General features: G+C 37.7%; 17 protein-coding genes across 33 annotated transcripts; 5 read left to right on the forward strand and 12 right to left on the reverse strand.

Annotated features, from left to right (window-relative positions):
* Positions 1–56,847: 56,847 nt before the first annotated feature.
* On the reverse strand, positions 56,848–95,995 carry LOC117423432 (ribosomal protein S6 kinase alpha-5-like). The gene is given in 18 exon segments (XM_034039215.3): positions 56,848–57,413; positions 57,415–57,618; positions 58,886–59,049; positions 60,589–60,748; positions 62,079–62,270; positions 63,462–63,632; positions 65,849–65,942; positions 66,789–66,922; positions 67,408–67,533; positions 69,344–69,505; positions 70,606–70,756; positions 72,185–72,288; positions 73,035–73,118; positions 73,588–73,695; positions 74,093–74,208; positions 74,382–74,600; positions 78,163–78,234; positions 95,663–95,995. Coding segments are annotated over 18 exon segments (2,358 nt in total). The 5' UTR covers positions 95,721–95,995; the 3' UTR covers positions 56,848–57,374.
* Positions 95,996–96,353: 358 nt separating this feature from the next.
* LOC117974027 (D-glutamate cyclase, mitochondrial-like) lies at positions 96,354–106,087 on the forward strand. 2 transcript variants are annotated; one of them, XM_058991497.1, is made up of 14 exons: positions 96,354–96,421; positions 97,468–97,537; positions 99,540–99,728; positions 100,060–100,207; positions 100,290–100,488; positions 101,094–101,244; positions 101,357–101,479; positions 101,858–102,064; positions 102,481–102,741; positions 103,057–103,156; positions 103,540–103,688; positions 104,189–104,308; positions 104,758–104,909; positions 105,126–106,087. In XM_058991497.1, the coding sequence occupies exons 3-14, from the start codon at positions 99,629–99,631 to the stop codon at positions 105,282–105,284; spliced, it is 1,869 nt and encodes a 622-aa protein (XP_058847480.1). In that variant the 5' UTR covers positions 96,354–96,421; positions 97,468–97,537; positions 99,540–99,628; the 3' UTR covers positions 105,285–106,087. The 2 variants fall into 2 exon arrangements, with proteins under 2 accessions (XP_058847480.1, XP_058847481.1); XM_058991498.1 differs by lacking the exon at positions 96,354–96,421 and adding an exon at positions 97,000–97,036.
* Positions 106,088–106,297: 210 nt separating this feature from the next.
* On the forward strand, positions 106,298–115,753 carry LOC117424686 (D-glutamate cyclase, mitochondrial-like). The gene is made up of 13 exons (XM_034905987.2): positions 106,298–106,353; positions 106,910–107,021; positions 107,498–107,651; positions 108,496–108,694; positions 108,929–109,079; positions 109,192–109,314; positions 109,690–109,896; positions 110,312–110,572; positions 110,917–111,016; positions 111,441–111,589; positions 112,951–113,070; positions 114,289–114,440; positions 114,623–115,753. Exons 1-13 carry the CDS (start codon positions 106,315–106,317, stop codon positions 114,761–114,763), a joined length of 1,908 nt encoding a protein of 635 aa, XP_034761878.2. The 5' UTR covers positions 106,298–106,314; the 3' UTR covers positions 114,764–115,753.
* Positions 115,754–116,818: 1,065 nt separating this feature from the next.
* On the reverse strand, positions 116,819–127,120 carry LOC117418765 (ovarian cancer G-protein coupled receptor 1-like). Of its 2 annotated transcripts, none has more exons than XM_058991514.1 (2): positions 126,702–127,120; positions 116,819–119,676 (listed from the first exon to the last, which is right to left on the reverse strand). In XM_058991514.1, exon 2 carries the CDS (start codon positions 119,551–119,553, stop codon positions 118,528–118,530), a length of 1,026 nt encoding a protein of 341 aa, XP_058847497.1. In that variant the 5' UTR covers positions 119,554–119,676; positions 126,702–127,120; the 3' UTR covers positions 116,819–118,527. The 2 variants fall into 2 exon arrangements, with proteins under 2 accessions (XP_058847497.1, XP_033887744.1); XM_034031853.3 differs by lacking the exon at positions 126,702–127,120 and adding an exon at positions 121,957–122,203.
* A 691-nt stretch (positions 127,121–127,811) lies between these two features.
* On the reverse strand, positions 127,812–190,856 carry LOC117418631 (protein Daple-like). Of its 3 annotated transcripts, none has more exons than XM_058991500.1 (31): positions 189,975–190,856; positions 185,138–185,238; positions 177,296–177,404; positions 158,232–158,301; positions 155,954–156,012; positions 155,158–155,241; positions 154,780–154,920; positions 153,940–154,124; positions 152,862–152,943; positions 152,347–152,505; positions 151,354–151,500; positions 150,874–151,018; positions 149,743–149,924; positions 149,447–149,584; positions 148,029–149,099; positions 147,791–147,918; positions 145,886–146,027; positions 144,541–144,729; positions 143,773–143,934; positions 142,561–142,838; positions 140,685–140,828; positions 139,603–139,789; positions 139,202–139,347; positions 138,703–138,792; positions 138,375–138,616; positions 135,180–135,377; positions 134,850–134,924; positions 134,380–134,448; positions 133,483–133,784; positions 133,157–133,300; positions 127,812–131,213 (listed from the first exon to the last, which is right to left on the reverse strand). In XM_058991500.1, exons 1-31 carry the CDS (start codon positions 190,032–190,034, stop codon positions 130,161–130,163), a joined length of 6,282 nt encoding a protein of 2,093 aa, XP_058847483.1. In that variant the 5' UTR covers positions 190,035–190,856; the 3' UTR covers positions 127,812–130,160. The 3 variants fall into 3 exon arrangements, with proteins under 3 accessions (XP_058847483.1, XP_058847482.1, XP_058847484.1); XM_058991499.1 differs by having other exon boundaries at positions 133,115–133,300; XM_058991501.1 differs by lacking the exon at positions 133,157–133,300.
* A 10,330-nt stretch (positions 190,857–201,186) lies between these two features.
* On the reverse strand, positions 201,187–216,654 carry LOC117418672 (serine/threonine-protein phosphatase 4 regulatory subunit 3A). 6 transcript variants are annotated; one of them, XM_058991507.1, is made up of 16 exons: positions 215,754–216,654; positions 213,838–213,893; positions 213,526–213,624; positions 212,555–213,172; positions 211,126–211,203; positions 210,864–210,980; positions 210,371–210,505; positions 210,060–210,191; positions 209,087–209,189; positions 208,108–208,266; positions 207,594–207,763; positions 206,373–206,515; positions 205,852–206,042; positions 205,156–205,391; positions 204,481–204,618; positions 201,187–202,278 (listed from the first exon to the last, which is right to left on the reverse strand). In XM_058991507.1, exons 1-16 carry the CDS (start codon positions 215,893–215,895, stop codon positions 202,159–202,161), a joined length of 2,637 nt encoding a protein of 878 aa, XP_058847490.1. In that variant the 5' UTR covers positions 215,896–216,654; the 3' UTR covers positions 201,187–202,158. The 6 variants fall into 6 exon arrangements, with proteins under 6 accessions (XP_058847490.1, XP_058847488.1, XP_058847489.1 ...); XM_058991505.1 differs by having other exon boundaries at positions 209,066–209,189; positions 215,754–216,652; XM_058991506.1 differs by having other exon boundaries at positions 209,066–209,189; positions 210,389–210,505; positions 215,754–216,650.
* Positions 216,655–219,501: 2,847 nt separating this feature from the next.
* LOC117422072 (cation channel sperm-associated auxiliary subunit beta-like) lies at positions 219,502–241,049 on the reverse strand. 2 transcript variants are annotated; one of them, XM_058991503.1, is made up of 27 exons: positions 240,914–241,049; positions 240,291–240,353; positions 239,360–239,443; positions 238,798–238,944; positions 238,225–238,279; positions 237,022–237,117; positions 236,146–236,298; positions 234,715–234,807; positions 233,552–233,670; positions 232,959–232,991; positions 232,203–232,269; positions 231,740–231,786; positions 231,014–231,142; positions 230,769–230,912; positions 229,285–229,429; positions 228,578–228,729; positions 227,715–227,872; positions 227,093–227,283; positions 225,979–226,308; positions 225,009–225,148; positions 224,388–224,585; positions 224,120–224,230; positions 222,406–222,516; positions 222,028–222,173; positions 221,421–221,517; positions 220,393–220,467; positions 219,502–220,009 (listed from the first exon to the last, which is right to left on the reverse strand). In XM_058991503.1, exons 1-27 carry the CDS (start codon positions 240,923–240,925, stop codon positions 219,824–219,826), a joined length of 3,282 nt encoding a protein of 1,093 aa, XP_058847486.1. In that variant the 5' UTR covers positions 240,926–241,049; the 3' UTR covers positions 219,502–219,823. The 2 variants fall into 2 exon arrangements, with proteins under 2 accessions (XP_058847486.1, XP_058847487.1); XM_058991504.1 differs by lacking the exons at positions 219,502–220,009; positions 220,393–220,467; positions 221,421–221,517 and having other exon boundaries at positions 222,028–222,117.
* A 5,806-nt stretch (positions 241,050–246,855) lies between these two features.
* Positions 246,856–269,203, reverse strand: LOC117418714 (tandem C2 domains nuclear protein-like). Of its 3 annotated transcripts, XM_034031849.3 has the most exons (13): positions 267,337–269,203; positions 266,371–266,459; positions 265,822–265,964; positions 265,326–265,562; positions 263,673–263,843; positions 257,556–257,644; positions 255,609–255,684; positions 254,210–254,310; positions 252,921–253,037; positions 251,974–252,165; positions 250,716–250,830; positions 250,377–250,576; positions 246,856–248,906 (listed from the first exon to the last, which is right to left on the reverse strand). In XM_034031849.3, the coding sequence occupies exons 3-13, from the start codon at positions 265,898–265,900 to the stop codon at positions 248,796–248,798; spliced, it is 1,488 nt and encodes a 495-aa protein (XP_033887740.3). In that variant the 5' UTR covers positions 265,901–265,964; positions 266,371–266,459; positions 267,337–269,203; the 3' UTR covers positions 246,856–248,795. The 3 variants fall into 3 exon arrangements, with proteins under 3 accessions (XP_033887740.3, XP_033887741.3, XP_033887739.3); XM_034031850.3 differs by lacking the exon at positions 266,371–266,459; XM_034031848.3 differs by having other exon boundaries at positions 266,371–269,203.
* A 137-nt stretch (positions 269,204–269,340) lies between these two features.
* On the reverse strand, positions 269,341–286,975 carry LOC117418749 (fibulin-5-like). The gene is made up of 11 exons (XM_058991513.1): positions 286,598–286,975; positions 284,552–284,606; positions 283,607–283,655; positions 282,001–282,288; positions 277,037–277,159; positions 275,289–275,405; positions 275,039–275,158; positions 274,172–274,294; positions 272,928–273,054; positions 272,068–272,266; positions 269,341–270,242 (listed from the first exon to the last, which is right to left on the reverse strand). The coding sequence occupies exons 2-11, from the start codon at positions 284,603–284,605 to the stop codon at positions 270,081–270,083; spliced, it is 1,362 nt and encodes a 453-aa protein (XP_058847496.1). The 5' UTR covers position 284,606; positions 286,598–286,975; the 3' UTR covers positions 269,341–270,080.
* Positions 286,976–288,414: 1,439 nt separating this feature from the next.
* LOC117418646 (thyroid receptor-interacting protein 11-like) lies at positions 288,415–308,963 on the reverse strand. Its single transcript, XM_058991502.1, has 21 exons — positions 308,246–308,963; positions 306,031–306,092; positions 305,792–305,902; positions 304,970–305,245; positions 304,549–304,617; positions 304,244–304,409; positions 303,516–303,860; positions 303,367–303,407; positions 302,210–302,302; positions 301,793–302,011; positions 298,475–301,513; positions 298,198–298,338; positions 297,725–297,918; positions 297,191–297,354; positions 296,930–297,033; positions 295,450–295,549; positions 294,726–294,807; positions 294,303–294,417; positions 293,347–293,463; positions 293,054–293,189; positions 288,415–292,726 (listed from the first exon to the last, which is right to left on the reverse strand). The coding sequence occupies exons 1-21, from the start codon at positions 308,382–308,384 to the stop codon at positions 292,512–292,514; spliced, it is 5,928 nt and encodes a 1,975-aa protein (XP_058847485.1). The 5' UTR covers positions 308,385–308,963; the 3' UTR covers positions 288,415–292,511.
* A 2,105-nt stretch (positions 308,964–311,068) lies between these two features.
* Positions 311,069–320,658, reverse strand: LOC117424275 (golgin subfamily A member 5-like). 3 transcript variants are annotated; one of them, XM_058991511.1, is made up of 13 exons: positions 320,540–320,658; positions 318,864–319,433; positions 318,160–318,375; positions 317,509–317,728; positions 317,173–317,296; positions 316,708–316,911; positions 315,287–315,457; positions 314,643–314,771; positions 314,265–314,363; positions 313,882–314,113; positions 312,474–312,579; positions 311,946–312,009; positions 311,069–311,458 (listed from the first exon to the last, which is right to left on the reverse strand). In XM_058991511.1, the coding sequence occupies exons 2-13, from the start codon at positions 319,408–319,410 to the stop codon at positions 311,381–311,383; spliced, it is 2,190 nt and encodes a 729-aa protein (XP_058847494.1). In that variant the 5' UTR covers positions 319,411–319,433; positions 320,540–320,658; the 3' UTR covers positions 311,069–311,380. The 3 variants fall into 3 exon arrangements, with proteins under 3 accessions (XP_058847494.1, XP_033896384.3, XP_033896376.3); XM_034040493.3 differs by having other exon boundaries at positions 320,410–320,658; XM_034040485.3 differs by having other exon boundaries at positions 320,342–320,658.
* Positions 320,659–325,433: 4,775 nt separating this feature from the next.
* Positions 325,434–335,885, forward strand: LOC117963871 (legumain-like). Of its 2 annotated transcripts, none has more exons than XM_034905373.2 (14): positions 325,434–325,519; positions 327,161–327,308; positions 328,079–328,176; positions 329,479–329,560; positions 330,229–330,314; positions 330,691–330,766; positions 331,101–331,163; positions 331,384–331,450; positions 333,154–333,272; positions 333,518–333,607; positions 333,837–334,046; positions 334,506–334,679; positions 335,094–335,161; positions 335,691–335,884. In XM_034905373.2, the coding sequence occupies exons 2-14, from the start codon at positions 327,174–327,176 to the stop codon at positions 335,731–335,733; spliced, it is 1,311 nt and encodes a 436-aa protein (XP_034761264.1). In that variant the 5' UTR covers positions 325,434–325,519; positions 327,161–327,173; the 3' UTR covers positions 335,734–335,884. The 2 variants fall into 2 exon arrangements, with proteins under 2 accessions (XP_034761264.1, XP_058847498.1); XM_058991515.1 differs by lacking the exon at positions 325,434–325,519 and adding an exon at positions 325,588–325,622 and having other exon boundaries at positions 335,691–335,885.
* Positions 335,886–337,766: 1,881 nt separating this feature from the next.
* Positions 337,767–364,102, reverse strand: LOC117421923 (ras and Rab interactor 3-like). The gene is made up of 10 exons (XM_034036437.3): positions 363,386–364,102; positions 358,435–358,615; positions 353,016–353,130; positions 349,467–349,539; positions 348,783–348,874; positions 345,624–347,000; positions 342,704–343,012; positions 340,001–340,132; positions 339,316–339,479; positions 337,767–339,117 (listed from the first exon to the last, which is right to left on the reverse strand). Exons 1-10 carry the CDS (start codon positions 363,436–363,438, stop codon positions 338,803–338,805), a joined length of 2,811 nt encoding a protein of 936 aa, XP_033892328.3. The 5' UTR covers positions 363,439–364,102; the 3' UTR covers positions 337,767–338,802.
* Positions 364,103–369,158: 5,056 nt separating this feature from the next.
* On the reverse strand, positions 369,159–436,638 carry LOC117422570 (sodium/potassium/calcium exchanger 4-like). 2 transcript variants are annotated; one of them, XM_058991517.1, is made up of 17 exons: positions 435,613–436,638; positions 427,702–427,818; positions 395,306–395,382; positions 393,612–393,686; positions 392,982–393,066; positions 391,473–391,576; positions 389,181–389,255; positions 386,449–386,474; positions 386,229–386,282; positions 385,593–385,738; positions 382,789–382,958; positions 378,864–379,008; positions 376,436–376,602; positions 376,001–376,115; positions 375,630–375,742; positions 374,918–374,983; positions 369,159–374,677 (listed from the first exon to the last, which is right to left on the reverse strand). In XM_058991517.1, exons 1-17 carry the CDS (start codon positions 435,767–435,769, stop codon positions 374,525–374,527), a joined length of 1,845 nt encoding a protein of 614 aa, XP_058847500.1. In that variant the 5' UTR covers positions 435,770–436,638; the 3' UTR covers positions 369,159–374,524. The 2 variants fall into 2 exon arrangements, with proteins under 2 accessions (XP_058847500.1, XP_058847501.1); XM_058991518.1 differs by having other exon boundaries at positions 385,650–385,738; positions 435,613–436,635.
* Positions 436,639–464,090: 27,452 nt separating this feature from the next.
* LOC117399957 (cleavage and polyadenylation specificity factor subunit 2) lies at positions 464,091–475,904 on the reverse strand. Its single transcript, XM_033999451.3, has 15 exons — positions 475,750–475,904; positions 474,805–474,988; positions 474,406–474,565; positions 474,202–474,307; positions 473,482–473,611; positions 473,130–473,245; positions 472,387–472,574; positions 471,162–471,452; positions 470,481–470,581; positions 469,948–470,148; positions 468,891–469,043; positions 466,969–467,194; positions 465,917–466,231; positions 465,082–465,216; positions 464,091–465,002 (listed from the first exon to the last, which is right to left on the reverse strand). The coding sequence occupies exons 2-15, from the start codon at positions 474,951–474,953 to the stop codon at positions 464,910–464,912; spliced, it is 2,364 nt and encodes a 787-aa protein (XP_033855342.2). The 5' UTR covers positions 474,954–474,988; positions 475,750–475,904; the 3' UTR covers positions 464,091–464,909.
* A 144-nt stretch (positions 475,905–476,048) lies between these two features.
* Positions 476,049–478,219, forward strand: LOC117425333 (NADH dehydrogenase [ubiquinone] 1 beta subcomplex subunit 1-like). The gene is made up of 3 exons (XM_034042191.3): positions 476,049–476,179; positions 476,572–476,716; positions 477,997–478,219. Exons 2-3 carry the CDS (start codon positions 476,577–476,579, stop codon positions 478,031–478,033), a joined length of 177 nt encoding a protein of 58 aa, XP_033898082.2. The 5' UTR covers positions 476,049–476,179; positions 476,572–476,576; the 3' UTR covers positions 478,034–478,219.
* Positions 478,220–480,048: 1,829 nt separating this feature from the next.
* LOC131698657 (ataxin-3-like) lies at positions 480,049–488,369 on the forward strand. Its single transcript, XM_058991519.1, has 11 exons — positions 480,049–480,129; positions 481,292–481,456; positions 481,732–481,776; positions 482,065–482,150; positions 482,327–482,393; positions 482,591–482,678; positions 483,506–483,641; positions 486,300–486,463; positions 486,720–486,846; positions 487,035–487,153; positions 487,416–488,369. The coding sequence occupies exons 1-11, from the start codon at positions 480,106–480,108 to the stop codon at positions 487,517–487,519; spliced, it is 1,125 nt and encodes a 374-aa protein (XP_058847502.1). The 5' UTR covers positions 480,049–480,105; the 3' UTR covers positions 487,520–488,369.
* The last annotated feature ends 3,255 nt before the right edge of the window (positions 488,370–491,624 follow it).

Below are 491,624 nucleotides of genomic sequence, written 5' to 3' on the forward strand. Positions count from 1 at the left end.
GCGATAAATGCGTGAGGGAGGCAGCACCTGTGTTGAAAACTGGAAGAAAGTGGGCGGCAAAGGAAGCTGTGGAAGATGCAAAGGCTGCCCTTCGAATTGGTGATATCATGGGGCAAGTTCAGCATGGAAGAGGGGGTCTTGGTTTCAGTTCAACTCCTCCTACATGGCACAAAGCGGCCCCAGCTCAAAGGAGGAAGCTGGTAGTCAACGAGGTGCAAAAGCAGGAGGAGAGGATGAGGTGTATAAAGGCCATTTCCCAGGCCAAACAGGGAGAATGGATGAGATGGGAGAGTGTGGAACAACGCAAGATTGGCTGGAAAGACCTATGGTCAATGGAACAGAGCAGGATCAGTTTCCTCATCAGGTCAACATATGATGTTCTCCCATCACCACAGAACCTAAACCTCTGGGTAGGAGAGGATCCCTCATGTCCTTTGTGTTCATCACCTGCAACATTAAGGCACATTTTGACAGGATGTAAGGTGGCTCTTAGCCAAGGACGGTTTACTTGGCGCCATGACCAGGTGCTGCGATGTTTGGCCTTAGCATTGGAAGACAAGCGTAACAAGACCAATAAGTTGCCACCTGTTCCATCAAAACATTACACACAAAAGACAACATTCCTCCGCCCAGGAGAGCAACCACCAAGAAAAGGTGTTAAAACCAATCCTCGCCCAGGACAACTGGAAGCTGCTAGAGACTGGAATATGTTGGCAGATGTTGGTCAACGGCTTATTTTTCCACCTGAGATTGCCACCACTAACCTTCGACCAGATATTGTCTTGTGGTCTGGATCAGCACGCCTTGTTCACCTGGTAGAGTTAACAGTGCCATGGGAGGATGCTGTAGATGAGGCGTATGAGAGGAAGAAACTGCGGTATGCTCAACTAGCCACTGAAGCGGAACAGCGAGGATGGAGAGTTCGGGTTTACCCAGTGGAAGTGGGTTGTCGAGGATTTGTGGCACACTCTACAACCCGGTTTCTCAGAGACGTCGGATTCAGTGGCCAAGAGTTGCGTCGCACAGTGAAGAACTTATCTGAAGCAGCAGAGAGGAGCAGCAACTGGCTGTGGTTGAGACGGAAAGATTCTGGCTGGGGACAGGTAAGTAAGCTGGGCTGAGTTGAGTGGGGGACGGAGGGGGGTGATGCTGGGACGCCAGAATCACCGTCGAGCCCTCTTGAGGTGTCGTGGGCTAGTCGACGAAACACTGAGGATGGAAGGTGCCCACTTGAAAACCCCAGAGATGTACCCTACTTAGCTCAATCCAGACGGTTGTCATGCTGATGCGCTGGGGAGGCCGCACTTTGGTTGATCCCCGGAGCCAGCATTGCAGCCGTTGTGTGTGCTGATGCGCCAGGGAGGCAAAATAAGCTGATCCCTGGAGCCAGCATTACACTTCAGCCATTAACACCAGACAGAAGGATATCTACATCATCATATGGAAGGAAACGTAAATGGATGGAGACACATATGGATCACATTAGTTTACTGTAAAGCTACGTCTTAGTTGGTGCTTATCTTGGCGAGAGCCGAGTTCAAATCAGCATGAAGTTTTAACATCTACTCTCGTGTAATGGAAATCTTGTGTATGTTCATTGATTTCATTGTCCCTTAAGCTTGCCTGAGGTTGTAACTATGGGAGTTTAAAATGTCTGTGTAGGATGTCTCTTGTAATCAAAAATCTGATAATGACGGAAAAAAACACACAACTGTATTTTTGTATTGTAGGTATTTTTTGTATTTAAAGTGAATGCTTAGAGTTAAAATGCTGACACAAAAGAGGTTCTAGTGTGCAACAATCACATGTTGACAAAACTTGAAGATAAAAATGTAATATATATATATATATATATACATTTTATTTTATCATCAATTCTAAATATAGCACTATCATCAATAGTGCTATATTTAGAATCACTAACAGTAATAAATTCAATGACAAAATGACTGCCAACATAAGAATGATCTCTGAATGGTCCACATTACCCTTGCATGAATGGCTTAAGTTACTGCAAGACATGTAGCCCAGGAATAAAAGTAAATCACTCTTTTTAAAAGATAAAGAAAAGGTAGAAAAGACGACAGGAAAATTGTCGACTTGGTGAGACCTTAAGTATAGTGGTGCTATTTAGTGTATTCCTAATGGGCAAACTGTTATTAATTGTGCTATTGATTGTTGCTCCCTTTACTTTCTTTCTTGCAATGTTTTGGTAACATACAAGACTAATAACATGCATGCTGTTTGAAATTATGCTCCTGTTGATTAAAGTGCTTGGAGACTGGAGTAGGCCTAGACTCCCAGTACTCTCAATGTCTCTTGTGTTTTGTGTTGTATCTGATTACTTGAAATGTGTACCCGTCCTTGGTTTCTCTGGTGGTTTGAGTTGTTGTTGTTTTCATCATTGTCCTGTGGTTTTATTAAGATCCAGTATCACGTCCATATAAGTTATAACAATACCTGTAAGATGTATGGGACCTTGCGGTACTGTTTCCTATCTTCCCTGATCACTTGAAATGACTTTCAGTACATTTTTCAGCATTATGAACTGGTTGTATTGTTTATCTTTTTGGTTTACCTTTCTTTTTTTATAAATATGTATTATTATTATTATAATTAGGGCTACAACATTCTAATAACCGTTGCTTTGACTAACGTATGTGTAAATTAGACATTATCTTTTATATTTTATTATGCCTGTATTTATCTGTTTATTCTTGCCCACATACAGTTCTTGAAAATATACATCTTAATAAATAATTTACAAATGTTGATAACAAGCATGATTCTAAGAACTTATATCGTTACTAGTCATTCTGAGAAAAACTAACACGAGTGTGGTTCTCCTCCACTGGCAAAGTGACAGTAAAGTAATCCGCCACATACCCGCCCATCACATATACGCCCTAACCGTTTATCCACCATGATCAAGCTCTTCAGCAACGTTAGTTTAATATTGAACAGAGAAGATTCATTCAGAGATTGTAGATCCTACCTAAGTTCTCATACACTGTGTTGTATGTTCTCCATGCACAACCATTGCTGGTGGTGTCACGTGAGCTGTTCATTGTGTTAATATGTAAATAAATCCTATTCGCCTGTGGGGCGTATCAACTTCAACCTCCGTCTTGATCTCCTGCCTGTCACTCAGCAGTGAATGCAAGCACTCACACGGCAGACGGCTACTCTGTCACAAGCATTAATACCCTGTAAGGGATTTAGGGGAGCTCCCTAATAAAAGCTGAAACTCAAAACAATAATAGTGTGAATGTAGTAATTGTTACAGCTGTGTATAACAGTATTTAAAACAGGATTATCCTACTTTTTACATATTCGCCCTTACTTTGGTCCCACCGCAGTCGGATACGCGACTGATTATTGCATTTGAATTATGCTTTCTATTGCGGTGAGCAGATACAATTCAATACTTGCAGTGTCAAGTAGCAATTTGATGGCAGGAATTATATTTCTGGGACCAAATCCAGCAGGAGGCAGGTCTCTCCGCAACGGGAAACCAAGAGAACAGCAAAACACAGCACGGTAAAGTGAAATTGTTTATAATTGAAAAAGAATGCATGTACAACACGTAAGAGTTATGATACTCTGCACTAGCCAATGCTCCTTTAATAAGGGGTTCCCAGCGGCTGACCTAGTAAAAGCACTACTGCTTGGAGGGCAGGGTAAGTGTGGTTCGACTCATTCTCAGGTTAACTTGCCAGTATTGTCGGGACCTACAGGCAGCTCTACATTTACCTTAACTCTCCTGCAATAATAGAAAAGAAAATCTTTTGGGGATAGTTTGCCTCATCACGTTTCAGCCACCCCTTCTGGTCAATCGCCTGCCCATGGCAGGCGGAGACTTCCCTGGCTGGGCCCATTGCTTGATAACATCTGTAGCTTAGTTTCTGTTGGTGGAAGAAGGTCCCTAATAGTGCTAGCACACACTCCCTGCTAACTTGTGACGCAAGCCAGTCAAGGAAACAAATGCCTCATTGAGGTACTTGAACAATCAAATCCTGCCCCACTAAGTTTAACTGTGAACAATTCCCCTGCCATGCTACAATATATTTAACTGCACTGCATAAATTCATTGGAACAAAAAAACAAAAAATGCCAGCAATTAACAAATAAGATACATGGTAAAACCTTTCTTTTCCCATCTCTTAAGCTAACCCTGGTCTTTGCACTTCATTACCTGCCATTTTGGACTGTAGAGCTTGATTGGGGGATCTTTAAACTCGACACCCATTGCAAACACAAAAAAGTACAGCTAAGACTCTCACCTTACTCTCTATCAGTGTCACACCAAATCTGCTCAGAGAAATAATTAAGCTTGCACTTCTAGCAGCTTATATGAGGTTGTCTTAAATGTAAGCCAAGCTTAATGCCACCTACAGGGTCAGATCAAGGGCACAGAAATTGGAATTGATTCTTTTAAAAACCAAGGACAGCAAAAGAAAGAGAGAAAAAAGACTAACACAGACAATGCCTAATGTACATATAGAATAAGAGAGGGGAGCAGGTCTGCTACAAAAATGCATCTTTATTTCTGTTCAGTGGGTTCTCTGAGGTCTCTTGCTTTTTCTTTTGTTGCTTCTGCAACTTCCTGTGTCAGTTTTATCAATGACCCCTATACCTTTAGAAGGCTTGACTGTTATCTGAAGACAGTTAAGAGGCCTTTCTTCACATCAGGGAAAGTCTTTCAATTTTTTAAAATCCCTCCTTCATTAGGAAAGGGGAAAGGGGAAACAGAAAATAAAATAAGTGAACAGCCTTTCGGTTCGGGGAGTGTTAATGAATGGGAAGAAAGCTTCTTTTCATGCGCTTCACACATTATAGTCTTGACTTTTCCAGGAGGTTGTAATAAATTGCCACACTTCCTTTGACCAGACTGGGATGACACAGAGAGACGAGACATCCTTGTGGCAAATTACTTATCCTGGGGGAGAAGAGAGAAGAGAAGGAGGCAGGCAGAGGGGCTAGGTAGGATGGCAGGCTAACGAGAAGAAGGGCTCTTAATTCTGAAGACTCAGTTTGGTTCTCAACCCTTCGCTCTGTGGCCAATATATGCGAAGTCAAGCGAAGGTGTGCGGTGGAAAATGAACTTAAATTAATTTTTAAAACAGCCTCAATCTTTATACTTGGTAACCCTGCTAGCTTTCTGTTGATATATTTTCAAAGTGATGTGTAAAGGAGGCAGTGTGGTCCAGTGGTTAAAGTCCAGGGCTTCTAACCAGAAGGTCACTGGTTCAAGTTCCACCTCTGCCACTGACTGACTCACTGTCTGACCCTGAGCAAGTCACTTAACCTCCTTGTGCTCCATCCTGCAGATGAGATATTAAATCAGTGTCCTATTGTAAGTGACTCTGCATATAATGCACAGTTCACAGACTACCTCTGTAAAGTGCTTTGTGATGGTGGTCCACTATGAAACGTGCTATATAAAGTTCCTTGTGTAGCATTCAACAAGGCAGTACTAACATGTATATGAGTTACATACATCATATAACACACAAGGCTGCAAATTCAAAATTAGAATGTTGAAAAAATGTATGACATATATCAACAGTATGTACAGAATAGAATGAAATAAGAATTAGCAATGAAATGTTTAATCACAATTTGATTAGTGATTCTCCATACATATGCAAAACTGTGACATACTGACAGAGCTACAAACACTTAAAACAACTGTAGAAACTCAGTTTTAGTTCTATATCTTCAATATAAATACAATGGTTCTTTTATAAGGGCCAATTATACTATGAGCCATTGGTAGAATGGCACACATCTGTTGCAAATCCATTATGCTGTCGATGTTGGTAATGTCGTGGTCTGCCGATGGTTTTGCTTAAGAAAAATTATATTCCAAGGGTTTAGGGAAGAGAACTTATTAGCATGGCACACATAGGCTACATTAGAGACTGCATCAACAGTGCTCATATACAAATCCCTATTTCAACAGTTAAACGATTAAAAAAAAAAGTTATCCTTAAATTCCTGACCTTGTTCGTGGAAATCAAAGACCAAAGTCATGGATTTAATGGGATAGCATGGGATGACTCATACATATTCAAACAATTAATACATTACAATGCTTGCAAAATTGCCTTAACCAAAAGCATTTCCATAAACCAAGGTTTATTATATTTGTTAATCTCCCAAATAGCTTGTCTTTTATTCAAGCTTGCTGCCACAGTATTCACAGAAAGAAAACCTCTAAATAAAACATAAACAAATCAACACAGCCATCAGTCCCTAATCAAGGCAATCAGTTGTGTTTTCAAATGTGTACATCACTCGATACATAAGGCTGACTTCATCTTTCCCTATGATTTAATTACTTGTTTTTGCATTTTTATGTGGGAGGGTTGTGATGTTTCAGACATCTTACCACCTCACAGGGAGGATAAAGGACTTTTCAATTACTTTGTTTAGATGCTAATGATTGTATTTCATTAGTGGCCCCTCTCATTCCTCATCATCTGTAAATGAATGAATATGCTGTAATTTAAATTATTTGAATTATGAAAATTGATTTAAAAGGCGAGATGCCGGTATCATTGTTTTCAGCTGTGACATAATGTCATTTTAATTTAGATAATTGTCTTAATTGTCTGCGATCCTGCGATGCACTAATTATTTAATTGTATTGTCTTTTCTGCCCTCTTTTTTTCTTCATCTGAAGGATAGCACATCTTAATTGGAATCACTAAAGAAGTAGAAAAAAAGGAGAAACTAAATCTAAAAAGTTTAAACTAACGCATCTGTACACTCGCTACAACAGCCAACATTTTTGTTGGACCATTGTGTTCTGGTGGGCAAAGTCACACTATTTATAAATGGAATAATCAAGTAGCCCTTGGTTACAGAGGGAGTATTTACACAGACAGTATTAGTAAACCCAAGCAGAAGGTGCTGGCTAAGTGTAATACTTCCCGAGGTTACCAGGAGATGCTGCTCGATTAATTTATACAACACTTTAGATATTAGGGTTCCTTTTATCTGCGGTTTTAGAAAGGATAAATGTTATGAGTTTAGTGGCAGCTGATTCAGCGCAGGTACACCAGCCTACTCAGTTTGAAGGAGGCTGCACCGAGGCAGCAGATATCCAACTGCAGTAAGAAAACCGAGATGTGCCGTGTTTGAACTGAACCAAGGCACATACATTGTGTTTAATTCAACTGTGATGTAGATTCCGATGCTCCGATTGGCGGTACCAACCTTAAATTTGGGGTAATATTTGTTCCACCAACAGTATAGACAACTATAGTCATTTAACATTGACAATACAGCAGTCCCACTTTCCAAGCCAAAGATGCACCAGTCAATCGCCTTGGATCACGTAATCAACAAAATCTTATCAGCACACCTCTCAATAAAATTGGAAAAAAAATGAATTCAGGCATCTGGGAACAATTATGGTATTGAGAAAATAATGTTTTCTCATGCTTTTTCCATTGTTATACAGTACTTTACTTTTACTGTAGTTTACAATGGTTTGCTATGCATTTTATATTACTTTATCATACATATCTGGGTTTACCTATGCTTTACCATGCTTTTACTATGCTTTATTACACTATGCTATGCTCTTACTGTGGTTAACCTTTATAAGGGTGTTTTGGATACACAATTATAAAATCACCAGTACCAGCAGTACAATTCACAATACTATTCTTGTGATTGTAATCAAAGGACCATTTGCAGTTTACCAAGAGAGTTGAGCAGGGCTCGTGGAAATTGTGAAGTTAGCCTGACAATGAATAAAATAGTTAAGTGCAGCATAAAGCAAGCTGAATACAAAATAGTAAAATCACCACTTTTGCATCGTGAAAACACCCTACAGACAGCTTTGCAGTGTAACCAGTGTGCATTATCAAGTCAGCCACACCAAATGGCCATAGCTCATTATACTTTCAATACTATCTCCCTGTATGTTCTCAGCATTTTTCACAAATCAAAGTGGTGATAGTCTGAATTGCAATATCAAATGTAATTCACGTTTTTGTATTCAACACTTTTGCATGCCACCAGGTTTAGGTGGGGTTCTATATCAAGGACACTATTTGCTATGTTTGTTCAATTTTACAAGGGACAAATCTCTGTGTAATATACAACTGCTTATGATCTGGGCATCTTCTAGTCACACCCATCTGAATGTTTTGTGTTTACCATGCTTATCATCTTTACCATGCTTCTGGCATGCTTTTCTGCCACATTTTCGCCACACTTTGCTATGCTTTACCACAGCCCCAGCTTCAGCATGTTCCCAACATGCCATTTGGATATTTTAAATTAAGTGTGTAAATACTAATTTCAGGGATAAGAAAATAAGACGCATAAGGGAGTTGTTAAAATAAGGATCTTGTACCAAGCTTAATATCAACCTGGATGGTTAAATTACAGTGAAACTTGAATTGCAGACTATAATTTTAGGCTTGATTATAAGATATTCAGGTTAGCTGTTTCTTGGCATTTAACAGCTGTGAATACAAAGAAGTATCACTAATAAAGCACAGATCCATTATTTGTAACCATCTAAGTGTGGCCTTTAATGAGCAATGGTGTGTCATTGGTGTGAGGAACAATCTAGCCTCGATCGTACACAGCAATTATATAGCGCCTCTAGCTAAGGTAATACATGTTTAGTTGCAAATTGATCAGTATAACAACAGTAATCATTAAAGGCGATCCATACATCGATCCTATAAATGAGGTGTACAAAGGTATCTGTGAATGTACCCACAATGAGCTTTCACAGCAAATCAGCAGACTATAATCATCCCAAAATAGGTTTGTTAATGATCGCTATTTTCAATGTAGCTGTGTTGTCAAAACTGCAGATTAGACCAGTGCTAATAGCAGCTCAATAGTGAAAAAGACGGACATCTCCTTACCAGTAACTCACCCCCATTCCTCCTGTTCAGGTCAACTCCCTTATGATTTGTGTTTAGTTCATTAATGGTATAAGAAAAGTATTCTGTTTAAATGTTCTTGTTGAGTCCCTAACATAAAAACCCATCAAACACCTATTTTTATTTCGTTGTTGTTTTTTCCTTGGTTTTGTTAGAAGTATCAGACCTACCATTTTGATTACTATGGAGTTTGATTATTACACTAATACTACATGTCTTGTTATATCTTGATACCTCGTCCAATTTAGATGACATTTTAAATGGAAATTACTTCTTACAAGTTCTTGTGGGTATCAGGATCTAGGTCATAGTGGCCTACTTATACATGAGTTCACGTCTCTGACAAAAGTTATTATTAATCTACTTCCTACAGTAGATCATTTTTATCTCAGCAAAGCCTCCAGGGTCAAAGAATGTGTCTGGCTGTTAAGCATGTCAGTCATAATGGGATGTAGATGATGATAAGTGACAGGAAGAAAATAAAGGGGTGGGAAGTGTACTAAGTAAGTGCAAGTATAACAAACTACCTGAAAAGTAAGAAAATTTAAAGCAAAATGAAAATACATGTTTCCTGTAACATGTTGTTCTTTCTAAACTGCACACAAGAGACTACAGTACACAATAAATAAAAGGTCCAAACTAGGGGTGTGCCAATGCTCGGAAAATACGAGTATCAGCACACCCCAAATTCAAACCCACTGTTACTTAGAGTAGGCTACTACAGTAAATAAACTGTGTATGTGTGTCTGCGTTTGTCTATCTGTTAATTATTTATTTAGCAGACAACTTTATCCAAGGCGACTTACAGAGACTAGGGTGTGTGAACTGTGCATCAGCTGCAGGGTCAATTACAACTACGTCTCACCCGAAAGACGGAGCACAAGGAGGCTGTGTGAGTCAGTGGCTGAGGTGGGATTTGAACCGGGGACCTCCTGGTTACAAGCCCTTTTCTTTAACCACTGGACTGTGTGTGTGTGTGTGCGTGTGCATGTGCGTGTGCGTGTGCGTGTCTGGGGGGGGGCGGGGAGGGGGGGTGTTGTTTGCTACAATTTTTCAGATATTCAGATTAGATATTCCACTTGAGCCCTTATGTAGACACAATCAAGGTACATTTCCAAAGTAGTACGCATTCATCAGGGAGACAAAGGTAGACAGTAGAAATAGATGAAAGTGTAATTTTATAACAAAAGCCCCAGGTTTATTAGTGGATTGTAAAGGGCAGCTTAATTCGGATGCAGAAGCAGGTTGCATTAAAGTCTTTTATACTGCTGTTCTTTTCATTGTCCTGCTAATACTAACACTAATACGTTGGTAAGAAAAATGATTAATATCATTGCTATCCAAGTCCGAGTAGAGGGGCTGATGTTGTGGATTCCCATTTGCAAGATCAAAGGAATACAATTTGCCAAGGTAACAGAAATGAATACATTGCATTGGAAGACAGTTTATTTGCAACAGATTTTTAATTTTTATTTGCCTATCATTGTGTGAGTATACACTTACAGGTATCAGTAACCGGTGAACCAGTAACTGAATGAAAGGCAAGCATGCTTTCTTTAGTTTAGTACCCAATATATTTTTTTCATGAAAATGCATGTAGCGAATGAGTGTACCATTGGAAATATGTATGTAATTATTATGGTGGAGATATAGTGGAGACATCCGTTCGTTCATATGTCCCACACATTTGGAGAAACTTCCTCCTAATTACCATGTGCCAAACCAATGCTGTAGTGCAATTTGAACATTATACAGTCTAAAATAGTTTCATGAATATCAAACTTTTTGTGAATAGGGCTGGATGTGGCCATTTTGTTTTCACATCTTCCCCTCTATTATGCTCAAGTAAACAAATGTTTCAGCTAATGCCTTCATCAGTGCCCACTATGCATTCTTGGGTCCTGCCTAGTGCTACTATCTTGTATTAATTTTCTCCTGTTTCATTTCTGGCTCATTCAAATCCTCCTCTGAACTCGCTAGTGATGCCAAGCACTCCTCATTCTATACAAGATCTCAATTCAGTTTTCATTATCAGGGGCTTCTGATTCACATGTAAAGACAGATAGATTGAACACTTTCATCTTGAGACAGAATGGCAGTGTTACTTTTCATAATGCAAAAGATTGATTACAATCTTGATTGATTATAATCTTGTATCCTCCTCAAGATCTATTCTTCGTAATCAGCAGCAACTTTTTAGCATCATCAAGTCTATTCTATGGCTACGAACTGCTGAGTGGATTGCTTGAAGTCTATTGTTTATGGTCGATGAGTGATGTGGAAAGGAAAAGGAAGGCATTACTTGACTTTCATTTTCAGTTGCCAGTGGTTACAGAACTTTGTAGTCCATGGCTTCTTAGTAAGGAGTGTTCTATTCTTAGTTGCAAGTGGCAAGTGACAAATGGACATAAAGACTACTCTAGATAAATACTGGCGATAAAAAAATGCTTGAAAATGTCTAATATAATATAATCATAATATAATAATTGAAGGAATATTTTTTAGGGGATTGTGGCAAAGTGGTAAGTGGTAGCAGGTGCAGTGCGGATACCGTAATTCCAAGAATCACACAGACAACAAAGTACGGGTGAAAATGTTTTAATGGTTGATAATCCAATGGTCTGATGACCTGTCAGTAAATAATAAAGAGCTGGCAATACACAACAATGTGTATTGCGCAGTATTGAAACAAAGGGTTGCAGTCCCGCAAATGAAAAACACGGTACAAAACACACACAATTAGACACACACGATCACTGTTCCAAAGTGAGTGCTCTCAGTGCTTGTGGTGAAGTACTATATAATACGTGCTTTTAGTGAAACAGGTGCTGATAACAATGTTTATTCGTGACGGTAGTGCAGTTGTGATCCGGTTTCGTGCTGGCCCTTGGCGACAGCTCCGGATTTGTGTTTAGCCGTCTGGTGATAACAAACACAGACAATTACTAAACAGACAAATAAACAAAACACTCACAAATTATTTTCTTTTAATTATTTTGGGCAATCTCCCGGACCTTCCAGTTTCCTCGTCAAAACCCAAGCAAAGGAAAAGATGTACAATTCTCCAGCCCCTTTTATGCGATTATGCATGACCCCTTGGTAAACGATCACAGCTGACTCTCTTGCCTGCAGCTGCTACCTCGTTTACCTTCCAGGTCAATACATTCTCACACTGGAGTCTCGTCTTTTTCCAGGCTGACTGACTTCCCGACCCAGGGAATGAACTGTCAGGACAACCTGTCCAAAGCCTTTCCCTTTCGCTGCTTTGTATCCTCACAGGTCGAGAGGGAGATTTACGACCAGAACTCATTATATTTCCGTCACATATCCCACCGCTCAGAGTGGAGCCGAAGGAACACTCGGCTGAATCTATCTTTCCCATTACTCCCCCCTCCCGTGAAAAATAATCTGCATTTTGATGGTCTTTCCCTGCACGGTGTACCATATGGTACATGAAGGGCTGCAACGCCAGATACCACCGAGTTATCCGGGCATTGCTGTCCTTCATTGTACTTGACCACCTGAGTGGGGCGTGGTCTGTGACAAGATCAAATGAGTGTCCCAGCAGGTAGTATCGTAAAGAGTGAGTAGCCCATTTGATGGCCAAACACTCCTTTTCGACTACGGAGTAGTTCCTGAGGTAGCATTTTTTTACTGATGTACAGTATCGGGTGTTCTGCTCCATCTACCTTTTGAGACAAGACAGCACCCAAACCCACATCCGATGCGTCGGTGTGGAGGATGAATCTTTTGGTGAAATCTGGGGTGATAAGAGTGGGGGCCTGGCAAAGTCTACGCTTAATAGTATCAAACGCCCCCTGACACTCAGCTGACCACTTAATTAAATTTGGAGCACTCTTTTTGGTGAGATCAACTAAAGGGTTAACCACTGTGGCATACTCGGGGATAAAGCGGTGGTAATAACCGGCTAATCCCAGTAGTGACCTCACCTGAGTCTTGGTTTTGGGGATCGCTGCATCAACCAAAGCCTGGATTTTAGTGACTACAGGTCTCACCCTTCCATTCCCCATTAAAAATCCCAAATATTGAGTCTCTGTCTTGGCAAACGCACATTTTCTAAAGTTAGCTGTCAGCCGGGCTACCCTTAGAGACTGAAGGACAGCTGCAATCCTAGCCAAATGCTCTCGCCAGGTGGAGCTGTAAATGGCCACATCATCAATATTCGCTGCTGCATATTCATGATGTGGGCGTAAAACCTGATCCATCAGTCTCTGAAAGGCAGCGGGCCCACCATGTAGCCCAAACGGCATGGTTTTAAAGTGAAAAAGCCCCTCTGGTGCTGAAAATCCGGTTTTCTCTCTAGAACTGCGGGTTAAAGGGATCTGCCAGTATCCCTTCGTCAGGTCCAAAGTGGAGATAAACCTCGCCTCACCCAGTCTGTCTAAAAGTTCGTAGACCCGAGGCATAGGGTACGCATCGAACTTGGCAATAGCGTTTACCTTCCTGAAATCCACGCAGAAGCGGTTGGTGCCGTCTTTCTTAGCCACTATGACAATAGGACTGCACCACTCGCTCCTGGAAGGTTCAATCACCCCAAGTTCAAGCATGTCCCATACCTCTTTGCGAACGCCACTTCGTCGACTTTCTGGGATTCGGTAAGGTCTCTCCCGCACGATGACACCTGGTGGAGAGATAATGTCATATTCAACCAAATTAGTTCTGCCGGGCAAGTCAGAAAAAACATCGCTGAATTCCTCAATAAGCTTACGCAGCTCCCGTTGCTGGTCTGGAACCAATTGTTCCCCCATCGGAATGATTTTTGTGCTAGGAGTCTCTGGACAGGGGCCTAAATCATCCTCTATGTTGCCTGGGGCTATAAACAAGACCTCCCTTGCCTGCCAGGGCTTTAATAAATTGACATGATAAATTTCACGTTCATTACGGCGATTGGGCTAATTTCATAATTCACCTTTCCTATAGCCCGAATCACTTCATATGGCCCCTGCCATTTAGCACATAACTTGGATTCTGAGGAGGGAAGCAGCAGCATTACCTTGTCTCCTGGTCGAAAGGTTCGAATTAGTGCATTTTTGTTGTAATGCTGCTGTTGTCGGTGCTGAGCCGATCTGAGGTTGTCTTGGGCCAAACGACCGACCAAATCCAGGCGATCTCTTAGTAAGAGCACATGCTTCACTACATTTTTGGAGGAGCCTTTGTGCTCTTCCGACCCCTCTCTCAACAGATCGAGGATGCCGCAAGGCTGTCGGCCGTACAAGAGCTCAAAGGGGGAGAACCCTGTCGAACTCTGCGGCACCTCTCTCACTGCAAAAAGGAGGTAGGGAAGGAGCGTTGCACAATGTTTTTGCTCTTGCGTTACAAACCGTCTCAGCATCGACTTCAAGGTCTGATTAAAACGTTCCACCAAACCGTCCGTCTGTGGATGATAAACAGACGTCCTGATGGGACGTACTTTTAATATTTTATATACCTGCTGTAACGTGTTAGACAGAAAATTGGTTCCATGATCAGTCAAGATCTCTTTGGGGATCCCTACTCTCGCCATAATCTGTACTAACTCGGTGGCTATTGCAGCAGCACTAGTGGACCTCAATGGAACTGCCTCTGGGTATCACGTTGCATAATCTACCACTACTAATATATGCGTATACCCAGAGTCAGAAGGTAGCAGAGGGACCACTATGTCCATTGCAATGTGTTCAAAAGGAGTGGAAATAATCGGCAGTGGAACCAAAGGGGCGGGGCGCACTCGACCCGGCGCTACTCACTGGCAGTCTGGGCATGTGGCTACATATTTCGACACATCAGTATGAAGACCTACCTAATAGAATCGAGCCAATATTCGCTCCCTTGTCTTGTCAGCTCCGAGGTGCCCCGCAAAAGGGATATCATGCGCTAGCCTCATGACCTCGGTCCGACAAGACGGGGGAACCAATAATTGTGTTACAGGCTGTCCTGTGCCCTAGGCTAGATTTACCCTATATAGTAATCGCCCCTTGATACTGAAGTGTGGATATACTAGCGCCCCAGCGCCATCAACATCCTTACCTTCAATAGACCAGACCTGCCCCCAAGCGTGCACTAGTGACGGCTCATTATGTTGGCCCCACACTATGTCCGCGCTTGAGTGCCACATGTCCGGTATATTGAGAGGGGCCAGAGTAACATCTGCCCTGGATGGCCCAGTAACCTCGCCCTCTCGGTTACACTGCGTTCCGACTCCTTTTGACTGGCATTTGTTACCATTCAAGCACTCTCCCACCAGACCCCAGCATTGTCTCAGGGATGCTCCCTCCCATTTTGCGGTCCGTCTCTCCTTATTTGTTTTTCTAGGACGGAAAATAGAAGAAAACATTTCAGCTTGAAAAGGAAACACATCACCAATCCGTTCCCTTTTCTTTTCTTCTGCCACGTTTACGTGTGGGTGTGGCAACCTTTCCACCACCCCTACTACCAGGTGACATTTTATCGGTCCTACCGATAGATATACTTTTAATATGGGGTATGCCGCCGTGTCTCCATGAATACAGGAGATGGCCACCTGACCTCGTGGCCGCCATGACACACCGCCCAAGAGAGCTGTTCTAATCAAGGTTTGCTCACATCCCGTGTCCACTAATGCGTGGGTTTTCACATTGCCTAAAACCACATCAATCATACAAGGCCCCTCCCGACCGTTTTCCCCACGCTTACCTATCTCAGGTGCCCAATTACATGCGGCCACGTCACACTCCATGGCACACATGTGGCAAAGTGGTAAGTGGTAGCAGGTGTATAGCAGGTGCAGTGCGGATACCATAATTCCAAGAATCACACAGACAACAAAGTACGGGTGAAAATGTTTTAATGATTTATAATCCAATGGTCTGATGACCTGCCAGTAAATAATAAAGAGCTGGCAATACACAACAATGTGTATTGCGCAGTGATGAAACAAAGGGTTGCAGTCCCGCAAATGAAAAACACGGTGCAAAACACACACAATTAGACACACACGATCACTGTTCCAAAGTGAGTGCTCTCAGTGCTTGTGGTGAAGTACTATATAATACGTGCTTTTAGTGAAACAGGTGCTGATAACAATGTTTATTCGTGACGGTAGTGCAGTGGTGATCCGGTTTCGTGCTGGCCCTTGGCGACAGCTCCGGATTTGTGTTTAGCCGTCTGGTGATAACAAACACAGACAATTACTAAACAGACAAACAAACAAAACACTCACGTATTTTTTTCTTTTAATTATTTTGGGCAATCTCTCGGTCCTTCCAATTTCCTCGTCAAAAACCAAGCGAAGGAAAAGATTTACAATTCTCCAGCCCCTTTTATGCGATTATGCATGACCCCTTGGTAAACGATTACAGCTGACTCTATTGCCTGCAGCTGCTACCTCGTTTACCTTCCAGGTCAATACATTCTCGCACTGGAGTCTCGTCTTTTTCCAGGCTGATTGACTTCCCGACCCAGGGAATGAACTGTCAGGACAATCTGTCCAAAGCCTTTCCCTTTCGCTGCTTTGTATCCTCACAGGTCGAGAGGGAGATTTACGACCAGAACTCATTGTATTTCCGTCACAGGGATCTGCATTTGTAAGGACCTTTACTGGAACTACAGTAGAGTATATTTGCAGAAATTTACTCTCCATTGCTCCATTGTTTTTTTCCATGCTTATTCCATCATATGTAGGCCGACTTGTGCAATCTTGATCATTTTAAGGTGATTTTCTTCTACTTTGCCCATATAAAAGTTTACGATAGGAAAAACATGGCAAAATGTAATAAAGCATATTGGGCCTACACAGGATTTGATATAGATATAGAAAAATCATTCAGCAATATACAAGTTAATTTCTTCAGATATATCCTATGTTAATTCAAGGTGAAAATTACATTGTAAATACTCAATTTTTGATCATCACTTGATTTAAAATCCACATTTACTTCATACTGAAACAAAGTAAAATCTTTCTCTTGTAACTTCAATCCAAAAGGGAGTGGCCCTGTTTCTTTTAACATTATTCATTCAATGTAGTCATTTTAAATATGAAAGGTTTGCTGTCTATGAAGATGAGATGGTCTCATGTGGTTTTGCAGAAAGGAGTTATTGAATTATTAAAAGAACGATATCATACTCTGAACATCAGAATTCCACATAAAACGATTGTTCACAACCTGCTGGTTTGCATGTGACCGTTTGAATGCAATTTTCAAAAAGAACACTTACCTGGGCCTGCTCTTCATCTCTGAGAATATAAAGAGAATCTCATCTTTGTCAGTCAACCCCAGCTCAAGTAAGTCATTCTGAAAACTGAAGAGCAGAGAAGTATCTTGGCTAATATGCAAGCTTTTCTAATACATTCTGACTTTTAATATCACTTCAAATGGGCAAAGCAAAAACAGTGACGATACCTGGCAAAATAAGAATACGGACACAGAACAAGTATTGATACAACACATATGCCTGTTTTATGCTCGGATAACATCTCTACAACTGAAAGAAGCAGAGAGCCAACCAATATTCAAAAGTATGCCTATAATGCCTGATTCATGGGAAATGCATTGCATTGTTACAATAGTGTTTATCTGATTATTGTGTAATAGAAGCTAATTCACAGTGTTTGGTTAAATTAAAGTCCAATAATATATTGCCCTTTTAATCAGTACTGTTAAACGTCGAGGTATTCATATATATATACAGTATATAAATATGAGTGTATAGATTATTCTACATTATTCTAATAATATTTAGGACTGACACCCAGCAGCTTGTTTAAAACCTCACATAACATACCATGAAAGCAAACACATTTGAATAAACCAATATAAATATTGACTACTGTGCGCTCACAACATTTACTGTCTCAAGGCAGGCTGGTGAATTTTAACTTTCCAGTTCCAAATACATTGCCTATATCTATACAATGTAGAGCATAACAATATTGCAGCCTATCTATTTGGAATGCAATGCTGTGTAAGTGTGCCATCTGTTGGTCAAAGCTTCTAAGCACAATACCCTAATTTGATCAATGTATAGATGCTCTGTCAAGATATTAAACATCCAGTTTATATAAGGTTTCAAACAGAAGAAGAATTCTCTCGTGGTCCTGTATACAAGATGGTGGAGGGGGTTGAAAACAGAGAGGGTTGGGATTCTGGTAAAGAAAGATCAAACTCATGGTACCTGGTCCATTAAAGGGGTCTCATTCAGATCGCATTGATAACAAGGTGATATTTTAAATTAGGGAACCCATTGGGTATATTAGATTCCTGCATAGTTGCAATGATAAACATAAAAAAACAGACAGACAGAGGTATTTTGGCTCATGACAGTGCAATGAGATCCTGGTTCTGTGGTTATTGGTTGTAAACACAGTTAAACAACAGCGGCAAGGAGGCCTGCTCATCTCCTGTCCTTGTTTTTTTTTTGTATTGTATCTTGTGCTTAGCATCAGCATAATTTACATGTGTTAGATCTGTTCAGTGGAGTGCCCTTTGTCTCTCCCAGAAGAAGATGTTTGCTGAAGTGATCTGTTCACAATCGTTTTATGCAGCAATTCAAGCACATTGACTATTGCTCTGCTGGTCTGCTATAGGTCCTGATATGACCAGAAATGCTTTTTAGAATAAGGTTATAGCAGATGCTGTTAATTATGTTTGGGTATAGATATGTATTTGGAAGTTAAAAAGTGTTACTGACAGATGTAGTACAGCACAAATGTAGTAATAATAATAATAATAATTTCTTTCTTAGCAGACGCCCTTATCCAGGGCAACTTACAAGATATCACATTATTTTTACATACAATTACCCATTTATACAGTTGGGTTTTTACTGGAGCAATTTAGGTAAAGTACCTTGCTCAAGGGTACAGCAGCAGTGTCCCCACCGGGGATTGAACCCATGACCCTCCGGTCAAGAGTCCTAACCACTACTCCACACTGCTGCCCTACACATCTTTACCATTTTTTTCATTATAAATATATGGAATAGTTCACCTGTGCAGAATATGTTTTACAGATAAACACTGGAGTGATTAAAAAAGTAATGAATACTACCCTAAACAATAGATACTGCCCTTCTTTTTTTAAATTCCCACCTATTCTTGGAGTGCCACATTTAACTATATGTTTTCGATTTTGTAATTATCTTTGTTCTCCAAACATTTTAATTGATTTGGTTATACCAAAGTCATTGTATTAGAACCAAAGTCATTGCATTTATCTTGCTCTTAATTGTATTATTACTTGTACTGTGATTCTTGAAATGTATTTTTGTTTATGACTGTAAGTCGCCCTGGACAAGGGCGTCTGCTAATAAATAAATAAATAAATAAATAAATAAATAAATAAATGAATAAATGAATAAATAATAATAATAATAATAATAATAATAATAATAATAATAATAATAATAATAATAATAATAATAATAATAATAATAAACTGTAGCTAATTAAATCCTTTCATAATTTTTGTTTGCTACATACCATGGGTATCAAATTATAGCAAACATTTACTTTTATTTTAAGGTTATGTCTGGTACTCCGTTGCTTGCCTCACTTTTCGGTAGTCTCGTTGTTTCATTTCATAGGCCATTTCATCTCTGCAGTGTTACTGGCTGCAAAGTATGCAATGAAGAAGCAGTTAGTTGACTAATGACAAGAAAAAAGACGTTGAAGGGTTGGGGACAATTTCACTCACCAGGTAAAAATGTTGTCTCAGGGATGCTGCAAATAGACATCCTAAAATATGACTCTTTCCTATTGCAATAAACCAGTGAAACTAGCCGTATTGTGAAGATAAATACCTTTCATGTTTTGATACCACACAGCACCTGAGTCACCCAGTTCTCTGCAGCTTCCTGATTATACCACATTCAAGCATCCTTGTAATAAGTAATGGGTTATATTATATCTCCTGCCAAAAAAAAAAAAAAAAAGAAAAAAAGTTGATCAAAATAAGCGAGAGGTGTATCATTCTTTAATTACTAATTAGTTGTTTTCCATGAAAGTGCAATTAAGATGATTAAATGTACATCCCAACAGTTTGGAGGGGCATTAACATCCCCTAGTGTTTTTTGAAGCGCTGTATTAAGTGCTTGTGCTACTTCAGTTTCCCGCATTCACACTAACCAGGTTCTTTTCAAAGCTGATGGATGGAAATTGAGTGTTTGGGGGCTGGTAAGGGACGGGACAGACCAAGAAGCCAGTTAAAGGAACAATTACTTTGTTTGCATTTCACAGTTAGGTTTTCCACATCTGCTGTTAAAATACTTTGGATTTGAGGCCTGCATTGCATTTACATTGAGCCATCTGGCATCAGCTTTAATGTAGACATTTCTGATGGTTATGCTGGTTCAAGAACTGGATATGATTTTTTCTAGGGTCCTCGTTCTATAAAATGGGGACCCTTATGCATTGATCATGCCCGTCTGTCTGTCATGGTGGTGAACATGATAAGCCTTGATTTTGCAATAATCTTCACCACACTTTTATCATATACTCCCAGCCTCCTATAGACCTGTTAGGTAACAAGCAAGTGACAGCAAGTCATTGTGTGTTCTAGTTCTATTGGCAATTGCCAGCAATCTGGCAGCTGTTGGTATATCTATCAAATGCATGAATGGACCTGTTTGTGCAACTTCACACAACAAAACGGCCATGTTGTAGCTTAGCTCCAGGCATGAGTTTGTTGTTTTCTAAGTCTTAGTGAGGAAAATAATACATCAAGTTGGTAAACATTTCAGTTGCACAAGAATTATATTTACCAGTTCCTACTTTAACTGGAGAAACACATTTTGGAAAAATACCAATTCATGCAAATAAAAGAGGGAGGTGGGAGCAATATTTTTTTGGAATGAATGCTCTTTCATGGGTAAATTTAATTGAATTGAACCTCAAACATTAGGGTAAAAAAACTGATAGAAATAACAGATTGATAACTTGTAAATTTGCTCCATTGCATATATCTTTCTACTGTGGTCAATATACCCTGTGTATTTATATAATTGATCTAGACTACCTTATATAAGGTAACATGAGATAGTCCAAGATTATTGCTAATATGGGTCTGTGTGTCCAGCTAGAAGTGTTTAGTTGAATGTGAAATTTCTTGAAATAAGGAATGTGGAGATCCTTTTAGAATGACGTTTCAGACAGCCTTCAAGTACCTTCATCCTGGATTCTTTGCTTCACTCTAATAGGAAATATGCTATCCATTGTCACCCCCAACATTGCTTGCTGGCACTGCAGTCTGATCCTGTGTGTAACTGGACAGAAAACTTGCTGCCATAATCCACTAAATGCATGTCTGAATGCAAGACTGAAAAGAAAAGAACGAGATTTTAGGAAGGTTGGTTGACATTTTGTGACTGAGGATAGCTTGTTTTATATTTGGGTACTCAATGAAATGCTTGCAGCATACCTGAATGTGGAGGGCTCATTAAATTCATGTTGTACATCAAGGGGACTAATTATTAAATCTACTTCTTTCTCTAACGATAAAAAGAAGAAAAAAAAACTAGCAGTGCATATGAAAACAATTAGCCTCTTGTATCCCCGACCCAGAGCCTTTGTGAGCTCCCCAGTGTCTGCAGGTGCATTTTTATAAGAGCAGAGATCCAAGTACAGCAACCCACCATTGCCATCACAGAGACAGAAATCCCTAGAATCACGACCTGGCACGACAGTGCAAAAACATTCATGATTCAAGTAAATGTGTCACTTCACAACCTGCCAGCCTGTTCTAATATGCAAGCAAGAAGTAACTTTGGAATAAAAATGTGTTCAACTCATCAGACGCAAGAAAGATTGAATATGTAGTTTGTTACCAGGTACCTTCCAAAACAATGCAGCGCCAATACTCCCTTTTTGTGGTATATATTAAAACAATGCTTGTAAGTTTTTTACATATTTATTTTTATTTTTTATTTTTTTGTGGGGTTTCATCTTGAGTTTAAAATTATCCACATATTGTTATATACACAGAATTGCTTAATTGCATTCTGTAGTGCCTGATAAAAAACAAAAGGGCTGATTTTCAAAGAATTTTATGCCAAAGAGTAAATTACTTTATTTTTTTCAAATGGAGAAAAACACCTGTTAAAGTTACAAATTGATAGAATAATACACCAGGTTGTAGCTTGAATAGGAGCAGGTTACACTTCAGAAAAAGCTTTGAAAAACAGCTCCGATATTGTGCTGCTTTTTATAGTGGATACACCACTAGGTGGCAATCTATTACTCAAGCAAGATTGTTTTGGTTGAATCGCCTTGTCTAAAGAAGCACTGCTTGTTTTTAAAAAGTTAAGGGCAAAAATTATTATTATTTTTTTTTAAGAATTTGATTTTCGTTACAAAATGTTTAGGTTTGATGAATTGTATTTTTTGTCTTTCATTTTTACATAAGGTCGCCCTAATAAAAGTTTACCATAGTATTTTTGCAGGTTTACCATGGTTCCCTTGTGGTTATACTATGCATTTACCATAGTTTACCGTGGTTTGCCAAGTTTGTTAATATGCTGTACCATACCTTGTTATTCTTTACCATGCTTTACTACACTTTGCTATGGTTTTACTAAACTCTTATAGGGCACATTCACCAAAGGACGGACAACTAGTTTCAATATCACTCTCCTACATGGATGAGGATTCCTCAGTTCAAAACAGCTTCCTGGTGATACAGCTGTGTCAGAGACACCAGTGGTACTTTAAGGTAGGCAGTTTAATTTAATGATCTAAGTGTGAGCGATTACTGTTTTTTCACTGTCAGTGTCACCATAGTTGCCAGGCACAATAGTTTCCTGAAAAATATTATTGGTACCACTATAAAAAATTCACCATTGGAATGTCCGATGCACTGCAGCATGTACAGCAGGTAGTAGCTGCAACATGCCTATTTAGCTTACACCTTGAGTGGCAACAAGAATGTACCTTTTAAAACAAACACAGTTCAGATGTAGTACCCTGAAAAATAAGATGAAAATATCCCACCTTGAAACACATACTTCCCCTCACATACAATAACATTTTGGATGGAGCCCAGAACCTATTCCTGGTATACTTGTACAGTACAAGCAATTCCCTTAAGTGAGTGCTCTTTTGTGGATTCACGTCTCCACCTGTTATTTAAATTAGGCAGGCCACCTCATTTTGCTAAAAGACTTAATTACTAAACACATGGACCCTGTCGTATTAAATGTGCCCTTTTAAATATTCCAACTGTCCTTTTGCAACTGTGGCAGGACAACAAACTTGCCTCTAAACAATCTACTGAAGTGTCTTTTTCCAAGCCTTTCTGCTTACAAATAGCAACGTTTAATCACTCTGGTTTACAATACTGTACTTACAAATGCTGAATGTACTGATGACAGGTTTGACGTATGACTCTACAGCACACATCACCTCAACATGGTCACTTTATAAACAATGTCGCCAACCCAAGTGAATAATTCTTTCTTCAAGTGCTTTGCAAGTGAACTGTCACAAAGACAAACACTCATTAAACAAAAGCAATGCAATTTTAGACTGTCACACACTTCTAACTTAAAACAAGTTTCCATTAGGTTAAAAAAACAAACAGCGAGGCTTTATATTTTTTAAGTGTGTCTATGAATGTTCATGAAGTATTTCACTCATGAGGATAGCTGTAGACAACCAGGAGCCTGTCAATTTTTTGGCCACCATCATTTGTGAAATATTTACGGTACTCCATGAACGCTCACCTGTGTTGATAGAGTAAGATTTCGAAAATACATCTAATTTTAGATAAATTTATATATGTTGTTCATAAACACAGTGCATGGCATATTTCATGGTTACATACAGAATATTTGATAAGAATTTGGAAGGAAAAATTGAGAAATGTGCCAAATTTTGCGGTTTTCACATATTTACAACAAACCTTTAATTAAATTCTTACTCATCATAATGAGATCAAAAATTACAAAAAGATGCATAATGTATACACAATAATTGGAAATAACACTACCTGTTGTGTGCTTTCTAGTCTATTTACCATAATCTTTTATAAGTCTTGTTTCTGCTGTGTTTTGAACATGAACACAGTCTGTTCAAACCACTTGCCTTAATGAGGAGATACACAGGCGAGCACAGCTCAGACAGTTCCCCTCGAGAGCCATTCTAATCCAAATGTGCATTGTTCAGCACCTTTGCTGGTATATTAAAAGGAAAATACATGAATTCCGCTTTTTCCCAAGAGAGGTTAGTCATTGTGGTTGTTATTTTCTATTAAGCAGTAAACTTGTAGGAAGGATCAGTTCATTTATAGTTATAAGAGGCATTTGATAGTTTATAAAGTTCAGATAGTTTAGTTTCTTTCAGAAATGTTTCCTTTTGTTTTGTACTTGCTTCACTATTGGGCATCTAGCATTTTTGATTATTTTAATTCCAGCAGGACCCCAATTCTTACTGGCTAAAAACAAGTCAGTTTTGATATGCACAAGGCCTCATGAAAACTATCTATCTATCTATCTATCTATCTATCTATCTATCTATCTATCTATCTATCTATCTATCTAGCTGTGTGTAATTGATATAAATACACCATTCATTGGGAATACTACAATATGTTTTGTTTAACTGACGCTTTTGTAGAGTAACACTAAAGAGGACTATATTATACAATGACTGGTCAAAAGAATTGAGAATGTAAATAAATTAGTGGCTGCATTGACCAATGTTCCTGGATTGGCAAAACACAACTATCTGGGCACATGGCAAATTAATAGAGAAAAGTGTAAGGTATTGCACGCAGGCAATAAAAATGTGCATTATAAATATCATATGGGAGATGCTGAAATTGAAGAAGGAATCTATGAAAAAGACCTAGGAGCTATAAAAAAAGGCAGACAAGATGCTTCGATATATTGTGAAAAGTGTTGCATTTAAACCAAGAGAAGTAAAGTTAAAACTTTACAATGCATTAGTAAGACCTCATCTAGAATAGTGTGTTCAGTTCTGGTCACCTGTCTACAAAGTGGATATTGCTGCTCTAGAAAGAGTACAAAGAAGAGCGACCAGAATTATTCTGGGTTTAAAAGGCATGTCATATACATACAGGCTTAAAGCATTGAATCTATTCAGTCTTGAACAAAGAAGACTACGCGGTGATCTGATTCAAGCATTCAAAATTCTAAAGGGTATTGACAATGTCGACCCAAGGGACTTTTTCGACCTGAAAAAAGAAACAAGAACTAGGGGTCGCAAATGGAGATTACATAAAGGGGTATTCAGAACAGAAAATAGGCAGCACTTTTTTACACAGAGAATTGTGAGGGTCTGGAACCAACTCCCCTGTAATGTTGTTGAAGCTGACACCCTGGGATCCTTCAAGAAGCTGCTTGATGAGATTCTGGGATCAATAAGTACTAACAACCAAACGACAAATGGCATCCTCTTGTTTGTAAACTTTCTTATGTTCTTATGTTCTTATGTGCAAATATGTAACAAATAAATACATCTATCTTGCAGGAACCACCTGCATGTACAACATGAATTTATGCATCTCAACCAAATGTTTTTTTTAAATGATGGATGCATAGTTTAACCTCAGTTCATGAGAAGTTAGTTCTTCAGAAGCAAACGATAACTGTTTTAAATGTAAAAGTGAAACATAGAAAATGCATAATAACGGTATTCTGCAGTTTATTTATGTATTATTATGTTGACTTAGGGAAATGCATCTGAATAAGGGGGTAGGGGGTCAGTTGTCTCTGAAATTGTCTCTAAGACCAGGAATTAATTTATTGCCTGTGAATAGTGAAAGACTGACAGCCCCAGAGACAAATGGGACAAGGATGAATTAGATACCCTTCTGTCAACCGGTAAACCAGGTCACTAACACTGACACTGGTACAGATTTTCAACAAACTATTTTATTAAAACTCAATCAGCTTGCAATGAAGATACTCTGATGTATCTAGCAGGAGACCACATAATTACCAGCAATGGCAACATAATGGATTTGAAACAAATATCGCACAATGGTAATGACAGCATGGCACACTGGTGTCAAGCTAAGATATTCTGTAACTGGTGTATATCAGTTCATTGATATACACTGGTATGTCGAAATGCATATTACCACTGTGGTACCATTCTATGTCTCACACAATTGTGCTACCTTTGCTATAGTGGAGTGCCTTTGTTGCGCCACTACATTGAGCATTCAGTTAGATATGGCTGTAACTCTCTCCCTACATTGTAGAATAGAAAATATCTAGTGGTAACCACTGACTAGGTAATTAGACCTTTTATTTAATGCTGGTGCCGGACATATAAGCATGGCAACTGTAGTACAACCTTAACCCCCCACCTTCCCCCATAACCCTTCGCTTTTCTCTGCACATAATGCAATGCAAAGGCAAAACAATCCAGACAGCTGTCTGGTCCTGTGCTTGCAGTGCTGTGTTGTACTCTCTGCACCTTCCACAGCTGAAACCCCTTTGAAGAGGGCTGAGATAGACGCAGAGCCCCCGTACGTGAAGAGCATTCATTAAAAGATGTAAATAGCTCCCGAGATCCGTGAGGTTTTGTGTCTCTTTCTCCTCTTTATTTTATCCTGTTCAGAACATGGAAAGCCTTCTGTCTGTAAAGCCAAAGGATTCTCAGGGCCTCCAAAAGGTTGATGAGATTTTCATTTGTGTCAGTTTTCATTCAGCTTTCCACCCCCACCCCATTTCCAATAGAAATGCTTTGCTTATGGAGGTGGGGAGGAGGGGGCTCCTTTAAAAAAAAAGAGTTAATTTAACATAGGCGTAAAAAACACAGGCCTCATTAATGTCCGTTTATGGTTCTTATGACCATTTTTGCCAATGCCATTTGAATTGTTTAATGAATGTATTTATTTAATCTTTCCTTTACCTGTTTATAAGACAATATGTAGAAACTCAATATGGTACTGCTGATATCATGGTATCATCAATACTACAAACTTCAAGGACTCTCAAGGCAAACTCAAAGCCAAATAATATTTAATCCCAATATTGCAGCATCAGAACCATTAGGAATGATTGCTAACATAAGGAATTGAAATCATTTGAAGCAATCTTTTTAAGTTTGGTAACTATATTACATTTAGAACAGTAGACGACCTTTATGTAACAATTTTAATCAGAATATCTGATCCCCCAAAACTGGTGACATTGAAAAGCTGCTAGCGGCAGTGCTGGTCTGACCCCTCTACCCGCTCTCCCATGTCAGCCCCCTCCCACTTTGTCAGCTTTTTGTCTGCCTTTGTAACAGTTTTGTTTCAGCCATATGGAGGGGTTTAGGAAAGCAAGGCCTCGCAGCTGATGCTTTGAGAAGGAGTTCAAAAGGTCGCAGGGATTGTGCTGCTGCTAATTCGCCCTTTGAACATCTCCACCAGGGAGTCTATAATGGCAAGGAAGAAAGCTAAAGGGGCTCAGCGGCATGATTACCATACAGATACAACAAAGCCAGGTCTCAGTCTATGGGCTTCAGCATTGGGTATTGATAGAGACAGTTTCACAAGTCTGTGAAGCCACCCTATGGACGGAAGAACAGAAAAGCAGGAAAGAGTTATACTTCAATACAGGGTTTGCAGTGCCGCTCTTAAACAGGTAAAATTGGCATTGGAAGGGGCAAGCTTTGATGATTTTTTAAAATGATCGATAATAATCGAAAGGTTTTTACACTCTGTTTTGGTTCTGTGTGCAAATGCCCGATTAAATATATTTACTATGAAGGGGTTTGTCCATCGGGGACAGTGGTATTACAGTACCATGTCACCACTGGTAATGTGATCTCCTCATGGTTCTGTCAGTTTCTTCATTGTTATTTTTTCTTACACATAAATTGTTGAATATCTATACCAGTATCAGTGATAATGACCCGATTTACTAGTTGACAAAAGGGTATCTAATTCATCCATGTCCCGTTCATCTCTGTGGCTGTCCCTTACTATTCACAGGCAACACATTCATCCCTGTTCTCAGGGTCAATTGAGAGACTCCCAGCCCCCTTTATTCAGATGTATTCCCCTAAGCCAACACTACATTATAATACATAAATAAACCGTAATGGACAACTGTTACCCTGAATGTCTCATTTTTACAACTTTAACAGTTTTAATGATTTTACTTTGGATGTGAACTCAAAATGAACTAAACTATTTTAAGCTAAAAATAGTTTGGCAGAAATATTCACACTGCACAAGTCCTTGTAATAACAATCTACATGTACCTACCATATGCTGGTATGTTTTGGAGGATCTTTCTACTTATGCTGTCCCTAGATATAGAATTAGTGTTGGTACTTGTTTGTTCAATCACTCAATCAATTTTTATGTTATATAGCGCCTTTCATAGTGGACCACCATCACAAAGCGCTTTACAAGATGCAGTAACAACAAGAAAATCCATAATACCTTAAATACAGAGAAATACATAATACATGCTATACAGTTAAAAATAAATAAAACTGCATAATACATGACAGTAGCATAATACATGAAATAGTAGCAGCAACACAGCAGCTAATAGCAGATATCAGGCTTCAAGAGCATGGAAAGCAAGAGAGAACAGGTGGGTCTTGAGACTTGATTTAAAGTGAGACGGTGGGAGCATATCTTTCTCATATCTGTCTCCCTTCTGTTAATTATCTAGACCATCTGCAAACTTTTGGATGACTAGAAAGTTAATAGCAGTACTTTTGTGGTAGACTTTTACTGTTTGTTTTGCACTAATTGTCAATCAGTTTTTAATTGTTTTTTACATATTATTTTTATTTACATACAATTACTCATTTAAACATTTGGGTTTTTACTGGCGCAATCTAAGTTACTTGCTCAAGGGTGCAGCAGCAGTGTCCCCCACCTGGAATTCCACCCACAACCCTCTGGTCAAGAGTCCAGAGCCCTAACCACTACTCCACACTGCTGAAATACAGGGGAGTCCCCATTACTGGTTCTACGAAACGTACTGTATATTTATGTGTGTTTTTTAATTTTATTAGCAGTCTGTATTTCTGTAAAAACACTGATTCGTGTTAATAGGTGATTTTTATTTCATCTTATAGGCACTTACAAGCGTGTAAACGCCAATAAAACTAGTTGGCCAACTTCACTCACCTTTCACTCACATTTTTAATAAAAAGGCACCCCATGGTGTCTAAAGAGGAACTCATTCAATATCGTAGTGTGTGCTCAAAATTAACCTCTTCCCTGGGACCCCCACTAGCCTTGAACCAGCACTGCGGGGTTATTAAGATTCCTTTTCCGCCTCATTTAACAGCATGCAAGCTTGGGCAAATAGTGTTAAGTGGGAAAGTACATGCACCGAAGAGAGTCTGTAATTATGTGTTTTGTGAAAAGTAGTGCCAGTCTCCCCCCTCTGTAATATTGTTACCCAAAGGCACCTCCTTCATTTTGCTTGCAGATTTCTGCCTTTCCCCCTGGCATAAAGACTGGACAGACTTATTTGAACAATCAGAAAAGAAAAAGAAAAAAAAAATCTGCTCTAGTGAATAGCAATCAGCCGTGTTTATACGGCTTTTTCACTAAACCCCACAATACTCAATCAAGCCCAGAGAATCCAGCCTAATTGGGTACCTTCTGTATCCTGCTGTGCCTGTGACTGGAAACAAAAGGGGTTGAAAATGACTAGTTTGCTGCAATAAGTTTCAGTTGGGAAGCTGTAAGTCTGGCAAGCCCTCCACCTTCTCTCCCCCCAGTTTGTTGGGATCCTGACTGAATGAGGGATTACTTGTCTAAGGGACTTTTTTGAGTGGTGCCCAACACTATCCATTTATTTTGGGCCCTCATAATCCTTTTCTCAATAATGTTTTGTTGGGATCCATTGTCTGATAGGGGAACAAATAAACAAGGATCAGAAAACCTTTTTTAGTGAACATGTACAAGGTGCAATGGGGATTAATAAGCATTTTGTCTGAGATTTAGGGATTTTATTTTTGGAGTGGACAGGTTTTAAAAAAGGATTTGATTATATATATATATATATATATATATATATATATATATATATATATATATGTGTGTGTGTGTGTGTGTATATGTGTGTGTGTATAATTCGTTTAGAGTTTTAGTTAACAAAACAAAAATATTTTGGAAACATATAAATTCAAGCAAGTGAATCACAGAAAAGGTCTTGTTTTTATTCATCGTGTTGGTCAAGTGAAATCATTCCCAGAGAAACCAACCTTTTGTTACTGATGTTTTATCAAAATCTGCTTCTCATTTTTCAAACAAATTCAAATATAAATAACATGCATTATTTTGAGTTCTTCCTTCCTGGTCTTATATATTATTTATGACATTATTAATCTAGTTATTGTATATCAGTTGCACCCTGCTGTGAAAGTTCAGCTATCGCTGTTACTTCAGGCTTTATATAATAACATTAGGACTAGCTGATTTTAAAACAAAACAAAATTCATTATTAAAAAATCAAGAAAATGCATTTGACAATCATTACGAGTTGTGTGTCTAAGCATTGCATTGGCTGTCCAACCAAATGCATTGTAATAATACTGAACACCTGATACTGCTCCTATATAAGGGATTTCATTAAAAAAACTAATGGGAGGATTAGTTTAGAAGTTGATGTGTTCTGGGACACATGCACAATAAAAAAGGAAGCTTTCTTTTTACAAGAAGCTGCTTTTGATGTTACACTGATTACTTTTTTATAGGACACTGTTTAATATCAATTGCAGTTTCATGCCACTGAAGAGAGGAGGGATTATCAAACCCAAACCGTTTACACAGTAGGTCTATGAGGTAAATAGCAGGGATGCCAAGGTAAATGCTATCTGTTTTTTATATTGTGTACCTGGTCAAGCTGCGGAATCTGAAGCTATGTAGCAGAAATAATTCCACTTCTAGCAGGGTTGACTTTTTACAAAGTTTCTTTGTGCTGAAACAGTAGTAACCCCCCCTACTACTGTACTATCTCCACTTTTAATTTAGTATTAATGATGAAACAACATGAGCGACAATCCTTCCTAAATTGGCAAATTTAGCACTGCTATTTACTGTAGGTGTCAGCATGCCTTAGCATTACCAGCAACCACTCGGGCGCTGGTGACCAAGGCAAGAAAATAACCCTGATTTATTGGCTTTGTGTGAGTGAAGTGAGCTCTGTTAACATTTTTCTTTTCTTTCTGTAGAAGTGGACCTGGAAAGAGACAAAGTGGATTGAGAAAGGGGTCTCAAGATTCGGGGATAGGAAATGGAAGAATATCATGGAAAGCTACCCCTTTAGAGGAAGGACAGCCGTTATGATCAAGGACAGGTGGAGGACCATGAAAAGGCTTAAGATGGCTTGAAGTTGTAGTTTAAAGTTTGAAAAAATAATAGTTATATAGTATGTGTCTGTATTTATACATGCAATTATTATTATTATTTATTTCTTAGCAGACGCCCTTATCCAGGGCGACTTACAATTGTTACAAGATATCACATTATTTTTACATACAATTACCCATTTATACAGTTGGGTTTTTACTGGAGCAATTTAGGTAAAGTACCTTGCTCAAGGGTACAGCAGCGTCCCCTACCAGGGATTGAACCCACAACCCTCCGGTCAAGAGTCCAGAGCCCTAACCACTACACCACACTGCTGCTAATTATTGCTTGTTTAGCTAGAATAAACAGAGTAAGCATGTTAATGGGTGGTGGTGTTTATGTAGATATACCCTTTTAGGGCTTGTTATTGTTATTATTACTGTTATTTTATTATTAAACATAAATATTTAAAGAAATTGAAAATGTGTTCATTGCTTTATATAGTTCTTAGTATTTGTTGAGACAGGATGTATCATGTGGTTTGTTTAACCGTGATCTGTTATTATACAGCACACCTTTACCTTCATGCAGCTGCCGTAGTTAGTTTCAGGAATAACTGCAAGTTATGATGATGTATCACTTTAAAAAATAAACCACACAGCCTTATAAAAGACACATGGGAATACAAACCATTTGCATTACTGGCAGTCTGTAGTTCTTATAGGGCACAGTATAAAATGCTTTGCTGGAGAGAAGGAAACATCGTGTGTCAATTAGAGCACCCCTGGGCTATATTTCTATATATCTATGTGAGCAACAGTTTGGCGTAGAAATATATTGTCAGATAAAATGTCAGAATACCATGCCCTATAAAACGGAACGCAAAATATGTTTCTTCACTAGGCTTCCAAATGCTAGATAGGCCATTTTTCTGTAAACTGATGTCAGTAAATGGGACCTGTCTTTCTACAAAAGGTTAAACCCTTGGCTAGGTTTTCCACACCTCTGCCTAAAAAAATACTTTCTCTGAGTTTTATTAGCTTTGTGATTTATGATTGAGTGTTTAAATTTATAGATGAAGAGAAGTCAACACCTCAAAAAAGCTGGGAATTATTTTCACTTTCCTGACACAATGGTTGGAAAACAACAAATACTTCCTGTAATGAGCACTTAATCCAGTGATAGCATCATTAATATAAACCCAGTCTTTTTTTTTCCAAAGTTCAAGTAGATTGAAAAGCCTGTTTAACATTCATGACACAATTAGCGGATTAAAATGGATGAGATGCCTATCAACACTTCTACTTTTTGTTTATCACAACTGCTGTGTTTATGTGGATGCTGCACAGCGCAATGTCGAGAGCACGTCTTTCTTCAACCCTCCTGGATATGTCAATGGGTCTGATACAGATGCATCGGAGCACTTACAACATCTGGAGACCGCTGAGTAGGCTTTTAGCTCGGATATGGGCAGAATCATTTTGGGCCTCTGAGGTTTAGTTTTGTTATATCCAGACAGACAATGGCTGAGAAGTACTGGCACTCAACAGAAATTGACTGAGTTGCTGAAGGTTGAATTTTAACATACTGCTACAGAAAATAGTTAAATGTATCAGATGTATCTCAAAATATCAGAATGATGGGAGTCTTTTAAAGTTTATCCAAAAATATTCTGAATGCAAACTCAAAACCAATTGTCTATGCTGTTGTAAAAGAATATGCACTTGTCTATACTTCAAATTATATTTTAATGGATTTTTAAAAATATTTCCTTTACTATTTTATGGTGTTTGCAATCCTTCTGAGTGGCTCTTGGTTTTGTTGCTCTAATACTAAATTGCTATAATTCTCAAAATGCGGCTTTACTTGGCTTTGAACTTGAGCTGGAGATCCTAAGAAGCCTTCCACATTCAATTATAATCATGTGACTGTATGACCTTTCAACTCTGCCAGCCCCACCTACTCACTGACTATATAAAAGTAGGTGGAGAAAGACGATAATAACTGGATATTAGACCAGCATACAGTTACCCAGAACCACCCACCTTATTTAATCGAAATACCCATTATGGTTACTTCTGCTCTTCAACAGAAATCTGTAGTTTTATCAAATAAACAACATAAACAATAGACAACTATTATAAGGTTTCATACTTAACGTCAGTTTATTTTCAGTAAAAGGGTAAAAAACAGAGGTATTAAAAACCCTTTGTCACTCTCTACTGAATCTCAATATTGCTAGCATTGCCCATTTGTCTTGTAGATTGTGTTATGTTATGCTGTAATATTTGAGCCTGTGACAAATCTTGATTTATCATATTTTAGCATGTGCAAATACTACAGTGTGTCTATACATGTGCTAGATGCAAGTTATTCATTCATGGCCACAAAATAATCGCATTTTTCTTCTAAACAAATTCTTAAATAAAGATAATCCATTGATGTGTAAAATACCCATAATGTGTCTATATTTCCACTACATGAGCATCCCTTTCCTCTATACTATCTCTTTCAAAAAAAGTACTGCATTGCTAATATTTTGAACATAGTAGTACTGTAAGTGCCCATAGTAATTACGATGTACTACTGTATTTTATTACAGTGCTATTACAATATATAATTGTAAGGGTTATAGGGCAAGATTTTCAAAACTAGGCAAGTGGAATTTGTGTAAAGTACTCACTGCATCACAAGTTCTGCTTTTTTTTTAATTACCAAAATTCAATGTTATGTTTTGCACAGTGTTTCTTTGTTGTTTTTTTTTCACATACATATGCAAAACTGTAATATCTTTATTATCAGAGATTTACCCAGCATGGGTTACAAAGTTTTAAAAATACTTTCTTATCAAGTGCTAAAATAGTGTAGCATTTTACAGTATGATACTATTTAGGGATGCAGTGTTTTAATTCATATAATACCATTAATTTTACCTTTGTACAGAAAAAGCAGATGTGTGCATGCTGAGTGGTTGATAATAAAACCATTTTACTTATCTACCAAAATATTTATTTTATTGTCATGTTGGCTTCTCAAGGCAAAGAGACGATTCGTCGTGTCTTTTTTTATGCTTTGTTTTTATCACAGAGACTGTATCATTTATTCATAACCTAAAGCGTGGGGCTGTGGCAAGGCCATGAGATAATAGGCGAACTCATTTATTCTGAGCTTTTGAGCGATCAGGTTTAATTTGCAGTGACAGCTGTCTCCTGGCTATTAGCATTGCAAATGAAGGCATTTTGAAAAGACCTTGCTGCTGAGCATGACTCAATTAGCTCTGGTCCCAAATGGAGGCAGGTCGGATAGAGAGTGGGAGGGGAGAGGGGGGTAACATTGGCAAACAGAGAGGGATTATGTTGTTGTTATTATGTGACCCATACAACTACAGTAGGCCAAGGGATGGAAAATATTTTGTTAACCAGGACTTTTTCTTTGACCCCACCCCCCCCAGAAAAATCTGCTGGGCAATTAAAAGTGGTTGGTTATAACATGTAGCTAAACTAGGGTGTAAGAGTAGCAAAGCTGAATATCTTGAAAGTTTTGGAGGACCTCAGGTAATGGGCAGTCCCACTGACAAACACTTTCAGTTTCCACATGTTATCGTGTTGTACTATACATTCTCATGGTTACCTCATTCTAAAATGTAGTCTTGATGTCTACTTTTACCAAAGTGGAAGACAATGAAAATGACTACATGACTATTCATTTTCTATTTCTGGTCTTTTTGTAAGCTATTTAGTTTATTTGAAGAAAAGCAGACTTCCAAGGTGTATAGTGTGGTTTGACCTACAGACAAATTCAATAGTCGATTAGAATAATATTGTGAAGACTGTTTATATATATATATATATATATATATATATATATATATATATATATATATATATATATATATATTCCAATAACTCTTATCTAATCTCTTTGTATATCTTACATTTTTCTATATGAAAAATGCACACACAAAAATAAACAGCACGAGAATTGTTAGAATTTACTACAACTCTAACTCAGTTTGGACTGGGTGCCGAGGAACAAATGTGTCACAGTCTACAGCTCATTGTAGTGGTTTGTATCTGGATGTATCTCTGTAAACTGCCACTGGTTTCAACAAGGTTGGTTGCTAGCTTTATCATACTCCCAACATGCATTAGTACAGAACCCAGTTTGTTTTTTGACTGTACCATATATCATGTATTTATCGCTCTGTTGTAACTTGACTTTGCAAACTTTTCATAATCCTAAACTCATAATTATTTATATTCCGCCGGGAAAACAAAATCTCATTGTCCACGATCGTTTTGCACAAGGCCATTGCCATAGTAACCAAGCTGCACTTAAAAGCTCCACAAGAGAATGAATAAAACATGCTAGACTTGATGCAATATACCGGAAACAAATGGATATTTTTGTCTTAAGTACAAGAAAAACATTTTTGTTTTGTTAAATTAACATTTTTTCTCGACTAAATTAATGTACTTTGTAAGTATAGGAGGCTGTGTGGTCCAGTGGTTAAATAAAAGGGCTTGTAACCACGAGGTCCCTGGTTCAAATCCCCCCTCAGCCACTGACTCACTGTGTGACCCTGAGCAAGTCACTTAACCTCCTTGTGCTCCGTCTTTCGGGTGAGACGTAATTGTAAGTGACTCTGCAGCTGATGCATAGTTCACACACCCTAGTCTCTGTAAATCGCCTTGGATAAAGGCGTCTGCTAAATAAACAAATAATAATAATAATAATAATAATAAAGTATGATAAACATCGATCTAAATGGTCATTCCGATGAGACACTAATGTTAACAGTTTTTTTTATATTGTATTATACTGGCTTTGACTTGGTCTGGAGAATCCCAAAGCAGAGATTAAACAGCCATCCTTCTTCATCCCATTCGAATTAGGTGAATATATATACAGCAGACAGGAAAAGGAGGTGGGACTGATATAGTTTAAAGGTTAGATTGTCACATGATTTGAATGGAAGCTTGTTCAATCCCAGCATTTAGGATTATCCAAACAAGTTCATAGCCAGGTAAAGGCAGATTTAGAGAACTATGCTAATTACCCAATATTGGAGCAACTCAAATTATTGAACCATAAAAAGAGTAAGTGAAATATAAAAAGCCATTGAAATGACATTAGAAGCTACTGCACTTACTCTTTAACCCTTGATATATTTTAACAAGAGTAACTTCCTACTTGTTAGTCTGCTGGTTATCAAATACCATTGCTCTGTCCCTTTCAGAAGATATATTTAACTGTATAATGACTTGTCCCACAGATTCACTAAATCAGAATGGCAGAGTGGAGTTCGTACTGAAGACAGACTGAGGACTTGTTAATAACATTTGTGTTAATTAAAAACAAATCTGTTTGTTTGTTTGTTGCACTTTTGAAGTTACAATGCAGTGATAATCTTAGCAAATATCCATTCAAATGGTCTGTTTTAAACAGGTTGATAATCCTTAAATGTATCTCTGGCTGTGTGACTGCATTTTTATGTTCCATTATGGGTTTCAATAAAGGCTTGATTGGGTGTTCCGGTGGAAGTGGGAACACACCTGCATATGAATATGCATAGATTGAAATTCAAATACTAAAACAAAGAGGTCAACATTGACCCAAAAGTTAACTTTAATGGGAATAATCAGATTTGGGACTGTAAGATTGTAAATCTACTGCATAGGTATATATCTGTTCAAATACCTGCAAAGAGGTTTAAGCTGTGAGTCACTCAGAAACGAATGCCAGCTGGTTTTTGTTTGAGATCTTGTACGTTGAAACTTAAAAAAAACAGATATTCTTGATTATAAATGTACATTGCTTAAACATGTTTTACCTTGTAGAGGTCTAGCTGAAATACTATTTAGGGGAAATATGTTATTTGAGGTATTATTACAGACAATAAATTGAACTCCCTGATCACTGATATATTAGTTGCTGGAGTGAAATAAATAACAACACTGCTTTTATGGCAAACAAAGTGGTTTACCTTACATAAACATGTTATATGCCATAATCATGTATGTATTTCCAAAAGGAAAAAATAAAATGAATGACTTTGAAAACAATTTAGATCAAATAAAAATGGGCCTAGCTACAAAATAATATACCACTACATCCTACAATACAAAGTACTGTATATCTTAGAGTACTTCATCAACAAAGTATCTGGAGAAATGTTGAGAGGCTAATGACCAGTGAACTGTACTGTGTGTTTAAATTCCCTTAAAAGGTTGATACAGGTTTACACTTGAAGACTATTTGTACTTATAAAATAGAGTCTCTTTCAAGCAACATTTTCAAGCACATCAGTTTTTAAATTCCATGCTTGAAGTAGCAACCCTTCTTCTTGGAGAGATTGAAGTGTTTTTGAAGGCCAGACACATTCAAAGAAATTCCCCGACCAACAACTTTCCCGGTCTGCTGACCAGTGTTTACATTGTGTGGAACACAATGGACAGGAAATGCAGGGGTCACACGGCCTGGCCTGGCTGTCAGCTGAGCCGTATGTATCATTCCCTCAGGAGCTGTCGCCAACACTTTTGTGTGTTGTATCTTTTATTAATGTTTTTTTCAGCTTTGTGGTGGATTTCATGCTTGTGAATGGTGCTGGTCTGACAGGGAGTAGGGAGTAGGGAGTAGGGTTTCAAAAGGCATAGCCAGTGCCCCTCCTATTAGCTCCTATTATCGTTATTGGATATCAAGAATTATAAATATGTGGGTCAATTGCAGTGTACCAGTGATTTAGTCCACATCAAGTGGACTAAAATGCTGACTAGAAAATCCTGCAAATCTGTACTAACTTAATCCTGATTGCAGAGTACCAAACACATGATCCCGGAATTGGTTTAACAGATCTGAACAAGTGGAACAAGTTTGACCGATAATGGGGACAGCTATGGCCAAACGTTTTGCATCACCCTATAGAATTACCACATTTTGCTTTGTTAACTCGAATGAAACCTGCTAAATAATGTTATGTTAATAATGACATTGGTAGAGTCACATGACAAATGTGTGCTGGAGGCAGCACCTGTGTTGAAAACTGGAAGAAAGTGGGCAGCAAATGAAGTTGTTGAAGATGCAAAGGCTGCCCTCCGTATCAGTGATATCATGGGGCAAGTACAGCATGGAAGAGGAGGCCTTGGTGTCATTTCAGCTCCTCCTAGATGGCACAAAGCAGCCCCAGCTCAATAGAGGAAGCTGGTAGTCAACGAGGTACAAAAGCAGGAGGAGAGGATGAGGTGCGTAAAGACAATTTCCCAAGCCAAGCAGGGAGAATGGACGAGATGGAAGAGTGTGGAATAACACAAAATCTGCTGCCGAGATCTATGGACAATGGAACAGAGCAGGATCAGTTGCATCATCAGGTCAACATATGATGTTCTCCCATCATCACGGAACCTTAATCTATGGGTAGGAGAGGATCCTTGGTGTCCTTTCTGTTCATCGCCAGCTTCATTAAGACACATTTTGACAGGATGTAAGGTGGATCTTAGCCAAGGACGGTTTACTTGGTGTCATGACCAAGTGCTGCGATGTTTGGCCTTAGCATTGGAAGACAAGGGCAGCATGACCAACAGGTTGCCACCAATTCCAGCAATATATGACACACAAAGAACAACATTCCTCCGTCCAGGGGAGCAACCACCAAGAAAAGGTATTAAAGCCAAAACTCGTCATGGACAACTGGAAACTGCTAGAGACTGGAAAATGCTGGCAGATGTTGGACAACGGCTTATTTTCCCACCTGAGTTTGCCACCACTAACCTTTGACCTGATATTGTCTTGTGGTCTGGATCAGAATGCCTTGTTCACCTGGTAGGGTTAACAGTGCCATGGGACCATGCTGTGGATGAGGCGTAGGAAAGGAAGAAACTTTGGTATCCTCACTAGCTGCTGAAGTGGAACAGCGAGGATGGAGAGTCCAGGTTTACCCAGTGGAGGTGGGTTGTCGAGGATTTGTGGCACACTCCACAACACGGTTTCTCAGAGACATCGGATTCAGTGGTCAAGAGTTGTGAAGCATAGTGAAAACCTATCTGAAGCAGCAGAGAGGAGCATTAACTGGCTCTGGTTGAGACGAAAAGATTCTGGTTGGAGACCTCAAGCATAATAGAAAGAAAGCAACATTGTTGAAAGGAAGGTAAGTAAGCTGGACTTAGCTGAGTGGCGGACTGAGGGGGGAGATGCTGGGACGTTGGAATCACTGTCGAGCCCTCTTAAGGTGTCATGGGCTAGTCGACGAAACACCAAGGATGGAAGGTGCCAACTTGAAGATCCCACAGAAGTACCCTACTCAGCTCAGTCCAGACAGTTGTCATGCTGATGCGCTAGGGAGGACGCACTGTGGTTGATTCCAGGAGCCAGCATTACACTTCAGCCATCAACACAAGGGAGAAGGATATCAACATCATCAGATGGAAGGAAACGCAGATGGATCACATTAGTTTAAAGTAAAATATGCTATGTCTTAGTTGCTGCTTATCTTGGTGAGTGCTGAGTCCAATTCAAGCATTCAAAATCCTAAAAAGTATAGACAATGTCGACCCAGGGGACTTTTTTGACCTGAAAAAAGAAACAAGGACCAGGGGTCACAAATGAAGATTGATAAAGGGGCATTCAGAACAGAAAATAAGAGGCACTTTTTTACACAGAGAATTGTGAGGGTCTGGAGCCAACTACCTAGTAATGTTGTTGAAGCTGACACCCTGGGATCCTTCAAGAAGCTGCTTGATGAGATTCTGGGATCAATAAGCTACTAACAACTCTCGTTTGTAAACTTTGTTATGTTCTTATGAGGTTTTAACCCCTACTCTCATGTAATGGAAATCATTAAATTATATGGAGTTACAATCGATATGTATCGTAACTCCTGAATAAGTCGTAGACTTTTGCACAGCAGTGTATATAAGAATCCCTGCACAAAAAGAAAGACACATTTTTATTACATCAAACATATTTAAGTAAAAAGAAATGACATGTCTTTTTCGTGCACATTTCAAACTGGCAGATCATAATTGCATTTAAGCTGCTGACACTGCTGCATAGGCACAGACAAGTTTAATTGTAAATGGACCATTAGTTGTTTATAGTTAAAGCATATTCACTGAAATTGCATTGCGTTAAACTGAAAACAATATCAAAGGTACATGATTAAGAAAAGGAAACAGTAAATGCTTAGGACATACTAAGTTAGTCATCCTTCAAAGCACTAAGATAATCCACTTGAACAGAATCATCACAAATCTGATTTGGTACGCTGTAAACAGAATCTTGTTTAGTCTGATTTAGCAGATGATCTACCTGTGATGATTAACTTCTGGTACGCTGCAGTCAGGATTAGCAGGTGTACTAACTTTAGTCCAATCAAGTGGACTAAGCCTGCTTAATTCACTAGTTAGACACATCAAGTGGACCAAATTTGGTATGCTGCAATTGACCCATGTGTGTTTTTTTTACATTTCAAGTTGATTTTTAGGTACTTGAATTGTATTTGCCAGTATAAAAAACAATTGACTAGTTAAAATGACTATCTGAATATTTGTGAAGCAGACTGGAATTTAACAATTTTTACTATGGTCTTGCTGTTGTAACTTTGCATATTTTATCATGCTTTTGTATGCACATATATTCAGTGGCTACTTGGTTGATATCAAAAGTTTTCATGTCACATTTTAACCACGACATGCCCATAGCTGTGCCCTTTCCATTGTTACATGTGAAGCTCTTGAGTTATTTTCTAGGTTGCATAACAGCTATTGCAGTTCTCAGGTAACTGAGGTAATGCAGAATCTCGTTTTCTGGATTCTACCTTACCTCAGCCGGTAACCGCACTTCAATCCCATCCCCATAGTGACATGTTCTGCACAACCACACCTGGAGGGCTATTCGTGTACAGGTTTAATATGTATAATTACATTAAAGAGCAAGGCTTTCAACCTAGTGAGTGCGTTAATTTAAGAACTGTATAACATGTTTAGAATGAATAAAACATCTAAAACAGAAATAGACAGTGGTATAATTAGAGAGCGTGGCTGAAACATCACTCCTAATCTTACCAACTGCCAATGAATGATTCACAATTTTCCTCCTACCTCTTATTGCAATTTGTTAATGAACCTTCATCCCTTTGCCCTATCGCTTTTTACTACACTAAGCTATGTATTACCACACCTTTACTAGCCTTCAGCATGCTTTGACCGTGCTAAACCATTGTGAACTTGTATAAGGGTGAAAGGACCACCCTCTGGAAAGCTGTTCTGAGCATCTCTTGCTGACAATGGTACCCTATTAGTGCTAATTCTAATAATGGGATTAGGTTGTGGACACCTGAATGGGATGAAACCACATGGGCCGCTGGCTTGTTTCTCATGGCTCATCTTAAACAAAGCAACTGCATTTAAAAGTGAGTGGTTAGTTGGAGACCAACCACTCACAAGCAAGCAAAGATTGATATATTTCAGAAAGAAATCGGTACTGTGAAATCCCTGTGTTGGTGTTTTACTCAATATTTAGTGTATTTTTATGGCAACATAATGGTATTGATAGTGGGGTAAATCTGGTGGATATTTGTCTAGTGTTCTATATATTCCACGGTCAGTGGAATCTTTGTTTAAAATCAAGTTTGGCTAGCTCCTTTGAAATCATAATACCAAGTCTTACCTTTTCAAGTTGCATATATTGTCAAGCGATTACCTCATTCTAAATTCTCAAAAGAGTATATGGACACTGCGTCACTTACACAATTTTTGCATGGTATATAATAACGGCTAATGATTTCTCTTAGCATAAAAAAAAAACATTTTCAAAACATAAATAAAGGATCAGTGTGTATTTATTTATTTATTTAATTATTTATTCCATTTATAATTTTGGTGGTTTAAATCGAAGATTGGTGCCAGTATATAATCTATTCATATTTACATTGCAGTTTTAGTTTGGTTACAATTTAAAGTATGCAGTAGGTATCCCTACAGTACTAGCCCTCAGCTGCACATCAAAATCACTAAGGCAATTTCAGCCATTATGTTGTGACCCAGTGGCATCTCTGCTGAATGAATGTCCAATTCCCCTAGCTCTCTTCCACAGTAGCCTCACTCGCATACCTCCACTGTCCCCAGGACCTCTCAGTCAATTAATGAGAGATTGTCTCCTCCCCCGACCCACCCAACAAGGAGGCCACCCAGGAGACTGCCATGTCCTCGGTGAAAAGCTTCTCTGGTGGCCCATTCAGATACAAGCTCCTTAAAAAGGAGTGGATGAATAGCCAGCATCGCTGTACAGCACTGCCCAGTTGAAACGGTGGCTTCTGCAACAAAGGACCCCCCGTGTGGATGTTAAGCAGAATCAATCAATGGTACCAAGAGCAGGAGCAAGAACTAAACGCCATGATCGTGTTCTTAACAGCCACTGCACTAAGCTACGTCTTGATTGCTAGGGGGCTCACATAAAGATATGTTTACTCTCCATTCTTCTGCTACTCTGCACCAGGACAGCAGGGCTCAGTATGGGGTCTGATCAGCCACCAGGATTAAGAAAAGGATTTCCACCCTTGCATGCGACTTTTGACGTTGCCAGCTAGTCGGCCATTATAAAAGCAACATTCACGCCATGCTAAACATTGCACATCTTTGTCAGATAAATCATACGTTTTTAAACAGTTAATGTTATCTGCCTTGGGCTGCAGTGATGCCGTAAGCAGCAATATCATCATACTTGCTAGAACTGACTGAGAGAGAGAGACATTTTATCATGATGAATCTTTAAAAGAACATTCTTTAGCACACATTATTAAGAGTATCAAACTCCAGGGGAATATGGAGACATCAGGTTTGCCTGTCTGTCAATACTGTGGATATAGATCAGGATCATTTTACCATTGCTCCATATTTATTTTTTCTTATGCTTTAGAAAGCAAGTTTTGTAATCTGTTGACCAAAACTTAATTATTCACCAATTTGGATTCCTTGTTTTTTTTTTATTTGCTTCTCATAAGCACATACACCGTGAGCAACCTCTGTTTGATAACCTCTGCCTCTATTTTTATGACCACTAGTAGCAGAGCTTTTGCTTGGTGACCAAAGAGTTTGAATCTCAGGCTATTTATTTGCTGCACAAAATGCAACATAATGATGAACATAATGATGATCCTGCTTGCCATCTGTAAACAGATGAAGAGGGGAAATTAATTGGAGCCAAAAAATATATCAATAGACAAAATAGATACAGTACATCCACAAGTGGGGGGTGGGTTTTGCACACCTTGGAACAAATTGGATGGAGCAGAGGAGAGCACTTTGATCTCTTCAGAAGTAATTACAGCTCTCTGGTTTGACTGTGTTCTCTATTAGCTTGCCTTCACATTAGATTGAGCTGCTTTATTATAATGTCGCTGGAAAGAAAAATTGACATTTTGTAACAAAAGACGGCAGAGGTTCAGGACTACAATACAATGACAAGAGAAACCTGGAGTGGAGGGAAATAGAAAACAAAATGGTTATACTTCCTATTCAGTGGAATAAAGACACTGGATGATACATTCTCTTTATTATACCACATATTTTGCTTGTAGTACTTGAACTTTTATATCGCTACTGTAGTTCTAAACCTTTTTGTCTTTTTTAATTCTCTTCCAACACAAACAAAGACGAGTTTCTATTGCAAACCAACTGCAGCATAGATAGAATATATCACAATACAACTCCGTCAGCCACTGCCAGTTAGTACAAACACTTATGCTTTGTGACAACCTTATATTTGAACAGTGCTACTGTTCTGTTTATTGTGGTTTACCATAGTAAAATCAGCTGAACATTTTAAGTGAGACTGACCTACAGCACAGGAACTAAGCAATACATTAACCTTTCTAAATCTACATAACGCTATTAAGTAAATTAAATAAGAACAAAAAGTGCACTAGTGCTGTGTAGATTTCTTTCACAAAGCATTAATTATTAAGTAATCTAAAGTGTCTCGATGAACTTTAAAAAGGCTTGATATTTATAAACTATTCTAGACTACTGTTCTTCTTTTCATAGTCTATGAATATCAAACTTAAATCATTTTAAAATCATAAAAGACTTAAAAAATAGATAGCAACGTTGCCAAAGCTGAGAGAGGAAAAGAACCAGTTATCAGAAAAAGAAAACTTCTTGTTCAATCCCATTTAAAAAAAAAATGAAATTAAAACAAAACTCTCTGTATATTTAATTTCACAGGGCACCATGCTGAATTCAAAGATCTCCCACCCACAGAAAGTGGCCCAATGTGAAGACATGTGCTAATATATTGCTAGTAATGGACACCTCTAGGAGAGTAATTAGGGTCAATGCTGTTATTAGGATGCATGAATATTTCAGCCTATTTATTATACCTGAGGAGAAGGTTACATTAAAAATATAATGTGCCCAGATACATTTGAACATTTTTTCAACCTTTCTGTCAATGTTCATTAACACATGCATACTGATGATAATATGCAATTAGAGGTAAAAGCACACTGCAAATGTGTTTGGTGAAGCTAATAACGGCACACAATAATCTTGTCATCTGAAAACAGATTGATGTCTAAATTGTTCTTTTAACAAGCAATGAACTGAAAAAAAGTTAATACCTGTAGTTTTAATAACTAATTACAACAGTTGATTAGTTTAATAGTATTTTAAATATATCGCTTACCAAACCCACTCTTCCAATTACCCAGCAGCTTTAATTATAGCCCAATTGCCAGCTTTTCACATTCATTCACAACTCGCCTATCTCCACCATTGCAGCTACACCTTGGTCTAAAAAAGGACAAGGGTCTATACAATGGGAATTGTGCCTACAAGTAACAGACAGTAATTGAAACCAAACTCTTATACACTCTTAGAGGCACTTTATTCATTCTTATAGACATTGGGATTGCATTTGTCTTTAATCTCATGAACTCTCAATTTTATACAAATATTATTACCCTTTCAGGTTCTGATTATTACGTGATTATGAGGACCCTTTATATGTGTCTGCACTGGTTATTTTTGCAAAATGGCTGCAAATATGATGTACTGGGATCTTCTGGATTCAACCATTTTGAGGGACAGTTAGAAAACTTATAGGAGGCTGTGTGGTCCGGTTGTTAAAGAAAAGGGGCTTGTAACCAAGAGACCCGCAGTGCAAATCCCAGCTCACTCACTCACTGTGTGACCCTGAGCAAGTCACTTAACCTCCTGGTGCTCTGCCTTTTGGGTAAGACGTTGTTGTAGTGACTCTGCAGCTGATGTATAGTTCACACACCCTAGTCTCTGTAAGTTGCCTTGGATGAAGGTGTCTGCTAAATGAAAAAGTAAAATATATCATTAATTATTAAAACAAGTAAATATGATGTTCTTTTTTACTTGCTCTGTTATTTTCTTTGTCTCATGTTTTGGCCTAAGAGACTGCTTTATTATTATGCTGCTCTCAGTTTAACTACCACTAAACCCTTTCTCTGTTAGGTGCTTTGTCTCACTCACTGGCTTCCGTTTACAACCAATTAGAGAAAACAATGCTCTAGGCCTACTGACACTCTTGATTACAAATATGCATTACACATAGTTACCATGGCATGCAATTTGGGGTTTATTTTGAGAAGCCAGGCAATGTAAGATTCCCCACTGTTTTCTGCTGGAAAGACTAAAGTCTCTGTCAAGTGGAGACAGGTCAAGGCAAGCAGAGTAGTCAAATTCGCCAGAAACATCCACGCTTCCAGGAGTATCTACACATAAACCTAATCCTAACCTTAAATCACAATTTTACCCAAAACATTAACATAAACATTCATGTTTTGAGTCCTATTTTCATCAGTGGTACCAGTTTGTAACTATGGATACCTTCTCCTTCACTTGTACAGAGATACACTGTGGTGCATTGTATTCATTTTAAAACGTTGCTCTTCACTTAAAAAGCTGTCCATGGATTCGGTCCTGCATTTTTTTTTTTTATCACAGCTTAAAACATATAAATGAAGGACACTATAAAAATGAAATTGGTATGTTATGGTATGGTCAAGTCACTATCAAATTGAAAACTTGCTTTTCAGTCCCCCAGTGCAGCAAATTAGATATTAATCTGTTCCCAGGTCATTTAGTACCGAACAAACCTGAGCCAGCAGTGCTCCCCACACTGTGAGTCTTGCTTCTGTGACTACAGGAGAGGTAATGAACTCACTTGCTCTTGATTTCTATCACAGGTTTCTGGCTAGCCCCTAACAGTTCACGTTTCTAAACTTGCAGTTCGTCTGGGTTCAGTGTGTCACTTTGACTTGTGTTATGGAATATTTCATTTTCTTACCTTTGAGAATGAAGACACTTGGGTGCTGCCTGCTGATCAATCCTTCTCTGGCATCTACACAGGACTATTACTCATGGGGATTTAAAGCTATCAGATCGCTATCGCCTCTGCTACCAAGGAGAAATCCAGGAGAGACCTGGGCTGGTAGCAGCCTTGTGGTCTTTGTCTTTTTGCATATACTAATGGCATTGTACTGCAGCAGGTGGAGAAATATCCAGCTGGGGTTAACCTGATTAATGATCATTTATTTAAATAGCTATAATCCAACTCTGCTTGCTTCATGCTATGGGACAGATTGTTTGCTGTTTGGTACCTTTTTATAAGTGGGAATATAATGAGTACAAGTTGGAGAAGACCTTTTTTTTCTAGGAAGTTGCCATGACAATTGCAATCCTTCTGTACAGACCTAATTATCTAGCATTGAATGCTTAAAACATGCTCCTACATGTGCAGGTTTGGAGAGCAATGTCAATGGAAGTACAGTATTATTTTCATAGGGCCTCCCTCGGTGGCATGTGTGACCCCTGCAAGGCCAGTGAATGCTTCTTCTAAATCCATGAGTAGTAATATTTATCCTCCAACAGGGATGTAGTGGAGGTACATTTTTAGCTATTGACAGTATCAAAAGCTGGAGGGTATATGAAGCCTATATGTCTACCTATATATCACTGTTTTGCATATATTTAGATAATCCAATTGTGATGAAGCTTGCCGAGGATATTCTTTCTAGTTATTGAGGGATATAGAGGTGTCTACAGTATGTGTATAGGGTGGATGTAGGTCATGGTGAGCTACTTTGTCATGATACCGATGGCTCTAATTTTGCACGGCAGGGGATGCATGTTTCAAATGTTATCAACCCAGTCTTATTTAAATTGCCTGCACCCAAGCAAGCAGATCCCTGAAATCATCTACCAGAAAATCGTAAATTGTCCAACACCAAATACCTTTTCAAATTCAAGCTTATAGTGCCCTCTTCTGGTTGAACGCATTTTATTAAAAAAAAAAAAACCTGTAGAGAGAGACAGCTAGAGACAGATATATTCCACTTGACATTTATCCATATACATCGAAAATGATGAATTTGACAGGGAACGAGCAACAGTGTTTAAAGAGTAAGTAGCGGGGTTCCGAAAAATACAGCATTACATATCCCCTTGTGTTGCTACAACTGTTTAAATAACACATCATCATTTGTTTTCATTGTTAAGATGCTCACTTCTTTTTGCACTAATAACTTTATAGTTGGTTTCAAAGCTCTTTTCAAAATGGCAGGTCTAGTGCACTGATAATGTAAGGATTATTGCCCACATTGTCAAACAGGTAACACAGCAATAACGATCCATGATGTGGTATGGAACAGAAAAGCCAGAGCACTTATGTTTTTTTTTGTTTCGTTTTTTTTAATTGCTCTTCCTGCACAGATTTCAAACCCTAGTGCACTAGAGCAGACATCTTGAAATATTTTGAAGTCTTTTTTGTGTAAAATGTTGTCAAGATGTTAACAGTGAAAAGAAAAATGACAGGTACTTTATTTAAACAGTTGTAGAAACGTGCAGGGATGTATAACACCATTTTCTGAAACCCCACTACTTACTCTTTAAGAATCCAGCAGTGTAGGACTAAGGTGAAACAGAGGCCAAATTCACATACTGTCATTTGAGAGATAAAATGGGCATGAGGTCTGTCCACATTAGCTAGGTCAACAACTATTGCTCTTTTGTTTAATGTCACTAAAATGTACATTTGGTTGAAAATGGTATTCTTTGACAAAATATTGTGCATTTAAGTCAGCACCAAAACTAGCATAAACAGATTTCCTGTTGTTGAATGTAACGCAAGCAAATGCTGCTCTCTCCTGGTTAAAGGCACTTAATGCATTGTGAAAGTAATTCATTTATTTGATTCCAGTTTTAAATGGTAAACCATGTATAGTTTTATTTTAAATTATTAACAGTATGTTTTTTGTTTGTTTTTTTACCAATGACAAGTTATATAAAGTGAATATATACAGTTTACACTGCTTTATGATATACACCTGCAGTGTGACAGAAATGCTCAGTCTTATGCCAAAAAAAGACTGGGTCAACTCTTGACTTAAACAATCTCTTCACAGTGTCATTAAAATGATCCAACCCCATGTCTATATTGCAACACAGGAATCACCTTTTTATATGGTTAGCATTTAGCAGTTGTATTGACTTGACAACTGGTCCATAAATTGTAGGGCAAGCTAAATTACACTTTAGAGATGACAGAAATGACATTTCAGCAGTCTCTTATTTTTACTGCAAGTACTTCATCTTCATCTTTGTTCCTTCATCTGCTTGAGCTATACAAGCGGAATGGCTAGACATGGGGGGTTTCCAGTTGTGGTTGATAATGACTGAACCCCATGTGAACAGGGTTCCAGGATGAGGGTCATGTACATGAAAAAGAAGAGCTGTGGAGTGTGCAGAAAAGTCAGTTATGACCTCTGATACCATCTTCAGTGCAGTGACATCATAAGCCGCATTACACAGTTTATTTTAATATTGTTCTTCACAAACTATTGCACCAGCATGTGTTTAAAACTACATTAAATATGTCCTGCACATACAGTTTGTGTTTTATTGATGTAAGCATTTGTGGTATTAACAAGATGTGTCATGAAAAACCATGAATTAAAGTATTTATTTAGACCAGTGTGATTTCTTTTGTATTGAGGAGGGAAACGTTGGATGAAGGGAATACTGTAGTGGCTGAGACATGTGGCCCATGGCTATATTGGGAATAAAACCCAGTAGAAACTCAATATGGTATGTATGGTATGCATACAGCAGGCAAAAATGTGATAGGATGAAAGATCCTCAGTAGTCTGTAATATAGTTTACATAGTGTTCATATCAGTTTTATAATAACAAGCAGATCTTTCAGTACTTCGACAGTTTTATTTAACTTCAGACGAGGAACAGTAAAACATTTTTATAAACACGTTTCAAAACTTTAAAGCCATTATTATTATGAAACCCACACATAACGTTCATATTGAACCAAAAAAGCAAGCAATGTGCGAACACAAACTTTTTTTTTTTAAAACATATTTTGTTGACAAAATGCATATTTCTTGTTATCCCCACAAATCGTGTCAAGTTGATACAACTCAAATCAATAACCTCCTAAACAAAAGGGAGATGTTCTTTCAATGTTGTAGGGGAAAGGAAAAAAAAAAAATCAAAACAAACAAATACATAGACTGGACTGCTGTTTACACAAAATTACACTCTTGAAAAATATCCACAGATTCCTCATTACATTAAATAAATAATTTGTAATATAAAATTCTTAACCATATAAATCCTTATACATTTCTTTACTAACCACCACCACTAGAGAACAATTTGAATATTCCGTATGGCTTAGCATTTATTTACAGCAACAAACAGAACACTCTGGCTTTGGTTTTTTATACTGTAACTGTATAATTCACCCCACCCCTCCTGAATCGCCAAAGTTTATTTAATAAGTTAACACTAGTAATGTTCTAGCCCAGCTAGAAAAAAAAAAGAATAACTGAGGGAATGGATGTATACCTAATGTATGCATGTGCTATCTACAAATATGCAATTTAAAAAGTTACACTGTGTATACAGAATATTTGTCTCTACTACTTTCAACTGCAACTTTTAACAGTGGCTGTAACCTTATACAAGGCTGGTCTCTTGAAATACCAAGAAAATGCTTTTTTGATATCCAAGTTAACTGGTATTTCGGCTTCACTTATAGATGCAATTATAAAATATATTCCTTTAAGATGTTCAAAGTTTTTAGGTATTCATTAAAATGGCATATATTAATTAAATATGTTAATTACTCAACTCAAAACAAAGCGTTCCCTTCTACACAATTATGGAGTACCAATCAACAACAATCTGACAGTGATTTTTATACCTGTTGTGAACAAACTAACTAAAACCACTTGTATTATATCTGCAGTGAACTGTAGGATTGCAGTCCTGGGCAAGATGCAACCTCTGATTAAACTCGACTACAGACATACATATCCCAGTGTGCACTCTTAAATCACTCAATGCAGAAGGTATTTGCTATTGATTGGTACAGAATTGAGGGAAAGGCAGCTTTGATGTGGGTTTCTTTCAATACCAGCCGACAAAAAAACTGCTTAAAAAGGGAATTGCTCTGAGAAGGAGTATCTGCGCACCCTCAGTATTCCTATACTTTAATGGATGCATGGACAACTAGCAAAATGCACAAGCTGCCTCCAGCAGTCTCTAGAAATTCAATTATTGGTCTCTATGTTAGACCAAAAGGATATACAGAAAAAGTGTTTATCCTTGGTTAGTGCTGGGCAACACTGTTGTAATCATACAAGTTCCTCTGCTGTTACAATTAGTTTATTAAATCAGATTCTTAAAGGGTTTCAGTATGGGATCTATTTAATGAGCTAAACAGCTGCAGATCTATATTCCACCCCCTTTTTAACTTCAAATGTATCCTGCATATTTCCCCCCAAAGGTGAATCACTGACCGCCCCAGAGGTCCGCGACTGAGCCATTTAATGCATTTTAGGGTGTCTTTAATTAGATATGTCTTTGTTCAGATCGTAAAATGTGACCCCTCAAAAAGGTCCTGTTTTGAAGCTAGTACAGAAGGAGAAGTTCAATTGTTGTTCTTGCTAGTTCTATACCGTTTTAACATGCTTTTGTTAATTTCAAATAATCTGCCTTTGCACTTTTAATATAATTGAAAATGTTGTAACATCTTACTAACCGAACCTATACAAAGTCTATTGGGCCTTATTGGTAGCATTTCTGTTTTTGAGTAGCCTAGACCTAAGATCGTGTTCAAGCATAACTGTTTTATTAAAGCCTCGACCCATCCTAAAATGTATAGTCACATTCAAGAGTTCAGTTTAAAACAGTCAAGTAAACTACAATTGCCAAAAGAGACTAGTATTGTAAACTATCAATGCAATAACCAAGATATGTTGATGTACACACTAATTCAACTGTATTGTTGCTGGATGAAGTGAAGCATGAAGTTGCCACCGCATTCCCTTTTTTTCTTTATATAAAAGAGAAACCTCAAACACTTTGCCTTAAACTGTCACTGGAGTGCCTATACAAACCCAAGTTAATGGTACTACAGTTTAAGAATAATAACAAGTTATACCAAAGGACTTAAAGTAGCTCCTTTCAAGCTGAAAACTAACAAAAGCAAGGGTTGAAAAGAGGTAAATATGAAATAAAAATGTTTTTTTTTTTTGGTTTGCAAATACTGATACATAGTTTACATTTTGTACATTTTCTTATTGTAAAGGGTTGTGTTTGAGAAGACTTTGTTGAGTTTATTGTATTTTAAAAGCAGTTGATTCGTCTATAATTCTGCTTTTTGTCATTTTGGTTAAAACACAAAAACATTGTGCTGATGACTTTTGGTAGGCGAAACATACATAAATTGAAATCAACAAGAAAATCACAAAGCTATGTATAATTTTAATAGAATTTCTTTTTTCTCTGGTTCACGGTGAGCCGAGGACACCCTGGCCGACCTAAGCCCTACAATTGTGCGCCGCCCCCTGGGAGCTCCCGTCCATGGCCGGTAGTGGAAGAGCCTGGACCCAAACCGGAGATCTCCAGGCTATAGGGCGCATCCTGCACTCCACACGGAGTGCATTTTACTGGATGCGCCATTCGGAGAGCCCCCTATACAAAGCAATTTTGAAGAAAAAATGTTGGTTTGCAGTTTGACTGGAAACTTTTGGTATAATAATAAATACATTTTATATTAAGGTAAAAATCGACTTAAAAATGTAGTTGCTCAAGCTGCTTGGAGACCTGCAGCTTTACAAAGCAGATTTTTATAACAATGCTACACGACACCTAGTTTATAATAAAAATAATTGGATTCAATCAGACTTTAGTTTATGTTAGATAACAGTGGTTTAAATCGATTCAAATAGCCAGTCAAAGGGGTGCTAACTCAAGGTTTTAAAATCAATTTTCTGACCTCTTATTACTTTTAAAGTGCTGAGAATCTTTTGGAATTCAGAATATGCAAATCTTTCAACTATAACGCAATAAGACTTGCTGCATTGTGGTGCTGCTGCTGTAAGTCTGACTGCAGCTACACTACACTGAGCTACAACACCAGTAACAGGGAGCAGCAACTTCATCTATAGCTGCATATTCCACCTTGAAGTATGAAATAATAAAAAATAAATAAATAAAAATATTCAACAGCAGGAAAGGGGGACCAATGATAATATTGCTAGTGCTAATACGACCCAAGAAAAATGATTTTAAACCTACAATTACTGTACAATACTACTGAAGAACTACAAAAAAAAAACCACACAACACTCTACAACATTCATGGACCAAAGACAAGTGTATGAAGCACTATCCTATCACGATGGAATTGGAGCATAAAATGTTTTCCAATGTCCATCACCACAGAAAATGTTAATTCAATAAAAGATAATGAACATGATGCAAATTAAATACTTTTGATATGTCTCCTAAAGCCTAGTTTTCAGCCTCCAGGCATTAAAGGGTAAACATAACTAGACTAGAATGCTTGAATATTCCAGTTTTCCAACTGGAAGTAGATTTTAGATACAGTACATGCAATATGTTGCTTGGCCGTAGGGAACAGCCTACAGTACAGAACATGGACTTGAGCTCTCTTTTCAATGTGTAATATTGTATAAAACCACAAACAATTTCCCACACAATTGAAAATATTAAAACACAGGACATTAGGGTCATTGTATAGGTCATCTTCCAACAGGAAAGATGCATGCAATCCATTACATCTTTTTTTCTAAGTGAAACCAAAAAATACATAGTGCTTGTTCTTCTTATTTTTAATAAAGACAATGCTGTAAAAGTTGTTCAAACACTGTATAAAGTTAGAGGCACAAAGGAAGCTACAGTCCAAAGGGTAACTTGTTCTACTTCCTAAATACATTTAAAAATCACAAAAATCGTGTAACAATCCGAAAAGAGTTGTTTGAAATGCTGTTTTTCACAGGCTTAAAAAGGTCTCAATAGACTTTGTTTTTTTTAAATATTAACAATTCGTTCATGTTTACTACTGTACATTTAAACATCTGTAAAGTACTGTACCTACACACACACAATATAGTAAGTAATCTAAATTACAGTTAAGGTATATAGTGGGGTTTTCACTTCAGACAGGAAAGGGGTTGCGCTAGACCTCAGAAGTGCATGATGTAAATCATTTAATAACGTACAGTACATTTGTATAGGTTCACTTCCTATCTCTTCTCACTTTGAGAATGGTCCCTTATAAATTCTTTGTTATATAGCATGTATTATTAAATATTGTGTGAAACTACTGAACAGCACTTTACTGGTTGCCATTGGTCGCTGTTAATGTGTAGATGTTTTTGCTCTAAGTTTCATTAGGAATTCATTATTAGGTTACTTGTTTGGAAAGGGGGGGGGGGTCACCTTATTAAATGATTAGTCTAATGCATGTTTTCAGGGTGTTCATTTATTGTAAGTTGTATGCACCTGTTCATGTCCACCTGAAAAGCATGGTGATTTTGTGGTAATGACTTCACCTGCTGGGTTCATTGTTCCACGACTGTATTTTCAGTTATAAAAGTGATGTATTGTACTTGCTTTTTGGTCATTCTGTCTTTTAATCCCAAGAACTACTTAAAATGTCTGGACATTAAACAGCTGTTCTAATGCTATACATTTTCTAGGGTTTTGTCTAGACACTCAGTTTAACTGGTGTCCTACAGCTGTACAGTACATTTCCGTCAATAGGTGTCACTGTGATACTGCATGATACAAAACCATACTAAGATCAGTTTCAATTTCTGTCAACAGGAATATAGCCGATACACAGAAAACAGGAAGCTCAATGGAGGAGATCAAAGTTTCCTAGTGTCTTAAATATTTCTTGAATGGAAAAAAAAAATCATAGTGGTATTATGCACATAATATTGGATTAAAAAAAAATGTAAAACTGTTTAGTTTTCTATGGCTTGCAATGTGATATTCACTCAAATTGTACAGACTCAAAACCTGTTTAAAAAAAGAAAAAGGAAAAAAAACGCCTGTGTGCTACTCTAATTAATGCTCACACCTAACAAGAAGGCTTTACTTTGTACACTAGTATTTCATTTTAATGATTTTATGAAAAAGTAATATTTAAAAAGCATTTGTAGAAATCGATCACTCCTAAAAGTTACTTATGACACAAACTGTTGCCATGACAATGGCTCATACAAAGTTACGTCGTACTCCACTAAATTGGGTTATTGTTTTAAGAAAAGTATGCTCAGTCTGCACCTGGAAGTATAGCTGTAAATTGAGTATATCTAAGCTGAATTTTGCATCAATTGTGCATAGTTTTGTATAACTAATATATAGTTACCTAAAAGATAAGAAAATGCAGCGAACATACCATATGACCAATCAAGGATCATTGTTATTGATAAGCTACAAGAAAGTATTAAGCCATTAAGAATATGATGAATTGATTAATGGCGCATCACTAATATTCTAACATACAAAAAAAATAAGTGAGGACAGTCTGTGCCTGAATCAGTTTTAAAGTTTAGCACCAGAAAGTCATTTGGAACATTAGCTTGAAGCTGAACTTGGGGGGGGTGGGGGGGTGGGAATTTATAATGAATTATAATTTGGATCAAATTATTATTATTTTTTTCAATGTTTACTTGGGCACATGTTGTCGATTACAGCATCATAGTATTCTGCTTTTAGCGTAGCCTGCTTGGGGAAGTGGGATAATGGAAGCTTTAGCTTTTTCCAATCCAACTCTCTAGTTTTATATGAAGTATTCAGAGGTTGTATATTTAAAATACATGCAGAATACATCTACTTTTTAATTCCCCAAATGCCACTGTAAAGGGAACTTTTTGGTGTGTTCCAGTGATTCAGTGGTTTGTTTCAGGTAAATCTGTCACTGCAACCTTCATGCTTGGTTTTAAATTAACATTGGCTTACAAAAAGTCAAGTGACTGATTTAGCCTGTGATGATTGTCTGTCCTTCTACCAGACTGAACATGAAAACTACTTTGATTTTGCACCTAACCAAACTTTTACTGTGCACTCTAGCTTCTAAACTTTTCAGATTGTTTTTACAATTTTAACAATTTTGTTAACCTTTCAGGTACTGTGCGATTATTACACAATTATGAGGATCCACTGTATGTGCATGCACTGGTTCAATTTAATTTAAACGTTCACAAGGCTTACTTCATGCAAGTTATATTGTACAATTCTTAATATACAACAATATTAAAATTACCCACCAAAACATGGCTTTACGAGACAGAAAATTCTGTTTACAGCTGATGTTTTGCTTCGGCTTTTCTTTGCATTTGGCAGAAGTTTCCTAATATTTCAGTATTGATATTAACACTGCATTTGTAATTTTTTATTTGTTTTTTCAATCACTATCTTTGCTTGATCGTTATAATTTTTCCATATCTGGGATCACCCTATTGTCTAGTGATTTAAACGTGGTAGCCCTTGGTGCACTGCCTGCATTATCAGGAATGTGGGGCCCTTGGTCCACTTCAAGTCTTTGAATATATTTTCTGCTTAACTTGTTTCTCATGTTAAATCAAATTTGTTGTAATAGTTTTTGTGGTACACTTCCCTGAATCTAACCATTGTCAGTATGTGTATTATTTATGCTAAATGGATTTCCATGGCTCATGCAATTTTTGTTCTGTAATTTTGAAGACATCTTTGTATTGGTCCTTCGGTTGAAATAAAATCGCACTACTTTGGTGTTTTAACACTAATTTATGCTTTTCTTCTGCAAACAGAAGCTATTAAATGCACCGAAAAAGGTTTTCCTTTTGGATAAAATTGCAGGAGGCTTGTAAAGAAAAGAATTACTTAGTACAAAAACACACAACATATAATACACTTACTGCATCTTGTACAGCCAAATCTGAATTACTTTGACATTCCCTGGGGCAGTCTTTTTTAGCAGGTTTGACTGTCCAGAATTCAATAAATAGTAATACCAAAATCAATACACAATAATTTGGCTTTAAAAAACAGATTTCAGTGAATACATTATTTATAGGTTCACCTATCGGTGCTATATATCCCCAATGTATCTCTCTCTCTCTCTCTCTGTAGAGATATAGATATAGATATATATATATATATATATATATATATATATATATATATATATATATATATATATATACACACACACACACACACACACACAGAGATATATATATATATATATATATATATATATATATATATATATATATAAATCTATATATATCTATATCTATCTATATACAGATATTTAATATTTTGCATATAAATATATAGGAATTAAAGAAAAACACAATTGTCAACCATTCATTTCGACAAGAAAGTGAAAACACAAACTTTAAATTGAGACAGGGGGAGTATGTTAAGAACATAACCCTGTCAAAAAGCGGTAATCCATATACAAAACATTCTTGTCTTTAAATAAATTCAATGTATTTTGCCAATACTTTGCAGTAGATCTCATCTAAATGCAGCTTCTAAGACCTGATGACCAAAATGCATTTTAACAGTAAAAATGCATCATCCGTAAATACCTATTAAGTCAAAATGCTGCGGGAGTTAAATGTACAAGGTTACCATTTTGTTAACGGTTTTCGAAGACATCCTTCCAATGGCCACTATGGACCACCGTTACTAAATGAGAATGGTAAACCGGACCTAGTTTAGCAGCGGAAGTTGCAAAAGGCCAAGCCCTTAACAATGCAATGCTTCAATTAGTGATCCATCAGTGTGGCAAACCATCCGTCTATTGCTACTTTAATGTTGGGAATTGGCCTCCTCTGGTTTTTGTTTTTTGCTCACTCTGAGAACTGGAAGATGGGCTCTGCGTTGTTATTGCTGGTTGGTGGGATTGTCTGGCTGCAGCATCTTGGTGGGGGAGGTTTTTCCAGGGGTCTGTGAGGAGGTGGAGTGCGAGCTCTCACTGGAGCTGCTGCGTGTCTCTGTGCTCGTGCTCGTCTTCTTCATCTTCCTCCTCTTCGCTAGGGGGGCCTTGTCCACGTTCTGGAGGCAGAAGCCCTCCCTCTTGCACTTGTTAAACGCCTAAGACAAAAGGGAGTGAATACAATGAGGTCTACTGAACTAAACGACAGCATCTAAATACTGCCACGGAAGTAATTCAAATTTGTCTACCAAGGTTATGAATCTCCAGCATCTAACAGAGTGCGAGTTTATTTGGTTTTTAGGAAAGTAGAATGCCTATTTAGTGAGATTTAGATCCACCATTGTTGTAGATCAACTGAATAGAACCCAATGGGCTGGATTCTCCAAGCCATTTATTCCAATTTGTTATTTCCTCATTTTTTTCAGAAAAAAACATGCACAATAAAAAGTAACCAAATCAGAAAAAAGAAGACTTTTAGTAGTCTCCACATATAGGAACGATGGATTTTTCCCCATTGTAAATGTGACGCCTAAAGGAACAAGAACCTTGCTTAAGAACACCTTTTTGGCAACGCTAGCGATTTGTTCACAACTGATACAGTACTGTTTTGTAACAGGATAACTAGGCTTCCTACTTTTCAATTTTAAATCAGTAAAGCTTGTTAAATTTTGAATTCACAAAAAATGAGTTTGACTGAAATAAATGTATATAGGATCAATCATCGGTAAAGCCACTATTTTTTTCTTAACAAAAATAACACATTTAGAAATTATCTCTAGTTTGTGTAGTTTTTATACTTGCTGCCCCATCTCTGCTCTGAATAATCTGAATAAGTGCAAGTTAGTTCTGTTCAAATGTTTTGTTCTGTGCATATTATTTTTACTTGTAAATGTATGCTATAAAAGTCTGTGTAATACACTTTTATATGCTACGTTTTCTACAGTTTATTTGAGACAAATTTAAAATTTGTGTAGGATCTTTATCTATACAAGGTATAGCTCTGCTGTGACCAAATGTTATTTCAATTAGAATGTTGGTAACCATGGTTTTGTTGGATGTTGAATATGATAAATGGGTTTCGCCAAATGAGACGTTTTCTCAATGCATAAAGGTTGATTTCACCCATTCTCTGCTTGAATTGAAAAATAAAGAAAAAAAAAAAAGTCGGGGGGGGGGGGTTGTTGCACAATAATGGTAGCTGTACATGGGCATACCAAAGAAAGCCTTAAATGGCAGGTTTCACAGACCCTGATTTGCACTAATCTTAGACTTACCAAAGTTAACATTGGGTAGTCAAAGACTAGTGCTGATGAAGGGTTGTGAAACCAGCTGTAAAACTGTATCCTCTTCACATTCCTTAATGTATTTTATACTGGCTCCACTAACACCGAAGGAAGGTTGAAGGTTACTGCAGTAGGACCTTACGTGGAATGTGGCCTTGACACAGGTATGCACAGAAGCACCGGAAGTTCCCAAGATGCCTGGAGTCATCAGCGGATTGGAGGAGAGCTGACTGTCATCCTGCAGCCACTCATTGTATCGCAGACTTGACATTTTAATCCTCTTATTTGGATCAACTGTAAGAAGTTCTGTTTTAGGGGAAAATAAGACATCAAATTACTGGTAATTTCAATAGGTCTGGAGAGATATTGGAGGTTCACTTGAGCTGGAATGACCCCATTGCATGTCATGACCTAATTCCGTTTGATAGAAAGACAAGACATTTTTGTATACGCTTTGTAAGGTTGCAGATGAGAGCCGTTGCAGCTGGAGGATGATGTGTCATTTGTAACATTATAATAATGACTGTGACGTCTCCTCTCAATTACTGATTTTTCTTGTGCAACTTAGAACCGTCGATTGTATGCTGTGTATTCTGTTCAATACAACCAGAGGTAAACATCTCCATACAGCCTTTTAGAATGAATGATTCTTAGCAATGAAACTTTGATCCCAGGTGTGAAAGGTTTCATTCTCCCACCACCAGTACACTGAACTCAAAACGCATCAATTGATCTAAACCATGGCGGATCACTGTGTAGATCGTTAAAATAGACTCCTTTGTGAACAAATGTTATGAAAATCAAATAACCAACAGTCTGAGTCCCTTTAATGTAATTCTGTCTGTACAAATTTTAATTCTTCAAATCATATTGGCATTTCTTGTCACTCCACCACTATATAGATCAATTAAATAGAACAGCCCCCACCCTTGTGTGTAAATCAGACAATTCCACAGCTGTTAGTTAATTCTAGAGCAGAGTACACTGCATTTTCCATTCCCTTTTAAATGAAAAGTGCATCAAAGCTTGAAGCCTCATGAAACCCTGCAGGAACTGCTTCTATATGAAAGTACACTTGTTTATTTATTTTTTTGTTTTGTTTTGCCATAAGTGCTTTGCCTAAAAGGCATGGATATATAAAGACCCACTCTCCGCTGTATGTACTGTAGCATTGTCATGCACTGCACTGTCCTGAAAGCTGCATTTATAATGAATGCTTAATTTAAAAGCTGCTTCTTAATTCTTCAAAGCCAATATATGCTGTATTACAGACAGTTTGTAAAGAGATGACTAAAGACAAAATCACATTTAGAATTTGAATCCCAGTTTGTAGTAAGGATCTTTTTTTTTTTTTTTTTTTTTTCCCTCCCCCCAGCAGGTTTATAAGATGAGTTGTGGTCTGGGGAGAACTAAAAATCCACTGTTCTACCCCTCTTTCTTCTGTTAAAAGATCTTTGGATTCTTTGCTTGTATTTTCAATTACATTTAGAGGATGCTAAGGCAATGCTTTAGATGAAAAGTAATCACTGGTACCTAATCACTTTGTGTGTTATAGATGCCATAATGCTGGATGTAGCCTTTTATAAAGTTATTTTTGAAATATGTGCATATCCTGAATATAAGGGAGACCAGTAATACTGTTAATAATGTTAAGACAATGGATTAGAATTCCTTTAAGTTATAGCTAAAGTTAACAGCACTTGGCAACTACTACATTCATATTTCAAATAAGAATTTAAATTGCATGCTGACTGTCACAATTGTGAGCTTTCTATCACTTGTTTGTACACAAGCAGCTCTAACATGTATGTATACTGTAGGTCTAATAATGCATGTGTACTGCACCTTGTATCAAGTCCTTGGCTTGTTGGGAGACATTTTTCCAGGCTTCTCCTTCAAAGGAGAAATCCCCTTCCTTGATTTTCTTCATGATTTCTTCTGCGCTGGTGTGGGTCAACATTTTTTCCTTACATTGAAAGGGAACTTGTCCTGATAACATTGTGTACTGATAGCGAAGGAAGGAAAAAAACACATCTTATAAATGTTGGGTTCCCATAACATCCTGCAGGGTTGAATGCGGCTTAGCAAACATCACTTTGCATGTACTAATGAACCTGCAGTTCTGAGGTATCCTTCTACCCTGCAGACAATAGACATGGGGCTCAGATTCAGTCTCAGACGAGCCCAAATTCCTTATTTAGCTGTTGTTAAGTCTTCTGGGAAAATCAGTAAATTCAAGCTTTAGAATTGTTGTTTGAGTACAGTTTTTTTTGTTCACAATTCTGGAAAATGCTGAACTTGTTCACAGGGTTGACCTTGTGAACCGCAGCATCAACTTTCCAGGCTTCCCATAAAAATAAAAAATAAAGGAATGCAAGCCATTGGATGGAAGAGGTTGAGCAAGCCCCCTTGGCCTATTTGAGCTATAGTGTGGAGTAGTGGTTAGGGCTCTGGACTCTTGACAGGAGGGTCATGGGTTCCATCCCAGGTGGGGGACACTGCTGCTGTACCCTTCAGCAAGGTACTTTACCTAGACTGCTCCAGTAAAAACCCAACTGTATAAATAGGTAATTGTATGTAAAAATAATGTGATATCTTGTAAGTCGCCCTGGATAAGGGAGTCAGCTAAGAAATTAATAATAATAATAATAATAATAATAATAATAATACTACAAGGACCCCTTTGAACCCTAGGAGGGTGTTAATAGGCTTAACAGGCAGATTGGGCTCTAAAGCACTATGAATAATTGATTGTAACTCACTATAATTACAACATCACAAAACCCTACCTGAGCTAGTGGTTTCATTATGTTTGATCTTAAAGTAGTTCATCATTTTTTTTTTTTTTTTTTTTTTATATCACAGGTTCACCTTTTAATATGTTGAAGTTCTTTTAGTTAATTGTTTTGTATAACTTATTTATACTTAAAATTGTAACATGCATGCACGGTATGTGGATATTTCAAAAGACTATGCAATAGAAGCAAAATGTATTGCTGCTTCCTGGTACCAAATTACTTCCTGTGCTGTACAGTATCTCAGTTTCACGCCAGTGGTCTAGCTGCAATTTAGCCAGGTGACCTACAGCAGAGGAAGTGAATAAATACAAAAAAAAAAATCGGTACATCCTCAAATAAAGTAAAACAAAAAACACAAGAGTCTTAACAGAGGAAAAAGGGATGAGTGATAATGCTACTGAGGGAAGAAAGTGCTTGGCACTCCTTTAAATGTTTGAAACACACCTAGGATACATTTGCCTGAATTTGTTTCAATAGGAATTGCAGATATAAAACAACCACTTAGACCAGACTGGGATCCACACAGACTGTACTCACCAAGATGACTCCCAAACTCCAGAGGTCACAGGATTCATCATACCCGTCATGATTGAATAACTCGGGAGCAGCGTAGTGCAAGGTGAAACAAGGGGTTTTTAATGGCTGGTTATCCGGCGGTTTTAATCGAGCAAATCCAAAGTCAATTATCTTTATCTCTGAACTGTCGCTTTCATCTGTGAACAACAGATTCTAAAAAAAAAAAGTAGGCGTTAAATAAGAGACTTGCAGTAAATGTACACTTTACTAAATCCATAGTTCAACCAAACCACACCACACCTATCCTGAATTTTAGACTGCTAAGGAGTTTTCAGTCAAGCAGAACTCCATTCATGACAACTGTACCACCTTAAGAATCTACTTTAATTTACATCAGCTGATATTGAGAATAAAGTAAAAATTCAAACCTATTTTTGGATTTAAAAGGACAGCAGAATTTAGATCAATGTAATATAGATGCCAGTGTTTAATGTCTACTGCTATCATAATTTAATTGTTTTTAATTAGAATTTGAAACACCATTTATTTTGAGACAGGAAGTGGTTGGAATTTGAATTTAGTCGCGCTCTGGATGTTATTTATATAGCTGTACAGGAAATTGAACTATTTATTTTACAGGCTACAATTACTTGAGCATCTCTAGCTTTTCTGGGAACTGAACCCCGTAATTAGGCAGCACAGTTGTCCATGAAGTTATGCAAAGCAAGTTGCATGCGTGGTAAAATTAAGTTTGGAATAGGTGACTATTCTGAATGCACATTTCCTTAGTCCCTTAGTATAACTAAAGACAACATATTGGCTAATGCCTTTATCTGTTTTACACATTTCTTATTTAAAGTTTTACCTCATAAAAATATAACTTGGTACTTGTGAGACTTACCAACAAGTATTTTACCTGATTTAAGAAGAATAAAACTACCACAGGTTCAAAGGCCACGACATGCATCTTATGAGCTGTGAAATTTAAAATGAATATGTAGGTCCTGATCACAATAAACTACTTTGTTTATTATGGTTACTTATTGCGGTCGGAAATATATTCTGTGCAACACTGAATTGATAAAATAGAAATGTGTGTGTGTTTTTTTTTTGTTTTTTTTTTAAAGATCAAAAGCAAAAGTATACAACCCTGAACATAAGACTAGACATCGGTCTACTGTTATAGACAGACAGAGGGCTTTCATCTTTCACTACAAAAACTAGATACAAGTCCAGGGCCACCCTGGAGAGCCGCAGGGTCTTCTGGTTTTCTTTCCACCTGAGTTCTCAATTATTAATTGAACCAATTACTTTGTTAATTGGTCAACACTGACATTTATTCTAGGTCTTTAGCCATTGATGTTTTAAAGATATCCATATCATGAATCTATGGGCAGACTGTACCTCTGGTTTCAGATCCCTGTGGACCACTCCAACGTCGTGCATGTGGCTCACTGCAGAGACGAGTTTGCGCATGATCCGGCTCGCCTCCGTCTCACTGAAGTGTTTCTTCTTACGGATGCGTTCCAGGAGCTCTCCGCCTTTCAGTAACTCCAGCACCACGAATGTATGTAACTAACAGGACAAAAATAAACAAGCTTCAATAGGAAAGCTACTTAAACTCTTATTGAAATATGGCACTGTATGTTTTCTACCGAGTTCCAATGCAAATGTGATTGGAATTTGTCATGTCATGAGTGGGAGACTGAGGTTAAAGATCTGGAGTCTTGCAGATACATTAATACACAATTATTTTCAAGCATACAGCTCTTCTGATTTACACTTCAAGTCATGAAGGGTATATTTTGATATAGAACCCACCCTGCCTCACACAATTAACCAAACATGCAGAAGAAACAAGATTATTTTTCATTTACATTTATAACACAGATGAACACGGATTTCACAGTTGAATACTTATTTAGGCAGTTGAGTAGTTTGTCCATGTGTAATTCACAAATGCCGCTTTTCTAAACTAGGGTTTATTTGGATACTAGACTTGGTACAGTTGTTTGGTACCGTTTGTTTTTGGGAATCTGGAAAAGAGTTCACCTAAATCCAGCATTAATTAATCCATAAACTCATTAACTTGAATGTGAAGGCAGGTATAGTGCAGTATCTGCATTGCACTTCATTATTATTTACTCTGCATAAAGATCCGGTTCTTGCTTCTTATTTTTTGGTACTTGTACCCGGTTATTTTTTTGCAGCAAGCTGAAGACTAGTTCTAGTGATCTGTGTGTTAAATAGTCCAGAAGCAAATATCGAAGTAATGCATTGTGGTTGAACAAGGTTATAGACTGACCTCAGAATTTAAGACTATTTACTATTTTCTTTGAAAAAAAACAAACACATCCCTCTTATTAAGAAATATTGGTACATCATCTTGAAATTAATAAAAAGCTCTATTGCAAATGCAAAATGATTATAAAAATGAATCCTAATATGAGCATTTTTTTTCTTTTAAAAAGAATGATTAAATCTTGAATTAGCTGGAGCAAGATGAGGGCGTTTCAGAGTTGTCAAGCATCCTTTTGAAGAAGCTGCTTCTGCTCTATTGAAATTGTAATAATCCTGCCAAACTCATCAGCTCTGAAGTGTTTCTTTGCTCTCTAACAAAAGGGAAAGCACATTCTATCTGCCTGTTTATTTTTATACTGATAGAGCAATTGAGATGCTGGAGGTTGACATACATTTATTCCACTGTGGCAAAATTATGTTCAACTTGAATGCCAAGTTTAAATACATTAAGCCAGACATGGAAATAAGAAAATATGTTCATACCAGAAACTTTTACTAAAGATTTTAAAAATGTGCTTTAAGCAGAGGGGGTAAAAAGAAACCAAAATATCCCACAGGCCAAAACGTAATTTCAATTACTGTTGCCCTGAATTGTAATCCGATTACTTGTCAATAAAGTAATATATGTTACTCTAAATTACTCCAAAAACATAACCCAATTACAAGCAACTCTGTACTTAAACAACCCTATATTGATATCTATATATCTAAATATATATCTGCATGGGTTACACAGCAAACCAACAACAGATCAGCTTTAAATTCCTTTTGTGGCCTTTTTTACTGCAATGTACACAAGTACATCATGCAAGCTAGACTGCCTAAAATCATCACGTCACTCCAGTGATGGCCTAAAGAAGCGACTGCAGTTGATATCAACATGACCTACTGTACCGTACAAGGCTCCTCAACCACTTCAAGTATGTATTTGTTTGTGTGAACAGCTAAAGTTGTTTTTAAAAGAGAGAACCAAGTCTACTGAATAAATGAGGAGGCAATTCAAACTGATAACTGCACAGAATTAGCCTAGGGAGAAATGTGAGCTTCACATCAGCAGGCTGTGGAGCTGCTCTCGCTAACGAGACCTTTTTAAAATCTGACTATTGCTATTGCCTCTGCTGCCCTCAAGTTTTAATAGCGAGACTGGCATTTGGAGCACAAAAGAAAACAAAAATCCTAACCAAGCTTTTCTACTTAACTTAATTGATCCCTATTTAAAGCCTCAAGATATAATTACCCTCCATTTATTTTGTTCATTTTCATCCCACGCCCCCGTCAATTGTTCTGACTTGTCAGAAGTAACTATCAAACAGCAGCTAACAGCAAACAAAGTAAGCCATTCAGAGGAGTCGACTTGGTTTATAAGATAAAAGTAGTTTGGTAATATGGGCTTGGGCCTGGTCCCTGGTAGTTGCAGGAGCCAATGAAGAGATTACTAGAATATATTATATACAGTATATATCTTAAATTTGTGGAAATAAATCCCATACCTGATCATGATAAATTTCATGGAGCTTCACAACATTTGGGTGTACTTCACACAGCTTCAATGCAGCTATTTCCTTCTGAGTTTGCGACTCCATTCTGGAATGAGAGAAGAATATTCAATAAAGTAACTTTTTGGTTTCCTATCCACACATACAGTAGGTAGCTGTGCTTGGCTTTAGGACACATACGACCTTGAAGAAGTGCATGAAATGGATGGAGATGGTGCCATTATCAGTGTAGAAAAACACTTTGGATTCAAATGAAATGTGCCTGCTAGAACAGACAGCAAGCAACACCTATAATGGAGGACGATCTTTATAAATTAATTACAAGACAACCATATTAAGAATTACTTTAAAACTTCAATCTATACACAACGTAGCTACTTATGTGAGTTTCTCATTTGTTGTCTAAGCCTGGTAAAATAAAATCTTGCTGCAGCTCAGTTTATTTGGAATGACCTTAAGGCTAGGTTAGTGAATTAAGAAAATGTCAAAAAGCAATATAACAAGCAACTAAACAGGGCATTTGAGGGGAGTTTGAAACAGCACTTTAATCTTGTATGACTGCATTACCAGGGGGGAATTATAAAAGGCTCTGTTTTGTCCCGCATTCATGTTCTCTACATTACATTTACAAGAATGACATGCACTAAAAAGCAGTCCAACCCATATATCCTTTCTAATTTTCAAACCTCAATTCACAGCCATTATAGACATTAGTTTACATGATTAATTAACATTCATATACATGTTTACAAAGTGAGTATTCAAAGTTGACCTTACAGAAATTGATGACAACAGCAAAAACTTATTTGGCAGCATTACATGCCATCATACATGCAATCAAAGCAGATTTGTATCAATAAAGCAAAGTTACTGTTTTTATCAGGGTTGCCGATTTTAAGACTAGTGCTTTTCATTTTTTAGTTTGGACATTTACCTTTTGCTGATAATTTTTACTGCAAATTCCTGGCCAGTTTTCTTGTGGATGCATTTCCTACATATGGAAAAACTCCCTTCTCCAAGTGGGTTCTCTTTCAAGTCTAATTCATAATTTAGGTAAAATGGAGAATCCTGTTAAGAGAAGTAAAGATAGTGAGTTTGCTGGGTCATTCATTTCAATGTACAATAATACACATTTAATCTCCACCTCTGTGACGTGCTTGTACAGTAAAAAAGCATGCATTTAAAACCATTTTTAAAACAATGGAGAATTAGCTACTGGATGTAACAATATGGTTTAGTAATTCATTAGTAATGTCACATTTCAACATGGTTAGTGCTAAAATAAAAGAGTTCAAACAGTGATGCCACACTTTAATAGCTTGGCATTTCAGCCCATTGAATTGAATGGAGATGTTAGGGCTGGACACGAATCACTAACCTGACAGTTCATAGACTAACATCTTACCATTCAACTAAAGAGAAAGCTCTATTGAGACTTAAGTGAGTATTACTAACTCATCAGCTGCTAGGAGGATTTACAGTACAACACAGAAGCCAGATCTGTTAAAACCAAAAATGTGCTCCACTTTGGACTGCACCACGCTAACAGGTACCTTCATCATGGCACTTCGGGCCACAGCCGTTGATCCAGGACGATCCATCCCTAAATGCATCTGGAATGGGTCCGTCATGACAGCGTTACGTTTGAACAGAATGGAAGGAGCAACGAACGAGTAGCCCTGTAACAGCAGAAGGGTTATATGTGGAAGCTGGTGTCACAAAAACCACAGGTAAAAAGGCAAGTTAATTAGCCTTGCTTTTGACAATAGCAATGATTTAAAAGAGCTTCAAATGTCTTTTTAGGCATTTCCCTTACATAGAAAAACATTGGACAAATCCCTTCATGAGTGAAACAAGAATCTTGCTTTCAAGTAGAAACAAATGGTTAATAAAAAATGGTTTTACTACAAATTGGAAGTCATTTGAAGAGACAAAAAGCCACCTCTAAAACAAGTTACTAATGCATTCAACTTGTGACTCCATTGCCATATAAAGAATACATTTATATTTTAAACATGCTTTCTATATGGTTGTGTTCCTTTCAACATACACTATCCATTTTAAACGTTCTATTGATTTGTATGTTTAAAACATACAGCATAAACCAGAGTATGAGAAAACAGTACATTACTTATGCATACTTTATATATCCTTCAAAAACACTCATTAATTAGGTACAATGAGTTGCAATGGGCAATGTGCTGCAGTTTAAATTTAAATGCATCACCCCTCAATAAGCCACTGTAAAGACATCTCCCAATTCATTTAAATATTTTAGGTAGAATCTCTTTTTTTTTTTTTTTTTTTTTTTTTTTTAAATATACCAGGTTTTAACTACTTTTACAGCTAAGCTGGGAAAGAAATCTAGAAAGCAATGATAAAGGTGGCAAAGTCAATTGCTGTGTTTAAAAATGATTGCATGCTTTGATTTGCCTTTTAAGTCTGCAGGATGGCTGTTCAATTCTGTTGTCAAGACACGGCAGCAACTTCGATAGCCTGGCCTGACCAGTATAATTACAAACATTTTACAACAGAAGAAATTAAGCTGCAAACAGACTTAAAAGCTTATTTGAAGTTGGAAATCAAATGTTACAAAGATACAGTAATTACGGAAGGCATGCTTTGTGAAGTAACAACTTTATTTCAATTTCAAGTACTCTTAGAAAGCTTTTGATTGATGTGTTGGTGAGACTATACAGAAGGGTGGAGATTCAAATGTAAATCATTAAATAAATTGATTAAAATCACCATTAATTAAATTAGTAAACATTGCATCAGAAATACTTCTAGGGTCGATATTATTATTATTATTATTATTATTATTATTATCAACAACAACAACAACAACAACAATAAATTAAGCATTAATTACCAATTAAGAATTAAATAGACAATGAATAACAAGTCATTTGCTCAAAAAAGATGAGACTTAATTTGAATAGTTGACCGTCCATTAGGTATGGTTTTTACATTCCAATCTGCACTCATAATTGTTTGTTCTTAGTCCTGTTTACAACATTAAGGTTATCTCCACCCCAAAGGTGGAAACTGTCAGAAATCAGTTTCACAAACGCAGTAGATTGAAAATGTAAACTAATAATGTGTAACTAGCAAACAGAATAGCTTGTGTAGAGAGCTTGAGTGCTGGAAGAATTATTTCTAAGATATAAAAAATAAACCTGTTTGTGAGGCACCTTCAGTACTTTTCTCTGCCAAGCTCTTGTTTAAAATGATAACCGATTTACTTTATATGGTTTACAGCAGCCCCTAAGTTTATATACATGTAGGTGGAGGTCTCTGATCACTGTAACATATCTAAATCAGGGGATTGCCTCACTGCCTCACTAATACCAGCAGGTAAAAGGTCATTCACTGTATCAATATAGTAATTCCTATGTATTCCACAAATCTGTTCTGTTCTAGTAAACATTAGGGCCCTTTGTCTTGATCTCCTGAACGACACAGTACTTAAGAGGTAAATGTGTTCACCTGAAATATTCGGTCTGAATTCTGAGGCAAAGCTGCAGGAGAGTAGGTTGGGTCCATCTCTGTAAATTCTTCTGCAAAATTACTGACGTCCAACTCGTCTCGGATAACAGGCTTAAAAGGAGCGGACACTTTTTTGGAAGCCAATTCATCCCAGTTAATTTTCTAAAGGAAAAAAAAAATAAAATAAATAATAATAATAATAATAATAATAATAATAATAATAATAATAATAATAATAATTCAAATAAAAATGTAAAAAACGAAAACAGTTAGATAGTTCTCTCAAAAAGGCAGGCATAGAGACCGTGCAGCATAAGTGAGGAGTCATTTTTAAAATAAAAGACCACATGACTGGGGACATGTGAGCTTTTTGCTGCAGTGTGCTACATTGTATCTTTGTATAGTCAAAATCATAAGCAGTGCTAGAGCAAAGTATGGAGAGATTATCAGTAAAGATAATGAAAAAAGAAATTGACATGTGGAAGGATATCATTATCTCTGGAAGTTTTCATGTGTGTTTAAATGAATAAATGAATGTGCATATTGTTTTGTATGCTTTTAAAATGGTTTAATGTGCACCTACTTTTTTCCATTTCCGAAAAAAAATAAATGGGGGGGTGGTTTAAATGGGCATATCTGTAGTTAATTTACCCTTAATGTACAAAATTACATTTTTCTACTGTGCATTTGCCATAATTTTGGATATATAGAGGAACGTTCACACTGCAGTTACTCGACGAATGAGGGTGTTTACAGAGTGTGATGAACGTGTGTTATGTTTTACAGCTACCCTCATGTGTGAAATAACCACAGCACTATGATAGCATGGAAGGTTACAGTAAATCACTGGTACTGGAATTCAGTTCTTATGAGCCTCATGTTAAAACAGATGTTTTTTTTATTGTTCCATAGCTGCCTCAGGAGGACACTAAGCGATTAAAAAAAATAATAAATTAGGCGGTTTAGTTATAGACTAGTGTTTTAAAGTATATTTCGATTTTTTACTTGTTTTATAGCCAGTTATGTGTGTTAGACTGTATGTCTTCCCATTATAAGAAATGAAATACTCGCTAACTACACATTTTCTAATGTACTAATTCTGCTCATTATCAATGGGAATTGCTTTGTTTTGTCAAGGGATATTTGGCCATACAAAAGATGAGTCAATCCTTAGTTCTTCTGGAGTGTGAAGCCTTGCGTTTAGCCCTGGTAGTAGTTACTGCATGCAGACTGATCGAAATCAACTGGCTCATTCTTCTCACCTGGTAAAAGGGATGGTTCTTCACTTCATCAGAGCCACTGGGGCCGGAGCCCAGTCGCTTCTTGGGGTCCTTCATCAGGAGACGCTGAATCACATCTTTAGCTAATGGGCCCATTTTTGAAGAAAATGGAGGCTCGCTTTTTAATATCCTCCTGCAATTAAAGAGGACAATATGTAGATGTTATATTCAGTCACTGAAAGAAAGATGGACTAACATTGTTTTCACACACATGCACACATCTCTCCTCATTACTTCACAGTAGGCATCTAGCAAGCAAATACTATTGCCTCTTTTTTTTTTTTTATCAATTATTTTACCCGTTTTTCAACCCAATCTGTAATACCGCTACAACCCATACCAAGGAGGACTCTAGAATAATGGCATATTTACTGCCCAGCTGAAGAAAAGGAAAGTTGACAAGCTACTGCACCCTGGCAGTGTGAAGTCTAGCCTCACTGCTCTATTCCAGCTTTAATGAATGACCACCATTTTCAATGAAATCAAATCAGATTAATACTTTAATTCTATTATGAATGTATTGTGAGTCCACATTATAGCCTAGTACTGTCTTGGCCTGGAGGCATTCATGTTTTTAATGACACCACACCCTAATCCATATTTTTGCACATTTATCTCGTGAACTGCTTATCAAGTTGTGATTAAACATTTCCTTGCCATTTCCTATGCTACAGTGTACTGCAGATACTGCTGATCATATGTCATCATACTCTTTCATCACACTGATAGCCTATATGCAAATTTGAATTTACTGCCCCTGTAGATTACACGTTAGAATCAAGGTGACTGAATTTACTTCCACATTGATTGTCAGAATTTATCCAATTTCTTAGCAGTCCATTTTTAAAACTGAATTCTTCTGAACATCAAATACTGGCTGCTAAATGGCAGGAGGAGTTGTCAGCAAAAAAATAACTAAATGCTAGTAGAGATGTTTCAGTCTAATGCATTATTTATGAATATAGAGAAGCCAAGAATATACACAGGACTGCACATTCTGTACTGTCTATTATTCAGCACAGGTTCACGCTGTTTGAATCCTTGGATATGAGCAGTATTGTATAAAATGTAATGAGCAATGAGAATTACAGCTGTTGGAATAAGCAAAGTATGAACTGGTGTACAGATGTATTATAGGGAATGCTCCCAGCTACCTCATTATCATTTAAGCCAGCTTTACTCTTTCCTTTTAACAGGAACTATTGTACCTAGTGGGGTGGGTGTTTCAACAACCCTCAATGCTCCAGCAATGTAAATTGGTTCTGTTGATTATTATTCTTATTATATATACACCTTTATTATATACCTCAAATTTAAATAATACATCAGTATCATCATGATACTTTTTTTTTTGTTTTTGTTTTTGTAAACAGCAACAATGACATGTAAATGTATATTTCCTTGAAATGGAGGTTATAGCCCTAGGACCTGTCAAATTGACATAAAACATATATACATGTGTATCTAGATGTTGTTTTATTGTGTAGCTTGTGGAAATCATAATATATGTAAAAATGAATGGCTGTAAAAACCTGGTCAATTCCTTATTTAATCTCCTTACTTTGAAATCTCAGTTTGTGAGTTCCTCTCTCCGTCAACAGTGAAAGGGGAGGCTCCTGTCAGCAGTTCATACATGAGGACCCCGAGACTCCACCAGTCAACCGCCTGTAAAACACAGACACTATAAAAACACAAAATACTACTCCTAAAACAATTAAATACAACCAACTCCAGTGTTTCATTGATTTGAAATAAAGGCAACATAAGATACTAGGAAATGATTTTACACCTGTTGCTAAGCAGCAACTGTTATTTATCGCAAGCTTCCAAAATTTACTTGTTTTTCTGGGTTCAGTGACAAATGTAACCAAACCTAAAGGCTGAATGGACTGAAACCTTGCATCTCATTAACTAACCTGTCTATTCAATCATTTTAACAATAATATTTTAATATAAACAGATGGTTAGTCCAGGGCCAATGATCCTAGGTAGGCAGCAGTGTGAAGTAGTGGTGAGGGCTTTGGACTCTTCACCGGAGGGTTGTGGGTTCAATCCCAGGTGAGGGACACTGCTGCTGTACCCTTGAGCAAGGTACTTTACCTAGATTGCTCCAGTAAAAACCCAACTGCATAAATGGGTAATTGTATGTAAAAATAATGTGATATCTTGTAACAATTGTAAGTCGCCCTGGATAAGGGCGTCTGCTAAGAAGTAAATTATAATTATAATTATAGGTGTTTCCTGAACATTTCCCAAATAAGGCAAACCATCCTACGCAAATCATGAAAGAGTACATGTTTTTTTCCGTTACTTTTTTATGATGTTTGCCATCATTATGAGAGGTTCCATTAATAGTTACCGTACTATAATACTAATGTACGTTTTAATAAGGCAAAAGAATCAGGCAATACCTTATCATGGCCAGTGTCTCCTCCTCTGACAATCTCTGGGGCCATGTACTCTATTGTGCCACAGAAAGAGTAAGCTCTCTCATTCTAGAAATAAAAAATAAAATAAGAACAAATACAATTGCAGCAACAGTTTCCCACATAAACTGCCAAGCAAAATTCAATTCTTATTGTTGACTGCTATAATTAAAAGAACAATTTTGTATGGAGTAGGAAATGTGAGTTATCTTAACTAATGTCATCACAACCCTGTAACAGTTTAAATCTGCTCTGTAACCCATCTCCTGCAACACTGCCCCAAGTGGATTTAGGAAAGAACACATTTATTAGAAGCGTTTTTTTTGTACTTAGAGAAAATGTGGTTGTTTAAAAAGTCACCATTAATTAAGATAACTGATGTTTCCTACCATGCCAAGTTGCTCTTAAGACTTATTTTGGAGTCCTTAAGATACATCCTGATTAATTTTGAAATGCGTTAAATAAAAGAATAATAAATGCTGCAAACTGGAAGCCTTGTTTGTTATTAATAAATAAATTCTGTATCTCACTTACTCACCTCATCAACCAGGAATTCTTTGCTGAGCCCGAAGTCTGTCAGCACAATGTGACCGCTGGAGTCTAGAAGAATATTCTCAAGCTTGATATCACGATATATAATGCCCAGCTGAAAACAAGGAAAAAAAATGTTATGCAGTTACTACAACACTTGTTTATTTTAACACTGAAGATGGAAACTATAGCCAGTAAGTTTGGTAACACTCAAGGTTACAGTGGTTATGAAATCATCAGCTGTGGCAGTCCTACCAGGGAGAACTAGCGAAAATTCTGCATTTCAAAATGGGCTAATACGAAGAAATTGGAGGTTTTAAAAGTTGTAAAACTTGTTCAACACAGGAACAGTAGAAAAACAATACTTTTAAATAAATGGAATTAACAGATCGATCAATCAATTAAAAAGAAAAAAAAAGCTCAAAGATTAAAAAATGTAATATAAAACACAGCAATTTTGAATACTGCAACTTACTAGGATGCGTTGCTGCTGTGTGCTAATAACGTCTTACCTTATGAAGGTGTTCGAGTGCCAGTACTATTTCACCACTGTACAATCCCACTTCACTCTCACTGAAACGTTCTCTCTGGGACAGGTGTGTGAACAACTCTCCTCCATTTACATAATCTGTGAGGAAACCAGAAAACCCCACTGTGCTTTAAAAACCCACTGTGCATGCTCTAAATCACCACCACATAAATGCAATGATAACAACAAACGTCAACAGCTTTAAGAAAACAAAACACACAGTACAACCATTTAACGGGGCGGTTGCAATAAGTTTTTGTAAACAGCCTTACCCAGGATGAGATGCAGCTTGGTGTCTGTTTGGAAGGCGTAATGCAGCGTCACCAGGAAGGGGGATTGTCGAATGTGTTCCAGGACTTGACGCTCTGTTCTCGTGTGCTCCGCTGTCTTCGCTTTCTGGATAATGGTGGCTTTTTTCAACACCTTCATTGCGTACAGCTTCCCCACATCATGGCCACTGATTTTTCTCACTAGAAACACCTTGCCATATGCTAACAAAAAAAAAAAAAAAAAAAAAAAAAAAAAGAAAGATGGGTAGGATTAGTGGGTTATTACCAATACACAGATACAAACCAATCCAATGTGAAAATCAGTAAAATGTTTCAAATAAAAACAGTACATTTATTGCGGTTGGTGATCACTTACTAAATATTGTAACACAACTACATTTTTGCAGTTGTAAACACATTTTTGTGTAGACCCAGTGTGCACATTTGCTTATATGTAGTCTGGGTACAAAACAAATGGCCTACATATTTACAATTCACTTATAGCATTTAATACGGAATTAAGAACACACGCAGTGTTTTGTAATTCCATTGTCATTTGTTGTATAAAATGTGAACCACTACCATTCCATATCTAAAAACGAGATTCCAAATGTCTGTTTATTTCAACTGCATGCACTGAATTATTTTGCCCTAATTGTCAAATGACTGGGAAAAGAATCAGCAGCTATAAATACAGCGGATAATCAGAAATACTTCAGTGCAGATTGTCAAGCACTGTTCTGTTTTTGCATTTTTAAAATAGGTAAAGCAGCTGTCGGGATACACTCCACATTCACATTAAGAATGGCCCCTTGCAAGTTAGCTTTGGTCACACGGTGAGAATGTAAATGAGAGAATTCCTGCTCTGCAATGTGGGCACATGAGCAGTAAAGGCTTGTGTACTAGACCTATATAGGTTATGTGAAAGTGCAACTATCGGGGGTGCAAATCATTTTGAAAATTGGTGCTAAAATGTTTTGAAAGTTTAGCATCAGAGAGCCTACTGGTGCTAAATGATCAAACCCCATCCTAATCAAGCCGCCCTCCCCCCGCTCTTCAACTAGTTTTTAGTGTTTTGTTACATAAAATATTTTTAACAAAATGTACTCCGTATCTAAATCACACCCACATTTGCAATCATGCTTACCTGCTTTATATTTTGTTAAAAAGGAAATTCATGCAAGACCTAAAGTCATTTTTAACGTATTTCATCACAGAAAAGCTTGCTCATTCCAAAAGAAATGTAACATGTCTAGTGGCGCCAGAACTTATATGAAGTATCTAGCGCCACAGTGCCAAATTTGCACCCCTGAACTAATTCAGCAGCAAACATGGGAAAACAAACAATCACAGGGACTTCAAAAGGGGCGTTATAGTATGTGTCTGCGCAACTGGCTCTTCCTTCAATGCAGTGGCTACATTGACCAACATGTCAATCATGACAGTGTGCCAGGTCTTCCTCAAACTGCTTGCAGAAAACCACCTGAAATATTTCTGTTTCAAGTCTGCACAAGTGTTCAATGTATTGTGTCGAACGGGCGTGCTGCTGGGGCCCAAATCACAGACACCTTCAAAAGTGGACAAGACACACCTGCTTATACTCAAACAAAACGTTATGTTTTGCGAGGTATTAATGTTGTTTTTTTTAATACAATCTGTAAACATTCCCAGGGGAATTACCAATTACAAGGAATAGGTTTGCAGCCAAAACATATTGCAGTAAATCTGTCCACTGTGAGGTTTGTTTTCATAAAAAATTGTTTCAAAGATACTTTTGCTTGGTGAATTTAGGTCTGTTTTTTTCTGTATAAAAGGCAACATCAATACAATTAAAACAGGCAAGAAACTACTGTAGTAACGATACAAAAACAGTCAAATTGAGTTCACCACATTTTAGAAACATCTAGAAGGTATTTTCAAAATGTGCCGCTCATGAGTTACCTTTGTCTTTAACATATGAATTAACAAGTACCGCTTCTTGTAAAAGTCAATTTGCTTATAAAAATAGCCAATGGCACACAATGCTGCAATTGATCATGACAGATCACAACAGACAGGTTTTATTTCAAAACACATAATTAGACTAAACCACAAAGGGGTACGTGTCAGCTTTTGGTAAAAGGCAACTGAGGATAAATTACATGAACTCAACAATGAAATTCTTTAAACTGAACTGAAAAATAAATATTCACCTCCTGGATAACACTGGACATTCTGTATACCAAAAGCAAGTATATATTTTTTCAGGTCTTGGATATTCAGGAATAACAAAATATCTGGAAGTTTTTCCTCACTTCCTGGAACAGCAGCAAATATTCAAGAAGACGCACAATAAACCTTGTTTCAATCTGGTTCCAAAAAAACACTGGACAGCTTTACAATTCTCAGGATAGTGCAATTTTGGTCTTTAGTGTTCACATTAGGAATTTGCAAAAGAAAGGTAAGTACTTCTTTTGAGCAGCCTCAAGAGAACATTTTTTGCTACATTGAAACAAAAAAAGCTTTTTTATGGCTGTACAGATGTAGGTTTTTATTCTTTATTTTCCAGAACAGAATTCTCAATGAAGGCAGCTATTTATAGGAACACACTAAAATTGGTTGAATTTCAAAACTGTGCCAGATAAATGTAGCGCCAGTATGTTGTACAGTAAAGACTCCCAATATGCTTGCTTCAGTTTTTTAGGGAACACCATGTAGTGTTGGGTCCGTGGACCATGACGGGCCAAATTCATCCACTTTAGTGAGCTGAAAATGTATGACCTGTTCTCAATGTATGACCTAATGAACAATTAAAGACATGGTTGAAACAAATACATGACACTGAAATACATTTACATGTTTTACAAATTGTACTCATCATATCAACACATACAGTATTTTATCATCTTCTGCAGCCACGTGACACGAGACACAGTGGACTAAAATAATATCTTCTGTTAATCCGTCATACTGTGTCTTATAAACAAATATCATGGAGATTACTGGCACACAGGAAACTAGGTCATACACATGGATTGTGGGAAACATTTGACCTCCAGATCACAGAATACAAGGACAATCGTGTGTTTTCAACAAAGAAGAAAAAAAATGTGAAACCAGTATCGATACACTTTTGTATGGTTCCAGTTGGCAATACTGCTTTTGAAGCAAATCTGTGAAACAGAATAGGCTGTATTATTCTCTTGTGGGAATATGCCATACAATTCCAAAATACATTTTATGAGAATTAGTATCTGACAGATGAAGTAACAGTTAACAAAAATAGCCTCTTTAAAAGATGAAAATGCCTTTGGGATAAATTTCAAAGAGAAGCAAGCACACAAGTTCATGGTTTATGTGATCTGGGATATGCACCTCTCTTAATGCTACTACTGCACTTGGCACATGTGACGTTGGTTGCTTATTTAATTTAAAAAGTCACTTAAATATAAAGGAAGTTTCAGATAATCAGTGGAATTTTATCTTTTGGAGTTTCTTTTTTTCTGCAGCCGTTTCCCTAACAGTTCCAGCTGCAGTATCTTTAAAAAATTGCACCCAACAAAGCACTGGCAGGATTACTGGACTTGCAAACACGTCCCTCCCTATAAGACATAGGGCAACAATGGGAAGCCAGCACTGATTCTACACGAAATGCCTGCAAGGTGTTTTAAGCACTTGTGCATATCAAAATCAAACGGTAATATGAAACACTGACGTGCGAGCAACATATATTTTGTGTCCTACCCCTGCACCTAAATTACATTTTCAATATATAAAAAAAAATAAAAAATGTAGGAGTACTCACCTCCTGTACCAAGAACCTTGAGCAATTCGAAATTCTCAATTCCTACTTTCTCAGCATGCCCAGTCAAGTTAGCTGTAAAGTAAAATAAGACTTAAAAAAATAACAGATTAAAGAGAGTCAACGCCTCCCTTAAATCACACTTGCACTGTTCAAAGCTACAATTTACAAGAACAAATGACGGCCTGCACCTCATACTGTTCAGACGCCAATGCATAAAATCACTGGCTATAGAAAATAACTGCAGTTACCATTTTGTAGATAAAGCAGCAACTCATTTTCCATGGTTGGCAGCAGCAATTTTCTGACCCAGTAAGCACTGACAAGCTACACTAACATTAGGAGGGATAAAAACACACTGGTAAGCTGCTTACGTGAGGCTTTTACGATAATGCCTTTCTCTCAATGGGTTATATCTAGAATCGTGTAGATCAGAAGTAACCCAGAAGCAGCAATCTTACCTTCCCTGGCAGCAGCAGCAGCAAGTCTTTGTGGAAGGTAATGCCTATTAAAGGGAAAACTCCTACAGGAGGTTGTTTGTTACAGTGAAATGAGTCAGGCATTGTTAAGACCGAAAGACGGAGAGTGCTTTTCCCAGACGATATATAATGATGGTTTAATGCACTGAAGAGACTTACAAGGCTACAATGACTACATTAAAACAGACCTCCTCTTTCCATTCCAGTCATGTGACAAAGGGACCTTTTTAACTCTGCTAGCGCTTTAGTCACCCAGATTCTTGCAGTTCTGTGCAGCCCACCATTAAACACAGCCAGCTGCATGACACGCAAGTTGGCTGCGCAGATTTTCCAGCTTTTATAAGTAGCTGCGAGAGCTGGAATGCAGCAGCAACATGGAGAGATGATGCAGGGGTCAAGATTTACCTGCTGAACTCAAGACAAGTAAAGTGCAAAACAAAACACGGTCACCTTGACAGTGGAGGAGAACATCACTCGGGCTCGCTATTTCATATAATAATGAATGACAGTACTTTGTAAACATTTTCTTTTAATCACATTAGCAATAAACATGTGAAAATAATGTATATAAAATGTGGTCTTGTATTTAACTTATTAAATTAGTTTGGTATCTAATAAAACAACTGTATTTTGTGTGATCAACATTAAAAATGTTAGTCTTTTAGGTATTGTACAAAAACATAAACATAAAAATAAAATGGTTAATAGTATCTGCTGGTGAAAAATATATAGCATACAAATGTCTAAAGCTTTCTAAATGGCTAAAGGGGTACACACATATCCAATACAGGGGTTGTAGCAAGCTAGTACAGTAGTACTGCTTGCTGCTGCAGGTGGCGTCAGGCAGTCAGCAGCCAAAGCCACATGGCCAGTTTACTCAATGGAACTAAAACTCCTCCTCTCTAATTATACACTGTAGGGTTCCTTTGTCACATGAATTGAATGGAATGTCTGTTCAGTGCCGACAGTTAGGATGTGCAGGTAAGTTCAAAGCAAGCTCAGAGCAAGATATAGAGAACAAGTAGCATTACTAGTAACCAGAACAAATACTTCTGACATTTCTGATGAAGGGATTAAATAGTGTGCAATGCTGCTTTGCAAAACCCAAGTTTGTTTTTCAAAAAAGGAAATAATTTTCCTTTGCATTGCATGTCGAATATGAGAACAATTTTTTTTACAAAATCTTTAACTTTTTTGAAAAGAATAGCGCTGTACAATGTGTGCTCTATTTCTTTTTATATCATTTTAAATGCATACTCCTCTAATTCTGTGCCAGGTCCACTAGAGGGAGCCTTTATGCTTGATGTCGTCATCTACTGTACACTTCAAATGTCAAATCGAATTATGGATATGATTTATTGTATATTACGATTTAAAATGTAGACACATTTTGTGGTCAACATTTTGCCTGCATGACCTAGTCAGACTTGGAGTTTAAAGTAAATGGAGCATTGCTATGGCCGGGCAAGCTTTTAGATTTAATTTAGAAACACCCCCTCAGGGCGATGCTTGTCAGCAGCGAAGTTCACCAGAGCAGTTTAATTCAAGGAAATTGGAGAACATCCTTTGACTTAATCCTAACATCCATCACTTTGTTAATACAGTACCAGTCACAATCGATAAAACATGAACGGGCCAGGCTTGTGGTTCTCATTTCAAAACCAAATCGCAGAGCATTCCTGGTCTGCCCTGCTTTTGTTTTCATGATGTAAGATAACTTTCATTAGCCGTGGGCTTTAGATCTCACACAGTAGGCCTATGTGCAGTTTTGAAGGAAGCACTTGTTACAGCAAACATGTATTTTCATCTTACAGATTTAGATCTGGTTATAGTCTTGGTTAAAGAAAGCTTTTGAGTTTCAAGCCTCGTTTTCAGGTAGTCTTATTGTTTAAAGCCGTTTCACCTCACGACAGGATCTTTGAGATAAAAGGAGAAAGGACTGAAGATGTGCAAAACTACCTGAAAGTAAAGCATAAAAAAACACAACTAGTCCTTAATCTGGGATCTGTGGACCCCTGGGGTATGCAGAGGTTGCACAGGGGTCCCCAGAATATACAGAACACCACAATTAATGTATGAAAAAGTGGTCCACCACTGTTGTGATGTGACTGGCCGTGTGATGCATAAAGTATTAAACGTTAACGTTCAAAGCCCTGCTTAGTCCTCAGTTTTCAGTTGGGATCCCTATTCAAAATCTAGTTTAAGAAGTTTGAGAACCTCTATTCTAGATAAATTGGTAAATGAAACACAAATCGCTGTCTAAAACAACAAAAATAATTAAAGACATACAATTACAAAATAAACGGTTTTGTCTGAGATTAATTGTACTTTTAAAACTGCAGCCAAATCAGAATAAGCTGTGCTAGAACTGGGCTTGAGGCCATGCCACTGAAGAACTCAGATTTCCCTGTTTGCATTTCTGAAGGGGGACAGACTTTGGCAGTGGACTGCATACAGTACAGCTATGGCCAAAAGTGTTTGCATCATCCTATAGAATTAACAAATTTTGCTTCATAAAGTGAATGAAACCTGCTAAATAATGTTACATTAACATATTGAATGTACTTCATGAAAAACTGACAAATTGAAAAATTTGACATTTCGAAATCTAACACGAAATACTGTACTACTACTATTATTATACACACACACACACTACAGTTTGCATGTCTTACTTCCAGGTAGTCTGTTATACTTGCATTTCTTTGGTCATTTCACCTGGAGACTGAAGTTCAATTCACCCCTTCAATGCTGTCTTTCCTGTCATCAACATGAAGTGCCAATTTAATGACTACACTGAAGTAAGGAATGCAAAATGATTTTTTTTTTTTTAATCTAGTATGACTGAAGATGCAATTTAATTAAATTTTTGTTGTAGCACTTCATATGAGAAACATACATATTGAATGGGAGAACACAACAGCCATAGTAATAGAATTACCTATAGCTATAAGACAAGCAACTTTTTTATTGTAATAAATATTTTTTTTTTTATATACACTCAGAATAATTATTTCCAAAAAAAAGTTTCAAATGTACTGCTTACACACGGATGTTTATTTCCATACACCTGTAGTCTCCGGTAGTTTCAAACCCCTCCAATAAACAAACAGTCTGATCTAGTATATTTTATCATATAGCCTGAATTTCTAGCATCATAGAAGTAAAGTTATATGTACTGTATTTAAAAAAAACATACCAGTTTTACATTTACTTGCAAGGTTCTGGTCATATCCACCTGTCCTAGTCCTGCTAGTCAGGAGATGTATGCAAGTCTTTGTAGAAAATAAGCACAACTTACGTTCATGTTCTGCAAGCATTTTGAAAACTGTGCCATTGATTTCTAAAGGCAGGCAGACAGACAGACAAGCTGTTGGATCACAAATGGAGACGGACAGATCAAGGTGCATTTACCCCTAAATTAAATGTGAGCTCACACCACAATACTGCTTCTACAACTGCAAATTAAACCATCAGTTCCACTGAACTATAGGAAGTGGGTTCCCTCTTCCTCTCTCAAGCTACGGATGCTCATTAGTACTTTATCACAGAGATTAGGTTATCTTAAATTGCTGCTCAGCTTGATTGCCAATAGGACCTTTCTTTAATGATTTAACACACTGGCTTTCACCCCACACTGGAAAAGATGATGGTTTCCAGCGAAAAGTCCTCAAAGAATTGCGCAGGTTAAGAGAGTTATGACCTAGTCCAGTAATGTGCTCTTACCAGACAAGGCTTTCAACCGACTGGGTTAATAGGCCAGGCATCACCAACACAAAAACTGACAGCTATGACATTTGGTTTTAATTACCACATAATGACTGCTGTATTGAGTCCCAATTTATTTGCATGAGTAAGCCCGATTGTTTTTACAAATGGCAAAGGATAACAGTATTAAAGAGGTTGGAGCAAACAAAATCATTTCATAAATCTTACCTGTTGTGCAAATCTATTTGTTCTAGGTCAGAAAGGTGCAGTTTTGTGTAGTGCCAGATATTTCTGGTATCTGGCACTACACAACAAATGCTCTTAAATTAAGGGATGGAAACGGGTACCTTTCTTTAACCTAGTGTAGTACCAGATATCACGCTCTAATATGAAAATTCATGTTTGCTAAAGCATGTAGTTCTTTCAAAACTGCACAGGACTGAGGACCTGACTGAGAACTCTTAGTCTGTAGACTACCCCTCATTGTCCTACCAAGATGCATCAAATTTTAGTATCCAAATCCTGATCCAATTGGGGTCAATATTGGAGCATTTCTAGTGCACAGTAATATCACTAAAGGCTTCTAGCAAAACACAATACAGTAGTTTATTTCCTCAATGCCTTAGGCATCAACTTTATAATGTTTTAAGGTCAGTGCAATTAAAAATATGGGCTGTTCTCTAAACATCAGGTAAGTGGCTTTACAAAAACAGTGCTCCAGTTTAGATTATTCTTGGATAGGATTACGTTGTACAGGGTACAGGGCAGGTGCTTCATGAGTCAAGAAGATATTTCCGTGTGTGCTTCAGGCGACCTGTCTCCGCAAAGCTTTGACAATTCCAAGTTGATAACATGCAAGCAGTTTGAAAGATACCAGTAGTTCATAATCAAAATGAACTGGTCTAGTTAAGTCCTTTATTTCTAACAGTTCTTTCACTTCAGACTTTATTTTTGTTTGGTTGGCTTTAAAATAATTTTTTTGCAGCACGGATTTAATGTCAGGTAGACTGTTATAATAAAGCACAGACAAGGCTTGGGTCTCAGTGGAAAAATACGGTATTGAAAGGAGGATAAGGAAGCACCATTGGAAATAAAAAGCTGATGAAAAAATGCCTGTAATAATTGTTTTCCTATTCATTTATTTGATGCGCAAGTACAGTAGCTTCAAATGTCATTTAAATATTTGGTGTAATGCAATCTGGGTTATTGTTAGGGCCCGACCTAAATCACGTTAAAAATAATAAATTGCGGCTCAGTTGCGGACAAAAGTAAGAATAATTGCAGAAAAGTAATTATACTGTAGCTCTTTAGTAATTCTGGTAATTTACAAAATCCAATGGTATGTATTCTTTAATTTAAAACACACAAAAAAAATGAGCTTGAAATGATAACTGTAGCATTATTTTGTATGCCAAATAATGTATTTGCATAACCAGAAATGTTTTACCGTAATTATGCGTTCATACAAAACAAAACAGAAAAACAAATGTCTAATAGTCTCACCAGTACATGTTACAGTAAAATAGTTGTAAAAAAAAAATGCTGGACAAAATCAAGCCCAGTAATCTTTAGACCTTTACGTTTTACAAGTACTGAAGGTCAGTGCAGAACATCCAGTTGCAGTCTTCTCATTCATGCCCTGCTGTTGCTTTGTGAAGACTTGTCCATACCGAGACGCTGCACGCTCGGCATCTACAGAATTAGGCAAGATCGTCAGGGATCGCTTTGCTGTCTCTGCTAATTCTGGAAACTGTTGACTGGAAATCTGTTGACTCGTCAAAAACAATGCAAACAGAATCAGCTTTTTTGATATGTTCTTTCAGCTCGTTGCTATGCTCTTCAAACACTTTGGGCAAGTAATCTTGGAGAATTCAACAGAAGTAAGAGCACCTGTGTTTGGAATTTTCTTCTGAATATATTCTCTTAACACTGGGTTATCCAGTCTCTCCAAAGGTATGTTTGCACTTGTGAATGCCTCGACAAGTTCAAGATATGCCACACTGAGCTTCACGACTCTCGGTGCAGCAATTAAAACATGGACAGTTGACTGCTGTTTTGCTTTTGATATCAGATCAGTCTCTGCTTTCCATTTGGCATTTTTATGTTGATCTGTATTTACATGCACATCAACACTCCACTTACATGTGCGGTCTAATGTGACATTGCAGGTTGTGCAGAACAATCTTCTGGGATACTGCTTAGCACGATCTAAAGCACTGACATGTTTAGCTGTTTTTGAGTCTTTAGCATTCACCATTTTGCTTTAACAGTACTGTAATTGCACGTGGTCAAGCTAGCGTTCACCACCAACATGTAAAGGACACCAGTAGTTGCAAGATCTGACATGTACCTTACTACTCTGGTTAAGAAGGGAAGTTGGGGGGGAAAATAACCAGGCTATATTGCAAATTCCAGCAGCTGATTGTGCATGCCATGAAGTAAAAATCAAGTCCTGAGATTTGGTAACATGCAGAAGTTCTGTGTTTTGCAACACAGCCCCGGTGCACTGCTAGACATTGCATTAAAAGCCTAATATTCCAGGATCCACAAATTCCACAATATCGCGAATTAAGTAAAACCTAGTTATTGTACATTTTTTTCTCTAAATCTGCCTTGGCTTTGAGCTGGTCTGAAGAATCCAAAGTGATGGGATCGAATAGTCATGTGACCTTTCATCTCTTCCAGCTCCAGCAGGGTTGAAAGGTCAGGCTGTTATGTGAATAAGGAAGGCTCTTCAGTCGTAGCAGTTTGAATTCTCAGATTTTCCACCAATATCAAAGCCAGGCAAAGGCAAATGAACAGAACTCAATTTACATTACTCACTGTAATGTAAAGAAACGACTGGTCATATTGTACACCACTGAAACGCCATGGTCTTACAGTGAAGTACTGTGTAGCTGAGCAATACATTTTTGTCTTGGAGCAAAGTGACAGGTTTACTGTCTCTGAAATTAAAATTAAAAATAAGCACAACATCTAATGGACATAGCATCAAAAAACAATGTGAATGTACCGCGTCTTCGATTAGTGTTGAAAATGAGAGAAGCAATATGTGATAATGTTGTAGCAATTACAAGGGATTGACATTCTGCTTTGAGTGGTGTGAATATCAGCAGTGAAAGCAGGATAACAATAGACTTGAAAGAAGTCGGACTATTGCAAGGAGACAAATACAAAAACTGATGTTTTCACATTTCAACTGAATATAAAATAAGCAGCATCAACTGGTCATTCTCAAAGAACCACAGTTTCAGACGCTGTGGCCTCTTAACATGCAAATTATTCTGTTAAGACTGGAATTATAATTCTTTAAAACCCTAAAGGCATTTATCATCTACATTTCCTGTTAAATATCCTATTATGTGTTCTTAAGGTTTTCTTTTGTTTTTGAAAACAACTAAATTAAAAAGCGTAAAAAGTGAGGACATATAGCAAATAAATATCCCTTAATTGAGAACCTCATCAGGGCTGTTTACTGTTGATGGTTCTGTAATATGAATGCAATAATTATATATGAAGCTCAACGATAAATGAAATATGAAGCCAAATAAGCATTCTGTGGTGAACCTGCCTAACCACCGACAAATTATATTCTTCTAAAGCTTTTCGTTTACAGCAGGCATCTTGACTTCAAAGTAGTTTAGCCACAATGCCCACAAATTTCCGGAAGACAGGCACTTAGTGCAAAACAAAAAACAGAAACATGGTATACCTACTGCAATACACATTTAAAAGACCTATTTAATGGAATATGCAACTCAAGCCATTTATCAAGAATGTAATTCATGTACCGTATAAGCGTTTGGATTTCCATCATATATTCCGGAAAACAAAACAGTTTGGGAACAAACTCATTTCAACCAATAATGAGATTATGGCTCGCTTTCTTTCTACACTCAAAATATCAGCAAATGCGTTTTTGTAACGTTCCTTTGTTTGACTCAAAATACATGACTAACTTTCTTCAAAATGATTCTGACAAACAAGACTGCTGCATTAAAGGAGTGCTAACCAATGCTTTTAAAATGAACTACATCGTAGCGTGCACTGGGGTAGGGGGTCAGGGCTGGTAGGTGACGCAATCTGAAAAGACAGAAGCCCGATACCAGCTCCCGCAACGGAGCCAGCTCTTTTGTACAGCAGTATCGGCGCTATGCTTCAGAGCAGGAGGTCCTGGGTTCGTGTCCCACCTCCGCCTGTGAGAAACACCTGCTTGCAGGAACCGCCGTTTGCCACAATATCAAAATGATTAGTAGTCCCTTTCAGTTCATCACTTGTTAAATCAAGATTTAAATAAAGGAGAATCACAGTAACCATTTTAGTAGGTAAAACAAGTAGAAGAATGTTTAGCGACAGTATCAGTGTGTCTTTGTCTACTTTATTACAAGTACCCATACGCTCCGAAGCAGTACTCTATGATTAAGAACTAGGGGGTGTCAATTAATCGAAGTTAACTTCTGTGATAAACATGTTAATTTTTTTAACGCACATTTAAAATCGCATTGCTGTGTCTTGAGCCTTTCAACACACCAGACTTCAATCCCGGAGTCGGCCAGGGTGTCCTCGGCTCACCGCGCACCAGCGACCCCTGTGGTCTGGCCGGGCGCCTGTGTTTACACCTTCCTTTCATTAGTATTACAGTAAAAACCTGTCTAATCCAACATTCTGTATAGTTCTGTAATGCATAACTTGTCTATTCTGGAATCCGGCATGATTTTGTTAGTTTCTTCTGTCTAAAATCCATGTAAATCCAACTGTGCAATCCGGCACTGGGGTCATGTGATTTTTCTTCTCGAAGTTTAAAAACTAGTATAAAAAACACAACACAAAAACAAAAGTAACACATTGTGTATATACTGTACTCCTGTTCCGCCGGTGGTATTCCAAATTGTACAGTTACTGAACAGCAAATAAAATATCTAAACATCCACACGAGTTACCGGTAGGTCTTGTGCGCTTATCAAGAAAGCTGAAGGTCTACCAAAACCAAAACAAAAAAGCCAAGACATTCTGAAAAGTAAATAATTCTACTTAAAAGCAACACTGAGTAAACCTGAATACCAGCAGAAAGCGCCTGAATCCTGCATGCAGGTACAAACACGTGAACGTCTTTCTCTGGGATGGTTTAAACAGGCTTGTGTCAATAACAGGTAAATGTTCTGTGCAGGCATTCTTGTATTTCAAGTTTGCCAAGGCATTATTGTGTTTATTATTTAAGCGACAGTGCCCGTCGACGAAGGCTCTACCATGTTAGTTGACCGAGACTGAAGTTATGGGTTCCGAGCCGAAGGTGAGGGCACTAATGAGTCAAGGTCAACTAACACACGGTGGAGCCTTTAATTGAGAAGGAGCTATCGGTATTAGAAAAATATTTTCTTTAAAAAAACACTTTGAAACCTACATTTACCTTGAACTTATAATGATTTGTCAGGTACCCTTCTGCTGTGAAGTTTTAGGAAAATAGTCCCAAAAAAATCAGAAAGGATCACACACATTAGAGAGAGAGAAAAAAAAAATACTACTGATTTTGTTGTTGTTGTTGTTAAAAGCTGCTGTGCCTGTGATGACGCACTCCAGTCGAGCTGACAGGCTGTGATTGGCTGACTCGGCAGTTGCAGGTACAGGATTGGAAGACGGGACCTTCGTGTGTGTATATTTCCAGCTGGGGTGCACATTCTTGGTGATGGGGATATAGTGGAGTACTTTCTGTGCCAAGAGGAATCAACTGCAAGCTGTCCTTGTGTCTGTTGTCTGATCAATGCAATGTTTGATCTCAATTGTCTTCTTATCCTGGATAAACAAATTGAACTTGGGGACATAGATTATTATTCCTACTAATTAGTCATTTAGCAGGAATATATATATGGAGAAACCTGTCCGGTTATCATGCAAACAAGCACATTTTGTAGGATTTCCACATTACAAATAAAAAAAAGCTACCATTTTCTAAAGTAGATCTGTTCTCATATGAGGATTGTTGATTACTGTCAAGCAGTAACCAACTACCTGAAAATTGGTATCTGGCTAATTCCCACTTCTCATTCTAACCCACTATAACAATAGGGAGCACTTTATCTATCACACATGTACTATAATGAGCATAGTCGACATGGCGACATGGCCACAAAGCCACGGTTTACAAAATTCAAATGAAACTTGGGAATTTTGGCAAAAAAAAAATAAATATATATATCTTTGTACTATTTTTTTGTTTACATTCAAGGACATAACTACTGTATATCAAGCCCGTGTTGCAAAGGCCACATTAAAATATTCTTGTTTTGCTACATATGTCCCTGTATAGAATATGTACGCCATAATTGCAGTTAAAAAATTCTAGCAGAGTATTATGTAGTCTAGACACTTTCAGCTGGTTTCACAGACCCTGATTAACATTAATCGTGGGCTACCCATGTTACTTTAGGTAAGGAAGTCCAAACTAGTGCTAACTGGGATCTGTGAAACCAGCGGCTGACCTTAAAGAGGTGAGGTTGGCTAAATTGGTCAGTTTTTTACAATCAAGTGATTTGGACGCATTACCTCACATTGCATGACAGACCAGGGTGAACTGTTTTAATCTGCAGATGTACTTTAGGTTTACACAGGAGACCAACACTTGCATCTTTTGCTGCCCAGCGTTCTGCTATTACATCTGCTTACTCTTTGCTTTCATCAATGTCATTACCGTGCCTGAATACAGTATTTTAAGCTATAATACTGAGAATGTATTCAGAGGCTCTTCAGAAAAAAAGGCTTTTATGCAATTATGGTGATGAGCTACACCAAACAAGTTCAGTCAATCAAAAGCTGTTGGGGGGGGGGGGGGGGGGGGGGACAGTGCCATATTTCCCAGTAGGACACTAAGAGAGAGTAATGAATATCCTGTAATGTGACTCAACACTTGAGATTTGGATGACTGTCCTAATTACACACAGATTTCAAATTCTGCATTTCAAACAAATAGCACAACTCATAATTCATTTGTTTTTAATAAAATTTTCAAATGTGTTTGACTCATTGATGCTAAATTAATGTAAAGAAAAGAAAATGAACCAATTAAGCATGAATCTCTTATATCAACATCTGTGGGCATTTAAACAAAATAACACAAAACAAAATTTGAATATTTAAAATAAATAATCTGTAAACTAGCTTTTGTTGTGGATGTATATAAATATTTCAGCACCTGGATTGATTCCCAATTATGTAAACATATTGTTGTAATCACCACATAAATGCAAAATTGGGTGTGCTTCAGAAGTCATGCAAAAAATCAATTATTGTTATTACCGCTCCTAGATTATGCAGATGACATTTTTTTAAGCCCCCAAAACACATTCCAGACATAGAAGTGCAGTGTCAATTTTAGTAATAGGCATAAGGTTTTTTAAGTTTAGAGTGTAGAGCTTACAGTCCTAATGCATTTTTGGTACCCCTAAATTAATTCCTTGAAAAACAAGCTACAGTCAGTGCCGCCTAATCGTGCTTCTGCTTAAATGGGACAGAACTCTGGGGACGTCACTTCGCTTAATTGGGATACAGTATTTTCAAATGATGAACGTAGATGACTTTTCAGAAGACAGGTTCGCACAGTGCAGTGAGTACATATGTACATGATTACGCTGTGACTTGTAAATTGTGTAAACCACGTTGAACTCTTGAAGGAGCTGGCGTCTCCTGTGGTTTCTCAGGCTGATGTTGTAAAGAAAGTTGTCGTGTCAACATCGCAGGTGCCTCACCTTGTAGAAAGTTTTTCATTTAGAAACAAACAAATGTGACTAAGGTCATCTCAAATGCCTCTTGTTTAATTGGGACAGCCGCTAACTGGGGATATTTTTACTTCTCCCGAGGCGTCCCGATAAAGCCACGCCGACAATAAAAAAAAAGCTTTATTTCTTTCTCTTTGGTAATTAATATGCATTCTGTTCTATCATTCATTTTAGTACACCCCACTGTCCTCCTGCGCAATATTAGATGAAGGGCAACTACTAATGATAACCAAATACTCCCGCAGTTGTTTTTTTTGGAACTGACTTCAAATGGGAAACCTAGGCACAGCTTGGAAAACTAGCATGTATCCATTCTGCCCCTCAAGAGAGTATCATATTACTGCATGTTCGCAACTGAACCAGAGTCAGCTGTCCGTTCCAAAATGCTTCTTAATACAGTAATGCTACACAATCTTTAATGCAAGTCGTACACATAAGCCTTTACACCAGGTACTGTTCACATAAGCCCACATTATGTTTTATTTGGTCATGTGAAAAAGACGTATGGTTGTGCCACATCATTTTAGGGATTCAGGGATACTCTCTCCTCTAATATAATGTTTTGGTTTTTTTTAATGTCCAGATTGAAGTTGATTTCTGCCTGTAAAACCATGAAAGGTTATGGTATCCCACTCCCCACCCATTAAAAGGCTCTGTCCAAGGTTTCCATGCCTCTTGCTACAGTACTGTAGTTCTTTTAGAAATAAGAATGTACGAAATAGTGGATCTTCTATCTATGCAGTCATAGGACAGTGGCGGTGGATATAATTCAAATGCAGCAGGTCTCAGAGATGCATTTGTAGCCTTTGTAAAAAACAAGCAGCTAAGTCTGCAAGTACCAATTTTCTGCCTGCGCAGCGCAACCTTAGAATCAGCACAAGGACAATTACCTTCAAATTAACTTTCAGTGAAACAAAGTGGCTTCAAGCAGTTTCTGTATGGATGTTAATTGAAGATCTCACTATGACCATATCAACTTGGATTAATGTGAACACAGGCTTTGCCTGCAGTGCATTACTGGACACTCAGGTATTGTTGTTTGGTCTAATCTACTTCCGATACCTTCAGGCTGCACATTGTACAAAATTTGCATGTCCTATGGCTTTTCCTGCATGTCTCTTCCCGTTGGATCACAAATTATAAAAAAACCAGTAAGATGAAAACGATGTACGTACTTTTGCAATTAGAACAGAAATGCATATTTTTTGTACTGCTGCTTGTCCTGGAAAGCTGGATCTTTAAGAGTCCCAAGATAAATCTGCCAGATGCTGGTTTATACATGTTGTTTGGTTATAAAGAAAAACAGTGAAGACATATTGTTTTATTAAAATTGTACAGATCATACAATTTCTCTCTAAACTCTTTGAATAGGGTACACTGGCCCAGTAAATTAATCTAATATACTGCTAGCTATTTCTATTTTATTTATTTTTCTGTACAAAACACAAGCAATTTAAGTTGGGAAGTCGGTCTGTTACTTAATGCTAAAAGAGTGGGCATTAAAGGAAAAGTGGGTGGATATTGTCACCCACTGGGGCAGCAGTGTGGAGTAGTGGTTAGGTCTCTGGACCGGAGGCTCATGGGTTCAATCCCAGGTGGGGGACACTGCTGCTGTACCCTTGAGCAAGCTACTTTACCTAGATTGCTCCAGTAAAAACCCAACTGTATAAATGGGTGATTGTATGTAAAAATAATGAGATATCTTGTAACAATTGTAAGTCGCCCTGGATAAGGGTGTCTGCTAAGAAATAAATAATAATAATAATAATAATAATAATAAAGCCGCTTGTGACGGGGAGGACCCTGTCGCTGGTTCTTGTGCAGATGTGTGCAGCTGGGACGCATAACAGGAGACACGTTGCTAGGAAACTAATTGAGCAGGTAGGCTCGCAGGGCACTGAACTGATTAGGAGGTCCAGATTGGCCAGGGGGCGTGCCCGGGGAGCCTGCACACAGCTGAAAAACTTGAGGATCTTGAGGATCACCTGCACCCCCCCCCCCCCCCCCCCCCCCCCAGCTAAGGGAATGAGCATTAACAAAGACTAAGGGACAGACAGTCCACTGGATGTTGTCAGGACTTATAAATCCTGTCTGGTGAGCCAATCCCGTACAGAAGTATGCTTGATTAGCACTGGTCAATATTTAGTCATAATTTGAACATGTACAGTATGTAAAAGATTAAGGTTATGCAACACCCTGGATCACACTGCTTAGCCCTTGGGGAAAGGAAAGTACTTGAGAATGACGAAAGGGAAAACCTTTATAGAACAAACTGATATCCAACTTCATTCTTGACTACTGCTTACAGACTTTATAGGCCCTCAGTCAAAAATGTTAACATGCTAACAGATATTTTGGGAACCTGGGTCACTAGGTTCAGTACAGAACATCCAAAACATGGGCTGCTTTGGGTGAATAATATAGTGCAGCAAGCTGTAATCCCCAAACAAAGAACAGTGGGGAAGCCATACACTTTAATCCGAGAAAGTACACCCCAAATTTGGGAGTGAATTAATAATATAGTTTACTGACTGTACACAATTTAAAAATGAGTCATTCAAGCTCAAGTGGACCAAATTCTGGGGTGAGGTCCCCTCAATTCATGGTTGATGATACATGAGCCACATGTGATGGAGAAAAGGCTGTGTAAAGAGCTCTAACAACCCACACCACATGCAGAGAACAGGTCTTGTAAAAATGAACATTTGCATTAACTTTTTTATTCCTCCCCACGCAGAGGATGAGCTAGACAAGCTTTGTAATTCAACGGCTTTCGAACACAAGATCATTAATTGACAAACTTGAATGAACAAAGGTACAGTAAGTAAACATTTCCAGTTTTGAAAATCATAGTAATGTAAATACAATGATAGAGTAATTCAGTAATTTGGGACCACTCTGAACAGTTGCAGAAAATAATATGTATGTGAATCCGATACAGAATGTAGAGATTTCAAAATACTTACAATAATCATTTTTCCCTCACTGACCAAAATATATGGGAATGTATAGTATGCTTGATTGAGACGTTTTTACAATACACAACACTAAGTAGTTCTAGCAAATGGAACTGTGCAAGAACATTAAAACTTAGGATTTATATGATCCTCCACAGATCTCTGCAAAAGTATAGAATAAATTAACTTGTAACTGCAGCTGAGGGAACATGCTTGATTTGAATATTCTGAGAATGCTGGAAGCTCAGTAGGGTCATAACCAGGCCTCTTTTGGCTAAAGGGTGACAGATTAGATCTTCCAATTAAAATGGAATTTCTGCAAGCACACTGGAAACAACGTAAAGTGTGTAACAAGCCATTAGCTAGGGGACGGAGGCGTAGTCTATAGTGTGTGTTGGGGGGATCTTTAGAAAAATTGTGGAAAGATGTACTTTTGGTCTGAGAGGCAAAGCAGAAAAGAAAAGTTAAAACCATTGGGATCAATTGTCAAATTGTAGTACACCAGTAGGTGCAAAGAGGAGTTTTTTGGATAAACACTCTAACCCTTCCGATAGGTCTCACCACCAAGAAGCCTGGGTGATCTTCCATTGAGCTGAACCGGTATGACTATCCTTCTACAATTCTCTCTAGTTTTATTTTAGGTTAAAGAAAGCAATGCGTTGCTTGCTTTTTGACTTTTGGTAAATTTAAGAGCTTAATGAAACAATTGTTTAACTTATACGTATCTTTGAGGGAAATTAAAACTACAGTACATGTTCCCAGTTAAATGGAGCAGAGAGCATTATGTATTACAACCAGGTCAAATGTAGCTCACTGCAAGAGGTTTCAGACTGTTTTGTAGGGTTTGCTTACATCAAGTCTAAAATGTTTACGATTTCACAGATAAACACAAAGCCTGCCTCAGTCTAAGATTCATGTACACTGTAGGAGAAGCCAAAAATACTCAATAAACATGGCATATAAACAAAACCCTATTCTGAACACGTGTTTTTCTGTATAAAATAAAGACCACACAGGAAGTACCATGTACAAATAAGAGTTTCTTAATTTTGAAAACTTTTCACATTCGATTATGTATTAATTTAATCAAAACCAAACATACTCCTTAGTTTACAAGGTAATACTGAGGGTTCCACTGTAATTTCCAAGATGAACTGCTCCCAGATTTAATGATTTCACCCTTAAAAACAATTACTGACTCTCCTGCAGCATTTAAGTGAAAACTGGGGTTCCAAGATGTGTTACAATGAAAAAATAAACGCACGCAATTATTAGGTAGACCGGTCTGAAATAATGTCACAGCTGATGGTTTATTATTAGTACAAAAAAATGATTGTGGGGAAAAAAAAGAAGATCTTGCCACATAATTCCAAAGCCTTTATGAAGAACTTACTGCACATACAGGCTTCGGAATAGATCAAGTTGGAAATATATTCAGGAAAATGTTCATCTCTTCAAACCACGACACTCACTTCCTGGAGCAGATTTCTGCCCAATAAAAGCAATGTATTGTTTGGTATCTAGAACCAAATGCAAATAAATATTGCATGGAAACAAGTTTTATCTACTTATCATACCAAGAAACAAATATTATGGTGAAAAAAAAAAACCCTCTTACAAAGTAGTTCAATATTTGCAGACTTTTGGGCCAATTAAGAACAAACTGCAATGCCTATTATGTGCTATACTATACATTTTATAAGACGCAGGTTCTTGGATGTATATTTGAACTGCTGTTTGAGAACTACCTCCCTGCTTGATGCCTCGCTGAAGTAAACAGACTAATTACAGCTGGCTTCAGAGACCATATTTAGCACTAGTCTTGGGCTACCTAAAACCCAGATTAATGCTAATCATGGTCTGTGAAACCAGCTGTTAATTAAATAAAACGCAATCCAATCTGCGAGTAATATAGGCACCAGTTTATACTAACGTATTTGCAACAAAATTAGGTTATAAACATCCGCAAGCTGCACTAGGCTCCTGACACCAAACGTGAATTTAAAAAGCTTTACCCCAGGTAAAATAGACATGCCGCTGGAATGTGGAAATGCAGACATTTTTTGGCTGCATAGCTATCTGAAATGCTCCAAGGGCCAGACAGTGGCATTTGCATTACTACAACTAGTTACAAAATAAATACAGTACAAAGTTCCAAACCTCGACATCAAAAATTAGACACATCGTAGCAGTCGTAGAACGCAAACGAGAACATTATTTCATAGTAATATTCTATTCACAACCACAAAGGCCTGATGCATATGAAGTAATAACTCACTACTGTAATATTTTTTTCACATGTATCCAACGACAACGATTCCCCCCACCTTCTGTGCCTGTAGTAGTATAAGAACTTAGTGCACCACTACGTTTTCCTGGTTGACGCGATTACATTTTTTTTTTTAAATTGTGCAAGACCGCTCTTCTACTCCAACTAAAAATATGTTCATTAACATCACGCCCCTTTTTTTTACTACTAGTAAAGTGGTAGTAATACTGCCATTTTCGGTCGCTTTATTTTGGCAGCGATTTGACAGGTTTATAACAACAACAAAGCACGAAATTAAGACAATACAAATTCTTAACTTACCATTCTTCAGCTCATGTTTCACTGTAAACAGGTCGCCTTCTCCGGAGGAACCCTCCATCGCTCGGGACACGTTAAGCAAGGCGGTGGCAGTAGATTAATAAATCGAAAAATTGATTTACAATTAAAATCGGCTCCTTCTGGGCTTAATAAAATATGCAAAAGTATTAAAAATTGTTGACCCTAATTCTTTACAACTAGGTACCGTACGTCTGCCACTACAACAGCACCACAACCCCGTTGAACCAAGCTATGACCCGCCCAGTAGTACTGCGATTGGGGTTGCTAGGCAAGTTTCCACCAATGGCAGGTCTATTCTGCTGCCAAACTACCAGACTTAATAAAGTCCCTCCCTAGAAATAAAGTGCCCCCGCGTCTTTGCTCTGAGTTAATTGGTGTCTTCGTGGGGATCTCCTCAATAGATTGGAAGAGGACATTGACAATCAACGGCATGCGGCTGTTCCCAGCCACCTCCTTTCTTGCCAAGTTGTGGGCTGGCTGTGAAGAATTGGAGACGTGTGGTGCATTCACGGAGATCGTTCTGCGCAGATTCTGTGCAAAATCTGACCAATTTAGCCAATGATCTTCTAAGAATGATCTCCGTGAACGCACCCATATACTGTTGATTACAGTAGGCTAATTACATGGGCGGTTACAGAGTATTGAATTCCCACACTAAAGTAAATATAGTGCGAGGGTTTCACGGCTTCACACACACAAACTTTGCCAAAGAGTGCAGAAAGTGCGGCGGCTAGGTCACTGGTAAGCAGCGAGGGGCCGTGAAAAAAAAGAATGGGCGTGTTCGACTTCCAACCCACTGCACTTACTGCTAAAACCTAAAAGGACATAACTAGTAGACAGCAGAAACGTGTCAGTAACGTCAATAAATCGTGATAGATTTGAAAATATGAGACTTAAATTGGAGCAGTTCGTTATTTTATTTATAAATATATTTTGCAAAACTTCCAAGTCAATTTACCACCTTTTAACTAAATGCATTATGACTTATTGAGTGGTACTCCTTTGTTACATTTAGTCTTTTCTAAGCAAGAAACGGTCGCTTAGAAAGGCCCTTAAAAGAGGGACATAACAGAAAATAGGAGGCACTTTTTTACACAGAGAATTGTGAGGGTCTGGAACCACTGGAAACATTCCAATGCATTGTATAGGAAACGAAAGGCTCCATTTATGGCATTGTTTTCTTGAACACTATTCAAGTCCCGTTTTCAAAGGAACCATTTTCCAGCAGCCATTGCTAATTTTGTTTATCACGATTGGTGGTCACAATGCATAATAATATTGCAATGTTTCCTATGATGCAATAAACTTCCACGTGCATTTCAAACCCGTGCTTGAAATCAGACAGAAGCGCAAAAGGTATTGCCATCTGCAGCATCGTGGTTTAAGAAAACACGTCAAACGTGGAATTATTAATGCTTTTTCCAAGTTTATTTAACTCATCGTTCTAGTATCGCTGCGATAGGCGTTTGATTAGTCTAGTCTTTTCATTTCTCCCCTCCAGGGTCAGACTGCAGTTCCTGTACTGCAAAGAATTTTAAAAAGGACGAGCGATCTGGCGTTTTAGTACACGGAACTTGTTTGATTGCTGTTTATTTGTAATGCTTTGGTCTGTTTTATGCACAGAATTATTGCTTAAAAAGTGCAGCAACAAAAACAAACTGGTTATAATAATGCCGTTTCTTTAGTAATCATTTAAGTATCATTTTCATACACGTCTTCACCAAAAAGTTATTTCACCTTGAATTTCTTACCTTTTTAGAATAATCCAGAATTTGTGTTTGTAACAGGGGAAAACAGGCAAAGGACGCTCTGGTTTGTGGTGACTTTTACCCATAAAGCTTGAATGCAATTTGATTGGTAAGTGGATTTTACTGTACTGAGGTATATATCTCCTAAATGCTTCTTATGTTAAATGCGGTGTCTACAATATATCAAAATCCAGCACATTTTTGTAAGTTACCTTAGTAGTATACTTAGCATTCAGCTAATTGTCTTTTTAAATTTAACTGTGTAGAAGTACTGGTATGTGTTTGTTTTGTGACTGGTCACAGAAGTATTGAATAATTACAGGGTCCTACTGTGACAAGTTACCCAACAGGTAATACCCTACCCCCTCCAGTTACACCAAACTCGGTGCTCTGGGATGTTCAAGGAAAGAAATCAGAGATGATAGTTAAGAACATAAGAACATAAGGAAGATTACATCCAATATGTTAAATCCAATATGTTTGGGCTGATTTGTCATAGAATGACCCAACAGTAGAATCCCTCTATTATGAGTGACCACCAAATCTACTGAGAAAAAACATTTTATATTCAGAGGGAAGTACTGACCTGTATATATAAACTTGTTCCTGTAATGGAAGCAGTCAAAAGGGCCTCCTTTCTTGGATTTTTTGTTCCCTATTTAACTTTTTTTTACTAGGATACAGTAAAATGTAATTCTGGAAACTTCTCTTTTGTAATACAGTATATACTGTATATGTAATGTACAGGAAAGTGTTCCTTCACTTTTTTGGTGAGATAGAGGTCTGATTCAATATACATTAAACATTTACTTTCACATGTCATATCTGTATTACATGCACAGTTCACATTATATCTTATGAAGTGGCTTTCATGGTAAGGCCTCTCTAAAGAGTGGTATTCCATGAGTGTACATGAGTTCAAATCCTTTGAAAAGAGCGCAGTCTTCATGAAATGAATCGGAATACGACAGTCGTTTTCTGAAAACTGCACTTTTGAAATCAAAATCACTTTTTGGAAAACCAATCCTGTACGCATGTATGCACACTTAGGGCTTGATCTTCAAAACGCCCATGTTCAACATGTATCTGTGTACTGCATGTGTACAGAAGTTAGTTCTATAAGGAAGTACTGTAAAGTATAACATTAATTGGCATGCACTGTACACTTGTAATACTTGACTCGTGTTTAAACTGTTAAACGCTATAAGATAGTTATAGATTAACTGATTTCGTTTTGTGTTGGTCTGAGAAGCATGACTATAACATTAGCTACTCATGTAATGTGTTAAATTATGTGATCTTGCACATGCAGCTAAAACTGTAATCATTTTTTTTTTTAATTTCAAACCTGCAGTTTACAAGTCTGTTCTTGTTGTTGGTGCTTTTATACAGAGAGGGACATGCTGTACTGACTGACCTTAGAACATAACCTCAGCAGAATAGTATGCATGATGTATTTGTAACTGATTGTACCTCTATGGGATTAGAATACGCACCAGTTGTACAATCCAAAAAGCTAAATATAGAAACTGAAGACAGGGACAGATGTCTTTGACTGGGCATTTTTCCATCACCAGGCATGAGCAGTGTGTGAAGTAATTATGCAATTAGGCATAAATCTTGGAACCTGAGCTTATAATAGTTTACAGTTTATTTAGTGGACAAACTGTTTTCAGTGTTTAATGGTGAGGTGACTCTGGTTCTTATTTGTTATTTATTGATGTATATTTTTTTGTTTTGCATACCTCTTAGTAGTGATGATGGGAACAATGGTTAGGTATTTGCAGATACCATTATGCCAAGGTTTCAGTCTTACCTACTAAAATAAATTGAGTAAAGATGAATTAGGATGTATATGCGTGGATTGTGAGTATGAAGGAGGTGCCACATTGTTTTAGCTCTCTGTGAACAGTACTTCTCAATATAGTACTCTAAAAGTAGATTAAGATTTACAGGTTAACGCACATGTTCACAGGGTCATATCTATAGATCTAATTGTCCTAGAGACATGCCATTTGAGAGTTGCAGGTGTCTTTATGAAATAACTTGTGCATGAAGTAACTTTATACAATGACATGCAAATGAAAAGCATTATCTATATTTTCCCAAAGGAATAATGATATTAACATAGGAATGTGACCGGAGACTGAAAACCAAAGGTGATGGACTGACTGTTTGCATTTCCTCGGAGGATACAGAAATGTTCATTACCAGATCCTTTAGGAGCTTTCTCCCTTCTGCAATCCGAATGCTGATTCATGATGGAAAAAGAGCCAGAGGCACTTCGGGGATGGTTGGAGGTGAGGTGCTATTTAAAGATGAAGTGCCTTTCAAATTCCTGATTTCAATTGAATTCCTGTTGGTGAATATCTTTTTATGGGATTTACACTTTTCACAGGTTACTGTAAATCAATGATTCCCAACTCTGGCCATTGAGGCTTTTTCCAGTCCAGCACTGTTCCAGTCAAGTCCAATTAAATAATTTAGGACATGGCTAGAAAGAAATAGCTGAAATGGGGTTGATCTTAAGGGCTAGAGAAAGCACTGCTATAAATCTACACTTATTAAAAAAAAAAAAAAATGATACACTGTACAGTTCAGTTTGTGGTGTTTTATTTTTTGTTTTTAAAGGATACAAGCAAGCTCAAATTGTGATATTGCACAAGTTCCTGGCTGATGATTTTGAAAAATTCTGCCATGCAAACAGTGGCCCATTGCCATTACTATACAGGAGTCAACCAGGAGAATGGAAATATCCTAAAGACAACTCCGATATTGGGTACGTTTCTGTGTTTAAAATAGGCTTTTACTTTTATTTGTGTCATGTAAGTTGTGAAGCCTAACATCTCTCATTGTTACAGAACGGACTGCCCTCAGTATTGTAGACATGAATTGGGAAACTTCACTGGCAATGTACCTGATCTACTGGAGTACTCAAAAGAGTTGGAGGAGATGGTGACTTTCTACTTGGGTGGCAGCTTTTCTGTTGAACAGATGCTTCTAAAGGCAGGAGTTCCACTCAGGCACGTCGAACAAAATCGCACCATAAGCATGTATAAGGTGAAGTAATAAGCCATTGTTCAAGACTTTCCAATGTCTCTTATCTGACTGGTGTTATCAATCAATTACTTTGACAATAAGGTTGGTTCCTCGCTCACTCTTCTGTTTCCCAAACTCCCTAGTGTCTCCAGACACTTAACTAGACACTTCTACTTGATTGTGAGCATGGTCTATGTAAGGGGTATAATGATAAACTAAGCCAGTGAGAGGGGCTACTTGGTATGTGTAATAAGATCAAATGAAAGTTATTGATGAACACATTTTAACCTTTAATGACTTCTGGGGAACATTTCTTCATATCAACTATATCACCTGGACTACACACAGGTAGCTGGCTATGTAGTGTATTTGGTCATGTATCAAAATATGACATGTAAGAAAGCACTTTTTTGTGGCTTAATTGTGAAGTGTTCATGGAGGCTTCCACCAGCCTCCAACAGCATTGGGAGAACAAACCCAGACATATACTGGCTAGACATGGTGAGTAGTTAATGTCTCAGTTTCAACTAAAAATGCCATTTGGATCTTTATTTTTAGTGTGGCATATATTGGGCCATATTCACAAAGCATTTACAGTTTTTAGATAAACTGTTTGTTTCCTGTAGACGTCGGTGCCGTGTCGTGAGGTGGGCAGGTTTCAGTGTAACATGGTGGTCTCCGTGACGCCTGTCCCAGAGGGAAAACTCGACGCTGTCGCACAAGCCACCCACCCAGCAAGAGATGTTCATGGGGCTCCAGTTCATATTGGCCACCCTGGTGAGTTCAGCCCAGTCCATTCACACCTCATATTCAGTGTACTAATGAAGAACAAAAACCTGTATTAGGTTTTAATCTATGGTCACATTTGGATTTCCGATCTGTATTTTAGGATTAATTGGAATCCAGGATCTGTCCAGACCAGACTATGGGGATCCAGTTCAGCCTCATCAAGGAGACGTCCCTGTGTTCTGGGCCTGTGGGGTGACAGGGGTGGAAGCTGTACAGAGCTGCAGTGAGTATGGAGCAGTCTGCAACAGTCAACATCCCATAATAAGACACTTGAGTAGTATATTATTGAATGTAAGGGTGTCAAGTCTAAATGTTTCAGTTTAATTTAGCATTAACTAAACATGGGTATATCAGTCACTAAGGTCATTCAGTACATCATGTATTTGCTGTTGTTACTTAAACATTTTAATATATTCTATACCTCTTTTCAAACAGGGGCACTGTTTTAACAATCAAGTGTTAGCTTTTTTTTATTGTGTGACTAGTCCCTAGTTTGTGCTTTTAAAATTCATTTTAAATCAAATTTTCCCCCAAAAAAGAAAGGGGCCCCATTTTTAGGACAAGAAAAATGTTATGAGTTTTTTTTATTTTATTTTTTTAGAACCTCCTCTGGCATTCACCTACTCTCCTGGCAGGATGTTCATCACTGACTATAAAAGGAACGAGTCCAGTCCTGTTCCCAACACTGACCCGCCAGAGACCGTACAGACCTTCTGCATCTCCCAGAACCCTCTGCACTACAGTGTTGCCTCTGCTGCTGCAGTTCAGAAGATCAGGGCCCTGGAGTGTCACATTGGGTCTGACCCAGGTAAGCAGCCACCACACTCTGCCTACTTGTTCTCACACCATTTGACCATGTAGGAAATAATCAGCACTCTATGGGCTGATACTGATTAAGATATCTAAGGTACCTTCAGCTGACATTTTAGATACAATCATTGAGATTAATTTAGGTGGTCAGTAGTCTTTTATATTCAGAAACTGATCAAACATTTTTAAAAAGGAATATTGTGGGAAGTAAAAAATAGACACTGCAATGACGGACATTTTAACCCAGTTGTATAAATGTTCTACAACTTTTAGGAAGACAAAAATCAAAGTAGGCACCAGTACAGACAGTTCCCAGTGCTGTATACTTTCTCAAGTGTGTGATATTGGACATACATGCTGTTCTTTCCATTGCTTCCAAAATGTTATCAATTTAAATTCCACGTTTGTTTTCAGGTGACCGAGGTATAAAAGCCCTGTTCATCCAAGACGAGCTGCTGAAGGCCTCCCTCTGCATGTCTCATGCAGCCTCAGTTCTCATCACTACCGGGTTCCCGACCCATTTCAACCAGGACCCTCCAGAGGAAACTGATGGACCTCCAGGTGCCATCGCCATGGCAGCCATGCTCCAGGCCCTGAAGAAACAGGTTGCTATAGTAACCGACCACCGGTCCTTAGAAATGAACAAGAAGATTATTGAGGATGCTGTTGAACAAGGTAGTGAAGTAATACAATCTCCAGACATATCCTGAGCGATAACTGCACAATCTTTCATCTGATTTTACAAAACGCTCAAAAGAGAGTTTAAAACAGGGACAAGATATTATGACATTGCTGCCTACAGCCTATGAAGAGCCTATTTTAGCTAGAATGTTGGTCTGCTATTAGTATTCCGATAGCTGCAACTAATTTTTTAAGTTTAATCAGCAGAGTGAAAAATATAAAGCTCTTGTAAATGTGCTGACAATGTGAACTTTTACTTTCAACTCGTATATGAATAGCATCTCTTTACCATTTTTATTTGTTTGGCAGGCATCTTAAGAACTCAAGTACCACTGCTCAGCTTCCAAGACGATAGTCAGGATTCAACTCTGAGGTTCCTGTGTCAAGATGGCAACCCCCAGACACCCAGGTAACTTCAGTTCTGAATATAGGCAATCTTCCTCCATCTTTTTTCTCTTCCTTAAACTTTTGCAACAAACAGGCTTTATTGGACTTGACAGCTGTTTGAAGTTGCATGACCAGGTTGGGGGCTGTATAATAGTTTTGGTTTCATTTAGGAACTAAATATTTGTATTAAGTATTCATTGTTTTCCAGTGTGTGGTATATAAGACAGCACTTACCGACAGCGTAACTACAGTGATTGCTCTAAAGTCAATCACCAGACTGCACTACAAAAAGAAAAGGAAGAACTGATTGGATAAAAAAAAAACCTGGACCTGGGAACGGTATAAGGCTGTGAGGGCAACAGGACATGCCACTGAATATTTGTTGGTAAATGTTGTTGTTCTCAGGTATGACCACTTGGTGGCAATAGAGCGTGCTGGCAGGGCTGCGGATGGAAACTACTACAACATGAGGAAAGTGAATATCAAACACCTGGTCGACCCCATAGATACTCTGTTCACATCGGCAAGCACAATCCCAGGCATCATGACAACAGGTACATTACAGTGCTGAGGGTGGGGATACAGAACTATTCAAACCCCACATACTGTATTTCTTTTAATATGAAACACTCAAAACAGCTAATTGATTGTGGGAGTGAAATATAGAAAAAAATGATACATGCATATGTGTAGACACCACCACTAATACCCTGCCACCAGAGTTTAAAAGGATTTTGCTTTTTCTTCCCCAAACAGTGTTTTTGTTCCTTATTATACAGTAGTAACATATTATTGAAAATATTGAATGTTACTACTTCTTTTTTTTTTTGTACACTACATGCTTTTTATCTGCTTCAAAATACAATGTTACAAGTATCTCCGCTGTATTTTACAGTGTCTGGCAGCTTGTTAAAGCTGCAGGTGAGTGGTTTTTTTTATGTAAGATAGTCAGAGGTGAATGGCAGTAGATCACCAAGAAATGGGTTCTAAGACTTCAGATATTCACATACTGTATACACAGAAGGCTGTCTAAATAAAGAGTGTTGCCTGCCAGGTATCGGAGACGGAGGCAATGAGCTGGGGATGGGAAAGGTGAAGGAAGCAGTGAGGAAGTTCATGCCACATGGGGAGCTGGTAGCTTGTGACGTTGGAGCTGACTTTGCTATTACTGCAGGTAAGGCGTGTCAACATTTCTACAGCTTCTAAAGAATCAGTTTCTATTATAGCACTTGTTTTCATTTGCATTAGTACCATTTTTTCTGTTGTCTTCCGCCACACCAAATTGAAGTTGAGCTTGTCAGCATGGCATGCCTGTGCCTCTGCCTCTGGTGTTGGGGCCTAAAACATGTGCAGAGGCTTTGACTTTAATGTGCAACTCTAAGAGTAGTGCATTTTTTCTTGTCAAAATGAATGCCATTTAGCTTGCTGTTGCTCTGAAGGGAAAGGCAATGGAAGTATTGGGGTTGAGTTAAAATTATAACATCGCTAAGACCTGTACAGCAAAAAACAAAAAAAGCCTTTGTTTGATTTTACATAGGACAATACTAACTGTCATTGAAATTAATACAAGGACTGTGGTTATGGTATTATTTTTCTGAAGCATCTCTTTCCTCGTGTGCCTAGGTGTTTCAAACTGGGGGGGCTATGCGGTGTCCTGTGCTCTCTACATCCTGAACTGCTGTCCAATTCACGACAGATATCTCCGGAAGGCAGTTGGGTTCCCCAGACACTCGGAGCAGGATTCCTGGGCCTCAGCACTTCCAACAGTCACTAAGGTAACCTGTACTGGTAAATGGGTGTTCTTTATTTAAAGCGTTTATAGCAATCCTGCTGCCTAGTTGAGGCCTTATTAAGTCTGTTCAAAACCAAAAGTTCTCAGCACCATTATTGTTTACAACAAAATGTCTAATATATATCTGCCCCATCTTCTTATTGATCAAACGATTAACTGACTGATCTTGGTTCTAAACGGAGTATGCCTGTGTGTTTAGGAAGAGAAGCTGCTGGAAATCCTGGTGAAGTACGGGATTCGGAGTGGCAAAACTGGAAATCTGGGAATGGAGGTGGACGGCCTGCCTTTCTATGACACTCACTCTGCTATGATCCAGCAGCTTCGCGATATCACACTGCAGCCAGTGGCAATGGCATGACAAGCCCAGCAACACTTTGTAAAACATTTTTCAATATTGCTTCCAAAGAGTTCCTGAACTTTGTTATTTTTTAAGATAGAGCGCCAAATAGGAATACAAATAAATAGCTCAAATGGCCTTTTTACTGAAGAATTGTATAGAGAAAGTTCCCTTTCAGGGACATGATTGTAGCCAAGAACTTTAATAACACATAGACACTGAATACATCGTTGGTCATTTCATTTAGCAAAATAATATCCATTGGGATGTTGTAAGGATGTTTTTGTGAAGTTATACTGCTTGAATTATTCTAGACTATTCTTTGCATTCATGTAGCCAGACTGTATTTTGGGGAGTTGTGTGAACTGACATAATGTGGTTCCTGGGAGGTGCATGGGTGATCGTCATTGTTTTGAAGAGGTGGTGATTGCTTGTCCTGAAGTGAGTAACATATCTTCAGTGGTACATAACCACCTTTGATTGCGTTATCGCCAATCAGCATATTGCCTGACATCTCTCATTGCCATTGTTGCCCAGCACACAATGGTGCCACTCCTGTTTCAAAGAGTCAGTCTTTTTCTCAAGCAAGACAGCTAACTGAACTGTATTGTCTCAAATATATTTATGCCTGTATGTATCTGTGTGCCTCACTCACAACCAACAATAGAGCCCTGGAGAGAACCTGATTGTTCCATTGTTTAACATGAATATATAAATGTGCTTGTAGAAGTGTTAAGTGTTTCATATATGCATTGTATGCTATGTAAAAATGTACTTCATGTAACGTCTATATCTATAAACTTTATTTTGCGGTTTTAATACTATATGCTTGTCTTGATTCATTTATTTACATGATTTTATTTATTTTATTTATTTATTTTTTAGAAAAAGCTAACTGTGGTAACACAGTTCTGGGAGAATGAGTGCATTTTGATTTATAGGTTAGGTCTGTTAATAATTAAAAGATAACATGGTTGGCCTTTAACTTCAGGCACATTTTCAAAGTCCTTCATTTTAAACAACTAAACACACTATCAACAGGATTTCAGAGATGTCCATTTCAAGAGGTGATCTGGAGCCGCCTCTCGAGGTAAAGTCTTACATTGTCCTCATTTAGATCAATATTGGTATGAGAAACAGGAAATTTAAGTGACACAGCAATGGTGTCAAATTTGCATACAAACACATTTTAGTGCTGCATGTTTGGGAACATTTTTAAACATCTGGAAATTATAAAACACTGTTACATGCAAGCTGTATCTCTATCACCCAGATTCACACTCTCAATACCAAGTTTCAACAGGCTCAGATTTTATTCTGCTTTCACAGTACTTTTCTCTCCGTGTCATGAAAATGTAATTGTGATATATTTTAAGGAAGGGCTGTCCAATGGTTGACTCGTGAGCCACAATATGGCTTTTTAAACAGCTGGTTAGGATACCAGAGGTTTTACTGTACTGTGTCTAATATGTCTTTACCAAAGTTTCATCTCAATTGAAAAGGTCTCTAGACAAACGTAAAATCCTTCATGAATGATGGTTGTTGATGGTCTCAGTCCTCAATAACTACAACTAGAAAATGAAATCCACATCCTGACGACTGTACAATGGCTCTCGTATATTAAACAGCAACTCTTCTTGTTTAAGAGTTCAGAAATGGTTTCCTCTGAAAGCTTAAGGAGCTTGCACCCTGCTGCGATCCGACAACTGATTCGAACCCGGAAACTTGGGACCAGGAGCACTTCAGGAATGGCAGAAGGTGGGTCTTCATTGTTCGGTTCCTCTGGCTTGATATCCACCACTGTAGTGCGGGGTAGTTTATGGTGTCCATAATTATATAATCGTGCAAATAGGCTTATGGGCTTATACTTGGGTACCTGCTGTTTTCTGGGAATGCAGTTAATCCATCCTTTGGTTTTTTATACAAGCCCATGCACATATTTTTTTGGGCTGAACTGCAATTTCACACAAGCACAAAAGTTTTCACCTTTTCAAAGACAACATTGAAATGAAATCTTCAGTAAACATTAATATTAAGCTATAAGAAATATGGTCCTGGTTTTATTGATCTAGATGGTGGTGGTGGTTGTGTTTCAATCAATAAACATGCTAAATGTGAGAAATAACTTTTGAGGTTATTGACACATATTACATGTATTCTTGAGCTTAGCTACTGGCACAAAAAATACATTTACGGTGTGTACAATATACAAGATTTTTTTATTTTATTTTTAGGATACAAACAAGCCAATATTGTGATATTGCACAAGGGCTTGGCTGATGATTTTGAAAAATTCTGCCATGCAAACAGTGGCCCATTGCCATTGCTGTACAGGAGCCAACCAGGAGAATGGAAATGCACTATACTAACAGACAACTCTGATATAAGGTAAGTATTGTGTGTAGGGTTAATAGTGAATACATATCCAGCCTTTATCAACACTGTAATAATAATACACAGTTTCTTAATTAAAACAAAATCCAGGTCTGCTTAATATGTGTTATCGACACATTGCACAAGAAACAAACAAAAGTGTTTAAAGCAAACTCCAGTACTTTGCTCGATTGTTATATGTAACCTATTGTGTTCCAAAGGTTTTACAAATAATTGATAGTTTACTAATTCACATTGGTTAAGACCTCAAGTACAGCAAGTCTTAGCTATAGATACACCAGTTAATGAATGTCAGTAGACTTTCACCACAGAAGGCCTGGTGTTGAATCTTACAGTACTTACTTTAACCTGGTTTGTAGTGGACAGAAGGCCACGCAGAGCCACAACAAAATTGGCAGAGATGTCCAAATTGTTGGGAGAAACGTGGATGTGTACACACACTACTGTACTGATCTGCAGCCAGCACCAGACATGACCAAGTACAGACAAAAAGAATAAAAGTTGGGACTGCCTTGTCATTCAACGTGGTGATGGACGCTTTAAAAAAAGAAAAGAAAAGTGTATTTTTGCTACAAAATTATTGTTGTATTATGTGTTGGGTCTATTTATTGAACTAGAAGTGTGAAAATGATGAAGTACTGTTAAGTTTAACAGAACATTTTAGTGCATTTATATTTTTTTTAAATCACTTGTTCTGTGTGATACAATTCTGCTAAAATCATTTTCTTTTTACTTTATTTTTTATGAAGGCCAACACAAGGCCTCGTTGTGGATATACTACTCCTTCCTTTGTTGTTGGGTTGGTTCTTATCTATTGTTTAATCTGTTTTTGCTGCAGAACAGACTGCCCTCAGTATTGTAAATTCCAATATGGAAACTTCACTGGCTACAAATCTGATCTACTAGAGTACACGAAAGAGATGGAGGACATGACAACCTTCTACCTGGGCTGTAGTTTTGCTTTTGAACAGGCAATTTTGAAGGCGGGGGTTCCAATAAGGAACGTTGAACAAAAACGCAATGTGAGCATGTATAAGGTACGGTGAAAAGACCTCTTCTAAAGACCGTACTTTGATTTCCAACAGTAGTTTTGACTATATCCGATTTCAAAATGCAATTACTTGTTCATTTCATTATTTGATACTTGCTCCTGTTTATCGTTGTACCAACACAACTTCACTTGAAAAAGCAGCCCTCACTTCCTTTTAGTCCTTCATTAAAGTCCCTCATGTCTGTTTCGAATTATGAATTGTGTATTCCTTTCCCTGTAGACGTCAGTGCCGTGTCGTGAGGTGGGCAGGTTTCAGTGTAACATGGTGGTCTCCATGAGGCCTGTCCCAGAGGGAAAACTCGACGCTGTCGCACAAGCCACCCACCCAGCAAGAGATGTTCATGGGGCTCCAGTTCATATTGGCCACCCTGGTGAGTTCAGCCCAGTCCATTCACACCTCATATTCAGTGTACTAATGAAGAACAAAAACCTGTATTAGGTTTTTATCTATGATCACATTTGGATTTCCGATCTGTATTTTAGGATTAATTGGAATCCAGGATCTGTCCAGACCAGACTATGGGGATCCAGTTCAGCCTCATCAAGGAGACGTCCCTGTGTTCTGGGCCTGTGGGGTGACAGGGGTGGAAGCTGTACAGAGCTGCAGTGAGTATGGAGCAGTCTGCAACTGACAACATCCCATAATAAGACACTTGAGTAGTACATTATTGAATGTAAGGGTGTCAAGTCTAAATGTTTCAGTTTAATCTAGCATTAACTAAACACGGGTATATCAGTCACGAAAGTCATTCAGTACGTCATGTATTTGCTGTTGTTACTTAAACATTTTAATATATTCTATACCTCTTTTCAAACAGGGGCACTGTTTTAACAATTAAGTGTTTACACATTTTGTGTGACTAGTCCGTAGTTTGTGCTTCTTTTAAAATTCATTTTAAATCTAATTTTCCCCCCAAAAAGAAAGGGGCCCCATTTTTAGGACAAGAAAAATGTTATGAGTTTTTTATTTTATTTTTTTAGAACCTCCTCTGGCATTCACCCACTCTCCTGGCAGGATGTTCATCACTGACTGTAAAAGGAACGAGTCCAGTCCTGTTCCCAACACTGACCCGACAGAGACCGTACAGACCTTCTGCATCTCCCAGAACCCTCTGCACTACAGTGTCGCCTCTGCTGCTGCAGTTCAGAAGATCAGGGCCCTGGAGTGTCACATTGGGTCTGACCCAGGTAAGCAGCCACCACACTCTGCCTGCTTGTTCTCACACCATTTGACCATGTAGGAAATAATCAGCACTCTATGGGCTGATACTGATTGAGATATCTAAGGTACCTTCAGCTGACATTTTAGATACAATCATTGAGATTAATTTAGGTGGTCAGTAGTCTTTTATATTCAGATCTGATCAAACATTTTTAAAAAGGAATATTGTGGGAAGTAAAAAATAGACACTGCAATGACTGACATTTTAACCCACTTGTATAAATGTTCTACAACTTTTAGGAAGACAAAAATCAAAGTAGGCACCAGTACAGACAGTTCCCAGTGCTGTATACTTTCTCAAGTGTGTGATATTGGACATACATGCTGTTCTTTCCATTGCTTCCAAAATGTTACCAATTTAAATTCCACGTTTGTTTTCAGGTGACCGAGGTATAAAAGCCCTGTTCATCCAAGACGAGCTGCTGAAGGCCTCCCTCTGCATGTCTCATGCAGCCTCAGTTCTCATCACTACCGGGTTCCCGACCCATTTCAACCAGGACCCTCCAGAGGAAACTGATGGACCTCCAGGTGCCATCGCCATGGCAGCCATGCTCCAGGCCCTGAAGAAACAGGTTGCTATAGTAACCGACCACCGGGCCTTAGAAATGAACAAGAAGATTATTGAGGATGCTGTTGAGCAAGGTATTGTCTCTGATGTCTTAGATTGTACCCACTACCCTATATTCTGGATTTCTGTGGTGATGAGACAGTACAATGTACTACAATAAGAAGCAAATTGCCCAAAGCAGTATTTTGTTTTCTGTTTTAGCCTTTGAATATTCAGTGCAATACTTTGTTTGGTGTCAGAAATATATATCTAGTGACCATTGAGCACTCAAAAGGGTCGTTCAAGAATAAATATAAGGCTTGATTGTTTTCTGTGCTTATTTTAAGTAGTGTGCACTACACTATATATATGATGTGCTATTCAAGTGCTTGTGGGAGAAAATAGAACATTCTTGTAACATTAGTCATTTCTTTTGTAGGAATTTTAAATACTCCAGTACCCTTCCTCAGTTTCCAAGATGATAGCCAGGATTCAGCTTTGAGATTCCTGTGCCATGACGGAAATCCGAAGACACCCAGGTACGGTTAATCCTGCATATAACAAGCTAGACCTTTTTATCAGCAGTGTTATCACTGCAGTGCATCGACAATCACGCATTGTGGACAAAAGTTAACTAGATGTATTTGCACATTTTTGTGTGTGTGCGAACAATTTGCTTAACACATACACATGAAAGTTTTGGTGTTCTCGTTGTATGATGTTGCATGATGCAACGTCAGTACTGCTCATCCCTCCATGAGGTGTTCATTTCATTAACTAAATAGACTACTATCTGCAGCAGAAGCAGGGTATGCATGTATAGCTATGTTGTTTGTTATATTTTAAGTTGTTAAAATGAATGAATTTGAATTGGTTGCAGATTTCAATTTTCAAGTGAAAGATGAGTAAACAGGATTAACTCAAGTTATGTCAAGTGTCACTGAATTATGGTGCTGTTCTCAGGTATGACCACTTGGTGGCAATAGAGTGTGCTGGCAGGGCTGCGGATGGAAACTACTACAACATGAGGAAAGTGAATATCAAACACCTGGTCAACCCCATAGATAATCTGTTCACAACAGCAAGCACAATCCCAGGCATCATGACAACAGGTAATCAACAACTATTTCTGTTTTATAATAATAATATGAAAGTCCTAGAGTTGGTTTGGAAGCCCCTGAAAAGTGTTTCTAATTTATTATATAATAACAGAACCCAATGAATACCAGTATTTAGGGTTTGTATTTAAAATCCTGTTTTGAAACATAAAAAAAAATTATGATGAGGTGGGGTTAATGAACAATATGGTGAGGTGGGATTAATGCAGAAATATGATACACCATCAGATATATTGAGATACTCAAGTCTATTTTGACCTCATTTTACTATATATTATTAAAGTGACCACATCGTATTTTCCATCTTATACGATATACTGATTACCAGTGTATTTTATTTTATATATAGAGTAGTTCCACTGAGTAGTTCATCATATTTCAAGGGCCAGCTGTCGATAGCCTTTAATGGTCTAATGTTCATGTTAGTCACAGTCTAGGAGACTTTTCAAATGAATCATCGTTCCTCAGAGTGCTCAGTGACTCGTCTGGGCTACAGCACAGAGTCATCCGTTCCTCCCCAGCTCACACACTAATAGAAGCCCACCCAGCTGGGAAGAGGAATTTTGCATTGTGGAGATCTAAGTTGGTAGAGTGCAACATTGCCCATGTCATTGCCAGGTTAATGGAGGATTTGAGTGCATTTTTTTTTTTTAATATATAAAAGGAGCGAGATCAATTGCGTTATGCTAGATAAGAAATTATCTTATAATGCCCAGCTTAAATCCAATATTTCATTTCTAATTCCCTTCGAGGATTTAAAGCTTATGAAATGAAGGAACCTACATATTAAACTTGCGATAACCCTTTCTATTCCTGTGATGGTTCTGGTGCAAAAATGTGGACATTCGGAAACTTGTTATAGTTAATGAAATCCTGTTTTAATAAGCCCCTGATTATCAGGTGGCAGGGAAGCCTTGATGGTTTTCACAGTTTCTCCAGGTAAGAGTTTGACATCTGAGATGCAGGCACAGCAGGATGTTGTTTTACTCAATTGGTGTCAATCTGCAGCTTTCCAGACACAACCCTGGAGGGAACTAGAGGCGCTGATCCTTGAGGAATGGTCACATATCCCAGCAGAAGAATTTAAACACAGAAGACTCACATTTAATCTGAGCTGCCCAGGGTGACCCTGCACCTTGTTGTCCTTTATGTAATGCAGGGACCAGAATTAAACATAGTGTTCTCAGTGCAGTCTCACCATTGAATTATACAACCTCATCAGAACTTCCCTTGATCTGTGATCTACACCTCTGACTGCCTCCCCACACTGCCTGGTTGCTGTCAGGTCTTCATGACCTTTTGTAGGGTGGATGACCTGAATGAATAAATACTGTAAATGATATGCTGCCTGCCAGGTATCGGAGAGGGAGGCAATGAGCTGGGGATGGGAAAGGTGAAGGAAGCTGTGAGGAAGTGCATGCCACGTGGGGAGCTGGTAGCTTGTGACATTGGAGATGACTTTGCTATTACTGCTGGTAAGAGAGTTTAACCACATTTATTTATAACCTGATATTACACAACCTACCCAAGAAAGTGGATTATGTAATATGAAACAATGCTGAAAAACCCAAAGATAAGATTAAAACAAGTAAGACAAATCTTGTATTTTGAAAGTAGCTTAGGATTGCAATTACTTGTATATCTTTATTTTATAAATTTGTTAAGACGCTTTAACTAGAGTTTGTAAGCTGCTCTTCACTTCATGTAATATAGGCTAGATCAGCCAAAGTGTATTTTATACAAGTAAGCGCCTACTCTTAATGATCTGCCACTTTGAATCAAGTTCATTTTGTATTGCTGATGAAACAGTGCGTCACACAATAGCAGCACTGCCCGCCACACAGGCATTAAACTACTGTAAACTAGATGGTGCTGGTGCTTACTAACATAAAGACATCTACATTACATATGTCTATGACAGGCAATTAAAACTGAAGAGCAGCTCCTGAACTCGCAGCACCTTATAGCGTTACACGTTCCCTCATGTTGCTACAACTGTTTAAATAACTTACCTGTAATTTCTTTGCATTAACATCCTGTCAACTTTTCACACTTATAACTTTTTAAAGTCTGTTTCAAAGCTCTTTTCAAAATGGCCGCTCTGGTGCACTGGGGTTTCAGATCTGTCCTCCAAATTACTGCAGGAAGAGCGATTTTTAAAAACAAAACAAACAAACAAACAAACAAAAAGTGGTCTGGCTTTTCTGTTCCATACCACATCATGGATCATTATTGCTCTGTTACCTGCGTGACAAAGTGGGCAACAATCCTTATGCTATAAGAGCACTTTGAAACTGACTTTAAAGTTATAAGTGTAAAAAGTTGTCAGGATGTTACAATGAAAAGAAAAATCACAGGTATGTTTTTTAAACAGTTGTAGCAACACGTGGGGATGTGTAACACAATATAACCCTGCTACTTACTCTAATGCAGACTTATCAAAAAATAAAAGCACACAATACTTGAGTAATGGACTTTGCAAGAACCACTGAGAATAATTTCACATATAATACACAATGAAAGGGAACAGTACAAACAGGTGTCATTGTAAAGTTACTTATTAAAACTATGCATGATCAGATACTATATTGCAAAGGTAAAGAGATGACCCTCTAGTTTCTGTTTTTATGGTAGTTGTCTCTGGAGCTCTTCCCTGTTCCCATTCTGAAGCATGTCTTTCCTCATGTGCCTAGGTGTTTCAAACTGGGGGGGCTATGCGGTGTCCTGTGCTCTCTACATCCTGAACTGCTGTCCAATTCACGACAGATACCTCCGGAAGGCAGTTGGGTTCCCCAGACACTCAGAGCAGGATTCCTGGGCCTCAGCACTCCCAACAGTCACTAAGGTAAACAGATAAAGAATGCTACTGCTTAGAAACTATCCTTTAATTTCAGGAGTTTCTAGTATGAGTCAAAGTTTACATCTCTTTCTGAAACTGGTCTGTATCTACTAAGCATAATGTAGTGTCTGACCATAAACTGTGGATAGCAATCCTGGTTCTAAGCAGATAATTCCTGTTGTGTTTAGGAAAAAAAGCTGTTGGAACTCCTGGTGAAGTACGGGATTCAGAGTGGCAAAACCGGGAATCTGGGAATAGAGGTGAAAGGCCTGCCTTTCTATGACACTCACTCCGCTATGATCCAGCAGCTTGCCGAGATCACACTGTAGCCAGCAGGAACATCATGACAAGCCCAGACACTCCCTGATGGACTAAAATTCCTTGTGAACTAAACTTAATTACTGTTGTAACTGATAGCCACAGCCTAGAGAGTGGAAATGTGTATTTGTTTTTGTTTCGATGAAAGGTGTTGGTTTTCAGACACTGAAGCCTTTCCCCTACGTTTACAGTCAGGTTTGAGTAGATCTGATTTCTGTTTTGGTATAGTAATTCTTTGTATCAGAATCCACCTGGCATTATCTGTGCTTGTATAATCCTGTTGCCAGACCATTTTGAGGAGACCTTTCATCTCTACTCGATCTGTAGTAGTAGGTGGAGGGTTGATTTGATCATTTTCTCCCCGATCAAATTTTCGGTGTTTCCTACCCAAAGTTGGAAACAGCTGATATTCTCATATGGCCATCGATCACTTGTAGGCATGGGATAAATATGTGAAGCGGCGATCCATTATCGATTTTTAAAATACAGCTGTAATTTGATTTCTTGTCGTTATCAAAGAAAACATAAAAAATGCATTAATTGGTACGCCAAAATTCATGGCAATTGATCATGTTTCACTACTGTCTTAAAACAATGAAATACCTGGCAGAGTTCCTAATTACAATCATTGACAAATTGTTGTGGGAGACTGCTCAAAACAGATTTACAGCAAATAAAACTAATACTTCTGTAGAAATGTCAGTAGATTATAATGGCATACATGTAATAAACAGTAACTACACCTATAATTACCTTTTTATATAAACATACATTGACATATACATTAGTTAGAGTTTATTAAATGTAGTGTTCTGTTGATCCGTTATTTTAGTAAACGATTCGACCAGTATTTTTTTTTTGTCTAACCTTGTATTTCCTTTATTGGACTTGGCAAGTTGCTGCAGACATATTGTAACATTGGTAATTACTGGTCATTGTAGCCTCAAAGTACTACCGTACATTAGATTGATCATTTCTATATATTGTCAAGATATGATAAAAGGGACTATATATATATATATATATATATATATATATATATATATATATATATATATATATATATATATATATATATATATATATAAATAATAAAACATATAGAAAATGCAAATGTAAAGATTTGGTAAATGTAATAGTTAACTACTGTTTTTAAATTGTTAAAAAATAATAAAACAGTTAAATTAACATTGTTCAACATCCCATAGAAATGTACTACTAGAAAAATTTATTTAGTACTGTGACAGGGAGAACCCTGTCGCTGCTGCTTGCGCGGAGGTGAGCAGCTTGGACGTGTAACGGGAGACACGTTACTAGGCAACCAATTGAGCAGGTAGGTTCGTCCGAGCTGATTGTGCGGTTCGGATTGGCTGGGGGGCATGCCTGGGGAGGTTGCACGGAGCGTCTGTGCCACAGCTCGAGGCGACTGCTCCGCCATGCTACACAGAGGGACGCTTTGTTTAAATCCATGAGGACAGCGTCCGCTCTGCAGGACAACTACTACAGAACCCCTCATTTGCAAGACGGTGCCTGTGATGGCTCTGCTCGGCCAGGACCGTCGCAATGACCCGGAGTCGCTGGGAGGCCAGGACCTCAGGAGCATTAGGTTAGTTTAGGGATGTGGATCCCAATATAGAGGGGTTTTGTAGTGTAGTAGTTTCCTGGAGCGGGACATCTCTTAATGAGGCTAGCGCTAACCTTGTGTGGCAAACTTTTATTTTTAGCTTTGTTTTTTTTTTATTAAATCTGACACTAGAGCTACCATTGCTGGTACCCTAGTGACACCCTGTGTGTTTAGTAAAATCTGTGCGCCAGCGTGGTGTGTCAACGCCCAATGCTCTGTCTCATTATTATCCACACACTTCCTGTTACAAGTACATTTTGTGGTATGTTTTTGAAAGGTCAGAGTCTCATTTTCAAGCCATCCAAGTTGATGTTTCAGAATACATAAATTTCAAGTTGTTGGTTTCTTCCCTTAAGGGTAGATGTTCCTCTATGAATCTCTGTGCATTATCATGTATTTTAAGAGACTGCAGACAATGGGAAATAATCACAAGTCATTTAACTTTTAATACATTATTTTAATTGAACTTATTTTGTTTTATATAAAAAAAAATAAAACATTGTATAATTTTAAAAGATGAAGAATTACATTCTTTGTTACTGAAGCCAGCACAGTACCCATATAACACATATGAGATCATTTAATACATTGGAGGTATAAAGGTAAATGTAACTAGAATTTATAAACTTATTACAAATCATAAACCCCAACGTATTGCTTTAACAAGTGCAAGTTGTAGAAAACTATGGTGTTGTGAAGCTCTGTTCACAGCTGATTAAAGCAAGAGCTTGTTTGTGAGCAGAGGGCCTGGGTCATTTGGAGGCATTGTAATGCGCAAGACAGCAGTCAGAGTATGACAGTTCAGAGATAATGAATTGCAAACTGTGATTACAGGTAGAGTTTCCCTTTTTCCAGCAAATCTACAGTACATATGCAATCACCAGTACTGTACATTCTCCACAACAGCCTTGAAATGCCTAAATTCAGATCACTTTCTCTCATCATCATAAAGCTTCATGAAACATCTTCATCCCTGAATTTGGTGAAAGAATCTGGCAGCTTATCCCAGGTGTCCTAATTTATGTTTGAAAATGTGATTCATAAAGCTGTGTCCGTTTCTGTAGTACAGGAAGGTTTTTGCGTGCAAATAAATTGGTAGCAACAGTATATATTGGTTCTTCTCGCACATCTGTACGGTTAAGCTAAAATGAGTTATTTTTGTGCTAGTAGGAAATGACAGCCACTACCACAAAGATTTTGTTAGAAGATATCCAACTAATGTTTCTACATATTTTTGCTTCAATACACTAGATTCTTCTTGTCAAATAGCTGTATGCAAGTAAGTTGCATTTTTATGCATTCAACCATCACTATCCAGAATAGAATCAAGCAGAATACACTAAACCATGGATGCCAGAAGTTTCTGAATATCATTAGGTTTGTTTTTCTTTTCCGGGGATGGAGCTTGCAACAGTCGGGATAGGGATTGCAGTGAAGCACAAGCAACACAGTTTTATGTAATACCTGTGAGCTATATTGCACGCTGTGATGTTCCTCCCAACCCCAAAATATGAATAAAAACAAAAGTAACAGCAAATCAAATACTGTATGAAATAACAAACATGTCCCTTGCTAAAATTAAGTTTGACATCCCAAAACGGTATACTCAACAGCATACAGTGACTTTAGACACTTTTGTTCTTTTATAAAAACAATACATTAATTGTCTTTTACTAGCATTATTAAATACATTTACAAAAACAAAACATTTAGTTTCATTGGAAAGGACAGGCAGTGGCCAGCATGTCTTTTGGTCTCTCAAGGATATGTGACATCAAGGCAAATGAGGTTGTATAGACTTTTTAAGTCTTAAAGTTCAATGACTCCTGAAGTCTCGTACAATGACCTCAGTCAGCATGTCATATTACATGGGCAGCCACGACTGACATCATTTAAAATACAGAAATCAGTCTTCTAATGAACATCACAGCTTCCAATTTCATAGTGAACATTTCATTCTCAAAAAAAACAATGTCTTTGGGCAACATAGTGGTGCACTTGGTGTGCAGGGAGTGCTTTCTTGTTCCTGGGTGTAAAGAGGTAATTAAATGGCTTGGTCATGGGATCGGATGATGCTCTTTTCCATAAGTGGCTTGTCCCTGTTTTGTCCAGCAGATTTTTAAAACTTAAGACCCTGTCTTCTGAACCTCCCTAAGCATCTTCATTAACTGGTAGGAATGCCAAAACAGTTCCAGTCTGATCTGGTGTGTTGTTTTCTGTCGAATCCATATTCTCTGCCTTTTTACAACAGAGAAGCTGCATGCAATAGTTTTTCATCCTCAGTATAATTTTCTGGTTGGTCTCGCTGACAAAGCAATACAGCACGGGGTCAGCGATACAGTTGAAGCTGGTCAGTAGAAGGGAGAAGTGGTAGAAGTTAAAGATCTTTTCAATGAATGAGCATTCTTTCTCCAAAATGGTTCGGACCAACAAAAAAAAGTGATAAGGAGAGAAGCAAAGCAAGAAAATCAAAATTGTGCCGGAAACCAAGCTTTTGATGCGGACTTTCTGCGAGGTCAGAGTGCCAGTGCTCTTATTAACTGCCCTCAGGACTCTGAAGTAAGAAATTGTGAGGATGCATAAGGGGAACAGGTATCCAATGAAAAAGCGATAGTAATTCACACTGCGTTCCCAGTCTTTCATGGGGTAATGCTCAAAGCAAATGGAGTGGTTGTTTTGGTCTTGGCTGAGTTCCTTGTGCACAAGGAAACTAATGCTGACCCCGATCTCTTTAAACCAGATGAAAATGCTTACCAACACAGCTGCTCTCCTGCTTCTCAACCAGTGGAACCGGAGGGGGTATACCACAGCTAAGTACCTGTCAACAGAGATGCAGCACATGAAACCGATGCTGATATAGATGTTCTCGTAGAGGAGAAATCCACAGACTTTGCATAGCCACTCCTGGTGCCTCCAGTCATCGCCCAGAAAGATGTACTGCAGCCACAAAGGCAACGAAGCCAGGTACAGCAAATCGGACACTGTTAAGTTGATCAAGTAGATTCCAAGCTCGTTCTTGGCTTTCCATTGCTGCCAGCCGTGATGCAAGGAAAAGATGTTTGCGGGCAGCCCTATTGCCAGAACAATAATATATACCCCAGAAAACAAATACTGGTGAATGTTGTGATCAGTACTACAGCTAATGTTTCTTTTACTTGACATGCTAGGAGACTGCATCTGTCGAGGACCTAGTATTGAAGAGTGGTCGTGGAGCTACAGCTCAAGCCTGCAAATGTGTTTCGAAACTCTTGATTTGCCAGTAAGCAGTGTCTTATTTTTACACACTATCCAGAGAAGGGTCTGTTGGAGAGAAAGAGAGAGAGAAAGTTTATTTTATTTGAAAACGAGTCTTTGGGAGGCATATATATGCAAATACAGTTATTTATTTTAATGTGATTGGCATAATTAAGCTTAAGAAAAGTAACTTGTATATAACAACAGCTAACTATTATCTTAATTGACAGAGAGTAAGAGGCAGGCATTTATGAGAACTGAAGTGGCTAAACAATAGTAAAAACAATGTCCACATAGATGGAGTCAGTGAAAGTTCCTGTTAGCACAGATTGTCATTGAGAGAAAGGAATATGGGCAAAGTTTACATAAAAATGTAAATGCATTTGAGTTGTACCTGACAAAGTATTATTGTAGTATTCTACTGACGACATCTTTTAAACTGCAGGTCAACACTTACTCCCCTTAAGTAATATCAAACTCATATGATGCTCAGCCTAGTTTCAAGCATTGAACTACCATGGACACATTCAAAAATATTTTGACAGTGAAAGGAATATATCAATTGGCATAAATATTTTACAGTTTCCAAAACTTTCACGTGGCAACAAAAGATCTTAATATGCATGTTTTTTGCAACAACGCATAACCACGTTTTTTTTTTTTTTTTTAATTTATTATGTCGGTTTTAACAACAAAAGATCTTAATATGCATGTTTTTTGCAACAACGCATAACCACGTTTTTTTTGTTGTTTTTTATTTATTATGTCGGTTTTAAACTTGGTGGTGTATTATATCTGGTTATTAAACTAGACACTGAAACCATTAGTTCAGCTTTCTATATTCAGAAGTTTTATTGTGCTGAAATACAACCGAGGAATAGTTCTATGATTTTTTAAGCCAGCCATTAAAACAAATATATAAATATTAAATGTTTGCTTGAATTGAACATTAAAGCAGAGTTTACATTCAAATAACTCATTAATCTAGGACTGTAAAATTCAGACTTTTGTGTGCAAGAATCTTAACTACTTGATTTTATATATATATATATATATATATATATATATATATATATATATATAACAATTGTATATTACATTAAACACAAACCCAGGGTTCAATTCAATTAAATTCAAACCATTATTTAACCAGGTAAAGGCATTGAGAACAAGTTCTCATTTAAAATGCCGACCTGGCCAAGAGGCAGTTATAAAGGTACAATAACATCAAACAAAAGACTAGAACGGAAAATTCTGGTCTTTCAACTGACACGATGCCCTGTGTAACAGTGAAACCACTTCCTTTTTACCTAAAATTGAACCTCTTTTTTGTACTCACATCCTCCTCATATGAGATTAGGAATTTTTGTTTCATGTTAATAATGATGCACATGAGGTTTAGGTAGAGCTATATACACATAGGAAGTTCATACGTTTGGACAAAAAAGAACCAGTTTTTGCACTACAGTCATACAGATCTTTACAAAAGCCAGGAAAACAAACCAGAAGCTATATTTATGTTCCAATATGTATATTTTGTTAACTCCGTGTTTAAATTTGAAACAGTAAAAATAAATCTAAAATAAAACAGGCATAACAAATAGACATATTTTTTTAGAAGGGAACTGTGTCAGTACTTCAGAATGTTCCATCGCACAGAAGTTCTAAGGGCAGACTTGACGTTTTTCACTTTCAAGCACATACTGTATGAGCTGCCAGCATTAGCCTGAAGGCCAATTACTAAAATGTGGAGCATTTCAGAATCTGTCTGGAATATGATTGAACTGCTGGTACAATTACAATCCATACCCCCTTAGAGGTGAAGGGTATCAATATATGAATATTACAATATATTTTAAACATTCTGTAACAAAAATAAAAAATAAAATCTTAATGTGTCGAATACTTAAGCTGAAAGGCCACATTTAAAATGTGCCGACTACTGCATATTTTTTTTTGTGAAAAAAATAACTTCCTTTATTTTCATACGAAAGTTTAACTAGAAACTCATCAAGATTAACTAAAAGTAGAAAAGGAATAGAAGGTGGTATCATAAGCTGAGAAAAAAAATAATTTAAATAGCACAAGTTGTAATGTAGAGTCCCCGAATGTCACAATAAACAACCTGGGGTCTGCAAACCCTAGACAAAAGCCTCATAACAAATACAACAATATAGTTCTTCTGAATCAAATCAATGGACGCTGTCCAGTCCTTTTGGGTAAAAGAGCCATACTGTTTGCCAGAGAGTTCTTAAGAACCATACAATATACATCACAAACACTAAAATAATAATAATAATAATAATTGTAGCTTAAAATAGTGATAGAAAGTCAAGGTGTACTCACAAAACTGCTTCGGCATTCATTAAAACATGTTGCATGTGAGCCGAGTCTGGACGTGAACCGAAGACCTTGCGCACTCTCAGACGAGACAGACTCAGCAAAGGCAGTCTATCACACAGCACTTCCCGTTACACGTGTTTAACGACTAACACTGTACCTTATCACCTATGATTAATTTCTTCAGTTATATTTTTGAATCACGATGACAGCAAAATGGAAAACTTTCTTAGCATATCTGTCTTATCTCCAATTCTACAGCACACTTCAGCAGTGTGCAACCGTTTTGCTTAATGAGCTTTGATCGCAATGAAAGATAAGACTACTATGTCGGTGCAGCTGGCAGAATACAGATTACCTAATCGACGGGCAGTAGATTTACTTGATTTAAAAACAACAAATAAAACAAGTTTACTACTGTATTTAGCACCAATGCAAAATGACTAGGTTGGATGTAAATCTGCTCTTTCAAATGCAAAGACTGGTACAACATTCAATGTGATACCTGTCTTGTAAGTTACCACTGCACATTTTTTTAAATGTTTTTAATTTGAAATAAAGGAAATCATTTCTAATTATTTACCGTAACAAACAACTTTGTTTCCAAAGAGCAGGGTTATTTTGCTCCCCCCCACCCCCTCCACCACTATCCCATAATGTCCCACCCCCAGGCACCACAACCAGCAGTGATGGTCCAACTGGACGCTGTATATGTAAAGCTCCACCAGTGGAGGTTAACAGTGTAACAGCTCTGAGTTACTAGTATCATTCAACTGTACACCTTTTTAACATTGTTCCATTTACTGTATAATAAAGGTAATGTACACCCTCATTATGATCTTTTTCTGATATATTGAACAGCTGCAATGCTCATACTAAGGAGCCTGAAGTTAGGGAATTAAAATAAAAACTACTGGTTTGTTGTCTGACTACTGGTCAGTGAGAGTGCGTTATAAAACAGCTCCACCAGATGCTACAACAAATGCAGTTCTTCAGCTATAGCCAAATAAATATACAGACCGGGCAAAAGTAACACGCCAGATATATTATACAAATATGGACTGGTGTTGATATTCTGATCCTCCCAGCCTTTGACTTTGGGCAATATAATCCCGTCAGATATTATATTTCCCTCAGGTCTAATAGTTTTCCACAAAACGTGAAATATCCAGTCCATATATGACTGATAAACCTTTAAAGATAGCTTTATCTGCTTTCGTATTTCACCATCACGTTTTTGGAGTGGATGTATTGCTGAAAGATGGCGGTAGATGTTTTCGTGTTGTTAGCATCATTTTCATTTAAAATTTGTTGAAAGCTGTGGAAAAAGCAATTCTTTCTTTCAGCGACATGGCATGAACACGTCAGAGGTCAGAGCCATTGCTATGAATAAGTACTGTTTCTATCAATGGTTGCTAAGGACTGAGGCTATAGTGAAAAATAAAATTGTGTTTAAACAAAAGACAAAACAGATTTTAACAACAAGGTTTAAGTGTGGGCAGCAGTGTGGAGTAGTGGTTAGGGCTCTGGACTCTTTACCTAGATTGCTCCAGTAAAAACCCAACTGTATAAATGGGTAATTGTATGTAAAAAATAATGTGATAGCTTTTAACAATTGTAAGTCGCCCTGGCTAAGGGTATCAGCTAAGAAATAAATAATAATAACCCCCAAGCAAGTATGTTCCTAGTGGATAATTTAAATAACACCACCATCTTGGGGATAGGGATAGGGTAAGGCCATTTTAATGATCCGCTATGGACACCAAGCTGATGGGTCATATTTCTACTTGGGATCCTAACATATACAGTGGTACTGTAGCAAAAAGTATTGGCACCCTCATTTAAGATCATAGGCACACCTCATGGTGTCTCTTATTAGTAAGATGTATTACTATAACTTATGAAATCACACAAATGAAAATCATATTCTCCACTGCTATTAAACATATTTTATTTATTTTTTACTTTAGATTTGTGCATGGGACAAAAGCCGTAACTGATTTATAACACCTTCACAATGCAAAATGCTCCAGTTCACATTTATATGATTGCAAGTTATGAGACATAGATCTGTCTACTACATACACAAATTTCTTCTTCAAAACGATTGTGTTTATAGTTAACTATAGCTGATAGGACCTATAAGGTTTGGCCAGTTCAAGTCACAAATGAATCCAAGTTAAAAATCACAACTTATCCCCAGGTCCATGTCACAAAATGTAATAACGTGTTTCACACAGCAGGTGAAGCAGCTTTACTCTTGGTGGAGTGTGATAATTCAGTGAAATGCTGTGCTGTTCCTTTTGGGAGGGGGCGGGCATAATATCGGAAAAAACAAAGTTGTCTTGCTGGATCCATTGTTTTTAGGCTAAATAAGCACAAGAAATCAGAGTACTACCACATAAACAACAAGGTGTTAAAAGCTTTTGATTTTTTAAACACAGTCTGCACTTCCTGTCATCATGAAAACCCACTGAATCGACCTGTATTCATCCACTTTCTCTCCAGTGTTAGGGAGTTTTTTTTATTTTTTTGCTTTCTTTATTGTACTTCAAAGAAAGATGATGAGCAGTAAATCTGTATAATATGGAAATTGTTAAAACATCATTATGAAGGAAATACAGAAGCATCAAATTAAGTGATAATAGAATATATATCTATATATATATTTATATATTATTATTATTATTATTATTTATTTCTTAGCAGACGCCCTTATCCAGGGTGACTTACAATTGTTACAAGATTTCACATTATACAGATATCACATTATTTTTACATACAATTATCCATTTATACAGTTGGGTTTTTACTGGAGCAATCTAGGTTCAATCCCCACTGGGGACTGAACCCACAACCCCTCCGGTCAAGAGTCCAGAGCCCTAACCACTACTCCACACTGCTGCCCTATATATATATATATATATATATATATATATATATATATATATATATATATATATATATATATATATATATATATATATATATAAAAATAAATAAATAAATAAATAATATTCTAAAACCTTGCAATAACTAGCTTTGTGTCCACAAGAACTATGTTAAGTCATATTTGTTTGTTGAATTGATATTTCTGGTGCTGCAAGCAGGAATCCACTGACCAAAAAACCGCAGGACTGCCCAAAAAACCGCAGGACTCAGAAATAGAAAGAGTGGCCATGCTGTGGCAGAGAAATGCATGGGGTCGGGCGCGTGGGAGGAATGAGCGCCTTCTGAAGGCAATGAAGAAGCAGCAGTGCAGTAACATGACTGAATAAATATGCAAACTGTAAAATATGAAGTATTTTATGCCTGGTGCCTGAATAGCTGTTCATCGCCGCTGTAGAAAAGAAGCTAATAAAAGTCCTGTGATTTACTTATTTGCTTGTGTATTTATTTTATAAATAAATTTTTTGTTGTCAAATTTTACATACCCCAAGTATGGAATTTTCTATACATTATTTTCTAAATATTGGGGTATGAATTTGCACGTGGATTTGCAGTGCTGGCTGCCCACATTGGGCCAATGACTTGGGGTCAGAATGGCCCAGACCTGCCAATCCACGTGGGGCCCACACCGACTGCCAGTTATGGGCCAATATTTCAGCCCATGTTGGGCCATTGCTGGACCTGTGTGGCCATTTTTGCTGGGTTAACCTTTTTAAAATGGGTCGAGTTCAGTTTTTGTTTTGAGGGAGGCATTTTTTTTTTTTTAGAGCCATTCTAATTTATGGGATGTACTTAGCTTTCATTGGCTTCGTCATACAATGAAAAGCGGCATGAAGTTTCATTAATTCAAACGCTTTTTCTTACAAATACTACGGAAACAAAAGCAATTACTATCCAAGGGATTGCTCCGTTATCAACACTATCGTAATTCTTTACATATATATATATATATATATATGTGCTATGGGTATGAGTAACACACTGCAAGAACGAATGTTTTGCATTGGCCATTATTCATACAGTTCATGTATATATTCAACAAATATTCATTTATAACTAAATAACATAAAAGGATATACACATTATATTATATGTAATACAAACAAACAAACAAACAAACAAACTCCATGTAGCAACACAGACTTCTACAAATCCTAAATGCCGTCATCTTTTTTCAGCAATAACCTTGAGATGTATTTTAGGTGCCCATGTTATAAACAAAAACACAAACTGTCTAAAAACTACAGGAATGTTATTAGAGAAAATGCACAGCATCTTAAAAACACGCAACACGTCGTCTTTGTTTTATACACCCACATTTAATCATGTAGCGGAACGATCCAATACTGACAGGACTCTCTAAAATACCACAAGGAACAGCCAGCGTTCGTTTTATATTGCATTATTATTTAAATGAACCTGTTTTGATATTCGGGTGGGGCCAGTTTAACAACAAAGCGCTAAGCTTATATACCTTCAGCATTTGGGATCACGTGGAATCTACAGGAATTCTCTCGGATATAATCCTAGTAATGGAGGCAAAATGAAAAATAATTTTTTGCAGATACATTAAAAAAATGTTTTAAAAGTAGATGTTTTTATTTCGATGCAGTCCATACTGGCTTTCAGTATTCAACATCTCAAATCGAAACGTATTGCCCGAAAGAAATTATTTAAAGAAATTTAAAATCAACAAATAATAAACTCAATAAAATACATATCATTCTAATAGGAATTGATATAGCGTTACAAACCATTAAGAAATGTGTATTTCTCCCTAACAACCGATGAATTGAACTCACCTTCACGATCAGGCTCTTCTTTTGAAAGCAGATTGATGCTTTTTCTTAACTTGTCCGGTAAATATAAATTACTTTGCGCCAGAGTCTGATTTTAACTTCACAGTGCTGCTTTACAGACTAGTGGTAAACCATGCAGCAAGCGTGCAGCGGCGTGTGCCTGAGCCTCTTTCTTTTGATCTTATTGGTATTGTAGTGGGAGTACTTCCGACACCCACAGCTTCCACAGAAGCTTAACCTATTAAACCTATAGAGTCGTCTTTTGCGGGTATATGATCATTAAATATTATACGTCATTTAAATAAATCCCCTTTGGGAATGACAATTAGTAATGATGTAATAGGCTTGTAGTTTTTGTTGCAAGCAACAGTAAATCAGCTTTATTTTTTTTCCACTGAGTTAATCAATTTAAACCTAGGCTAAATTGCTATTTTGCGTAATATGTGCATAAATCAGTTGTCCTAGTTTACAAATTAGCTGACAAGATGCTGTACGTTTATTGGATTTGTAAATGTTTAATTTAGTATAGTAGGCCATATATATATATATATATATATATATATATATATATATATATATATATATATATATATATATATATATATATATAGCTTTTGCTTTGTTTAAGTCGGTTGCTTTTATGACGCTGCGAGGATTATTATTACTATTTTGTTTGATGTTATTTATTCTGTAAATACGTATCGTCAGTATCAACAGTCGTTATTTTTAATAAATGTATTCAATATTGTATGCTGAAAATCACAGAAAGAACACAAATATATCAAGAGTTTTGTGTAAAAATTAATGTTATTTACCAGCGCTTTATTTCCACCTAGTGGTTAAATGTTTTAATGGACTCATTTCTGTTACAAGTAAATGGGACGGTACGGTGAGTCAGAAACAATCAGTTTCCAATCACTATCTGTTCCTTGGCCCCAAGAGACATGCATGTGTTATGATATAAAAATCAACACACTAGGAACTTGGCCATCAGAACTAATTTGGCTGAGTTACCATCAACTTCATATCCCACTGACCACCAGGTTCTGTACATGTATTTTTTGATTTACAGGTAACTCTAGGAAACCGAATCAGATACAATACAATGGAATGCTTGCTCAATTCGAACTCTTTATTACAAAGGCTTCCATATTATTAAAAAAAAAAAAACTTTTCTATAGTAAATCAACATGGACAACAGCAATATGACAGTAACAACAAAAAGAGAATTCAAAAGTGAATGTCCCATTTGAATTTCCTGTGAGAATAAGAGACATATTTACATTGTAAATCATGATTTTTATAAAAAAACTAAAACAAAATCCAGCTCTTTGTAGTGTAAAAAAACAAACAAACAAAAAAAAACAGAGGAAATGTGGTTTTGTTTTCTATCCTATGTCACCTAATTGATCTCTGCCTTAGTTTTTTTTTTTTTTTTTTTTTTAAATAGAAAAAAAAATGAAAGTACTTCAGCACACCACAGGTTTTTTTTTTTTTTTTAAACTGCAGTTCGATTCAGGATAAAAGCATTTGCAGCACATCTAAGATTTCGGATCTCTCCTGCAGTATTCAGGGACAATGTAAAACAAGTCAGTGAGAAACAGAAAACCATTCTTTAAAGCAATGTTAATTTAAAAAGGTTTACAATTTGAACAATCATTTTGTTTATTGCCAAGTTAAGAGTTCAAATGTACCCAGTGTAAAGACCGTTATGACAGAATGGGCATTCAGCATGTGAAAATCCTCAGTGTATTACTTTCCTGCCAAATATAAAAATGGAAGTTACATTCACATATCAATATTCATTTACATTGTATTTACACAAAGAAAAACAAATCACAACTTTATTTACATTAGGATCCAGTGTAAACACATAATGAATGTAGTCTTCCACCTCAATGTACTGTAGGTCATAAAATGAGGGGTTAGAAAGACATATACATGGTTGCCTTTTGTGTAAAGCAGAAATAATTAACAGCAAGTTCTTTCTGTCCAATTCCTTACCAGCAGTATTGTCTCAATAACCTGTATCAATTCAAACAGTCAATACAGCAGTCACTTATTACAGGGAGGCCCTTTGTACTGTGGAACCAGCTATAAGGTGGTATGATCATGGCTCACATTTGCCTGATAATGATATTTCACCTGCACTTGCTTTCCCGTTAGAAGGCAGGACACAGAACCCGTCTACATTATTATAAAGGGGAACTCTTTATAATGAAGTGCATTTAACACTCAAATATATTTCACAGCTGGTTTCACAGACCCAATTAGCACCAATCTTGGACTACCTTGCCTAAATTAACATTGGGTAGTCCAAGATTAGCACTAATCTGGATCTGTGAAACCAGCCCTTAAAGTACAGGGTGATTAGAAAGTAAGTTTAATACATCGACGCACCATGTGTATAACCAACAAATCCCCTATACCAGACTGCTAAATTATTTTGTAAAGAACAATAAATAAGATTGGTGTTTTCTCTGTCTAAATAATCAGCACAGTAAAGGGATATATAGATGTAACAAGAGGGATTTTGTTCTATATTTCCAGCAGAAAAGTAGAAACTCTAATTGCCCAGGATGGTGAATTCAAAATTTCAAAAGTAGTAAGAAACAAACTGGACTCTGGGTATTATTTAGAGTTAGTTGTTGTTATACCAGACCAACAATAGGGAAAAATCTAGAATGCATGGCTGCACAGTAAAATTTGTGTTTGGTTACTTTTGAAATGTAGATTCCTTAATGTCAGCTCTTCTAACAAATGCATTACTCTAGAGATGTTCTTGCGTAATGCAATTGTGAGAAAGACCTGTACAGATTCTGAATTACCTTATAATTGGTGGACAACGAATAGGGTCAAGTGAGGTTCATATATTTTAAGAATATAGCCCCCTGTGGGTTCATATTTTCAATTTAACAGATGAGTAAGAGGAGGAGGGAGCATTGGGGCGAGTCTTCAGTCATGCCACAGACAGCTGAAAGGATGGTGAATTGATGCAGGTCCTGTACTGCCAAAAAAAAAAAAAAAACCCACAGATATACTGCTGAGAAACAGGTGAAATGAATTTGAACTGGGGAAATACAAGTCAGGCATAATGATGAAATGTTCATGATGTTTCCTCTGTGGAAAATTTGAAAGTGCTGTACTGCATAAATGCAAGTTGATTTATTTTATTCTTTACATATGTCTTTGAATTAGGAAGGTGGAGTTCAATTCTCATCTGGATATGAGGCTATAGTGTGTAGTCAGAGGCAGGTTCGGGGACTTAGGTAAACTGTACTATATTGGAAACCTAATCGCCACGGGGACCAATGTTTGCCTCCCAGTCTCAATAAATCCTGCTGAGGAGAAAGTCATGGAGAGGTGGCAACAAACATGCTAAATAGCCTGACCCTTCTCATCCCGGACCACCATTTTACGTCGGTTAAACAGAAACTCCCATTTTGTTTCAGCGGCTTTCATTTACACGCAGCCATATTCATACCAAACACTTTGTGGGTCATTGCTGGGGTCAGGGGAGTCCGGAGTACTCTTATGGGTGCTGGAGTTGCTCCGATTCAGGTTTTCTGTGCCGGGACCCTCAGTGCTGCTGCCTCTCTCAGGTGACTTGGCCAGGCTTTCTGAAAGAGACGTATCCATCTGCCTTTGCTCCCCGATCACTTCTTTCTCTTTTGGGGGGGGCACCGCCCTGACTGGCGTCACCATTGCCACCTCTCCGCGATGCTGGGAAACAGGCCGCACTGGTGGCTGCTGTGGCACAGATCTGGGAGGCCCTTGCTGTGCCGGGCAGTAGTGCGGTGAACCGGTAGCGCCATACCTCTCTGGTTTTTCGCAAGCTACACTGGGGTTGTTCACAGAACCAGAAAGAGAAAGTGTGGAGGACTGGTGCTGGGGATGCTGTTGGGGAGATAGGGGCCTTAGGTCATCCTTGGGAGGAGCTAGAGAAAGCCGTCTGGGATCCACAGTGCGGTAATGAAGCTCGCCGCCCTGAGAAGAGGATCCTGACAGCCTAGCGGATTGGGGCCGCTCATGGGCAATTGTAGCCTGCCTCCTGACAACGATCCCGGGGCTGGGGTTAAGTTCTGCAGCAGGTTTAGGCGAACTCTCCTGCCTGCAATTGTCTGGCCCGTTGGATCTGAGGAGGTCGGCAGATGCCAAGCTGAACGTACGGCTCAGGTTACCGCTGCCACCTCTCTTGCCAGGTTGCTGCTGCGTCTGTGCCAACCGTTCTGCCTGCCGTGACCTGGTTGGCAGAGTTTGCGTTTGCCGTACAGAAGCTGCGTTGCTTGGGGTTTGTGGCTGAGGGTCTGGGGGTCGGATGCTGGGTTTGACGCTCTGCCCAGGTTTAGATCTCCCATCCAATGAATTGGCAGGAGCCGCTTTGATGGTTGGCATGACATAATTTGTGGGCATCTTGGCAACATCCTTCAGGGTGCTCTGCTTCCCGATGATAGGGGACTCGTTGATTTTCTTGAAGTAGTCACTCATCAAATCATCTCGGATGTTCGTCTGAACCTAAAACGGAGGAAAACATATTAAAACAGGTACTCAATCTTTTTAAAAAAAATAAACAAAAACCTTTTTTATTAGCCACTCACTGTTTAAATGAAATTAGCAGTGAAGTGAAATCACATGGAGTTTAGCCAAAATAAAAAAAAAAAGATCACAAACAGTTGTACAGGTTTTGAATGTTTTTGATTTTGAATATCTGAAAAAAACTAAAACACAAATCAGCTTTGCATATCTATAGGGGTTAAGTTCCATCGGATAATGTTTTATGCTTAATCTAGACAAATCCAGACTTTCCCCATGACCTTTAGTGTACACATAAAAAAATAGACAGAATGTGTTAGTTATACCATCTTGTGCTCTCGGGAATGTGCATGCAACCTGATCTCAATTATCATTTATTTATGAAAAAATGAGTGCAGCGTTTAGATTATTTTAACTGGTTACATGTTAACCTATTTGTATCAGATGCTTCAGATTTAACATTGAAGTATCTATATTTCAGGACTGGTATGTTCTTAATTGTTCAAATTGAACATTGTGCTTTTATTTAATTAGTTCTTGTTTAAGATTAAATTCAACTATGTGGTGAATTTGCTTTACTCTCCTAATTGTGACACAAGTGGTGTAGTGGGGAAGAAGCCTTATGGTATATATGCTGTACTAAGATATTACAGCTGTAGCTCTGTATTCATGGTTCCACAGTGGACAGTTTAAAATTATTTTTACTGTAAATTGGTAATGGCATGGAGTTCAAAGAGGTCATGCTTGAATTTTCCAAGAAAGCTAAGTGAAGACTAACAGGCAGTTGGTAGCATTCTAAGAAAACACCCCTGGGTGATGTCAGTGCTGTGATACAGTGCACCTATCAAGAGAGACAAGATGCAGTTTCATTGTGAATGTACTATTGCGACGTGTCAGGTGACTCATTACAAAAAAGTACTATCCAATTCTTCCCGGAAAACCTTACACATTTAAATGTACATAGGGCTTGAACTTTTCAAATATTATTTTCCAAATCTGTACCTCCCTTTAAATGTTAATTAGTAGTTTTTAAGCTGTCTCTGAATCCTAATAAGAGAAAACTACTAAAATTAAAGACTGGGTTTAAGATTATTTGTTTTGTTGATACAAAATCAAGGAGATTTTAAATGATGGGCTTGGTATCAGTGTACACTCCGTACTGGGTATTTTATGCTGAAAAAAAAAAAAAACTCATTTAAACCAGTAAAAATAATAAAGCACAACGATAAAACCAGGCGATGAGCAATTGACATAATTCATCACGTCTGTCTGAAATAAATTATGCCAAACAGAAAATCAGGCTTAGTCAAGCTATGAAGGTAAAAACTTGGGAAACAGAATCAGCTCAAAATAAGTTTAAAGGGACATCATGTTATCAAAAATAAAATCTGGAAACTGCAATACCTAAATATACAATCAATTGAAATGAACATAAAAACAAATGTTCTAGTCAATTTGCGACTGGTTGGGGAATTTTGGGAAGCTAATTAATACTGTATGAGTTCAACAGGGATTTAAAAAAAATAATACTATACTAATTCTGCTATACTTCTTTCATCTTCATTACAGCAGGGTTACATTACCCACAGCAATGTCAATATACTGTCAGAGTATATTTCAAATCCACAATACTTTTAAACCAAACCCAAGTGAGTGTGGCCTTTTAATGAAGTACGATAAATACAATACAAAAATGTATTTATTTAAAAAATGTATTTATCAAGTTTTGTTTTTTATAAAACTACAAAGATTAAAAGTCTTCAAATGGATACTGGTGCAAGTTTTAAAGCTGAGCTCCGATTAAATGAAATTGTGGTTTCCAATTAACACCCAGGCTAGGCTCCACCATGGTGCATTGCTAGTGCTTTGAATCTGAAAGGTACCCTGGGAATATAGGAAACAGGTCTCCTACTGGGCCTGCCTGCCTTTTTGCTGTATGTGTCACCACTGCTCAGACGTCTGGTGGCAGTCGTTCTGGAGAGAGCGGAGTCACTGGGGAGCATGGAGTCGGCTTCGGCTAAGAACTCGTGCAATGAAATGAGCTCCGTCTCATCTAAACTGTGTCTACGCTGGAAGAAAACAAGCAGCAACCAAACATGGAAAGGTTAAACTTGCATAAAATAGAGTGAGGGTTAACCAGGTACACCAGTCTTTAATTACTGGGCTTTTTTAAGAAGCTTTGACTTTGACTTTACAAAACTAGTATCAAACAGTTAAATAAAGACGGGAGTAAACACTTTGTTTTTCTTACAGTGGGTGGTGATAAGTTGTTGCTCTCCTGCAAGAACTCTTCCAACGTGACCAGCTCGCTGCTGGGGGATCCTAGACTTGGTCGAGCTCTGCCCTGGGGATGACTGGGAGCACCCTTCTGGGGGGTGTCATAGGAAGCCAGGCCGTTCACACACTGTCCAGGCTCCTGCTTGCTGCTTGAGACAAAAGCTGATCCGGAGCGGTAGAGACAGCCTTCTCTGGGGAGGGTGGCCGCCTCGTGCCCTGAAATCACTTCATCGCTGGACAGGTTTACCGACCTGCCCTGGATCCGATCACAGGAACCTGAAAGGCCACATTGTTTGGTATTAATGGGGGAAGGCAAGCAATTACATTCCAAGTTCTCAGATCCAATGGTGCATAGAACTTCCATTAATATAACAATTTTGCCTAAAACAGTTCTGTACAACTGAACCAACCGCAATTGTGCAGCCACCTCAGTGGGGCAACAGGCATCAACTTTGGGTACATCAAACAGCATCCTTTTTTTTGTCCAATTTAATTTATATATATATTTTTTCTGGATAACAAAAGCTGTAAACACAGGTGTCCAATCCTGGTCCTGGAGGGCCGGTGTCCCTCCTGGTTTTTGTTCCAACTGTACCCTAAATTACTTAACTAGAACAATAATTGGTAATAATTGGTCCAATTAAGTAATTTAGGACACAGTTGGAACAAAAACCAGGAGGGACACCGTCCCTCCAGGACCAGGATTGGACACCCCTGCTGTAGAAAATAACTGAGTAGGCCGAAACCCCAAGTCAGAAATTGGTGCCTTGGTTCTAGCCACTACATCACCAACTCCTCTATACTCAACTGCAAACTGAGATTCGATATTTGAGTGCCACTACAAAGACCTTGATCATTTCTATAACATTACCTTTGGAGTTGACAGGAGAGCTGCTGTTGGAGGCATTTCGACTGTGGTCTAAAGCGTTTGTCCTGTATGCTGTATGAAGAACATGTTACAGTATGTTAGTGGTGGAGCATTTAATGGCTTCAGAATTTAAAAAGGAATGTCCTTCAAAGTTAATATTGTAGAATCTGCAGTACACAATGATCTTTTGTCTAAACGTTTGCCTACTAGACGTTTTAGTTTTACTCTCTAAAGTCTACCACTATTAGAAATAACTGGTAAAGGGAGGCCTGAAACATTTTTAAATAACTGCACACATTTGAGGAGAAAACCACAGACTGATGGTGTTATTCTGTCACATTGGATAGGACAGTTGCATTTATCTGTGAGAACATCATGTAATGAAAATTGTAAATTATCTCCAATAATCATGTAAATATTATTTTAAATACAGTATGATGGGTTTTTTATTTATTCTAAAGGTAAGTGTGTACCTTGGTTTCCATTACTACTGTTGGCAAACACTGCATCAAGTGACTGCAAGCGAAGATCGTCATCCGAGATAAAACCTGAAAAACACAGCAAATTCCACCTTATACTATTATACCATTTGGTATTTATCATGAAACACTCAATCATAAGAACTACACAAAAACTTTAAAATTGCATATGGTACATACACTGCAGGTGGTATATTAAAATAATTCAATACAAAATATCTTTGGTCTAAATTGTTAATAGAAGCTTTACAGTTTCAGAAAGCAGCACAGAATGGGGAATACATTTCTTTCAGCTGCTGCAAGCTATTAAGACCCACTGGTTACCTTTAGGCCTCAGAGTTTGCCTGGAGCCAGGGATTGGAGTAGAACTTGAGACACTCATATGGATGGCTGAGGTAGAGTAGGCCATGGATCCCAGCTCCATGCGTCGTCGCCTAGCAACGGCTTCTGGGCTCTCCATGTTCTCATTACTTCCTGCGCTCCTGTACATGCCTCTTAGTTTGACACCACTGTCATTCAAGGCTACAAGCAATGTGTGAAGTTAGTATTCACCAAAACACTGACACTAAATACAGTAAACTTTAGCAAGGTATTTTAGCAAGGCTGGTTTGAATGCAAGGAGGTTTGTGACACAGAAACAAATATGTAGTGAGATGTACTCTAAAAAAAGATTGGGCTTTGCCCTGCAATACCTTGAACAGGCCCCATCTCATTGCAGTTGTGGTGTGGGGGATTGAACAGGCTGAGGCCAAACTGTCATGAACTTAAAATCACACTAGATTAGCTGGGAATTTCAAACTGTTGTTAGTCCCCACCTCTCAGAGGCCAATTAACCCAGATTCCAAAACTCTTGCCTAGATCCTTGAGATTATGGCGCAACAGTACGACAATTCAATTTTAGTGCCACACTGATTTTCAGAACTGTCTATCAAATATTAAATGTGAATTATGAAACTCCAAAGAATCAAAACAAAAATGTAAATAAGTGTTTCCTTTCTTTTTTGATAAACACTGAACAGCAACGCTGTCAAAGAATGTTCTGCTCACACTGTTGAAACAGTGTGTGGGTGGATGCCATGTATTCTAGAACAAAACCCCCATGCACCACATACGAGGGGAAGGAAGGGGGTTCAGGACTTAACAAGACTGCTGCCAAACAAAACATGCCCCCAACTGTGGCTGGGACACAAAACCATGATGTGCTGTACAACAGATCATCAAAAACAGCGGGACTGCTTTCAATTTGCAAACACTTACTGGGTATCAAAATGTAGCAGCTAATTTAATAAAAGGATTATGAAAACCATGACATTTTGTTCCAGCTACTGAACAAAACAAAATCCCAGCATGTTGAGGTGTGCAACATCAACTTTTACAGACTAAATCTGAAAATCAGCAAATCAGCAAAAAGGGGCTGGATGTGTGTGTGTGGTTTCAGTAATACAAGGTTCACATCACAGCTGGTAAACGGTTTCTGTGCACTGATAAATCAGGTGTATGGGACTTCATCTCTTTAGGGTAATACTCGATATGGATATCTATAATGCACGTGGTTGCGGACACACAATTCAATAGCGCAGTGCTAAGAAACAACTACCAAATTAGAGATGCAAAGACAAGGTGCATTTTAGAAGGGAACATAATAGGCTGGAAAGCAAGAGCAAGACAAAGAAAAGCAATGGAAGAAATGGGGATGATGGAGATGCCACTGGAGCTGGGTGCTTTGGTGCTGAACAGGATGCTTTGTGATGTGAGGCAAAGCTTGCTGCAAATAATCACTAACATTGGTTTACTTATTCTGTTCTACAGACAATATACCTTTTATTGTATTTTCTTTCTAGTCTACTATGTTAATTTTAACAATGCATTCTGATTAGATAAATTAATGCCAATCTATTTAAAAGGTAATCAATTAATTTTAAATGAGAAATACATTGCCTATATTTTTTCCCCCAACTTATCCAACAATATTTCTCCCTCCACTTTTCACATTTAAATATCTACCCCCAACAACTAAATTATCAGATGCATAATTGTGCATTTTCACAACAGAATGTGAAAAAACATATTTATTAAAAATAAATACATCAAAACATTTTTTATATTTTAAAAAGGGACTACTTACTAAAAAGATCTATTTTTCAGGTAGATTCCAACAGTAGGCCTGGTTGCCCAGCTACATAGTGTTTCTGTTTTTTTTGGGTAAAGTAAGGATGTGGGGGAGTGCTGAATTCTGTCATTGTTAATCCTCTTTGAAAACCTGTGTCTTTATACTATGAACTCACACACAGTGGCGGAGGATGGTGTGTCTCTGGGTATGACTAAGCAGGGAAATGAAGGTGACTGATAGGATTGAGAAAGAGAGAGGGGGTTAGAAATCCCCAATCTCCGAGAGAGAGCTGGGTTCGTTCGGAGAGGATGGGATGTCAGAAGATGACCAGAACCGGAGGCGATTAGAGAGAGAGGGTCGGCCGGGTGGAGTCTTTGGGGACTTTATCTTCTCTTGGCTTTTGCTCCTCAGAAAAGGGAACCTTTTCGATGAAGACGCTACAGAGTTATTGCACAAAAAGAGAGAGAAGAGTTTGAGTGGGAGGAAATGAGATGAGTTCAATAGGATGAACAACCAAATTAAAAAAAGAAATCACCACACATGCATTAACTGTTAATGTTTCAAGGAATCTATTCAGCATGTTAAAAAGAACGTCCCAACTGGAAACACTGATTAAGGCAGGAGGAGTTTAGAACTGAATCAAACCCTATCCTGAGGTCAAATAAATTAGCTTCTGTATATGAGATCTATTTATTTCTATCAACACTAGGGCCAGCATTCCAAATAGTTATATGACGCACTTTAGCTGTAATACTGCTTCTTTGAATACATTGTGTAACCTAGTGTAACATTTTATTAATGCAGGACATTTTGGTAATACAGTAATATTTTAAGTTTATATTGGTTGAGAAAAGATTTTAATTTCTTTTTTTAGAGATGTGGGCACAGATGCACACAACTAAAATCTGTATTATGCAGGATATTAAAAACTCAAACTCTTCAACTACCTTATTCAGCACCACATGGAAAATAAGAAAAGTAACCTCACCACCAAGAAATATAGAAGGTCTGAATGAAGAATGAGAACATGTCTTTTCCCTTCGCAGTTCACGAGGCAGTTTATATCAGTGAGGGGAGTGTATTTGCATGTAATATGTATGATAAAAGGAGTATCCTTTGAAAGTTTGCATCAAGACATAAAAGTAACTTCCACCTGATGGTTGTGTGGCTCCCTATTACCATGACAATGAACCATACACTATAAACATGCACACTCCGTATGACGCTATGTGCAATATGTCAGTATTATACTGAGCAAGCATTTACACATAGAGTATTATCTGTTTTAACAGTTGCTGCATGAATTGTTATCCATTTGTCTGCTAGACTGGATTAAATTTACACGTTCTACCTTGTCTCTGCGCCGTTTCACGGTACAGGTAAACTAGGTCCGACCTGCCTTTCCCTACCTCTGGTGGTGGGGATGTGGTTGAGGTTCTCCTCCAGGGAGTGAGAGCCCAGAAAGTTGTTATCCAGGCTGAGGTGAGACAGCCTAGGGGGCAGCGGGGGTGGGGGGAGGGGTGGCAGTCCATCCGGGTAGTCCGATGGCTGTGCCAGGCTCTCTGGGGTAGACTTGGGCCGTTCTCGGGAACCGTCTTTCTTTGGCTTGATCAGTTTCACTAGAGCTTTCGCCCCAACCCAGTTATTCTTCCTAAGAGAAAAGCATATTTTAAAAAATGAAGAAACTTTTCTATTCTTAAAAAAAAAAAAAAAGAGAATGGAGAACTTTATGCTTACTTTTTAGGAGCTGGATCATAAAATTTGTACTGGTCCATTATCTTCTCTTCCAGTTTCTCTTTTTGTCGTCGAAGGGTATTTAATTTATCACTTAAAAAAAAAAAAGTTTTAAAATTAATTAAAATATTAAGTAAACATTTCTATTCTAATTAACTACTATTGTATCAAAAGCAATCCATCAACGATTACCAAGAAAAATATGGCCAGATTAATGGCATACAATAACAACCAAATATGTGAACTAGTGCCACTTAGGTTTTTAATCTTTTGTTCGAATATGATTTGAACACAATTTAGCTAGTGCTACATACATTGTTTATATCAAATCATCCTAAACAAGACGACACAGGTACCACCTAAAGACCAGTGCCTGCAAGCGAGTCATGTGCCTGCCCCATAGTCATGTTCTATCTAGATAGCAGAGGACCTCTCTAGTCTCTCCGTGGACATAAGTACATTTGCTGTTCCTAAGGCATGAGAATCCCGGGCTTCCACTTACATGTACTGTTTCTGCTCCTCGTGGTAGAGCTCCTTGCTCTCCATGGTCCTCTCCAGCAGCGTCTGGTTCTGCTGGCTCAGCATCTGGATCTGACTCAGCAGGTGGTGGTTCTCCTCCTCCAGGTTCCCTTTCAGACGGTTCAGCAGCTACAGGGGGATATTAAACACCAGGACACTGGAGCGTGGCACATTAAACTTTCATATATAACTTTTTTATATAACCACTGCCAGCCCAGTCACAGTACACAGGACAAATGCACTTTGGGGATTGTTTATATATTGTGTTTTAAAAGTGCGTCAAGGTGAAACACCACCAGTTCACTCCCCCTGTGCTGTCATGGGCTGAAGTTTCCACTGGACTAAATGAGAGCTGCCCCTGCTTCGGGTGCCTTGGCTCTGTACCTCACAGTGGTTGTCCAGCTTGGTGAGGGAGATGTCCAGGTTCTGGTGCTGCTCTTTCAGCTCGTCGTAGCGTGCCTGCCAGCGGTTCAGGTCCAGCTGGCTGTTGTTCAGTGCGCTCTTCAGCTCCTTGGTGTGCAGCTGCAGCCCGTCGTACTCCTCTTGCAGCTGCCGGTGCATGAATGTAAACCTGCAGAAACAGAGACGTCGTCAATCACATCACACAGGTGCAATTCTGTGGAATGCTGATTGGCCATAGCTTTGAGATGTTTGACCGCCAGCCCAAACTGTGTCATCTATTCTTGTTTTCATGCTTGTATTATTATTATTATTATTATTTATTTCTTAGCAGACGCCTTAGAATTCTTTACTAACGCATTGATAAGCTAAATTAGGCTAGAATTGGGCACAGGTTCTAAGCAGGCATAAAACTGTTAAATTAAATCTAAAAACTGTAATCAATTAAATTAAATTGCAAAACCACCACTAGATGGTGTCTGGACATCTAAATATACAACATCAAAGGGTGCAAAGTGCTTGTTGCAAAAAGGGATACACTTTGAAATACAGGTACATTAACTATTTGTTGCTGTACATTGTAGTTACCATTTACTACTACTTATTACATGCATTTAGCACACAATTCTCTGAATGTAAGGATGGAACATGCATTAACAACATGTATTTAACAAAGTTATTTGTAACTACAGTGTAGTTTAATGAACCTGTGACTGCATATAGGTTTTTAAGGAGATGATCTTGACAGTCACCGAGGACTTTACAGAACTGCATCTTTTCCCAAGGCAACTGCTGCTTTTTGTTGAAATTAGCAACCACCTCAACGTATTCACACTTTCAGAACATTCTGATACAGCCTATCCATATTTGAGGTTCTAAAGTGGAAGATGCCATTTGTTGAAAAACATTACCAGGCACAGATGCACTTTGTAACAAGATACCAATGTACCAAGAGGGAAACGAAAACATGTGACCCTGCTTTGAAAACTGAAGCGACAGTGGAATTTTAAAATGCAAACAGCAAAAATGGAAGTGGTTTTAATTGGAATGTCCACAGGAAGGCTAACCTGTCGATTTCTTCCTTAAGGTTGTTGTTCTCTCCCAACAGGAGTGTGCTTTTCTGCTTCTCCATTGCCAGGTTCTCCCTCTCACTTTTTAAAGCCATTTCCAGTTCTTCCATAGCTGCCTTCTGCCTCAACAGAACGCCATACCTAAGGGGAAAAGACAAGAGAAGATTGTAATGAAGGTGTTCAGCTGTTCAGACAAGGCCTACAGCGATATAAACAGTGCAAACAGTAAGTGCACCAGTCTCTGAAGAGGGGAAATCGCTGAGCAGGTCTCCAAACAGACTGGTCAGCTTCACTGCATTCAAACCAATAATAGACTATAAAAAATGAATGTACAATTTGCCTAATGCATCAGTGCTATTAGCCACCTGAGGCCACACAGAGAGAAGCAGACGGTTCCCTTCTCTGTGTTTAAAGGACTATTTTTTAAGGCCGGTTTCCTCAAAGGACTGACTGATTTAATTTAGCCCTTTGCTAATACTGGTGGAAAAATAGGTGCTATTAACTATTTAGTGGGTAGCAGCTGAAGTTACCACACACAGTTAGCTTGGTATTTGTATCAAGTCAAGAAATCCAAGCATGTTTGAAATGACACTGGAAGTGTTTAAGTTTCAAACACAACATTGCATTATTTACAAATTAGTAATGAAAAAAAAAAGTGTAAAACTCTAGTAACATGCAATGAGGCCCATATCCTTATCCTATTAAAACAGTTTTTTGGGGACATTTCAAAAGCATGTCTTAAAGCTATTGCTGCAAATGTGAAGCATATTTTAATGGACATTTACGGAAATTTGTAATTCAGTTCCCCTTTGCATAGATGAGGCAGGTTTAAGCACCAAATAGACATTTTGCATTTTTAAGGAAAGAGGCATTCATTATTATAAGCTCTAGCTCGACAGTTAATAATGGCAACATTGCACAACAAAAGCGCTTGAAACAATACCAGATCATTTGACTCTGATGTTTCAATTAATCCGTCTGCCAAGTGCTGCCTGTGTAAGTGGGATAGTGTGTTAGCCATTATTCTCAGCTCACTAGAGTAACAGCTGCTGTCCTGCAGACTCGCAGCCACCTACCCGTGCTTTGCAGCTGTCATGCCACAAACAAAATTACGATAATTATTTTTCAAAACGCTTTTCATTTAGCTTCATCTACAGTGTGATGGGTCAGCATGTTGCAGGCTCTGAGTTTTACTACCTCCAGTCTTTCCCTCTGTATTGAGATTTTAATTTGAAATAGAATTGAGCTTTTTAATATGGTTGGAAATGAATTGATACAGATTCAGTGTAGATATTTGGTATTCCTCTTATCTCAAAGCTGCAAGTAACTACAATTTGTGATAACAACCCAGGAATATCAGAAACACGTCCCAGAAGTTACTTTTTTTTTCTATTCTGAAGTTCAGCATCTGCTTTCATCTGAATTTAGAATTTTTCCTTTAGCTGGCTCTTAAAAGACTAGTTTGGTAACCCTCCCATTTTCTTCCACAGAATCTCAAATCTAGATCCCTCTATCCTAATCTAAACAGTAAGTGTACCAGTCTGTAAAAATGCTTATCTGTTCCAACTAGTTTTGTGTTGTTGGGACCTATCAGGTATTAAATGGACTAAACCAGAGAGTTGAAAGTGGACGGAAGCAACTAGTGCTCACCACCCTGATAGTTTTATCACAATTAAAAAAGCAGTTCTCTAGAGGTATGTGAAAATGTAAATGTGACATACATACAAACAGACTCTTTAGCAAGTGTTATCCCCTTTGTATAAGTGGTTCTCTCTAGATCTGTGTAAACCCTAAAGTGAGACTTGCATGTGTATTCAGCCGTGGATAAAATAAAAACCCAACCATGAAAGCTACATACTGTTATTGAGCCTACCTGACATCCAAATCCCTGTATTCATGCTCCAAGGCTTTGTGCGTCATTTTCAAGCTGCCATGCTGGCTGATTAGTGTTTCATACTCTACAGACTGCCGCTCGTGTAGGGCCATGAACCGCTCGTGGTCCAGGAGCAGGGACTCGTGGGTGGCCTTCAGCTCCTCTTTCTGCTTCACCACGTTTTCAGCATCTGTCTCCATCGACGACTGCTGGCTCTGGAGCATGGCATTCTGGGCCATCAGAGAGACACTCTGAGAATTCAGTGTTGAGTTTTCCACCTGTCAAATAAATAAAATGCAATTAAATTCAAATGAACCAGGCTTCCCAGACACACCAATGTAGTTCTACTTTAATACATCTAGTAAATAAACAATTAAATAGTAACTCGGCAAAAGCACGCTAACATGCTCTCATTTAGAGCCCTTCCACATAACTTTTCTGAATGGCTTTTAGTATTGTTAGGCTGTCAAATTGGGTGTGCAAGTAAATATGATGCTTGCATCCAAGTAGACCAGTAGGCACAAACTCATGGTACTAGAGTCTTTAACCACTGTGATCCAGTGGTTAAAGGAAAGTACTTGTAACCAGGGGTCCCCCGGTTCAAATCCCACCTCAGCCACTGACTCATTGTGTGACCCTGAGCATGTCACTTAACCTCCTTGTGCTCCGTCTTTCGGGTGAGATGTAACTGTAAGTGACTCTGCAGCTGATGCATAGTTCACACACCCTAGTCTCTGTAAGTCGCCTTGGATAAAAGCGTCTGCTAAATAAACAAATAATAACAAATAATAATAACTAGACAATAGAGAGCCATCTAGGAGTGGGAGGTAACATTTACAAGACTGATATATATATTGACCCTGTAGCACACCCTATCCACGAAGCCTGATCACCAGAACCAAATTATAAACAGAAGCTGTGAATGATGCAGACTAGTGAATACACAGAAAGAACCTTTGTCGTAAGCTAGCAGGAAAAACAAGGGAATATCTACCCTCTATAGAGCTCAACACTTTTGATACACAGTGTCCCTTAGTGTGTGACAGTGATCCTAAAGCCAAGGGACAGCCCCAGCATTCTAGAAGGAAATGGCCAAGTCAAACATACTGTACTACACCAATACATTATTTATTGCAAGCAGTGAGTGTACAGTCAGTCCTTGTGCTTTTGTAGATTGGTCTCAAGCAATTTATGTCCAGTCCTGGCACTGACCTGGAGCTTGGCCGTCTGAGTCTGCAGGGCGGTGTTGTGCTCCTGTAAGGAAGCAGCCTGTCTCTGAAGTGCTACAATCTGACTATTCAGCAAGTTGTTCTGGCTATCCAGCTGTTTGAGCTGCTCCTTCAGCAGATGTTTCTCAGCTTGGAGGGCAGCATTCTGAAACAGAAAATTATTATTTAAAAAAAAATTATTAAATGCATCTGGGTGTGTTACATTGACTGGCTTATCTTTGATTTTGATCTTATATTTTGTAAAATAAACCCATGTGCACACCCCCACCCATTCAAAACAACTTTCCATTTTATAATGGAAAAAGGTTCAGAAATAACATGGAACATTAAAAACATTATCATTATTATTAAACTCTGCTCACTGCCAAATGACATATGCAATACAAACACTGCTTGCACAAATATGAAACATCTAATAATGTCCATGTTGGGGTTTATTATAAGATTCATCTACATACAGTGTTTACCAATGCTTATAGGATTATTATATTACCAAAGTACATAGGTCTACTTTACTTTATCACATAACATACCTGAAACCATTAACTCAGACATCATCATCCTGTTAGAATCTAAACTTTACTTTGTGAAAGATGGCAGCATGACCTACTCCTGTAGCATCACATTTGTACTAAACTGTTTTTGTACTTGTGTGACAATGACCTTCATGACTTAATTTGTGAATCTCTCTCTCACTCGCTCGCTCTCCATTTCACGCAAAGTGGGGTTTCTACTCAGTAAAGACACTCACGCATTTCTCTGTGTCGATGACTCTGTCCTTCACCTTCAGCAGCTCCATGGTGGTCTCACGGTGCTCCGTCTCCCACTTCTCCTTGTTCTGGCTGTTCGGTGGCTGTTTCTCCGGAGAGATTTTAGCCGAATTCAAGTGGTACGCTTCTTCCTCCTGTCTTTGCTTCATTGCTTCCAAGTTCTTTTTCACCTGCATGTTTCAAAACAAGTCACCCCTATTAGATCAACGATGATCTCATGGCGAGACCCATACTTCCCACCTGCATCGGCACACTAAGCAACTTTCTGCAAACAAGCTTCAGCACAATTTTGTTTTTAAAACAGCAACCTGAAAGAGAAAGGGAAACATGTACAGCCACCTCCACTGTAACCCTTAGTGGGGCTCAGGTAGCCGAAAAATCAATAAGGATGTAAAGACATATTTTTATTTTATTTTTCATTTTTTGCATATTTTGAGATGGAACTTGATCCAAATCATGAGAGAAAAACTTTCCAACCATAAAGCTAACACCTTTAACAGTGATGGAAATAGTCAAAAGAACTGGTCTTGAAAAAAATGAGCATTAAGAATTAATTAAGGATTTGAAAAGCCTAGCACATGTGTCTTTAAAAAGGGACAATTACCAAGGCTTGAAAAAATATTAATTTCCCTGCATTAGTATATCAACTTTTTTTAAGTTCCTTTTTTTCTGTAAATTGTTTAATCCATTCATCCTGCCACAGCACTGCAGACTCACTTGTGCTGCATTAATAGGACTCAGCTAAAGTCCTATTTGCAACTACATAATACAGAAGCTACTGCACAGAAAATAATCGTGTGGTGGCAGCAGGGCTACAGAACAGCTGCATACACGCATTACAATGTGCACCGAAGGATTTGGGTCGGGACCCAAAAAGTTCTTCTAGTAATAATTGTTTTGAGAGCTGACAGGGACATTCAGCATCAGCATCAGCGGCCGCTGGAAACACACTTCTTAGCTATTTTCTTTGAACAGCTTATCGAATCTCTTATCAGATTCAAAGTGAAACAGAAATATTAAGCCTGGCCTATAACTTTTGCCTCTTGTTAATTATACACGTATAATTATTTGATTTCGGATGGTTTTGATTTTCCGGAAGGTTTGGAGTCTTGCCCCAAAGATTTTTGGACACACTGCTATTCTGGATGGCAGGATAAATAAGCTGAAGTCAAAAGCGTAATAAAAAAAGAAAGAAATAAAGAAAGAAAATCTACAAAATAAGGGACAAGTAAAACGTCAAGGAGAGAAAATGTTTTGCTATTAAATCTGAGATTTAAAAAAATAAATAAAATAAAGAGGGACACCAAAGCCGCTGTGGAATCTTACCGAGGTCAGTTCACTTCGGAGCTGTTGGTTCAGGCTGGATGACTCTTCAAGCCGTGACTCCAAGGCCTGGATCTTCTCCTCTTTAATCTCTAGTGTTTTCTGTAGTGTTGACTCTATCTTCGTCTCCAGGATCTTATATTTACTGCAAGGAAAGGGTGGGGGGTGAGAAAGGCAGGATTTAACGGGTTGCTGGTTAAGACTGAGGTAAGGATGATTGTTGTATTCCAAAGAATCAAGTGAGCCTTATTATTTCCCCCCAAAAAACATTGTTGACACAGGGGCTGCTTGAAAGTCTGCCAATATACCTCTCTCTATCACAGGAGGAATGACAGTATCACCATTACATCTCAGATTTGTATTACTATTAATAAGTTTAAAATGGAAACCAGATTCACCCTAACTGGAAGCAGCAGTTAAATGTCTTAAGAAATTAAGTGAAAATATACACAGCAATGTAAGAATTAATTTAGTCAAGTTGATAAACATTTTGGCTAATATTAGTTGCTCACCTACCCATATATTCCTGATAAAACATATTTCTATACTACATGTATAATCCAAACCACCTTATGTAATGCATTGCTTGATCAGACTTGAGAACACTGAGAATAAAAAACAATAAAGCAGTGTTGCCCTCGTCTAGTAATTATCTTGTCATACGTAAGAAAAAAGGGAACTACAGTTGTCAGAGAAATATTTTCCACATAAAGTAATAAGCACGTCATTGTTTATGATAGCATCGAGTATAGTACAAGTTAGAACTTGTGTGTTTGTTTATGCAGTGGTATAGCACTGTTAATTACACAAGTAGCTCACAAGATCCCTGAGGCCAACAATCCCCATTCAGATGGTAAATGTCTGCCAATAACATCATGCTAGTGTTGTATTTGTTAGCTGTACCAGTGGGTCAATACACACAGAACATTGATTCAAGTTAAAAAGAGAAGAAAAAATAAATTAAAAAAATCAGTCAACCAAGGGGGATTTATGGAAAATTGCAGGCTATAGAAATGTATAGTGTGCATTCTATATGAACAGGTTGATTTTATAAGTCAGCTTGTCACATTACACTACTGTTGCAGAACAAAATATTAATCATAAGAACAATGAAACTTGTGAGATGGAAGCATCCAACAATGGGCAACAGATTAAAAGGACATTGTCATGGATGCTATTAATATGGCTACCAGAAAGCAGTAATTTCACAAATGCCCCGCCCGCCACCCACCTTACATAGACCAACTGACTTTGTAAATTACCCTGTGTGTGTTTTAAAGTTCAATGACAACATGTTTTCATTTTCAAACCAACTGATAAATACTAAAGTTCAACAGAACCACAACTTCAATGCAAATGTACTTTACGAAACAAAAACAAAAAACACACCACCCCTTAAAAGGGCAAACTTATTTCCTGACAGATTTTCTAGATGAGTGATTCAGACTGTAGTCTCAAGAGGAGACTAGAGATCAGCCACAAGACTAACACGACTCACCTGCAGTAGCTGTAAGAAACAAAACCCCCAGTAGAGCTGCTACAATAAATAAATAAATAAATAAATAAATAAATAAATAAATAGCGTTTGAAAAACAGAATACTTTTGGTACGGTTGATACAGTACCAACTGGCATTTCAATATAGTACATTCTCAGTATTAAAATATGTATTCATTCAACTGATCCTATGTTAGTTTGTCAACATAGACTTTTTAATCTTTGTAGCTCACTCCTTCAATGGTGGGGCCGGTATATAGTCGTCTTTATACATTGTTTTTATTATTATTCTGCTTGAGCGACAACAAACGTCACCATGCTGGGGAGACTGACATAGAGCAGTAGGAAAGGGATCTTGTATCCCTACCATACAGGGCTCTTTGTGGAGCCGGCAGAATCTCCATTCCCTTACTTGTCATCACTGCTGTGCTCCTCTTGTAGAAGCTTCTCCTTGTTGAGGCCGATCTTCTCCAGCTCCTGGTTCAGCTTCTCCAGCTCGTTGGACTGCTGCTGGCTCTTCAGCTTTTCATGAACCAGGTCCTGTAAATACACCAGACTCTTAGAGTAAACACTATTGGGAACACTAAGGGATGTTTAAATTTGTCTCCCAAATAATGCAGCATTTTACAAATTAGTATACTCTACCGTACCTCTCTCAGTGTGGCTAGTGTCCTCTTGTCGATGGTGGCTTGCTTCTGCATGTCCTTGTTCTCCCTCTCCACCTCCCTGGCCTTGTTGGTAGCTTCTTTTAACTTGCTCAGCTCTTTCTCTAGTGTCTTACTCTCCTTCTCCAGGGTGGCGACTTTAAGCCCACTCTCGTCCAATGCTGCCTCCTTCACTTCCACCTGCTGCCACAGCCGCTTTGCCTCCTTCTCCAACTGCTTCTTGTCCTTCTCCAGCTGAGTCACCTCCTGCTCCAGCCTATGGTTGTCCCACTCCAGCTTCTCCAGGCGCTTGCTGGAGATCGTAAGTTCCTCTAGACTCTTCTGCAGTTGCTGGTTCTCCTTCTCTGTGTCCTGCACCTCTTTTTCTAGGTGCTGGATTTTCTTGTTGCTATTCTCCAGAGTCTGCTGGAGCCTCTGGTTCTCCGAGTCCAGCGCCTGGTAGCTGACCTCCAACCGTTCAGATTTCTTGGACAGGGCCTTCATCATGTCCATGTTTCTGGCTAGCTCTTCTTTCTCCTTCTCAAGCTCCTTATTTTCCAGTTCCATCTGGGCCAGCTTAGTGCTTGTGAACTTTAGAGTTTCTACCGTCCTCCTCATCTCTAGGTTCTCCTCTTCCAGCTGGTGGTTGTCTTTCTCCATGGTTTCAATCCTGAGAGCTGCATTGTGTGCATTGTCCGCTAATTTTTTCAGCTTCCTATTTTCCATTTCTAGGATGCAGTTCTCCTGCTCGAGAGCTTCGATTTTGTCGCAGGTGATTGTCAGGGACGCCAGCTTCTTCTGCAACTGCTCGTTGGTGCGTTCTAGCTTGTGCACCTCTTTTTCCAACTCCTCAGACTTCTGTACCTTCTCCTTGAGCTGAACCAGCTCTTTGCGGACCTGCTTCTTCTCGAACTCCAGCTGTGTCAGCTTGCTGCCTGTGTCTGTTATAGTCTCATGGAGGATTCGGTTCTCCTTCTCCACATCCTTCACTCTTGCCTCAGAGCCGATCTCGGCTCTCTGCCGTAACGAGGTCACGGTCTGGTTCAGGTGGTCATTTTCCTGTTCAAGTTCTGAAATCTTTACAAAAAAAAAAAAGTTGTGTTACATACAGCTTTTACACTGGGAAGAATCATCTGTGATCCAAAAAAATACAATAGGTTTCCAACTTAATACAAATATCTTAATGACAATACCTGTTTTCTTTCCCTTTGAATGTTTGCTTGTAAAATTTGCTAGATTTAATGTTAGTGAAGAAACCTCTCCTTTTTTGTCTACAGAGGTGGTACAGCACACATAGCTTCACTGGTTTCTCTAAAACCCTGGATAGACCACTTTGCTTTTCATGAGGTTAGGCTGATGAGGTGATGAAGAAACTGGTCTACTTAATGTGGTTGATACCCACAAGAACTAGTTCTGCTAGTTACCTGTCTGTCTTTTTCACCCCGCATGGTCTCCATATTTTTCATGAGCTTCTGCTTCTCTTTCAGCAGCTCCTCTACCAGAGATTCCATGTCCTGGTTCGTCTGCTTCTCCTGGTCTAGCTGGGACTGAAGCTTCTCTATCTGTACCACACGACACAATACACAGCTATTAGTAACAGTGGCAATTAATGGCATTATTTTTATTTCACTGGCTTAATTAAAGCCTCCTACATCAATCACAAAAGAGAGAGGCTTCACATAACTCGGCAGGGGACCCCCAGACCAGGATTGCTCCCCACCTTTTTGCTGAGCTGCTGGTTCTCCTTTACAAGCTCGAGGCTGCGCAGGTTGCCCTCCTCCAGAGTGAGTGAGGTGTCCCGGAGCTCCTGGATTGTGTTCTGCAGACCCTGGTTCTCTTTCTCCAGCTTTAGGATGCGACTTGATGCAGACTCGTTCAACTCGAATACAAATGACTTACGTGCTATTGAAACAAGAACTTGCATTACTTTAAATTATTCAGCTGGTCCTATCTTTCTCTCTCTAGTCTGCGTCGAGTCAGGAAACAGGGCTAGAAACTGAATCCATAGCTGCTTTCTGTTTTTTTTTTTTCTTGTCAGAAGGTAAATTACAACTTAGACGGGATCTGATCAAGTGGGTTATCCTGGGGGAATAATTTCCAAAAGCCCAGAGAAGAAGTAGCAGCCTCACCATGAATTAAGCCCCATAAGGAAGACAGTGATAGGTTCCAGGAGTTTTAAACAGACAACCACTCAATTTAGTTGAACGTTAAGCAATTAATTATTTTTCTCTTGTGTCTGGTTACCACACACACACACACACACTCACACACACCAGTGCTCAATTTCAATTTCCGCTTTTTTTTTTGGATTCTGTATTTTAAGTCACATGTTAATCTCTGTTACTGTCATTTTACTACATTTCACCTACTTTCTAGTTGAAGCCTCATTAGTAGCCTCAAACACTACTAAAACATTCCACACACACACACATTGCCACATTGTGCTCTGCATTTGTCAACTCAACAGGTTTCTTTAAACCACCTTTTCCTGGTGCAGCTGCTTTATATATTAAATCACATTGACTTTTGCTGATGGAGTTCGATGCTTTTTATGCTGAGTTTAAGAGTACTCTATGCTTCTAAAATGATCTGTGACGCAAAAGCTGCTGTTCACACAGTTCCTTTTCTCCAGCTCGCTACACTTACAGCAGGCAGCGGAAGCTAAAATGTTATATTCGAGCAACGTGGCCTAAAAAAAAAAAAAAAGAACTGTTCATTACTACAAACAAAAACAAATCAAAATACACTCTGATAAACCGGAGCCTATAAACGTTTAATGCTGACCATCACATTTTGCATAGATTTAAATGGGTAGTTTTATCCTCATGGTTCCATTCTGAAAGATCCTTACCATCATTTACATCAGTGCTTCTAGACATCTGCTCCAGTTCCCATCCCAAATGTGCCGACTCGTTCATGCTCTGTTTCTGCGCAATCTCCAGTACCATGTTCTCTTCTGAAAGCTCTTCTATTCGCTTCTTATCGGTGTCACGATCCTGAAAACAAGGATTACAGAAGGACGTGGAAGAACTTTAATTAAAAAAACAATATACCAAGTGTGAATTTGGGGTTGCTCATTAAAAGATGACCTAGTACTAGTAAAATCTCTCTTGCCCTAAGAGCGCTTTGACATTTTATAAGTTGTAGTGCCTTAAGACCTGGTGTCAAAACATAAGACATGGTGTGAAAACATTCAAGCGGGAGTCTTGGTGTTGGAAATGATGACATATAATATGCTTTGCTCCTAGGATGCCAAGCAGCATAGCAGAGCAGAGGTCAATCAGTCAGTCAGAGACAGAGACAGAGAGACAGAACAGTTGTTTTTTCTTACTAATTCTATGTCATGGAGTTTAGATCTGAGCTGCAGGTTTTCCTTCTCTAGCTCATGCAGTTTATCACAGCGACCTCTTGCCAACGTCAACTGTTCCTCCAACATTGTTTTGGTCTCTATCAGGGTGACGTTGTCTTCACGCAGTTCCTGCAACAAAAAACGAGAGTAAGTCTAAGCATCTGGCTAGGACTGCTATAAAACGGTTCAGTCACAATGTGTTGCAGTTGTTTTGCTCCTCACAAAAATATCCCTTTGCACTACCTTCAAAAGATGGCCTATAAAGCTTTAACATAAGGTACAATAAGTAAAGTAAATGACAACCACTCCAAGTTATGCCAAATAAGACGTTTTTCATTGTGGTGTTTACTACCCCTAATTATTTATGATGGCTTGTGGCAAAGTGCCCCGCCCCTGTGTGCATTTGTGTGTTCTGTGTATGTATATATGCGTGCGTATGTTAATGTTGGTGTATAGATTGGTACACGGGATATAAACGGGTCTGTGTTTCACGTGTGTTTAAATTGTATATTTGTATTTAGGCACGGGATTGCACATCACGCACGTGCATTTAAAATATAATATGTGAACACGGGGTTTCACGTAATTAATTCACGTGCTGGGATTCAAGTGAATAATTAATTAGTAATTGAATCCCAGCACAACAGTATAAATAGGCACATTTTTAGTCACTCGTGGTTGGTGTTCGGTGAGTGGAGAACGGGTTAGGAGACGGAGGGTATTGTAAAAGTAATAATAGTAAAAGAAGCTCACCGTGTTTGTCTGTGTAGTTCGTTTTGTTTGTCTGTTTATTTTGGCTCAAGTGCCTTGTCCTGTGTTTTGTTGCAAGCCGTTTATTTTCTGTATTAAATGCTGAGCGCAATCACGCGCTCAGCTTAACCAAAATCCAAATCTCTGTCTGTTTGTTGTGTTCCTGTTTCTGGTCTGACGCCACCCACTCCGGCCGTCTTTGTGACATGGCTATACAATGCTCACCTCCATGCGGGCCTTGTAGAAATGAACATCGTGTAGCCTCTCCTTACAGCGGGCAAGCTCAGTCTCCAGCTTGTCCACTCTGGAGGCCTTCTCTCGGAAGGAGTCCAGCTCGTCTCGATAGGCTCTCAACGAGCGGGCGTCCGCTGTCAGCTGAATATTCTAGGGCAACAAGCGACAAAACAAGGATTACAGTGTGAACAATAACCTGGATGGGTGGACTTGCACAGACATTACATCTCTTTACTTCATTACCCCTTAAACATTGCTTAGGTTTTAGGGTCTTGCAAGAAGCAACTTAACACATTTAAATTAATCTTAGATAAGAGAAAGTTATCCATTGTGTCATATTGAAATGTAATGTTTCATTCAACTGGTCTCTGGTTTTTAAAGGACTGGCACTTTCTCAACAGCTCTCCAAACTGGTATTGTAGTCATTGTTTTGTCATTTCACTGTTTGTTGAAATACAAATAAACACAGATATATTAGTTAAAAGGAGTTCAACATTCAGACTTGCCTCTTGCTTTAGCTTCTGCAGATCCAAGTCTAGTCGATCTACTTCATTTCTGGTATCAATCAGTTGTTCAGTCTTTTCCTCCCTGCAGCAACAAAATCAGCATTTCTGGTCAGGATCCATTTTATTTACCTTGCAGCCATTACACTAATGAAATATCAAAAGCCAAAAGACAAGACTGCTGCTGCTTTTAATACATCATCACATAAAACTGTCTTTAAAACTTACTGCTGTTTTGGCTCATCTGATGTACTTTTAAAATGTATTAAAAATGTATGAAAATGTGAGACTGCAAAGAACATTCAAAGAATGCCTTTAGGATTTACTGAACTTAAACTGACATTTTAAAAATCTTCCACTACAGAAACAAAAATGCTTCTACAGGTTGCAGTCAGAATACTATACCTGAAATGACTAGAATTAAAAGACTACATTCTTTAGGAGTCAGTCTTACACTGCTACACCACCATCTCTATAGGCTTGAATCAATGAAGGACCAATATAAAAATTGGCTGATCAAAAAAAATATTTGCACCAGTCAGCCTGTTCTGTCCCACTATTGCATGATACTGGGTGGTAAGATTTACTCTTATTCTCCTACTAGATTTCTTGCTTGGCCATGGGTTTCCAAAGCACAACAAAGCAGGTTTAAAGCATCTCATCACAGCTGCACTCAACATAGGGTCTCTTTCTGTTCATCTGTTTACATGCATACACTCCAGGAACTTTTGATTAAAATTGTTTGATTAAGAGGAAGGAAGCAATGGCTATAAATTGGCAGCCAGTTCACAACCTCTGGCATATTCTGTTAAGCAGTTTACCGGCATACTCTATGCAGGGCATACATTATAAAATTGTAAAGCAGTCCTAAATGCTGAAATAGCTCAAACTCCTATATGGAGTCTTATGCTGGTATATTCAAGAGAATCCATGACAAACATGTCTATGACATCTGTCAGATAAGCTGACGGCTCAGCACTTGTTCACCACAGAATTAAACTATGGAAGAGAAGTGTTTCTTGGGTAGCAGCACACCCACAGGGAAGATAACGACCCACAGTAAACCTGAAGCGCTACTCACAGCTCCTGCCTTGTCCTGCGGAGCTTGGCCTTGCAGTCCGCCAGTTCGACGGCCAGGTGTTGGCGGTCCTCCTTGGAGAGCAGGGTTACGGGGCCGGGGGTTGTCTCTGGGCTGGAGGTCTTCACTGGCCTGAGGGGCTGCTGGGACTGCAGGTAATCCCGCTCCTGGGTCAGCTCTACAATCACCTGAGGAAACAGATGCTGGGTTCAGACTTGGACAAGGAACTTTTTCTTGACCGATTGACATAAGGATGACCAAATTAAGTTTATGTTTTGTATCTGCTTTAAATATTCATTGCTCTCTCTCTCATTCATATACATATTACTATAACTTTATTACTGCAGCATGCACAATCACAATAAAGATCACCAGCAATTAACAAAAGTTATCTGTAAAAGACGATGTGCAATTAAAATAAATCTACCAAAAAAAGGTAAGGTTTCGTCAGGCGATACCTTTTGAAACATGTGTCTGCTGGACTTGGTATAAACGTTAAGTAGTTTCACATGCAATACTATTTTGTTTTTTTACATTTCACATTGTGTTTTTGATCACTGTGTTGTTTTGAGTTCGTACAAAATTAAAAGTATCAGAATCCACCTGGCAGTGTCTGTGCCTGACCATCTTAGTTACCTCTTACCTTTTGAATTAGGAAGTTGGCAACTAGGATTCTACAGGCACAGACAATGCCAGGTGGATTCTGATAGAGAGAAAAAGTGATTACAATTAAATATGGGAGCATCTAAAACTCAATACCGCTCAGATTGTTTACATATACAAATGCAGGGAAAATAACCGTAATGCATGAGAAGAAACATTACTAGTTCCAGATGAACCAACCTCAGAAGAGTCGTCCCTCTCGTCAATGAGCTTGCGCAGGTGGAAGACCATGTTCCTGGAGAGGGAGTCGAGGTCCTCAGGGGGCAGGTAAGGCATCTCCAGCCACTGCAGGTCAAACACGTTCTCCTGATTGTGGGTCACCTGGAACACAACAACACTCCTTTAGGCCACAGAGGAGACAAGAAGTTTGGCTCAAAGGAAATGGAATAATATAACACAAATATACACAGCTACTTTACAATAAGCAGGACAAAACAACGAAAGGCCAGACAAAGAAATTCCTGTCTCAAGCCTAGATTAAGAAAAAAAAAAAGCACTAAATCTGCAAGCAAGTAGTATTCGGAGTTGGCAGCAGAGCAAAATAGGGTTTCCACTTACCTCCTGAATATGCGTGACTATGGCTGCCTGAGTCTCTATATCCAGCTGTTTGATCTTCTCTATGAACTCCTCTTTTCTTTCACACTGTAATGATAATGAACTCCTTAAAACCAATCTTTCAACCGTTACATGAATAGGCAGCTCTGTGGTTAAACATATATAAATGTATTATTAACGTATTAGCGGTCTTTAAACAAAGGTGGTAATACTAGTTAAATATACTGTAATGCCAATAGTTCAATCACAAGAATGCAAGTTTGTAATGTTTGTTTTGTAATGTTTGGTTCATGCATATAAATGTATTTCCTTGTTTTTATTACTCTTTTCCTCATTTTGGTGTATACTATACACTTCAAACATTTCTCAGCCAGTATTGGGACTATATCACATATAAGGTTTTAAATTCTTCAGTTAATGTCACAGAACCAGTATGTTTCCCCGTGAGTCCAATGTCTTCTTCTACTAACATGTCTATTACTTCCTGGATTAACAAATCAAAGAGCCTGGTTTGTTGCATTAGTAACCCAATAGGTTTGCAGCTTCAATGTCTGCCTGCCACTATAAAAACATGTAGCGTGCAGACCGCTCAAGAAATGCTCGCATTAATTTTCAGGATTTTAAAGTAGTCCATACAAATACCTCTACGGCACAGAGGCAAGAAATGCAACAGATTTTTCTAACCTAATGATATTTGATTTAGGAACATTCCATTCACAAAAACAGGTAACTCCAATATACTGATCAATATTACAGATCTGACAGCAGGAATTATGACATTCCAAATTTAACAAATTACCTGAACAGCACATCCCAGAATGAGCAGCAGCAGCCTCTTAATTTCTTCCATGCTCTTACCTGCAGAAAACAAAGATAAATGTTGGGTCATGCACATTCACCCGTGAGAGAATTGAGATATCAATCTGTCTCTCCAATGAAGGTGATTACCAACGTTATTATTGCTGTCAGTATACATAGGTGCTTGTGAATTTCTTATCTTTAATACAACAACCTAACAAGCAACTTGTGATTATTGGTATATACATACTACTGTGAAAGTTTTTTCCTGCAAGGCTGATCTTTACAACACAAACCTGATGAATAATTTCTTTCCTGTCATAGAACTGTAGTTCACTTAACGCAGTTAACTGGTGTTTTACATACTGCAACTGCAGAGAGGAAACTTTGTGAGTTCAGTTTGGGTTCTATTACCTGAACGCGGGGGGGGGGGGGGGTATTTTCACTCAGAAACAAAACCAAGATCACAGTGAATGCTTGTTCTTTTCATCACAATGGATCAGAACTTGGTCAGCTTTTTGTTTTTCAATTGTTGTCTGCTACATTTTGCATGGATCCTAAAATTAGCTTGAGTTTTTCATATGGGATGAACAAACAAACACAGGTGCATGACAGGACACAAAAGAAAATTCACGCAGCTAAACTGGTTATCAGCTGTTACCTGTGCAAATAATCATGACAAAAATATGGAGATATAAAAATGTAAAAGGATTTTTTATTATATATATATATATATATATATATATATATATATATATATATATATATATATATATATATATATATATATATACACATACACACACACACACACACACACACACACACACACATATATATATATATATATATAATCCTTTTACATTTTTATAAACACAATAACAGACCACTGGGCATCACAAAAATATATATTGACAGACATAGGGAGGTCTGTCATTCCCAATAATGAACAGAAAGATAGGAAAGATATGAGCTTAAATGGATAGAGTAATAACTGAAATGAATTTTCCAGGCAAACAAAACCAAACTGTGTTGACAGATTAGCACACACTTACACCTTTGAACTTGATACAGTGCAACAGATACACATTTGAAAGGAAGTCAATCAGCAAATCTGCTGAATGCTGAAAACATTTTGCTGTATCTTATTTCCTGAATACACATCATAGCAGCAGGTGCATCCTTCCCAGCGGATTCCTCAAGGATGTGTCCTTGCTAGTGGTTTGAACAAAACACCAGGAGTAACACCACACCAGCATTCACTCACGGTAATGAAGTATCACGTCAAAGTGAACGAGGAGGTGACAGGACGGTGGTGTTACCAGTGGGTTCTTTTGCCAAGTGTACACAATGACCACTCAAGTTTTATATTGGTTCTTAAGGGTACAGGAAAACAAATCCTTAAGAAATGCATCCAATGTTTGTTTTTTTTACATGAGGCATGCCCAGTGTGGAGTAGTGGTTAGGACTCTGGACTCTTGACCGGAGGGTCGTGGGTTCAATCCCAGCTGGGGGACGCTGCTGCTGTACCCTTGAGCAAGGTACTTTACCTAGATTGCTCCAGTAAAAACCCAACTGTATAAATGGGTAATTGTATGTAAAAATAGTGTGATATCTTGTAATAATTGTAAGTCGCACTGGATAAGGGCGTCTGCTAAGAAATAAATAATAATAATAATAATAATAATAATAATAATAATAATAATAATAATAATAATAAAAGGTTAAAGAGCATGAATTTCAGAATATATATTTTAAATGTAGGATATGATTCTTATGGATTGTGAAAATAAGTTACCTTATTTGACAGGTGGATATAATACCCTCCCTGGCTTATACATTTCACTAGAGTGAGTGAAGCGGCTTCATGCAGCCATCTAGTGGGAGCCTAGGGAAGTACATTTGTGTACAATGAGTATCAACCATGTTCAATGTTAAGGTACATTTTTAGGGAAAACAGAGCAGGAAGGAGGATAACTGCATAGTGAATAATGGCATAATTATATGTTTTCATACCCAGGACTTTTACTGCTTTCATGATAATATGTGGTCAAAATGAACACCATGAACTAAAGGTAGGTTTGGATTTCATCTCAGGCATGGAGTCATTGTATTTCTGTTGTGGGACACTTGACCTTCTAATGCCCAAGTCCCACCTCGGCTGTAAAGCTGGACTAAAGCTTTTGTTTTTTTAATGCTGTGGTTGTTCAACATCAATGTCCTCCATGAAAGTGTTTTTTTTTTTGCTTGCATTGTTACCACGATTTTAGTGTGCTTACTTGTCAGGGGGTCTTTCCCAATCGTCAGGACGTTGGGCAAGTTCATTACTATCAACTGATGTAGGTTCTCCTGTAACAAAAGAAAATAAATCAGAAATCAATGCCATAATAGTGTTTATGGACACAAACAACAAACATTGCATTCTTCTTTAATATACCACACCAGGAAACCTAACACGCAGTACAGTCCCAAGAGAACTGACTGTGTGACCTGAAGGACACACCTTTACCAGCAGGGATCCCAACTGAATAAAAATTATATTAAATAACAGCTGTAGAATTCCCTAACTGAATTTTAAAAGCAATTTAAAAATGTAAAATAAAATAAAAAAATTATTTGAATGGAAGCCTGCTTTGTGGGGAAATTACCAAACGAACTCCCTGTGATGGGAAACGGATGAATAACAAATAAATAGCAATTAACACGTTTGTTTGTATCACAGTATTTGTAATAATAATAATAATACATTATTATTATTATTATTATTAAATCTAAAAAGGGAAACAATTATCTTGATTCAGAATCTTTCACATGGCAGTCTGGGTGATGGATTTTGGACACTTCCTCACCAACTGTTAGTATAAAGTGTCATGCAGGTTATCACAAAACCTTGATAAAAATAGGAAAAGAAAGTAATTAGCATATCCACTATACAAGCAAGCAGAGGAACTCCCTGAAAGCTCCCACTTGTTTTCCGACAGCTAGTCAAGTTAGGCTGTGCATGGTTTACTCAGGGAATGAGTCTGCAGGGTTCCCTTGGCCTTGTTCACTAAGGCTGGTGGGACCAGGTAGCTTACAGCACACAATACTGCTGTACTGTCACGCAAGACAGCACATGCCTGCCTGCCAGGCCTGGCCTCTATATGCAAACAAAGATCAAAGATCAAAGATCAAAGATCAAAGATCAACACAAACAAAGATCAATTCCAATTGACATGAAGGAGAGGACTTCATTACAAGATGTATTTTGTGCGTTTTTTCTATTTGTTTTATTGCATCCACAACCACGTTTCCCCAATACATATACTTAGTTACTGTGAGTTGAACAAATAACATTAAGTAGCAATGGCATTAACCCTCATCTCCATAGATTTGTAACACTTCTGGTATACGGTACCATCAGATTACAGTTATGTCAACTCATAACTACTAGATAAATAGATACAATCTATTTAAAAAGATTAAAGTCAGTAATGTAAATGGGTACAGCAAACTCTCATCTAAGTCCCTGTTTTTTTTTTTTTTTTTTTTTAATAATAAGGTAAACCTGCTATTAGGTATGTAGGAGCCCCTGGAATGGGCCAGTAACACATTCAATCTTTGACAGCCTATAAAATACTTAGGGGAAAGAGGTATTTTTATAGCCCTTCAAAGCAATTCTAAAATTAAACTGAAAAACCCTGCTCTGAACAAGCTGAAGCATGACCGATTCCAAGCTGCTTTATCAATTACTTAAGTGCAATTTGCAGTTGTACTTTTTTTTCTTCTTTTTTTTTTTTTACTGCACACTCCTTTGGTCCTTATGAAGCCGTACGAAGCTTCATTTTGGCGACTGCAACAGTATTCTGTGATACCTTGATTTACCAGCCACAAAGATTCAATACCATTAATAACTGCTTAATCCAAGTTTGACTACCAAACTAATGAAGAACCACAATCATAAACATCTTTATTTCAGAGGGGTCCTGTTTGCCCCCAGTATTTATAGTTGTGTGTGTCACCAGGTAGTAAATCCTACCTCCCTTTGTAAACTCAGTGTCGCTTTAGATTAATGTTGAATACACTGCATTTTTTAGTAAAAATAGTTTAGGTTTTGTGCATCACAATTATAAAAAAAAAAAAAAAATTGGGTTTAAAATGTGCTGCGTAAGACAGAGGTTCATTTCCTAAACACATAGTTTTACAGTTTGGGTCTCAAATCACTTGTTCAAAACCAGGATATCCTGTCTTAAACCATGCTGGGCCACACCACGTCCCATTAGTAGCAAGAAGCTAATTTTGTTCATGTATTTCAGCAGCCCACAGTTCAACAAGTGAAATCCTATTGGATAACAAAGGCAGGGCGTGGGGAGCAGGACAGAGTTCTGTTGTCAGGCAGGAATGCATGAAGATCATTTGTTTTCTTTGTCAAGCTGTCAGATCTTTCCTCTTTGCCATTTCCAAAGCTGCAATCTGGATCACTGGGGGGGAAAAGAAAACAACTGACTGGCCAACATTCCTTCTCCACAACCACCCCTCACTACCCTACCACTACAAGTGGAAGCAGCTACAGTGTTTCAGCCAACAAGTCTTTAGGGCAGAGGCATTACCCTCACCACACACACACACCTTGGAAACCTTCAGGCGACAGAACCACCACAAGGCACAGCCTGGCATCAGAAATCACACCTGTACTAGGAAAACATTTAAAGTAAAATGTGTCTATTCTTATAGCGTTATTTAAAAAGGACTAAATAACAAAACTACTTTGATAAATGACAGCTTTTTTGACATTTTATGCAGTGCAGTTATCTAGCTGGGCCATCCAGCAAATGTGTTGTGTTTCTTAGTACAGTTGCACGAAGGTGCACTAGTGGTAGGAATGTGTTTGCCTTTAAGGCATCTGAAACTTGGAATTGTAATTCTATTTCAAATAACTGCTGCTACTGAGCTTTGGGTAGCTTGTCTGCTATTAGTTGGTTATAAATTATATTTTCATAAGAATATAGAATTTGCAGATAACAATTAAGTTATAATTCTGGTTTCAGACCCTAATTAGCAGCCAATAGTTACATTTGTATCAACAATCATTTTAAGACTTTTAAGTCGGTCTGTCTAACAGATAGAAAACTCTAGACTATGAGGTTTTACATTGCTGACAATTAGAATAGCAGCAACACAGACCTACAGTACTCCACGTACAACATTTTTTGACACCACCCACATAAAAAGAGGATACGACCTGCAATAATGCAGCACGGCAGCCACATTTCAATCCACTCATGACACGTTCAAATCCACTTATAAATGATGTACCGCAGATCGTGTATTTGCTCGCTTGACGAGTCAGTCAGTCATACATACAATAACAAGGCTTTGGTTTGGTGTCGGAAGCAATGGCTCAAGTTAATTTACTTTAGAACGTATTATTTGTTATAAGTTCTTTTTATTTAAGTGGGGTGGATTTGTTAATGTGTACAGGAAATTCTAATGCGAGAGGACAGGGAGGAGCAGGGTTTGTGCCGATACCAGCATGCACAAAACATACAATGCAGAAAAGTGCTTGATAAGCTGAATTCTAGTAATAATGTCCACAGTACTGTGTTCTGAGAAAAAATACAATACAATTGACTATTTATCCATTGGGGCATTCCATTTCCAATAGTATATATTGAAACACGTGAGCTATGAATGTTCAGTGCTTCGTCTGGTGGGTGACAGACACACAAAAAAAAAAAAAACTGGAACAATATCTGAAACAGACTGAATTTAGTAAGGCAAACTGTATACATATTTGCCAACAGGGCCTGTATCCTCTTAAATCTGCATCAATGCATTATGTTACTTAATTGCTTAGATTTAATCTCTTCTATTATATTAACAAATGTGTCAGTTGTAACATGCGCCTTCTGCCACTGACAGCATCAGTGTGTCATTGTTTTTAAAATAAATGATTGAGTATGCTTAAATAGATACCGTCCAAAGAGAATAAAAGCAGATTTTTTTTTTTTTTTTTGTTATGTATTTTATCATGACATGTGCTCTCTCTTGTGCTACAATGCTATGCAGTGCGGTCTCTCGTATGAGTTTCTAAAGGAGGGGAAGTTGAACTAACGCCCCCACAGACCCAAGAAGACAAATGCATATTTAACAGGTCGCACAGATACAGTACCTCGGTGAGCACTTCGTACTGCACAGTCACCCCCACTCTAAACTTAAAAATGCAGATAGAAGACAGCAGGATCGTAATGAAAAATGTTTCTTTCTTCTTTCGACCTACATGTGTAAGAACACCAATTTATGAATTCAAGAAGACATTGTCCTGAATGTAAAACCAAGCAGGCTATCCACGTTGTGAAATAGAAGAAAAATAAATAAATAAAACCTACTACCTACTTCAATTAAGCAGCAAATCATTTCACCTTTTAATTATTAAAGTAAAAACACCAGAGCTACGACTCGACCGGAAAGATGGTTATAAATCGACACCTTGAAATCATTGCATTGCTGCATTTCCTTTTATTATGTCTTGTGTAACCTGCTGCCACTTGCCCCAGGACTTTACTGGAATTGAGAGTTTATTGGTCTCGGTGAGTAAAGTGCCAATTTCAACTTGAAAAACAATAAAAGTTATATTGCAGCTATGCCAACTGATGGTGCGGGGGGAGGGACTCATTAAGAGCCTGTTTTCAGAGCAGTAATAGAAAGAGGTGCTTCTCCAACATAAAAAATACTCAAAAAGAATCCTAAGCAGCTGTCAACCAGTATAAAATCACCAGCATACCAGAGGTCATCCTCCAGTGCCAACACTTCAATCACTCATGAGTTTTTATCAGGGCACATTGCAAAAGCTCAGTCCGTGTTACGCTGCTTGATACATTCATTCATATATTATACATAAATAACATTACTGCCTATAGTCAAACACCTGCAATGACTGTAGCAAGCACAGACACCAGAGATCCTTGAGAAGTTTTTAAACTGCTTCAGGGTAACTTGCAGTACTCTGCGGGGCTGAGGAATTTAAAAATAGCCCATTACCAAGGTGTAAGACGCAAAACAGAGAGAGAGAGAAAAAAAGAATTCCTCATAGATAATCATAGAGATACATCTTTCATTACCCCCACAACTGTTTCCTGTTAGCAGCTGTTCTAAATCTGTACCTGCAATTGATTATAGTAATAAAAAAAAAAAACTCAGGCAGGTCCAGAAAGTACCAACGTGCCTTTATTGGAAACCATAACAAACTATAAGGTTATATGGCAGCCTTCCCCATATTCAATACACACAAAAACAAATTGATATGTGCATATAAATATGTAAAATATAGTTACAATGTACAGTTACCATGTAACAATGTATAGAGACTGTACATTTCGATCTAATAATATGCAAGACCCTAGACTTATTGTTCTAGTATAGGGAAACCATAGTCTACAATGCATAACCTTTTACAAATTGAGATATAGATCAATAAATCTGCATTCCTTGAGTTGTGTGCGTTATTCCGAGCACACAGAAGGCATAATCAAATGTATTCAGAAGCCCATTTTTGTGACCTTTAAATCAAATCATCAGGACCCATACTAAATCAATTACACCCACAGTAAGCCCTGCTGCTCTGGGGCTGTCACACCAAGGGAGATCAATAATGAAATATCAGTTTCACTGGGGCTCCCACCAGCACTCTTCATGAATAGAATTGGCTGCTGTCAATATGAATAGAGATGACTGGGATTGCCACACATGCATGCATCTTCAAGTGAAGAACAGGATCACTAGTGAGAATATTTTATATTGATAATAAGAGGAATGAACATTGATTTTGGTTAGGATATGGTCAGGACTTCTTAAGCACTAACAAGAGCAAATTATTTCTAAATTTGTGCTTCTGCTTTGCCAGTTGCAATCTTTGCATAACAGACATCATAAGAAAATGAGCTTGCAAATAAAAGGCAGTACATTAGAGTAGCTTACGTTTCATTCACAAATAGATACGATAAGGGATTATCCTTTGCCTTGATGATATTGGAGGCTTGATGATATTGGAGGGTTGCATGTTTAGATGGCAAACAAGAACAAAAATCCTAAATGGAATAGCCATTTACTAAACATTTAACCAGAAATGGACAAATGTATGAGGATCTTGCTCTTTGTTTTACTTAAACCACTGTTATTGAGCAGATTGTTAAACATCAATATAAAATTTAACAACATAAAAGGGGACTACAGATACTAAATCAGACGTAGGTGTACACTAGTTAAAACAGTAAACAACCCTTTACACAAAAGGTTTAAACGTTTAATCTATTAAAAGATAGATTTACAGTCTTGCATGACTTTATCCTCATTTACTGAAAACAACCGTGTGACTTTTAGCTTTTAAATCTCCACTTGAAATAGTACTACAGTACATTTTCACATAATTCCCCAAAACATACAATACAATTAGAATGAAGGCTGATTTGTGTTTGCTTTGTAAATTTGGATCTGTATGTGTGTTTTTAATGAAGACTTCGGAAAGAGATGGAACAAATGTATTAAAATAAAATGAATATACAAAATAAAAAATAAGCTTTTGTTGCAGCTCAAACTGTTTTGAAATGAAGCAGTCCCTTAGGTTTCAGCATCAAATTAATATATATATAAGCTTAAAAATGTAGTAAACACAGAAATCTGGAGAAGGCTTTGGACACAAGGCCCTACCCAAGGCTGCAAGGCTGTTGCACTGGTTAGTTGATTTATTAATGCAGCCCGGTTTACCTGAATGTCTAGTAAAAGTCCTGGAATAACAGAAGACGTTAAGCTCCAAGGAGTGCCGTGAGCTAAAACACTGTCATGCGTCAGTGTCCGTTTTAATGTCTGGTAATGAAACACAAAGGCACATTTATTTGTTGATTTTCAAAAACTAACCCTGAGCAAATAAAAGTGGCTGCCAGGAAACCAGTCAAACAGCCTGCTGGTTAATTAGTGTTTTTGACAACCTGCAGATAGACAGATACATACATAGGGCAGCAGTGTGGAGTAGTGGTTAGGTGGGGGACCCTGCTGCTGTACCCTTGAGCAGGTACTTTACCTAGATTGCTCCAGTAAAAACCCAACTGTACAAATGGGTAATTGTATGTAAAAATAATGTAATTGTATGTAAAAATAATGTGACATTTTGTAACAATTGTAGGTCGCCCTGGATAAGGGCGCCTGCTAAGAAATAAATAAAAAATACATAAAATAAATAAATAAAATATGAAGCATATACATATTACAGTTCTAATTTAATTAACTGTAGTGATTGATCAATATCTGTAAATGGTACATACCAGAAAACACACCTGCTTATTATTATTATTTATTTCTTAGCAGACGCCCTTATCCAGGGCGACTTACAATTGTTACAAGATATCACATTATTTTTACATACAATTCCCCATTTATACAGTTGGGTTTTTACTGGAGCAATCTAGGTAAAGTACCTTGCTCAAGGGTACAACAGCAGTGTCCCCGACCGGGGATTGAACCCATGACCCTCCAGTTAAGAGTCCAGAGCCTTAACCACTACTCCACACTGCTGCCCTTTGTGAATAAAGTACAATATGCCAATGTCTGAAGTTGGCATGCCTATGGGGCAAAGGAAAAAAAAAAGGAAAAGAACGGGCAGGGGAAGAATTAAATGTCTGCATCAGATACTGTGAGAATGCTAATGATCTGATCCCAAAAGAATCCAGATATTATTGATACAACCAGATAATGTGTGTTAATCTGGGGATGGGATGTTATCTTGTTTTAGTCCCAGTACAAAGGAGAAGCCCAATTAAAAGCTTAACAAAATTGGCCCATCATACTAATACATGGAAAAATAAGCGATAATTAGGGCTGTCACAAGTGTTTACTGTTCACAAAGCCTTTGAAAGCAGGCAGTGAAAAATCTTACATCCTGGCTGAGTGGGCCAACATTTACTTTGATGCTGAACCCAACCGGAGAAGGGACTTGAGCAGCAGTGAAGTGTTAGATTTCTAAGACACCACTCAAACAGAACATGTTAGATGAAGTTTAGAATACAAATATTTAACTTATTGCACAGACTGTGGTTAAAGGGAACTTCAGCACAAACATTTTCCCAGAATGGATTGCCATCTATTGCATTCACACAAATGACTTGCAAACAAGCACCATTCGTATCCTAAAGTGACATCTGCACATACAAACAGTTTGTATACATACTGCCGTTTAAGTCCCATGTCAGGACTGAAGCCCATGACCAAATAAAGAGGCGCTAGGGTTCCCACAGGGCCTGATCTAATGGCATCAGATTAGAAATGCGTTTAACAAAACCATTCCTTTTCCATCACTTGAAGTGTCACTCCATCCCCCTTACTCAGACAGCTCCCAATGTTCCAGACATTCACCAATCCCTCTGTCACTATTGAGGAGGCAGCCCAGTGAATCCGCTCACTTCCAGCTGTTCTCTTATTAAACAGGCAAGCAATGACTGGTGATGGAGCTCTAATTAATATCACTCCATGGTGTCAGCCACACAGCAGGAAATAGGGAGATGTTTCAGGAGAATATATAAAGCGGCTCCATAATTAAACAGTCCTCCCATTCCTTGAACAGCAGCAGTCTGGTCAAGAGTGCAATTGGTTGAAACCATATCAGTGGTAGAAATATCACAGAAATGTTGAATATTCCCATTGCACTGAAGTCTCCCATTGCATAGCTCTGTTCAATGTAAAGTTAAAAAGTAAAGCCTAAAATGATTGGAACTGCTTTGTTTATCATTAACCCTGTGTCAAATTACAGTGTTCAAGAAAAGCAAGGCCGGTATTATTAAATTGTAAGGGAACAGATGGACAGGTGCCATGGGGTCTGCTCAAAAGAGTTCCTGAATGGATAAGCTGCTGGATCTCTCTTCAGGGATCCAAAAAATAAATAAAAAATCAAGACCCAAGGGAACAGATCTCAACCAGAGGCCAAATCAAAAATGGCAGATTAATACCTGCCAATTGTAACCCATCAATAAAATATTCATGGAGGCTGGAGATTGGACCTGTGGGAAGAGGCTTGTCAATAGAATGGCCATGTCAAGCAAAAGGGTAAAACTAAATAGGATCAAGACACTTTAGGAAATTTAACTATCCTGTAGCCAAAAAAGCCCTCCTCCAAGTCGGTGGTATAACACCTATACTGTGTGCTGATCCATTAGCTCATTTGGTTGCAAGATGAACAGACAGAACACATGCAGAGATATCCATGTGCAATTGCTGCGATATTTAGGGCACAGTGCTGCTCCTTAAACTGGGACAGATGGCAGGAAGAAAGGAATTCCTGCGATGCAGCTGTTCTCAAAAACAAGGGCAGTCGCTCCACAGGGCACTTTTATTGCCTGGATTCGGCAGCAGGATCCAAGGGCTTTAACTTTGTGCGCACGTCTACTTCACTGCCACACTCCTATAAATCAGCAGTAAGGATTCAGAACACAAATCGTAATAAACCTCAACATGACAGCAATTTCAAAAGGACATCCCACAAGGTTGCTACTTTCTCCCAAACTGAAAGTCCAGGATTACAAGCTATGCTCTAGTCATGGACACTTAAGTGTTTAGACTCTCTTGACAGCCCAATGCAATAAATGTGACTATGCGTAAAAGAACAGATGTGCTTGAAACGTACTGCAATGACCACAGCACTTGCAGGTTAACACTTTAATATTAGGCTATCTTGTAGTTATGTTACTGTACGTGCAACTCTAGCTCATTTGCATAATGTTCTAAATATTATTCTCAGTACATCCACACACTCCATATGTAACATGCTACCACATATTATACACAAACTGTGTACAGCATATGGTAATACAGACAGAATAGAAGATCTATCTAGAACAGAATCATATTAAGATCACCAAAGGGACCGAGTAAAATGCTGGTAAGCAGGTTCTAACAGATGAAGATCTTCAGATTGCAAGCTAGAGGGAGTTTATGCCTTCTCTTTTTCCTCAGAACAGACAGAACATCTATCTATTTGACACAAACCAGAGCAGTAGGTACTTCAAGTTACAACATACTTTATGTGAAGTTATCAGCCTTCATAGAGTAAGTGGTTCAACTGTGATAGGACTGAAGTCCCTACTCGGAAGATGAAACTATGAAAATCACATCCCATCCTGTTTCAGCAATATGGGACTTGCAGTACAGTATAAAACACTTCACTGCTTGCTTCAATTGCAGATGCCACACATCAGTCGGAGATGCCCTGGTGCACCTCTGAAGATTGCAAGAGAGCCCTGCGATTCTGAAAGAATGCAAGGTGAATGGCTATTCAGAAACCCAACACCTATGGGAACTGAAGCTTGGTATTAAAGAAACCATAATACATAAAACCCACACATTAGAAACGAGTAAGCTGTGCACAATCCTTTAATACTGTAGAAACTGGTTCTGTTTTTGATGGCTCAAGAAATTCTGGCAGTCCCTTAAAGTGATAACCAACACCCTTTTTACAACTCTCTCAACACCTTTCGGATTCCTGTGAACTGTAAACAGCAGTTACCTTGATAGTATCAAAACCAAATAAGGAATCACCCACCAGATTGGGGATAGTCAGCAAAGTAATTTTACTGAGAACCCCTCCATTGAGTTGTTTAAACACCATATTGCAGCATGCTTCTTTATAAACTAAAATCCCTCTCAATCATGTTGCAGTTTCAACAATAGCTAAGGAGATTAATGGGGGTGGACTTTTTTATGCAAAAGAACACTGTAATAGGACATTCAGACAGAAAACGGGATAGTTAGGTATATAAAAATGTCAAAATAAAAATCACCCTAGGCAGAGTTTAAATAGAGATCATTTTGAAGCAGTGAGGATGTTTTAATTAGCCATTATCATGGGTGTAAAAAGTCTTTGAATTCCCTTTCAAACAGATGGGTTACCTGCTCTGGGAGAGGCCTGCATCCAGTCTATTTCCTACCCCCTGGAGTCTGCCCTGCTGACCTGGCCTCCTCAGGTCAGATCTTCAGTCAAGGGTGACGACCTACATTCCTCCCATGTGTTACAAGGCTTAAACAATGTGTCTACCATGACAATCTCTATCTTGGATACAATGTGTAAACAAGCCCTGCTCTGTACCAATGTACAGTATAGATGTGTATATTTAGGGGTTTGAACCTGACAGATCTGCTCATTCAAAAATCAAAGATATTTTCTTAACCAATGATCAGGTTCTGCATTCTCTCTGTGTATGCTGGGAATTAAAGCCAGATTAAAATGCAATACAGTAACCCGACAGTGTACAATAAAACCTGAAAATCCACACAGTTGTATATATTACAGTATTGAAAAACTTCAAACTGCATGTTAGGTTTGACAACAAATGTAGCACTCGTTTTTGTTAAATGCTGCAACCATTTACAGATGCAAAACTTCAGGGAATAAAAAGGATGCAAGTCTGTTTTTAGGAAGCTACAGGTAGGGGACAAAAAAATGTAAACACCAATGTAAAGTCACTTAATAGGGCGTTGGGCCACTATGGTATCCCGCTCTGTGGAGTTCTCGGCTCCACAGAGCGGGATACCATGAAACTGGCTGCTCGCGTCTCAGGTTGAATTAATGCACAGATATCACGATCCTGAAGTATGTGCTTCGGCCCACTGTTGCCCTTTGCTGATGTCTTTCCCTTGGAGTTCCATGCTGACATTACCTTAGACACCGTTGCTCGTGAAACATCAGCAAGTTGAGCTGTCTTGGTCACTGAAGCTCCTGCCAAACGCGCCCCAACAATCACCCCTCTTTTAAAGTCACTGAGGTCTCCTCTTGCAGCCATGCTAGCCATAATTATAGACAACCAGGCCTGTCCAGCATTTTTATACATGACCCTTAGCATGCTGGGATGTTATATGCTTAATTAACACATGAGCCACACTTGTGGGGAAGCCCTTGCTTTCAATATACTTGGTGTCCCTCATTTACCCAGGTGTTTCCATTTTTTTGTCCACTACCTGTACTCTTACAATTTAACGAACAAGCTAAACAAAGAAAGTCTCTGGTGCACCTCTGTTCAAACTGCGACGTACACAACACAGGAAAGACTGCATTCTTTAAAACATGTTGACATCACACCCCAGTAATTTAATGAACTCCCCCCCCCCCCCCCCCCCCCCCCCTCCTCCTCCTCCTCCTCCTCCTCCTCCTCCTCCTCCTCCTCCTCCTTCTCCCTAACTTATGTTGTAATTACATTAATGCATTTTAAATTATTGCTGGTTGATGAAAAACAAAAAGGAGGCTCGTGTTTCATGGGCAATGGAGGATCAAAGAACACCTTCTCCAAGTTCAAATATCTCATTAATAAGCATAGGTTCAGATCAGTTTACTGCAGCTTGGCTGTCTTGACTTTCCTAAGACTTGAGTCAACAAAGCATTACGTCACTCTCAGACATTGCTAACTGAATGGAAGGCTCAGTGCCCAAGAGACTGGTTTATGAAACACATTGTCTACTGCTTGAGTAGATTTTGTGTATATTTTTCTTGCATGCTTCTGAAGCTCATTAACAATTGATTTAAATTTCCAAAAAAGGGCACACAACAAACTAAGGACAAAAGTTCAACTTCCTAAATGAGCGGCAGAGAACTTGTTTTATAATTAAATACCACACAATCTCCTGAGCTAAACATTTTAGAAGTACACAACATCAATTAAAAACAAATAATAATTGGGGCTTGACTACAAAGAAGGCTTTTAATTTATTTATTCTCTTGCCAATTTCTTACCAAAAGAGGGCGGTTGGTTTGTTTGTTCAGCAAGGCAATTGTGTTGTGTTAGTGATGTGAATTGAGTGGTTTGGTCTGAAAACTCATACGAACCTAACAAATCCTGAACAGTAAAAAATGTTTATCATTCCTGAAAACCAGACATAAATCCATCAACTTTAGCAGATCCAGCACTTAAGCCATTGTATTTTAAAACCGTAATTTACTTAAAAGTAAATTATTGTTATGGTGTCACAAGTCAAATAGAAACCTGATAATGTTCCAGGAACAGTATGAAACTAATATTCCAGATTAGCTTCTTATAGTCTACATAAACAATAATGGACTATATTACATGTACTGTTCTAATAAACCCATAAGACCTCAAAACAAATGCTGCTCAGCACCAGCCATTACGTTAAGAAACATGATTCTGTAACACAATTGTCAGTTTACCCAAACAAGTTCTACTGTAGTAAAAGTTTAACACAAGTTAAAAGCTGAGAGAATGTAATACACTGTAGCACAAATATAAAACACAAACTATATTAACCACAAAGACATTCCCCAAATACAGTGAAACCTGCTCTTGCTAACCAGTATGCAATCGAACAGACTCCTCCACTGCACTGAATACAATTTTATTACAGAGGAACCTTACATTCAGTCATAAATTCTTTGTCTCCAAGGGTGATGTGGAAATGCTTTTATAAGGGCCTACAGTTTCATCCCAGAAAGGGAGTCTTTGAAGAAGTGGTAGGAATGCAGAGAGAGAGAGAGAGAGAGAGAGAGAGAGAGAGAGAGAGAGAGAGAGAGAGAGAGAGAGAGAGAGAGAGAGAGAGAGAGAGAGAGAGAGAACCAAAGAATTGAAAATTGAGAGGAGTCACTCCCTTTAGGGGAATAAGAGAGTACCAGAGAGTTGAAAATGGAGAGGAGTCACTCCCTTTAGGGGAATAAGAGAGTACCAGAGAGCTGAAAATGGAGAGGAGTCACTCCCTTTAGGGGAATAAAGCCCTCCCCTCTCCCCCCTCCCTTACCGGTTAGTCAGGCACACTGGGTTAGAGCACAAGCGAGCTGGCAGTGAGTGGAAAGCAGCAGCTGCTCTCTATTTGGCTTTCACCACAGGGCAGTAGATTAGTAGATTTAGGGAGAAGGAAAAGGGGAGTGGGAGTGGGGGAGAGGCAACCACATTTCAAGAAGTACTATTAATAAAAGACAGGTAAGACAGAGCTGGGGAAGCAATTAAAAATTGTAGACAGCACTTTCCTCCTTTTTAGTACTTATTCTCAAAGACAGCAAGTTTAACCTTTATGTAGAAAACACATTTTAGAAGTCATCCTTCTTGCAGTGTAATTTCTTATACTGTATATGCATTTGGAAGCGTTTGGGATTTGACAGCACTGTTTCTGAAACAAATTAATCAGTGCAGTTAGGTTTCTGGTGACCCATTTTAAATCTACGCACTGCGCCAAGAGTTCTATTAGATTATATCAATCATTTCATAGTGTGTGGTTGTAAAATGTTTAAATTAATATTTTAAAAAGAACAGTGTAAGTTTTATTATTGCTTGGGTGAACAGAGCACTCTGATTCACTGGACAAGATTCCAAGCAGTGCTGTTGCTGAGCAGTAGCATAGTGGTTGGATCTCTATAGTCGCATATACAGGGTGGCTCACTTAGCATTTGTTTTTCCATCACTACTCTTTTCTTCAGAAATTGATTATTTTATAATCACAATTACACTTCAAGGTGTGTGTGAGTGTGAAAGTATCACCCATCTAGGCAAGTGCAGCAGATAAGAGAGTTGAATATAAATGTTTGGTTAACCACGCCTTATTTCAACCACCAGCAGAGGCCTGCTCTTGTTGCTGTGATACAAGAAATGAGTCTGCGTTCTCAGAGAGCACTTCTTTTTTATTTGTTCAGGGTAGGTGGCCATACTTTAGATATACAGTATCGGCTCATGTCCAAAGAATTACGAACACACCCTTTGTGAAAAAATAATAGTGGTTTCTGCCAAATCTAATCTCAGATAAAGCATACAATATTACACTTAGCCTGAAGCAGTCTTTCAGAGTTGAGGGGCCATTGGAGATTAGATTATTAAACTGTGTTTTCTTGTAATTTACTCTTTACCAGATATAATCTATCTTTATTTATATAAATATTTATATATTAAAAGACAGTTTGAGGGAGCAAATTCCACAATCTAGGTACATAGTTACAAGAACCTCAGCACCCAGGAAACAAAAGCCGAATACAAGGGTCCATATGTGAAGAAACGTGACGTTTATCCAAGGCACTACAAATGAAAATGAGTTCAGGGCATCGCCGTAAGTATTTAATAATTCCAGGACAGACTAATACAAATTTCAAAAACAATACTGATTTAGAAACGAGACTATACTGCTTTAACTCACTTTAAATTTTCAGTCCTAAAAAAATATATAAAAAAATAAAGAAATCTCAATGTAATTGTAATTTTTTTCACATCCAAACAAAAGTGCCAGATTGATGAATATTACTACGGAGTTAATATAACACTGCAGTGTCTGCGTATTTACTTATCAGTCTCTGCCTTCTGTACAGGAACAAGTGTTAACGTCCTTCCAGATAACGCCTCGTTACAAATCACAACTGAGAGGACCACGCAAGCAATTCACTGTCAGCCCAGCTATTGGTCCAGAAGCCATGAATATAGACCGCATTGAGAACTAATGCATATTCACTTTCATGAAAGACACAGGGTGCAACAGGAATTCATAAATTTAGTATGTAGAGATAGCACTCTCCCTAACAGACAGACTTGTTTGCTGACAAGCAATTACAATTCGTAGTGTGCATAAATGCATGTCTTTCACACAGAAACAAGATTAGAGACGTTAATGGTCAAAACAGAAGCGGATCCAAAGAGTCTTGCAAGATAACTTGCACTAAAAGCATTAATATCACTTTGTCAGTAACTATAGTCTTTGCCCATTTCAAGGATATCCTTCGTACACAGACTGTCGACACATTTGGTGCAAGGTCATTTATCAGAGTAAAGCCTCCGGTTTAGCCAACTTGCCATGCTGGGAGCCTCTGGGGAAAACTACAATTAGGCGTGCAACCATAGCACAGCTGTTTGTAATAAGCCAAGCATTCGCCCAAGGAGACCCCCAGATGCGGGACGTCTCAGGTGTCACCACCAGGAAGAGAAACTGTAATGTTAGCTTCCCTTAATGTGGAGTCTGGGTCAACTTACTAAAGACCGATTAAAGGTTGAAAGAGAACGACCATAACAGGGGCCAACAGCTGGAAATCCACTGTGCAGAATTATGCTTGGATGTCTAGGAGCTGCAGTCATGTGGAAGTGCAGTTACTAAAGCAGAAGAGTTACAATCAAGCCATTACTGTACCCTTCCTTCCACTGATCAGTCCATCTGAAGCTAGATCTTGAAGTTAGCTCACTGGCGATGAAATAGCATGGGAGAATCTGTGTCAAGATGACCAGAGATCACTACATGAAAGAAATATTCTGTCCTCGTAGTGGTCAGGGCTCTGGACTCTTGACTGGAGGGTTGTGGGTTCAATCCCAGGTGGGGGACCCTGCTGCTGTACCCTTGAGCAAGGTACTTTACCTAGATTGCTCCAGTAAAAACCCATCTGTATAAATGGGTAATTGTATGTAAAAATGTATGTAAATAATGTGTAAAAAAAAAAATGTAATTGTATGTAAAAATAATGTGATATCTTGTAATAATTGTAAGTCACCTTGGATAAGGGTGTCTGCTAAGAAATAATAATAATAATAATAATAATAATAATAATAATAATAACAACAAATAACTGTCTTCCAATTTGTACTCAGTCAAAATCAAATCAAGAGAAAAAGCTTTTTCACAGCTGTAACCTGGAAGTATTCAACAAGAAATCGCATTGTTTACCTTCCATGACATCTTCTAGTTAAGGAATTACTAAGCAACCAGTGGCGTCAAAGAAAAAACGTGCTTGAAGGAGTTCAGCCGACAGCTAAACAGATTCTTGCTACCAGTCAGCACTGTCTGACCTTTTCTCTGCCGGTTTAAACAGACTGGCCTTTTTCTTTTTTGTAAGTTCATGTGAATTCGGACAAACATGACTGAAGACTGAAGAATGACCTGCAGCAAAGGGACTGGTTCAGAACCACAACAGAGTTATTAGATAGATCTGTTGCTGTATTGTTTCAGTTAGCATTGTAAAACTACAAAACACAAGGTTGACTTAAAACAATTTAGGAGACATTTTAAACTAATAACTAATCCTTAAAAGAGTGCTGCCCAAGGACTGAAAGATTTTTTTTCTTTGACCTCTTATTAGTCCCCCTTCACTACTGGTCTGTTCTTTGCTTGTGTTTTACCGGTATATTACAATTTGGAATATTCAGATACACCAAAGACAACACAATATGAAATGCTGCTGCTGCTGCTGCTTTAGTTGTAGTTCAGATAAAACCTGTTATTTAAATGTGCAGTGTATATTACAAACAAAGCAATGCAATTTTGTCCCAAATGAAACTCTGAAAATGAAAGCATCTATTCTTTAACGACAGTTAAGACAGGTTGTGGCTACAAACAGAAATGACTCAGAAATCAGCACCCCAAGCCCTGTGATGCAAGCATGCAACAAAGTCAGTTTAAAAACACCGGCAACGTTTAGCAGTACTTTGGAACCCGACAGTTAAATCATTAACATGACTCTACCAATAGTGTTTAAGAGGCAATTAGCATCAGTAATGATTAAGAATACAATATGGGATTATAAACACTGCATTCATACGGTACCTCCAACAAAGCTAAAGTCAGACATGCAGAGCCCAGACTTGCCTAACACAGACATCTTAAACCAGAAACAATACAGCTCACTGTGGGTCAAATCTACCTTTACAACACAGTAACCAGACACCTGGGGGAATTTGGAAATTCAAACATGGATTTAATGGGGAGGGGGGTGGTTAAAGGAGAACAACCTGAATATATTTACAATTATGATTACAAATACAAGAGTTTAGAGGACAAATATAATCATTTAACTTTCATTTCAGGTTTATGGTTCACAGATAAAAGAAAATCATACAGTGATGATGAACACGTGGACTATGTTTTCATGTATGCAAATCACGGGCAAAGTGATTATTATTATTATTATTTATTTCTTAGCAGACGTCCTTATCCAGGGCGACTTACAATTGTTAGCAGATATCACATTATTTTTACATACAATACCCATTTTTACAGTTGGGTTTTTACTGGAGCAATGTAGGTAAAGTACCTTGCTCAAGGGTACAGCAGCAGTGTCCCCACCGGGGATTGAACCCACAACCCTCCGGTCATGAGTCCAGAGCCCTAACCACTACTCCACACTGCATGAGAAGCCTTCCATGACAAAGTAGCTGACCAGACCAAGGCCAAGTTAATAATCATTCATTGATAAAGTGCTAAAATGTAGTGTGGGTGTCACTAAGCAAGTCTGCTTTAATATGTAGTCTGGCGGGCTAGAAGTTCTGAGATTCAAACTATACAGACACACACAAATACACAGTACACCCTCGCTATAACACCCTTCATTATAACAAACCTGGCCCCTGGACCCAAAATAAAAAAACAAAAAAGATCATATAAACACACACTCTCAACATCCCCGTCTGAACGCACGGAATGCCACCTCCGCAGTGAAGTCTGGTCTTAATAAAAACCGCACGCTGTGTAACTATGCCTCCAAAACAAAAATAATTTTATGTTGCAACAATGCTGGAAACTATGTTGACTGCTTGAAAAAAGGAGCAAAGTGGGCATATCTCTGTCATGAATATGCTTGTTAAGCAACCATGTGGCAAAGCAAAACTGATTAAAAGAAAAAAAAAAAAAAAAAAAAACATTGGCGGAACTGATAACTGTATGTCGGGTTGGTTTGGAATGAAAGCTCAGTTTGAGATTCTTGCGTGTTGGATTAAGATTTGGTGCACTTTGAAACGATTTGTGTCAGATGGATTTTGAATAAATGTTCAGCTTCAATTCGGGATTAGTGCTTTCTGTACTGCATTTTAATTCTTTAACGAATAGGATAAAGTAAAGGCAGAATACTGCATACAAGAGACGAACAGTTACATGTTATTCTACTTTTATTCACAATGGCATCTCATTAACTTACTCCAACAGTTTATCGTTCATTTTGATTGTCCTTTTGCTATAACAAACCCCTCGATAAAACAAACAAAAAGCTTGGACTCCAACAGGTTTGTTATAGCGAGGGTATAATATATATATATATATATATATATATATATATATATATATATATATATATATATATATATAATTGCATATTTTTGTTTTTGCATATTTTTTCTATCTGTATTGTGTTAAAATATTGTCAGCAAGGAGAAGCAGAGATTTTGGTGAAGTAAGACTTGCAATCAGGCTGCATTGGAGGCCTACAGTACATGCAGGGTTTCACTTTAAACAACCTGCTAGTTAGTTATCAGCACAAAATGATTTCCTCTTGATTTCCTGTCAGAAAAAAAACCCCAACTGTCACTCAGAATAGGACAAAGATTTTCAGACAACAGGAAACTACGGTGAGGGTTAGAAATGATGTGCACACCTGATAGTAGTTCTTGATGTGCCGGACGAGAATAGTAAGGTTCTGTATCCGAAGGTTGACATCATTGTTAACGTTTCTGTTAACTCGTTGGTTCGTAGGACTGGGGTCTCTGGAGGAGCAAGATAAGAAAGACATACTTTAGATTATAAGCAATAAATGATAGACATTTGACCTTGAGTAGATTGTACACATAGCTTAGGTACCTACCTACCAACACCAGCATTTGTCCACCCGGAAATATAAGGAGATGCTTAAATCACTATTTGTCATACTTACTAACAATCACAACAAAAACATATCAGTATTGCACAGGCTTCAGCGCATAATGCTTATGACTTTATGAACACTCATGAGCTTCGCTTCACAGCGCCATGTAATATGCTTCCCCACCTCAACTGCTGCTTCAAGCCATTTGGAAGATAAAAAGGGCAACATATAAAATGTACTGTACAGAATCCTACATAGAGTGTGCAGTGTCGTTGACACTGGTATACAGTAGAGAGAGATCTCAAGGTTCACTGTTTGACTTTAAAAACATGCTCAGGCTAAAGCAAGGATACGTTAGGACATGCTCAACTTACATTTGGTACAAGCATTTATCAAGACGACACTTTGTACACAGAGCACTTTGTACAGTGTTCTATTAGGTAATCCCACAGGTCTGGCAATAGAACAGTTTACTGGATAGAGTTACAATATAGAGTTATAACAATACTAATGGCCAGTGTGAAAACAAAGCAATACATCATCAGTAACACCTGTGTAAGGCTTGTTATACAGGCATTTGTTTTAGAGGCAACCAGGACAAACATTACCAAGTAACACTGGATACCTCACACTCACTATTATCTGAATACTGATGAAAGCACATTGCTGGATGAGTGTTGCATTTCCTTCAGTTATATTAGACATAGCTCAAGGAACAATACACTGAACAAACTACATAGTAACCACAGAACTACTCTTGCATGCAGATTACCTGCCCAGGTCCATTAAATACTACTAATAATGTAGAGACATTCCCTCGATTAATTTGGATTAAATGCCACCGTTCTTGTTTTGCAATGATATTTAAAAGGTTCATGTTGTTTTCCCATTCATACATATCGTACCAAAATATAAAAAATGTAATTAAAAATGCAAGATTATTGTTATGTTCCTGTCAATGGAAAATGGTGAATGTTTAATGTGTGCGAGCAAAAATGAATATGGCGGTTGTGCCCTAACTAATCTGCAGCTTTAATTTGAATTGTTTGACTCAATCAATAAAAAGACATCACAAGTCCAGCGTTCCACCATCTCCCAACACGTCACCATGTTGTATTCTTTTACAGTCGTTGTCAAACACACGATAATAAACAAGCTCACACATTACATCATTTTTTATCTCAACAGAAACTCATACCACTCCATAAAAACGCTTTGGGAAGGAAACTCCCAGTCGTAAAGTTTACAATATATTGCATAGCCTACTATTGGTGCATTAACCTAAAGATATAACAAATCATCTGCCCACGAGGTTATATCTACCACTCAGACCTGTTTATACCACTCAAGGCACCTTCTGAAAGTTGTTTTTAGCCAGGTGGCCATTAGAACACATGTATGCGATTTAAGAGGCAACATATGCACAAAGTGGTGTATCACTGTAGAAGCCTTTGATACACATTTGACTTGCTACTCCATAGATTTATTTGAGTTAAATCCGGAAATTTACAGACTTTTCAGTTTCAGTAGCCAACACACCTATAATTAATTTTGCATCTTGTACAATCTGGCCTTACTTATACAGATACTTATACAGATATAACTTTGTATGAAATCCATCTTCCTTAACTCTATAATAAAACTCAATGCCAGCTTCAGTAGAAGAATATTGGGACAGCATAGGCAATGAAAACTGCTGCAATACTTCAGACAAAATCAGCTTCCCGTACGAACCCCTTCAAATGAACAGTAGGAATTGTGCAACTACTGCATTTGAATCTAAAGCCCCCTTTAGATTCAAATCGCTACAACCCATCTTCACATGAAAGACAGGCCCCTGACAGCCCTGGCCTCATTTCCATTAAAAAGCCCAGTCATCCTATGCAAATATGGGTATGGTTAATCCTTATTGGACTAACTGTATGCTGCAATTAACCTAGTCAAGTCAAAGTTCTTTGAGAGCAGCAACATCCTCATAATATATACTTGACCACATCTCTTCTCAGGTAAAGACTTAAATTATTTGTCATTACTGGTGAACGGATGCAAGTAGTTCAATGGGAACAGAAGGAGGGTATTCAAACCCTGACATCCAGCAACCAGAAGCTGATTAGAAGGTTGAATTGGTAGAAATCCAAACTCACTTGCCATGTTTCCTGCATGGACTCATGGATACTCGCTTTAGACTTTGCACTAAGGTTACTGAGGTCAATTAAGGTTAACTATAGTTGCATTACTCAATACAGAAGATGAGAAATAGCACAGAATAGCTCCCTGTTGTATGCTACAATATAATCAGTAACACAATTTGTTAATTCCCAAACACGTTACCATTTTATATAAATATTAAAACAATATGTAAATAAGCACACAAAATTCAAGATATGTTTTGATGTTGTGCACGGTTGACAGATATTTATCATCATTCTGTATTCAGTTTCTGATAGCCGACAAGATAATTGGAACTCGTTCACCTAATTTACATTTGTTTTGTAGCAACTGCATGCAAATTCTCAACATTTGGCTACAGAGCTCCACCGATACTGAAAGGACCCCATTTTAAAATCTATCTGTGAAGAAAATAACTTTTCCTGCCAAGTTTGTCGTCCTGCTTCTCAACAGTCTACTCTTTTGAGAATTAGGCATTGCTCAGACCAAGCCTCAACACCTTAGAGCACTCTCTGGAGAAAAGCCACTGGATTGGTACCATTAAAGGTGAAACAACATCCATAGTAAAATTTCATTTTTGACCATCGCAAATCCTTTTGCACTCTAATGAATACAAGCTGTGACCAATAAAGATACAAGAACGTATACGAATGTACCAGATTAGTTCAGGTTGAACTGACATACAGTTCATTATTAAAGAGACAGGCCAGTTGTTCTATTTAAACAGTTACTAGGCTGTCTTCCGGTTTACTGACCTGTCTGTGGTCCTGCACTCACAAACTCAGTTTACCTGCACTGTGCACATTAGCTCGGCTGAGGTGAGATTACGGTCAAAGAGAAATACAGCTTCCAGAACATGCATCTCATACAGGCAGCCCAGTCTTAAGTCAGCCTGATAATGAAATAATACTGTCTGCTTACAAGTCTTAATAAGCCTGCTTACAAAAATCTTTGAAGAAAAAAAACTGGAGCTGGATCCTATCATTTTTCTTACTTACAGAAAACAGTGTTAAATTTCACCTGCTTTTCATCGGTAAATGTAAATGACAATGGCAGCCATAAACATCCAGGCTCTTATTGAAATGTAATGAATTCATGTTTCACAGTATACTATAATCGTCATGCATGTAAAAATAGATTTAAAAAGCAGATATGTGCTCTCGAGTGTGCAGGGGTTCCTTTAGAATGGCTTCATTCACAATAGACATAGACTGGGTCAGGGTAACTTAACAGTGGTGGGACCAACATGTATTTGTATGTATGTTTTTTGTGAAGGTTAAATTATTTGTGAAAATGAGTACCAGCATTTGAATATTCTTCTCTTCCACAATAATCAAAGGAGAGAAGTGTTCTTTATCCTTGATTACAGAGCATTGCGTTTTATATACGCCAACTTACAGGGTATTAAAGGCTGCTTCTGCTGGACAGGTACATGTCAATTTAATTATTTTCCACACAATCTTAATATTGCCTACTTCTAGGCTAAGTGTTTTAGTGTGAGTCACCTCAACCAATCCAGAAAGTGATGTGCTGTCAAAACTAAAAACATCCCACGCACAGCAAAGCCAGCGGCATCGCTAGGGAGTTAAGAGGAATACTAAAAAAGTTATTTTTAAATTTGATATGAACTAGATAAATTCAGGGAACATGAAGCGAGCTATGCAATGGACTCATTCCTAAGGCCTGCGAGAGTTTAAATCCATTTGATTAACTCACGGTTTCATTTGCGGTGTATATATATATATATATATATATATATATATATAAAAATACGTCACATGAGGTATATCCACACAAGATGTAGTCTATATAGCCAGTGTAGAGCTCATGACAGGGCACTGAGAGACAATATAACAGGGCATTTTTTTTTACCAAAAAATTGGCAATCTGCAATTATTTCTCATTTTCTCCCCAATTTGGAAAGCCCAATTACCACTGCCACCCCTGCACTGACTCAGGAGAGATGAAGAGAGACACACACGTCCTCCAAAATGTGTGTCGTTAGCCGTCCGCTTCTTTTCACTGTCCACCATGCAGACGCTTCAGAGCTACAGCATCGGAGGACCACACAGCTCTGGGCAACTTACAGGCCGAGGACACCCTGGCCAACCTGAGCCCTCCCCACCCGGGCCATCCACGGTCAGCAGTGGAATAGCCTGGACCCGAACTGGCGATTTCCAGGCTATAGGCCTTTACCGGATGCGCCACTCGGGAGCCCCTCTAACAGGGTATTGTTTGGCTAACTTCCCTGCAAGTTCTGGCTTAGAAGAACAAGTTACCCCAACTGTACTGTACCAATCTCCTCAAATCACTTTTCTGCAACACCTACTATTTTTGTTTAACTGACCTGGCCCAACCTTGGTTAGCTTTCTAAATCTGACACACAGAGCCACATGTAGCGGACTTTGTAAAAAACTAAATAACACCTGAAATCTGTGGAACACACTTAGGCAAATGACTGTCACGCAGACGAGAACGTCCATATTTGGAATATATGAAAGCTTTATCTCCCTGTTGCAAGTCAGTTTCAATCACATCACAGAAGTAATGGAGAAAAGAATCTGAAGTAGATTTCTACTTCCAGCTTCTACAAAGGAGTTTGACATGCTTATCATTAAGGAATGGTAAAATATCCCCCAAAATCGAATCAGTGTAGTCCTCCCTCACCCAACACCAAGGAAGGTAAAGTTAATAACTAGGCGTACAGAAAAAACAGGGCGTGGGTTATAATGTGCAAGATATTTTCCATTGAAAAAGAAAAAAGAGGGAAATGTAAAAATAAATCTATAGTACTACAATGCTATTATTAAGCTCAGTTGTGTTTTCCATATTAATACAAAAAACAAGGGAGCATCGAAGCAAACACCTGCAGCACAGAATTATTCATAGCTCTAGGAAACCGGAAATTATTCAGAGAACCAATAATATCAGACCCAGACTTCCTCTCCCTTTATCGACAACCAAACTCATATCCTTTAATGCACAGCTTACTGGTTTTAATTACAGTAGCAGTAAACCTAGTGAACAAGGTACACAGCCTGTTAACACTATACTATATAGTATCTATTTTAACTCCTCTGGGAAGCTGCTGGAGCCCCAGTACAAGGACTAGTTTCTTGCTTAACATCTTTTGAAGCTGTTTGGGCATGCATGCTAATTTCTAAAGAAGACATTCCAAAATTATCCTGTTCAATTGTGGGTGACAATAAATGCATAACATTTCCAAAGGCTTTTATAAAAACAATTTTGAATTGTCACACAATAACAAACACCCACCATAAGGAAGCCTGAACTGTTTCAAAATTTGTAAGAAACATTCGGGTGTAACAAGGTGAAAAAAAAACCCTCCCACTCCTTTTACAGTACATCTGTTGAGAACTTTACATAAGACTGGTGCTTTGCCAACAAAAGCACAAACATTTCTCTAAAAGCTTTGTGGGGTGCTGAAAGTATAGACAAAGATATTTTTCAGACACAAAGGGTTTTAAATAATTACAAAAGCTGCATTTTGTGAGTGGTCATAGAAAACATTAAATGTTGCATGAAACACACCAAGGTATTTGCTAAACTCAATTTTACAGCACATGATAGTTGATGACTATCTTTGTGTTGATATTAGTCAAAAGGCAATGGCAACAAGTCTGGTCTAGCCCTTTTGTACAATACAGATTATACAACTGGGTTTGTATTTATTTAAAATGTTCATCACATCACAAGACCGTTAACACTGTATACAATACAAAGTGGTCAGGGGGTGGGGGGGGACTTAAATCAATTTTCTGGAAAGGCAAACTTCAGGGATTTGGCAAACATGAAATGATGAAGTGGTTTGATTTTACAAAGGAAGAAGATGGTCCACACACTGACAGCAGGGGTGGAAGGGCAGCGAAACTCCCCTCCCCTCCATGCAGTGGCACAAAAGTTTGGTTTTTTTGAAGGCCAGACAGTCACTCATCTTAGATTTTGGCTAGCGCAATGAACAACAAGTCAAGGGTGACAGTAGCATTCATCCACACCAATATCTTACATGTAATTCAAATAGATATTCATCCACACCAATATCTTACATGTAAATCAAATAGATATTCATCCACACCAATATCTTACATGTAAATCAAATGGATATTCATCCACACCAATATCTTACATGCAATTCAAATAGATATTAGCAAATCTCTGCATATTTGGCAGACATCACATTTCCTCATGGAGGTAGCCCCAAAAGTAAGGATAATTAAACACAAAAGGCAAACTACAACTCTTAACACGGGCTAAACACACACATCATGCTGGGATGCTAGTAGAGGGTGTACGTCTGGTTAATAAACCCTGTCAAATTGGACTACTATAGACTGCTGAAGATATTTAAGCCAATCAGAATGCCAGTTTTGCCGGCTGTATCCCACACACATCTTAAATAAACATACTGTACCGTGCCTTATCAATATCGGTACGGTTGACGTCGCCAGCTTGAAACAAATCATACTCAAGGTTCCTTTGCAGAGTTGCCTTCACCCACAAATTCAATTCAAATCAGTGACATCAATCAGTTACACAACTCAGTCACTTAACAGAACACGAATAACAGAACAGAGCGGACAAACAAAGGCTTGTTATTATCACAAAACACTTTGAGATGGATTTTGTGACTTGCATATTAAAAGTAAAGCCATATGTGATACAGTTATATTATAACAAGCATTTCTGTATGGGTTATATGGACACTCGTATCCAGCCTTAGTCAATTCACAGATACTCAATTTCTCTCCCTCTAACCCTATAGTATATTAAGCTAAAGATGTCTCAATACCATATACACAGCCAAGGGCGTAGGGAATTGCAAGGCTAGTGTGTTTTTAACTTCATGAGCCTTAATGTCATACAAAGACAGCAGGTCTCAATGTGGTTCAACCACCCAAGTGGACGGAAATTCATAATCTTTTCAGAGCATTAAAAGATACCATTATAGCAAACACACAGTCTCTTTAATTTCATAAATCGTCTGGTGTATCTGTGAAAAGGGTCTTGCAGTTAAGTAAAGATTTTCTCACACTGGAAATCTCAGGAAGTGAAGATGTGGTTATATGAAAGTGTAACCTTGCTAATACTGCATATATGTAGACTATTCTCTCATTACGGGTGACTTACTTTGGTACCAGAATCCTAACGTTTTTCTTTGAGAGATGGCTTTAAGTTGAAAACAGATTTAAGTCCATTTAACATAACCAAATGATATCATAGAATAGTAAATTGATGAATATTTGCTGTCCTCAAGCTCATTTATTTTATTACCCTGATGCAATGAATGCTAGTGTAGCACACATCTCGTAATTACAAAGGATACTGTTACAAACATTAATGGGTACTGGTAGAAATATGGGCATTTATACTGTTTAGACATGTCCATGGAAATCTTAACACAGTCAGCATATACAGATCAATTTAACCATATCTAACTGTACTTACATTTTCAGCATTATTTTGTTTAAGAAGACTCCATCCACCAGATCCAGGTACATGGACAGCTTGTCCTCATCCCCTGTTCCTAGTGGTCCAAATGTTTTGACCTGTAATGGAGAGAAATACAGAAACAAGATTGGTATCTTTCTCAGTGAAGACCTCACAGAGCAAATACAAAATCTCAAGAACACCACTGAAAGGATATCGACCACAATAATGTATTTCTTCATTTTAACCCAGCGGTAACAAACAAAATATTGCAAGTAAGGTCACTATTTCAAGTGTGACTTTGTTATAAACTACAGTGTTTATACATTACTTTTTTATTGTAATAAAAACAAGAAAAAAAATTAAAAAATAAAAGGAGTACTTTCATGGAGTGGAGGGGCTGGTTTAAAATCCCGGGTTGGGGCAGTTAAAACAAGCACAAAAATCAGTTCTTTATATTAAATTATTTATTTTTAATAAAACCACCACAACATGCATTTGCCAGTTCTAACATTGATTCACATTTGAACTTGACACTTACAAGTGAGCCTTTGGTCTCGAGAGATTTCTCTGGGGAAACCGGTTTGAAATATGAAATCAGATTAAGTGACACATTCACATTGTAACACATTATAGGGTCTACACATCTGCATTGATGCTGGTGCAAAGGCAGATTTCATTTTTCAGAGAGGAATAAAAAGAAGTAATCCATTAGCCATTTCCACCCCCCATTTTTTTTTCTATCTTCCTCATCTAGCCTCTTCAAGCAGGCCATCTTTATAGTTCACGTGATCATCTGTGGTCTCCTAGTGCAATCCCAGACAACTGCCAAAGCAGAAAGAGGTTGAATGACTTTCCCCAAGGTCACCAGACAGTCTGCGGATGAAATAGGATTCAAACACAGTCTGCCTTGGTCACAATCGTTTTTCTTAGTTACAACTTGTGGTAGCTGTACCGAGATGGAGCTTGCTTAGTCAGTAGAGTTCATAAAATGTGTGGGTCAGAAGATCACGGATCATGTATGTATTCTTTATAACGGTGTACAACATTAGGGAACAACCACTGTGAAGTCAAGAAAAACGTTCTCCATTACAGTATGCATTTTGTCTTTCACTTTCATTTACAGATGTCTTAACAAGAGATTATGGAGGCATCATACTGCTTTATTTCCTAGAACATCCGTTTTTTATTTTTATTATTTCCAGAGCATCCCTTGTGTGCATTTCCTTTTCGAAATGTAGAAGTGCAGAAACGTTGTCCCTGTTGACACTGGTAATTCAGACAGACTATTGCAGCTTTAGTATCTCACAAATCTAGGTTGTCATTTTAGCTACTGTAAGTTCAGCAATAACTTTGCTATTAAAATAAAATTATTCTCCTCTTATTCTATTAGTAGCGAATCCTGCGAAACGGTGATATGAACATCTAGATTTGTATTAGCCTGGTACATTTTGATCCTTTTTTCATGGACGTAACTGCAGCAGTATCTTGTGTTATCGGAGATAGTAGTTCTGACATCGTGTTTTGTTGCTGCTCTTGGTTAATTCCACTTGACCAGAACATGAGGTTGTTGTTATATCTAAGATACAACAGTTTACCATTAAACATAATGCCGATACAACCATAGGGGTATCCAGGATTGCTATAAAGAATCAGTTTTCAGTCATTTTTGATTGGTACTGCGAGCTTTTAGGAAGAGACATTCACAAATCCTTTATTAATCCAATTTAAAAAAAAAAGGAAAACCAAAAAAAAAAAACTTACCTTTCCTAAATGTAAAACTAACAAACTCAACAAGCATTCTGTTTGCTTTTTTACATTCGCTACTAGTAAGTAGATATAATGTTGGTCAAGAACTGCTTGTAGGATAAAAAAAGGACCTTCTTTAAAATACAAGTCAAGAGTGAATCATGATCTGGAGGGTTATATACATGACAATTGCATATATCTTGATTTTATCAGTCATACACTGGAATGCCCCTGTTCAATACTGAAAGTATAGCTTCATCTATTTGTATATGTGCATGCTAGGCACAGCAGGAAGGCCTAACACTTTTCTTTATTTTGTTTGAGACAGCGTTCGTTGTTCAAACCGTGATGAGGATTTTAAAGGAGCTAGTTTTGTATTTAGTGACATGTCTTCTCCTGTACAATATGCAAGTATTTAATTGGCCTCTTTTCAAAGAGGAGTATGGGGTTTTAAACCTTAAGAGAATGATTAAGACTGATTTTGAAAGAATTCATAACCAGACTGTACTGAGTGATAACAACTTTAATTATGTGTATTCACAATGCAACTTACTACATATTATAATTAACTATCAGATGAAATGTCTAATGTGACCAGGCAGGGACTTTTACTAGGATTATGTACAGTAAGTGAAAGCCAGCGATTAGCCATGCTTTTAATGTAACATGTATTTAATGACAATTACAGTTCATATATCAGAGATTCATTTATCAATGACTATAAATTGTTTCTTTATCAAGCATTTACTGTGTCTCATTGTGGTAATGTGAGACTGATTCATGAAACAAATGCTCTTATTTCATACAAGTAAATGTATCTTCATGACGGTAACCCCTAAACCTAAACCCTCACATACAGACACAAAAAATATGAAGACTTCCTGCTTACAAGCTTTGACAGCATCAGCTGTGATGCCATGCAGAAACAATAGGGTGGAGCTTTGACAGAACACTGCACAAAAAAGGATGTGGGTAATTAAAACTGAATCTCCCAAAGCACACAGTACCAGTACCTATCCATCCTCTTAAGTTCTCACTTTAAGCACCAATTCATAAAGCTAAAAAACACTGTTCTCTTGAGTAAGTGTGTAATCCATCATAAATTTATACCTACACAACAGGTACATTAAAGTCTATGTAAGTTTTAATCTACAAAAATAACTAGCTGAATAGGATCAGGCGGCATACATATGTAAATCTTTGGTTAAAAACTAGCCACCTGCATCCTGTCAGTATTATATACATGAGGGCATGACATTTTTGAATCCCGTTACATTGATTTAATCTTGCATCACTGTGATTGGTGGCGTTGTGGTGCCCTTTCACAGTATTCACCGATTGGTTTAAAAAATGTATACGTTATGTTGGAATACACACCACAGACCAGTTAAAAAGATTGGGCAGTCTTATTTGTTCCTGCCAACCTTGTAGCTGCAATTCTCAGTGTATCTACAGGTCAAACTTGACCAGCACTCACCCATGGCCCTGGACACAAGGGTTCTCCAATATGACAGGTGGTCTTCTACAACAGGTTTAAATGAACGATGACTGTTCTGAAAGCAACTGGTCTTTTTTTATGACATGTGGTCACCTCTAACAGGTGGTATTTAAGACCACTGATAAACCCCCAGTTCCTCAAACACTCAATGGGTGACCAAACTTCACTATCAGCCAGCGCTGGTATACAGTACAGCAGCATGACATGGTGGACTTTGTACAGTATGCTGCCCAGGGCCAAGCAGCAGTAAGTTTTTGATCTACTCTGCAAATACATGTTTGGAGGTGTGGTATTAAACATGCTCATGTCAAACACTGTCATGCCTCAAGTGCATATCCGATTCATGTCAGCCCTATTCTTCTAACTGCTTTTCTTAACAAAGAGTGCCCTATATTTAAATGTTTACTATTGTTCACATCCCAGTCAGCCTCTGGCATTTTAACCCTTCAGGTCATTGGTGCATGGTGCTATTTTTGTCCTCCAAGGTGAAAAATAATTGTCATTTCATTTTCAAATTGTGGGACAGGGGATTACATTTCTGCAATGACGTTTGAAATATAGAACACACATTGCTGTGTCATAATATCAAATGAATATTCCTTTCTTTCTTTTGGGGACTTGAGATCTGAGCAACGTGCAAGGCCTCTTTTTTTAACTTCTGTCTCAATTGTGACGCGTTCTACCCAGGCCAGCTTGGCAGTGAATAGAATATACTTTCTATACTGGAGCCAGTAGCAAATGAACATTGCCAAAGGGGAACAACGGTTTATTCAGCACTCCAGCCCAGATTCGTGTTTTGTTATGATACTCATGTAAACTGAATAAGCTCACTGTGTATCTAACCAGCCAAAATGAATGCTACCGAAAATGAGAAGGCGTGACATATCAAAGTGGAAACAAATTCTTCACCAAACAAATGTTTAATTACACAAAATAATTCACCTGCAGGTTAGGTATAAGAATTGCTTCGCACATTTTTTCAAGTTGGATTCCAGGCAAATGTTAATATGAAGAGAACACAAAATAACTGAATTCTCAACATGCTGAATAAAAAATGTGTTTGATATTACACAAAAAGGGGAAGCAATAAACCTGTCTACTAAATAATACACGAGAATACAATATGTAAGTGCATTTTGGTAACCAAATTATTAATAATGAATGGCCATGTGAGTTATTGTAGCAATCATAACAATTATATATATGCCATGGAAAAAATTAGAGAGCACACATCATAGACACATTTTAAAATTATATAATCTCCCCGAACAGGGCTATTGTGAGTTTTCCCCAGAAACACCACTGGGCTGTTACTACTGCTTACAGTGTTGCAAATCTACTTGGTGCATTAGATACAATGCGACAGTAAGATGGTTGGACTTTTAAAGTTTATCAACAGATGCTTTACTAACAAAATGAAGCATGTAGGTCACCGATCAAGAGTTGCAACTGAAATAGGTCACCCACGGTATAGTTTGTATTCATTTTTCTATGTTTTTGGTGCAATGTATGGTCTGATCACGGACGGTTAAAATGTAATGTATCGGGTTTTAACTGCAATAATAATAATAATAATAATAATAATAATAATAATAATAATAATCTTACCCATGTCACCAATGGACACTCCAAGAAGTTGCCCATTAATTCTGAAACCGTGACATCCATTTTTTAAAAAGATAACTCTTCCACTGAAGACGAAAGTCCAGGATCGATCACTGTATCACAAGAATAAAACTTGAAGCCATGTTGGAATAAATATGCTCTTTTAGAGCACAAATACTAACAGGCAAGTCAGAAACAACCGCTGAACCACTCGACCATCCTCCACATGCAGTCTGCGGATCCTGCTGATTTCCTCGAAAATGCTGGAGGTAATCCACAGAGAAATTTAAACAAGTGCAAACCCCAAAACAGACACTACTTTCTGCTGCAACTAAAAATAATTATTTAAGTAGCTGCAATGCACAATACCCAGGGAAACTAGACAACAGTGCAAGGTAATCGACTTTGCAAGAGTTAACAAAGACTCCCATTGCAATTAGTCGAGTCGTTTGATACAAAAAGTTTAAGTTTAAGAACTAATTCCATTTGATTTTCTCTTCTGCATCTTTTTTTGAACAACTGTTTTAAATTAAAAAAAAAAAAAGTTTAACGCAAAAGTTCTTAATAATAATATACCATTAGCATCCTAAAAATAATACTAAATATATGTATACTGTACAGCAAAGCGAGTGTAATTTTGAGCAAATTTAAAATAATCCTATGAATGATTTCAGAACAAAAACAGTTCGAAACAGCACACTAGTCCCCCTCCACCTTGCTACTGCCTCGCGCTCCTTCTCGTTGCATTAACCTGTAACCGCATGAACAGTCCCAGCTACACTGACCAACCAGAAACCAAAGACGGGTACAACTGTGGAAAATAAGCCAATGGGTGACCTTCAAATACGGGACTTGTCTCTTAATGACGTAACCAGAAGCCACTGCATTGTTAGTGCTGTGAGTGCTTAGAACAAAAGAGGAGGAGGGGGGGTTTTAAAACTTGTGTATGAGAGCGCCCACTGCATTACACTGCTGTAAGGAATATAGCAGGTGTATTCGAAGGAAAAAGATTCAATATAATATATACATTTACAGTGTGATTATATAGTAATGTTCTACAATATTAATATATTAACTGCCTCTCGCCCCTTCTCATTGCATTATATATATATAATATAATTTATTTATTTATTAGCAGAAGCCCTTATCCAGGGTTACTTACAATTGTTACAAGATACCACTTTTTTTTTTTTTTTTTTTTTGCAGAGATTAATATCGATTTGCTATATAAATACTACACTACACAGCAATACCATACTATAGAAAGAAAAAAATAGTATTAGATATTTAACGTAGATTGAAACTGTTACAGAAATACATTTTAAAATGACAGATAAAAAAGGGACAAAAGATAATGTTATGTGTAAAAAAAACAAAAAAACATGCCTATATAATTTACTCATAGCTGTATGACATAAACTCTGAAATATGAGCCTCTGACATACAGGAATGTGAACAGTTGTGGTTAATAATAACAGCACATTAAGTTGTAGTTGCTGAGTCATGCTTGCTGTCTTTTCTTGCTGTTTAAGCTACCATAGTGTAAACATGTTATAACAATATGTGGGCAGGCGAACCAGCAGCTCTGAAATAAGATGTTTAACTTCACAGAAGTGTCTAACATTAGGCTTCCTGCATTCTTTCTTTACTATACATCAAGTTACTAAAATAAAACAATTCAGCCCTTGTTGGAAAGCGATGCGGTACAAGTGTATTAGGGTTATACAGTACAATATAGGGCTGGCACAGGTCATTTCACAAGAGAAATGGACTGTACACGAAATGTATTGCTATAGATGTGTATGCTAGAAACAGAAATAAGTACATTTAGGAGAAGACAGATGTAAGTGTAAAACTTAGAAATCCTTGTTAAAATGTCTTAAATACAGTTACATCATATTGGGTATACTAATAGTTTTGATCTAATTTAGATTGTTTGGCCAAGATGTTTTTTTTTTATATTATCCTTTACATTATTATGTTTGGTCACATAACACATATAGAGACAACTGGTCACTGCTTGCTGCATGAACTGTACTGTATGTTGACAGAACTTAAAAATAGAAAGCGATTCTTTGTTGCCTTTGTTATGTGGTGCTATTAGAACATAAGAACATAAGAACATAAGAAAGTTTACAAACGAGAGGAGGCCATTCAGCCCATCTTGCTCGTTTGGTTGTTAGTAGCTTATTGATCCCAGAATCTCATCAAGCAGCTTCTTGAAGGATCCCAGGGTGTCAGCTTCAATAACATTACTGGGGAGTTGGTTCCAGACCCTCACACTTTGCAACCCTGATTTTAAACCTAGAAGGACTGAACACACCCCAGTGTAACCATGTCCACTTCTAAAAACATTTGATACGCCCTCACTGGAAATCACATATAAACAGCACTGTATTCATAGATTGAATCAACCTCATAGGGTAACAGTTGCGTTGTTTGAAAATACTTCTGTTAGAGAAAATGCTGACCTCTGTTGGTGAGATTCAAGGATTGCGAATATTAAAAAAAAAAAAATATATATATATATATATATATATATATATATATATATATATATATATATATATATATACAGCTCTGGAAAAAATTAAGAGACCACTGCACAATTATCAGTTTCTCTGGTTTTACTATTTATAGGTATGTGTTTGGGTAAAATGAACATTTTTGTTTTATTCTATAAATTACTGACAACATTTCTCCCAAATTCCAAATAAAAATATTGTCATTTAGAGCATTTATTTGCAGAAAATGACAACTGGTCAAAATAACAAAAAAGATGCCGTGTTGTCAGACCTCGAATAATGCAAAGAAAATAAGTTCAGATTCATTTTTAAACAACACAATACTAATGTTTTAACTTAGGAAGAGTTCAGAAATCAATATTTGGTGGAATAACCCTGATTTTCAAGCACAGCTTTCATGCGCCTTGGCATGCTCTCCACCAGTCTTTCACATTGATGTTGGGTGACTTTATGCCACTCCTGGCGCAAAAATTCAAGCAGCTCGGCTTTGTTTGATGACTTGTGACCATCCATCTTCCTCTTGATCACATTCCAGAGGTTTTCAATGGGGTTCAGGTCTGGAGATTGGGCTGGCCATGACAGGGTCTTGATCTGGTGGTCCTCCATCCACACCTTGATTGACCTGGCTGTGTGGCATGGAGCATTGTCCTGCTGGAAAAACCAATCCTCAGAGTTGGGGAACATTGTCAGAGAAGAAGGAAGCAAGTTTTCTTCCAGGACAACCTTGTACTTGGCTTGATTCATGCCAAAGCTGCCCGATTCCAGCCTTGCTGAAGCACCCCCGGATCATCACCGATCCTCCACCACATTTCACAGTGGGTGCGAGACACTGTGGCTTGTAGGCCTCTCCAGGTCTCCGTCTAACCATTAGACGACCAGGTGCTGGGCAAAGCTGAAAATTGGACTCATCTGGGGGTGCTTCAGCAAGGCTGGAATCGGGCAGATTTGTCTTTGTGAAGGACGCATGAATCAAGCCAAGTACAAGGTTGTCCTGGAAGAAAACTTGCTTCCTTCTGCTCTGACAATGTTCCCCAACTCTGAGGATTGGTTTTTCCAGCAGGACAATGCTCCATGCCACACAGCCAGGTCAATCAAGGTGTGGATGGAGGACCACCAGATCAAGACCCTGTCATGGCCAGCCCAATCTCCAGTGGTCTCTTAATTTTTTCCAGAGCTGTATATATACAGTATATATTTTTGCACCTCTTAATAGCTTGTATAGCATTGTTACTGACCTCACATCAGTGAGACCATTGGTCAACACATGAAGTGATTAGGTGGCAGGAATCTGAGGGAACATTTAATCTATAGCTTTACAAGCAAAGACCTAAAAGATATTCAACAGAAGAAAAAAGTGGGACCAGGGATAATGTGGTTAATAATAAAAGGGATTTTAAAGAGTCACTTTGTATGATTAGGGAATATTATCTTAACTAATGTATTCTTCTTGATGTTTATATCCACATGGTATTATTTTCTCTTTCACAGCTCTTATTAGCACTAACAATATTTTGTTGAAGATCTTTTGGTTCTTTTCTTGTATTTGATTCAATTTGGAAAGTGAGAATATTTCTTTTTAATGAAAGGTTTTCTTGGTATCTAATCACTTCATGTGTTGTAATTCAAACTCACTCTAATGGTCTAGCAGCTGTATATCCATCTATCTGTTGTATTTGGAATATTTTCATATTGTGATGAAAATATTCTCAGCAAAATAAAAGGTGGACAGGATAATATTAACCTAATATTGAGGTAAGAACATGGACTTCTTTTTAAGAGTGTCCTGATAGCAATTTCCACTCACAAGTCGGGTTTACATACAGCACAGACAGACCAAAAGTAAATGAAATCACGGGCTGTTCCCACAGTACCTGCGCTTGCACCAGAGCTTTAGACAAAAGCACGAGGTAATGTGACACTAGACCGAAACTCGCCTAGTTTATCAAAGCCTGGACTGACTGTCTGGTAGTGAAATGGTGATTAATGACCATGGGCATGTGAAATAAAATAGCTCAACAATTGGGATTTTGCTGGAAAAGAAATTGCGACAATAGGTAGTGCATCGAATGCAGAAATTGCAAGTTAGTTGAGTTACTGTTGTAACAGTGACACAGTGTTCTCTAATATTCTTAAAACGAATCGAAGTAAATGTGCAGTGACTAGGTTGTTAAAACAAGCCCTTCAGTGACATTCATCCCTCTCCACTACTGGAAATACAAAATCACAACTCGCAGTAAGTTTGACATACAGACAGATACCTCTATACACACATATTATGACTGTCTTTGGCATGTTTCATTACAATTGGATAAGCAGTTCTTTAGATAGAAGTAAAAATGAAAGTGCGACATACAGTAAGGCTTTTTGACTGACATCCTACATGTAACCACTTACTGTGATAAACTCAACAGCTTGTGTTAAATAAAGCTCTTAAAAAGTTTGATCACAATTGGACAATTGATTCTCTAGATATACGCAAAACTCTAAGGTGTTTGGGGGGCTGCTCAAGTGGTGTACTTTAACTTCTGAAAGTGAATTGAAAAGTTCATCTGAAATTTTGCACAGTGAGAATCCTACTGGATCGAAACAAAGGGTGGGAATTACACATTCAAATCTTTGGGTCTACAGCTTTAAATTGTTTTTCAGAAGACACCAGTTATGATCTTCTGTTTTCATCCATGTCATACATCTACAACAAGCTGCTAAAAATCCATTAAAAAAAACCAAAAAGCCAGCTTGCAGACGATTGTGAGACAGACTGTTCACCAAAAACCCTGCTAGACAGTCAATATATAATGGGAATGAGTTCATTAACATTATAGACGCTGCCATTGATCGGACAGGAGGGCTGATTCAGCTCTCCTGTGCTCTTGGTTTCCATCACCCCAGCCTGCACTGACACTGCCTCACAGAAAGAAAGGCCCCATGTGCAGGCCAGAGGCAAAAACACCAATAAGATATGTTAAATGTTCATTGCTTTTTTAATATACAGGATGATTGTTGTATCCAAGTGTGCTTGAGAAGAAGATGTTAAAATAAATGATAGAATAAAGGGCTTGGAACAGCAGGAATGAATATTCTTCATGGGTACAAGTATTTGTACCATCAATGCAGGTTTCCTCATTTCAGTTGTAATATTGCATTTCCTCTTCAGAGCACACATTCATTAAGGAACCTATTTAAAATCTACCACTACGGCTAGATAGCAAGGAGAACTGCTGTACTTGCCTTAAAAAAAGTTTACTGTGGTACACCATGGTAAAAATATAACGTAGCATGATAAATCACAAGATAACATGCAGAGCACTAGCAGTGGAAAAACATGTACATTTATGTGAAAATGTGTATATAGTTACCAGTTTACTTAACCAATAATAATACATGTCTATGGTATTAGATGATATGATACTGCTCTTCCTTTACTGTTAAAATCATCCTGTCTGTCTTTTACCAAATTTCTTCATTAACATCTTTTAGTATGTGTTTAATGTAAGAGGAAGGCAACAGTTAACCAATCTGCTTGTTCGACTGCCCCAGAAATCCTGTGCGTTCCTCCCTTTCTGTCCGCTGAACTGTTGGCCCATGTCTCTCGGCTGTTCAGCCTCATCAGTCTGTCAGTGTCTTTAGGTCAAGCAAACAACAGGTCAAAAAGTTGTTAATGATTTCCTGTTAGTGCAGCCTTGTTTTTATTGGGTGTGTGAACAGCAGTATGCCTCAGATTCCATAGCCTCTGGAATCAACATCTGGAATGGGTTCAAGAAACAGTAGCCTACTTATGGTTTATGGTGGCAGACCGACAGCCAGATGAAGTGATTCAATTAGAACACTGGAAAAATTGCACAAGTGGACATACAGAGGAATTGATACACATTGAAAAAATAAGATCGTTGCAAGAGAAGCTTATTTCTGCAAATGGTGATTCCATTAAGTCATAATTATTGTTTACAATCTATCTTCATGTTGCTATACTATATTAATTTAATGATTTACAGATAAAGTTTGAAGGTTTGTTTAAGAATCCATTATATATGAACCTATGTAGTTATTTATTTATATTCTAATGTAATCATTCACATAAGTTGCACATTTTGCACTACACAGCTTTTATCCCCATTTCGTTCACTTCTACAACTTTTGCCAGAGCATTTGCAAAATGAGGTATCAGTTTATTTATTTTTTATTCAAAATGAAAAGGAAACATGCCAAAACATTTGAGAACTAATTAAATAAAATAAAGATAAAAAGGTGCAGTTGGGAAGGAAAAAAGTCAGTTATTTGGTGTTTGAAAGCATTACTGTTCAGTGCTTTTAAACAACAGCGTTGTTCACCACCCTTAGGCAGTCTCCTAGCAACCAACATAAGCACCATGAAAACCACACCATTCAAGTATCCACTAGAGAGCTAGTTCAGATCACAATGAAAGGAACTAGCAAAATAAATAAATACAATAAAATAATTAAAAAAAATAGAGCCTAACTCTTTACAGCAGGGTTATATGGATGAACTGAGGTAAAGGTCTTCCATTTGTCTTTATGTGAGCAGTTATTGGAGCAGAATGGAGTAAATACACCGTGTAACAATTTTTTTTTTTTTTTTTTTTTTTGTTCCTGGGTAGTAAGTGTTATTTCCTAATTGCTTATGCCTCGAAAGTATAGAAAATGGCTATTATTCCCCACAAACGTTGCTTTTGTGACCAGGACAGTGATATTTTGAAATGTACCTATTTTCCAGAACATTCCAGATAGATTCAGTGCTGTGTAAACTTGGAGTAACTTCTAGAACTTTCCAGTAATATAAATAGTAGTATAAATACAGGGGCCTTAAGCCCACCAGTTCAGTTTAGTTCCAGCTGCCTAAGTGGATACATATCTGCATTTTTCTGAGATGGCATCAAGAGGCTGCAAGCATCCGGCAGACGCATTTTGCTATGTCTGCGGCCAATTTATCAAGACAAGAGCGAAAAAGTACTCCGTGGAAGCATCTGCTAAGATGTGTGAGGCCTACAAGGCATATTTCGGCATGCCTGTCGGGGATCAAGACAAACCCTGGGCACCTCATTTCACCTGCGAGCACTGCAAAAAAAACTCTGGAAGGTAAGATGGACAATTGTTGCTCAGAATTTTATGTTACAAAATTTGTTAATTTTTAAAATTGTAAAAGTTTTTAATTTTAAAATGTTTTACAATTTTCAGTGTTATTGAAAAAATATATCATATATGAAAAATGTTGCGAGAATCTTACACATTAGTCATGGGTGAAATAAATGTATTTTTGTAGGATGGTACAGAGGGGAAAAGAGAGCCATGAAGTTCGCTATCCCAAGAATTTGGGGGGAACCCACTGGCCACTCAAGCAACTGCTACTTCTGCATGGTGGACCCTTCCAAATGTCGGACTGACAAGAATGCACCTGCTATCACGTATCCGGACCTTCCTTCATCCATCGCCCCGGTGCCACACTGCCATGAGCTCCCCGTACCCACTCCTCCGGAGAGAGAGCAGCCGTCTTTAGAAGAGAGCAGCAAGTCAGAGAGCGAGGAAGACGTTGTAGATCCAGATGACAATTTCAGAGGTGGAGCTGAGGAGAGAAACCCATACTACCCCAACCAAAAAGACCTCAACGACTTGATTAGAGATCTTGGTCTCACCAAGTCCAATGCCGAGCTTTTGACGTCTAGGCTCAAGCAGTGGAACTTGTTGGATGAAAGTGTGCAAGTAGCAGATCAGAGGAAGCGTCACCAACCTTTTTCCAGCTTCTTCACCGGTCAAGATGGGCTCTGCTTCTGCCACAATGTGACCAGTCTGTTTGAGGCAATCAGAATCGCCTGTAACCAGAATGAGTGGCGCCTCTTCATTGACAGCTCATCCAGGAGCCTCAAAGCTGTGCTGCTCTATAATGGTAACAAGTACCCGTCTCTTCCCCTGGCTCACTCGGTGCACCTCAAAGAGGATTACAACAGCATCAAGACCTTGCTGGACGCCTTGAAGTATGATGAGTACGGCTGGGAGGTCATAGGAGACTTCAAAATGGTGGCATTCCTGGTGGGTCTCCAGGCGGTTTTACCAAGTTTCCCTGCTATCTTTGCCTTTGGGACAGCAGGGACACCAAGGCGCACTACCACAGGCGGGACTGGCCACAGCGGACCGAGTTCTCTGTGGGGAGGAACAACGTCAAGTGGGAGCCACTGGTACCCCCGGAAGGTGCTGATGCCACCACTGCACATCAATTTGGGCCTTATGAAACAATTTGTCAGAGCTCTAGATAAGGAGTCGGCAGCCTTCAAGTACCTTCAAGACTTCTTCCCTAAGCTGTCTGAAGCAAAGGTCAAAGCCGGTGTCTTCGTCGGACCACAGATAAAGAAGATCCTGGAGTGCAATGAATTTCCCAAGAAGCTCACTAGTAAGGAGAAAGCGGCTTGGAACAGCTTTGTCGCAGTGGTTCGGGGCTTCCTGGGCAATCACAAGGCCGAAAACTATGTGGAGCTGGTTGAGACTCTGGTGAAGAACTACGGCACAATGGGCTGTAGGATGTCCCTCAAAGTCCATATCCTTGATGCTCATCTTGATAAATTCAAGAACATGGGAGCGTACTCGGAGGAGCACGGTGAGCGCTTCCACCAGGATATACTGGACTTTGAACGTCGCTACCAAGACGAGAACATGATGGGAGACTACATTTGGGGGCTGATTCGTGAAGGTGATTTACAGTATAATCGTAAATCTCGAAAAACTACTCACTTCTAAATCTTTTGTAGTCATTTTTGTATTACTTTAGTAAAAATACATGTTAATTTGGATTCATATGTTGTTTTTTTCTGACTTTATGTGAACGAAGAGACACAAATTCAGCCGTTTTCTCATTGTAAATTTCAAAATATCACTGTCCTGGTCACAAAAGCAAAGTTTGTGGGGAATAATAGCCATTTTCTATACTTTTGAGGCATAAGCAATTAGGAAATAATACTTACTACCCAGGAACAAAAATTGTGTTACATAGTGATATCATACAAGACAAAGTAGCTACAGAGTAAATGTTAAATGTAAACTGCAAACAAAAGGACCAGTGTGAGACAGGAGCTGGGTCAAAAATAGCAGCACTAGCACACCTCCTTGTATAAAACTCAGTTTTATATTGATAGGCTGAGGGGAAACTGGAGCTGTGTGATAGGACAAGTTTCCGTACCAGTGGAGGTGAAAAAAAGGACAAGGCAACAAATCTCTTCCCAATCTTGTAATTGGAGAAGTAGTTGCCTCCACCAGTGGCAGGATACTTACTACTGTATATCCACTTAGTGGGTTTCATTATATCAAATATAAGGAAATACAATAGGCAATAACTTAACCGAGGTACAACACACACAAAAAAGATGTGTCCAGTTATTATATTTAACACCGTTTTCTGACCAGATCTGTACCTTTAATCTTAAGATTTCCACACTTTTAACCAAACATTACTGCTGTAGTATTTACCAAGGAAGTAAACTCTCCCCTTTCCAGCCAGCACAGCAGCATGAAGTTATAAAAACATGTTCAACATGGCACTGCTCTCACTAGCTAGTTGTGCAGTCAAAACATTAGTCTAATAGCAATATTTTGGATAACCAGCTCAATAATGTGGTACCTTGTTACACTGGACCCAATGGCATTAATCGTTTTTAATAAATATAACTGCCGTCTACTTAATAGTGATACTATCCAATATTTATTGTATGACTGGTTTAACCATATTACAGTAGCTTTTACAAAAATAAATCTTACCTGGGGATGCTTCTGGCTTGAATATGGAACTATTTAATTTAAAAGCTTGTGCCACTAAAAACTATTTTCTTGGCTTGTGGTTATCTGACTTCCATTGGTCATCATACATAACTTTTCTCCAGATGATCTATTGAAATGGTAGGTAGAAACTTTGCATACAAACAAAATTAAAAGTTGTATTTTCAAAATAATCAGAGTATATATGAAAATACAGTTTTGAACTGCCTCACACTAGGTCCATAAATTCAGTAAAAATACATAATGTATAATAAATGTGGGCCAGTCCATGAAAATGCATTTCAATATGGCACATTTTCAGAAAACTGTAAAAAGCTGGGAATCTATTTGATGAAAAAACTTGATTTCCAGAACTAGGTTAAGTAATCAGACAGTGTGGCACTCTGCACTGAAATGGTTATATCTTTAAAGTATTCCCACTACCTTGTTTTGTGCAACTTAGGGAATAACAAAATATTTGGAAATTGTTGTGATCGTGTTAATTGTGTGATCACAGACCATATGAATAGAGTAAAACAGTATGTTCTGTATCATTATCAACTTGTTACATATCAAGGTTTGGTTAAAGTATTAGTATTAGTATTTTGATAACAATAAGTGTGGGGATGCTCGTTATTCCTTGGGTCAACAAAAGCAACACGGTAGGGCTTTTTTTCTTGTAGAGCTTTTAAATTATGGAATGATCCGCCTTTGTTTGTATAAAAAGCACAATATAAATGCAAAATAAATAAAATAAAAACCCTTCAACTGAATTTCTATTTATTATGCTTAGTCCTCCAGTTTTTTTTTTTGGTTTTTGCGATTTATGGAGCTAGCACTTACGTGATGCATACGTCCTCTTCTGTGTTCCTTTTAGTTTTGACAATAGAATACTGAATCTGTGGACCCCACTGCATGTTAAAATATTGCGTCACGTTGGAATTTTACAGTGCTGTTTTATTGTAATGGACGGCATTTGACAGTTTGTAAATTTCAATATAAAATATTCAGTCACAAAATAGTATTGCTACTGGATGCAGTTTTCAGTTAACCCATTACACCTGATTCACCTTATCTTAATGCAAGAAAAAACAAAACAAAAACAAACAATGCAGGTACCAGCACAACAGTGAAATTATACTACATCAAATATTTCTTTTTTTAATGGTCCCAAATATATTCAACAACTAGGTGTACACTCAAAGAAAAAAGAAAATGAAAAAGATATGACAAAATGATCACATCTAGAATTCCACTCAATCTTTAATCAAGAAGGGATGACAAATTTCCAAAATCTGCAGTTTTAAAGGGCAAAAAAAGAGAAAGGATAAAAGAGGGGAATTTATTCAACTTTACCCCCTATACACAGGTTTTAAAAACCTGTTCTAGTGAGACTTAAAATGCCCTGAACATGTATTGTTTGAAGGCAGGCTTCTCTTTTCAAAGAAACTGCTGGCATTACTGGGAAGAATTACTGCTGGGCAATAGCCATTTCTTCTGGTCTGCATCTGGTCCGAGAGAACAATTATTTTCTGACTGGAGAAATCAGTCAGCCTAGGAGTCCTAGTACTGGATATCCATGCCGTATGGGCTTGTTGTTTTGTCCATCCCTGAGAAAGGGGCAAAGTGTGGTCCGAACCCGTAAGTTCATGGGCGTCAGTCTCTTTTTCCCCCCACAGTTCGTCTAGTAATTAGTTATTTTTGTTTAATATAAAATTGATTCTCTCCTATTGTTTCCTCAAAATGGCACTTGATCAGCAGAATTACACATGGGTTTATTGGATCTGTCAGGTACAGTGTTACACCAGACACCACCACAGAAACGTGTGGATTTTTTGTGTCTTACATGTGAAAACTTTACTGTAAAGTGGGTAAAGAAGCCCAGGACAGAGGGTAGGTGGGTCACACTTAGGACGCCAGTCTGGATTTTTTTGACAGAGGTGGACTTTCCTCCTTGTTATCCACATCATCTTCATCCTCCTCTTCTTCGTCATCATCAGGGTAATCCACAAGCCCCACAAGACCTCCCTGTGTAAACAAGCGCTAGATGTTAGAAACACGGACAATTACAACTAACTGCAGTAAACTGAGATATGTATTCTCTGTAGCAGAATTACAAAGCAATCCAATTTAAATATGAACCAACTTACATCCTGTTCACACTACCTAAATAATTGCAGTCATTACCTTGTGAATGTTAATTCACAAGGTTCCAATGTGTTGACTGCACATTTTGGTAGTATGGATTATTATTAACGAAAATAACTAACATTCAGAAACTGCATGAAAAAAAAAACACTTCTAAAATTAGTGCTTCACATTTAGTAAGCAACATATACTACTGTAACCCCCTTTAAATAACTGCAGCCTCTTTAGTGCTTGTCAAGCATCTCAATTAGAACACATTTTAGTGAGGAAAGACAAAATGAACCATTTTGTGCAATATTACAGTACCGTGCTATCAGAAGTCATTAAAAAGTTAAGTAAATCAATTAAAAGCAGAATTTGGTCAAATTCATCACTTGCAAATAAAAGGAGTTTCCAGAAATAAATGTAATAAAGCAAATAACTACTGTATTATGTTAAACTATTTTTTACAAATGTTAGGATAATTTCTGCTTGTATTTAATACTATATAGCATTATAGGTAGTGTTTCCTTTTTTAATATCGGTCTATATTGGTGCTGGGATAAATATCCAAACAAATATTTTTTGACATGTATTCAGATACAAAAATCAGATGTTAGTACTCGCTAGAAATGACAAAAATAACCTACACTTAGTACCACTTTACCAGAAGTAAAATGAGTTTCAAAAATGGTAAATAAAAAAGAGCTCTGTGTGATGTGACAATATATTTAAAAAAAATAAAATTAAAAATTAAATAAAAAAAAATAAAAAACCACCACAGCAGCTCAAGCCACTTAAAAGTTTTAGACAACAAAAAGTAAATAAACCAGATTATGCATGCGCACGCATATTGATCACAAAAAAGCAATGTGCTGCTTTACAGCAAGTCAGAATCTCATGGGACAGAAAAAAAGGCAAGAACGTAATTCTGAAATGCCTTGCTAAACAGTGCCCAACTTGCTGGAAATGTTGTGTAGTGATTTTTATATATTATATATTTTTTATTGCGACTTATGTGGAATGTAATAAATGAGAAGAAATTGTTGCAAAAGCCAAAATGGTAGTACATTTTTTTTTTTTTTTTTAACCCACACAACATTATCACAAATCACTAAACTGTCGTATCTGATTTAGGCGAGGAAAAAAACACACAAAAAAGGCCATTGTTTATGGATGGATTAAGGTATGCATACTGAAAAAGCAATGTGCTTTACCAGAGGACAACATAAATGAAAGAACCATCTGCAATAATTTTCACGAACACAGATACAATTTTTTTTCAATTTGATTCCATGCAGAATTTAAACTGAACACGGCTAATTTTTGCTTGCTTACAAAATCAGTGCTAGAGTGTTGAGATTCTCTAGTCTACTAAACTACAATTGCATCATGACATTGGCACTCAGAACACAGTGTCAAATATATTTTCATTTTCAAAAGGTAAATTGTCTTATTTAGGAAAATATTACTGTACTTAAGTAACTTTTGACAGCATCGGACAGGTCCTGGTGTAAGAGGGATATGTCAAGAATTATGTGCATATTATAGATTAAAAAAAAAATAAACTCCCCCCCCCCCATGTACAAACATTTGCAATCTAGTTATTTAAACAACTTTTTTTGTACATAGTTTTTATGAACTGTCCACCCAAATCCATACCTGGCTGTGCACAAGTAAAAACACACTTTTGTACGGACCTGATAAGCCTGTGCAGATCTAACAGCTACATTTTACAAAAGGAAGTATAACTTTCATTTGCTACCAATCAAGCCATCCATCCATAGCAACGTTTTTTTTTCTTTTTCTTAAGCGTGTTGGTATGTGGTGTTGCACACAAGAACCAAAACTCCTTAATGGTGGAATTACCTCTGCATTTGGTAAAGATTCAGTCTTAATCTCTGGCAGTAGCACAGTAATAGGATTCATTTAAAAGATCCTGTTTTATGTATGAAGGAGTAAAACTATCAGATCTCAAAACAAGAGTGTGCCTCCCTACAGGAAACTCCTGAACATAAATTCTCTGAACAAAGAAAAACAAGTTTAAAAAAAAAGTACATACATGCAGAGGGAAAAGAAAAGTTGGTTAATAGCTGAACTTACTTTCCTGCTTTCTTCACACATAACGCCTGAAGTAGTCCTATCGAGCGGAACATCAATTTTTATATCATGTTCCATTTTCATGCTATTTTTTTCTTTATCTGTAGATTTTGCAACCTGCTCTTCACACTGATACAGCACCTTTTATGGGCAATAAAACAAAAATATACAGCACAGCTGTTTGATGTTCTATTACTGTGTAACTAACAGATCAAGGTAGGATCTACAAACTAGATTATACACGCATGTATGCCTTCTCTACTACACGTACCGTATAAAACTGCAATATTTCACATTTTTCACTCCGTTCTGTTACCAACCCAACAACTAAAAGCAGCTTCCATGCCAACACTGCTCTAAAAGCATATCAGAACAATTACATAAATATATAATGTAAATCAGAATTTTAATTTAAAATGGAATTAGCACAAACTCTTGAGGGCAGAAATATAGTTTATTGTATTCAATTTATTTAAAGCATAGGTGATGCTATTTCATCTTAGAGAATGAATGAATAGGGGGAGGGGTTCCGATTAACTATAATGGTAACTCACGTCATTGGTCTACTGCAGAAATCATTCTCCCAGTTTCTAAATGTGTATTTTAAAATAACTATCATCAATCTGAAAATCAAATTTCAGAAAGATTGAAACAATTACAAATAATTAACTGCATTACCTTGGTAGTGATAGCTGCCGATTGTGGTGTGCTTTTGGCTACAGACCCCGGAGAGCCCGGTGATCCTGGTGACCCTGGTGACCCTGGTGACCCAGGAGACCCTGGGTGATTACTGGCTGATGACTGGCTGGTGAGATTCGGCTTGGTTCCACTGGAGAAGGAAAGTTTGAAGTTCGGACTTTGCCGACCTGTGACATTAGCTTTCTGGAGAACTTCCTTTTCCTCTGTTTCTTTCACTGAAAACAAGACATTTGCACTCATTGAAAGTGGTCCAAGTTTACTTAAATCATATATTGCAGCAACCAATGTTATTTAGTAAGGAGTCTTTAGGTTAATACATGATGCATATTGCAAATGCCACGCTACAAATTAATTGCTGAACACTGATACTTCTGCTGTAGGTCACATGGTCTTATTGCATCAAAAATAGCGAAGTGAGTTTGAACTACTACACACGAAGTGTTTAGGTACAAGGAAGCTGCAACAAATTTGAATACACAGCTTATATATTTTGCAGTTTAATATTTCTGAAGCTTTCAAACAAACACTCCGAAAATGTTTCATTTGGACCCCAATTCAATTCCCATTTCTACTTTCTGGCAATTCTTGTTCTATTTCTGGGTAACAGAAGAAAATCTAATACATGGGATTTAGTTCTGGCTCCAAGAAATATAGGTACATGGCGTTCTTTGTTACATTTTTTCCTTTCCATGAATTTGCTTATGGGATCCATGAGGTCTTCGTCACTATTCATTTTGTCCGATGGAGGGACGACTGCCTCCCCATCTTCGAGGTCATCTTCATCTGTGTTGAACCACATCTCCTCCTCATCTTCCAGCGTGCGGGCATCTCGGCGGTATCTGTGGTTCCTCAGTATCGAACGCATGCTTAAATAAATAATTCAATAAGTAATGTACTGCAGACAAGACATGCTAAAAAAACTGCTTGAAACTATATGCATTAAGTACTTTATGGGAGTGCAAATACAGTTCAGCCAAAGCCTATTTTTGAGCACAGGTTTGAGTTCTTGCCCAAAAAGGAGTGAATCAGTTATATTCAATTTGGTACTGCTGCATGACACATTAAACAAACGTCCAATTAAACGTGCACTTTTGATTACCAATTAATCATTCCAAATACCAATTGTGGCTAAATTAGTGGTCAGTGAAGCCATACTGAAATCAATAAGCGACAATAAAATTACAATTTTCTCTCACCTGTCAAGCTTGGGGTTGTCTTGCCTTTCCCTTTGCTGCTCATAGCGCAGTTTCAGTCCTTTAAATGTTTGTACATAATCTACATCTTCAAGAGCTTTCCAGTAATTTTCTATTACATGAGCAGTCAGGGACTTCACGTCTTCCTGCAACACAATGTGAAATAAGAATTCAAACCTGTTTACACTTAACAGATGATAGTACACATATTGCAATGATTCTGAACAAGATGATTTTGTAAATGACCAAGAAAGAGGATCAAAAGTACTGCTGTGTTACATTTCCATTTAGTACATTTAGGCTATGTTGTACTCCTGTCTACCTGTGCCTCACCACATCAGCTGATGTTCTATTCTGTCTAGCAGTACAAAATAATCCCAAATGTGGTTTACTCTTAAATTAATGGAGATCACTGTTGATTGTAAATGCAAAAGCTTGTTTCATAATTTGATCCTTCAAACAAATAATTACCTCCACAAAACCACTTCAAACTTCCAGCAGACTTTTGAGCCTTGGTTTATAGCATCACATGGCAATAGAGGAGTGTTTGGGATTCATGTAGTTTATTTGTCACCAGAGACCTTCTAAATAGGTCTGTAGAGTCACCAGAAACAGCTTTAGGGGCATGTACAATTGTTTCTTTCTGCCATTCCCATCCTTCACACCTTGATTTTATACAGTTGGCCAAATAAATACAATAAGTAAATAAGTAAAATTAAATACTTAAGAGGCTACCATTACCAAATGTTAGGGTATATACAGTAGCTCAAAGACACAAGCTTTAAAATGAGTAAAAACTACTTTGCTAAAAGGAATACAAATACATCTAAAATTGACCATTTATCTGTTTGTGTCCAAACCACAAATTGTACAACACACACTATTTACAACAATAAGCACACTCAAAATAAAATTACAAATTTTAGTGCTACACAAGTATTTATTTTATTATTATTTTTTTAATTAAGTAAATTGCCAATTATTTTATTATTGTCTCCCAATTTGGCATATCCAATTATTTTTAAGCTCAGCTCACTGCTACCACCCCCGACTTGGGAGCGGCAAAGACGAACACACGCTGTCCTCCGAAGCGTGTACCGACAGCCAACCGTTTTTTTTTTTTTTCACACTGCAGACGCACCGTGCAGCCACCTCAGAGAACAAAAATAAACAAAATGTTTGTAAATCAGTAACACTGTAGAAATTATATCAACCAGAACTTACCACTCTTATGTATTCAAACATTTCAATAATGGCAGAGTTCATTAAGTTGTATCGAGATCCATTGTTTAGAAAAGCTTTCACAACGGGTTCAAACAAAAAGTTCCTCATTATGTAGCGATTGTAGAATTCATCTTTTAACCCAATAATTTTTCTCATGAATCGAAGTGCACCTGCAGAAAAATGGAAACCAACTATCAACCAAAAGCAAGTACTGAATGGTGCAAAGTTCACTTTCAGAGATTTAAATTAAAAGGACAGCAGTGCTGCATTGATCACAGTTTATTCACAATTAGAAAGGATCCTAAAACGGAACTGAAAACCATTTTTTAAATTAGGGGTATCTAATTATTGTCTTTTGAAACATACTTAAAATTAAAAACTGGGTATGGTTAGATACAGGTTACTAAACCTTTTCATTTTATCACAAAAATGGTCTTGGAATAACTCTCACACAGTGCTATAGAAAATTGAGGTAAGACAGAGGTAAAACTTTTGTAAACTGTATCTAACTTACACAGAGCCAAAAAGGCATGCTTTGAGGCCATAAGCACAAGCACCCTTCTGAGGATATCTTTGTTAATAATGTAGTTCTTGATATGGTAGGTGTGATGCTCCACACAGAAAGTGAGCAATTCCAGTATTAAGGCCAAGAGCTGGGATGTCTGGAAGTCATCTGGAAAACAAAATAACTAATATAAAAATACAAGTACGGTACAAATAAGCTGTACATTCAATCTAGAAATCTACTCAATGCTAACAATATGTAAAACTAGAAAGGGATATGTGAAAGATCTGCTTAATTGATATGGCCAGAGGTTAAAACTTCAGTGAAACAGTTAAAACTATAAACTATAACAGCCATGTTAAGTCAGAAGTCAATACCAAAGCCACCAACCATTAGTGACTTCATTATATAACCCTGTTAATATGAAGTCACTACCTCAAACTGGTGGCATCTGCTTTCTAAAATTACTGTCATAAATGGGATAATTTTTCCTGTGCGATATCCTCGCTCAAACTCGATCTAAAGGTAAGACTTTCCTCAAGGGGTTTAGATAACACTGCAAATATGAAGAAGTCCCCGTCTCAAATGTTTTGAGATATTAGCAGCTGAAATGGCTGATTTAATAAAACATAAGCTAAAAGTAATATAGTATGGTCTTCCGTACTAAACTGGAGCAGGTACTTACAAGACTTATACTTTTCCACACAGTAATTCCTAAGATGATTACACATTTGAAAACCTTTTTTTTTTGCTTTGAATGGAAGGCATGCAACTATCTATCTACATTTATCAATTCTGAAAATATCCTCTCAAGAGAAAAGCAATAACAAAAAACAAACAAAAACACCACAACAATGAATTAAAAGGCTACAACCCTTGCCGCCAGTGTCTCAGTGTTCCTGTCAATGTCTACATCTCAACTAAAACGTCTACAAGGTCTGTTTTAAGAATAAAGGAAAGTACTGACCATGATGTGTTGTGGCCTCACCTTTGCTGGGCTTCTCCTCTGTTGTGTTTGCCAGCAAGGGGGCAGTGAGAACGTGCATACAGTGTTTATAAAAGAAACTTAAAAACTCTGTCTTTTCTGTTTTCTGTAAAAAAAAAAAAAAAAAGTAAAATACACATACATTTTAAAAATGTATATAGCAATATAAATAGGCAGAGGAATATAAATTGGTATTACAAGTAAATGCCCTTATTTAAACGGCATTTAAAAATAAACAATATTTGAATGCAATTTTAATACACATTTTGGAAAAAAGTGTGACCATTTTGTGTTTTTGAACTACAGAACCATGTCTGATTGGTATTTATTTTCTACCTTTTTGCCCACAGAAAGGACGTACTCTCGAGGTGGAATTCTTCAGTTTAAAAAAACAACCATATTTTTGCATCTTTGGGGCTAAAAATATTGAACATTAAAACATTATGGTCAGTTTTAGATTAGGGGTAATTATTCTTAACCGTTTACGTAAATATGAATGTTACTGTTTAATGTAGGTTTACATTATCATAGGATGCATTTGAGTATTAGATTAGTTCAATAAAAAATAAAAACTTTATTTACTGAGGTTCCTAAAAAAAAAAAAAAAAGAAAAACCACAGGTACCCCAGATTGATTACCTAAACTATTATTATTAGTTTATTTAGCAGACGCCTTTATCCAAGGCGACTTACAGAGACTAGGATGTGTGAACTATGCATCAGCTGCAGAGTCACTTACAACTGCATCTCACCCGAAAGCCAGAACACAAGGAGGTTAAGTGACTTGCCTAGGGTCACACAATGAGTCAGTGGCTGAGATGGGATTTAAATCGGGGACCTCCTGGTTACAAGCCCTTTTCTTTAACCACTGGACCACACAGCCTCCGAGATTACTAACTAACATAAGGCTACACTAGTTTTACCATTTGTGATATTAAACATTGAAGCTGTACGACCCGTGTATTTGTCTCACTTACATTGGCTGTGGCCAACATGTTTTCTGGATCAACTAAAGTACGAAGCAGGCCCATGAGCTGCACTGCACCCCCAAGCTCCGGATCCGTGTCACAGATCATGTGTTCAATGATCAGATTAATAAGGAGAATATCCTGAAGAAAACAAAACCAGAAAACATTACTTCCATAATATGATTTAACATTTATAAAACACTGCTCAGTATACACATCAGGAGAACATTCAATAAATTCAGTTTAGTAAAAAATTATGCTTTTAATACAACAATAGCACTCAAAGTATAAAGTTGGCTACAGATATAATCACAACTTACATCATCATCACAACTTACATCATCATTCTGCTGAGCCTCCTGCATTACGAATTCCCGTACCATGGATGGGTTGTATTCAACCAAATAGGAGAAAATATCAGTGGCAGCACTACGCACATGAACATCATCCATTCCCTAATAGAAGTGAACATTAACAATAAATCAAACAGAAAGTTGAAGGGGCTATGTTTTTTTGTTTTAAATCTAATCAAAACCACAAATAAAACAGAGGTTCACAAACATAAATGTATTTGAATAGTTACAACTTTCTATTCATCTGATTTGATAGACTGATTTGCACAAAAAACAGGAATAAAATATAACCCTGAAATTAAATTTGTAACTTACACTATTCTGTCAAAATTTTGATTCATCATTAAAGTATTAGCAACTTACAATATGAGAAGCTTCTTACATAAAACAAAAGTGACTGGCTTGCACCAGGAAACAGTACAAGTAAAACAGTATGCTTTATTTTTTGGTTTTTGCTTACCAGGATGACTTCTAATGCTGGTAGTATGCCCATATTTGACAAGGTTTTAAAGAAGGCGTCTCTGTTTTGAGGTTGTAACGTTTGAGAAAATGCACAAAATTCCTTAAGAAAATTTACCTAAAAACAAAAAGAAAAGTGTTACTTAAATGAGATTAGCTGACTATTTATACTACATCCGTTTTGCAGTCTAGTTAATACAATATTGCAAACTAATAGGCATAGAAGTTGTAAAACATTTGATACTGGATGCTAAATACCTTACCAATTCGTGCCTTTTATCATCATCTGTTGCTTCGTCAGTTAGTTGTGCAAAAAGGTCTGTCAGGAACTTCTCATCATCCTTGAATATAAAATATAAAAATGTTTTACCTTCTTCAGTACAACTGTTCTCTTGCCATCTCCCAAGTCACCAACACATTTTACAGATTACAATCCTGATCTGACCATGGTACTAAGCAGTATGCCCATGCTAAGAAATACCTCTTAAGAAACAGAATTTCAAGTGTTTAAACCCATTGCTCTTCAATTTTAGGTTGTCCATTTCATAACTGCAACTTCAACTGCATAGATTTAAGATACGTTTACATTGAATGGTTTATAAGTGGATATGTCTGTGTCATTAATATATACAGAGGTTAAAACAATGTGGAAGTGAATTGATTAATGGAATTTTATAGAAAAATGCAATGAGGAAAAAGTTTGTTACAGAAGTATTGTCTGAGAAACATTTCTGAAAGGTGCCAACAAGTCCAGGAGACTACATTTAAAATAAGGTGTCAAGTGAGGTAGACAAATGGGGGTAAATCAAGAAAAAAATAAGTTTGTGATTATGTGCATATCCAGCATTGCATGGCATTTGAATATGTGCTGTGCTGAACTTTGTCTTGCCAAAAGCAAGTAATAAGACACTGGTAAAATATATACTGTATTTATTTATTTAACTATTAGTACAATACTGTTTATTAATGTCCAAACAAAATCAACTATGTCCTTCTGAGCCATTATTGGTCAACTGATGTTTCCAACTCAATGGATTACAAATATCATCCCACACTGACTAAATGGTCCTAGAAAATGCAGCCACAAAAATGTCTCTTCACTGTCTATAATGAATTAATAATCTTTTAATGGTATTTAGGCAAAATATTTCACTAAGCATGTGATAAATACATCTTTATAAATAGGCTTCTTGATAAAATAATGTACTGTTCATTTAAGGTATAAACACTAATTTATTTAACTATGTAAATAATTAACTATGTTAATGTATTTCTTCTCTATATCAGAGTGGCAGACCAAAAAAAGTCCCTTTTTGCTTGGGAGGTGAAATGCAATAGGTGTGCAAGGGCCTCTCTACCAATTTCTACATTTCTAAATGTTTTAAGAGGCATTAAAGTCAATAGTAGTGCCCCTAAAAACTAAGATGTGAAATCCTGGTCCAGCAGGGTGTAAAGGTAAATACTTTGACATGAAATAACCCTTTGCCCTCTTCTACTTATTGAAATTATTTTCATCATATCAGTTTCTTTGCAGAACCAGGAAACAGGACCAGTGACCAGCATCTTCTACTCATTTAAGCCACTAAAAATTGCAAAACCTCAAAATATGTTTGACACCAGGTAAGGATAAATTGTTTGTAAACCTTTTTATACAAAATAGAGACTTTCACTGGGGGGGTGGGTAAAACTTACCTGCAGCATTCCGACAATTTCCACTTTATTAAAAAAGATGAATGAATGAAGAGTTGACAGCATATTTTCTTCAAAGACTGAAGGGGTGGGAAGGACCATATCCTGAATGTACTGTACTCGGTACGTCTGGTGAATTTTCTGTTTCAGTTCAGGGTCAGAGATTGGGATTACCTCTTTAAACTTGGCCGTCTTTGTCAGGAACTCCCTGTGTTTCCGCGGCTGAGGTAAAGAAGGGTCGTGTTCTAGACACCCTATTACATCCATTATACAATCCTCTGAAAACATAACCTCAAAAAGTGCAGTTCGGTTCAAGAGAAAAATTCCCTTTATGATTTCATACAAGTGGTGTAGTCCTTCCAAGTTTTCCAAGTCCTCACATACATGAAATAGTTCAAAGAGTTTCTTTATGTAGCCCTCATTTTCCAGAGCCAATGCTAGCTTCTCACGTCTCAGCGGGGAAGGCAAGGAGGAGGCCACCAGCTCAGCCACTTCTTCCAGCCGATTCAGTTCACAAGGCGGCAACTCGAGTCCAGGAGAGGACATGTCATCAAAACGCTCCTCCTCGGACTCATCCACTAGATCCTGGGTGATGTCCACCGATGGATCTTTGCCCTGAACCTGTTAATCAAAAAGAAAGCATTTTAAAATAGAAAACATAAAATAGCTATATTTCCATACTATAGCAGTTTTTGGCTGCTACCATCCACCTTCAAAACATTTTTTAGTTGACAATGTGCAATTGTATTAAAGTAATTCTTTTTTTATTATTATTTTAAAACTACACTCTCTCACAGCCTTGTAAGATATAATAAAATGCTTTCTTTGCTGTACTGCGCAACATGACGGTAAGGGATGGAATGGTTCTCTGATGAATTACTGTGTGTAGTGAAATTGGGATACTAACTTGAGAAAAGGCCATTACTAATTGAACATGGATTATTTATTTAACTTTTTTTACAACTCAAACTTACCTGACATATCTTTTCCCATATCTCATCACAACCTGCTTTCTCCTGAAAACTAAGTGCCAAGTCATAGTTTTCTGCTTCAGACCAAACTATTAATGTATCCTGCAATGAGATAATAAATAGTTATTAATTTGAATTTAAAGAGGCACTAGACAGTTGCACACCATGTGGTTGTGGCAAAAGAGACAAAGGGGGCAAGTGTTCTCTGGTAACATAAGTCTAATTTATGCAAAAGTGTGCAATATGGGTCAGGGTGATCCCATATCATGTGGATAAAAGCATTTTACAGTATATTCAATAATTACTATAACTTACCTGCTGTTTCTGGTATGCAGTATTTGGGCTGATTTTCGACTCCAGCAAAAGAGAGCCTAAAAAACAAAGTTTAGTTAGGTCTAATTTATTAACAATATATTAACTTATAATTTGTTGATCTACCCAACAGTAAACCATCTTATATCAATCGGTTGTCCCCCTGCACAAGTATTCTTGTTTTCTCTCAAATAAATCATCTTATTCTGCTTTAGTCAAGTGTAATAAAAAGGAGGAAATACCTAAAATACATAAGCATACAGACAGGAGATTAGTGCATTTGATTCACTAAGACCAATTCAGGTGCTTGTCTTCATATATTCTGAATGTGTCACAAAAGCAAAAACCCTATTTACCAGTACCTATTCAACAGGATTGTTTTGCAAAAAACATATCATTCTGAATTTAAAATGAAGTGTTTCGTTATGCGGTAGTCATCTACAGTTTCCCCATACGTGTTAGGAAATTGTTTAAGTAGGCTGTATTTTACCTACATGCTGTTGTAACCAGATGTCCTATACAAGCGATTTAATTCCAGTTTAGGAAGGACTAGTTCAGCAAGTAACCTTCGCTGCTGCCCCTGCCTCCCCAATTTCCTGTTTACAGATTTGCAAGGTTGGACATGCTTTTCTGCACTAAACAGATTTTTGAGACACCTTTAACAAATGTACCAAAGAAAAAAAAAAAAACTATTTATCCATCAACACACTTTACTCATGCACATGCACATAAATCCTTTATTGTGCCCAAATTGTAAACATTTAAAGAAACGTTAAAGCAAGTGTTAGTCATCTCTCTGAAAGCAGTGTGCACGTTACATTCTGTGTACAGTAAAAGCAATTGCATGTCAGCACAGGCAAAGCACATCCCTGCAACATATTTTTCAAAATGTTGTCAGTCAGATGTCAACATATGAATTAATTCATCACAGTACAAAAATGGGGCATTGATTAATGTTTCAAGCAGAAGAGTTATTTCTGTGCATGTACTTCATAGTTGGCCTTTGAAAGTGTAATGTTTGTTGACTGCCAACTTGAAATTTGATTCCCAGTAAAAAAAACAAAAACAAAAAACAAAACAATATCCATAAATAGAAACTGTGCAGTAGTTAAAGGTTAAATAGGGCAAACAGAACTGACACATTTTACAGATTAGTCAGAAATGTATTCCAAGGTAGGTTGTTGTAAGTAAAGCAGGTAGAAACCCTTGATTAGAAAACTTCTAAGCTTTATAATGCTACAGTAGAACAGTGAAAGTTAACTGACAAATCTAGAAAGGTGCAGTCCCGTTGTAGTAGCACGGGAAGTTACTATATATATATATATATATATATATATATATATATATATATATATATATATATTGCTATGTTATGATTTATAGGAAACATTTTATCATACTGTACATGTAATACCTTACGTATGATGCCAACTATGGTGAATTGTTACAAATACTGTTTAGGAATATTAACTTAAGTATAGGCCTAGATTTTTTTTTTGTTATTGTGCATACTCCTATAACCTGCTGTGAGTGGATAGGACTGCTGACTGTAACTTACCTTGAAAGAACATACTACTACTTAGAACACATAACTTTCACTATTCCGTTTTCCTGTGTACAGATTTGCATGTCTCAGGGACAAGTCTGCACTAAACGACTTTTGGAGACATCTTGCACATTAAAAAAGGGACGTTTACACTCAATAACATATCACTGTTTATCCTCTATCTTGATCGAACTTGCAAATCTTTCAAGGAAATATAACACAAGTCTTAATTAGAAAGCACAAGTATATGCACCCATGTCACACTCTGTTTACAAAGTCACAGGGATCATATGCGAGTAAAGCTAAAGTACTGTATTTCTGAAAATGTTTTAATATTTAATTGCAAACAGCACGGAGAGTCAAATCTACTTACCATCACTCTCGGCCCGTACCAGCAAGGACATGCCTTTTAGTCTTTCCACATAACCAGAGGAAACGTGCCCGGTACCCCGATCGTCCCATTGCCGATCCTCGTTCAGGGTGTACACCTTCACCCGCCGCCGAGTGTCTGTCATCCTGTCTGTCCACCGGCTGTTTACACCCGAACAGAGGCAATGGCGCCAACACCCAGCGTCGACCCCACTCTGTGAACTAAACCCGGGACTCTGGGCTAACCGACCGCTAGCTAATAAAAAACTCTCACCCCGACTAGGAGGAGGCCTGTTTTATTTACAAATTCAGGGAGCTAACGCCATTTTAACTTAAGTTACGTAACCCTTAGAACATATATTCAATTTTATAGAGTATAAAATAAAATAAAAAAGTCAAAAAATCAGAAAACAATGAGACCACCCGTATGATAAAATTGTGGGAAAAAATCAAGCTTCAGACCACGGCTGGTGTATTTGTTTTCGAATTTCCTTATCTGTGTGCGTTTCTCATTTTCAGATACCTGTATAATTCTACAGCAAAATACAGCTCTTGGTTTATTTGAGGGAACTGAAGTGCCTACAAAACAGTACGTCAATTGTATTTGTATTTATCTTTATTATTTATATGTTTACCGAGCGTTCCGCCATGTTCTATACCCGGGCCGCAGAGAGAGACAAGCCTCTCCTTATCAGTTTCCACACATTTCAAAATCACATAAACCCGACCGGAATAACCGTTCAACTCTATTCCATGTAAAACCTCTTAAATATCTACGAATTCTCGCTTGTTCTTAATGTTTTATTTTATAATTGCAGTTCCCTCAGTCAAAACTCCGCCATCTTGGGTCCCCCTCAGAGTGCCAGCACGGGGTTTCCAGCTCATCAGCTGCAGGGGCAGCCCGCCACTTTTTAAAGATACAGTACAGTATTATTTTTGGTAGGGTTGAAATATTACAACCTTTCGCTAGTTCAATCCTATATACCTTTAGAACTTCTGGGACCTAATCGTTTTGTTTGGCCTACTCAAGATCTATTTAAAGTCCAATATTTTCTTCGGGCACCACAAAGTTATGTGAGGCAATGCACGGCAGTGGTTCTCTGCTAAGGGTCAACGGTAGCCCAACCACAGCTACAATTAAATAGCAAGAGGCATTGAAGAACAAGTCCATGCATTGTTCATGACATGCACTATTCAGAGCTCAAATGTGTAATATTAGAAATATATATATATATATATATATATATATATATATATATATATATATATATATATATATTACCCGACACATATTTTCACTTTAAAACATAATTTCTGGTGCTACACTTGGTTAAGAAATCTGTTTGCATGCCTTTGTTTTAGACAGTCTTGCACTTTCTTCATCATTTCACCTGGAGAGTAAAATTGTCCCACCCATTCAGGGCCTTCTTTCCTGTTATTAAGCAACCGGCTGCTTCTCCTATTGACTGACATGCCTTCAGCCAGTCACACAGGATCTTCAAATGTAACAGATAGCCTAGTGTAGTACCAGACACCATGTTTTAAAATGAAAATACATATTAGCAACAGCAGTTATTTCTTTAAAAGCTGCATATTTGAGACATATATAATTTTTTTAAATTAGGTACTAGGTTTCCAAAGCAACACTGAATTTATCGGAACTGACACAATTACTGGAAAACAAGAAATAAATTTAACATTCAAGCATCGGAACATTAACATGTCATTTAAAGCTATTTACTTTCAAATCAGATGTTAAATCTGAATTTGCTGATTGTACAATGTTATCTTTGGGTTTAAAAAGATTGCCTGCAGATTGCTATCAATGAAACCTTCATCTATAGTAAAGCTTTTGTTAAAAATAAAATGCAAACCTCAAAATGTTCCTGGCACTATATTCAATAAAAATAAATTGAGTATTTTCACATTTTTCATGGCAAGGGATCCGTTTTAAATAGTAGTACACCTGGCATTTCACATTGTACTGCACGTAGTTCTAACATTTTGATTACTTGCCGAGTTAAATACAGAATTAAAATATTGAATTTGCAAACTACAAGTAGTCTGGATTAGAATTTAACTGATAGGGCTTTCAAATAATTTAGATCATAAGTCTTACTGAAAATATATATATATATATTTAAATGATCAAGGCTACACTGATGTATTGAGGAGTAATAAGAATCAAAATTATCATGTGTATACTAAAGTGTCTGGCTGTTTCAGGAGTACTGAAATTAACCAGCTGAAAAAGAAAAACATAATTGCAGCATTTTTGATTATGAAACCAGCTCTTTCATAGCAGCACATTCTTTTTTGTTCTGTTGTCATGGCAGCACATTGTGATATGTAAACAGTTTGTTCTTGCACAATGGGGGAAATAAGTAAACCATTATTTCTAACAATGAGGAGGGCAGTTCAGTTGCAATGACTGTTGTCGATTAAGGTTAAAAACACAGTGGTTACACTTAGAGGGTCGACAGAATGTCCACGTTCTGCACATTCTGTCGATGTTTACTGTGCTAGGGATTACATAAAAATAGAGTACATGAACATTCAAGGAGTATTATTACATGAATGAGGATGGCTGATAACCAACAAGCCCCGAAGGGTAAAATGCGTGAGGTATGAGACAGAACCCTTAGTGATATAGGTTTGCTAGTTGCTCATCCTGATGGAATGGTAAGTTTCGCTGTTAATAATAATAATAATAATAATAATAATAATAATAATAATAATAATAATAATAATAATTAAATGAAGACATTGAAACAGACTTCTAGTCAAACCCTTTGTCATTGAATTTATTAAGTTTCTTCTATTTCTAAAATAGAAATAACTAAATAGGGCTTTCCAATTGCTTATTGCAAACCAAAGTTGAAAGTTCTTTTGGTAAAGCCGCAATAGCGCCACCTACTTTTGCCCAAGTTTTTGACAGTGTGTGATAAAGAAAGTAGGTGATGAATGAATCCAGTTCTGATGATGACATACTCCATTCTACAAAAGAGTGGATTATCTCCCTCATGGAACATTTTCCTTGTTTGTCTCTTACACAAGGCAGTTAATACACACAGCTAACTATTTGGGCATTTTCCTTATAAACAGCTGCTTCTTTTGTACCACTGTTTTGCTCTCGGTCATGAATAAAGCCATCTTATAATGGAAAGTTCCAAAGGCTGACAGGTGGAGCAGTGTTTACAGTCTTGGGATTCTACCAACACAAACATTTGTGACGACACTCAATCTGATGCAAACACTGAAACAAACTGTGCTAAAATATTCCATACATATTTGGAGTAGAAGATTAAAACAGTATTTTGATTGATTCTTTCCCTTTTTAAAAGATGTTTGCAGTAAGAATCCTAACTGAACTGACTTGCTCATTCCATTCAAATCATGTGACAAACTGCCCTTTCAACTCTGCAAGCTCCATCTATACAATAGAAGAAAATACAACTCAATACTGGAGCAACAGGACCTTGAACGATTATGAACATCATACAGTTTAAGAAATGTTAAACAAAAAAAAAGTAAAATGACATTTGAAGCAATTTACTCTAAATGTTGTCTGAATGTAGCATGCTGTATTGATAACTAATATAGTTGCTCACATGTTTATAAAAATATACTAACTTCAAGAGTGGGTTCCTCCATTGCCACTGTCCCTGGTATGTACTTTAAGGAAGAGGTCTCATTTTCATAATAAAAAATAAAACAATCATAAAGAAAATATTTTTTGTTTAGGTCTTTAATTTATTTTACGGAACAAACAAGTACAAACGTTCTAAATACAAATGCAGAAACTTAAAACAATACAGAACAAGTCAAGCCAGCCCATAAAAATGTTTTAAAGAACAAGAAACTGTGGTAATTAAGCATAGTGAAAACATGCAATGAACAACAATGGTCAAGCTCAAAATGGTATGGTAAAGTATGGCACGCAAAAAAACTGCAGATCATTGTAAGCATTTGGAAATGAATGAGGAAACTGTACCGTGAAGGATGGCAAACAAACGTATTTAAAACAAAGTGAAGGCATTCTAAAAGATGCCCGCTCTCCCAAGCATCAAGCAATCAACTCAGTGGAGTCACTGAATTGCGTTTCCTGAATAGGCTTGTGAAACTATTCTTTGAAGGCAATTTAACTTCATACAGTTTCAGGAGAAAAACAACCAGAAGGATTCCTCCCAGAACAATTGCAGTTATGGTATTGATCAGGTACTGCGCTGGAAATGCCAGAGGAGGACCATCAATATAAATCTGCAAGACAGAAATACAGATTGCACAGATACACAGGTGTTGGACACAAAATTAGAAACATAACACTGTCTATTTGTGCAGGCAGATCCTAATCCCACCATTCTAAAAGTCATGAGCTTGCTTTATTGCTGACCCTTTGTCACAGTATTTCTATTGCATTTATCTGTGTTTTTTAGGGGGACAATAATTAATGGGATTCTTAAGTCAGATCAGTGTTAAAATAAATCCAGTGTGGCTTCCAGTGGTAGAACATTAACAGAACTACAGAATAACTGTCTAACTGTCACCTTCATTTGGAGAAACAATTCCTCATTTCCTTAGTCAAAAGAAATGTTTCTTCAAAGTATCCCTCAATGCAATTTTTTTTTTTTTTTTAGGTATACCTGAACTTCTTCCACCAAGTCACACAGAGAGATGCCCGGAATGACAGATATTCTGAAATGGAAAAGCTCCGAGCCCTGCATGGAAAGAGGAAGCAGTTAGCTACTGACCATTTCTCTCTGTGAGTGCTGCCTTTCATGTTCACTGGAAAACAATGCAAATATGGTTCTTGGTTGAAACAAAAACATGTTAGTTGTACATGAGGACTTATAACAACTGCACACGTGGTCTATATACAGGGAATTTAACATGGGCTGACTTAAAGTGGTCACTATAGGAAGGCAGTCTGTACTTGTATATACGGTGGCTCTTTTAGTGCAACATTGTGAAAGAACAATGCAACTCCCTTTAGGAAAGTGAGAGAAGCATTGAAGCAGCCCTACTGGCTCCTGATGTCTGCCTAGGTTCTAAAGCCCTTTTCATTGAGACCTTGTATAACATAAGTACAAAATACTGTGTATCTGCTTCAAAGAAAAGAAAAAGCATAAATGTGTTAGTATGAAGCAGATTTTAATATATTATATATATATATATATATATATATATATATACATATTATATAGCTAAGGACTCAGAAAGTATCCTGTATCCTCGTTTTATTAAACCAGTCCTGTTTGTTTCTATTGGCAGCAGATCAAGATCCATCCGATTTCAAATGGGACTCTGTCAGCCTCAGTTAGGATTTGCAATCTTATATATGCGATCTTTGACCTTTGTGTAACATCTGTTTGCTGATTGCATTGTATACTGCTGTCTGATGAGATTTTGTTTTATAGAATGATTTCTTGTTGATGGAAATGTGATATTGTCATCATGACCTAGGTTTAAATAATCCCAATCAATGCCCATAACAAGTTTCACTACAATTGAATAACTGGTTCTCTAGATATCTCTTAAAGTGATATGCACACTTTTTGATACAAACGGATGTAAAGACAGAACAAAGAGCAACTACATCAGTATACTGCAAGGACTTTTCAAAGCAACACTTCTTCTTTCATTAACCCTTCAGTCACTGAAAGTTACTTACATAAAAGCTGATCTGCAGTCCTTCAGGGTTATACAGGGTGCTGTTGAGACTGGTCCCCAGATACTCCCTCATTTTAAGCAGGCTTGGAACAGCATTGGTACCTAAAAGCATTAAATAAAACAAAGATTTACTGTACTACAAAATAAATGTATGTTAGTGGAAAACATATTGTAACATGTGCTAGAAAACTAAAAGCTTTGTATGAAAGTGTATGTGAATGGGCTCTTCAGGGATAAGAGCTTGCTTTAAACAGCTAGTCTAAAATGAAGTGTATCTGTTACAAGCCAGCGTAGGAAATACTGTACAAGCGAATTTGGAAATGCACGCCCCTTGTGTCCTAATTTACCATTTAAATATGCGCTAGGATCCAAAACATGCACTGTCAATTCAGGAAACCGAAATATAGGATGATATATACCAGGTGTGAAATTCCTAATTCCTAATTATTTCATTTTTTTTTTCACAAACAAAATGGTGCCAAACAAATTACACCTTGCTGTTTAGTCCTGGATAATTTAATCACAAGGAGCTTTAGATGCAACGCATTTCACAGATGAGGATTGCTATTTTAAATTAAATTAAAGCGGGTGGTATTACAAAGCAGCAGGTACCTGTGATTCGCCAGTTAGTTCTGTTGTTAACTTCGGTTACAGTGACAAACTGAGGAGCCTTCAGGGGCTGGTTGTCATGCCCAGGTCTTGTTAGAAACAAGGTGACGTTAAAATTGTTGACAGGATACAAAAATCTTAAAACCTGAACATAAACACAAAGACACACTCAAAAAAAGAGGACTGTATAAAAAACAACAACTCTGAAATCTGGGTATATGGGAATCCTTTCAGGTGATTACAAGTTCAGCCACTAACCTTAGATTAATTGCACAAAGAAATACAATTCCCTTGATACATTTTTTGTAGCCTCTGCTGCTGAAGAAATCTAAAGGCTGAAATACTGTATGACCATTCTGACAGGCTGATTGACATACCCTTTTCCTGCAATCTGAATGTGCAGCTAACGGTGAAAGCCTCATCTCCTCTGTACAGCCACATTCTGCTTGAGACGATTTTCCAGCACATTGCTTGTATGTTCCAGTATTCTACAAATAAGAATGAAAATATAAAATATACAAAGTCAAACAAACGACCAACAATACCCTCACAGCCTGTAGTAAAAGACTCATTTAATCTATTAAACCACTGTCTTCCCAGTCGAGATTAACAAAATCAGTGCACAGGTACAGAAAGACATGCACAGGTTTACTTTTGTATTCAATCAGTCAAGCGAGGCACACAGACGTGTGTGTGTGTGTCACCATATTCGCTATGTTAAAAGTTTCATGCTTGAGTGCAAGATCTTTAGAATTATGCCTACATGTTTAATGATTGTCAAAATCATATCAGACATAGGTGCTAACCTATTTTTACAATAGTAAATATACAGGCTCTTTTTTCTTTTGTACATTCGATTTTCATGAAACATTTTTTCCTCAATGTATAGAAGTTGTACAAGTGTTATAGAACACTTTGTTTTTGGTGTTTGGATTAGCACACAAATTAATGTAACACATCACTCACCACAGTATTTATTTGGAGCCTTGGAACTTTTCATTGAAACATCTTGCTGGTGGATATATCCAGGTAAACAATAGGAACTTGTCATTCTGGTTCCTTTCTGCTGTTTAATGTTAGTATCCAGGATTTTGCAAGTAGTCGAATTATATTAACACAATATTCACAGTTAAACTAGTTTATGATGTTAGTAGCCTGAGAAGTTCGTCCGTAAACAGAAGCTTATCAGAGGCTTGGTGGTCCAGGGGTTAAAGAAAAGGGCTTGATACCAGGAGATTCGTTCTAAGCCCCACTCAGACTCACTGTGTGTGACCCTGAGCAAGTCACTTAACCTCCTTGTGCTCCGTCCTTCGGATGAGATGTAAAACCAAGGTCCTATTGTAAGTGACTCTGCAACAACTGTTGATTCATAGTTCACCCCCTAGTCTGTAAGTTGCTTTGGATAAAAGCGTCTGCTAAATGACTAATTAATAATTAACACAGTGCTGTGATCCTGGAAAGTATGTTTTACACACTCAATATGTTTCTCTTTCACTTACAGGGATTTTACGTTTTGTTTACAGGGAATGGGTATAGAAATCTACATAAGTGCCTACTGCAATATTCAAAACTGACAAAAATGTATATATATATGTAAAATTATTATGCTCTGAAACATGGCTGTAATAACATGTTGTTATGTTGCATAAACTCTGACAGTGCAATATTCTAGACAGCTGTATTTTTTCTTTTTAGATTTTCAAACAGTGGAGGTGAAAAAGCATCCTTCTTTAAGCTTGTGTCGCGCTGCTGGTTGTATTTTTCTACAGAAACTTGCTTCCTTTTACAGCATTTCCACTTACATTGTTTACTTCTGTCACACCTCTCTTCTGAAAGGGGTCCCCCAAAGGGTTTCAGTGGCCTTCTTTTTCTTTTGAATGTAATAGCGGGAGATTCATATAAATTGAAATTATAAAAATAGACATGCTACTCATTAAGTTAGCAAAAATTGGTGTATAAAATCCAATATATTAACCTTAATATCACAGCATTGATTGGTAGCCAGTGTACACAGTATGGCTCTCCTGGGACTCCTGGTACAATGTTTTTTCCTCAGGTACTGAAGTCACACTGTGCTGCCCTCTTACTCACCTTAGAGATCTGGTAATATTGTCTAGGCCGTGGCTTGCTTGGGTCAGCATTGTAAATGTTATCAGAAACTGGGATGGCTATTCCGAGCTGGGATGGGGGTCTGTAGTTCACCTAGGAAATAACAGCACACACTAGTACACATCTTTAAATGGAACTGGTGAAAAGGACGCAGTGTAATGTGTATGTGATTAACGTATTCATCGATCGCTGTTTAAATCAACGTAAAGCTAAACACTAACAACACAGTTTTTGCTTCTTTTTTTTTTACCGGCAGGTCCATCAGGAGTTTGTTGCCCATGGAGTCAACTGGATTGCCATACAGCCACTCATCGGAGCTAATGAACCTATCTGGAATGTACGTGATACGCATGCTGGTCGGACAGAAGTTCCGCAGCCTGAATGTGAAGCTGGACAAGGAACAGAGCAGGGAGGCCTCCGGCACATATACAGATATTGTAGTCATGCCCTGTCAATAGAATAAAACAACACCTTTTAAAGAACACCAGGCAAGTCAAAGAAATCTGAATACCACTGCAGTCAGGAAGGGCCAGGAATGGCAACTGTGTATTGGAATTACAGAACACTCCTGCATCAAAATATGGTCTCCTTTTATAGTAGGATCAGGGCATATTAGCAATTCAACTACCTCACACTTTGCTTAACAAGCGTCAAGCCACAGCAGTTCCATCTTGATTTGGTGTGAAAATTCTCAAATAGAAACCTACATGGCTTGTTTGCAGGGGATTTCAGTGATGCTAGGAGGGGTTGCTTTATGTGCTGAATTTTACTTCTCTGTGTATCGGGCATAAGCATAGGAAAGACACGGCAAAGCACAAAATGAAAATGTAAATATACTGGAGTAAACTTTATTTAAAGCAAGCTACCTTACCTTTTGAAAAAACATGCTGAAGGCAGTAATGTTCAGAATGTGGTTGCCTAAGGAGTCCCAGCTATGAGCAGCTGTCACTTTCAGAAGTGAAGGATTCCCTACAATCACTTTCATGAGCTTCTTTTGAAAATAAGACATACCTGTCAATATAACATTGCACACTGGTTTGAAATTATTTAATCTACGCACTTTCAAAGCATGACAAAAAAAAAAGAAATTAAAATGGAACTAAGCACAAATGTCTGCAATAGTATGACACCCAAATAAAGCAAAGATCTTCTAAATGGTCTGTATTTTTACAAACAAAATAAAGGTATGATAGCAGCACTGCAGTAATTTGAACAGAGATTTCTTAACTGTAAACCAATTCAAATTTCATAGAAAGGTTATCACTATATGAGTAATAGTTTTGATTGAGCAATTTAAAAACATATGTTCCCAATCATTATTATTATTATTATTATTATTATTATTATTATTATTATTATTATTATTATTATTAATAAATAATAACAAATGTTATATTTAAATTACTACAACAGCTTTAGAAAAGTGTTTCACTTATATGTTTTCATCTACAGTATCGGCTAAATATCCTATGCTGTCTTTCGATTGGAAAAAACTGGCTTAATAAAAATGTGGATACCATCCATGCCAATGTGTGCACTGATCAAGACACAATATCTAATGTAAAGGATGTTTTTTCCGAGATGTCTGTTGTAGTACCAGATGTTTTAAAATGAAAAAAAACCATATAACATACAACAAGATTCCTGTAACATGTGCTTCTTTCAAAACTGCACCCCTCAAATCTATTTAACATGTGTGACAGGTAAGATGTATGGAATTATCTTGTTAGCTACAACCACTTTAGCATACCTGACTAATAGACTTAAAGTCATTTATCATACGATATGCAACACAGGGAGGAAGCCCTAAAATCTTGGTGTGAGAAACAATGGGGGCTTACCTGACTCAGAGACTGAAGCCTTGAAGCTGAAGCTCATCGTTTCTTGGATTACGATGTACACCAGAGAATTTGTCTCAAAATCACCAAACGACTGCAGACTGTGCCTGCACTCTCCCTCTGTGATCTTCCATGTTCTTTCATACCCAAAGCCAAAGTTAAACAGCATCCACTGTGCTGGGTTGTAGGTTTTATCTTTACGCACCAATTTTGGCATTGTGGAAATTGCAATGACACTCTTGGCATTTACCACGTCAGTGATTAAAAAGCTGCTAGTGCCTGGAATCACTATTGTTTTCCCAATATCCGTCAACTGAAAGCCATCAGTGGAATCTGTTAAATAATACATAAATAAATAAATAGACGAACAAACAAACAAGTAAATAGAATTGGGTTTTTTGTGGGGTTTTTGTGAAAAAAGCATCCCTGGTAGCATGATCTAAGTGGCACGTCTTATCAGATAGAATGGTTTGTAAAATCTCCTGCCTGTCACTCAGGAGCGAATGCACGCACCCACACGGCAGACGGCTACTCCGTCACAAGCATTAATACCCTGTATCTTTCTAAACAAGGGGTTTATGGGAGCTCCCTAATAAAAGCTGAATCTCAAAACAATAATTGTGTGAATATAGCAATTGTTACAGCTATGTATAATGGTATTTAATCCGCCTTTTTAGATATCCGCCTTTATTCTGGTCCCACGGCAGGTGGATATGCGACGGATTACTGCAATCCAAAAACTCAGCTGTGTGTGAAACAGCAGGACCAAACAAGCGTGTCACATTCCAGGCCAATAACCTTATATCACTATTAAGCTCATAAATTACACAGGGGTTTATTTCAATGATCCAAACGATGGCAGATCTTTATAACGCCACTCTAAAAGATATAAACCTGTTTTTGTTTTGTTTTTTTAATCATTAAAAGTGCTATGCTTTGGGGCAGACTTGTATATGGATACATAGAAATTACAGTAAGAGTGATTGCTTGTTGAAATATACAGTAGATATAGTTTTTTGGGTCTTACTAACAAAACTATACAAAAAAATGTATATATGTATATAAATATATATATATATATATATATATATATATATATATATCATTCCGTACTCACCAGTATTATACAACTGTAGATCAACACTACTGTTTGATACGTCACGAACAGTAAGTGAGTAACTCTGATTTGGGTCTGTGATTAAAGGTTCACCATTAAACATCTCCAGTATATCTACCACAGCAACAGCCAAGAAATGATTAGATATGTGAGTCGTGTACACTTCTGTTATCACACCCCTTCCACCTGAACTGAAACCAAGATTAAGGCATTACTTTTACTGAAGATGTCACATCACCATTACTTTATACTATAGAGTTACAGTGTCATTTCCTTTAACATGTTTTTAGTTGGCGAGTGTTCAAATTATTATTTTACTTATTTGATGAAAGAAGGATAAGACAGCATATTCAAAAATACTAAAAAAAACTAAAATTCAAAGACAAACATTTCGACTGGAAGTTTTTTTCTATGTCTTGGAAAAAAACAACAACTTTATTTTGTGTTTATTAACAGGTATATAACAGGTTTCATTCCGTTTCAATTAACACCTAATGACTTAAAACATGTTTGAGGGAATTATTTGAAAAATCTCTGCACAGTAGCAGTCGAGCAGCAGTTATCAGATGCTGGGGAAATATGGAGGTGTCCTTTTGCTTTTTCAGTGAGACAGTTGTTTTACCTTAGTTGTATCACTTTGCCAATATAGGAGTTGGAGAGCTTGGGAGATGAGTCAACAGCGGATGGATTTGCAAGGTAAGGACCGAATTCGTGAAACAGTGCTGTCTTGTCCCCGATATACTGAAGGGCAAGGGGTCTGTCAAAGCCCAAGTCATCATCCTAGTGAAAACAATGGAAATAAAAGTGTTCAAACAAACGTTCACAAACACAAGCATATGTTACAAAGCTGTTGAAAAGCATGTTAAAGCAATGCTCTACCTGACGAACACAAATGTACTGTACACACATGTATGTATAAAACAATATAATGTTTGTAATATTTAAATTTACATGCTGTTATGGTACTTCCATTTTTTACATTGTGGCATTTCTTCATGCTGTGCTTCCGTAGGTATGTTTTAGGTAACTCTGCATATCCAATGACAGCCAGGTATTTAAATTTCGGCTGAAGAAAATAGATCAGTGAACAGCCCATGCTCAGAGAATTGGAGCATGATTTGAAATTAGCCAACACATAAACAATGTTTCCATCATGAAAAGGTCTCCAAAACAGATGTTTTATATATATATATATATATATATATATATATATATATATATATATATATAAAAAGTTCAACCAGAAAATGTTCGAATAGATTTCAAATATTAGCACAAAAGTTGCCATTCTGACAACGCATGCTGTAACAACACAATAGCGCTACCCTAAGTGCAAATCGTGCTCATTGTCCTTCTCATGCTGTCACGCTCCATAAAAGTTTTTATTTGTATCTTCTTTCTATCTCTGCTACAGCTAAAAGCTAAAAATGTTTGTCTAGTTGTATGCATTTGAAAATTACTGAGCCACTGCAGCTCTGTACTCACCATCATCAACGAAGCTGGATCGATGTTTTCCACTTTCAGTCCATTTGGACTGTGTGCGTCTAAAGCCAGGAGGATTAAAGAGCCCAGGTGATCACAGTACAGGTTTGAGAATTCTGATTTTGTCTTGTTCAGCTTGCTGTATCTCAACGAACCTTGAAAGGAAAATGTTTCAGTTCAGAAGGGGGAGCATTAAAATACTTATTCGTACAGCAGCCAACATATTTTACACTCTCTTCCTTCTTACCATGGGGGTTTCTGTCTTACATTTTCATATAGGAAAGAGCAAAATGTGTATTTTAATTTGAAAAAAAAAGACTCAAATCTCTGGGGATTGCTCTGAACATCTTCAGTCTGTCTCAAGTAATTAAAAAAACAGAGCTTGTTTAAAAATGCTAAAATTACAATATTTCAGTACTGTTTTTTATCTATTAGATAAATGTTAAAGTTACAAACTAAGACAAACCCAGGTTCTGGAAGCATTACTAAATGCTCACGAAAGAGAGGTTCTACTAAAGCATTTGTCACTTTCATAGAACAGATATTACCAATACTACCACATTCAAATATGTTCTAAGATAACTTTTTGTCTTACATATGTAGAGTGAGTGCGTTTAGCTTAATCTGTGCAATGCTATCTGATTTAGTCAACTACAGGCACAACTGATGTCCACTAGTCTACTGCCCTGCTGTAATGGACACTCATTTACCTGTCTTGCTGAAGTAGATGTTGCCGTAATTTGTTACAAATACCACTGCCTGTTTGTGAACACACGAAATTAACTTCACAAACTTTTCACTAGCCGAACTGATGATCTTTTTAAATGTGTTGCCTCCATCTTCTGAAGACCACACCTGTGGATAAGGACACCAAATCGACAACAGAATAAACAGGTTTATTCATGCTTTCATCAACACATTCTATTCATTGTTTGAGAACGCTTACACACACTCACAAATAAATCAACCTCTACCCAATCATAAGCTCACAATTTCATTGCTTTCACAGCTAACAAAACGTTCCCAGCATATCTGAGTCATTAAACCCTCTAAAGATGAGTTTATGGGGGTAATCCCAGTGCCAGGGTGTTTAGTGCTTGTGCCCCTTTCCTTGAAATTTACTCTGGAGTACTGATCTTTTTTTTTTTTTTGTAATGAGGTAGAACTATTTGGTATAAGATGATGAAGTGAATACTCCCATGAAAGTTAGTTTTCATTAACACAATTTCTCCACTAGAGGTCACACTTTCACAACATTATTCACCAGTCACTTCTGAGAGGAACAGTTTAATACAACGAAAGGGAGTGCTGTTGAACAATGCTCCCAGATGTATTCCACTGCAGTGCAGCACGCAGTAATAACACAATGTTAACAGGTTAAAAACTTTTAACTTGCTGAGGCATGTTTTTAAGATGGTTACATTATTGCTAACAGCAAGTAAGTAAATAATAGCAACAGTTTTCTTTTTTTATGTTGGACCATTAAGTACTGTCAAACCCTCTTAATATCATTTCTAAGGGACTGAGCAAAAGTATGACAATAAGCAGAGTTGACTTTTAACAGTGCACCAAAATAAAGATGTGTTCAATCAACAAATATTCCTGTTTTGCTGTGGCACTTAAACATGGTACTAGATAATAGCCATTAAAAAATATATACTTTACAGTCAATGACACTACATGTACATACATTGTAATAATTTAAAACATAAGAAAATTGCAACCATGCACATTGCAGTGTCCTGCGTGCTATACTGGGCCACTGCACTTTCTATTCAGTTATATTGAGCAAAGCTTCTCCCTATTGACTCCCATTACAATCTGGCTGGCACAGTGCCAAGAGGCTGTCAATGCTCACCTGAACACAGAGACTGACAATTGTGCAGTGATATTCAGGGGGCTACATTAGGACCACCAAACTTGTGACCTGTCAGATTGGAATCCAGGCCTCCAAAGGTGGAAACCACAAAAAAAGCCAGCGTGCTGCTCTTGTGAGGTGTTGTTTGATTCACTAGAATTATATAAGCTGTGTGTGAGTTGTGGGCAGCTATTCAGCAACAACCATCACAAAATAGAAGGATCTCTGGGTATGAAGGGGGAGTAGGGAACCTTATGACTGGCTTGATGAAATGGCACAAAAGAGATCTGATAATTTCACAGGGAAGTAAACTGTTTGCTGTCTTGTGATGTCTACCTCTGCTCCGTAGACATAAAGCTGATGACTGTTTGGGTCGAAGGATATTCCTTCTGGAAGAAATTCAAACTGGAATGGTGGAAACTTGATCTGTTTGTTCAACTGAGAGTATATAATCGAGTACACAGTCACGAATGCCTGGTTCTGTATTGGGACAAAAAAAAAAAAACAATGTATAGATTTTACAGATCTTATTATCATTAAACATGTAGGCATGATAGATAAAGAGATTCATAATATACTACCTTATTTAAGGAAAGAACTATTCCAGTATCTTGTTGCACATCGTGTATAAGGGAAGCAGAACTGTTTCCATGTTGGAGACATCTATACCAATCTGTGAAGGGATCAGTGCTGTAGAGACATGGCAAGTTCTGAAAAAAAAAAAGACACAATGAAAACAACTGATTTATTTATTTATTTTTAATGAATTGTAATGCCAGCTGAACCTTTTCTGGGAATTCTGAACTGTTTCTAGTAACACTATTCCACCTTTTGGATTATCTTTTGCAAAAATTTAAAAAACATTTACAGGGAAACACCTGCGGTATGTGGTACATATCCGACACTGTATGTGTTCTGTAATTAGACGAATGGGTTAAACTGATGAAACTAAACCCCACTGTGATGAACCACAGTTTGTTCAGTGCATTTTACAGCAGAAAGTATCACCCTGAATTGCATCAACCACCCATCCTTTGGATATCCTAAGATTACCCCCGTCAGCCATTAGAGGAAGCAGCTGGTTGATTACTAACAATAGGGCCCTATAGGGGTGGGGACAATTTCACTCTCCAGGTGAAAAGTTCATGAAAGTGCAAAACTGTCTGAATACCAGGCCTGTAAACAGAGATTTCTTTAACGCAGTTTAATAGCAGGTATCATGTTTTGGTGTGGTGGGTGACCAGCTTTTAAAAATGTTCTAGCAGGTGATTTTCATTTTTGTCATTGTACTTATAAGAAGGATCTACCTGGTTATTGGCAATCGGCTTGCTGGATGTCAGGCTTAAATAATCTTCTAGATACAAAATAACAAACATGCACAAATTAGCTGGCATTTAACAGCTACATGCATAAACATTCAACTGATTTACACAGAGATATTTTGGTACCGTGTCACATTAATCATATACCCTTGGTGGTCACTTATAAAACCATTTCAGAAATTCAGTTTTTAAGCATTCCCCTTGGTTGAAAAATGGCATTATGTAATAAGCTGTAGGCAGTAAGGTTGATAAATAACCAAGCAGAAACAGCAACAAATTATCATTCAGAACACGCATAATATTAAACAAGTGAGAGATTAAAATCATGAAAGTTTAGATAGCATGAATTGTAATATGTTCCCCATAATATGTTTCATCCCTGTGATAAGTGCCAAAAAGGCAGTATTGGTGTTCTAATGATGAATGGACTTTTCAAAATGATTCTTACCATGGAAACTCTCCATGTTAGAGAAACACAAAGGAGTGTACAGCAATTTGTAAAGGGAATGATCCACCTTAAAAAAAAAGCAGATTCATGTTCATTAAACAAATATGTCAGTAACATACTTCACGTATTTCTGCAAAGGCTGAAAAGTATGGATATACAGAAAGAAAATACAGACCGCATTTCTCCAGATTCTGATTACTCTCATTTTCACTGTGCATAAATAAATCCTCTATTTAAATTTTACTTATAGCACTAGCAGTATTAATTTTACTTATAGCACTAGCAATAAGACAGGCAGTGATAATCTTCAATGCTATACATTAGCAGTTGCTGCTGCTCACTCCAATGGTCAGAATGCAGCATTACATTTGAAATATTTGCCTGAATTAACATACTATTCACTGTAAGAATGGAAAAAAGACAGACCAACAGATACTAAGCACAAAAAATAGGGGTTGGCTTCTACTCAATTGAAAATAATTCAAAGATCTGCATACATAATTCTTCTTACCTCACTTTAGCTCAATAAAACAAGTCCCTTATCATTTTGCAATGTATTATTCTGTTTTCTATATAGAATTTATACTTTAACGTAGCAGAAGTCAAGTTTATCTTGAAAAGGTCACACTAGAGTTACTACACCTTGAAGGCTTTGTACAGTATATAAACCAACATATAGATCTCTATTGTCTCTTTATTCTGATCACTATTTATTATTTTTTAATTCAACCATGTTATACCAGCTTTATCACTGACCTCAGCTGAAATGGGTAAATCCAACTTTTTGAACTGTGAATAACAGAAAAGCAAATATTTTCTTTCAGATTATAGAAAGGACTTCAACTTTTTAAAATATTTAGACACTTCCTCTATTAGCTAGCAACTTCTTGCTTTAGAATTGTTCTCAATGTTTGAACTTCATACTAAATTATAAAATTGGTGGGTTTGTTTTGCTTTGTCATGTGCCTAAGTAATTTCTCCCCAGTTTAGACTGTCCAACTATGTTCCCTCACCTCCCCACAACAATTTAGGAGAACTGAAGGTCAGAGGGTGTCCTCCAATCCCACAACTAAGTCAATATCTCTTTATACCCAGGAGCTCGAAAGCAGTTGTCGGCGAGCTACCTCTGGAGGACAAAGGTCGGCCCCTGAGCTAAGCGGGCGCCTGGCCAGTAGGGCCAACTGTATCACTATGAGGAGAAACCAATAAATTGGTTGTTTAACTAAAAGGTTTCTTACACTTTAAATTGCCATGAATGTTATTCTCCAATTGACTTTTCCTGATAAAGTTAAAAAGATGATTTCAACTCACAGTTTGTGCAAGAACCTTAAACAAAAAGAAATACCAACATTTAAATTGCTTTTAACTGGGGATGTCAGATTTTCACTAATGAAGAGACCCCGAGTGGTCAGGATTAGCAAGTTAAAGCTGGTCAGAGTGACATCAACGACTGCCAGTCCATTACAGTCTGAAATAAAGAAAAGAAAAGTTTAAGGGTCTCACTGTAGAAGGAAATTCAAAAGCACTTTCCGATATTGCTGAACCTTACGATAGCAAATTTAAAAACAGGCCAGTACTGACTACAGCAATGGGCAAAAGTTTTGCATCACACTATATAATTAACTAATTTTGCTTCAAAGTCGAATGAAACCTGCTGAATAATGTTAAGTTAACATATTGAATTACATACCGCCTGTAGTTTTCCATATACTTAACAAAAAACTGACAAAAATTTAAAAATGCGACATTTTGAAATCTAACATTAGTGTGCTCCGCAGGGGTGGAATGACCTTCCGAAAGATGTCAGGACTGCCCAGTCCCTGACCACATTCCGGCGCCTCCTTAAGACTCACTTCTTCAAACAGCACCTGTAGAACTCCTCTGTTTGTATCCTGGGACACTATCACCCTTCATTTAAATGTGCTTTATTTTGCTCTTATCTGCCCCCTATTTTACTGCATTTAATCCTGTACTTCAGAATACTGTAATCTGCCAAGTGTTTAACCTGTAGTATTTTGTATTTAATCATATCCTGATGTAACTATCACTATTTAATCATATCCTGATGTAACTATCACTATTATCTGCTGTATTATTGAATTGTGGTTTGTCACACTTGAACAAAAGTTATTGTATTTCTTGCTCTTATTGTATTACTTGTATTGTAACACTTGAAATGTATTTGCTTACGATTGTAAGTCGCCCTGGATAAGGGCGTCTGCTAAGAAATAAATAATAATAATAATAATAATAATAATAATAATAATAATAATAATAATAATAATAATAATAATAATAATACTATTATGGCTTCCGATAGACTTTTTGAAATATAATTTTGTAGTTTCTTTGATTACATGATGTTAAATAAAAGAACTAAATTATGTTCATATATATATTTTTAGGTCTAAACCCTAAAATGCTAGGTGATGCAAATGGCCATAGCCGTACACTTACTTGTTAGCTGTATTGTCTTAATTGTTTGTGGCGACCCTCTATGAAACAGACTTACCACCATTGAGTAAGGCACACAAGCTATCCGTACAATTGAACCAGCGATTGTCCATAGACGTAAACCCAGATTTGGTCACGATAAGAATTATACCTGTTATTTTGAAAATGACAAAGAATTTATTATATTATAAACCTTTTCAACCTCTTTAATTAAGCCCCATGTTTTCTGTGAAACACATGTCACTTTGCTAGCATGCAATACCACACTGCCACCTATCAACTATGATTCACTGTGTCGTTCTACATATTGAGACTGAAGAAGTGACTAGAGCTCCACATCTATCAATTTGTAAAGAACCACCAGAGGTAAAAGAAAACATGCCATCGTAAATTTGGAGATGTAACAATTAAGAAACTAAATCAAGCAGGTAGGCATTTCTGCCTTCATCAGTAATACTGTGCTGCTGCTTCGGATCTTGTGCTGTGGCAGGTAGCGCACAACCATAACTTTAATGACCCAGCATGCTGCTTCTCAATCTTTATTTTTAATAAAGAATAATACAAGTAAATTCGTGCTGCAAACCACACACAGGTGGTTAAATCAAAGCTGAAAAAAGAAGGATGACGTCACTATGAAAGGTGTTTCAGGTTCCAGGTAAACACCACCTGCTCGACTACCCAAGATAAGGCACATGCCAGGATTTGTGCCAAACCTACGCAAATTCTTATCAAGAAGGTGGGATACAAACTATGGACAACTTTTGTAGCAAAACAAACAGCATCCCGATTGCAAACAACTATTAAAAGAACTGCCGACTGCATACTTCATGTTCCTGTAATACAGAAAAGGAGAACATTTGAGGATACACAATTGAGGTAACAGGGTGTTCAAGTAATTTTCCGAGCTCAAGCACCATGTTTAACATTAAGCAGCAACATCATTTTTTGCATATTTCATATACTGTATGGCTGGATCAGTGATCAGCAGCATATTAGCAATCTCACGCAAAACTGTTTTAAGTTTCTTAAAAACATATTTTTCACTTGCAGTATTTGTAACATTTTGAAACATACAAGATCTAAAACACTAAAAATAAGTGTCATTAGTAATACTTCACATAACACACGGTTTGATATATTTCCTGTGAACTTGTGCACTAAACAGAGTTTTATGACTTAGTTTGTTTCTACATTCTGCCATCCTTACAAATGTCTGTGCAAAGATTCATTACATTTAAGCAAAAGAACTCAAGAACTTTTGCTAGGAATGTTCATATCTAGTTCCGATTATTGTTATTTAATATTCCCCTTTTCTATATTTCTGAAACAGAAAATCTCTTGAATTATTTGCTATTATAGATCAGTTCATTAGGCCAACAACTTGATGCTCTTTAGCTTATTTTATTCTATTTGGCAACAACTTAGAATCAATTCTTTCCACACATTTTAAAGAGTGTAAAAACAAATATGAAAGACAGTGTCATACAACCTGCTGATGTTTGGGGTGCAAATACTGGAGCCAAGACAGCAACATCATTAGCGCATGGGCTTTTTGAAACTTGGAGGTTCACCGCATTGTTGATGAAAGTGCCAACCTCAGAGGAAGAGATTGGGGTCCCAATTGTCCACTGAAGGAGAGGCTCTGGTAAAAAAAATGAAAGTCAATGTTCTTATATCTCTTTATGGAAACAAGGTTCTTCTGTTAATTAATTAGGTATCAGGAAGCAACTTTTTATCTATAGGATTGAAATATCTGAATAAATCAAAATGCAAGTATAAGATAAACAAAGAACTAAAGATCTTCAACAGAATAAAAGAGAGACCTGTGATGACATTGCTAGTGCTAATAAAAGAAAATTGATTTTAAAACCTTGGTTAGTGTTCCTTTACGTAGCCCTTTAGTTGTTAAATAAGTGGGCAAATTCTCTATTTGTTAAGCTTGTGCAAATAAACAGTGGAAAAACAGTGTACCTACAGTAGGTGAAACATTTTGCACAGTAAATCTAAAAAATAAAGCGGTGCATTTTATGTAATGTATAAATATTAAAGTAAACTCATAACTAAAAGTCTTTATCAATGTCATTCATTTAAAGCATTTATTTATTTATTTATTTTATCATTGGATTGAATTAATGGCTTAAACTTACAATAACCAAAGCTTTAAAACATTGTCTAACGCATCACAAGCCAATCAACATTCTCACATGAACCATACTGTTTTGCTGTGGATCTTTTGATCTCGGAAAGTTCACTTCCTGTGCCAGAGGTCATAGAACCGCATCTCTTTGTATGTGTTGGTTAATGTGTGGTCCATCAATACTAACTCTTCCATCAACATAAGCTGTCCTTCGACACAGCTCTATACCTCGCACTGTGTCCAGGAGGGTGCCTTCAGTGCTGAATATGTCCAATCCGTGATGCATTTTGAATTGCAAATACCACTCATCCACAGGAGCCACGTCTGACAGAGAAATAATAATAAAAAAAAACAAAAACCTCATAACAAACCAAATCAAATTCAGATATCACTTTCATAACATCTACTTACTGAAATGTGCTCGGTAATTCCTTCCTGTGTGGTTCGTTTTTTAAATGGAGTCAACTAAATAAACAAAATAATTCTATGCATTTCCGTCAGCTGCACAAGTCTCAGATATGCAATTTTGAAACACATGTTAGAGCAAACATGCATTTTGATTTTAAAACATGATCACCTGGCACTACACTAGTTTAAAGAAAATGATCACTTTCCATGCCTTGCTCTAAAGAAATCTGTTACATTGGCATCATGTCACCTCAGCAATGCCTTCTGGGTCAAAGCATGGGACTGGCTGAAAGCATGTCAGTCAACAGGTGAAGCAGCTGATTGGTTAATGACAGGAAAAAAGCTGTTCAAGGGATGGGGAGAAATTCACCCGCCTGGTAAAAAAGGACCAAAGAAATGCAACACTATCTGAAAGCATGGCTTATAAACAGAAGTATCACGTTTTACAATGAAAATACATGACATGTTTCAAAACTGCCCATTTGAGGTCTGTATAATGAATAGGAGTGCACAACAGTTTCAGAATGACAGCCATCACACAATACAACACAACATGGTATTTTGTAATTGGCCAGTAAATTATATAGTAAAGGGGCACAGTACATTTACATACATGTGCTATATAATGTATATTTATTTAGCCCTTTCTGTTTGCTAAGACTTTTACCCTACACAAGATGAGAATAGGTGCTGTTGGTAAAAAAAAAAAAAGGCTGGGAAAGGAAGACTAAATGTTGCAGTGGTTTAATTCACTAGCCTCTCATGCTTTTCACCTCAAATCCTGCCGAGGTTTCAGATGAATGTGTTCGAAGGTCTCAGTGTAGCCCTGAGTGGACATTATTCAACAGCACAAACCCGCCACAATTAGAGAGGCCCAGGATGGAATGGCAGGGGGTGTTCATGTCAGGACTGATGTGAAAGGAAGCTAGTGCCTGCATTTAGTCAGTCCCATTGTCACTCATCTTTTATTAGAACTAATTTCTCAATATTAAAAAAAGGCACAAAAAAAAAGACAGAGGATACCTGCATTAAGTGTGATGTGATTTCGGGGGATGTCAATGCTCCATGTGGTCGTGTTCTACAATACAAGAAATAAATCAGTCGATATTTTTATTTTATACTCACTGAAGTTAATACGTCGTTTGAAGGGCGTATCTTATTGTATTTAATAAGAGATGTCATCTAATGCAGCTCTGGCTGCTCAAACTGTGCAATAGGATCTCCTATAATAAGACTCCATAAACACCACATGTAAATTTATTATAAATAACAAGAAACAAGTACTGTACTCTGGAAGAACTGAAAAATTAAAAAAAAAAGTTGTTTTGTGCCATATGTTATATGCATGGGATTACATCTATACACAGGACACGATGTAGTGGAATTTCACAAGGAAAGTATGTTTTCTACCTAGAAAGGTAGTAATTTGCCATGCTTCACAATGCTTTTACTATGCATGTTTTATAAGAGACATCCTATGGTGTCATGAGCTGACAGATAGTAAAGCATGGTAACTTCAGAGAATGGGAAAGCGAATAGTAAATAGCAAAATGATTGCGCAAATGTGTTCAACTTCAGTGCACATTGAGTTCTTACCAAGCTCATCTGAAAATTGAAGACAGCTGCATGGGTCCTGTTGTAAAGCTTCAAGCTTGGTGCGAGTCCCTTTGAGGTATACAGAGTTGAGAATATATCCTGGTTTTCAGAATTGCTGTAATCATTGTGCAAATAGCAGTTGATTTTCTGAAACAGAAACACAAACATATACACACTGAAACAAAAGATACAGTGAATTATAAAATGGTAAGAATAGAGGGAGCACTCTCATTGGTTAACAAGTGTTCCAACCTGTGCAGATATGTCACCATAGCAGCACAGCTTGGAACTTTTAGAACCATTCTACCTGATTCACTTGGTGTTCTGTGACTTTGACCTGGAGGTCAAAAGTTTCCCACAATCATTGTATATGCCTCCGTCTGCCTGTGTGACAGTGACCCCCATAACCTACTTTATGTGTGTGTTATGGAGTTTGAAGGACAGACAAAAGGAAAACATCTTTCTGTTATACTGTGTCCTGCTTTGAGGGCTGTAGATGAAGACCAATATTTGTAAACACCGAAGGCATTTGAAACTGTGCTTCTTTAATCTACAAACTCACTAAATTCTCCAATCCCAGGTACAGTCGTATTCGGTCACTTTTTTTGTCAGCGTTGCACTGAAACTGCGTCGGCACCTCTTCCAACTGAAAGAAAAATAAAAGTAAAATACAAATGAATTCTGTTTTGGTTCTTGGTTCCTGTTATTAACTGTTCATAATGAAAGGGTAATGTTAGAGCTGGGGCTAGGACAAGAATAATACAATAGTTATAAGGGGGTGATGTAAATAGTAAGGGATCATGCAATACTTACACCACTGCTGTGTATAGGAACTGTTGTCTTATTATTTACATAGCACAAATAATACATAGACGTGGCCTATGTTATCTGATGAAGCATGCACCAGACAGATAACCAACCACATACACACAAGACAAGCTGAGGATCTTAACAACGCTGATTTTACTAGAATCATGTATTCAGGTATCTGCAGCCTTGAAAAACAGTGCAGGCAGAGTAAGAAGCGCACAGTAAGTGAAAGATTATAGTCAAATGCAATCCAAAACGTATGGTACTGTGTTAGTATATATTATTTTCCTCATTGAAATATATGTCAATGTACAGTTAACTGCGTTGTATATTACTATTACACAACGACTTACCACAAAAAAGGATTGCATAAACTTGGGTATCTCATGAATAAAAAGGGCATTCACAGTAGACTGGCTGTGGGACACCACACAGGGGTCTTTAATTAACTGTTAACTATTTGTGCAACAGAACCCAGAAGCACTCAGTATGACTGCAAAAAAAATCAAATAGGGATACATCAAATAATGCTCACCCCTGGCTAACTTTCACACCCGTGAATTTTTGCCTAGGCTGATTCTCACCCACTGAATTTTATTTTAGGCTTGACTGTAGCACAGTTGGCCCCAAGGCAAATTATTTTGTTTGAACTATTTTTTTTTGCAACCTATATTCGAACTTACTGTCGACTCCGCAGGACAGAGCATGGCAGCACCAACTGCAATATACCAGCTGACCAGTCGCACCTGGGAAGGGCGGGAAGAGAGCACTTACTAAGCTTTTCAGACACTGAATTATTAATAATAAATAAAGGTTATCATACATAATTTCTTCAGCAAAAGCAGCATGGTTTCATTACATTTAATGACCTTTTGACGGTTAATCTGAAATACAAGCACATGTTTTCTACTAAGGAAGGGTTGTATTTTGTACTACACTTTGCTAGGCTTTTATAACATTTTTATAACACAAATAAATCATCATTGACCATCTGGATTGTAGCAAAACAACAACAACAAAAAAAATACCTATTACTTAGTAAACATGATGACACGTGTTTTTGCTCCGTCGGTTAACTTCACATCACAAAGACATGTGCAGAGGGAATTAAATATTTTGATGGTACAGTAGTATAGGTGTGATGGCGATGACAAATAATTCGTTTATTTAGTAAAATCTGCTTCAATAAATACTCAGAAAATACTTTTATAATAAGATTCCTAAAACATAAACAGTCCAGTAAGGCAGACAAATTTGTCCGACACCAATCGTCACACATTCGTAATTTGTGATATTATTTACATACTTGCCGGTTCATTTTTTATATTTTAGTACCATGGGTAAACTTTCTGTAATCAAAGTCCTTTTCAATTTAACTATACAACACTGAAAATAAAAAAACGATTAAGAAAAACCGCCTTTACTTGCACCTGTTGCCCCAACTTCCGACGTCAGTCGGTGGTGTTCTGGGTATTGTCGTTTTTAAATAAAAACTGAGCTATTCACAATAGCACATTGTTATAGTACTTCTGAACAATATGGCATTTTCTGTATTTATTTAGCTGAAGTAAATTGGGAATACAATAACGTGTTCGCGTAAGTAGACGATAATTAGTATGTGCCTCATTAAAACAATACACATTAGAGGGGTTAAAACATCTTAACAAACAGGGAATTTAATAATTTCAATAGGTGCTGTATTGTTTCCTTAAACCGGCAGGGGTCACCAGAGTAGAATAACATTGGCGTGGGTAAGCATGCCAATGTCAAAAAAAAGTGTTGCATTTGATTGTATACAGCAAAAAGCCACATACATTATAGATTATTTGTTGATGTGAAACCAGTAGGCCTATTCCTGTAAAACATTTCACGGTTTTCACTGTTGCTTACATTAATTGTTTAAGTGTTTTGTTTGTGTCACTCCAAAACGCTGTCAATGGTAATTCCTTTTGAGAACTTCATCGCACACTTTATCATCACTAGTCCTTTATAAAGTTAGGGTTACCATCTGCCTCCAGATTAACCGGACGCTGTGAGACAGAACGGGATTTCAAACTTGCCCCTAAATTGAAATAAATGAAGGTGTAAATGAACCATCCTTAGCTACAATTAAGAATGGTGCTTAAATACCCGCATGCGCGTCAAATAATTGTATTATACCAAGAATGAATTGCAGCCAGTCGCTATTTTTTTCTGTTTGTTAAAATTCAATCGGCCATATTATTCTGCAAATGCAATCGCATCATCATCTCGTTGCTCTATCGATAAATTAGCTATTCGTTCATTAAGATCTGATCAGAAGCAGCTGATCAGTGTGAATTATTTGCTGCGCCCAAGCAATTCCACCACAGCAGGATTAATCTCAGCAAAGGTGGAGCTCATTTATACGTGAATTACTTTCAATTTAGGGGGAATTTTGAATTTCCGGTCTGTCTCAAAGCGTCCGGTTAATCTGGAGCCATATGGTAACCCTAATAAAGTGTTCTATTACTTTTGTATTTTAAACGATGTTATTTCTTAATAAACAAGATTATTGTGACATCGAGAGGTCACCCATACTGTTTTCTATTCCAGTGTTTCAAATGGGTTGCTGGGGTAATATCTTTATTTGTAAATTATTTTCCTGTGCCACTGCCGAGATGTTTAGTTAGTTACTGTAACAGCCTGATTCCGTCAGCAAACCAGGATGTAGGTTCAGCATTATGTAACACAAGTCTATTTTTATTATCTCTGTCACGCAATATTACCTTTCATTAGTATAAACTGTGATTGCCTGGCATTCTGGAATCTACCCATAACTGATTTTACTGCTAGACTGGGTTAATCATTTACAACGTTATCTTTGCATGACTAGAGCGTGTTTATATATTGGAACAGCAGGTCCTAACATTTTAGAAGGATGTTTAAGAATTTTATTGAGGACTGCTACCAGCATCCATACTAGATCCACAGACGTTCCCGTTGCATCCTAATTATACTTGTCAGCATGCGTTCCATTGTAACACTCCAGCATGAGAAATAATAGGAAATATTAGAAATAGATATATTTGTATAAAAAGCACATAGGATGTTGTTCGGAAGCACAGAGCATGCTTGTTGGGGAATTTTTTTTTTTTTAATTTTGTAGGAAACGTACACTTTTAGCCACTTGGCAGTCTCCACTAAGGTCAATGATACATAGTGTGCAGCAGTGTGGAGTAGTGGTTAGGGCTCTGGACTCTTGACCGGAGGGTTGTGGGTTCAATCCCAGGTGGGGGACACTGCTACTGCACCCTTGAGCAAGGCACTTTACCTAGATTGCTCCAGTAAAAACTCAACTGTATAAATGGGTAATTGTATGTAAAAATAATGTGTAAAAAATAATGTAATTGTATGTAGAAATAATGTGATAGCTTGTAACAATTGTAAGTCGCCCTGGATAAGGGCGTCTGCTAATAAATAAATAATAATAGTAGGGATTGTTATTAAGAGAAGTGTTTCTCATACATACATCATTAAGTATGTAATAAGCATTAGAGGAGCATTTGCTGGTTCTGAAGGGCTAAGAGATCCTTTCATGCAGGGGGTATAGAGTCCATGTCCAATCAATAGGCGTTTTCATCATATGTCTGCCTATCAGATTTTACAGTTTAATATTGCATCTAGAGAATCACTTGCTAAGAAACTTGGTGAAGCTATCCTTTAGCACAAGTAATTGGCAGTATTTCTCACTTTGTGCCATATAGAGAACTCCTTGTCTATTTAACCTGTCTTCTGCTCTACAACATGAACTGTATTTCAGCCTTTGGTTTTAATGACATACAGTAAAAGGAGCTATAAAATGTACCGTACACATTTAAACAAAAACAAACAGGTAATAGTTAGCATCCCAGCTGCCACTTAAAATCTCTTAAAACTTGTGCAAGTGAAGTGAACATATTTTTAAAACCTGAATGTACTGTACTATGGAAAACTGTTTGTACAATGTACAAGTATAATACATGTTTTACTGGGGCAGTCCCATTGAAACTGCTCAAAACACACAGAAGATGAGAAGTCAGTTGCTACTAAATGTTCTTTATCAATTTTAGCAACTGTTAAGACAAAGTGTTAAAGCCACCGTATTGCCATGGTAAAATGTTTACTCAATATTTGAACTGGAACAGAGAGTGCTGTTGAAATGTGTTTGTGAAATACAAACTCAAAACTAATACTCCTGGCATGATTTAAAAAACGATGTGTTTTAGGATTAAGCTCTGCAAATATAATGAAGGATATGCGTGACCTTTCTGGCATTTTTCCATTAAATTGGGCAAAGATGTAATATAATATAATCCATAATTAAAAATACCCCCATCTTGTTACCTGTCTGAACAACAAACTAAGCAGGGGGTAAAAGCTCTCAAATAGTCCCACAATCTTAAAAATAATCACAGCATTTCTTCTCAGCTGCCTCAGGCAACCATGTAACTTTATTTTTACCCTATCATTTCTGAAAGCCTTGCTAAAATCAATCACTGCTCCTACGTACACATTCAAATCGTTTGAACGTTTCAGTGGGAAAGTGAACAGAAGTAAACAGGATGAAAAGGCTCCCACCAGCACAGTTAAACAGCTCAGATTCACATTAAATCAGTTAAACAAGTGAGATCCTGGATACACAGCACGAAGAATAGAATCAAATAGTTACAACTACACAATCCTGATCCTTTCTTTATTACAATGCATTGAAACCGGACATGTCAAAGACTGCTGCCTCACAGTGAGGCCCCAGTAGTTTGTATAGGGTGGTTATCAAGTCATTTGGGGACTAGACAGTAATTTTAATATTTTAACCAGAGAAAATTGAGGATCTCATTTACCACGGTGTCCTGGCACATTCAGCAACATAACTACGCATTCAAAACTAAGCTTTTGAATGCTATTGCCAATCTTAAGTAGGGGGTTCTATTGGGGCATCACATTTACCCAACACCAAGGTTCATATACATTTACATTTGCTGTTTAATTATTATCTTAACTGGTAAGAAGTGGGAGTGGTTTCATACAATTTTAATGGACCTCACCTACCCATTAGCAAACATTATAAAGATTCAGATTCCAGTCCTATAGCAATTAATCATTTGATTTTCCTGTTTGAATGGATTTTCCTTTTTATTTATTAATGTGCACATTTACACCTGTATTTAATGACGTTTAATGATAAAGAAAAAAAAAAGGAATCCAGCCAAATAAGCAGCCAAAGGCTTTTGATCATCAGTCCCCAACAGTAACAATTAACCTACAAAGGGGAATTGTATTACTTATAACCAGATCTTATGTAGTGTTATTCATTTATAAATACTGTGTGCAGACACCAGAACACAAAAAGTTGGATGATATTTTTTTATTTTATTTTTCATCGCAAAGAAATGGTTCTATTTAACCTGTTTTATTTTGTTTTTTTTTAATATGGAAAGGAGTATTTGCCTAATTTGGAAATTTGATTTTTTCTCAAAAGTAATCAACATTATACTGTTATATCACATATGAATAACAGAGTTCAGATACATGCACTTATCAACTGGAAATTGCAATAAATGAGTCGTTCCAGCATTGCAGCAGCTGTATTTTAATAGTTTCGGAGCTGACTGACTAAACAATTCTCAATGGATAGTGCAGTGAAAACAAGTAATCTTCATCCTGTAGGTATGCAGTTCAAGTCCTGGTAATAGCACCCCCATATTAGTTGTCAGAAGTGGTGCCAAAGCCTCACTGCCTCCTCACCTTTCGGCCCCCAGCTTGTGGAATATAATGGCACTCTTTGTTAAGGAATGGAAGAGTATAGAGAAACCATGAAGTATCCAGCCAAACCGTGTAATGCCCTTTGCTCTAATCCCTACCTACCAAGCTCCATTGCTATACAGAGAAAACTTGTCCAGTGACGCAGGTGACTTGTGAACCACTCAAGGATAAATAGTGGTAACCCAAACAGACAGTGTTTTGAGAAAACTCGAAACTGGAAAAGAACTGAAAAATGTGATATTTAGTTGGATCAGATTGGTACAGCCACCAGTTAACTTAATGAATACATATTTTTAATAGAACCGCAAATTACAGTTCTTACATGTTTGTTTGTAGCTGAATTTAGAATACATGCGAGGCAGTCATCTTTGTCTGGGATAGCATTCTGATGCTGCAAGAAAAGAAGCGCTGTGGGAAAGCATGTTAAGAGTGTTATCAGTTCAAGTTGTAATGAAAATGATTTACCGTCATCTTTCCCGATCCATTTAGACATCTTAAGTGTGCTTTCTCAATATGAATACCCATTACCTAGGCACATTTAAGTGAGCTTTGCCACTCAGGTGTTGTTTCTGTCTTTGGTCAGTGGAGCCCCTTTGATAAAACAACGGCATGCACAGAACTGAAACATAGTTAATGGCACACTAATGATTTTTGATAGTGGGCTTGGGATTTTACAGGATCCCGCCCTCCACCATCCTCAATGTAAAACGGGAACAGATGATGTGAAACAGTGCTAATGCGGTGATGAGGTTTCGTGTTTTCACTACAGATAGAACACTAAACACCTGCAGACCTGAGATAAGAATGTACAGTATGTTTATTCAGCAAACGCCTCACACAAGGGAAATACCTCTATGTCAATATTTTAATTCCTGTTGAAAAACATTCACTTCAACAGAATGTGCTTGAATGGACTTTTAACCCTTTGTAACAGCAGTTCGCCAATCAACATATTGTAAGAAGTCACTGGCTATTAACCGTTAAAAAAAACCTCAGTATTGAGTACAAATGAATGACTTTTGGCATCCAAAAAATTCAAGACTTAATAATAAGATATATATTACTACTATTTAAAAAAACCTCCAAGCTGTGCTAACTCCCCTGGTGTGTGCCCTTCCCATTCCCTTTCTGGACATGGATCAGATCGCTTTTGTGCATTGGTAAAGGCTTGCTGTATTGAAGAAAATGGAGGAATCAGTAGGCCTACTGGCTTACTGAAGCTGTAACCTTTACACAAATGCAATTCATTTTCAATATATATGTCAAGGACGAAATGCACCTTGAAGTGAACAATATGTAGCTCACAATCCACTCTGGGAGAGGGAAGGGAAGGGTTTAAATGAGGATGAGCATGCAGTGTGTTTCACAGAATAAAGCTACTTCTACAACAGAGACCTCTCTATTTAATTACGATGAGTACACTAAAGACACTTGAGAGACAGGCGCTAAATATGGAAGAAAACAAGAAGTCATGAAAGTCCAGTGTTAGTTAAACAATTTGTTTTATTGTTTACAGCAGTGTGGAGTAGTGGTTAGGGCTCTGGACTCTTGACCGGAGGGTCATGGGTTCAATCCCCGGTGGGGACACTGCTGCTGTACCCTTGAGCAAGGTACTTTACCTAGATTGCTCCAGTAAAAACCCAACTGTATAAATGGGTAATTGTATGTAAAAATAATGTGATATCTTGTAAGTCGCCCTGGATAAGGGCGTCTGCTAAGAAAGAAATTATTTATTTATTATTTATTATTCTGAAGACATGCTAGTGAATACTATGCTAACTGCAATGCAAAGTCTATTTGTATTTGAATGTACTACTTTAGGTTGATTTATTTACTACAGTATATGAAAAAAACTGGGCTTGTTTTTCTGTATATTATTTTGAACCGTAGTTATATATATTCTTCTTCTTCTTTTTTTTTTTTAAAGGTGTGTGGTACACACTAGTTAAAATACTTAATATACAGGACAGTATATATTTCAAATCTATTTTCCATTTAGTGTAGACATACAAAACAATATTTGTATTCTCACTACAAAAACATCTTTAATACATTTTTAAATAATGTACAGTTTTTAAAATATTAAATATATCCAACATGTCGTAAACTACAATAATATAAAAAATATCTATTATTCATGTATATATTGCACATTGTTAGCCTACCTTCTCTCAGACATTACTATCCATTACTAATCTGACCAGAAAATAGTACAACCCTAAAGTACACTGAACTAACTAAATAATTCTACTAAATCTTACCTAATATATGTATTGGCATCACTTCGTATCTCCCACGTTTGAAAGCTGCACAAATGATGTTGTGTATTTGATTTGTAATGAAACGCTAAATGTATACTCAGCATCAAAATAAACTTATCACTTATATTTGAGCATCAAAAGAAACTTAGCAGTTATATTTGGATACAATTCACTAGATGTGAACTCTGTTTTAGAGCAGGTGCAGTGACTTTTTATTGTGCTGATTAACAATTGACATCACAAAGATGCTGCAAAATGATCTGCCGATCTTGGGCAGGTGTTGTGACTTTTGGTCTCCCAGTTCGTGGCCTGTCATTGACAGAGTGTGTCTGGTTATACCGTCTCGCCAAGTTTGAAATTGCTGGCTGTGAGCACACAAGACGCAGAGCCACAGTACGCTGCCCTAGTCCAGCCTCCAGCATGCCAATTGCACGAAGGCGCTGTGTTATAATAGTGATAAGTTTCTTTTGATGCTCGGTATAGTTTGTTTAATATATAATGAAGTACACATCACTGACAAAGACATTATTGCCACTTAACTTCTTACAGTTTTACCACATGTATTCTTTTAAACTTTGTGTTTTCTTTTTTCCTGAAGAGTTTGCTATTTTCAATTTGCATACTTGTTTAGTAGTCTTCTATGTCTATAGGACACAGTTGGAAAGACTTAACTGGTATCTTAAATAAATAAAGAAAAAAGCACAGTGCTGAAAAATCAAACACCAAGACATCCTATTCACACAACAGAATAAAAAATAATGAAATCCCAGTAATGCAGAGACAGATTCAGTAATCAGAGACTTGTAGTTAATGTGCTCAGTACGAGCACGTATAGTGACCATTTGAAACATCATTTTAGTTCCTTCTTTTACGATTGGTCTTGAATTCTCATCTCCTCTTACACTGATCACAATGAAGTTTGTTTTGTCCATAATATGACCAGTCACGGTAAGTCAGTTACTTTCAATGTAAACTGTATAGAAGGCAGTTGACCATATTAATCATGGAAGAGAGTTGCCCTTGATATATCCATGAATGAAGTTTCTTTAAAAAAGACAGTTTGCGTGCTTCCATGAGAATGACAAATGTCCAGTAACTATACAAGCACTAGAAGATAGTAAAAAAAACATTAAAAAATGTCAAATTCCTATGGAGAGGACTCCCTCAGATTGGGTTCAGCTTCTGCCACATGACTACCACCTTTTCAGGGTTTGTGGTCGTATCTATCCACTGTTCCGTTGCCTCACTGGAGCTGTTTTCCCAGCCCATCTGGACCTGAGAACACACAGAAATGAAAGCACTATCTAACATAAGCCAGTAACACTCATTAATTCCATTGCTCCTCATCATGTGGACTACCCTCCAAATGCAATCCCTTATAAAAATTTACTATAGTAAAATGTTAGCATTGTAAAGTCCAGAGGGGTGTGGTAAAGCATATTAAAACAGCATGGTAAACTATGGTAAATGCTCATTAAAACAATGAGGAAAGCATGGGAAAACTATGTAGAAATACCGGGATAAACCCAGCCAAACTAATGCACATCATCCATAACTTCAAAACACTGACACAGCCAGAACGTTTTATATGACTTACATGTTACAGTACATATTTGCTGTAACGTGTCTCTTTCTCAAAACTGCCCCTACTGTATGAGTTGCAGTTGAAGTACAAGGCAGAGGCAAAGTGACATTTCCATGGACTCAATGAAGGATACCTTGTGCTCTGTAGTATGAATATGATAGATTGTAAACTGTGGTCTCTATTTGTAGAGTATAGAGCCACAGAATATTTATGCAATAATCTTGTGCTTCCCACACTGCACACCAATTTGTAAAAAAATGGGAAGGTGTGTTAGTTGCGTTATTAGTTTTTCATTCATGTTAATCGTATTAAGTTCTGTATAAGACTACTAGAAGATATCTACTGTTTATAAAGTTAATAACATTCCTTTATTTAAAGTAACTGATATAGAAAGCATTTCTTAATAACATTGAGCTAACTGTATGGTAATTGATATTGGGCAGGATTAAACTCTGCTTGGAGAAGTGATGAATAGGTTCACTGTTGCTTTTGGAATCGGCGGTTCAGCGTAACTCAAAGCCAGGCAGCTAATGGCAAGTTTTTGTGAAACTGAAGAGTTTTAAAAGATTGATTACCCAAACCAAAAAACAGGGTGCATTTTTCACATTTTTACTTCAAAGAAAACATTTTTGTCCACCTCTACAGTGAAAAAAAATACCAGTAAGTAAAAAAAAAAAAAAAAACACAGAGTAATCATTCAAAAAAGATAAAGCAGAATATTTCTGTCATTCATTGAAACACATTAAATAAATGAATACAGTAATATTAGGATTCTCTCTTGGTAGTCCCATAAGTTAATTCCGCATGTATTGGACCTTGCAGAGGTGTAGACAGCACAAGTTACAGCAGGTCATGGAAACAATGAGATCATTCACAATTTATTAATTGGGGGTGAAGTCCACATTATCTCTATGAGCTTCATTTCAACATTGAAGACATAGATGAAGACTTCTAGTTGAAACATTTGTTATTTAAATGATTAGGTTTTTCTTAGTATTCCATATCCACGATTGCACAAATGACTCAGGTTTCACCAGGAATGACCCATAGTAATTTTCTACCCAAAATCAGCTACAGGAAAAAATATAAAATGAAGACTACACAAGGCAATTGACTGTGTTCGGGGTAGCTGTAAGAAGCAGGCTCGTGTTGATCCTTACCTTGCCTAGGAAGTGTTTCCTCCGCACAGAGCTGCGGCTGTACAGTCGCACAGTGAAACGGATGCCTTGCTCCCCTTGTGCGATGGGGAACAGGAAGGTCTCGCCCCACTTCACCTGTCCATTGGTGGACTTCAGCGCTCTGGTCTTCTTCTTAGCAACCAGACCATTCACATCGTGCATCTCTATCTTCACAGAGAAACCTGTGGAAACCAGCAAAGGAACCAAATCAGAATTGAGGCACGCAACTCAAGTGCCTCTCAGATAGGCAGATAAATCACTCTGGTGGTCTGTTTCGTTCTATGGTTAGCAACATGAATAAAATCAACAAGCAGAACCTACTCGAGCCCAGTGGCGTGGAAGAGCTGGGGAGGTTCTGTGCAGCCAGAATCTGCAGCTGAATCCTGCTGCTGACTGGCTGAAAACAGGTTCCAATGTGGAGCTCAGCATGGCAGGGCTAATGAAAGACAGGACACACATTATATAAATGAGTAAAGTTTCTAAATTGTTTTCTCAGCATATGGTATATGTAAGCAATAACACACGACAGAGTTGTACAGTCACTGGTGTGTAGTGAAACACAAGGCAAAGTCAAGCCATTTCTAAAACTGGTTTGCCGCACCAGACAATGTCCTCAGCCGGCATAAAAGGTATTATTAACTAACTGTAATTATTTTAGGCTTAAGAAGCCATCTGTCTTTTATTACTGTAACAAATGTAATTGGCAAACACATATTTCAATTTTCTTTGAGATCATATTACTTCCATAAACATTTTTTTTTATTATGTTTGCTGAAATACTGAGGATCAGAATGTCATTATGACTGTGGCTGATTCAACCCATCTCTCAGCTGAGTCATTAGAGGGCATTAGTCCACATCACAAAACACTGAGAAAGGCCCAGGACTGAGGTGACGCTTTCATGGTGTCTGCTGTATCGTGCCTGACATTTTCATGAGCATCAAAAGTATACAAAAAACCATCAGAGACTTAAATTGGTCATGAAGCTTATCTAAGTAAGCTAAAACACACAGGAAGGCGTGGGTTGTACGGATACAAATGTAACATTACAGATAGGAAACTGTGATTTGCCTGATTAGAATAAATGAGATCTAAACCATTGGTAACACTCTTAACCGTATGGGTTGGAATGTCAGCAGCCAATCAGGAAGCAGGATATTCCAAAGACATTTTATAATTTAATATAAATGTATAAATCAGATAAGGATATCCCTGGAAACATGATGTTATACCATAAGGTCACAGACAGGTAATGTTGTGTATATGTTTATAGTATATCAAAACTCTTACTTGAATTAGTATTGCAGTTGAAGGGAAAAGCTCATTTATTAGTTCACAATACATCATCTCATGTATTATGGTTACTGTCGAAATGACAGCTTGGACATTTCTGAACATTTCCAACATGGTTGGATCAGTGGTCATGCCTCCACCCCAGTAGAGGAACTTCACATAATAAATGCATTTTTATTTCCTTAAATGCTTTTTCACATGGTTATCTAGATCTAGACTGTAACATTAGGTAAGTCTAATAAGGGAGAGCAATAATAAAGACAATTCTGAATCCAGGAGGACCTACCAGGGCTTTGGAAATGGGAGTGATGTCCAGCCAATGTTCGCTCTCCACAGAGCTAAGCTTGCGTAGGGACATGGCACACTCCCCAATGGTCCTCTTCCGAGGGTGGTGGGTCAGCACCTTAAACACCAGGCCCACTGTCTGGAGCTGCTGCAGCTTCAGAGCAAACACGAAGGTCTCCATGAACTCCAGCTCCTGAGAGGCACAACATTCAAGAGATCGTCTGAATCAACATGTACACATTCCTGTACTGTACCCGATCATTGATCTTTCAAACACTTACATTAAATGTGGAATAAATAGACATGTGACTGGATGTACAGAGCAAGCACTCAACCTTCCACTTATAACTATCTGAATATGCATGGACTCCCCCAGCCCTGATACAAAGGCAGCAAACAAGAGAATTGTACAAGCAACTAATGTTTCAGTGCTTGTAAGGTGTCCTTACCTACTCTGTGACAAAAAGTGCAGCACAGAGCAGCAGAGATATTCAAGTAGAGCATAGAGCAGATCCCAGAAATCTTTTGTTATTATTTTGAATAACGCATAGACAATACAAACAACAAATCCTGTGTTAAACCACACCTCTGTCTTCTAGGTTACTTTCTTAACTTCCTGAGTAATCTTGACAAGTTACAAAACAATATTGTTCTTTTATATGTTTCTCGCTTTTAAATCATGCTTTAAAAATCTTTTATCTTATATTAACCTGCCACAACGCTCAAAGTTTGTTGAAAACACTTGGTTTCCCCGTTCACTTTCTGGCCCCTATATAAGTGTAAGGTAGAGTCTTACAGTATTACCAGTAACACAGGAATAACTGGCTTCACCTGAGGTGAAGAGAAAATGGCCAACAGCAGAACAATAGGGAACTTGTGAGGATGCAGTTATGGGAAGAAGGAGACTGTTTACTGTAAGGTGGCGAGTTAAAAGGAACCTCTGCTTACATGAGTGCCTTCTTTGACTGAAGACTTGAACTGCACTGGCTTTGGTAAGGTGATGGTCCCTTTAATCCCGATAACAGGATGGTCTCCGCTCCCTGAAGCCAGATACAAGTCTTTGCACTGCAACAAAAACAGAAAACAAACAGATGTTAACAAAACTCCTTTCTCTGGGCCAGGCCATTCCTTCACAAAAGACACCCTGATCACAAAGGCATCTGAGATTCTGAAGAAACTCATGACCTGGGGTGCTAGGTTTCGTCTAAATCTGAAACTCTGACTATGATTTTTCATAAAATGATCTGCTGTAGATTTTTTAAAAATACTTTCGTACGGTTTTCAATACTCCCTCAGTCATTTTGGAAGTGCATTTTCATTTTCTGTATGTGTTTAAAGGTTTCTGATTCAGTTTTGCAGTTGAGTGTATAACCACAGACCTTTTTAACATTCTTTCTACTAACTCTTGCTGTCTCCTGTGTACAGCCTCTGTTTGTATCCACATGTCCTGCTTTATTAACTGGGGATTGCTCCCATAATAATGTCACTGCCTCATTGCCTCTGCCTCACCACTGAACATTTCCAGCCTGTAGAGCAGCAAATTGCTACATGCTCTACATCAAAGTCTGTCTTAACCACATTGCTGTTTTTTCCATTTCAACCATTGGGATTGTAAGGAGGAAAAACTGTTTCAGTGTAAAAATAAAGAGAGAAAGAGCATCTGCACCCCAATAAAGTAAAGCACACAGAACACAAGACACGAGAAATTCTATAAAAATAAATTCTAAACTGAATTAGATTGTGTAGCTTTAGTGTGTGCACCTCTCAGGTAACCTATACAACAAACTGTGTTGTGTGCTGTGATGAGTAAACACTACCAAAGCTAATTAAACATAGCCTAATTGAAGTTGGGAAACTGGGAAGCACAATCCCAATGACTTGCAGCTGGAGATACTAATCTTTTTCACAAGAGTCCTACAACCAAACGTTCAAGATCAAAGGGCTGCCTACAATTACTTTACAATATATCCACTATGAATACAATTGAGACCTAACGTTTTATAAAGTGTTGGGCAATGCAAGAAAAGTAAAAAAAAAAAGAGGCTGCCATTTACAGGAACAGCTTATTCAAATGAACATTTCAATGTTATTCTAGAGGTGAAACCTAACAGGACCAGTCAGCTGTAACCTTTACAGTGTAAACGCTACATAAAAAGCCCCCTTTGAGCAGACACAATAAGGCTTTTAAATTGATCTATTACCGTTCTATCCTGAGCAGCCAAGCCTTGTAATCTTACCCTGACTACTGTGATCCAAATCTGCTCATGAGAAACTTGATAACACAGCCTCACATGCAGCTTCCCCAACTCCCTTTCATCCCCGGAGAGAGTTATGGATTCTACAAAAAACACACACACAACACACATGCAAGATGTTAGTGTAAGGAACATATATAGTTTCAGTCAATACATAGGGATGGCATGACACTTTACATATAAGCGATGCCTTATCTAGCCAAAGAAAGGCACTGAATTGGCTGTAAAACAATGATAATGATATAAAATTAGAAAAAAACTGTACTTGCAAAAAGTAGCAGTTAAATCATTTTACAAAAGAAAGGAGAGGTTGTGAGAAAGAAGGAGGATATATCTAAAAGTGTAAATGATATGCATAAGAGACTTACATCTAGGCACCACTGTTTTACTGGTTGAAGGTTATTGATGTCAATGGCTTACAGTATATTGTCTCAGACTATGAGAAAGCAAACAAACTATGGGCTGATGTTGGACCTGTTGTTCGGTTTTCTTGGGATTAAAGTTGGATTTAGATCCCCCATCCTATTTCTCCTTTTCCACAGCAATCTTTGCTTCTCAGAAAACTTTCCTGGCATAGTTTTATTGACATGTTGTAGTTGTGTGCTAAAGGACAGACTCTCCCTCTCAAAAGCCCTAGCCTTACGATTTTTATTACCTGATAATCTTGGATTTAGGAGAACTCCATCACTGAATGTTTGAGAGTCAACATTGTTACTGCCTAATTAGTACTTCATAATGAAAATAAAAATGGATCCCAAGTGTGGTATTTTTTACCTTTTGAGTTTAACAAAGCAGCATTATTTCTCTATTAGTCAGGCTCTTTCACCTCTTACTCCTGAATTAGAGAATGACTAAAAACCAAAATTGGAAATGTTGTTGCAAAAGCAAGTTCTGTGGAAAACAGTCTCAAGAACTTAAATAAAAGATTACAAAAGCAAAGTCAAACAATATGGAGTCTAGTACTGTTTAGTGGATTAAAAGGTCAAGGCAACACATTAAAAATGAGAAACATCACTGTACTCTTCCCTTACAACCTGTCAAACTGGTTAAAAACCAAAAATGTAATACACTGCCAAATTAAATACTGTATACGGTAAAGGATTTTATAAAGTTAAAAACCTAGGGTTGTTTTAATTATGATGCTGCTAGTCTTTTAAAAAGTACCAAATAACAAAACAAGAACAGTGATAAAGATGGCATTTTCTGCTGTGTTAGCAAGAAGTCATTGCTCACATAAATAAAATGTAATTCTTGGCAGTAAGACTTGCACAGTCATCTATTAAACAATATAGCAAGTTGTTGAAATACAGCTCTATCAGAAATCCTACGCAGGAACAGGAACAGGTAAGATAGACAACAGCAGGATTGTTCAGCTTGTTACCTAGACTGCGATTACTTCCCAGGGAGTCTCTCATGGAGGACTCACTGCTCTGGACACTGGACACCGAGTCATAGCGCTGGGGAGAGCAGAGGGGGAAAAGGCGGCATTATTATAGGGTTATAACACAATGAACATTGGTGTGTGAGGGAATATAGAGATGAAATGAATAGGACTGAAAGCCAAGGTGCTACGTGTGTCCGTATAACACATATACATGCCATTCCATAACTGTTCATAAGAAACCTTTATTCTTTTAAGTGACTTTGTAGGGGAATTTCTAGATGTACCCAATTCATTATTTTTCAAGCAGGTGACATGAACTGTACAAACTCCCCTTATAAGAGTTTACCATAGTCAAAACATAGTCTAAACAGTCAAAGCATGGTAAAGCATAGGCAAATATTGTAAATCCCACAGAGGTATAATAAAGCATGTTAAAAACATGACACACCATGTTAAACTATGGTACATGCATAGTATACAGTTGGTGTCAGGAATGTTTGATATGTGTTGTGTTGCCATTCTATAACTATGCTATACCTTTGCCATGTTTAAAGTTTACACTTACTGTGGTTTGCCATATTTTATTTTTACAATGTTGGTAATTACTTTTTTTTTTTTTTTTAATTTAGTCATTGCCAATTAGTTTTTATTATTTTCTCCCCAATTTGAAATGCCTAATTATTTTTAGGCTCAGCTCACCGCTACCACCCCTGCGCTGACTCAGGAGGGGCGAAGATGAACACACGCTGTCCTCCGAAGTGTGTCCCGTCAGCCGCCCGCTTCTTTACACTCTGCAGACTCACCATGCAGCCGCCTCAGAACTACAGCGTCGGAGGACAACGCAGCTCTGGGCAGCTTACAGGCAAGCCCGCAGGCGCCCGGCCAGACTACAGGGGTCGCTGGTGCGCGGTGAGCCGAGGACACCCTGGCCGACCTAACCCTCCCTCCCCCCGGACGACGCTCGGCCAATTGAGCGCCGCCCCTTGGGAGCTCCCGTCCACGGTCAGCTGTGGAATAGCCTGGACTCGAACCGGTGACGTCCAGGCTATAGAGCGCATCCTGCATTCTAGTGAGTGCTTTTACTGGATGCGCCACTCGGGAGCCCTATGTTGGTAATTACTTTAAAGTAACTTTACCATACCGTGTGCAGAGACAGTAGTATTATTATTATTATTTATTTCTTAGCAGACGCCCTTATCCAGAGCGACTTACAATTGTTACAAGATATCACATTATTTCTACATACAATTACCCATTTATACAGTTGGGTTTTTACTGGAGCAATCTAGGTAAAGTACCTTGCTCAAGGGTACAGCAGCAGTGTCCTCCACCGGGGATTGAACCCACAACCCTCCAGTCAAGAGTCCAAAGCCCTAACCACTACTCCACACTGCTGTAGTATGCATTTGTGAAACAAAAAATCAGGCAATGAATAATCAGTTTGAAATTTGCATCACTTTTATTGTTTACCTAACCATTTGAAAGTAATTTGTCAGCAGGGGTAGCACAGTGCACACAGAGGTGGGGTGCAGTGGAGGAGTGTTGCTTAGTAAAGGAGTTCTGGAAGGCAGTACACACAACAAACACATCAGCCTACAGAAACACTAGAGGGACACGCTCACAAGCAGAGGAGAGACTGAGGTGACGTGGCTTCTGGCTTGGCCACCTTCAAGTTTATGGACAACTGCTCATCTAACTTTCAACTCTGGAACCAGGCTGTGGCTGTTTATCTATAGCAAGTATCTGAACTATTTTCATTTCCTGAATTTAAAACAAGTGAAGAAGCAATAATATCTGCACAACAAAGGGGGGGGGGGGCATTAATACTGTTAATAAAGCTAATAGGAGGCAAGGACATTTGAAAGCATGGGTTAGGATCTATGGTACTTTGCAACTGTGCCAGTCTCTTCCAAACGGTGCTATCTTCTGTACACACCTACTCACCTGAATGTGACTGTGTGGTGTAGCAAGATCAAACATGGAGCTGCTTAAACCTGGGGAGACTGGTGACTTGTTGCCTTTCAAGTCCCACACTGAAAGACAGAGAGAGGAGGAATGAGAAAAATTACCCAACTGGCTTGAGGGAGAGGAGGCTGGACAAGCCTCCATCAGACCAACCCTTTAATGCAAAGAAAGAACTATTGACAGTGTGGCAGGATGGCTTGCAGTGGTGAGGTGTGGTGATGTTACGGACCAGGAAGTAACTGATCCAAAACAATAGATGGGCGGGTGAAACTGAACGCAACGGCATTCAGCTGATTTATTAACCAAATAAACAAAACAAAAGATTTAAACAATAACAAAACACAAAACAAAGGGCATGAGGGCCAAACGAACAGAAACAAGTATATTTTTAAATATAGCAATTGTTCGTTATATTCTCTTCGCTCTCTCTCTCCGCTCTCCCGTACTCTCCTCTCTACACTCAACAACCCCACAGCACGGACAGCTGCAGGTTCTTATACTCTGGCCGAGGGGTTAACTAGCTGTTAATTATCTTATTACCCCTCGGCCACAGTCTGCACGCGTTTGGTAAGGATGCGTGACTGTCAGCTAGTTAAATAATCAGTAGCTGATCAGCCACGGATCCTCACAGGGTTTTAAATATATAAACAATAACAAAAGACGCAGCGCTTTTATCTGCGCTGCAAACAAATACAAATAATAATATATAAATACATAGGGGCGGGACACTCTGCCACACATGCCCCCCCTTGTGCGCAGCACACATGGCCTTTTCGGCCACCTCCCCCCTTAATCCCCAAAGTCCCGGCTAGCAGTCCCGGCCCAGGAACAGAGGCAGCAACGAGCCAAAGGTGGTGGCCACGGTGGGATATCCTCCTCCCACCCCAACAACTGTAGCATCCCAGTGGACCACGCACCGGCCGGCTCCTCCGGCCAAGGAAATTTTGGGGGTGGTCTCCAAACCTCCCCCCCCCTTCTTCATGGCTGGCAGCTCCCCTCCGTGGGGCTCCGGCCACCCGTTCTCCTGCAGCGAAATTGCTGCGGGGGGAGCTGGTCTCATGACCTCCCCCCCCTTCTTCATAGCTGGCAGCTGCCCTTCATGGGGCTCCAGCCACAGTACTTCCTGCCGTGAAAGTATGGCTGGGGGAGCTGGTCTTCTGACCTCCCCCCCTTCTTCGTGGCCGGCAGCTGCCCTTCATGGGGCTCAAGCCACAGTATTTCCTGCCGCGAAAGTGCGGCTGGGGGAGCTGGTCTCCTGACCTCCCCCCCCCCCCCCCTTCTTCGTGGCCGGCAGCTCCCCTTCATGGGGTTCCAGCCACAGTATTTCCTGCCGCATGGCAGGACTGGTAGCGACCCCAGGCAAAACAGGACCCTCGGGAGGCGACGGCAGCAGCAGCGGACCCTCGGGAGGTGAACTCGGGAGGGGAGCCCCTGGCCATGGAGGCGGCAGCGGGAGCTCCACTTCTCCCTTGTACCCTGTAACTGGTGGCTCTCCAGGCGATGCAGAGCAACAGGCAGCCCCAGGCGATGCGGAGCAACAGGCAGCCCCAGGCGATGCGGAGCAACAGGCAACCCCCGGCGATGCGGAGCAGGCATCCTTGGGCAGTGTGGAGCAGGCATCCTTGGGCGGTGCGAAGCAGGCATCCTTGGGCGGTGCGAAGCAGGCATCCTTGGGCGGTGCGAGGCAGGGCGGGAGCAGTTCTTCCCATGACGGTGGATGTGGAACCAGCAGGTATTCACCCTCTGCTGGTGGAGGTGGGAGGGGCAAGCAGTCTTCCCACGGTGGCTGAGGCGGAACCAGCTGGCATTCACCCTCTGCTGGTGGAGCTGGGAGTGGCAAGCAGTCCTCCCACGGCGGTTGAGGCGGAACCAGCAGGAATTCACCCTCTGCTGGTGGAGGTGGGAGGGGCAAGCAATCCTCCCACGACGGTTGAGGCGGAACCAGCAGGAATTCACCCTCTGCTGGTGGAGGTGGGAGGGGCAAGCAATCCTCCCACTGTGGTTGAGGCGGAACCAGCAGGAATTCACCCTCTGCTGATGGAGGTGGGAGGGGCAAGCAGTCTTCCCATGGCGGCTGAGGCGGAACCAGCAGGCATTCACCCTCTGCTGGTGGAGGTGGCGGAGGCAGAGGCAGCTCCTGCTGCTCTGCTCCTGGCGGTGGAGGTGGCGGAGGCAGAGGCAGCTCCTGCTGCTCTGCCCCTAGCGGTGATGGAGACAGAGGCAGCTCCTGCTGCTCTGCTCCTCTTGCTGGAGACAGTGGCGAGGGCTCCTCATCCTCTGGCGTTGGAGACGGCAGCAATGGCTCCTCTCCCTCTGGCGTTGGAGACGGCAGCAATGGTCACGTCACGGACCAGGAAGTAACTGAACCAAAACAATGGATGGGCGGGTGAAACTGAACGCAACGGCATTCAGCTGATTTATTAACCAAATAAACAAAACAAAAGATTTAAACAATAACAAAACACAAAACAAAGGGCATGAGGGCCAAACGAACAGAAACAAGTATATTTTTAAATATAGCAATTGTTCGTTATATTCTCTTCGCTCTCTCTCTCCGCTCTCCCGTACTCTCCTCTCTACAGTCAACAACCCCGCAGCACGGACAGCTGCAGGTTCTTATACTCTGGCCGAGGGGTTAACTAGCTGTTAATTATCTTATTACCCCTCGGCCACAGTCTGCATGTGTTTGGTAAGGATGCATGACTGTCAGCTAGTTAAATAATCAGTAGCTGATCAGCCATGCATCCTCACGGGGTTTTAAATATATAAACAATAACAAAAGACGCTGCGCTTTTATCCACGCCGCAAACAAATACAAATAATAATAAATAAATACATAGGGACGGGATTAAGGTACAGGTTTCTAATTATTTTTGTGAAGTTGCTTCGTAGAAATCTAGAGTTTAATCAACTACGCAACAGAAATACAGTGCCTTGCGAAAGTATTCGGTTTCCTTGAACTTTGCGACCTTTTGCCACATTTCAGGCTTCAAACATAAAGATATGAAACTGTAATTTTTTGTGAAGAATCAACAACAAGTGGGACACAATCATGAAGTGGAACGAAATTTATTGGATATTTCAAACTTTTTTAACAAATAAAAAACTGAAAAATTGGGCGTGCAAAATTATTCAGCCCCTTTAAGTTAATACTTTGTAGCGCCACCTTTTGCTGCGATTACAGCTGTAAGTCGCTTGGGGTATCTCTATATCAGTTTTGCACATCGAGAGACTGAAATCTTTGCCCATTCCTCCTTGCAAAACAGCTCGAGCTCAGTGAGGTTGGATGGAGAGCATTTGTGAACAGCAGTTTTCAGTTCTTTCCACAGATTATCGATTGGATTCAGGTCTGGACTTTGACTTGGCCATTCTAACACCTGGATATGTTTATTTGTGAACCATTCCATTGTAGATTTTGCTTTATGTTTTGGATCATTGTCTTGTTGGAAGACAAATCTCCGTCCCAGTCTCAGGTCTTTTGCAGACTCCATCAGGTTTTCTTCCAGAATGGTCCTGTATTTGGCTCCATCCATCTTCCCATCAATTTTAACCATCTTCCCTGTCCCTGCTGAAGAAAAGCAGGCCCAAACCATGATGCTGCCACCACCATGTTTGACAGTGGGGATGGTGTGTTCAGGGTGATGAGCTGTGTTGCTTTTACGCCAAACATAACGTTTTGCATTGTTGCCAAAAAGTTCGATTTTGGTTTCATCTGACCAGAGCACCTTCTTCCACATGTTTGGTGTGTCTCCCAGGTGGCTTGTGGCAAACTGTAAACGACACTTTTTATGGATATCTTTAAGAAATGGCTTTCTTCTTGCCACTCTTCCATAAAGGCCAGATTTGTGCAGTATACGACTGATTGTTGTCCTATGGACAGAGTCTCCCACCTCAGCTGTAGATCTCTGCAGTTCATCCAGAGTGATCATGGGCCTCTTGGCTGCATCTCTGATCAGTCTTCTCCTTGTATGAGCTGAAAGTTTAGAGGGACGGCCAGGTCTTGGTAGATTTGCAGTGGTCTGATACTCCTTCCATTTCAATATTATCGCTTGCACAGTGCTCCTTGGGATGTTTAAAGCTTGGGAAATCTTTTTGTATCCAAATCCGGCTTTAAACTTCTCCACAACAGTATCTCGGACCTGCCTGGTGTGTTCCTTGTTCTTCATGATGCTCTCTGCGCTTTAAACGGACCTCTGAGACTATCACAGTGCAGGTGCATTTATACGGAGACTTGATTACACACAGGTGGATTCTATTTATCATCATTAGTCATTTAGGTCAACATTGGATCATTCAGAGATCCTCACTGAACTTCTGGAGAGAGTTTGTTGCACTGAAAGTAAAGGGGCTGAATAATTTTGCACGCCCAATTTTTCAGTTTTTTATTTGTTAAAAAAGTTTGAAATATCCAATAAATTTCGTTCCACTTCATGATTGTGTCCCACTTGTTGTTGATTCTTCACAAAAAATTACAGTTTCATATCTTTATGTTTGAAGCCTGAAATGTGGCAAAAGGTTGCAAAGTTCAAGGGGGCCGAATACTTTCGCAAGGCACTGTACCTGACCAAAAAAGACATGAGAAACATTGGTCATTATCATTAAGAGTAACAGTGCTTTAAAGCTAGTAATAATTGTTCAGAAGTATTATCCCACCACTATCATAGTATGAGTGTTCCACAGTTTACAAAAGATTACCACAGATGAAGAGCATGGCATTTATATGTAGATGGTGTGTAAACATTAAAGTATTTACACAGCACCTAATGCGCTTCTTGGTGAAGCAATGCTCATTTGTTACATTTACTTTTATATTGCAGCAATCAAATACAATACTAAAAATCAATTTCAATAATAGTTTACTAAGGTATATTTGAACTGTTACATGAATAATTTGAACTGACGCCCTGACCCCAACTGTCGCTTTTAATATTTATTTTTCCTTGGCTTATCAAATGATTCAAAATCACCTTAACTGATTGGAAGAAGCCAAACTCTCTAATAATAAAGGGATATTTCTCAATATCTCAAATGTTAACATTTAGAAAAGATATGCAAACAAAAAACAAGAAGCTTTTACAAACCACAATACGCTGAAATGTGAAACATTTTCTTGTTCAGCAAAAACATTCTTCCAGTTGGAATTTGGCTCCAGCACACAACAATTAATTATAGAGAGACTTGCAAAAACTTGTATTTTAAGAACAACTGGGGAAACTTGTTTATCACTGCTTAAGGAAATAAAGAATCCTTTGAGTCTGACATTCCTTAAAGGCTAAAATGTCCGCTCTAGTGCACTGGGGTTTTAGATCTGAAAGTTGTCAGCAATGAAAAGAACAATTACAGGTATGTTATTTAAACAGTTGTAGCAACACCTGGGGGCGTGTAACAGTATATTTTTTGGAACCCCGCTACTTACTCTTTAAAAGGTACATAAGGACCTTTTTATTTTAGCGTGTTACATGTTCCCATGTGTTGCTACAACTGTTTACGTAATGTGTGCGTATTGTTTTATTTATTTTTTTTACATTTTGACCACTTTTTTTACCTTTTACATTGCATTCCCTGCCTCAAGATGGCTTCCCATGTACCTGCATGGACCTCTCAGAACTACATTTCCCATCATCCTCCTGCTCACTGGTAAATCCATCTCAGTTACATATGTGAGCAGGAGGAGGATTGGAAATGTAGTTCTGAGCGGTCTATGCGGTACATGGGAAGCCATCTTGAGGTAGGGAATGCAACTTAAAAGTTTAAAAAATTGTAAAAATGTAAAAAATAAATAAATAAAACACTACACACACACACACACACCTTATGTAAACAGTTGTAGCAACGCATGGGAACATGTAACACAATAAAATAAAAAGGTTCTTATGTACCCTTCAAGCAATCATATTTGTTCTAAAGATGTAAAATAAGTTTGAGTCTACCAATCTTTTTTATTATTAATTTTTTTTGTTTTAATAATAAATAATCATGTAATCTCTATTTTTCACTGTGTTGCAATGAAAAGAACTTGTGAAAGTCAATGTGAAACACTGTGTTTTTTTTTTTTGTTTTTTTTAAATGGACAACAAAAGGTTCCATTTCCCCTACCTGATCCATGCTTGTTCAGTCCCTTTACTTGCTCAGGTGGACGTCTTACTGATCCCGGGGACACATGATGGAGCATATAGCTGGGGTGGAAAACCGCATCAGGATCTATCCCAAGCTGACTCATACCAGACAGCTCCCCCTTCCTGTCATTGAACATACTCCTGGCTGAACCTACAACAGGATAATGCCTTATCATTACAGTACAGTGGAAAATGGGACCCTTTATAACACTATCCATTGCTTTGCTATGCTATCAGGACACAGGGTTGAGTATGTGGAATGTAACACATGTCCAGAGTGCGTGCCAGTGTATCTGTAACACTGAGAATGAATTGTGTAAAAAAAGTGTAGAAGCACCTTGAACCCCAAACCATCCACCCTCATGCAAAAGCATCACTTGAAAAGCCGAACGAAAGACTGACACAAGCTAAATGTCTTGACGCTGAAGACATAATAATGTATCTCCTCACACCATAAAAGTTCAGAGAAATGTTTCAGTTGTGACAATAGAGAAACCAGCAGCCCGTCTATAACATGAAGCTCAGTAGCACTGGTTGACATTGTACATACAAAATTAGATCACTATCACCTATAACCTCCTATGTACATGTAAAATGTAAGTATAACAGATGGACAGAAAGACAAGTTCCTCCAAATATCCTCAGATTCTCAATAACTTGTGGAAAAATCGTGAAACCATTTTTTTCACAATTGGATAAGCGTTGACATATATTTGAATTGAAGGTGTGACATACAGTAAAAACACACCTTAACACAGACAGAGGCATCTCCTTATAATTCCATATTTTGATACTCTTATGCCAAAGAATGTCCTAATCACGTTTCATTACAATTGGATAAGTGGTCCTCTGGGTGTATGTTAAAGTGTGACGTATATACAGTACATGTAAGCATTCCCAGGGGAAGAAGCAAACAGGTTAACATAAGAGAAGTTAGGTGTTCAACAACATTATCATTCTAATCAGGCAAAGGGAGAAAAGATTAAACAGACAGACCGCCATGTATATTGTTTGAATGCTCGACTGGTAAAGTTTGTCTAATATAATATTACATAAAAACAACTCTGTTGCCCCAGCAACCAATTATTAAAGCAGTGTGCCCAGCCTAGTACTAAGATTAGAGATGGGAGGGAATGGTTGAATTGAACTGGAGCTCATCTGAACTACTACAAAAAGCCAGATTCCAGGTTCCTTTTTGGATTTTAAGAAAAATACCAAAAAAAAGTTTGGGCCAGTAGAATGGAAATGTTTAATCAAGACTCCGGTCTCTTTCATCATCCTATATGACTGACAGATAATCCCTAGACATTACATCAACCCCAATTTAAGAGTAAAACAGTCTCTTGTATCTTGTATTCCAGTCTGCTGCCATTGTCATACACAGACAACATTGTCAAGGCATTCTGCACTGTGGACTATGGCATGCATACATCCATTCTATACATGTATCCAAAAGCAATAGGAGCCAAGTTTATAATTTATTAGAGCATGGGTTCTACTCCTATTGAAAACATTGTTTTAGTAATCTGTGAGGTTTCCCATAGCATTGTATATGTGCGCAATGCTTTGTATGACAGCAGATACATTACTTATTGAAAAAGGGAACTCAAGCCTAAAAACACTTCTTGAATACCTTGCAGTCCTTCCGGGTAGCTGGAGTTCAAATGACTGTTGGGTTGGATGTAGGACGGTTTAAGGGTTGGCACAACAAAAGGGACCTGCCTCCCATCCAAAGGGGGTCTGGAGAGGAGGAAGTGCTCAGTGCATCCGACTCGCTTCTTCCCATAAACGGATCCCACCGGCGACCGTTCACTCTCCGTGTCACTCAGAGACTTCCTAGACCTGGGCGGAGCAACATGTTCCTTTATAGCTAAAGTTGAGACAGAACAAAGACTTAAAATAATGGGGAGTAATCTTCAGGACATAGTAACAACCACCGTGCCAAGGAGTCGCTGTATAGCGACAGACAATGTATTGAGTTTAATAGGTTACTGTAGATCCTAACTCCATGCTAAAGCTTTTAAAATGATGGTTCTAAATATGTAGGCTCAGATCTGCCATTCGAATGTAATGGGGCGCTATTTGTTTGATTTGGGGAGACTTGCGGATGGGGCTTCTTGTCAGCTCACCTTCAGGTTCAGCTTCTTTCTCTTTCGACAGCAGGCCCTTGCAGCAGTTTTTGATGAACTCAGTCGCCATCGCTTTCATCACCAAGATCAACACAAGAAAAGGAGGGAGCCAATAACGAAGAGCAAAAATGACCAGTGTGGGACTGAAAGGAAAAAGCATAAAAACATGTTATTTTAAATGCAATTGGCAGCCTGTGGTTACTTATTAGAAATACAAATATATGAAGTACATTTCAGAACATGGAGATTAATAGGAACTAGGATGGTGCAAGAAGTATATTGTATTTGTTGACACTGTTGCTGCAGGTTGGGAACCATTGATTTACAGGTTTATGACAAGTTCAAAAGTGTTCTATTAAGCCCTGTTACTACATTTTACCTAAACTATGGAAAGAACTTACAATATAAAGTGTTAAAAGGTGAGTTCCTGTTTTTCTTGTTTGTGGCTCTGTATTGTAAGTAACATTTGTCCTGTTGTACAAAATGGCAGGGCATAACATGTATCAAAAAAATTAGCAAAAACAGGAAATAATTGAGTGAATCAAATACCTCCCAAAGTGGTTAGTGAGCTAATGGATATCGCTGCATAGTCTGCAACTCATCTCAGCAACCTGAAGTAGCTGGCAAACATAGGGGTCCTAAACCAATAAGAGACAAAAAACTGAAAATTGAATCATTTTCAGTTTGATGATTTCTTTAGCAGCTGGCTTTATCCTATCCAGGCATCAAGATCATTTCACTGGTGCTTATGATCTTAATTCTTACAAAGCTAACGGCACAGTGTCATTTTTAACCACATTAAACAGCAGTGTATCGTACAAATTATAAGACCCTATTCACAAAGCTTTACCTTTTGAGTTATTTTTCCAATTCTGTTTTAAAGAATATAATAAAAGTGTGATATTCAGGAAACCATTAGACTGTCGCTTTTGTTAAAGAAACAAATAGTCTAGAAACAGGTTAATTAATGCACAATATGCTTCTGTAATTCAGCTTTTTATCCAAATATTAGACTTACTGTATTTTAACTTAACAATAGATCAGTATTCAAAACAGGGATAACCTAGTAAATGTATTAATAGAAATGTATAGTTTTCAAAAGAAACATTGCTCACTATATACATTATATACAATATAACCAAAAATCTATACATTTTAATTGTGCTCAATTGCTAATAATCTGTAGAATTGTAGAATTCTATAAATATGAACAGCTTTCTATAGATAATAATGACAATAATGTATTGCTTTATATACATGACGGCCATAAAAATAAACAGAGCATATCAAACATGCATTAAAATAAATATAGAATGGATTTGCTTAAACTATCTGTAGGGTATATTGAAATATGGATGTATATTAATTTATGCTGTAGACTAAAACTTAAAACAAAAAAAGTTGCTGACGTTCTCTAAATCCCAACGCAGATTTGAAAAGAAAACTTCCTTAGTTTCTTCCATCAGAGAAGAAAAACACACAGCGCTTTCATCAATGAAACAAAGTTAAACTTACCATCAAAAGTAAAGTCCCATTGGATTTAGAAGGAATAATGGTCAGTGTGATCCCAAGATTCCTTCACGTTTAAGGTATTTCCTGTTTTAATACTTGCACCTGCAGCAAGTTTTATATCACGTCTCTGAAAACCAGAGTATTAAAAGCCACACACAAGGTACACGTCCGCAGCTGCTCTGCAAGTTCTCAGGAGAAGCTCCAGGAAATAGATTTCCTTGGAAAGGCTTAGCTGTCTTCTTGTTATTTAACTGGAGAATAATGTCGCTAGGTCTTAGAGCTAGTTGGACGGTCCCATCAGGAAACTCCCACATCACAAAATCAGTGCAGGTATCAATTTCGGAGCAGGTTTCCACAATGTGTATTTAAGAGGCTACACTTGAATCAATAGATCAGATAACATGACTATTAGGTTACAGTTGCCACTTTGTTTAATGTAACAAACGGGGAACTTTCTCTGTAGTGCGCCAGATAATAAAATATTTTATTTATTTAAAAAAAAAAAAAAGGCAAAACAGGTTAGATTTATAGCCGTAAATTGTCTGGGAAAAAAACTCTTTGGCTTTTACTATCTGTCTATAATAATAAACATCTACTGCGCAACCAAATCAATTTACAAAGGATGCATGATGCTGATGCGAATTTAGAAAAATATGTCACGTTTTTTCCAATCAGGAAAGGACTAAATGAACTGTCGGAAACAGAACCATAATTCTGTCAGTTATCTCTTACCGTCAATAATGATAATAATAATTTATATATAAAAAACATATTAGAGGAAATATTTGTCACGTACAGATGTTTCCGTTTTAGCCGAGTGAAATTATTGTGCTGCTTTAACTATAAAGAAGACACATGCGATTTGGCTTCCAGGGGTTCTGTCTTGGAATGTGCCTTCAAGCTTACCATTGAATAGTGAGTAGCATATTGTATTTGCTAGTAAATAGAACAACACATCATTGGGGATTCTGCAGTTATGTAGCCTACATGAATGTGTTATAAACGATACAATGTTGGCTCCCTTTTTATCTTCTAACAGTGGATCAAGTGCGTATTAAATCTTACCCTATAATTTTGTTACGCTTTTTTTTTTGATCGCAGAATGAGTTGATTCGATTCAGCAATAAACATCTTCAAATAATAATAATAATAATAATAATAATAATAATAATAATAATAATAATAATAAAATTACATACTTGTTTTAGATTTTCACATTTTAAGTGTTAAAAGACAAACAATTTTGTTTTAGTAAATAAAAAAAAGTTTATTTGGATCAGAAAAGGAGTTGTTCATTTTAATTTGTGGCTCCATAATCAAGATGGATTGTGATTTCTCTTAACTACAAAATGTTTTAGGCCCCTTGCTTTGTAATGGAGTATAAACCATCAACTTTGGGGGTTGCAACATCATTACAGATATTCAGAACAGTATTCAGAATACTATGTAATTAAATACTCCATGTCTGAATATTCTCACATTTTAAAAAATATCAATGTATATTTAGAATAGCTAGTTTACTGGATTTTGAACTCTGCAACAGTCTTCTGAACATAATAAAATTACATTATGCTGGATGGAAATGTCCTGTCTGGCTCCAGGCTCCACTGTGTGGCTGTGTACACACGAATATATTACAGAAGAAATGGACAAGAAAACATTGGTAATTCTTACCCCATTCGTAATATTGATAAGCGAAGTCGCTGCAGTTGATAACAGCAGAATTTAACAATTAAAAACGTGCTTGTGTGGACTGTTGATACTATACTTACTCTATGTGTACTGTAAGTGCCCTGGTATTTACACAGTATCGCACCTAAGCGCATTCCATACAGGGCTAGTACTAATAGCTGAAGCATCATAGAAGTCTGACACACTCTTCTGTTTGTTTTTCACACAGAGGCACTTGCCCCACCGTAACTACAATTTGTGTCCAAAAGGTGGCGGCCAAAATAAAATAAAAGGTTAGCAATAACACCTACAAGGGGAATGTATCTGTTGTGCCCCCCCCCCCCCCCCCCAGGTTTTCTCATTGAAACAAAGGAAATATATACATGAAAGCTGGAATAATAATAAAAAAAAACACAGTATATCTCTTCATAAGTTACTGCCAAAATTCAATAGTACTCATATGTTTTAGTGATTAGGAGGTATTATATTTTTGGCAGCAGCCGTATTCTGTACTGAGAAGTAATAACATTATATCCATCAGGTTTATTTTATAATATGTCCATGGCGGAAAAAAAGTGTTAAGCTTAGGTTTTTTTTTTGGTCACTATTTATAGCATGCCCGTGGATGATAAAAATTCTTTCCAATTCTGTCTAATAAACAATTTTATTAAGGAGAGGAATCCCCTTTAACATTGTTTATAGGCCAATTCCTTTACTTTATGAACTACAAATACAAAACATTATGCTGAAATGCCTTACATGCGTATGGTTAAACTCACTGAAATAATGCAGTAAATCTATAACCCTGTGATTGTTTTACTATTTAAATTGCACTGGTGAGTTTGAAAGATTTTTACCATAGCATACAATAAGTGAAACAATTGTGTAATAGATGCGTTTGTAATATATTTTGACACCACTCTGGAATGGTTCAACCCTGCTCCATTCTAGAAAGCACTGGATTCTCAGTTTGTAATTTGGATTACAAATGCCTGCAGCAACAGATCCATTAAAACAAGACAAGCTGCATAGTGGAAAAGGGAAAGTGCCCTCGATGTGTCTGAAGGGCCAGGGGATCAGAAGGAGTGTTCAGAGACGAATATTGTCAGCCTGATGACAGAGCTGCCCCTGAAGTTAACGACACTGTTGACAGTGACCATCTCTAGGTCCAGCACGACCTCCTGCGGTCCTTTGATCGGTCTTGTAAGAACCAGGGTGGCGCTGATGGGCCCGGTTTGCTGTTGTTTGAACAGAAAGAAGAAACAAAATGAGTTAACACCACAGAGGTATAAAGCAGTCCAGACTTTATCCACAGGGGACCATTCTCACAAAGTACTGCAGAAACGCATTCCAGTTGCCAGCCACAGACATCTATGACATAGTCTAGAGCAGCCAAAGTGTTGTTTTGTAAAGTGCCACCTAGAGAACTCAGCAATACAAAAGGAAACTCAATGCATAGTCGATCACCAGATGGCACTAACTTACCGACATACAGTACAGTGTAAAGACACTCTGGCAGATATAGCCTATGTAATACATGTCTATGGGTGGCAACTAAAACTAAAGAAAATCTTTTGAAGGCTCCATGCACAATAAGTAACTATATAGTGTAGCACTATCTGTTGGTGTTACATCAGTATTACAAATAGGTTTGTTTATGTAGATAAATAATGGGACATACATTATAATTTATCTATCAGCCAGAGATTTTTATTATTAAGCAGAAGATGCAGGTATCAGAGTTAGACACATATTTGATTGCAAATTACTTAATGTATTTATAGTAATATTATATATATATATATATATATATATATATATATATATATATATATATATATATATATATATATATATATATATATATATATATATATATATATATAATCAATTATTATAAATATATATATATATATATATATATATATATATATATATATATATATATATATATATATATATATATACACTCACACACACTTAAAAGTAACCTTTATAAACTGTTAGTTTATCATTTTATAACAATAATTTACATTTTTAGACTTCTTAAACAGTAAGTAGCGGGGTTCCTAAAAATAGTGTTACACGTCCCCACGTGTTGCTACAGCTGTTTAAATAACGTACCTGTCATTTCTCTTTCACTGTTTTCAAAATGTCCGTTCTAGTGGACTTGGGTTTTAGATCTGTCCTCTAAATCAAGGTTGCTTAATTAGACCTTTTTAATTGTTTTTAGACATTAAACAGTTGCAGAGTTCAAGTTACTTATAAAATGTTATAGCTAACTTGAAATCTGCAACTGTTTAAGAGCTGAAAACAAGTAAAAAAAAAGGTATAATTAAACAAATTATCAGTTCAATTAAGGGTTTAATTAAGTAATTGAGAACTCAGTTGGAATGAAAACCAGCAGACACAGGGGGTCCCCAGGACCAGGATTGGGAAACCTTGATCTAAATCATGGATAGTTATTCCTGTGTTACCTCTTTGACAATGTGGGCAATAATCCTTACACTATCAGTGTACTAGAATGGACATTTTGAAAAGAGCTTTGAAACAGACTTTAAAGTTCTAAGTGTAAAAAGTTGTCAGGATGTTAACAATGAAAAGAAGAATTCCAGGTACGTTATTTGAACAGTTGTAGCAACATGTGGGGACGTGTAATGCAATATTTTTTTTTGAGAACCCTGTTACTTACTCTTTAAGGCAATCTAAACATTTATAAACCATAAAGTGTCCCATTCCTAAAAAACAAACACAAAACCTAGAAACTTTATAATACATTGCTGCCATTTTATAATGCTGTTGTCAAGAGCCATAGTCACTAGACCAGGCTGTTTGTGTCCCGCCTTATAACAAAAACACAAGTGATAGTGTAACAGCATATGGGGCAAATGTAAGCCACAACCATGCCGCCTTATAACTTGTTCTGCAGTATAATGGGATGCTTTGCAAAGGGGGAGCGCTGTATATATATGTGTGTTTTGTATTATATCTATAAGCAATATGTGCAGGGAAAAGAGAATAATTGCCTCAATTAGCAGGACCAAGCTACCATTAGGTTCTTACCCTCATGTAGAACTCTCTGCCCTCGTTGCCTGATTTGATCTGGAAGATGTAGTAAGCTCCAGGATAGCGAGTGGTCGCCTGCATTTGAAACACATCGGTGGGTACACTGCGCCCCCCACCGGCCATGTCCATGTACTTGTATAGGATTGTGAAAGGCTTTTCCCTGCAGCCAATGTTGTCTGCAGGGCACATGCAGCGGCTGAAATGAAAGGAATATCGTTGTGGTAAAACTGGCAGCAGTCGTCATCTTGCTCTTCTGTTGTGCATCACAAGAGTTTTTTTTAAAACCTCTTGTGACCCAAAAGAAAAAGTTCATTGAATTTCATCCCCCCTTTGAATTTTTGATAATTGAGACCCAAATAAATCAACTCCTAATTTTGAAGAAACAGTAATATCCAATGAATAACAGTGTACACTATAATGTACACAGGGTCGCAAGAGGTTATCTCTTTTTGGTTTACTAATGTATTGGGGGTCAGCAACCAGAAGCACAGAAAAAAAACAGGGTTGCAAACCCGATATCTAGCGCTGGCCAGCCCATCGTCTCAACAAATGGAGTTAAATGAACACTCAAGATAAGGTGTCTATGGTTGCTGGGGTGGGTCAAGATTAATCAGTCTTCAATGAAAAAGGATTGTACTTCTTGTCTATTATAAAACTACTATTAAGAGATACAGAAAAGTGATATGGGCAAAAGTAAAATAAATGCATAAAAAGGCTACAACTGTATAAAATAGAATGATAATGCTACTGTAGATGTAGAGACACTTCTATACAGTAAATATGATGTAGAGACACTTCTATACAGTAAATAAGGTGACACTGAAGTCTGCAATGCCATAACCGATGGTAACACTTACTTTTCACTGAGTTCGATGTAAGGCTCTTCACAATTGACAGGGTCTAAGCATTTATATCCTGCCTGGAAATTGAAACATACTTGTGCTGATGTACAGTTGTTGTTACCCGTCTCACATTCATTGATATCTTAAAAATCAAACACACAACAAGTATGGTCAGGTTATTAATGTATTATTTGAATGTAAATAGATACAAAATTTGAACATGATATATTTTTTAGGCTTACAGTGCTATTTTGTTTACTGAATATGGCCCTATTAGTTAAATTAGTTGACATATGGAATGCTATTCACAAAACTTTACCTCATGAACTATTTAAATCCATTTCTGTTATAACATTTGTGCACAAACTGCCCCATTTTAATAATGTTAACAGTGCTGTTGTTAATATCAATTGAATTGCATCTCACGACTTAAAGCTTTATGAAAAGGCTCTGGCATTTCTAAAAAAAAAAAAAAAAGAAAACACACAAAAAAAAAACAGTAACATTTCATTTGAATTGGAAACTACTGTAAAAAAAAACAAAACTTTGTATAAGTCTATTTTCTAGGTATTTTTAGGGGGTCCTAAAAAGGGGGGAGCGACTTATACACCAGTGTCACCTATAGGTTTTTTCCTGATGTCTCAAAAAAAGGGGGGTGGGGGCAACTTATACACCAGTGCGACTTATACACTGGTTTTTACGGCAGGTAGCATTCATAACACCTTCATAAAGACTTAATAGTGTACAACTATGTGTACATTCACATTTGACATAACATGCATATAAGTATTCATATATTTTTTTTTACTTTATATTATTCTGTGATTTAGAATATGTGACAAGGCTCCAACTGTCTGTATCCATCCAATATACGGACAGCTGGAACCTTGCTTGATCAATCACATCACTTGTTTCGTGTTCCATTACGATCCCTGGATTATAAGCATGTTGGTTTAGAAGTGATTATGAAGTATTATACAGTGAAGCCTTTATAAAGGTGTTAGGAATGCTGCATACAGTAGCATCCAATTCAAATACAGTTTAAAGCCATGACATGCTATATTACTCATGCATTTACAATGACAGTACTACCAGTGCAGTTAAAAAGACAATTGAAGTACATATCTGAGGGTCTATCATATCGTCTTCTTAATATTACAGGCAGGTCATGGGAAGCATCGTTTAAACAAACTTACCAGTACATAAATAAAACAAACATACATCAACAGACATATATTTATAATATAGATTTCCCCTACCTTGACACTCCCTGCCATCCTCAAAGATTGAATACCCCTGAGGGCAGATACAGTAATATGAGCCTGGCTGGTTCACACACTTATGCTGACAAAGGAAATCTGAGAAACCACACTCATCCATATCTGGAAGCAAGGCACAGGGGAAAGGAATTTAGGGACCGAGATGTTATTATTATTATTATTATTTATTTCTTAGCAGACGCCCTTATCCAGGGCGACTTACAATTGTTACAAGATATCACATTATACATTATTTCACATTATACAGATATCACATTATTTTTACATACAATTACCCATTTATACAGTTGGGTTTTTACTGGAGCAATCTAGGTAAAGTACCTTGCTCAAGGGTACAACAGCAGTGTCCCCCACTGGGGATTGAACCCACAACCCTCCAGTCAAGAGTCCAGAGCCCTAACCACTACTCCACAACAAAGTGTTGTGTTTAAAAGTAGCTCTTCCTTACAATTTGTGTAACTGTACATATAATAAAAGGTACACGCACAGCAGTTTCACCCATTCCAGGTTTTAATACTTGATTAGCCACTATAGGTAACACGCTCAGGTTATCTAATTAAACCAGCAATGGATCAAATTGTTGTGCAAAAGGGAGTCTTATTTCCATCCCTGTATATATTTTAACATGTAGGTCAAATCAGAATAATTAAACAGCATAGCTAATCTTAATCCGATACAAACTAACTGATACAAATAAGTTTGAGATAGCTGTGTCGCATCAAGATGTAATCTTGTGCAGTTTAGGCAAGCAGAACCAATCATCGCAGAATGACTGCAAACACCATACAAAGTTAGGAGGACTCTTTAAGCATTTCTGTGAGGTGGGAATGAATACTCCATACTCACCCTCACAGGTAATGCCATCAGCTCCCAGTTCAAAGCCAGTATCACAGCGGCACAGGAAGGAGCCGTAGGTGTTGAAACAGTTGTGGCCGCAGGGGTTTTCTCCATCACATTCATCCACATCTGTGTGGAAAGACTGTTTTATCAATACTGATAATAAGGCGATATACACAAGTAGTGTTTGGACGATTCTACTTCACCTCACTGTTAAATTCACAAAAAATGTCTAAAAGTTAACGTCCTTCAAAGTTACCTTGGCACGATCTGCTGTCAGAATTGAGGATGAAGCCTGGATTGCAGGTACAAGAGTAGGATCCTGGAACATTGGCACACAGCTGCTGGCAGTATCCATACCTGCACTCATCTATATCTGAAAAAGAACAAGAGCAAGACTGGCAGTCAAAATCTGTATTTGAAAACTGAATGTAAAGTAAGGGAGCAACTGGTTAAAACATATGCAATGGTGTGTAATACAGTATATTAAACATGCTAAATTTACTTGAGAACATTTACTCAACAACTGGGTTAATCGTTGACGTGGTAGATTCCTAGAATGTCTTCAGGACACTTTTTCATAAATGCAGGATGGGTACAGGTGTCTGGAGAGTGTTCTACCATAGGAATTGATCAGCTTGACACCCCAAGTTTGTGAGAACTAAAGCATAGATAGGTTACAACACTGCTTTTGAAGAAATGTTGGGTGTAAGAAGTGGTGGTCTGTCCATTGCTGGCATAATATTAGTCTTGTCCATTGCTAGCATTATATAATTTGGGTGGAACTGTTTTCAATTCTCTCAGTTACATCTTCCAACAATCTTTTTTTTCCTGCCCTCTGAAGCGTCTGTCTTTTTTTCATTACGAGCTAATTGAAGCCAGTATTCTGTTGGGCTTTAAAGGCCCTTGTGAAAGGCTATTCAACATTTCACAAGGGTAGTTGTTAAAGAGGGTGGTGAAATATCAGTCTGTAGCAATGTGCAAACATACGTGTTCAGAAGGATACAGCGAGTGCGTCATAAGCACTCCCTGCTTACACAAACTGAAGTAAGACAAAACACTTTCTTCTGATACTCAATCTTATTATGCCTGGAAAATTGGGATGGGTTCAGTTACTTTAAACCAGGGGTGTCCAATCCTGAACCTGGAGGGGTGCTCTGAACTGGCATACGATTTCATTGTGTATGTGTTTGTTATACCGTGAAGTGTTTTAATCATTGTTTATTGCTGTTTCTGCCCTCATGGATATTTGGCAGGTTTCATTAACAACATATTTTAAACGTCAGGGTAGCCAGTATAAAACTGACCTCTAGGGATGCACTAGATGTGTGCACCAGTAATTTCTTCCCTTCTGAAACTAAGTTTACTTTGCCATGGAAAATATGGAGACAATTGCTGATGCACACCCCCACACCCTACTGGTCCGTTTCATGCTGGCCTCATTACAGAGATTGCTCAGAGACAAAGGATACATATGCTATAACTTTATTAAACATACCAAACATCTAGCTGCTAAAGAAATACTTTGGACAGCAGTAGTATATATATATATATATATATATATATATATATATATATATATATATATATATATATATATATATATATATATATAATATGGGTATTCACAAAAGCATTTTCACAAAACTCTTTGGATTAATTTAATAAAGTTTGATATTCATTACATTGTTTTAGACTTGTTTTCTTTAAAAGCATGAACGATTTATTCTATAAAAAAATCATTTAAATAAATTAAGAGTTAAAACACTGTGAATAGTTATACAAACAGCATATGTGATGTTTCAGGTCTGTCTGGCTTTTGGATTCAAATACAGAAACAGTGTCATATTCTGGCATTACTACAGTATAATACTTGAGCCTCTGTGTGTTTATTGAGAATATCTGGGCTCTGGTTTAAATCAGTGATGGAGGCTGAGCCATTGTGAAGAAAACCATTGTGCTTCAGGGCTACCCTCTTCATTTCTTCCCACTCAGTGAAGCTCTTACCCAGGCATTGTCCTTCAACAAGCCAGTAGCCATCTGTGCAGGAGCAGGTGTATCCTCCGTCCGTGTTGATGCAGATCTGGGTGGGGTTGCACTGGTGGGCATCGGTGGCACATTCATCGATATCTGCAGCAGTGTGAGGATACACATGTTAAACACACAACAAAGACAAGATCCGCTCAGTGTTATTCATGACTTAATGGAATCAAAATAAATGATTCCTTGAAAAGAATCTCATTCTGTGAATCAATGGTATTATGGTGAATGATAATGATTCAAAATTGACAGACTCTTGATATGGACAATGAATCCAGCAACATTCTAATTAAAAAAAAAAAAATCTTCTAAAAATGTCTAGATATTTTCTTTGTGGTTTATTTAATAAATAAAATGAGCCCGAATGGGTTATATTTTCAAAGCATTCACTCTGTTCTTTACTAAATCCTATTCTTTGAAAGGAGAAAACATGTCTTAATTTTAGAAAACTAGACGCAAACATAGACAAGTAATATATCAAGCGGTTTCTAATTTTGAAATATTTAAAAAAAATAAAATAAAGGATCATTGGAGTACATGATTTTAAATATGGCTCTCCATTTCTCTTGTTTTGTAGTACAAGGTACAAATTCCCTCTGTGGACAACCCAATGGTATTCCACATCGCTGAAATTCACTCCATAACCTGTGATGAACATTTACAGTATACAGTGAAAGCCCATTTTATATACTGAATATGCAGTCTGAAGGTTTCCTTTTTTGGACATTACCAAATGCATTCCATTAGGCATGTGAATTTTTATAAGATGAACTCACTTCTTTCATACTACTGAAAATAATAACATAATTGCTTTAGATAAACATGGAGCTCAATGAGTGATGATGCTTGATAAAGGCATGGTCCCAAGCCAAAGTCTTAATGGTAAGCTAGACTGCTTTACAACAGTTTCCAAGAGTAGGGACAGCCAACCTTGGAGCCAGTCCAACTCCAACACACTGCGCACCTGTTTGCAGTTAAGGCTTTCGACATCACCGAATCTGGCTTGTGACTTTTCCCACATCTGCTGCATGTGTACTACAAACTGGAGGGGGAGTTCTGACTGCTTCCTTATATAGGTGCTTTACTAGCTTATCGTGGCGAAGTATTCCATGCTGCAATTACAGCTGATGGTGTTGATTGTGTGAAAACATTTGTATTTCTTTAATGGCACCAGATTAAACAGGAATGTTTTGGGCCACCCCAAGTTTGTATTTTATTATATGCCTCGATTCCCAGGATAACAATATGACATACTGTTAGTAGCTTTACTAAGCTGTAAACCGCAAACTGAGCACTATTTAAGCATTAATAATCGAAGCAGGGAGCATTACAAGCTGGATAATTGACAATGACGATAGTTAAGGGTTTAAAGACATTTACTAGTGATATTTATGTTGAATAAAATAGAAACATTTATCAGGTTTTCATGGAAGCTTCATCAACCACCTTATAAATGTTTATACTACAGTAGGTGTGTGGGTGTTCCAAATCATATTTCTTTTTCATATTTTATGGCCAGCTTGCTGCTGTGATGTCCCAATATAATTCAGTATGACCCTAAAAATAATAATCATAATAATTCAATCAATTATCATGAGTAAACCATAAATTATGTGGGATAATAAGAAAGCACAATTCTTCAAGGGTAACTCAAAAATGACTTTGCCCTCAGGGTTTTATGCTGTCATCTATCCTTTTTTCCTAGTAAAATCACTGTCATATCAATAAACTCGAAGCATCAGTATTTGATATTTGTCCCTGTCTGTATATTTTGTTTACTTTTCCCCTTGCCTTTAAGCAGAAAACGGTAATGCTGAAATGTATTTACAGTCAGCAACAATGTGTCACTCATTTAATTCAAGAACATCATCCCGCTCATCAGCTATATAAGGTATATTACAATGTATGAAGCATGCAGCCAAGTCATGCAAACAAGACAGTAAAATCCCTAAGTAAAACCAATAAGAGTTACAAATACTATCATAGGTCCATGAAAATTCATCTTTAAGCATTCGTTATATGGGTATAGTGAACTGTTCACAAAGCCATACAGGTGCACAAATGTCTTTAATATTTAGTCAGCTGCCATGGGGGGCTGGGTAAGCTTGACAGCTTTTATTCCTGGCTTTGGATCCGTCCAAATTCCCCCGAGATGATCCAATTCCTCCTCCCAGAGAAGAGTGTGGACTCTTTTGAAAATAATCATCCCAGTAAAAAGAGCAACCCTGCAAAAACTAGGCCCAGCAATTAGTTTCCTTTTAAATTCAGTGTTAAGCGTTTTCAAAGTTGGGTGGCAGTTTAGGGGAAACAGCTCTCACCAAAATGTATTATGCAAGGGAAGCCACAGCTGCTGGGAGTTCCTGAGAGACTAAAAAGAAGATTGAGCCAGGCATAAATTCAGGTATTAAACTGCTCAGTACATCAACTACAGCAGCCAACTTTAAAAACTACTGTGTCTGAACCTACCATGCGGCCTGCATGATTCTCCTTCACTTAATTGCCCCAATCTGAACAGTTTATTCTATTAGGTTTTAGCTCTATGTCTTTGTTTTTCTAGAGGTTAAAATGGGCAGGTTAAAATGTAATCAGTTTACTAAATCAGTTGCTTGTTGGTGCTTTGGAAAATGTTAGGCAATGCACTGCATGTGGCAGTTTTAAACACATGCTATAGCGTTTATATAGACTTTAGTGATAAATATTGAGGGCCTTTGTCTTTGCCTTTTATATTGGTGCAGATTGAGTTATATTGGTAGTTGTGGATAATTGTATTTTTGACAGATTGGTCAATTTGAATTTCTAAATGCAATAGCATTTATAACTGGCATTATTCATTGAATGATTTTATATATGTGCATATGTGTTTTATCTCCTCTGCCTAATATATAATTAATTGAAGCTAAAAGCAAAAGGAGGAAACTATTTGAAACTATTTACCTGTCCGTTAAATGTTATTTATGTGTTTGTTCTTGTATATATTAAATGTTATATCTATTTGCTCTATTTGTAAAGCTCTTGTTAATACTACCTCTGCTAATATCAGTAATCTTTATCTAATATATATAAACCGTAGGTTCTTCAAGCTCTTTAGATACAACTGATAATGGTTCCTATTCCCAAGTTGTTTAGTATTTAATTCTGGAATTATTTACTGTTACATAGGAGGCTGTGTGGTCCAGTGGTTAAAGAAATGGGCTTGTAACCAGGAGGTCCCCGGTTCAAATGAGCAAGTCACTTGCCCTCCTTGTGCTCCGTCTCTCGGGTGAGATGTAATTGTAAGTGACTCTGCAGCTGATGCATAGTTCACACGCCCTAGTCTCTGTAAGTCGTCTTGGATAAAGGCGTCTGCTAAATAATAATAATAATACATACATACTGCTTTGATCTTTTTTTTCATTAAACTTTTCCAGTCAAGTAGAAAAACGTAACACGTATGAGTTTCTTATAGTTTGGTTCTACTATATATTTAAGAATACTTTGTTTTCATTTGTATTGTACTTGATGCTGCCTTTTGCCATTGAATATTACTTATTAAAAATATTGATTTAATACATTTGTAGTAATGGATAGTTCTTTTTTCCAGACCTGTCATAACATAATACCCATGAGAAAGAAGGAAAACAACTGCCACCTATATCTACCACCTGGACCCAACATGTCACACAAAAAGCCAGACATGGCTGATTAAAACAGAACCAATACGGTGTGTGCTTTGGCTGATGTGACTGTTTTGAAATTAAATTGGACCATGAAGAAGTGTAGGAGAGTGAGACCAAAGAAACACAACCGAGAAGCCAAGAAAAGCCACAACTCAAGTGGCATTCAGAAAACTGCTGCATTTAACAGACTTTCTAGTAGGGCTGGAACAGCTATTGGAACAAAAGCATAGTGAGACTGCATAGTAAACATGGATCTTTCCTCAGTCAACTCCACACCTCGCTTATAGGGGAACTGAACTGTGACATGCTTCTTACGTCATCTTACAGTTTACTTGTAGTTTCCATACATTTAACACAAATAAGGCAGTACATTATAACTGTGTTGTTGTTTAAGCTTAAGTCTTAAGTCTTTGGGCTTCTCCCACTCAGAGACTCATGATTGTGCTGAATAGCAGTTTTCTGCATTGGGGGTTTTGTTGAGTGCATCAAACGCATTTCACTTCTTGTTTTTTTTTTAATTTAGTAGTTGCCAATTTTTTTTTTATTATTATTTTCTCCCAATTTAGAATAACCAATTATTACTTAAGCTTGGCTCACCGCTACCACCCCTGCGCTGACTTTGGAGCGGCGAAGACGAACACGCGCTGTCCACCAAAGCGTGTGCCATCAGCCGTCTGCTTCTTTACACACTGCAGACTCACCATGCAGCCACCTCAGAGCTACAGCGTTGGAGGACAACACAGCTCTGGGCATCTTACAGGCAAGCCCGCAGGCGCCCGGCCAGAATACGGGTTCGCTGGTGTGCAGTGAGCCGAGGACATCCTGGCCGACCTAAACCCTCCTCCCCCCAGTGGTGTTCGGCCAACTGTGCGCCGCCCCCTGGGAACTCCCATCCACGGTCGGCAATGAAATAGCCTGGACTCAAACCGGCGACGTCCAGGCTATAGGGCACATTCTGCACTCCATGTGGAGTGCCTTTACTGGATGCGCCACTCGGGATCCCCTAAACGCATTTCGCTTGTAACCAGAAAACAGAAAAGGTAAATTAATGAGCCCACTGCACCATCACCTTGCCTCTTCAATTAAGACTATCACCACACATGTTTACAAAGCTCACATTGGTCTCAGTTTGTCACCACTTATATTTGGTTATGCCACACACTGGTCATAATGCTACAAACAACACAGCCAATTTTGTTTTTAAGTGGCAATACAAATGCTTCTCAGGTGCTGGAGAATCACAGCGCAGTTTACCAGATAATACTTGGAACTTACCGACACACTGGTTGTCTTCACTCATGACGTACCCAAACCGACAGAGGATCGATCTTCCTGGTGTGGGGAAGTTAGGTGCTGGAACAGGGACAGGGGCAGGAGGGAAGGGATTTGAGAGGGGCACTGAGGAATCTGGATAGGTCAAGCCAGGAAAGGATGGGGAGTTCGGCCTTGCATAGGTCGTACCCCCCCCGAATGTCCGTGGAACACACAGGTACCCTCCGTTCTGATTGATACACCTCATATCCCCTCTGCAGGTGTTTGGGAACAACCGACACTCATCAATATCTAAAAAGAGAGGCAGTTAGCATTCCAGAAGTAATATTTCTTATTTCGTACAGTACTGAATACCACTGAGAGATAAAAAAACAGAGCTCAATTTCCTGTTTTTTGGTTTTTCCCCAGCAGAACCATACTTAACCCTGGAGGCGAGTCCCAACCTTGAAAGTCTCCCTCTGGACTTATCGGGCTAGCAGATCAGAAGAGGTCCCTGGGAGCACAAAGGCCAATGCAGAGCTCCCGTTGGGCCCTCAGACAAAATTGGGAAGTCGGCAGGAACAGGATTCAAGCCAGGCTTGCATGACTCACCTTGTACTCGTCAGTGTTTTCACGAGGTGAACCACTGGGGACCCCTATCTTTATTTAATTGGTTTAGCACTTAAAGGTGCTTGCCTGAAAGGCACTCTATGAAATGGAATTCTAAATATTTCTATATTTATATTTAAAATGAAAATGGATTATGAATGAAAAAGAGAAATAATCATATGGGGCCATAAAAAATTGGTCCACAGACGGCAAAAATATTGCTTGAGTAACAAACGGCCACACCACTACAGGCATTTCCCAGAGTAATGAATTCTTTCAAAAATATCAAAACAATTTTTTTTTTAATAAAACCACATGGATAAAAAGACTGCAGGAGGTTGCAATGGTAAGAAACAAGTATATTGTACAAATAACTGTGTAATGTTTTAATATTAGATACATAAGCTGCGCTATTCAATTCCTCTACATATCCCTTCCAGGCAGCACATGCAAACCTTCTTCACCGCCTACTGTGTTCCAACTATCTATGTGAAAAGGAACAGTGTTCCCAAATTGTGTCTTCTGAAACACTCTGATTATAGCTACAATTTATATTATCTACCTTGATTTTTGAAAACACATTTGTGCATTTCTCATTTATCACCGACTTGAAGGGAGACATTGTCCCCACCCCTTCACCAGCTTGTTCCCTGTCATTAACCAACCAGTTTCTTCTCTTATTGACCGACATTCCATCAGCGAGTAATAAGTGCTGCCCACGAACACAAAGCCGAGGCAAAATGACCTAGGAAGTGCGGGTGTAACAGATGAGAGTAATGCAAGGATGCCGAAAGCTTTCTTTAACCTGATGCAGCACCAATCATGTTTTCAAAATGAAATACAACAAATGTTTCAAATCGGTCCATGTGTGACCTATGAAACAAATGGAATGCAAAACAGGTGTGAATTTTGGAAATGTCTCATTTGCTACAATCACTTTAAACATGTATGCATTTTATATTTCCTCTACAATGACAGTTTTCAGTAAATAGTGAAGACAGGTGCAGACAAATATCCTTACCTATGCACTGTCCTGTCTGTCGCTCAGCATGGAACCCTTGAGAGCACGGCTGTAAATCCACAAATGAAACTTGTAAGAGATTTCAGGAGTTCTGTTAGCTGAATTTTAGTTGCTGATCTGAAGGGTTTAACTCATTATTGCTTTATGTATATATATATATTTTTTTTAAATGATAAACACCTATGTTCAACATGTCAAATAAAGCTTGTTTAAACCTAACATCACTCTTAATTAGTCCTGCCACCTCATTTACAAATATCTGTAAACTTTGACACAAACCAAACCAACTCACACAGTGAAAAGGTAAATGGAATTGTGCAATTAAACTTTACATTGATGAAACAGTGCAGCAAGTAAGCAATACCGAATGTACTAAAGTAAACTGTTCACAACAAAAGGACTAATATAACCCTTTTGTGAATATGTTTAAGCTTGAAATTCCTACTCTCAAAAAAATAGTTCAAATTAATTGATTACCCGTTCTTTGATTTCAAATGTGTCTCAGATCTGTACCTGATGTTAGATAATAGCTACCTGTATTTATAATACAGCTTAATGTTCCTTTATAACATTCTTAATGCCCCTCAAAATCATTACTGTTTCAAACTCAAAACTCAATATCACATTTTTAAATATACAAGTGTCATTTATTTTCCACCATCTCAACCTGTGTTGTCAGACAATGAAACAAAAATAACATTTTAAAAAATCGTTCTCCAGTATACACTACCTCAAATAGAAACAGCTGGTATGGCCCAAGCAGTGAGTTGTACACAGACTGTGTTTTAACTGCACTATAATAGTAGTTAATTACAGATTTCAAACGGCAGTTACTTTGTACCAGTTCACCACTGCAGTTTTACGTGTATCAGTTGAACTCCGCACAACAGACACAGTAAAACGTTTTCAGTCACTGAAAACAAATTGAAATTTGTCAGTGTTTACCTGAGTGCTTCCTAAGTGGACGTGCAGCAGAATTAACAGCAGTGCTGAAAGCATTCTGCAAAGAGAAGAAAAATAATTCAATGATGTCTTGTCCCTCTGCTACACTTTCTAGTGCTTTAAGTGCCCTCCCTATGGTTTGGGTCAAATTGATTGAAGAGTCATATCCATTATTGCCATATTTGTATCTTGTATGCTTTTGTTGTTACAGTAACTTATGCATATGGGTGCACATGCTCCCTAACGTTGATTGGGGCAGAAAAATCGTCAGCGACTGTTTCGCCAGTTGTTGCTGGCCAGCTCCTGGGCATGAAGTGGCTTGGCATTCAGATTGAAGGACGCTTACTGACCTTCATTTCTGCTGAGCTATTGTGGGGAGTCGCTTCAGTGAGGGAATGTAATTGGACATTGTTAAAGAGGGAGAAAAACAGGCATAACATAACTGAACACTCTGAAATGGATATTTAAAAAAAGAGGGTGTCCCCTCCAGGATAGGCTTGAGGTGTATGGTCACAGAGGGGATTGTGCTAAAGCTCACACCGCCATTGCTTGTGCTATCCCCTCTCTGTGAATAAAAAAACAATAAACACCAAAAAAACAAGGAACCTGTGAATTATGTATTTAAGAAGCAAGTTTTATTGGAGCAGGAAACGTGTAGATGGAGATAACTTTTACCAGCTGGTCAATAAAAACAGCTTCCAAACTGGGACCAACTTCAGGCACATATTTCCTTTGAATACATAGTACTAATATTCTGTAATTTAGTCCAGTAATCTAAATAACATGTTTTGGCCTATAGTGTCACAGTGAAGATTAGGCAGCAAACACATTTGGAACCTTAATATCATTTAGAATCCTTATGGAGAACACTGGAATATATTTGGTAGCAAAGAAGTTTGTGTTGCAGAATAGAAGCAGAACCGTGAGGCACAGTTTCACTGGGGGTATTGAGTAACAAAAAACAGATAGCAATCACCCATATCCTTCCTATAACTGTTTTCAAATCTGGTTTTAAGAAATGGGTTTATTTAGTTTAGGAAGCAAATACAAAAATATTATGACACTTGTTATGACACTTGTCACTCAATAGTTATGAGGATGGCAATAAGAACAATTACAGCCACCATCTAATAATAAAGGTTTCTCACAGCTGACTGTGGAGAAGTATATGAACACTGTGCTGTGCACGCAGTCCTTTAAGAAAAGCATCGTGCACTGAAACCTATGCAACATTAGCATGCTACCCCACCTCACTGCCTTACAATCAGCCTTGAGGAATCTTTTCAGAAGCAAGTTATTTATGGAATAGTTAGTAAGCAAGGGACACAATGATCTAAAGCAAAATATCTATTTAATATGTGTCAAAAATACAAGCACATCACACAACACGCATTGTTTTATATTTAAAGTGATAATCACCAATGCTTGCTTTCAAAGCAGTTTTCTTACAGTATCTCTCAACACGCTCAAAAGCCCTTTTGCCATTATGTAGTTTTTCCATACTTCATTTTCACTGATGAGTGAGCCATATATCCTGCCAGCTCTCAATAAATGAACTTCCTGGGCAGCATTTATTAGGGAAACAGTCACATGACCTGCTACACAGACATGACCTTTAGACAAAAATTGTGTTAACTGCATTTTAGTCTAACACTTAGTCTGATATCATTAATTATTAGTAAGCAAAACTATTGCTGTATAATTCCATGAAGTACGACACAAATTGCAACCTATGTGCCAGCACATACTATGCGATGAAAGAGGCACAACAGCTTTAGTTTGTATAAATACTAAAAGTCTGTATCAATGTCTTCCAATGTTTGTCATTGAATGTATTAGATTTATTTTAGTATTTCTAAATTCAGCACTATTGAGTGTTTAATACTATGGCTGTTAGTTTCTATCAGACAACAGGACTTGTTTTTCATAAAGGACAACTTGCACCATAATACTGTAACAAAACAGCAGTTACATAATGACAAATCTCTTTTAAATCCCACGTTTGGAGAACTATTGAAAAATGCATTCAATGAATATTTGTTCATTTACCTTATTGTCTTGACGTTTGTGTCTTCCAGAGTCTTCACAGCAAGTCCCAAAGTATTTCTTATCCCCCTAATATTTTTCCTCTTGAAACAAACACACTTTCAGCCAGTCTGCAATTCCTTAGGTGGTGGTGTGTCTACTCTGTACTACAGTACTAATAACCCAGGACCAGGCACTCACTAACTGCACCACTCTGAACTTCCCTCAGACGCTGGGCTGCAAAGCAAAATGAGCACCTGGTTTTATTTAGCTCCTGCCTGTCATCCGAGCGATAGACCGATTGGACAAGGAATGCTTAAAATGAACACTTCCATTTTCCAAAAGGCTGTTTAATAATGCAAATGGGGGCCCTATAGCATTTGGCAACAGCTGGTTTGAATCACATCAACAATCCCACAACAATTCCCTGGGAAAGCTGCCCTTGCATTTTTTAGGAATGCTTGGAGGACAAGTTGAAGGACTAGAAAGTGACACACACACCAAAACACAGTATTTAATGGAAAGTTCTTTGGGAAGGACACTGCTATACCGTGGAATGAACATGGAAATAGCACCCAATATTGGCTGTTAGCAGCCTATTCTGTCTCACAACAGCAGTTCTACCCCAGAATGATATCCATTTTCTACCGAGACACAGTAGATGTTTTGGGATAAAATGAAGAACACATACCAGGAACACTTTATTAAGTGTCTCCAACTACACTGTAATTATACAGATATTACACATATAGTTATGTAGTTACAATGCAACAACCTACCTATAATTACAAAGTGAAAAACATTGAAAAAGTTTGTAATTGCACTGTATTTATAATTACCCTGTATTAAGACAAGACATTAAGAAAACAAGGGGTCTGGGTGAGGTTAATGGGCAAAAAATCTCCCTCCCTGTCATTCCTAGAACATGGATAACATTTTGGGGTACCACTGCACCTTATGAAAACAAGCTTTACTGAATCTTCGACACAAAAGTGAACAAGTTTCCAAAGTTCCCGTTCAGTTATGTCATAAATCAAGGTTTCATTAATAAATTATCTGTCATAATTATCTCCAATTGGAACAGCACTGTAGAAAAAATAAATACAAAAAAAATGTAGATGGATGTGAACACACATACATGAATGGCAAGCTTTATGCAGCTAATCAGACTGAACTGGAAAGTCGTTGAGCTTGACATACAGCAGAACTTGTACCATTGCCAACATTCTTTTTATTAACAAACAGAGCAAAACTGCAGCCGATTCTCAAATAAAAAACCCAGCATTGTGGATCTGATCTCTTCAACAAAACCATTTCAACGCTTTCTTAAAACACTTTTAAAAGACATTTTTTTCCCCCCCAATACAGACAATACCAGAAACTGTTTTATGATTTAGTCTTACTTTTAAAATGTATAAGTTGATATATATATATATATATATATATATATATATATTTATGACTAGCTGAAGTACCTGCCGTTGCCCGGGGAAATTCAATATCTAAATTATGGTTTCCTATAAGTTACCGATCTTGGGTGTCACACAATGCGCTCAAACCCCTTTCTCTTTTTTTAACTTTTTTTTTGGGGGGGGGGGGGGGGGGGGGGGTTGTCATTTTTGTTCTTTTTATTTATTTTTTGGTTTTGGTTTCTTTAATTTCAGATACATGGCTACTGTAGTGATCCAGCAATGGGGTTAGTAAACAAAGTACCCCAGAGGTCAAAATTTTGGATCCAAATCTAGCCCTCGACCTTCCCCTGGATGAAAGAGGAGGCCATGCAAAGTTTGGTTGCACTGGCTCCTGCGGGGTCCAAATGCATAAAGGAAAAGACAGACAAACAAACTTTCTTCTTTATATATTGACATATTATACATTATACATTCAATTAAACCCAATTAATATCACCCTCCTCTCATGATCACCTTAAAACGTCACAGCTAAAATATAATAGCCGTCAATGGAGACACTCCTGATAATATTATCATTAATATCAACAAAATTAATCAGTCAGACAAGTGATTTCCACTTACATAAGATCACATACAAGTATGCATGCAAGTTATCCTACAGTATTGAAATGTTATATAAAACAGCACATAGCACACATAATTATGTCTAATTATTACAATGCATAATATGTACATTATAGTAGACAGACTGCACTGATTGCAAATCAGTGCATCACCTTGTACAATATTTTGATTTCCACAGAGAGAACAGGTATATTTGTTGTATAAACACTTTTTAATGCTTACTTTACTTTGCTAGGTTTTGGTGAACTCCTGATCAAGTCAACTCTGGTTATTGTCTTCATTCTGTGCACAGTACCTTTGAAATTATATTAAAAGGGTTGTACTGTGAATCTTTCTTGTTCTGCACCTGCAGTTAGATTGAGGATGACCCGTTTTTGTATCACCAGTACTGATTGTACTCAAATCTAAAATAAAAATAAATCAACCTGGAGAATTTTAAATACAACGTATGGTGAAACTATTAGTAGCTCAATCAAGCTTGGGCCAATGCCTTAATTTTTTTTTTTTAATATATGATTTAACTTTCCTTATGTTGCCTTCACTCTCCAGCCTTTGCCAGGAAGAAAATCACTTCTACTTAAGTTATGGCTTGGGTTAAATAAATTACTATTTTAACTGGGATGCACATGTTTATGAAATGCAGATGGTGAGCAGACAGAAGAAAATGCTGCAGGAAATGACATCATGGTTTTCCCAGACTAAAATGTCTCCTTCCTGTTAAAATCAAGTTTTGTGTGCATTTAAATTTAGGTGCTGGGACTTTTGTGCATTGTTGATTCATAATTAAAACCTCAACAAACATTTTAACAAGATTAAGTATTAAACAGATCTACAATGTGTTTTAAAGTGAGTTATATACATTTGGATATACTCTTTGTATCAGCTGCATTGAACTGTGCCTGGATGAGTGAAGAGAAGTAAGCAGTGTTGCGTGTATTCAAGTTAGATGTTAATACTTTGTTGGGATTTAAAAGTGAAATCACAAAGACTTGCGAGGCTAGATCACTACAGGTCTTTGTGATTCACCATCAGCAAGTTAGACATGAGCCCTTACTATGGGCCCTATTTGTAAAACGGTGCCAATAAAGTGGGTTGTAACACACTATCGACATTCAACTTCAGCATAGTATACTTCCAGTCACTTAGTCAGGCACGGTGTACTGCAGCTGTAGTGAAACAAAGAGTGACTTGAATGTTGTCAAGTCCCGAAGCCCCTGAAACTTGTTTCACAATTATGTTATTGAAGTTTCAGTGCAGCCTCAAAACAAACACGTTCCTCTAAAAGGCGTGTTATTTATTGTGGTACCGGGTATAAAAAAATAAAGTGTAAGGTACACTGCTGCTTGTAATACACTACCAAAACCTCCAGTAATATCACCTTACACAATTTAAAGGCAAATTTTAATTCTCATCCCATATACTGTCTTTCTATGCAAAGCAATTGTCTTTATACATATTTGCTGCTTGTATCTAACAAACATTTAATACAGACCTTTATAAATGGGGACCTTGTGTTTGGTTTTTTTTTTTAGATCATGTCTGCTTTCCAAACAGTCACCCTCCATTTAATATTACTGGTAGAAAACATGCAACTTAGTAAATGCAACTGACAGAATAGGAATGTGCCAAAAGCATGTACTTTCTTTCCATCAAATACAGCTTAAATACATTTTCTGCAAAATACTCATTTGGACAAAAAACACTTGGAAAAACAAGTTAGGATTTTGTTTGCAGTGGACATTCTACTTTGTTTTCACTATTATTCCAGAGGTGGATCTTTGTCAATGCAATTCACAAATAAGTGACTGCAACGTGATCTCTGAAAATTGCTATATTTCAAGTGGAAAAAGATCTTACTCTAACATAACATACTAACATTAGCTGTAAAGTATGCTTTCGTCTTTAATGCCTAGGTAAGTTCCTTACAATACTGTATATAGTTTCCAGTAATAACAATAAAGAAAAACAAACAATGGTATTATAAAAAGAAAAACAGAAATAGTTTTTGTGAACACAAAACAAAAAACAAAACCAGTCCCGGTAGCATAATCTGTCACATCAGATCAAATGGTTTGGAAACATGAAATAAAACAGTTGGATGCTTAATTACACACAGGATCCTAGAATACCAAGAATCAACTCACAATTCAATGACCAGCTACTTACGGTTTACATGTATAAAACCCTGTAAGAGACTTCCTGCAATCTGAATCAGCAGTCATACATTTATTTTTGGTTTGTTGTAATTAACTTTATAAGATCAACAAAAATGCTTGTTTTTGTGTGGTCTTCCTTCCCCTTAGCCATTCAGCATAAAATAAATAAGTATTTTCCAAAAGCAACTGGACGTCTACCTAGATTAAGAAGCAGGATTCCAGTGCCAAGATTGCCTAATACCTTCAGCCACTAACACCATAGAACTGTGAGCAAAAATGAACACCACAATTTTTGGGAACATAAATGCATAATTGTGATAAAGTGTAGTGCCATTAATTAACTTTAAATAACCAACAAATTAATAAAGCAACACATGTGTGTCTTGGTGAGCAAACACTCAATAACTGCAAATGAGCTCCACAATAGAATAACAAATTGAGGGTGCAATTTAGCACAAATTTAAATAATAATTACCAATTATGTTCTGGTGTACCAAATACATAATAAACCAAAGCAAGCACAAAGATCCGCACTGGAAATCGCCTGAGATGTTTCCTATACATTATCTACAAACCTGGCCATTTGAACCTCTTCTGAACTTAACACAAGAAAGCCAAAAGAAAACAGATACTGCTTGCACTACAGCAAAGACACTGCTGTGGACAGTATATTTAGAAATAATACAAAGATTGCATTCTTACAGGTTTAAATAACCGGTATTACTTAGTTGCAGTACAAGGTGGAATCCTTTTTTATTGATCACTACAAAATTTACAGAAGACACAAAATTACATTGGCCATGTTTATACCTACATTATCTACATCTTTCTAGTGGGGGTGGTCATTATATTTTTCATTTATAATCTTTGCTGCCAACACTTCACACAGATAAATACTCATATGGACTGTGTGTTTTTTCCAGATTCTTAAAGCTCTGTGAAACACTGCCAACTGAAAACAGGAAATACCTTCAATTCTTCCACCTATACCACAGTTGAGGCATAACGGTGCTTTATATTTAAAGGATTCCATTAACAATTCATTGTTGGGCATCTGGTAATAATATTGAAATCAAGTTTCAAATATTAACTACTGCTTATACCACATGCACTTTGTAAAAGTAGCTGTAATTGCCTATAAACCACCAAAAGGATTTTAAAGAAAAGTGTCTGTATGGATTTACCAGATGTGGTAACCTACAAATCTTTGACGTGCCATGTGCCAAAGAATATAAATATTCCACATATATATATAAATATCCCATATTATATATAATGTTGCTGAATATTAACTTACATAAAAATACTAATCACAGATATAAATAATGAATCTTACTGAATCAGGGCAGTTGTAAAAACAGACAAAGAACCTATAATATTGCCAAGACAGCCCAAGTTAAAAGTCATATCATTTCCAGTTAGTAATCTGCTTGTACCCAGTTTTAAAGCTCAGTGTGACTTAGGCACACAAAAGACCTTTGGGATTACAATTTAAAGTAGTGACTTAACTAGGATTTGAACCCAGGAATTATGGGCTCTAACCACCATGGAACAACCTTTAAACAAACAATGACTTGGACGTTAATTCGCAAGTGAAGTCCTTATCACAGTGTGGTGATTTTTTGGAAGCAGGGTGCATGCACATACAGTACTCTGGATTCTAATAACTTAAGGAAGGCCTTTTTTGTTTTAATTATTGTAGTGTCCATTCCTCTTATAAAGTGCTTAAGGGAGCATGGTTGTCATTCACTGTTTGAGGAGGTCCTTCAGCACTGCCCCAGCACTGGCATCAGAAGACACAGGTAAAGGTGTGAATGTAGGCAAGGCATCAGAGATGGGCTTCATGAGAAGATGGCCGGTCCCACCTGCTCCAGGGGCTGCTGTTGTCATGAGAGGCACAGCGGCTGAACGTGGGGCCAAAAAGGGATTGAAGTCTATCCTTTTGTTTGCTCCAGGAAGACCTGGAGAAAATTACCACAAGCTTAACATTATACTACCAGCAGTCTTATAGATCAAAACTATGAAATCATGATTTTGCATTTATTTCAATATATATATTTCATCTGTGACATTTAAAAAATAAAACTTTACATACTGAACAAAAATACCTGAACATGCCCAATGCATTTGTTGCCTTCAGTCTAGCTACCTTTGCCAAGCAATAATCCACTCTAAAATCATTACTTTTTACTACCTGGTTATCATTATGGTTTTTAGTCAGAGACTGACATTGTCTACAGTTAATGTTGCACTTTCTGTGGCACGTGTTGCTGTACTAAGCAGTTTACCTGTGGCATTGGCTGCTGTGCTGCTGGAATGCTTGCCAGGTGGTGGTGCACTCAAAGGCTTCATGTCATACACAGGCAGCTTCGGTGGTGGCCTCGACTCTACTTCCAAAAACTTTACAAACAACTCGGAGAAAGACTGGAACAGAAAACAAGTATTTTTCTTCAGAAAATGTCATGAAACTGCAATTATATTGTTAACTCAAGCAAATGTAACATTTCATGTGCAGCACTTGCTTTGGCATCAATACAAAAAAACAAAAAACAAAAAGAAAACAACTTGTGTTAAAACTCACATTGTTTAAAACGGATGCATGCCCTGGTCTCAGAGGTGTGTTCGGGACACTTTGAGCACTTCTGCCACCAAGCCAACTAGACACCCACCCAGTAACACCACGACCTTCCTCCATCAGCTGTGAAAAGACAAACCACAAAATAAGAGAATACAGGGAAATTGCCGTGATGCAAAAATCATTAATGGAAAATGTTAAGCTCAAGAAAATCCAGCAGTTAAATATAATATTCTAGTTTAAGCTGAGTTGTAACTGAATTTACCACTAATTTCAAAGTCTGTGTTTCTTTAAAGCTGCAGGGAAATTCTGTAAAACAGCTGGCACACACTTCCATTGTTTCTGCCAACTGCAGAATCGTGAAAAAGCAACTACTTCAATAATTGCCTGACTCTGCACATGTACAATATAATAATTAAACATCACTTTAAATGACTTACTGTACTATTCAGGTTTAATAAACTGAGGACTGTTAATGATCTTAAGAGCGTCCACGCTAAATACAGATGCAGTTCTATAAATAATCCGACTCATGCAGACGTCTTTCCATTGTATTTTACTGTATTAACATCTGGTTTCACAGACCCCGATTAGAACTAATATAGGACTACCTAATGCCACCTTAGTTAAGGTCGTCCACGATTAGTGCTAATTAGTGGCGCTTGACATAGCCCCAATAGGCTGTCATTCAAGGCAGTGAGCTATCGGAAACAAATGACACACAGAGTCAAATCCTGCTTACACATTTTACATGATTTAACAATCATGGTCTCACGGGATTGAATAACCACAGTCAACAATGACATTCAAGTTATACAAATTCAGAACAATTACAAATATAGAACTACAGTATGTTCAGGAACAATGGTTGTTACGGTGCCTTTCACATTCAAAGTGTACTGCTGTAAGAAAGATAGAGACCGTTAACGAGATTTTTGTATTTATTTAATTGTGAATCCTACCTCATCCATCTCTTCTTTCTGGAGTCCCAACACACTTCCCATTAACCTGAGAACCTCCTGTTGCTTGTTCTTTGGAGTATGAAAGTGACCAACAAACAAGTTCCTCATTAGGACTCTAGAAAAAGTGCATGAAGTGTGATTACGCAATCACAGACAATTTTAAAGTTCTGTGAGAATGTAAAGAAAGTTAAGTGCAACTATTAGAGAACTAGTATATAGGGTAAAAAAGGGAACACATTTTTACTTTACGTTACCACCATGTAGTGGAAATGACCGTCAGCTTGCTCACTACAGCATTTTATATTATTTGACAACTAATTTAACAAAAAGTGCTTCCTGGTAACATGCAAGCTCTGGTTAATTTGTCTTTTGGTGAAATTAATGCTTTCAGGACTGCATTTTAGGAGTAAATTCTATACTTACTTGTCTACTTTCCCTTCAGTACTGTTCACAAGATTCATAAGCTTATTCTGAGCATCTTCCAGCATCTCCTGTCTAAGGCCCACTATATAACAAACACAGTAAGTCTCTCGTGCATTAGTTAAACATTGTTTGCATCCATTAACATTCCATTCAAATCAAATTCAAATGTTTCTCATTAGTAATATAAATATGCACTAATGGGTTTACAAATTTTCATAAAAGGCTGCCAAAGTCAGCAAGTTTCTAGTCTATGAGCCCAGCTTTTGATACCAGTAACCCAGACATTTACAACTCCAAAAATCAGATGTGTTTAACCATTTAAGGCAGCATTATAAAAAATACATGTCTGGCATTCCATCCCCTTGCATCAAGAATAGTAAGAATCTAAATTAATACTACTGGCCAGCAAGATCATGTCTAGGAATTTATCTGAAGGTAATTAAATCGGAGGCTATAATTTAGTACAGCCTGTGAAATTGTGATACGTTAACAGTAAAAGCATTGTATCAAAAGCAAAGGCTTTTGGTGCCTCAGGCAACAACTTTCCAGCACACCAAAGCCAGGATTGAATTATACCTACAGGTGCCTACTCCATTAACACTGGCATAAACATTGGAGGTTTTGTTAATTCCAGTCTGCTTTCCATTCCAAGGAAATTAAAACAGGTTAATTGAGCATTGTCAGCCAGACTGAATCCCTGTGTTTCAGAGATGTAGCACCTCACCTTGTCTATTTAATTCCTCAATTTGCTCTTCTTTCAGGTCCAGCTGATCAGTGAGTCTTGACGCAGATTCCAGGGCTGTATTGGCTTCATCCAGATTCGTCTGAGAGTTGGAGGAGAGGATATTTAAAAAACAGTATGTCTTGATTGTTGACAAGAAAGGTAAAACATAATAAATAATAAAAAATATTCTGTAGTAATGATTCCATGAAAGTTGTCTGAACTAAAGAAAAGAAAAAGTAGACCATTTTGCCAAACTGAACTGATTCCAAACAGCCACATGTTAAGAATATTTCAGTATGATAATGACTCAAAAACACATCAAGATTATTTATGCTTCAGCTGGAAGATATTAGGATTAAAAAGGCAATTATGGCAGACTAAGGGGTTGGTTTGATCAACCTATACCCCACTGGGGTAAGCCACAGATAGATTTTGTTAAGAGTGTTTTACAGCACTGGAGAATCACCTTGGATTGAATCAACCATTTATCCTTGGTTATCACAGGATTAACTGAAAAAAATAAGTGCTGGATTCAATGCACGTGGATTCTCCAGTGCTGTAAAATGCTCTAACAAAACCCAGCTGTGGAAGTGCTTAGAGTCACACATATCTAACATGTCAGAACAAGTATATTAACCCTTTGCGGTCCATTGTCGGACTGGGTCCGACATTGCAATTATTCCTCTCAGGTCCTTTGTCGGACTGGGTCTGACATCATTATAGCAACGCAAAAAACGGGTTTCTAGTCGTTTTTTCTCCGGAAAAAGCCGAGAAAACCATTCAATTGCCGAGTGGGAGCGACAGGAGCCGAGACAAGTCGGAAAAAAAAAATAAAAAAAAAAGGAGCGTATCTCATGATTAGTTATACATGGCCCTGATATCAGATAATGGGGCGGTCATAGTAAACAAGCTGGCTGAGTGCGTCAGCACACAGAGACTATCATGGACATTTGCAGAGCTTTTTCCAGATGTTATAGCAATAAAATAATGACTTGGATCACATTATTGAGGAGTTTGGTGATAAAACGAGTGATCAGGAGATGATTGATCGGTATGTACGACTATTATTTTTATTATTATTTATTTCTTACATGTGTGAAAGCGATAGCGAACGAAAGGGTGGGGCGGGGCTGGAGATGCCAAGTGAGTGCTTTGTTGATATGCAGGGCCATTTAAACCCGTTTGACTGTGAAAAAAAATACTTTTAAACAGCACGTCTAAAATTAACTGCGCGTGTGAAAATTAATTAGACCTGGCGTGCCTGACGCGCATTTAATAAATTATTAAGAATGTTCAACAGAAGTGTGGTTCTCTTTACTATGTTTGGTTCAGGATTTGATCACCCTTTTATTTCCTTTAACATTTTATTGGGAAGTGGAAAATCATTAATGCAGAGGTCTTTTTCCTGGTTAAGTTAACTTTGCACATTGCTATGTGTCTGATATTTCCTTAGGATTCTTCCTCAGGCAGAGGAACATACCTGCAGGCTTGACACTCGGTCCCCCAGTTTTTCTGCTTTCCTCTTCCACTCTGCCTTTTCCTTCTTGTGCTTCTCCAGTTCTGCTGAATACATGGCTTTCTCCTCTAGAATAAGAAAACAAGACTCAATTATAATTTGTTCATATTTGTATTTAAAACTACATGCTAAAATGTATTCTAGTTTGAAAATAATACTATAGGTTTATAAAGTTTGTTTTTTCAACATTGGGAAGCACATCTGCCATCTCTTGTCTTGACTCACCTTGTTGGAATTGTTCTAGCACCATCTGCAGGTTCGAGAGTGACACTGCATACTGTTTCACTTGCTCTTGTGACATGTTCAGCTGTACTAAGGTTTCATCTCTCTGACGCACAACAGTGTTCAATTGCTCCTGTAATGATTCCACTTGCATACTTGCTTGGTGGCTAAAATAAAACATAAAAAATAAAAAAAACACAGCATAAGATATACATATTTGCACACACACACAAAAAAAAACAAATTCAACTGTATATACCTAAGAGTCTTCTTGATTTCCTCTCCAACAAATAATTTATTTTCTTCCATATTCTGTGTTTTTCATTATATAAAGCTCTCTTTGTGCATCTTTTAAGTTACCAACATGATGATAACTTTTCAAAACCTTGACAAGAGACCAAATTTGACAAATCCATACATTACCATTAATTGTTTTATTGAATTTGGTTGCTACCAACCTGCATGTATCTCTCCAGAACTGAGTGAGAAAACGATAAACAGTGCCAAACAGTTTGTTTGCTACAGCTGCATGTATACCTTGCACTTTCCACAGCAGTGGAGGAGGAGTCTAGCTTTTCTTGTAGGGCCGTGACCTTCCTCCTCAATTCTGTCTCTCGGTCCCCTGCAGCAACAGCCTCCCGGGTGTATGAATCCTCCATCTCGATCAGGTGATTACGCAGACGATCCAGCTCCTGTGCTAGCCGCTGCTCCTTGTCACGCAAGTGCTGCAACTGAGATCACAGTTCATGCCTTTGATACTCAGCTTGTTAAACCTTCACTTAATATTCAAATCTGTATGAATGTGTGTGTCACATACTCAGTTTCAGCAACAAAGCTGACTTTAGTCATTGGTAAAATTGGTAAATACTATAACATAACAAGGGTGTTAGTCTTGGACACTGAAAAGGTTCCACAGAGCATAATCATCACAGTTAGGCATGCTGATCTACAGTATTATTCCGTTCACAAGGTATCTGGGTTGGTTTACAATAATTATGAAAAATGTTCACCTCATTCTGAATAGCACTTGTTTCCATCTGCTTCTGCTTTAGAGCTAGCATCATCTGGTCTCTCTCTTTTTGGAATTTGACTGCCTTTTCGTGCATTGACTTTACCTCATTCAACAACTGGTTTAATTCACCTGATTTACCCTGTTAAGAGATTGCAAAGGGTTTATTAAAACAAATATCCAGAGCAAAGCTCTGATTTAAAACTGAATGAAACAGGTTATTCAAGCAATGAATGAAAGTGAAATGTTCCCAAAATCTACAGTTCAAAGCTACTAACCTGCTCCCTTTCTTTCAGCATTTTCTCCAAGGCAGATGCCTTTTCCCTCATGGAATTTGACTCAAACTCTTTCTCCCTCAAAAGCATGGAAAACTGCATGTTTGTCTCCTGCAACGCTCTGAACTCAGTCTCTTTCTCTCTGGACCTCACCATTATTTGGTCATTCTCCTCTTTTAGCTTGTGAATGTCCATTTCCAAAATCACCGTTCTTTCTTTGAGATTGGTCACTGCTTGTTTCAACACTTCATTGTCATTTTCCTTGTTTCTCAGACTTTCAGTCAAAGGGTTCAGCTGGTCACCTTTGGATTTGATAAGAAGGTCTTTTTCTCTTAGAGATTTCTGAAGAACATCGAGTCTATCCTTTGTCTGCTTGATCTCAGATGCTGCTGCTTCTTGTCCTTTTTTTTCACTTTCAGATGTAGAAGCTAAAGAGTTGGACAACCGATGGTTATTTTCTTTAAGAGTCCTTATAGTTGTATCTTTCTCCTCTATAACTTTCCTCAAATGTTCCAGCTCAAGATGCAGCCTTTTTACCTGTCCTTCATTCTCTTCCTGAATTGTACCTTCGGATGGAGTAGCTGTCATTAAAGGAGTTATTACTTCTGGAATGTTCACCACTAGATCTAGGCCTAGTTTTTCAAGTAGGAAGTCCTTGGTGCTGCTAAGCTGACTGATACTTTGCTGAACCTGAGCAAGTTCCTGACTTAGACTACCTAGCTTCTTCTCCTTCTGCTCATAACCCTGGATCAAGCTGTTATAATGGACAGACAGTTTAGAGTTGCAGTCGTTTTCGGACAAGACCTGGCTTTGTAGTTTGATAAGTTCTTCCTGGAGCTGAGCCGACTCATGTTGCATGTTCTTGACGGTGGTAATAACCTGCTGCTTCCATTCCTCCATCTTCTTCACCTGCTGTTTTAAATTGTCCCGTTCCTGGAGAAGCTCTTCAAACTGATTACTGCTCACACCACTTGATTCGCTGCCCGGACCGCTATTGGAAGTTTGAAGGACTGTCAACAAGGTTTGGCATTTCTGTGTCAAGGCATCTATCTCAATGTCTTTTTCCCTGATGATTCTTGAAAGGTTTTGGATAGTCTCTCGCACCATATCTTGGCTTCCAATATCATTCATGCTAGACATCTTCTGATTTTCTTCTTGGAGCTTCAGAAGGGCAGTTTCTTTGGCAGCTACAATGTCCATGAGTCTATGATATTCAGACTTCAGCTGACTATTCTCTCTGGTCTTCTCATTCAACACTGCCAATACTTGTTCTCTTTCCACTGCATAAGCTTGTATCTGTTGTTGCAGATAGATAACATCTTGCGTGTAGGTTCCAGAGGTGACTCTTGCATGAAGAGCTTGTATCTCCAAGTCCTTCTGCTGGATGATATGAGTAAGTTTACCAACTTCATCTTTTGAGCCAACCAGCTGATCCAACTGTTTGGTCAAGGACAAGTTCTTCTCATTAAGAAGATTCATCTCTATTTCTTTTTCCTTCATCCCATTGACCAGTCTGTCAATCTCAACTTTGGACAAATCATGTTTCTCATTCCCATTCTCCCGGTTCAACGACTCACTCTTATCTTCCTGCAGAATAACTGAATCAGTGTGGATTACTTGCATTTCCCTCTGAAACTGCATCTTGATCTGATCTATGGACTCCTGAAGGCTAACAATCTCCTTATCTTTCTCCAAGATGAGTTTCTCATATGTAAAAGTCATTGTTTTGGCCTGATCCAGCTCCCTTTCTTGTTCCTGCAAGGAATCCTGAAAGCTTCCTTTTTGCTCCTTCATTGTCTTCTTTAGAGCCGTTATCTCATCTTCTAAGCCATCCTTTTTTGTTTTGAGTTGTGCGATCTCAGTCTCCAGTTCTGTTATTATATCCAGAGTTTTGGGCTCAGCAACGGATTGGGGTCTACTCTGCTGGTCCTTCAGTCGATCGATTTCCTCTTTGAGGTGACTGTTTTCTTCTTTCATCACAGCAAGCTGTTTATCTTTTTCTTCAAGGGCATGCTTAAGGACCTCACATTCTTTAGTTGCCTTGGCACACTTCTCCAGTTCCTTTTGAGATTCTGTCACCCTTTCTTTAAACTTTTCCATAAACACATCCTTCTCTTTGATTAACTCTGTCAGCTGTTTCTGTCCAGATAAGCTAGACGTCAGCATCTCTTTAGTTTCTTGGTGGTCAGCTTCCATTTGCTCAATGCTTTGTTTTAGCTCGGATATCTCTAAGTCCTTCTGCTGGTTCAATTTAACCAGGCGCTCATGCTCTGTTTGTAAGGCAGAGGCATCCATATTCTGTGCCCTTGTAAGTTCCTCAATAGTTTGCCGATATTGTTTAGCCTGTTCCATTAACCTCTTTTCAGTCTGGTTCAGTTCAGTTTTCAATTGTACCTTTTCCATTCTTAAAGCTTCCAGCCTAGTGTCTTTTTCCATGGTGACCTTGTCTTTAACAGACTGTGCATCTCTAAGCTGCTGATTCACAACTTCTAGACTCCCTTCAGCATTCTTGTAATCTACTTGCAGCTTTTTAACTTCCATTTTGAGCTCATAATTTGTAGCCAGTACTTTTTCATGCAAGTTTTTGCTTTCTAAAATTTCTCGTCTCAATTTAGAAATTTCTCTTTCCTTTTGTTCAAGTAGCTGCTCCTGCTGCCCACTGTCTGAAGTGCTGTCACCAGACTTTGATAACTCCAGCTTGGCTGCAGAAAGCTCCTCTTCAGCTTTCTGCAGCTGTTCCTTCAGCTCAGAGTTCTCCTTCTTAAAATCTGTGCTGCGCTCTTGAGCTTTCCCCAGTTGCTGTTTGAGGTCCTTCATGGTTTCCTGGATTTGCTGTTTACTCATGTGCATATCATTGAGGGTGAATGCACTCCGGCTCAGTTTTTCACGCTGTGACTCTACCTCCTTTTGCATTGTCTTGTGTTGTGACTCACGTTTGACCAGATCCTTTCTAGTGCTCTCCAGTTCTGATTGTAATCGATCTATGGTGATATCTGCCTCTTTACGTTGCTGCACCAGCTGATCCTTGATTGAAATCAGGTGCTGAAATATTAAAACAGTTCAGTTGTGAAACAATTCAAAAAATGAACCCTTACAACTAACTCAGGATCACTAACTTTCATATGTGTATACTATAACAAAATAATTTCTTGCTAATCATACACAGTTTTAGGTCTCCTCAGGACATGCCTTTTTAACACTAAAAACAAACATATAAAAACTCTGGTTTAAGAATTCCAGACATAAATATTCTTATTTCCTAACTGCAGAAATCAATGATCTAGATTTTAAAACTTTATCTTGAAGTTGTATGCTACTTACCCGAGTTGCCTCTTGGTTCTGTTTATCTAATTCTTCTACTTCTGCCATCAGTGTGTCCCTTTCCATGGTGCAGTCTGCCAACAGTCTCTCTTTTTCTTGCAGTTTTTCACTCAGTTCTTTCACTTCCAATAACTCTGCTCCAAGTTCTTCATTAATTCCAGCATTGTCCTCAACCGTTTGCTGAGGTTTTATGTTTTCAAGCTGTTCCTGCAGAATTGTCTAAAAAAAGAAAACACACTTCTGTATAAATTATTAGGAAATATAATTGACAAGATTACTACTTATAATATAGTATACTATTGGTGTTAATTGTAATATACAGTCAGTTTGTTAATATTTAAAAACACACAACTACAATATTACACTTAACTTTTAAAAACAGTAAAACAAAAGTACTATTTTTTTGACAGCACATACCTTTTCTTTCTCTATCTGTTCCTTTTCTTCCTTCAAGGTCGTAATTATTGTATTCAATTCTAAAATGTCTGCATGTTCTACTTCAGCTTTGGACTGAAAAAAATAAAAATCAAATAGTGTACACATTTCTACAGTTTAAAGAGATGGTTTTAAAAAAAAGTATATTTATTTTTTTGTTTTACAAATGGATTCTCCAAATGGTTATTTACACAGATTCAGAATTAAAATGGTGTTTAACAACCTAATAAATCAAATCCATTTTCACTATTATAAACTTGCCTTCTGATATTGTCATAATCCAGAAAAAGTTATGTTTGACCTATTCAATGTTTAGACGGACAACCAGGTACTACAAGTATAGCTGCTAGCAAAGCCACAAAACTAAAGACTTGTCTACTCTGTGGAATTGAAAAATGCAACTTAAAAAAATATATAAATAAATAAATAAATAAATAAATAAATAAATGAGCAGGTGTCTTACTGGTGTCCTGGCTGAAATGTTCAATACTGCATTCTTGCTTGGCAAAAAGTCACACTTTTTTTAACCACAGCAGAGATGCAAGCTAGAGTATTAGTGAATGTTTCTCTTACTAAACATGTCATGCAAAAAAATACATAATTCTACAATTCTCTTATATATTTTTTTTAAATTTAGTAAATCGCCAATTATTTTATTATTTTCTCCCAATTTGGAATATCCAATTATTTTTAGGCTCAGCTCAGCGCTACCACCCCGCGCTGACTTGGGAGCGGTGAAGACAAACACACGCTGTCCTCCGAAGCGTGTGCCAACAGCTGACCGCTTTTTTTCACACTGCAGACTCACCGTGCAGCCACCTCAGAGCTACAGCATCGGAGGACAATGCAGCTCTTCTGGGCAGCTTACAGGCAAGCCTGGAGGCGCCCGGCCAGACTACAGGGGTCGCTGGTGCGCAGTGAGCCGAGGACAACCTGGCTGACCTAAGGCCCCCCCCAGTGGCGCGCAGCCAATTGTGCACTCCTCCCTGGGAGCTCCCGTCTACGGTCGGCAATACAATAGCCTGGACTCAAACCAGCGACCTCCAGCCAATAGGGCGCATCCTGCACTCCACTCTCAGCGCCTTTACCAGATGCGCCACTAGGGAGACACTTATTTCTACAATTTTAATGTAACATACCTGATTTAGATTTTTCAGCCTTGTTATTTCCTTTTCTGCAGCTGCAAAATAATAATTATAAAAAAAAGGTTTTAGGCAACTTGGTGTACATTTTAAAAACTATATTTAAAAAAAAAAAAAAAAAAAAACAGCTATCACAGGCACCCTACCTACTAATGCTTTTTTCAAGCCATTAATCTCATTTTCAGGATGTGATTTTTGCATAGATTTTTCCGTTTGATCATCCACTCTGGTCTGAAGCTCATCTACAGTGTTCTGCAGCCTTTTGTAAGTCTGCATTAATGTATCTGTCTCAGCCTGAGCATTTTCCTTTTCTTGAAGCAAGGCGACGCGCTCCTGCTCAGCAATGATGAGGCTTTCAGTCATCTCTTTTATCTTGTGCTCCAGTTTTTCTGCACTCTGTTTTCTGGAAGTCAATTCAATCTCCATGGCTCGAATTGTCTGCTGCTGCTCTGAGGCTTTGAAATGTTCGGGGGTCCCTGCACTGGAGCCACCTGAAATTGATAAGGAATTAAGAGAAGCACAGGTTTTCTCTAGATGGTAAGCTACACTTAAATACAAAAAGCAGATGAAAAATAAATAAATCACATTTCTCTTACTAGGCCTTAAACTGTAGAATGTCATGGTTGTAATTTGAAGACAAAATGATTTATTAGTACAGCACTAAAAGCTTGCCTATATTTCCAATTTATAAATGTCTTCACCGGCTTTCCTGACTGACTACTATTGCAGGTTTTTCATTAGTCTGAAGTTTAACGATCGCTTCTACTGCAATTTCCACAACAGTAATTAGGCTCTATCAAACAACTTTCATCTTGTCCCCATGTGGTTGATGGAAACATGGAATTAAAAATGTAATTGAAAGTTTTGTTTTCACCTGGCTGTAACTGCTCCTCCAACTCTTCAATTCTCTCTTCATACTCGACAAGTTCCTTCCGATGCCGGCATGTCATCTCTGACAGTTTATGCCTGTGTGCATCTTGCAATGCTGAGAGCTCATGCTGGTGTTCATCAATTTCCTGGCTCATAGTTTCTTTTAACTCCTGGTATAATAAAATAAATACATACAAGGTATTTGTGTGGTTCAAATCACTAAGGGCCTGATAACACAAATATTGTGAGAGGCATCAAAAAAAAAAAGTATTTCATAAGCACCTCAAATAAACTGCATGTGTCTCTTACCGTAATAGTTTTTTGCAGCTTGTAGATCTCACCCTGGTCAGTACTGACTGCCCCTTGAGTTCTAGAGGTCTAAATCAAATAAAGAAAAGCTTGGTGTTACTAATGACATCAAAAAATTCAAATATCTCTTTTCTTACATCAACAAACTAATCAATATTAAGACCTGGCACCAGATTTACCAATTTTGTCAAATTGGTACAAAGTAAAAACCTAGAAATTTGGCCCAAACAAATAGTATGTGTTTGGTGCAAGAGTGCCCCCTGCTGTTAGCATGCAGAACACCTTTTTTCATTACTTGACTTAAATTTTAGTTAGAGTAGATTGTCTAGTATATAAGTAGCATACAAATCACCTAAATCAATAAATGCCTGTAATAGTGAACACATTCATGTGACATTACAAAGAAAATGGTAAAACTGACCTGTGACAGAGTCCTCCAGTGAGCAACTTCTGCCTGGAGTTTGGACACCTCATTGGACAGGCGGTTGATCTCCTGCTGAGACCAGATCACATCTCCAAAGTCCATATCATCGCCCTGAAAGCTTGGATGAGGTCTATCCCTAGAAAGAAAGGAGGTGGACGTGGAGGTGGCAGGTAATATGGCAGCATCGCCTTGAGCAGACTGTGCAACTGTCTGCAGTTTGTGCAGCTGATCCTGCAGGGTATTCTGCCTGGCTTTCAGGTGGCTTATCTCCACCTAAAAGCAAAAAAAAAAAAAAAAAAAAAAAAAAGTATATATTATATATATATCAATTACTTGATAGGTCTGGTCTTCATCCTAGAGAAAGAAAAAAACACCATACTAGAGCTGACTGCAGATGTGAGCGGGGTTCAAACTCCTGCTATTACTGGGATTCAAATTTAAAATTTAACCAATAAAACATTACCCCTCACCAACAATGCATGCTAAACCTTTGCCAATCAACTTTTAAAACAACTGTCACATTTTCAGACTGACTTTTTAGTTGAAGATTGCTATATAACTTTTGACAAATTAATTTACATACTGAATATGAGGTCACTGTAAAGTTATGTGGCTATTTTGAGCAGCTGCTTTTTTGGAAAAGTCCTTCATGGAGCAATGAAACTTGAAATGAAAAATGAAAGCAGGTAGAGAAAACAAACAATATCTAAATTTTGAAAAGTTATTTTTTCACACCAGCAGTTCAAAGTTGCCAAGTGATTTTACCTAAAACACATAATGTTCACTGTCAGGTCCTGTGCCAGGGTTGTAAATAAATACCTCTTTCTGCTGCAATTGACCCCTGTACTCAGAAGACTGTTGTTTTATCTGGATCTCTGCGGCTTCATGCTTCTCCTCTAGCTCCATGTGGATTTTTTTCAATCGTTCATACTGGGGAAAAAAAAAGATGGTACAAACTAATCAGTAAACACAAATGACAGTTGCCTGCAACTATGAACTAGTAGGAGGTTTGCATGTAAAAACAATCTAATTTAAAAAAAGAAAAGGTTTACACTGACCTCTGATTTCTGTGTGATGTATGCTGCTTCCAGCTCTTTATGTTGCAGTTCAGTGGCAGCATCTGTGGAAAGAAAAAATATTTAGCCAATTAAAAGATGTTTGATAAACAGATTGTCCAAAAATGTCAATAGACAAAAATGTATTGGTTGCATAATGCTAAGAGATGTAATGCTGTAAAAACTAGGTGACAACATTTTTGAAAATTACCCCCAGTTCCTTTTTTTTTTTAATGAAGCTTTTTTGTTAATATGTTGGTAATATCTCTAAAATCCAAACTAATCTAAATCTTGAATGGGTATCAATGTGTTTGTGCATTTAAGTATTGTGTAGTGTTCTAAAAGCAGGATATGGAAACAGCTGCATTAAGAGCTCAGTATATGTATATATATATATATATATATATATATATATATATATATATATATATATATATATATATATATATATATATATATATATATATATATATATATATATGTCAAGCATGCTGGCCGGCCCTGGTTTTACCAGCTGGTTTAAAATACTACACATTCCACAAAGCAGAAAGTGGAAGCTTATTTCAGAGTAGACTCAGCCATTATCATGTATCTTGGCCTTGTACAAAACTGGATAATCCCACAGATCATCCACATCTACAGTACAGCAAACAAAGATAACACCACCCTGCTTTCCCTACCAAATAACATAATTCCCTGAGAAGCAAAATAACATGAACAGTGAACACTCTAACAAAATTAGTGTAATAATAAATGAATATGCTTGATGGGTTATGGGTAACAGTCAATGCAGTAAGCCTAAATTATGTCAGACTTCCAATATTTAATAGTGTATTCTCAAGGCGGACCTATAACAAATTACCATCCCAAACAGTACATGATTATTTGAACTTGCTGCCCCACTCATGACTCACTGACTATTTGGAACCCAAAAAGATCAAAGTTCCCTACAACGCAGCTTGATCTTAATCAGACAGACAATGTTTACTTTTTCTGTGTTACTGCTAGGTTACTTTTTTATAATATTATCACCGTTTTAAAGGCAAGTGTATCAAGTTTATCTGTATCAAGTAAAACACAGTAGGCATGTTCTTTAGGTATTTACATCCTGAAGAACTAGCTTCAGTCAAGGTGCTTGCTGATGGAAAGGCCTGTTTGTAATTGAGGCCATGATTCTGTTACTATGACAGGCACAGATGAGTCGTGGAAAAAAAAAAAAAAACTTTTGGAAATAGTTAAAACTGAGCAGATATTGTACAGATACAATACAAGGAGCAAAGTTCAATATTTAAGATAACAAGTAAATAGGTCAGGCTATAACAAATTCAAAGATCTTTGAAATGGATCAAGATATGACAATCATCCTGGCCCTAATGCAATTTTGTATGCTTGAAAGGCAGTCATTGTCAAACAAAATGCACCCATCTTAGAATCATTTTTATGTTTGAAATATTTTGAAACTTAAGACTTGTGTGAGCTGTGAATGCACAGGTTACATTAATATAAATAAACAGGGGGGAGTGGCCTGGTAGGAAACGTACAGAAAAAGAAAGAAACAAAAAAGTAGTGTCAAGAAACATAAGGATCTGGCAAACTTGTAAATTTGTGTAACTCATGTGTGTAGGCTCAGTGTTCATATTGGAACAGTTAATCTGTTTGAAGCATTGCAGCATGAATGCCTATGAATATAGATGAATACACACCATTATACCACAAAAAAAAAAACGAACTACTGTACTTCAGGGTACTTAATGGTATTCCAGGTTTATTGGTGTGTATACTCTTATGGGGTGCTAATTATTAATCAATTAGAAAGCTCGTCTTTCTTTTCTGCGTACAACGTTGAGTGGATACATTTTTGTTTAGGGGTATTCATATATTTAATTCACACTGTTGCATACAGTATCTGTTTCTTTAAATAAAGCATTTTTTTAAATTGGAATACAGTCTTTAAATCAACAAGTTTGTTGTTTTAACATTAACAATACGGTACAACATGTCAAAAGCATGTCGTGCCATTAAGTACCATTACCGGTTTTGTTTTGTGTTAGTATTGTAATTGACTGTGCATCCATATGTGACACCATGTGCACATCCCAGTTGGTCCTGCACTATATGAACATCTTGCATACAGTTTATAATATTTACATTAAATTGCTATGGATTTTCTTGAAGGCTGCAAGAACATTTTCTTAAGCAGCCAAACAGAAATACATACCTCCAACTTCTTCCGTACCCTCCAGGAGAATGTCTTTGGTAAAGCTAGAGATCTGGCCGGTAAACGATGACAGACTCCCACCAACCTGCCCCAGAGACTGTCCAAGCCCCGTACCGATCCCACCAAGCCAAGAAGCCATTTTTGTAACAGGACCGTCGAGATCACGACCTATAAATAACCGGGTGTTGTCCTCATAAATGCTTTTACTTCGATATTAATGTACTGTTAATATAAAACTTCAACAGCATTTACTACAAATAAAACAAAACAAACAAAAAAAACACAATAACCACACAAACTATTCGATTACGCTTTGTTGATATGATTTATGTATAAACCGGGTATTACACCGTGTTACCCAGGCGGCTTTGAGTTTGAGATTTTCGGTTAATTCCTGCAAGAAAACCCGAGGCTTTTTTTTAACTTGACCGACCGGGGAAAAGGAGCAGCTACAGTTTCTCAAAAAAAAAAACTAAAAAAACCAAAAACACTGACAGGTCCAATAGAAAGGTCAACAATTTCAAATACTAAGCGACAGGTTTTCAATCCCCGGTGTTATTGTTTTTATGTCGGTGTGTACAGCTGTTTTTCCCTGCCAACTCGACGGCAGCCATGTCAGCACTGCTCTCTGTGTGGTACGTGTACAGCAACACAGCAGCATCATGGGATGCTGGCGGACCAACAAGTAAACTGCAAGATTTCAATTTCAAAATACGCTGCAGTGACAAGTTTTGCTGGTCTGCAAAACTGAAACCTACGATTTTTTGGGGTCTCTTTTTGGTTGAAATATTAGCCCTTTTTTGTATTTCTCCCTCTATCCTTTCCACTGGCATTAAGGCCGCCTTGGCAGAATTGGTGAAACCAAGCTTTTATATTACATGGCAACGTGTTAACATTACTACTTGCCTGGATAATATTAAAATAGGAACTTTTTTGGTTTTTTAAATCTAAAAATAAAAATAAAAACATTTCATTACTGTGATTCAGGTAAACCGGATACTAGCAGTGGGCAATGAAAATTATGTGTAAGGTAAATTGAAGATACTACTGCACTGGTACCAAAATATTTAAAAATGCTAGCAATGTTGGGTTTGTGTTCATATAATTGACATGGGTTAATATTATCCTCACTGATAAAATCACTTATTATTTAGACAAACCACGACTGAATCATATTTGTATAACCCCAACCACCCACTTGGTAATCCATATTGTGAACTGTACAGAGTAACCTTACAGACCTTGAACATTGCTATTTGTTTGGAGTTGGTTATATATGAAAGACACCAGCTATTAAAGTATAGGTGTTGTGGCACATTGCAAGTTTACAAGCTTATGTGCTAGTGCCAAATAAAATATTAAATGTGTTTACAAGTATACAGGCTGAAACTACTCATTTTAAGTATATGTAAAACTATTTAATTATGTTTCTGTAGTTATTTAGGATTAGGATTTAAATTATGGCACCACTATCTTTAATAGTGGCTTTTAAAAAATTCCAAGTAATACACAGTTATCACAGGCTTTGTTATTTGATAAAAAAAAAATCCAATAAAAGCACCATAATTAAAATGTATTAGGGTCAAAGTTAGGGTCAAAATGATAAATATATACCATATAAACACATCTGAACATGTGTATGATTATGAACATTGCCTGTGATATGCTTTTGTCAATGGCCCAGGGACCATATACTGATTTCTGGTGGTAAATAGTAATATATACCACGTGCATAGCACGCATTCACCGTTGCTAGCATAGTTAGCTGGATAAAGTAAATACCATTTGGAATTGTGGACTCGTACCTTAAAAGTCTGAAGAAGCATTTTGTTTTGCCACCACGGTCCCGAGCATCGACTCAGGCTTGCAGTGCGATCGTTATTAACTCGCTCTTCTACACAGTAAACAGCCTCGGCGGACAGCATATCCCCTCAGCTTGAATGCTCATGAGCATACAGTAGTGTTTAAATACCATCAAAGATGAGGGACATTGTACATACTGTATATTAACCAGAATACTGGAATGTGAGTTAAACTAAGTTTCCTTTTCATTAACATTGAGTATTTGCATTGTTATCATTGAAAGTTTGCATTCACCCTTTTTGTGTTAGTTTCCGAATACTCCATTTCCACTTTGTTTATTATTATTCTGAGGTCATATATATTAAAAGGGTTTTTTTCCCTTTTATTTTACTTGAGGGTCCAGTGACTTCATTTACAGTGTAGCAGAATACAGGGGTGTTCTTTAAAACATTCTAATTTCTTAGCAGGGGCCATATACAGTCTGACTGCTAATACCTCTAGATTGCACTGCAGTGCACACACATAATCTTGTATTGATACACCTGATGCAGAAGAGATGATGGCCAGAAGTCCACTTCAGCCCTAGGAACCCAAGAACCCAAGAACCCAGGACCCCCAGGAAAGCTTTGTAGGTCACACAAAGGCTATCCACACGCAGAGGAGGCTGGTAGGGGTGTTACATTGAGTGTTAGTGTTAAATAGTATTTTAAACTATATATACAATTTCATTTATACATGGTTATGACAATATAGTGGGAGTGCAACAGTTGTCTATTAGCATTTTGATAGTTACGTGCATAATTTGTTGTGGATATTTTCTTCTGTTCTAGTCTCCTGAGGAATAACAAAATGAACAAAACAAATGTGTACATTAAAAATATATATCAGTCTGATATGCTTTGAAGCCTTCCTCTACAACAACTTCTATTAAAAGTAATTTTTAATATGATTAAGAAACTCCTTTTCTATATACAAGAAAAAAAGATAAGTGAGTGCAAAGATATAATAATTAAAACTTGAAAATTGAAAACCCAGGTCCAGTCTTTAATCTAATTATTTCCCTGATTACATTCAAAAACCTGCCAAATCTACAGTATATACAAAAGACAATTTGCACTCAGAGATATTATTTTGCAAGATGCTATTCATTGATGCTACAATATTTTAAAGTACTTTGGAAGATAACGTGGGGGTGGGAGGCAGTTTCCAATACGAGTTTATGCAAATTACTGGCCCCAACCATGACAAGGGTTGTTTCCATGCTGTTCAGTAGCTTCTAACGGTATGTGTTTCATATTTTAAAAGTTATGTTCTCCGCTTTCACTTTCCCATTCAACCATCTGGGGAGCCTGGATGCATCTCAGGTGTATAGGTTAGTAGAACAATCATCACCCAAAGGTGAAGTACTGCCTAAAGAGAAAAACAAGGAAGGAAATTTTTTTTTTTATTATTATTATTATTTAAAAACGCCTCTCTCACACACCACTATATAAATCAAAATAGCAATGAAATAACTTCTACATTTCATACTGAAGGTTTGTGGCTATCATTCCATTTTCTTTGATTTAAATATTCTATTTGAATCAAGTATGGTCACTTGCTACAGTGTGTATTTATTTTGTATAGTGTATCCACATTCCAAATCGATGCTCTCATTCCCTCCATCCATTCCTCCGCCACTCTGCATATCTCAACAGTCACACTACTGGAATACAAGACCAATTATGTTTTTGACATTCTCAGGATGGGAGTATAAACCAAGATCCAATATTTATAAACTCATGTATAATTAAACATTTGTTTTGGCTCCTATTGCATTCATAGTAAATCAGTGAAATGGAAATGGGGCCGTACAGTCCTGAAAAACAGACTTGCACATATTAGAGAAAGGACTTACCATGTAAATAATTACAAACACCCTTGCAATTGGATAACGTCTTAAAAAGATGCCTAACCGGATGCTAAAGCATAAGAAAAGAAAAGACGGGTCAAAGGACTGTTTGCCTACAAAGTGTTTACAGAGAAAGCTACTTATCAGAATGTTTAATGCCTTAATATTACAAGTGTGTGTTCTTCAGTATAGACAACATGACAATGGTGATAAAGCTCACTAGGAAAAAAAAAAATTAAATATAATGCAGGAGCTGGTTTATATGGTATCTTACTTCCTTTTGTGTGTGTTTTATTGTTGTAAAATAAAATTGCACTTAGTGGATTTTTTTTTGTTAAAGGTCCTGTAGTAAAGAAATGGTTGATAGAGGACTGCCTGCAGTGTGTTTTTCTTTAACTTAAGCTGAATGCCCCTTGCTGTCTCTGAGCAGCAACCTTTACAACTGAAACAATATTTTTCAAGCAATGTGCTAAATGTTGTAGAAATAGAATTTTCATTAACAGCATGATCAGCACATGAGAAACTCGGCTTTACCTGAATCTGTCAATCGTACTTGCTGCATTACGGACTCTTCCGTACATCCCTGCATCAGTACTTTCCCCATCGCTGAAAAGGACTGGCACATTTCTCATTCGAGCACCTAGAACACAGATGACAGATCAACATTTATAACCTTATAAAACACATGTAAATTAAAAATAGCTTCATGGTGGGGTCATCACAAGCATGTAGAACACCAGCGTAGCATAAAGTATTGTGTCTACAGTATGTGTCAAAATAAAATTAAACTGGGAACCCCCCCAAAGTTTGAAGTCTATCCCAAATGGTTGCTATATATGAGGTATTGATTTGCTTCTCATTAGAAAGTCATCATTTGTGATTGCAACTGACAGCCCTGGTTAGTACTTTTTAAGCAAATAAACCCTAAATAAGCAAATAACGCTTTAACATCGCAAAGACTTCAAAGTTAAAAAAAAAACAAAAAAACACGTACACAAAGTATATATTGAAATGTTTATATTTATGTTGGCACAGTAGTGGGATAATCTTACATCGATTTCAAAACTGCAGCACTCACGATTCACACGCACTGTCCTCTTAAAGGATAACGTGATCACATCCTGTTTGGCCAAATCTATAGCAAATGTTATGGATGTTTGCTTTTTATAGCTCCAGCCACAATAATTCTGAATGTTTTCGTTTCAAATTGTGAAGCATTAAACTTGTGTTTTTGTGTTACGGCAATTTTGTTTGGCATAATTATTAACATACCATGGTTTTCTCGTTCCTCAAAATACTTCCAAACGTGGTTTCCTTTGTTTAAAGAGCCATTTTAAATATATTACAAACTCAGAAAAAACGCTTGTCATTAACGTTATTACCCCGCTGTGGAATTGATACCATACCACGCCTACTACAGGCATAAACACACAGTGCACCAATGAAGCGCCAGATCGACCGAGAATAAAACCCGCCCCAGTCACTCTTTCAGTTGCACCAATTAGAAGTTAACTGGAGGCAATTGCCAAACCTCTTCCTTTTTTATAATATCCTCCCTTACTGTGGCACTAGAGCAGTCTGATGCACGACGGACTGCTGATGATAAATTACTTTAAATTAATGCATAAAAAAATATGCGTTTGGTGACATTTGTCACGTGACCGGCTATACGTCTAACTTATTATTAAACGTTTAACCACTTCTTCAGAGTTTAAACGTTTAAAATTCCCATCCCTAGAACTTGACAGAGTAAAACAAACATTTCAAAGTGTTATTATCCAGAATTGATTATTTACTCCATCATGCAGCAGAAGTGGATTTACCATAGCATTTACTACAGTAGCACAGGTAGTATAAGCACCTCCCTTATGGTGGATGCTAAATTAATGATAAAAAGACCATTTGTATTCTAATATATATATGTAATGCAAATCGTTTCTACCTTCTGTGTTCTCCACTCCTGCCATGTTGATGGAAGGTCCGTTAACGGTGCTGCTACCCTGCATGCTCTTCAGCTGCTGCTGCTCCAGGCGCTCGAGCTGGAAGACAAGGGAGTTCTTCTCTGTGCTGAGGGCCTCCAGCATGGTCTGCTTCTGGATCAGCGTCTCTGTCAGCTGGTGCAGCCGGTTCTCCAGCTCTGTCTGGCTGCTGTTGCTCAGTGTCTTGTTGGTAAGCTGTGGGAAGGAACAAGCAGATTGGTTATAGATTGACTTCTCCCACAACTATTAAAGCAACTCTGTTAAAAAGATCTCCGGTTTCCAGTGCAAGTGATCTTGCCACTGAGGACGTTAACACGGCACACCCACTTATCTGTAACTACAGTACCTGATTCCTGAGTTTTTGAACTTCCTCTTCTCTGTCCTTAATTCTACTCTGGAGAGAGTTTTTGGTGCGATGCAGTTCTTCCTCCAAATACTGAAACTCCTAAAAAAACAAAAACACAAAGGAGCAATATTCCAATATAAGATATGACAAATTTCCAATTATTCATTTAGAACAATTAGTTCTTTTTTTTTTTTCATCTCTTAACCACACACAAAATGAAACAACTAAAACAATACAAAATGTAGGTACATTGTGGAGAAAAACTACTGTCACCATAGGTACAAACCTTATGACAAATCTAGGATATTGCCAATGTTGACATGTCATTATTCTTACACAGATCTATACATATAGTTTGATTGATCTGAACATGCTAACCTGTTTCTGCCTCTCCAATTCAGCTTCTGCCTCTTGCTTGGATTGTTTTTGACTGGTTATCTGGTCTTGCAGTTCTTGAAGCTGCTCTCGAGAAGATTCCCCTTCTGTCATCAGTAGGTTTTCTGTATCCTGTTTTGTATGAAAACACAGACTAAGGATATGCATAAAATACAACTTTATAAACATAAGAACGTTATACAACAAAGTACCCAAAATATGTTTATAAAAAATTGTTAAATAAATAAAAAAATGAACACTTTTTTTATAGCACAACAGCTAATTGAGTGAAGGTTTAAAGTTATGCATGATTAAAACAAACCTTTTCACCGACCTTATTTTTTATAATCATTGTATTTTATAAACATTGTATTACTCCTATATACTTGCAATGGAAAATAGATGTACAGCATGTTAATACAGCTAATCTGAGAACATGTTCTTAAAATGTTTTAATACCACCTTATGATTTGCTGTGTTAATATTCTGCATGATTGCTAAAGTTCTTTAAAAGCTGTCATTAAGTAATATAACTTTGGCTCCAAGCAGAGATTCTCTGCAGAGCCAGAAATCAGTTTGAAAACCAGTTTTTTCTGTTTTTTGAACAACTGCATAGCCTTTCCCAAACAAATTCTGAAACGTGTGACCTGCAGCTCTGTTCTCAGTTGCTGGAACTGCCCCATGAGTTTCTGGATCTCCTCCCTCTGCATGTCCCTCTCGTGTCTCAGCTCCTCCAGCTCCATGGTGCTGGCTGTGTGGCTGTCCAGACCATCAATCCCTGCGCCCTCCTTCAAGCTGCTGATCAGCTTCTCCTTTGACTGGATCAGAGACAAAGCTTACAGGATTTCAGAAACCTTCCTTTTATTTGTGTATCGGTCTACTATAAGTACTTGCAATGAATAGTTCATTATTGATGAGTATTTATGGAGTCAACATACATTCTACTAACTAAGTAATTAACACAATATATACGGATAAAAAAAGAAATACCATTACCAATAGATACACTGTATCTATGATGACAGACATTTTGTGGTCATGGTTAACAGCTGATGCCACAGTGTTAATGCAATATCTGAGGGAATAGACAACCATTATTTGGGCCACATTAATAAAGAACAGTACTTGGCCAAAAAAAGCACAGCTTTCAAGCTTTCAATGCGCTTATTGGCATGCCTTGAAGGGGCAATAATGTAACCTGGGATCAGGTTTTAGTGTTACACAAGAAGAAATCAAGGCAAAATACATTTTTCAACATAATCACGATGGTACTGATATTTTTATTCACACATCATGGGCAAATCAACTAGACAATTACTTTTTTTTCAAACTTTTACATGGGAACATTTACCAGGGGAAAACAAATGTATTTTCTAAGCATTGCAGTGTATCTAGTTCATGTTCCCTCCTGCAACAATGCTGGTGTGCTGAATTAAATGAGTGCGTATTGTGGGAACAGAAAACCAGCATTGTTGCATGAGGGAGGATGACCTGGGTACACTGCAATGCTTGGAAGAAAAATTCTCTCTCTCCTGCCAAACACTCCCAAGATAATGCTGAGAACTGTATTGCCCAGTTGATTTATGATCCATCACGTGCGACAGAAAAATTCCAACACAGGACACAGACAAGGGTGTTCTGTAACACTTAAGTTCCCCAGTGCTTTTTGTGTTGAACAGATTTTAAAATGTTACATAATGATTCTGAAGGTGGTAAAGGGCAACTTTGTATGGTATGAAATATCAGAGTTATCGCAAGTAATCTGTTACCTTAACTAATCAGTTATTTTACCCCTGTAGCCTCAATAGAGCTATTAACTTGTCTCTTAACAAAACTCTGCCCCTAGTGGCTGTAATAAATAACACCTCTGCTGCTCCTTAATAGTAAAGAAATGTAGTATTTTTAGACATTTTGCACAATCAGTTTATGCAAATACAGCTCCAAGCCAAGCCTTTGCATTCATACTTGGTACTTCCCTCCATAAATCTCCTTTATTAATGAAAATGATACACCCTAATTTTGTGGAGACTTTGGGAATCACTTTTGTGGATGAACACTTCTGTCTCACCTGAAGAATCCGTGTAGCCTTTTGTTTGTAGTCTATAAGCTCTTGCTTGACAGACTCGGTTCCAGCTTTAGCAGATTTCAGCTGCTGCTGGAGCTCCTCTGCCCTCCTCTTCTCTTCCATGCTCTTTCTTTCTGCTGCTGTCAGCGACTCAGCCAAGCTCTGCCTCTCCGCCTCCACCTTACTGAGACGGGCTGCAAACTCGGTCTAAAGGCCAAGAACAGACATCTGTTACACCAGGAGAGAAACCACACCCTCTCTGGCAGACCTTATATAGCACCCCACTCTGCACTAAGATACAAATGAATGTGAAGTCTGGGGTGCAACAGTCTCTTGGGGTGTCCTTTGGATGAGATGTTAAGCTAATGTCATGTCACTCTGTAGATATCTTTCTTTCAAAGAATATCAGGGCTAGTAACATATATGATTAAAGAAAACACACGCATTAAAAAAGATATTAGTTCTAACCTGCATTTGTCTGTAACTCTCTTGCTCCCTCTTCAGTGCAGAGTCAGCTTCTCTTAACCTCTCCTGCAATGTCTGTAATGTCTGGTCGTGTAAGCTGCTGCCTTCATTGCAGTCTTGGATGATTCTTAGGAGAAAAAAGTGATATTTCAAAGTTTGTCTAGATCTGACTCATTAGCAAAAATAGGAGCAAACTTTGCACTAGAAAAAAAGCTCAGTAAATCTGTCCACATATGTTTTATTAACCCCTGCAAGGGAACTAGCCGAAACAGAACAAAAATCAGCAATTATTTCCCTTTTTTTTCTTTTTAAGAAATACAAATTAAATAAAATCAGTACCTTGATCTCTCGTACTGTGCAGACTCCAGTGCCTCTGTCCGAGATTTTAGAAGCTGGTCAGCCTCGTCTAGCCTCACTTTGAGGACAGCTAGCTGGGCATCTTTAGCCGAGATCACCTCTGTCAGATCATCCACTTGAGAACGCATTTGCCGCACAGTCTGATCGCTTTTAGAGTGATCAGCGTTCCACCTCTCTACCCGGGCCCGTGCTTTGCTTAGCTCTGGAAAGACAGCAGCAGGTAAGTCTGAGGACCTATTACAAATATTTGAATATTTTAGCATATGCTATCAATCCACTGAAATACACACACATTTGTGGGGTTTGAGATATTGAATGTCTATCTAAAGCAAATATGGCAGCAATCAATTTTCTAGCCAATATCTGAAAGAATTTAGTCTCTACGATCGCAACTAAAACCTCACAGGACAACTGTCAACTTGTACCAAATCTGAAGTCATGTCTCAAAAAGTTTGGCCTCTATCATCTGGTGACCAACAACTGCAGCCATATGAAGTCTAGGTCAAATATTTATATTGCAATAAGCATGGGCGGTGCCTTCATAAATAATAAATATGTCTATCTTGAAGGCCATCATAAGTATTTCTTACCATTATTTTACATAGTTTATAAGCACAGACCACTTGTTCCTACCTTCTTGCATTTCTTTTGATCTTTGAATCAGAGACGCCACCTCCTGGTTCAGCGAGGAGACTTCATTGCGCAACAGCTGGTTCTCCAGTCTGAGGTTCGACAGCACCTGCGTCTGGCTCTCATCTTTTACAGAGAGACTTGAGCCAACTGAAGCACTGACCTCTTTGGCAGGCTCTGAGGGGGCAACCAAACCAGAATCAGAGCTCTCTGGAGTACCTGGAGAAAAATAAAAACAAAGTCAACCAAAGTCAACAGTTTACACTTTTTTTTTTTTTTTTTTTTTTTTTGACTGGTGAGATCCAAGGTGATCTTTTGGTATTTCAGAAAATAAAAAAATGAACAAAACAGTATCATATTGAGATGAAAAATGGACATGCACCACGTGTAATACAAAAGGAGTAGTAGAAGGAGTTTATATTCTTTATAAATTCAGATAAATCATTTTCCTTTTCATTGGTTCAAAAACCAAACTACAGATTTAGGAATACAAAATAAACTGGTGCTCCACCAAATTGCCCAAACAATGGAGATACTAAATAAAAAATATGCATGTTTTCTTTGACAAAAATTAATGTGGTTGATATTATAATTGTCTGCATGCAGCATATTTTCCTAATATCTAATTCACAAACACAACAAAAAGTTTACACTATAAACAGCAACATGAGAAAACCACCCCTGGTTAGCTAAATGTCATTCACTACCTTGTCCATGATCCTTGCTGGAGCCGTCCTCAGAGGTTTTGTTGCTGGGGGTACCAGTGGAGATGGAGCTGAGGCTCGAAGTTCGGGACAGGCTCTGAGATGACAACGTCTTGGGCTTTTCCTTTTTAGCGTCCACCTTACCATTAAGAGTCTTGTCTGAGCTGTTCAGGAAATCAAAGAGCAGGTCGTCATCCGGCTCTGTCTTTTTGGGCCTCACAAAGTGAGACGAGGGTCTGGAAGAAGGCCTGTCATTAACCTCCAGGGTGGTCTGTGATGCAGAGGATACGTTGGCTGTCCCAGACAGAAGGGTGGCCTTCTGTTTCTTTATATTGACAGCAGCCGAAGTGATGAAGCTAGGCACCTCTGGGGGTGGATGGTACTCAGGAGCTTGTTGTTTATAAGATGAAATGTACTGACTGGAGTCTGTGGCGTCATAAGCTAAACCAGTCATCTCAGCTTGCTGTTTACTCAACGCTGTTGCTGCCCCCTGGTCCACTTTGTTCAGGAAATTCTCTGCCTTCCCCGCAAGATCAGTCAACCAAGACATATTGGATTTTTATTAATTTGTTTCTTTAAAAAAAAAATAATAATAATAAATAAATAAAGAAATAAATAAATAATAATAATCTGTTGTATTAATACTGCAGGGTCATAACCTAAAAAAAAAGGTAAGGTTAAAGTTGGGATATAAGGGGAGACTAGTTTTCAGGTCTGCTCTGTTGGAAGTTAATTAATATAATTATCAGGCATCAGCAGCAGTATCATTTTACATCACCTAAACTGGACAAACTTTTTTCCTGTAATGATTGCATAGTCCAGCAGGTAATCATGTACAGCCCTAAATATACAAGAGATCATTATTCTTGGTTAAATAACTGCAGTATAAAGATCAATTTACATGTGATTTACCTGTAGCCTTCTTTCTTAAATTCAGGGCACAGCACTAGATCATTTAGCAACACAAATCTTGACAATGTGGTTTTGTCAGACTGGCTGCAGGAAAGCTGTATTTGTTCATCCCTGGCTGTGTAAAGGTGTTAGTTTGTGTGAAGTGTGGGGGTTTGGACACTTGGAAATGCATAAAATACAGTACTCTCAATACCCACTGCAAATAAACAGTACTAGTATCGATTCAACACTTCTGGGATTTAAGGATAGACAAATACCAACATGAAATGTTTGATTTTCTGTGAAAACCCTAGCATTTTGTAAATGTGACTATTTTACAGTTACAGTGCGAACGATTAGGCTGATTTAGCTTTCTAACAAGTAAAAATAAATTAAATACAATTACAGAAACGGCATGAAACTATGTAAACATGCGCACAATGCCCCCTCAAAGATCACTGGTTTAGTGCTGACTATTCTGATTGCATAATGTCAACATGTTTGCCAAAAATATATTACGAATAAAATACTTAAATAGAAAAAATATACATTGATTAACAAAAGAAAGCATGAAAAAGCGTACTGCTCACTTCAGATTCGTGGATTTGACTTCTTGTTGTTATCAGGCCTTTTTTCGTGGTTCTACCAAGCCCCTTACCTTTCACAGAATATATCAAATTGTCTGCCAAACTTCGATAGTTTCTTTAAATGTCGAGGAATATATATAGAATTACATGACAGGTAATAACTTTAAACACAACAGCCGTGTTGGAGTTGAAGAAGCTTACAGAGAATCGACTCTCATCCCTCCTCCATGATCCTGGAGACGTGGACAAGGAACTGCTGTATCAGGACCCAAAACAGAGTGCCCTCCACTTCGCCTGGAAGGGCTCACAGCAACGGCGGTGGCTAGTACTAAATAAAACAGTTATATATTAAATGCACATAGGCTAAACACTGGGGCCAAGGTCAAGGCTAAGGCTAAACTAACATTAAAAGGTCCTCTGTGAAAATGTCGCAATATTTTAGCGCCATGGATAGTGTAGAATAATTACGATGTTGCGACTGCATTGTTGTGATATCTGAGATTATCTAATTTAGCATCCATAGTACTGCCGTATGGATTTATTATAATGTAACCCTAAAATAACCATTAAAACTTGGCAAAACAATTAAAAAGCTTTGGGAAAATAGGACAATAATATTTGAAATAGGGTTTATTTATCTTTGAGCAGTAGGGAGCGCAAATTCCCTCTTTTATTTGAAAAGTCATTTATACTTTGACTTGACTAAAATGTATTAACTTTTATGTGGTCTAGAGGGCACTGTGTTTCAAAACATTAAAATAGTTTACTGTTTTATATCCTTCTGATAGATGGTGAGTTGGCACAAAAGTTGTCACAATAAGCGCATTGGTTTATTAAAGCTACAGTGCCCCACAGCCATGTTTCATTTTAGACTGAAATGTGATTCCTGGTACATGTTTTCTACATTCTTCCATAGTGTAGCATTTTGAGCTTCATCAAAACTTTGTTGGCTTACTAGATTGTTTATATTGCTTATGGCAGTTTTACAAAAGACACAGGCACAAAAACGTACTCCTTGACGAAATAGCAATTTCCCTTTTTTTTAAGTAGCTAGAGTGTGAACCACCTAGAGAACTAGAGCACTTTCCTGACGCGTTCAATGCAGTGGCACAACAAGAGCAATGCAATGGTTCTCTCCACTGGGCAATGGTAGCACAAGGGCAGGTATGAAAGGTATGAGTCATTTGGTATAATTGTACTACAGTGAGTAGTGATGGGGGCAGATCCTTCAGTGAAAGCTTCTCATGGACTGGACTGTAGTGTGAAAAATACTTCACAGCTTTCTATGAAAATTCTTACCCACTGGGGTAATGGAGCTGCTCTTTTGACTCGCCTAGTGAAGTTTTTGCTTGGTCACCAGAAAAAGTGCATTTATTTTCCTCATAAAAAGGACATATTCATGTTGAGTTAGCATATCGATCAGTGAACTGGATATGTGCAGGCATTTGAGCTTGGGTGTGGAGATGACATGTTCAAATCCAGGATAGATTTCAGGTTCTGGAAAAAAACATATGACACATAAACACTGAGTGATATTGAACATTGTTCTGTGCTGTACAATAGCTCATAAAAGTTCTTTGTGTGTTTATCCAATGTATTCACCAATGCTTTAACTTTAGCTTCAAGCTATACATTAATTTACTGAACTTTACTTTGAAATAGTGTCTTTTATTGTGTGTGTGTATATATATATATATATATATATATATATATATATATATATATATATATATATATATATATATATATATAACATTTTACTATGAGACCAGGAGTATAGAACTTGATATAAACTAAATAACTGTGCTATGAAAGGAAAGATATACACATATTAATCTAATAAATTGTATACAAATAATTTTAAAGTGTAAGCAGTAAATTGCATTCGAGTAAAAAATTGGACTTCCAAATATTGGGGACATGTATTCTATGTCATTGTGTAACGTTATTCAATGAGTTTGTTGGAAAAGTTTCTCTGCATTGAAATGAAACTACAATTGTGACACAAGGAAAAGCATGTGATTTCTTTGTACATTTTTATAAAATGAGTAATCCCATGGAAAGCGTGACTAGACCACGCCACTGCTTGTTCCTCAAATCTATGTTTTTTTTTTGGAGAATGCTGACTAGTGGTTTGACTAAGATACAATGAATAATATTATATTTCACTGTACACTGTGCAAAGAATACAATGATACAATCTTTACTGGGAGCATTGAAAATATCCTCCTCCTGTTTAAGAACACCATGTAAAGATGTTATGGCTTTAATTGACTATGTTAATTACGTCTTACTCATGCAATATTTATCACTTATACAAGCAGGTTTCATTTACAGCACTTGCCCACCCCTGTGTACTCTTAGGGTGTTTTCTGATCCTACAACAGTTCAATTGTTTTTATTGGTCTTTAAGAGTCTCTGTTTTACCATTTGCTGATTCCTTGATCAAGCTAGTTGCTCCTTTGATCTAAGTTAAGGTGTTATTATTAATTTTCTCTATTATTTCAGCGATAATTTTTAAACACCATACTGGATTGTGTTTTATATACAGGGCAGATTATGCAAGCTCTTTCAGTAAAGTTTCCTAACCTCTATCTATAAACTTCATGGGATTAGATTTGGCACTGCTTATAGCTGCTAGGGGTAGTACCAAAAACAACTCACCCCCTTTAATTTTTCAGTAAGATGTACAGTATACTCTGCTTTACATATACAGCATATCTCTGTTCTTACCATTGCTTGCCAATGCTTTGCTGGACATTAATCTATATTTTAGTACACTTTTGCTTTTGCCTTGGTTTACTGTAGTAACCTTTTGAAAAGGTGTGGATAGTACTATTTAATTACATCAAGATGCAGTATTAGCACATATTTACTGATCCCTTACCAATGCTTGCAGACAGTCTGATGGCTTTTATTGCAATAACTGTTCTTGAATATTAAGTTGCCTGCCATAGATATTTGTAACACAGGCTAGATCAGTCGAAGTGTCTTTACAGAAGCTAATTTTTTTAAATGTTCCCAGTGTTTTAGATCCTAATACTTTAGCTGGTAGGCTATTCCATGTATTTATAACTCTGTAATAAAAGTACTTCCTACCTTCTGTTCTAAACTTACTTTTATTCAGCTTCCACTTATGTTTGGTGTACTTAAAGCAAAGGTTTGTTTAGATCTATATAAACAGTAACAAAAAAAAATGTGTACTGTACATTAACAATTCAATACCTCAGGTCTATTTTTCATATGACAGCAACTGCAGGAGCACCTGATCTGATGGATCACAAGACTATCACATGACAAGTAACAAAAAAAAAAAAAAAATAGAACAGTGTCCTTTTTTAACCACAGAGGAACCTGCTGAAGCTACACTTTAAATGGCCAGGTTCAATATAAATATGTAAACCAGTGTGCCTGGTAATACACAAGGTCACAGAAGTGTAACAAGGGAGAGAGGAACAACTTATTGCATCACCTTAAAAACTGCGTACAGGTGTGTTACTATATAGGTAGTATACTACAGTGTACTATACACTTGGAAAATGAATTACTAACTTTAAGTTTACTAAAAATGATACCCAGTGTAGTAAGGGAATAAGTATTACAGAGCGAAATTACTAAACTACACAATTTTGTACATTGAGTAAAAATGGCCTCATCATAGTAAAACAGCTATCCTCAAGCAAGCATGTGATATTTTATAGCCCCAAAGCATGTGATGTTGTTTTGACTTAAGTTCAATCGAAAGCAGAATACTTAAAGGAACGAAGATTAAAAATAAATTTAAAACATATTGCCCTTGTAGAAGAGGTTAGATTCCTCTTTTTAGGTATAGGTTTTACCCAGTGTTACAGGACAAAAACAGTGACTGAAATTGGATTAAAAATAGTACAATATTTAGGCAATATGGAATAGTGTCGATTTATTATACTTTTTTTTAAATTTGTTTATAAATTGGTTACTATGTATTTACTATTAACACAAAAACAATGTGAAAGTAAACTACTTGTTAACAGTTAATACATTAAGAAATGCCCCTTACAATAATGTGACCCAGTAGCAGTGATTTAATTAGTCTGTATAATAACCAGTTATTAAAGAAGTGCTGTAACTGTATCAGAACATGATCTTACACACAAAGCGATGGCTTCTGTGGGAATAACCAACAATATGTGTCATTATACAGGAACAGTGATTTCATTATGATAAGATAATAACCAGTTATCACAGAAGTGGTAGTTAAAGGGGAGAGTGCAAATAAAATGACACAAAGGGAATTACTTTATCAAACTATGTTTATGTCTGTAACAGTATAACATATATTCAGTAGCATGACATCCTACAACTCTGTTATACCCAGATATTTTAATTATCATACTTTTCCGGCTTCGTTTATCCCTTGAATGAAGAAGGGAAGCAGTGAGTGCTGGGTTTTCTGTTTTAGGAAGTATCATTGGAGGGTCTGCCCCTTGAGGTTGCTTCACAGGTGCAGAGGCAGAAAAGACAAGACCAGAGCTCCTATTATTGCTGATCTTCACCACAAGCACAAATCGTCCTCTGGAGACGTGTTGTTTTGAATTGTTTTGTTTTTTGTTGTTGTTTTTTTTGACAGTGCTGTTTTTACATCATAATATGGGCAGCAGTGTGGAGTAGTGGTTAGGGCTCTGGACTCTTGACCGGAGGGTTGTGGGTTCAATCCCTGGTAGAGGACACTGCTGTTGTACCCCTGAGCAAGGTATTTTACCTAGATTGCGCCAGTTAAAAACCCAACTGTATAAATGGGTAATTGTATGTAACAAATAATGTGATATCTTGTAACAATTGTAAGTTGCCCTGGATAAGGGCGTCTGCTAAGAAATAAATAATAATAATATGCTCTAAGTGAATACCTTTAATACATTGTGGTTAAGCATAAAGCAGTAAAGCATAGACACGCAACAGAAAATCCTAATAAACCGTCATCTATTTTAATACAAGACTTAATTACCAAGAAGTGGTATACAGTAGTTTAATACTGTACAAATAATATACTGTGCAGTAGCATAATGACTGCAAAAGTCCATTCCCTCTGCTGGCGGCTCATTGGTTGAACTACAATGACAGCCCTCCCCTCTGGTGTCGTGACGTACAGTACACAAAAACACAAAGGTTCACAGACAGCTCTAGCAGTTTCGTGGAGATCAGGTAAGAAATCGATTTAAACAACTTGTTAGAAAATACATTACATTAATGAAATTTGGAGACATCTGAGTTTGAAACGAGTCAAAATGGGATGCACTGAAAACAAGTAAGGTCGCTTGAAAACATCAAGCCGTGCTATTCAATATCGGCCTCAGTAAAAACAACAACAGTCTCCTCTCTCTCACTACACAAACTAGTTTAGCTGTGAATTCTGTACAACCCTTTTTTATTGTGCAATGTTTGTAAAGCTTTATTATTTGAAGTGGTTTTGTAGTATCCGACGTTTGAAGGTCAGATATCACAAGACTGTGACTCAGGCGAACTGAAAACTAAGGATTTAAACCTGTTTTTAATTTCAGTTTAATTAGGAATCTGAGACACTATTTATAAACTGGAAAGTAGCTTAGACATCACTGTAGGTTTTTAAATGCATCTGAAAGTCTGGATACATTCCCTGTGGGTGTGAAGCTTAATCCTTATTATTTTTTCTGCCAAAAACGTTGCTGTAATCTGTGGATAACTTCTATTTTCGTAGAAAATCTTCTTCAGCAAAGCATTTATGGAGAAGTGTAGTGGAGAAAACTTTTCAAGCAAAATCAAATTACAAAGCAATATAACTTTTTTTTTTTTTTTTTTTTTTTAGTAGTTGTAGGCACATTTCCATACACAATAGATGAAAATCAATGCATATCAAAATTATACAGTGTATTCAAACTCACCTGAAAATTCGCAGCATTAAAAATTTTATATTTTTTGTATTTCATGTTAGAATTTGGTAAATGTGTTTTAGTTATTGAAATACAGTAACTTGCATAGTGTTATAACGTAACACTAATGTATAAATACTGTATTTGTTGAAGCAGCAAAAAAATTAAGAACTGCTTGACACTTTTTGTAAGCAACCATTATAAAAGTTTCCGATAGTAAATGCATTGAAAAGTATGTAAAACCACAGGCAAGCGTGTACATTTACCGTGGTACACTTTTATAAGAGAAGGTACGCACAAGTTATTAATTCTTTACAAAGCGTACAATCGCATCTAGGCCCAGAGCTAGATATCTGACACAATAAGACATGTGGACGTATCACGTGATTTGTTTTTTGTATATATAAATATTGTAAACAACAACAAAACGCTTAGTGGAAAGTGAAATTCAAATGTTTATTCAAAAGTCAATAATATTATTGGAATAATATTAATTCATCGATATGATGTAATGCTGTGACCCCTTTTCCAAGTAGCAATTTCTAATATAATTATTGAAATACAGAAATGTAGAATTTTACATTATAAATGACATACTGTATTTAATAGTTTTAAATACATGTGACTTCTACTCCAAGAACCCCTACTCTATTGAATGCCATTCTTTAGTCCTGTCAAGTGAAATGATTTACTATAGTTTACTAGGTAGCATTAATCCCAGCTTCTGAATTAGTGTATTTGAAAAGAAGATTAAGTACAATGTTCATAGAGCGTATATAGTTGCATTCAGTTCTTTGGTCCATTTCACCTCTGCAGTATTAAGTTGCAAACATATACAGAATTTTGGGCTGCATTATTTCGTTCTTAAATTGCCTTTGTGGCGTGTGTTTTGTAATGAGAGATGAACTTGTCCCATGTTTTCTGGCTTGTGTTTCAGAGGTGACAGCAGCATGTTTGTGAAGACAGTAGCCTTGCTCGGCTTGGCCCTGGCAGTGAGTGCCATTCCTTTGGAACACCCAGAGAAAGGCAAAAACTGGGTAGTCATTGTTGCCGGTTCTAACAGCTGGTACAACTACAGGCATCAGGTGTGAACTACAGCCTCTGGATTTCATTTAGCATCAGTTACGAGTGACTGCATTGATATACTGTAGCACTGTGCTTGGGAATCCGTTTTCTTAATACATTCCCAGGTCACAGTGCATGAATTTGGAAATGTTCTTGTTAAATAAGTTGTTTAAACCCGCAAATGCATATAATTGGAAAAGATGGGAACCCATAAAGCCTAATAATTGTCTATGGTTGGTTTTGAAAAAAAAAAAAAAAGTTCTGGACTTTAATTAAACTGACTGTGTGATGTGTCTTTATGTACAGCCCTGTAGCATTGGGCTGGAAACTTGGTTGGCCAGTGTTTTCTCATATTACATCAAGATACGATTAGCCTATGCATTTAAATTCACTCCCTTTTTCAGAATTACTTATCTTGTTAGAACATATTGAATGACTTGCCATTTGTAATGTTCATGGGAAGCCTGTTGGCATATACTAGACAGCTGATATATTTGTGTTGTTCTCCCTGTAATATTGTTGAGTGGTTTACTAGTCTTTGATATTACACTATAAACACTTAGGAAGGGCAAACACCAAGTTATTAGGGTACTGAATTTAAGTCAAAAGACCCCTGACAAAAGGGAGACTCTTAAACCTGTTTAATTAACGTTCACAAAGCTAATACGATATCCCAAATGTTTTTCGGCCTGTTCTGTGAGGGAAGTCAAGTGTTCTGTTCCTAGTATGAAAAGGGACAGCGAAGCTTGTCACATGTTTTCATATTGGATTTCTTGTTTTGTTATCGTAGGCAGATGCATGCCACGCCTACCAGATAGTCCACAAAAATGGAATTCCTGATGAGCAGATTGTTGTGATGATGTATGATGACCTCGCGCAGAATGAAGAGTAAGTACTTGTTATTATTTTGACACTCCGCTTTTGTTCGGATAGGGCTCTATTCAGAAAATTGAAAGGACTATGTTTATAAACATTTCACACTGGTTAATAGTCTTTAACAAAACAGCCCTTAAAACAGTTTTTTGTGAATAGAAATGTATTAAGAAGCAAAGTGGTCATGTGTATTTTTATTCCTATACAATTTATAAACGACTTTCAAAATATCTAATGTAAAAGAAATCAATGCATAAGTGATGTCTCAAATAAATAACACACATTCTGCTATACTGAAGAGTGTTTCTCATGCTTGTCATATTGTGATGAAATTTGCTACAGACATTCTCTGGTGCAGGTTATTGAATGCTTCATAATCTCAAGGTATACTGAAGCTGTTAGTCATTTTTGCATGCACTGTAAACCTGTATTAATATGTATAATCAAATTATTTTGGAGAAAATGTATGTGCAGACATTGAAAGATGTCCTTAGATGTGCTTAAGTCATCTGGCTAAAAGAAGTCAATGCAGTCACAGCTTTGAGTCACCATCACATGGTTCCAGTTTATAGTTTAAAATCACATCAGAAAGCACGTACAGGAAATGAACATTGTGAATTTGATTACAGTAAAGTGTTGGGCAACGCTCTGGTGACCTAAGTCTTGCTTCCCTTTTTCATAACCTGCTAACAACCTAAACCAAATAAAAAACAGTCTTGCCTGTTTTTTAGCATTTATCCAATGCAAGTGAGAGTATCAGAATCTGGGGGTATATGGAGGCTGACTGTGTGTCTTTTCTGTATGTCACAGTCATCCGACTGGGAATTTTGACTTCAAGATCGGGGGGGGGTTCCTTTAGGGGGATTTTCTTAAGGGTCATTTCTGTCTGCTCCCCTTTCTCTGGTATTGTCTATTGCTTATTACATACTGTATGAGTGGTCCATCCTCTGGTATGTACTGGCTTAAGGTAATTGGTGATAATTTTAGAGTTCTGTTTAGAGTCATTGTTCATGACTTGGGTTAATTTCTGTATCATGTCAATAAAACATGGTTAGTCTGTAGTAAAGCATATTTGAGTTTTGTGCCACCTGTTCTCTAGCTAGGCCCCTTTTCTATAGTGTTGTTGTCAGGAGCCATAGTTAAGAGACTGTGCTATATGTATATGTTTTTAAAATGCAGTTTCCCAGCAGTCGGTTAATTGAATTGGACACCAATTTACAAATGCAGTCAACCTTGTATTAGAAAGACAGCTGTATAAAAGGGTCATACAACTGTAAAGGTTTGTACATTTCAAATGATTTTGTTTTTTACTTTCAGAAATCCAACAAAAGGAATTGTCATTAATAGGCCAAATGGTACCGATGTCTACAAAGGAGTTGTTAAGGACTACATTGGGGAGGTTAGTTTGCCAAAAAACAAAGCATGTTGCCGGAAACTACATTCATTTCAAATTTTCCCACTAGAACATTCTAAGTAATAACAATGATAATGATAATTAAGTAAACTCAACAAGAAACCCCTGGAGTGAACCATGGTAATTCCAACAAAACAAAGCTAGAGAGGAAAACTCAGTAAATGATATTAACCTCCCTCTCTCTAATACGTTCTCACAGAGTTTGCTTCTCTTTGTTTTAAATTATTGTTTCATTTAACTGCACGGTGTGGGTTAAACTTTACACCAGTACCAATTTACCACCTTTACGTGTCTGTGTACTTTGCTGTCTTTCAATGAAATGTACAGTATGACTAGCCATTGACTGTCTCTTACTGTTTTATCTCAATGGTTGAGCAACACACAGCAGACCATATGAAAAGCCTCTTCTAACTACAAAATAGAAGATCTGAATAGTTTCTAATTAGGATAATAAAAGCAGATAACACAAAAGCTACCACAATGATTTATTTCTTCATTTTAATCCAATTGTAATTATGGTCTGCAACTATGGGATAATTTAATAAGACACCAGTAAAGGAATTTCGTGAGAGGACTGAATTATTTATCATTTCAAGGCACAATTCCTACCACCTAATGTTAAAAGCAATTTTTTGTGTTCTTTTTCTTTAAAGGCTGTAACCCCAAAGAATTTCCTAGCGGTACTGGAAGGGGATGCAGAGGCAGTACAGGGCGTTGGATCTGGGAAGGTGCTGAAGAGGTAATTAAAGGAGTTCTAACCAGTGCTTTTTAAATCCAGTTTCTTACTTGCTATGCTCCATTAACACCATTGCTGCCCCTCCCCTTTTTTATTGTGCTGAAAACAGTTCTTCACTTTGTGTTGTACGTTAATTCAGGATATGAAAAAAATGTAGTTGCACGTTGGTGATTATACAGCTTTGATTGGATGGTCTGGTAAAATAATAAAAGAAAAAATAAATGATTGTGCTGTTTCCTGTCATGGGAGTAGGCTGTACAGAGGAATGAGTCTAAGGAAGTCTTGTCTGGTCATGTGCATTCCACGATCATGTGAGAACTAGGCTAACAAACCTGTCTGATTACCTGTGGACTTATTGCTTTCTCTTTTGTCTTTGAAGCGGTCCAAATGATCATGTATTTGTTTACTTCACTGACCATGGAGCCCCAGGCCTCCTGGCCTTTCCAAGTGATGATGTAAGCGTGTTTTTTTGTCTTTATGTAATAAAACACAGACTTAAAGAATGCAACATTTATGTAGAAATAGTTAAATTAGTAAAATATTCATATTTTCACAACATTTATAGAGCTGTATTAAAAAAAAATGTAACTAAAGCCAAACACACGATAAAGTCCCCTAGTCGAAATGCTAGGCAGAATGTTTTACGTCTTTGTGGTGCGCTATCAGCCAATGTGTTCCGTGAAACAGGAAATGCTGTTATGATGTTTTCTTACTCTGCTCTATATTATCAAAGGAAGTCTTTATTGCATAATATTCCCTAACTCTTTTTCTATTATTTTGCTTTACCAGCTTCACGTAAAGGATCTTAACAAGACAATCACAAATATGTACAAAAACAACAAATACAAAAAGGTAAAGTTGACTAGGACAATCCTTCAATATTCATTTCTGTTTTGGTTCTAAAAAAACGTAAATTTAAGACTGAAAGTGGTTCTTTGAGTTATGTCATTTTGCATATAGAGCTATTGTATAGAGCACTAGAACGCATAGAAATGGGCCAGAATCTCCCCAGTGCAAGTAAAGATCAATAATGGCAAATCTGTATTATTTACCAGCTGTACTATTTCCACAGATGGTGTTCTATATTGAGGCCTGTGAGTCTGGGTCAATGATGAACCATCTGCCTGGCAATATTAATGGTGAGTTCATTTGGGCAGTCTTGCCTCACTGTCAACTGTGCTTTAACTTTAAGCCCACGGTTTCAAACTACATGCAAAAAACAAAAACAAATCCAATAAGAAAAGCAATTGAGACAGCTTGTTCAAATATGGTTTAATATGGGTTGATTTTTTTTTTTCTATCCAGGGAACCAAGATATTCAGTAAGCAAGGCCTTGTGTTTACAGAATGTGACATTGAAATTCCAATAAGATTGAACGGGTGTAAAATGCACTTGCATGCTGATATCTCTGCTGACTTGTGATCTCATTTAAAAGCTTAGAAAGATGCATTAAGCCATCCATTAAATTTGGTACCCTGAAAGAAGCCAGAGCTTTGTGACATTTTGGTGACATTTGTTTTTTTGTTCTTAATCTTTCAAGAAATATTCCCGAAGTGCAAAGTTCAAGCAACAAAATAAAACCATCCTGCTTTGAGTAACTTGGTGACAGTCACCTACATCGTGTTGCAATAAACTACATGAATTTTGTATACTCATGTCACCTTGTGTGTGGGAATGTCTTGTGACATACTGAGTCATTGTGAACCGCTTCCCTTCACTAATCGTATCCCTGTACAGTCAGCAGAATTGTGTTCACTGCCAAGTGAAATTACATTGTATACTGTCATGAGGTCTGCTTTTGACAAAGCACTTCAGCTAATGTACTGTAATGTCAAAGCAAGCAGGATTGTCATTAACGGAAGTTTACAAGCAATGGAGGTCAAAGTCCTGTTTTTTCACAGTTCAATTGTTCGAATGTTTGTCTCTGTGTCATAAATTGTATTCAAAGTACACCGTTTGTGTTTTAACAGAAAGTAGTCAAACCCAACCATCTAAAACAAAAACAGATACTGGAATGGGAACAAATTAAGTTAAAAGAAAGGAATAACTGAGAGATTGATTGAGTTTTTAATTGTATCAACCTGTGTGTGGCACAAACTGAGAAGGAATGCACTTGAGATTTCATTGACTCCCATCTATCCTCAGTGAAATCACAGATCTTGTTTCCACAAAACCCTCAAGGCAGGGTAGATGGTTTATTTACGTCAGGCCTTTACAGCTGGGAATAGATTCAAATACAGTCTTAGGGCAGCACATTTCCCGTCGGCTATACAAGGCTGTACAGGTTATCTTCTCTATTTGGCTGCACTGTTAAATGTCTTGTATAAATCAGTAACACATGAGAAGATGAGGATTGCATTGATACACAAACCACTGGTTATACCCTTAACTATGTGGCATTGGAATGTGAGCAGCCAATCAGTGTGCAAGTAATGCCCAATTCATTTTCTAACTTAGTTCATTGGAGATAGATAGAATGGCTACTTCTATTCTTTATAAAACTTTACATAAAATGTTGACCAGCTCCTTTTTAAAATCACATTGTAGAAATCAAGATTGCCAGTAAACAGATTAAGGACAAAGGTTTATGGAAACTCCTCACCATTAATTATTAATAGGTGTTTGTCTGGACAAGTTTATTTTAGACGGGTGTAATGGCTTTTTGTCTAGTAATCTATTTCTGATATTACAAATGTTGATGGAAAATCAGGATTTTGATGATATAAGTCTTAATTATGTCTTGAAGTTACTAAGATTTAAGCTTCTTCCATGAAGTTGTCGACTATATGAGTTTCAGTTATTTGCACAAGGTTCTCAGCTGCCCTTTGTTTGCTCCCTCCAGTGTACGCCACCACTGCTGCCAACTCCCACGAGTCCTCCTACGCCTGCTACTACGACGAGAAGAGAGAAACCTACCTGGGAGACTGGTACAGCGTCAACTGGATGGAAGATTCTGATGTTGTGAGTGCCCCTTCCTGTCCTTCGCAACTGCTGTATTATTTACAGTTCCATCTCCACTCCATCCGTATCAAATTGTGTCATTCGATACAAGTGTGGGTACAGTAAAACTTTACACAACCGCCTGCCATTCTACCTCAGAACCAATGAAAACAACATGACACCTATGAAATTCAGTATGTCGGTACAGAAGAATACATAAAAACAGGATCTCAGCATCACAAATATGATCTTCTGTTGTCTTCCAGGAGGATCTGACTAAAGAAACCATTATACAACAGTTCAAGATTGTGAAGAGCCACACCAATACCAGTCATGTGATGCAGTATGGAAACAAGGTAAGAAATACTTTTGGAGTGTAGCAGTGCTCATTAGAGGCAGAACAAACTTTATTAGTGTCTGATCGTAGCTGGTTTATTTAATTAAAAATCCTACTTTACAGGTAATTTGCATAGAACATTGCTCTTAAGCTCCTTATATATAAAAGTCACTGTATCGTCAATGTATTATTTTTAAATACATATCATTGTCTATCCCTTACTTTCAATGGATACTTCTTGATTTCAGACGTTAGCCCACATGAAGGTGATGCAGTTCCAGGGTAACTCTCATGAGAACTCTCAGCCTGCCGCTCCCATCAGCCTCCCCCCCATCGAGGACCCTGACCTGGTCCCCAGCCCTGATGTCCCCCTCGCCATCCTCAAGAGGAAACTGATGGCCACCAATGACATCTCCACTGCCAAGCGCTACTTGGAGGAGATCAACTCACATCTGAAGGTGAGAGCAACACTCCTACCACCTTGTTACTGCACCATGCATACCCAGCCTCCAGCCCTAATGCATTGGGTTTCTGAGCCCTTGGTTCACGATTATTCCCACGGCTACAATATGCTGCACAGAGGAGTCGGTGGTGGCTCCCCTGTGCAGTTCATGCAGTTCGTGCAGTTCATGGCTTTGTTTCGTTCATTTGTCAACTGTGTTGTTAAAGAATGTCTGCAAGTGTGTGGTGGATCACCTGGAAGCAGTTCTGCACTAATAAAGAGGTTTTGAACAGAATCAGAATTCATTTGATGTGATATTCTTTGTAGTAACACTGTACAGTATGTGAGTATTTCCCACTAATTAGTAGAAAATATTAGTCATTCATATAAAAACTGGTCTGCCGTTTTATGAATTAAGCTTAAATTCATGCTTATGATTCCATATTTGAATGTGGTTTGCTGGTTTGTTTCTCAGGTCAGAGAGCTGCTGAAGGAGACCATGAGAAGGATTGTGTCCGTGGTGACTGAATCCAAGGAAAGGACAGAGCAGGCTCTCGCTGACAGACTGGAGCTCACCACCAAGCATGACTGCTACCAGGCTGCTGTGGAACACTACAAAACACGCTGCTTCAACTGGCACTCGCCCACGGTCAGTTCCAGGATTTCTTTCACTTTGCATCACAAAAAACTTCAGATTCCTCTGCAGTCTTTATCCGGTTTGTGAAAATGCCAGCGAGATTAATTGAGAAGGAACTGTCATGCAGATCCATATGCTCTACTGAATGGGCTTTTTAATGTGTGACAGGAAACTGTTTTGTTTTTTTTTGTTCTCGGTGTGACATGTTACAGTATTTCTGCATGGGTATGGTAAACATCCCAGATTATTCAGAACTGTTCTCAGCAAGAGAAAGTTCAATTTAAAAGGGGAAAAACCTAGTAGTAACCTAATGACAGTTTAAAAGTTTCGTCCAAAAGCTTTTATATTGTTTTTAAAAGTTACTCAGTTTTACAAATCCACTGATATTTGTCACTTAATTTTTTTTTCTCTTCCCTTATTTCCTAGTATGAATATGCTCTGAGACAACTCTATGCTCTTGTGAACCTTTGTGAAGGAGGTTTTCCTGTTAACAGGTAACATTTTGCTTTTAATTTCATTTTGTTCCAAATCTACTATAAAATGCACTGGATATTTGCACAATCTTACAGGTATTAGCTCCCACTGCATGCAGGTTCATTATGCCTTTGGTGGATCACAGGGCCAAAACAGTAAAAAAACAGAATACTTTGGGGCACGTGTCAGAAATCTTAAACTTCTTACCCCTTGAGTTTAAATGTAAATTCCCAATTTAAAGTAGTAGATGCAGGACAGTGAGTTCATATCACTACAGGATGAAAATAAGATTCCTATACCATATTACCAGTGGGGGGTGGAAGTAAGATGAAGACTTAAAAACTTAAACATTTCAGGGAACTTTGTTTTAATCTACTTTTAATCTAGTCTTATTCTAAAGTGCTACAAAATATGATTCCATTGCTATATTGCCACCAGAGATTATAGTCTGGTTAGTTGAAATAGATAATAAGGCAGTGCAAGGATGCACAGTTTCACTTCCTTTTTTGAGCTCACAAATTAATGCTCCTCTTTGGCCTTCACTTGCAGAATCCAGGAGGCAATGAACAAGGTGTGCTTCGCTTCAAATTAAACCTCATCTGTACCAACTGATGGAGGAGGTCAGCTCTTCCTTGAAAATAAGTTACGTGGAGAGACAACAAACGTGGCTCTGAGCACTAATGAATCACTATTTTGAATTAGAATTTTTATATTATACATACATGTGCCTATATATATATATATATATATATATATATATATATATATATATATATATGTGTGTGTGTGTGTGTGTGTGTGTCTATGTCTCTCTCTCTCTCTATATATATATATATATATATATATATATATATATATATAGATAGATAGACACACACACATATATATATATATATATATATATATATATATATATATATATATATATATATAGGCACACGTGTGTGTTTTTTTTTATCTTGTGTTACAAAAAATCATGTTTTCTTGATTTCATTTATGATGACAAAACACACTACTGTGACTAGGAATAATTTTTGGTTTTAACCAGTATATTAAATTTACACCAGTTTGGCTGTTTTTAAAACAAATGTTTTTGTTCGGCTTACTGTAGGGACTTGAAACACTTAGATCTTAACCCGTTATTTTTAAAAGCGTTGAAACAAAAAAAGGGGCAGTGCCTTTACATGTATAATTTTCAGTTGCCGGTATCCCAGCACAAGGGTATTTGTACTGCATAAGCAGGTAGCACAGAAGTAGTAACCAGGCACCAAGTACAGTTAAACAGGTTAACTATATTATGAACATTACAATTATGAATAAGAATTACAAAGTGCTACACAGCCCCACCAGGCTCAGAAATGCACTTTTATCAGTCTCCTCTTTTGAGTGAACTAAATCAAAGGTGTTGACGTCTCCAAACACACTGTCATCCTTGCTTATGGAATACCGCTTTGTTTTAAGTTGCACATTTGATGCTTCTAAATTGTGGCTGTAATAAAGGAAAATAACTTGCAAACAACCCACCTAGCAGATAATGGCATAAACGATGCATGGCAGGATTGTATCTCAGAAGTGCAATGACTTGCTTTATAACGTCAATATTCAAAGTAAATACATGACTTGTTAAATACAAAACCGCCTGGTCCAGTCTGCAACACATCTAGCCAATGTTTATAATCAATAAAACAAAACAATTAAAGTCAGAAGTTTTCGTTTCTTCCTGTGTTCTAAATTCATTGTGCTGGATTACTGTGTAATAATACCAATTTTGTTTTCTTGAAAGTCATTCTGTTTTTTTATTTGAAGCTGCTGTCAAAGCAAATGTAATTCTCCAAGCTGATGAAATGGCCAAGGCCCTTGTGTGTTCCGTAGAAGCACATGCAAACACCACTTGCTCCTTGAGTGATACTATTAAACACCACATGATATCCCTGCATGTGATGGGCCTGCTTGCCTCTGGTTTTAAATCAATAAAACAAGTCAGTCAATATAATGTAATTATGGGCATTTAAAACACTACAGTAATAAATAGCAGTGGGGATGAATAGATGTGGTAATGAGGACACATGTCACCTTTATCTACTTACTGTATTCACTGTGATTATGTTTAGTATGGGATTATCAGAATCCAAGTCAGTTGTGGCCTTGTACAGTAAAGTACTTTTAAAAGAAGACAATCCCAAATGATCTATAAACCCCAAACCCCAAAAGAAATGCAGTAGCTCTAAAATACATGTTGTGCATTACTGTTGGAATCGTCAGTTATAAAGACAAGTAGCCATGCCAATAACCTGTCCCTGATCCACTGCTGCACCATTCAGTGACAGAAGGACTGCAAAACATGGGTGCCACCATACTGTGCATGTGCCAAAAGGAACCAAAATCAAACCTATTTAGCTTTGATTTATTGCAACACTCAAGGCCAAACAATGTATTTACTTTGTTTTATCCTAACTGCTCAACACAAAAATGTTGAACCATGACTTGCATCATTATTTTTGGTTTACAAGTGTTGTTCCCTTAAACGTGATAGTTTATATATTTAAACTGCTTGACATCTTATTTTTAAGATTTAATATTTCTATATCAAAGCCAAATAACACAATCCCACTGGTCCTTCAAGACTTAACTTGAAAAGTAATAATGTTCCTTTCATTTATTTTTACAAAATACATTTCCAATAAGATAATACAATATAGATTTGATTAAAAGTATATAAACAACTTAATTGTCAAAATTTTTAAAAAATGGTCCATGGCAACAATACATTCAATGGTAAAGCTGTAATTCTTCACAACTTTGGATTCCCATCATGTTAAACACAAAGTGAAAGTGTAACAGCTCATATTGTAAAGCTGCAGGCCTACCACTAAATGCAAATACATCTGGCTTAAAATAGAAGATGATATCTATATCAGGGGTGGCCAAAGTTTGCCCTTCCATACCTGGTTACCTATTAAACCTGGAGTGGAATGGCCTTCCAGGACTGTGACAAAGCGACTTACAGAGACGAGGGGATGAACTATGCATCAACAACTGTGCTGCAGTCACTTACAATAGGACCTCAGTTTTACGTCTTATCCAAAAGACGGAACATATACCTGCAGATATACAATTATACAAAAATGGTAGTACAAAAAGATTAAAGAGGCTATGCATATGAGCTGCTTTGAGGTCCAACAGTTAACATTTTAAAATCCTAAGATTTTATTTTTCTGTAGCACTGTGCTTGAAAATTGGCTTTAATATTAGTTTAAAAGGAATATCTTTCAAAAGAGATTTTAAAATGTCCACAAAAGGAGAACCAAGACAACATTGAGTAAATGTGTACTGTTTATAAGACCTACCTGGACAAAATATAATATCCATTGTAAATAAATGTAAACATCAGCTGAAAGATATGCCTTTCACCCCACTGTGAACCAAATATAAAGTTATTTGCCAAATCACCAAGCAACACAACTTCAGCAGTCTATTAAGTCAACTATCAATTGATAGTCAGTAAACTCCACCTTGTGGCTGGCTTCATAAAAGACCTGCAACAAGATTATTTCAATCTGAAGACATTCTGAAGATCAATTTGGGTGCAGACTTCTCCAGAACTTTTCTTTCACACCAACCACAGGCCAAAAACAGTAGCCCTTCCTTTCGCGGAATGTGCTCAAATCAAGCTCTCAGTTTTGAGTGGTGGTTCGATGTCTTTCCCCTCCTCAGAGCTCACAGGCTTGTATACAAAATAATACTCTTTCTTGGGCTCGCTGTGGTGGAACGTGGCCTTGACTGTGAGAGGGAGCTCCTGTGGACCCAGTTGTTGGTATATCCCCTCCACCAGCACACAGAGCCCATACCTCTCAGGCTCCAGAACCTCGAATTTCTCTGCACACTGTCGACACAGGTCCTGAGCCGTGGTGTCCGGCCGTGCCCCCAGAGTCTTTGTGTTGGACCCTGCTTCATTGAACGAGACGTTGATAAAATCCTGCAAGAGAAACAGGTTTAAGAGATGAGGGAAAGCACACGCAGTATATATATATATATATATATATATATATATATATATATATATATATATATATAATATTCAGGAAATACCCAGAGCATTGCACACTTGCTTGTTACATTTATAAGTGGTGCTAGTACAAAAAATGGTGCAGCAGCTCCCCCTTGTGGCACATACCTGCACTGACGACCTGGAGACTCGGGCCTTGTTTAGAGTTCTGCGGCGCTCCCAGCGGTGAATGGAGTCCTGGATCTCCAGGCTGAGCTGCCGAGTGAGTGCCAGCTTGCCGTAATTCTTAATGTGCTCCAGGGCACCGTAGGTGGTGGTTAAATAGTAAGAGCCTGACAACAAGAGGATGCAAAATAACATCAACACTGCGGGCCTTAACATGGCCCTTGTATTGTATGAATGCACTATTGTACCACCGTGCTTCAGTGTCATTTAGACAAATAGAGAAATTGATAGAGAGAGACACAGCAGGCAGACACAGTCAAATTAATTGTAGTAGTATGCATAGTTTTTTCATAATCTAGTAATCTAGAGCTACTTTTACAGTTACACCTTGACATGAGTATTCATTTGATTTGCTTGTGTAATTCATGTTTTACTAAATTAGTTATTTTGTTTAAATAAATAATGCATTAAAATAATATTATCAGTGACTTAAAGGTTTGATATCATGAGCATTTTACTAATATTTGATGTTTAACATCCAATAATGTCTCTTCCCTAGGATTCTGCATTGTTGTGTCTAATTATTATTTGCTATGCTTACTAACTCCAAAAATGGCTAATTGTGGTGAAGTACACCAGTGGTGATTCACTGTGTCCTGATTCAGGCAATTCCTCTGGTCAGGCCTACCTTCTCCGAGCTGCAGCGTGGGGTCCATTAGCTCCATCATATACTCCACATCCAGCAGCAGAGCGGGCAGGTTACTGCGGACCAGGACGTACATCAGCACCGGCAGGAAATCATCAGCACCATGCGGCTTCCCTGCAACAGCCAAGTGTGATTAACACAGGGAACCAGTCCTTGACAGTCTCTAAAAACATACTCCCTGTCTACACTAAAATCATTAAATCAATGGGAACCACATATGGTACAGGAGCACACTAGTGAACTCAAGCAATACCCAGGCTCCCACCTAATAATGTATTGAAATAATAATGTATTGGAATCATCTGTGTATATATATATCATCTATGTATTGAAAAGTGAACAGAAAATAATTAATACCAGTGTTGAACAGCAGGGGGAGCCGTCACACCTATTTTCCCTTCCTGTTAAATTCTGCTGTCAGAGAACTGCACTGTGTATCCATTTTCTCTGTATATACTGCCTGTGCTTTCAGTGTCCTTGACTCCTGAATATTTAATGGCACATTTGTTTTTTACTCATTGTATTGCCACATGGAATTGAGAGACCTGCTGTTTTCCACAGCTTTTTTCTCTCTCCCTCACACACCCACACAGTCTTTTACTGTATAGTGAATCTTTCTTCTCTTAAATATTAAGAGCAACATGCAGGCATTTAGGAGTCACTCAATGGCAGCAGTGGTGGAAGAAAGGCACCAAATTGCAACCACTTCTCTTATAGCCCACAGGAGGACATTGTGACATATTTGCTAACTATACTGGTCTATAAAATGTTTGCAGGCCAAACTTCTTGTGAAAACTGCAAGAACTTCTTAGTTTAGATTATAAACCTGCCTACAATTTGCACGTGAACTGAACTACGACAGAACATGCAACAGCATCCTCAAATGTCATATTTCTTTACAAATAAAATCACATTTATTTAGATTAAAACAGTACTAAAAACTAAATTAGTAATAGGCCTATAAGACAAATGTTTTGTCTTCGTCCCATTGCATGGAAACTGTGAACCTGCAGTATGATTTAAGACACAAATCCCCTGATGTCTCGACAGTGATCTTAACGGATAGTCTAATGTAGAGGTATCCAATCACGGATGGCCTTACCATTCAAGGTTTAACAGGTAAAACCAAATAATTAACTTTAGGGGGATGGGGGGTTTATTTGGTTCAGATAAACCATTTAGAACAGGGTTGGAACAAAGAACAGGACTGGAAGAGCCAACTTTGGCCATCCTTGGTCTAATGTCTTTCCTCTGGAAAAAATATAATTATGTAATATACCAGCTAGAATCCAAAAAGTCTGCTCACTGAGGCAAAACAGTAGCTACATCACCTAAACAAGCATGGCTGTTATCCTGTATGTAAAAACATCACAGAGTGTGTTAAACTCCAGGTACTTGAGTGAGTAAAGTAGGCCAACATGTGCAGCTTGTGTCCACAAATCATCATCTAAGTTTGCTATTGATTTCCAACGGCGTCCAACAGCAGCAAATTACAATCACAAACACACAGAATAAACATTTAAAACTATGCACAACATCATATCCATACACAGGGCCTCTTCAGATAGTGGAACAACACATTTTTTAATCGACGACGAGAAGTCTCTGATCTAAGTCCCATCGGCAATGCATTCCAATCTGAAACTGCAGCAAAAGCAAAAGATTTCCTTCCAGTAGCACTTTTTACCATCGGTATTTTAAAATATCTGGTACCACAAACATTTCGTAAGCTGTAATCACAGGTAAACTCCCAGAATAGATTACTCAAATAAATAAACAGGCAGGTTGTTAAACACCCCTTTAAAAAGAATCTGATTCCAGTGAAAGTTCCTTCTATTATCAGGTGACAACAAGTTTAACCTGGAATACAAGGTACAGTGATGCTCTAAACGAGTGCTCTGAAGAACAAATCTACAAATCCTGTTAAACACTGTATCAATCTTCTTCAGCGACTCCTTACTAGCAGTCATGTAAATCACATCACTGTAGTCCAGAATAGGAAACAAAAGTTGCTTAGCTAACTTTAACCTTGATGTAAAATTTAAGCAATGACAATATTTAAAAGTATCAACTCTCTCCAAAGGTGTATTATTACAAGTAACACCAATGAAATTGGAATTATTGTTTTGTATCATTTTCTCTGAACCCAATAACATGATTTGTCTTTTTTTCATTTAAAATCAAACAATTTTTAACAAACCAATCTTGAAGTTCAAAAAATCATTCTGTCTTAGTTAAATCATGGACATTGTCAGAGCTGTAGTAAGCCACAGTATCGTCTGCATACATATTTACAGAACTTTTTCTGCAGACAGAAGGTATTTCATTTTTAAAAATTCCAAAGATTTCCAAAGGAAACAGAGAACAGGATGTACGGAAAAAACAATCTCAAAACAAAAGAAAATCGGTACCAGTTAGAAAAGTCTACAGATATACAAGCTTATTGAGTCTTAGGTGACAAGAATAAGGTCACAGTACAATTTTAGCAATAATAATTAACAATAATAATAATAATAATAATAATAATAATAATAATAAATACAGGCTTTGATAACAATGTTGACATGGATCTTTATTTTAAAATGTAGGTAAATCACTAAATGATTGCTATGATGGCCAATCAAAAGGATGAACAGAACAGAGGCTGTTTGGTTCACTCTGTTCCATATCAGACAGCAGTCTTACCTGGGCATCCTATGGACATGGACTCGTAGATAATCTTGCATGTCTTCAGCAGGGTAGCTATCTTCTTCTCTGGGGAGTAGGCCTGGTGCATGGATGTAAACTTGTGCTGGATCTTCTCCATGACGGGGGTCTCCGGCACGCTGGTGGTCACCCCCAGGTCTGTAGTGGTGGTGTTGAGAACGACTTGCTGGTTCTCCTTGAGACTCTTGAGAGATGAGTCATTCGTATGGATTTCCTTCAAGCCTGTGTAAATGGAGTCCTTTAGTGGTTTCAGGACGCTTTTGCACAATGCAGCCTCAATGACAGCTTCTGCACAGAATGAATCAGAAAAAAAATCTTTTGTTAGATAATGTCATTTGTGGTTTGAAAAATGAAACATTTTACATACAGTATAGCCAAACTCTGAAGTGCTTTTTCACTGACAGTAAAAAGGGCCGGACAATTGTTTCTTCAACTTTTAGATTTTTTTCCCCCCCACCTCTTTGTGACTGCTTATATCCCTATGTCTATAACAGATATCAAAATGTTCTCTAATGTGCGCTATTAGAATGTCTAGATCTGTTCAGAAATAATTATGCACCTCCCAGTGACATTCATCCTCCGCCACAGAATTAGAGCCATCAGTAGCATGGAAACCTATGGCCTACATCCACAGTATGGAATTTTACAAACAGACAAAAGTATTTTGAAGCACATTTTTCTGAGAAGATTGAAACAATTTTTTTGGTATAAAACTAGATAGAAAACTTGCTCAGGGAGGAAATGTGTCTTGCACGTGTGTCAAAATAGGGCTCCAAGTGTAGAGAGAGCAGGATTTTATGTAAGTTCTTGTTGGACCTGAACACAAACATCCAGTATCCTATTTCACAACTGGTTTGTGGTGTTAATGTTTCTTGACATTGTCTAGTGAAGCCAGCTCGGGGCTGTTTAGAAAACACAGGTTTATTTAGAACAGCTGTATAGGTATATAGGTCTATAAACAACACCTTTTCTGATCAGTTTGACTACTACAGATTTTTTTCTAATTACAGGCCAGATTTTTTAAAAATTAAAATGCAGGCCAATATTACTACCACAGGCTTCATCACGCTTTTCAAAAATTTTGAATTGGCAAAGAAAATACCGAAATGAAACTGGACTGGTGTCAAATTCAAAACACTCCACACATACACATAGATCCACACACACAAACACACACGTTTGCATTCCTATATTTGTGGGGACTTCTCATTGACTCTCACTATAACTGTATTTACTATTTCTAACTCGTCAGACAAAACTCCACACAGGGTGAAACTCGACAACAAACTAAATATTTTGGCACTTTTTTTTTTTTAAAGGCATACTTAGTTCTTAAAATGTGTTTTACAAAGTGGGGACGTCCCCACAACGTCGTTTTTTCAGGAGTTACTACCTTTGTGGGGACATTTTCACAAATTTTGTCCACACATTGATAGTAATACCTGCCCACACCCACACACACACACAGTTGGTTGTTCTCTTGGGGGAATGACTGCATTTGGTAATTTGAATCTGATGGTGCACAAAGCATAACTGTTGTACTAAGATAACTAAGTTTTTAAAATCCATTGTCTGCAGTAGCCTTTTTTTAACTAAACCCTTCATTGCTGTTTAGTAAACTAACCTAAAAAAGGTTTAATTAACATAGAGATGGCTCTGTATGTATGTACAGGACATTAGGACCACATTCATTTCAAAAGGGGAGAAAAAGGCTTGTGTCCCTTTGGCGAATGTAAACAAACTGAAAACTAAAAACTGTCCAGAGTTGCTGGCCCATGCAAGGAAGCAAACATGATCGCAGGACATCCCAGTTTTAAAACCACTGCAAAAGGATGAACTGTAAAGCGAACCTCAATTTACAGTATAACTAAGCTGCAGTCTAATGCTGCTGTGTTTCGGTTTGTATTGATATGTTCCAGCTCTGCAGTATACAGTGGGTTAAGCATTCACAGTGCAGGAAGTCTATCTGAATTCTTATCTATGGTAAATGGCTCATTGTAACAGTCCACACAGTAGGGGAAGTAAAAGTGACATCATGCATATGTTTAGTACACCAACTCTACAGAAAGTAGATATTTTTGGACACAACTGTCACCATTCACTAAAGAGATTAACATGTTACTGGACTGTCTTGTATTTATTTTATTTGAATGATCTATTTAGGGACACCAAGATATTTAGTAAACAAGGGTTCTGACTGGGGTTTCCTACCAAAAATGCTCTGTAGTTACACCAGTTCAGTTGTTAAAACTGTAACATCACACTCATTAAAACAAGAAGTGCACGCTTTTTGGGGGATTTTTAATTATTTTTGTATTGTAAACTGTAGCATGTGTTTCCATGTAAACTAGAACAATGCAGTGAGGCACTGTACTTGTTTAACATCCGAGTTCATGCGATCTCTTTCATTATCTATCACTGTTTCTGGTTAGAACATAAATGCTTAACAATGCTTAAAAAGTAGTCTAATAAAAACTTACCTTTTCAGCCACCTGATGGTTTGAAAAATGACCACTTGTGGTGAGCATCTGTAATTCCTGTCCTCTTTGAAACCAGTTGCCAGAGTTTCAGAGGACATAAATTATAGTTGCATACCCTAAGTGATCTTTTCCAACAACCAATGACTTCAGAATTTCAGCTTTTAGAAGTGGTTGAAAAATAAAAATGTTGCTGAAATAGGTACTAAGCCTGGCACATAATCAGCTAAGCAGAAACAATGATAGAAAACCTGCATACTAGATGGGTAGGAAATTCAATATTATGAATCTGTAGATGGTGTAAAGTATACCTTTCCTGCAGTATTTAGATCTGTATGCTGTTTAAAATCAGTAAAAAAAATCCCTGAAGTCCATATCGCTGATTTTCAGAACTGCAGAAAATTGAAAAGATCTGGCCTTACCTAATCTGTCGTCAGAATAACCAGCAGTCTCCTCCAGTCCCTGCAGTTCTGTGCTCTGTATTAAATAACACTTCAGCTGTGTCATCATCTGCCGGATCTCCTGCAGCATCTCAGTACTGGAGGAGTGTTTCTTCATAGTCTCCAGGGTGAAGGCTTTGTAATCCCGCACCAGGTTCCCAAAGTAGGAGTCCTTATCCTGCGCCAGCTCTGTGATCTTCTTCTGGATCTTGCGGTCAGATGACAGGAAGATGGTGAACATGTTGGGAAGGTTGACCATGGAGAGCCGCTGCTTGGCCTTGTCTAGCATGATGGTGGGGTGTCTCTTCACGGGACACGCAGGTCTTTGCTCAAAATCGTCTTCCGTGCTGCTCGTGGAATAAGAGTCATGGTCCAAAGAAGGGGCTGGTGGGTTTCCTTCTGGTGAGTAGAGGGAGGTGTCTGAAACCTTGAGTTCGACCAAATTCAAGGACCTGCGCATCAGACCAGGGGTGCTTGAGCTTTTAGGAGAGATGTTTGGTTCATTTTGTGGCGGGTCTTTCGTTGCTGTTGAGTTTGATGTCTCTGAATTCAGTCCTTTTGCATTGACCGTCATTTGTTTCTTCCTCCTTGGCGGGGGAATTGGGGGTGTTTTCATAGATGTCTGCTGGACTGCCTGAATGTTTTGAGGAACACTTTCAGGTTGTGCAACAGCAGGTTGCTCCTTAACTGGGCTTGACTTAGGCAGTTCCTCTCCTTTGGGAGAAGGGATGTTTTCCACAGTCTCTTGCAGGTCTTCAATACTGATCAAAGTAGCAACAGGTACTGGATCTCCTTGATTCTCCACCAATAGGGTAATTTCCTCTTTGACAGCAGCATCTTCAGAAAACTTTTCAGACAATCGCCTTCTTGGAGGAACTGGAGGCATCCGAAAATTCTTTTGGGGCTTGATTTCTACCACGCTACTTTCCATATTCTCAGCCATTTGTGTCACGCTGTTGCTTCTTTCTTCATTCTGCCCAATTTTCATCTCTTCTCTTTGTGGGCTAGGAACTGTAGAAGTTGGGTCCTTAGCTTCTCTTATGCTAGGAAACAGCTCTTCTGCTGTCCGAGGTCTGGGAGGTATGGGAGGAGGTCTCTTGTATCTGGGCTGCATTGAATTTGGAGTAGTCAGACTTCTTGTAATAGGCGCAGTTGAAGGCAGGCTGTTGCAATACTCTTCGATAAAAATAGGATTTACATACCACAGCCTGTCATTTCCTATGGACAGCTCAATCTCACATGAGCACTGACTTGCGTCATTAGAGAAATGTTGGCCAGCTTGAGGGCTACTGTTGCTGCTGCCGAGGGTACAGCCCTTGATAACATCAACTCTTCGGTTGAGAGAAGAACCCCAGAAATCTGTTGTGGGTAGATAACAAAAAAATGGCTGTTATTTGCAGATATTACAGAAGACTTGCTTCCTAGTTATAAGAAAAACCCTGTCACAATGTTGAGGTTTTAGAAGTAAGAATATTAATTATTTAAGAATGCATGCTTGGGTTATTTTTATTTGCAGTGAACAAAAGAGCATACTACCCCGAAAAAAGTATTGGGACAGTTGATTTCTAAATATCTAGGTATTCCTGATGAGATAAGGTCTCCTCTTCAACTGCATGCATGAGAAATCCTTTTCACGAATACAGTTCTATCCAACTGCAATGGTGACTGCTGAATAGTACTGTACTAGGTGAGGCCATCAGTAGAAAAAAGAAACAGGGCAGAGGCTGGGCCAACCATGCACACTACAAGTGAGCTTCTTAACCATTATGCAAAAGAGCTGGGATCATTTACCATGGAAAAATAATTCCACATCATTCCAGTTGTTTTCACGTAGACCTAGCAATACCGCTGCCAGTGGAAAGAATTACAAAGCCAAGACTGCTGCTTACTGTCATTTAGAAACAGTTCACGTGGCTAAAACTCTTACAGACTGTAGTGCAAGATAGTATTTTGCCAGCAAATGAAGTGACCACACTGCATGGTACACACTATTGCGTAAATTTTCCACTTTGTTGATGTGCTAGTAAGTCTACAATGCCTGAACCTATAGCAGTTACGACAGAGATGTTTCCAAGAAACTTTTACTAATCGTCTCAATCCAGAAAGCTGATTTTGTATCACCCTCTATTGGTTGTGTGGGATATCTGCAATTCTTTCTGTATTAACTGAAAATAGCATTGTCAATATAGTGTTAATTTGTTCTGTGTTTTGAGAAGATTTATTGTAACAATAGACTTCAGTTTAAAAGTAATATAATTGCTGAACACCTGATTTTAAAAAATGCTGGATTATCAAAATTATATACAACAATTAGATCATAAATATATATGTGACTAAATATGCTTTTATCTTTTCTTTAACCTGGATTCTAATCAGATGTTTTACATTACACCACTACCACCAGATGGCAATATAGTTTTATTTGTGGTAATTATTTAAAATGTCATAATCCATGTTTTTTTCTGCTTTTTCTCAGCTGAAAGGAAGACACTCTTTCCATGAATACCAATGGAACACGTATCATTAAAAACAGGGCTGGTTCCCCCAGAGATATTCCAGGATGTAAAAGACGGGCGTGTATTTGCTGAATTCTACAGGGAAGTCGTGCTGTCTTGGAAAAAAAAAAAAAGAGATGACTCATCTGAAGAACTTTTTTTCCGGGTGGAATATTAAGGAAAAAAAAAACAACTTAGTCTGACGTTTAAAGAAAAAAGCTCAATAAAAAAAAACAACACTGTAGGTTTCACAGTACAAATCAATACAACCCACCAAGCCAAACTGTTACACACATCAATAGAGATTTTCACTAAATATGCTCACATGCTCACTAAATATCTTGGTATCCCTGAAAAGATATTTTCAAATGATAGTACTGCCCCAATCCATTTACTATCTGTACCCTATACTGTTGGAAGTTATTCTGACCATCAGGATCTTTTGTGGCAAGATCAGATTTAATCTGAGCACCTAAAAGCTTCTCTTCAAAACCACATTCTAAGGTCTGGGCTGGTTCCTTTCTACTGTAGTATCATATACAGGTGCAACTAAATCAAACCAGAAAGTGGACCTCATAGCCACTATCTGTAAAGCAGCAAAGAACCATTATCAGACTTTTTATAGGAAAACCTTAAAAAAATGTACCTGATCCAAGGCTTGATACAGTCTCAAGATGTTCATATTTGGTTGCCTCTTTTATTACTTGGGGTAAGCTTAGCGTAAACGGCAGCACATCTCTGCAAGAAAATGAAAAGCAGGAGTTCAATGTTCAGATATCTTCTCCAAACAATGATCTTCGATTCCTAGCTTCCGATAGATTTTTTGGATTGCATTTGGCTGTAATCCGTGATAGTAATAGTGATAGAAATGCACAGTAGGGGGCAGCGGTGGTGAGATCATAAGCGAGACAAATTAGGTGGCAAGAATACACATTTGAAAGGCTGTTGGACAGCCAGCAGTTATCCCAAGATAAGTGACTGCAAGGAAATGAAATAATCTGTCAATAAGTGTACAGGATTTTCCATCTACAATTTTGTGAGTTTATTAAATAAACAGTGGTTAATTTGGGGCTTTTGCATTGAAAGAAGTAGGGTTTAACATGTAAAATGCGAAATGATGCAGATTAAAAACAAAACCAAAAACAACACTTCCTGTGTAAGGTCACGTGGCCCAATTGCAGCTAGACCACTGAAGTGATACCTACAGCAAATACCAGGAACATGTTTAAAAAAAAACAAAAGAAAAAAAAAACCTCTTGCTTGTTTTTATTATCTTACACACACACAGGGGATAAACTGTATATTTATGAGAATAAGCAATAATCTGTACCTGCTCACACAGTAGAAAGCAACTAGTTTAAAAATGTCATCGAACACAAGGACAGAACCTTCCAGATAAAGCACTGTATGGGGAGAGAAAAGTAAAACAGTGAGCGATTCAGGATAACAAATGACAGGACATTTTAAGGGATAACATGTCAATTTCATAAGATAAATGAGGTTATTTGTTCTCCTATTAAAATGGAACAAGCAGACTACAGGTACAAACACAAGGGGTGCCATTACAGCTCTAAACACCTTGGCCATTTCTTAGTAGTGTTGTTGTTAAAGTGTAAAACCACTGCATTACATCAAGAGGTTCTGTCGACAGCATAAACCTCAAGAGCACAGCTTGAGTTATGGTTTATTAATGAAAACAAGATTTAATTTGTTAATAGATAGTAACAAAACATACACATTTGTTGCTTTAACGACATTTGTTTCTGGTAGTACTAATGTGATACAGCCATCTGAAATGTCTTTGTATTCAATGGCTTGCATCAGATCGTTTGTATAAAACAATGTAACATTAAGATTAGCTATGCTATTTAATTATTTAGCTATATATTATAAAAGCAGCCAGGGGGCTCCAGAGTGGTGCATCCGGTAAAGGCACTCTGCCCGGAGTGCAGGATGCGCCCTATAGCTTGGAGATCGGTATTTAGACAGGTATTTTATAGTAAAATAAGCAGAGATAGTTAATGTTAAAATATATTCAGACCACTAGAAAAAGCTACCACGCTGTATAGCCTATTGCATAAACTCAATCCGTGGAGAATGGTAGAGATATCTGTGTGTGAATGAGAGCGTGAGAGAGTCAGTCGGCGCAGGCAGTAGGTACACGGCAAACACTTGCGAGTTCGGATCGGGTTGCAGGTCTTATTAAAGCGGGTCGGGTTGCGGGTAAGAAGACGGTGCTGCAGCAGGTTGTGGGTCCGGGTCAGGTAGTAGCGGGTCCGAGTCTGAAGCGGGTCATAAAAAATGGACCCGCGCAGCACTATCGTAGTCCTTTGTAAAAAATACAGTATATATGCAGCTCATAATATTTACAATCTTATTACGTACAGTCTGACATAGGTACTGTATAACAAGTTCAACTATGAAATGTATATATAAAAAAAGAGTTCACCATTATAATAGGCTTTTGAAAGCCAAACGTTCTACACAGACAGTACAGTATTCTGCTGACGAAAATGACGTCATGGTTTTAGTGGTGGCCCATGTCTACAATATGAAGACATTTTTAATCGGATCCAACCGACAGACATTTAGCACCTTATAGGAAAGTCAACCCGCAGGCAGGTGCACCTGACAGAAACCTCTTACATGGGCTCTTCTACCTATACATTGCTTGGTTTTTCCTTTGATGGAAATTCAGACGCATTAGCCTTTACACTTTATAGTTCCTGTTTCGTTACTATGGGAACTCTCAGACAGTAGGCTGACCCGTCTTCAGTGTGGCTTCCACTCTATTTATAGCAATAAAAAGAACATGAGAGCCTCACTTTGTCGTCAGTTTAATATCGCAAGATACGCAAGGAACTCCCTTACAGTTTATATTTGAGTGTAATTTATTTAACTTGACAGACACCAAACACTGCATAATGTGTTTGCATGACATATTTCAATAATTTACTTATATTACTTTATTGTAAAAGTTACTTTTTTTCATTGGATGTACCACAGCAGTTTCCAGTGGTTTGCTAGCCACAGCACGTAACATTCTTAGTACCTGATACTAAAGCTTCAGTTTTTTACACTTCAGTATAATGCATTAGACTGTTTTAACTTACTTTTACTTAAATTTGAAAGGATTATTTTATTTTTAGAACGAAAAAAATATGTATCTATATTGCACTACAGGATAACATATGCATATTACAATATTTCTATCAATGTTAATGCTAGTGTTAGCTTTAACATCTAAAAGAGGAACTTCACACACATCTGTTTGTTTTCTCAGATTATGAACCAAAATAATTCTCCAGGAATTTCTTTTAACAGCCTGAAAAAAATATATGTATATATTTCTTAGACTGAAACTTTTACTGAACTATGAGGATTTCACCTGAGCTTTTTTGATAGTGGTTGGTGACAGTAAAAAAAAAAACAACAACAAACTAATAACCTAAGCAAAGTATTCTTTATAACCCTACAGTAGCATACAGTACACACTCAGGATTAGGATCACTTTACAATTAAAGCCACTTTTTTCAGCTCTGATTTGCTCAATATAAAGTCACCCTCAATATTAAGGCCATCCCTGTATTCAGTATTAAGGCCATTATCTGTTGTCCCAAATGTACCAGACATGACTGTGCCCTCCCTCATAATACAGCTAGATTTATAAAGCTTTTAATTCTAATTGCTTTTAGCAATTTTCTTTTTGATGAAAAGGAAAAACACCAAAAACAACCAGAGGCCGTTTACAACCCCCTAATTACGTTTAGTGGCCTCTTAGCTTTCCCTTTGTACACACACCGGTTGTAAGTACATTCTGCCTCAAGTGTACATTTTGCCTCAAGATATGTTTTGCTGAGCTGTTTTGATGGAATAACAGCGTTACATAGCTACAGTACAGTGCTCTGTTTGGGAAGCAGGCATAATGAGGAAGGAAACTGTTTGTTGTTACACAGCCGCACATATCAGTGATATTTAAAAGAAGCTGTAGATCAATGTAATGGAAAGTACCACAGAAAGCTGTATCATTTTCACAAATTAACTAAAGCTGGCTGCGCTCCAGTTCCACCAACGTAACATGCATTTAATTTTCAATTCCAGGAATTAATTTGCACATTAGGTGACTTGACCCCGCAGGTAATATGTTGGTAGAGAAGTCAATTTAAAACTCAGTCGTTTTATATTCAAAAGTGTACAGGCTTTAAGGCTTTATTGATGGTCACACTAACTAACTTTCAAGGCTGTTGTTAAGAAACTAACCGTTTATCCCCTTTCAGGAACATCATTACAATTTTAAATAAGTAAAAGCTTTGTGAAAATGGGTTTAAAATTTCTATAAAAATAAATTACAAAAAAATACTTGCTTTCCACTTTTTTTAAGAATGCCAACCTTTACAGCTATGGCCAGACATTTTACATTACCTAGAATTTTAGGATTCAGGCATACTTAGGTCTTTTATCTAACATCATGTAATCAAAGAAACTACACATTTATATTTAAAAAGTCTACTGGAAGCCATAATAGTAGTACAGTATTTCACGTGAGATTTTGAAATGTCAGAGTTTTCAATTTGTTGTCAGTTTTTCGTTAAGTATATGGAAAACTACAAAGCAGTATGTTATTCAGTAAATTAATGTAACATTATTCAGCAGGTTTCATTCATGAAGCAAATGAGTTAGTTCTACACGGTGATGCAAAACCTTTGGCCATAGCTGTATATGTGCCGTTGTATACCATGGCGAAAGCAAAGCAATGTAAACCTGAAGACGACAATCTTTCCGGCTGTTTCCTTTGTCAGTGACAGATTACCCATGTTTGGTGCCGGCCCTCTGTAGGGCAGGCCTGCCTGATGTAACTGCTATTGATCCAATTCCTTACATGTCTTTTCTTCTTTGATGAGAATATCTTGGATTTGTGGCGCTCCACTCTGGTCTGGGAAATGAACAGAAAGAACCATTTTCTTGAGATTCAAATTTTTCTTCACCAGAAAAATCTACAAAAAGGAGAAGATACCATTAGCTGCCATAATCCATGCTTCGGAAAGTGTCCAATATTTATTTTAGACAATATAAACAATTTATCATCTATACTGTTTTATTAAACTTCAAAATCGATTTTTTTTATTAACTTTATAAATACTATTATTGATTCCCCCTTTAATTCAGTTCAAGTATTTAAAATACAACAATACAGACAAACTGCTGCATCCTATATTACCTTTGCTGTCATTGTATGGTTTTATTGAAGTAAATTTGAACTAAAACACTAAAGTTATTAGGTACCAACTTGTATATCATCTATACTGTTTTTTTAAATATCTAGGTCATTTACTACAGTAAATATATCTGTTTAACAGTCACCTATACTATAATATTATATATGTATATACTGTATTCATTTAATAGGTATCTAATGTTAAATGTCTGTATAACAAAAAACTATTAGAAACATTTCAGAATGGAAAAACTATTGTTAGATTACATTTCCACCAGTACGGGGCATTCCTAGTTGGCTCACAGAGTTAGCAACCTGTTATCTTGATACAGTAAATGTTAAATGCAAGTGTGACATACAGTACAGGCAGACATATGGATATACAGAGACAAATAGCCTTAATTACCCCTAGATTATGTTTCAAATTAATTTGTGCTGAGGATGGTCCTTAGTATCATCACAATTGGACAGTTCTATGCACAACTATAACATTGAAAGAAAGACAGTCTTGTGTTAATGGCATGTCTTCATGTCTTTTTTTCCTGGCTGTTCTCTCAAAATCTACTGACACATATTCACAATGGTGAGCCAAAGCGATGTCATAATATCAAAAATATGTGACAGTTAATCTGCTGAACACCACTGAACACATGTGATTCCAACAGTTACATGAAGCAGATGTCTGAAACCGAGGTTTTAACAGTAAATTTGGTCAAGTGTGACCGCCCCCCCCCCAAAAAAAAAGTATTTAAGCATGAAAACAATGCAAATAATAGATAGGGTAAGGCACTAACACGAAGCCAAAGGTAGTTAGTGCTTGATTATGGGGCTGTAGGTGAGCGCAAACGACGGCAATCCGATTTGACCCCCTCAAATTATTTTGGTACAGGCCTACTGAGTATGCCTACGTTAATCGCTGGGAAGCTTCTGAACACACGATACATAAGAAACATCAAACAGACTCAGGAAAGACAGAATGCAGCAGATACTGTTTTCAGTTATATAAAGCAACATTATTTCCTACATTTGCTGATATTTTCTATTGTAGGGTAGTAATGGTAAGTTATATTAATAAAATAATTAGATAGTAACTATGCAGCAAACTTTTAATTTGTTACACTCCACATTTATTATTACAGTATTAAATAGCAAACCATGTTTTCCGTTTATAATCTTAAAAAAAAAAAAAAGGTTCCGACTGCTGAATGAAGCAACAGTATAATGTCTATTTGTGGACAGCGTTTTAGGACAGCTGTAATACGAAGCCCCCTCTTTAAGGTAGTGACTTTCAGATTTTGTGGTAACAGCGTTTCCTTCACATCATTTCCTCTCTGCGTCTGAACTCGCTCGTTGTAGTGGACACCCTGTGCTAACACGGGTATTATTATTATTATTATTATTATTATTTATTTCTTAGCAGACGCCCTTATCCAGGGCGACTTACAATTGTTACAAGATATCACATTATTTTTACATACAATTACATTATTTTTTTACATACAATTACCCATTTATACAGTTGCGTTTTTGGTGGAGCAATCTAGGTAAAGTACCTTGCTCAAGGGTACAGCAGCAGTGTCCCCCACTGGGAATTGAACCCACAACCCTCCGGTCAAGAGTACAGAGCCCTAACCACTACTCCACACTGCTGCCCTAATGTTTTATGGGATTCTGATCACATGCCCTAATGGGTATGTTTTAAGCATCTCAGTTGGACATTCCTCAAAGCACAAAAAGCATGTGCTGTGTGCTAGCAGTGCAGAACCCTGACGTTTGATTATTAGATTAAGCACACAGATTACCTCAAAGCACCAGATAAACGCAAAAAATCTAAGTGTGACATGCAGATGGACAGATGTATGGACAGACATTCCCCTTATCCTCAGAGTCTGTTATTCTCAATAAGGTAGGCTAAATAATGTACATAAGCTTCACGACAATTAGATAAGTATATCTCCAAATATATGGAAAAACTTGAAGTGTGATATGACCGCCTCCACTACATCCCCTTTGTAAGGGATTTCATCCGCAGCAATGGGATAATAAATAGGTATTAAAATAGGTACGTGAACCCTGATCTACACAGTGGAAGCCCATGATGCTGCCCCCTAGGCCATTCAAAGGGTTACAGCAATACCGGAAGATCAAACAAAGAGCAACTAAATATGTATGATAGTTTTTTTTTTTTTTTTTTTTTCTTTAAATTTAGTCGTCGCCAATTATTTTACCCCGGTTTTCACCCCAGTTTAGCATGCCCAATTAGTATCTGTATCCCCGGCTCACCGCTCGCAACCCCCCCGCCGACTCGGGAAACGGAGGCTGGAACACGCGTCCTCCGAAACGTGCTCCTTCCAAGCCGTCATTTTTCGCACTGCAGATCCACAGCAATGCCACCAGACCTATAGTGCCGGAGGACAACACAGATCTGGCGGCTCCGCTGCAGAGCCACAGGCGCCCTATCGGCCACAGGGGTCGCTGATGCGCGGTGAGCCGTGGATTCCCCTGCCGACCTAAGCCCTCCCTACCCGGGCAGCGCTCAGCCAATTGTGCGCCGCCCCCTAGGAACTCTCGGTCACGGTCAGCTGTGACATAGCCTGGACTCGAACCTGCGATCTCCAGGCTATAGGGCACATCCTGCGAGGAGCGCCTTTACTGGATGCGCCACTCGGGAGCCCAATATGTATGATAGTTAATAGGCTAAGGAGTGTCCACGAGAAACTTTATATAATATAATAATAATTAGGTTATCTATAATGACAAAACACTTATCTTTTTCTTTAGTCCAAAATAAAATAAGAATTACAAGAAACACTCTCTGGTATTAGCGTTACAAGTATGTGAATTTGAATTGCTGTATAAGTTGTTTGTGGTTGACGAAAGGTGAGACTGAAGTCAGGTGACTTGAACAGAGCGGTACTCACGACTCACAGGTTCCAGATCATTTGTGTCAGATGGCTGTATCAGATGGTTTGTATCCGCTGGAAAGTCATTTTATGATTAGCTGTCCTATTTAATGATTCTTATTTAACTATATATTCTAGAAAATATAGTATAGGGTGATCTGTAAGATATAAAGCTTTTACCCCACTCTCAGAAAGCCCCGCTTGCTCTGACCACAGCACCCTATACCATATTCTGGTCACACTTTGTAATTGATTAGCACAGTGAAATAAAGCATGCAATATCTCTGTTATTAAATATATCCCTTACTGTTGCTTCCTCCAGTGTACTACAGTATGCTTTTTTTTAATTTCATAATGCTTGTCTTCAATCACAGTGCTGTTTTCATGCAGTGGTTGAGAGGTACTCACTAATAGAAGTGACCAGTCAGCTACTGAGTTTTAAAATTACAGTCAATTCTCATTAATACAAATTTCTAGGGACAGCAAAATAATGTGTCTTATCAGTAATTCGTATTATCAGGAATCTAAAGCTACAGTAACACTGTAATCAAATTTCAATTACAGAACAATTTAAAAAGTATTATAAAATGTAAAAGTACTGTGCGTTTTATTGAAAATATGGCTGTAAGTGAACTTTTAAAAAGTATACATTGCAAATGAACTGCACTTGAAACCTGCATGTCCCATTCTGATCACAGGCATTTTTAAACCACAAAAGCAAGGCATCCTCAACATCAGGGTATTGAGCAAATCGGAAACACTGATGACTTGCATCCACGGTTTGCTGTTCATCGGCCTGTATTACTGCATCCTGTTTTTTTTTTTTTTAGTTTGTGGGCATGTGGAAATCTGTAGTAACATCTTTCTTTTTTTTCAACACCTCCACTTTTGTTTGTTTTTTTGTTCATTCAGATCAGTGCACAGTTCTGCGTGAGCACTATGGCAGCTTGGAACACATCATAGGATCAAAGGCTTTCATTTTCACCTTTCTTTCCTGGGAGGGCTCCAAAATGATTTGCACTAACAACAAACTCGTGTTAGTAAATTTGAATAATAAGAAGTAATTTACAATAAGCGACTGCTAAATATTTCCGGGACCTTGTAGAAAAGGTATCTAATCCAAATTAGTTTCAATGAAAATTAACTGTAATATACTATGTACAAAGGGCTGCTAGTAGCTGTCTCTGTCTCAGCATAGCATACCATGCTAGGCCTCACTTAAGTGTTATACGTTTTAAACACATTGAAAGAGGCACTCAAACTTAAGTGCTGTTTCTTAATAAACATTATATTATTATTAGTTTATTTAGCAGACGCCTTTATCCAAAGCGACTTACAGAGACTAGGGTGTGTGAACTATGCATCAGCTGCAGAGTCACTTACAATTATGTCTCACCCGAAAGACGGAGCACAAGGAGGTTAAGTGACTTGCTCAGGGTCACACAATGAGTCAGTGGCTGAGGTGGGATTTGAACCAGGGACCTCCTGGTTACAAGCCCCTTTTCTTTAACTACTGGACCACACAGCCTCCTAGAAAGAGGTTCCCTCAGAGTGAAAACCAGTTAAATCTGGATCAATCTGTGTTGTCAAGTTAAGTAGGCAGTTCAGAAGTAAGGGAAAGTCAATGGATTATAATTGAAAGGTTTTGTTCTGCATGTTACCTGTTCTGCACCTTGCACTGATACCTTGCACGACGCCTCAATTTGTCTTTGTTTGTTTCCATTAATAAACCGGCTATGGGTCAGTAACTGACAACACTGTGAAACAAACACTGACTGTTAATGCGCACAATGCAAAATAGGACAGCTGCCTTGCATGGGAGTCGACTTCATTCAAATATCTTTGTTTTGACTTCCATTTTCCATCACAGGGCCATTCCTGACGGTCATGCTTCAGTGTTTTTGTCTTTACAAACAACACAGTTCATGCATCATGTTATTAGGACAGAATAACATGAACCACAGTAAAGGTATTGCAGAACACAGGCCTGTTCCAAGAACCCTGTGTACTTTCAAGTGCTTTCTTTCAAAATATATATATTTTCAAGGACAAGGAAAGTGTTATCCCTGTCCCTTTCAGACTCCTATGGGGAAATGAAGGGATGATCATGTCTGAGGGAAGAGGAGTAGGAGGAGGAGGAGGAGGTGTGTGTTGTCAGGCTGTCCTATGCTTGCACTCACCCCGGCTGCCTCTCGCTGCAAGATCTCGGAGGCTCTCTCAGGACTGATGCCCAGCTGAAGCCACACGGGGCAGGTCTTGATGAGTTTCTCCAGGATGCTGATTCCAGGCATGAGAAGCTGATTCCTGGGAGATGAAGGTTCACAGGCCTGGCCACCCTGGTCATAGTCTTCTGGGACTGTCCTGGAGAAAAACAAAAGGAAATGTTTTATGATCTGTTGTGCAATCGTACTGTGCTCATGGCAGTAGTGCAATAGTATGAGCAATTCCTGAAAGGATGACAGATGGCATAACCCTAACCTTGTTTCATTTACAAAGTATATAGTGCAGTTGTAATATCTGCGGAATGGCAGGAAAAATACCATTTCTTTTTTTGTGCATTTAGATAATTTTCCTTCCTGCAACAATCTAATGGTGATCTGATTGCGGCGTATAGTGGTAACAGAAAATTATTACAGGAGACCTGGCTGGTCCGCATTGCCACATGTAAATAATTAATTTACCCTGTTACATTTATAACAGAATTTCTCTTTTTCCTAGTAAACGCCCCCGAGTAAATGTATTCCCCAGGATCTATGACGCATGATGTGTGAATACAAATATGAAAACGATCTGGATTGTGGGAACAGCATATATTGCTGCAATGCGGACAATACAGGATACAGCAAAGGCAAGAGGTGTGTTTCTTGTAACCACTGTAGGGTGTTATGTAATATCAGCTTTGTAGTATTGGGGACCAATGCAAAGACAAATGTATACAACCAAGCAAATAGATAGGCCCCAATGTTGTTCACAGCAAACTGCTGCAAACCTAACTAAGAAACACTGCTTTGATGGAGTGTGCAGATAACACGATAAGCTTGAAGTACAGTGAGCATGTTAGAGACATGTGGGGACTCTGTGGTAAATATTCATATCAAAGATTTGTCACTGCACTATTAATAGATGATCTGGCACTGGCTCTGTTTCCTGACATGATGAAAAAACAACTCTATTCAGAAATCATGTTACACAATATTAAATATTTGAAACTAAACTTATTGCAGTATTACTGTACGTTTTGCTTGACTGAAAATGAGGGGCCATTGTGATAACTTAATAAAAAATATTAACATTATATGAAAGAAAAATGTACTCAGATTTTAAACACACTGCTATGGCTATTCAATAAAAACAATTTGGTTAAGTCATCTATATTACACTATTGTCAAGCCAAAGGATTTTTTATATTCAAATTAGTCATTAAAAAATCTTCTGCATGTCATTATATTGATAACAAACTTACCATTTTCATGAAATGGACCAACTACAAATGAATAATGACCACTGCCTTGACCTTATTCCTTATACTGGTTCCTTTATGCTGTACTAAAACTTTAAATATGACAGTTTTAAACACATTGCTGCCTTATCTAGCAGCGGTTATTTCTCATTATTATCCGGTTTCAGTACAAACTGATATTATCATGCTATAAGTGATCTTAAAACCACTTAACACAAAATATTTCTATGCTTGTGTAAAAAATGTAGACAGTCTACTGATTGCCCTGGCTTTGCAGTTACCTCCTGGCCTTGAAGTGTTAGAATACAATGAGAAGATGTTGAATGCCAGTTTAGGTAATTGAAGCACAGGACTACAGCCCATAAAACCCAAGGCAAATTTTTCTTGCAACGTTTCAAGCTACATCTATTATATACAGGTAAAGACTGCTGCTTCGGATATCAGTGCTTAATTAGAACTCATTTAAATTGATACAAGCAATAATCTAGACATACTGTACTGAATTAATCCACTTTCCAACAAGGTTCCTAAAAGCAATATTGGGGGTAGGGAAAGTGGATTTGTTCATCATTGGTATTGTATCAGCATTCTGTATACTTACCACAAGCTTTGAAACACTGAATATTTATGTATATATGTATATTATATAATCTATCTATCTATCTATCTATCTATTATATAATTTTTTTACAGAAAACTTGTTAGGTGACAATGACTAAAATCCAAAAAGCCTACTGGGAAAGCAATAGATGTTAGTAACTCTACAAAAGTTACTTTGCTACAATTACAATGAAACAATCATATTCAAGGTTTTCATCAGGAACAAATGATGGTTAAAAAATATTTTTAAAAATTCATAAGAAAGCACACTGTAAACCGCTGGGGATTAACAATACCCAACGCAGCTTCGTGCAGCCTGCAAAATACACTGAACAGCAGCTTCTCATGCAGCAAGAAAACAAAACATCTGTAGTATGCGAACCCGCCGTTATAAATGGTCCCCAGATATCTTCCTGTCATTGACACCTCTATACAGGAGGACAGTTCCAGAGCAAACATATTACATATCACAATATGGAAACCACACACCACATGCATTCATGTCACATCTTCTATTCTTGCTATTTGAGATTGCTTTGAATTGATCTCAAAATGTTCAGGTTGTTTGTGGATATAACCAGGGTTCTTGAAACTGCCCCCTCAAAAAAAAAAAAAAAAAAGCCCTATAACCCTTACAGTTATATTCACTGTTGTAGAAAGTTAACTTCCATAGACTTAACTGCCTGAGATCTTGTGTTTTATCAGTTAAGCTAAAACCCAGAGGCCTACTAGGAAAGCAATATAGTACACTTTTGAAATTCCACAAAAGTAACTTTGCTACAATTGCAATGAAAAAAAGTATATTCAGGGTTTTCCTCTGAAACAAATGATGTTTTTAAAAAAAAAATTCTACAAAATTCATAAGAAGTGAGAAAGAAATACGTTTTGAAGGGTCATTCCCTATGAGGGGCATAATACTGACGACAGAGCACACAATTCCTGGCAGTAACCTATTCCTATTACATGGTTTTAATTTGGTAATTTACTTAAAATGTGTTATTGTATTATTTATAAAGGGCTATTGTTCATTAGTCTGTGGTATTCCTCAATTTGGTCCAGTAAGACAGACTTATATTTTTCAAACCCCACAGCATGCAACCAGACAACTAGTATAATGTACAGTGTCAGTAGTAGAAGTGAGATTTAAATCGGAACAGTGCACTTTGAAAAAAGGCGTCACTACTTTGCATAAGTGAGAGGTGTACCTGATGTAACATATATAGAACATACTGTATATAGCACTTAAATGTCACCATTTCCACTACTTCTGTGTACTGACATTTTTAGACATAATGCAAAATGCACAGCCATTTTATAACACACACCAAAATCCCCATAAAATCCTTTGTAGCCAAGTATACCTTGCATATAACGCACAACCTGCATCTACTGCAGGACTAAAAGTTAACTTTTTAAGGCAGTAGTGAGGATCTGCTACCTGTCTGGAAAGTAGGTAGCAAAATGATCTTAGTCGGTAGCGGTTTATTCGACTAATAATTATATATAAAAATAATTTAAAAAATAAACACCTAACTACTGTTTTAAATAGACTGAATATCCCAAACTATCACATAGTAGGCCTATATTTAAATCAGAAAGTATTTATTGAAACCACCTTGTGCTCAACTAAGTAATGGAACAATTCCTTGTCGAAATGTATTTTGTTTTATCCTTAAGTTCTACAAGAATGCAACCATATCTGTCATCTAAGCATCTGATATGCCATCAGTACGGTTAACCAGGTTATGTTTCATTGGTGCAAATTAATAAGTGGTACGAAATTACCCTATCAGTCTTCAGTTTTTGACTGAGATTTCGGTAACTAACAAATCATACACACCAATAAAATGATTTTTAAAGTAGCGTGTGCCACATTATTGTTGAATCCTGCATTGTATTACCTTAGAAATTATAAGCAAAATACACTGAACAGCAGCTTCTCGCAGCAAGAGAATAAAACATCTGTTATAAATGTCCCCAGATAAAGTTAAAAAGCACACGTTTCACTAGTTAAACAGGAGAAGTACGCAAGGTAGTGATAATCTATTCTAAAAGGAAAACAGATAGATGAATTAATGCAACTCAAGATTGTATTTTGTCTTATTCGTACTGATAAAACAAGAAATACTTTTGCATATGTTTCCTATCCTTCAGACAAAATGCGATGCCAAGGCGCCACCCACCCTTCTCCCTACTCTTGTTTATCACCGTTATGCCGCCCTGCGAGTCAAAAGGCACGCGCAAGCAACTATTTTCAGCCATGTTTGCAGTATTTTAAATTACTCTTTTAAGCAGTGCAGTATTTTATCTGTGGTCAGTTGTGAATGCTTGTGTGATAGTTTGCTCTTTACAACATAAATGTTAGGAGCTGTGAGGTCCTTCTATTACATTCAGGCTTCCTCTATAAAAATCTTCCTTCCCGACCCAGCTGTATGCTTGCATTGATTTCTGATTACATGCATGTATCAAAGACAGTGATTTACTATGTTTCAATGCAGCTTGACTTCCATTCAATACTAGTGCTCGGTTTAAAGTATTTATTCCTAGCTAACATATCACGGACTAAAAATAGGCCTACCTCTAAATTAATTTTTAATTAACAAGCAGCAAAGTACAAATAAGTAAAATAGATGCAGATGCCTGCTGTAAAACTCTTTACATACTGAAAAAGTCCCAGGTTTACTTTTGCCATAGTGCGCCATTTCTCAAAATTATGAGAAAATGGTCTACCAAAAACTTTAACTAATGACATATGCAAAGTGTAATTGGAGCTTAAAGAAATGCACCTCAAACGTTGGGGAAACGTTGGTTATTTTTAAACAGCCTTTTTTAAACAAGGGGTAAAAAGTACAAAAGCCACCCCTAACTATTATTTTTCCAGATAGGCATATAAAGAATTACGGAACACACACATTATATATATATATATATATATATATATATATATATATATATATATATATATATATATATAGAATAATGATACAGCAAGCCATTTTATCTGTAAGCCATCTTAGTGGAAAGTTCTTGTACTCGCTTAAACAGACTGCTCAACACTGAAGTTTACATACCCTGGAGGAGGGAGTCCGCTTTCCAAAGCGAGTGCAGATGTTTTTATCATCATGGGGCACAGGCGCTCCAAGTGTTTTCAACGCATTAAATCTTGAACGCTGTGCACCAGACAAGGGGCCCCCATCTTCACCCTGCCTTTTAGCAAGGACCCACAACTATTTTCTTCTTGTTGGCAGCCTTCAAGTGCTGTCGTGGTTGGAGCAACAGCAGCTGCGTTGATTGTACAGGAAAGTCATCAATGTGGTCTTGTTTCTCTGAACTTCCTGCATTTGTGTGGACGGGGATTTCAGGAAGAGGCTGTGTTCAAGGGTCAGCCTGCCTCCCCCTCTCTCCAAGCTTTCTCTTCAGCCTTTTAACGCAAGCTTGCCTGGAAAATGTTTGTCTCCAGAGGTGGTTGTTGGTAGCCAGGGTGGTGCTGGTTGCCACGAGAAAAGACTTTACTTTCACAGTCCGAGAACACAAGACCAATCTGGTTTGTGACCTACTCAAACAGACTTGAGGCAAAGTTTTTTTTGTTTTTTTTTTAAACCTGCTAGTCAGCACTGAGGTTAGACTTTCTGTTGCAGCTGTGACTGGCCTGCACAGCCGTAAACCTTCCCCCTGTTTCCTCCCCTCCCCCTTTTCTCTCTGAAACTAAATACTTGTAAAACCAGATGGACCTTCTTGTATATTTGGCTTGTGCCCCTTTCAGCATACTTGCCAACATTTGGAAACTGTTCAGCGGGACTCTTGTCCCCCGGGGGGAGGGGGGGAGGGGGGGGAGGGGGGGAGGGTGTTGGTGTTATACGCGTCATACACATGGGAGGAGTAACACAAAAAAAAACAGTCTATCATATATTAAGACATATCCCGTCAACTCAACACCGCACGATCAGCATAACAGTAAACAAACACAATTAAGCGTTTTTACCTTTGTATACCGGTAAGTTAGTGATCAGCAGATGTGTCCACACAAAGAGCACAGCGTATGGTTTTCACTAACTCTACTGTGCAGAATATATATATATATTATATATATATATATATATATATATATATATATATATATATATATATATATATATATATATATATATATATATATGGACTTTCTTCCTATGCATCGGGATATTAATTTGTTATGTTGTTAGGTATGTTAAAAAAAAAAAAATTCAATGCTTTAGTGTAGACGGAAGACAGGATACAATGCCCATTTATTTCTTTAAGACAAATAAATAGAACCAGCACACACTAGTACATTTCAGGTGCACCCGAGTAATGACAATTCCAGTCTGTAATGAAGCTGCATAAGAATTTGGGGTCGGTCCTCCCATTGCACCCTACATGTGATTAAATATAAAGATGTCATGATCCTTCGATTTGAGTGTTGGCTTTTTCATAAGTTGTTACCAGTGCCAACAAAAAAAAGAGATTCAAATGAGGGTCAAATTTAATACAAAAACTTTTTATTTATTTATTTTTACATAATATTAAAATCAAAGCAGTTAAATTGTCAAAAAAACAAGTGTGTTTACTAATCAGTTTGCATCCATTCTATTTTTGCAAAGCACTTTCATTTGTGAACAGAAGTTGTTAGATTTACACAGTATGAAGTATTTTAGTCTTTCACTGAAGCGCATCACACACTCTGCAGTAACAGCTCCCATAGCTGTGCTGCAGCGAGTGTGTTCATTCATCAGTGACATCTTCATATCTGCTGCATCTGGGTAGAGTAGCAGTGCAAAATCAGTTATGACTGCCTTCTTCCTTAATAGAAATTAAACAGAGATGAGTTAGGTTACACTTTACTTGTTTATGTCAACTTCAGTAGGCTTTGTGTCACTGTTACAAACATAAATTCCTTCCTGCTTAAAATGTGTACTGTATGTATTGGCATAGCAAGTAAAAAAAAAAAAAAAAAAAAAAAGAAGTTTGCACAATTTAAGGATGTGTTCCACATGTGTTAATATAAGGTTCCTAAGGGACATTCACAAAAATATGAGGAACATCAACGGACAATTCTCTCCAAGAAGAAAAGGTGAAACTGACATTTATTTATGTCAAATTTGTAATTTTTACAAACTTTCACAAGTAGATGTCATTGATTGTTCGAAACGTTTAATCTGTAAAACACTGAAAACTATTTAAAATGTGTATTTGAAAAAAGTAGTTTACTCAGATCTAAGCCTCTTTTTCAGCCTACCATCGTTAGTGCAGGCCTCTTGTTTCATGTCAGCTATTGCTCTGTTATCAACATTTTTTTTTTTTGCTCAACACACATTTCTTTATCTTAGTTTTTTAAATTAAAACATATATTTTCTGTTTCATTCTCTTACTGTCTCCTTTTGCAGTGAATGCTTAAATAGTGTTTAATATGATATACGAACAAGTTATTGGCTCTTAAATGACACATATGTGCCTTCAGAAGTAACTTGGCTAGACTGAAAGAGACAAGGAGTTCACCTATTCATTAAACAAGGATGCTTTGATGTAGAGTAGAGCAGGTTCCATTAAGGATGACATCTTTGTATGACGGAATAAAGCAAACAGCTGCATGAGCTCCCGTAGCGGTGTTTACATTTCATACCAAAGCCTGTTCATTTCCTTTAAATAAACATTTACATTCCCAAACCTAAGTAACCGAAATTAGACCCAGACTGAGGTGAAGTGAAAGCCACTCCTTAGTGATTAATTCTGGAATATCTGCAATTCACATCCGTGGGTAGGCTGTTCCACGGACTCTGGAGGCATGGAGGAGGTGTAGGGAGAACATAGTCTGGAGATAGGAGGGAGCAGAAAGCTCGAGACAGCAATAGGCGAGTACAACAGTTTTGAATTGGATGCGAGCAGCGATAGAGAGCCAGTGGAGGAAGTGGAGCAGCGGTGTAGCGTGGGAGAAACGAGGAAGGGAAAAGACAAGGCATTACACTCAGTCACAACAGGGTTGTCAAAACTAACACAGAACATTTTTGGTATAATTTAAAAAAAAATAAAATGTACCAATTCTGAATTCACGCTTTTACTTAAAAAAAAAAATGTGAATATTAATATGATATTGCAATAATGGCAAAGTAAAATTAGGTTGAAATACAAAAGGAATGTACAGTAGATTAATTCTACTGAAAATGAATTACAGTACTGTAAATTCAGAAAATACTCCCTCCACCAACCTCCCCCCCACACCCCACTTGGATGAAGAGTAATGTAAAATGTATAAAATAATTTGGTACTGCCCATTTGTCCCCAAAAAGGTGATGTACAAATGAATTGTGTCCAGATTAAGAATAGTTCTGTATAGGACTGGGAAACTACAATACACTACACTACTGAGGCTGTGTGGTCCAGTGGTTAAAGAAAAGGGCTTATAACCAGGAGGTCCCCAGTTCAAATCCCACCACAGCCACTGACTCATTGTGTGTCCCTAAGCAAATCACTTAACCTCCTTGTGCTCTGTCTTTCGGGTGAGATGTAGTTGTAAGTGACTCTGCAGCTGATGCATAGTTCACACACCGTAATCTCTGTAAGTCGCCTTGGATAAAGGCGTCTGCTAAATAAACAAATAATAATAACAAAGATCACTTTGCAAATTTAAAATGCTAAATAGTAAACATTTATAAAGCCGTCTCACATTACAGTAAAATTCACATTCATTTGGTATAAAATGAAAAACTCAAGTGAAATGACTCAAGTGAAGTGAAGCTGGACTCTGAGTTGAGCGACCTACCCCCAGCCCCTTTTCCTCCCCAACTGATGGGAGTGCAAAAGCCAATGCGGTCCCTCCTGTGACCCCCAGCAAGAGCAGGATTCCTACTGCAAACTCATAACAATGTATTCCAGTGGAAAACAAAATCTCTAAAAGGGTTCTAAAAAAATTAACCATTTCCTATTTTACTATAGGCAGAAAAAAAAAAAAAAAACTTTAAAACTTTCCCATCTCTGTAAGATAAACAATTCAATGTTACTTCTTTTTTTTTATATAATTGAAACTCAATTTAAATCACCAAGAACAATGTGCAGTAAGCAGGATACAAGGAAGTACTGGTTTCGATTCCCAGCTTTGTGTGACTTTGATGTTTCCATTCACAAAAAAACAGGAGAAAGATTCTTTTATGACCTTCCGGAATGTCAGAACCCAAAGACAGCAATGTGTAACTGAGCAGAAAGCTTGTTAGATACACTCATATTGGGGTAAACACCAACAACTGCTTTGTAAAACCACCTCCCCCGAATCTTTGAACTCGAGGAGACGACTGCATTGATGAGAGGCAGGCAGGCAGTCTGCACTGGTCAGCAGCAACAGCTGTTTCTGGATCAACAGGAAAACCTCAGACTGTTAAACCAATTCCAACTGCTTGAAAAGAAGAAAATGCTCTCCGTGAAACCCTACTACTGCGTGTGATCCGAATGCTGTTAGCATGCCACACAAATGCAGCATGGTATTGAAGAAGCCGTAATATATTACTTATTTTTATTTAACAGTAAATAAATTCAAATGTATCTAAAAACGGGCAGGAAATGTTCTAGGCTGCTGCTGCCTTCTCCAACAAGTCATGCACACAGACCATCTAATCCATCAAAACAGACTTAAAAAAACCCACATTATTCTTTAAAGAACAACTAGCCCGGAGAACAGAGTCTGTCATGGTACAGGTCATAATGCGTAGATCATAACATTAACTAGTGCTAGGTAGGGCTTGGATGGTATACTTCTAGAAGAATCATACAAATAAATGGTTACAAAATTAAAGGAAGAGAAAATAGAATCAGTTTCAGTTTCATTGCCAATGCATTTAGCACATTTCTTTGCGATTGCCCATGCTTCGTTACACTTTGTAATGCTATTAGTAGTCCACAGCACTCCCTGTGTTGTTAATAAGGATGTTTTTGGCTCATGGCTGGATTGAAAAAACTGACATTTCTGGAGAACTTTCAGGATTTATATCAAATGATTTTTGGCGCCCACATTGGATTCACCATTTGGGATCAATGGGAGAAGTTGCAAGAGTTCATAAACATGAATTAAGAGGGCATTGGTATCTCAAAATATTAGAAATGTAATCTTTATTAGATAAGATTTCTGTGTTAAAAGGGAAATTCAGGCCTAATATTTATTTATAGCTCAGTACTTAAAACATGGCTACGCATCCTGGCTTTAACATTGACTCTGCAAGGGATAAACAGCATAGATAGATTATCCCATTGAAATTCAGTTTGAGATCAGTTAGGGTAGACAGAAGCTTGTTTTATTTAGAGACTGCATGAGCACACTGCTGCTAAAATCAGATGAGATGGTGAATTAAAGTGGCAAAAATCTCATGTGATTGGTGAGAGTTTAGTTGCAGTGATAATACAGTTAAACTGGAGTCAAACTCATCTGGTTTACTACACTTTGTCACAGAATGAGATTAAGGACATTTTAGTAGGTGTTATGTAGGACACATAGCATATTGGTGATGTTTTGGTAAGACCGTTGCTGTCCCTTGCTATATGGCTTGCTATTCTTATCCCTGTTAGATGATTTGAATTACTTAGCAAGATATTATAAATACCCGATTTCTTGTTCTGTTCTCACCCCAGTAGTGTTGTCGTGTCATGCACTGCAGTTATGGATAATACTGACCCCTGCAGGTAAGAGGGGACACTACACTCCTCCAGGGTTCCTGTACCAGGGATTGAGGGGGGAGGGGAACAAAATAAACTACAGCAGAGAAACAAGATTACATGTAATAAGCTTGACAAAGACTTCAGGTCAAAACGAGTTCCTTTTAGGTTTTACTAAAGAACACACAGTACAATGTTTTATAAAGTTTATTCATGAATTGGTTATGTTACAGAACATTTCTTTTTAAATTTCAAGGTTTCATATAACAATGTACAAGAATTTCATTTTGCCATGTTTCTTTCTTCTGTTTATTGCTTTACATTGATCTGACACTACTGTTGATGGCAAGACAATACATTCATATAATACATAGATCTCTGTTTTCACTTACATTCGGTTTTTCATTATTATCTTTTGTTTCCATTATTATTTTACACATGACCTCAAATCACATTGCATTCACAGTGCATTAGGTCACATTTATTCTCATAAATTACAAACCTGTCTATTGTACAGCCAGCTTTTTTTTTACTGGGTTTTGGAAAGCATGTGCTTGGTGATGCGGGAGGCCACATCAATTCCATTTCACAACATTGCTTTGAAACAACAGATTTATTTACATTTAATTTGATTCTCAATGATTTTTACATACTTTTCCCACATAAGCTAATAATATCTCTTTGTATCATCATTGTTGTAGCCTGATTAATTTTAAAAGCTGTATATTAATAAACAGGTATGTACTTACCTTTGTAATAAATATCCTCTGAAATTTACATTGTGTAAATTTACAGAAGGTTTCGTTAAACATAGAAATCAAGAACATAACCATTGATTTGTTTCTTCTGGGCACCGGAGAGTGACCACACATGCGTTTTGTGAAAAAGGGAATACTATTTTCTTCTAGTGTTCTTATTAAGACTTTTACTGAGGTAAAACGAAGCTCCTTTTAGCTTCTAAAGTGCCATTGTAAAGATTTTCTATGTGTGTTTACATCCCAAGAAAGACCCTGTAAAATACACCCACAGCATTCGCTGTACAGTGGTATACTACAGTATTGCCAGTATTCTTACTGTATACATATATATTTTAATTAGTATAACATTTTTGGCGGTATGGTAATACAGTACTGTATAAAATAGTATTTTTCCCCTCCTACAGGCATTTCTTTAATTTAAAAGAATATTTACAATGTTGCTTTATAGTTACCCTTTGCTTTTGAGAAACACTAAAAACATTTCATAAAAAAGTTACAAATGTTATGACTAACCTTTAATATAGTATCACAAATTCACTGTCCACACTATGTATCAATAATGCCTGATAAATACAGTCAGAATTATTCCACAAATAACAGCAGAGTTGGGCCATTTTAACCAAAGCCACACAATTTATACAAGTCAGTCTGTATTCATTATAAATAATTTACTATATTCATAATAATTAGAAATGTATGTCCATTGTTAATAGGACAGCTTAACAAAGCCAAAAAATAGTCTATTTCATTGTATCCACCTTTAAAATAGAAAATATCTGCCTACTGCATGTGTGATCACTGACCTCCTCCAAAGACAGTGCAGGGAGTATTTTCATATCCAAATAGCATAGCAGTCTTGGGTTGTGATTTCTAGAACCCATTCTGACTGTACAGGAGAGAGCGAGAGAGAGAGAATTACAAATATCTTGCAAAAACACAGAATAAAAAAGGTAGAAACAGGCAAACAATCAGAAACCTCAACTGCTTTCGTGATTCACTATCCTCCGAGTTTACAAGACAATACAGCATACCACTTCCCCCCCCCCCCCGAATGAATTGGACTCCTGGTTTCTCATAATCTTGTTGGCTCTTCTTTCAGAATCATTTTGGTTCATTACTGAATGACGTTTGCCAGTAAAATGTCAATTGGGTCATGAATTTCTCTGGTTCTACATTGCATTTCCCCCCATTTATACCACGGTGTTTGCAGTAGAACCATGGCTTCACCCTTTCCTTACAGACATAACAAAACAAGATTTTCTTTTTGTTTGACACCTAGAATACTGATTAAGCGTCTTGAAGTTAATATGAGAACTCAAATCAGGGTTACACCAGAAACCAGTTATATCATTGGAAAGACATGCAAGTCATTGTGACGAGAATGGATCCAGTATGCACTATACCATCCCGAGAAACCAGTCCATACTGCTTGACCTGCTGATAGTGTTTCGGTTATCTTACAGCTTTCTGGTACCAATTGTTTTTTTAAACCAGTACAACTTTAAAAGATATCTCCAGTTTAAACAATAGCTGCCGGTGTCTGAAGTTAACTGGTATCAGCAAGAAGCACCAGAAATCAGCAGGAGAGCTTGGTCTCTGCTGTGCCGAGTGGTTTGGGTTAGGGTGCAGTGACTTCCACATTATAAACATGTTTTGCTTGACACAGAGGATAGAAAGTTTGAATCTTTTCATCAACTGTTCCTGTCAGCAACTGATTGCATTCTAATGAGGCAAGAAAAAAAAAACAAAAAAACACCACAATTCATTAGAGTAAACAAACATTTTCATCATTGCTTTTTAATTTCCTCACAGAGCTGTGCTCTCCCTTTCACTAATATAGTTTGCTTTTGGCATTTTCAGGAAGAAAACTGTAACTATGCCCTTTACCAACTTGTGAAACCAAAATAAAACTGCTGCAGTTGCAATACATGTTCTTTTGTGGAGTTGGTCTCTATTGCAGCAGATTCTATGGGGTAACATGATGTAGTCTTTCAAATGATTATTTTATGATGGTTACAGGGTTCAAGCCAGCAGCAGAATTTCTGGAGGCCGTACACAGCAGGGGACAAGAAAAAAAAAAAAAAAAAAAAGGAGATAAATAGCAGACTCTGTACTTTTGATAGAGTCCATCAGCAGCATTGCATTACAACCTGTTATTTTCTTGGTTTTCTGCCAGTGCCTGCCCCAGTATTGTCCCAAATAGTCTTCAATGGCAATGGTTCTGTAGGGAGGATCTCTCTTCAAATCTCCAGATGTTAAAAGACCAAATTCTACACCATTTAGGTTATCAATCTATGAAATTAAAAGCTGCAGAATAAAAGCGAACATGCAGAATGCGGTGAATCGAGGATAGTCCAACACCAATGGAACCAATTAAAGCTTTAGGACGACATGACAAGGCAGTAATTCAGCCTTGTAAGGTGACGCACCTCCAAGATTACATTGCAGACTTTGTTTTCCTCAGAGCTTTCAGTTTGTTAAGCAACACATTTTAAAACACATCTGAGATTCGGCAAGCTAGCTCTGAGCCTTGAAGTGTGGATATGGTAATCATTTACTTATTACATCTACACAGGAAAAACATTCCCAAGCAGATTTACTAATGAGCCTTTGCTTCTAATTTCATATTTGTTATATCTATAGAATTACACTTTCATTAAAACTTAATAGCAAATTACATTTGTGACATAGCAGAGGCCTAGATTTACTGTCAGAACCAAAAGTAAAAAACAAATAAATACAAAAACAAATTCTACACAGCTTATTTTGTGCTGAATTTCAAAAGACCAACCCTGTCAATAACAAATGATCGAATTCATGCCAGAACACAACGTAAAAAGTAGATACTGTACACAGCATTTGACAGCATTCAGGATAAAAAAATCTTACAATAATGGGTTTTCATATACAGCTTAGTTCATAATGTATTTAAAGATCTAGCAACTACATCCTCCCTTTCATACCCAAAACTTGGTTTTGCTTAGACCGTGGTCACCAATCCACAGCTGTGGGGCAAACCTACACTGAAAACATTGTTATGAGGCTGGGAATGCTGTTCTAATTTAAGAAGTTTCTCAAAACTGAGGTATCTCCCAAGGCCTTTGGCCCAGATATTATAGATGACTTGCATAAATTTCAAAACAGCTGCAGGAACATACAATTTAATTGACATACACAATATATATTTGTATATACCAGGAGAGGTAAAAGTCTAAGCCTTATTTCAAAGTGCCTAGCAACTTTTGCTTTACCTTGTATATTGGCTGAAAGTTTCTCCAGATTTTCTGAAGACGTGTATAGCTGCCAGCAGCATTGCAATGGGCATGGTAGAAATAAAATGAAGTGGGAGGCCAATACAGCACTCTCCAACTCAGCATGCCAGGGATTTGATCTGAAAGCTCCCGACTGGAAATGGCACCACAAAATAGAAAACCTGGATAAAGAGAGCAGTCCGAAATCTGTGAAAGCTTATGCCCCCGGCTTGGTGGTTGTCAGCCTTCAAGTACCCCTAAAAGACCATTTTTCAACCAGTTAAATGTTTTTCTTCACTATGTAAAGTCTGAGAGAAGTGTTGTCCTATGTGCACCGGACATTTGGTCTAGTTGAAAGAAATAAATAAATAAATAAATAAATAAATAAAAATAGTACCATTAGGAATAATTGGTAATTACAAACATTTTGGGGACTGACCAACCCCCACCCCTCTCCTCCCCCCAAGCTTAGTCATTGTGGTGTGGTCTTCTAGGTATCCTTGTGGTGCACTCTCAGAATTAAACATGGTGCATCCTGGGAGGTCATTTTGAATCTCTTATAGCATTCACCAAAGGGAAGCTCACAATGTATCCAGTTGTTTGTCTTTGGAGTATTAAAGAAAATAACAAGCTGCCTCCCTTTCCATAAGCAAATGTTCTTGTGTGCGTGTCTCCTCTCCAGAGTCCTCAGTCTGACTGCCAAATTAAAATAAACAAATAAAGGATATGGTCTTTTTTGATTCCTGCTTTACTTGTAAAGTTTAGGTGAGCATTTATAGATTTTTAAATCTATAAATCTATCAACATACGTTGCTAGGTACTGTATCCACAAATCCTATTTGGAATGGCACATTATAAACTTGGATACCTCGCTTTTTTTAGGTCATTTTACTAATCTGTTCCGTCATTCAGAAGAACTATCAAGTTCCCTTTCACTGCTTGACAGAATGTATACAGCCTAAGCACTTCAAGGCATACAAAAAACAAAAAAAATCACCACCGTCTGCTGATAGCAGTAGAAAAAGCTGTAATTGGAAATATTTCATGCTGCATGGCTCCTTGACGCTGAGAAAATTACTTACATTCCAAATTAGAAAGAATGAAGGTTTCGAAGAAAAATGAAACCGTCTCTTCACGGGCACCAAATGAGAAAACATTGATGTACAAAACCAGTGATTTCACAGTTGCCCGGCCATGTGAAAAAAGGGAGGGAGTGAAAGAAGAGAGAAAAAAGTAGTGTTGAAAAATGAAACGTGAACTTCTGCTCTTCCGTAGTTGCCTGACAAAAACAAACGTATCAGACTCTGTTTTTCATAAGAGGAAGGCAGGACACACTTCAAATCCAACTCAAATCTGCCTCTTGACAGAGGAAAAGAAAAAACAACATGCTGCCCCTGTTTACACATGGCTCACACTGGCAGCTTATGAACAACGCAACAAGCTGCACTGCGATAGATGGAATGTAGAAAAAGTGAAACAATACAAGGCCATGAAAAGCCTCTTAATACAGTTTAACCCTCTCCTATCGCCTCCCCCTGGGACTGGCTGGTTAAATGTCCTCTCGGCACATTGGTAGGTTGACGAAGGTGAACACGTTGAACTCTATCATGACGGAGAAGCACAGGAATACGGCGTATAGAACCAGCACGTACACCCCCAGCTTTTTGTCCAGCTTCCACTTGTTAATATGCACAGCCATTACCTGCCAATGAAACAGAGAAGCACATTACTTATTTGAAAACAAAAAATGTACTGAGTTTACATGTCAAACCCGATCAGGTTTGGAGGAATCGATGCATCTGAACCGGGAGTCTGATTAATACCCCAGTTCCAGTGAAAACTGGTTTAGATGCTTAAATATGGTTAGGTGTAGATATTATTAGGACACGCTTAATATTGTAGTATATTGTTAGTGAATGCACAATGGTAACGATTCACTTACCGTAAGGCCAACAGATCCCAATAATAGTACCACTGAATACACCAGACCTCTGCTGTTGATTTTAACCTGCAGAAATCCAGGAGTGTTAGACGCATACTAACAAGCATTACTTAATATCACTTTCAACAGGCACATTTTATACACTTACAACTTTTCTGTAGACTAAAGCCGTCTTTAATGCTAAATCTCAGTTCACAATTAACTGTCCTGCAACCATTAAACATTTCCTCACAATCCATTTTAGTTATTGGGTTAAACTGCCCTCTGGTGGCAGACTTCTTTTTTTTTACAGCTCAATGCACGTCAGGGAACATACATTGACACAAAAGTTTCAGTATCCGTAGTAGTACATATTATAGTTAGGATCAATTATGTAAAACAAGGTCCAACTCTCAAGCTCTTATCCTGTGAATAAGGCGTAACCACCTATTGCCTTCTAGATAAAGTATACTCCCTTTTTTTTTGGCCATGGTTAATACTGACACACAAAAAAAAACCTAAAAAAAAAAAAAAAAAAACCTAAAAAAAAACAAAAAAAAAAACAAACAGTCTTATAGACAGCTAGACAAGTATTCAATTAAAGCCTATTATTCTAATTAGAGCAATGCGCCCCTAAGAGCAGTAGGGTATGCCATCTTCACAAAGCCATGCATAACTTGGCCATTTCATAGTTTTTAAACTAAATCATTACAGGCATCCAAGGTCTACTTACAACTGATCCATAGTTCACAACCATTGTCTGCAAACCCCATGGTAGACCAAGGCCAATCAAAATATCAAATACGTTGCTTCCTATTGTATTAGAGACTGCCATATCCCCAAGACCTGGAATAAGGAGACATTTTAATTAATAGTGTATATTGTTCCAGGCAAAAAATTGTGTTAAAGTGAATTTACAAAGCACATCAACAAGTTAATCAAATTCCTTTCCATTTAGAAACAAAAACTTTATTGATGCGGTCATGTCACTCAGATAAAAAGGAGGTGTGAGCATGGTACATTTTTTCATCTTGGCACACTTCACAGTGCGTGCTAAATTGGACATCTACGTTGTTAACTTGGGTGCGAGTAAAGTACAATTACCTTGTCGGGCAACAATCAAACTAGCCATGCAGTCTGGCACACTGGTTCCTGCTGCCAGAAACGTGATGCCCATGATAACATCTGGGATTCCAAGGGTGTAACCAATCACAGTCACCTGCAAACAAACAGAAAGATGCTGGGAGTTGCTGATGTTGCTTGGAGGATACGAGCACACACAAAACAGCTAAAGAACACTGTAAAAAAATATATATATATATAATTGTAATAATAGATGTTGTTTCAGATGTTTTAAAACAATACTGTAGGTCTTGTAATTACATTGAGAATTATTTTTTGTTTGTTTATATACAGTACATATAGTACACATACTATACGTAGCCACATTTTCTAGTTGGTAATAATATCAAGATGAATTTGCACATTTTGCATTGAAAAGATGCCCCACTGCTTACATATTGAAACAGGTTAACTCACCATCCAGACCATAAAGTAGGAGAAGACAGCGATCCACACTGTGGACAGAATGAAACTAAGCATGAAGTATTTCTCCCATCTGGGCTTTGCGCAATTGGGGACAGTGAAATACAGCAGGAGAAGCACTGGCCAGGAGAAGAGCCACTTCACTTTATTCATACAGCCAGCTGCAGTATGAAAAAAGGGACAGAACAGCAGAACTGTTGGTACTTCTTGACCAAAACAAATGGATGCCTCAGATTAAGACATCATGCAGTAGCAGCAATTGGGATGGCATGATAAACATAATACAGGAAGTCTGGCAAACTCACACTGCAACATCTTAAATCAGTTCCTGTTTTAATTTAATTTTAAATAACCCTCAGAGACCCCATTTTCAGATTAACAACTTGTTTGAGTTCTGTCAAATCATACCAGTATACTGTTCTAATGCTGAGCTTTCAAAGCTATGTTGTAAAGGGCAGGATGACAGTACCAGACCCCCCCCCCCCCCCCCCCCCCGAATTGATCAGGTAGCCCCTTGTATTGATCCATGCATTGCCCTAAGAAACATGCTACCTGATCCAATTAGGGCAGATGTTAAATGAGCTCCTCTACTTAGCTCCCAGGTTGTTCATCAACATCACCACCACACATATCAACAATGTATGTATGTTTGATTGATTGTAACCTGGCACTGTAAACAGTCAACTAAATTAGCAGTTACACTGGAGACACTACAGTACTAACTTCAGGAGCGTTAATGCACTATCAGCTCTGCTTTTCTCTTCTGATTCATGGCAAGGCTTGCAGACTCATTTCCCCATAACTCTTATCTTGTAGGATGCATTGCTCTCTAGAGCATTAATTAAATCTGCATTATTACGTTATTTAGTCCTTGAAGAGTAATACAGAGCTACAAGATTGCTGCTTATTAAAATTTATGCTTGTTTGAACAAGGACCTGAAGATATTATGTAAGAGTCTCAGATCACTAAAATAGTTCTCAAGGCTGAAAGCTCACGCACGCTACAAAGGGTTGCCCTTCTCAGAGGGGAGGTATGCCAATTAGATGGGGGTCTGGGGTTGCTTTATTTAAATTAGTCAATTTGTGTATCATATTGGTCAAAGGCAAGTTTAGCACTCACGGGTAGCAGCTACTTAACAAGGTGAATTCTAGTATAGAAGAAAGACTGACCTGGACTGACTGAATGCTTCAGGGCTATTGTTTTAATAATATGTATCCCAGTAGAAGCTAAACACTTACTGTATCTTAAGCTGCCAGTGAATATGTTAGGTTTGTAGTCCTGTTTAGCATGTGGAGACACGTGCTTTGCTCTTAGGATTTTTTGTAATCTTACCTCTTGTTAGCTTTAACATTATAACTGGTCCCTCTATTGTGTCAAGATTCTTTTGGTTCTTTGCTTGTTTTTTGTACATTAATTCTACATTTGAATATTAAAGACGAACGCTATAAACTGCTGCATCCTGGTAACTTTAGTGTAAGTCACATGGTCTGACCGAAGCTAGACCACCGAGTGAGTCTGAACCACATGAAGTGATTAAGTAGCAGCAGTATCTTTTCATCTCTATTGTTGACTTTGAAGTATAAAATACAAGCAAACAACTAAATATCTCCAATAGAAGAAATAGGGGGCTGTGATAATATTGCTGGTGTTAATATGGAAGTGAGAAAGAGGGTTAACACCTTGATTAGCACTTATTTAAGGCTTGTGTAGGTGTTTGAATTTACACTACCATACAACTATTGAGACACAAATAAATGACTAATACTATACAATTAGTAGAATAATTTTAGTAATTAGATAGATTTTTATCTAATATAGAGCAAATACATACAGTTACATTTCACAGTTTCTGTTATGCACTACATATTACTTTCAATTTAATCTGTGTTCTGGGGTTGTGATTTGTTTTTTCCTCAGCCCAGTTACCAGCAGACAGATGTCCGCATAATGTCAACCTCTAGCATTACTGCCACTTAAGAGGCACTTCTGCTGAGTGGATTTAGCCATTAATAGGAAAGACTTACAACTGTCCACTAATAGTACCAAGCAAGTTAAGATGAGCGTCACGTGTGAACAATCAGTACTGAAAATAGACCACCGATTGAAATCTGTGTATCTGGAACACCATGGGATCATGACAAGTCCAGAATTGGAAAAGCAGAGTGGATTGCATGCAACTTCATAAGGTTATTTTAATTTTCTCCTTGACTACATTATGAGAACCTACTCTAATGTTGTTAAGCGCAAAAGTGAAGTCTAAATGTAATGTATCAAATTATATAAATACAGCACGTGTTCTGATTTTGTCAAAAAAATTACTTAAAGTACTTAAATTGGTCAAGTTCATTCTCAGATATTTTGGCTTGTCAGTGTTGGGAAGATGATGTTTTTGCCTGTGTTGACATTCAATTCTAGGCTTACCTGGTATAGAAAATGGAGAGCTCAGGTCAGGCTCATCATCTTCACCTTGTTTATCCTCGGGAACATTTCCATTTTCTATGTTGTCATGCTTCCCTTCCAAATCTCCATTATCCACTCCATTGGCAGCCTGGACCAGCCTCTGACGCTGGGAAAACAAAACACATTACACATCTTTGTAAGCACAGAATTCCTGGAAATTTTCATCCCAGCCCCACTCCCCCAATATTGTCTTGGAATCCTGGAATTGCAAAAGTCAAAGAGGAGCTCTGATCGCATCATGAATGGTGTCAAAGCATCACGCGGTGTCCTTGCAACCTATTTGTTTTGATACATTCTAAAACAATAGCCACAGAAGGCACCAGAGCATGTCAACCTCTTTTTACACTTTTTACTGTCCTTTCAATGACACCATCATTCAGTACACTGAATACACAGCATCAAAGCATTTCCAACAACCTACAGTGCCGGTTTGAAATATGTTTCTGTCAACCTTCACAGCAAACTCATTTTTGAAAAGAACAGTTCAAGGTTTAAGCCTTTAAATCCAACTATTTGTAGTTCTGAACGCAACTTCTGTTAAAGTAGAACTACAGGCGAGGAAAGGAATTACATTTCACACTTGTGATGAGACGCCTGCTGTTTGTGAAACATTCTGGAAAGGACACAACACATAAAATGGAGATTTGAAATGGGTGGAAGCTTCCAGGCCTATGCCTGACATTTCAGCGAAACCGGCTGGCAGATTAAAAAGTTCTAAAGCATGACCACAGTGAGCTAGCATTTAAAAAACTGATGATGTTTCCAGACCCACCGAGACAGAACCAGAAGCATCACTTAAATGTGGTGTAGTAAATAGTGTAGTAAAGTATTACATTCATAATGTCAAACACTTTAATATTTATTAAATACAAAAAGACGGCATTATTTTCATATTATTGAAGTCAATGACTATTCCAAGTTGTGCATACTACCACCACTTCAGCAGTACAAGAAAAATTCATATACCAGAGAACAACATGTGACAAGCTGATTTGTGGAAACATCTGTTTATATAAACCTTGTTTCTTCTAGTATTACTGAATATGTACTTAAATCAATAAGAATCTCAGTCAACTATATGTATGATAGCCACCTAAAAAGAGAGGTTCTAGATCTTAAAGTCATGTTTCAGTGCAGATCTAGTGTACCTGTGGGACTTTTTTCTCCTCTGCTGCTTGTTAATCCCTTCACAGCTGTGCAAGCTCACCTCAATCCAGACCTCTGCCAATTAGTCATGTCAACTGGGGGCTAAGTAGAGACCACAAAACTAATTTCACTTGATGCTTGAACCCTGGTATCCAGAAGCAACTGGCCTGAGATGCTAGTGAATAAGGCCCTTTTAATGATCTGGATCATCATGCTTGCCTGAGCTTTACCATGCTTTATTACCCTTTACTATGCTCTTGCCACAATGCAATAGACATTAAATGAGGGAATTATGTTCTTATTCAGGTACCTTTCTTATTCCACTGAAACCGCCCTCCTGTCTGTCACCAACTCACTTAAGTGTGCCCGAGCTGCCTCTCTCTCCTCTGTCCTAATTCTCCTCGACCTCTCTGCTGCCTTTGACACTGTTGATCACTCTATTCTACTATCATCTCTCACTGACCTGGGGATCTCTGGCACTGCTCTGGCCTGGTTCTCCTCCTACCTCTCCAACCGCACTTACCAGGTAACCTGGCGTGGAGCAACCTCCACACCTCACCCTCTCTTAACTGGAGTCCCCCAAGGGTCAGTCTTGGGTCCTCTCCTGTTCTCTCTCTACACCCGCTCCCTGGGCCCCCTCATCGCATCCTATGGTTTCTCATACCATTTCTTTGCTGATGATGCTCAGATTTTCCTCTCCTTCCCCACCTCTGACTCCACCATCTCCTCCCGTATCTCTACCTGTCTGTCTGCTATTTCCTCCTGGATGCACTCGCATCACCTCAAACTCAACCTCTCTAAATCTGACCTCCTCCTCCCCCTCCTCTGATCTCTCTATCTCTGTTCCTCTGGAATCTACCACACTCTCTCCCTCTTCCTCAGCTAAGAACCTTGGAGTCACCCTGGACCCCTGCCTCTCTTATTCCCAGCACATCTCCACTCTGGCACGCACTTGCCGAATTTTCCTGAGCAACATCCGAAGAATCCGACCCTTCCTCACCAACTATGCTACCCAGCTCCTGGTCCTCTCCCCCCTAGACTACTGCAACTCCCTCCTGGCTGGCCTCCCTGCGTTCGCCACCCGTCCGCTCCTGCTCATCCAGAACTCTGCTGCCCGCCTGGTGTTCTCTCTGCCTCGCTTCGCCCACGCTACTCCACTACTCCGCTCGCTCCACTGGCTCCCGATCACCGCTCGCATCCAGTTCAAGACTCTTGTACTAGCCTACAGATGCCTTGACCAGACTGCACCCAGCTACCTCCAGACCCTCATCTCTCCCTACACCCCCACTCGACCTCTCCGCTCTGCCTGCACTAGAAGACTAGCTCTACCTCCGCTACGCTCCCCTGCCTCCAGAGCCCGCTCCTTCTCCACCCTTGCTCCGCAGTGGTGGAATGACCTTCCGAAAGATGTCAGGACTGCCCAGTCCCTGACCACATTCCGGCGCCTCCTTAAGACTCACCTCTTCAAACAGCACCTGTAGAACTCCTCTGTTTGTATCCTGGGACACTATCACCCTTCATGTAAATGTGCTTTATGTTGCTCTTATCTGCCCCCTATTTTACTGCATTTAATCCTGTAATTCAGAATACTGTAATCTGCCAAGTGTTTAACCTGTAGTACTTTGTATTTAATCATATCCTGATGTAACTATCACTATTTAATCATATCCTGATGTTACTATCACTATTATCTGCTGTATTATTGAATTGTGGTTTGTCACACTGGTACTTTGCTTGAACAAAAGTTATTGTATTTCTTGTTCTTATTGTATTACTTGTATTGTAACACTTGAAATGTATTTGCTTAAGATTGTAAGTCGCCCTGGATAAGGGCGTCTGCTAAGAAATAAATAATAATAATAATAATTCCTTATTTCATATCTTTTGGACCTTGGTATAACGTCTTACCTCCCTATTGCTACAATAATTAGGTTTTCATTCACTAACATTTGCCGTCTTAGAAAAGCCAACAAAACAATAATTCTACATCAATAAAAAAATAATAAAAAGCAGTTACATGTTGTTACATAAGCAGGAGAGGGCCCTTGAGGCAAACTAGCAGGAGACGGCCAGCTGCAGCTAACAATTATAGAAAAACACACCCATTAAAAAGAACCCGCTCGCATTTATTAAAAACAAGCTAGCTATATTAAATGAGTGCATTTACTGATTAGACTAATTTAAATCAAAATATGTTTTTCAAAAGGTCAGGGTTATGTAAGATTTTAATATTAGGGGAGGTACAAATCAAGAGAGCAAGGCCCAGGCTCACAATATTTTAGGTAACTATAAAGCGTATGCAGTACTAATGGCAGGGCTTTGCTTCAACAGCCATGTAATATAAATAGTTATCAATGGGCATGAATCCTCTATGTATGTTGAAGGATATTTGGTCAGATTTTTCTAAAATTTGTCAATTGTTTCTTTCTACTTGAAAATTCTCCAAATGTACCCCTTTCCCAAACAAGTTTGTACCTTTTTAATACATCCACTCATTTATAAACTCTGAAAGTAAAACTTTAGTTATCAGCGCAAAACACAGGCACAATACTTTGTCGACTCATCTGTCTAACAGACTGGTCAATTAGATGAACATTTCATCACTTTTTTTATTATAAAGTCTTACCTTCACTCACTTGCTGCTGATATTTTAAACAAATTGAAGCCAGTTTTCCCATGAGCACCACTAAAACTCTTACTGAGTCACAAGAGAGCACTAAGAATAGAAGAGACCACACACCTCATTAATGATTAACCTGCTCGCCATGCGTAATCTTGTCTTGGGTCCGAAGTGGTTGGTTATCATGATTCGCAGGCCTGCTTCAGGGAACCTTAACTTGGGAGGGCTGGAGCAGATGATCTCGTCCACCATCACGACTGAGTTCTTGCTGTATGTCTTGCTCATTTTCACTATCGATCACAATGCCATAATTAGTTTAAAAGAGAGGCAGCACACAGAACCACGCAAGGTTGCAACTATAACAGCTTCAAAATAAACCAAGCCAAGAAATGAAAAGCAGGGGGAGTAAACAGAAGAGATCTACCACACACATTTAACTGACATTACTGATCTGTAAGATGAGCTTTCTTTACCTTCTGTTACTCACCTAAAGACAAAACCTTTGTGGTCTCGAAATCTAGTGTAAAACCATTTGCTGTACTTTATAAAGGTAATGGTTGCCTCTTAAACACCCCATTTCAGACAGCTTTGAAATGAACATACCTTTAACCTCAGGCTAACTGCACACCTTCTTGTGCAGGGCCATTTATATTAAACAGTATTCCAAAGATTGGGTTGTCAACTTCAAGATGCTGAACAGGGTACCATTAACTAGAGTGGATGGTGTCTCAATTCTCTCCCAATTCAAATGTTGCCACCATGTTGCTACAGGTTATGCTTGCTATTTGCTCTACTGTTCTGCACTTCTGAGACTTGATTTTACTGGTGCGGCAGGGAAAGAATATTCTCTATTTAATACTGTAAAGCTCATAATTCCCTTATGGAGCCAGAAATGTGCAGACTACAAAATCTGCTGAGATCAACAGCTGGACAAAACTAAAAGCCAAACAAGCAGATGGACAATTGTTAGAGAATTCACAGCCTATTTGGCTACAAATTACTCTGCAAGGATCATTTTTATAGAGCAGTTAAAATACAATTTAAAAAGCCAATAGACCAATCAGAATAAATTCAATGCTCACTTAAGGTGGCAGAATGACTGCTCTAACTGAAGACTTGATTTACAGAGATGTTTAAGTAGTGGCAATGATGGCTTCCCTCGCTTACTTCTGGCGAGAGTCTCATGCCCTGTAGATCGCAAGCTAGTTTGCCTATCCAATCCTTGACATCAGAGAACATCGTCATTACCAGGCATAACAACTTTTTATTTTATAAAACTAAAGCCTATTGAAAAGACTAGTGCCATGATCTTGGAGGGTTTCTATGGAAAACAATCCTGTATTCAGGAGAGATTTGAAGGGATTCCTCAAGTCCTGGATTACAGAACTTGACATTTACTGATGGGTAACAGACCAGGAAGTCCTTGTTGTTAATTCACTACAATGGAGGACTATGTAGCTTAGGAAATCAGTCACAGACAAATACTATAAAATGCCATTACTCCACTAACTCTTGACTTGATGGGTCTTGAGGCCTTTTCAGTGAAAATACCCCCCCCCCCCCCGTGTCCATTCTCCAAAATGAATATTTTGTAACATTGTGGCAGCCCTAGGAGAGCCATCTAACTATTTTCTTTTTAGAAACCCTCCAATAGCATGGTAATATTCCTTTAATATCTATCATTATATTTTTAAAAATTCAAAACAAAGCACCTCACAAGGCTCGGAATAAAAAGCAACATTCTACACATGCAGATGAATGCAAAAGATAATAATATTCTGCCTTGCCTTTATGAGCAAAAAGTAAAAACAGCCGCAATTATAGTACAGTACATTTAAGTAGGAAAAGGCAAAAAGAAAAAAAAAACTGCACAATAAGTAACATCACAAAGTACTGGAACACACAAGCAACAACAATTTTAGTAAGGCTAAACAGACAGGCGTCATTGAAAGATTAGTTAGAGAATTGAAAATCAGAAGCAGATACTCTATCTGTGAGTGAACTGAGAACGGAGAACACATAGCAAGTTTTGTGTTTGTTTCCTCCTCAGGGCTGCAAAGCTAATCAGAAGCAAGAGAAAGCCGTAGCTAAGGAGATGTTTACAAGCAGAAGTCGTATACAGTGCACAGTCAGCGCGTCGATAGCCAAAAAGAATCTGACAGAGAAAACACACAACATTTACAGAGACAGACCAATGGCTTTCTGTTAAATATGGAATGCAGTTTTAGAAAGAAATAATTAATTAGGAGTCACAATTACAGTATTTCATGGGTTTTTTTCTTACTGTTCCCTTTTTATAATGGTTTATAATTATTATGAGAGTTATGATTCTTATCTATCTAGACCTTTTTTATTCTTTTGAAAAGGTCTCCGATAAAAGGAGCTTTTACCATAGTTGAGGAATTGTTCGCAGACATAACAGGCTTTCTGTATAAAGCTACTCTTTACAAAGGCACCAGTAAAAAGCCACTTTCCTGTTACATCTGTATGTATGGATTATTAAATGGGTTCCAGCCTGCACACAATTTCACTACTGGCTACCAGTTGTGAGTAAACGTGTAATGGCAGTTTTATAATGCACCTCGCCTTGATAACCGCAGTATAGGACTACCTTGTTTTCCTAAATCAAATGTTTTGACACACTTGTCTGATACTGCTCTTAGCAGCTGCTATTTGGAACTTAGTTGGCAACCATCCAGACAGAAAAAGGAGAACATATTCTTTTTCATTCCAATGTAATACTATCCAAAGATATTTCAGATTCAAAATCGATAGTAGGTCAATATTTTGTTTGCTGGCTGAAACTATTTTTTTAGTAACGTAAACAAACTGGGTTACCAATAAGGTCTGCTTCATGACATGTGGAGAGCATAAAATTGCACCCAATTGACCTTTTGTAAATCAGCCTGTCTGATTACCCTTACCTTTCCTCAGTAATGGCAGTGATGGGTCATCCCACCTAATGTCATAACAAGCATTACCATCCTCCGTTTCGTTGCTCACTGTGCCACCATTGGCTAAGTTCTTCCCCACCTTGGCAGTGAAAAAAATCTGCAAACTTGTGTTAAATCTACACAGACACACGCAAAAAAATATATATATTAGTAATGAATTGGCAAATACATTCCGTCTGAAAAACACTTAAAAAGTCTATCAAGGCACAGTCTATGATAGTCTGCAGTTATAAACTTCCTGTATCCTTTCTTTCTTTCCCTTTCTACTGTAGTTTGAATTTAACAAACTGGGGTCTATTTCAAAAGGACTAACCAAATATAAAATGCTGCCACTCCAACTTATAACCCACTTTAAGTAAAGGATAAACAATAAGTGTTGAATCAGTTTTTAATACAGCTGTGCATCTTCACATTTGTAATTGTCATTAATTTGATCATGACTCCTCTTCACATAAACTCCCTGCTGTTTGTCTTTTATTTTTTAAATCCTGTATATAAAAATCAGGCGCAAAACTTTTCAGTAGAAGGAATAAAAGGTCTGGTAGTGATTAATGGCGAACAGAGAAAACTGTCAGGTTCTGTGCTCTAAGGGAGCAAAGCACTTACTTCATGATTAGTATGTAGCCAGCATACATGAGGATGAGAATCAGGGCTTCCCACCTGAAGAAAAAATAAAATAAAATGGATGAAGTGGGTGCTGACAGGTCAGAACAACAACAACAACAACAACAACAACAACAACAACTGGGAAATCAAGCCAGCCTCACAAGAAGAACTGCTGCATTGTATACAGAAATAATAAAAAAAGGGGAGAGGGGGAACTCACCAGTCGATTTGTTCATCATAAATACACTGAAAAAAAACAAAAAAAAAACACAAAACAGTATTAAAAGATCACTAATTAGGGCTGGAGACTAGTGCAGGGTTATAGGGGTCTGAGGCCCACAGTCCAATGTTAAACCCCACAGTGAACTTAGTCAAATGTGACCACACAGGAGTCACCACCCCCAAAAAAGGTGTAATTTATAAAAGCTTGATAAATGCAGCATGTTTTTAAAGTCTGGTATCTATTAAGGTGTATAAATAAAGGAGTTGGGATGGAGTATGGTTTATAATCCCATATTCTGAAACACCTAGAAATGCTGCAGATGGAGACCATGACAACAGTATGTGGGAGGCTTTAGGGACTGTAGATAACATGAGCTTTCTGGCCCTCTGCTATTGAGAAAGTCAGGGAGATTTAAAACTCAAAGCACACATCAATTCAGCTGCACTGCAACACACATAGATTAAACATTACACAATATTAGTTTAAACTACTGAATAACCCCTACACTAGGGGGCACTGTTCCTAATCCCTGTGTTACTACACTTGGCAGTAGTGTCCCTAGTGACACTAGTCTTACACACTAGGGCAAGCGTTTTTAATGCTGTCATTCAAGATTACACTAGGCTGTGTCTGATCTTCCGTCAAGCCCATCAAGACTTAATCTGATTGAAGACAAAAACATGCAACTGTTATTTATATATACATAATACATCATCTCAGAGATTCCACTCACATAACACATGAATCAGTCACATGAAGGGCAGCCAGTTTACACAACAGGACTGGTACATATTGCAGGTGTTCATGCTACCCCTCCCCCCTTTACTAATACAAGGATAACCTATTCTCTTGCCCTTATTTACACTTCCCCACAGGGATACGTTTACATAATCATCCACAGAATGCATGTACTTTGCACAAAATACAATCTTTTTAAAAACGACCCACTAGCTCATTTTCTTGGCAGTTGGCAGTGGATTTGATTTGCCAGAAGTGTGTTGAATGACAAGCTGCTATCAATCACAGTTCCAGCAGGGCCCGCAGCCCTCCTTGTTGTGTTGTTTCCCTTCACTGCCTCCTTTGTCAACACCCAGGGAATTGGGGATAATAATAATAATAATAATAATAATAATAATACAGAAAACACAGCAACACACGAGCAGCCTGACAGAACGCCGTTCTGCAGAGTCGCAATAGAGGCTGCATTCCCAGTGTGGATAGGTCTTGCACATCAACAGCAATGGGATTGCTAAAGGCATTCTGCAGTGTGTACTGAGTTGGTTAAGGTAAGAACAGGTCAGGGGTTATGTATTGAGAACTAGCTACAACCGCACTGCACAGATGCACAGGTGTAAACACTATAGGGGGTACCGCCTATATCAATGCTTGAACTACACCACTGCCTTTATTCTTTTATATTTTGAGATGATAAATGGTAAATGAAAGCAAAGCTGTCCTAACAGGTGTACCAAGACTTGATTAGCGAAGTGAGGTTTTGATGGATGATTCAGCAACAACATCATTAATAAAATGTGTTATTCCTAACTATCATTACAAAATAAATATAAGGTGCACACTACGTTGTATTCAGCACTGCTGCTGTATGTATTTGTATGACCTGTTGTGGAAAGAGTCATACTGATGTCACTACACATTACAAAAACATTAATCAAAAGTGACAAAAACTAGGCGTGATGTAGACCCAACTGTGCATAATAAAGGCTGGAATTATATTTTGGGTTTCTGGTGACAAATGATTTATAATTTTCACCAGAAACCAGAGATAAAATTGCAGCCTTATCTGTACAGTTTTTGGATATATTACAGTAATCCCTGGGTACAAAAGATTGGCAGTGAAAATAAGCATTTGGTTTTGCTGATCATATTTATTGAACACTGTGGCAAATAGCCTGCATGTGAAATAAAACGAACAAAAAAAAAAAAAGAAGTACTGTATAAAACTAAAATATTAAGTGCAAAATCAGTACAGTAATACACAATTATATAAATGGAATACAAAAACGGAAAAAATGAATGCCTGCTTGGGCTTATTTTTAAATGTAAAATCCTATTTCAGTGCTGCACTATAATGGTATAAACGTGTACATAAATAAATAAAATAAAATGTATTGCCTGCCCTGGCTTGCATGTGTGTAAAGATATAGATTTATAACCGGCTACTGCAGTTCTTTGATGCTTTGATGTGCTTTGTTGAGTAAATAAGACTTTTTGAACAAGCAGTAAGCCTCCGAGATGTCGATGGCACAAGCGTTACTGAAGCCATTTCCTTATTGCTCTTTTTAAGTACTGTAACCACGTTCGTTGAATAGTTGCATCACACTGTTAAATACGTAAGCTCTCTCGTGTTGCTTGTCGCGTCAGAAACCAGGTAGGAGCACGGTGCAGCAAATCAAATACGAGAACCAGTTAGTGTACACCAGTCTATATACTCATTACAGCAAGAGAAACTGTATCTAGTTAAGTACATTACAGTAGAACGCAATACGCAGAAAGTACCTGTGTAAGCTTGCAAAACTGTAAATATTTAGGACCCATGAATTACGTGTGTTGGTATCAATGGTGTTTTGTTGTGCCCGTGAACTATGTGATAGTTAGAGGTTTGCAGTTTTATCAACCTTATTATTATACACGGACTATCATCTTACACAGGTCTCCTAGTCGCCTATTTAAAAAAAAATAATAATACAATACTGGTGCTGTGAACTTACCGCGATTAGTGCCAGCACTGAGAAAGTGTAGTAAAGTGAATCTCGAAACACGGACCACCACGTGAGCACAACGACCTGCAAGAAAAGAGGGGGCATGAGGACAGACCACTTGCTCTGTAATCTTCCTTATACTGGATGTTCAGCATGCATGGGATTTTAAAATGTGAATTTAATAATTAAATCTGTTAAACAGTGCATGCATTTACTGCATACTTCAACATTATTTTGATGGCACCATCATTTTGATTGAATCCATGCTCATATACAAGCAACAAGCTATTGTATCCTACTAAGCCCATTATAAAATAGCTCAAACTTCTCTGCAGTGTGAATCTATTTCTGTCTGTCTTACTGCACAATAAACACTATAGTCCACATGGAACAGCATCTCAAATTGATTTCCAATTACATGCACAAAAAAGTAATTTTCCAGATAAAATCCATCTAAAAGTGGAGAAACAAAACACTAAAAGTAATTACTCCCATTTTGCAGAGTCGACATCTTACAAAATATGTGCTACAGAGATTTTCACGATTTACATACACTTCTCTTAAGAGATTAATTAGAAAACACTAGCATGAATGTGTTTGTAACATCTCAGCACTGGGGTAATTGAAGCTGTTGTTTTTTGTGTTATTTTCCTTCACCAGCTAAGTTAAATTACAAGAAAGACTGACACGACACAAACAACCCGCGCATCGGATAATTATACCAGCATCAAAGACCACACATTTAAGTTCCCTAATACTCGAGAGTCCGGATCTGCCAAAGGTTCCCAATCATTGCCATATTTTACAATTTGTGTGATGTGCAAAAAAGCTGCCTTTGACTTTCATCCTGGGTATTACCATTTTTGAGATTGAACTTTTCCTGTTAAAAATCAATAGAGGTCAACTTCTTCACAGAAATAAGGCAGCCAAATCCTTCAAACTCTGTACAGAATGTGCTATGTGACATAAGTGCTACAGCAAGTACTATTTCACTGTTGAGCAAGAGATTGAAATCTTTTTGGGGGATTACAATGTAATGCCAACAGCTCAGCATGGCTGCTAGCATTGAGGTTCCTCCAGTAAAAGGCACACTTTTCTGAGACGCTGTTCCTTTCCACAGCTATTTCACAATTTTATTCTCAATGGCTCTGACTTCTATGTGTTTTAATCCTGATGAAGGTGTCAGATCGTTGATTTGAGTTTAATCTTGATGCTGCACAAATACAAGTTAAAAATAATTTGGTTAACAAATCCTGAGCGTGTGGATACTTGGTTGCATATATACTTTATTTACCCAGAACCTAATTCTAGCGAGTGCCACAAGATACCTTGACTTCATATTCTGACATTTTTGGTTTACAAGCAAATGAATGACAAATTCCACCTGTTCAACAAATGTTTTGTCCAACATAAGCATTTAACTATCATTTTCCAGTTCACTATTTCAACACTGCAGACCCACACAAAGGTCTAGCAGAAATAACATTTTTAAAACCATTGTAAGGGCTGCGCAATATATAGCCTTGAACCATATCAGGGAGATCCAGATGTTATTTAAAAAAAAAAAAAAAAAAAAAACACACCTGCAAACATTGCACATAATTTTGTAATATTTAGATGTTATGATAGCACAGAAGACCCAGACAAAAATTACAGTAAAGTGGTATGTATTATGTAGGCTATAGTATATTTTGGACTGTAACTGGTGTTTGAAGGCTCCAAATATGTTTAATAAAAAAAAAAAAATGAAAAAGAATATTAAAGAGTCAGGTGTACATTATAGATGTATCCTCTTTCTACCCACTGCCCTTTGGGAAGTTTGCATTTACGACACTAGGGTTTGTGAGTGTAGGCGAAACCAAGTTAGTGAGATGCAAGTGTTGCACAGCACTGACACCAGAGTGAGTGTGAATGTGCTAAATATTTAACATCAATGATGCCTCAGGCCTTCCACAGAGAGAGCATCATTTCTGTAAGCATTTTCAAGGGTCCAGGTTTTCATTGATTCATGGATTTTTCACAAGGTATTTCACAACTGTGTGATAAAAAAATATATATACAATTCTTGCTGGAAAACACTTGGTTGGTATGGTTATGATACTATTGCACACGTATGAAACAGTAAATGCATTGAAAAGTTGGCCAACTGTTGTTCTGGGTTGATAAACACCATCATATGCTAGATCATTTTAAGCATCACTGTGACTTGAAGTGTGGCGTACACTGAAGGAATTGGTCTTCCTGCAGCACCCAGGAGGGAAAATAAATTAAAAAGAAAGTTTTAAACGAAAGAGAACATACCTGCCCTGCAAAAATTCCACAGACACCAATTATGCACAAAATGTTGAATACTGCCGAGCCAACAATGGTTCCTACGCCCACATCCCCATGGGTGATGAAGACACCTGGAGAATGACAAACAAAGTCAATGACTGTATCCAGCCCACGACTGTCAAGGATGTTGATCTTCAGTCTGCATTGGCTTTCTCCAAATGTAAATCAAGCAGGAATTCAAGATCCAGTAAAGTAGTGTTCAGGAACAGCACTCCTGTCCTTTTTAAATCACCTCTGTCTATGGAGGGAAGGTGACACTGCACAGGACACAGTATGCAGTGTATTACACTCAGGGCTGTTACATACATGATACAGTATCGGTGTTGTATAAAAAGTACATAGCCTATTATGTGGAATATTATACATTTTGGGATTATAATTTCATGGCTTTAAAAAAATTAAAACATACTTAAAATAATGAACTTCCTTTAAGGAAATTGTTTCTTTCAAATCTGTATTATCTGTAATTTTCCCTTCTTTATATACTTGTCCCTTTTATATATCAATTTACAATTAATTTATATATGGTGCATTGATGTGGTAAACTTACTTTCTAAAACACCCAGTATTATAGCTGTAATGTGACCGATACAAAAGTGAAATGTAACTGACGTACACCCAGGTGGAAAATCTGTATGGGGTTAGTTAAACATTAAAAGCAAGTCATAGCTGAAAAAGTATATGAGTTACCATAATATACCTTAATATCAAATATCTTACAATGTAAGAATAGCATTGCACTTATGTAAATTGAAACAAAACACCAAGCATTTACTATGCTCACTTATCAGAAAAAATATTAAAAACATAAAATAAAAGCAAAATCACTGAAAAATAGCTGTGACAGTGTTTCCAAATGATGGTAACGAGAAGCATACCACAAGTTTGAAACTGATAGAATGGGGCACTCGCATTCCACGTTAGCATTTATATTTTTTGTATACATGGAGGGACTTGACACTTCTATTCACATCATATGAGCAGAGTTAATTAAAGTGGCCTCTAGTAAGGTTTGTGAATTCAAATCACATAGTTAACATCCTATTCAGTGACAGGTAAACATGGTTAGTTGTACAGTGCACTGTTTAAGTTGGCATTTGTATTGTGATTGTAACAAAATGGAAAGGATTGCAGATCCTGCATCTCTTCAAAAGGTGTACCAGTGCACCCTCACAATCTCAAAGTGACTGCCCACCACAACAATTCCATACACTCATACGTGATGTGGACTTCAATATGTTATAGCAGTCTCACATGTACAGTTACTCTCAGGGTGTGGGTCCAGATTTCCAGAGAATTAGGCATGCATGGAAAATGAGAACTTTCTTTAATTGGTTTCTTTAATGATGTACCAGATCTGTTTTTAAAAACGCTCGTTTCTTCAGAAACTGCCCATTAGAAACCTCTGGAAGGGCAAAACCGGAACGCTTTTGGCCTTATTTTGTAGGTTGCAATCACTTTGAAACGGTATTATACCTATGACTGAAGCGAAGAGCTCTGGTGCTGAACTCCCAGCAGCCATGAAAGTGGCCCCGGCTACATCCTCACTCAGGTGGAGTTTCTGTAGAGACAAAATAGATTGGCTACGTCAAAGATAACACTTCTGTAGAACAGCCACGGAGCCCTGAGGAATAGAACCTTAGAATACAGTTGTGTACCGAACATGAAGCCAATATTTAAAAGCACCCCACCCCCCCGCCCGGAAACCTAAAAAAAACCACATGATCACAATCTCGACATCATCTTAGGACATAGAGAAAGGTGCAATTAGATTTTCCTAGGAGTTTCCATGACTGTAAAATACAAAGCGGTCATCTGAAATGAAGTTGCAGAGGCAGTATGTATGAGATTTGCATTTAAGTTCCCCTCACTTAAGCATGGACTAGGAAGATCTTGATGTCAAAAAGTATGAAAGTATAAAAATAACCCATTATAATGTGTATTACCTTCTTAAAAGCATGGGTTTGAAGGTATTGTTATTTGTAAGTGATCAGTATTTGACACCCTTTCTAAATGTGATTTTTGCCTAAATTCTTAGCCATCTTTCAAACTGTGTATTACCTGCGCACCACAAACAAACACGACTGTTTCATAACTTGTACATACCTCACAGATTTGTTCCAACGATGGAACAAAGAAGTCATCACAAATAATAGCCAAGGCAAAGAACATGTAGAGGGCCTGAAAAACAAATACAACTATTATTTATGGTTCAGTTACTAACAGTAACAGGTGCCCCAAGGCGCTAAATTTAGTGATATTCATTCATATGCATTGTCTCACAGTAGCTAGACGGGTTTAACATTTAGAAAGCCCATGAAGCATCATCTGAAGCAAATTACTTATTTTAAAATATAACTATATATAGAGAGAAAGAGAGGCAGAGTGATTATAGATAGAAAGTGATGGATTAAGATAGCAATCTTAGTTATTATTTAAGCAATCTTGTTTTACTTATTTAAGGTTTGACTTTCTGCAGAGGTAAGTTCTAGCAAAAAATGCAAACCGGTCCTCGCTACTGTATGAGTGATGAAAATAATTAAACCTAGTTTCCATACGCAGTAACTTTTTCATTTTACAGTCCCTTGAGATTACGGAACAGTTTCCATTAACCACTATCTATAGAATATCAATTATGAGCCTTTTACATTAATCTATCCATTGGAGCAAGACCGACCACAAAAAGTTGAAAATGTGCCTTTTGAAATTCAGGTTTAAATCATCTATGTCATAACAAAGAGATATTCCATTTGGAGAGTATTCCATCATATTTTTTTTAAATCCCAATGACTATTGCAGGCATAATTAAAATAAAGGATTCTGAATGGCTGAACAGTGTGTTGTTTTTTTTTTTTTGGTTGGTTTCATTAGTACAGTACTGTGCAAGTCTGATTTCACGTCCCAATTTATTTGAAAACTGAAATGTGCTTTATCTTTTTTTATTGTATTGTAACCACCCAAGGATGAAGCCACAATTAAAAAGCAACTTGGTATGGAAGATCATAGTTATCAATGACCTTTCTAATATTTCGATTCCCTTCGTATCATATTCTGTTTCAGTCATCACATTTTTAAAATGAAAAAAAAAAACAACACACCACAAAAAAAAACAACCTTAAAAAAAAAAAAAAACTTAAAAAGCACCTCTATGGCCTCAGTAGAGCTCTCAGAAACATGTCTAAACTCCAAGTCAAGGGTGTCAAATGATGGTCCTGGAGGGCTATTCCGCTCCAGGTTTGCCAGGTAAAATTAGATCATTAACTACTTTGTCTGGTTGGAGGTTTAATTAAAACTATTTAGAACAGGTTTGGAACAAAGACCAGGACTGGAAGGGCCAGCGTTTGCCACCCCTGCTCCAAGTACGCCTGGTACTCTTGTACAAGCCAGTGGTAAGTATACAAATTGTATTGCAATGGTACTGGATGAATTAAAATTGTAATCCATTGCAGTACCATGTTTTGTACTGTATCAGTGTACAATGTTTGTTCTGAATATACCAATTCTGCCATTGCTGGTAATTCTTTAGTAGTTTTTTTTTTGTTTTCCCCCAGGTTAAGTATCCAAACAGTACTGTAGGAATAGCCCTCTCTGCAACAGCCAATTGAGAAACACAAAACAGCAAAACAACTATCATCTGGCCTTCTTACAAACTATTGATTGTCTTAATGTTGTTATAGGCAAGTCTAAAACTGGCAGGGCAACCAGCTGTTGTATTTTGTATTCCCGTTTCAGCAGTGACCTCTAGCTCCTCATGTACTTGAACTTGACCCCTATAAAATAAAACAGCAAAACACACCTACCGCAAATATATGAAGCAGCACACCCCCCCGTTGTCTCTCCTGGTTTGTGAATATATCTTCTGGAAATTCACGGATAGCTGCAATTAAAAGACAAAGATTAATGAGTCCTTACACAAGAACCTGGTCCACCTGGCATATCACGACATGTATTCAGAGAGACCCACAGCTCCAGCACAGGAGAATAATTCAGCAGAACCAAACACACCGTACACAAAGTCACAAGAGGGCTCGTTTCTATTGGTTTAACAGGCAAATACAGACCAAACAAACAATCAGGCTGCTGTTACGGGTTTGTTTTTAAAATCATTGTTCTTCGACATATAGTTAAGTTATAAACTTGGGCTTTGCAATCGTTTTTGAAAGCTTATAGCAATTCTACCAAGGAACTATTCACATGAGTCAATTAAAAGATTTTTTTTTCAAAGACTTTATTTAATTTTTTTTATAACATATTAGTTTGATATCCGAGATCCTCCTGAAAAAGAAACTTGGTTTATTTTTGAGAAGGACGGTCTGTGGAGTAGAACCATCATGCAAAACCCTTCCAACAACAAAACAGCAATGGAAAGTTTACACTGTGTATAAAGCTGTAAATTGTTTAATAGATGAAAATGTTTAAAAATCTTCTGTGTAAAATGGCATTTACTGTTAATTATCATATACATTTTCATTTTTTTGTTTTTGAATGCAGTTACGTTTTTTACATTGATTTTCAGATGCTGTATTCACTTACAGTAGTATACAATGCATCAAGAGAATATACAGGATTAAACTTAGAAAAAAAGGAAAAATCAAATGCAAGGTCATCATTTAAAAAAAAAAAACACAACTCATTTTTCAGTTAAACGTTAAGTCAAGGACAGTTGAGGATTTAAATTAATTTCCCATTAAAATGTTGATGCTACATAATACAAGTTTGAATTGTGTATGAAAGATAATAAGAACTGAGCAACGGAATTGCATGTAACAAGTAGTATGTTAGAAATGCCACTTTTCAGGATTCAAGACTAATACAAGACCATTGATGTGGCTGCAGCATCCTTAGAGCAGAGTTCAAGGAAAAAGCTCAAAAGAAAAGATCATATCCAGAGTTATATTCTGGATATAATAACACTGAATAAATGGGTTAGTGCAACAATAATAAAAAAAATGTTCCATGTATTTAAAAAAAAAAAACACATTCCAAAAACTCTTGTAGAAAATGGAAACAGCAATATTATCTTGTCACAAATTAATACAGCATTTATTTTAACTGAAAATTCTAGGAGTCACCCAGCTTCAGAATGAAGGTTTTAAAAGCTAGCTCCTGCTTAAAGGCTTACTTCTCTTAACACCACCAGAAAGGCTTTCTGCAAATCTCCAACCCCAGCTCATTCATTTTCAGTACCCATTAGTGGCCTGTCCAATTCCTTTTTATGTTGTGACTGGCATTGTTCTTTCCTACAATTCAGTTCCACAGAACCACCTTCAGTTCCCTACTGTGGGAAGGAGTGTGGTTTCATTGATACTCTAATAAAACTAAGAAAATAAACTAAGAAAATAAAAGTAAGGGGCTCTATTAGAACTCCTTGTATGTGTTTTAAACAAAAAAAATGACTCTCCTGTCAGTGTGAATATAGATATACTGTGTAACGGCTTTGCAAGCAGCGCATTATTCCATTCCATTGAAAATGCATGAGACACCCAATCAGAAAGCTGAATGCAACTCTAAAGGCACAGTGTAGCGGTTCAATGACTCCTCAGATCTCTGTTGTGCATAAATACCTGAGCTCCCCTTTGAAATATGTCAATCAGATTGTCCACAGAGTAATTGTCTGATCCATTGCTTCTTTGCTTTTTAAATTCTCCGCTTTGTTCTCCTGTCATATGCTAAAAGTTCACCTCCAGTGAACGAACAAGGATTCAACTCAACTGATTCAAAGTAAAAGTAAAGTTTGTAAACATAAAGCAGAACAGCAGCCAAACAAGAGCAGACATTGCACGGCCAGTTTGTTCTTCTCCCATCCTTAATAAATGATTACATTTACACTACATGTTCAGAGCTTTTTAGTGTGTTTTGGTCAACTTTGTATTTCTGCTATGACGTGTGTGTCTGCTTCAATATTTATCCAAGTATTTTCCATTTGCAATGCCCAGAATGTCCACTCCCACATAACCCCCCCTTCTTTAGTCTCTTTTCCACATAGATAACTGCCGCACATACAGCGTGAATTGAGCAGTTGAAAAAAGTAAATTTTAAATATATATCGTGAAAGCTACAACAATGGATATTAGAAAATGGACTAGCAGCAAGGAAGTTAATAGTCGGATTCCTGATGAACAGCCAGCGGCAAGCGCAAACAGCTTTCAGGACACTGCAGCAACAACTCCCCCGGATGATTCCGCACCAGTGGAAAGAAGTGGTACTGAACAAGTTTAATGCTAAAGGTAAGCCAAGGTCGCAGCTTTATGGGGACAATGTCAAGTTATTTTTTTGCATTAAATTAAATGTGCCTTGCCTTCATATTTTGTTGATCCGTTAATGGCTGTTATTTGCTTATTTATGACACCTGCTCTTTTATACATATATACAATATGCATGTTACACAAACACACACACACACACACACAGAATATTGTATGGGCTGCACTTCATTGAGGGGTTCTGTGACCTCATAAACAAGCCCCCTCACCACATGGTGCAACTTTCCTTCAAAGTAGAAGTTCAGTGTGTTTATGCATCAGTAGACCAAAAGGTATAACAATACCCATGTCCTGACCAAGAGCGTTCTGTTAAAAGGAACAAGGCCTGCCTGTTCATCTTGTGATGGAGTGTTTGCAGTTATGGATGACTCATGTAACCTGGGGGCAAAGATGATCTGTTAAGTGAAGTTGGAGTTTATTTGCAAGGCTTATAAATGATCCAATCAGTAATTTGTCTTGAAGTTCAAAGTTAAAGGCACACATTATGAAAAACATTAGGAAGGAAGGAAAACTTTAAAATTGCAAATGTTTTATGTAAATGTGTATATTACAAAAACAGATTTTAATGCTGGAGGTAATGATGCATTTCTCACATTTAAAACAGATTTGGACTGTGTGGTTGTGTTCTTTAAGATATTAAGCATCCAGTTCACTTCTACATTTTACTACCAGCAGTATCATTTTTTTAAACCAGCAATAAACCAGAAATCTTTTCTGAACAGCATTTCAGTATAAAGCACTTGCATAACTGGCTTTTGCCTCTGCTCTGAAAAGTGAGGAACGGTAATGAATTCACGTAGGAAATGAAGAACGAATTACAATACTCTCAAATAAATGAGCTGTCCTTGAGTTTCATTTGTTCCTTTTAACAGAACGCTCTCGTGGAGTAGTGGTTAGGGCTCTGGACTCTTGACTGGAGGGTTGTGGGTTCAATCCCCGGTGGTAACACTGCTGCGGTACCCTTGAGCAAGGTACTTTACCTAGATTGCTCCAGTAAAAACCCAACTGTACAAATGGGTAATTGAATGTAAAAATAATGTGATATCTTGTAACAATTGTAAGTCGTCCTGGATAAGGGCGTCAGCTAAGAAATAAATAATAATAATAATAATAACATGGGTATTGTTATACCTTTTGGACTGCTGATGCATAAACACACTGAACTTCTACTTTGAAGGAAAGTTGAAATATTTATAACCCACTGTGTCACGTTTTCAACTCTCGGGCATCAAGCCTCAACTCCAGTCAATATTTGTATAGTGCAATATCTCCAGACTAACTTAAAAGATGTCCTTACCAAATTTCAAATCACAAGATCTTAGATCTACCATGACAGGCCATAGAGCTGGAGCTGGGACAAACATGGGCTTTTCATGTTTAAATATTCTTTAAAAAGTCAAACAAATGTGTGTACTCTAATATTGAATTAATTGGAGGAAAAAAAGTATAATTTGCACCATATTACAAAAAAACAGGAGTAATTTCTTTTTTTTTTACCCTATTAAACTACTGTACCTATTAAAGAAACGAGAAAATACTCACAGGAGAATGTTATTTATTTCAGACCAATCATGCATTAGTTTCCTTTGAAATATATATTGTTGATTCAGTCATTAATAAATTATGTATATGAACAAAAAAATGATTCACGATTATGTTTGCCACAAATAAATGCAAGCAGTGTTTGAATATTTGTCCAAAAACTAATATACATCTCATTGTTATTCCCCCACTTCTGACAGGATATTCACTGAGGGGTTAAAGAATATATTATTAAAAGAGACATCATTTCACAGTTTGAGTAGCTTTGCTTCACAGTCCTCTCACCAAAACTGCACAAGATGACATCTCTTATACAATAAGACACCCACACACCATATTAACTTACACAATATCATTAAAAACAGCAGAATGCAGCATTTCACAGGGACAGGCAGCTTATCTTGATGGGTATCATCTATCAAAACTGGCTAGGAAGGTTAGTTTTTTCACAGCAACACTGCACAGCGGCCAGCCAGCTTTAAAAACCACCCTGCATGTTTGCAGCAATATGGGGAGAGCTCTCAAAACACCCCAAGTGCTGCTCACCTGAAGAGACACCTGGTCTAGCTGACAGGATGGAAATCCAATTAGTACTGCATTTGCCTCATTCTTTACCTGTAGCTAAACTTTTCAAAAAGGATCCTTTGTAAAGAGGTTCAGAAGCTGCCATAGACATGATAAGCTAGATCAGCCTAAGAGTCTTTACAGCTATAAGAGCTGGTTACTAATATAAAAGACACTTTGCTGTTCAAATCTGCATTAAATATGGCAGGCAACTACAACTGAAGGGGAGCTTAACACAGACTTGGCAAAAGATTAATAAAAACACAAGTTTATTAACTGCAAGAAGAACCATTCAGAATGGTTGCAAACATCATAAAAAAGGTAAGGAAGCAGTAATAGTAAAACAAAACTCTGGATACCCAATTCATTTCTGTAACAATGCAGTCCAGGGCACCAGACACATTAACTAAAATGGACCCATCCTTCTACCTGCATCTGTTCTGCACAATAAGTTAGTAGCTAATCAGCATTTGGCATGCCGAGTCAAAGTGTTCTCACAGCTTTTTGGCAAGCATCTCAAGAGCTATGGACCCTAATGGCACCCACTGACAGAAATTAGTTACCAGAGTCTTAAATAATAATAAAAAAATGTATCACTCAGCTTAAAAGCATATATCAAATGTTAATGCATTTTGAAAGTACTGACTACTAATTTGTAGTAAAATCAATTCTCATTAACACAGCATCTGCTCTTGCTGCATCAGGGCTTCAATAGAATATACTTAAAGTCCCAACTCACAATCCTTCAGTGTTGTATGCCCACAGGGCAAATACAATTACAAGGGCTGGATTCTGTGGCACCAGGACACATGGGTTGGTCATGGCCAGTGTTCTTCTCAACTGGCCTAAACAGTTCAGATTTGATACCAGCCAGTAGAGCAGTATTGGGCACAGGGGCTGTCAGTGTTAACCCACAGAATGATAGCCTTTTAAAGGAAATGGTAGGCATGGTCAGGTATCTAATATGAAGACCAGCTGGAATCATTTCCCATTCCGATTAAATACTGTGGTGAGATTATCTCCATCCTGTGATAAAACTCTTGCTATTCCCAGCATGCCATCACCGTTGTTGACAAAGTTAAGTCTCGGATTGGCTTTCACACAGTAAGGGCCTGCTCCAGGTCAAATGGAGTTGTTGTCACTCACCAACCCTCAGCATCTGCTAGGATGTTATCATTTATAGAGCTATTATTCAGAAATACTAAAACAGAAAATTCAATAAACAAATGTTCCAACTAGAAGTCTCTCAATGTCTTCAATGCTGAAATTATTTTTGATTCACACACTTCTAAAATCACTCCACCCCAATTGATCAAGTGTGAATGACCTCTAAGCAGTTCCATTAAGAGGAACATGCAGCGGCTGGTTAGCACATACTGAACATTAACCCTGCAGACGTGTGAATGACACTCGTTTCAGGAGGCAAAGAAAAAAGTGAACTGAAGAATGTTAAAGAAAGCATGAGAAGATAAGGGAGAACATATTTGGTGAAATCTTAAGATGAAAATATTTTCTGTTATGGTGGCGTTATTAAGTTAATTGGGCTATCTTTTATTAGTTTTGCTATTGATTGTTGCTTCCTTGGCTCGCTCTTGCAGTATTACACACGCCATACATTACCAGCGAGTTCCCAGTACAAGAAGACAGTTTAAACACTGTAAACTGTAGGTAAAGTAGACAGACATTTCAGCTATTGTCTTCGTTTCAGTGCAATGGTATTCCACTGAAGGTGGCATAAGCTAAAACATTGGGGTTCCCCAGCATGCAATTAGAAAATTATACTATTGAGGGCTCCCGAGTGGCGCATCCAGTAAAGGCGCTCCGTGTGGAGAGCAGTGCGCCCTATAGTCTGGACGTCGCGAGTTCGAGTCCAGGTTATTCCTTTGCCGACCGAGGACAGGAGCTCGCAGGGGGCGTGTAAAAAAAGCGCTCGGCTGATGGCACACGCTTCGGAGGACAGGGTAGTAGCGGTGGGCTGAGCCTAAAAATAATTGGACATTATTAAATTAGGGAGAAAACAATAAAAATAAATTGGCGACCACTAAATTAAAAAAAAAAAATAATAATAATAATAATAATAATAATAATAAATGACACTATTATTCCCCTGTTAACTTTTTTCACCTTTCCATTTTTTTTCATGTGATGGCTTTCAGTTTGTTAACATTCTCCAGTGGACTTTTCTGCTTCAGTGGGAAAAAAAAAAGTTATTTGAAGCCTGTTTTCTACGACTTTCCACTGCGAGCCAAGCGTGCAACTTCTATACGACGCAGCATAAAGTTATAAATGGGGATCTACAAATTTAGTGACAACATTCTACAGTAAAATTACCAAGATCTCATTTTTTTTTCCACCACCACAACCTTCTGAATTATTCAAAAACTAAATTATAAAACGTAACTTTCACAACATATAAACTAGTGCTCTTTTTATAATGGGCATTTATTATCGTTGGATTTCAGCCGTCTTATACATTTCTGCCCCTTAGGTAACAAAAGTAGCTTCCCTGTGGCGCAAGCAGAGTGCACCAACACTCTGTACTTCAAAACAGACTCCATCATGTTTGAATCAAGTCTTGTTGGTTAATTTGTTATGTAGAAAGTGGCCTGGATTGGTCTTTAAATGGAAAAGCCCTGCCCTCATTAGTTGACGGTTCTTGGTTGCTTACGGAGGCCTGGTTTAGAGGAATGATTTAATTGGTCTGCTGTCAACACACAATGATGGATAATTTCTCAGAAATCCTCTCCGCTCACAATTTGGGGGATCCTATTTAAGCAGCATAACCAGGCGAGATGAAACCCACACTCGTACCACCAGAAAAAAAACAACTGTTATGATAATCCGCTGCCATGGAAACCTGACATCCTAACACCATAAAGTTCAGACAGAAGCTGCATGTGTGGAATTTGAATTATTTCTGCTATTAGGAAGGAATGAACTGTTCTGCATGGAGATTCCAATAGCTCTTAATGTCCAAAATCTTTGCAGCTTGTTTATCCTGTTTAAAAACATAGCTACCTTCATTTTTTTTAGCTAGGTTCAAATGTGGCTCAGTAAAATCAATTGTCTGGCCCTAACCTAGCTGCCAGTGGACATCACAGAATTATCACAAAGTTTAAAATAAATTATTGAGATGTGCTCGCTTGCAAAACTTCCTGAGCACAACAAACAAAAATAAAAAAAAACACACCACATAAAATAGCTGCATACCTCAGTGGTTATTTGTCCAACTTAATGCATTCACTGCAGTTGGATTTCCAAATAAAAGCACCTGCTATTAACAGATAGATCATTCTGACTGTAGCTTCACTCAGGGAGCATGCCGCAAAGGCACATCAGTGGATACCCAAGGCTGTTATTGTAGAGATTTATCATTGAGGTGGCTGACCACCTGCTGTGCATCAGAATCTCAAATTACCACTGGGATGAGTACCGATTCTAAAATGGACCAGCTGTGTGGAAAGGGAATTAAGAATCCCTGGTTTCAAAGCATCAACATCCTTGAGCGCCAACATACTGAGAAGTCAAGTACTGCACCGGGCCAGTGTGGTGCTACATTTTTACTTTTGTTTTTTATTTAATGATTTAATGCACATTTATCTGTTGTATTATTTATTAACATCATACCGTATATCATTCATTATATGTACACATTAAAAAAAATTAGCCGGGAGAATATTTTTTCACATCAGTATAGATGTGAAAAAATAGATGGAGGCAAAGCATGCATAATTCATTTAGAAATACATATATGCCCATTTAGAAATTAACATGATAAAACCTACAATTTTCTACTTATCACAAATACCAAAAAGAAACCTTTTTTTTTTTCAATCACCCAAACAAAAAAAAAAAACACCACCACAAACAGGAAGTGTTCGCGGTTGTATGGTGCAATTTTATATTAATTATTCTTGAATATACAAGAACACAATTATGCAGGTCATAAAAGTGGTGCTGTTTGTTTGGATTGAATCCATCTTAGATGCTGCACCCTGCACTGTGAGCTTTTGTTCATCCTTTCATGTCAGTCAAAAAAAAAAATGAAGAAAGGGTAGCAAGCACTCTTAACAATTCAATCCCTCAAAGACTTTCAGGAAAAACCATCAGAGCCTCACCTAGACCTGACAGGGTCACCAAACGGAAACAATGATGTTTCTCTAAGTGTACACGTCATGAAATGGGCCAGTGGAGCTGCAGGTGGTGGCCAAGAGGGTGGAAAAATCTAAAAGGTATCTCTGGTGTTAAGAACCGGCCAGCACATTTTAATGAGTTTCTCATTAAAGACTTGACAGCTGCTTAAGTTACGTAACACTGATGGCAGAAACTGGCTTTGCTAAAATAAAGTCTTTAGGGATGGTGGTTTAATCTCTGGGTTTGTCAAATAGTCACAAAATCAGAGCTGTGTCAAAGGGCACCTAATATAAAAAGCAACCAAACAGCAGTGGAGTGGAAGTAGGGCTTGTTTACTTGTTCTTTTCGCATTCACAGGGCAAAACCTTAGAAGAGTAACATTTTGAGTTGCTTTTATAAATGTATCCATGTGAGAATGTACCCCCTTGAGCATTCTCCATCATTAGTTACTGTCATATTAAACCAAGCTCCCTTATACAGTTGGCTGCTAATGTATCCCCAATAAAATAATCAAAGGGCTTGCTCAACTCCAAAGCACACTTGGAATCTCAGGTCATAACATTCACTTCAGGTGCTTTGGTCAAACACTCACGTCACATAAATTTTAAATTCGGTTTTAAAAAACGACATGTTGTAACTGTAAGCCTTCCTCAGTGTGTATTCAAACAATGGTGTCTGTTTGCTTTGTTATCAATGTCTGTTGGATCTACTTCTTGGCAAGCGCAACATTAATGGTTTGTAATTCAAAAGGCAGTTAGATTACAGATTAGATGACAATTTGTTGACACTTTTTATGCATTGAAAATACTGATATACATCATACTTTGAGGTTGTATTGGGAGCTGTGGCTGCTATCTAAACAAGTGTGATGTTAACTTAACCAGAACATTAAATTGATGGGCGATGAAGTTGGCATTCAGAATGAGATGAGATTGTGTTTTAGATATGGAAGATGGAAATGTGGCATTAGGACATAACCAAATTTACAGATTAAGAAACACTTTTGTATGCATTTCTAGTTTCACAATTATTGCTATAACGTTTACAAGTTCCAAGAGCAAGAATCTGTATTGATGAATATATTGCCTAAGGAGCATATATTATTGTTGGTTTGCTTTGAAGCTTGTTACTGTTGGACAAAATCAAATCTACCTAAAATTATTGTAGGAATATAAAAAAGGGATACTTGCCATATTACTGTTTGACATATCTGGTTTAATAAGGTGATATAAAATTATTTGCATGCATTAATCTCTAAAGAATATTTTATTACAATAATGTATTGCTTGCTACAGCCCAAATGCTAACTATTATGCATTTTGGGTGGGGGGCAAAAACAAGCTCTAAAGGAAATTCATAGTAAATCCCTACAAGACAACAGCACAGACTTGACAGACACAAAGTGCACTGCCAAAGCTTACAAGATCATGTCAGCCGAGCCTTGTGGCAGAGTGGTTTCTGGTGCTGTGGTATGTACAGTAATATTGCATTTGTGGTTTACGCTTTTGGTCTTCAGTGGTGCACACAGGGACCTGAATGACAGTAACTGCAGCTTTTTAACATCAACAAGACAAGTTGCAATGCACATGAGCATCCCCAAGGACTCCAACTCCTGTTTCTAAAACAAAACACACCTTTTATACAGTAGTCTTTTAGAAAAACAAAATGGTGGCAGTGTCACACTTTTACTGTGCCGTACCAAGTTATTTTGTACTTTAGTCCTAAACAGATTGGAAAATTGGAAACAGATTGGACAGCCACAAACCAAATTGTATTTGTGTTTACTCATTCATGTGCAATATCACCATATCTTACACAACCGCCCCCACACACACGACTCGTCTCTGCACTCGAGTTTTGATAGCAGCTATCAAAACTCACACTCGAGTTTTGATAGCTGCTTCACTTTGGCGTCTTTGCAATTTTAACAGCACTATCATTATGTCATAAAAACAAAACCTGTTATGTGTATTAAAAAAAAAAAAGGTTTTCCTTATACAGTGTGCAAATTGCTGGTTCATTCCAGAGAACATAAAAACAAGTTAATGACATATGGGGCCTGTTACAACAGAGCAATCCCTAAAGCAAAACCAATTAATCTGCATGCACGCACACAGATGCATATGCACATGCATGTGCACCGATCCTCCCTTGAAGACATGACTGCAGACACTATGAAGGATAATGATAAAGACACTCAGAACTGTCCTCAAGGGACCAGAAGTGTTGTTTCAATAAGCTGGGCCGACACCTCCTCCTCCTCCCAATTCAAAGCCATTCTTCCCGATATTGATTTGTTGATGAGCTCAGTATGAGGTTTAAAACAAAAGGTTTCTGCTCAGGATGTTTTCTTCAGTAATGGAACCAATGTGAGTGCTGGGCTTGGCATTTTGTTTTCTGAGCGGTTTAAACCAGGCTCTGTAATTGTCTGTGACGTCATACAAGGACGCCTACTCAGAGTCCAGGTGGTTATTGAAGGTCGAGTGTTTGTTTTTATTAATGTCTATGCACCTACTGATTGCAGGGAGATAGTAAGCTTCCTCCAGAGGATTGAAGACCTTTTGGCAGAATGTAAAACTGAACAGTTGTTAGTTTTAGATGAAGATTTTAAATTGCACAGCTAACAGTAAATTAGATCAGAATCACATTGAGCCACATCCCCAGTCTGCCAGGGAACTGGTTATGATTGTAAACTATATTGAACTAGTTGATGTGTGGAGAAACCTTAATGCAAAGGATAGGCAATATACTTGGTTCAAAACAAATGGCACTGATGTTTCCATGGCCAGACTGGATTGGGTTTATACTGTTAAACATAGTTTAAATATTTTTAAATCTTGTTTTAATCACCCCCACAAGCGTGTCAGATCACAGTTTAGTTTCTGTTAGCGTGTTGCTCCCCTCTCTGAGACTACAAAGTGCATACTGGCATTTTAATACAATATTTTAATGACGAGCATTTTAGGAACGTTTTTCCTTTTTTGGGGGGAGAGATGGAGATCTAAAAAAAAAATTGCAGCAATGGTGGGATGTAGGGAAGGCGCAGACTTGATCTTTTTGTCAGCAATACACTAGAAACGACACAAAGAGCTTAAATAAAACCATGAGAGAGCTGGAGGTGGACATCCTACAGCTCCAGAGAGCTCTGGAGTCCAACCCAAATGAAATGCTGATTGGAGGGCCTAAAATGTAATAAAAGGGGTTTAGGACATAAAGGTGCAGGGGGAGCTGGTGAGATCCTCCATGGGCTGAACAAAAGACACCTGGACTTGATGGCCTCCCAGTGGAGTTTTATAAAAAGTTCTGGTCTCTGCTGGGAGAGGACATGTTGGGGATTTTCAGGGAGAGTGTGCAGGAGAAAGTTCTGGCTGCAGAAGCGCGATTATCACTCTCCTCCCTAAAAAGGGACATTTGTGTAATATTAAAAACTGGCTGGACTGTCCATTCCTCAGTGTCCTGGTAAACCAGTGAAGACAACAGCCTATGTAGATGAAATTGCTGTATTCATTACTAACCAAACTGATATTGACAGTGTCAGCACCTGTCAAAGACTGTTTGAGAAGCGGTCATCAACTAAAGAAAACTGGGCTAAGAGTAGTGCTCCTGGGTGACTGGAGGGGTTGTCGTCCTCCAGTTTTACCTGCTGGACTGCAGTGGAGCAGGGGTGGGCTCCTTTATCTGGGTGTCCATCTCGGGGATATCAGCACATTGCAGGAGGAATTGGGAGGGGGTGGTGAAGAAAGTGAAAGGCCAGTTGCAGCGGTGGAAATGGCTGCTCCCGCAGATCACCTATAGAAGGAGGGTACTCATTGTTAATAACTTGGTGGCCTCTAGCTTGTGGCATAGATTCATCTGCTTGGAGCCCCCACAGTCATTAGTGAAACAGGGACTCATAGACTTTTCTAACAAGACAGAGACATTTAGATTGCAGGCCCTGTAGAGGCTGCTGTACTGCGCTGAGCACCTCCCATGGAGGCAGCTTGCCTGTGCCTTCCTGCAGCAGGTAGGGAGGCTGGGTCAGGACAGGGGCCTTTTTTTGCTGGAAATGGGCAAACTGGAGTTGGCTTGACTGCTAGACTACTAGAAGATCCTGCTGAGGGCACGGCAGTGGGTGCATATTGAGCAGAGAAACATTGAAAACATCAGCCTGGATTGGCTTCTAGAAGAGCCGTTAGTATACAATACTTTCTTTCTGCTACCTTTACACATCTTTTAGTTAAAGGCAAGTGTTGTAAAGATTAAAAGCCCTTTTAGATTTCAACACTTACACCTGGGTGACTCCTCAGTGGTTAGAGTCTGCTCTGGGGATGTGGTCTGTTCGCACTACTGAGCGTTTCCTTAACCAGGTGCGTGCTGCTCTTCCCAGCAAGGGGCTGGAGCTCTTGAGACAGCTGTTCAAGGAACAGAGAGCCCCCTTCTGATTCCCCCTTCCCATCACTGTTAGTGTCCCCAACGGTCAGTCACGCTTCTGATGAGCAGGGTCACTTCCTGACTGTAGAGGGTCTGAGAGACCTCCCTCTGTGCACAGTAGAGGGGAAACGGTTGTATAGGGTGTGTGTAAAGGGCCGTTACCAGCAGCAGCTTAGGGCACTACCAGACACACACTGGAGAGAGAGGTTGGGGGCGGCAGAACAGATAGTGGCAGCTTGGAGAACCCTGTATAAGCCACCACTGCCAAAAAGATCAGGGGATCTGCAATGGATCTTACACACCATCATTACGGTTAACTCTTGTCCCTTTTGCTCACAGAGGGAGACCATTTACCATTGTTTTGTGTTCTGCACCACACTAAAACCTTTGTTTGCTGCTCTGAAGGAATTGCTTGTTGGATTGGGTTTTGTGTTCCGAGGTGTTTTTTATTTTTGGTTTTAAGTATTGCAAAAAGAGAAAGTACTCAATCCAGCTGGTGAATTTTATTATTGGCCAGGCCAAAAGTAGCAATTTTAAAAAGGAGCAGAAAAATCAAAACGTTTTAAATCCTGATCCTTTCATCAGTTTTAGAATGCTTTGTTAACACAGGTTAGAATTTTTTAATTTCTGTAAAGCAATGCGTAATATAGAAATGCTCGAACAAACCTGGTATGTAAACAGTGTATTGTGTGCTGTTAAGGATGGTGAACTGGAGGAGTACCTAAATAGTGCCGCTACATCCCCAAATTAATTTCATATCTTTATGTATCAAGTCATGCATGCCAACTTTTGAGGTGTGATTTACAGGGATTTGGAGGACATTTTCCATTTGCTGTTCTATGAACATCCTTGTAAAAATATTTTCTAATCCCTTTGGGTGTTACACTCATCAGGCCAGTACAGTATGAAAGAAATAGCTGAATAACCCTCTATCACGGGAGCATAGTTACAGTCACAGCAGTAGTAAAGGTAACTGAGTTAGTGCTGTTTTTCATAAGCTGCAGGCAGACTGACCCTGTGGTGTGTTTTACTCAAATTTCTGTTTTCAACATGCAAAGGCTGTCAGATATCTGATTATAGTCCAGTTCCCGGGGTGAACAGGACCCTCTTTTGAATTTTATGTGACCTCTGTCGCATTAACTTGATGAGTTGTATCCTATATTCCAATAAATCAATTTTCCCTGTGGAGAGTTTGGAACAATGGAAATGTGCTGCTTTTATGCAGACTCCTGCTTCTCATTTCATCTCTGCTCAACAATAAAGCAATTAAGAATACAAATAACCTTGATAAACTTGTGGACACTGCGATTTGCCTAGTAATTCTGTCGTTGGATTTGAATGAACGCAAGCTACATTCCAAAAAAAAATAATTTATTTCAGCCAGATGACATCATGTCATCTGGTTGAATATCATATTCAGCTGTTTAAGCTTGTATTTCTAAGGGACTGATTTGAATGTTTAATGCAGTTCTATAAACAGTAGAGAAGCTCATGTCAGATAACTCAAGGGTGCCCCTGAGGTTCTTTTAACCAATAAAAAGCGAACCTAAAAGAGAAGTATTGCACAACTTAAAAGGCAAAAATCATCATGGGACCACTGCCCCTGCTGGAGAGAAGCACCCCCATGGATCACTGCTGGGCCGCTCTGTCTTTGAACTGAATAGGAGCCGTACAAAAGCAGGGCTGTGGGGAGTCGGCATTGAGCTGCTGGCAAAGCAATGTTAATTTCCCCTAGAAATTTTTTAATCAAACATTTTAGAGAACATTTGAAGGTCAACTGTTTTCATTTTCAACGCCTGCACCATTCATTCCATCCACTGCTCTGCTAGTGTCTTCCAGCAGATTTGGGCTTGTTGGCATGTTGACAGTTGATCCACAAACACGCCATTTTGCTTGCATATCCTTCCTATTTTCTGTAAACCTTGGTGTAAAAAAAAAAAGCTTATTTTGCTCAGCCAGAGTTTCTTTCCTTCTTTTATTGAATAATTTTAGCTACTGACTGCCACATCGTCTTTCTTAAGTTACAATGTTCTGCATGTGAATAATGAGAAAATAAATACACACAACTCCAAGAGTTACTGTTGGTTTTTCTTTTGTTTAAACCTTTCAATTTACTTTTTAACAGTAACAGTCCAGTCTCATTTCCTGATTCTCAACAGCCGTATACACTACAACGGACAAGTTGAAAGGTCACTGCATTCCATATTCTATCCCCCCCCCCCTGGGAAAAGTCTTGGGAGAATTCAAATTGCAGCAGTCACCACATTGGGACCAGAGTTGACGTAGTTTTTATATCCTTCTGGGGAGACAGAGTCAGTGGTATCTTCAACGAATCAAGATAAACTTATTTTATCCTCCTGTCACCTGCTTCTGACATTTTCAATTCCCACCATTAACCACCCTAAAGGCGACACACATAGCACTCCTCATGGCAACACATTGAGTTCCAGTATTTTCAAATGTCACCCCCCCACTGATTCTGCATCGATTCATGACAAATGCACCCTGTATAAGAAGGTACCAGATTGACAGCGCTGGGGAGCGGAGCCTTCAATCAATCCACACACAACAGGTACTGTACAATACAGCTGCATTGCCAGTTTGCCAATGTGCTTCAACCCAACCTTGAAATGAACCACAATATAAAAAAAGATACCAGGTTTTGCCATGTCTATCTAATCCACCAAAAAGTGGACCTACTGTACCAGTGCCATCTTGTACATTAGTTTGGTGTTCAGAAGGAGAGTACTCTAGAACCTGATCGAAGCCTTCAATCAATTTCTAATACACATCATGATTTCCAGGTACTTCATGCTCTGGATCAGAACGATCAAACATTGAAATCTTCATTTAAAACACACATTCAGGAATCGATGATCTCAACCTTCTCTCTTGATCTATCCATCACCCATGTTTACAAGAACCCAATTGACACTAAAAGTCCCATCTTAAGGAATGAAGAAATTAGGTTTAATGAGTCCCCCCCCCCCCCCCCCGAGCACAGCAAGACAGGATTTAGTTTGTGTAGATGTTCGCTGTGCTTAGTTTCGGTGACTTCTTTTAAAGCAGTTTTAATAAATGTTAGCTAATGCAGGCACAGAGCCAAAACAGGAAGGGAGGACTTTTCTTTAAGCTAGCAAAAAACATTTTCTTTTTTTGGACATAAGCTTTCGTGTCACATACAGCATCCAGTAAGGGAACTTATTAGCCTCCTTCTCATGGTCACCTGACACACTCGCGATTAATCTGGTGTCGGCCCAGCAGCAATGCCAGCAAGGCCAAGCAATTTATACAATGGGCTAAGTGGAGCAGCGCATCACTAACTTGATTGAATTATGTCTCTCATGCCCTGCCCAAGAATAGCCTTCATTTTAATACACCAACTAGGTCAAGGTGACTAAAGTGCTTGATTTTCATTAAATTGCTAAATAAATTCAATCCACTTAAAGTGGTACAAGAGACACTTAACTACTGTATTTATCCTTGGTCTGCTAATAAGGTGCTTGACCAAAGATTTGGTTTAGAAAAAAATATAAATAAGTATTTTTAAAAAGCCATGGTTCAGGTTCCAATTATCAACCACATTTTTTTGTTTGTTTTTACAATTGGAGTTATTAGGAACACAATAATTTGTGAACACCCTCTGCTATCCAGTCCTTGCATTCTCCCAAACAGATTACTGATAATTATAATTATTATTATTATTATCAAACACCCTTAATTGTTACAAGATAATACATTATTTATACACATTATTTTTTACATACAATTACCCATTTATACAGTTGGGTTTTTACCAGAGCAATCTAGGTAAAGTACCTTGCTCAAGGATACAGCAGCAGTGTCCCCCACTTGGGACTGAACCCACGACCCTCCGGTCAAGAGTCCAAAGCCCTAACCACTACTCCACACGGCTGTGATACATTATGTTGTGGTTTTGTGAAGTGGACGCATATCCATATACAGGGACACAATTTAAATGGCCTACTTTGTGTTGTTGTTTCATCATCTCATGTCTACTCATAGCAAACACGACTATGGCTGTGCGGCCATCTGGATTTACTGTTTGGGAAGCAGACTGCTCTGCTTCTGTAATAAATTACTGGCAACATTTGTACTGTTCTGTCAGTCTGCCTCTGCTCCCAAAGGATTTTCTTGCATCTCATCTGAAAGTAGCTTCCGGGTGGATGTAGTATCAGTGTAACAACTAGTGCCCTCAGTGGACATAAGTAATACCACATTTGTTCTATGTGGTACTATATCTACTAGGGGCAGTGTTGCAGGGGGGACACGTTAATGGTTACAATCTAGTATACCAGTTCAATTGAGAGAGCCTTTGAGGCCCCAGGGATCCTTTTTAAAAAAACGTCATAAGGATATGATGACTGAACGAGAAATTCTAAATTGGGGTGTGTCCAAACTCATTTTATAAATCTGAAGTTATTTGTTACTAAAGTTTACCTTGTTCACACAATTGAGTATTAATTAGTGGTGGGCAACGATATGAAAATTGTATGTCGATATCCTGCACATACTTCGATAGATAAATATCGAAGTCTTGCAAAACACAGAAATATAAACAAATTGCAATATCAAACAAACATATACACACATTAAAAGATATTTACATATGAAAAGCAATCATTTACTTTAACTTAGTGGTGCTTTGCTTCACAATATCCACGGAGAAAAACAAGGTCTTGCAACATTGTTTTACTATTCCATCAGCCACCTTAAAACTGAAATATTTCTATACTTCACTGCGCACAGACTTCAGGGTTGTTAATTTTTTTGCCAATCCGGAAGTAATTGAATCTTCAGCCTCTCTGCGTATAAATGCTGACTCACGACACTTCTCAAAGTATTAAGTATGGTGTCATGCCGAATTTTGCATTATTTTTTAGATGTATTTTGATGTTTTAAAAGTACATCTCCTTTATAATAAGAAGTTCACATTTTAAAAATACATTGATAATAGTGGAAGTAAATCACTCAGACAAAATGCAATCAACCACGGACGCATATCTCAAAACAATGCAGCATGCAAATAGCGTTTGGTACCTAAATGCCAATCAATGGAATAAAATGTTTAAATAACACTTTAGTGTGTGGAGTTTGCCTGCGAGACTGACAATGATTGGTGTGTATAGGGCTTGTTGTAATTTAATATAAAATAAACTTGATTATACTGCGTTTGTATTTTTAGCAGTATTAGCAATAAAAAGTTTGTCTCTGCGAGTGGACAGATTTTTTTTTTTTTTAATCCCACTATCTCATATCAAAATATTGATAATGGTGCCCATCACTAGTATTAATCAATAACAATCTGATAGTTATTTCATATGTAACCTACCATGATCAACTTAACGAAAACTCATTTATATTTTATAAATAACCTTTTCTACCATTTTAATATGAAATCAGAATTGTTTCATAATGTCATTAGCATTAGAAAAGCGTCATCTCTGCAGTGAATTGTGGGACTGTAGTCCTTGGGAAGGTGTTATTTGGGATTAAACTCGACAAAGAACTACATACATACTTTTCCAATGTGAGTCTATACTAGTAACAGAATATGAAATGCACTGTTATGATCAAGTTACAAACCTTGAAATGCGGTAAACTTCATTTTAGTGACTGAAGTCAATCAGACAAAATATTCAGTAATTGCACTGTTAAAAGGCTTTAGCCAAAGTTACTACCTCATGTCCATATTCTTGCCTAAATTCCCATCTAAACACTAGCTTAAAATAATGGTAGTTTTGAAGGAAAAAGCCACAGGGAGGCACACATTCTAAAGTATTCTTAGCTGTCTGAAGAGCTTAGGTGGGGCTTAATTATCAAGACAGTAAACAAATGAATTTAATGGTGCTTGTCAACATTGCAGCTCAGCACGGATTGTTTGGCTATAAAAATAGCTTCCACAATGCTCCAAATACACAGCTATGGCTTATCCCCAGGAGATTGGTTTATCAAATCAACCCCTAGGAAAAAAAAATCCCAACATAACACTTTGACAAGTGCCTTCATTAGTGTAGTTTCTATTTGATATATAAAAGAATACCATCACACAAATCAATACACTGAAGAAGGCACTAGCCAAAACATCTGTCAAATTGACTGTTTGTATAAACTTTACAAAATTAAAAGTATGAACCTTTGTAACCATTTTGACAAAAAAATAAAATAATAATTAGCAATTGCTTACTAATTGAATATCTGTTTCTCCTGTTGCCTAAAAGCCATTTGAAATTCCAGTAGGTTTTTTTTCCCTTACAAAGCATTACTCTGCATAAAAAAACAATAACATTAATCTGCCAGCAGTCTGTTCTAAATGTTTATCTATGCACATTGGAAACAAACTGCAGTACTTCTATACTGTCGCAATATCACTTTAGATTCTTCTTTCCTAAAGGATCAGCATCTTGGACAGACTATTTAGCACAAACAACTGTGGTACGGTGATGTAATGAAATTCAAATGCAAGCTCTGTGTTTTTCATTTCATCCCCACCAGTGTATCTATTAAAAATGTATTTAACTGGGATCACCCCCAAGAGAGGCATCACCTCATTACAGGGCACCTGTATCCCAGGGGGCAGCAGGAATCAATTCCCACTCAATCATTCATATTGCATATGTAACTACCATGGATCATGGATACTCAACCCTCGTCCTGGAGGGTCGCTGTCCCTCCTGGTTTTTGTTCCAACTGTACCCTAAATTACTTAATTGGACCAATTAAGTGCGTATTAGAAGCTTAATCAGTCCAATTAATCAATGTAATGTACAGTTAGAACAAAAACCAGGAAGGACAGCGGCCCTCCAGGACCAGGGTTCAGTAGCACTGCCGTGGAGGGTCAATCAAGTGACACATGCACTGATGGGTGTACACACAAACACTACATGGTTCAGTGCACAAAAAATGATCCATGTTTCTCAGAGTAATCCTCTGTCTGTATGCTTGTGTGGCCCATCATTGAGCAGGACCTAGACAGCTTGCTGATGAAAATCCAGTAGTACCAAACCAGAGCATGCCTTTGAAGAACTCCCATATGAGGAAGAAGATGATCTTTTGAGGCAGATAAAAGTGCAGACAAGCTACAGTAAGTGAAACTTCATTGTTGCATTGAAAACTTCCTCGCCATAATGAAAGAAACAAAAAGTAAGAGAATATTAAAATTTGCCAGGTCAGGTCAGTGTGGAGAAAGCAAGCAAGCAAGCAACTGTCAGTATTTACCACTGCAATTGTGGGATGGACCACAAACTGTTGAAAAGAAGAGACTCATGGATACCATAATATTTAGTGACTACGGGGTAGGAGTGGGGTAATATATCAATAAATCACACACCCCATCTTCTATCCTGGTTCATTACATGTAAAAAGAGAACGATTACATTTTTTCCATGCATCTGGAGAACTGCTTATCCAACTGTCACAAAACTTGGAACATTATTTAGCTTACATTGCTGAGCGTACAGAATCTAGGGATATATGGAGCTTCACGACATCAGTGGTTGCCCAAGGCCAAATTGGAACACTGACAAATTTAAATATACCCTCCTGTATTGTAATATTAATTAGGTCATTTGAATTTTAAAAGGGGGATTTATCTCCCTAAAAGAAAACTACATGTAATCCCACATTGCAGACTGGTACTACCAAAATAGCGTGACAAAAAGGTGAGACTTGTTCCTAGTTATTTCTTAGCCATAGTTAAGAGGTCTTTAAAATGAACAGCTTAACAGTAAGACCATTCATGGTATGGAGGTCCTTTGCCAAACATATATAATGTTTAAAGTATAGTGTGTTTTTTACAACTGAAATTAATTTATTGGCTGCATTTACCTGTTTGCACGTTCATTTAGAATGCCATTCGTGACCTGAAATAAATCAATCATATTTTGAGATCTTGCAAAATTAACACATTTCTTCATTCTTGCAAGATAATTGAGTGAGCCCTGGCTTCAACTGCCACCTAAAAGTAAAAACAAAAAAAAACAAAACAAAAATGATAGAAACAATTGAAGAATGAATTGAATTGGAAATTTGGATTATTAAAAATAGCCCTTATAGGCTTGGAATTTTCACATAAACTGAAATGAATTCAGGGGCATGACATGAAACTAATTAAGCAGACAATTTTGAAAGGAAGAGGTTAAGAAAAAGATGTTCTGTTCTTTCAAAAAGAAAACTGCAGCAACGTTCCCACCCTTTCTTCAAACCACCCAACCCATTCTGGATTTTATAGTTCACAAACATTAAGAGCAAGGGTTTTATTTGATCATGAAAGAAGCATTATCATTGGTGGATTGGGCAACACCTCTTTGGAAAACAGCTAATCACAGTCCGTTTTTACAGAACTCTGTATACATTTTTATTTATTTTATTTTTTTTAAACGAGAAAGACGATACCACACAGATGTGTCAGACAAGGTTTTAGGAAGGTGACAAATGCTTGTAACCTTCATGATAGCTTGATAAACTGCCAAAGTCTCATCACTTTAGTGCAGACTTGGGAAAACAAGTTTAGCCACAAGCAGCTGTGACCTGTAGTCTGCGTACACTGCAGCTGTCCACACTGTCCTCATTGTTTCTGATTTTGACAAAACAAAAAAGCCCAAGAACATAATTACCAATGTCAGTGACAACCACTTCAGTGAAATCACTACCGCCTTCTGAAAGAAAAGGTCTCAACCCAGGCTAATACAAGTTGCATTACAGCACCCAAACCATTTACAAAACTGCTGATATGGGTAAAGTATCAGAATTGTCCTGTTGATGCAAAACTAACAGTTTTGAGAAATCATTTGGTTTTTGGTGGGGCTTAACTCTTGGAAAGAGCTCCTAGACTAGCTCACAGCTACCACTGTGTGTGCTTGGGTAGCGGAGGGGACTGTGCACAGACACTGCAAGTTCCTCACAGCAAGAAACAAAAATCCAGCACTTTCATTGAATTTGATGAGGTTTCTTTTAGTTTACAAAACAGAGAAACAAATGTGGAGAGTACCATGAATTAGATTATGTGGTCTGGTTCTCGTATTATTGTATTGCAAACAGAAGTTAGAAAAGGATGTGAACGGGTATCGGGGGTGGGTGGTCTGCTCTTGGGTGCCAAACTTCCACGGCTGTCAAGCTGTGTGCTGTCGTTTCTCCCACTCCTTGTCTTTGTTACAACGGAAGCACATAAGGCTGTGCTGTTCACAACTCCCACTCCGAACACTGACAGTGACAGATTTCCCTGGCTTCAAGAAGTAATTAAGGAAGAGTAATTTGTACTGAAGCTCAAGAGTTGTCCAGGAGGTGGAAATAAGCAGTCCTTGACAAGACAATGAAGTCTGTGCTGAGACCTGGCTCTTGTGAAGGTTTCGACAGCCAATAAAGGTTACATTTTTTCACCCACTTGAAATTTGATCTTTATTTCAGCTGGTTGCAATTACCAAAATTAATGTTTTGCATTCTAAAACAGAGAATCTCATATACATGTGTCTGTGGGGAGAAATGCTCACTCCTTCCTCCTACCTGGTACAAAACGGTACAGCTTTTATTAGCGTCTCTCTACCAGGGCTAATCAAAGTCAATTGAAAACCCCTCCCTGCTATAATTGCTTCAGACACTTTAAAAGGTAATATGTCTCAATAAAAGTCAATCATCTCTCATGATGTATCAATTTTACCATACTGTGGTGCACTTTTACTTCCACATGTTCATATATTCAAAGCAATAAATCAATACAATATACATATTATTATTATTATTATTATTATTTATTTCTTAGCAGACGCCCTTATCCAGGGCGACTTACAATCATAAGCAAATACATTTTAAGTATCACAGTACAAGTAATAATACAATTAAGAGCAAGATAAATACAATGACTTTGGTTTAAGCAAGTACAAGTGTGACAAAATACAATTCAATAATACAGCAGATAACAGTGTCAGTGATAGTTACATCAGGATATGATTAAATACAAAATACTACAGATTAAACACTTTGCAGATTACAGTACTCTGAAGTACAGGATTAAATGCAGTAAAATAGGGGGCAGATAAGAGCAAGTAAAGCGCATTTAAGGAAGGGTGATAAAGTGTCCAGAGGGAAAAACAGATGAGTTCTACAGGTGGTGTCTGAAGAGGCGAGTCTTAAGGAGGCGCCGGAATGTAGTCAGGGACTGGGCAGTCCTGACATCTGTGGGAAGGTCATTCCACCACTGGGGAGCGAGGGTGGAGAAGGAGTGGGCTCTGGAGGCAGGGGAGCGTAGAGGAGGTAGAGCCAGTCTTCTAGTGCAGGCAGAGCGGAGAGGTCGAGTGGGGGTGTAGGGAGAGATGAGGGTCTGGAGGTAGCTAGGTGCAGTCTGGTCAAGGCATCTGTAGGCTAGTACAAGAGTTCTGAACTGGATGCAAGCGGTGATCGGGAGCCAGTGGAGTGAGCGGAGTAGTGGAGTTGCACGGGAGAAGCGAGGCAGAGAGAACACCAGGCGAGTTGGAATATCAATAGTGTCCATTGCTAAAAGGCTGCCCTGTCAAACTCAAAGATTTCCATCAATTGCCATTAACATGGTTGAAAGCAGGTATTAAATATTAGGTATTTATAAAGGAGCCCAGAGTTACAATTCAAAGTTCACAGCAGAGATGACACATTTCTATAGCAACAAGCAATGTGAAAAAAAATCATGAAGTGAAATCTAAATTATTGTATATCTAAACAGATAAAAGAAAAGGCAAGACAACTAAAACGGCAGATAAAATACGAGCGGTTTTAGTTTGGTCACAACAGGCTATATACTAAAAAAAAAATATCACACCATCATCAGTTGTTACTCAATATTTGTTTAGACAAGTGCAAATGAAGGTAGGCTTTGTTTGTATTTAAACAGTTTAGCATGAAGTTAATTCCAATTAATTAAATACCCAACAACTTATTAAAAGGAGTTAGATTTTGAGCACATCCACACAGCCTAGTATTAAGCACATATGTGTAACACAGCTGAAGGGATTAGCCGATACATACATTTTTCTTGTACTAGTTTTGAGTGCTTGAAGTTAGATAATTTTACACAGTTTATACACCTTGATAAAAATAATGCAACAATTCGAGGATTTTGTTTAGTATACCTTTGTTATAAAATGTACATTTTGAGAGGGAGGAAAATTGTGTATTTTTGTTACAACAATAAGATCTAACAACGATTTGACTAGTAGTAGTTGCATACCTTGGCCTATGTGGTAGCATATGTGGTCAGGGCAGTCCTGATTTCCTAGCAAATGTCCCGCATCCCGATGCATAGGAAGAAAGTCCCGATATTTACCCATAGAAAAAAAATAATTTATTCTGCACAGTAGAGTTAGTGAAAACCACACTCTGTGCTCTTCATGCGGCTGACACATCTGCTGATCACTAACTTATATAAAAGGTAAGAATGCTTCATTACGTCTATTTTTACTGTCACGATGGTCGTGTTGTGTTGAAGGGGATACGTCTATTATATGATAAGGAATGTTTCTTGCGTATGACCCCCCCCCCCCCCGAGATGAGTGTCCCACTGAACAGTTTCCAAATGCTGGCAAGTATGTGGAAGGCTGTTGCATCTGTACTTTATAGAGAGGATTGTGAGCTTGAGAGACACTGAAAATATTCAGTGAAAAAAGACCCAAGCAGTCAACTTATTCCAAAATCCTTCTCACAACAAAAAATAAATTGCACTTGTTGAAATTTCCCTTGAAGCACACTATGCTTGACAAACAGGCTTATATTCTGCACTATGATGTGCAAAACTGCAAACATAATTCATGGTTTCTTTTATTCAATTTTAAACTGATCATTTATCAGCAATATAATTATCTATACAGCAGGGAACACATTTATGAAGCTACCTACAGCAGTCCAATAAGTTGCCAGTAGGTAAAAAGACACTCAGCAGTCCAGTAGCAAAAGGAAACCACCAATACAAAAAGGGTCCTGGCAGTCAAAGATTGATGTTCAGTATATTGGTTGTTGTATTCTGGGATTATTTACGTTACTGACTTAAAACTTGGAAGGTATAACAACCACCAGTGGGGAAAGTGTTCCAGAGAGTGATTTTGAATTCTACGATTTCCATTAAAAATGGACAGAATTAATATTCTGCATTTTCATTAGGATGTGTAGATATGCCGACTGTTAAATATGAAAGTGTTTAGAAAACAAACTCATCTAACTAAGCAGTTACATTTTCAACCCAGTTCCCAGGCCATTCCTTCCCAGCCAGATACATTTTCTCAAGTATATTTGAACACACACACGTACAGCTGAACATTGCGTACTTGAAAAACTGGGAATGAAAGCAAGCCTGAACCCTGATAATCTTTAATTATAACAGACACTCATCCTGGTCTTTAATGCAACAGGGTTCGGAGCTCGTGTTTGGCAAAGGACCACCCTACTCGTAATACCATGAACAGTCTTACTGTGGGCAAGCTGACCTTATTTTAGCTCGTCACTGTTAATTTTAGAGACCTCTTAACTATGGCTTGGTTTACATGCAAAACTAGAAGTAAGTCTCACCTTTTAGTCACCCTATTTTAGCAGTACCGGTCTGAAATTTGGGTTTCGATGTAGTTTTTTTTTTTTTTTTTTTTTAGGGAGAGAAATTCCCCTTCAAAGTTCAATAAAACTATGGGTAAATATTCCTGACAGTGTTTCAATTTGGCCTTGCACAACTACTGATATCATGCAGCTCCATATATCCCCAGAATCCGACACTCTCAACAGCTAAAATCAAATAACGTTCCAAGTTTCGTGACAGTTGGATAAGCAGTTCTCCACATACTGAAGTAGGTATGAACGACCGACCGCCTCCACTATATTCCCTTTGCAGGGGATTTCATCACAAGCGGGGGAGAAGCAAACAAGTAGCATGTTAAGGAGGCTAAACCCACACTGTTGTAACTAGATTGTTTTTGCTGGGTTACCTTTATAAAATTACCTTTATAAAAGTTTACCACAGTATTTTTGCAGTTGTAACAGGCTCCCCCCCCCCATGGGTATACTATGCATTTACCATAGTTTATACTGGTTTGCCATGTTTATTCACATGCTTTACCATACCTCGCTATTCTTTACAACACTTACCTATTCGTTACCATGCTTTCACTGTGCTTTATTACACTTTGCTATGCTTTTACTACGATACATTAATAAAATTGAAGCTTTTAACAAAATAAAAGCAAATCAAAATACAGCTTACTGATACTGTGAAAGTTCTAGATCAAAACAAGGTCAAAGCATTTCCAAAATAAATTGTATTTCATATTTTTTCCCACTGTCATATTAAGTGTCCAAATGATTTGGGCCATGGATTCTCAATCCTCTGGATAATTAAAAGAACTCTGTGAAAATAATATTTCTCATTGATAATGAACCAGTCGGTATTATCATGTATGTCTTCAAGAACAAAAGCAATAAGGCTGTACTGAATTGAATTTAAACAACTTATCTAGCCTTGAATGCCTGGGATAAACCAAGATTAGCTGCCATTCTGGAGATGATCCCAAGCACAGCTTGCAAAGAACGAATGATTTGCATGCAATGCTCATGTGAAGCATTACCTTGGAATAGACAGAGTTCAAGGGATCAGAATGAGGGCAAAATGGCTTGGTGCACCTTTGAATTGAAATTGTGAAAGAAATTTAACAATGTGAATTGTCAATCCTAACATTAAACAGTAAAGACCTATATTCTCACATACATTTTGTTTTCTCTGTGTAAAGGTGTTTGGACTAGTGTTCAGGAGCTGCCCTTCTGTTCTCGTTGACTACTGGACACATAACCTAGGCCAGGTCTGTCAATGTTTCTTTTACATTCATAAGCATTATCAAAATGGCAAGTTTTTATTCTTCTTTGTATTGCTGGCAATACACAGCTGCACACTAGATGGCGCTGGCTCTTATTTGTATAAAGACACTGTAGCTGATGAGCAGTGGATAATAATTTAAAATTACTTTAAAATTATATAAATGAATAAATAACACATTTATATTTTAAAAGGTCATGCATCTTAATAAGATTCAAGAAAGTTTTTTGTAGAGCCTTTTGTTGTATGTGCCATTATTTTACATCAATAACAGACACCCCTCCCTCGAGTCAATATTCCGCAATAAGCACAGGATGCTTTCTCAGATACATTGTTTAACATGTAAAACACAAGTCATAAGATTGTAAATAATACTGAAAGGTTTGAACAGGGCATTTTTACCCGTCTATATGTGGTACTGTACAGGAAAAGAAAACAACAAAGTTTTCCACTCAAGCAATACACCAAATTTAATAATGACTAGGTGCAGTCCAAATAAAAATTGATTGCATTGCTCATTCACTTACAATTTGATTTTTATTTAACCTCTTCTTCCACATCAATAGCTTTTGATGCATCACCAGGCAACGAATAGCGCATCAATAAAGAGGTAGCTGAAGCAAATAAAACAATGACAAATATTCATTCAATATCACGTGAAAAGGAACAAAGTGAACTACAGGTCTCTCCCCATCATATGCAGAGACAGAATTCCTACTTCAAACTTTTATGTTGTTTTGTGGTCTGCAATTCATACAGTGTATAAGGGATACAACCAGGTATTGTGAGATATGAGACTATGGTGTGAATTGTTTTTCCTTCACATGCAAAACTCTATAAAATATGTAATTGTGAACTAAATATGTCCCTATTCAAACGGGTATGTAAAAGAGAACCTATTCACGGCAGTATTCGTCTATAATTTATATATATATATATATATATATATATATATATATATATATATATATATAGCTCTGGAAAAAATTAAGACCACTGCAAAATTATCAGTTTCTCTGGTTTTACTATTTATAGGTATGTGTTTGGGTAAAATGAACATTTTTGTTTTATTCTATAAAACTACTGACAACATTTCTCCCAAATTCCAAATAAAAATATTGTCATTTAGAGCATTTATTTGCAGAAAATGACAACTGGTCAAAATAACAAAAAAGATGCAGTGTTGTCAGACCTCGAATAATGCAAAGAAAATAAGTTCATATTCATTTTTAAACAACACAATACTAATGTTTTAACTTAGGAAGAGTTCAGAAATCAATATTTGGTGGAATAACCCTGATTTTCAAGCACAGCTTTCATGCGTCTTGGCATGCTCTCCACCAGTCTTTCACATTGATGTTGGGTGACTTTATGCCACTCCTGGCGCGAAAATTCAAGCAGCTCGGCTTTGTTTGATGGCTTGTGACCATCCATCTTCCTCTTGATCACATTCAGAGGTTTTCAATGGGGTTCAGGTCTGGAGATTGGGCTGGCCATGACAGGGTCTTGATCTGGTGGTCCTCCATCCACACCTTGATTGACCTGGGTGTGTGGCATGGAGCATTGTCCTGCTGGAAAAACCAATCCTCAGAGTTGGGGAACATTGTCAGAGCAGAAGGAAGCAAGTTTTCTTCCAGGACAACCTTGAACTTAGCTTGATTCATGCGTCCTTCACAAAGACAAATCTGCCAGATTCCAGCCTTGCTGAAGCACCCCCAGATGAGTCCAATTTTCAGCTTTGCCCAACACCTGGTCGTCTAACCGTTAGACGGAGACCTGGAGAGGCCTACAAGCCACAGTGTCTCGCACCCACTGTGAAATGTGGTGGAGGATCGGTGATGATCTGGGGGTTCTTCAGCAAGGCTGGAATCGGGCAGCTTTGGCATGAATCAAGCCAAGTACAAGGTTGTCCTGGAAGAAAACTTGCTTCCTTCTGCTCTGACAATGTTCCCCAACTCTGAGGATTGATTTTTCCAGCAGGACAATGCTCCATGCCACACAGCCAGGTCAATCAAGGTGTGGATGGAGGACCACCAGATCAAGACCCTGTCATGGCCAGCCCAGTCTCCAGACCTGAACCCCATTGAAAACCTCTGGAATGTGATCAAGAGGAAGATGGATGGTCACAAGCCATCAAACAAAGCCGAGCTGCTTGAATTTTCGCGCCAGGAGTGGCATAAAGTCACCCAACATCAATGTGAAAGACTGGTGAAGAGCATGCCAAGACGCATGAAAGCTGTGCTTGAAAATCAGGGTTATTCCACCAAATATTGATTTCTGAACTCTTCCTAAGTTAAAACATTAGTATTGTGTTGTTTAAAAATGAATATGAACTTATTTTCTTTGCATTATTTGAGGTCTGACAACACTGCATCTTTTTTGTTATTTTGACCAGTTGTCATTTTCTGCAAATAAATGCTCTAAATGACAATATTTTTATTTGGAATTTGGGAGAAATGTCAGTAGTTTATAGAATAAAACAAAAATGTTCATTTTACCCAAACACATACCTATAAATAGTAAAACCAGAGAAACTGATAATTTTGCAGTGGTCTCTTAATTTTTTCCAGAGCTGTATATATATATATATATATATATATATATATATATATATATATATATATATATATATATATATTAGCAATAATGGTCACGGTCCATGGCATGTTTTCAATTCCCCTAGTTTGTAATTAGATATTTTAAAGTGTTTCACTTCTGTTCTGTATGTTTTATGCGCTCACACTTCAAATTCTTAATCCTGTACAGGCCATTTCAATAGAACCTGGGCAGCAACCAATGAAATTGCTTGGTTTAGTTTCCAACGTTCTGTCAGGCTTGGAATTTTTGTTAGAATCCACCATGAGTTTGTTCTGGCTAGAGTTAATCGAGTTAAAGAAAGAACTCCCCTGAATACTCAGCAGTGCAATCTAATGCAAACCACGAGCTCCAAGCCAGCCTCTCGGCTTCTTTCAGGTCAGTTAATGAGAAGAAAACACCAACAAAAGAGAAATTGCTGAAACACTTCCAATTCTGCTGGAGGCAGCCGAATGTTCTGAGAGTACAAGGGCAGCTCTACTGGCTGGTTTGATGTTGGGTGCTGGAAGAGTGTCTCATTAAAGTTCATTAACTCTCCACTCTTTCTGATGCTGGAACAAAATACATGGGGCCAGATTTGTGAAGGTGTTTTACACCAAAAATAATTTGTACTATTTTTCTAAAGTTAAAAAAAAAACCCCACACAACACACCTTAGGGACTGTTACAGTAAAATAAAATACAGTCAAAACAATATGGTACCTGAAAGCAATATACTGTATGATTAAAATTGTGCTTTCAAAACAATGTGCAAATTCATTTTTGGTAAAAAGCCCTTGATTAGTTAAAACAGCAACCCAAAAGCAACTCAACGGCCAATAGATGGTATCTGGAAGATTTATTTTTAATATAGGCGAGATTATAAAGACTTAACTAACACAAATTGCTTATTCACTTACACATAAAAAGCACTGCCATTCGCCTTTGCAAAAGACCAGCACTTTCATTAAATATTATAATCACATACTGTACTTCCTGATGTTAGCTTCTCATTTCTCAAATACTGTAGTTGGCTAATTATTTATGTCATGAAAACCCAGCATATTTATAAAACATACCCATCTGGGCCAAAGAGAATTAAAGAGGAAGTTATGGATGCATACCTCACACATCTTAGGGACTGCTATTAACCTCCTCAAACTCCATTTGTATCCCAAACAGAACAGAATCAGCACATAACTTTTTTTTTCTTTAATTTATTAAATTTAGTAAAGTCTACAGCAAAAACTAGAGAATGCATTGAGCACACTACCTCCCCCCTCATATAAAAATCTTGATACACCATATTGGATTTTAACTACTCAGGAAATTGCTCTCATTGTACACTTGATCTGCCTTGTGGTTATCACTTAATTAACATGTCTCCATATGTGCCTTCCATTTATAATTGAAAACTTAGAGTTTCATTATTTTGCGCATTAAAAATGTATTCGTAATCAGACACAATGCTGTATTAACAAAAAGAAATCAAAATTGGAACTACATTACTCATTTAGACATGCATCAGTTTACAGTGAAGACAATGGTTGTAACTTGGCAGAATTGCATCTCCTTCAATAAAATGTCCATATGGCATCTACAGCAACATCTGCAGGTTTTCTGTTCTCAAATTCAACTTGAAAAGCCATTTTGAAGCCTCCCTACTGGAAGTGCTTACTCACCTCCCCACTTGAACAAAAAATGCAATACATACTGTAGAAAGAGATACAATTTCAGTTCATTGTTAGTTATTGCATTAGTACTGCATTATAAAAACATCAAAAGTGCTTGATGTGTGTTTCAGAGCCATGCTGTGGTTGGCAACAAATCACTGCACCACTGTCTTAATGTAGCTTTCCACAGAGACTATAACCTCCTTGATTTACAGCAGTGAGATGTCAAAACCGATTGAGTCAATTCTACATCCTTACAACTGCATCATGATTTTAAGTGAACATCTTGAAGTTGTTGCCTCATAGCTGCTATTACTTGCATAAAACTGCTATCTAACTACATTATACAGTATATGGATACATAGAGTGATTTTACTCAGATTTATTGTGTTATTCATACAGAACCATAATAATTTTATTTTTTTTGTAGAAATTTACTTTCACAGTGGTTTCCACCCATAAAACTGCAGCAGTCACACCAACACATTCGACAATGCACAGATTGCCCAGTAAAGTGGGTGAAACTCTGTTCCCCTGGCAGGTGTTCATAATACATTTCTCTTCTCACAAGCTGCTCAGTGATTTCCATGAAAAATTTCACTTTGGATCACCCACAGGCGCAGCGCTTTCAAAACAGTTTCATGTCTTGACTCTCATGCAAACGGACATGATTCTGTAGAATACAATACTACAAAATAGCAGGCAATGCCAAGTTGCTTTGCTTGTGCGATTAAAGGTGGACAGAAAAGTAAATGACAAGTAAAAACATGCAATGATTTAAAACAATCTTGAGCAGCACACTATTTAAGCAGCAATAAGCTAAAACTACTTTTAGTATACTACTAACTTTAAATAAATTAAACGTTTGCTTTCTAGCTGCAGTGTTCCCCCACTGTACATCTCCAAAGGCTACCGATATAGTGGTGAAACCGGAAGCTATGATAAAGATTTGTACAACATGAGGTGCTTTTGTCCCATGCTGTGACAAAGACTAAATACATCCTGATCAGTGCAAACGAGATTAAAAGACTGAACATGCCATTCAAATTAAACTCATACAGTGATAAAAAGTAGATGATGTATGGCAATGGTACCCATATTTTACTAGGTATTTGAAAATAACCATTCTTTTTCAGATAGGGCAAGTACTTTGTTGTACAGTGACTTACTGGTATTATTTTCCATTACATCCATCAGTCGTACCTGGTTCTGTGCAGTTCTTGGTGAGGAGTGTTTCATTTTCCATGTCCATCGCCATCAACTTCCTATTCCCCCACCGTTCAGAAGCCGTCTGTCTTTCTACTGCAGGTGTATCAAGACCTGTGTAGGACAAACAAAGGATTTCAATTGTTTAGCACCTAGAGGCTAATTAAAAGTGTCTTTTTAATTAATTATCCCCCAAAACATGGTGTCTGTTTCTTTATATGGAGGCTGGTCCAGTGGTTAAAGAAAAGGGCTTATAACCAGGAGGTCCCTGGTTCAAATCCTGGCTCACTCACTGACTCATTGTGTGACCCTGAGCAAATCACTTAACCTCCTTGTGCTCCATCTTTCGGGTGAGACGTTGTTGTAAGTTACTCTGCAGCTGATGCATAGATCACACACTCTAGTCTCTAAGTTGCCTTGGTTAATAATAATAACAATAATAATTACCAAAAATCAACACCCGATTCCCACATTGTCCTTCAATAGCCAAATAGTTACTCTCAGTAAAACTGCTAAGTTATGAAACCAAACTGCAATGTTCAGTATTTCAAAACACAATTTAAAAAAAAAACAACTAAAAAGTATTCTGACCCCTGTAATATTTCTTTTGAATGAATGAAAAAAACATCTAACTAACTAATCACTTAACCTAATCAACCACTTTATTTTATCAAAGCAAAGGCAGATGTATACAAATCTAATTACATTAAGGGTTTTACAGCAATTATTTAATAAAAATTGTATTGAATCAGAACAGATCCTTGTTTGGAAGCAATTCACTGCAACGCCACCGATTTTAAAGCAACAGAGCCCCATAAATGTATTGCATTTTATTTACACAAGGACTGCTCGGTGCATGTGAATACTATACAAGTCCAATAGTTTTCCTTCTATGCAATTTCAGAAACCTGACTTGGTTTTCCTTTTTTGTCTTCTTTTTTACATTCCCTAATGGTAGTTGCAGCTACAGGCACACTAACCTCCACCCTCACTGAAGCCTTATTGTCATTCTAATCTACACCAGAAGCTACTACCATCTATAACAGCAGGAGCTTATGAATATCAGGGTTGTACTGCATGTCAGATAGCAAAACAAAGACAAATGAGAGGGATATCTTATGAAGAGAAGAAAGCACAACCGTCACGAAATCAAGTGAAAGAGTCTGTTCCCAGCTGCATGTACAGAAGGATTGTTGCAGAGTGCATTATGACTATTGCATTTGCCTACTGCAGTGCTTTGTGACGCTTCATTGCACAGTGCTTTATAAATGTAATTGTTGCTAGTCGGAGTGGTCAGACCAGCGATATCAGCAGAATTCTACACAATAATATGGTTTATTTTTTGTTTTTATTTAGACTGCCATAAATTTGGATGCTTGGGACATAAGGTCAGTGGGTGTCCTCTGATCCCATCATCAAGCTAATTATCTCTTTACATCCAGGAGCTCGAGTGGATATCGGCGAGCTACTGGTCCCTGTGTGTCCACTTCACAGCACTAGGCACCAAGCCAGGAGGGGCTGTCGCAGTGTGTTGAGGTGACCCATTCCCTGCCAATTCTACCTCCCTAACCCACAAGCCAACACAACATTCCCTGTGGAATCCTAGTGAATATCGTCAACACAGCACAGCCAGGATGTGGAACTCCAAGTGGCCGCACCTTACCACGTGAGCCACTCAGGACCACAACTTGTCTACATTTTTACATACATTCCCTTTCAGTGCAAATATTTTACAATCACAATTTGTGTGCCCCTCGTACACAGAAAAATAGCATCTCCTATTAGAGGTGTTAGTTTATAGTTTAAACATTGTCAAATATATGCAAGTGCACAGTGGAAGGATAATTTATTTACTGTAGTCTCATATATTTGTAGTAAAAATTCTTAGTTAAATGTTCAGGAAATTAAAAACGTACTTTAAAAACACCCCTACACCCCGCCAAACGCATCATAAAAATTCACACCTAAAACGCTCATAAGACGACTGTTGGTGGCAGTTGACATAGGTTTCACACTCAGTTACCAGCACCACTGTTTGCACACCCGGCCATCCATCATTGATATCCCAAGTTTGGAAGCAAAATGCAACAGAGATCATTGAACTTTAAACCAGCAAACACAGGGTTCCTATTCCTGTTTGCCAATCCTTTAAGATCGAAGGCTGCAGACCCAAGGGACCTGAAGACTTTCTTCCAGCTATAAATTTTTTTGGAGCCGACAGGAACATCCACATATCAGCATCAGCTGTCGCCACTGCACCCCCTTCTCTCTCTGCTGTCTTTAACAACTTAACATGCGTCGTTATACTGAAATATACATCTTTCATTCACAAAGCGGTTTATATGTTGGTGAGCATATTTATTTCTGCATTAATAACCTTTATGATGATTTGCAGATGTAATTAAGATTCATAAAGCAGAGTTCTTGAAATTAAATTGGATGGCATTTGACGACATGCAGATTATGCTAAATTTGGCAATTATACATCGCTTACAGATAAAATGTAATGGGACGTATCTTACAAGTATCGTGTCCAGAATAAATTTGCCTGTGCAAATAACACTTCCAGTGACTGAAAGTTAAAAGGCTAAATCATTATTTTGCTGTCTGATATTAAATATTGAAACCAGTATATTAGAGAAAGGTCCTCTTTTCATAGTACAGTATATAATGTATTATCAGCATGACCTGAAGAATTTGTGATTTATCGCATTGTGAAACAAGGAGGTAAAGTGTACTGGTGCAAACTTTATTAAAGGCCAATAGGACTGTAGACATTCTTATTTTTTGTGTTTAGATTGATTGTCCATATTTTACATTTTCAGATTTCCCAAAGTCAATGGACACCTGTATGCATCTTTTTTTTTTTTTTTTTTTTTTTTTTTTAACAACAATCTATTTAAAAACGAATATACAAGCCTCCAAAATCTCCTCCTCACCACAGACAGTACTGAATATAGGCAAGGCTCTGGTGATAATATACTTAAAATACTTGACAATTACCAAAAAGATTGCTCTGAAAATTGTCCAAAACTTGATAATGTGATAGTTAGACATCCCCTTCTCCATTAACTGATTATTTGCTCCAATAGCGAAGACTTCAGCTGTTAATGACCTCTGTGTTTATATTGGCATAAACCTGTATGAGAAAACATTAAAGTTAAAAAGACACGTTAGCCCACTGATCAACATACTCATCAAGTTTGATCCTGTACACAGCAATATCCCGTACAGCCCTTTATTTACTGGCTGAGGTCATGCTGTTACTAGATTCTTTGTCACAGGATGAAATACAGGACATATGCTACTTTTAGTTTCTGTTCTTCAGAATTAAGTATTCCATTCCACATGTAGAAATAAAAGACTGCAATCTCCATTGAATAGGTACTACACAATACATAATCCAAAAATAAATTTAGGTATGGATGTATAAATAATCTTAACCAATGTATTTTTGTATCATTTTCTGTAACACATCTTGGTGGCTTTTCAGAAGATTATAGCAGCCCTGTGGCGTCAATTTAGCTCTCAGAGCCCTGTCCCAGTAGCTTTACTACAGTGGAAACATTAACCTGGCTCCCTGCAATACTGCTAGTGGATGAAGAATGGCAGTAGATAAACAAACCATGCCTTTAACCCCATACTGATGTATTTCTATCTTTTACATCTTCTTGTGTAGCACAAGTACTTGGAAGCTGATTGAGAGTTCTATTGCGATCACAGGGGTGCGTCAAACTTGACTCATTTAGTACTGTACCAGATAAGCTCAAATACAACGGAACCAAGAGCAGCACCACAGGGAATGGCTGTGGAGGAGACTGCTGCTGTGCCAACCCCTCCTCTCACAGCAGGAGGAAAAGTCCATTCTGCTGATCAAAATCAGCATCTGGGCAAAAACACCTGCAACACACACTTATGCAATTGAGATTTCCAACATTCATTTTGAAATGGAACCCCAAGGTGCATTCTGGAATATATAAAAGCTGCATCTCCCTGTTACACATCATATGCATTTGATAGGCTGATATGTCTTTACCAAGCCAGCACAAATTACTGAAGTTTCACAAAAGTCTCAAAATTGGGAAGCGGCAATCTTTGAGGACGTGTTGTATACCCTTTAAGAACAACACCTTGCAGACTTGTATGGAGCAATCAGTGCTGTAACACACTATTTAATCCAGGTTTGGATGTCCAGGATTTGAGAAACTTTTTTTAAAAAAAACCTCTTCTGTTGTTACTGCAGGCATTCAGCCATCAAACAGTTATAAATACAAAAGGGGGGGGGGGGGGTCATCTTATCAGTTGTATTTTGATTGATTTTCTCATAGAATTTTAATATAATCTGTTCACTGTATTGCAACATCCCCACTGGCATTAGAGGTAAGAGGCGTGGTACAGTATGTTTATCTACCGGTATATGAAATCTGCTGGAAATCTCCAATCTAAACACATTTAACACATGGTAGCAGGGGGTTTTGATAAATATTTAGATACCAACATGGGCAAGAGATTTTGTTTTCTAATAAAAAAATAAATGAGTTTTCACAACAGTCAGCCTTTTCTCATATTCCACCCCTTCACCTCATTTCCATTTCAAGTTTACAGCAATACCAAGAATGTCAGTAACCAGCCTACACTGTATAAAGACATATTGGAATGTAAGTGTGGTAAGCAGACAGGCAGCTTCCTCTATATATAACCAGATTCTAATATTCAATAACTTGTGCTAAAAAAAAAGGGTCGAGAAAGTTAAAGTAAATTCTGTATTGACAATCCAGCAGCTAGATGACATTAGGAATACATTACAAGACACCACCATCATTTGGGTCATTCCATGCCAACTCAACCAGAAAAGGGACATTTTGTTGCCCATCCATCTCAGATTTTCCTAGAAAAATTCACCTGGGGGTTTTCAGACACGCTGAGTTCAGAAATGATAGCCATTATTTTTTTTAAATGTCCCCTTCCACCTGTGACCTTGCAAAGGTCCACCTAAAGTGAGAAAGGGACCTTGACTAGAAAAAAAATCACCCTGGGTGCAATTTAGATGCTACCATCATGTGTAGCCCTCGTTCTACTCGTATTGAATAGAGCTTTTTAGAAAAAATACTAGGGAGCACTCTGCTCACTTCTGGCAAATTGCAAGAGGAGGGGTAACTGACGAGTTTTATTCAAACTTCAGCCTAATCCTTTACCCTGTAAGAACATTATTATTATTATTATTATTATTATTATTATTATTATTATTATTATTATTATTTTCTTAGCAGACACCCTTATCCAGGGCAACTTACAATATATCACATTATTTTTACATACAATTACATTATTTTTTACATACAATTACCCATTTATACAGTTGGGTTTTTACTGGAGCAATCTAGGTAAAGCACCTTGCTCAAGGGTACAGCAGCAGTGTCCCCCACCTGGGATTGAACCCACGACCCTCCGGTCAAGAGTCCAGAGCCCTAACCACTACTCCACACTGCTGCCCCTTAGGAACCAACCAGTCTTCCAAATTCTGTGAAAAACTTTTGGTTTCATCCCACCACTGGTCATTAAACCCCCTTGAAATCTGAATTTTTGTTATTTGTACCAAGTTTAGGCCATAATAACTGCGTGAGGGGACCAAAGGAAGTTAGGTAAGTTCATAACCCCTCACTCGGCTCCAAGCTAGTTCCATTGGAAGCCCACATTGTTACTTTTTCCTCTACATCAATCCTCAGAGAATGCACAATTGAAGAAATAGCCAGTTTGGATAGAACTACGTGGTACTTTAACCTCAAAGTGGCCATAAGCAATGCTCAAATGCATGACAAATGCAACTTCAAAAATCTGCCAAAAATCAAAAATCCCCAGATACCAACATATTTTGCTTGATGCTTGTAGACCTCATTAACATCTATTCAAACATATATTTGGATGATTTTCTGGAGTCCCCCCACGCAAGTTATTACGGCCTAAACTTGGTACAAATAGCAAAAATTCAAATTTCAAGGGGGTTTAATGACCAGTGGTGGGACTTGAAACCAAAAGTTCTTCACAGTATTTGGAAGACTGGCTCCTAAGGTTCTTACAGCAATACTTACATTTTAGGACCCACATCCCCTACAGGGTAAAGGGTTAGGCTGAAGTTCAAATAAAACTCGTCAGTTACCTATTCAATACGAGTAGAACGAGGTGCTACACATGATGGTAGCATCTAAATTGCACCCAGGGTGATTTTTCTAGTCAAGGTCCCTTTCTCACTTTAGGTTGACCTTTGCAAGGTCACAGGTTGAAGGGGAAATTAAAATTCTGATCAGACCTACTGAAGGATGCTTCAATAAGAGGAACTCAAGGGACAGGCTCCACTCACACTTGTATCATGCAAGGTAATAGAATGCATCATACAGCATGACTAGGGAGGTCACTATAGAGAGAAGGGTTATAAAAGCACAGTTATATTTGCTGGAACCTGCATGTGCTTTGTGCACTGGCAATGCATCATTCCTGGTGTACCATTTCTCAAGGTCTTTCATTTTTGTATGCAGGGCTTTAACTCTGTGTAACATTTACATAATTTGAAATCAGAGGATACATTTAGTGGCTGCAACGATTAAAGAAGAAATCTGGAGGGTATGAGGCTGATTGCATTGTATACAGTACAGCTTTGGTAAAAATAGGTGCAGTATACATTCACTGGGCGGCTTAGGCATGTGTGAGAATGAATACAAACATTGTTACACATTTCTTCCCTGTTTGTCTCATCTGCAGCCAATGCTTTCCCAGGTCAGTCCCCAGATTGAAAAGGTCTTAGTAACTTCAAATAATGACCATGAGCAGTTCCCAGTACTGTATTAGTTAAACGTTCACTTGAAAATGCAATTCAGTATGTGTGGATAACATGTTATAACTAAGATTGTGGCCATATCTTATGAATTAAGTGCGCAAGTCCGACGCATTGTAGGCTACTGCATATTCAAATCAAAATTTTCAATTTAGAAAAATGTAATTTCCCTTATTAAAACGGACAGAACATAGATGAAATTATGGTTAAGAGGAAGTGTCCCGCTAAATGAAATCACAGCAGGACGTGTGGATATATAATTGGCTGATTAAATGTATGTGATATAAATATGTCACAGTATAATATCACTGTGGCGGGCTACAACACACTCACACTACTGGGAACTGCAGCTGGAGGGCAAGGAAGAAAAAGGGATTGGATCGCCCACACTCTCGAGTTCAGTCAACAGAAGAAGCCGATACAAAACACCAGGCAACAATAATTGCATGATCAGGTGTTAAGTACGTGCTACTTAGAATACTCCATTAATATGTATCTTTGACTTTCGCATGGATGCTGAAGGGAACACAGCAACACCAGGAACCACAAGCCTCTTATGGCAGAGCTAGGAGCAGCAGAGGACATGCCTCCAGAACAGGCATTTACTGAGCTGTCCCCGGTAATCAGCCTGAAGCAGAGAAGCAACCGAAAACACACTGACCAAACCTCCAAACCAAATCCTAATTTGCATGTTGCGCCCCCACCTTAAATTACCAATGAAATGTGCAAAAACACCTTGTGCAATATGAATGAGCATGTTTGTATAGTGTAACCTTGTGCAAAACGTGATGCTTATGCTTAACAAACTGATTTCCTACAGCGGACCGGCAATAAACACATATTCGAAAATCAAAGATCGATAATAATAATAATAATAATAATAATAATAATAATAATTATTATTAATAAGGCTTAACCAATTTGGTAATGTAACCCAGATCAACTGAAATACAAAATCCTTACAGAATGCATTAGCTATGAATGATGTAAAACTTCATAGCGGTTCATCATACATAGTGTAGACTGCAATATCAAAGCACACATTTGTTAACAGAATCTAATTAATTATCACGACTTACCCATCTTTGACAGTAACGTTGACATGCTCCACGCGATAAACAGTATACTGCAAATAATGCAGACCTGGAGAAAAAGCATCTCTCTCCTCTTTCGAACTTTGGTGATCTTTGTCAACACTGTCATTTTAGACGAATTGCAGTTTTTGCGCATATCCATTGTTACTGGAGCAAAACGCGAGGTTTCTCTTTGTTTGGGACGGGATAACAAAATCCGTAAAATGATAATGTTTGTTTTTATAAAGCCCGGTTTTCTGGTGCGGTCCTCATTTCAAGGCGACGTAGTGGAAATCCTGTCAGCAGGTCACGTGTGGGCTTGCAGGTGACTGGTCAGTTTTGCTAACCTCTCTGATTATTTCAAGGGTAACTCGGCGTGTGAATCCGTGACCCACCGCAGCCAGGCTCACCGGTTGAACAAACCACCCTAGTGCTGTTAATCGGCTCATTCACCTTTGCCAAAACTGCAGAGGCATTGAGTTATCTTTTCAGTTCAAGTTTTTTTTCAAATAAAAAAGGCAGATTCACAAAGCACAATTGGCTGGAAAAAACAAACAAACTACCCTTGCACTGATAAATAAGTCTCGCTAATAATAACATATACAAATAACTTTAAGCTTTAATAGCACGCCTGTGTCAAATTCATATGCTCTGACTATTTATATTTTATTGAATTAGAATCTGTTTTCCCAATGCAGGTTGGTCTATCCGGCAAGCAGTGCCCTGTGCCTCCTTTTGCAATGTTCTCTGAGCACCTTATGCAAAGAAGTTGTTGGAGTACAAATTGCGCGCACGCAAGTCAATTCCTCGTAACTCACTGACAGATGCCTGCCGATGCACTATTAGGTCCATATGATAAATTCCTCTCTCCCCTTCTACCCTAGCTCCAGCAGTAACTTTCTCTACTAGCCGTGGGTGCCATGCGCGGGCACGTGGTTTTCTACAGCACTGATCTCCCTTAATAAACCTGGAGGTCTTGCCTCGCCCTGACAACAGCGCAACAATATCCTTCGGTGGCTACTTTCTATCGGTTCTTTGTCGACAAGCGATAAAGAGCAGATTGATACATTGTTTTATTTATTTCCCAGTGCAGAGAGACATTAGTGTTACGCGAAGTCCGTGTAAACGGCTTCGGAAAATCGAGTTCAGATTTGCACTCAGGGGAAGGAATACGTTTCATTGCAGAAAATCTCAAATTTAACACTTTGCTCGCTGAATTGCAGCGTGCCTATCTGAAGCAAAACAAACAATCCTATATACTGGCCGTGGGTTGTCTGGCTGGGTTAGAATAGTGCATTAAATACACGTTTTCTAATGTAATTTTATGTTTGCCGTGGTTGCTCAATTTAATATTTCATAAAGTTTGATGTCAAAATATCAGTGCCTTACTGTTAACACGTCAGTGCTTTTGATTGTTACATCGTGGGATGCAACGTGCTACCCCGAGATAACAAACCATTTCTCATAATAAAATGCCTCAATATTGTAATACAGATTTTGTACACTCAGTTGTCATACCCTCTTTGTAATTCAGACTGCATTGGGTGCTATAGGAATTCAAGTGTATTTGAATAGCACTGTATTGGTCTGTGTCCTGCCCCTCATGCCTTTATTTCTGCAGAAGGGAAGACACATTTCACCTACATTCACCACTGAAATACTTTACAGTGGGAGTGGAGATATAGTATGTAACTACAATGAATTTGAGATTGTAGGAGTACAAATCTAGGATATTGCAACTGCTAGTATTGAATTACAGTAAACCAATTTGCTTTTACTTTTCATTATTTTTTATTAGTTATTTTGTACGCGTTGCACATTCCTTCCTCTCCATATAAATATAATTGACGAAAGCCCGTCACCTGCAGTATATAGTTTCTTTTCCTTTGCAAATTGCTTTTGCCCACGAGTCTGTTGGTACCATAAGATTTCTACACTGACTGGCTGGAAAAACCCTAATCTCAATGTCCTGAAATGTATGTGGTCTTGTGACATCCACTCAACCTATAAAGTTGTCAAAGGCGAGCCAGATTGAAACTCATTTCACTTGTCGAATTTGAATCCAGGTGGTGCTGAATTATAGGCTGGTGAATTCACCCATTATACCATAGAATTACTGTGTCAAAGCCAAATGCAGTCCTTTTTTGGTTAGGGATGTGATATCATCTGCTGGAGAAGGAACAAACAACACCTGCATCTTGCCTGTAGCTCTTCTACAGGCTCTGGGACCACACTGTGGAGCAGAAGGAAGCTATTTACTCATAAAACCCCTGTAATGCTTCTTTACATGCAGTATGTCACACTTTTGTTTTCAGAGATTAAGCTCTGTAAACAGTGTGTCAGTGCAAAATTAAGTGTGGATATCAGTGCTTCTACTGTAAAATTACAGATTAAAATGCAATGGTTTCTGGAGATAAGAATTGGGTCAAACCACTAGGATTTTAGGCTTCAGTTTCAATAATATGCTGTAATGTTATACTGACTGTGCAATGTCTCAGATGTGGATCACAAATGATAATCTTTGCCATAAACCAAGGTGTATGGCCATCATGGGCAGCAATTGATTTGATGAGAGAAGCCTGCAAGATGTTTAAGTTGTTCCAGAGGTATGTGTGTCTATTCTTCAATGGTTGTAGTCTTAATTCCTGCAGAAAGACTGGGGTGGACCGTCAGTCTGCTCTCAAGAATCGCCCGTGGAGTTGTAGATTTTGAGACAGTTTCCACTGAAAAGAAAGAACTGCTGTTAACAAAGATATCCTCTGCTGTTCACTGTGACTGAAATGTTACACAAAAGTGTGCACTACATATAGTACAGCTAATTTATTGTCCAACCCCAGTACATGGTGCCAGATTAGATTGGGACCGCCTTATGTAATCCTAGTAGAATTTGTATTGGCCAATGCGCTGTATGAAACCCCTTAGAAATATACCTAATTTAAGCAATTTATATATGATGTACAAAAATTACTATTAAAGGTTAATGTTAAAATAATAAAGTAACTTGATTGTAAAATAATAATAATAATAATAATAATAATAATAATAATAATAATAATACATAAGCCTTGAAAACAACGTTCTGTTCCTCTGGAGTCTCAACCCAATGTCACTGGTTTTGAGAGGAATGCGTTTATCAAAATTCGATCACAAGTACAAGCATATGTTTGAAGTCTCCACAGATGCTACAGGCATGGTGTGTTGGATTAGTTCAATGACAGCTGCTATAGATGCTCAGACACTGTCCAGGAAAGCAGAACACAAACCTGTTCTTGGAGGAAGAAAGACAGGCCGGATTATGCACCATCTCTTACCTCAAAATGTAAAAAAAATTCAAAGAAATGATATATGATGGCAAAACAAGACTGATCTACAGAAGAGCCCACTGAATCATCCTTTTAAGTCAATTGTCTTGGATATGAAAGCCGAACAGTATACTACAATACTATCAAAATCTCTTACACAAGAGTGTATGCTACTGATGGCAGTTTCAGTACACCCTCTTCAGATGACCATGTCTCAAATCACTGCTAATAATGATGAACAAGCCATTAGTCTACCTGACTGTCGATTCGGTTACAATTATCAAATATTAGGGTGAAACTTCAAAGACTGCCCAAATGCCATTGATTTATCAGATGTGTTTTTTTGGTAATGTAGGTATAGTGACCCCATCATTATATTGTAATCCCAAATCAGGGACATTTGGAAAGTAATGTTATCACACACTAACAGCAATTACAGTACTGAGAAATAACTGTAATTGCCCATGGTTACGCATAAAAAGGTGGAGCTATGCAAATAAACAGCTTAAAGCTCTTAAAATGCTAGACCATAGAAATAGCACAGGGTTTATCTAACTGTCATGAAACTGGAAGTTAGTGAGAATATTGGATTCTGTAGTGTGTCTATCTGTACATCCATCCATCTGTTTGTCACACTTGCATTTTTGTATATAACTGGAGAACTGCTTATCCAATTGTGATGAAACATTTAATTGACATTTCTGATTGTATTCCATTGTGTGCAGTGCATACTGTTAATATAGGTCATCAGCTTGTTTATCAGATTGAGAGCTCAAATTTCTCATTAGCAATGGCAGGTGATATCTGTTCCTTGTTATAGTACTGTACATAGTTTCTCCCATATATATTTTCAAGTCAAATGTACTCCTAAGAAAGAGATACAGCATGTGTTAGCTACACTAGATTGCATTGGAGGCCTACTAACCCATCAGAAATGTTTATTACTAAACCACTTAAGCATTAAATTAAGAGAATTCCTTGTGCATCTCTATAACTTATCCAGTCCCATTACATATGTTTATTACTTTGCTGTTATTAATAATGTAAGTGCCATTGACACTCTTTTACACTGCCATTCGAAGCAATTATACATATTCTGGATATTTTGAAACAAATAAAGTGTGTGTTTGGCTAATCATTGCTCATTTACAAATTCTTTATGATTTATTCTATTATAAACTGACAAATGAGTAACGTAGAACACTGAGAATGAAAGATGAGATACAATTCCAAGGCATTTGTGCAAAGATTGAATACAACCAATTGCATATAGCCCTATAACACAGAAAAGGACAGCATGCTTATGATGAGAAATGAGGTGTCAGTGCTCTACCTGGGAATGGGTACTCAGTAGTGGTTATCGTGTGTGTCAAATATGTATTTCTGTGCAATAAATTTAAAACTTTCAAGACATTAAGATGAATAAAACCAACCTGATCCTTAAAGAAATTTAGTAGAAACACATACACAACAGCTTATATAACTTGACAAGAAAGGAGTGCCCTAAAACTGTTTAAAGCAAAGTGCAATATTTATTGTTGTAATATTATGCTGTTTTATTATTCTAATGTTTATTTCTAATTTAAACTGATTAATAAAATCTTCTTGACTGTGCTTATTATTAATTGCTAAGGAAATACTGTAATTGGAAAGTTACTCAATTCAGTATATGGTGGAATATATGGTGGAAAAAAATTAAATGTTCTATGTACTGTATATATTATTTGTTGAACAAATTGCTGGTAAAATTGTTGTCTTTGCTGGTAATTGTGAAGTATTCAAATAGTTTTCAATGGGCTGTATTCAGCATTGGTAAAAGTATAGAACTATAATGTATTAAACAGTTTTATTATTATTATTATTATTATTATTATTATTATTATTATTATTATTATTATTATTATTTTTTTTTATTTATTTATTAGCAGACACCCTTATCTAGGGCGACTTACAGTTGTTTCTTAAAAATATTTGGTTATAAGAGTAAATTCCATTAAGAGCAAGTATTAAATGCAATAAATGGATAAGAACGATTTCAAACGATTTCTAATGGATCAATGTATAGATACAGAGTTAGAGCTATCACTGTTATAAAAAAGGAGATCGCCAAGACATTCCTTTCATGTACAGTACATGTAAAAAAAGAACGGCATACGCAAGATTCATCACAACTGGATAAGATTTTTAGATATACCATACAGTATGTAAAAAAGTGCAAAATACATGGAATACAGTATTTAAAGACAGATGGTCAGCACATCCTTATATTCTTCGCTAAGTGTCTCAAAAATGTGTGCTAAAGAATGTCCTAACCAAGTTTCAACACATTTGTTCAATCTGTTCACCTGATTAAAACCACACACACATAGCACCTCCACTAAATCAAAGCAAATCAAGTGTAAAATACTATTTGACTATCCATTAAGTATGGAATACAGCACAGGCATGCATATGAATTCAATAAGATATTGTGTGTTTGTAACAAGTACATCTGAATTACACTCCTATTAGAAACTTTTATCCACAAACTTTTAAATCTTTTCTCAGTTTTTAAGGTGTAACATAGAACTGTGTTCTGCTGCAATCTGACCTAGTTTAACTCCTGAACACGCTTTAGTAACTTGAAATTGACTGCCAAGCCAGCCATGCTTCTGACTCCTAAAAGGTTGGTTTCCATTTAGCTGAATAACCTTATTTTTCTGTTGCATGTGTCAGGTCTGTGGGGAGGTGGCTGAGGGCTGATGGAGTTGGTGTGTGAGCAAGGCCTGCAAGGGTAAGGGAGTGTGACCTGACTAGATAATAGGTTCTGGTTCAGGTCTAATGTTTCGAATTGGCACATTAAGCTGTCTGTCACAGTTAGAACATAATCTTCTACTTTTTGTCGAATGGACACATTTTCAGTTCCAACCTGATTTCTGCTGAAAGAGCCCATAGGGCTGGTTGTATTCTTTGGCATATAGCAACTCAGAATCATAATTTAATGTGCTAAGAGGAACTGACAGTATTACAATATACAAATTAAAGCATTAGTACCTTCAAATGTGATTTAAGAGGGCCAGTCCATTCCAGGCAATTAGTAAATAACTTAATATTGACGCACTACCAGAAAACATTAAGGGAAAAAAGAATTTCAAACCTTTGAAGGTACTCTTTAAGGGGTAACTGGTATGGGAGACACAGAAAAAGACTATAATACCTATGGAAAATAAAATCATCTGCCAGTCTCTATAATTCCACATCCATATTTCTATTAAAAATGCTTTTGAAATGGGAAACAAAAAGGTAATTGGAGAATAGCTGCCCTTGTGGATTAGGTTCAGCTCCCTAGTCATCTGAGTATAATGCTATAAATTAACGTGTTACAGTCACTCAGGTATTTACTGTAATTACGCAGTGTTATGCACAAAGCACTTTTCATTACATCAAGCTGCAGCCCATGCTAGCAAGGTGAATGTTTCTTTCGTTTGTAGAAACTAATTTACGTCCTGTACATGTATTCATCCTTGAGAAAACATCATCTATTGCAATCCTAAACAGCTTTTGCTTATCTAAAGAATAATTATTTAGTTTAAATGCAAAAAGAGCCGGTATTAAGATCCTTTTTAGGACATACTCAAAGTGTGGTCTGTATCATTGATCTAGCCATAGGTTAAACAATATGACAGTGAAACAGTACATTTTCCAAGGACAACACTGTTCATAACCTCAATGAAAGAATCATAGAAAACAGCTGTGTACCAACTGCAAAGACACAATGTTAAAAATGTATTATTGATATTGCCTGAGGTTATAACAATGAAGCAGTTCATTTTTGCTAGACAACACTGGTACTTGAACTTCACAGCTGTACACCAAATATGGCAGCTATTTTAGGTCTGAAGTCAATGTCAAGTCCACCAGCATATTTAGCATGCAGGACTTGAAATGGTTTTTGAAATACAGCAGACTTTTACACTGTGGCAGCTGAATGAATTAGTAAAATTACTGGATGAAAGGGTTCATTTTTCTTGTATAGTATGATACCCTGACCGAGAGAGTCACAAAAACAAAGGATGAATGAAGCCAATACCTTGAAGCTAAAAAAATGTAGACCCATAATTTTAAATGCAACATATTATTCTGTAAAACACCAGAAGGTAATCTACTGGGGAGGCTTTCACCCAGCATGGAGTAACATGAGCTGAAAATACACCGTGATAATGATGATAAACCTGAAATTCACCTCTCCACACCAAAATGAATTGTGGCTGATCCACTGCAAAGCCCTCAGCTTGCTCCACAACAACCCTGTACAAACATCTTCAAATATCCCACAAAGCCCAAGGATCAAAGGATGTAGGGCAGGCTGATCTAACAGCCCAGACAGCCTGTGCAAGTATGCCTCAAATAAACCGTGCACATAGCCCATCTGATCAATGTGCCGGGGTGTGAGTTCACTGGTCCTGGTAGCTGCTGTGTGACATTGATGGGTCATTAATGTCACTAGGGAATTAGGAACTGCCAGAAAAGAGGGGGGAGGGCTTCTATCTATTTTTCTCTTTCCAGCTTGGTCAATATGTTTGATTAAATCCTAAACATGTCAATGACCTCAATCTTTGCAATTTGATATCAGCGGTATCTGAGGTGATATTAATTTACCTTCAACTGCGTCCTCATCCTTGAATTTACTAGCCTTACATGTAGTCACGTGTCATTTCCCCTTTCAATAATGATTGAAGATGTTCAGATAACATGGTTAAAACTGCTCTGTTATATGCTGTGACGTGCAGTGACACAACATTTAAAGTGGTTATACAGAAGCAATGAAATCATTTCTTGCCTGTCGTGTACTTCCTTTTTCTATGGAGGTCTCCCATGTGCATGACTTACGTTAATGTATTTTTATTTAAAAATTATTTGTTAGCGTTAGCCTTACTTTCATAGTCTTGCCCTTCTAGGTCATTTGAGCCAGTGGCATGCTTTGGCCCTGATAAACTGTATCAGTATTATATGGTGGTATGCAAAAATAAAGACAATAATTCACTGAACTGGTTGGTTTTCACTTGTAGAGACTGGAAATTGGGCCAAATTGTGTAGTGGTTTTGTGATGTCCACTAAGGCTAAGGTTGAGACTATTAAACTAATAAGTCATTTCACTTATACCCTGAGCCAGTAAAGTATATAATATTGGTACAAACTAGTAAATTAGCCTGTATCATCTACTGCTATCAACTGTTATTTGTTCAATTTACTGAGTTATTTTTCATCTAAGAGAAAGCGATGGGTTTTTCAAAATAGAGGATAGACTTGGAAAATATTAGCATCGAAAAAGCAAAATTTGAAATCCTGGTAATCTTCTTGGAATTTTTATCGGACCCCTGCCTCTTTTCATAGTGGTTTAGATTATTTTGACTTCACATATACACAAACTGTCAACACTGCATAACATCACCATTACACAATACTGTCCAGCCCCATAAACTCAGAGTTCACCACTGCTTGGCAGTTGTACAGTCGTTACTTGACTGCATCCAGCTTCTTAAAGAAAAAATAAAGATGAAGAATTTGTGTCAAAGTCAGTTTGCATCTATGATTGTGACCCACATCAACATTTTAATTATCTTTTTACATCTAAATCAGTGCCACCTCAGTGCTTCTGTATGAAATTACAAATGAATCATCTTGACTATAATATTGAAAGAAGATACACATGTACTGTATTTTACAGTCATCTTATACTGGTTGAAGTTTCACTCCACCTGGTAAATGCACGGCCACTCTGGGTGCAGGGGAAGTCATACAATCAAGGGAGCGCAGCTACGTGTCCTGGCTGTGCAAAGTTGTCTGTCTTCCCTGGAGATTCCACAGGGAGCACTGCATTGGCTCTGGTGCCTTGTGGTTTTACACCAAGATAAAACAGACACTTACAAAGGTTTACTGTGGTATACCATTGTAACCTTATTTGCTGGAAGTCATATCTTGTCTCAATTGGGGTAGACAGTTTTATTGCTGGGATACTGGGATATTGCTAAGGGATGAGGATTGGGAGGGGATGTCTCAGCTGTGTGCACGCAGAGCCCCTCTATTCTAAAGCTCCTCATGTCAATGCTGTATTCCTGGTCATGTTGACTAAAGCTATAACAATGTGATTACAAAGGCTCTACCATCAACATGCTTCAAGGGTAAAAATAAAGGCTTTAATATTTTTAGTGCCTTTCATGTGAGGTGTCGCCATTTTACTGTTTTTTAATGCCTTAGCCCACTCTTCAGAAGTGTGGTTTGGGTGTACCATAATGTAAAATTAAGTCAAATGGAAGTTTGGAATATATACTGTAACACGGCTGTACTCACGGTCGTTCGTTTGCCCCTATAAAATGAACCCAGGACACAAAAACTGGAGGTTTAGCGCTTACGCGCACTTTTAATAATACAAAATAAACAAAACAAAATAAAAACCTAGCTCCTTCGGAGCGCTAACTAAACATTTGTCAGGAACCTAGTCTAATAAACCAGACAGCTAAGCTGTTTACCGGCTGAAAAACACACAGTTTTTAAAGATGAACAAAAAGGCTTTACACAGTACCTTTTAGCCCTGAGCTGGCTGACTGCTTTCCTTTAATACCCTGCACCTGGCTATAATTTACAATGACAGCCAGGTGCAGGTGATAATTAACCATAAAATAAATTATCAAAGACAATTAACATTGAAAAGAGTTTTCCTGCCATGAATTCTATGCAGTACAGAGCTCCCTAACTTTCTAGTTTTGCTAGAGCAAATCTGCTTCCAGCTGTATTTACAATCTACCATGCGCCACATGCTTTTATTATTTTACAATCTGGAAGATTAATCTAACTGTGTTAGGGCGTTGTTCTTCCATTAAATTAATAGGATTCTGGAGTCCAATGGACCTCAACACAGTAGGAGAGTTAACTAACAGAGCCATGCTTTTAACAGGTCTGTACAGCACTTGGTTTTAAACTAGAGGTGGTCTGAAATCTTTTGTCACTACCTATTCAAAAACCTTCTTTGTAAGCGACGGCCTTCGCAATGTACCGTGTGTGCCTGGGATTTATTTTACTCTGGTTTGCTTTTATGCTATTCAACTTTTATAAGTGGGAGCTGCATTTAGGGAATGAAAATAACTGGGCATTAAATAAACTCTGCTTTCTGATCAAGTAACTTTTTAAATCTTTCAGTCTTCTTGCTTTTCACTTGGAAGAGTTACCGACCAGAGCAAGCGAGAGCAAATCCTAACAATTCTTTAAGATAGTGTTTCCCAAAAGTAGACCTCCGCCCCCTAAACAGCCCCTCTCATAATCAACCCTACAATGGCATCGGTACAATGCATGCTATAAAGATTTCATTAAGCCCATTTCACTACTGTCTTCTTCCTCTGACTGCTTCACTCTCTGCTACTGACCAGTAAAAGAAAGACTGCAGCCACCAAATCTTTTGCTTTGATAAACTAGATATGAGACACTGGTTATATTTACAATGACTTTTGTGATGTCATCATACCACCATTGTACTATACTTTTCTTGTTTTTGTAAATGTACGTTCCAACCATAGCAGCCAGCAAAAGGGCATAGAGATACAACAGCGCTTCCCCATGATTGTCAAAAGTGCATTCTTAGCAAGAGGCTTCTCTGAATAATTTCAAAACAGGTTAATCTATTTATACATGTTAATTAGAAATGCAATATACAAGTTATTGCTATTACTTAAGTATAAGTATTACTTAAGTAATAGCACAGAGTATTTAGAATGGAAGCACTTAATCAATTTTTTTTAGCTGTAGTGAAGTCTGAAATTAGAAGGAAGGAACCTCTGTCACTGTGCAACACTGATTCCAGTAGAGGAGTCATAGTGTCTGTGAAGTGATTAATTCCTGGAGCAAGTTTATTGAGGCGGTCAACCATTCAAGGATCTGTTTTAGATGTGCAAAAAAGACTATACCTTTGACATCAGTGACCTTAGTTGAGGTACTACCAATCACTCAGCCGCCTCTGATGAAAGCTTGTTGATGGCGTGATTTAACAACCCCTGCCTCATCTCGCTGGGGGGTGGGGGAGGGTGGGGGGATGGGGCTCCGTTGATTGTGAATATTGTGGTAAACCTTTCACCCAGATTCCATGATAGTTTGGAAATTATGGAAATGACTACCCATCTGAAACAAGTGCAAGTTCCTTACAAAACCAATACTACCATTGACACGAAGTAACACCTAAGGTGATGATCTACAGATTGGATGGGTTTTTTAGACCTATCTAGTAACCTTTAGTCCAGGAGGCACTGCACTGTTGATGAGTAAGATGATAAACTGTTCCTTTCTTGGTCATTTATTTTTTTTTATCAATCAACCACTATGATAATGAATCAGCCCAGAAAATAAGAAAATCATTATTTAATCTTGCCTGTAGTGCATTTCTTACATAGGTCCAAAATAAATTTGTGTCCAACCAGAGAACTCTTTAGGTAAATGTTATATCCGTGGGATATTGAATCACCATTCAGTCATGTTGTTTCTACAGGAATGTGGAACATCAACATAACCAGGTTATGTAATTGCAAGGGTAGGTTACTGTAGGTAATGACTTAATGGGTTATGTTAAATGACACTATAAGAATTTGTTTATGGAATTATTTTTGCAACATTTTAGAGATGAGGTCTCTTGCAAAGGGTTATGGCAAAGATCCATCAGCATGGTGCATGATGCATCCTTAAATCTCACTGTAAACTTGAATATAAATGTAACAAATTCATGATCAAATTTACAGTACAACTGCAGTAAACAGACCTTTGAATATGTGTTTCGTGAAAACAAACTTAGAAGCAGCTTATTTGGGAAACATAAAATATATATAATTTTTTTGTTTGCAGAATTTAATAAATCTGAAGCAACCTTAGGGTCAACACTCATGTTGTGAATATTTAATAAAATAATTAAATGTGTAAATAGCTTCTGGCACACAGTTATAATAAACTGTCTGGAAAGCTCAGAGTCAGGGAGATACTCAGATATTCATGAGCAGAGAGGCCTCTTGAGTGAAACTTTAAAGAGAACATAAAGACAGTTTATCCTGCTAGCAATGTCTTCTGCATCCAAGAAAACACTACAGTTTCAGAATGCTGAATGACCAATCACCCCAGCACCAGTTAAACCTGAATTGCAAAACAATATATATATATATTTTTTAAACTGAACTTATTTATTTAGAAGATAATGAAGCTAATTAAATAATTCCATAAATCTGTACTGCACTTGCTTTCTCTTTATAAGTCTCACATGTGCAGTTTTTAAAAATAAGTATATCAAACTGTATTTTGAATGGTACAACAGTATAATAAATATTAACTCTGTTTGCTTGCCTTACTTTGACTTTCTGCAGTTGGTCATTTCACCTAAGCAGTGTCTGGGTCAAAGCATGTTACTGAGACCACAGCATGTTAACCAGTGGTGGAAGGGATGAGGACCATTTCATTTTCCAGGTGAAATAAACAATGATCTGCTGGCCTACCTGAAAGTAAGTTTTGCAAACTGAGATTTCTTTACTGTAGTACAGTACCATATGCCATTGAATGCTTCTTTAAAAACTGCACATATGAGATTTCTGGAAGTGCATGACAGTTAAGATTGATGGTGTTGTTTTGTAATAAGCTATATCATTACACATAATGTCTATACCATTTATTTTAACCTGCAATGTGCAATGGAATGAAACATTTGTAAAATGGTACCAAAGGGCTAATGTTTCAATGTAGAAAATGATACCAGAATCACCCATATACACTAGTAATCCATTGCCATACAATGGTACCATATAAGCACCATTGTGATAGTGTGTCACCGCTGCTGCACAATGTTTGTTGCAAATTAATTGCCAATGCTGATAATGCTGTTCAGATAATGGCTCATGGACTCATAAGGTTAAAAAGAGTGTTTTGTCTGTAAGGGTAGGTGTGTAGTGGTTACACTGTTTGACTTTCACACCAGGAGATAATTTCCCTAACACAGCTCGAAGTGATTATAGTGAAAGAACTAAATTGGTTTTCAGGTTTTTTTTCACCAAAACCCTTTTGAAATCCCCTTATTAAGTTCAAACACGACATGTGTCTGGTTGAATGCAATTATCTATCAAGGAGCTGAATTCCAAAGGCAAAAAAAAAAAGACATTCGTTTTCAAACTGGTCACAGTGGTGGTTGCATCAAAAATGCTCTAAATGCAATATTATGCTACAGGATGCAATTTTTTGGATTATGAACCTTGTATGGTTGAAATAAGTTCAAACACATGCTCAACAGAGCACAGACAACACTATGTATAAGGAAAGGAACAGCATATTAACTGAGTAATTACTGTGTCACCATGGTAACTATTTTTTCCTTATATAATATAATAATAGCAGACTAATATTAAAGGATTTAATAGTAGCCAGTCATGCGTGCAGCTTCTGCCTGTGAAGGACAGACTTGTACTGTTTAAACATCCCAGTCTTCCCTGGGGCTCTGTAATATTGCAATGGATCAGTGTCATCAGTTCTTTCCCTGATTACTGTGGCTGGATCCGCTGCGTGATCACTTGTCGTAAATTCAAATAAGGAGCAGTTGTACCACCTGCGTCTAGTAGTTTAACAGCCAAGGTCATGTACTGTAGCACTGTCAAGATTAACTTTCAGTGCACAGAAGATAAATGGAAAGCAATGACTATTGTCTTTAATAGGGGGAGCTCTGGCTTGTAACTAGCTTTGTGGAGGGACAATTGAAAGGGGAAAATGGACTTGTCCACTACACCTTCATTGCATAACGTGTAGAACTTGGATATTGGAAAATACTCTAGATAGCTACCCTTGCAAGTCATTAACTGCTGGTACAGGAATTTAAGCTATGTTCCTATCATTGATGATAACATGTGATAATACACCTGAAATTCCAATTTTCTACATAATTTGTTTTCTATTATGACAGAAAGGATTATATACACAGCTGCTGTCAAAATCCTTTGTAGAACATTCACATTGTGCAGAAGCTAATGGCTATTGACATGACCCCCAGTCCTGAGTCATGTCACATTTAAAGTTACATTGTTTTTCCTTTTCGTTCCCATCCTTAACACTTAAGTCAAGACTGTGGTTGCCCTTTGAAGGACATTAATCCTATTTTAGCTCTTAATTCTCTTGAAGGTCATGTCTTTTAAAGAGCGTATGTCATGATGATGAATAAGGTGACAAAAAAAATAGATACTGTACAACAGAAGCTTTTTGAAAACATCAATATTGGGAATGTACCTGTATTTATTGAAAGACATCACCTTGCGTTCCCTCTTGGGTATTCTCAGAAGTGTTGCTCCAGCGACACAGAATGGAGGATATTGGCAAGATTGCCTGAGACAAATGCTGTAGCCAATGGGGCATGAGCAAAGCAGGAGGGACTCCGGTAAACATCTCATGAAAAAGCACAGGGTCATCATGCTGGTGGTTTTAGTGACCTTGTTGCCTTGCACTGTTAGCCTTTATCTAGTAACATTAGAAAATGGAGTACTTTCATTTGGAAAAAGATTGTGGTCATATCAGAATGTGAATATCAATTCAACAGGGTCACAAATTAGGCACTGCCATGTAACTGTATATGTGTAACAGGCTGTGTTGTGGGATGTGCTGCCATGTAACTGGATATGTGTAACAGGCTGTGTGATTTATTTATTTCATTTTTGTGAACACAGGTGACTGTAAAAACAATGCACATGGTGAATGTTTATTTTATTTTATAAATTATTCAATTACAAACAAATTGCTTACTAATTTATCTTCTCTGCCTGGAGCAATGCCGTGTGACCATGGTATGTATCACATGCACTCTTATACTCTAAATAAATGTTATTGGAATGTCATAAAGCTCTTAATATTACATTCAGATTTACAGTCAGAATCTAAATGTCTTAATTTCCAAAGCCGTCTTAATCGTTTTGCTGGATATAGAAAGTACTTAATTGTGCTCCATATGCATAGATGCTCAAATACCTCACTTGGTTTGGCTTTGCCAAGTTGTTGATCTTGGGTCGGCATATGAAAGGAAGCCTCGCATTGGTCCTAATACAGCAACAGGTTGAGGAAGTAAAACCACCAAGGACTGCTTCAAATCACTGTGCAAAATGATCATACAATTAATACTAGGTGGTATTTAATCTGGGAATTAAATATTACTCAAGATTAATTTGACCCGAGGTGCCAGCGCTGTCAGAGGTAAAATCTATCAAGGACATTCCCTCAGTCATCATGTCAGCAGCGGTGCTTGATATTCTTTTTCTAGGCCAAGCACTAGATTAGGTGTTACAAAAATGGAAAAGAACATTATATTCTCTATCAATAACTAGTAGTTGACACATCATTATTTTAACAATGGCAAAAAAAGAGCCATTTACAAGCTGCATGTTCCAGAAATCCCTCACAGCACCGAATGGACACATGTATCATCTACAAATGTGAAATTTCCCTCCACCAAAATACTCAATCATATCAATTAGAAGTAGATATTTCAATTAGCTTGTGTCAGACACTGTATTTATGTGTGTGAGTGTGTGTAGGCCATACTAGTATAGTAAAATAAGACTAATATGAAAGAAGCTGAAATGACTGTTACACAAATTACACAAGAACGAAACAGATAACGTCTACACAACTGTTCATAATGTGGTTTATCAATGTCAAGGAATTACAGCCCTTTATGTACAGAGGTGTACATGTGTTTTCGGTTGTTTGTTTAGCAACCTGTTTGAAAAAATATGGAGAACTAAATGGTCTGAAAGTTTTATCAGCTCCACATTTTTTAGAGAAATTTAAAAGTTCACAATATTTTATCACCGTAATAATAAGTATAACAATAATTCTAGGTAGGAAGTTAATAAACCATGCCCCTCAATAATTCAGTTATCTCTGATATAAAACTCTCCACAGTGCTTGAATCATGCCACTTGCAGGGCATAGATCTAATAGAGAAGAAGAAGGACTGCCTTGTTTCTTTTTCCCCTTGTCCACAACCTTTACTAGCTGTTTCTCCTAAGGGAGTTATTTTTTCCCTTCTTATTAACACTTGCAAATATAATCGCTACCCCCCTTTCCCATCTTGTGGGTATCTGAAAGGTGGCAATACTTACATTAGCCAGCGTACATGCTATGTGTTAAGGAACGGTTTAAAACAGATCACTGTTTGTAAAAAGAAAATCTATGTTCACACATACTGTAAAGTGTATTTTTTTCTGTTGAGCTGGAAATAAGGCTCAAGTGATTATAATTCAGAGGCTGCCCTCTCTTCACACTGTCAGGCAATAATGCATTCTTACCATATCATTTAATGGTGTAACATATATCAATCCAATCTATTGTTCTGAAGTTCCCCGACAGACCAACTGTATTTCAAATTCCTGTCAGTCGTTTCTGTTAGAGCCATTACACCAAAATTACTGTACAAATATGAAAGCCATTAAAGTGGTACAAAGGACAACAGAGCACAGCTAAACAAGATGGCTGGAACCTGACGTGGTGGTGTCTTTGTCTTTGTCAATGTGAGGAAAAAGGACTACACCTCCAGTATAGGGCCTACTGTAGTTCTTGCCAGGGGACTGAATTACGTTCTGGTGGCCTCAGTGTGGCTCTGAAAGGAGGACATCACAATACAGGGCCCTGAGTGAGCTTTTTTTTTTTTTTTTTCATATGAGCTTAACATGCAGAAATTACATAGTTATATTGTCACAGTCAGGTGCCTCAGCCAGTCGCGGCTGGCCTCATCCAAATCGGTGAAGTTGCCGGGGCACCTGAAGCGAGGGCAGGAGTATAGAATGTGGTCGGCCGTCTGCTCCTTGCCGTCACCGCATTCGCAAATTGGGTCATCAGTGAGACCCCACTTGTGTAGGGTGGCCCGGAAACGGCCATGTCCAGTTCTTAGTCGGTTCAGCTTGACCCAGGCTTGTCTGGGTAGGTCATTTCCAGCGGGTTTGTTAGATACTTTGTCGATAAACTGTTTCAGTCTGTGGTTGTTATTATTCCATGTGTCTTGCCACTTTTTGTTAGCCCAATTGGTGCCATTGTCGTTATTTGCTTCTTTCATAAGGCGCCTCATTGTGTTAGAAGGTGGGTGCTGAGTGAGCTCTGGCCTAGAAATAAGGCGGCCTGCAGCACCTGGTGTTCCTTACAGGTCACCCATCTGAGTCCTGGTCAGGCCTGACCTTCTGAGAACTGACCAGATGAGAAGGTGGTAAGGCCACAGGCTATTAATTAGTGAACATTCAGCCAAACCTCTTGTTTTCCATGGGTACAATATTGGTAATTGGAGGCCAGGTATTTCAATAAATCAAGCATATTTTTTACGCAATACCTGAACATAACAGCACTGTAAACCCTGGGGCACACGGCCAGGAGGTCTGGTATGAAACATAAACGCAATATCAGCTTCATTTTAGATTTAATTTACAGGTAAACTGCTGCTATAGTGAAGCAAACGGGTTCCAGCAAAGTAATGAACTTTGACTTCATTATTGCATTGTCATTTTTATACTTGCAACAATTGTGCAGAGATTATAGAGTGAAATAAGAAATCTAACAAGCAGCTAAATGAGTTGTGTAAAATAGTTTTGATATTATTGATACTCCAGAAATATTGTTATGCCATAAATTGTGCATTTATTCAGCAACAAACCCCAGGGATAATTTAGTATTTTCAAATTAAAGGATAAGGTTTAAAACTGAAGATAGACACACCTCTCCCCCTTGACAGTGCATTAACTTGTTACAATGGAGAATTTTGATTTCCAACCTATCAGATATGGATACTTCTCTAATTACTCTACTTCAAACCAGAACTCTCACATGCAGGGCATTACATACAACTGCAAAAGTGTCTATAGAATAAATATCCTGCTGCAACAGACACCCTAAGCAAAGAATCCTGCCAATTCAATATAGTAGCAATACATTTGTCATTATTCATTCTCTCTCTCTCTCTCTCTCTCTCTCTCTCTCTCTCTCTCTCTCTCTCTCTCTCTCTCTCTCTCTCTCTCTCTCTCTCTCTCTCTCTCTGTCTTGAACTCAGCTGGACCCAATATAGATTGCAGATTGCAACATGTGGTCTTCTGGAATACTGCTAGTTTAAGTGCCGGTTTTTGCTATCAGCTGATGGAAGGTCTCCTGCTTTATCTGTGGCACAAGGCAACAGTGTGACTGCTGGTGGTACACACTGCAGGCTTTTAGTCACAAGTTACTAATGCTGTACTTAAACCCTGTAGCTTTTATTGGTAGATGCCCATCAAAGCAAATTTTGAGCAGTCTTTCAGCTCGGGAAACTGTAAGCGTCGCCATGGAAAATAATCTATCTGTTAATGATCAATGCGTCAGACATTTATGCTAACACAGTGTGGCATTCATTAAACTGTTGGCTAATTTTCTAACAGTCTAGAGCAACTACATTTTGTGTCAAACTTTATTTTATTTATAAATAAAAGCTTTGTGAATAGTGCATATTAATGTGAAGCCATAACTTTAATGAAAGAATGCAGTAAACACTGCAGGAATTGTGCCCAATAGTTTTAGAGATTTTTCTCAAACACAGAAAAGCAACACTCATTTCCACTCTAAAATCAAACATCCATTTCTGCACAGTCATTATGGAAAAAGGTTGCCTAAGCTTCTAATCAGGCTTTATGCCTTAATGTGTTTTAAAGCATGAAAGCTTGTTCCAGGATAGTCATTGTAATGACTGAAATGATCACTTAGCAATCTGTAAGCACAGCATTTACATGGGATTGGTATGTGATTACCATGCATCACTTGACATGCATATAGGTAGCAGTAATATTGAAAGGGTCAATAGTCCTAGACATACCTAAAAATACCACCACTAAATAATATATTTACTGTTTCTGGTTTTCTGAAGCCCCAGGATAATTCAACTCTCTTTTAGTCTTGTAATACAGCACTATTTAATGTGCCTTTAAAAAATCATTTCTGCTTTACTTGATCATTTACCTGTCCTTAACGTTTTAATAATGTTTGAAATAATTTTGAGTGATTCTGGGTTCTATTGTTCCAATAGTGTAGGCAGTTAGGATTCCCCAGACAAGCACAAAGCAAGTACAGAGATAAAGAACAATGATAACTCAGTATTAGAGAAACAGAACCCAGAATCACTCAGAATGATTGCAAATACCATCAAAATGGTTCTGGAAATGTAAAAATGATGTTTGAAGCCACTTAATGACTTATGAATGAAATGCAAATGTACTGATTTTAAAAACATGACTAAAACTAGAGAGCAACAATTTACAAAAGCTCCATCCCACTGCATTCCCCTGAGTCGCTAATTAGCTGCCATCATTAAAAGATCATCTTCAGTGAAAACAGCAGAGGATATTGAAAGCATTCGAAATGGAAGAATTCGGATAGACTACTTATCAAATGCCAAGGCAGGCAGCATGATGTATCCTAATGAATAGTGTGAGGTAAAACAATGCCCTACACATATAATTACTGTCAAGGAGATTTGTTTTGTTAGTCAAGGTAATTCAAGCAATTGAGATGTTCAGAAATGTATACCGTTTATATCAGACTGTCTGACATATGCACGGTCTCATCTAGTTGGATATGCTGTAAAACTATTATGTGCTTGCTATTTATTTGAGCTATTCTGCTATGCCCATTTAATTGGCAAATACATGTTGTACTGTACACTTAAAGTGGTTCTAGTGAACAAAATGATTCCCTAAATCTTCCCTGTCATGCACTTCATAGGTCTCAAATGTGCGCTCATAGCAAACATGTATATCAGTTACTACACTAGGTTGCTAGCCTTGCTTTTAGGTCATCTTGCAATCTCTTGGTCAATCCCCTTCGATGCCTTCTGTTCAACCAGCTTCTTCCCTATTGACTAAGACTGCTGAGGTGAAATGACCTAAGAAGTGAAACAGGAAGGCACGGAAACACAGAATGTTCTTTAACCTTGGGGGATATTAAATCTAAATGCTGTGCAAAGCCTTAGCGAAGGTGGGCTACATGTTGGTTTTAAGACACAAATTCACAACTGCACAATTGCTTGGTATTAAAATAAAAATGATTTCAGTAAAGCCTGGTCTGATTTGTGGAAATTGCAACTTCATTTCCCTCCCAAAAGGTCAAACATGCCACGTTAGCGCTCTCCATTTTGTGGCACCGTCAGGAATTGTATGATTGGAGGGCTTTCTCAAAAAACACATCACAGTTTTAGATTTAATCTACCACCTGGTCTAGTGCCAGATATCAGGTTTTAAAATGAAAATACAAGTTTGCATGACAGGTAAGATTCATGGGATCAATCTGTTGCCTCCAACCATTTTAAATAATAACTACATCAAGTGTTCAAGGAGATAGCAGTCTTCTGCGTGGGTGTGAGTCGAGGATTTTATATCTGCGAGGGAGATTACTCTATCCAAGTACACTAGAGGGATCCTCTAGTTATAGCTAGTAGTATATGACTGCTAAGGTCATGTTTTTTTAATAAAAAAAAAGTCATTAAAATGCTGCTTCTGCTTTCAGTTTTACTTGAACTGAATCAGTCATCTGGATTTGTGACTCACCCGCTGCTGTGGTTATGCTTTAAATATAATCTTTATGACTACAGTATACAAACTGTTCATTTTATTGAAAGGTCACAGGATTTGGAATTTTGACCAAAAAAAAAAGCCTGTGAGTACCCTTATATTTTATTCAGCTAATAATGGCTGTTTTACCATAAAACAAAATTGATAGACTTCAGCATAGCCTTAAAAATATCAACTGTCTCTGCACCCCTGATTATAATGGAGAGAGAATTTCAGAGCTGGGGAGCACAGCAACTAAAAACCCAGCACAAGAGCTCTTTAATCATCGCACTACCAAAAAAAAAAAAAAAACTGTTTACCAGTCAAAGACAGGGACAATCAGGAGTAAGAAGCTCATTCCAATAAACAAGTCCAAGGCTAACAGCAAAACTTTAAAATCAATGCAAAACTTAACCAGAAGCAAATGCAGGGACCTATGAATTCGAGTAGTGTGATGACTAGTTTTAGTGTGACTCTCTCTACTGGGTTCTGTATCAGCTGTAATTCATAGACGGACAGCAGCACTTAAATTGAATTATATTTAGACAAACCTCTTGGCAAAACTTACTGTTCATCTGTGTCACTTCTTTGATTAATGCTTGAGAATCTTGTTTCCTTCACATTTGAATCTAACACATTTCTCCAATGTTCATCTAAAGCCACTATTGGAGAAACAAGTTAGACATATTTCAAATGAGACCTTTACATTTTAAATAACTACACTTGAGCTGCACCTGTGAAACAAACAGCTGGGACTACAGTACCTTTAGCGAATGTAAAGAAACAGAAAAAATATTTGATTTCTGCTGAGGTCACCGAAGGTTTAAACTCCACAACATACACTGAATACCAATAAATATCAGTGGGGGCCTGGTTCTACTGAAAATAAATTCATGACAGCATGTGTCCTTAAAGATGACCTTGAAGAGAATAATTATAGAAATATATCTCAAAGGCAGATTGGATGATTGTAAAAGTATCACCTGCCCTGGAATAATAGATATCAATTTGTGTAGTGGCCTGCTATATATATATCCAGCCCACAAAAGGTCAGAATGGTTGAGCTTGTATCTTACAGATATAAATATGTAATATAGAATAATGAAAAAAACAGTATAGCTGATCTTCCTGTTTTGTAGTGGATGAACGCTTCGCAAAATCATACCTAACTCACATGAAAGGATTAGCTACCTTTATTTGCAACCTAGGTTAATGAAAATATCTTGCATATACTGTATATGTACTGGATCTCAGTTTGAAATCTTTTTTGGCATTTATTCAAATCGAATGACAAAATGATTGTATTGCTTTGTTGCCAAGCTTAATGTAAGGAAAGTCATTCTCGAACTCAGCTGTTTTTTTATAAACATTACATTACCGTACAATGCTTGCTTTGAATTGTATATCTCACAAGGGCACCATAAACTTATTCCAGATCAATTATTTTGGGAGACATGAAACACAGTTCCCATTGCTTTAATGAAGTTTGAGAAGCAGAAGGAGAACTGAACCCAGTGCCCAAAGAAACTTGTTTCCACACACAGTACCAGAAATAAAGTATGGCATGCTGTTAGTATCCCAACTTCAGCATGATGATTAGGGGGTAGGGCATTTACTGTCCATTAGACTCCCAATAGATGAAGGCATTTTTACACATCAAAAACATCCATTATAATGATGACTAATAACATATTAACCATTACCAGTGTGACATTTGTTCTTCATTTTATCTCAAAATGTGTTTCTTTCAGCAATGGTTACAGCCAAGACTAGAACACCATTCTTGTTATTCTGCCTACCGTATATGTCTCCATGTTTGTTGGGGGGTAGCGTGCATGCTGTACAATGGTTGGGCATGCAGTAATGTTAGAAACAGCTGTCATGACACTTAATAGGATGTTTGGCCACCATGGGCAGCCAGGACAGCTCTGCTTGTACCTGACTAGTCTGCATGGTTTTTAGTCACAGATGAAATGTGAAACTACTACACTAATGAATTCTTGCTTTTTAAGAAATGTGATAAAAGTCTCAAGTTTGTGTGCTTTAGTATCATATCTTTGTAACAGTCAAAGCAGTGAAACACTGCAAATGAAGAAATGGTTAAAAATCCAACTATGCTCTGTTTAACTGCAATGATTAGCTGAAGAAAGCTATTGCCGTTGGTGTCTGGCAGCTTTAGAGTCAGGTGACTGTTCAGGTTGTGCCTGAGTTTCAATTCACATTCCTCGATAATAAAGCTGCATTGTACATAGACCTAAAACCTGACCTTTCAACATTCTTCCACAGTTATCTCAAAGGCTGGTAAATATGAGGGGTCATTTTAAACCCAGCAGGGCCACAGTCACATGTTTCTAATTGAACCCATGAAGCAACTGCTCAGAGCAATATTTTCATCAACAAAGGAACAGTGGAGAACTTGTTTTGAAAAATGGATTTTGATGTGTCACTGTAGAATGTTCCCTTCAGAAATATATGTATTTTACTTTCAAAATTACCTTCCATTTCACTGTTGATGGAATATAATTTGTGCTTGTTTTTTTTTTTTTTTTTTTTGTGTTTATTTTTAGATGGTCAAAATATCTAGGCTTTTATTGATTTCATTTCTGTCCTGGTAGAACCCAACAGTATTGTAGTTTTGATGTGTTGAGGCATGCTGAGAGCTACTCAAATCCAATAACAAATGGATGGGAAAAACAGTGAGCACTGTATCTCTGTTGCACTAATTACATAAACTGAACCATGAACAGGGGCAAATGAATCCAAAATAAGTAGTCTCTGGAGTTCATGGGGTGCGTGCAGATGTATTTTTTGGGAGACAAAATACTGTAATAAATCACTCACCTTTTAGAGTAAACTATTTATTTTTGAGCCTACAAAACCTGATAACTTTGTTTCTGACCAGCAGCTGACCATATACATACTAAGGAAAATCACAGCAAATGAAACAGGTGTCAAGCATACAATACCTGACGCTTTTCCTATTGTTCACTTTGAATATTTAACAGGTTTCATGGTGTTCCAATGAAGAAACCCAGTCGAATATAAAATCTAAAGCAGAGTGATTCATTGATAAGGAGCAAGCCTTGATATATAATGGTGATATTTTCAGTTTGCCCATCCCTTTGCAGTAACTTGACACTATTTACATGGCTACATTTTGTTCAGGCAGGTGTGTTGGTCCAGTAAGTCATTTTTTTGTACAAGTATAAAAAAAGAAAAAGTGAACAATTAAAATAAAACCTCTAAAAGTGGAAATGAACAGCATTACCACTGAAAAGGTAGTGATGTGAACAGCTCTGGATGTATTGAAATAGATAAGGAAGCAATTGGTTTACCAGAAACTGTGCTATAGAATGTCCATTCCCAACACAATTGGATGACAAAATCTCAAGATAATCCCAAGGAAATACGTAAATGTGTCATTGCTATATTATCTTTGGGTATGTGCATCCCTCATTGGGGGTAATAAAAGCCTATCTTGCCTCTAAGCTTGAAGTCTATTCTTTAATAAAAAAGCTAAGTAGTAATGATATTTGCCTGTAAATGTCAGGGAGAGAATAAACATAGAAATAGAATATTGGAGTCTAACTACTATTGTGCACAACTGAACAGCGTGTGTGGAAATAAATCTGTTACAAAGAAAACACATCAGAACAGTATGTGCTAGGCGTGCAAAAGGGAGCAGATTAACCTCTATTTAGCAAAGGCGTTAAGACAGTTGCATCTTTGCATTTGTATCTTCTCTATGTCTTCTTTGATGACCAAGACTATCAATTGCTCAAATATGTGTTACAATCGTGAGGCTTAACTCCCTGCTTGTATGGTACATTTACACAGAATGTTGTGCCACAGCTTCCATCATTAAAAAAGAAGAGGAGGATTAGTTGATGGACATTTCTATCATGCTTTAAAACTTCCCGGTCAATTATGAAAATGAAATAACAAAAGCAGTGCAAGATTTTTTTAAGTCAATGCCTCTTCCAGGGAGCTGTCTGTAGAGGAGCGTATACACTGCATTCAGGAGGCCGAGGTCACTGAAGTCCACAAAAATAAATAGATTAATGCATTCTGTTTTCTGCCATCAGGATTTTGGAAATGCGCATGCAGATTTAAAAAGGCACTTAACCCGAAATGCACTTTAGTGTCCTGGATTACATTATGTAATTGATGTTAGCCCATAACATGGTAACCAATTATCTGCTAAAATCATTTTATATTATAATAACTGAATATTTCAGTATTTTAGCAGGTGTGACATAACGTATAATTCTGTGGGTTACAGATCAAGGGAAAGGCCAGGGTGGTTTTGTAAAGCAATGCAATGATCAATATTACAGATACAGCAGCACAGTTTTGAATTCAAAGCTTCAAAAAATGTTTTATTTTATCAAACAGTACGCAACTTCAAATTATTATTATAATTTTTTTAACCGCCCCATTTATGATTGCAAAAAGATGGAGTGGCTCTCATTATTACTCATTGTGTGTTCAGGGGTTGCTATAGTTTTTTGCCATAGATATATGTAAAATAGGCTTGATCAGCCAAATTGTCTTTATAAAGTAAGAGCCAGCGCCATCTAGTAATCAGCTACTTTGGATAAAGTGTATTTTTGTTTGGCTGAAGGTGCTGGTGCTTACTATTAGAAATACACTTAATTTTACATAGTGTAGGCCAGGCAGCTAAAACTGAAGAGCAGCTCCTGAACTCAGAAACACAGACTTTAACAACTCAATATTTCAGTAATTACAGTAATAGCTTACTTTTTAAATTAAAAGTGTGGTTAACACTAATCTAAATAGATCTTCATTTTTAATAGAAGCATGCAATGAGCTTAACATACCATCCCCACCTATGCTATTGCCAAAAAAACAAATACAAAATGAAATGACTGCAATGTAGATATTATGAAACAGTGGATAATTTGTTAGACTTTGGAACAGATATTACAGGAGTACAGTTGATCTAAAATGTATAAAAAGCATGAATAATTAAAAATAACCATTGAGTCACACTACACAAATGAAAAAGGCAATTTCGTGTATCTTAGCAACACATGTGAATGTATTTAGGGATGTATTTAGGGATTGGTGATGTGTGTGTATCCGTCCTCATGCTGCCATTGCTCCCTGGTACAGGATGCTGGCGTAAAGCATTTTCTACCATTGATCCTCAAAGTTGGCAACCACATAATAATTACTGAAGGCTTCTTGGTAGCATGCCATGCAATCCTCTTGCCATAAATACATTTTTAAGTACACAAAAGGGCAACCAAGACCAATCATTTGCAAATACAGCCAGTCATTCTCCCCTAGCTGTTCTGCATTATACAAAGCAAGGATTATCCATGTATCTGCTTCTTCATGATCAGATTGTAGCTCAGAAAATCTTCACCAGCATCTAAGACAAGCAGTACTTTCTGCAGTCATCTCACATTCCAATACCTACTTCATAGAGGGAAATTGTAGCCTTATGTAACAGTAAATTCAACTTCTGAATAATTGGAAGGCCTCTAAAATCATCCTGGATTTTTAACTGGCCATAAAGCCAGTGTTATTTACAACTGACTTGGCTTAACTAGAGATGATCAACATATGGCTTACAATTTTCATAATGTAATCGTGTTGCTTCTTATTGACAAAACAGTTGCCAACCATCTCTTATTTTCAAAGACCAGCACTGATTTGCCAAAATGTCATTAAGCTGTTCTTAATCGTTTGACTAACATGTATGCCTTTTCTTTTTCAACCATTATGTAATATTCCTTTATTGCAAGCGATTTCCTGTTGTCAGAGCAGAAGGAAGCAAGTTTTCTTCCAGGACAACCTTGTACTTGGCTTGATTCATGCCAAAGCTGCCCGATTCCAGCCTTGCTGAAACACCCCCAGATCATCACCGATCCTCCACCACATTTCACAGTGGGTGCGAGACACTGTGGCTTGTAGGCCTCTCCAGGTCTCCGTCTAACCATTAGACGACCAGGTGTTGGGCAAAGCTGCAAATTGGACACATCTGGGGGTGCATCAGCAAGGCTGGAATCTGGCAGATTTGTCTTTGTGAAGGATGCATGAATCAAGCCAAGTACAAGGTTGTCCTGGAAGAAAACTTGCTTCCTTCTGCTCTGACAATGTTCCCCAACTCTGAGGATTGTTTTTTCCAACAGGACAATGCTCCATGCCACATAGCCAGGTCAATCAAGGTGTGGATGGAGGACCACCAGATCAAGACCCTGTCATGGCCAGCCCAATCTCCAGACCTGAACCCCATTGAAAACCTCTGGAACGTGATCAAGAGGAAGATGGATGATCACAAACCATCAAACAAAGCCGAGCTGCTTGAATTTTTGCGCCAGGAGTGGCATAAAGTCACCCAACATCAATGTGAAAGACATGGAGAGCATGCCAAGACGCATGAAAGCTGTGCAGTGGTCTCTTAATTTTTTCCAGAGCTCTCTCTCTCTCTCTATATATATATATATATAATTTGTTAAATTACTAGAAATGCATGTATTTTGCTTTTTGTTACTTTAAAAAGTGGTTCAAGTTTACTAAATGCTTGTCCTTTATCTGTTACCTTGAATGATGGTATAAGTGTAGGGTGTCAATACTTTTGTCTGCAACTGCATAGAAATACTGCATGCTATAGAAAACACTGTACTTAATAATACCCAACACTGTGTAACTATTCATGTGTTTGGAGATAAAGTGGTCCCATCTAGCTAAAAAAGTACTGTATATCCTGTAAAGCTACAGGAAAAAATAATAATAAATAAATGCAGAACACTAGAACAAAGTAAACCTGGTACTATAATACACACATTATATTAATATCAACCACTGTATGTGGCTTTTGCTCACTTAGAAAAAAACACAAGGTTATTTTATTCAGCAGACTTTAACATTTAAGCCAATTCCTTGCATGCATTTTGTACTTTCTACCAGACTTACAAAGCTTAAACATGGCTAGTAACAATTAATCACTTTCCAATGTGATCTTGTTGGCACTCTGCTCCAAGCCAGACCTCTAGTAACAGATGGGGTCCTTTCTTGATCCTTTCCGTTAATTAGCTTATCAGGTTCAGCTCTTAAACCTTTGTTTAATACTTTGCTAACCTCTGGTCATTCCATTCATGAACTCTGGAACACTGAACTAGACTTGCATTTTCAGAAGGAACTCTTACAGGTGTTGTGTTCTGTATGGTTTCTCCATACAGAACACATTAGAAGCCCAACATCCACAATGTTCAAATGTTTTTTGGGTAATTTTATTTTGATGTATCAATTAACACTAATGCAGGACACTAGCTTTAAAAGTATGTTCAGGATTTAAATATATTTTCATATGTATTCAGTATGCCAACTCCTACTATAACATGTACAGAAATAAAGGCCTGCTGATCACACTTTTTCTAGTTCCTCAATTATGTTTTCTTGAACAGTCAAATATCTTTTTAATGCCATGAGATTTTAATTAACTAAAATTAAGAATCATCATGAAAATCAATTTTGCATTGCATTACTACATTTAGAGTTCTCTAGAGATTATTTCCAGCTGTTACATGCAAAAGTAAACACCCCAAAATTAATCAAAGGGCACCGGACAGTAGAATATGGGTTTTAATTGTATGTTAACTTCCAAATCCAACATGTGGAACTTGGCTTTGAACTGTATTACCATTCGTTGAAACTCCAAATGAAAAAGACTGAAACAAATCTGCATGTTAATGAACATTAAGTGACAACATGTACAGTAAATTGATTACAACAGGGAACAGTGTGTTACTGGCATTCTGCCATGTAAAAGGAGAAATATCACCACCTTGTGGTCTTATGAATCTGTACATACAGGAATCTCAACCTAATGGTTAGAACTGAGGATTGTTAGCCACCAGAGTTCGGGTTCAAATCCCAATTCAGTCGGACAGTGAAAAAGGGGATGTCACTGAATATCCCTTTGAGTCAGTAACATCCCAGCTGAAATTGTGTAGAAGCAATAAGAGAAAAACAAGTAAACATCTTGGACAAAAAAACTCCAAAAATGGAATTTAAAAAAATTACATTAAATGAACAACCTGATACTCAATCTTGACAGCCACTGTAAAACAGTTTTTTTCTTCTTCTCAGACATACATACAAATATGATATTTCAGCCCAAAAATATTATTTGATCCCAACTTTTCTATGGCGATACCATCGTTACCAACATTTTCGTACCCAGCCCGTATCTTGACTACATAAAAAAACTAAACCGTGGAATACTCTTCTTTAAGTATATAGTTTATACGGATGCAAGAAGTGCATAGTGTTTAAAGAAATACAAAATACAGCCTTTAACAGAAGAATTTAACTTCAGGCTGTTCAACTGGGTACTTCAGAAAGTCTCTATGTTGGTGTCCATTTTCTGCAGTGTACATCCGTTTTCTTAAACTACTGCATACTGTTCATACAGGAGTCCCCGTATTTTGTAGTAATCTTCACATAGACAGCCTTCTAATCCGATTCGTCCAGCCTCAGTCTGTAAAAAACAAAACATAATTACAAAAATATTGAAACAAGTGTTGCAATTAAAATGCAGAGCTTCTTTAAATTCTTACCCTGCGGACAGCAACCATGTTGTTGCAAACCAAGACTCCTCCAACAAACTCTGCCTGGATCCCTTCTCGTAACAAAACCTGTTTGAAATCTGACAGTCTGGGTTCATTAATGAAGACTGCCTGATGGCCTGGAATCTGAAAATCAAAACAATAGAATAATGCCCTTTGTAAGCAAAGCATTGTTCAAGTAATACAATTAAAATGTTACACAACATCTGGGTCTATTCCAATGATCAAAACAATAGAAGACCTAAACACTTTAATACTGTAATGTATTGCCCCAATAACATCTTCACTAAAAACTAAAAATATAAATATAGTGAATAGGGTCTGAGACACAGCAGGTTTACAAGCTGTGGTTGTGTTGAAATAGCCTTCAGGAGAACTTCAGAGTTCAATGCACACTTCTATGATAAAAATGTACCTCGTTTTTAAGAAACAAAGCCACAACGTTCATGCTAAGAAGCGCTACGTCTTCTGTGGGCATGGACTCCATATTTGCAAGGTTGTAAACATAAAATACAGTGCACGGTGGGATACGACTGTATTAAGCCTCACTGTCCATTGCGCTGCTTGGAACTGTAACCAAACTATTTGAATAGTGTTTGCACACTTAAGCCCGACTAAACATGAAATGGTACTTCAATGTGGCCACTTTGAGCTGGATTAATTAACAGTGTTTATATGTGGATATGCAGTTCTCTAGATACAAGCAAGTGTGACATGTAAATATACCTCACGACAAACAGACACCTTCTGATGTCCCCAGATTCTAATTCTTTCAATAAGTTGTTCAAAGGAATGCCGTTAACAGGTTGTTGGACTGGACGCTAACCTCGTTTGCGGGAAGGGGCTCCAAGGTTGGAATGATGTCACTCTCCTCAGAAATGTCCTTGTCATCGTCTCCGAACAGGCTCTTGATGGCTTTCTGCTGAGCGATGGCGCTGGAGTTGGTGGTGAGGGTGGAGGAGGGAATGTCCATGGGCAGCTCTCCCTCCTCTGCATCATCTCTGATCTCTCCTTCTTCGATAATAACTCCTGTGTCCACTTTGACAACTCTCATGTCCAACATGCCATCGATCCAGGCAAGCTCTGCGTCCTTGGCTTTACAGAACTGAAGGGAGCTCACTAAGGAGTCCTTTAACCTCACCTGAAAAAAGAAACAAAACATCAGAATTAGTCAAAAACCTGTCTCAATACAAGACGTGATATGCTGTTTCCAGCAGTCACAAGGCAATTTGTATATTAGAAATTCAGGAGGCTATTCAATTGATCCAGAACTGCAGTGGATCTAAATGCCACCACTGCTTGTACATACAAAACATCACTGCTGTCTACACTGAACATAAATAATATGGCATTTTAGTGTTTTTTTTCCTTTTTAATTGGTCAACATAATTTATATTCCAGTGCAAAAAACCGTTCAATTAATGGTATCCAAAATGTGCATGTCTAATATTTCTAAGATTTAACCAAAACAGCAGAAATATCTGTCAAACTCCATCTCTGCAGAAACAGTTAGGACTGCCACAACTATTTTGATAGATGAATAGTTGGTGTCAATAGTGGACCACTAACCAACTATATGTTAATTACTGTACATGATTCTCTTCCCCTTGTCCCATTGTTGTTGAGAATGCCCCATAACACAATCAGCATGGATCACTTGATAAGGAAAAGCTGGATTCTTAATATATCCACCCCCTTCACAGTCAGATATTGACTTAATATGGTGCTAACATCAAACGAGGCAGACCAGTCAACTTGTGATTTTGCAAATCAACAACCCTTCCAAATTAACTACTTGTCATCTAGTCCACAAGTTGTTGCAGCCCTAGAAACTTTTCTTTTCATAATTAAATCAAAGAGTAAAAAACACAGTCTTACCTGGTAGATATGGGTTTCACTTGTTGCGTCCACAGTTTCCTGCAGTTTGGGTGTGTAAATCTTAATGTCCTTCCCACTGAAAGCTTTGCAAGACTCAGCGAGGTCATGACTGGCTTCCGGAGGTCCGTGCACAATGACCAACTGTCGAGGCTTCATCTGGTTTATGATCTTTTTAATTGAGTCTCCGTCCGAGCGTCCTTCATAGTCTATGTACGTTATTCTAGCTCTGTGAATGAAACAAAAAAACAATATTGGATGGGTTACATGAAATGAAAGACTAATTATCTTTTGCACCTTTCTTAAAATTCATGATAAAAAAAAAAAGTTAATCAAATATCAAATTCCACTATGGACTATGGTTAGAAAAGAGGGGGCTGTCAAGTCATATAAAAGGCTTCTGCAGGCTTACTTTAATAGAACTGAGTTTACGACTCTTCGAAGAATACATTTTCCCTTGAATGAGTTCCCTGCAGAGTACAGGATGGAAATGTTTTGTTACCACATTAGGAGTCTATCAGTGAAACAGTCTCTGAAGAGGCAAGAGAGAGATAAAAGCCTTGAAAATAGAACTGCCGATAAATACAGAAATTCATCTGCATTTCAGACATATTTAATACAACCTTCTATCCTTTATAATAGTAATTATTTATGAACTTGGGCATCAATTCCCATGATGCCTACTGAGCCGAGCCATAAGCTTTTCATTAATAACTTCGCCAAATCGTGTCCAATGTTTGATTAGGAAGCTGTGTTTAATGGTTTCTGTCAGTCAAAACAAAACAAAGGAGGACTGATTGGATTTTTCTGACTTGCAAAAATGAGGTCAAGCCCTGTTAACAATTTCTTAAGAAGTTCTATGAGGTTTGCAATTAAATAATATCTAATTGTGCTCATGTATCAGATAATTTCTCAATATCATATGCTAGATAATGCTAATTATTTCCTATCCACCATGGGGATCATTAGCAACATGTTCTACAATTGCAGCGACACCCCAAATATTATCCAGTTAATATCGGCACCTCTTTATCGGGACGATGTAAAAATATCCCAAATAAGCGGCTGTCCCAATTAAACGCAAAGCATTTGAGAGGACCTTAGTCACACTTATAATCATCATTTGCAACATGTGCAAGAGAGAAGTATTTTTACTTTTTTTATTTCTAAATGAAAAGAAATAGAATTAAACCACATCACATTATGAATAAATATTAAATACATCATTTAAAATACAAGTCCATTGTTTTTTTTTATTCCGTAACAACATGAACCGCTTTATTTCTAAATGAAATGAAACACAATTAAATCACATCTTATCACAAGGCAAGACACCTGCGATGTTGACAAGCCAAGTTTGTTTGCCACAGCATCCTGAGAAAGCAAAGGAGACTCGGCTCCATCCAGAGTTCAACCTGGTTTACGCAAGCCACAGCATAATCACTGCACTGCCCTAAATGAACCTGTCTTGCTCTGAAAAGCGATCTCCATTCATCATTTGAAAATACTTTCTCAATTAAACGAAGTGGCGTCCCAATTAAACAACATATATAGCATTGGGAAGAACCGTCTCCCAGAGTTCTGTCCCATTTAAGCAGAAATCCTGATTATCAGTATCCTGATTATGCGGCGCCAACTGTACTACCAATGAAAATGACTAAATGGGATATTTGTTACACATTTTACCCCCCAACCCCCAAATATATTTTTCCAATGGTAACTCCAAAGACTGATATCACATTAAATTAAATTGCACGGTTGAATCCTTTTTTGAGATGGTATTTCAATATCATTTTCAGGGACGTCCTGTCTCTTTGTAAAGAGTTAAAAACTCTTTTCCTTTATTACGAGTATTATGTGGCAAGATTTAGGCCTTCATTCACATTCTCCCGCTACTAGCGACACACATACTGGTTAATACTCACTTGATTTCAATGGACTCTGTTGTTGAGATGCACTTTGTGGGCACATCAGACAGGTCTTGGTCCATAGGCTCCTCTCCATTTGTCAATCCAGATTCCAGCTTATTTTTTTCTTCTTCTGTGGCCTGAAGCTCAGGAACCAGGAACTCTTCAGGCCTGAAAGAAAACAAACAACTTTTAATTTTATATATATGATAAGACTAATTTGAACAATGTGTTATTTTCCCTACATACCTCTTTTTAACCCTATTATCAACACTGTGCGATATATGTTTCATTATATTATTAGCATAGAGCACACAGTCCCTGCATTAAAAATACAAACTTGTGCAAGAAGTTACATTTGTTGATACAATAACCTGAAGGTTCTTTATTAGGCGCTAATCAATCGTTTGTAAATTCTAGGCATTTATATAGTGCTGCACATCAATAGCATGGGAATATATTACAAATAGACAATCTTGACAGTGGTCACATTAAATCCAAGGCCATCTGTTAAACAGGCACACTTCATCAGTACATCTGCACCTCTGGAGGCAGGACTGGAATCCATGACTGATCTCAAGGGAAATTAGCATGACTGTCTAATTTTAGAAAGCAATAAAAGGTACACAGCAATCTGCAATGGCTATGAAGAAAGCTTAATTTAGATTTTCTTTCAAACACAGAATTATAATTTATGTAGAAGTGTGATCCAAAACCTAACCCTAACCCTTTCTCTACCATATAACAGCAGCTGTAGTTGTGTTAAGACAACTGAAGTGCCATTACTACAAACAGAATTGACCCCTGGACACAACACAAACTGTTACCACTATCGATTTGTGGATATCTAGGTTTAGAAAGACAGAGGGGTTTTATTGATGATGACAAAGCTCTGATCAATTTTGGTTTTTATATTAACTTAAATGTTATTGCATTACAACAGTTGAGAAAAAAAGTTAATCGATACCAATCATTAACTAACTATTGTGAAGAGGCCAAGTATCACAAATACATAAATCTCTCTCTAGGAAAGATGTTTACTTTTAGGCTGATAAGCTCATAACTAACAACAAACCTAATAATTTCTCCATATTCATCCCATTTGATTCTTTCTTCGTGGGTGGGAAACATGGGGTAGGACTTTTTAGCCTGTTTGAAAAAGCCTCCCTTGCGGCCGCCTTCACCCTTCATCATCAGGTCATGCTTAGCCTTCCCAGGAAGGGGCTGTTCCACATCCTCCTCCATGTCACTCTCATCACTGGAGTCAACATCCACTCTGCAAGCAACACAGTCAACACAGAACTAACTGCCTGCAAATACACTTTATGTTTGTAAGTCTGGTTGCCTCTTATCAACTCCACCTTGCCCCCATAGACAAAGGTGTAATATAAACCATACATTTTGTAGTATACTGCGAAACCTTTCACACATTTAAGAATAATCTTTGCTGTTTATATACACGTTGCATGTTATACAGGAGGTGCTTATTATACTAGGATAATAGTGTTCTATACAGTATAATATGGTGCTTTAACCAAATACAAGAAGTGCACTTTATATAAGGGACATAACTCAGTCATGAGCATTATAAAAATAATAGCTATTTACTCTTTTGCTTGTTCTAGCTTTTTGGCAGCTTCTTTTTTCATTTTTTCCTTTTCCATGTATTCTTCAAACTCCCTTCCTTCCAACTTAATCCGTTTCCTTAACTACAATGAAAAAAGAAAGACGAAAAGGCAAAATTAATTTATCAGACACACTGAACAGGTCCCAAACAGCAACCCTTGTTTATTTCTAAGGGATTTGCCTTCATATTTTTTTTAAACACAATTGCTGTTATTTTTGGAAACCTGCTGGTCTGTAAAAATGTCAGTAACATACAACCCCTGTTGCAGGTGTAAATTCAGTATGATGACAAAGATGATGACCATGACTTAGTTTAGCACGTACAGAATAGTATAGAAATGTCAATTAAATGTTTAACAATTTGATAAGAAGTTCTCCAGATAGACTGCATGAACAAACGTAAGTGTGACATACAGAAGTACGGACAGACAGACAGACACCATCATATATCCCCAGAATCTTATATTTTCAATGCTAAATAATGTTAACACTAAGTTTTATGACAATTGCATAAGTGGTTCTCAGTATATATGGAAAAATGTGAAATGTGACAAACAGAGATGTATGACTGCCTCCATTGCCTTCACAGGGGATTTCATCTTCGGGGGGGGGGTATTAATGAAGGAACTCTTCAGTACCACTGATTGAGCTCCTGGTCCTTACCTCCAGGTCAATGATCCTTTCCCCAGGGTTGTCTATCAGATATCTGCCGAGGGTGCCGGGGGAGGTCCTGTAGGTGAGGATGATTGAGTTCTTCTGATCCTGGCACCACTGGATGAACAGTTCCCTGGAGAAGCCAGACTCCAGGTCAGGCTGGCTGGCAAGTACCACCTTGGGGCTGGGTACTCGGGCCAGGTCAGAGAGGCTGTGGCAAAGGGAGAGGTGGCGGAACTGGAAGGGGTTGTTTCGCTTGTCCTCAAAACACCTCATCAGCTTGTCACTCATCCACTCCACCTAGGGATGAAAGGGTTAATTCTTGTAAACATGCTAAACAAGCCAGCTTTTGAGATGTTTAGGTTTTCCCCCCCCAAAATCTTTTATTAAAAAATAAAATGAAAAATAAAAAAAAATGAAAAAAAAGTTTCTGAACTGCTTTATTGAGTAATGCTTTACTTTAAAGCTGTAGCACAGAGCCTAATTAACACTAGAGTAACTAATGCTAGTTAGGTAAGGTAGTCCAAGATTAGTGCTAACCAGGGTCTGTACAGATTTAAAATACTTTTTATTAATTTTGATAGTTATCTTTAGGTACTTTTTGTAAAATATTGATATCATTATAAGAAAACACCCCTTTAAGATTTCTGTTTTCTTCCTGAGCTAAAACAAAGCTGGGCGATGCAATTTCTAACTTACTGCTGCAAGTACTGCAGGGTCATCACCTTATAACCAAGTATGCCTAAATTGCGTCTATTTGAAGTGGGGGAAAAAGATTTCAAGTGGATGGTAAGACCTGTGTCTCTATCAATATCTTTGGGAAATGCAAACAAATCAGAATGGATGCACTGAATAAAGAATTACTTCACGGATGAATGTAAGACTGACAAAGAATTATATTCCAGTATAAACTTAAACATAATTTTGGGAAACTACAGATTAAATGGCAACAAGTAGAAATGTGTAAATATATACTTCTGGTACATTAAACATGTAAACTGAGGTGAAACTGTACTACAGGAAAATAATATAACCAGGTTACAAAAAGTGTAATTTTAGAGTAGACAGTCTATTGTAGAAGCAAACTGGGAGCTCTGTAGTAATACTAAAAGAAACCAGTACAATTCTAAAGTCTCTAATAATTGTACTATTTTCTTTTCCATATTACTACGTCTTAAAAGTTATGGATGAAACAGGGAAGCTTGAGAGCATTCTCAAACCGAAAAATACAAACCTGCGATTTTGAAAACTCCACTACATTGTAGCTGACATTATTGAGCAATGCAAGTGAGTAGACTCCAAGTCCTGCATCCTTGGTTCTCCAGATCTGATCCAAGAGCTGAGCTAACTCAAGGACTCTCCCTGCAGTGTCTGCAGCAATCAGCACATTTCCATCCCCCCGCAACGTCTCCATCACATTCGCTAGAAAATTCAACACAAAATGAAAAGTACCCTATGAGAAAGCACCACCACGAAAACCACATATCGCATAATCCCTTGTTAGTCCGCCCCCTTCTCTTTTAGTGAACTGCAATATGGATAATTGGCAGGGGATATTACATATAGTTTGATGTTTGCAATCATTTTGACTGGTTCTTATTGCACTGACTCACATTTAGTGTTTTTTTTGTTTTGTTTTGTTTTATTAGTTTGTGTGAAGGTGCTTCGACTACAAGTTCAGGAGCTGCTCTTCAGTTTTAGTTGCCCGACATTGACATATATAATGTAGGACAGATTAGTCAGTGTCTTTCTGCCAGCACCATCAAGTGCACTTCTGTAACATTGCTTGCAAATACAAAAGGAAACATGGCATATCTAGATGACGCTGGCTCCTGCCTCTACAAAGGCAATTTGGTTGATCTAGTCTATGTACATGCATCTATGTCAGGAAACTAGAAAGGATGAACAGCTCTCGAACTCATGTCAAAGCAACACAACACACTTATGATACCATATAGCTGATAAACAAAAACATACTTAGTAATTGTTCGTCACGCTGTTTCCTTCTGGGTTGGACATATGTGGCATTGAAGGAATCTGTGATGAGCAGAGATGGCCTGTTAACCATTTCCAGAGAACATCCATTCAAATGGCTGAGGAAAAAACACATTTTCACACTCAGTATTTGCACTATCTTTCTTTTTTTCCCCCATTCCATATGGACTTGCCAAAATTGTAAGCGTCATGAACCCCTATTTAAGCTGTACTGCACTACTAAGGCTAAACAGTTTAATATACTCCGCTCTTGTGAAGATCTACAGTAAGCAGTGGGAGAGTTGTATTCAGCTACTCATCAAGAATCATTAAAAAGAATAATCACTGTACTTACATTTCCCTCTTATGGTTAAAGTCAACAGCATACACAATTTCCTCCTCCCCATCCTTCACAATCTTCCATATGGTTCCTCCTATCATGTGACCGGCTGGCAGTGGAGTTATTGACAAGCCATGTCCTTTGCCTGAGGACAAAAAAGAAAAACCATAAAAGGCAAAAGACTTTAGCTTAAATCATTCTGTGCCAAATCAAAACCTCAGGGTGCAATTTTTGGAGTCACCATCTCAGATTCTGACATGAACTGATGTTAAATAAGTTCACAAAGAAAACAAAGTACACTGTATTGCAGACCTCAAACACCAGTAATTTCAAATAGGTCACATTGCAATGGCCAAAAATGCAACCACAAACGATTTGAGATCGATTATTTCATCTATTTTTGTAGCTCAGTTAGAATAAAAGTTAGTAATGAATCAATATTAAAATATTTACAAGGTTTTGGACAATGAGATGTGACCTCTTTGAAATTACTGGTGATCAAGATCTGCAATACTTTTGTGTAATTCTGAACAGGTGATGTTTCAAACCACAATGATGTCATATGGTTTAAAAATCAATTTTCTAAGACTAAGCTACATCACAGGAAGTAATTTCATACCAGGGTCACTGCAACTTCTACTTCTATAGCGTTATTTATAGTCTCATTTCAGATGTACCATGGACACCGTCAAAAATAAATCTTGATAATCAGACACTTGAGTCTTCAAGCTGTACCTTTCAAGTTGACAATCTGGGAGTACTTTAACTGCTGTATCTTGTCAAAGGCTGAGTCCACATCATCCAGGGTAAACAAGTTGAAGTCTTCAGTGTTGTGACGCGACTAACAGAGAACATAAATAAATAAATAAGTACATCAAATATGATAAAAATGCACAGGACATAGGTTCCATGAGAAACAAAATGGGACTTTGGCTTTACCTGATAAAGGTCATACATAAACATCTGCCCCATTTTGTAAACTGGGATAGTGGCATAAATACTACAATTTAGCCCCAGCTTCCCCACTGCATAAGGAAGAGCTCCGAGGTGCAGAGGATCAGGATGGGAGAGAAGCACTGCATCCACCTGGTGAACATGCCTGAAAGAAAGCAAATCCAAATTACTGTAAGCGCCATACTTTACATCACACATAACTTCTGTCATCAGAATATGGCCATGTCTTGACAACAGCTCAGCTGATGTTACTATTGCCTGGCAAACCTGTCGGTGGCAACATAACCTATTTATGAAAACCAAACCTATTGTTTTCAGTGTTTAGCCAATCTGCTCCATACTGCAATCATGGTCATTAATACATCTGTTCTATGGTGAACAAACCTTTTAATTGCATCTATGATATCCATAGAGAAACTTTCATCCCATCCACAGTCCAGTAAGAAGCGAAACTCGTCCACCTGAAGCAGGTAGCAGAGAGCCGATTCCTCCTGCACCCCTGAAATCGCAGTCAACTTGATAATAGAGGTCATCTTACGATTGGCTGTTGGCCAGCGACACAATTATGCTAAAAGACAGTGGAAAAACCACAATGCGTTTACTGTACTGTAATTTATACTGTTTGTTTAATATTTATTAAAGCTTAGAATAATATTCTGTAATATATGGTGTCTATCTGCCACTGCGTAGGCTATTGTGTATACAATAACGACAAAATCAATACAATTCATGCGCGTCTTCTATACGTTGTTACACTTTCCTCCTTCTTCCAGCCACTAATGTAATCATAAATAAATAAATAAATAAATAAAATCTGTATGTTGTGAGAGGAAGAGAGCACCAGATCAAGTCTTAAATGTTTTTTTTTGTGTCTCTCCCTCACCTTTAGTCCATTTAAATATGATTATCAATAATCTCCTTAAACACAATGAAGAATCCCTGTACAGTGTTATGTAATGAAATAATGTTTAGCAAAAACTCTAGCTGTAATTCTACGTGTAGATTAAAACTAGTGGACCTCGCGTGCTAGTACCAATAGACCAAATAAACCCACAATTAATTGCCTTTTCAAAATGTAGAATACATTAATATTTACGAATAACTACTTAAAGTAAGCATTTTTGTTTTGTTTTACCAGAAAAACAACCACAACAAACTTTTACACTGGTTTAAGGTGCAGCTCAGTTTTAAGCAGATGGCGTTTAAAACGAGTAAAATAATTATGAACTTAAACAAAACACTGCTGTGGTCGGGCCTCAAAGAAAAATTAGGGCACTTAAAATAAATAAATGTGAGCAGTTGTATGAGCCTGAAAATATATAAACGTACCAGAAACAGAAATCAAAGTTAATAAGCCTACGCTTTTTTTTTTTGTTAAGACATATTGTGTTTTATAGATAAAATAAAGGTTTACAAAAATGTGTATTTCTATACAGCAACAAACAGCATATTCCTCTCCCTCACAGCGGCCATTACAAACTGAAGCCGGGGGGGAAAGGTCGTCAGACTGTACCATTTCAGGACTTCTTTGATAATTACTCTATAAAGCAAAACAAAGATAAAGACTAATATCATTAAAAAAACATAATGAAATTATATATATATAACCATAAAAAATATGTTAAGTATGTATAAAAATAATAATTAGTTATTGAACAATTCGTGTGATAATTAAGCCCCCCGTTTTGTTCGAAATAATAGTTCGCCCCAATGCCCTCCTGACTGTCCTCTTTCGGGAGTGTGATAAAGAGACGTGAAGGTAAGAGTTACTATACTATATATAGTTATAGTTTATGTACAACCTATTATAAATATATTTGATGATGCTTAGTGTGGCAGTTATGCACGTTACCTTATATTAAGTCACTTATAGCTACCAATACAGTCGGTGTGTATTCTATTTCCTCTCATCTCTGTGTACGTTTAAAAATGGTGAATTATGTCTTATGTTTCCATACAGTTTATGACAAAGGTTCATAATGTTGCTAAGAATATTTCATCAGCTGTGTTCGTTCGATCTTGTTCGTGTTTGTTCATGTTGTTCCCAGTATGATTTGCTATACAGGCCAGACCTGCTGATGCTATGGTAACCTATCCTGTGTCATCATCATGGATGATTACATGTACCTTTTCACTTTTTTACCTACCCAGACAAGATGGTGAACCTCGTCAGTGTTTTTCGGGAGCACTGGGTCAACGTTCTTGTCCCACTTGGCTTTGTTTTTGGAATATATTTGGAAAGGAGGAGTGATGAGAAACTCACATCTTTCAGAAACAAGAGCTTATTGTACTCCAGGTTAGTATTTCAGATAAGGGATTATGATGCAATATATAAAATGTCTCTTTTAAATGCACATTGTTACATCATCTGTACTAAATGTGATTTTGTGAAACACCTGTTTATAAAGCTACTCGTGTACAGTACACAGAGTATGCAAATACAGAAATATCATAACCAAAAATCTTAAGATTACTAACGTGTTCAACTTTCAAATGTACGACTACGACTAGCGCTACTGAAATGACTATCGTAAAAGGCAAACGGAATCAAACATACTACACAAACTGAAAATCTCTTTTAAAATACATTGGATGTAGATAACCATTTTACAGGTACAACAAATACTTTTAAAACTTTTGCTTTCATTCACAAACAATAGTGTGCCCCTCCATTGCAATCCAATACCAGTCCTAAAAGACTACTTGCAAGACTCCTCAAGACACACCTGTTAAGACAGCATCTGTAAGCCTCAACTCTCGACTATACTGGACTATATGGCACCCAGTTGTACCAGTTCTTGCATCAGCTTGTACTTGCACTGAACTGCTCCATACTTTGCCGCATTCAACTACTGCTCCTATCTATGACTGTATCTTGTATTTGATTTTACTCTTATAGGTAACTGTACTCATGTTTTTTTATATTTCCTCTTATTGGGAAATTATTCTCATCCATTTATCATACTTACTGCATGTTGTTACTGGACTTTACTCATATAAGCAGATATTTACTGTAAGTTATAACTGCTCTTAGTCTATCTTGCCCTTACTTATACCTTACTGTATTCTTTATTTCGCTCTTACTTAAATTTGATCTTATTGTACACATTTAGAACACACTATATGGATCACATTAGTTTACTGTAAAGTTACGTCTTAGTTGGTGCTTATCTTGGCGAGAGCCGAGTTCACATCAGCATGAAGTTTTAACATCTACTCTCGTGTAATGGAAATCATAACTGCTTATCTGTATTATGATATTCTGTATTGTGATTTTTTTTAATGTGATAACTTGTAAAATTATATTTTATAATGTGATACTTTGTACTGTGATATTTTGTAACAATTGTAAGTTACCCTGAATAACAGTGTCTGCTAATTATTATTATTAATAATAATAATAATAATAATAATAATAATAATAATAATAATAAAATAAATAATAATAATAATATGTTTAAGTAAAATAGGATTTCTGTATTGATCCAACTCTATCAAAGGTTAGGTTCCTATTTATTAACTAAGATTATAGCACTGTGATATGTTGTAATTTCTTTTTTCTTATTACCTTATTAGGGATCTGAAACCTGGAGAGGAAGTGACCTGGAAGTAAATCTTTCCAACAGCAAATTAAACCCCAGACTATTTATAAGATGATACAAGATGATAGGTTGTTGTTTATGTTTTGACTTTGTATGACAAAGTTTTACTGAATATGTACTCAATATGACAAAGCTGTACTGAGTATGACCTGCTTTTCAATAACTAGAAACAATAAACCACACAAAATAAAATAGAAGTTTCTGTGTAAATCTGGGTCTTATTTTTCCAATTATTTCAATCTACCTTCATATGGTGATTGAAATAATTTGCAGCTGCAAACAGTAACAGAAGAAAAGCTCAAGGCAACAAATACCTTATGTAATATAAACAAAATAGAAAGACAAAATATCTGATTTCTGATGAAACAGTGCACAGAAATTAGGTATTCACCAAGGAATCATATTTCAGTGTAACATTGAACATAATTGTGGGACATTGCACCACAGTAAGCAGCTATTCAGTCATATACATTACTGTAAATGTTCATAACTCTAAAATGGAAGAGGCATTTCAAACCATGTCTCCTTTTACCAAGATATACTCTGGCAATGAGGGTTAAATTCTGCAGCAAGGTGATGTAAAAATGTGATTGCATTCAGACACATCATTGATATTGTGAATATTTTTATTTGTGATGAAGTACTAATATAAAGATAAGCTATTATGTGTATAGCAGAATAATAATGGATTATGGGCATAATGACGACATTTTGAGAGATGGTAATACTGAATTACAGATTATTCCTCCCAAACCGAGATCTCTTAACCTTATAACCACATGCACCAACCTCAGATTTGCCTTTTTTTTGCTGTAGAACCTTGGTCTATATCAAAGTCATTGAGGAATCCTGGAACTCCTGTCAGCCCCCATGCTTTGAAACCGTACTTTTCCAGGCATATAAACCCTGGAGCCACTTTTGCCTTTGAATAGCACCACGATTTCATCAGCTGAATTACATTCTTCAGGTGTGACCTGTAGAAAATTGTGTCTTAATTGCTCCAACCATGGCCTCAGTTTCTACACCTTTTAAAAACAAAATTCTTCAGATACCTCGTTGTTATCAGTGAAGTGTAACAAAACACAAAGCTATTCTGGACATCACATCTGCTACAGGCCTCTAGTGTGTTTCATGCTCCCAATGGGCCCTCACACTTTGCACAATCCCCAGCAGTGGTGCAAATAAACTGACGTGGTCTGAACACTATAAAGATTATTTTGCATCATAATTTCAGAAAGCATGTCATCCGTGACATTGCTTTAAGTAGCGATATGGTGTGAAGGTATCGGCATCTTCTGGTGGTGCCTCAATCAAACCAGAAAATAGTGTTTCTGGAGGATCTGTTTTTTTTTCTCCTCCAGATACTCAATCCCTTGGGTGCAAGACCTGTGTGGCTCATCACCATCATCAATGTCTTGATCTTGAAGGAGAGTAGTAATTTCATCAACATCATCATCTGAAGAGTCTTCAAAGACACTCGTGTTGCCATCTTCTATTTGGTTCAGAACATCTTGAACTGTGATTTTATTTTTCTGTGACATCTGAAACAAATACACACAACAAATAACTAGCCCAAACTATTGACTTTTTTCTAAATTTAAAAAGTACATTATGTATTACACAAGCACTTGTATAGTAATTGTACTTAATTCTCACTTTATCATATTTGATGCAGATAATGTAGATAAAAGCATCTGTAATTAAAAAAAGAAAACGACTTTGTGGTTAATTTATTTATGTTAAATAAACTTCCTTGGCGAGGCATGAAATGTATGAAAACGCAGTTCCATTCCTGCCATGGAGAGGCAGCAGAGAGGTTGTTAATGGTATACAACCTGATATTTGGATTCCATGAAACTGATGTAGCATATTTGCTACGCAGTACATTATAGGGTTAAAATGATATTCATGTTATACTGTATCATTAAAATCCTTAAAAAAACAAACAAACTAAAAAAAAAAAAACGATCACACCCAGGGTTACATACAGCTTAACCACACCCCTTCCCATTACTGATTGGCTAGATGCAGCTGACCTGAGGGGTCAAAGTTCAAAGTGTGTTGTTTTACATAAGGATCAAACATGGAGTCTGTTTTTCATGAAAAAGTAAGCGAGCTCTTCATTTAAAGACATTGTTTTTAACTTTAGCGGTTGGAAACGTATGTTTAAAATGTACGCACTTTACCACAAACCCATGCAATTATTCAAAAGTCTGACATTATTTGCAGCTAAACAAATACACTTTAGGAACGCTATTGTTTATGATGTACTTCTGGTTAAGACAAAACTATGGCAATGGCATGACACACTTCATTAGGGTGAAATTGCGTAACATTTCATTTATTTTGTAAGTAAAATAATAATTTCAAGAATGTGAAAAAAAAAGAAATCCAAAATAAATGTTTACAGTCCAAATCAAATTGTAATGATAACAGCGAATTTATTTTAATGTTACGAATCACATAATAAATTGGGATTTTTTATTTATTTTTTTGGTTGGAAATGAAAATGCAGAGAGTAAATTATATTTCAATGTATTTTTCGGTCTACCATATTGCCATAAAACGAATGTATAGAATGCACATCCAGTTATCAGGACGTTCTATTTTGAAGTGCTCCTTATGGAACTGTGCAGTGGTTAATAATTACGGCTAATTGGTGTCGGACGTCTTTTGTATCGGCGTATGGCATATGTCGCCTAAGATTTAAAAATAGATTTGCAATTGTAAGAAAAGTAAGGGGGGGGCTAGTGTAAACAGAACATAATAGAATTTTCCTAGGTTGTTCATTCATAGTAATTTGCCATGTTTGTATATAGTCGTGGTGCATAGCTTGCATCACTGTTCCTTCTAAATGAAAGTATTTTTTTTATTTTATTTATTCAAACAAGCCATATCATATCTCACTGCTTTTGGTTCCCTGAGTGAGAAGTACAGATCTAACGTCGTTGGGCCTGGTAAAACAAGAAGGAATCACTCACTTAAATGTGCCAAAATCCCCATTTCACAATCCTTCAATATGTTTACACACGTATGGGTCTGTTTTGTTGTGGCATTATTATATCCCTATTATGTTGATTAAACATCACATCACTGCTACAGCTGTTGGCACCCGAGTGGCCTAATATAACGACAGTCTTAACAGATCACATTGCTTGATTAAAAGAAGATGTAACAAGTAAACCCCACTTCATTTGATTATCAGTGGCATTGGACAATTGCCAAAGGCATTCGGTCATGTCCTTAGTTGTCTCTGTGGCGTCTTACAGCAAGAGGGGTCTCTGTGTGCCCAGCACTGCCTCAACAACCTGCTGCAGGGGGAGTACTTCAGCCCTGTGGAGCTGTCCTCCATAGCACACCAGCTGGATGAGGAGGAGCGCATGAGGATGGCAGAGGGAGGATTGACCAGCCAAGAGTATAGGACCTTCTTAGAGGTACAGGAGCAGTATTCCTAAGAATGGAACAAGCAGATTAGAGCCATTGCATGTTTTACTTTGAGCCTATGCATATGAACAAGTTTTAATATGTTACAAACAGTTCTTACAGTATACTGCACACAATGCATCTATTTCATGTAAAATGCTGTAAAGCTGGTCTTTATGGTCACTTGAACTAAGTCACCTGCACAGCCAGTATAGATATTGTAGTTGATACATCTGTATTCCTTTTGTATTTTGTTTGACAGTTATATGTGTTTGTTATTTAACAGCAGCCTTCTGGAAACATGGATGACAGCGGGTTCTTTTCTATTCAAGTAAGATTTCAAACTAATGATCACAATAAAAGAAAATACAAATCTTAAACAGAATTGAAACCTGTATATATGCATTTACAACAGGGGGAATCACAAGGCCCATGTCATTTTTTGTTTGATCTGTTATATTTTTTCGACTTTCTTCTGAATATACAGTTTACATTAGTGAGTGATTTATTCTGAATACTGGGTATAGGTAGTCACAATAGATTATCAATCGTGCAAACATGGTGATGGTCTGTCGGTTCTGTCTCTTTCTTTAATCTAATGCCAACTTTCTGTATACAGGTAATAAGTAATGCTTTGGGAGTCTGGGGGCTGGAGCTGATTCTCTTCAACAGCCCTGAGTATCAGAGACTAATGATTGAAGCAGTGTAAGAACACATTTTTATCTTTAAAATAAATAATAATAATAATAATAATAATAATAATAATAATAATAATAATAATAATAATAATATACAGTACAAATCTTACAATGCTTCCTGTGAACTGAAAAAAAGAACATCTGTATTTGGAAACCTAATAACGTACACTTATTTTCATCCAGAAATGAAAAAGCATTTATATGCAACTACAAGGAACACTGGTTTACAGTTCGAAAACTTGGACAACAGGTAATCATTGGTGTGGTGCTGTTTTTAAAAGCATAGTAAAACCTATGGTTTTGAAAAACTTTTCATTAAAAAGTATACTATTTTTAATTCCTTAAAATAAATTATTCAAGTTGATAAGTTATTATGGTTAAACTGTATTGTTTTAAGATCATTGGATCAAATTATGCATATTAATTCTACACTTCTTAACTTTTCAGTGGTTTAACTTGAATTCTTTGCTGACGGGTCCAGAACTCATCTCAGACACATACCTTGCACTTTTCTTAGCACAGTTACAACAAGAAGGTAAACTTAAAGATGTTGCTCTATCTGATTGATAATTACTTTTGTGGACCATACCATACCCTGCCCTATCCTGTCCTGTCCTATAGAGAAATTTACAGCTACTGTGGATACAAGTTTCTTGTTGTATTGGTAACAAAACACAGCTCTGCACTAGCGATTGCTGACACTTACTAATATAATGAAACTTTGAGTGATTTAGCCTCCGTTATATATACCTGTTGCAGACAACTAGAACTGAAGAGCAGCTCCTGTATTCAGGTAAAGCACCTTAACACAGACTTACAACAATGTAAAAAACAGAACAAAAAAACAACACCTAAGCACGTTATCACATAGCTACCCAGTAACACATGTTCTTCTTGTCCTTTAGTCACATCTTAATGTGTTTTGTGATGGTATATTGTAATGAAGAAATGATATGGGCATGCATGTTTGTATTTAAAGGCTTTTGTGAAGATCCTACACGTATTTCCATTTGCTTTTTGTTTTTGAAAAAAAGTGTTCTAAATGCATTTGATTATTGTTGATTATTACCTCCTGTTTGTATTTGTTTTGGTGAAAAGAAATGTCAGAATCTAATGAAAAAAATAATATTATGCACATTTTGTGAATTATGCTGTTAACCATGCATATGTATGATTTACCATGCTTACTTGTGCACCTCTGTGCTTTCACTGTGCTTTCTCTTATTTAATACACTGTTATGTTTTTACCTGGGATAAACGTTTTAATGAATTGTCTTCTCAAAATAATTTATTACCATGTCAGTCAGTGTACACTTTAAGATACGTTGTTTTTCTAAGCTTTCTTTTTGTTCCATTTTCCAGGTTACTCGATATTTGTCATCAGAGGAGATCTCCCCGATTGTGAAGCAGACCAGATCCTGGGCATTGTAAGGGTGGAGCAGACACAGAGACCAAAGCTGATTGGAGAGGAGGCAGCTCAGACCAGCAGTGGACAGAGGTAGGGGTGAGACCGAATAGTCGAACATTCGACTATTCGATAACGATGGCACCTATCGACAAGTGAATCCAACATTCGAAAGCTAAAAAAAAAAAAAATGTATATATTGATTTTATTTTAAAGCCTGTACTGCTGATTGGCTCTCTATGTAGCGGTAATGAAGATTGACTGGAGGGTGGGATTTGTTATTTCTTGTCTGTGATTGGCTAAACTAGAACGTACCTCGGCTAACGATGGCTTACTCACAGAAAAGTTCTGCATAGAAATACTCTGACAAAGTAAATGAAAACACTGTTAAGTGTAAAATATGTGCAGTGGAATTAAACTACCACAAATCTACAACTGGTATGTTAACCCAATTAAAAGCCAAACACCCTTCTGTGACGCTAGCAACGACAGAAAAGAAAAGAGGACCGCAACAAACCGCCATTGCATCCTTTGCGGTGAGGCCTCGTCAGTGTGACAACGTCGTACGTGCTGAAAAACATCAGCCCTTATTGCTAATATGGTGGCAAAGGACATGCTTCCCATAAGTTTTGTTGAAGGTGAGGGATTTCGGGAGTTGATGAAATTTGTGGAACTCGACTCGAAAAAAATGCATGCCGATTCAGCAGCGTCTGTCCGCAGAAACTTGTCAAAGGCTGAGAAGGTGGTGATTACTACAGATGCGTGGACTGCACCGAATACCGAGTCGTACGTCATTGAGGATTGGGAAATGAAAAACGTAGTTCTACAGACTCGCGCCACGCCAGAGAGGCATACAGCAGAGAATCTCGCAAATGTGTTGAACACCGCTGTAGACCATTCGGGTTTAAGGGGGGAAATCACTGCCTGTGTTCACGACAATGCCAGCAACATCACCTTCGGAGTTTGTTGAATGGGACTCGAATTTTTTGCACACACTCTGCAAGCTCGCCTTCAACGATGGCTTTAAACTTGGTGCCATACATAATGTAGTCGGTGCGGCCAGCCGTCTTGTGTCGCATTTTCATCACAGTGCAATAGCTACTGAGGCTCTGAAGTTGAAACAAAAACAAACAACTCTGCCTGAGCACCGTCTGCTGCAGTATTGCTGGACCTGATGGACATGCTGATTAAACAAGAATAAGTGAACATGATGATAATAATGGACATTGCTAGCCTAACTATTCCTAAAGTTTTTGTTAGGATTTTTTTTGCTTCCATGGAAGGCTAGTGCGTTAATGCCACTCAGGCCTTTTTGTTCATTCATTTATTTATTAATATTATTAAGCTAGCTACATACATAGCAAGCTGTTGCCGATACAGGCTATTTATTTTTTATTCACTGGAACTCGAACGCACAGGTATGTTTCCGATTTGATTTAACGTAGACCGGTAGTCTATATGTTGTGTGTGGTTTGAAAACGTAGGAAAAGTAAGTCGTTTAGTTAAGTGGATTGTATAAATTAGCTAGCTAGATAGTCTAATGCATTTTGTATTTCGCTGTTATGACCGGAAAACATTATTGCCACAAGGATGCTAATGTTAAGGCATTTGCCTCGCAGCTCACATTGCTACACTATTATTGAATGAAAATTAAATTAATAATTGAATAAAAATTATACTTTTTTTTTTTTTTAATTGTCACAACCTTTATAGTTCATTTGAAATTGTAATTTAACGGAAAAGCTTGTGACAATATCGGTAAAAAAATAACACTTGCTTGCAAAATACGAGAGTCTCACACGAGCGTTGACAGGTATGCTTATGTTATTGCTGCTGTTATGGCATTTCTGTATGTTTCCTAATAGGAAGGTATTTTTTACATAGCCTAATGTTTATTTAACAAAGTTGTTAAAGTTGTTGTGTTAGCTAAGTATTTTAAAATAAAGTTCAGAATTTATTGCAATTGCAATAATTGTCACTTTGCATTATTTCGCATTTAATGTACGTCTCATTCTGAATGGGAGGCGGGGGGGGGGGGGGGGGGCGACTATTCGATTAGTCGACCTCAACAGCTGTGGAATTATCGATAGTCAAAATATTTGTCGTGCACATCCCTAGACAGAGGTAAGGGACGCATTTGGATGGAAACAATGTGCAGTTTTCAATTCTCTCTTATCAGAAGACTGATGTTCACCATTGTTAACAAACCCCTTACAAAATATAAAATACTGATATGTCAATGGTAAATCATCATCAAAAGAGTACATTAATTCCTATAGTTAATAATTGGTTATGATATCATAAGAGGCTCTAGGATTTTTTAATATCTTGAACATTATAGGAGTGATAACAACAGATTTTAAATAAATTGTATTGCCTTTTATTGGCACTGGTATTACCACTGGTCCCACTCATTATGTTTAGATCTTTCTAATATATAGTAGACCCTAATATAACTAACTATGTTATCAGAAATGTAGCATAGGGGGTTGGGTAAGATTTTCACCCACTCAGCCAGTAAACCTAATCTGACCTCCCATGGTGTGGATATCATCCTGTATCCTATAGCACCCTATACAATGTTCTGTATGTGTTGTATGCTTCAACATGTCAGTTTGTAAATAAAGAATTCAAAGGAGATTTTTGTATTCTGTTCATCACAAATATAGATTGATTAAATACAGTCTTTACATCCCTTCGGCAGTATGAAAGTCTTGGTTTGACAGCTGCCCTTTTGTCTGTGTCTGGCAGTGTCCCCATGGAGAGTGCCGTGGAAATCAGCACAGGCTTCCAGACGGGCCCAGTAGATGAGGATGAGGAGAACCTGAGGAAGGCGCTGGCGCTCAGCCGACAGGACATTGAGGTGGAAGATGAAGAGGCTGACCTGCGCAGAGCCATTCAGCTCAGTATGCTAGGTAAACACACACACACATTTTATATATATATATATATATATATATATATATATATATATATATATATATATATATATATATATATATATATATTATGAAACCTGTTTCTGTTGTATGGTGGCATGTCTTCTGCACAAAAGTTTTTGCTAGTGACCTTAACCCTTTCCCACGGTTGTCCCTGAACAACAGCGTTTGTCATTACATCCAACAGTATCACTCATTGGAAAGTGAATGCACCTGTTCTGTATTGTTTTAGGCGCTGCAGGAGGTAGTAGTCTTCCTGATCCAAGAGACGGCAGCATTGCACATTCATCAAGGTCCACCCAGAACGAAACTTTAACTGCAGAGGAACTGCGAAAAAGAAGGCAGGCCTACTTTGATAAGTAAGTAGACATCCTTTCAGTGTGCTTTGCTTGCGTTGATAGAGTTTCTACGAAGCCATATACTAGTTTGAATCTAACATGTAAAGCAATTCCACATGGCAACTTTTATATTCAGTTCAACAACTGTGCAGTTAATAACTAGCGGTGCACAGCTCATCCGTGACCCCCTTTTGTTTGTTTTATTCCAGGCAGTCACAACAGCAAGCACAGCCTACCTCCCAGCCACTGCCTGAGCCCCAGCCCCAGCTCCAGCTCCAGCCCCAGCCCCAGCTCCAGCCCCAGGTGCAGCAAGAAAGTAAAAGCACTGGTGGGTTGAAAAATGATGCAGATAATAGAAATGCTCTTGTGGTTCAAGGTCCAATAGTGAAGTCCAGAATTGAAGTTTTACCCCATGGAATGTAAAGCCAGGTTACCCAGGCAGGTTTCAACTACAGAAAAGAGCTACAGGCAAGCATGACATGATTGTGCTTTTTTGAAGGATATATTGTCAGCTATCTTTTTCAATTAAATATTTCCAGAAATTACATTTTTCAAGCCAGTGATTGCTTCCTCTTAATGTTGTTCCACAGACAAGGTCCCGAGTGAACAAGAAACAATAACAGCTGCCTTAAACACATCCCTCTGCACAGCAGATGCTAAGAGCAGTCAGTTGAATACGGAGGACCCGATATGAGCCTGGGATATTATCTGCAACGCCTGTCTTTCCATCGCCAAATCATAGCAGCTGCTCTCCCGGCGAGCAATTCAGGGAGAGGGGTATGCAGCTGCAAGCCTGGACTGGATTTGTAGTTTGTTGCACGATAATAGGGACACACCTTTATAGCAGTGGCTTGTTGTTCCACGTTCCAGGACGGCCTTCTACTCTAGCACCTTTTTTTTTTTTTTTCATTCTCTGGAGAAAAAGTACATATCTTTCTGCGAGTGTATAGAAATTAAACGGGGTTAGGAGGATTTGGGATTACAGATCAGCCCATCAGAGAAATTTTAGGACTAACTATAAATTAACACTAAATGTTAATAAGAGTAAAAGGATATTTTTAGAGCCTTGTGCTCCCATACGATTTGGAAAACAACAGGTTTTGCAAAAAAAGAGTGTGTTTATTCCTTTTAAAATATGCTCATTTGTTTTATGACTTTCAGCTGTATGTTAACCCCATTCTTTGAGTTCATTAACACTTTCTGTTTATTTATGTTATTGTTCTAGATGATCCCTAAAACTATTCTTCTCAATTTAGTTTTTGACCCAGAAGGACCCAGAAGATAATGCTTTTTCTTCTATTCCTTCTATTTTCATTATCACTTAACATTCATATTGGGACCACCACATTATGTGTGCACTTTGGGGTTAAGGATTTTATTCTTGCATCTGCTCTGATTCTGCAGATATCTTAATAATGTATTGTAGATATTTAAGTTATTTACATTTTTTAATACTGTGATCTGCTTTACCACATGTCTGAATTTTGTCTGCAGCTAAAGCCCTTCTTTTTTGTCCCATGAATAAAGCACACTTTATTTCCAAAGCGTATAGTTTTCGTTTGGCCATGATGAAAGTTTTGGTTGGATTGTAAATTATGTGAAAATGAATGGCGCAAGTCTGATGCATTATTGAGCGATTTGCTTTGGCATAAGAGGGAAATGCTGGGGAAACATGGCTTTTGTGGGATTTGCTGTATGTGTGGAGAAATTAGGGCTGTCTATTAAATCAAACTCTGCTCCTTATACCCAGGACACTGCTATAAATGAGATGGAATCATCTCAAAGGGCTTATCTAGGTAAAAATAAAAGGGGAAAAATAAAACCATCTTTTCTTTCCCTTGCTCACCAGAAAAGTGCATTGTACTGTTCATTTTGAGACTCACTTTTGACATATTTATGCATGCATGACATGTTTTAAAAGTATTAACAATATAAATGTGTCATTGTCAGTATAATAACTTTCAATTGTGTATAATTACCAATTTGACATATTTGATCAATGATGCATGTTTTATTGACCAATCGTAAGTGAGACCTGCTCAGAGGATTGAAAAGAAACTTGCTGGGCAGGTTGCACAATTGTATATTTAAAAAAAATAATAATATTTTCTCCACCAATGAAACATACCATTTTGACAGGGTGTGTACAAGTTATTACCTTGTCAAACAATTTTAACTTTTATGTTCACAATCATTAAGAATCAAACACGTTTTTAGTCCTATTTAAAAATTAAAAATAAAAACATTTTAGAAATGTTTAATCCTTCCACATCATGAGATATCATGTTATAATACCGAATTCTAAATATAGGGACCACCTGCTTTATTTGCTGAAAACATGTACTGTAGTACAAAAAAATGTTGTGATATTCCAAAAGGTTGCTGTATTCTTTTTTTAAATAATGTCTTTCATACAGTTTTATTTGTGAATGTATTTTCGGCTGTGATTTTTTTTACAGGGTATGGAACAATGAGCAAGAGCTCAGAAGAATGTGAAAGCCACCAGCTCTACAGTTCGCATGGCCTGCTGCACAAAAAAACCCTGTTTAAAAGCTGTTGAAAATGTACTATGGAGACCCAATTTGTATGAATGTTTTATATCCATAAGGAGGAGATACATGGTGGGAATTGTTTTTCCCAAAGTTCTCAATGTTAAAATCTATAAGTAGACTTTCCGTGCAGTAAGTGTTGGAACCCTACCTGAGCCTCACACTTCCATTGGGACTACTGTCCCATTTGAAGTGAGATTAACATCAAGAATTCACCTTAACACATTTCAACTGTTTTCTCACTTAAGGCATTTGAACACGTAGATTATTCAATTGACAACTTTTTTAAAATGTCAGGGTGTAATATTACCTAGCCGAGGTGTTCGCCAAAGTGCCATACTGTAGTTGTACCTGAATTGTATTGATGCAATCAGTGGTTCTGAGCAGCTAGAAGCAGGACAGATAATTTGGAATAGGGTTGCCACCTGAACAGAATGTGGACAGATATTCTAGCACTTGTGGGGCCTTTTTCATTTTTAACCTGCTGAATTCTGAGGTATATTTCTATTCAAATGTTGTGTAACCCGATTGCAAAATGCTTAATATATAAAAGGAAATGGTATAAGCCACATTTCCATTTTCATATCTATACCGTGTCCGAGCAGCCCATAGGTCCTTATTCAAAGAGACCAGCAGACAAGCTGACCAATCCTCTATGATCACCTTCCCTAACAGAGAAGTTGGGAGTGGACATCTGCAGCAAAGACAGTTGTCCAGAATGGTACATAGAAAAAAAGCAGTGATTTGCACCAGGGGTATGCAGCTACTGTAATATATCATTCTCTCTAACTAAATATTGTATGTCTATCATGTTGATCGCACATTATTTAGGAAATATGCATAGGGTATTAATGAAATAATTAGATACCAATTTGGCAAGTGATGTGCTGGCAAAGGACAAGCCTCGATGGGCTAAACAGCCTGTTCTCATTCCCAATATTTTTAATGTTCTTACAGTATGTCCCTTGAGTACTCATGTTAGGAATACAAATGAGTGTTTTGCATTATAATTTTACAGCACTGGAGAAGTGTATTAGCTACCTATCCATGGTTAGCCTGGTTGTTACAGTACCAGGATTGCCTGCTACTGTAAAATGCTCTTAAACAATCCAACAGTGACTTAAACCAACAAGGTATAGGTTGATCAACTCAACCTCCAAGCCATGCAAGTCTGTATGACTTTTCTATATGAAGTGAGATCTAACAGGAATTGTAGATTCAGCTAAGATCTGTAATGTCTGTTTACTATACATTGATTACTACTTAACTGCTAATTGCAAAAAAAATTCTGTAACTGTGTTGGCCTGCAACCTACGTCAGGTTCTAGTGTACTGTTGTGTCATAAACCTAGTGTTTCTGTAGTCAATACTGATTGGAAGTGTCTCTGCAAGCCTTTGCTGTTGTTTTTTGCAATAAAGAATTTAACTCTAGTCCAGTTGCCAGTTGTGCCTATGAAACTGACAGAAACCATACTGACAGAAAAGGAAACAACTCTAGAATACTCTAGAATGAACTGTATACTACACAATACAATGGGTTCCCATGTGTCATTAAATATGTGGTGTTTAGTTCAGAAGCTATGAATTTAGACTATGAAGGTGTTTACAGTTTGTCCAGTCCCACCAGAGGAGAGGTGTTCCATACAGACTTGTTAATGTGGACCTAACCCTGTTCAGAGTACAGATCAGATATCAAACACATTATATTTTAAACATTTACAATGTTCAGCCTACTACACCCTAACTTCTGTTCAGGGACCGTGAACTGAAAAAGCATAAAATGCTTTTTCTGTCCATTAAAAAAGATTTTTAAGTGCTCCCCACTCCCACTGAACATGTGCTTAATCAATTCACAGGGGATCTCCCTGCATGAGAACTGTATACAGCCAGAAAGCAGCAATCACATTTCTTTACATATGCTAGAGTTTAAATTCTGTCAATGGGATAAAGGCGCATGCTTTTCTGAAAGGAATAGAATTCAATAAAATTATAACAGTATAAAACTAGCAAGAGGTACCTTGCAGGAAATAACTGCTAACAGTTCAGTTAGCAGTTTCTTACTAGTTTCATACTGTTCAAACTGTTTTATTCCTCTCTGAACATTTCAAAATAGGACCTATTGATTTTACAGGTTTAGGTTTCAGTCTACTCAATTCCCGCAATGAGCATTCAAGGACAAGCATTCAGCCCAAATACAGACAGTTGCTGTCATTCTCAGAAATGTCTACATTACCTTCTTTTTTAGCATCTG

Source organism: Acipenser ruthenus, chromosome 18 (genome assembly GCF_902713425.1).
Source record: "Acipenser ruthenus chromosome 18, fAciRut3.2 maternal haplotype, whole genome shotgun sequence".
NCBI classification, from domain to species: domain Eukaryota; kingdom Metazoa; phylum Chordata; class Actinopteri; order Acipenseriformes; family Acipenseridae; genus Acipenser; species Acipenser ruthenus.

Excerpts from the sequence above, each read along its gene's own strand:
- LOC117422072 (XM_058991503.1), bottom strand. Across the intron at positions 234,808-236,145 it reads TGCACCCCAAACATCAGCAG|GTATAATTCTTATCGTGACC; the intron begins GTTGTATGACAC and ends TCAAAATAACAG. Across the intron at positions 232,270-232,958 it reads ATTTACCCATTTCAGCTGAG|GTGGATCATTCCCTTTACAA; the intron begins GTCAGTGATAAA and ends TTTTTTTTTAAG.
- LOC117974027 (XM_058991497.1), top strand. The coding sequence starts at position 99,629 with ATGTTCATTACCAGATCCTTTAGGAGCTTTCTCCCTTCTGCAATCCGA. Across the intron at positions 102,742-103,056 it reads TGAGGATGCTGTTGAACAAG|GCATCTTAAGAACTCAAGTA; the intron begins GTAGTGAAGTAA and ends TTTGTTTGGCAG. Across the intron at positions 103,689-104,188 it reads CCCAGGCATCATGACAACAG|GTATCGGAGACGGAGGCAAT; the intron begins GTACATTACAGT and ends GTTGCCTGCCAG.
- LOC117418631 (XM_058991499.1), bottom strand. The coding sequence starts at position 190,034 with ATGGATGTCACGGTTTCAGAATTAATGGGCAACTTCTTGGAGTGTCCA. Across the intron at positions 185,239-189,974 it reads AGTGTCCATTGGTGACATGG|GTCAAAACATTTGGACCACT; the intron begins GTAAGATTATTA and ends TCTCCATTACAG. Across the intron at positions 134,925-135,179 it reads GCAAACTCTGAGGCCTAAAG|GTTTTATCTCGGATGACGAT; the intron begins GTAACCAGTGGG and ends TGTGTTTTTCAG.
- LOC117422570 (XM_058991517.1), bottom strand. The coding sequence starts at position 435,769 with ATGGATATGCGCAAAAACTGCAATTCGTCTAAAATGACAGTGTTGACA. Across the intron at positions 386,475-389,180 it reads CAGTGCTGGCACTAATCGCG|TGTATTTATGATGAACAAAT; the intron begins GTAAGTTCACAG and ends GTTTTTTTTCAG. Across the intron at positions 374,678-374,917 it reads TGGGATCTGTTGGCCTTACG|GTAATGGCTGTGCATATTAA; the intron begins GTAAGTGAATCG and ends TTTCATTGGCAG.
- LOC131698657 (XM_058991519.1), top strand. The coding sequence starts at position 480,106 with ATGGAGTCTGTTTTTCATGAAAAA. Across the intron at positions 480,130-481,291 it reads AGTCTGTTTTTCATGAAAAA|CAAGAGGGGTCTCTGTGTGC; the intron begins GTAAGCGAGCTC and ends GGCGTCTTACAG. Across the intron at positions 486,847-487,034 it reads AGGCAGGCCTACTTTGATAA|GCAGTCACAACAGCAAGCAC; the intron begins GTAAGTAGACAT and ends GTTTTATTCCAG.
- LOC117418646 (XM_058991502.1), bottom strand. The coding sequence starts at position 308,384 with ATGGCTTCTTGGCTTGGTGGGATCGGTACGGGGCTTGGACAGTCTCTG. Across the intron at positions 302,303-303,366 it reads GGCTGAAAAATCTAAATCAG|TCCAAAGCTGAAGTAGAACA; the intron begins GTATGTTACATT and ends TATTTTTTTCAG. Across the intron at positions 292,727-293,053 it reads CACAGCAGCCAATGCCACAG|GTCTTCCTGGAGCAAACAAA; the intron begins GTAAACTGCTTA and ends AATTTTCTCCAG.
- LOC117425333 (XM_034042191.3), top strand. The coding sequence starts at position 476,577 with ATGGTGAACCTCGTCAGTGTTTTTCGGGAGCACTGGGTCAACGTTCTT. Across the intron at positions 476,717-477,996 it reads AAGAGCTTATTGTACTCCAG|GGATCTGAAACCTGGAGAGG; the intron begins GTTAGTATTTCA and ends TTACCTTATTAG.
- LOC117418765 (XM_058991514.1), bottom strand. The coding sequence starts at position 119,553 with ATGCAGTCTCCTAGCATGTCAAGTAAAAGAAACATTAGCTGTAGTACT.
- LOC117424686 (XM_034905987.2), top strand. The coding sequence starts at position 106,315 with ATGTCCATTTCAAGAGGTGATCTGGAGCCGCCTCTCGAG. Across the intron at positions 106,354-106,909 it reads ATCTGGAGCCGCCTCTCGAG|AGTTCAGAAATGGTTTCCTC; the intron begins GTAAAGTCTTAC and ends TTCTTGTTTAAG. Across the intron at positions 107,022-107,497 it reads CACTTCAGGAATGGCAGAAG|GATACAAACAAGCCAATATT; the intron begins GTGGGTCTTCAT and ends TTTTATTTTTAG.
- LOC117963871 (XM_058991515.1), top strand. The coding sequence starts at position 325,603 with ATGGGATGCACTGAAAACAA. Across the intron at positions 325,623-327,160 it reads ATGGGATGCACTGAAAACAA|AGGTGACAGCAGCATGTTTG; the intron begins GTAAGGTCGCTT and ends CTTGTGTTTCAG. Across the intron at positions 328,177-329,478 it reads GACCTCGCGCAGAATGAAGA|AAATCCAACAAAAGGAATTG; the intron begins GTAAGTACTTGT and ends TTTTACTTTCAG.
- LOC117418672 (XM_058991505.1), bottom strand. The coding sequence starts at position 215,895 with ATGACAGACACTCGGCGGCGGGTGAAGGTGTACACCCTGAACGAGGAT. Across the intron at positions 213,625-213,837 it reads CTGCATACCAGAAACAGCAG|GATACATTAATAGTTTGGTC; the intron begins GTAAGTTATAGT and ends ATCTCATTGCAG. Across the intron at positions 206,043-206,372 it reads GACAACCCCAAGCTTGACAG|CATGCGTTCGATACTGAGGA; the intron begins GTGAGAGAAAAT and ends TATTTATTTAAG.
- LOC117418714 (XM_034031850.3), bottom strand. The coding sequence starts at position 265,900 with ATGAAAGCGATGGCGACTGAGTTCATCAAAAACTGCTGCAAGGGCCTG. Across the intron at positions 252,166-252,920 it reads CAGTCAAAGAAGGCACTCAT|GAGCTGGAGTTCATGGAGAC; the intron begins GTAAGCAGAGGT and ends TGTGCCTCTCAG. Across the intron at positions 250,577-250,715 it reads TTCCACGCCACTGGGCTCGA|GTTTCTCTGTGAAGATAGAG; the intron begins GTAGGTTCTGCT and ends TGGTTTCCACAG.
- LOC117399957 (XM_033999451.3), bottom strand. The coding sequence starts at position 474,953 with ATGACCTCTATTATCAAGTTGACTGCGATTTCAGGGGTGCAGGAGGAA. Across the intron at positions 470,149-470,480 it reads AAGCTAGAACAAGCAAAAGA|AGTGGATGTTGACTCCAGTG; the intron begins GTAAATAGCTAT and ends TGTTGCTTGCAG. Across the intron at positions 466,232-466,968 it reads GTGAAACCCATATCTACCAG|GTGAGGTTAAAGGACTCCTT; the intron begins GTAAGACTGTGT and ends TTCTTTTTTCAG.
- LOC117421923 (XM_034036437.3), bottom strand. The coding sequence starts at position 363,438 with ATGATGATAAAAACATCTGCACTCGCTTTGGAAAGCGGACTCCCTCCT. Across the intron at positions 347,001-348,782 it reads TGTATCAAGCCTTGGATCAG|ATTTCTGGGGTTCTTCTCTC; the intron begins GTACATTTTTTT and ends TACCCACAACAG. Across the intron at positions 339,480-340,000 it reads CACGCTGCAGCTCGGAGAAG|GCTCTTACTATTTAACCACC; the intron begins GTAGGCCTGACC and ends TCTTGTTGTCAG.
- LOC117418749 (XM_058991513.1), bottom strand. The coding sequence starts at position 284,605 with ATGCTTTCAGCACTGCTGTTAATTCTGCTGCACGTCCACTTAGGAAGC. Across the intron at positions 283,656-284,551 it reads TCCACTTAGGAAGCACTCAG|CCGTGCTCTCAAGGGTTCCA; the intron begins GTAAACACTGAC and ends GTGGATTTACAG. Across the intron at positions 272,267-272,927 it reads TACATCGAACTCAGTGAAAA|CCGCTGCATGTGCCCTGCAG; the intron begins GTAAGTGTTACC and ends CTTTCATTTCAG.
- LOC117424275 (XM_058991511.1), bottom strand. The coding sequence starts at position 319,410 with ATGTCTTGGTTGACTGATCTTGCGGGGAAGGCAGAGAATTTCCTGAAC. Across the intron at positions 318,376-318,863 it reads CAGCAAGGATCATGGACAAG|GTACTCCAGAGAGCTCTGAT; the intron begins GTAGTGAATGAC and ends ATTTTTCTCCAG. Across the intron at positions 312,580-313,881 it reads AGGAGTGGAGAACACAGAAG|GTGCTCGAATGAGAAATGTG; the intron begins GTAGAAACGATT and ends TCTGTGTTCTAG.